The sequence below is a fragment of the Phyllostomus discolor genome, chromosome 9, assembly GCF_004126475.2.
Source record: "Phyllostomus discolor isolate MPI-MPIP mPhyDis1 chromosome 9, mPhyDis1.pri.v3, whole genome shotgun sequence".
Taxonomy (NCBI): Eukaryota; Metazoa; Chordata; class Mammalia; order Chiroptera; family Phyllostomidae; genus Phyllostomus; species Phyllostomus discolor.
In genome coordinates, this window is record NC_040911.2 from 29,035,418 (window position 1) to 29,612,133 (window position 576,716).

Below are 576,716 nucleotides of genomic sequence, written 5' to 3' on the forward strand. Positions count from 1 at the left end.
TATATAAAAAGCATATAAAGTATGTCCTCAGACCACATGGGATTAAATTCAATTAGAAATTGTTAACAGAAAGATAGCTGGAATGTAAAACTACATTTTGAGTTAATTTTTACATAATGTATAAGGTCTGCATCTAGGTTCATGTTTATGCATATAGACATCCAATTGTTCCAGCATCATGTCTTGAAAAATACCATTGAATGGTCTTTGTACTTTGCAAAAACCAGTTGATTATTTTTTTGTTTGGGTCTGTTTCTGGGCTGTATGTTTTGTTCCATGGATGTATGTGTCTATTTCACCAATGGCTTATTGTCTTCATTAATGTAGTATTATAACAAGTCTTGAAATTAGATAATGGCAAGACCTCCACTTTTGTTCTTTAATATTATGTTGGTTGTTACAGTTCCTTTAAAACTTCCATATAAATTTTAGGATCAGCTTGTTGATAGCTACAAAACAGTTTGTGGTGATTTTTGACTGGGTTTGCATAAAATGTATAGATCAAGTTGGAAAGGATTGACATTTTAAAAATATTAACTATTCCAACACATGAACATGGGATATCATTCCAGTTTTAAAAGATGTTTTTTGACTACTTTCATCTGAGTTTTCTAAGTTTTCACATATAGATCTCGTGTATATATTTTTAGAATTATTATACAAAATTATTTGTATTTTGGTGCTTTCTGTTATTGATTTCTAATGTAAGCTCCTGACATCTAGTTTAAGCTTTAGAAACAGCTCTAAATATTCCATGGAGTGTTGGCCACCAAACTGTTTAGAAGGCAGGAAATTCCATCAAATTCAAATTGATGTTTCTGTATATCAGGATAAGAGTATGCTCTACAGGGTGACAGCTCAGGACAAGAATAAAAGCAGTAGGGACTGACTGATGTAGTACATTTAGATATGTAATAACTGTATCCAAACATTTTGTGTATGTTCCCTGCATGTACCCTAATCTTAGACTTTGATTATGTGTCACTCTTATACCCATCTATTCAGAGGAGTTCAGATGGGGGCATTAAGCATGCTCATCAACATTTTGGGAGTGCATGCATAGTCTCATACATCTGAACAAGATAACTCTTGTCATTGTTTTAATAAATGTAGAAGCTTCTTTTTGAGAAGTTTTTCTTTCCCTTTGAGGACTCACTATACCTCCCAGTAATCTGGGATATAGGCTATGCCTTTCATTCTGCAAAGGCTTGAAACAAACCTCAAGTGAAAATACTAAATAGTAGCAAGGAGGTAGGAATTGTTCAGTAAGAGTCTTACAAAGACAAGTTTGATTCTGACTCATGCATTGACCTTGTATCACAGCACCTTGGAATGGCCTTCCTTTATCTTTAAGAGAGACTTTTTAGAATAGATTGTAGACACAGAATATTTATTTTTTAGTTTTGTGATAATGATGTGTTTTGAGTTATATCCATAGTCTTCTCAGGTCTGTGTGTTTCTAAGATTCTTAGGGAGTCCAAAGACAATTAAAAAAGCATTTTTTAAGCAACTGTATTGTAATGATGGTGAGCACAGGGAAGATGGGGGTGATTTAGAAAATGTTCTTAGTAAATTTGTACATTCACAAAACACAAAACACTTTACTGTACAAAGCACTAAAGCACCTTACTGGTTGCTCAAGTTTTCTAGCTTTGGCCATTGGGAGCTCTCGCAAATAGTTCATCTTTGTTTAGTTCATTTTTTTTAGTAAAATGTTCATGCTAACATTATATAAAATGCTAAATGTTAACATGTTAAGATCACTAGATCTCGCCCCGAGTGACTTTTTTTGGTTTTCCCTGATGAAAAAAGTCCTCAAACAGAAACATTGTGCCTTTGTGGAAAAGGCGAAACAGAAAATGGCAGAGCATTAAAAGGCACCAATATTGACAAGTTCAAAAACTGTTTTGAGCAGTGGAAAAAAAAACATCTCGATGGGTATATTGCATCAAATAGAGAGTAATTTTAAGGTGACTGAAGTTTAAACATGTAAGAATAAATACACAATCTTTTATAAATAAATTCCATTTTGGGAGATTCCCCCTTGTATCTTGCAATCATGCTATAATTGATTATTGGTTCTAGGACTGGATTATTTATAGTTTTCTACATGAACAATCATGTCCTTTATGAAAAAATACATTTAGTTCTTCCTTCCCAACCTGTATACCTTTTGTTATCTTTACTCCCTCCTTCTATCTCCCTTCTTTCTTTCTTCATCTTATTGCACACACTAGGACTTGTAATATTTGTATTACATTGAACAGGAGTGGTGAGGTGGGACATTCTTGTCTTGACATCAAGTATGAGGAAAAAATATCTAATTTCTCACCATTAAATATGATGTTAGTTTTAGGGGTTTTGTAGCTGTTCTTTATCAACCTGAGAAAGTTCCTTTGTTCCTAGTTAGCTGAGAATTTTATCACCAATGGTGTTGAATTCAAAAGCTTTATCATTGTCAATTGATATGGTCACATGACTTTTTAGCCTCTTGGCATGGTAGATAACAATGACTTGTTTTTAAATGTTTAACCAGTCTTCTATATCTGGAATAAATCCCACTTGGTCAGGATGTATAATGTTTTTATATGTTGTTATATGCAATTCGGTAACATTTTGTTGAGGATATTTACATCTATGTTTATAAGAGATATTGGTCTATAGTTTTTCTTTCCGAAGATGTCTTTGTCTTGTTTTGGTAATATGGTGATGACTGCCTCATAGAATGAATTAAAAGCTGTTCCCTCTGCTTCCTGTTTTTAGAAGAGATTGTGGAAAATTGTTTCTTCCCTAAATGGTAGAATTTGGCAGAATTTACCAGTGATATAGTCTGGGCTTGATGTTTTCTTTTTTGGAAGGTTATTAACATTCATTAAATTTCTTTAATAGATACAGATCCATTCAGTTTATCTGTATTTCCTAGTGTGAGTTTTGATAGCTTTTGTCACTCACAAAATTGGTTCATTTAAACTAACTCATCAAATGTGTTGCTCATAATATTCTCTGAATACCCTTTTAATGTACCTATGATAAGTTGTAATGACATTTTATTTCTGAATTCAGTAATTTATGTCTTCTCTCTTTTCCCTCAGCCAGTCTGTGAGAGGTTTATTGCTTTTTTGTGCATTTTTCAAGGAATCAGCTTCTTGTTTTGTTAATTTTCTCTACTGTTTTTCTATTTTCAATTCTACTGATTTTTCCTCTTATTTTGTATTATTTCCTTTCTTCTTCCTGTTTTGGTTTATTTTGCTCTTTTTCTTGGTTTCCTAGGGTAAAAGGTAGGTTACTGCTTTTAGATTTTTTCTTCTTTTCTAACATATGTATTTAAAGATATAAATTTCCTTCTAAGTACTACTTCTGCCACACCCCCCAAATTTGTAAGATGATGTATTTTTATTTCCATTTAGTGCTGAATGTACTTAAATTTTCTCTTGATACCTTTTTAACCCATGTATTATTTATAAGTGTTTTGTTTAATCTCCAAAATTTGGGGATTTTTTCAGTTATATTTCTGTTATTGCATTCTAACTTAATTCCATATAATCTGAGGATTCTCTGTATAACTTATATTCATATAAATTTATAAACTTTGTTGTTTGGTCCAGAATGTGGGATACCTTGATAATTGTTCTGTGTGAGCTTGAGAAGAATGTGCATTCTGCTGTTGTTAGATGGAGTGTTCTATAAATGTCTCTTAGATCAAGTTGATTGAGAGCGCTGTTCAGGCCATCTATAGCCTCATTGATTTTCTGCCCGCTTTACCTATCAATACTGGCAGAAAGCTGTTGAAGTCTCAACTGCAGTGGTGGATTTATTTCTCCTTGTAATTTTATCAGATTTTGCCTGACATATTTTGATGTCAGGTATATACACAGGAATAAAATTTTTAGGTATAATTGAAAAATCAATCACTTCATCATTATATACCCCTTTTTATTCCTGATAATTTTTATTGTTCCAAAGTATGCTGGTTTGAAATTAAAATAGGAAACCAGTTTTTTGATTACATTAATGTGGTATATCTTTCTCTACTCCTTTACTTTTAATCTAATGAATTCTTATATTTAAACTCCGTTTTCTGTAGACACTATATGGTTGGGCCTTGTTTTATCACCCACTTTGAGGATCTCTGCCTTTTAATTGGTGCATTTAGACCATTCACATTTAAAGTTATCATATTGATATCACTGGATTAATATATATCATTTTGCATCTATTTTTTCTCTTCTCTTCTTTCTTTTTTTCTTGTCTTACTCTGTCTTCTCTGATTTTAATTAAGTATTCTCTATGATCCCATTTCACTTCCTCTCTTTGTACATCAATTGTACTTTAAAAAAATATTGGTAGTGATTGTACTATAGAGTTCGTATATTTATTGCATTTTAGAAGTAAACTTAATTGAAGATTAACCTATATGGGGAAAAGTACACTAATAATAAGTATAGAACTCAATGAATTTTTACAAAGTGAACCACCTATTTAATTAGCACATAAATTAGGAAACTGAATGTTACCAGCATTTTAGAAATCCTCTTAGTGTCCTCTGCCAGTCACTGCAACCAAAAGAAACACTATGCTGACTTCTGCTGTAGGCAAGTTTTGTCTGTTTTTCAATAAAATCTTTAGTGGTTTCATTTTTTGTTGCTTGTGCTAGCTTTTATAGATGATAGTTGACTTTCTTATTGTTGGACATTTCTAATTGTATGTTCACATTTGTTTATCTTAATCCAAGACAAACCTGACTACTGAAATTTTGGATGTTTTTGCTTATAGAGAATTTATGTTTACTTTACTATGAGCTAGGAGGCAACACCAGCCTTATAACTATTTAATACCCTTCAAGGTCCTTGGCTTCATACAGGAGATTCAGGCAAAGATCCAGCGGTGTGCTGCTGATCCAATGCTCAGTCTCCCTACTGTAATGTCGATACTGACTTTTCTCATAAGATACTCTAGATTTTTTGGTGTGGTGACTGCTTACTGATCATCATCCGTTGGATTTTTTTTTGCAGTGGCATGGGTAGTGAGATATTTTCCCATGTCCTGTGAGCCAAGTGATACAATCAAAGGTACTCATTATGCATCCTTGAGTTGTTTTCGTGAAGAGGGCCTACTAGAGTGTCTAGTCAGCCATAGCGCTAAAAGCAGAAATCAATATTAAAATTATTCTTAAAATATATAAATCAATACTATGCCTTTACCTCGATGTGTATTCATAGGAAATAGAGCCAACATCATCATTGTATATATTTTATAATTAAACTGGTACTTACATATGGCATAGTTTTCTGATATTTTAGAAAATAATGGTCATATGAGTATTTTGAAACAATTTTTACAAGTATAAGGCAAGAAACCACAATTTTATTTGGGCTTAGTAAATGTAATACTCCAACAAAATGGTATACTCAGATGATTTTATTTGAGTCAAAGAAATCTTGATATTTCAAGGATGATGGTTCTTTCAAAATTCCTGTGTATTTGTGTTTTTAGACATATGATATACACATAAATACACTCAGAAACATAGCTGTCTTTCTAAACCATTCTTTATCACTGATCTTTAAGGAGATGCCTCATCTTCCCCTTGTATGTGGGGATTTGTTCCAATCATCACACTGGGTTATAAATTAATGACTAAAATGATTCATAAAGGTTTGATTGACTCATAGCTTAATTGAACCTACTAGTGAAGCTGTTCTTAATAAAGTATGCTGTCTGGTATTTTAGGCAATATGTGTCTCCTTCGCAGATGTATAAAGTTCTGCCTTGAACATTAGCTCAATCTAGGATTCACAATACCTTAAGATAAATGGATGTGTGTCACCGCCTTGTCAGTGCTCTGTTTGCCAGGCTGGCAGGGTCACCAAACTGGACAGTTTAAATGGAATTTCCAAAGAGGTATTTGCACTTAAGATGAACACTTCATTTTAAGTTAACTCTCATTTCCAAAACTTAATATAATCTATAAAAAGAACTCAAATATTTGAAACCTCTAAGTGGTTACTCTGCTTGTTGATCAGCAGGCCTAATTAAGAGAAAAAAAGAAAAGTCTAAAACTTTTTCTGCCTTGCTTTTCAAAGCCTATTACTACAGTCCCAGGGAAACTAGGGGTAGTTATCCCTTCAGTTTTCCTCTTTTTTTTTTTTTCAAAAAAGAAAAAGAAAATCAGTATTTCAGCATTATTACAGCTATTTTCCAGAGTTTGAACTCAGATGGCCCCCTGTGTAAACTATCCCTGGAGTCCGTGGTTTTAGCCAAGAAATCCGTTCTTATCATTTTTATCTTTCAAGTTAAACAAATGTTCTACACTAAATGACAATATATTATAAATAAGATATAAGGGCTAGACAATGATATTAATAGGCTCACTCAACAGAAATCAGAGTAAAAACTGGGCATACGAAAAAGTATAATGGATATTGGGTAATGGTAGGTTGCTTCCTCTTCTCAAAATAGTTATTTTTCATGACATAACTACTATTCTAAAAGTAGTATAGCAATTCTACAATAGTACTGTCCACAGTTAAAGATGAATATGTGGATAACTGTTTTAAGACATATATTTTGGATGAAAATATAAACCATATGGCTAGTGGGAAATAAAGCAATACTTGGGTCTAGAAAAAAATGTATTTTATTCTGTCTTACAAGGGACATGGGCACCAGACTGTTAACTTTAGACTTTATCTTAGTTATAACAGCTAGATAAAGATGCCAGGTGGATGAATGTTGAGTGCTATGTGACTGTCAAAGTGCAGGAACCGGCTGTGCTGTGGACTTGCTCGTACAGAGATGTTAAAGATAGAAATTAAAGAGAAGTTCAGCAGATCCATTAAGTTATCCAATCTAATTTGTTCTTAGTTTGTATTTATGGAAATTAACTTCTGACCAATGCACTATATTTAATGATGATCATACCAAACTAAAGTATCAGTTAATTTGGGGCCAAACAATAAACATTAAATTTCTAAAGTTTCTTTTGGTTGGCAAATGTAATAAAGATACTGATACTATAGTTTAAAAACAAAAGAAATGTTTTTCTGTGTTTTAGTAATGATAGCCATAAAGATCATGACAACATATAAACACTTTCAAATGTATTTCTTTCCCGAATCAAAGGATAGCTACTGCTTCCCTTGCCTGGGGAGAGATATCTGATAAATATTGCCATAAGCAATGCCCGGGATTTTGCTGCCTATGTTTTCTTCTATGATTTTTATGGTTATAGGTCTAACATTCAAGTCTTTGGTCCATTTTGAATTTATTCTTGTGTGTGGTGTAAGAAGGTGGTCTAGTTTAATTTTTCTGCACATATCTGTTCAATTTCCCAACATCATTTATTGAATGAACTTTCTTTAACCCATTGCATATGCTTGCTTCCTCTGTCAAATATTAATTGATTATAAAGGTATAGGTTTATTTTTGAGCTCTCTATTCTGTTCCATTGATCTCCGTGTCTGTTTTTATGCCAGTATTATGCTGTTTTGATTACTATGGCCTTATAGTATAGTTTGATATTAGATAGTGTGTTACTTCCAACTTTGTTCTTCTTTCTCAACATCACTGTTGTTATGCGGGGCCTTTGTGGTTCCATATAAACTTTTGAAATATTTGCTCTAGTTCTGTGAAATATGTCATTGGAATCTTGATAGAAATTGCATTGAATATATACAAAATAAATAAATGGTCTACATTAAACTAAAACATTTTTTGCACAGCAAAGGAAATCATGAACAAAATAAAAAGACAACCTGCAGAATGGGATAACATATTCACTGATACATCTGATGAAAGGCTAATATTGAAAAATTTATGAAGAACTTATAAAACTCAACACCCAAAAAAACAATCCAATTAAAAAATGGGCAAATGACCTAAATAGAGACTTCTCCAAAGAGGGCATACAGAAGGCTAATAGATATATGAAAAGATGCTCAGTGTCACTAATCATCAGAGAAATACAAAATAAAACCACAATAAGATATCGTCTCACACCTCTCAGAATGGCTATCATCAACAAATCAACAAACAACAAGTGTTGGTGAGGATGTGGAGAAAGGGGAACCCTTTGGCACCGTTGGTGGAAATGCAGATGTGTGCAACCACTGTGGAAAGCAGTATGGAGATATATCAAAAAATTAAAAATGGATCTGCCTTTTGACCCAGCAAATCCCACTTCTGGGAATATATCTGAAGGAACCCAAAACACTAATTCAAAAGAACATAAGCATCCCTATATTCATTGCAGCATTATTTATAATTGCCAAGATATGGAACCAACTCAAGTGTCAGTGGATGAGTGGGAGCAGGGCATGGGGTGGGCAGAGGAGGGCAAAGGGGGAAAAACTAGGACAACTGCAATAGAGTAACAATAAAAATGATGTAATTAGAAAAAAAAACAACTTTGGGACATTTACACAATGGAATACTACTCAACTGTAAAAAAAGAAGAAAATTTTACCCTTTGCAACAGAATGGATGGTCCTGGAGGATTTTATGCTAAGTGAAATAAACCAGTCAGAGAAAGACAAATACCATATGAGTTCACTCATATGTGGAATCTAATGAACAAACTGAACTAGCAAGGAAAAATGGGGACAGACTCATAGATGGAGAGTAAGATGACAGGTTGGGAGAAAGGTTAGGGGGTGGAGGCATTGGGCAAAAAGGAAAAAGAACTCATGGACATGGACAATAGTGTGGTGGTTGCTGGGAGGAGGCAGATATGATGGAACTAAATGGTAATGGAAAAAAGTACAATAAAGGTTAAAATTTTTTTAAAAAGGATAGCTACTGTATATTAAAGATGGGCTCTTTGCAAAATCACTTGGGAGAAGAGTCAATAGAATGAAAATCAACTGATAAAATCAGATTTGTGACATTTTTTATGTAATCCCATATTTCCCTGTCTGCATGAGCTATGCATTTCTGCTTTTCTTTATTGTTTCATTTTGAAAACTCACTATGGTATACAGTAATCAAGTTGCTGATGGTGTTGGCCATTTGCTTCTTTTACTAATTTCCTTTGCTTGAAAGAGTTATTATTAGACTGTTAAGCATCCGAATACACCAATATATTCAGAATTTACCAGTTTCAAAGTAGGAACTACAATCGAACACAATCTCTACTCTAACTAAAAGGGCTCAAAGTCTCTTACTGACTCAGCTTCATAGACAAAGTCATTATTTGATCCTTTCAATGACAGTTTTGCTCAGAGGCCATCCTCAAATTTAGATTCTTATTTTAACATGCCTCCAGGTTCTGATCTAATCTAGCACAGACATAACCAAAGCTTTCTATCTTTCCTTTTTAATTTTTGTTTTGTTTTAATTTTTTTTAAAGATTTTATTTATTTATTTATTTTTTTAGAGAGGGAAGGGAAGGAAAAAGAGAGAGAGAGAGACATCAATGTGCAGTTGCTGGGGGTCATGGCCTGCAACCTAGGCATGTGCCCTGACTGGGAATCGAACCTGTGATGCCTGGTTCGCAGCCTATGCTCAATCCACTGAGCTACGCCAGCCAGGGCTCCTTTTTAAATTTTACATTATCTTTAAGCCATGTAAATTTTGGAACTCGCCAGAAGTGTAGGTCTAGTCAAGAATTGACCCAAATGACTGTCTTCTTTTTCTTAGTCTCTCCCAATATCAGCATTATACCAGTAGAAGGCAACTTATACCACTCAGTACATGATAGTTTATTTTAGTAATAGGATATAAGTGTACATAAAATCAATCTCAAAAGATGGAGGCTTTCCCTTTTGAGGGATGGAGGAATGTGGGTAGAGGTGATGTCATTCATTCCCATGGTTTTAAATTCTGTATATTTATATCTCCAGCCTAGACTTTTTCTGTAGTTTTTGCTTCTATATTCAAATGCATACATGAACAATTCTCCCAGTATTTCAAATTTAACTTCTCTGAAATTATTTCTTCCGGCCTTTCCATCCAACCTGTTTCTGCTCCTACCTCAGCCTCCAACTCCCAATCTGTTTCTTCCTCAAACTCCCCTCTCGAAGTCAGTGGCCTTCCTAGCCACAGTACTACTAAAGCTATGAGACGTATGGTTATCCTTGACCCAATCTTTTCTATACTCGCTATATGCAATCCATGGCAAACTTTTCTCTGTATTCAAAACGTATCTTCAATCCATCAATTCTCTCCCTTTACTCCAACCATTACTTTTCTAATCAATCACCACACTACTTCACCTAAGTTACTAGAACTACTATAAGCTTCCTAACTGGTCTTTTTGCTTCCATGCTTGCCCTCTTATGATCCTTCACCTCAAAATGCTCAGTGAAACTTATAAAAGTGCACCTCATCTCATATAATTCTTCTGCTTTAAACCCTTTATTGATTTTTCCACTGGGCCAATCATAAAATGCAAAGTGCTTATCATGGAGAGCACTGCCCCACAAAATCCGGCTACAAGAGACTATTCTGGTCTCATACTCTACCTATCTCTTTCAAGAGCCATAAGGTCCAGTTGCACTGGCCTTCCTTTTATTCCTCAAACATGCCAAGAACTCTTGCTTTAGGGTCTCTGTGCTGTGACTACAGTTCCTGCCCTGGGTTTTCATATGATTGATTCCTTCGTCATCTTTTAGGTCCCAAGGTAAATGTTACCTATTCATAGAAAATAGTACTTATCTCAAGTACCAATTATTTCCTTGTTCATTATGTTTTCCTTAGAGAAATTTAAGTTCCATTAGATGAGGACCATATATATGCAATACATCTCTTTTATTGACTACTTTAATTCTAGAGCCTATCAGAATAATTGGTGCTCAGTAAATATTTGTTGAATGAAAGCATAATTAAATGAATGGATGAAGCCTTGTTTATTCCTGGAACATTTATTTTATAATTACAGATTATATGTTGTTTTTACTGTAACATCTTGCTGATGAATATGTAGTATTATGCGAATATTTGTGATTGATATTAAGATGCAAGATTTTCAGATTTTTTTAAGGTGTCATAAACAAACTGGCCATGAGGTTGCAAGAAATTTTACTTTCATAAGAAAGTCATGTTGATTATACCTCAACATTTGAATTGTCTTTAATGAAAATAGAATTTTCTGATATAACAATTTCTGACTTCCTATCCCTATAAACAGGACCCTGGGCTGGGGTTAGGGATTTGTATTCAGATATGGGGGTGAGGAATCACTTTCTGGAGATAGATGCTCTGTAGAGAGGCAGTTCTGAAGGAAGCATCTTGGGAAATGCCAGACTAAATCCTGGAAGCCTGTTTAAATGGAGCAGAGCTAGCTGAAGGAAAGGCTCAGTATGACCCTCTAGGTGGAGCTGGGAAGACTTAACTCTAGAGAAGTTTAAGATAAAGGAGGGAAATAAATCCAAAGTAAGTTGCTGAAACAGATTTTAGATTTTGTCAGGTGCTTATGTTCTTATTGGGGTAATACAGGGTAAAAGATGTTGACTCAGCCCGCACAATCAATAATGAGCACGAGTATAGAACCGAGTGCTCTTTGGGTTCCACACGGCTCTGAGACCTTGGCCCCTACAATCCCAGGACTTTCTAGTCCTTTAGACCAATGTTAACATTATTTTAATAATTAATCATTTATTTGTTCATTCTAAAAACAATGTATCTTGTATGACTTTTAATTTTGTGGGGATTTTTTTTTGCTTGTGCAGTAAAATTTTGTTAATCCAGCTGAGAGTTAATTGTGTATTTGCTTGTGTTCTGTGAGTTATGTCTAAAGTGCCTGTGCATTTGAGTATCAAGTCCAGTCATAAATATAATGAACACGTGTATGTGGTAAGGCCATGCATTTCCTTTAAGGTAGAGACCAACTTTAACCAGACACTACTCAGCAAAAGTCAAAAGGGATGGCCAAGGACTGTGACTGCCTGCTGCTTTCTTTCTTCATTTCCTCTCTTTCTCCTTACTTTATTTTTTTTAATATTTTTAAAGATTTTATTTATTTATTTTTAGAGAGGGAAGGGAGGGAGATAGAGAGAGAGAGGGAAACATCAATGTGCGGTTGCTGGGGGTTATGGCCTGCAACCCAGGCATGTACCCTGGCTGGGAATCGAACCTGCGACACTTTGGTTCGCAGCCCGCGCTCAATCCACTGAGCTATGCCAGCCTTGTCTCCTTACTTTATTAACTAAATCAACATATATTTACCAAGCATATATTATACGTACTTTTCATTGTGCTACAGTTCCTTGAAAAACAATACAAACTCTCAGGATCTTCCATTTGAGATTGTATTTGAATAATGAAACATACTAATATGAAAATATAAATATAGTACAAAGAGGGGTGTGGTTCTTATAATGTAAAACAATGTTTTCTAAACTATAGGTTGCCAGTCATCCTTTTTTGGATCATCAAATGAGTGTATTGGGTTAGGACCACACTTTACATAATAGTAGTAATAATGATAAATGGGAACAAATGACAAATATGTTTGCATTGCTCATAATGTTTTTCAAAAAATTTTTGGAGGACAAATGTATTCAACTATAAAATGTATATCTTACTGTGAGACAAGGTTAAAAAATGCTTAAAAGACACTATCCAGAGGAGTTTAATGAGACATTATTTTAACTGGAATAGTCAAGGAAGGAAGGCTTGGTGGGTCTGAAAGTACTTGGATAAGACTTAGTGGAGACAGAATGACTTTTCAGATAAAAGAGCTACCAGGAAGAATTCTGAAATTGTGAATTAAGTTATAACCATAGGAGAAAGTAAACTTCATAGAATGGGCTTCCTCTTGAATGAATGACCACCCTAGGACCTACTCTACTTCCAGAATCTTACAGGAAACATATGGCCAATATCCCATAAAATCTAGATCTCTGTTTGTAATCATTCTCTATCTCTGATGCTCCAAGGGAAACTTTAAGAGTTGTTTCTGTGATGTATACCACACTTAGGTGATTCAAAGTTTCTGTTATTCAAGTGCTTGCTCCAGAAGATATTTATGTATTTAAGATATGAAATTTTTTAAATGTGAGAGGCGTAAAGATAAATGCTCAATTCAGTAAGTCGAAAGTGATTCCCCCCAGCATTTAAATTAGATACCCTTGTGACCTATCAGACAGTGGATTTTCTGAGCTCTACCGGTCTAATATTTATTGGGCAAAAATTCAAGGACTCAGGACAACCGATTTAACATCTTTCTGTTATACAAAAGAAGTAAATAAAAAAAAGAATAAAAACAGTCAGGGTGGCCTCTAGGGAAGGGGAGCTGTTGTTGCGGGGATCTTGCAAGTTAATGAGAATTCACCCGGGACTCAAGAGAGGGGAGAGAGGAGGAGAAGGGGGGTAGGGGGTGGATAAAAACTCTTCCTTTGCAGCTGGCCCTCTCCCTCATTTGTTGCTCCAATAAGCAGTAATTAGGTCCTGAGCTAATGGTGTCAGCTGATCTGCTGTTTTTAGGCTAGACCCAGAGGAATCTCCATGGAAACCCTGCTGGAGTCGTCCCCCCACCTGGATGCTGAGTGCTCCTTTCTGCCACCTGGCTGCCGCCAGGCCCGCTGCTACCTCCTCCGGCCTCTAACCTGCAGCCTGCAGCATGCGCACTACCCCCGGGATCCCTAAATGGGACAATTCTGCCCGTGACGTCAGCGCCCAGCCGTCTCCACAGAAACTTTTGTCCCATTGACCAATCAGAGAGCTTGGAAGGGGCCGGGGAGGTGGGGTGGGAGGAGAGGGGAGTGGGAGGGGTGGGGGTGAGGGGAGAGGCGAGAGGTTTAGTGTGTGGAGCAGCTCGCGCTCTGCCCGGGCTGTCAGTCCCGGCTCCAGCCGCCGCGAGACCTTCCCGGAGACGCGCGCACACACAGCGCACCCCCCGCGCACCGCACACCCTCGCTCCCTTGCTCACACACGCGCACACACTCAGCCTGGCCGAGCAGGAGCCACTGACCATTTTGCAAGTGCCGGACCGGCTGCGGCGCAGTGGGTACAAACACTCCACGTTCCCATTCCGGGCTTTCGTCTTGGAGACGACGACAAGGGGCGAAGGTGGGCTAGGACGTGGACCAGGCGCCGGGCACTGGTCCTGCCGCCTGCCTGGCACAGCCATCTCCCGGGACGGGCGCGGGCCTCCGCAGAGAGTAGAATAAAGAGGAGCGACCGCAATCGCAGCGCGCGGAGGATGGGAACTCCCCTATTTAAAGCTCTTTGACAGACGGATGGAAATCCTGAATGGAGGAACCGCTGATTTCATTCGCTTGAGAAAATCGTCCAGAGGAACTCATATTTGGCTACTCTTGAGCAGTGGAGGGGGTGTCCATGACGTGGCAGGGGGAAAATAGACACCCGAAACCTCCTGTGTGAACTGCAAACTGTAACCAAGCAAGGGGGAAATGATCTCTCTCTATATTTTATTTTCATGCAAAGGGTTTTAAGCATCTGTGTCATAAACTTACTTCTCTCTCTGTACCCAGTTCAGCAGAAACCAGAGGAGTCCTGTCTGAGGACCCCATCATTATCCGGGAGACCTGCCTCCAGCGGCCTGCTTTCATTTACCCACATCTCCCTGGAACTGAGATCTGTTTGGGGTACCACTGTCTATCCTGTGGAACTATGGACAAATCTCCATGAATGCTGTGGCTAATTCTGGGACTTAACTCCTGGAACCTACCTGCGGGGCTGGAATTTAGCCTAAATGCCTCTGAAGAAATGACATTTTAAGCCGTTTTAAAAATACATTTAAATTTTTTTTTCTCCTGTGTAGCAGGATTTGATAGGCTTAACAACATGACAGGTAAGAACTTTCTCTCTCTCTAAGTCCCTTAACGCCCCCACGCAGGGAAGGCCGAAGCGGAACAGGATCCTGGAGGAAGGAGAGCCCGGGGACCCGGGTCTCCCGGGCTCCAAGGCGCTGGGCCAGCGGCTGTTTTCGAGAGAGGCACAGCCCTCGCTCCTGGACCACGGGGCTAACGGCTGGGGAAGCTTCAGAGGCGCGCGCGGAGAGGCGGCGCTGCGCTCCACCTGCCCTGCCCAGGACACAACCCAGGGACAAGGCGTCGAGGGACCACCCGAAGTCAATATTGGAATTTTTAATAAACCTAGGAATGAGATTTTAATTATTCAAAACCCAGCCCCTCTGGGCTAGATGCTGTTGGGATGGTCCTAGTCACACAATTTTAGAGACCCGTCACTAAGAGGACGAGAAAAGGGTCTAGGGCATCCGTTGCAATTACGAATGAACCAGAGACTTGCCAGCATAGGGCATTGATTGCGGGTGCCCAACCGGACCCTCCTCCCCTCTCCATTCCTTCTCCCACCCGAGACAGGCTCCGGCGGCGGCCGGGACCTCGCGTCCCTGCATCGTGGCGGGGGCTGCATTTTTCATGAGCCCGGGGTGAACAGGTGCGAAGTGCGCTGGGAGCCTCTGGCCGACCGCCGGGCGCAGGGAACATGGAGAGCGAGCGCGATATGTACCGCCAGTTCCAGGACTGGTGCCTCAGGACTTACGGGGACTCAGGCAAGACCAAGACGGTGACCCGTAAAAAATACGAGCGGATCGTCCAGCTCCTCAACGGTTCCGAGTCAAGCTCCACGGATAACGCCAAATTTAAATTCTGGGTTAAATCGAAGGGCTTCCAGCTGGGCCAGCCGGACGAGATCCGCGGAGGCGGTGGCGGCGCCAAGCAAGTGCTCTACGTGCCGGTCAAGACCACGGTGAGTGACTTGCCTTCTCCGTTATTTGTCTGCGGGAGCAGCCCAGCGGGGAGGGGAGAGAGAGGGGGGAGAAAGCGGGAGCCGTGAGCCATCGTTGGCTCGTGTGCCCCCACCCTCCTCAACCCCCTCCCCAAGTCGTCCCCACTCTCATTAGCCAGGCGCGTTTCCCCCACGGTGGAGTCTTTGTGGTCCTTTATTTTAAAGCGGCAGCGCACCTCCAGAGACCGCCACGCTCCTCGCGTCCTGGCTCCTGCACAAGCTGCCTGAGCTTCCAACCCCCGGTCGGGCGGCGCCTCTCGTCCTCGTGCTGGGCCATTGTCCCGTGTCCTTTGCTGGGCGCCCGGCGCGTGTCCCGCCTTCGCCACCGCTCAGAAAGGCCACGCTGGAACCCCAGCCGCACGCTCTCATAATAGACGAATCTGATCGATAGTCTACAGTGTCTCCTTATTGGTACAAAGACCGAATGTGGCGCTAGTCATGAATGTGGGGTCCCCCCCACCAGACGCACACACTCTCAGGTTTTATTGTTAGACAGCGGCCTGGGAGACACTGGCAGTCTGATCGCCTAGATCACTCCCGGAGATCTTGCCTTGACTATTAAGATTGTAAGATAAGATCCTGGAGATTACTCCTCCCCGCCCCCATTCCCACCCTCACTTCTCCTTTCTCAAATAAAGCCGTAGCTGTAAGATAAACAACAAAGAGAGATGGGTTCGGGCGCAATCGAATGGTGCATGTATTTGTTTCTCGTTCTGGCATGGCACTAGTCTCATGGCCGCAAAGCTCTCAACCCGGGCGCTGCAAGGTGCAGGCACTGAGAGCCCAGTGGTATCTCAGCCTCACAAAGCAGAGGGGAGCGGTGGCAGCGTCAGGTTCCTTTTTAAGAAGATGGGAACTGTGGGCTACAAGTAGGATTTCAGATCAGATCCATGAGACTTCTTTCTTCATCATGCTACGGTGGGTACGCGCCTGGAGTAGGAGTGGGGGAGGGTATCTGGCATCCTTTGCGTTTTTGCCTGGCTTTGGGGTTTCTAGAACATTTGTTCCTTTTCCTCCCTCCCTACTGGCAACTGTTTCCCTTGCAATATTCCTGGAGGATGCTAAGAAAGGATGTGTGTCTCGAAAGCTATTCTTTTCTCTCAAACGGAGGTATATTACATTGGACATATCCGCATGAAAGTTTTCTCAAAGGATTAATGGGAGGATTCTTTTAGGTTTGGAAAACGATTTATGGTTTCCAGAGATTAATTAGGTGTAGTTGTTTGAAGAAAGTATATTTGTTTTGGATTTATATGGAGCATGGAAATAAAGGTGAAATGAAACATAAAAGTTGTGCTGTCATTTAAAAATGTACCATTGTTGGAAGGTTTCTAGGAGGTAAATTTACAAATGCAGCTGTCCGCTTTAACGTGTGGCATTGCTAAAGACAATGGTGAGATTACTGTCTTGCTTTACTAAATAATGAGGACTAGATGGGCATAGATTAGAACCGAGGTTTATTTACATTTGGATGAGCCAGAAGTCTGTTGTAGCCCAGGAAGGGCTTTGATTCATCTGTATCGCGAATAACATTAAGAACCTGATTTTAGAAAATAACTTATTGTTAGACAAAATTAGAATTCAGAACATAAGGATGTATTTTTCCTTGGGCAGTATTTGGCTAATTAAATGAATAAAATAATTTTAAGGTATATTTACCTAATATTATTTAATATTATTGTATATGTTTTTGAAAATATTGCTGGCTGGGAAGTTTGTTTTTCATGATTTCACATTAAACTTGGGTCCCTCTGTTTACATGTCCAATAGCTTCACCTGTGTATTGGGCTAATAAGTTTATACTTGCATGGATTTGGTTACATCTGCTATGCATAAACACATGTGCCCTTTTAAAACATAAATTAAAAATTCTAAATAATATAAGTTCTGTAATGTTCTAGAGGAAGTAAGCTAAACATGGATGTCAGTAATTCAAACAAGCATTCTATACTCAGATACCCATATTTTCATTCAAGAGTTAATGCAGAGTTGTTAAAGAATTATTGTGAATACATCTAATAGAGTAACAACTCCAGGTCTAGTAATAAACACATTTTTTTTTCTTTCAGTAAAGGCTGCACATATTTGTGGGAGAAAATGTAAATACATCAAGTGATATTCTTCAATAATGATTTCTGTGTACTATTTAAGGGTTCTGCTCTTCATTCAAGCCTGTTTTGAAACATGGAAGAGGTTTTTAATTCATGAACTCTTCTATTGCTCTTTATGAAATTTTTATGCTGTTCCTGACAGAGAATTATAGGCTCCTCCTTCTCTGAGAGACAGCCAATCGTCATTTCAACAAGTTAAAAAATAAATAAAAGATCCCTTTTTATCCTGTTTCCCTACATTTCAAATTATTCTTTCCTTAAAAATATGTTGACTATTCTTTACAATATCAGGGACACAATCACCAGAGAAGCAGAAAATATATTTTCTTTTTCTATAAAGGCATATATTGGTTGAATAAAATGTTGTATTTGAATGGTATTTTCAAATAGACTAAGGACCAGTCTAGCTATTTGAAGCTGGCTTTGCTGTCAGTGAGAGAGATTTGCACCTGGTGTTGCAGTAGCCCACTCCTGTTGATAATTAGACATCATTACTACTGAGAAAAGGGAAAGAGAGAAGGCAAGAGGACAGGCTGCGGCTAATTAACTACTTGTGTTTAATGAAAGAAAGGGAGACTGATAGCAACTGGGAGGTCGCACTAGAAGAGTGCCACACACACTTTATTGAAACACAGTATCTTTTAGTGTGAGAGAAGCTAGCTTCTATCTCTTACTTCCCAAAAGAATCAGTGTAACTTTGCAAATATGCTTTCCCCTTAACGCCTGAATTTAATCGATGATAAAATCAAGCAAGGAGCAACTGGCTTTTCATAAAAACGTAGAATACTGGAAGAGATTAAAAAAATACCCTTTAATATTTGTCCTGACCGTGCCTAAAGCTGAGGGGACATAGCTGTCACTGTTTAGATCACTCTGTGGCAGAGGAGATGCTGTTTGGTCACCTAGCAACAACATCCTGCAACTCAGCCATTTTAGGTCTGGCATGGGACCTGTGTGCGTGTGCATGCAGGGGCGCACGTGCACCCACACATGCATGTGCATGTTGAGCATGGCATCTGAGTCTTTTTCATACTGCCACTTTGGTTTTTGTGTCTTCTTTCACTAAAGGTATACAAAAGTTAGAGGAATGAAATAACGAATAACATATGAATTCTCTAAGAGATAGAGCAAATATCTGACATTGATTATAACAAATGTTTACTCATGGATCATTTTAAATTAGCATTGCTATGGTTTTACATCTTGGATAGTTCTAGTTTAGTTTGTTTTTAGAAGCTTTTCATCTTGCTTGACTTTTTTATTTTCTGGCAACAATTAGCTGAAACATCACACAATTTAAACTTGATATTATGAAAGGTAAACTTGGAAAATAACCAGAAAATTCATTAAAGCTGTCCATTAGTCATATGATTAATGCATGATTGTGTGTTTTTAGAAAACCCACTACACTGTATAAAACATTAGAAAATTTGGTAAACTCATTTTCATTCACTTTTCAGTCTTACACAAAAAGGGTAATGGATATCCAAACTGTAAAATCAAATAATATGAGTGATACTTTCTGTGACCTGTACTTGTAGTCGCAGACACTTAGATCTCATTTTTGCCTTTCATGTACTTTTTCCTCATGTTTATTCCACTGGGGAACATGAAATGAATTTTTCATCCAGAAGGGAAAAGGTATTATCTTTAGTATGTCATTTAAAAATGATGATTTATTCAGTTCTACAATCTATAGCCTCAGTGTTTCATATTTTTTCTTGCAGTATATGCTACTAATTGATTACAGTGATTAGAGTAAATATTCATGGACTGGTTCATACACAGTTACTGGGTTTTTTTGTTTTTCTTTTTTGGTTTCCTATGGTTTTGGTTATAAATTCTTTATGTTTATCAAGCTGGGGAAATAATGCCTCATAAGGAGCCTGTATACGCTTATACCTGGTCTAACTTCAGGCCTGATGCACGTATCACATGTATTAGGCCTTGATCTGGATGCTACAGAACTTTCAGAAAACAGAGCTGAGGAACAGCACCAGCTACATATTAGGATACTTTGTATCTATGACAGATTCACATAATTGTAGTCACTGAGGCATAAAAAATTTTTTGCTTATGTCCTAATACTTACTCAGTGGGATTGCTGCTGAGAGCTGATGCATTTTTCTCTTTATTTAAAGTATTTTGAGACACTCTCTATACAGACTAGGTATTTGGAGTCAAAAGATCCCAAGCATGAATCTCAGCAATGTAGGTTATCAGCTGACTTCAGTGGCTCCTTATGAGTTGCTCCGAGGAATATGTCATGTATGACAAGTCCCTAGCACCGTGTCTATGTAGGGCTCTCAGAGAATAGTGGGCCTTAAACTAGAAGCTAGTCTGGCATGGGAATGAAGGATCAAGAGCCTCGTAGGTATAAATCCTCTGAATATGAGGAGGAAATCAGACCCTGTTAATATATGAAGACTATCCCACACTTATTTCCTATGTTACTGATTCTTGACCTTTCCTTTGGTTCCTTGTCTTATTAGTAACCGCAATGGGGATGAAGGGCAAGATCCAGCACTCCTATATTCCGTCTATAAACCTCCTAAGCTAGCTAAGATTCTACTTCTCAAAATTTTATACTCTAGGCTTCCTGCATAGGTCAGAGGAAAGATGAAGAAGCAATGGCAGGAATGGGGCAGCAGAGTTCCAAGAGTTTCAATCCCATGTGAAGAGCAGAAAGACCTTTCCCTGATAGTGGTTGTATTTGCTGAGACTCTTTCTACCTAACTGGGAAAGATTAAAGTGAATCTAATATGTTTTAGGTTACATTCATTTTCATAATCCTGGGATAACAAGATAAAATAAACTCCGGACAACATAGATGGCAGGGCATAGATCTTAGAGCAAGATTTAAATCATAGATTTGAAATTTACCAGAGCTGTGAGTTAAGGGAAGTTTCTTAACTGAAGATGCAATTTCTCTGTAAATGCCAGTAATAATGTTTGTCTAACTTGCTTTGAATAAGAATTAAAAATCACAATTCATAAGCAGTTAGCATATGCCTAGCACATAGTAAATGCTAAAAAACAGAAGCTGTTCTAAGTATTATTAACAAAGCAAGAACACCAAGATATGATTATAAATGAGTATATGGCTAGGTCTAAAAAATCACACTGCCACAAAGAGTTAAAATACAATATATTTATCTTCATGTATTATTTAGGTATTTTTTCTGCCTACTCCATTTTTAGAAAATATAGATGACCTTGTTTTTATAAGAGTGGTACATTCCTATTATTTAAAATATCTAAATGAAAAGAAAAGAAGAAGTTTAAAAATCACACTAAGTCATCTAGATATAACCACCATTAGCTAATTAGGAACATTATTATAGATATCTCTAAATATTTACACCAAAAGATTAGATATAATGATTGATTGATACAATGATTAATATGGATAGGCAGAAATAACTTTCCAAAACTGAAATGATAACTATATGCTAATTTAAGAATAAAATATATTACCAAAATGTAGCAAAAAAATGGAATACATGAAATTAAAAAAATTGCTAATAGATAAATGCTTCTTCTCAGAAGTATTCATTTCTAAAGCTAATAGAAAAGATAAAGAAAAATAACAAGAAATTGAATTATTTAACTACAGATTTCAATTGAATACCTATCATTGACTTTTCCCCATAGTGGATGAGCCTATTTCACTTCCTACCTCCTCATTACTTCCTGTTAATATTATATTACATTTATTATATTATAATTATTTTACATTTTATTGTATTTATTATATTCACTGTATCATGTTATATATTATTGTTTTTACTTTCAAGGTTCTTTATGTTACAGTATGTAATCTGGTTCTCACAATTATTTTTTCTTTGCCATATTTTAGTGCTTGTCATCCATTCCTTTGCCTGTTTCCGTACTTCTGAATTCTTTAATTTGATTCATCACCTGGTAGGCTGTTGTTCCTGATATTTCTCTTAATCCTTACATGAGGATATGTTCATTGATTTTTTTAGAGAGAGAGACAGGGAGAGAAGGAGGAAGGGAGGGACAGGGGAGAGAGCGAGGGTGAACAGAGAGAGGGAGGGAGAGAGACATTGATCAGTTGCCTCTCATGCACACCCAGACTGGTGATGGAACCCATAGCCTAGGTATGGGCCCTGACCAGGGATCCAACCCGCAACCTCTTGGCGAATGGGGACAGTGCTCCAACCAACTGAGCTACCACGCCAGGGCTGATAATATTTTTTTTAACCTAAGGAATGCTTTATGTGTACTATTCTTTGAAGTTTATGCTGCTATGAGTATGCAATTGAAAATAGTGGACATTTGCCTTTTTAATGTAAAGGACAACTTAACTAGGTATAATTCTTTTCTTTCACTCTTTCCGCTGGAACATTGTAGATATTTTACTCATTCTGAAAAGTCAGAGGCAAACCTGTTTTATCAAGTTCCATAAAGTTTAGTTCTTTATCCTTGAAATTAAATAATTTCACTAAGGTGTATTCTAAATCCCTTTTCTTACTGAGTGATTGTACTCATGTCTATGATTTCATTTGTATGTCCTGGTGACTTAATGCACATCTTTTGAGGTTCAGATTTGTATTTTAGAGATTTCTACTGGATGTTTATACCAAGATATTTGAAAGCACCTCAAACTGAATATTTCCAAAAATGGAGTTTTCTTATTTACATTTCTTCATCCTAGGTCCTCCGGATGACATCTCTTAATTAAATTTCCTTTCTACATGGATGGAACACAATTGGCTCACCTACCAAGACAAAAATATGTGTGACATTTTTTATTTCACCCTTCCCCTCCCTCTTTATACTCAGCAGAGTACTGTTGATTCAGTGAACTTAATAGATTTTGAATCTACCGTATTCTTCCTGAACCATGCCATACAATATGCCCATTGCTTGGTAATTTGGCAGTTTTCCTAAAACCCGTTTGGAAGGAAGGAATTGGATCTTTAGTGTTGGGCATAATATGTGGTGTATTCTTGGTGCTCAGTGTCAATGGAATAATCGAAAAAGACTCCCCAGCCCAGCATTGCCTGCACGGGACCTTCCTACCACAGCACAACAGCTAGTTTCATAGCAGTGCTGGATGCTCTGTTTAAAAAATTTGTTTATTTTTGTGAATTGTGGTTAAAAACACAATGTAAAATATCCTATCTTAACCATGGTCAAGTTTATAGTTCAGTAGTATGAAGTGTACTGCGTGCATGGCTGTACAGCAGCTCTCCAGATGTTTTGTTTCACAGAACAGAAACCCTGTACCCACTACACAACAGTTCTCTCTCTTCACCCTCCATCTGGGCCCCAGTAACCACCGGTCTACTCTCTGTTTCTATGAATATGAGTACTTTAGACACTTCCTGTAAGTGGGTCTGTCTTTTTGTGACTGATTTAGCATAATGTCCTCAAGATTCATTCATGTTATAGTGTGTGACAGAATTTTCTTCCTTTTTAAGACTGAATAATATGTTCATATATATGCATATGCCACATTTTGTCTATCCATTCATCTGGCAATGGACATTTGGGTTGCTTGTACCTCTTGGCTAATGTGAATAGTGCTGCTATGAATATTGGTGTGCAGACCTCCTTCCAAGGCCCTGCTTTCAACTCTTTAGGATATATACCCACAGAGGGATTGCTGAATCAGATGGAAATTTTATTTTTAATTTTTTTGAGGAGCTGCCAGACTGCTCTCCATAGCAGCTGCATTATTTTGTGATCCCACCCATAATACGCAAGGGTGACCCCTTTTTAAGGCTAAGAAACTGGTGACCTTACTCCTCATCTAGACTTGTTCAATAAGTATACTTCTTTAGTAATTGCCAATATTAACACAATTAATAATAATATTAATTATAATGCCTTACATTTATCAAGTCTTACTATGGATTAAGGTATCAAGTTCTTACTATAGGTTATGGATTTGGCTAGTCACTTTAAACAAAAGGTCCCTCTTTAATGTGCACAATATTTCTATAGTGTTAGTGCTTTATATTATACACTTTAGAAAATTGTTGCTTAGGTAAGGTGACTTTCTACGGTCACACAGCCTTAAAGTCTTAAGAGCTGGGATGCTAAACCATTTCATTTGGTTTTCAAAATCCTCGCTTTGGTTTCCAGACTTCTTAACTAATGCAGCCCAGTTATTTAAAAAATTAAACATCTCCCCAGTATGTGAGTTTTTGTTATATAATATACTACTATATGAATACTTAACACATTTTAAAACATATTCAAAACATAAATATTTAGGGCTAGTATTAAAATACATAAAAATATAAATTTTAGTATTTACTTCTTCACCTCGATAGGTCCTCTCAGGTATTCCCTTGTGTGTGCACATGCCAGTTTGCAGACAGTTTCTCTAATTCATAATACAATATTGCTTTACAGTAGAACATAGTGGTTAAACCTTACACTTCACCTAAAATATTACCTCCTCTATTACCAGGAGTGCCTCTGTACATAACCAACACACTATTAAAGTTATGTCTAAGCCATACAACTTTGTGACATCCATAACACAATTATACACATTTGGTGTTGGTAGGAAGAGAGAGATTTTATCAAAGGACTATTCAGGGGATGGTGCACAGTTAAGAAGAACAGAAGTGTAGGGTGCAATGGAAAGTTAGGTTGTAAAATTAGGCTGGAAAAAAATTATGGGAAGTGTGTACTGCCATGTTAAAAAATTTGGACTTCATTCTGTAGGGGGTGGCAGCTACCAAAAGTGTTTAAGTAGAAATCTCATGATTTAGGTTTTATAGTAGAGATTTGACGTCTGTCAGTGGCTTATGGTACAGAATGTAAATCAGATGAGTTAAATAGTTCCTTTGACTCCATATGTGTGGACCAAGTTATCTTGTAGTAAATGGATTTTTTTGGACTGGAGGAAAATAATTTTTGACCTCTCAGTTGTTACTATATCTATAATTATAAAGACTTTCCAAAGAAATTCCTCTAAAAACCCAAGTGGAGAGTTCTATATAGAGTATTTAACCAAGCACAGACCTTCAAAGTAAAGTGATTATCAATTAGAAAATTTCTGAACACATGAAGTTTATTCTAAAGGCAATGGCATAAATCTTACCCCAAGTTGTTTCTTGTTCTTACTTTGATTCGAACCCACACATCCATCTCTGCCACTAAGGCTCTTCCCTACGGTTGTACACTTGGTGGTAGGCAGGAAGTCTACAGTAACCACCGTCTCCCAGATGCCCCTCATGCTTTGTAACCCCCTTCCCTTTGAGTGTGGTGGAGCCTGTGACTATGATGAACTGTAACTCCCACAGTTCTGTTCTGCTGTGTGGCACAGTCGACTTTAAGAAAAGGGGGTTTTTTAGGTGGGTACGACTTAATTATAGCAGCCTTTTAAGAGAAAGCTTTTTCCCTGGATCCTAGCAGAAGTCATGGGATTTCAAAGCCTGAGATGGATTCAATATAAGGAAGGTTCTCTGTTGTTCTGATGGAGGGGGTCATGGGTTTATGAGCTGACAGCAATCTCTAGGAACTAAGAGCTTGCTTTGCCTACAGCCAGCAAAATAGTGGGGACCCAAGTCCTACCACCACAAGGGAATGAATTCCGCAGCAACCCAAGGAAGCTTGGAAGTGGATCTTTTCCTAGTTGAGCTTCCAAATAAAAATGCATTTGACCAACACCTTGATTTCAACCATGTGAGAACCTGAGCAGAGGACCTAGCTGAAATGTGCTGGGCTTTTTACCCACAGAAATTGTGAGATAGTAAGTTTGTGATGTTTTAAGCCACCTAATTTGTCATGATTAGTCATATAGCAAAATAAAACTAATATTTAGTCTTTTACCATTAGTTTTCTCAAAAGCGTTTATGCAGTTAATACAAGTAGACTCTTTATAAAGCACATTTGGTTATTTTTGGTTTAAGGTACAGCTAGGAACAATTTAAATGTTCTCTCATCCTAATGTATTGCCATTTTTATCATTACAATGAAATGTTCATAATTTAGTAAAATATATAATTTTTAACAAATCATTTGAAATATTTAATGATGGCATATATATATGTATATATATATATATCACTTTGACCTTTCTCTTAATATTTTCATTTTAAACATTTATTTTATTATATTCCATCTGTCTAGTAAGTAAAGTACAAGACAGACCACTGTTTTGGGCTTTTATGAGAGGATAGAGACATCCTCTCATGAAAAGTGCACATGTCAAAAGAGACTAGTATTCACATAGTTATATTAATGTACATTTAAGTATTTTTTAAAATGATACATAGAATAAATTATAGCAAAATATAACATTTGTTCTCATTTATTAGTAGTAACCATTCTGTAATTTTTAAAAAAATAATTATCTTAATACATTATGCATTTTAAAGAACCTCTATATAATATTTGGGGAGTAGAATACAGAAAAAAGTAATAGGCAGATCTTTTTCAGTTAAGCTATTAGAGGGAACTGGAAATGATTTTCCCTCTATGTAGAAATGGGAAAATCTTTATTTTGATTTTCTTCTCTTTTCTCTATGTGGAATTTATTCAATAGGCTCTTATGTTCCACTCTTCCTAATTTTAATCAAGTATTCATTTGTAGTAGTTGTTCTCACAGCTACAGATTTTTCAAGTGTTTGGAACTGTTAGAAAACCAGAAGGCTGAGAAGGAGATTCAGAAATAAGTTTAGGAAGTTGGAGGCTTAATTTTGGTAATAAGAAATAACCTGTCTTATAGGCAGAGAGCTGGCATTTTTTTTGATATTAGTTCTTTCTTTTATTCTTTCTTTTTCTTTTTTAGTTATGTTGTATTTTCAGAAAATATTACTTAACTGTATGTGTCTCATCATTAGGTATACAGATAATCATTAAAAAACAATTGGTCAATCCTTTTTGAAGTCTTTCCTTTTTGTGGTTGGATGTGGGGGCAGGTGGGTGGGGGAGGATACTTAGCAGGCCTGAGGAGGGCCAGAGGCAGCCTTTCTTTTGGTTTGCAGTGGACCTAAGTGCAGTTACCAGATGGCTAGGAGGTTTTAGGGGTTTAATCTATGGACATGGGGCAAAGCTGAGTGGCCCATATGAGGATCTAATGTCTAGCTTGGTCATATCAGTACAATGCTGTAACCAATTGACCTAATTACATGAGAATTTCAAATCTAATATCAAAGGTTTATTTGTATTAGAGATATAGGTCATTGTTCTCCTACTAGTCTCTGCTTACATTCTCATTGGTGTTTATCTGGTCAAGAAAGGAATTTTCCTGTATTTGCTTTAGCCCATTTTTCTCTATCGAGGCTACCATTACAAAACAATTCATTTGCTGATTTGTTTGTTCTCACTAATTTGGAATATGTTAATTTAAAGTTATATTAATCTAACCTGGGGTAGAATACCATTACCTTGAACTATCTATTAAAGGAGGATTTATCTATAAATTCATAATTAATAAGATAGCAAAAGGATATGCTTATCTTGGATAATGAGAAAAAATTTACTTAACCCAGCCCTATCCTCATATAAATAATTCATATGTCCATTTCATTATAAATGGCTTTCTACTTAATAAAGTAGGTGTTAGGAATTAAGTGCTTTTTAGCTAATTTGCATTATTGTGTTGTCAATACATTGAGTATAAGAGTAATATGTTTAGTAGAGCTCTTCAATAAGGGAAATAATATATTCCTCTAGATTTAAAATTTTTAGATTAACAAAGTTAATTAGTATAGTGATATTCAAAGTCACTTTAAAGTGAGAGAACAGCTACCAAGCTGTAAGATTAGATGTATTTGGCTTGAAAATATAACAAAAATTCTTTTAATAAAGCATCACTAACCAGGGAATTAATCAAAAACCTCCCTTTTCTCTGTAATACCCTGATTCCCAGGTTCTGGGAACACTCATTCATAGTAGTCTATCCTGAAGTTACTTGCAATTTGTGCACATAAAATTGAGTTGTATGCATAGCATTGTGTATGTTCTTCTCATGCCTTTTTTGCTAGTTTCATTTATTACTATATGTGATTTGAACTGATGAAATAAGTACAAGAACTTAATTTAAATTTAGTGTCTTATAAAGACTCAAAACTAATATGAATCACTAAAAAAATTGGGAAAATAGAGGAAAAGTACGAAAACTTAGGGTTCTACATTGCCTACATTGCTTCACAAATAATGACTAACTTCTCACTCTACTTTAAAGTCATTGAAACTGGAAATCAGAGAAATGCATGTTACAGAGGGCTTAACCACTTGGAATGTCCACCAGTAGACCCATACTTAAAGAAAAGATCTTGGTCCTATACAGTATAGCCCCCAAAGAAGTTTAGAAAATAATTATATATCATAAATTTTTAACAAAAGTTTGATTTTAAAGTGTGTATTATCTTTTATGGTTCCAGCTATTTTTATATATACTGAACAACTTCATAGTGTAAAGCCATAGTGTTCACAAGGGCTTTATGGATTTTTATTTTTGTTTCAAATGTATTAATATATAATTTGCATACAACATTATATTAGTTTCAGGTACACAACATGATGATCCAATATTTGTATATATAATATGAAATAATCATCACAACATGTCTAGCTCAATCTGCAACTGAACATAGTTACAGAATTTCCTCTTGTGATTAGAACTTTTAAGTTCTATTCTTTTACCAACTTTCAAATATGGAATAAAGTATTATTAACTATAATCTCCATCCCATTACTTATTTATTTTATAACTAGGAGTTTGTATCTTTTGATTTCCTTTACTTATTTCAGCCCACCACCTACCCTCTGCCTCTGACAACCACCAGTCTGTCCTCTACGTCTGTGACCTTGTTTTCTTTTCTTTTTCCCCCTTTTAGGGTCCACATATAAGTGGGATCACATGGTATTTATCTTCCTCTGTCTGACTTATTTCACTTTGCATGATGCTCTCAAGGCCCATTCATATATTCACAAATGGCAAGATTTCATTCTTTGATATGGCTGAATATATTTCACACTTTCTTATCCATTCATCTATTAATCAGCATTTAGTTTTTTTTTCATATCTTGGTTATTGCAAATAACATTGAAATAAACACAGGAAATACATATATCTTTGTGAGTTAGTATTTTTGGTTTTTTTTGAGTAAATACCCAAAAATGAAATTGCTAAAATTCCTGAAATTCCTGAATTGCATTTGTGTAGTTGTATTTTTAATGTTTTGAGGAATATTGTTTTTTGTAGTGGTTGCAACAATTCACTTTTCCACCAAGAGTGCATTCTTGCCTGCCTATATAACCGCTTGTCTTTTTGATGATAACCATTCTAATAGGTGTGAGGTGATATCTCACTGTAGTTTTGATTTTCATTTTCCTCACCATCTATTCATGTACCCATTGGCCATCTGTATGTCTCATTTGGAAAAAATGTCTAATTCAGAACCATTGGTGAGTTTTTGTTTGTTTATTTGTTTTGTTATTGAGTTGTATAAATTCTTTATACATTTTGGATGTTAATCACTTTCTCCCACTCAGTAGTTGTCTCTCATTCAGTTGCTGATGGTTTCTTTTGCTGTGCGCAAGCTTTTTAGTTTGATGTAGTCTCAATTGTTTATTTTTCCTTTTTCACTTAGGTTTTGGTGTCAAATTCAAAAACACATTGAAAAGACTGATGTCAAGGAGTTTACCATTCATGTTTTCTTTTAGGAATTTTATGGTTTTAGGTCTTACATTCAGGTCTTTAATCTGCTGTGAGTTAATTTTTGTGTATGATGTAAGCTAGCAGTCCAATTTCATTCTGTTGCATGTTGCTGAGTGTTTTTCCCAACATCTTTATAGAAGAGAATGTCCGTTATATGCACAAAAATGCAAATGAACATAATCAGTAAACACTTCAGAAAGTCCCAAGCAATATGAAATGGGGAAGGTGAATGATGTCTATTTCACATGGCGATTGTGATGATTAAATGAATCAATACATGTGATGTATGTATCAGTTTCTGACAACTAAGGACTTAAATACTGTTTTTCTTTTTTAAAAGTCATTGTCACCTTTCTTTCCCTCAATAAATACAACTGGCATAAACATACTAATTCTGAGGTATCATTGATGTCTACAGAGTGTAGAGATGTCTTAGAGTTTATTCAATGATTTATAAAACGATTCAGAAAAATAATATTCTTTAGAGAGAGCCTCAGGCCCATGGCACTAGAGCAGAGCACGACCGCCAAGGGAGAGGTAAGGAGTAATTTCCTTCACCCATTCTTTTTCCTACACATTAACCAGCATAACTTTTGACCATAAAACATTTTAATACTGTCTTCATGTAAACCCAATGATTAATTTGAAATACAGTATATTTTAAATTAACAAAATACAGCTCTAGCCAGGTGGCTGAGTTGGTTGGAGTACCATCCCATGTACCCCAAAGGCTGCAGGTCTGGTCCACCTTGAGGGCACATGCCTAGGTTGTGGGTTTGGTCACTGGTCGGGGTGCATACAGGAGGCAGCCAATTAATGTTTTTCTCTCACATTGATGTTTCTTCCTCTTTCTCCTTTCCTCTCGTTCTAAAATCAATAAACTTATCCTCAGTTGAGAAGGAAAGGACTATTATACACACAAAAATGCAAATGAAATTAATCAATTAACACCTCAGAAAGTCTCCCAGCAGATGTGAAATGGGGAGACTAAGTGATGTCTATTTCACATGGCAATTATTATGATTAAATGAGTCATTACGTGTGATGTATGTGTCAGTTGCTGAGAACAAAGAATTTAAATACTAATTTTTTAAAAGTAACTTTCACCACTTTCTTTTTCTTAATAGATAGAATTAGCATAAACATATGAAGTCTAAGGCATCATCTACATCTACAGAGTGTAGAGATGTCTAGAGCCTATTCAATTATTTATAAAACAATTCAGAAAAATAATATTCTCTAAAGAGAGTCTCAGGCCCATGGCGCTAGAGCAGAAGGCAGCTGACTAAAGGAAAGGCGGGGACTTATTTCCTTCACCCATTCGTTTTCCTACCTATTAACTAGGATGAATTTCAGTCATAACGCACTTTAATAGTCTCTTCATGTAAACCAAACAATTCATTTGAAGCATGGTATATTTTAAATTATAGAAACCCAAGGATTTGGCAACCTCAGGATATTGAAATAAAAAGGAATAATATAAGACAAACATTATAAAGATCACCTTATGCACCAGTGGATGAAAACACTCACTGCAGACTACAGGAACTAGTCATTGGCCGAGGTTCTTTGTGGTCAAGAACCCAGAACTCCCTGTCAGAGGGTGCAGGCTCTCCTGTTGCAGAGACTGTATCCATGAGGCCATGAGAGCTATGGATGCTACTGTGGAGGAATAAGGTGTTTTATATGTGTATTGTTATTCACATATTTAGACTTTTGAGAACTATTTTAGGGGCAAATAGTATTTTAATGAGTCATAACACTAGAAGGTGACTTCAAGTGAAGTCGGGTGTAATGAGAATTGTGTACTGTCTGTGCTGCCTTATTAGCACTTGTCACATTCCGATTATTTTTTAAACAAGCAGCAATTAATTTTCTCTCTTTCAAAGAAGGCCAAATGTAAGATTCTAGAGGTGATGTTCGGGGAGTCCCAGGGTAAAACAGCACCAAGGTTCCTTCTCTGTTCTTGTTTGTCATCTGTAATGCGAAGCTGCCATCCTCATTTGCTGGGACAGCTCTAGTTCTGATAGGCATTCTGCTTTCTAAGCAGAAAGGGTGTGTGTGTGTGTGTGTGTGTGTGTGTGTGTGTATGAGAGAGAGAGAGAGTAAAAAGACTGCTCCAGTTCTAATACCCTTTTTGAAATTGAAATTTTTATTGTGATAATTATAGATTCACATTAAGTTTAAGAAATATTACAGAGATATATTGGTGGGAAATAGGCCTTGTACCAACTTCCCACCAATGATTAACATTTTGTAAAACCATACAATAACATTAAACCCAGATAATTATGAGGTGGTACCCAAAATGGAATTTACTTACAAAAAATTTTGTATTTATTCTTCCATGTTTAAACTTCAGTCACCTTCAAAGTACTCTCCATGTGATGCACTACACCTATTAAGATTTTTTTCCACTGTTCAAAACAGTTTTTGAACTTGTTGATTTTGATGCCTTTTAGTGCTTCTGCTGTTTTTTTGTTTCATTTTTTCCACATGGGCAAAACATTTCCCTTTGAGGATATTTTTCATCAGGGGAAACAAAAAAAGTCACTTGGGGTGAAATTAGGTGAATAGATAGGGTAGGGCATGGAGAGCATTCCATTTTTGGTCAAAAACTGCTGAACACTCAGCACAGCGTGGGTAGGTATGCTTGTAAATCACCCATCATGCAATGGGCAAATGCATGGAAAGAATCTTCAAAAAAATTCACTGAAGCCAAATGCAGCCTCTCACAACAATGCCAGCTGGTACACTGATACAAATGGATTCCTAGAATAGTCACCTAGCGGAGGAAGCCTTTACTACAAGTGCCCAGCCCTCTGTAAGATAATTCCAGTTATTTTTGTGTGCCCCCTGTCGAATAGTGATGTAATCCACTGGTCTTAGAGTTCCCGAGTTTTACTTGTACTGTGTGTGCATGTACATTGTAGGTTCTACACAATTTCATTATGTGCTGGAGTTGGTGAATCCACTCCCTTACCCCAGATACTGAACAGTTCCCACAACACAATAACCCATCAATCTACCCTTTTATAATCATGCCCACCTCTCTTCTGCCCCCTTCCCCCCCATTACACCCACCCTGACCCCAGCAGTCATCAAAACTTGTAGTTTCAAAATGAAATCATCTATCTAGTCTATAACATTTTGGAACCAGGATTTTTTTACTCAGTTTTCCTGGAGACTTATCCAAGTTGTTTGGAGTTGTTTGGTTTTTCTCCTTTCATTGCCTGTACTCCATGTTGTGGATGTACCACTATTGTTTTTAATCATTAATCTTTTGAAAGGTATCTGATTTCAGTTTAGGGTTATTACACATAAAGGTGCTGTAAATATTTTTGTACAGATTTTTTTTGTGAGCATAAGTTTTCATTTCTCTGGGATAAATTCCCAACTGTGTAACTGAGGTATTGCAGAGTGCGTGTTCGGTTTGCTAAACTGCCTGTTTTCTGGAATGTCTGTGCCATTTCATTTTCCTCCAAGCAGTGTACACTTGATACAGTTTCCTAGCCTATCCATTTTTGATATTTGTTCTTTCATCATTGCATAATTTAATTTCTCTTCTTTTTTAATTAAAATTTTTTATTACAGTTGACATTTGACATTATATTAGTTTCAGGTGTACAGCATGGTGGTTAGACATCTATATAACATATGTAGTGTTCACCCCAATAAATCTAGCACCCACCTGGCACCATACATAGTTATTATGATATTATTGACTATATTCCCTATGCTGTCCTTCACACACCCAAGACTATTCTTTAACAAATAATTTGTACTTTTTTGTTGGATTGTTCCAATATCTTTTTTAAAAGTTTTATTGCTTATTCTATTGTAGTCATCCCAATTTTTCCCCCTTTGACTCCTCCACTCAGCCCATCCCCAATCCCACAGTCAATCCCTACACCATTGTCAATGTCCATGGGTCCTTCATAGATGTTCTTTGACTAATCCCTTCACCTTCTTTCAAACAGTTCCCACTTCCCTCCTCCCTTCTTACGCCTATCAGTCTATTCCATGATTCTATGCCCCTGGTTCTATTTTGCTCATCAGTTTATTTTGTTCATTAGATTTCTCTTATGAGCGAGATCATATGGTGTTTTTCTTTCATCAACTGGCTTATTTTACTTAGCATAATAGTCTCCAGGTCCATCCATGCTGTCTCAAAAGGTAGGAATTCCTTCTTTTTTTCTGCTGCATAGTATTCCATTGTGTAAATGTACCGCAGTTTTTAAATCTGTGCATAGGTTCTTCTGACCTGGTGTTTCAGGATTCTTAGAGTATAATCCCAGCAGTGGATTCACTGGGTCAAAAGGTAGTTTCATTTTTAATTTTTTGAGGAAATTCCATACTGCAGCTGAACCAGTCTGCATTCCCACCAATAGTGCACTAGGGTTCCCTTTCTCCACATCCTCACCAGCACTTGTTTGTTGATTTTTTAATGATGGCCATTCTGACCAGTGTGAAGTGGTATCTTACTGTGGTTTTAATTTGCATCTCTCTAATGGCTAGTGATGTTGAGAACTTTTTTCATATATTTATGGGCCATCTGTGTGTCCTTAGAGAAGTGTCCATTCAGGTCACTTGCTCCCTTTTTAACTGGATTGTCTTCTTGGTATTGAGTTGTATGAGCTTGTTATATATTTTGGAGATTAAACCTTTGTCCAAAGTATCATTGGTAAATAGTTTCCCTTTTCATTTTGATAATGGTTTCTTTAGCTGTACAGAAGCTTTTTAATTTGTTATAATCCAATTTGCTTATTTTCCCTTTATTTCCATTGCCCTAGGTCATATATTGGCAAAAATACTGCTACATGAGACATCTACAATTTTACTGCCTACATTTTCCACTACGATTTTTATAGTATTACAACTTATGCTTAAGTCTTTTATCCATTTTGAGTTTATTCTGGTGTATGGTGTATGTTGGTGATCATTTCAATCCAGTCCTCCCAACACCATTTATTGAAGAGACTATCTTTACTCCATTATATGCTCATGCCCCCTTTGTCAAACATTAATTGACTATAGAGACATGGGTTTATTTCTGGGCCCTCTATTCCATTCCATTGATCTATGTGTCTATTCTTATGCCAGTATAGACTGTTTTGATTACAGTGGGCTTGTAGTATAGTTTGATATCAGAGATGTGAATCCCTCCAAGTTTGTTCTTCTTTGTTAAGATTGCTGAGGCTCTTTGGGGTCTTTTCTGGTTCCACATAAATTTTTGGAATATTTGTTCTAGATCTGTGAAATATGCCATTAGTATTTTAATAGGAATTACATCAAATCTATAGACTGCTTTGGATAGTACACACATTTAAGCGATGTTAATTCTTACAGTCCTTGAACACAGTATATGCTCCCATTTATTTATAGCTTCCTCAGTTTCTTTCTTCAGTGTTCTATAGTTTTCTGAGTACAGTTCATCAAACTTTTTGGTTAAATTTATTCTTAGGTATGAATTTTGTTGTTGTTGTTGCTATAGTAAATGTGATTGTTTTCTTAGTTTCTCTTTCTGATGGCTCATTGGTTGTGTACAAAAATGCCATTGATTTCTGAACATTGACTTTGTATCCCTCTACTTTGCCAAAATCACTTATTAGGTGGGGTAGTTTTTCTGGTGGAGACCATATGGTTTTCTATGTACACTATCATGTTGTCTGCAATAATGACAATTTTGCTTACTCCTTTCCAATATGGATGTCTTTTATTTCTTTTTATTGTCTGATCACTGTGGCTAGAACTTCCCGTACTGTGTTGAATAAGAATGGTGAGAGCAGACAGCCTTATCTTGTTCCTGATCTTAAGGTAAACACTTTCAGTTTTTGCCCATTGAGTATGATGTTGGCAGTAGGTTTTTCATATATGGCTTTTATTATTTTGAGATATTCCCACTTTGCTAAGTGTTTCTATCATAAATGGATGATGGATTTTATCAAATGCTTTTTCCACATCTATTCATATGATTTTTGTCTCTCATCTTGTGTATGTGATGTATTATGTTTATTGATTTGTGAATATTTACCATCTTTGCATCCCTGGAAAAGTCCCATTTGATTGTGATATATGATTTCTTTAATGTATTGATGGATTCAGTTTGCTAATATTTATTGAGGATTTTAGCATCTATGTTCATCAATGATATTGGTCTGTAATTTTCTTTCTTTGTTGTGTTACCTGGTTTTGGAATTGGGATAATACTGGCCTCATAACAAGAGTTTGGGAATCTTCCCTCTTCTTGAATTTCATGGAATAGTTTGAGAAGGATAGGGGTTAGTTCTTTAACTCATTGGTAAAATTCGCCTGTGAAGCCATCTGGTCCAGGGCTTCTGTGTGCCAGGAGTATTTTGATTACTGCTACAATTTCGCTAGTTGTTGTCAGTCTATTCAGGTTTTCTGCTTCTTCCTGATTCAGTTTTAGAAGATTGTATGTTTCTAGAAATTTATCCATTTCGTTCAGGTTGTTCAATTTCTTGTCATATAGTTGCTCATGGTAATTTCTATAATCCTTTGTATTTCTGTGGTATCAGTTGTTACTTCTTTCTCATTTCTGATTTTATGTGGGTATTCTCTCTTTTTTCTTGATGAGTATGGATAAAGGTTTGCCAGTTTTGTTTATCTTTTCAAAGAAGCACCTCCTGGATTCATTGATCCTTTGAATTATTTCTCTAGTCTGTATGTCATTTAATTCTGCTCTGATCTTGATTATTTCCTTCCGTCTACTCACTCTGGGCTTTGTTGTTGCTCCTCTAGTTCTTTTAGATGTAGGGTAGTTTATTTGAGATTTTTCTCTCTTCTTTGGGTAGGCCTCAAATGCTATGAACCTCCCTCTCAGGACTGTTTTCTCTGTGCCCTTAGGTTTTGGTTGTTGTGTGTCCATTTTCACTTGTTTTCCAGGTACTTTTCAATTTTTTCTTGATCACATTGTTAATTCATTCATTATTTAATAATATGTTATTTGGAGATGTTAACATGTTATACATGTTAATACATGTTAATACATGGAGATATATTTTGAGTTTTTTAGTTTTTTTTCTTAAGATTGGTTTCTAGTTTCAAGCCATTGTGATCCAAGAAGATGCTTGATAAGATTTCAGTTTTCTTGAATTTGTTAAGGCTCATTTTGTGTCCTATCATGTGGTCTATCTTTGAAAATGATCCATGTGCATTTGAGAAGAATGTATATTTTGCCTCTTTGGAGTGAAATGTTCTGTAAATATTAATTAAGTCAATTTGTTCTAGACTCACACAGGTGTGTCCAAACTTTTGGCATCTCTGGGCCACACTGAAAGAAGAAGAGTTGTCTTGGGCCACACATTAAATGCACAAACACTAAAAAAAACCAATGAGCAAAAAAAAAAGGTTTTTAGTAAATTTATAATTTTGTGTTGGGCTCTATTCACAGCCATTCTGGGCTGCATGTGGGCCACAGGTTGGACAACCCTTACAGAGGGTTGTTTAATGCTGCTATTTTTTATTGAATATTTTTGTCTGGAAGAGCTATCTATTGTTGACAGCGGGATGTTAAAACCCCCTATTATGACTAAATATGACTGGTATTGTCTGAAGCTGGCAGAAGCCAATGTCAGAAGCTCTTTCTGTCTAGCTCTAGGCAGCCGTTTCAAAGCTCTAAACCATCCACAGTCTGCGGCTGTTTTCTTTAGGCTTGGCTGCATCTGGGATGGCCTTTGATGCTCTGCACTGCTGGCTTTTTATTAGCACAAGGCCCAGGGGTGGGTCAACTAACAACTGAAAGCACTGCAGTTACCACCACCTACCTGCCTCTATCTGTGGTCCTGCTCTTAGTCTTAGCATAAGCGATAATCTGTGTGTTTCTGAGAGGGTTTTTGGTACAATTGGGAGGATGGGACCCCTGGATCTCCCTTGGGAAGAGTTATTCAGACTTCAGAGAAGATGATGGGTCTATTCCCCTGTCCCTGTACCACTTGTCTTGGTCTGTCCCAGGTTATTTCCAATAGTGAATAGTTACTGAATAGTTAGCTGTCCATTTCATGGGAGGGGCCAATCTGTGTATAAGGGTCAGCTGTTTCCTGCTTGGAACAGGTGGCAGCTCTGTATAAGAGCCTAGGCTCCCCAGAGTTGGATTCCCTTTTTCAGCCTCTCTGCCCTGTGGTTGCTTGGTTTCTGTCCAGAGCCTTTACATGAGGGTCTGTGAGCTGAGAACAAGTCTGTTGAAATAGAACTGGCAGGTTTCTACTTTGTTGAAATTGCATTCTGTAGGACACTCAGTGAGGGGAGAGTAACCCCTTCACTCTTTGCCAGAAATTTGGGCTCTTGCTTCCTCAGCAGGGTTCACTGTTGGTTCAGGATGTATACATTCAACTTTCCCCTTTGCTGAAGTAGGCTCAGCCTCCTGCTGGGGTGGGGCAAAACCAGACCACAGGAGGTGACTAAACTTTCGTTTTCAATCTAAGACCTCTGTAGGAGACTAAGGTCTTTGTCCTGTTCCCAAGTGATATCCTTTAAAATTCTCAGATTTTCAGTCCTCATTTTAAGTTTTTCTTCCCCCCACCCCCGCAAAAATGCACCCAGTGGGGGAGTCTTGCTCCTGGCAGGACTTCTGCAGTTTTCCCATTGGAGCTGGTGTCTGCAACCCTGCAGGAGGGAGTTGGGCACACCTTTCCCTTCCCAGAGGATTGTACTCAGTGAGGGGAGTATGCCTGACTGCAAAGACTCCCAGGTGCTCAGTTCTTGCCCACCTAATTCCCAGCCCACAGCCATTGTAGGGGACACAGTCTAGAACTCCCTTCTGCACAGCTGCCCGTTTCCTTGCAAGCCGAGCCTGGTGGGGCCCAGAAAACCCCTTGTTGTGCAAATTTCTGATTTCCCTGTCCAGCTGGATTCAGTGGGAAAGGACTCAGTGATCTAGCATGGCTTGGAGTGGCTGAGAAAAGTTCAGACTGGGCTAAAAAACCAATTTTCCCATTCTGCTTGGTTCTTTTCTTAGTCTGAACTTGTATAGTGAACCCTTTAGCCTTATGCCCAAACCACAGAAGCTCTTCACGTTGAACAGTGAGCTCTGATTTTCACGGGTGTTGTGGAACCTCACTGCACTGCACCACCAGAAGCCCAACAGCCTCCCCTTCCCTCTTTATTACTGCAAGTATCCTTATGTCCCCAGTTCACAGGATAGGGAGCTCCACTGCTGTGAGTGCAATCTGGTCTCCCCTGGCAGGACAGCTGTGCACAGAGTCCTTGCCTGGCCATGTTTCAGTTCCTTTTGAAAAGTCTGTATGCTGTACCTGAGCCACAATATTGAGTTAGCGTCTGAATCTTTGCACATACAACACACCACCCCCCCGCCCCCAGGGAGTAAGGTGTCTCTCAAAGTTGCAGCTAGATGAAGCTTACAGGTGCCTCCAACATACTCAGGTGTGGCAGCCTGGTTTGCTTTAGTAGTTTGAGCCTCTATCTGGAGCTCTCAAGGTTGCCACCTCAGCTGTGGGAGTGCTGCTCTGTGTGTGTGTGTAGTCTGAGTCTCACAGACTCAGTGGACCCCCCCAGGTTATCCCCAGTTAGGGTTGGGGATCCCTGCATGGAACCAAGGTCCCTTGCTCTTAGAGGGGAGGGAGTTCCAAAGCTGTGATTTCTGTCTGGTCTCAGCTGCGACAGGAGCCATACACAGGGTACGTCCCCTTCCGCTTATAAAACCCCCTTCCCGGGTGGTATGAAACATCTTCTGTACTCCTTGGCTTCAAAACTTCCTGTCTGTGAAGATTCCATTGACTGTTCAGGTTGGTTGTCTGAAGATCAGCTGAAACACTGGGTCGGAGCCAGGAGCAGGTGGACTCAGCTTCCACCTACTCAGCCACCATCTTTGATCATCCTATCCTATCCATTTTTAAATGGTTAGTGATAGTGACTCATATCAATAATGACATGAAAAAGTAGTGTTTTCTTCTTGAGCCATTATCCAGTGTTCGAGGCCAGCTGTCACTGACACAAACATAGCCATGGTGGTATCATTGTAATATTTTCTCAGTTGTAATTTTGAAAAACTCATTCATATTTACTGAGTTTATCATCTCCACGATCAGTATTTATTATCTAAAAGACTGTCCCTCACTTTCTTTGAAAAGGTTCCTAATAGTGATCTCCTATATAGTGAAGGGTAGAAAAATTGACATGTATAATCACCCAACCAGCAACTATCCTTATTAAATGGAAACTGGAAACAAATACTTTGAATGTTAATGTTTGTAAGCAATGAAAGGAAGGAATCAATTTTTAACTCTGGGACAGTGATAATAAAATGGAGAATCTAGGTTACAGTAAATTATGTAGACGTGTAATTTAATCCTTAAATTACTGCAGTCCAGTGGACTAATGCAATGCGCCAAAATTTACTTCTCAAACATAGGCATTTTAACAGCAGCAACACTTACAGTAGTTTTAGTGCCTCTAGAACTTTGTGTGATATCTAACTCACACTAAGTGCTTAATAAATATATAATTTATTATATGTAATAAAATAGTATATACCATACATATATGATATAAATATTAAATATACATATATAGTAAATTATAATAAATATATAATAAAATTATAGCAAAAGTGGGATTTTGACTTTACTTTTTAGGTCAATAGAAATTGAAATCAACTATGTTGCTCCTAAATCTTTAACAGATTACTAGACTCAGAAAAAGAATAGACTTTAATGGTTGTTTTACTTTAACTTTTTTCATGCTCAAAAAGGGGAAAACACAAATATTTATTGATGATAAAATTGATAATAAAAATGGTATTTACATAAGTCCAGGTAATAAGAAAATTTTCCATATGGAATAAACATAGATCTAAATGAGAGGAGACATCATTTATTTCTTGACTAGAACAATGCTTCAGTATAGAATGTTGAAATTCTTATAGCACTTGATATAACATTTTTATTTATGACATATATATTTAAAAGATAAATTCATATTGAAAATTTGCAAGCATTTTAATGTAATCAGGCCTTGGAAAATTTTTGGAAAATTACAAGAGGCTGTTAATGAACTAATAACTCCAGATGCAAGTTTTGAACTAAGAAATTTACAGATGTGGCCCAGTATTCACTTAGGGTGGTCTAAGAGGTAGAACTGTGAAAGAAACAACTTTTAATGTCTAATGTAGAAATGATGCTGAGGAAAAGTGTCAAATAATTAGCATTTTTTGTATGCTTTATATAACTACCTCTGTCCAATTCTTTCGTGGTTCTTGAGATATACAGTTCCTACCATTAATTCATGGTGGCAGCAAGGGTAGCAGGTAAGAACGTGAACTCTAAAGGCAGGTGACTGCCTGGGTTTGATTTCTAGGTCCATTGCATATTCACTTTTGGCAAGTTACTTAATGTCTCTGTATCTCACTTTGTTCATCTATAAACGGAATATGGATTTTGATGAAGATTAAATTATTAATTGTACAACACTTAGAAAAATGTCTGGTACATAGTACATGTTATAGAAGTAATTGTTAGGTAAAAAAGTGTGCTTTTTGGAAGTGATAATGTAAAAAGCCAATAGAATATTATTTTACTGTCTTTTATCTCTCTCCATCTTTCTGTGTGTGTGTGTGTGTGTGTGTGTGTGTATGCCTATCTGTGTTTTCTCTATCTCTCACTTCTCTTACTGTACAAAACATAAACCCAATGTATAGGTTGAAACTTGCAAGACAGGTATGCTATTAAAGTTAATTTGTTCAAGTTAAGACAAAGTTGATCCTTTGCTTTTGATTAAAAACTGAGCTCCAGTTCTGAAATTTTCTCTACGCTGTAAGAAACTCTTCTATTGTTTAAGACCATTCTGAGGGAGGAAAAATCTTCTTGGGAAATGCCCCTTGCCACACAGAAGTCTTACATTGAATATTTTTACTGAATTTCAAATTCATTGAATTTTCACTGTCCACTCATTCCAACAAAAGTTTTTCACTCCTCTCAGCCAATCATCTCTCTCCTATTGATAGCTGGCTTTTGGTAACCTAGTGTCCTGGTTTAAGTGTCTGTGCTGAAGAATTAGAAACCATTGTGTGTTTCTTTCTCAGATAGGTTCCTGGAGACTTTCATTTCATGGACTAGTAAATTTAAAAAATTTACATGTGAGACCAAAACAAATTTCCCTATTTTTTCCTGCCACATAGGGTATAAGAGCATTAAAAAAAAATCCCTGTCACCTATTCTACCAGTGTTTTATAAAATAACAAAAAGTTTAACTGAACAACAACAACAAAAAGGAGGAAGGATCTAATCTGAGACTTTAAGTTGAGTGAGTTTAGCTTAATGAAAAACTCATTTGTAACTTTATTTTTATTATTTTCCCTCAAATAGTAAAACTGGATCATGGACTGGCACCCAACTGAAACAACGTCATTTCCTCATATTTTGTATCTTGTTGTTTGTTTTCAAGGATCCATTGATTATAGAAGAATAGCCAATGAAATGCTATCAAATCAACATGGCTGTTTGTCCTGATTGGTTGAAATGGTGAAAGCCATGACTCAAAATAAAGTTTCTAAAGGGCTGTTTCTCACAGCGGTGACTTTCCCTCGTCCGATGAGGAGCAGCATGTTAATTTCCCTGTCAACTCTCGCTGTGCTCCCCACAGCTGTGATGACACTCTGTGGAGGGTGTCAGGGACTGACCAACATAATAACACTTATTAAAATGAAAGCTGAAGAAAAACGTAGACATTATAACAGAAATGGTAACTATATGTAATTTTTCCTGGTTTAAGTTGTTGCTGCCCTTACTGGTATTCAGTAATGACAATAGGCTGGAAAGAGCTCATTGACACCAGCTACCATTTACAAATTGTGCATTTACAGCAATCCTTCCCCTCCCTCTTCAAAACATAGCAGTTTGATGTGAAACAATATTTTTAAATGCACAACTAAACAAAGTGTGTGATTTGGGATTGTAGGAAGATTTCTTTCCATCTTCTAGAGTTAACGGATGTCACTGATTTTTTTTTTACCTTATGCTGTAATAAAGAACTTTTTAGAATATTCAATTTTTCTATTCTCCAGCCAAGTCATTAACCTGTGCCTCTGATTTGTACACTTGTGTCATGATAGCTAGAAATAAAAGTTTACAGAATTTAGAGGATTCATCTTCAGGTGCTACCTATAAAAGTTTTATAAGATTTATATGGCTTGGACTGGTAGAGAATATAGTAAAAACTACATTTAATGCTGTGGATACAGAAATAAGTCCAGATTTTTTCCCTTAAGCAGCTCATTTTTTTCTAATAGGTAAACTTGATTATATTACCTTTCAAATTGTTTTTGGATCATTCTTGCCCCTCTTTTCACTTGAAGCTACCATCCTACTTTAACCAGATTTCATCTACTGAAAGTACTGATTAAGGGAGACATTTGCATCTTAACACCTGTGTTTGGACCAGAAGCTAGAGCCCTGGGACGCATGAAGAAGGAGGTTGGAATTGAGATCCGTCATAAAGCTGAAACCATTAAAGAAATTCATTCGCAGTGAAGGATGGGCTAGGATAGAACAAGGAAATGTCTTTGTCTCAAGCTTAACTCTAGGAAGCAAAGAAAACTCATGAGAATGGACAACCATAGACTCCAATGTATGTTGATTTGGGGTTCAAATATACAACATCAGTATAGTCTTAGAAATCCCAATCTAAGAATCAGGGTTGATAGTACCTGAGGGGGAAGCTGGTAGAAGCTGATGCAAATTCTCTTTGGAATAATGTACTCAGTACATTGAACACAGGCTTCTGGAGATTCTAGTAGAGAAAGCCCAACTGAACTTGAGTTTTCAATGCAAAATTACATGCATAATTGAGAGTCACCAGAAATTGCAAAAAAGAACTAGATCTTTAAGAACTTAAGATATTAGGAATATTGTTTACAGCATATATGGTAAATAAATGCCTTTCAAAATCTGGAAAAAACGGTAAGAAATTAGTTTTCTAAAAGATAAGAATATTAAAACAACCAGATACTTCTAAATGTAAAAAAAAATATCATGAAAATCTGTATTCATTTCCTAGGGCTGCATAGCCAAGTACCAAAAACTGAGGGCCATAAAATAACAGAAATATATTATCTCCAAGTTCTGGAGGCTAGAAGTCCAAAGTAAAGGTATTAGCAGGGTTAATTTCTTCTGAAGGCTGGGAGGAGCCTCTATTCCATCCCTCTCCTAGCTTCTACCGCTTTGCCGACAGTCTTCAGTGTCCCTTGGCTGCGGTGGCGTCACTCCAGTCTTCACATGACATCACCCCATCTTCAGTGCAGAAGTTAAAAAGGTTAGACACAATTTAATAAAGACTTTGTGAACTGAAATATAAATGGGGGTGATTTTTTTTTAGATTTAATAGATTGACAAAATTATAGAAAATAGGAAAGAGAGGTTAGAGCACATAGAAAATAGAATGAGAAGCTCAAAAAATACATTTAATTAGAGTCCCATAAGTAGAGCATAGAGTACTAAGGGAAATGATCTTTTCAAATATAAATGAATTACCAAGTCTGTTTACAATTACCAAGAATCTTTGAAAGAGATGAATCCACCCACTCCAGAAATACAGCAAAATGAACAAGATAGATAAAGAAATCCTTAACTAGACAAGTAGTAGTGAAATATCAGAAAACCATAGACAAAGAGAAAAGCTTTAAAGGCAGACAGAAAGGAACAATACTATTTTAGGACAGTGAGGTAAACATGGCTGACTTCTCTGGTAACCAAATGACTTCAAATGCCGAGAAGAAATAAAAGGGCATAATGAGATGTCTTCGTGTGAAAGTAAAAGACTTTATCATTAACACACCCTTACAAACAAACTTTAAAGGATGTGTTTTAGGAGAAAGGAAAACATATCTCAGAACGAATGATTTGGTTGTCAGAGATATGAAGAGCATAAATATTAGAAAACATGAGGGCATACTAAATATCATAAAATGATAATATAAATAGGTTATACTGAGAAATAAAGAAGTGGTAGCAAAGTTCTATACAAAAATAACATTTTAAATGGAAGGTAACTGATGAGATTTAAAGCAACTTAAGTTTTGATCAAAAGGAGGGCTGTTGTATTGTTTCAGTGTGGACTTTATTAAACATTCATTTTAAAATTATAAATTTTATCAATATATGACTAGAAATAAAATAACGTTCAATCTGTTGGAGAAGTAAAGTGAAATATGAAAAATCACTTCAGTGTATTACAAAAATGTTAATAAAGGGAGGAAAAAAGAAATGAAAGAATATCACAAAATGATCTAATAGAATTAAATTCAAATATATCATTAAATACAATAAAATAAAGGGACTAAACTTTTTGATTTAAGAGGAAAAATTATAATGTTAGATAAAAAAATCTCAGTTCAGCTAATATGGCCTTTACAAGTGATACATCAAATTAAGATGTTACTGGTTAAAATGAAAAGACTGCAATGAGCCCTCGCCTGGTGGCTCAGTTGGTTGGAGCTTCATTCCATACACCAAAAAGGCTGCGGTTTCAATTTCCGGTCAGGGGACATAACTAGGTTGAGGGTTTGACCCCTGGTCTGGGTGCATACAGGTGGGCAATCAATTGGTGTTTTCCTCTCTCACATCAATGTCTTCCTGTCTCTCTGTCTCTCTCTCTCTCTTTCTCTCTTCCTCCCTCTCTCAAAACCAATGAAAACAAAACAAAATAAAACAAAAAGACTGCAATGAATATTAACACAGAAGGTGAATATATATTTATGTCAGATTTACATCAGACTAAATAGAATTTCATTGATGGTAACAGTGTTTTTATGGATGAATAGAATCAGTATGTAAACATAAAAAGAAAAACATGATTTTAAACTTGTATGCCACTACTAGTATTATACAGCAGAAATTGATAAAACTGCATGGGCAATCAACAAAATCACTGTAATAATGTGAAGTTTATCACACACCTTCCATTTAATTTTTGTCTGATTTGACTACTGTTTCCTAAAAAAAAAAAAAAGTTTAATCCAACAGTAAACAGGTTTGGTATATAGGTATCTTGTACCTGGCAGTTACAACATTTACCTTGTCCTCCATTTTAAAATTTGACATGTATTTGTTAAAAAAAATTGACTTCCATGGCTAAAAGTCTTTTTTAAAATAGGTTTTATCGAGTCAAAAATGCTACCAAAAAGATGACTGATCTTGGGGCATGAAGTCCAAACTACCAGCATGGCTAAATGGAAAAAATGTGTCTGTTCTTTGAGAGTTTGCAATGTTTTTATACATCAAGTAGGGAGATGGGGAAAGACAATGTAAGCATCTTGAAAGAATTGACACTAGCTTTAGGCAAAGGGGTGGGAGAAGGGGAGTGGGCTGTAGGATGGCTGCACAGTGTGAAAAAGTCAGTACCCTGTCCTGTGCACCAACCGAGGGCAGCAGCAGTCTGGAGCTCCTTGGTGCCTGGTTAAACTAATATGGAAATAGCCACCTGGAAGTTAATCTGAAATTCCAACAGACATAGAACTAACGTGAGAAGTCTTTTGTTAGTCAGCCAGCAGCCATTAACAGGCTAACAGCTCGCTCTCTCTCTCACTCTCTGGTTGCTGCTATAATTTAATTTAGAATTTAATTTAGAACATCTCAGAATTTTCTCCTTGTAACGTTATACTACAAGAACAGGTTTCACTAAATTTCTGAAACTGTTTATTTCCCACTTTGACCAAGACTAGTTAAATTTAAACTAAAAGTGAATTATTAAAAACTATAATCAGATTTTAAAAGCACACTTTTAAAGAACTCATGAACAAAAGAAACTGAAAACGGAAATCAGAAAATATTTTAAACTGAATGATGAACAAGGCCTTTGCATATGTTGTTCCGTCTGCCAGGAATTCAGACCATCCTCCCCTAGCCCCTTTCACCGAGTTAGCTGCTGTACATTCTTCAGGTCTCGTCTTCAGCAGTGCCCTTTCCAGGCCTAAGATGGGTTTCTGTCTTATTAGTTTTACTCCTTTGCACTTACCTCACTTTATGATAATATGTCTGAGTGTGAGTGAGTATTTAATTAACGTGTTTCATTCTCAAGAGATACGTTTCACAGAACAGTACAAATTTAAGTTCTCCCCCCACTGTTGCACAGCCCCAGCACAAAGCCCACGTACAATAAATGTTGGGTGAAAAGGCAGGGCTTTGTACTTTCACAGTATTTTCAGCCTATATATGTGTTTTTTGTAGTCAAGTCAAATATTACTTTACCTCTCTTTTGACCTCACGTTGCTGAAGTATAAGAAGGGATTGGACTAGATTTACCTATCTATTCAATTGTGAAATGACATTTTTCCTCTGTTCTTGGTTTAAATGGATGAACTTGTCAGAAAAAGGATGTCATGGTTTTCAGGTTTCTTTCCATTTTCTTAACTGTAAAGTCACAGTGAAATGGAATTGTACAGGGTGGAGCAAAAGTAGGCTTACAGTTGTATGTGAAACTGAATTTATTCTCATATCATTATTTACTAGAACAGCTATAAACCTATTTTGCACCCTTTTATTGACTGTCACTGGAACTTGCTTAATTCCTGTGCTATATATTGTAAGTTTTTATGAACTAGAAATTTTTAGTATTGTTTTGCTCCATCAACAAATAATCCTGTTAGAGTAATGGATCTGCACAAATCCATCATTATATTCTCCACTCTTGAAAAAACCTACAGAACTTAAAACCTTGGTTACATCTATGCTTGAAGGACATTGAGAGATTGCAAAGATCGTAGAAATCTATCTCCAAAAGCTCTGAAATATCTGCCTATCAATTGTAACAAGACCTTCTTAAAGAGTGTTATCAGAAACATCTGAGTTATAAAACTGTGTTTTTGTACCATATATGATTAAACAATCATTCAATTGAGAGAAAAAACTCATTTGTTCAATATTATTTCTTGAGCCATTAAGTTTGCCTTCTCTAAGCAAAAGTTAACAGGCAATACATTAAACTGTTGCAAGGGAAAAGTCTCTTCCTGTTGATTCTGTAAATGCCAAATCATTTTTCCATTGTATGGAAATTCGCTGCAAATTCATGTTTTATAGTTAAAGCGTGACTAAATCTCTTCAGAAGTATTTGCTTGAGGAGCCACAAATGCTCGCTGTAAGCATCTAATCAAAATTCATGATACTGGTAATGGTTCAGTGATGGCAACTTCACCACAGGTCTAGCCACTTGGTTTATTATTTATGAATTATATTGTGGTCTAAAACCAGTTTGTGATTCTGACTCTGATTCTGACTCTAATGGTTTAAGATGTGAATGTGTGTGGTTTTTAGTCCCAAATGAGACTGAAAATCAGCAATTTCCGTAAGATACGATGTTTTCATACTTTGATTAAAACAAGATCATGGAGACTTTGTAATCCAGTTGATCTTAGTATTTCTAGGAGGAAGAGTATGTGTACACATTTAAGCAGCCATCTGCTCCTAGCTTTAAGATTTCATGAACCAGATGCCATAGTACAAATAAGTTTCTCTGTGTCCTAATGGAATATAAAGGAAAGAATGTTTTCAGTGTGGACATTTCTGAATGGAACATGTTATTTAATAATTATTGCATTCTTTCTCCAAACATAAGAAGAAAAAGAAGGTGCATGCATGTGGTGCATAATGATCCATTTCTTTCTTGGTCAGAAAATGAGATTTTATTACCTTCTATGAATACATCTATTTCCTGTGTGGTCTTCCATAGCCATCTAATTTTTTAAGTGGGAAAGTTGAGTAGAGATTAGGTTGGAGTTTAGAAAAACAAATTGATAATACATTGGCAGAGATTTAAAAAAATAAAATATTGATCCATTTCATACCTGACATCAATGTAATGGTATTTTACCTTAATGAAGCAATGCTAGTAAAGAATGCCAGACAAGGTGACACTTATTCAGGTCTCGGGTACCCTGACCAATGCTAATGCAGAATAAAAATGCATACACCCACTTGTAACACTGGCATAATTGGCCTCAATGAAATGACAACATGAAAGCTTATTTTGGCGCACACAGGTACCCAGCTTTATTAAGTTAGATAGCATACTTCTTGAGAAAACTAACATTTGTTTTATAGACACTGAGACGTAAAGGAAAACATGGTGGTATGATTTTAAAAGGTTACCATCTATCAATAGACATAAAATTTACACAAACTGAGTTTGGCCTTTTCATTATTTTGCATTAATAGAATCATCAAGATTTGCAACTTTGGTTTTTTACTTGTCTGCTTGGGTTTTATGTTGATAAATATTAATTTTGCTACTTGTGACTCATCTTTTTATTAATTTCAATTTTGAGAAAGAGTAATTAGAAAGAGCATATATAGGTCAGTGATTAAATCTATAAAATTTGCATTTGAGAAAATGATGCAGTCATGCTTTAGTGTTTCATGAAACCTCAGTAATTTCTGATAAAGTATCATTTTCAATATTATTTGTAAATGATTTGACATAAGCCTTTAATCACAAGATTCTGGTAAGTCATTTGAAAATTCTTTTTCACTGTAAACTTCCATTAATTTGAATTAATTAGGTTGGAGTCAGTGAAATATCTGTATGTTAAGTCTTAGCTCTTTAAAAAATATTTGCATTTAGGTGAATCGTTTCTATATTAATTACACACAAAAATAATCTACAGCTGTATTATCCAAAGCTGCTGAAGATGAGGGAGCTAACATAGCAGCTCTTGGAAAATGGATAAGGTGGAAAAAAATGTGTAATATCTTTTTATATTTGAATTCTGAACACAGGCATTTTTCCCAACTAACTAAAAAGATACATAAGTTCAACAAAAATGTTGACTGCATTTCTTCTCTCTTTTTTTTTTCTCCCCATTACTACTAAAACCAGTAAATTTCCAAGAGCTACACACCATGACAGCTCTTTGTGTTAGCAGATGCCAAGGAAGTCGTGAGTACGTTTAGGTAAACATCTAGCTAAGGTTTGAGAGCTTTAGTAGACTATTTGGATTAGTGGAGAGATCTACATACAATGTCATAGCACATCATAGTTAATAAACAGCTTCTCATTTATATAAGCTAATAATTGCAGAAAAGTGTGCATGTGGATTCATGCGTGCGTGTGTGTGCGTGTGCGTGTGTGTGTGTGGGAGAGAGAAAGAGAGAGATGGAGGAAGAGAAGGAAGAGGGGAGGAAGAGGGGAAGGAGAAGGGGAGGAGGGAAAGAGGACTGGTAGCTAAGTAGATGAATGTTGAACAATGCAGGGTAAATTAACAAAAGCTAGAGATGGAGCAGACTTATAGGTAGTCCCCCAGGCCCCTCCTTCTCTCTGGGCCTTCTCTGCTGGCAGAGCCTCCTTCCCCCCATAGAGCCTGAATGTGCTTATACTCCTATAGTTGCTTTCCCAGCTTCCCCGGTAGCAAGGGCATTGCAGTATAAACTTATTTTGGCCAATGGAACCTACGGAAAGTCTTTTGTGAGGCTTCAGGAAAGTTAATTTTCCATAAATAAAAAGAGATAAAAAGCCTAAAACTCTCTTCAGCACTGACTGTGGTGGTGTGTACACCGTGCAGTCACCAGAGAGACAGAACTGACACGGGATGGTGACAGAGGAGGCCAATGGGTAGCACGCACTTCAGTACTTACTTGGGACAAAATACTGTTTCCTTGACTCAGAACTAAATCTGGAACAACACTGACTCTTGGAATTTTTGTGTGCAAAATATTGTATAAGCAATTTTAAGGTGACTATTTTGCTTATTACAGCAAAATCATCTTAACTGGCACAAGTATCATTACCTCATGAAGTATGATGTGTGTTTATATGTACATATATGAACATATGTGTGTGTGTTTTTCTCCGTTATTATATAATTGACTTTTCCAAACATTTAGGCAAATAGGAATTAAGAGAGGGCTACTTAACTACTATTTTTCAACTGATAATATGTTATAAAATGATGAAATTATTAGGATAGGGTAGAGGTATGGCTTAAGTGTTTATGGAATTTTCTTGCTTTGTCACATATGTCCAGGACCTCCTGAAACTGTGTTCTGTAGTTATATAGCCATATTTTTAGGAAAACATAGCTAAATTTGGGTTCTCATTTCTGTGCCATGATTGCAAACTACAGTTTATTGGGTTATTCAGTGATTTTTGAGCAATATGTCCATACATACTTTGGAAGAGCATAGGGACTTTTGACTCATGGGCTCCACTGGGCTCCTTTGGCTCTGTCAGCAGAGTTTTGTAACTGCATATGGAACAGTTTTACACCATGTACCATACCTGTGAATAAAATGCCACTTATAATTGTTTTAAGTACAAAGTTGTTTCCATGGTATACTTACATGAATGAAATCATACTACTTCTCTAGAGTGGGGAATAAATATAAAACTGTAATGAAATACAACATAACTTTAAGCTTCTTGTCAAACACAGTTACATGTATACTTCAATAAAATGTTATTTAAATTTTTAAACTATCAAAGCCTAAAATTTCATTCACTATTTTGGTATATTAACACTGTTTTTTAATGCTTTTTCTTGACCTATCCCGCTCAGTTTATGAGCATATACTACAAAGAGAAGAAAGACACTGTGACTCTCTCTGAACTGATAAATCTTACCAACAATTAAAAGCGCACATTTTACTTGTGGTGATTGAGTAATTCATCTTCATGTATAATGGATGGCACATTCATTCATATAAATATCAAATATGTAAACATAATAGAATTGTACTGAACTTAAACTTATTTGACATTTATTTATTGAAGAACATTTGGCAGATATAGAAATCACTTATATCATTTATCCAATTGCATTGCATTTTCAGAGACTATTGTAATTTATATTCCAAGGTTTTATTTGCCTGTGATCTGTTACAGATGGCCTCCAGCCATCCTTATCAAGAGATAAGCATTCTCAGCTCTTGTAAATTTTGTTGAAAGAATATCAATCAATCTGTTTTGCCTCTTTATATAGACTATAATTCCAGATGGAAGCCTGCTGTTTATAAATCTGAATTCCTGCCAAAATGGAGATGTTGAAATTCATTTGGATACTATCTGTATGCAGTGAATCTTATATATGTGTGTATGTGTGTGTATTTATTTATATGTGTATGTATATATATATTTTTTCTCTACTATTTAAATTGTAACTTAAGTAAAACCATTGTTCAACATGTAGTTTAGATTGGAAATCTGATGAGGTTAAAGCAATAAGCAAAAAGGTGTAAAAATATGTCTACAATGCCAAATGTCAGTGTGAATTTTCTGGATTCAAATATTTAATCATATGTGAAGAATAAAAATATTTTGAACTTGAGTTAAAGGATTTTAGCCTTCATCTTTTCAGATTAATTTATTCCCAAGGTAGAGTGACATTAATTTAAAATATACTGAATAGTATATGATCTCAAAATGTTTATTAGACATAGGTGAAAAATTTAAATGTATATCTTGGTAATAATTAACTTTATTGATAATAGAAACTGTTTGATTTTGCTCATAATTATAGAGGGGTAGGCAAAAGTGGGTTTATAGTTTTAATCCAAATAACATAATAATAAATAATAATACAAGAATAAACTGTGTACCCATAACTGTAAATCAATTTTGTAATCCCTTGTATTTCTTATTCTAGAATAGTGCCTAGTATATGGTAAATACTCAATAAATGTTTGGTGAATGAATTAACTTTGAAAGTCAAATTGTCATTACTCAAGGTTTGGGGAGGTCTTGAATAGGAGTTAGCATATTGGGAACATAACTCATTTCCCCTTTAATCTCTCAGTCTGTGCAAACAAACAAAGCACCAGTAGTAGAACATTAAAGATCATTTACTTTAGGGTCACAAATCTATACTGTTATGAGAAAGGATATCATTTGTGAACAAATGGTACACAAATATATATTTGCAAATATACAAAATTACTACAATTCTAATAATGACTAACTCAGGCATTGTTTCTTAAACAACTCTAGGGCAGAATTCATCCTTCTAATCAATTGACACAATTCTTATTTTTAAGGTTTTATTTACTTATTTTTAGAGAGAGGGGAAGGGAGGGAGAAAGAGAGGGAGAGAAACATCAGTGTGTGGTTGCCTCTCATGTGGCCTCCACTGGGGACCTGGCTCACAACCCAGGCATGTGCCCTGACTGGGAATTGAACTGGTGACCCTTTGGTTCACAGCCTGTGCTCAATCCACTGAGCTACACCAGCCAGGGTTCTTTTTAATTTTTTTTTTTACTCGAAGCCCAGCATTTCAAAACATTATGTTATGCTTAGTGGATGACAGAAAGGTAAATAACTGGCTATTCTTAAGAAGCTGATAATTAAAATGGAGATATGTACAAAAGTAGGTGCAATACTCAGTGTCACATGCTATTAATGAATTGCAAATTCAAATAACGAGACTCTGTGTGCATATTAGAATGGCATCAATCCAAAACACTGGTAGCAGCAATTACTGGTGAGGATATAAAGCAGAAACTCTCATTCATTGTTTGTGGGAAGGCAAAATGGTACAGCCATTTTGGAAGACAGTTTAGAAGTTTCTCCTTTTTCTTTTATTTTTTTACTGTATTTTTTCTCTTCCCATTTATCCCCTTTATATCCCCCTCCCCCCTGCAATCACCACACTGTTGTTCGTGTCCATGAGTCCTTTTACCTTTTTGTTCGATCCCTTCCTCCCCTAACTTCCCCCCAGAGCTGTCAGACTGCTCTCTATGAGACTGTTTCTATTTTGCTTGTTAGTTCAGTTTGTTTGTTAGATTGTACGTATAAGTGAAATCATATGCTGTTTGTCTTTCTCTGATTAGCTTATTTCACTTAGCATAATGTTCTCCAGGCCCATCCATGCTGTTGCAAAGGGTAAAACTGAAGCCCAAGTGTCCATCAGTAGGTGAGTCAAAAGAAATTTCTTACAAAATGAAATGTACTATGACCATAGGACCCAGCAATTGTGCACCTTAGCGTTTACCCAAGTGAGTTAACAATTTATGCCTAGACAAAAACCTGCACACTGGTGTTTATAGAAGTTTATTTATAATTGCCAAAACTTGGAAGCAACCAAGATGTCCTTCAGTAGGTGAATGGTAAATAAACTGTTGTCCATTTCTGCATAAATGTCCCATTCTTCTCTCTGTTCACTTCATTGTACTGAACAGCATGTTCTACTTTGTCCCTTTCCAACATTAAGAAAAATCACCAGTGGCCAACTGAGTAAAATCTAAATTCCTTATTTGAACACTATCATTTTGATAGGGCAGACCTGAGCCAGGGCAGTTGCAGTGAAATAAATAAATATATGTGTGTATGTGTGTGTGTGTATGTGTGTGTGTGTGTTTTAATATATATAAATTGTTATATATTCTTGAAGGATTGCCATTTTTATAATTATAACATGTCATTCTTTGCCTCTAGCAATAATCTTTATTTTTAAATCTATCTGGTCTAATATTGTTATAGCCTCTTTACCTCCCTTTTGCTTTTTGTGTACATGGGTATGTCCTTCAACCTTCAACATTTGTCTAGAGATAAACTATGTGTCTTGTAGATATTTTTGGATATTTTAAAATCCATTCTGCAACGTGTCTTTTAATTGTTGTATGTAATCTATTTAATTTAATGTCATTACTGATAAGGGAGTACTTATTTCTACTAATTTTCTATCTGTTTCCTATGTCACCTCTTTTGTTTCTCAGTTCCTTCTTCACTGTATTTGTGTTCAGTGGTTATTCTCTTGTGTGCCATTTTAGGTTTTTTTTTTGTTGTTTCTTTTACAATATATTTTGAGTTTGCTTGCTGTGAAGATTTCTATCAATTTCTTAACATATTATAGTCTAGTTAGGATTTTTACCAACATAATTTCAATAATATTCAAAACCTTTGCTCCTGAAGAGTCTTACTCTTTACCCCTTATAATGTTATTGCCACAAATTACATCTGTATACATTATGTGTCTATCAACATGTATTTCTAATTACTGCTTTATACGATTATATTTTAAGTTAGGACAAAATTTTACATGAAATACATTGTTCTATGTTTATATCTGTTTTTATCTTTATTTGTGTAGTTACCCTTATTGGAGTTTTTTATTTCTTTATTTGGATTAATGTTATTGTCTAGCGTCCTCTCATTTCAGATTGAAGACCATTCTTTAGTATTTCCTTTAGGTCAGATATACCAGGAATAAAATCTTTGAATTTTGTTTTTTTCTGGGATTATTTTAATTTATCCTTTGCAGGATAGCTTTGTGGCATATAGAATTCTGATTGACAGAGTTTTTTCCCCTTTAGCACTTAGAATATGTGGTGTCTGGCCTCCCTACTTTCGGGCCTCCCTGGTTTCTGACTAGAAACCAACTATTTATCACACTGAGGAACTCTGTATAAGAGCAGTTGCTTCTTGCTTTCAGTATTTCCTTTGCCTTTAATTGTCCAAAGTTTGATGAAGGTCTGGGTGTCTGCTTGCCTGGGCTGCCATAACAAAATGTTACCATCTGGTGGCTTGAACACCAAAAATTACTTTTTCCCAGTTCTGAAGGCTAGGAATCCAATATCAAGGTACCAGCATAGTCAGTTTCTGCTGAGGACCATGGTCCTGGCTTGCAGATGAGAACCTAGTCACTCTGTCCTCACATGGTGGGGAACAAAGAGCACCAGCTCTGATATCTCTTCTTCTACATGAATTAGGGAGCTAATTCATCATGAAGTTCCTACCCTCATGACCTCCTCTCATGCTGATTACCTTTCAAAGGCCTCATTTCTAAACACCATCACATTGGAGTACTTAGAAATACCCAGCGGGGTATTGAGGCTATTCTTTTCTCTCTGGTGGCTACCAGGCTGCACTAATAGTGTGGACTGTTATTTTTCAAGGCGACTACAGTGCAGCACAGTACGAGATGGAACTAGCGCAAGTTGAAATGCCATAAATTTTCCTGGTCTTCCCAAGAGTCAGCTCTTTTTCTTTAATAAAAGCTTGCTGAGTTATTGTGAGCCTTTGATGAGTTCCCAGTATTTTGGAAGAGTTGATTTTGACATTTTTTTTTTGCCAATCTTTTTCATTGCTGTTAGGAAGAGCATATTTTCAGAGGTCCTTCCTCCGCCATTTCAGTTGACATCACTTCCATAGGCTGAGTTTGAATAGTACAGTTTAAGCTTCCTGCCAAAATTTGTGGTGTTAGGCTGGCACATTAATTCAGAATCACTCTAAAGGAGCAAGCCAACTGGTAGGACACTACTCACTGAATAATGCAAGGCAGTTGTCCAGCCATCATCCACTTTGCAGATTGTTGAATGGTGTTGAACTATTTAGCTGCTCTGATTCCTTCTATGAGGTTATGCGTTTCCTAAGGAATTTTTAAACTTTAATTGAAATAATTAATAAAAAGCATTGACTGACATCATTTGGGAGGTTCTCAAATGAGGGAATAGTTAACAGTTATTATAATTGAAGTCAAAATAAATATTATCATTTGCATTGATGAAAACGTATCACCCATGTTGAAACGATGTTCTTCCCTAGTAAAAGCACATTTAGACAATTCATGGCATTCCCAGAATTGGATTTTGATATGTTTGTAACATCTGTGAGTGTGGCAGAGATTTGCCACTCAAGAATTTATATAAAACTCTGAAGACAGATCAAGATATATGGAGCCCCAGAGCAGCGTAGTAATTTGGGGCCACTTAAAAAGATAGTCTTTAAATGTTTCTCAGGATTTATTAGGTGGATATAGGAAAGATTGATTTTCTATTTATAAACTGTTTACTCTTTATTTTCATATCAAAAGATTTAAAAATAAATATTTTCATTGATTTAGAAGATGACAACTTCTTATATTAATCAGCACTTAAGCCTGAATGATTCAAAATTGTATTAGTTAATAGATTAATATTAATATATTTATGTATATCATTTGGTATTATAATGCTAGTGTTATAACATAGTAGAGATATATTTTGATAATTTAAGTGTTTAACTGAACCTCATTTAGGATATCAAGATATAGTTTGTAATAATTTGCAAAATATACATTACACCTGTATACTTTGTATATATATGTGTATATATAAGTATATGTGTATATACATGTACACATATATGTAAAATCCTAGGTTAGAAATAATTGGAGTTTTAAAAGCAATATTTGTTTTTTCTTAGGGAGTACCCTATCCAGACTGGCAGAAAAAATATATGTACTTGAAATAATATAGGAACAATAATAATGTACTGTATTAATCATAGAAATGACAGATAATATTAAGATTGCATAGTCTTCCATTCATCAATAGGCTGAGGCCTTTGATTCTGGAAGGAGGGTCAGGGTTGAGGATAGAATGATAAAATGAGGCATGGATAAGTAATAACTCAAGTATCTTTTATGTTATAGAATGCTAGAAAGCTCTATTCTTTTTAAATTCTTACCTAAGTCATAATAATTGCCCAGTGACTGACAGAGAAAACATATATGGTTTTGTTTTGACATATAATATGTTTATGATACTTAATTCTCTATCTGGCTTTGACATTTCTCCTTAAGGCTTACCTGCATCTGGGATAACAACTCAGGTTTGTTCTGAGGTTTCAAACTAGATAAATAGGATGTGACACGAGCTGAGAACGTGGCAAGAACAGTATCCATTTTAGCTGCTGTACAGAGGGCAGGTTTTATCACTGATGCTCATCAACAGATTGTGGGCTGCCTCCTCAGGCTATAGATGAACAGTCTTGGAAATTGTCTCTTAATTATTATCTAATTTATAGACTAAAAATTTCTCATCAAGTTTATAATCAACAAAAGTTTAGTCTACTTTGATATTTTCCTAATGAGATTATTTTATTGTTCCTGGATAGAGTACTCAAAAGTAGCTTGAAATGTTAGTGAGCTCAGAACCCAACTTCCTTTATTCAACCATATGTGAACAAAGTTGCAGACAGAATGATGGCCCCCAAAAGATGCCCTCATCTGAATGTCCAGAACCCGTGAATTTGTTACCTCACAGGGCAAAATGGCCTGTGAAAGTGTGATTAGCTTAGTATCTTGAGCTAGATTGTCCTGGAATTTCTTGCTGGGCCCCTCATAATCTTAACTGTTCTTACTTTAAAGCTTTAACAGATCACTGTAATATATCAATTATTCCATATCTGATGGAGTAATGGCTTGATTATTATAAATTTATAAGCTTTAGTTGGCATTATTGCATTTATAGACATTTACTATCAAGTTCAAGTAACATACCTCTGATAAATGGACTTTGGGAAAATGGAGCTAGACAAATTTTTGTGCATTCTACTCTCCGTAAAAGACAAATATCTTTCAATTCCCCCTTGCTTACCATGACAGAGTGTATTTATTTGCAATCCAGGTACAAGATTTATCTTCTGAACTGTAGTACCCTGTTGAAGTGGAAATTACAAGGTGGCTATTTTTGTGTTGTGTCCTCTTTATTGTTTTATCAATGCCTTTCTATCAAACACTTTAACTCCAATTTATACATTAGTCAGAACCTACTAGTTCAAGATAAACTGTGATATGGTTATAGTCTGGATAGAGCAGTGCACAAAAAGTGTCAGCTTTCCATCCCATGATGTTTTGGAAGTTTGACACTCTTTTTTTTTTTTATTAAAAAATAAACTACCTTTTTTTTAGATTTTATTTATTAATTTTTAGGGAGGGAAGAGAGGGGGGGAGAGAGAGAGAGAGAGAGAGAGAAAGAGAGAGAGAGAAACATCAATGTGCAGTTGCTGGGGGTTATGGCCTGTAACCCAGGAATGTACCCTGGCTGGGAATCAAACCTGGGACACTTTGGTTCCCAGCCCGTGCTCAATCCACTGAGCTACGCCAGCCAGGGCTAGAAGTTTGACACTCTTCTATTATGGTTAATGAATTCTTAAATATAACAATTTTTTATAAATAGTAACCGTTTAGTGAGTAAGCTAGAGGTTTACATACAAGTTTCTCTGATTCTCTATTTGTTTTTTAAAGAATCTGTGAAATGTTTCCAACTCTTAGGAAAACATATTTTGGCCCTAGCTGGTGTGGCTCAGTGGATTGAGCACCGGCCTGTGAACCAAAAGGTCACTGGGTCCATTCCCAGTTGGGGCACATGCCTTGGTTGCAGGCCAGATCCCTAGTTGGGGTTGTGCAAGAGGCAACCAATTGATGTATCTCTAGCATATCAATGTTTTTCTCCTTCTCTTTCTTCCTCCCTTCCCCTCTCTCTAAAAATAAATAAATAAAATATTTTCTTTTTTCAAAAAGAAAGACATTGTATAAATTTTCACTCAGTTTGCCTTTTTTCTAGCATAGTAGTACAACCTAAAGATTTAAAACATTGAAAAAATTACATTGTTGTGGTATTTGTCTTTCACCGCCTGTCTTATTTTGCTTAGCCTAATGCTTTACCATATGATCTCACCTTTAACAGGAACATAAACAACAAAACAAACAAACAAGCAAAATATAACTAAAGACACTGAAATAGAGAACGGGCTGACAGTGACCAGAGGGGAGAGTGGTGGGAATTTCAGGAAAAAAGGGGAAGGGTTTACAGGAACAAGTATAAAGGACACATGGACAAAAACTAGGGGGGAGTGGAAATGGGAGGGAGGTGGGGAGAGCTGGGGTGGTGGGCTGGGATGGGAGTAAAAGACAGAAAACTGTACATGAACAAAAATTAAAATAAAAAATAAAAAAATTTTAAATATACATATCTTGCTGAGAAAAAAATTATGTAATTAACAAGAAATGGACAAAACTGATATCCAGAGTTTCTATAACTTCACATACACAACATCCAACTGTGTGGACTAAACTGTATCCCTCTAAATTTATATGTGAATTTCTAACCCCAGGATCTCAGAATGTGACCTTACTCAGATAATGAAGTTACACAAATAATGCAGTTAAAATCAGGTATCATTAGTGTGGGCCCTAATCCAATATGACTGGGATACTTGTCAAGAGTAAATGTGGACACAGACATACTCAAAGGCAGAATGTCATGTGAAGGTTCATAAGAAGTACACATTCGTCTATAAACCAGGGATAGGGGCCTTCAGCAGATCCTTCCCTCACAGTCCCCAGAAAGGACCGCCCCACTAGCACCTTGATCTTGGACTTCTAGATTCCAGTCCTGTGAGACAATACATTTCTGTTGTTTAAGCCAAAAAGGAAAGAAAAAACTTATATTGTTAGTCACAACAAATTAAAATAAATGTATTACATGCTTTTCTAAGTGTAGATACTTAACAATTAAAATATATATAAATGTTTATTATTGAGTCAACACCTGCTTCTTGAAAAGTAAAGCCAAAGAAAGAAAAGCTATTATCTAGAGACATCTATTGCCAAAAATTACCTGTTGAGTATTTGATGTTTCCTTAAAATCATTTCTTAATATGGAGTTCACTTTGCCTAGTTCCCTTAACTCTAGTGTACACTAATGTTAAATGACCAGACAATTTTTCATTTTAAAAGCTTTAGTTAGCAGCTCTGTGTTATAGTCTATATTTTAATGTCCCAGTCTATGTTGTGCCTTGAGAAAGTGGAACAGTACTTGAAAATGCAAACACTGCGACCTATCAGAAAGCATGCGAGACCTGCTGGGCTTCCTCTAATGCCATGTGAAGTGTACAGAATGAGAAGCTAACCTAACCTTTTCCAATGGCGGTGGCAGCAGCCCAGAAGACTAAAGGCTTTCTTAGTTACTTCCCATGCACTCAAACTTCCACACACTGGAATGTGTGGTGCTTCGATCGTGATGCTTATTTCCAAGTTCTTGATGTCCTGAACCGTGGTGTTAAACATCTTCCATGTGCAGTCTGTGATTTACATACAGATCTCTTTCCCAGTTGAAATATAGAGTCATGCACCACATAATGAAGTTTTTCATCACACATATTGATGGTCCCATAAGATTATAATGGAGCTGAAAAATTTCTATCGCTGAGTGACATCATAGCCTTTGTAATTCTGTAAGGCAGTGCATTACTTATGTTTGCTGTGGCACTATGCTGCCAATTGTATAAAAGTACAGCATATACAATTATATACATTACATAATAGTTGATAATGGTAATAAACAACTACATTGCTAGTTATGTATTTATTATATGTACTTTTGTGGTTATTTTAAAGTATGTACTTTATACTTACAAAAAAAGTTTGTTGTAAAACTGTATGCTGCTACGTAGGCAATAGCCTCATACATCTTGTGTTTACTGCATCTCGATTGCATCATTTTCTCCTGTGCTTGTTTTAATCGTGTGTTGTTTAGTACATTGACATGCTGTACTATACCATAGTACATATACCATATAGCTTAGGTGTGTAGTAGGCTGTACTTTATACACTAGGTGTTAGTAGCATATGCCATCTAGGTTTGTGTAAGTGCACTCTATGACGTTCGCACAGTGACAGAATTGCCTATTGACGCATTTCTCAGAACATACCGCAGTTGTTAAGTGGTGCATGCTGTACACTTGCCTTTAGTCAATGTGGGCAAAAACAGGAGCACACCTACCGCTTGTGAGCATGGATAATGCCCTTCGGGAGATAATAGGAAGATGTCTCCAGATAGAAAAAGTTCAGCAGTTTTGAAGATGATTAAAGATATATTGTCTTTATTAATCGCCTACTTACAGGACATTTAAAATGAAATTCCTTAGAAAAATCATCTATGGAAGTAAATGCCCTTTCAATTAAGTACATCAGTGGAAAGACACCAGGTAATTCAGGACATACCTGAATTACCAATTAGATAACACTTCAGTTTGCATTTAGGTAACATTTCAGTTTGCATATAGAATCTAAAAACTCTCATTCAAAGATCCTTTGTCTTGGTATCCAAATTTGCTTAGTTTCCATATATATATATATATATATATATATATATATATACACACACACACATACATATAACAAATTACCTCAAAATTTCTTAAGCAAACTATTAAACATATTTCTAGCTGAACAAATACTTTTTGTTTCTCTATGTATTTTCTCCAGTAAAGTATCTTAGCTATAAGTGCCAGGAAACCAACATTTGACAGTACACTGACTTATCAATCATCTCCAAATATGTTCAAAAAAATCAATGATTCAATGCATATTCAGCAATACATATATTGCTTATGAAATTTTTTTTCAAATTTTGTGGCTCTTAAGATAAAAGCTTTTAATATGAAAAGTCTTGGTTATAACAATAAAATATTAATTATTATTCAAGAAGGTGATAGATCCATATTGTAAACAGAAAACCTGTCCTCAAAATTTCAAGTTGAGAATGGAAAGTAGTTTCTTTGACTTTTCCTTTGTCTTCATCTAAACAATAATATTCATTTCTTTCAAAATTGGGGCACCTTTTGATACGTTTGAAAGCAAGGCAACTGTGTCCATTGACTTAGCTTTGGAAAGAAACACCCTTCTCTGCCTGTGCTTGTTTTGCTCCAGTCAATAAATATCTGATTCAGTGCTCTCAGGCTCTGAGCAAACTCAGTGCTCCCAGAGCCTGAGGAAAATCAGGCTTTGAGCAAAATTCAAAATGCAATTCTGAATTGCCTGTCAGGGGTGGGGTGCCTCTGCTGGTCGTGGTTTACCTGGCTTGGGGTGGCAGGACACCTCCTGGTACTTTCAGCCCCTAAGCTGGTGTCCCTTTCCCTTGGGAAGCCTTGGCAAGCTGAGCAACTGACCCTGTGGGAGGCCTGGGGTCCTCCAGAGCCCCTGGCTGCACTGACTGCCTTCTGCTGCGTGGTTCAGGGCCCCTGTACACTTCGCTCCATGAACACCGGGCAGAGAAAAGGGAGAGGACACAGTGCCCTAATCCTTGGAGATACCTCTAGGTGGGCGTGAAGTATTGCTGAGTGAGCAGGGATGTGAAGGGAATGGAGGAATTGAGTGTGCAGCCTGCAGGGTTTCCTTGCGGAAGGAGACCTCGGCGGCTTTGCTTCAATGTGGGAATGGATTGGGGTGGGGCTCTAGCACCTTTGGAAGGTAACAGCATAACTTCAACGTGATCGCCCCTCCCAGGCCTTATCCAGTGGGGTGAGGACACAGGAGATGCCTCCCCAGGTGCCTGGAGAAGGTGAGGCAGCTGAACCGCCACTGGCAGCTACAAGGTCCCGGCCACGTTCTCCAGTCGCTGTACCCACTCCAAAGAGTGCCCCACATGGCCCAGCCTCACTTGAGGAGGATTCACATCTCCTCCAGGCCCTTGTATTCTGGGTACCGGGTCAGAACGCCAGCAGGAAAAGGGCCTTGGCCTTCCTCCTGCTGCTGTTGCCAAGGCAACTGTGCTGTTGTTGGCCAGGGACACTGGAGAGGCTGGGTCCAGAGCAGAGCGGCATGCGTGGATGCGTGGGCGGTTGGAGGACCAGTCCAGAGCTAGTGCAAGGTCCGGGAGGCCTGGCGGGGGCTTTTGGGGTGGAGGGCCCCTTTCTCACCTCTGACCCTCCAGCGTTGCCATGGAGACCACTAGGGCAGCCTCACCTGCACCAGCTGATACAGCAATCACGTAAGAAGAAGAAACAGCGACCAGAGCCCTCTTTTGCCCCAGAGGTCTCCTCCAGGAGCGCTAACCAAGCAGCTGCCACTGCTTGACTCCCACAAACAGGAAATGTGAGGGTAGATGTTTAAAATTCACCCCCCTTCCTCCATCATGCCTTTATTTGGCTTTACACCCAGATTTTTATATCTCTGCATCCTTCACAGTAAATGGTCTAGAGCAGCTATCCCCAACCTTTTTAGCACAAGGGACCAGTTTCATGGAAGACAATTTTTCAGGGGTTGTGAGATGGTTTGGGATGATTCAAGCACATTATATTCACGCTCACCTCCTGCTGTGCGGACAGGTTCCTAAAAGGCCTTATGGTACTGGTCCTCCACCCCCTGCCTGGAGGTTGGGGACCTCTGGGGTAGAGGATGAAAAAGTAGCTCTTTGTACTGTCTGCCGAGTACCTCTTCTGTTAACAAACAGCTCAATTAGTTCCACAGAACACTGTCCTGAGCCAAATCTAATAATCAACAGAGATTTTTAAAGTGTTTTATAAAGATTTCATTTTAGGGAGGGGGAAGGGAGGAAGAAAGAGAGGGAGAGAAACATCGGATGTGCGAGAGATACATTCATTGGTTGCCTCTGGAGCACCCCCCGCCGGGTACCTGGCACACAATCCAGGCACGTGCCCTGACAGGAGCAATCTTTTTCAGTTCACAGGCTGGGTTCAATCCACTGAACCACACCAGCCAGGGCTAACGATTTTTTAATTACAGAAGATGTGTGAAATTTCTAGTTTTCATTTATACGATCTGGATGATATTTGTAGGACCATCCTCTTAGTAAAAATAGCCGCTTTTTGGCAAGAGTGGAATAATTATGTGTTGGAATATCTGGGGACATAATAAAGAGACAATGCAGGGTTCAGAAGTCCTTTCCCAATCCCTCTCCCCCAGTTCTGTATGTAAGTACAGTGCTAAGTCTCTCTTTTCTGGACTCTGTTTCCCCCATATTTGAGATCAGTGTTTGGCTTGCAAAGCGGGTTATGTTAGTGTGGGTCTGCCTTTGGGCTGGGGTGGAGGAGTGTGTACCCTGGAATATTTACATTTAGCTCAGGTTCAAGGTTTAGTGCATGGACGCATCTCTACTGAATACAGACATGAATGCACTTAGCAAAGACTTTTCCTGATGAGAGCAAGTTGAGGTATCTGTGATCTTGAATTGCCAGCTATGCCCTGGCAAGTTCTGGGGATGGCTGTTGGTCTTAACCCCTCACTTCCCAAATTTCTTGCCCGTTTAATGTGTATGTAGCACAGCTCTCATTCTCTGAAAGCACCCTGTTAGCTTTTGCTACTGATAATCTTGATTTTCCTTACATAGTTCTGCAATTTTGAATAGACCAGCCTTTTCAACTGACTTTAAATACTACCTCTTTAGAAAATCCCAACAATGCAGGATAACTATTTCTTCCTAAAGCTGAGGGGTGAGATACTTAATAATTTGGGGTTTTTTATACTTTCTGTGTCATGGGGTTTTCAAAGCTGCTAGGTAATTTTTATGTAGTCCAAGCCATAGTTAAAGCCGTAAATTTGAAACACGTTTTCAGTGTCCTGTCGCTTGGTTGCAACCTCTCCCAGATGTCACCAGGATTTCTTGAACATGGAGTCTGATTCTTCTTTTCATTTGTCATCCCACTTCTAAGAATGACCCTCTTGATTTAACTTGTCATTTTCCTTGAACATTTCCCCATCTTCACTTGGCACTTCTCTGGTTCTTCAAAAGCTCTTTCTCAGTCTTTCACTTTTTTCTTTTCCTTTTTTTATATTGTGTATTAGTTTTCTGCTTCATCCATTCTGCATATTTTCCTGGGCCTTCTCATTCACATCCAGGGCTTCCTCTGCCTTGTTATTCTCTTGAAGGAGAAAGAGAGGGAAAGAAATATCAATATGTGGTTGCCTTTTGTATGCCCCATACTGGGGACTTGATCTGCAACCCATGGCTGGGAATTGAACTGGCAATGCTTTGGTTTGCAGCCTGTGCACAGTCCACTGAGCTACACCAGCCAAGGCTATTCTCTTGTCTCCTTAATCTATGTTATCTTGCGTAGACTTTTCTCCGAATGCCAGACCCCTATTTCCAGCTACTTTGTGAACATTTCTACTTGTCTTTCCTGTAGGCATATCAACCTGTCCCTGATTGAACTATGTTTCTCTCCAAATTTGCTTTTCTTACTGTGTTTCACATCACAGTTCTTACTTTACCTTACTATTTCCCCAGTTAGCCAAGGTTAGAAACCTGGAGTCATTTATTGATTCTTATATTCAACTAGATTTCTCATTGGTATCTAGCATATGCCAGGCAAACACTGTCATAAAGCTTAATTCTAGTGGAAAAGACAGATTAAGACAGTCACAACTAAATAATAAAATTATAGCTTTTAGGAAGTCTACTCCACAAGTAACTAGGATGCTATATGATAAAGAAAAGTTTTCTGTGTTGAGTTTGAGATGAAGGATGGGAAGAAAACAAAGATTTAAATTGCTAGCGAAAGAACAGTTCGGGCAGGGAGGATAGCAGTCACAAAACTCTGGTGATGGAGAAGGGTTTTGTGTTCAATGAATTGACACAAAAGTCATAGTGTGTAGTGGGAAGAGACAAGTAGGGTGCAGTGAGCATAGAAGAAGAGACAGTGGACAGATTTTGCAGGACTTGTGGGCCTCGATAAGGAGCATGCATTTCATTGTAAGTGCAGTAGGAAGCCACTTCATGCTTTTAGGGAGACTGGCATACACTGTTTTATAATTTAAAAACACAAGTCTGGTTGTGGGGTGGAGAATGAATGGGGGCGGTTACAGTTTGGAGGTAGAGAGGAGATTAAAGACTATAGAAGTGTTACATTAGAAGAGTAGTTGATAACTGGGTGGGGAAGTAATCAAACATGAGATATTTTCAGTGGTCTCTATCACTCAGATTGGATCTCAACCTCAGTTCTGTCCTGAAAGTGAACCATACCATATGAAGCTTCCCACATCCAGGTCCTCGCTACTAAATCCAATTGTTATGACTCTTATTCTTTTATGACCTTAACTCCCAATGATAGCTACATGATGGCTGCAAGGAGAATGTAGAGAACAATAGATAAGCTGGCACTAGAGTCAAGCTGCCTTGGTTCATATCTAAGCTCCATAACTTACTAGCTGTGTCATTGGGACAGTTGCTTAACCTTTCTGCTCTAGAATAACAATAATAGCAATAATACTTATTTTCAGAACTTTACAAGTATTAAGTAATGCATATAATAGACAGTGTTTGTAAGTGCTTAATAAATGTCAGATGATGATGTTGATGCTGATGACTATGATAGTGGTTTGAGGTCTCACTCTGATATGTAGCCACTTGGGGGAAGTTCTGCAGCCTTTACTTCTAAGTAAGTCTAAGAATCAGAAGGGGAAGGGCATTATGATTAACCTTGAGTATAGGAGGAGATTGGAAATGTTTCGACAAACAGGCATCTTTGGGTTGCTAGTCCTCAAATATCCCTTCTTGGGAAAATTCTCTTTGAGGAAAGAATGTCCTGTTCCTTGTTGATTTTTTTTTAAAGATTTTTTTATTTATTCACTTTTAGAGAGGGAAGGGAGGGAGACAGAGAGAGAAACATCAATGTGCAGTTGCTGGGGGTTATGGCCTGCAACCCAGGCGTGTGCCCTCACTGGGAATCGAACCTGCGATGCTTTGGTTCGCAGCCCGTGCTCAATCCACTGAGCTATGCCAGCCAGGGCCCTCCTTGCTGATTTTTTAAAACTTTCTTTAAGCCTACATTTTGTCACTTTAGCATTCTTTTCTTTTTTTGAGTGCTCTGAAAGACAATGACTATGGAGTTACGAATCATGGCAAAAATGATAAAATACATTTAAGTTGGGAAAAAATTGGGCCTTGCTTCTACCTGGTGATTTTTTTTCTGTCTTGCTGATTCTGTAGTAAACACTCCTCAGTAATTAAAAAATTACATTTTCGTATGTTTTCATCTTCCAATATTGATAGCCTGTTTTAGCAAATAATTACTGTCCTTTATAAATGCTAGACCTATTTTTCCAGTACCTTTTTCTTGTATCTTTGCACACATCCTGTGTTTCTGTCAGATCTGACTAGTAAAGGAAGCACAGGCCTCCACTTGTCCTTCATATTCATTGTTTTCTTCCTTGTAGAAATAGAACCTGCTGAATTTCGCCTGGACACCTGACTGCATGTGAGCACTTCACCGACTGCATTTCCCAGCTTTCCTCGCCTCTAGGTGTGGTCCTGTGGTTAACTTTGCACCAAAGCTGCATAAGCAAATATGATGAGTGCAACTTGTTTCCTTTACAGTCTCTTTCACTTTTGCTTCTGGCTAGAAAAATAGTGAAGTCTGGACCATCCTTGGCAGCCATCTACTCCTGATGGCAGAACTACCATGCTGGCTCCGGCCCACTGGACTGTTAGATGAACGAGAAATACGTTTCTGTCTTTTTTAAGCTACAATATCTTGAGGTCTCCTTCTTCCAATACAGTCTCTGACTTAACACAGTATGTTATAAACATCGTAATGCATATGTGCCTCTCTGCATTTAGTGAGGCTAATCTTTCTAGATTTCTAGGTTCCAGATTTTTAGGTTCCTACTGAAATGATCTCCAGCTGTGCCATAGTCATTACTTCATCTCTTACAGTGCTTTCTGCTTCCTACATTCGTGCCCATGGAGAGTGTATTAATTCATTCATCTGAGCCTCAGCTTTCTTACCAGTGAAAGAGGAATAATCGATAATTAATATGAAAAGATATAATACATGTAATATTTAGCATGCTCTGGGGTACACACTAAGCATGCAACAGATATAAGCTTATTTTCACATAATAGTGTTAATGTGTGAAATGAATTCATGAATTGAGCAAAGGCATAAATTACAAGATCAAAGTATTGATATGTTGGAGGGAGATAGCCAATGAAAAGGCCTTTAAAGGACTAACTCATTTTGTTTTATGACTTCTGGTCTTCTAGAAATTTGTGATTATTTCATAAATATTGGAAATAGTGCAGTATGAACGTAAATGTGCCATATGACTAAGCAATTCTTCTGTTAGTTATATACCCAAAGGAAATGAATGCATGGTTATACCAAAAATATGAACTAACAGTTCACAGTAGCATTATTTTTAATAGACAAATGGAAACAGCGTGGTGGTTTCCTAGGTGTAGGAGCAAAGCTAACTCTTAATTTTTGACGTATTTCTTTTAACAGTCTTATGCTCCTCTTTCTTCTAAAATATTGGGGTAACAATTCTTGACTGTTGGCTCCTTAAGACATTGTCTTTTAGTTAAAAAGTGCTTTGAGAAAAATTGCTAAGAAGTCTCTTACATGTTACATATAAAATTATACTTCTGATTTTTGTATTTTCTTTTTAGAACCATGTAGCGGTTTTCCTCTATCTAAAGTACTGCCTTTAAGCTCCTTTGACAAGGTGGTAAATGCTTTGGGGTTTTGTCTGTCTGAAAATTCTCCCATTCCGGAGTGCTAATTTACCTGACTATTCTACTCTCCCATAGTATGTATTTGCCTTTAAAGCCATGAAGCTGTTCTACTATTATCTGACTTTGTGACTATTGGGAAGTTTGCAGTCAGATAAATAGTTGGTCCTTAATAGTCATCTGTCTTATCTTTCTGGCCGCTTGTTAATATGGTTGGTTTGTGGTTATCTGCATTTGTACTATGATGTATTCAAGAATGGATTTTAAAAAACAGGACTATGTATGTAATCATCTTATATTTGAAATCTGAGGACTAATAGCTCTACCAGTTTTCTTCCATTGTTCCCCCAAAAGGTGAGACTGTTTTTTTCCCAACCAAGAGACAAATGAAAGTAAGACAAGTCACCTCTGTGTGACACTTGTCTTTTCTACTGTCTTGTGTCACAAGACAGTAGAAAAGACAAGTCATTTCTATTTACAAATAGGCAGGACTTTTTTGTACCCATCCTTTCACTATATGTGTTGACCATATTTTTTTAGGGTTCTGGGTTTTTTTTTAAGATTTTATGTATTTATTTTTAGAGAGGGAAGGGAGGGAGATAGAGAGAGAGAGAGAAGCATCGATGTGCGGTTGCTGGGGGTCGTGGCCTGCAACCCAGGCATGTACCCTGACTGGGAATTGAACCTGCAACACTCTATTTTTTTAATTAAGTAGCATTTGTATGTCTAATCCCATCACCTGTTCACCTGCATGTGAAGCATGCCACTGTACAACAATGTAAACTCATTACATTCATTAATTCTGCAGAAGTAATAAGTAATTCTGCATTATACTCATTAATGCAGAATTTTCAATTTTCTCTAAATGGAACCCAGTTTGGGGTTGAGATTGCTGAACACACAGGTACACCAACAAGAACAGTACAATTTAGTTTCACAGTGATGTTCTTAACATGAAGTTTATTTTAAGTCTCTTTGCAAAGTGTTTCATGTGAAATGTAAGTTTCTAAGTGACTTCCTTTACAATCTTCTTGTTCAGATATTTTCCACCCTCTTGTCATTGTATGTTTGGCCTGTGTGTGTTTTTTTATTAGAATACAAAATGGGAGACTGGCTTGTTTTATTTGTTTTTTTGAATCCTCTGATGCAGAAAGAGAATTTCCTTCATGAGATGTGGAAGCCTTCACTGCACACACTGAATTTATGGCAAGTCCAGGCCTGGGAGCCAGAGCAGCTCACCTCCAAACAGAGACGAAGACATTGCCAGAGAGTCACCTTTGCACAAGAAAGAAAAAAATACAGAGGGACGGGGAAGAGGGATATCCTATGGAGTGAAAACACAAATGCATCATCCAGAATTTGTATTTATAAGCTAATAGAAAATACAAACATTACCACATTTGGAGCCAAATCAGAACACCCAGAGGAGCTAGAGTGAAGGTCCTGTTTTTAGGTGGAGGTTTCTGTTTTAAGTCTTGTAGTTCATTGATCACATGACCCTAGAAAACTTGCCTTATTTTGAGAGCTTTCATTTTAAACTGTGCTTGCTATTAATCCTAATTACTTTGTCATGGAAATTTTCTTTCTTCTTAAAAAGAACATTAATAGAATTGAATGTTTCACATCCTTGGCAGAATTTTATTTTTCAATATGAATTATTCTAAGACATATGAAGAAACATTTTTAGAAATACATGCAATTGAAAAGAAATATAATACATTGTTATATTTTAATTTTCTATGTGTTTTCAATTGGTTCTTTTTTAATTGACTAAGGTTACTGTCAGAAATGTGGTGAGATGGCTTCGGTCCTCTTGAATAACTTCCCACTGTGGTCACACAGGAAAACAAGGCTTTCCCTCTCAGAAGGAGTACATGGCCTTTTACTCCTCCTCCTCACCTCCCCCCTTTAAACAGACTTTATTTTTTAGATCAACTTTACATTCATGAAAGTTTTGAGCAAAAACTACAGGGACTTCTTATATACCCGCTGCCTCCACTCATGCAGTCTCCTCTGTTACCAACATCCTTACCAGAGTGGTACATTTGCTGTAGTTTTTGAATCTACATCAACACATCATCATCATTTAAAGTCCATGGTTTACATTAGGATTCACTCTTGGTGTTGTACATTTTATGAGCTTTGATAATGTGTGGTGACATGGATTCACCATCGCAATATCTTGAAGAATAGTTTCTCTGCCCCCAAATCCTCTGTGCTTCATTTATTTATCCCTTCCTCCCTCCTAACTCCTGGCAACCATGGATCCTTTTCCTGTCTCCATAGTTTTTCAGAATGCCATATCATTGGGATCATACAGTATGTGGCCCTTTCATAGTGGCTTCTTTACTAAGTAATAGGCATTTAAGGTTTTTTCCATGTCTTTTCATGGTTTCATAGATCATTCATTTTAGCACTATCTGTACCACAGTTTATTATCTATTCACCTACCTAAGGATATTTTGGTTGCTACCAAGTTTTGGCAATTATGAATAAAGCTGCTGTAAATATCTGTGTATAGGTTTTTGTGTGGACATAAGTTTTCAGCTTCTTCGAGTAAATACCAAGGAGCACAATAACTGTATCATATGGTAAGAATATGTTGAGTTTTGTAAGAAACTGCCAAATTGTCTGCCAAAGTCCCCAAGCCATTTTGCATCCCCACCAGCAATGACTGACAACTCTTGTTGATCCACATTCTTGTCAGTATTTGATATTGTCAGTGCTCTGGATTTGGGCCATTCTAATAAGTATGTGGTGGTATTTCAGTGTTTTAATTTGCATTTTCCTGATGACATATTATGTAGAACATCTTTTCTCATGCTTGATTTTCATTTGTATATTTTCTTCAATGAGGTACCTGTTCAGATCTTTCGTCCATTTTTAAATCAGGTTTTTATTTTCTTGTTGTTGAATTTTAAGACTTCCGTGTATATTTTGGATAACAATCTTTTATCAGATGTCTTTTGAAAATATTTTCTCCTCATCTGTTACTTTTGAATCTCTTGATGCTTCCTTTCATAGAGCAGAAATTTTTAATTATAATTAAGTCCAGCCCACCAATAATTTTTTTCACATGTAGCACCCCTGGTGTTGTACAAAAAATCCTTGTCATGCCCAAGGTTATTTGGATATTTTCCCTATATACCAGGAGTTTCTATAGTTTGGAGTTGTACATTTAGGACTGTAATCCATTTTGAATTAGTCATTATGAAAAGTGCAAGGTCTATGTCTAGATCCTTTTTTGTGTGTGCTTGCATGCAGATATCCAGTTATTCTAGCACCATTTGTTGAAAAGATTATCTTTTTCCATTGTTTTGCCTTTGTTCCTTTGTTAAAGATCAGTTGACTATATCTATGTGGCTCTATTTATGTACTTTACATTCTGCTGCACTGATCTACTTATCTGTTCTTTTACCAATATGATACTGTTTTGATTACAGTCCCTTGATAGTAAGTCTTGAAGTGGGATAGTGTCAGTCCTTTGACTCTGCTCTTCTCCTTTAATATTATGTTGGCTTTTCTGGGTGCCTTTTACTTTTTTCCCCACACTTTTTAGGGAACTATGCCCAGAACTCTGTCTCTTTATGTAAAAGGCTTAGTCAGATATGTGAAGGACACACAATTATCTATAATAAAGTAATAACTAACCTTTGTTGAGTGCTTATTAAATTCCATGCAAAGTTCAAGTAATCCTCAAATCAAGCCAAAGAGATGTGTTATAATTATCTTTCTATATGCCATGAGAAAACCAAGACTTAAAGAAATGTCAGGGAATTGCCCAAGGAAACTTAAGAAGTAAATGATGGAATATGGTAGCTTACTTCAAAGAGGCATAATGTGCGGTCACTTCTCCATACCTATAAGCATGAACCAACTGCTTGGCAAAGAGTTTCTACAAATTATCCAGGTTATAAAGACACAAATCACATTCTAATAGGATATTTACTGATCAAGTACTATATACCAAGGACTATGGTAGATGTTAAAATTTCACAATAATTATCACTTCACTAAGCATCTTCTCTTGGTGAGCTCATTGTGCAGAGTAAGTATCTTATAGTGAAGAGATAATTTAAAATACAATCTAATAGTTTTTTTCACAATAGTGCCAAACTAGAGTCAGCCTAGGTGCCCATTAACAGGAAAATAGGGAAGTTGTGGCTTAGCCATGCAGTGGGGTATTATTATTCAGAAATGAAAAAATGAAACATTGATGCACACAAAAACATGAATAAATCTCTAAGTTATTATGCTAAATGAAAGAAGTGAGACACAAGAAGTACACAAGTACATACTCTATAATTCCGCTAAATAAACATTTGGAATATGCAAATGCTAACCTGGTGATCAAAATCATCAGTCCTTGCTTTGAAGGAACTGACTAAGAAGGGCCATGAAAGAATCATCTAGGGTGATGGAAATGTTGTTTGATATAGTTACTTAAACTTGCTGAACAGTATACTTAAGATCTGAGCATTCCATTGTATATAGAGTATAAAAAATAAAGTAAACAGAACAAAACAGCATATTAAATGTTGAAAACAGGAATGAGCAAAGGGTGGTGTGGCACAGGGAAGTGAGTGAGTAACTCAGCTTTTCGGAGTTGGGGAAAGCTCCCCGGAACACCGGACCTGTGAGATGGGTTTTGAAGAGGGAGTAGGAATTTGCCAGTTGAAAGATATTTTAGGGAAATAGCAGAGAACATTTATTTGTTAATTTATTAATCTATCTACTCAAAAATTATAGCCCATTCATTTTCTGCCTGGTGCAATAAATGCAGGTCCTTGTGATGTAGCAGTGAAAAAGACAAATGCAGTTTTTGCCTGCAAAAAGCTTAGATTCTAATGGGGAAGTCATAAATCATGACTTCTATTGAATTTTCAGGGGAAGTTGAGTTCATTGTGATTAAAATGTGTTGGAATGGCTAGAGATAAGGTGGGTAGTAGTGATAAGTAAATTAGAACCAAATAAGGTTTAAATGTATAATAAATAAAGGAGTTTGAATTTTATCTTATAGGCATGGGATTCTAGTAGAAACTTATAAATCCTAGATATAGTTAAATTTTTTATTTTTATTTTTCAATTATAGTTAACATTTAATATTATATCAATCACAGAATAGTTATGATTTTTAAGGAAGATTATTTTGACTATTTGAGGACAGATTGGAATGGGGAGAAATTAATGGAAAAGATAAAGGGATGCTCTTTCTGTAGTCTAAGCCAGGGTTGTCAGAAACTCAGCACACTTGCCACCTCATATTTTTGAGTCCATAGTACACAATGCTAATCCATCAAATTTATCTTCCACACCAAGTCAAAGTGAGGTTTTATGTACCACATACACATTACCAAAAATAGATTGGGCTCGTGTAATAAAACCTATTTGTATTTTCTTCGAGGCTCCAAACGTCATTTCCTGGGTGAGTAAATCAGGAGCCCAGTAGTAAAGGGGGAGAGATTGGATTGGTGGGCTCGTCCACACATGGAATTATTTGATTACTGGGTAAGAGAGTGATTTAGACTTTTAGATTGTGGATCTAGGTGACAATAATATTAACAATAATCATAATGATAATAGTAATAGCAATCGATCATAGTGGAAGATGCATTTGGATTCTTGGGGAATGGCGATAACAAGGTTTTGACAAAGATCTCACTTCCAATCTCATCAGTGAAACTCTGGTGTAGCTCTTCTGACCCATTTAGATGTAAAGAACCTGTATTTCTAGGCTTTAATTCCTTACCTTGTAATTAGGTCAGAATTTTTTACTTTGTGGTCAAATGTACATAGCTCAGTTTCTAACCTCAGAGTTTTCCTAAAATTGTCTTTTTTTCCCCGGGATTATGACCCACAAGATTGGCTTCTTAGCTGTAAAGGCTTTAAATTATTATTATTTTTGTTTTATTAGCATCTCCTTCCAAATATGCTCATGTATTGTAGGCCATTGGCCATGAACATCATATGTTTTAAGACCTATTAATTTCGTTATGATTAAGTTTTCAATGAATATCAGCATCTGTAAAACTCATTCTTACTTGTCTCACTCTGGTTCTTAGCACCAGAGGTATAAAAGGGACTTGACCACTCACTCTTTCAGGTAATAATTGTGTCTGTTAGTTAAGGGAAAATGCAAGAAGATACGGTTGTATGGCTCTCTCACAGCACATACCAAAAGAGATCACTCACATGACTACGTCTTAAACCCTAAATTCATATAAAATCAGTTTTCGAGGAGCGAAGTTTAGTTTTTACCTTTTTGGGTGCCACATAAACTGTTGATAGGTATTAGTGAAGGGAAACGCTGAAAAAGCAGGAAAACAAGCAGCCTAAACAATACATGGTTAATCAGCACCTTGAAATCGACAGCTATTTGTGTTTCAAGGGCAGTTGACAGCACGTGTCATTGGAGTGGTGAAAAGTCGCTCCTGTCAGACAGTATCTGAGAAGCAAGGCTCATGCTGCCGGGATCTGCACAGACGGCACAACCGTGTTTTCCCAGACTTCTTTGTGCTGGAGGGAACCAGCCTCCTAGTAACTTGGAGTTTTGTTTGTGCTGAAGAGGGAATGAATCTTCTCCATAAATACTTGTCATTGAAAAATACATAAATAGAAGAAGCATACACTTGTAATTCAGTACTGTTTTGGGGGATTAAATAATCAGTTTTGGAAAGAAGTGGGATTAAATTTTCTCTATTTTTGCAAATGGATTGATGGTACAAAATCAGTATATTTGTATAGGTTTGCCTCAAAAAACTTTTTTTAGGTTGAAGTATGATTTTGGGATGAAATATTTCATTTTCTTCTTTATGCTACTTCTTTCCTGATTTATTATTTTCCCAGAAATATTGTTTGTTTAAAATTCTGAAGTTATTTTGTTGTTTTTATTTTATGTTAACTTAATTTAACTTAATTTTATAATTTTTAAGAAATCCTCACCTGAGGATAATTTTTATAGATTTTTGGAGACAGAGAGGAAGGGAGGAGAGAGAGAGAGAGAGAGAGAGAGAGAGAGAGAGAGGGAGAGAGAAACACGGACCCGTTGCCTCCTGTATATGCTGCAACCAGGAATCGAACCTGCAACCTTTTGGTGCATGGGACAATGCTCCAACCAACTGAGCCACCTGGGCAGCATAGTTGTGTTCCTTCTTAAAAAATGTAGTCAGTAACTGAAACACTTTAGAAGACAATAAAGAATGCTGCAGATAAAAGTTCATAATTTGGTTTATCAGCATATTATTTTATATATAATTAGGGTGAATTTCTTCAATAATCAATATATTAAATCAAACTTTTTTTAGCTCAAGATTGTTTCTAAATTATTTGCTTTATCACACCCTTTGTTGTTTGTTTGTCTGTAAATATATGAGTGAACTGAAGCCCTGAGGGCCAAATGGCAGGATCTGCCCCTGAGGCTAATCAGACAGTTCAGGGCTGTGGCCACTTCGACAGTTAGCACATTCTGCAGAACAAGAGTGAAAATGTATATTTTGTCATGTGTCTTTCATCTTCACAGGGGTAACTGCTTGAGCTTTGGAGCCCTGGATTTGTATCCTAGCACAATCTAGTGATCTGAGAAAGTTGCTTTTACGAGGGAGGGCCCTCCCCCCCCTCAAACCCACAATTATCCTCTGGAAGGCAAGTGCCTTGTAGTACAGACTTCCCCTGCTAGGAGAATATTCTAGGAACCCATCTGTATCAGTGCACCAGCTGGCAATGTTGTGAGAGGCTGCATTCAGCTTCGGTGAATTTTTTTGAAGACTCAAGACATTTGCCCATTTCATGAATGGGTGATTTACAAGCACACCTGCCCACACCACGCTGAGTGTTCATCAGTTTTTGACCAAAACCCTCATGGCCCCCATGCCCCACCCTCCCTAATCATTGGATCTCACCCTAAGCAACCTTTTTTTGGTTCCTGTAATGTTCCCCTAATGTCCTGAAAGGTAAATGTTTTGTGGATGTGGAAAAGGTAAAACAAAAAACAGTGGAAGTACTAAAAGCCATCAAAATTAATGAGTTCAAAACCTTTTTGAGCAGTGGAAAAAAGTCTTGATGTCGCATCAAATGGAGAGTACTGTGAAGGTGACTGGAGTTGTACTTTGAAGGTGACAGGTCCACATGACAGAAGGGTAATGAGTTTCCTTTCACAACATATGTGATTTCAATGTTCTCTCTGTAAGCACTAAGTTTACAATTTCTTGAGAGAATTTTGACTGTTGAGCAAAGATCTTGCAGCATCTCCTGTATATGCTCTCTTATCACAACTTGCACATTCTGTACTCGAATACGTACCATCTGTAGTCAGTTCAATAGTGACCAAGGATTTCCAGTCCTAATTTATGGAATTTATAGATGTTTCCTTGTTTGAAATAAAAAGAGTCCTTAGAAATAGCATTAAGAATTTTGAGATAAGATTACCCTGGATAATCTGATTGGTACTTATATGCCACCACATAAGGTGGGCTCTATAAGAGAGAGACACACAGAGGAGAGGCACGTTGGAAGAGGGTAAGGCAGTGTGGTGTGACCTCAAGCCGTGGAACGCTAGCAACCGCCAGAAGCTGGATGAGTCAGAGAATGAATTTCCCCAGGGCTTCCAGAAGGGAAGCCACTCTACCAACAGCTTGATTTTGGATTTATGGTCTCCAGGACTATGAGTGAGGACATTTATTTGTTTTGTGGTAATTTGTTACAGAAACCCCAGGGAGTTCATGTACAACCCTAGCCATGATTTGTGCTAGATTTTCTGTACCAGACTGTGAACCCCACAACAATGTGGGTTACCTGTCTCATACAGCTTGATAACTTCAATACTTAGTTAGCAGAGGGCTTGGCAGTATTTGGCTGTTGTGGAATACTTGTTGAAGGAATAAACAAACAGGCTGTGATCCTTCCATCACTCACAGTGTACAAACTAAACAGAATTTCTAAATTTCTGGTTAATGTGCAAAGGAAATGAGAGGAAACTGTAAAATTTTTATGGGTGGGAAAAAACAGTTTTATGGGTATTTTGCTGGTGGATGGAGATAAAATTTGGATTTCCAGCCTAGGGGAAGTAGATGTTCTCTGAGGAGGAGTCTCTAGGCAGGGGTGGCCGGGGTGGGAGTCTGAAATGGCGCTTCCCAAGCAGCGTCCTGAAGATACAACAATGTTCCAGGCCGTTCGCTGCCATATCCCATGCTGCTTCTCTGCACTCCAACTACATGCTGCTCTGGCATCACAGGCGATGAGAGATCTATCTATGCAGCCTCGTATAGAAGAATGACAAAAGAGATGATAAAGGATAGAAGTGAGAAAGATCTGGAGCCTAGTAAGGATCCACATGTGTTCTAATTTGTGAGGGAGAACTTCATGTCTAACAAAGATGAAATGCCTGGCAATTTGGCCTTGTGTACATCTTCACATATATGAGGTCTGTCTGGCAAAGTCTAGCCGTTGTTAATGTAATGAGAATGGTTTACGTGATATCAATGTAATCTGGCAGCCAAAGAGCATGGACTGGAATGTGCATGCATGAACAATGATGACCTCATTGTACTAGTCAGTGGGGGCAGTAGATGCCATTGAGTGAGCATGTGTACTGTGTGGCCATCACATTCAAAATGACTGAGTGAGTAGAGGAAGGAATCTGCATCAGATTTTGCATTAAGCTTGAACATTCCTCTGTGGAAACTATTCAGATGATTCAGAAAGCTGCAGCTATGGGCAACTGGTGATTGGCAGCTTCATCACAACAGTGTGCCTGCTCATGCATCACTTCTCACACAGAGTTTTTTGTGAAACATGAAATCACCCAGGTGACTCAGCCCTGCTACAGGCCAGATTTGGTGCCCTGTGACTTTTGGCTTTTTCCAAAACTAAAATTACCATTGAAAGAATAGAGATTTCAGACTGTTGGTGAGATTCAGGAAAATATGACGGGGTGGCTGATGGCAATTGGGAAAACTATGTGAGGTCCCAAAGTGTTTACTTTGAAGGGGACTGGGGTGTCATTGTCCTATGTACCATATTTCTTGTATCTTGTATCTTCTTCAATAAATGTCTCTATTTTTCATAGTACATGGTTGGATAACTTCTGGCCAGACCTCATATAGTTATTTGAATATGCTGTTTTAGGCACTGCTATTTCTGAGACCTATTGTATATCAGAAAAAAAAACAAATAAAAATTATACTAACAAAAAAGCACTATGTAACTTGCTTTCAGTTCTGCAGTGAGCTGAGTCTGCTGGGACTATTGTTCAAAGAGGTTCTTGCCATTTGACTCACTGACTGCACAGTAATTTTGCTGAGATTAATCACCCCCTTGTGCAGGAAACTCATGTTGCTGCAATGTGAGATTAAATTTCATTTTCATCTCATTCCAAATATTTCTTATTCTTTTCTATCATCTATGGGAACTTTAGGCTCCTTGCTACACTTTCCACTGCCATGGCTTTTGTCCTGCTTGAATGAACTACTACTCATGTCACCTTCTGTTTCTTTCAAGAACTATTCTGGGCCCTGGCCAGTGTGGCTCAGTTGGTTGGAGCATCATGCCATAACTGAAAGGTTATAGGTTCGATTCCTGCTCTGGACACATACCTGGTTGCAGGTTCCATCTCCGGCCCAGGTGCCTATGATTCCCCAGTTAGGGTGAGATGCATACTGGAGGCAACCAATCGATTCTTCTCTCTTGCATTGATGTTTCTGTCTCCCTTCCTCTTTCTCTAAAAAGTAATGAAAAAAGCCCTGGCTGGCGTAGCTCAGTGGATTGAGCACGGGCTGTGAACCAAAGTATCGCAGGTTTGATTCTCAGTCAGGATACATGCCTGGGTTGCAGGCCATGACCCCCAGCAACTGCACATTGATGTTTCTCTATATATATCTCCCTCCCTTCCCTCTCTAAAAATAAATAAATAAAAATGTTAAAAAAAGTAATGAAAAGATGTCAGGTAAGGATAAAAATTAATTAATTAAGTTACAAAGAAGCTACTTCAATGAGAGGTGATAACTTTGTTCTTGTTTGTTTTTATCATCATTAAAATGACATTTTCACTATATATGCCAAATATTGGGTTACATCTTTTACATATATTATTTAATTCTTACAATTCTGTTGAGTGGACTCTATTATCTCTGCTTTCCAGTTCAGAAAACTGAAATTTAGAGAGATTTAAGTGATTTGCATATAGTACACAACCTCTGATCGGAGGATTTAAAGGTCACACCTAGATAGCTAGAGCTCACACTTCTAACCTTTGGCACATGCTATTCTTCAGTTTAACACTGATAGCATAATAAATGCATTTTCTTTCCTAGAATAGGAAATGCATTTTCTATAATATTTAAGGATAGAGATTCCATATTTTTTATTTCTCTAATAACTTTCTATATCCAGCAACTCAATAAATGTTAATTGGATGAGTGAATCAATACCTAGAATGAAATTATTATAATAAAATGCTACTGGGCCTTATGTATATATATTAGAATACTTTAAGTTATACTGATGGCTATATAGAAGTCATTATACAAACTTAAAAAGTTGGCATTTGTGGGTAAGCATGATTAACAGTGTCAAACAACTTTTTTCATGTTTCTTAAAGTTCTCCATGTAAATAACATATAATGTGATGAAATGTTTATGAATGATTTTAAAAAAATTTCCTATCTTCATGATTTGGTTCAGTTTATGGAAATGTTTTCGTTTAATCAACTGCATGTATTCCCATTGCATTAAGGGCACATTTCTTTTCACTAATTTTGTGGGCTCCTTTTTTCTTTTTGGCTCTGTCCCCAGGATGGCGTAGGGGTAGACGAGAAGCTGTCCCTGCGGCAGGTGGCCGTGGTGGAAGACTTCTTCGACATCATCTACTCGATGCACGTGGAAACGGGGCCGAATGGAGAACAAATTCGGAAACATGCCGGGCAAAAGAGAACTTACAAAGCAGTAAGTTAAAAAGGCACAAAAAAGGCATGCATTTTGAAATTTGGTACTGTCAATGCTTATTAAAAATGGGCTAAATAATTATAAATATTCTATCTTCAACATAGATTAGACCATATCATGGTCAAACCCAACATTTAAACTATGGTTTAATTATTACTGATTCTGTTTTGTCCATATGTTCACCAACTATATAATTTAAACCTGTCTCTAGGATTCTCATAGTGTTTTCTTTAAATGTGCATAGTATGTGGTAGTCCCAGTCAGATGCCCACAGACGGGAAGATACATTTGTGTTGTTTTATTCCCTGTATCATGCTATATGAATTACGGACTGGAACATATGAACCTTTGTACTACCACTGAGGTTTTAACATCCCTTCCTCTTCAAATCAAATTAATATGTTTAAGTATTTCCTATTTAATACTTATGATCACATGAGTAAGAAAACATTATGTAGTTTTTAAATGTCTCCTTATATAAATACATTTGTACCAAAGGGATACATTTCTTAATAGTCCAGAATAGAGTATTAAAAGATATGTATTTTCATAGATTAATGCCCTTGAACATTTTAAGTGTATATATGATGTTTATATCATAAATTATATGGAAAGCAGATTTAATTAACTGTTAGATATTGAAATACATTGTCAAAATAGAGTTATATATTATTTCTAAAGTATCTAATTATACTTACAGTCTGATCTAGACACCTTAATCTAGCTTTTTATTTAAATAAATAGTGTATGAAATCATCTTAATGTACATATTAAGGAAAATTCTTTCTAGGAAAGAATCCTTTCTAGGAAAATTGAACAGTAAATTATTCTTTTCAAATATAAGCAAAATATACATCAGAAGTATTTTATCAACAACCAGAATAATATCCTTTTTTAGAATTCTTATTGAACTTTGCTTTTGGCTGCCTTTATATTAACTGTTTTCAGCTGTATTGATACACAATATCAGTCTGGATCCATTTTTTTTTCAGATACAGAAAAATGTGTGAAATGCTCAAAGTTTCAAATACAGGTACATATGTTTGAAATTAGCTACTGAGCATAAGAAATAGCTTCTTTTCCATAACTATTTTTTGCTATATTTCCAGGGTCATATTGAATCTTTGTAGTTGCATAATAACCCCTAATACATGTTGTATTTATCTCTCCTTCTCTATGGTTTTGTTTCTTGGCTGTTTCCAAATTGCATGGTTTGTGGGCAGGCACTATTGTAAGTTTCCTTACATAATTCTGCCACATAAACTTTCTTTTGACTTACGTATCTCAGGAGACATTTTTATCATGACTAATGGCAATGACCTATCTTCTTTAGGATATTTTTATGTAGACTAATATTACTGAATATACTCATGTCACCTGTCTCCTAAGCCAGGGCTTTATCTCTGGATGGTAATAGGAAAATAATTGTATATTGATCTACTAATATCACTAATGGTATACTTGTATAATAGTTTATTTCCATGAAATAGCTACCTGAACTTGACAGGACTCTGTGAGGTAGACATGCATAAGTTTAATGGTATTAAATGAAAACTGAGTGGCATCATTGTCTGTACTAGCATGGCAGCCAAATCTGATTAGGTGCCAAAAGCAATTTTAAAGAATTTAACCTTTCCACTGCACTAGTTAGAGATCTTTACAGCAGAAACATGGGTCAATGAGACAGACCTAAATATGTCACTCTTTGTTTTCTTAAGTGTAAAGTAGAGAATATGATCCATTCCCATTTTGTATGTTAAGCACTTACAGAAAATTGGTAAACAGTATGTTTTTTAAATATATCATTTTGCATTCATTATAAAGATATTTTCTGCTTTTTGGTGTAGGAACATCAACTTTTAAAGTATAAGCAGCATCTGAAACATTATCCATTTCCTCTTGAGAATGTTCTCTTTGGAGATCTTTCTCTTTCCCAAGTTTATTGTTTATTTTCACATCTAGAGTATTTTCATCTTTTCCTAATATCATGAAGGTTCTTTTGGGCTTAACCTTTTACCTTCTGGTATATCTAAATTGAATTCTAATTAGAAAACATGCCCATTTTGTGGAGTAATAACTCATCATAGGAAAAAAAACTGCTGTAATGCACTTGACTCTACAGTGAACTTAAGTCTAATGTTAAAAATGAATATAAATGTTCAATTAATGGAGCATAAAACAAAGCGCAGTTGGAGATGGAAGGGTTTAGTGCTATTCGGTCGCTAGACTGTTGGGTCAGAGTTTAGTTCTCAATACTAATACTGGAACTGGCTAGTCATTAGTAGAATTAGCTAGGTCCTATTGCAATTATGATGGTTTTATTAGGTTTAAAATTTTCTCTACTTCTAACACATTAGCTCATAGCGCATGCATGATTATGTTTATTGACCTTCTTTTTCTTCCTTTTCCTACATGGCCAAGAAACCATACTTATATAACTAATCATTAAAGCGTATCACATTGTCTTAATAATATTATCAATAGATTTAGTGGTCATTTTATTTACTTTGCCTATTTTGCAAATCTTTCTATGTTTTCACTCTGCAGGAAATGATGGTCCTTTAATATTGGATTAACTTTTGAATGCTATTTGTTTTTACCTATCTGCAGTATATCATTCCTTGAAATATCTAGGCATTATATAACTTAAATTTTATTGCAAGCTGATCTGACTATAGATACAATTGGAGGGTATATGTTCTATTTATGACTCATGAGTACTTTGAAAAAAATCCACATAAAATGACACATTTCAGGAATATGTGAAGGCTATCATAATTATTATTTTCAGTCATTGTTGAATTCTAGTGTCTGAGGTCTTTTCTCTGTATTTGCCACTGTCTCCATATTAACTGTGATTGGTGCATTGAATGTGCTTTCATCAGTGTACTTGTCAATAGTAAACTCTTGATTATCCATATTAACAGAGTGGATCATTCACTTACCATACATATTTGAATTTAAAGTCTATCCTTGTACTGAAAATTAAATGCGGGTACTTAGAATTTGGAGAGTCACTGAAAAATTAATGATGCAACATTGTAAGACCCTGGCGTGGGATGTTGTGTTGTCTTCCAGTGTTTAACTCTTCTCAGGTTCTGCCCGAATCCACCTTCGGGCACACACCACTCTTCTCTGGCTGTCTTTTGTCACTGGTATTCTATCGGGTTAAGCATCGCTGCTTTTCAGAATTTCCTTAAGTCAGGAAACCATTAAAGGATTGAGCTTTAAGGCCCTTTCTTGAAAAAACATGGAAACCTAGAGTAGCTGGTGGAAATCCAGGAACTAAGGGGGAGAAAGTGTTTTCCATAGAACAGTTTGCATATATATTTGTATATGTACACACCCACATAACTTGTAGTATGATACAGTAAACTTACATGTATTACTCACATATATAGCTGCCAATATTACATTACTTTAATTCAGAGTGGAGATTATATGCGGTAGCTAAAAGGAAATAGGCTAGCAGCCAGACCCACTCAGTGTCAAACTTCAAATCTAGCACTTCCTCTCTGTGTCACTTTAGGCAAATGATTTACCTTTTTTCTTTCTCTCTGTCTAGAGGGAGAAAATGGCATGCCTGGTGTAGTAAAATAAGTGAGTTAAGATGTGTGAAGTGCTGGAGATATGGTAAACTTTTGAATATTGTTATTTTTCCTTCTTTTTTTTTAATTAAAGATTTTATTTATTTATTTTTGGAGAGGAAAGGGAGGGAGAGAGAGACAGAGAGAGACAGAGAAACTTCAATGTGTGGTTGCTGGGGGTTATGGCCTGCAACCCAGGCATGTACCCTGGCTGGGAATTGAACCTGGGACACTTTGGTTCCCAGCCCAAGCTCAATCCACTGAGCTACGCCAGCCAGGGCGTATTTTTCCTTCTTTATCCAATCAGTATGCATGTTGCAGATAGAAGGACAAACAGGACAATTGACACAGGTCTGTCGCTGCCCTGCCTATGTTATTTCCTCTGCCTGGCCAGGCCTGGGTTGGGCGATGGGAATGGTGATGACCCATGCATTGTGTGGTGCACGTCCTGTAGACGTCCTTGTCCCTGGAAGTCAGCAGTGTAACTCTCATCCAAGGCTAGACTGGGCTGACAGAAAACGTGAAAGAAGGCCTGAGTTCCCATGTTTAAGAACTCTTTTGCTAGATTAAGTTTATGGAGATTTTAGTTATTTCATTTGCTTTTCACAGAGATTGATTCTGTTAAATTAATTTTCAAAAAAAATTTAAAAACTGGTTTCACTTAAATAATTTGTTTTTAATATTTATTGAATATATCTTTCCAGGGACATACTGTAGGAATATAATCTATCATGCAGAATTTCTACTTTCCTACTCTGAAAATTAAAAAGGAAAATCTTTATTCTATCAGATGTAGGACAATTAATCTTAAAATTTTAGTTAGCATCATTTTTTGTCCTTTCTAAAAAATAAATATCTACTGGTTCAGCATTTTTTAATTTGCACTAGTTTCTGCTACCTTGTCCTGTAAAAATTAATTCCCAGAATTCTTGTCAACATATAGAGAGGCTAATGAGCAAAATGTGTAGCCATTTTGTTGTGAAAAAATAGCATTAAACTATAATCCAGGAGTTCCAAACCATTAATTTAACATCTTTTTCGCTTAGGCCACAGTTTGCTTACATATAAAATGAGAAGGTTATACTTCAGTTTTCTTGACACTCTGCCATGTGCCTGCACTGGGAATTGAACCAGCAACCTTTTGCTTGTGGGGATGACTCCCAACCACCTGTGCCACACCAGTCAGCAACAGGATGTTGCCTTTTTAATGCAGATGGCATTGTTTACTTCACATTATTATTATAAATTAGAGTGGCTTAAATAAATAACTGTTCTAGATATCAAGTAGAGATAAAAACTTAAAATTATTCCAAATTTAAATGTTTCTATAGACATTCTTTAATTCTGAACTTCATGATACTATTATACAATAAGTCAGTGATTTAGAAATATATTTTATAACTAGTTAGTCTTAGAGAGTTTATGAGTATAAAACATTAATCAATTATAGGTATTTTATGGTATTTTTGTGAGACTCCTTTCATTTGGTTGTTTTTCCTTTTTTTATGCTAGAGTAGTTGTTAAAAATATATAATCCCTGATGATGTTCTCAGGTCACTGTGTAAGCACAGTTCAGCAAAAGACCTGTCTCATAATAGGTACTCGGTAAGTACTTGCTGAAGGAATAAATCCCCCTTGTTTCTGTGAAGTCCTTGCCTTTTTGATGCCAACTAAATAATATAATGTTACTGTAAGTAGAAATGATGAAATTAAATCAAAGCCATAGGCAGGCTGGGAAGACTGCTCTGTACCAGTCATGTTTACCTTGGGCAGCGGATTTGTGCGACTTTGGAGGCTCTGAATAAGGTGAAAATATTTAACCCAGGTGCTTCCTGTTTGCTTTTCAATGCAACACTTTTTCACACATTGGTTTATTTTTTGTCAGATATATGCCCACACCCATGTACACACCTTTATGTTACAGCAGGCCCTCTTTTTGATAGCCAAAAATAAGGTGCCAGGCTAATAAGTCAGTTGTGTGAAACATCTCAGAAAGGAAAAAATCAGTGGCATGGCAATTAAAGTACTAAACAGCAATCTGAGAATAGTGTACTGCCATTCATCGAAATTGTTGTGTTTCTCATGTAGCTGTAGTTAGAATGATCACTAATTATAGGTGGACAAGAGTAATAGTACAAAATGCTTTCATACTCAGAACATAGCAGGTGAGACCATCAAAAGACATGAGCTCACGCAAACCAAGTTGATCATCAACTAATGTCACAAATCTTATCATCAATTTTCATGTTAGACAGTAATGTCCTAGTAAATAGGTATATTCCTTGAAAGAGAAATTAACCTTGAAGAAACCTCATTAACTCTTTACGCCCAGCCTAGTAAATTGCTACTTTAGTGCACCCTTGTGGTGAAAATGAGCCAATGCAGCTTTTAAAACTCCTCAGGACGTTTAATACCTATACCTCTCAGATCTAGAGATTTAGGTGTTCCTGGGTACTGTGATGGCATAATAAATAAAATATTTTGAATATCCAAAGTACATGCATGTACACCTGTATAAACCCCTATATATTTATTTAATTTGGGTAAAATGTAATGGGAAGAACTGGTGTGAGCAGCAGAAAATGGTGCCCACACTGATGTCGGCTGCACGTGGGTTTAAGTCCTGACAAAGTTCTGTGTGCCTGATTTTGGCATGGATGACTAGTGTGTTTGTTTTGAAGCTCAGAAGTAGTACCTATAAAGTTCTTAGCATAATAATTCCTTCAAACATGTTATTATAGTGAGGTGAATAGAGACATTTAAAAGGTATGTATGAAGTTGTTTGCAGGATGATGGATGCTGTAAATAGCTTTCTTTCCTATTAATTAGACATTGAAAAGCCTGTTTCCTTCTGGTGTCATCTGCGCTCCTCTGTGACCTGTGGACACCACGCATCTGTGTCTTTATTCATGACTTGCCCAGATCTGAGATTCACTAGCTTTATCAGCAACAGTCTCAGTCATTTCATGACGTGTAAAAGGAAACCAGCCCTTACCTATTTTTTATCTTTTTACTTGCTCTACTTCCTATCTGCCCCTTCAATTTCTTTCTTCTGGGAATGTCGTCTCCAATCAACATATAGCCTGACCATATCAAGCACGGCTCTGCTCCTTAACGATAGTGCTCAGAAAGGAGGTGGCTTAGCTGCTGCTTCTGACAATTTGGGATTTGGACCAAGGAATTTCTATCTTGGGGTGCTAGTCCTCTTCAGTGTAGAGCATGCAGAGATGACATCTTTTGTTATACGTATCCATTAGTTGCATAATTATTTGTATGGTCTAAAGCACTACTTCTCAATAGGGCACTATAGGCTTTTTGGGCAGACAGTTGGTATTGCCTCAAGTACTCCAAGCCATTTAACATCCTTAACCCCTGAGTGTTAAGTTCCAGTAACACAAGCCCCAGTTATTGTGATGAAATGCATCCCTATCTCCCATTTCCAAAGTCTCACTTGGAGTGCAGTAAACACCCGGAGTTGAGAGACATTTTAAAAATGAAAGCGGTTCTCTACTTAGTATCTCAGAAAAATATTTTTGTTACCTGCCAGTTGTCGAGCAATTCGAGAATTCAGACAATGAGTTCTGCATTTGTGGTACATCACTGTCATCTTACAGGCTCTGCACTTCGCCTGCATATGAGAATTGTGTGACTTACTGGCCTCCCTTGTGGAATGAAGTCTGACCTCCTCCATTTTCTTCCATTTCCCCCACGATGGCTAATTCTTGCTGCTTTGAATGACCACAGCAACAGTATCAGTATTCTCAGCTACCTCTTTCCAAAGAAGTGCAGCTTCCCCACCGACTAGCAGGGGGTAGTAAGGGAAACTTCAACAGAGGGAACTGAGACAGGAAGCTGGGAGAGCTTAAAAGCACCGATGAATTTCAGATCAGGAAGGTTGAATTCTGCTTGTTCTCATCAAAGCCCCAGTAAAGTGTTAATTTATCACATAACACACTCTTCAGGGAAAATCAAGAGAAGTCAATGACCTATACTTCCCAAGAGTGACTGCATATTTTAATGTAGCTCTTCACACTGTAAGTAATCAGATAAATATTTGATTTGCCGAGTCATTTTATTTACGTGCAATATTTATGATTCTCTTTATTTTACTATTAGGAAACATGTATGAAGAAAAACTCTTTTCAGTGCCCATCTGCCGATTTTTTTCATCTAAAATAAGAATTCTCTGTTATGACAGTCTGTTCCTTAACAGCAAAATGACTTACCATAAGAAGTGACACAAAAATAAATAGCACCCACAGCTTTAGAGATATAACTTGAGTCTATCTCTTTTTGATACTGACTCAATTGCTCAGTTGATGACTCTTTTAATTATTGCAAAATACAACTCCAAATTAAAGATGTTCACTATTATTTTCTTTATTACATAAAACAAAAGAAAATAAGTTCTTTTTTTGCAAAGTAATATAGCTACATTTGAAGTGGTGTCAATGAGATAAAAATGGTTTCCAATAAAAACTGATTAATTAACTTAAATCACATTCTACTTCTTATTTGCCTATATCTTGATCTGCTAATGTACAGTGATGTCATGCCAGAGTCATCTGATGTGGCCTTGGGATGCTGTCACCTCTCTGTTTTCCTCCTCTGTTTCTTTTGGTCACGCTGCGGGTTTCTGTGCCTTCACCCACACTGAGTGTCTGGGCCTCCTGCCTCACGCTGGTACCACTTCTCTGTCCCCGCAGCATACCAACCTCTGTCCCTGCACCATGTCCACTTTCTGTTCTTCTCACCCGCATTTGATGCATTTGCCTCAAATTTCCAAATTGGTTTTGGCTGTCCAAAATATGATCTGAGCTATCTAAAATAGGCCTACCTGCTTTAGACCGCCTATGGACTTTCTAGTCTTCATTTGAACTTGACCACAGAACTACCATCTTCTCTCAGCACCACAACAAATGTATTTGGATCAACAAACATCATTCCTCTGCTTTTGAACAGTGATTTTTACACTGTGTATCACAGCCCATTAGCGAATTGTCAAGTCAGCTTAATGGGTCCTAATCACTTTTAAAAGTGAAATCGAAGAGCATAGAAATGAATATTATATAAATGTGTCTATGTTCTAGCTTATGATATAAAATATATTTATACCTGAGTTGTGGGTCTAAAAAGTTGGAAAACATTGCTTTAAATGGGCCCTGTAATTTCCAGTCGCCTCTGTACTACCCCCAAATCACTTACAGTTACCCTGCTTCGCACCTCTGCTCTTGGTCGAGTCTCAGATTTTCCTAACATATCAATTTGTTCCAATCTTTCCTAACATACCAATTTGAAACGATCTTCAGCCTCTAACCCATAAGAAGTGACATAAGCATGTAACATGCATTCATCTTAGATAAATGTATACTGTAAAATGGACAGATTTAACAGGATACAAGATGCTCAGTTATATTTAAATTTCAGATAAACAATAATTTTTAATGTTAGTTCCAACAGTGAACACTTAACTGGAATTCAAATATAATTGTACATGCTGTATTTTAGCTAGCAACCTTAATCCTATTTAAAAGTCAATCCAAGATATTCTTGACTAGGCCTGGGGAGCTGGTGAGTGGGTGTGAAAACTGAATGTAGAAGATGATCAGAGAAGAAAGAAGGTAAAGGGATAGTGGACAGTGGTGGGAACTAAACAGCATACTGGAGGACATGATAACAGTGTCAGAGTCGTGGAAAACAAGCCATACTGTAGGGTTGATAGGAACCCAAACAAAATGTGAGAACCCTCTGCCAGGGAGCGGTGATGAGTTGGCAGTTAAAAGTACAAATCTAGCAGCATCCTGGTTTGGTATTAGAGATATTATTAAGGCACAGGAAATCAGCTGGTTATTTAGCAGATGTTGGAAAGTCCTACAGCTGCAACATAGTAAAAGTCTTTCTAAAATAGTAGTTAGGATTCTGAAGCAAAAAATGTTAAGGCCCAGAATGAATGTTACCAAACAAAAGTGGGGTTCGACAGCCCACGTCCATAGGCAAACTCCGGAGGCAGAGATTTGGTGAAAAAAGGAAAGAGGTCATTTAGGCACAAGCTGCACAATTTTGGAAGAATGACAGGCTTGTGCCTCAGAGCCCTACCCCTCCAGAACACCCAGAGAACAATAACCATGCCACCTTCTGCCAGACTAGTCCAGACTGCATCAGGAGTTTCTTCTCCCATTTAAAAATACCACCCTTTGCAAAACTGTAGGCACCGCTGAGTCATCCTCCAAGCTGCTCAGCTTTTTTCCTCATCGCTGTTGGACCTCAGACCTCTTTCTGGAGTCTGCGCACATGCCATCCGCGCCACCAGCTGCCGGGTCTTCCTGCAGGGAGGGAGGTGGGGCTGCTGCCTGGCCTTGCAGCTCTCACTGCTCGCTGGTCCACAAACCCTCTGACCACCGACCTCCCCACCCCACAGAGCGAGTGTGGGAGAGAAGCTGCGTGTTTCTCTCTACCCTCTATTTTTTAATTTCCCAGTCCAAAATTCCATGCGCTTTGGAAGAGTCAATGTCCCCAGCCAACTCCGTTCTTTTCCCAGGGGCAGGTCTGCACCTACCCCTGATGCCATGTCCTGGGAGGGAGTAGGATGGCTGTTCCCTCAGTCATGCAACCTCGCCAGCCTGCACAGCCTCCGTGCAGGGCCCCCTCTTGCCATGTGTCATCCCGGGTGTAGGGGAATCTGTCACGTGCCACACTAGCAGCATGGCTTCACCCCGTCACCTCTGGCGTTTCCTGTGACCTCACCTACAGGCAGCCCCTCCTCTGCCCGCTAGTCTGGCAGGGTCTGATATGGATTTATGTATAATATAAATTCAAGTTTATTGCACAAGTGAAATGTCTGGCTTTTTGTGTAGTTTATTATTACTATGAATGTACTTTTTGCCAAAGAGCATTTATATTTGTATTTATATTGCCCAGATAAAAGTATTTTTCTGAATCACTTCAAAATTAACCAAACAATTACCAATAGGTGATTCCAATAATTTGCTATATTCAGGCACATTAGTGACAAAGAATCCTACCTATCGGAATTCAGAGATAATTACAGTGCCTTTGCATTAATAGATATTTGTTGAATAAATAAATGGGTAGTAGAAAAATGTCTTCATGTGTATAAGACTGTTTCACATTCACCTCCACAAATTAATAATTTTCTCTGTAGAAGATGTTGTCTTACTCATCTTTTCTTGTGCATGAAATGGGTAAAAGAGAACCAATATAAACACAGAGCAAACCATTGGCTGGACATTTCAATTTTATAACACATCTAAAAATGCTTGGGCCAAATGTAGTAGCATGTGCAAGGTGTGTGTGTGTGGGGGGGGTATAACCTAATGCCCTCCTTTCAAATGTATTTAAATATATACAGCGTGCAAACCAGATAAAGACAGAGTGGTCCTCATTGAATCAGAGATGTTGCCCAGAACTGAGACTTTACTTCCTCAGATAGGGGTGTCCCTGGACTATGCTGTGCTGTGCCTTTATGAATTAGGACATTTGGAGTTTTTAATAGCATTTGGATTTAAAGGCTCTGTTGAAGAATATTTTAATTTTATTCATTTTTAAAAATAACTTTTCTATAGTGTCATTATCCAGGTATGTACATTGTAAGTGGTTTGTGATAGAATATCACAATATTAAATGTTAAAAATCATAATATTTGTGGTAAGATAAACAGATTTCACTAGGACATTATTTATAATTTATTCTTTATTTGTAATCCCAAGAGTGATTATTCAGGATAATGTCAAATGTTTGGCCCCAAGGAAAAAGTTTTCCGTGAGAGTATTGGATGGTATCTGGCAAAAAACAGAGATTTAATGTTATTATTCTAGTCAAATAAATGTAGCATTGCTATTCTCTAAGTTCACTTTATAAAGCAAAGGTGGAGAAGTTAATTTTAAAAAATATTGTGATTAGGCCAGTTTTACGTTACAGTAAAATAAAATGGAGCGCACCGTGCCAGGGCATTGGTCTGTGGGATAATGGAACTTACAATGAGTGTCAACACTTGCCTACGACTTTTCCAAATACTAGTATTTAGCAACATTGATACATCTTTTGAATTTAGCTTTTTGTTTTGCTTTGCTTTATTTTAAAAAGTGATTGCTTATGCTCATGATTCATGAGCACGATTTGGTGTCTCTCTTCAGCTCATGAATTAGGTATACATCTTAAACCAAGAATGACTTCTTACTGGTGAATTTCTTCTAACAATTAGAAGTCCTATTCCTTTAGAAATAGGCTGCTTCAGAGTTTTCATCCTTTTTTATCTCAGGGCATTCATAAACTAATTACTAAAATTCTGTGGCACACCAGAACATATATTTTTGCTGATTAGACAAAAATAAGTAGGTGTAATTTTGATTCCCACTGGATGGCTCTTGTTGTGTTGGCTGTCGTCATTTTTCTGTCTGACAATGTGAGGGAAAAGAAGTCAGGTCTTGTGGATCACCGATTGAAAATCACTGACTTGAGCTGGAAGTTCTGCTGAAACAGAACAGATGGCCTGTTAATTTCCTCCAGGTGGAACTCTGTATTGTTACTGTGTAGTCTGATGTGTTTCTAGTGGAACTTTGTAACCTGAGACAAGGTACAGAGCGCTCAGCTGCCCCTTCCATTCAGAGAGGGTCACCTCAAACTGCTTAGAGGATTTTCTAAAGAACCTCACACCAGGGAACATTTAAAAAATTTTAGCTTAATTAACCTGTGCTGTGAGGTTAATATTGCAAGTCTTTATGGATGAGACAGTCTCTCTCTTTCTTTAGTACTGATGACCAGGAAAAGCCATCAAATATAGTGATTGAAGGGGCAGGCTGTGAAAGCAGATTATCACGTGAGCCCTAAACCCTGGCTCTTTGCTCTTTTACTAGTTTGACAGGTTACATAACCTCTTTCAAGCTTAGTTCCTCATTCGTTAAACAGAGATGAAAATAGAGATGATAACAATCTATTCTTGGGATTGTTTTAAGGTTAAATGATAAAATCCATGTAAAATTCTTATTTAGCATAATCTACTTATTAAGCACGCAATTAATTGAAAACTTTAAACACATGTATAACATTTAGGAAACATTTCCTTTTGTGTAAAAGGGCCAAAGCTAGTAATATTTATCACATAATAAGTGAGAATCTTAATTTTGAGAACTGCCAATTCTTTGCCATTTCAGGAACTGTAATTCTAGGTTTATGTAGATTTAGAGGGTCTTTCTATTAGAAATGTTCAGAAATTAAACACAGTTAAAATTAGAGAGGAAAGATTCTTGGGACTGAGGAAGAGAGACCCGGTACAAATACTCCTGTTTTAAAATTTTCTGCTATCAATTTTGCTCTCAATTTACAAAACTTTATGGCTTGAGGTAACGAGATGAACTTTCATCATTTAATGGTGAGATGGTCTGAAAAAATACAGCAAAGCAATAATTTATTACATTGTTTTGGTGAATTAACTCTAATTTTTATAACTTTATACAGGAGTGAGCAGAAGTAGGTTTACAATTGTGAGTATGTGAAAAAAAATATTTTAATATTATTATTAATTATTGCATTATTTACTTGTATTATAACTGTAAACCTACCTTTTGCACACCCCTGTATTATTTTATGTGTTCAGATCGCAGTAGGAAAGGAATTTGCTTCTGAAAAGTCTGCTATCCATTTTTATTTCAGTTTTTGGGGGATAACTGCCATATTTACCTTAACTGAGCTGTGTTGAGAGGAAGGTGAGTGACATGTGAGAACTGCCAGAATCGGTCTTTATAACTGCAGGGTTTTTCAAAAGTGCTGTTGTTTTTTGTTTCTTCAGAAAGCCAGGACTTTGGCAAGGTAAAATGCCCATCACCCTTTCTATTGTATTTGTCAGTAAACTTCTCAGAAATGTGTTCCATATATATAATACTATATATTTATACTTGAAACATATATTTTAAATTACATAATAACATATTTAAAATGTGTTCCACGTATAATATAAAATTTGAATGTATAACGTAGTTCGCTTTATGGGACTTGAGCGGTAGGCCTTCTTCAGGTGGAGCAGTTTATCACTAGATTACTATCCTACCTCGTGCTCGCTCCAGAGGCTAATTTTATTGTTTAGTCCATCAAAAGATGCTCTAGTGCAGTGTTTTTATGTAGAACAATTACCATATTTTTGATAGGAGGGGTCAGTTCTGTGTAAAATTTGTTATATGATCTATTATTTTCTGCCTTACTGATGAACCCCAGTCCTAACGGACTTAGAATTCAGTATTTTTATTGAAACCGTAATTAAGGTCCTGAGAAGCGGCAGGCGGAGCATGGGTCACGTGGTGCCGTGGCATCCAGCCCCTCCCCCACAGCACATTTAAAGTTACACAACAATGGAACTTCGGCCAGATCTCAAGTTTAAGGAAGTTTTGCAAGTGCTGACTTTGTCCTATGATGATACTTTGATACTCTAGCATTTTTTTAAAAATACAAAGTTTTAAAATACCGATGTTGATAGTCCTGCTTTCTGTGGATGCTAAGCATCTGTCTAATCTGCCTGCTAGATAAACCCACCGTGGTCCATTCAAGTTGTAGAGAGAAACCAGGATTTGGGAGATTCAGGTTTGGGTTTCAGCTCTTTGCTTTGCTCTCTGCTAACAGTGGCAGTTCATTTCATCTCTGTTAGTCAATCTATTTGTCAAAACACTACCTTAAAATCTGTTTTAGACACTGTTTGTATTAATGGACACAAAAACCCAAAGAAAAGTATAAAGCACTATATACATGTAATAAAACAAGTCTAGATTTATAGAAAATAACATTTCTAATCAAGAGATACCTCAGAGTACTTACCTGATAAATAATGTCGAGGTCATTAGTTTATCTGATTCATTGCGGCTATATTCTAGTCCTTCCTTTGTATGCTTAACTTTGTTGTCCAGAGGGAGCAAGACTAATGTGAGTTCATGTTATTTTTTTTGCTTCCTATTATTAAGAATATGATTGTTTCTGCATTCATAACAAATTCTAGGAAAGTATTCTCTGTCATTCACAGATATAAAGGTATTTCTAAGAACACATTTTCAAGCAAAGTGTTTGAGTATTTGTCTTACCAATGTTCTAGCAAATGTTTGTACTGTATATAATGTCCAATTTCTATCCTAGAAACAGAGAGAAATGATTAGATTTGAAAAGTGGGTCAAGGAAATAGACATTTATAAATGACTATGACATTTTATATAATTAATTATGGCATTAGTAGATTGGCATCTCAAGTATCTGAATCAAAATATTTTTCCATTTCTGTCCCTTGCTGCTATGTTTTATTTGCAAGTGCTTTTACATATTGCATGAGGGATGTTAGAACTTTGATGAATGGTCAGCCTAGGAGAACATGTCCCTGAGTTTTATCACCATTTATGAACATCTATTTAAAGTCGATTTAGCATTTCAAACATTCATGGAAACAGGGCCTTTCTTTAGAGCACAGGCCGCAGGGGCGTTGAGCCCAGGATCCAAGTTCAAAAGAGACTTGACATGCAAGCTTTCCCTGGTTATCACTGAGTGGGGTTACCAAAGGATATCGACAGGAATAAAAGACAGGATTTCATCACAGGGCTTTAAATCTGAGATGTAATTATTCTAATGACTATAATTTAAGAATCTGCAAGGACATTCTTCATTTTTAAAAATATTCTAAGATTCTAGCAATGAAGGTTGCTTAGGACTCTTCATTATAAAGGGACCTGGGAGAAAAAATTATAGAAGAGAAATAAAGAATGATTTTTTTTCTCTCTTCACCTCCATGGCAGGAGAAATATTGTCTCAGAAATCAGTATGAGACTTGAAGAATCTGTCTGAAGGATTTCTGCTCCCTGTGCCTGAGAAGACTTGGTAGTGTGTGGGTCCCAGGCAGCGCGCGGTGGGGAGGGAAGGATGCAGACAGTGAGGAGCTCGGCAGGTGCCACCATAAAATGGGTTCTGAACTCCAAGAAAACTACACCCACACGAGAGCCTTTAACCACACACACATATATACCAGATAGTAGCATGCCAAAGACTGTGCCAAAATACCGCCGCAGAGAATAATGTGACAAAATGCTTGCTAAAAATCTTTTCTAAGATACAAATGAGACTTTATATTCCAATATCTCATGCACATAGGTGCCCATGAGCACAAGCATATTTGTGACTATTACAGGTACTTGTTTCTCAGAGTAAAGCTACAAAAGGAATGTAAGGTGTTGAACAAGGGTTTCAAGACAGATTCGTTTGGAGCTAAGAAGAGGTAGGTAGGACAAGTAGCACAGTGGAGACCAGTCAATCATAAATCCACCTGGGAGGGGTACCCCCACAAGTGCTTTATTGGCAGGGCGGAAAAGGCAGACCCTGGTGCGTGCATCGGGACCGCGGGAGCCCATGGAGCTTCTCTTTGCCCCATCACTTGCCTGTGTTTCTTTCAATGGAAGATTTCTTTTTATGTAAGGAGAGAAAAGATTTAATAGAAATCTTCTACATGCAAAGATCAATGCAACATTCTTCTCAAATCCTATTTGTTAATGAATTTACTGCTCAGCCCCATTAATTCCAATGGACTATATAATTCCATATGAGTTAAAAAATGTATAGTATAGTGACTGGGCATGCATCATAAACATTTTTTATTTATGCATTTATTATGAAATAGATTTCCAGAGAGTCAGAAAAAATGATCTCTAATCAGGTAAGTAAATATGGCAATGTTGTGAGTTCCCCTCCTCAAAATAGAGGAATAGGAATTAAATTCATGTCTGTGAACATGTAAGTGTAGAGAAAGAAAGAGCATGAAAGAGAATGAATGAACATTTAAATTGTGTGTATTTTTTCCTATTTAATGGCTAATACAAAAGTTTGATGAAATACTTTCAGACTTTTCTGTTTATTTTTCTTTCACATTTCCTTGTATAGTATGAAGAAGTATTTTTTAAGAAGCTGGACAATTTAATTTATAAATAACAATTATATTAAAATCAAGAGTTTTAAACTTCAGATACTAGTGAAGTTGAACTTTACTTATCTGTATATGGATCATCCACAGAAGATTTTAACGACAGACTTGCTCCTTCCCTTGGGTGTACTTGTGGCTTCTTTTCCTGAGACTCAGTGGAATAGGCCAAGTGACACACACTGATTTTAATATTAAATTCAGGAAAATACACTTTACAGTTTTCGATCTTAACATGTAGGGTCTCCTCAGGGCTGTGTTCCTTCCTCAGTGAGAATAAGCAGAGGTGACCCCATCACCATTAATGGAGTTGGTGTGGATTTTTGTTCTCTTGTACATGAGGTGCACATTTCTTCCTTTCTACAAACGTAACGTGTATCAGTGCTCACAACAGTAAATCTGCACCTGAGAAACCATCGGTGGCATTTCTGTCTAATTCACAACTTATCCATCCCCCTGCTTATCTCGTGTTTCATGTGCTGTGTTCGTGCTGTGGTGGAAATCCAGTGTCCCGCTTCTGAGTAGCACTGTCTGAGTCACTGTTAATTTGTGTCTGGGGACTTTGAACAGTCTGTCAGTTTCATGTCAGGAATTATTTGCCTTGGTGAGAGAAATGGCTTGGTTTTTGAAAGTAAGTTGACTCTCGATCATAGTTCTGAAAGTAGAAGCTCTGGATAGGGCATGGGGAAAGCTTGCTTTGACAGTCAGTGGGCGCCAGCTATGATAGGCAGACGTTACGCAGATGTGATATAAAGTAACAGAACAGGTGGCCAACGTGCATTTCCAGGTGTGTCATTTTCTGTGGAAGGGATGATTCACTGCAGTAAATACATATATGAATGCGGGTAGAATTCTCTTTTATTTTCCCTTAAAACATTTTGAAAAGCAATAATGAAGAAATGCTCATTAACACAAAATCCAAAGTTTATTATTTCTACTTGGGACAAAATTAAAAAAATATATTTGTAAAATTGGATAAAATATTGATGATGCTAGCAGTAACTTTTAAAAACAACGTTGGTGATTTTTAATAAGGAAAATTCACAATAATATCTGTACACTGTGATTATTCTTACTAAAATCAATGCAGAAATATAATCCGATATCCATTTAGATGTGGCTGATGTTTTTTTCTCCACATCGTGCTATTAACTATTATTAAGAAACATGCAATCAAGTTGGATAGATATTTCTTGAAATGATGCATGGTATGCAGTGCATGCTTTCATTGTGCTTCCTGCCATTATGGAATAATGCGTCTGATTTGGAAATACAGTGATCATTTCTGTTGAATCACACTCAGTCAGCTTATGTAATAACACTTCTATTTTGTGAATCATTGCAGATTTCAGAGAGCTATGCCTTCCTACCAAGAGAAGCGGTGACACGATTTCTAATGAGCTGCTCAGAGTGCCAGAAAAGAATGCATTTAAACCCAGATGGAACAGATCATAAAGGTAGCCTCAGTGTCAAATAGTGAGATTTAGAGTAATTTTATTCATAATGGCAATTTATATCTCACATTTTAATAAAAACGTGGTAGACTGAAGCAGTTCAACAAGTCAGAGCATCTCATTTGTTCAGGCAGGAGGCAGTGAATTTTGAATATACACTCACAGAGTAGTTCAGTGCCCATTTTCAGAAGAAAGACAGTTTGACTGGGAAAAATAATTTTTTCGATAATAACATTTTAATTTTCATTTATTGTGTATATTTTGTTGTATTTTAGATACATTCAGCAAGGAAATTGATATCCTGTTGGTGTCCTTTTATATCTGCCAATTCCTTATTTCCTAAAGTGGTGATTAGTATGGAGCTCCTTCACTCAGAGAACTTACATACAAATTATAATTTGGTTTTTGTGTTCATTAAAAATTATCTAGATTATGTTCCTAACTATGAAATTCTCTCAGAGATTAAATTAATCTCAAAGACACATTGAGGCCAGCCCATTCCCATGTGTTGGAGAATGAGAAAGTAGACCGGCAAAAAACATGTGAGTACATACAGAGGGTGGGACAAAAGTAAGTTTACAGTTGTTCAAGCGGAAAATAATACAATAATAAATAATAGTACAAGAATAAACTCTTGTGATTCACATACAACTATAAATCTGCTTTTGCTCCACCCTGTTAAATTAAGTTTGCCACAAAAAAGAACAATTCAAAAGTACTAATAATTGTGTTTAATTACTGTGTTGCCTTCACTTGTTACCCAGGGAATCCAAAGCTCCCCTGTAGTTAGTAATAACTAATTTATCCATAGTGCTAACTTGATGCAATATATTGTACCTTTATAGAAGCTTGCCAGTTATTTTTTCTACAATCCATATCTAATACTTGCAGTCTCCTAAACACTTGGTATCTAGAATCTTATTTCAACTCAAACAAATTGAATCATTCTGAAATTACAAGTTAAACGCAGTAGCACTTTCGTTACCCATGAACAATGTTGTATTGCAGATAATGGAAAACCTCCCACCTTGGTGACCAGCATGATCGACTACAACATGCCAATCACCATGGCCTATATGAAGCACATGAAACTGCAGCTGCTGAACTCCCAGCAGGATGAGGTAAAATGGAAATGTCCACGTGTGCTATCAGAGGACAGAATGACGTTTGATAACCATGACTATTGCGTGAAGTGTGATGGCATTTTGAAGATGGTAATTTATTTTTTAATGAAAGGAATGTCACCAGGATTGCATAGATGGAGGCTGTAGAGATCCCCTGTCTTAACACATTCACCTTGGTATACGGTGAAAATTTGTTCATTCCCAAGAAGGTTCCTTTTCCATAATTGACCTCCATAGAGCTAGCCTTAGTAAAGTGCTAGAAACTTTAGGGGGAAGTACCCCAAATGAGTGAGTATCCCAGGAAAGTATCCAAGCCTTTAGTACTAAGGTTATTCTGCCAAGAAAGAAGTCAATTTAATAGGTATTTCTAGTATAATCATTCTCAACCATCCAAATCTTGCATCTATTTTAAAGTTATATTTCACCTGACCATTCTATGTATTTGTTTATCTGCTTCTCTGCATTTTCTAGAAACAATTTGAGGTGATTCGTCAAAGGGTTTTGATGTTTCAAATTACTCTGTTTAATTTGTGTAGTAACAGTCTTGCAATATGCATGTTGGCGAGTATTAGACACAAAATGCACATTTGTTGAAGGCTCTCTAGAACTAATAAACTCCCTGGTTTAGTTGAGATATCTCAAAAGCAGGGACCAAGTTGTACATGTACTCTGTGTTTTCCAAAAGACTTACAAAGATATGGGCTCATGAAGTCCTTATTAACTAACTAGCAGCCATTAATTAATAAACCTATTCAGATTATCTATATTAAGAATAACTTTTAAGGCTAATAAATTCCTCCATGAAATTTTTCTAGAACAGGAAATATGATTAAATATTTATTCTTCAAATATTGCATTATTTAATGAAGTATCATTACTTTCAAAAAATACTTTGTTGAGCTAACTTTATAAAATTCAAATTGAATTTCAGGCTTTTGGTTTTCTTTGTTATTTGAGCAGATTGAATTTCAAAACTATGTAAAATTGCTTTTATCTCAAAAGACTTTAAGGGTACATTCTATAAGAAGCTCTGTATTAGTGCAGGAACAGTATCAGATTCCATATTAGCAGATGGCTACATATAAATGATTAAATAACTAGTAATAAGATTGTTGGGTAAACAACATGAGCAACAATGAACAAAATATTCATGTCAATTCATCCCTGGAAATGGGAAACATTACTTCCATGATTCATCACATAATTGAAAAAAATTTAAATCTCATAAACTAATGAAAGCTGTCAAATTATTTGTAGCATGCTCATTAGATGTTGATGTGTTTATTTCTAGGCCAAAAAGTAAGAAGATCAACCTTGTGCCAACAATAAAGCTCACATCTGCTGAGTCCTTCTGGCCTCTAAAAAATTATAAGCATTTCACACAAAGGAAAGAGATTCTTTTAAATTTGTAACTGAATTAGGAAAATAAGTCATATCCTTACATTTTGAAAATACTAAATTGGATGTACAGTATCTTCATAAGTACTCAGATCAATGAGTAGATGATCTAATTTTAGAAACTGTAATTACTAAAAGATAGAAATGTAATTAAGTAAGTCATGTTAAAATTAAATTTAAGTGAGATAGTCCATTGTGATCAGTTGTATTTAAATGATGTGTTAATTAAACCAATATTTAATGAGTACCCTCTATGTAACTGATACTCGTGTAGATAATGGAGATAAACAGTAAATAAATTGACAAAATTTTTGACTTTATTAAGCTTCTATTTTTGTGGGGGGAGACAGACAACAAAGGAAATAAATAATGAAAATATGTATATGATAAGATGAAGCTATTATGAGAAATAAAGAAGACCAGAAATGGGCTTTAGGATTACAAAATATTGTATCCAGTGTAAGATCTATTGATCTCGTCAATAAACTGTTGGTGACATTTAAACTGGACCAAACTTTCTGGGGAAGAGTTTGACAACAATTATTTAAAAAATTAAGTTATTTATATTCTTTGACTAGAAATTTAAACCAAGATCTGTGACATATGAAATAATTTATGTGTTAGAATGCTTAGGGCATTGCTAATAGTGAATGATTGGATATACATACTTTCAAGATCCAACAATGAGGAATTGTCAAATTTGCACTGTCCAATATGGTAGCCACTAGCCACATGTGGAATTTAAATTTAATTAAGATTAACTGAATTCAATATTTAGTTTTTCAGTAGTACTAGCCACATTTCAAGTGCTCAATAGCCAAATATGGCTGGTAGTCACTGAATAGGTGTTGTATGGAGCCATCCCATCACTGCAGGATGTTTTCTTGAACAGCCCTATCTAGATAATCAGCATTCACAGCACCCGTGGAGCTTACTGAACTGTGTGTTACAGGATTCTCACCCCAAGATTATAATTCTAGATCTGATGTGTGGGAGCCGATGACCTGAATTTTTAACAAGGTCTACACTCATGTACACTAAGGTTTGAAGTGGTTCATTTCCTAGAAATGCTAATAATATAGGCTTCAAGTTGATTTGAGCACGAGGTAAGCGAACAACAGGACAAAGATGAGACAGGCAGTCTTATGGAAAACCCTAAACATTTGATCGAGTAGCTTCCACATTACTTGGTAGACATGGATTGACTTGGATATCACTGCAGATTTATGAGCAGAGAAGTTGCATATTATTATTAGGTGGAAAGATTAATTTGGTAGTAGTCGATGAACAGGACTGGTGGGGAAGAAGTTGAAAGTGGGTAGATGAAAGAAGAATATTATTAGATCACTCAGAAAATAGAAAAGGAGATCTTGAACTACTGAGATAGTAACAGCAGCAATCAGGAGGTATTTGATAAAGACTCTCTAAAGGTAAAATCTGGAACTCGAAAACTAAAATGAAATATGGAGCAAATTAGAGGTCTGAATTTTAAGCAACTCCTCAAAATAGAAATAAAAGCTCAAGAATGAAGTTTTTTTTCAAAATAAAAATTAAGTGCCATTCTTAAAAGGGGAAAGACTGGGAAGAAAATTATTTATTACAGTAGAATATATATTCTAATTTTTTTAAATTAAATTTCAAGGAAGGAGAATTATGATGGTTAGCCATGGCTTTTATTATTATGAGATTTTAGTCACATAAGGAAAAAGCTCACACTGTAAGATGTGGAGAGACTTTTCCTCCACAGGTCATCACACAAAACAAAACAGAAAGAAGGATTTAGACGAATGGCCTAATGATGATCGTGAATAAAATAAAATAATATTGTATCAATCAAATTTTATGATTCTTTACCTTTAAAAATACTTAGTAATTTCTTCCCAAAGTGATTAGCATTATCTCTATGTTGATAATAAAAAACATATTCTATTTCATACATGTTGCCACCTTTCATTGAGTGATAATAATTTATTCTGTTAATAATTAGAATAGAGCTTACAGAATGAATGCATGTACTTAATGTAATAAAGTCCTTTGTAAAAATAAGCAAGTGGATAATTCATGTTCTAATAAGTAGTACAATTGTGAAAAGCAAGTCCTATTTCAGAGGAAATCATGAAGGAAAATATTTAAATAATCATAATCATTAAGCCACTTATGATATGTACCCTAAAATTGTGAGTTTTAAAAAACTAAAAATAAAGAACAGATACATTTGGTTGCATAATTATTTTAATCTATTGTCCAGGTATCTTAAAAAGTATGCTGATGAGAGTGTCATTTAGTGGTAATAGAAAGTATATTGATTATTCATAATATAATTATTCACGATATAACATTTTATATAATCCTTCTATGCAACAAAGACTGTGACCTGGCTCTTTAAACACACACACACACACACACACACACACACACACATTCTCACATACACATACATTTTACACTCATACACTTGGGTGTATCTCAGATGGTGGTGTCTATATGCACACACACACCATGGAAACAATATTTTACTAGGTTACATATAGTTAGCCATTTCTAGTGTATAAAATAAATGCTTATTATAAAGACAATGTCTATGTAGAATAGAAACCTAGTTTGTAAATGCATATTGCTCATCTTTACCATTATATTTATTTTTGTATGTGTTCATATAATATAATAAATATGAATCTTATTATATACTGTAGAATTTTTATATATTCTACATAACAATATCAAACAGTTTTGTGCTTATTTTAATGTGTATCTGACATTGTTCTAACTACTTCAAATTACATGTTTCCTCAATCCTTTTGTAGCCCTATGAGATTGATACTACTATCATTTCTCTTTTATAGATGAGGACACGAGGCACAAATGGTTAGGATGCTTGCTTAAAGTAAAACATCTAATAAGTGGCAGAGCTTGGATCCGAACCAGACAGTCTGGCTTTGGAGAATGAAATCTAAGACACTGACATCACGGGCACTGTAACATGTATGTGCTCATAAAATGGGTATCTGTGCCATCCAGCTGTGTGTGCATACACATTGATAACCTTGATGTGCACACTGAGTTCTGTTATTTTTCTCCTTTTAACATATATATATATATATATATTTATTTATTTCAGATGCTCTAGATTTTCTTAGAATTTAGATAAGAGAAAACATAATGTACAGAGAGAGAGGATATGCCACCAGGAGACATCTATGTGGCTGATTGCCCAGAGGCCTCGCAAGGTGGCATGTCCTTGCTGAATTAATAAAGAGCTAATACTACTCAGTATACCCAGACATGATCAGAACTCTGGTAAAGGAAGGACACCAGCACCACCTTGACCTGACCTATGGGCCAGAATACCAATTTGGCTCCTAACCATAGCAACTTCTTTGCTGATACCAAGATATAATTTATAAAGCCAAGGTAACTCTTTCTATTCCAAGAAGGTATTTTCAAAAGCCTATGTGAGTTTGTATGAATTCCAGTTCTGGTATACAATAGTGGTATACATTATTTTAACTGTTCTATCTCTAAATTTGTCAATCTGTACAATTGGATGGATTCTGGAACCTAACTTAGAGGTTGTGATGAAGTGAGTGAAAAAACATAAAGAACAGTGTCTGAAACATAAATAGCAGGATTGTTACTACTACTTATTATGTTAATGTTAAACTTTCACATGCAACATTTACAAATGAAAATCAAATCTAGTGATTTCAATTGACTATTTATAATATTTTACTCAGGTTTCTCAGGCCTTGCTGGTTACATAAGCAAACAATTTGTCCAAAAGTCAGTTTTCCAAAAGGAGTTTGCTTCAGTGAAATGACTATTGCAATATATTTTAGATTTGGTTTGATATTTGACAGGTTTTGATGGATGGGCCATTTGGCAAACAGGTCTTTGGCTAATTTAGTGATTAGATGGACTGGCTTTTGGTAAATGCTTCTTTCACACTTTACCTAGAATGCCTTTTTGTGCTTACAGTAAATTTATATTCATTTATAAGGAAAGAAAGAGGTCTGGGGTTATCTTGCTCTCCAGCAATGGGGACTTTGAATCTGGCCATGGAAGTTTGTTACTAGAATCCATCCTGTTGGCCAATGAATAGTTCTTGGTTAAGGTTATTATTATTATTATTATTACTATTGCAGTCTAAGGTGTGTGCTTACAGAAAGTGTTTGTGCTAATTAAAGAATGCTGATGGAAGGAGACTTGACATGGGGTGGTGAACACACAATACTGAATATCATATCAATCAAATGTTGTGATTCTCCACCTAGAAAAATATTCAGTAATTTCTTCCTAGAGTGATTAACATTATCTCTATGTTAATAATAAAAAACCCACAATATTATATTTATATAGTTTGCTACCTTTAATTGAAAGATAATTTATTCAGTTAATACTTAGAATAGAACTTACAGAATGAATGCATGCACTTAGTTTCATTAAAATTACTCATTAAAATGATGTGTTATATTCTAGAAGTGTACACCTGAATCCTCTATAATTTTATTAACCAATGTCACCCCGATAAATTCAATAAAAAGGAAAAGATCCATTTTTTTTGTAACTCAGGATAAATCCCCAACTGTATCCTCCCTAAACATGTTATTTTACCCTTTAAATCAGCCTCTACAAAGATACATGGCTTGAGTCTTCACAAGTCTTGAAATTCCTTAATGGGAGAACCAATCTGTTACTTGTTATTTTGAATATCAATGTGTAACATATTTTACTGAGTTCTGTAAAAACTTACGTACTAGCTAAACTCTAATTGACCCTAATGATAAAATGGTCACTATTTAAATGTATTATATTGTATGATGCTTGATGATGTTTTAAACCATTTTCAGGATGAAAGTTCAATAGAAAGTGATGAATTCGATATGAGCGATTCCACCCGGATGTCAGCCGTGAACTCTGATCTTAGCTCCAATCTTGAGGAAAGAATGCAGAGTCCTCAGGCTCTTCATGGCCAGCAAGATGGTAAGCCATTCAGACTGAACAAACACACACAAAACAAAACAAACAACCCGGAGTCAGAATTTATTAGAACAGCCACCTCTTATTCTCGTCTCAATTCTTTATCTGTTTCTTGGGGACTTTTTCTGTGTACTAAGGTTACATTATCCACTTCATTATTTTTGGTTTCAAGTAGTTTGTTCAAAACTGCAGCGGGGTGGGGTGGAGATAGACTGATTTATAAACGGATGTTAGTTGTAAAAATGGAAGCTTGCCCGTGTTTTGTTCCCTAAACTTACAATACGTTCTATCCATGCACTTTGGATTTCTAGCTTTGGTTTCTCAGGCCATCATTCTTCTGACTGAATTAAGAGTTTGTGACCAAAAGTGTAATCTGGACATTTTAATTTTACTAAAAGACAAGGCAGAAAACTAAAAACAATTGATATAAAAAGACAATTTTATCAGAGTTATTTTGCTCAGTAAGAAGATTTTTGCTGGGAATTCGAGATACTTTATTCAGCTGTAAAAGGGAGAAAGATTATGATCTCTTATTTTCCTTGGTTCATTAAAGATTCCTGAATCACCCCATTGTTCTTGATAGAAAGATAACTGGGTCTATAGAGAAAGTAGACTTGGTAGTTAAAACACTTTAGGTCTAATGTTTTCAGAGATGTTTAAAAACTGCCTCTGCAGATTTTTGTCTTTGTAAGTATAAAGCGATGCATGCAAGTAAATGTGTTACTTGGGTAATTGTGGATGAAAATTAAGGGTTATAAATAGAAGGAAACTGGCCAATTTTATTCAACATTAGTTTATTATTCCTGTAATAAGGTTACATAAATTTTCTGTGACTGTATCACTTTGTGCCTATGTCTGTAGATAGGGAAATAAAAATCTTCCCTTGCTTTCTTTGACATTTGCTATTAAAAACTCAATCGCAAAATATTGCTGCATTTCTAGCTGCTATGAGTCTTCTGCTTATGCTCTCAAGGTTAAGAAATCCATAGTTTTAAGCATACAAAACATCCCACTAAAGGCTGGAAGGGTTTCTTCTTTGTACTGCAGAGGAGTTTAAAAGATGTGTGTGTTGGCATGTGTTAGGAGTGCATTGATTGGTGATTTTAAAATCACATCTTACTCACCATCTAGTGGAATAGCTATTGTAGTAGGAAGAACACATTTATTTGAGAAATTTCTAAGAGTAAAGTTCTTCTGGTTAGGATCTGAATTATCATTTTTCATCTATATGTAGACTTGTTCAGAGCTGGATTTTTAATGGATATTGTATTGCCCTGGGATCACAGAATAACTGGAAATATATATATATATATATATTTCTCATTCTATTAATATTTGTTCATAAATTCTTGTTAAATGTATTGGGATGACATTGGTTAATAAAATTATATAGGTTTCAGGTGTATGTTCTATAATACATCATCTGAATATTATATTATGTGTTTACTATCCCAAGTGAAGTCTCCTTCCATCACCATTTATCCCCCTTTTATCTTCTGCTACCTCCCTCAACCCCTGCTTTCCTCTGGCAGTCACCATACTGTTTTCTCTGTCTGTGAATCTTTCTCTTTTCTTTTTCTTTTGCTTAATCCCTTCACTCTTCTCACCCAGTCCTCAACCCCTTTCCCTCTGATATCTGTCAGTTTTTTCTCTGTATTCATGAATCTGTTTCCACTTCGTTAGTTTATTTTGTTCAATCATATGTTTCTTGTCTTTCTCTGACTGGCTTATTTCATTTAGCAGAATACTCTCTCCAGGTCCATCCATGCTGTCACAAATATGTGTTTATATCATCATCTTGTTTAGTCTATAATTTTTTAGAATTTAAATAACAAGAAAATGCCTCTCATGATGTAAATTCATGGTTTTCTTGGTTGAAATTGCCAGTTGTGGGTTATTGGCCAAGGGATAGCTGGTGAGATTTAAATCTACATTGATCTTAATAAAATGTAGTAGAATACCTTCAAGTATTACCTATTCTTAGGAGAAAGCCCTTTCTCATCATATATTGATGTGTGCCTCAAGGATAAGCACCTATAATTGTTCCTTCTCCAACCTAAGCCTAAGTCTTTACTTATAGGTCAAAGGCCTTTTCCTCACATTTCTCATTGAGTTTTCTGTTGAAATTACCTCCTTCCTCCATCGTGGGTTTTCCCTTGATCAGCATACAAACATGGTATAATAAATATCCTCTTTCCAAAGCCTCTGTTGATCCCACTGCACCCCTCCATTCACTGCATTTCTGCCCCACCCCATACACACTGCACAGTGCAGCACATTGAAAGAGTTGCCTCATCATCACCACTTCCTCGCCTCTACTTTTTTTGGCTCATCTCAGTTAGAAGTCCATCCTCGCCTCTGTACTTTACTTGTTTTTATGAATATCAGCAGCAACCTTCAAGTTGCCTGATTCATTGGTCAGGTTTTATCCTCGTCCCCTTCAATCCTAATTTAAAGGGAAGCACACCCGTTGTTTCCTGGTGGGCCTCTTCCTCAGTAATCTCTGTGCATTCCTTTTCCACATCTGCCCTGTTCTGTAGATGTTGGAGTGCTCTGGAGTAAAGCTCTTAATTCTCTACACTCCTCTACACCCGCTCTCTAGGCAATCCCGTGGCTTTCCATACCATCCATGTCCTGATGAATCTTAGAGAAGCTGCTTTAAGCCTTGACATCTTCCTGAGCTCACGACCATCTCCCCCATCATCGAAATCATAACATTTTTCAGAGGACTTACCACTGTATGAAACTACTATTTCTATCTATTAGCTGCTTTTCTTCTAGAATGAAAATATCATATTAATTAATGTATTTTGTTATGCTTTTGATTTCCTTATAGTTGCTCCATTTGAGAGAGTTCTTAAATGATCCATTATTTAAATGATTAAAATATATCTTTTTATGATAATTATGATTTGTGATAGCAGTTTTACATATATTTTATGCTTTCTTTTTTTCTCCTAGGCCCTGACAGCAGCACTCTCCTAGGTGTCACTCATAGTAACAAACTACTGTGCCATTTCTTAGTTTTTTGTACTTAAGCACACATGCACACAGACATTCATCCATACTCAGAAGATTTTGTCATCATTATTTTATAAAAATAGGTTCATGTAACTTAGACTATTTCCGTATCTTTCTTTTCTCACACAATATCTTAGTGTTAGAGCTTCCTGTATGCTGAAATATGTATACATAATGGTGAGCCAGGAGGCATGGTTCCTCCCTTTGTGTGACACACTGTCTGAGGGAGTAAAAGTTTGCGTGACACCATTCACACTTGGTTAGGTTCATCAAACAAATGTGGGAACATTCCTGCTTATTTAAAAATAAGAAGTCATAGTAGTAAAATTTTAATTTGTGCCTTTTTTTCAAATCAGTGGGGATTCTGGGTGCTAGGTCTAAATTGGGACTGAACAATATAAAATTTTAAAAGTTAAATTAGAATATTCTATTTTTTAACACTAAGTAATTAATGTGTTAAAACTTGATGTGTTGATTAATGTGTTAGTTTATAAAACTTGAACTAGCATATTGTGATTTTAGGAATCCTTCCCAATAATTATAACTCAAGTAGATGGAATAATGTCTTTATTGGACACTATATAAAATGGAGAATAAAAAACATTGATTTTTAATTTTCATCTCACTATGGTTATGAAGATTTATAATCTATTCAATATCAAAAGAAAAAATTTAAAATATATATCATTTTAGGGATATAAGCTTCATAACACAAACTTCATTATGTCATGGAGTGAGCAATAGTAGGTTTACAATTGTGAGTACATGAATCGCAGAGTTTATTTTTGTGTTACTTATTTATTAATTATTGTATTACTTTCCATATAAACAACTGTAAACCTATATTGCCCAACCCTGTAGGTATTGCCTGTATATTGGATTAAAGAAGGAAAGGAAGGGAAATGCATCACCATCAGGCTGGATAATCAAGAAAAGAACAAAAAGACACAAACTAGAACAAATTTAGAGAAGCATGCTTCAAGACTGATGCATAGTTTTTAGCTTAAGTTTTTAATGCTCCTCTAACTCAATAAAAACATGAACCTAAAAATACACAGAAAGTGCATAAGAAGTATTTTACCCTCATTTTTAAAAAATTGAGTAAAAGATAGTAAGCTATTTAAAAAGTTTCTTTTTGCAGACTTAAAGTAATGCATTGAGGTTAAAATCATTTGAAAGTTGTACAGTCGCTTGACTTACTCATAAATGCAGAGGTCCTTCAAACTGCTGTGGAGTAGAAGGCACGATCGGGAAAGGGCTCGGCTGTGCAGCAGCTGTGGTTCATTTTACGGAATTCCAAAAACCCTTCCTGGACCAAAAAGCTCAAACAAGTTCTGTATGCAAATGTTCATCACTTTGTAAGTGCTCTTGTTCTGCCACCCGTTTAAATGCAGTATGAGTAGAAATGTTGTCACTTAGGCTTTTGGCTTTAAATCCCACATCCTAGAAATTTGTGGAAATATGAGTTAGCTTGAAAAAGTATTCTTATGCTTAATCAATTATTTACTTTATTCTGAATTTGAACATTCTTAAAAACAACTGTTCTGTATTTGGGGTTTTTTTTTTGTTTGTTTTGTTTTTTTGCTGTCTGAGGTTTTTTATTAAGCAATATCTAGCAAAAGAAAAGTGTCAGATTTAGAAAAGGACTCAAACATTCAACTTCATTTGATAGAGAAATGCTATTTTAAGAATTATTTAAACTGGTGTTCTGAGTTAATGCCTTATTGTAAATTATTAATACTTTTGTAAGGGAATATTTGTGCTTTACTAAACTAAAAAAATGGTTATTAAATAACAGCAAAGGATTTTTATATTTGAAGTCACAAAAGTGTTTGATTTTTCTTTTTGTCTTTTTTTTAGACTATAGGAATACCAAGCGAAGTTGAGGCATACTTTCAACTCTTTGCACATGAGCTTTTAGTAAGCTTTGAAACTAAAGGGCTGCAATAGGAAAAAATATACATTTTCCTTTAGCCATCATTTTCTATGATTTTTGTCATGACATCTCAAAATTGCTTTTAGAAGAGTGTCTTCAATACCCCTTTATTGTCTTTTGACTCAGTGGAATGATGTACAATTTTTAAATGTAGTTTTAATTTGTGGTATTGAGTACTTCATTAATTTATCAAATAATGGCTTATTTATACATTTAAACCTTAGCAGTGTCCTATGTGCCAGGCAAAGGGATGTGGTAATATCTAGAAACAAAGAAACAGGGTGAAGGACTTGCGAGTTAAAAAGTTCCTTAAAGAGTTCATCAACATTTATATCACCTTTTACCCATGATGGACTATAAAAATATATTCAAGGCTACTTTTTCATTAAAAAATGTATTTGATAATTCCATTAGCATTTAGAAATACATAGTTTATTTGTCAGAATTTGAAAATCTCCCCCTTTCTGCATAATACTTGTGTGTTAGGAATATTTTGATACACTTCGATTGGTCAGGCCATTTTTGATGAAGGGGAACAAAACTGAGTTGGAATTTAGTGGCTAACCTGCATACAAACATTAAATTACAGTGGATGGATAGATCTTACAAAATCATGCTTAATTATATTAAACTTTAAAGAACTTTAGACTTCACTGCTGAGAATAGGTTAATATTTTACCCTATATATCAGTTTAGGGAAAATTAAGTGAAAATTTATGCTATAAATATAGGCTAATTAAATAATAGGTAAATATTCTGCCTTTGAATGATTTAATTGCTTCCCTCTGAGTGAACTCATAATTATATTTTTCAATGTTGTGGCTGTCAGGATCAAAAGGTCAGAACACAGTAACTGAAACTTAGAAAAAATATCTTGTTTTGAATCTCCTTGGGGAAAACAATTGAATCCCTCTGCTGTCCTCTCAGTCCTTCAAAGCCTTGTTAGACTCTGTATCAAATGACTAGAATAAATGTGGCCCTCTTGAATGTGGGGTTAGATTCCTTCTTTCGGGGATGTTTAGATATTTTGTATAAGCACATATTACTCTAGAACACTTTTCCTATATTACAATCCACAGTGTACTGGTTTCCAAAGCAATTCATTGGAAAAAATTTCTGTGTTAAATATTTTCCCGAGGCTCTTTGAGCACCTTTGCTTATGTAGTGGGCATCTTTGCCTCCCACTAAGACTTATATGGTACAGCATTCACCCAAAAAGGAAGCTTGTTGAGGGTTTAGGTAGCCAAAATAGAGGCAGATGTCCGATTCAGAGAAATAATGCCAGAAAGTGTCGTATGTAGAGACTGGAGTATGCTTAGGCAAGGATAAGTGGTGAGAGACCCAATATTTCATTATCCATTCAACAGTTATCTCATGAACCCTACAAAGAATCACACAATTAGGTTACAGGCATGAATATAATGTATTAGATTGAACAATATGAAATTGATGAGTGCTACAATAACTTAAGATGCAACAGGAAGAGTGTGAAAGCAAAATGCTTTTGGAATTGGGATATATTTCTGTTTCAGAACAATGCTACATACACGCGTATGTCCTGTATATCTTGACTTGTACATACTTGTAAAATGACTATAGTCTCGATTTGAGTGGAAACATGGAAGTAAATTTAAAAAATAAGTGGTAAGTTGTGAGATCATTGAGTGAGGAAAGAGGTATCTATGGTAGTGGGAGTTTCATTTTTTTCTTCTTTCCTTATTTAGATTTTTTCTGAGTATAGATTCCTACCCTGGGAACTTAAAAAAAATACATACCATATTTTGCTATGTATAATGCATACTTTTTTTGCACAAATTTTTGAGGGAAAAATAAGGATGTGCATTACACACGAGTAGTGCTAATTCTGCACCTGTATAAATGTTTAAATATTTCATGCTTATGCATTAAAAGTTTAACTCTAGAAAGCAGTAACAGTATCCATATGCAAAATAATACCTTGGAATATAATCATCAGTTTTGTTTCTAAATATAATTAAATAAAAAATTGAATCAAAAAATTAAAATGAAGGGTTTTTTTTCCTGAAAGTTTGGGCCAAAAACATGGGTGTGCATTACACACAGGAGCACATTATATACAGCAAAATCCAATATTTATGGGGCCCATCTCTGGTGGGATGATTAAGACAATCACGTGGAAAAGCAGGGAGCTTGTGTTCCAGACCATACTTTTGAAGACATTCTCCTTGGCAGTTTTGGAGTATCAAGAGGGCAGCTGTGTAAAGGGGATTGAGTTATATAGGTATAGTTCATGCTCAAATAATATTTTTGGCCAATGTTACCTTCTGCATTACCTGAATGAAGATTAATACTCATGTTTGTATGTGTTTTAGTTAAGACTGTTTTCTTAGTTACGACGATTGCTATGTACCACAGCTCTTCGATGCTTTGGAAGGCTTCCTTTGATTAGTCTCTTTTGCAGTTTGCAGTATTATCTGTCTGATGATTGCACACACAGGATTTAAGTTCAGAGCACACCACACACAAACAGATAATGCTCTTTTACTGCTCTGTGTATATGTGAATACAATTTTAGTAAAAGTATGTTTGTGACTAAAATTACACCTAATTTAGCTGAATAGGGTACTTTCAAGTAATTATTAAAGCATATAAACCAGCAATAAAAGCAACTACTATTCACCATTTAATTTAGTTTGGAAATCTAATAAAACATGTTTTTAATAAAAATGATGTAAAACAGTATACTTAATAGGAAATTAAAGTTAGTGGTTAATATTTTATGATGGTGAGTTTTAATTAGAAACACTATTAAAGTTTTTTCAGGCTGAATATGCAATTCCCTACCAAGGTTGTATTTTCTTATCTAAGATATTTTCTTTGTTCTACGACTTTGTTTTCCTTTAATGGTTTCTAATTGCTTAGAAAATTTTGCATAAAGCAAAATGATTAAAATAATGGGGGTATATTTTGTTTTGGCATAAATGTAATAAAATATTTTAGTTCCAGAATTGAATCTGTTCTTAACAGTGTCATTGTTCTTAATTTTTAAGTTACAGGCACTTCTGGATTTAAAATACCTGGAAACGATGCCATGCTATTACTTTTTCTTAATTCAAGTTGTTCTAATGCCAGATTGAGAAATAATTTACATAATAAATTTATTCAGTTAATTATTCTGGGTTGAGATAGTTAGGCTGATGAAGCTTTAGAAAGCTTTCTTTTCATGGAATTTGCTCTATAAATAATTATATATCACAATTTTCAGAAATATAAGCTATCTTTATAAGCAATGTAAATAAAATAATTAGAAGGAAAGTTATGAATTAGAGGAAATTTTGATCACTGGATTCTTTTATAATATAATGTACATTGTATGTGTGTACTTAATCATTCAAAAGGGTTTTAAAGCAGTAATTCTCTGTTTCCAAAAGCAGAAGAATAAATAGCAATTTAGCTTACATATAAATCATAAATATTGAACACAAATGCTTAAATTTTACATTTATTTAAAGTACTTTTGGAGGTGGATATTTTTTGTAGCATTAAGGGTTATAATATTTGAAAGTTTTCTTTTCTCTTAAATGAAAAGTGTGCTTTTTGTTACTTTACTCATATTATGTAAGTGATTTTTCACATGAGTCTTGTTGAGAAATTGAACTGACTGGCTTCAATCTGAAGCTTGTATTCCCCAGTGACCCGTCCAGCCCAAGCCAGGTCCTGGGCCTCTGGATCATTAGGAAAGATTATCTGGGTTCCAGACTTGTCTTGTAGAGTCTGTTCTGATCAACAAAGGATGTCAGGTTGATTTGAAATTTTACTTCTGGGCTAGCTCTTTGTTTTGAAATATTGCCCTGTGGTTTGTCTTTATCTTTATGAAAGTGTTCACTGGTCCATGAGTGATTACAGGGATTTAATGTTCAATGTTTCAGCACCTCCAGGAGAGACCAAAATTCTATTTGAACCAAGTAGTGGACATTAGTTCCTTTAGTCCTTCAATATTGAATTTTGTCTGTTTGATCATAAGTAAGATTAAAAATCCATATGACTCTGGAGAGATGTTAGAAAGTATATGTCTTTTGAGCATCTATTTAAATAAATTTTGAACCTATGAATTCATGTATGCAGCTGTACTACAGAACCAGAACCACTTGAACTTTCAATTTGAAAGTCTTCAGCAACTAATTTTTTGGCTTGTTTTTGCCATCACCTGGAGAGCCTTTGTAAACTCCCACTGTAAAGTCAACGCCCTGCTTGCTGGCTTCTTTACAGCCTTGAGGTTGGAGTGTGGGTCAGCGAGCTATCGCGTTTTTAAAAAAACAGCTTAGCCTTTAGGCCAAAAAAAAATTAGTATTAAATAGCACTTTGAAGCTGATACTGCGTGACAGTTGTACACAGAGATAAAGCAACTACAAAATGGGTCTAAATGGACCATAAAAATCTTAATTTACCAAGTTTTCTTTTATCAGCCATTATATGGTAGGTTGATAAAAGAGAACAGTCAGAGGGTATTGAAGAAAGCAGATGAAAGGATATTTTATTGGAAACTCAGAATTAAATTATTTTGTTACCAGTCTCGCTTCTTCATTTGACTGGGAGCACCTTGGGGGCAGGACACAGTGCACCTTAGACATTCTCGTGCACTGCCTTTGAAGCCAAACGCAGTCTTTGCCATGTAGTAGAATACTGCTGTTGAATGGAAATGGTGCTTTGAACTTGCTTCCCCACCTGCTTGCTTCTGTAGTGAAAATGCACTCAGTCTTCCTTACTAAATATTAGATAGGCAGTTGACTCCCTTGCCCATGAATGAATACTCTGTCCTTTTCACATTTTGCTTTGGAGTTCCTGATGCCTAGGCTGTCTCCCTTGTCTACCTCCCAAAGCCACTCAGGAGCAATGGAACAATAAAGTAGCTTAGAGATTCTAACTAAAGTGAATTCATTAAGAAGGCAGCATAAAGAAACTTAATTTTAAATCCAAAGACCTGGTTTCATTTCCCAGTTCTGCCAGTGACTTAACTTGTTTTGCAGCCTTATTCAGGAAATGTTAACAACTTTGAGCAACAGCTTCTACACCTGTCAATCAAAAGCTGAGCTAAGAGTCTAAGTTTTGTCCTAGCTCCAGAACACTCTGTTCACTGCTTTGGGATGCTCTTTCTCATCTATAACATTTTCTGTTGTCTTTGTTCTAACAAAACACCTTCCTTTAAAAAGTAAATGGGACTCCATAATTTCCTATGTATCTCTAAATTGGTTTAACTGTTTTTTCAGACTAGAAGAAGGGGTTAAAGAATAATGGAGACAACTCTACCCTTCTCCCAGTCAGCTAGCTCTTCCCTCTTTAAAGAGCCATTTTGCTTTAAGATGCACAATAGGAGAAGTACTTAGAAAACTGGGATGATTATGGACAAACCAGACTTCCCACTCTTCCTCCAGTCTTGACTGCAAGAATCACCCATAGTCTTTCTCTGCCTTGTCTTTGTTGCCAATCTTCCATGCCTTTGGTAAGAAACTGTGGTCAACACAAAGGCTTATGGGTATTACTAAAATGTAAAATTAATACTTCCTCTCCCCCCCTCTACTTTGTGAACATAATTTATAAGAATCTTTATTCCTTGTTTTTCCTGAATGTGCGTGTGTGCATGTGGAGGGAGTATTTTCTAAAATAAATATTGTTTTTCCTTCAAATGCTTTTCATAAAATTTATCCTAAGATCCCGAGATCCTTAGATCCTGGAGGGTTTTTTAGGATTTCCTTACATAGCAGCATCAGTAAAAGCTTTGGAGACTTTTAATCTATATACATTTCAGAAATTTTGAGTTTTTTCTGGGCAGTCAGATATGATTAATCAACTCAGCTCAGTATGGAGATTTATTCACTAACATATTATTGTTATAACAGTATCTTGGAGAATAGATCCTACCATCATACAGAATTTAAAAATACTACTTATCACTGCTTACCTCTCTCCTTATTCAAATCTATGATAAAGTAATCAAGAAAGATCACATTAGCATTGCAGGTACAGTGAATACCGATGTCAGTGTTCTAAATTGGTCTCTGTGAGGACACGCTTACTCTCCTAAAGCGTGGCAGCACCATCAGCAGCTTGTTTACAGTGTCATGTGCATAATTCTGTTGTATTAGAATTGGCAAAAAACATCTAGGTTCTCACCTAGGTTCAACCATCTACAATCAAATTGTAGATTGCAGGGATCGAGCAAAGAGCAAAAAGAACTCATGGGAAGGGTCAACAGTGTGGTGATTGCTGGAGGAGGGAGGTATAAGGGGGATAAATGGTAGTGGAAAAATATAATAAATTTTTAAAAATAAAACACTCCCCCCAATAAACTAAAACTGTTTGAAGATATTTCCAACAGAAAGTGAGGATGGGTGATGATGAGGACAAGAATGTCATGGTTGCTCTCTGTATGCCAGGCACAGTCCCCAAAATTAACTGTTCAGGTTTTTGAAACAATCCTATGAGGCAGGGACTATTGCTATTTTGTGGGGTAGATGAGGACACTGAGGCTAAGCAATTAGCTTCTCATCACCCAACTGCTAAGTGGTAGAAACAGGACCGGAACACAGACATTCTGGATCTGGAGCCTACGTCTTTAAAGAGGAGTTCCTAAGTTTCCCCAAGTCCAGTTCTGTAACCATTGCACTCATTATATCCTGAAACTTATGCGTGCCTACATACCTCATTTTATGCCATGCAAGTTCAGCCTCCCATTATGTTCTTGCTTTCTAAACAGGGAATTAACACTCTAATATTTCCCTGTGCTTTTTAATTTGCCTCTAATAGCTACTTATAGATGTGTCCCCATTCTTGCCTCTTTCGTGCACATATGTCTTTGTTTCTGCACGGTCATGTAAGCTCTCTACAACAGGAGTGGCAAATTTAAATTCTGTTTATTTCAATAAAGTCTCTTGACAATATTCACCCTATGTTTAAAATTCCCATTTCCTTTTATCAGTTAAATTTATAATTGACATTTGACAATTTCTTTCATTTCCCCTACTCTTCCTTTGTAAGGAAAGGACAATAGGCATTGTGATTGACCTCCCCTACTGCATTCATTATTGTGAATCTTCTCATTTGATTTTACTGTGCTCTATTCTAAATAATAAGACCAAGCTTTGGGAGAAGGAAAAGAAACATTTTTCATTCATACCATGCACTCATGGCAATAATGATTTCACTTATTTCATAAGCTCTTTTGGATAACATTTCATCTTTGTTCTGTGTGAAATAATAAAAGTTATACTTATTTACAAAGTATTATTTTTCTATGTAAAGCATCCAGATGAATAAACCATATTGAAATATCAATCATTCAAGTCATATGTCTAACAAGGATACACTTTATATGATAACAGTCATATTAATCTAATAAAAACATCTTTAATATTAAAGGGTGCTTAATGTGGGAATTATCCAAATTCAGTAAATTTATATAGTAATGGGATATTCAGCCTTACCCAAATGTGAGCAAACTTTCAAAATGAAAGAACACATCAAACTTCAAAGAAAATTTGAATGTGATAAACTGAAATTACTTACACTTGTGAAAAGAATAAAACTAGACCAACAAAGTTTATTAAGAACTTGTGAGATATTGTGGTTTTGAGGACCTATATTTGGTGAACTGAGTGGTTGGTAACAGAACTAGTTACCAGCTGGCCATATTCTTTCTCTAACAGTTATGAATGCCTCTATGTGGTTTATAGGGCTTGTCAGTCAGCCAATCTGCAAATAGGCTGGCTTCTGCATTTGCTTCTATAGGTAAGGGCTTACTCCTACTTAAAAACATGACTATAGAATGTTATTCTGCATATGAAAATTCTGTAAATGACTTCCAGATAGACTAGGTATTTTGAATTTATTTTGAAAAAAAAAATGTGTCCCATATTGGTGATGTGATAACAGTATGGTTCAACAATCAAAACAGTTTCTTGGGTCACATATTATTCTCATGTCAAAATTAAATCTTTTTCTTTTGTTTCCTTTCTGTTAAATCATGCTGCTTTTTGCTACTAAAATAATGTTTTAATTTGTTAAACAAGTGCTTACTAAGAATTCTTTATAAAGCAGGTTTCAAACTACTGTTAAAGCTGACAGTGAGGAAACATATGGTACAGTGGGCCAGCTTATGGTACCATGGACAGCTGTGGACCAGACATCACAGAACCAAAGTCTAGAGATCCCAGGTCTGTGCCATAATCTGTGTAGCATGATGCAGCCCATTTCACAATTAGCCTAAGAGTTCTCTATTTTCATTTAGGGGTAATATTTGCCTTATTAACATCACAAAGCCTATTGTAGGAATCAGTAAGCTCATTTACAAAAATATTTATTGACTGCACTATGTGCCAGAATGATAGGAAGTGCTGAGAATTTAGCAGTGTGCAACACATAAAAGGGGTCTACACTATTAGCATCAATATATAGTTGAGTAGGGTTGGGACACAGGATGAAATTTATAATTAGAAGTTGTGACAACCACTGTGAATGGAAAGAGCCTCAGTGGAGAGCATAGCAGTGGCACTGATTAACTTGGTCTTGGAGGAGCTTGAAATGCCTCTGGGAAGAAGTGACATAGACCCAGAAGAGGAACAACAGTTCACAGGTGACAAGAACCAGGAGAGCACCTCAGGCACAGCATGTGCCAAGGCCATGCGCTGTGTAAACTGCTAAGGTATAATGGAGCAGCATTTTGATGTTAAGCAATTTGTGCTTTGTTTTTCAAATCCTTTTACTTCTGTGGGCCACATCTCCTTTCTAGCAGAATTCTTGGCTTTCCAGATGACCTTCCCTCGAGCTAAGCATAGTATAGAGAGAAAAAAAGAATCAATTGCTTGGACTCTGAGTGCTTAAAAAGATATTTTAAAGTTAATAGCATAGCTATACATCTTTAAAACCTTGGCTTTTACTGGATCTAAGAAACTGGCTTGAAATTGGAGCAAAAGCCTAGAGGTTTGAATGAATAAATTATATAAGGACAAGCAAGAATGCATAATTACATTAGAACATTTTTCCCTTTCCAAAGAAGTTAATGATCCAAGTGTATATGGGAAAGAGCAATTTAGAGAGATGAGATGAGATTCTCTGGGCCTAGTGGTCATGGCCAGCACAGCAGGGAAATTGAAATAGGCTCCAAAGATAAAAGGACAGAATGAGTGTGGGTCTTGTTATCCAGGGTGTGGTCAGGAAGGCTGCAGACCTCACAGAGAGATGCCCATGTCCCACATGGCACCTGAGGACTGGAGTAGACTAGCATGAGGTACTTAGGTAGTAGGCCAAAGGAATGCCTCAGAGACACACACTTAGCATGGGGCTGCTGAGGTCTGGTGAAATGGAAGACTCTCGGTGGTTGGAATGAAAAGTCCTGAATCTACCACCTGGAAGCGCTGGCAGGATCATCAGCAAAATCAATGAGGATAGACGTGTGATGGGAAAGCTATTCTTCCCTGAAGGACAGTGAGGAGAAAATAAACTGGCCTCCTTTTCCTTCTCACCTACCATTCCCAAGCTTCATAGGATATCATGTCTCTGAGGTTCCTAGGAAGATGGGGAAGCGGCTGGTGGTGGTTAGAGTCCCGACTAGTTTACAAGCAACACTGAGTTCTTATACAGAAAAAGACTGAGTTTTTGCTGGAAATGACTGAACAAACTTAATTTGGCATAAATTTCTTTCCCCAACTAGAAGTGGGACAAATAAACTGAATTTGATTTAAAAGGGAAAATGCCCTCTATTTTGTATTCTTGGGTTAGTGACCATGTCAATTTATACCAGTCCCATATGGATGCAGATGTTAGCAGAGATCATCATTAAATTTGAGGCAAAACCAAGAAGTTAACATTTCTAAGGTCACTTTATAGCTACCTTAAATTTATCATCCTGATCAATTTTCCTCCTTTTTAAATACCTTGTAGGAAATTGGAAAGGAGGTTCATTTACTACCTGCATTCTTTTATAAGGGGTCATTAGGCATTTTAGAAATACTGCTCCAGATAAAGACAAATATTTTAAAATTATGCTATGTATTTGACTTCATGTAAGCAATTATTGGATTACTGAACTTCATATTGGCTTGTTATTGTATATACATAGTTGTATTGAACACAGCTTATTAAACGTTTTATCCTTTACACTTACTTTTTTCAAATTATTCAACCATATGTAGCAAAGGAGCACATTCTTACTTGTGGGAATTGGTTTGTTCAAGTGATGGCTTTGGGGGGTCTGTCACCATCTGATTGGAGTCGTTCTGCATCCGCAACATCTGGTGTCACTTGAGGAATGATTCTGCTTGAAGACATCCTTTGCATTTTGCCAGTTGTCTTTATTAATAAAGGGCAAAAGCCATTATTAATAAGAATGACTTAAATTTAGAAGAAGGAAATTAACTTCACCTGAGACTTTTCACTTTCAATTAGAATCCAATTAATGTCCACCTAATGTGAGTTTCTGTGACAACGACTGCTGAGAGGCTGTGACCATCATCCTCAAAAGCTGGTATTTATTTCACTCTAATGTAAAGGGAAAATGGATATGTATTATCTCCATTACAAGTGTAATCTTGTATCCATTGCCCACATATTTAAATTTAGACAGAAACATTGACTTCAAGCAAATGCTAAAATGTTTCAGTTATATGAGATGAAAAGAAGTAACACACAAATATACACTGGATCCTCTTTTCATGGAAATTATTTTAAAATGAGAAAGTCAAACTCCGGATTTAAAAATCTATAAAGGAATTTTTTTCAAGTGTAAAAATAATAGAATATGTTTAGTAGTTTGTGCTCAACCTGCTTTGGAAGTTAGTTTTATTATTTCGTTTTTCCAAAGACATCAATAGATATTTGCTTTTATTTTCAGTATTGTCATGGAAATAATATCTTGGAACATTTGAATACTTTGTTTTCTGTTGAAAGAGGCAGTAATGAAAAACTAGCAAAATCATCAATTGCTCTAATAACCACTAGAGGTCTACTGATATCAAGTTTCTGCCAACATCCTTCACTTCTACACATATTTAAAATTAATAATTTCATATGAATTTAAATGAATTTCTTCCTCTTTGTTGTATGTATCTTCATTCCAATGACTTTAATTCTACTTAAAATTAAGGATATTTGTTAGTGTCTTGGATTTTTTTAAGGTTTCTGTTTTTTTTTTCTCAAGTTGTGTTTAAACACTGTATCATGACTATTAACTTTTAGGGAAATGATTTTTAAGTGGTTGTTGGGTGTTGGGTACTCAATTTAAACACACACATAGATATGATAACATTAGTTTAAAATATGTCTGTCTTTCTTCTTATTCAGTAGACTAAATGAGTTCCATTTGATTCTAAAACAAGAATTTGCTACCTGCTGTTACACATTTTTACGCTGACTTGTGAATATGTATATCTTCAGGGAGTTTGCAGTGTGCATGCCAATCAAGCATAAGCAGAGTTCACCATTCCAGGGCTGATGTTGTCAGTCACATTGCTAAAAACAGATGCTCTTTATTTTGTTAGAAATAATAAATATTGCTGGCCAACATTTTGTAGAAATTTGGTGTCTAAGGACCCTGGAAGTATGAAATGTTACTGTGCTATTTAGTATGATTTACCATTTTACATTATTTTATATAAAAGGAGGTAGCAATTGAAATCTGTGTGAAGGAATTAAGGTGCCCATCTTTGAGCTCAGAGCACAGGAGGAGCTCAGTAAATGCTGTCCAGCGGACCTTCTGTCTTCCTGTAGTGAAACACAGGTGACATTTGAAGACTTAAGACACACCCTGGAGTCCCTGATTCTTCTGCATCTACAGTACTTTGAAGAGTCCCAGGTTGCAAAGCTTAGTAGAAACGTCACTTTCATCATCCTCTCATTCTAATCCAGCTTCTCTTGCAAAGGTGAAAAGTGAGATTAGAAATGTGGTGTCACCTTGTAGAGACAAGGAGGAGTGCAAATGTGTAAGTTCTGGGATTCATTTTCTCATTAGCCAAAATAATTGTGAATACATCTGCAACAAAGAAAAAAAATCATCTGAATTTAAAGAAACCTTGTTTAGTTAACTGCTCCTGAATTTATTTTCAGACATCACTCTATCTAGGAAGCAGGGGTAAGATTATGAATGCAGTAAAGGGGTGACTTTCATTCAGTCCAGCTAGCCAGCATTAATTATATTTTGTCGTGTGTTGTTAGATAATATTCTACACTCTGCAGGATGGCCTTCTGAGTAAGTGGAGTAGACTGCTGATGATGTAAAAGGATGTAGAGGCTGCCGGAAGTGGCTCCTCTCGGCTGCTGTGCGTGTACATGAAATGAAGTTTGTGTGCTCTACAAAGAATGCTAGCCTTGGGGCGAGTGAAGGCTGATTTCAGGTCATGTTCTGCTCTGCCAAGCCAAATGTGCTGGTGCAAGGCTGCATCCTCCCAGAGAAATGGGCATTGTTCTAAAATTTGTCTAACAAGAGGCAGCACCTTTTGCAAGTAGCCAGACTTTCTGTAGTTTGCTGCAGACTTTCCATGTGCCAATGTCTCCCCCTACTAACATATCCCCCTCATTCACCTGTGATGGAATATAAGATTGTATCATTATACCTTTGGTATCTGAAGGTTCTTATATTTTCTCCCTTATCAAAATTAAAAAAAAAAACAGATACCCCTCAAAATAAAACCTTTGCAACTATGGATGAATAACTATATTTAAATTATCAACTACTACCTGGGAAGGTGTGGGGGAGCTCTGTTCTGCAGAGCTCTCCCAGCCTCTGTGGATGAGAATAAATCTACCAAGACATGATCTGCTTGGGGAGAAAAGGCTGGCGAATCTCTCAGAGGAGAAGGGCCTTGAGCACCTCTTTCCCTGGGTTTTTATTGGGTTTAGTCTGCATAGGAATACAGGGTATATAGGTAAAGCTCATCAATCATTGTCAGGCAATAATGATCAAGGAATAGATAACCTTCAAAGAACTATAAGGGCTTATTCTGAGTCAGGGTCAGATAGATAGAAGTGATGCCATAGGGCCATAAAACTTTGGGAAACAAACTCATTTTATGCTTGGACCCTTAACATTTAAATTGAGGGCATTCTTAGCAAAGCAGGTTTCACAGGATTTTATGCATTCTTTCTTAGGCCTCATCACCCCTGCCTCCTCCCCACTGCAGGAACCCCCTGTTCCAGCACAGGGATGCACCCATCTTTGGCATTGTTTCAGGTGGGGGATGTGGGCAGCCAAGAGATTAGGAGACTTTTTAAAGATAAGATGAGGACTCAGGCAATGACAAAGCTGAGGGATGAGGGTCTTTTGTCCCTCCTCCATAATCCCCTAAATCCTTCCCTGATGGCCCCCTTGACACTGTGCCTGTCTTAGGTTGTTCCTCCCTTGAGGAATCTTACCCATCATTAACTATGCAACCAACCTCCAGGGGCCAAGCAGGATGAAGTAAAGGGGGCAGTGGCTGTGCCTCTACCAGGAGGATAAGTTTTGTCTCCTTAGTGGCTTATGGTCCCAAGGTCTTTTTACTCATCCTTAGCCATGGGGGGTTACAGCCTCTGAAACCAGGCAGGGTGGTTCCCAACAGGAAGGCTCTGTAGGAATTTAAAGCCTTTTTTTTTCTTCTTGCATTTATGGAATGTGTGTGTGTGTATACCAAATATATACAGAAGATTTCAAACATATAACAAATAGAGAAAACTGTAGAGTATGTATTCATAGTAGAATGCACTGATTCCCAGCTTCACAGATTATACACTGGTGAACTGTTTAAACTGGAGGAAGAAGAGCACTGAAAGAGAACATGCCTTTGACTTTTTAGAATCTTGTCTCACTTCAGCCATGCCTCTTGGGCCAAGATCATAGAGAAATCTACATGAGATTAGTCCCTTCTCTCATTTTCTTCAGCTGCAATCACAGGGCTACAAGGAATGAAAACAATTTTTTCTCACTACTTCTGGGCATTTCATAAATATGGTTTAAAAGACTTAAGATTGCTAATACAATGGGTTAAAAAATAATTCAATCATCTGTGAATTATTTAGTCCCAACTATGAACCAAACATTTATTTACTACCATTTGTTTAGACCACAGCAATAAGAAAGGAAGACAAGAGACCTATTATCTTGGACTTTATATTCTAACAAACGAAAGTCCAACTATATAAACTAAAGCCCTAAATCCTATACATGAGAGGGAGTAAGGATCATCAAAACTGCTTTTTTAGAACAAAAATCAGAAATACAAGTTTCTCTTGTAAAGAAATTTTTAAATTAAAAATATATTAAAATTAACAATTGCTCATTTGTATATTCATTCATTATTATGTATGTTGCCTCTGTCTTTCAAGATTTTCTATCCTATTTGGTCCTTGGCAGTTTGCCTATGAGATGCCCAGGGTGTGTATGTGTGTAAATTCTGATTAAGATTTGTTGAGCTTGTTACCTCTGTGGTTTGAGATTTTCTCAAATCAATTTCTTCAATTTTCAGACTCTACCCCGCCTCCACCAAATTTCAGTCCCATGTTTTCTCTTCTCTCTTTTTGAGATTCTAATAGCATAATTACATGTATTTTAGTTGATATTATATCACAGGTTATTGAAAGTCATTTTTTAAATCTTTTTCTCTCTATGCTTTAGTTTAATTTTTTTCATTTGGCTTCAAATTTACTCATTCTTCCTTTATTCATATCTCCTGTTAAACTCACCCAGTGAACTTCGATTTCAAACACTGTATTTTTCAATCCCATAATTTCCATTTGGTGCTTTTCTTAAAGCTTCAAATTTGCCACTGAAATATTCTATTACTTTACCCAATATATCAGTCTTTTACTATAAATGGTTTAACATAGTAATGATTCTTTTGAAGCCCAAGCCTGCAAATTTCAATAACTGAATTAGATATAGATCTTCATCTATTTATTTTGATTTCCCTTGTTGTAAGTAATATACACATGAAGATAAACTACAGTTTATAAAATGATAAATTTATATCATGATTAATAATGCTATTGAATTATGTGACAATTCACAAGTGAAGTATTACATCTACTACTATTAATAGTATAAATCTTTGTTTTATATTTAAAAATTTTCAAAGAGCTATATTTCTGTACTTCTTTAAAGTATTTAACTATTATCTTTAATTCTCTCTCTATGAGACTTCTACAGCTCTGTTCTATTGTTCCTTCAAATGAGTCTTCATGTTATTAATATTTCAGGCTTTGATATTTGCCATTTCTTATTTTAAGGCCTCATTTTCTTCTTTCGCCTATTTTTCTTACCTCAGCCAGTCTTGTCCTCATCTCACTTTTTCCCCCACATCTTTGCTTTATCTTTTTTCCTGTAGTGAAAAACTTAGTGTCTTTTTTGGTACATATTATTCTAAATAATACACATTTTGTTCCTTTGGTAATTAGAGTAAGAATTTGCTCCTAATCCCATATCTAGAGGAGTTACAGCACCTATGGTAAACAGTGATTACTATCTACTGAGTTCACTCTTTCTAAATGCTTCTAAGATATAACAGATATTTAAGAATTGGTTCCTTCTCCTCAATGAATTTATAATATCCTTGGTTAAAAATATTACATGATAAATGAATAAAATAAGCTTTGGATGTTATAATAAACTGGCTGGACTTACTTTTCCTTCATTAATGCTTGGTTTCACTAATATAGAGCTGATAAACACAACAAATTTATCCTCCCTAAGCCAGCTTTATAATTAACCTGATAGTATAACTCCAGCAGTGCAGGGTATGTGCCTTGAAAGAGAGTTTAGACAGAACATTGACCTTCTTGTGGGAACATGTTAATGCCCTGGCCACCATCCCATAAGGTCATCTAGTATATACACATGGTGTTCTTCCAAAGAATTCTTGAGCTGTCTCCATTTAGAACCACTATAATTAAGTATGTAAGAGATTAATGATGCTCTTCTCTCACCATATGGCCAGGTCTGCAGGATTAGAATGTTGGTAATAACCGCTCTTTGCATTTTTCTTATTCACCATATCTTGAAGAGCACTATTAAGACAATGCTTATTATCTTCATCATAAACATTATTATTAAAATTATTACATGTAAGATTAGTGTTTATTCATTCAACACTAATTCAGCAAACATCTCCCAAATATGTATTATGAACTAATGACTAAACTAAATACATGTACATACTCCTAATTCTTAATTATACTCTCTGATATTTTTATGCTTCATGATACATTTAAGTCACTGCTACATGGTAATATGAAGCCTTTTCTTTGTTTGTTTTATTGGATGTCTGGGTATGAAATTTGGGCCATTTAAAGCATATAAGCTTTGTACATTCCTCTCAGTTTTTTTGAAGTGTTGTTTTCTAAAAGAAAAAATATTGAATGTCTGAGAAATACCGTTGCAATTTGGAATAAATCACATGACAAGGCAGAATGTGATGTCTTTTTGCGTCTACATCGTCCCTTTACTCCAAGCAGGTCAGGGGGTTTCATGCACCCCGTCTCATCCCCATCCAGATTTCCCTTCTGCAGTCATTGCCCGAACACAGAGAAGTGAGGTTTCTTGTCAGGTCATGCAAACCTCCTACTCGGACACCAACTATATACCTTCTGTAAGTTCCGGTTTTCTCTACAATGTGGCTCATGAATATCCTCATTTCCTCCTAACGTAATGAATTAATTCAACCAACAATTACTGTGCATCTGCTGTTACTAGGCATTGTTGTAGGCTCTTGGAGAAATCAGTAACCCAAATAGGAAACAAATCCTTCCCTTTTCCTCCTGGCAACCATGTTTTAGAGGGAGGGGATGGTATTGGGGAAACCATAAGTTAATAACATACAGCATTTTGATGAGAGAGTGAAGCAAAGGAAAAGTGAAATACTGAGGGGGAAGTTAGGCAGAGGGTTAGGGACATGCAAACATAAACATTTTTTAAGTTCCCAACTATGTAAAGCAGTATCACTAAAAATTAGTTCAGAATTGAAAGTTTAAAAACAGGGTGGTGTGGGGTTTTCTGCATATTCAAATTGAGAATTGAATTTATTAATTCAACTGAGTAAACATTTATTGAGAACAATTTTGTACAAAGTGCTGTTCTGGTGGTTGTGAGGACAAGGGTGGGTATGGCATGAGTCCAGCCCTCAAGCTGCTGGGAGACTGGGCCCATCGGATTCTGGTTCTCTCTCCCTCAAAGTGTAATCATTGAAGACAATGACCATTTATTATCTCATGATTTTGTGGGTTGACAGAGCTTAGCTGGTAGTGTTTCTGCTTCTCCTGATGCTGGCTGGACAGACCACAGTCATATGAGGTCTTGGTGGCCTGGACCATCAGAGGTGGTGCACTCACATGCTTGACAACTTGGTGGGGGAAGGCTGGGGGCTCATCTCTGCGGGGACACGGGGATGCTGGGACACTGGGACAGCTGGGCCTGTTTCTTTCACTTCATGTATTGTGGCCTCTTCTCCTCGTAGCCTCACCACATAGTTCTGCACGTGATTCTTCAGCATGGTTCTTCCAGCAGATAGAGACTGTTTCCTGGTGGCACAGATGTCAGCAAAGTGCAAAAGGAGAAACCGACAGACCTGTGTAAGGATTGGGTCCAGAACTCACACAGGGTCACTTCTTCCCCATGCTACTGGTAGAAGTGCGTCTCAGACCAGCTTAGATTCAAGGAGAGTATTTCGCAAAAAAAAAAAACTATGGGAAGAACAGATGATCCAGGGCCACTATTGGAGAGTAATAATTCCAGGAGACAGTGCTTATGAAGAGCACAGGGTACTGTGGAAACACTGACCAAAGGCATCTGTCAGTCTAGAGACACTCGGGTGAGGCTTCCAAGAGCAAGGCAAAGTCAGAGTTAGCCAGTAAGCGAGGAACAGAAGGATATGCCAGGCAGGGGTTGGGGCATATTGGGAGAGAGAGAGAGATTGTGCAAGACACGGAGTCAGAGGAAAGTGTGTTGTGTTTTGAGAACTTGCAGCTATTTACTATGAGAACAGAGTGCAGACTCTTTTAGTAAATACTGAGAAAGAAGGCTGACGGGGAAGACAGAGATTGGAGCCAGGGGTATTTCATAAAATGAGGACAGCACTCTATCAGAGAGCTGCAGTGAGGATTAAATTATGTCAAACACCTGGCATGTACAGGGTGGGGCAAAAGTAGGCTTACTGTTTTGAATACCTGAAACAGAGTTTATTCTTTTTCAAAAAAGATTTTATTTATTTCTTTTTAGATGGGAAGGGAGGGAGGAAGAGAGGGAAAGAAACATCAATGTGTGGGTGCCTCACGAGCATACCCTACTTGGGACCTGGCCCACAACCCAGGCATGCGCCCTGATTGGGAATCGAACCAATGACCCTTTGATTTGCAGGCCAGTGCTCAATCCACTGACCACACCAGCCAGGGCTATTCTTGTGTTATTATTTATTGTATTATTTTCCATATGAACAACTATATTTACTTTTGACACATCCTATATACTAGGTTATTTATATGTATGTTGTAAATCAACTAGATGATTTCTAACACTTGTTTTGCTGTGGTTAAGGGACTTGAACTTCACCCCAAAATTGATAGGAAACCAATTTTTCTAAGAGAATCAATTTTCTATATGCAATTTACAATAGAGAATATTGTGTATTGTATTATTATTTATAAGTTGTTACACATCTTTTATATCAATGAAATTTATAATAAATGCACACTATGTTTTTGGAAAATTGGTTGTTAAACACTTATTAGTACATCACAGGTATTGTAACCTTTCTGTTCCCTGTATATTTCTCACACATTTTTCTTTACTTTTCATGCATTGAATTCAATGTTTCACCAGGATATTTTCTACTGATCTGAATTCCAACTCACTAATATGCTATACTTTCATCTCTAACTATTTTACATTGTATCTATAAAATGCCATATTTTAATTCTCTCACATTTAACATTATTGGATTCCTTTTGACTCCCTTTTATAGGTTCCAGTTCTGGTGAAATTCACTCCTTTTCTTCTAACCTCTTCAACATAATAATCACAGTTACTTTAAAATCTATTTATGATAACACCAATAACTGTTAAATTTCCAATAACTGGATTATCCGTGTATTTCTATTGTCTATTTTCTATAATCAGTATTTTTCTCTTCATCCTGTTTCTTGGTATGCCTTGTAATTTTTAAATTAAATTATGAATATTGTGTATTAAAAATAGAAGGAGGTCCCAGGAATGGTATTTGGCTGTGGTCTCACTTTCGTGCTACTACCCTTTCTCTGGGATTTGGACTGTTCACACCCTGGCTGCCTCTTTGGATCTAATATCCCTTTTTTTTTTTAAATAGCATCATGAAATTTCCAAAAGTTCTACTCCCTTCTCTGCCTGTTAGTAATATATGCTGATGTTCTTAGTCTCTCTTCTTAGTCTCTGTAATAGGCATTTGCCCTGAGAGAGAAAAAGCTGCTTAGAGAATATTGGTTCACACTTCTCAAATTTCCTTCTCTCTGGGATCTTGGGCTTTCACACTCTGGTTGCCTGTTTGCTGTCTGATGCCTTCAAACAGATCTGAAGCATGCATTTTTAAAAATTAGCTTTTCTGGTTGTTCTCAGTGGTAGCATTGTCCATTCCCATCTATTCCGTAATGGTTGTATTTCCTGGTCCTTTGGTGATTTCATACGCCTGCCTCCACGAACCAGGACAGAGTCTCTCCTCTATCCTCTCATTGCATTCTACTCAGAATTTTATTGCAGTAATTATCACTGCAAAGGGTAAAGACTTGTGTACTTGTCTATCTCTACTGCTAGACCATAAACTTCTAGAAGGCACACTGTCTTATTTTTCTTTACATTCCTATTTCCTGATACATGATCGCTGCTGAGGAAATGATTGTTTCATAAATAATTAAAAAGTGGGAGTGGGGATATATGTGTAGATTTCTGGACCACACACTATGTCATTTATCTGACAGTTATTTCACAGTTTGTTCTCCTCTAAATTTATGCTTTTAAAAATCTTAATTTCTGAATGAACATACATTTATAACTTTATTTTTAAGAAACTTTAAACAATCAGAATTTATTTTCTTATACAAAGAATACTGAGTTATAATTATGTTCTTATATTAGGGAAATAAGATAATAGTGTCAAAGTAAGTTGAAAAAATAATGTTTTTAATTGACCATAATATTTGTGAATATTATAAACCCATCATAATTAGTTAGTATTTATATATCTCTTTTGGCATATTTTAGTATTTTAGATGTTATTTATTCACTTTGTTGCATTAGGTATTAAAATCTGATAGATAATGTGAAAAAATGATATTTAGTATATAGTTAGGAACTTTTACATATTTATTTTTAAATTTTCTAGTTAGAATTTGACTACTCCCTCTAAGAAGCTTTTGTAGATTCCTTAGGGAAGAGTTAGCCATTCCCTTTGATAACTTTTCATAGTCCTTTGTTTTTGGCTCCTTTATGGCCATTATCAACTTGTTTTATATATGAGGTCTGTCTAGAAGGTATCCAGCCATGTACTATGAAAAATAGACATTTATGGAAGAAGATACAAGAAACATTGTACATAGGACAAGGACACCTCAATCCCTTAAAAGGTGAGAACCTTGGGACCTCACACAGTTCTCCCAGTCACCATCAGCTGCCCCATGGTATTTTCCTGAATCTCTTTGATGGTCTGAAATCTCTTCCCTTTCAAAGGTGATTTTAATTTTGAGAAAAGCCAGAAGTTGCAGGGTGCCAAATCTGGGCTATAGGGGGGTTGAGTCACCTGGGTGATTTGATATTTTGCCAAAAACTTCGCAGAAGTCGTGATGCAGGAGTGGGCACATTGTTGTGATTAAGCTGCCAATCACCAGTTGCCCATAGTTGCGGCCTGCTGAATCATCCAAATCATTTCTGTAGAGGACTGTTGAAGCTTAATGCAAAATTTGATGCAGAATTGTCACTCACCTTGCTCAGTCATTTTGAATGAGATGGCCACACAGTACACATGCTCACTCAGCGGTGTCTACTGCCCCCACTGACTAGTACAGTGAGTCATCATTGTTCACGCATGCACACTCCAGTCCACTCTCCTAGGCTGCCAATTTACATGGATATCGCACAAACCATTCTCGTTATATTTACAATGGCTGGACTTTTTCTGGACAGTCTTCATATACATGTATCTATTTAAAATTAAAATATTCTACCTGTTTCCACCAATCTGGCTTTATTTCCATCTCAAGCAGTTACACTCTACTTATATACTCACATTTTCCGCCCCCACACAAACACACGCACACACATACACGCACAAGGGGAACTTCTTGAGAAATGGCATTTCTCTCTGTTTGCCTCACTGTTCATGCCCAGCACCTCAAACTCTTTCTGGCTTGCAGGTGTGTGGAATGAATGTCTGCTTCCTACATTCGACTGTGAAGTTACTGAAGGTAGGGACAGTGATTTGAAGTGATCTAATACTTAGTATCCCAGCACCTTAAAGCAGGTGCTATTTTATAACTCCTTCTCCTATTAGATAAAAAGGGATTATGTCATTCATATTCGAAGAGCCCACTAATTGTAGTTAGTAGCTATTGTTCAGCATGTCATTCTTAAAATAGAATTACTACACAAGAAATAGAATTACTACACAATGTTTAAAATTTACTTCATTCTTTGAATACATATTTATTTATTGAATGTTTTAAACCCATAATGATTAATTTTATAGAGATTTATACTTCTGATACATATTAAAATCCTTAGATATTATATAGCCACTTCATTTGATATTAAAATCATAGAGATGGCATGAAAAATACTTTTGTATAGTTATGGAGTACAAATCCTGTAACAGACATTGTGTCGGGAACAGTGGAAACCAAGATGTGTAACATCGAGTCTGTCTTCAAAGTTCTAAATAATGCCTAACATTTACATAGCATTTTCCATATGCTAGGCACTAGGCATTGTTATAAGATCTTTATACATGTTTACTCTTAGAATTGTTATAAGATTTCCATGAGAGAAGCACTACTAGTTTCCCCGTTTTGAAAGAGAGACATCTGAGGTATGGTGAGGTTAGTAACGCAGTTTGTCTGTGCCCAGTGTCCAGCTAAAGTCTATAGGCTGTACCGAAAGCTTTCTGCAAAAGGTGGCTTCTAGAAAAATGGCTCTTGACCCTCCCTTTGTCCCCTTGCCGTGGGCCCCAGGGCCTCGCTCAGCCTCTTTCCTGGGGGTTCAGCTTCAAAACTGGTTTTGAGAAAAATGCTCTCCCCCTAGTTTCTCTGCCTCTGTTCCTCCAAAGACAAACATACTATTGTAGTTTAACAATTATACTGATTACCATGTTGAAAAATTAGTTCTCACGAGATTAACATACAAAATATAATGATAAAACCCATACATTTCTACTAGCATTGATTTCTCACATTTATATTGTCTTAGTTGGTTATAAATCACTTTCAAAAATTAAATCTAAGTTGTGACCCTCTCAGCATGACCTACTTAAAAACTTTTAAAAAATAAATACTATTATCTTTTGGGGAGGAGGGAAGCTGGAAAATATATAATGTGACTAGTCTCCAGGTAGTTAGTCTTGAAGGATTAGCAGATGGTAAACATTAGCTATTACAGCAGGAAATTATTTTTTAACAATTTTTTTTTTAGCTGAGAGGTTCATCAGAAATAAGTAATTCTGGTTGGTTGATTTTGAAAGTAAACCATATGTTGTTTACGTGTTTTGGCATTTATCCAGTTTTCTTGAAGATGAGAGTGAAAAATGAAAAAAAAAAGCCTTTTACTAATTAGATAATAATGAACATAATGAAAACAGTTGCTGTAACTTTTTGAATTATGAGACTGTGTCTTAAGAAAAAGCTCCTCATATGCTCATGAGGAGAAAATGTTCTGCTTATACCTATGAGATGAGTACCTTTGTGTCCTGGAGCTATATGCCAAGGCACACATTAAACAAATGTAGTATCATCTTTTTTACTGTGATAGAAATTAACCATATAAATATAGATGAATTTTAAAATGCCTTGTCCATTTTATATTCATTACAAAGTGTAAATATACATACGGTTTGCAATATTGACATTCTAGTTAATTTCTTAAGTCTTCTTACACACATTTGGGTAATAAGCAAGTAGTAACTAAAGATGGTTTAGAAGACCTGTGGTAGATGTAGATGTCAATTATGTTGCTTCAGCCACAAAGGAGAGCAATTACAACCTTGTGTGGGGGAAGGGCAGTATGTAATAAGAGTGCCCCAGACATAATGGATTGAGGGATGGATGGAAGGGCGGCAGGGAAATCCAGGAGTAAAAAGGACAGTTTGGATAACTCCCTGAGTGGAAACCTTATTCAAGGTGGTGTGATAAACTGAACCTTTGCTGATGAGAGAAGAAAACTTTTTGGCCTCATGTCCTTTTCTTCCCATGAAAGAGATGGATATGTTGAATTCACAGGAATATTTCTGAAGAAAAATGAATGTTGAAAATAGTACCTAGTTGGGACTATTAAAATGTATAAAACCTGTATAATCCTATTAACCATTGTCACCTCAATAAATTTAATTAAAAAATTAAAGAAGAAAAATGCATTATTAACTATTTAAAATATGTAATAATATATGTTAATAATTTTCAAAAAACTGTAACTACTGTTATTTGCAAATAATATTGGTAAGCTGCCCCCTTACAATATGCCCCAACAGATCTCTTCTGCTGTTACATGGGCACTTAAATTCCACTGATGATTATTTCTCTAAATGATTAACGCCTATTGTGATTATTCTTGAGCTAATATATGTATGCAAAATGTGGCTGCAAGGATTTGCTTTTGTTAGCATATCCCCTCCCCCACCCCAAGCCTCAAGGCTCCAGACTTTGATGCTGGAGAGGGAAAATGGATGTGTGTGTGTGTGCGCGCGCATGTGTCTAACCTTCAGGTTGATACAGTCGTGATGATATACATACAAACAAACAAAAAGATGGAGATTTCCCTTTGATAATGTTGTCTTCACACATTAATATCATTTTAGAAAAACTTAGAGTAAGCAGAATGCTTTAAATTTAAATGAGGGTAGTGTTTTTCAACAGCTATGCAGAGCATTTACAACTGGAAATTTCATATGACCGAGAATGGCACTGTTATGAAATAATTCTGTGATCTCCCAGCCATGCTCTTCCCCAGTGATCTCCCTGTAGCAGAATGCATAGATAATCAACAATCCAGTCTTGTCAGTAAACTTGTGGGGGGATTAAATCCTAAAGGAAGGAGCCCATCACCCTGGAGGAAAACTGAGTGCATGTTTCCCTGAGTCTTTGAAGGCTCATCTCTGTAGTCCCACTGCTAGAATGTGCTCTGTTGTCATAGCAACACCATCTCCTGCTTCATACAGGAAAGATTAGCTCTTACTGTGCAAAGGAGAGAATTTAGGGGAAGTCAGACTAATCCCTGGGTGCACTTGGAGAGAAAGGTTGGACCTCGCCTGAGGGATGCTGTCTCTGCAATGATAGAATTGGCCTGCCACAGACACTGGTATTTAAGTTGAAGAGCAGAATTCACAGTAAGTGTCAGTTACTCCAGAGCAGAATATTGATGAATGAGGTTTGTCTAAGTCTTGTTGAAGACTGTCCCGTGCATCAGTAGAATGACTGCAGGGGACTCTGATAAGATTACCAATGTTTTCCTAGTTTAGGTGGTTTTTAAAGGGTTGACCACAGAGAAACTTGAGGAAAAATTGTAGATACTTTTGAAACACCCATCTAAAATCCTGGGAGCATGTCAAAATTAGATAAGCAACAAAAAAAAGTATTACTATGCTTCTGGCACTTAATTTCTTTACCTTAGATTTTTGTGCTTTAAAATTTAAAATTCCAGAGAGAGCGAAAAAGACTAATGGAAAAAATCTATCTATATGTCTAAGAAGGTGTGGGTTTTTTTTTTTTCCAACACCAAAAGTGAGGAGATTTCATTCTAAGGATTGCAACTGTTCTTTTTCATTTATGTAGACATTTTTTCAAAATCCTTTTAGAAGCATACAAGTGGTATAGTTCTTTTAAGGTAGTTATAACGTGATGAAAAGGTATTCTTTGGGGAAGATTAATTTATTTGGCTCTTCTCTTTGGTGCTGCTCCTCAACTTGTCAGCATAAAGCAGTGCAATGTGTAAATCTTTCAAGATTTTCTACTGCTTGTCTCAAATGGGTTTTGTTCTGGGGTGGGGGGACTCTGGGTTTATTTAGTTTTTTCCCTTGGCTTGTATTTGAGCAATTCTTTCAATAATTACTAAGTATTCATTATATTTTAGCTAAGAGCTGGGAAACCTTGTCATGGATTTGAAATGTTTGATATTGATAGCTACAATGGAGATGTGTGGTCTTTCAAAAACTTAATTACTTCCAAGTATACTTTAGTCCATATTCAAAAATTTAAAAAATTCAGGAATATGTAGATTTTTATATACTATATTACTAATATGTACACTGTATGTTTTTGACTATAACTGTGTATTATTATGAAAGTATATTTTTTCAATATAAAATATTCATAGTGAAAATTTGTTTATCATGCTTTTCAATTGTTTTGATCATGGCCATATCTTTATAATGTATATTTAGGAACTAGGTTCTGTTTCTCATGTACCAAATCCTAGGCTCCTAATGTACTACCACACTGCAATTAATATCACAGTTTTGCTAAATATAGCCATTGTCATAAAAAGATGTAATTGTCACTTGAAGTGTGCTGCTTTATGAGAATGGGAGAGATTTGGGTGTTGCTATAAAAACAGAGTACAGATCATACATACATTCCTGATCCCTGAAACTTAATGCTAGAATAGACCGCAGGTCTTAGACTTGAATCATGTGAAAAGACTACATAAAATTATTCTCTTTGTATGTAGGGAAATACACCAAAACCATAAGGGTCATACTTGGCTCAGTAGCAATCAGGCTGTAACTGTGCAGAAGGCGATGCTCTTAAGAAAATGGAGACAAAGCAGGAAGTCAGGAGCCCCTTTCAGTAAATGATTGCTAATTATTTCCACAACCTCTTTTCAGTGATTTCTATGAACAGTTCAGGAGATGGCCCTTAAAAATCACAAAGAGGGAGAGCAAATCTGCTGTTTCTCCCTAATCCCCTTCCCTTCCCTGCAGAAAATAAACTAGACTAACTTATCTTTCTACATTGACTTTGGACAAAAATGAGGAAATTGATGACCTCATGCTAAAAAGAGAGAAAGGTAGGGTTCACTCTATGGTGCTAAGTTCAGAATTAATAAACTAGAACTGGGAAAGAAGGATGGCTAACAAAAAAATTGGTACCACTTATTGAGAAAACAGAATAAGGTAGTATATAAAAATAACTGAATAATAATTGAAAAGTAAGTCAGAGATTTTGCCCATTCACTGTTGTAACCAAAGTTTTTCTAGAGGTATTCTTAATCAGTTTTTAAAAAATGGTTATATCACTTAGAATTTGCTGGTTTATGTCTTATGTGCTTATTTCTTAGTTAGAAATAAAGTAGTGAGTTATTGCCAAATGCTTTAAGTTGAAGCCTGGTGGAGATGTGTTACCTCTCAGGGGCAAAATTGATTTGGACCTTGACTGCCCTGTCCAGGTCTTGCTTGGAGAGACGCAGGTCATCCTCCAAGCCTAATTATTCCTCGAGAGGCATCCCTTCAGGAATCTTTGAAAGAACAACTCTCTCCTTTCTTGACCCGGTCTCAGAGGTTTGAAATATCAATGGGAAGGTGCAAAAATCAGCTTAAGATGAAAAATCTTCAGGATATCAGAGTCTTCTGAAAGCTCTGGGGTAGTTGGTGATCTAGAAATGGTTGGAGATTTTGAACATGAACCCAGGGAACAGAAAAAGAAAGAGGAAACAATGGCACCAGAAAATCACAATATAAACTTTAGGGAACACTCCACAAGCAAACCAATGCAAGACCCATTAACAAACACTCGATTTCATAGTAGTCGAGTTTCCTGTAAACTGAGAATAGCTTTTAAAACTACCCAGTATTGTTGATGGTTGACATGTGTGTTTATAATAGAAATCTTCAGCATTCAAGGTAATGCTGCAATATGGACACTTTGTATTTACTTTCAAAAATCAAATTAAGGTCCAATTTGACTATTATGTAAGATTCAATTCTGTGGCATGCTCTTAGGTTAGTAAGGCCAGAACACTGTAATATTGCAATGATTCCTCTTTTCTTTTTTAAATTTGGGAGTTTATGCTGATGTAAAAATCTTCTCTTCATGTTTTCAAAGTTTAACTTTATATGTCTCTGGACAAATGTGTAAGATGCCAAATTGATTTGTTTTCTTAGGGTTGCATATGAGCAAACAGGTAGCATGGTGTGTAGGGTAGATGGCCGAGGACAGCTGTTTAAATTAGGTTTTAGAAAGACCAGAATGTCAGTCTGGACTGTATACTTCTGATGACATACAATTTTGAAGGCAGATGGGGGCCAGTGAGCATCTGTGAACAGGACTAAGAAATAGGAGCAGTGCTTTGTGGAGATACGTCCTGCAAATACGGGGTGCAGTGAATAGATGGGATGGGCAATAGGGGAAGTAATTAGGACTGAGAACCTAAATGAGCATAGAAGCACTGAGCATTAAAACTACAGACCAAATGAGAAAAAAGTCACAGATACATAATCTATGGAATTTCATATATTAGTTAAGCCAGCCAAGGCTTATTTGGCCTCTGCCAAGTGACAGGTGACAAGACAGATGCAAAATGCTACAGTTCAGGCATTCCTAAAAACACATAGTCTGGTGGAAATGATTGATAGAAAAACCAATGCTGTACACCTGAAACTAATACAAAATAATATTGAATGTAAACTGTAGCTAAAAGAAATTTAAAAGAAAAAAGAAAAATGCTTTTCTTGCGGTAAGCAGTATGACAAATCAAATACAGAGCATAAACTTGGCCGATGATTGGGTAGCACCAAAAAACCTTCCAACCTGGAAACTTATGAGTGCATTACTAGACACGGGGAAAATCTGTAGGAAGGGGATAGTTTGTGGGGAAAGCAGTGATGATAATGGAGGCAGTAATAAATTTTATTTCAGACATCTTGTTTGATCTCTAAACCTTAAAAACCAAATACTGTATTTAATTATAATGGTTAATTATACTTACTCATAATGTAGTTTATTTTAGGTCACATGATTACATGAAATTTCATAGCATCTTTAGCGTTCGTTCTCCTGCTCTCTCTATTTTGTTTCCTCATTAATATTTGTGTATAGTAGTTACAGTATGTGAAAACTTGACATGAATTTTGTTCTATTGAAGTACAACTTTTTAGTATGAACAAATATGTTTGTCATTTATTATTGGAGTCTGACAGTTCTAAAATTCAATAATGTTTTTAAATTTAATACTTTTTAATCAGAGAACTCTTGTGCTCTGCTCTTGGCATCAATATATAACAAATTGAATATACAGGAAAAAATACATGTTCACCTGAATTTCTGAGAAAACCATTTTTGCAGGACCTACCCTATTAGCTAGGGTCAGAAGAGTTGTCTTTTTTTATGTGGAGAACTGGCATAATTTTATATCTCTGTAATCCTGAAATGATAATGATTATCATAATTGCAATAACAACATCAACAATTAACACATTTTGGCCTTTTATAGTTTATAACAGTTGGGGAAATAAAACCATCCAAAATAAGACCCATCCTCTGTGCCTATACAGAAGAAAGAAAGAAAACACAATTTACTGTAGTGTAAGGATATAAGGTGTCATGAAAGGGACTACAAAGTCTGGATGGAATTTCACACGTAATTACACAGTAAAGTAGAATAAAGAGCAATTACAACTTCTCTGTCTCCTTGAGAGATAAATAGGTGCACCTGTGATTACCTCCCATTTATCTTGTGAGAGGAAGCCCTGAGCTAAATCTGGAGGCATGTGCTTAGAGTTTGAAGGGTCAGAAGTTCTAATCCGGCATTACAAATCAAAGGGTAGTCCTCTTTTCACACATATATGCTTTCAAAAAGACACCCTAAAAAGGGGATTGTGGGGAGGCAGCTGCCTCTCTTCTCAGAGAAAATTGATCATTTTGTTCTTCCACAATGCACCTTTTTATACACAGTATCTCATTTAATTATCACAATACTTCCAGGCCCATTTAATTAATATTTTGTCCCCATTTTGGGAATGAGAATACTGGTGCTTAGCAAGATCAAGGAATATTTTAAAAGCCATAAATCTAATAGCAGAGGATTGTTTCAGCTCACTCTGCATCTCATATTCTGATTTCTTAAATGAGGCCTTTTGGAAACTCATTTTTGGATGCTCCATGGAGAGGTAATGATAAGGAAACAATCACTTTTTGTTCTTGCCTTGGGTATCTAGGTGTGTGTGTGTGTGTGTGTGTGTGTGTGTGTATGCCCTTTGTTATATAAATAAGCAGGGCATTAGACACAGTCTGGACTAATTTTTCTGTATAATAACTGTATCATGGAATTGTTTTAGGAATGAAAAGAGATAACTAACATTAAAGAAAAACTTGTACAGCATTGGGTGCTTAATAAATGACAGCAACCACTTACAATCACAGAAACAAATTCTACTCCAGGAAGAGGGAAACCATGAAGACAATTGGATCTTCAACAGAAATAATGCTGCCCTAATATTCAAAAGATTATTCATCCATCCATCCATTCATGCATCTACTCATCATTCGTTCAACAAGCATTTAAAACCCCTTACTCTGGGCCTGCTTCTACATAGGCACACAGCAGGAAATGAAGAAACCAGAGGCTGCCTCTCCCCTCAAAGATGATACAAAACCCTTCCTTGATATGAACCAGGTGTGGGGTTAGATGCTTTGCAGACATTAACTCATTCAATCTTATCAATTTCCCTATGATGTAAACACCTGAACTTCCTGTCCCAATGAGGAAACTAAGTTTAGGTCTAAACCACTCAGCTTGTAACAGAACCAAGTTTGAATCTATGGTTTTCTGACAGCGAAACTCATTCATTCTCTTCACCACAATGTTATTTTGCTTACTGCACAAATAGGAAAAGTGCTGTAACACAGAGGTTGGCATAAGATTCAGTACTGACAGGAGAATAGGGCGACATCGTGGGGCGACATTGTTGGGCGACATCGTGGGGATGGCCATTTAGGAAGGCCTTCGCAGGTACAATTTTTCCTTAGAGAGTTAGCACACAATTCTTCTGTGTAAAAACTATTTTATAGAATTCTGTTGGGAATTAAAGGAGCTAAGTAATACAAAGAAGCTTGCACTGTACTAGGTGCTTTGTAAAAGATAGCAGCCCCTAACGATCACTCATAGAACAATTTAAGTCTTAATTACTGCTCAGGTTTCCTTCTTTTCTCTCTTTCTCTCTTTCTCTCTCTCTCTCTCTCTCTCTCTCTCTCTCTTTCTTAACAATCCTTTGATTGTTTCCAAAGGATTGTTTCCTAAACAGTCTGTGAATATACAGGCTATACCTCTCCTTCATTTTGTCTAAAAGATTGGCCAGAAATGATCATTTCAGGATTACACAGATATAAAATTATGCCAGCTCTCCACATAAAAAAAAAGGCAATCAAAAGATTGTTTCCTAAACAGTCTGTGAGTACACAGGCTATACCTCTCCTTCCTTTTGTCTAAAAGATTGGCCAGTAATTAATTAAAGACCCACAGACTGCTCTCCTGGTATCTGACCTTCCATGAGAATCCATGGGGTGTGTAACAATTAGAGCAGGAAAATGGCAGACACGTTGCCCTGGACTTTAGAAATCACCATCACCTTTTAGGCCAAATTTCTTCTTTTTCCTTTTTTACTGACAGAGAGAAAGGGGCTTGTTGGGAGGAATGTTTTGAAAGTTAACTCATTTTCAAAGTGAGGTTACCCTGACTGGCTGGAGGTGGGCTTCTTTCTGTATCAGGCCTTCGTTCAGAGGTTTCACTGAGTGTAAAGGCAGGAAAATTGGAGCCACGGAAAGGAAAGGGCAACCTTTATAATCAGGTCCTCAATGGAGCCAGTGGGCCAATATATCTGAGCCAAAACCTCAAAACATACAGAAGGATATTTATTCGGACTTTGTATCCTATAGAAAAAGGTTTTTTTTTTTTTCACTTTTTGGTCCTGAGAGCACCTCTATGTATAATTTTATTTTGCTGCCCGAGACTATACTAATAATCTTGTGCAAAACTCCATGCAACAGAAAACTCTTTGAAGGCTATTACTTTACCTATGACAGAGTCACTTACATCTCATACTTTCCATTAAAGGTTAGCCCTGTATAATAAATATTAAGACTAGCAACCCACATTACAATGTGGCTAATACAATAATTTGCAAATCAAACCTAAGGTAGCTTTTAAAATGAGAATAAGAAATTAATTTTTATTGATGCTGCCTATGGCTTCTAACCTTGTCCAATAACGGTTGCTCCAATTAGTTAAAAATTAAAAAGAAAGAGAAATCACACATAATGCTTTTGTAATGCTTAGAAAGAAGTTTAGACACTTAGAAAATTCCAGAAGCCATTACTTTAGTAGTGGCTACTGCACATGTGCCTCCTCTCTCCAGAAATTGCTTTAAGCAAGTAGGAAATTTAAGGTTGAAACTGAAGTTTTTTTTTTCTTTTCACTAATAAGTTCCCAAGGGATGACTATTACCCATATTTGGAAGGAGACATGCATTTCTCTCAATACCTGCCAAGTAGAGGCTATCAGCGATCCTCTTTGCCTTTAGTTCTTTCCTCCAGTTGCCACTCTTCACAGTGGGGAGGGGGAAAGAAGCCCAAGAATGTGTTTTTTTATTTCCTACTCTCTTTTGTTGTTGTTATAAGTCCTCACCACACTGTTCTCAAGTTCTCTTAAAGTTTCCTCAGAGCTCAGAAGTTTAATCTATTAACTTAGCATCATTACCTCTTCACCCTAAAACTTCGTTTCCTTAGTGGCCCATCATCTTCTAAAATGTATACAAAGTTTTAATGTGGTCCAGAGGCATAGCAGTGCTGGGACTAGCATACATTGTTAGTCACTCTTCTATTTGAATATTTTAAACCTTTGGGTTTTAATGAATTTCAGTTAGAAGCAAATCGTGCTATTGGACCTGTGAAAGAAAAGTAGATTTACAGTCTGGCAGCTATTTTCATCATGCCTGCTCCATCTTAGAGTGCTCTTTGTTATCACATGACATCATCTGCGGTGGGATGCGATCCCTGCCAACCTAACGTGTTCCCTGCACCTGTCTCCAACATTTTAGAGACCAAGGGCTCTCTTACCAATTTTACAACGACAAGGAGAAATTTCAGTAGGATAGTTAAAATATAAAATATACTTCCGACCAAACTTCCATGAACAATTTTGGCATAGGATTACCCTGAATTCCAGGTCGTACGTATCACTGCCACCAGTGTGTGTTTCACATGGTTCTTTTTGCTGTTTTCCCACCCTGTGAAACCTGAGTTAGAGATACAGGGAGATGAACCACAGGGACATGGACGCACGCGGACTTTGGCATTGTACATATCTCCCCTAGAACCTTAGCCCGTCTCCACTGCAGTTTCCTCATCGCTTTGCATGTTGTTTTATTTTAAAGTTTAATGGATCAAGTAATAAAATATTACACATTTATTTTAAAATATACATGAAAGTCTTTAGACTTACTGGAATTGCTTCTCTCATCAATACAATATTAATAAAATATCACATATTTATTTAAGTATATATTCATGAAAAAAATGTCCAAAAGTACAGAAAAGCTTAAAGACAAAAGAAAGGTTCCATATTCTCTACTCCCAGTCCACTGAACTTCTAATAGGTAATTTCCGTTAACAGTTTAGCATATGTATTTTTTTACACAAGGTAGATAGTTCAATAGATACCCTTAAAATAAGGCACCAAGATTTCAAATACAGGTTTCATTTGTATGATTATCTTGAATCAGTTGTTGGAGAGAAATTGTGCTAGAGTTGGCATTGCTTTTATATTGTTTTTATAGTAGCTGTTTTATAGTAGTTTTTACTACAAAAGACAATTTACAGACTATAGAAAAGTGGAATGGGACTAACCACATACTTATCTCTTGGGAAACAGCTGATAAATGGAGGCAGGATCTCTGCAGGAGTGCCACTTACACATATATCTCAACGTTCGAGTTCCAAAAATAGAGGCTAAGCCAAACTGAAAAGTAGCAGAGCTGAAATGTGTAAATGAGAGATTCTGCTAGCCAAAAGTGAAAACAAAAGTGCTTACAGCTCACTAATTAATGCTGCATGTCCAAATTAATTGCAGAAAAAAAGAGCCACCGAAGTCTATGAGTAGATACCAGTGGACAGGGAGTCAAGGGAACGAGTCCTTTACTCCTCTGCCTCTCTGTAAGGGACCGTCAGTGAATGAGACTGTCTGTGCTTTGTCCTCGATACAAACATTTAAAAGTAGGGGTTATATTCACACACCCCAGTATCTTCTTTGAGTTGTGGTGGCAAGAAAATGGGAGGAAAATAGATCAAGTTCTAGGAAAAGAATGGTATAACGTATCGCTGAAATTCTGTTGTCTATGCTGTTTAGACATTTTACAAATATTTAATGAGTTTCTGGGACCTGGTCAGGCCCTTCAAGGAACAGTTAGTGGACCAGTGTTGGTCCTGGAGACTTACTGGTCAATGATGGCATAAATACAGAATTTGGAACAGAACAATTTCATCTCTGTAGAATTTAATAATAAGTAAATGGGCTTATATGTCATATTCCATTTTTTTTTATTTTATAAACTATTTATCCATGCCAGATTGAAAATAAAAAGACCCAGTTTGCCATTACGTAGTTTGAAAAGTATGACCCTGGGGACTGGCCTGTGCTGGGCACAGCAGAGAGCAAAACTGACATAGTTCCTGCTCTTCCTGAGCTTGGGGTCCTTGGGGAGCCCCCACTGTTACTCAGATAAGCATAGCTAAGTGATTGTTATTCAGACTGAAATCAGTGCTCCTCCTCAACCACCTTCTCCTCCTCTCTACCCTCAGACCCACTCCACCTTCTCTCCCTGCCCCTCCTGTCTGCCCCTCCCTGCCCCGTACCCACTCCCTGTCTCCCCCTCCCTCGCTCAGCCATGCCTTGTTCTCCCTATGTCCTTCTTGCTCTTCCATTTGTTCTTCACCTGCTCTGTTGTATACATCTGAGAAAACTTATCAGTCGATACAGTAGAATAAATAATTATCTTATTAGCAATCATAGTCAACAAAAAACTAGTCCAATATTCCAGTTTTTACTTACTATATTCTCTTTCTGATAACCAAAGAGTTTGTGCCTACATCCTTATGCCTTCCTTCTTCCCTCCCTCCCTTCCATCGACTGAGCTGTTTTTGAATGTATTGAGTTGCTACTAAGTGGCAAGCAGTCTGCCTTTCCCTCCACTATGTTCCTGCTGATGTAGCCCCCAGTGAAAATGAGTTTGACACCCCTGGTCTGGAGTAAAGCCTGAGTTTGGCGTTCCTAACAAGTCCACAGGTGATGTTGATGCTGCTTATTGTTAGCCCACACATTGAGGAGAAAGTATTAGCTCAGATTCTAAGAGGTGGAGTCTTTTTGATCTAATTCACCTTTCTGGTTTGACCACATTGGTGTGGCTTTGACCTCTTATGGTTTGATGGTTCTTTTTTTTTTTTAAAGATTTTATTTATTTATTTTTAGAGCGGGAAGGGAGGGAGATAGAGAGAGAGAGAGAAACATCAATGTGCGGTTGCTGGGGGTTATGGCCTGCAACCCAGGCATGTGCCCTGACTGGGAATCGAACCTGGGACACTTTGGTTCCCAGCCCACGCTCAATCCACTGAGCTACACCAGCCAGGGTGGTTTGATGGTTCTTTGCTCAGGTGCCTACCTTGCCAGGAATGTCATGTTGCTACCAAGGCATTAGGGTGTTGGCAGATTAATTTATTCTAGAAGGAAGTATAAGAGAGGAGTTTCATGCACTAAAATGATATGCTCAATGTAATTAGTTGTCCTGTTTAGTTTCTTTGCTTGGAGACACTGAGGAAGGAGCTTAGAGAGCTGCCTTCACCAGGGAACACCCCTCTAAATCAGGCCATTCAAAGCCCAGTCAATGTTTCCATTCTGTCTTAAGTCAAGAAACAAGGGCTTTCAAACCAGAATCCCCTGCACTTTATTCAGAGAATGATTTTATAGATGGCCATGGTTGTATGCCATTGGCAGAGCCGCATGAAGTGTAGGGAGGGTGTGAAGAGTATATTTGGAACCGTTCTTGGCTAATAAAAAATAGTGACATTATAAGAGCTCTTATCTTGGTATTATTCAGAGTTTAAATTGATACAGTCAGTACAGAAAGTTAGAGAAAATACTTTTTGATGGTCAACCAAGACAGAATTGTAAATTCGGATTTGAGGAGAATTCAGTGATTAATCATGATAGAAATGTTATAAAAGAAAATGAGCTTATGTACCACTACTATAAAAAGAATTTGTTACCTGGGAATTCTTTCAATTCTTAGTTGTTTTTTATTTTTCTCAAACTCAATCTGATATTACTTTTTTGCCAGTACTTTTACTATGATAAAATAAACATCAGAAAAAACAAAATGTTTCAACTGACTTTTTAAAAAAACATTGTATTTCTTCTTAGTGACTCTGTATACCAGGTCTGTCCAGAAGGTTTCCAACCATGTACAATGAAAAATAGAGACATTTATGGAAGAAGATACAAGAAATATTGTACATAGGATAAGGACGCCTCAGTCCCCTTCAGAGTAGGCACCTTGGGACCTCACACAGTTCTCCCAGTCACCATCAGCTGCCCCATGGTATTTTCCTGAATCTCTTTGATGGTCTTAATTAAATATCTTCCCTTTCAAAGGTGATTTTAATTTTGAGAAAAGCCAGAAGTTGCAGGGTGCCAAATCTGAGTTGTAGGGAGGCCAAGTCACCTGGGTGATTTGATGTTTTGCCAAAAAACTTTGCACCAGACATGGCGCATGAGCAGGCACACTGTCGTGATGAAGCTGCCAATCACCAGTTGCCCATAGCTGCAGCCTTCTGAATCATTCGAATAGTTTCTACAGAGGAATGATCAAACTTAATGCAAAATATGATGCAGATTCATTGTTCTACTCACTCAGTAATTTTGAACAAGATGGCCACACAGTACACATGCTCACTCAACAGAGTCTACCACTCCCACTGACTAGTATAGTGAAGTTGTCATTGTTCACACATGCACATTCCAGTCCACACTCCTTAGCTGCCAGGTTACACTGATGTCACACAAACCATTCTCATTGTATTAACAATGAACGTTTTCTGGACAGATCCATATACTTTATGTATAGGAATAGTAAAGCAAGGTCTACATCTTTTTGTGAACATTTTGGAAAATAAGACTTAGACATGTGTGGAAAATTAGTATGTAAGATAATATTAATATAAAAAGTCTTGAAACATGAAAAGCATGAGTTTAGATAAGATTAATGTGAGTTAGAATCATTAACTTAATTCTTTAGGCATTTGCTAAATATCCACTGCACACAAATCATAGTGCTAGACTAGCTTCGCGGTCACAGCAAAGAAGAAAAGTTTAGGCTCTGCTCTTTCACTGTTTACGGTTCACTAAGTTGGTTCGTCAGAGAAAGAGGAAGATGATACGTTCCTGGGGGATTTTCCTTCAACTTTGGAACCCCCGGCACTACTAACACCCAGTAATGATCACTTTATCACTTCATTTCTGACACCCCCCAGAGTATTTCTTCAAAATCCCATGATTCTTGACCCCAGTGCCCTTCCCCAAATACCTGTTCTCCTGCCTGTTTGAGAACTCCCTCTTTTACGGTTTGTTCCAGTGACCTTTCATAATCAGCTTCCTCCCCTCTCTGTTCTTCTCCTCTTCCTCCTTAGTTTATTTACTTTTTATTCTATTTTCATACACAAACACTTCTAAAGCCTGCCTTCCTTGAGAGATAATGTAGCCTGGTGTCTTCGGAGTACTGAATGTGACATTGACCATTGAATGCCAGCTTTACCATTCATTAACTATGCTACCTTTAGTGAGTCACAGGATCTTTTTTTAGGATTCAGACATTTTCACCTGAGTAAAATGGGGTAATTAATGCTGATCTATTTGACCTCACTGGGTCCTTATGAAATATATATTAGATGAGTTGTAAAAATCACCTTTTAAATAAAAATGTAACTAATATGTTACTGTTCTCCTTCAACAAGTAGGATTTTCATATTTTGTATCCTCCAAATACTGATGTTAATGTTGATCTTAAGTTATCTCACATATATTTAATTGGTACTTTATTATTTTTTGCCTCCTATGTATTCAAACCTTTAGCAAATTTGATTTGATATCATTGAGCCCTGAATGTCAAATACAGTCATCCTTGATTATAAATCCCATAGAATCGGTCATCTTGCACTGTCATAGTCATGGTGATATGGAAAGCTTGTCTGCATTTATGAAAACCTCATGGTGGTTCAGTTCATTCTAGCTGCAAGGAGGGCGGGCAGAAGGCCTTTGTTTCAGAGAGTGGAAAGTGGCAGCAGGCTGTTCATTGTGATACCTGATTTTATGAGGTCCTGCACGATGTGTGGCCTCAGATGACACTTTTCAATGGAATTGTGTCTCTAAGAGCCTTCTAAATCCAAAGTTAACTCATCCCTCCTCCCCACAAATAGCACACCATCTGTGTTTTTCAAACTCTTCTTACAATACTTAAACGTGTTTCCTGCGGAGGAGTAGCAATAGGGTTTGGACAGAAATTTGGCCTGGGATCGGGACACCAGTCTCTCGTCCTGCGTTTGTCACTGTCACTGTGCCTTGAGCAAGTTCTTCATTTTATCTTTATCAATAGCTTTAAAATCTTTGTCAATATCTTTAAAATAGGAAACCTGATAATGTTATCTTATTCCCAGGTCTGTTTTGAATATTGTAAAGGTAATGACTACAGAAATGATTGGCACAATTAAAATGTTTAATGATTCAAAGCAACTGTTATTACTCAGATGAATCTATTATAAGTCCTTTTGTTTAAGTAAACCATAATAATCTAGTCTTTGTTAAAATGATACTAGTCATTGACAAGTATTTAAATAATGCTTTATAGTTATCTAAAAACTCTTACTGATGTCAAGTCCTTTAAGATGACTGATAAGTTTATTAATACTACTGTTACTGATGAGGATGGCTTTCAACTCCTGAGATAAAAATAGTACAGTAGGCATGCTGAAAATGTCTTGGATATCAAATAATGATTTCACATGAAGAAAAGAATTAACAAAATATTGACTATAATATTGACTATATATTGACAAAATATTGACTGTGATATTGACCATCACAGGTACTAGAAAGCAAGCCTTGAGACCCAAGTGAGGCAAATTGTGTCCATTTTGATCCTACCTGTGAAATGGAGCCCATTCCATGCTGCTCATCAGAAAAACTTAATAAAGGCTTTTTTTAAAATGGTGTTGAAAGAGCTCAAAAGCTAAGCATGATAGTAAAGTGACATAGGAATTAATAATAGAAGGCAGATACTACTGTAGCCAGAGATGGAAAAGCAGGAAAAGAGTGGGTGTTACTAGAGCCCAAAAGCCACAGCTACCTGGTGGGATGAGGTTCATCAAAGATGCTTCCTGGCAAGAGATGGACACAGAGAAGATGCACTCCATGCTGGAGATGGAGTTGCCATGTGAACCAGAGAGGGTGTTAGCATGCGATGGGGAACAGAAATACCTAGGCATTTTCTCTTTCTCCCATCCTCATTCTCTTGCCAGTATCTCTCATATTTTGAACCAAGTCATACGACAATAGTCAAGGGAATCTGGGAAATGGTTTGCAAAGAAAGGGAGAAGAGAGGATCTGAGAGCAAACCAGCAAATTACCAGTATGAGATGAAGGAGTGTGAGTAGGGTGGGGTTGGCTTTCAGAATACTTCTTATAAGGATTTACTCATTCTTTAAGTCCAGGAAGTGCTTGATGACTTAAGTTCCTCACCATCTCCGAATGTTGGGACGAGAGTTGCAGCTTCCTCATGGAGTAGTCCTGGCTCACACACTACAACAGGGAGTAGACTTTTTTTTTTTTTTTTTTTGCAGGGGATTGGTAGGAGGGCTTAGGAGAAAATATTATGGAGCATGCACTCTAATCCTTAGCCTCTGAGTTAACTCTAAAGCCTGGGAATTAAATAGGGCTAGTATGATTGCAGGGTTTCTCGCTCTATACACACTCCTAGGGCACAATAACACGTCTCCACCTGCTTGCTAATGGCTGAAAATACCAAGAGAGAAAAGCCTTTCATTCCACAATTAGAGATAAAAGGTTTAAATTACAAGTGTCTAACTGTGGTAACATTTTTCTGTGAGAAATTTCAGTCAAAGGATAATCAATCAATCAATCAATCAGCCTGTCAATCTATTTCTCAGTAAAATGGTACACCGAGAGCCAGTGTGCCTACAAATACCCGGAGGATTTGCCATAAAGATGGAAAAGAGAACATGAAGGATTCAGAGAACAAATTTTGAAGATTTTTGACGATTTTCCCCAGAACGATACTCTACCTAGTATGTGAACAAAACCGACAATGATTTAGCGTGTGAACATGTAGATGGTGCACAGTGCTGCTTTATGGGGCAAAGATTCTTGATCTTTGCAAATATACACTTGACCTTAGTAAAGACTTCTTTCCTAGGAGTTAGTTAATCAAGGTAATCAAGGTGATCCTTTTCCCTGAATTAATGTCTTTAACCCCTTTGTACACAGATGGGCTCTTTGGGCAATATCATAACCTTTTATGAGTCTTTTAAAAAGTGAGACCACACTGGCTCTTGCTTGTTAGTTTTGATCAAGAGAGAAAGTATTTGGTTTGTTGGCTCCTTTTGAAAAAAAAATTCCTTGGAAATTTGCTAAATGCAATTGAAATAGCCTCAGCTTCAGTCTTTCTAAACTCAGATTGAAGGCTGTCAGTCAGATTTAGTTCTCTGGTATCTACAGTTGCCTCCCACATGTGCATGTCAACCAGTTAGTTGTTGGATATTATCTATGTTAATGTCTCCCGCGTGGCCCCAGAACTCTTGTATGAGAAATGCTTCTAGATTTCTTCCCCGACCAAGATAATTTAAATCAAGGTGTGGGCAGAATTTAATTCCTTGTGGTTGTAGCGTTGAGGTCCTTGTTTCCTTGCCGGCTGTCAGTCAGGATCTCTCCCAACTCCTAAAACTGCCTGCATTCATTCCTGGAGCCTGTACTTGTGCATTTAGAGGGGGTTGCATGCACCAGGTTTCTGTTCCTACATGTGCTTGCTTCATACCATCATGTGGCTGCTACAACTCACACCTAACGCACCATCACACATCACAATCCTTGTTCACACATCCAAAGGTAACTGAACTGAATGCTTGCCACCTATTTCACATTAAACACAACCAGCCTTGCTCTTCCCCATTGGAACTAATCTGAGTCATGCCCGGCTGGTGCACTCAGGTGAGGTTGAAGAGCCCCACTTCCCTGAGGCCAGGTCACCAAGTGACACACGTGCCTCTTTTAGTTCTATAACAGTTGAAATTATACAATTAATGGAGAAATTAGTGTATTTATCTACCACCACCATGCTCTATGTTCAACAGTGAAGCTAAAATTTAAGGGAATGAGGAATGTGTTTTTAATCTTCACACAATTGACAACAGCAAACAAAAAAATCCAGATAAGTATTTGAAGATAACCAAGGTCCTATCCCGCCCATGACACTTGTTTCAAACAATAAGCGTATTATTGGTGAGTCTTCTTTTGTTCATTGCTTTCTAGTCTTTCAGGATAAAGTATTTCCTGATTTATTATTGGCATGGCAACAAAACCCTGAAGGTGCTGTTTGATTAAATGCGGAGGTGGGAGAAACCCCTTTCGGATCACATTAATTTTAGTTTCAATTGGAACATTTCTTTTCAGTATGACTTGCCCCAAATCTGTGGCCTTCTTTTTTTCATTCAATTTAGTTATCAGTTTAGCATAATTCATGATAAATCCCTGAGCCCTTTCTTCTCTAAATTGTCAAATTATTTGCTAAGAGAATGGCTTCATAATAATACTGTATGACATTTTTCCTTGTTTCTATTTTCCATTTAATGTTTCCTAAGACATTTCTCTCCAGTGATTAGCTGTCAACTCTCTTTGAAAACGCTACACTGCTATCTAATGATTGGCGTAGATTCACTTCAAATTTAACATGAGAATTTATCATTGTATGTACTGTTTGTTGTTTGAGCCAGGACATCAAAAAACACAAAGTATTCATTGTTTTGGTTTTAATTTGTAGCACTAAATAGCTTCATGAGTGAGTTGCCAATATTCGAATGCCTAACACAGCTGCATAAGTGTTATACTATTATGACATCTTATTTACTAATCAATTGATATATCTATCTACCTATCTATCTATAGGGACATACATACATATGTCTGTCATATCAGTTTTGTGTAAATCACTACACCTGTTTCTTTAGAGGAGCATAGAGACACATAAGATGTAAAGTACATACCTTGTGGACACTTACAGTCTAACTGATAAATAAAACATACAGATTTTATAGTCACAGATAACAAAGAGTTGTAAGGTGAGAAAAAGGACTAAACAAACCCCTAATGTAAAAGAGAGTTATCAAGAATGAAGTAGGTATCAAAATCTGTGACAGATATGATTAGTATGGTACTATTAGAGATAAGTAAAAAGAAAAATAGCATGTCATCTAGTTCAAACCCACTTATCTTGGTGTCCATGAATAAATCAGGAAGTTCATGACTTGGGGGGACGATATATGCACGTATAAATTTTCAGTTATCTCTAACTGAAATTTAACATTTCATGTATTGTGAGTGTGGGCAGTAAAATACAGATGGTATTCACAGTAATGTGATTTTATCAGCAAAAGAAACCATAGATATTTTCAATTCACATTGCAAAAATGTAAAAAATATTTATGCATATCACTTTCTATAAAATATCCATTTCTTTGAAACCCTAAACAAGCTAATGAGTAAGCATAAAAATAATAATCTATAATTTTGTGGCAACTGAGAAACTATTGATATGTTATTGCGTTACTGTCCAGTTTTTTAAAAAAATCATCTGAGAATTTAAGAGTGTTTTGTTATAGGTCAGTTGACAGTGCCTCTGAGGTAGGAACAGAGATAAATTTTTCTCCACTGGACTCACAGAATCCGAGGGCTTCTCCAAGTGCCCACCCTGAGAAAACAACTTTGTAAGTGATACAGAGGGAAGAATATAACAGTAAAATACCCACAACTCTCTAAAATATATTATTCCCTGCCTTAGTATGTAGAACACACTCAATTCCCTGACCTCTTCCCACTCTTCCCCACCCTTGGTGCTTTCTGTTACTCCTTCCCCTGAACTAGAGCAGCCTGCGCCATCGCCGCCGTGTATTGCACCCACATGGGTCTCTCTCTCTCTTCCAGTTGCCCCTCTTGTGAAAGGCCTGCCCTGACTCCGTCCTCATCCCCAGCAATTATAGGGGACTTTTTTTTCTGTGCAGAGCCTTGTTTATTTACTGTCTTATATGAAGCTCTCATGGGTTAGATACTTTTTCCTATCTTGCACTGAAATTAATTTGTTATAGTCTGAGTTATGAACAAATTCCATATGGAGTCTCAACTGACTCACAGTGCCAATAAGGATTCTAGCACACAATAGATATTTGGTAAATTTTTAAAACAAAGGAACAGAGGATACGCATTGTCTCCTCATGGATAGCTCAGAGTTATTTCTATTTAATTATTGCACTGAACTTTAGTTATAGGCTTTAAAATATTCAGATTATCTCTGCACCTTCTCTGTATTGTTTTATAAATTAGAGCCCATTCTTCTAATGGCAAAGGCTGAATTAGGAGCTACCAAAAAAAAGGTAACATCCCCTGTAGAATTAATTTAGTAGAAAACTGAACCCCCTTGTTACTTAATTGCCCCTAATATCAGTTTTATCATTTTATTTATTTATATTTTATTGTGTTTTTCCAACTACCATTGGCTTTGTCATTTTAAAATCAATGTCCTTTAATCTTTCAGCAGTAGTTATTACACAAATATATATACACATATATATTTTTTACACTAGTAAACATAGCATTCAATGTTTTGACTTCAAATTGTAGCATCATGTTTTTGTACATGTTTCAGGTAGCATTAATAATATTATATAATCTGGGTAATATTATATAATATTTAGAATAGACATTGAAAATACAAAAATAGTAGAATGTATTTTTTGATTATCTATTTTTCAAAGGTTTATGTGGTATTGAGGACTTGGAAATCCAGAAATTTTGTAGTCAATAATGAAATTTCTGCACATAAGAAAACAGAAGATGAAACAGAACAAGTGTTTACTTAAGTTGTAAAAACTATATTATACAGGACAGGTGAAATAAATATTCAAAGAATGGAAAGGTCATCAGAAGGATTTGAAGAAGGGAAATGAGAAAAACGTGGAAGGCATTTCCAGCGGAGCAAAAAGAATGAATCAGGGTGCTGGGTTTGGGCTGCACTGGGGTGTGGAGTTGCTGTAAAGGTCAGTTCAGACTGGATTGCTTGCTTTGTGTTACAGGGGAGAGGGGGCTATGGTGTAAGGCCTAAAATGTAACGTATAGTCTAGTAATGAATAAGTTCACTTTTTTTTTTTAACTGGGGACATTGAGCTGGGAGAAGATTTAGAATAGATATCAGGAGTGATAAAGAGAATTGTACCGAAACTCAACTTTGCAAATAGATTTTAAAGAATTTAGGTTTTTTTCACCTTTTTGTATATGAAGGTACTAATCTTCTGGAGCAACGTTATATTTTGGTATTAAAAATTAGTTTTATGCTAAGAGCTGAAAGGGAAGTTTCTTAAGTAGGCATCAAAAGACTAGAGCTAGAGGACTGTGGTGCATTTTGGGGCAAACAATAAAAAGTTTTTTAGGCTTCATAAGCATATGACCTGGATTTTAGGACTAATTTCCAAGTTCCAGTCTTAAAATGAGGGTAGTATATATATTTTTCCTATTCACTTTGCCCAAGGCACTTGGCCTAAAGGCCACAATAAGTTACTGAAAGTAGCTGAATAAGAAAGTAGGTCAGGTGCTTTGGGATATTTCACATGCTTTCATCACATAGTATTAGGTAGGTAGGTCCATCCATCCATCCGTCCGTACACAGAGATAGATACTTAAATACACATCATAGATACTGTTATAGGTTAATTCTCTTTATATGGCAAGAGCTAACCATTGAGTCTGGTATTGACCAAACTACTTCACACAAAAAGTATTGAACAAATAGTATTTCCAGGGTGTGTACTAATTGGTGGAGGGAAGGGGGAGGAGGCAAAGAGAAAGAAGACAATGAATAGCCTGCCACTTAAAGTTCTTATTACTACACCTTATAGACAAGAGCCGTAGCTGAGCTAACTTGGACTACCCTACCCACAATACTAACTCCATCCCATTAAAACTAACCTCTGCACAAATGCCACTCAAACATCCAGCTCCCTTTCTGATGTCATTAGATTCCACACTTCCCTGTCATCACATTCCACATTTTCCTCTGTTGCTAAGTACCCTGGGCACTCTTAATTTCCAAAGCTCCAGGTGCTATTTTTCCTTAGGACTCAAATACAGAGTCTTTGGTTCAAATGCTATGGTACCCAGGCTAAACTTGAGAGAAGCATCATCACCCCAGGCCTGGGAAGCTAAAGGCTGCATGTACCTACAGCTGTAAGCGCTACACCCTCCGTGCAGTAGCCAGCATCCACACTCCGGTGACCACTCAGGATGGGTAAGGAAGCAGATTTCCCCCTTAAAGCCACAAACTGACGTGAATTGGTTAAAATAAAGAGGAGTCTGAGATTTGTGGTTTTTAATTCTGAAAAGGACTCTTTAAGAGAGAGTAAAAACCATTACCGTGGTTACCCAAAACTAAACAATGAAAAACAGTTAATTTACCCTTAGTTTAATGTCTGCTCACTTTATATTGAATTGTTCTAATATGGACATGCAAAACTTTGTTTTAAGTTGTGATTTATAAAATAGTCGGCATGTGGCATATTATTTTACTATTTATGTTATAAAATATGTAAATATATATTTGATACAAATGAGTAAATCATTTGTTCTTCATAAAACACTGATTTACTCACGAATGAAATATGTAAGGCTGTTGAATTTAGTTACCTTGGTAACATCTGGAGTGAGCTACTTTGTCTAAAAATATTTTCTCCTTTATTCAGTTATTGTTGGTACCAAAATTATAAATATGTGATTTTATTAAAGACTCTCCTGATAAATGGTAATGTTTACTTATCTGAAAATGGAATAACTGGTATACTAGTAAATATGTACAATGATTTCAGATTAAAGGAACAAATATAGCATGTTTAAATTTTAACTATAATCGATATTGGATTTGTTTTATGCTTACGTAGATATAGTTTTAAAATATAATATTTCTCTAGGATTATTTATTCTTTTACTATATTGATAAAATTTCTTACATGGAATGTTTAAAGGATTTTAGCACAAAATGTTAAAATACATTCTTCTTCATGAATAAAGTCATTGGACATGACTATGTCCATTATGTTTTTCTTTGGACCTTCTTGGAAAGAAATAACTTAAATAACCAGAAATGACCTTTCATACTTTAGCCTAGGTTTGAAATAGGATAAAAAATATGCACAATTTTTCAAATTACAAGTATATTTACCTAATTATGTCAAAAACCCTAGGTATTTCATTGTTAAAAGGATGTTTTTGATTTCTCAAACTAACAACATGGAAAATACTGCTTCATATCAGTCATGGCCAGTTTCCTAAATTCTCTTGTGTATGTTTTCTTTCCCCGTAGTCTTTTCTGGAATGGAAACATAAAAGAGTAGTTTGATAGTAGAATCTTTGAATGCATTTTAACTTTTTCTCAAACTAGTTTTAGAAATCTTGTTTTAAAATACCACTTTACTGAAAATTAAACTTAATGTTCTTTGTTTTCATTTTTTTTTTTTTTAACTGGAGCTAGAGACCTGGCTTCCCCCTGGGCCACAGTCTGCCTCACTATGGGTCTTCCCCAGCCTGTTCTTATGATTTTCCTAGTGCCCTCTCTTCTGCGCGGCTGCTGCTTTAGTTTGAGCTTTCAGCAAGGCTGACTCAGGTGACTTACAGGTCCCTTAAGTGGTCTCCCCAACTTCTCTGTCCTTGCCTTCCTCCCATTCTCCTAACCAGAGTCAGAGTAATCTCTTTAAAACATAATCAGTAATCTCTTTAAAGAGTAATCTCTTTGGAAAACATTATTTTCCAAAATACATTAAAATTGCTTCCATTTACCCTCAAGCTACAATCCAAGCTCTCTGGTGTACAAAACTTCCCATCACATTCTCACCCTCCCTTTCCAGGTTTCTCTTTCTCTCTTGTGCTCAACTCTGCATATTCTTTCCTCTGTGACTTTGCACCTGCTGATGTCTAGGTGGGGACTCTCTCCTCCAACTGCTTCAGCTGGTGCTAAGTCCTCATCATCTTTCAGAATTCAGTCAGATGCCACTGTCTTCTGGAAAACATCTGTGATGTTTTCATACCTTGTTTTGGATGATAGTAATTTTTTTTTGTCTGAATTTTAGTTGCATATTTATTTTTCTGCCTCTTAATTATCTGTGAACTTATTAAAGGCAGAATTTCCAGGGCAAATATTTAACCCCCTTTGTGTATGCACTCAATAAATATTGAATAAATGAATGAACAGGAGAGTTATACTGCTCCTTCAGACTTTAAATATTATTTCAGTGAGTTTAATTGATTAAAAGGCATTAAATATTTCTTGTACCCTACAAAAATAAAGCATACTTGAAAATATTCAAAAATCAACCAAAATCACAAATATCAAATGATTACTCTTATAGTCATATAGTTTCATCAATAACCTTTAACTAATGAAAATATTTTATCTTTGCCTTTCATAATCCTTTAAAATTAATAGCAAATTCTTATTATGTATGAAAAGATGAAATTAGGAGAAATAGAATGTGATTGTCTTATGAAACTTGTTTCTTGCTCTCAGTAAAGTATCATTAATATACTTTTTTTCTAAACAAGCTTAATTGTTTATTTAAAGCCAGAAAAGTTTTATTAACTCTGCTTATTCCACTTTTTTCCTATTTTGCTTTGTTTTCTATAGTTGTCATATTTTTGTTATTGGAAAATTATATATGTTGTAGACAATAAAGACTATTAGAAAATACAACACCACATGGTTAAGAAAAAAGTCAATATTAACATTTGAGATTATATCTTTTCGATCTTTTTCCTCTGTATTTATGTGTTTGCTTTTTCCATTTACCAGTAATACTTTGACCCACATTTTCCTATGTCTTTAAAATGGAATGTTAAATGACTCCATAATATTCTAATCATCCCAACATGTATTAAGTAACTCTTTTCTCTCCCTCTCTTTTTGGTAATTTATATTAATTCTAAGTTTTTGCTATTATAAACAACACTGGTACAAATGTCATTTTACCTGCTGAGAAATACACACAATGATTAAACTTCTTGGGCTTAAATGGCCCAGAAATGTAATGGCCAGAATGAAGTTTATGAGCTTTCTAATGTTTTAGATGCACATTAAACACCCACAAAGTTTGAACCCATGTCTGCCCCATTAGCAGGATAGACAATGCTTTCCTCAGAGAATTTTTGCCAAATATGGGTGTTCTCACTGGGAAAACAAAAACTATTTGCAAAATGATTGAGAACTATCTTATTCTCTTTGTTTAAATTTACTTTTAGAGTTTTCATTTGAGATTAAACTGTTTTCTCTATATTTTCTTCTTTTTCTTATTTTACATCACTTCTTCTTGTGCCTGAATGTTCCTAATTAAAAGTAACAATGGCTGCTTTATAAGTTTATTCCTAAAATTAAAATATACTAATTTCTAAGGATAAATTATACATTATATGTAAAATTATATGCCAAGCACATAATAGGAGCTCAATGAATGCTAGTTGAAGTAGAAACTGAATGGCAAATTAATGAAAATCAAAATCTAAATTTTTTCTCCCCAACAGATGATTCTGCTGCAGAGAGCTTTAATGGCAATGAGACTCTGGGGCACAGTTCAATTGCTTCAGGGGGAACACACAGCAGGGACATTGGTGACTCCAATGGTGATGGCAAAACCGAGATGGAGCAGGACCAGCAGCCACTGAACCTGAGTGACGACAGTCCCCTCTCTGCACAGCTGACTTCAGAGTATAGAATAGATGATCACAGCAATAATGGAAAAAACAAGTATAAGAATCTTCTAATTTCTGACCTCAAGATGGAGCAAGAGGGGAGAGAAAATGGAAGCAAGGTAAGATCACATTACCATTTTTAGAGAATTTTTATTTTGGTCATGAAGGTCACAAAGGTTCACATATTAATACAAGAGATGGAGATTATAAAAAGTCTAAAAGTACTTTAAACAAATGCCAATAATATATTACCATAGATATCATGTATCCATATAATAAAAGTAATATAAAGTAATAAAATTCAGGAATAAAAAGTAATAAAATTCAGGAATAATAGTGAGCAAAATGAATCATATCTCAGGAAAAGCTGTTGGTTTGTTTGTTTTTATACATGAAGTCATTGATTTAAAGTTTCTCATTTATATAATCTACAGATCTGTGTCGGGGAGTTTGTTGAGCCGAGATGTGAAAGTTTAGCTCTTAAAACACAATTTTAAACTATAAAAATAATTATCAAGTTTTTCCCAGTTTAAATAGGTGTATATAGCAAAAAAGTTTCAATTAAATTTTTTGGTTTGCTTTAAAGACCTGAAGACTCTGGTCCATATTTACTCCCATACATGGGAGAAATGTGTCAGTGTTCTAGATTAAACATGAAGATTCAATGAGTACTTGAACAAATAATTTCTCATAAACTACGCTATGCAAAAGACAGAAACATGTTTCAGACATATCATCTAAATATCTAGATTCTTTAATTTTTTTGTTTCTTTTAAAAAGTTTTATGAATTTATTGGGGTGATGTTGATTAATAAGATTATATAGGTTTCAGGTGTACAATTCTATAACATGTCATCTGTATATTGTACTGTGTGTTCACCATCCCAAGTCAAGTCTCCTGCAATTATCATTTACCCCCCCTTTATCCTCTCCTACTTCCCCCACACTCCCATTTCCCTCTGGTAATCACCATGCTGTTGCCTGTGCTATGAGGTTTTTTTTTTTCTTTACTTAATCCCTTCACCTTTTTCCACCTACCTCCCCAACTCCCCTCCTCTCTGACAGCTGTCAGCCTGTTCTCTGTATCTATGAATCTGTATTTTGTTTGTTTTGTTCATTAGATTCTACTTATAAGTGAAATCATATGGTCATTTGTCTTCCTCTGACTGGCTTATTTCACTTAGCATAATACACTCCAGATCTATCCGTGCTGTTGGAAAAGGTAAGATTTCCTTCTTTTTAATGGCTGAGTAGAATTCCATTGTGTAAATGTAACACAGGTTTTTTTACCCACTTATCTACTGATGGGCACTTAGGCTGCTTCCCGTATCTTAGTTATTGTAAGTAATGCTGCAATGAACATAAGGGTACACATATTCTTTCAAATTAGTGTTTCAGATTTCTTTGAGACACTATTCCTAGAAGTGGAATCACTGGGCCATAAGTCAGTTCCATTTTTAATTTTTTGAGATAACTTCATACTCTTTCCACAGTGGCTGCACCAATCTGTATTCCCACCAACAATTCACAATAGTTTCCTTTTCTCCAAATGACCATCTGTCACTTGTAGTTGGTTGACTTATTGATGATAGCCATTCTGACACATGATTACCATCATTAAAATATCCATACTACCCAAAGTAATCTATAGATTCAAGACAAAAATTGCAATTCCTGTCAAAATACCAATGGCATATTTCACAGACCTGTAACAAACATTCCAAAAATTTATGTGAAACCACAAAAAGACCCTGAATAGCCACAGCAATCTTGAGAAAGAAAAACAAATATCAAAGTATAGTACAAGGCCATAGTAATCAAAACAATGTAGTAATGGCATAAAAACAGACTTATAGATAAATGGGACAGAATAGAGAGCCCAGAAATAAAACCATGATTTTATGGCCAATTAGTATTTGACAAAGGAGGCAAAAACACACAATAGGGTAAAGAATATACTCATATATTCAACAAATGGTGTTGGGATAACTGGACAGATCCATGCCAAAAAATGGAACTAGACTACCTTCTTACACCAAACAAAAGAATAAACTCAAAATGGATTAAAGAATTAAATGTTAAACTCAAAAGCATAAAAATTCTAGAAGAAAACATAGGCAGTAAAATCTCAGACATTTCTATAGCAATATTTTTTATATATTGCCTTGGGCCAGGAAAACAAGAAAACAAACAAACAACAAAACAACAACAAAAACAAATGGAACTACATCAAACTAAAAAAATTTTTTTTAAGTTTAAGCGTTTTTTTTAGATTTTATTATTTATTTTTAGAGAGGGAAGGGAGGGAGAAAGAGAGAGAGAAACATCAATGTGCAGTTGCTGGGGCCTGTGGCCTGCAACCCAGGCATGTGCCCTGACTGGGAATCGAACCTGTGATGCTTTGGTTCGCAGCCCATGCTCAATCCACTGAGCTACGCCAGCCAGGGCCAAACTAAAAATTTTTTGCACAGCAAAGGAAATGATCAGTAAAATAGAAAGACAGTTCACTGAATGGGAGAACATATTTGCCAATGATACATCTGATAAGGGGTTAATATGCATAATTTATAAAGAACTTATAAAACTCAACACCAAAAACTCAATCTATTAAAAAATGGGCAAAGAAACTGAATAGCCACTTCTCCAAAGAGGACATACAGATGGCCGACACATATGAAAAGATGCTCAACATCACTGTCACTAATCACCAGAGAAATGAAAATTAAAATCACAGGGTATCACCTCATATTTAGATTCTTTTTATTAGAATAAGTTACCATCCTTCCCATTCCTAATTAATTAATTTTAAAAAATAAGTTTATATTACTATCAGTTTTAAATAACACATGGTGGTGCCTTTGCTCTATAATTTTTGAAAGTATACTTTTGAACACGTGAGGACTTTTATAGACTACACATTTTGACCCCCTTCCCACCCCAAACTCTAAGTTGGAGTTGTAGAACTGGTCTTTTGACATAGATCCCCTAAAAGCAAAATGTCCTAATTTGGATTAATTTCTGAACTTGCTGAGGCACTCTGCTTTCTAAATTGGCTCCATTTAAATCCTCTTACTTGCCTGAGGATGTGTCGTTTTATCCTCTTTTAAGCAAATCACTAGAAGTTATCAGACACTCAAGTACTTCTGCCTGAGGGAAGCTGCTACACTTTTTACTGTGATAAATGCATAAATACGGTCTTCAGTGGTTTGTAGCCAAGTCACAGAAGCACAAACGATTTTATGTTCACTAACAGGCTCTGAATCACTGTGTTACATTTTACAGAACAAAATAACCCTTAAGTTTTCCTGCCAGCCACATAATCCTGTCTTTATAAAACTTATGTAATCATGAAATGTCCTTTTTATGCCACATATCTCTTGAACATTTTTCTAAAATTACCCAGTGGTTTGCTCTTTTCTTTATCCTGTTGTTTATGATTACTATATGAACTATGCTCATTAAAACACATTCTGGCATTCATTAAACAGAATAAAGTTACTTTTCTGCTTCTAATAAAATAGAGCTATAAAAAAAAGCACAGATTGTCTGGGCTGCTTGCGAGGAATAAGAAATGAACCTGGGGAGGAGACACCCCAGAGGAACCGGAAGGTGAATGAATGGTTTGGTAGAGGATAGACCGCTCCCACTGCTGACTGGGGAGTAGCTAGTGAGGCAGGAGAAACATCAGAAGGGTAGAGTATATGGAAGCTAAGTAAATTTAGTCCAGTTCTTAAGAAAGAGAGAGTGGACAGCTCTGTGGATACTGTGGAGATATCAAATAAGATGAAGATAGAAAATACTTGACCTTGTGAGAACTTGCTTGCTAACACATTGGGGTTGGAATCCAGAGGAACTCTTTATTCATTCTTTCAAAAGGGACCTGGCACCCCTGCACCAAGGAAGTATTTAGCAGGGACAACACAAAGAGAAGAGAATCTTTATTCGTGAGGCCCTTTGATAAGTAGTTTTGGTAAAAAAAGGTACATATGTGTTGAAAACTTCCTTAGTGAAAGTATAGGCAAATAGAGATTCCTGTGTTAAAATACTGAGAGTTCAAAGTAAGAAAATACTATTTTTTATTGAATTAATAAAGAGGACTTTCTATAAAAGTCTTCATGTGTTCAAAAGTGTACTTTCAAAGAGGAAGTGAGCCTTTAAGTTTGAAGGCAATATAAGATTACCACTGTTTTTTCAAAAGTGGTCTCCTGTTAGCCAGTGTGAGAAGCCTGGAATGTGGACAGGAAAGATGAGTCAATCTTATTGGTTAGGGAAGCATTTTCCATTCAGAACTAGGTATGACTTAATAAGACACTATTTGAGAAAGAACCTTATATTTGCCAGATAGACTATTTGCCACCCATTGCTTTATTCAGCAAATATTTACAGAGGGTCTCCTACATGCAGGGCATTGCTGTGGAAAGCAAAAATATGGAAATGAACACAGCAGGGGCCCTGCCCCTCAAAAGCTTATAGTCTAGCAGGAAAGATAGGCAAATTTGTGATTATAATCTGATTCCATAAGTAATATGATGGAGCTGTGGCAGGGGGAAATGAGAGAATAGATGTGGGTACCCATGGGACTACAGTGATTCTCAGGGAAGACTTTCTAGAGAGATTGATGCTAGGGATGAGCATGAAGGGCAAGGACACACTATTCAGTTGGAGAGGGTTATTTATGCTAGAGCATGAGTTGAGGCATGGAGCCAGGACAGAGCATACTATGCATGGAGATTTGTAAGGAGTTTAGCGTGGCCACAGCAGAGAGTATGTATGGAGGAATAGAGTATAAAGAGGCTCCCAACAAAAGCTTTGTAGGCCAGTTGAAGGACTCTGTATTATTATATCCTGTAGGTAGAGTTTAGCATGATAAGGTTATGGACAGCTGGGTATTTTAGAAAGATTTTTCAGGCAACATTATAGTGGATGAATAGGATGGGGACTAGGAAACAAAGGTTAGAACTAGTTAGAGAGCTATTGTGGCAATTCAGAAAGAAAACAACGCAGAGATAGTGTTACTTTCATTCTTTTGACATTGTATTGGTAGGACCATCATGTAGAATTCCATAAGCTATATAGTGCCGAACTCCTGGAAATGTCTTTCACGTAGAGTAAAATATGAATAGCCTCTTTACCTGTGTACATCCCGTTAAGATGTAATTTCTATAAGAATGATGTCTATCTTGTTGACTGTGGTATGTCTAGCACCTGCCTTAACATCTGGTATACGGTAGCTTCTCAAATATTTTGAAGAAATAAAGTTATATCAAATGTGGGAAGTGATGCAGAGAACATTCTAGAATGACTCCAGGATTTTTGACTAGTTGCTTGAGTAGATGGTAATTTCATTTACTAAGAGCCAGAGTGAGACACATTTGAAGAAGCAGTTTTTGACATGTGAAGTTTATGGTGCCTGTGCAATATATATCAGATATGTTTGACAGACATTAAGGAGTGAACATATGTATCAGCTCCCCTCTCCAAGAAAACAAAAAACAAACAAACAAACAAAAAACAAAACAACACATCAAATTGGAGAGAGAAACACTTGCAAGATTTTAGAGCAGAAGTGCTACTTGAATCTGTTGTGGTTGTGGTTGTGGTTGTGGTTGGTAAGACCACCTCGGAAGAGCAAAGGCTGCATAGAGAAGAGAGTCAAAATACATCACCCTGCGGAACAGCATCAGTCCGTTAGGAAAAAGTGTCATAAAGGGAGTTTGTGGAGGAAAAGTAACTGAAGGAGAAAATGAAGGCAACCAGATAAGGAAAAGGGGATATTTTAGAAGCAAAAGTACTGGGTGATTCAAAACTGTTATAAGTAGTTAAATGGGGTAATCCTTAGGTGAAGTGACCTAGGTCTATACTTGGACAATGGTTAGGAGAATTAATGCTAAGAATTGTATTCAAAACACATGGCAGATGAAGATTTAATAGGATTAGTGGGAAATTGGATTGGCTGAGTAGGAAAGTTGAATCATTTTAATTGTGAAAGAGACAGTGTCTGGAATTTTTTTTTAAGGGATTCTTCTTGAAATCTGAATCTGTATGCAAAGTTCTTTAGGGTTCCTAGCTTTCTTGTCTTACCCAAAGACTATGGGGTGAATTTTATACTAAAAGTTTCATATTCATCTGGTCAGTCATCATTACCTTTTTTAGTTCTTAGAGTTGTTCCATCACTTCTGTGCCAATTTATAAAGCGACACTACTACCAACTTCTTCCAGTAGTTTGCGGCTAGCCTCATTCTACCTTGGAGGAATATAAAAGCTTAATTATATAGTATCTCTGAGAAAGTTAGACTTCTGTAAGTTTGATTTTATTTATTTCACAACTTTATTATGAATAACACTAAACAAAACTGATCATAAAGCATTTTAACAACTAAGCAGTAAATAGGAATGCTTAAAAAGAATAGCTATGCTGTAGGATAACATTTATTGATTGGTTATTACTATGCAAATTAACTCAGTAGATTAGCCCGGGATCCTGTTAACCAATCCAAAGAATAAATATATTGCATTGACAGAGTTTAGGTGATATTTATTTTCTACCTGCAGACAGCCACGTTTTTAGAGAACAACTAGTAATATCAGAGCTCAGGAAAAAAGGTAGAAATGTTGAATAAAACTTGGAAAATAAGACTCATGAGGAAGTGTTAAGGGACTAATTATATAGAAAAAAAGACTAAGAAGACACAAACCTGGGTATAAATATGTTTAATATTATTAATAAGTGAGAATAAAAACAAAACTAGAGCTCTAATGGAGGAAAATATATAACTTCAAAACATCACATTATTGTTTTTTTATTTTGGTTTTTTAGTTTTCTCTCTGTCTTTCAGTATTTGCCACCCAGCTTCTTTTTACTTAATATGGTAAAATATTCTGAATCAGTCTCCCAAAAGAATAATGCTTCAAGCAGTAACCGTGGTTAGAGAGTGATTACTGTTTGAGGGTTACCGTGTCACTGTGGTTACTGCACATTTGGTTTTTGGCTCAGTTCCCAAGACCCTTCAATCTTCACTTTATTTAAATAATATTCTTCCCCAATGTGGTCCATGTGACATATATTCAATTAACCTTTCCTTTACGTTTTTGCCAGAATGGATATTACCATTCGAATTAAAGTATGTAAAATATCATAATGACCATTAATAATTGCTGTGTGATTTTATTTAGATACGATGAACAGAAGCACAATTTCCGGATTACCTCTTTGAAATATTTAGGTGTAATGAGATTGCCTGTTAAAACAAGATAAATGGATTCACTTTTGGGATAGCATTATGTTGCTCTTTGTTATGTGGCTATTCCAGCTCATTATTGTTCTAATTTGATGATTTTCAATGCCTAGCTTTTTGGTATTATATAGAGATTTTGACTTAGGTCTTTTTCAGCATAGAAACAAAAGTATATACCAAATGTGCCTATTATGTGCTAGGCACTGTCCTGGGTGCTAGAACAAAGGCGGGAAAAGTTCTGTGTTATCAATAACTTTTATTTTAGTCAGAAAAATAGAACACAAGTAAATAATATGGAAATTAATTTGTATGTGCGTGCACCTTAAAAAGTTCTTGCATTAATTCTTAATGGTTAAGTAGGAGATAGACACTTGGCAAAGGGGAGTAGGGAATTCTTCATAAATAGAGCACTAAGTTAAAGCCTGTAAGTGTTGAGGATGGAAGTGGTGAGAGATAAGTCCGGAGAGGCAGTTCAGGGTGTCAGCTAGGGTAGGCTATGAATGAATGCCCTTTTAAAAGTTGAACTTCACTCTATAGTTGACAGGGATATACTTTAGGATATAGCAGAGGAAAATAGCCTGGTCAGATTGTGATTTGGGGTCAATCATTGTGGCATCTTTGATACAAGATGGCTTCAAGGGAGGAGGCTGCTGACAGAGGATAAGGTACTGCCTGCGTGAGGTGGTAGGAGGGATGGAAAGCAGAGTAGAGTTTTAAGAAATTTTAGAATGTTGATGGGCAGAATTGAAAGTTGAATAGGTAAGTGATGGAGGGTGCAAAGGAAACTAACAGCCACAGGACACAGAATATATCCGCTCTGATTCTGGGGTGTCATGTCAGCTGTCATAATAATGAACGCTTCAATAATGCTTTCGTGTTTAGAACTCAAACCAGCACAGTGTGGTAAGGAGAGCAAGTGTAATTACCAGCCTCATTTAAACATAAGGACATAAAATCTAGTGCATTATAAGTTATTTAACTGATATTAATTATACAATTTGTTGAGTAACAGAGCCTGGTGTGGATCCTAGGTCTGACTCTGCAGCTCACCTGCTTTTCACTATACTCACACTGGCTGACACTGTGTAAGACTAGTCATCTCTGTGGGCCATATGGTGACTAAGACAGGCAAGACATCTAGAGAGGCAGAGATCTAGTACAATTGGAGGATAGTTCCTTGATTAATGGCAAATGTTGGCATTGACTGAGCAACAAAATATTTGTTTTGCTCAGATAATTAATATTACCAGGACTCATTGAAACACACCAATTTTGACCCAAATTTTGGAAAAAAATGAAGGAAGAAAAATTAATGCTGGAGACAGAGCTATATATTCTAATTTATCTTAATAGAATAGTGTATATTAGTTTTATTAATATTAAATATTTGATGAGTCCTTAAAGTATATTCCTAAAAGCAGTTATCTATAGCCTTGCTATTAGCATTTTTAAAATGTATTTTTGAAATGGAGATCTTGGGGTTAGCTGGAGTTGGTGTAAAGAGAGAACTTGGACAATAGAGTGAAAAAAAATGAGGTTATAAACTTGGCCCCAAGAAATAATAATGAAAGGTAATAGAAGGTAATATTAGTTGCCAGCCACTATTCTAAGAACTAACCTATGTAAACTTTACAAAAACCCAATGGATCAGGCTCAGTTATTCATTCCCATTTTTACAGGCAGGAAAACAAAGACCCAAAGACTTTACAAATATGGCTACACTAAGAATTTCTAAAATTTGGATTTAAACCCCGAATCATTTAGCCCTCATTTTAACCACCACAATATAAGTCGAGATCACAAGGTAGGTCTGAAAATGAGCAGCAGCCAATTTGACTTGATGCCGAGAACCCCCAGCTGCTATTTTATGGCTCATAGGTTATTCTCTGGCCAGGAAGCCACACTTAGGAGCTCCGTGACTTTGATCAGGTCATCAACTTTTAAGCCTGAATAGTTCATCAGTCAAATAGGGATAGTAATACTTAACCTATAGGAAATTGTGAAGATTAAATAAGGCTGAGTGCATTTTTTGTACAAGTGCATAATAAAGGGAATTGTGGTGGTGGTGGTGGTTATTGGCTTCAGAATTTAGGGCTTAGCTGAATCTTGCAAAATTGTTCTCAATTCATCAATTTTGCTGGAGTGGTTATTATTGGCTCCAAAATTTGGGACTTCGCTGAATCTTGCAAAATTATTCTCAATTCATAAATATTTATTTTTAATAGCCTACAAATTACTGACTGAGATTTGCAATTTGAAGAAGCATATGAATTTATTTTAACTATTAAATACTATCTTTTTATTTCTCCCTTTGTTTCTTCTTCCTATTTCCTTTTATTTCCATTTAATTTCCATGAATCTGGAGTATGTAATACATTCCCTGAGGCATTTTATAAGCATTTATTCTAGGACCTATTTCTGTGAATGTATAACATGTACTTACAGAAATAAATCATAGAATACCTTGCAATTTTTGCTTGTTAAAAATCTTTGCTGACCCTTTGGAAACTGTCCAATTCAAATATCACATCCTTTATAACACTGATCTTGATCACCTCAGCCAGAGGGGAGAAATTTCTTCTTTTCTGAACTTCTAGAGGAAAAGATTCATAAAGAATGAGGACAATGTGGTGGGGTGGTGGGCTGTATGGTCACACACTAAAGTGGTTTAGATGCATGAAGCTTGCTCAATATAAAATGTTTGCTAAAGGAAAAATTCAAAGCAATGCGGGAATACATTGTTCTGATCTTATCCAACCCACTTTCTCATACCAGCTGTGTCTTGACATTGTTTGGCTACCCCAAACTTCCCACTATCCTCTTGACTGTGACCTTAATCTGGAGTAGGATCATGCCCTATTGTTATTAGACTTAATTATTTTAGAGCAGTTTTAAACTCACAACAAAATTAAAGGGTAGGTATAGAGATTTCCCATATTCTTCCTGCCCCCATACAGGCACATCATCTCCCATTATTAACATCGCCCACCAGGAGTGTGTTTGTCATAATTGATGAAACTGTATTAATATGTCGTAATTCCCTAAGTCTATAGTTCACCTCAGGATTCACTTTTGGTATTGTGTATTCTATGGATTTGGACAAACATATGATGACATGTATTCATCATTATGGTAACAGAGAGTACTTTTACTGTCCTGCTTCAGACACATTTTTAAAAACCATAAGTAGCCTGTGATGCTTATTTCTATATTTTCATTAACTAAGATATTATTCTCTATACTATAATATAGAGATATTATTATTCTATATTGCTAAACTAGTTCAACAGAACTAGTATTATCTGGGGAAATTATCTAGGGGTCACAATTGTCCCAGTCATCAAATATTCCTCAGTTCTTATGCAGGGAGGGTGCCCTACCAGGGACTGTGGGGCCTGTAGAATCACTTCTGAGGAGCTACCATGTAAAAATGAAAGATAAAATTATATAAATGTCAATCCTTATTGTAAAATATTGTGTGAAGACACAAAGTAGGGAATTGAAGATTTCATGGAGGACTCAAAGAATAAAGAATGATAGTTATGATGAGAGAAATTTGAGAAGGTGAAAGGACAGAGAATAAAGGCACAAAAGTAAGAAGGCGGTGGAATGATCTGGGATCAAATAACCATGGGTTTGGATGAAGTAAGGGCTGCCTGAAAGCAAGCTGAGGGGGATTTTGTCCATGCCCAGTTCTGATGAGCTACTTGGCTTCTGTCCCTGCATGTGGGGAGCCGTGCAAGGATATGAGCAGGAGAGTGATGCATGAGCCTTGGGCAGGCGGATGGATGCCCCAGCCCTACAAGGAATGCTTTGAGGATGCCAGAGACAGGAGGCAGAGAGAACTTTTCCATGCGAGAGATACAAGGGCCTTTGTTAGGGCAGTGTCAACCTGTTTTGAAATTTTGGAGTTTCAGGTGGGTTAGGCTAGTGGGTCAGTTAGGTATGGCGGGCACAAGGTGGAAATGTGAGGCCAACAGTGAGCAAAAAGATTGGGGAGTAAAGAAGTAGGGGTCATCTGAAGGGTGTCAACAGAAGGCCAAACAGGAAGCCATCAGCCAACAGACCCAAGCCAGAAAGCACAGAGCACCTGGACTGGAGTACAAGGAAGAGAGGTGATGTGTCAATTTGAATAATGGGTCATTTTAAGAGGTAAGGGAGAAGGAAAAGTGAAAGGAGCCAATGACTTGGATTGACTTTCGTGGTACATGTCAATGTCTGATATTATCCTGGTTAATTGTCATCGATGGTATTCCTTCCCTAGTTGGAGATAGTCTCCCGCCAAAGTAGGATCTTCTGTTTTAGTTGTTGGTGACTCTATCTCCAGTCCTCAGAACAGTAAATGGTACATAAGTGCTCAATAAATATATGTTAAACAAAATAATTAGCTCATTTACAGTCTGCTATGTTATTGTGAGTTGGAAAAAAGAGAGGCTAAAATGGTTGTGCTTAACTGATTGGACATTGTACGTGACATACTATACATCAAAATCATTCCACAGCTGTAGTGAGATATTGATACAAAGGGCCCCCAACATAACTACGGCACTTATTTTTATTTTATCAAACACTCATATGGTGCTTCTATATGTCAGGAATTGTTCTAATAACTTTACTATATTAATCCATTAATTTATTTACTGATGGATTATTATACTGCTTTAGTAGTTCCTGAAGAAACTTCCTTTGCATTTTATAGAAATCTGGCTTCAACCATTGAAATACACTGAATTTAAGAATGTCGCTTAACATCTGTGTCTCCACAGAAAATGAATGTTGTAATTAGGTTAAGTGAATATCCTTAGTAACTCTTTGCTGGGCCAGTCACTATTTATGAAAACACATCCTTTTTGTCTGATGTTATATATAAACTATTTAAAGCCCTATTAATAGGTGCTGTAAAGTTATTTCTATATTGAATTGGCTTAATAGCAAACTATCTTCATTGTCTTGTTTAAAGATGCTGTGTGTTATGAATTTCTAGTGTTTTTGCCACCCAGCTGGTTCATAATTATTTAACGGATGCTATCATTCACCTCACCAAGATGCAATGGTGAATGAATACAGCAAATCCCTTTAATATCAGTAATCAGTCTACTTTAGGCCTTGATTCAGGATGACTTTTGCCATTGATTTTAAATGTCTATTTTAAATAATTCTGACGGAATTTTTTAAATTGTACTTGGTGCCACTGTCCACAGAAGGGGAAGATGGTTTACATAGTGTAGCTGTTTTCAAAATAGTATTTTCCTTTAGCCTTGACAGAATTCTGATATATAAAATGTATGCATAAGGTAGCGTAGGTGCCTTCTATTTCTTTCTCATAGTATGTATGTGTGGCTGGCTACCTTGGCTGGAAGTAGGTATATGAATCGGAATAACTAATCTTATCTACTCTTCAGCTGGGTCATAATTTACAACATCCATACTGGTGGTTCCTTATGGCCCCAATCCATAGGTTTGGTGATGCTTCTTGTATTTCAGTAATGTACAATGAGTCTGAGACACATGATTTCAAAGACTATGAAAGAGGGCTGTCTACTACCAATTCCTAATTCCACCTATCTTGCCATTTTGTAAGCAAGCAGAGCTACACTGTCTGAGCCTTGCCTGGGATGAGTTGTCTTTCCCTAAATGGTGATGGAAGGAGACTTGACTTGGGGGTGGTAAACACACAACAATATACACAGGTAATGTATTATAGAATTATACACCTGAAACCTATACAATTTTATTAACCAATGTCACCCCAATAAGTTCAATAAAAAAGAAAAGACTCAAATATCTTTTCATGTTTAAATACTTTATACTTCTATCGTCCTCTAAACTCTGAGTCTCTCCACCTCTATCTGCTTTCTTGGGCACTACAAAGGAGGAGAGAGGTGAGGTCTAGTGGTATCCCGTTTGGGACAGGGAAGGGAGAGAAATAATATGGACACTATCCACATTTACTTCTCTTGCTAAGATTTTATTTTCCTCAAAAATATGAAATCAACCAGACCTTGTGCCATGGCATTGTTTTTTTTCCCAAAACCACCATATGGTTTGTGTGAGATTTTATATTTTATTTCAACCTTATTTTTTGACCTGGAGACCTAAGTATGTGTTTATATACTAAGTGAACATTTGTATCACCTTGTGTTGCCTGATCTCCAGAAATGGGCAAGAAATTAACAGTTTCTTCTTGTTTGGCGGGTTAAGTGGGGAGAACATTTTAACTGCTCTCTGCTTCACTGATAACAGTCAAAACCTGCTATTAGTATGCCTTGGGGCATTGGGGTGACTCCAAGCCTCCTTGGCTCCACCACCCATTGGTGCCCGCCCACTATAACACCCTTCCCTCTAGTTGGCTCCTGGTGCACAGATGCTGGATGGAGATCATTAGTGCACTGGGGAAAGTGCAGTATTTGGATATAGGAGGCATGGGAATGAGTCTTGGCTGTGCTAGATGTGTTGCTTTGGGTTAATTATTAAAATGTTCATGCAACTCATTTGTGAAATTAGAATAGTGATTCTTTCCTTCAGTTTTTTATTTGTGTGTTTTTTCTTGGTTTTGTTTGATTATTTGTTCATAGTAAGGATCATCACTGTTCCTAAGCCCAAACATACATTACACTTGTGATCCTAGCTGTAAAGGGTTATACAATAACTTGTAGTAAATATGTTCTTTTCCAGCTTAAGAGGTATAACTAAATCTGGCTATGCCTCTTTATTGCTCAAACTGTAACAGCTCTGAGCCACTATTTGGCTTGATTTACAGGGAATGCAATTCTTTTCTCCTGCTCTTCTTCCCAGGGATTCCTAGAAATTCTAAGGAATACTCTCCAATTATCCTGGTTATCATTTGTCATTATTCCATGGCCTGCACTTCTGAAACTTTCACTTCCAGCCACTAAATAACTTCCTTCTCCAAGTTCCAACCATGGTCATTGCCATTTCAATTCCCCCAAAGCTAACATGAGGCCTTGTCTCTTATTTTTCATTCTTGTTTTTATAGAACATATTATATACAGTAAAATTTACTCTTCTTAGTGTAGAGTTCTGTGAGTTTTGACAAACATATATACCTGTATAAACACCCTGCCAGTATATAGTAAAGTTTCGTTGACCACAATAATTTTTCCCTGTAGTAAATGTCTACCCCACAGCAACAACCACTAAGCTAACTTTCATCTCGCTGTTTTTGCCTTTTTCCTGAATGTCTTATCAGTTCAGTCACTTAGTAGGTGTAGCCTTGAGTCTGGCTCACCTCACTTAGCAAAGTGCATTTGAGATTTATACTTACAGCTCCACGTCTTATATAATTTAGACATGGAACTATGATAATTAATTTATCTTTTTCTCCTTGCAATTCGATCAGCTATACTGTATACTTTGACTCCCCCGTATCCCCATATACTTTGACTGTCTGTTGTTAGGTACATACGTATTACGAACTGTTATGTCTTCTTGGAGAATATTATGCTGTGTCCTTTTTATCCCTGATTCTTTTCTTTTTTTCCCAATTTGGTTCTGGCTGACTTCCTTTTTTTAAAAAATTTGTATTGTATTTTTTCCATTACCATTTAGTCCCCTCATATCCTCCTCCCTCCAGCAACCACCACACTGTGGTCCACGTTCATGAGTCCATTTTCCCTTCTGGCCAATCCCTCCACCCTCTGACTTCTCCCCCGTCCTGTCATCTGCTCTCCATCTATGAGTCTGTCCCCATTTTCCTTGTTAGTTGTTTGTTCATTAGATTCTACATATGAGTGAAATCAGATGGTATTTGTCTTTCTCTGACTGGCTTATTTCCCTTAGCATAATGTTCTCCAGGTCCATCCATATTGTCACAGAGGGTAACATTTTCTTTTCTTTTTTATGGCCAAGTAGTATTCCATTGTATAAATGTCCCATAGTTGTTTTATCCACTTATCTATATGGATGGATACTTGGGCTGCTTTCATATCTTGGTGATTGTGAATAACATTGCAGTGAACATAGGGTGCTTATGTTTTTTTGAATTAGTGTTTTGGGTTCCTTCAGATATATTCTCAGGAGTTGGATTGCTGGGTCAAAAGGCAGATCCATTTTTAATTTTTTGATATATCTTCATGCTACTTTCCACAGTGGCTGCACCAATCTGCATTCCCACCAACAGTGCCAAATGGTTCCCCTTTCTCTACATCCTCACCAGCAATTATTTGTTGATTTATTGCTGATAACCATTCTGAAAGGTGTGAGATGGTATCTCACTGTGGTTTTAATTTGCATTTCTCTGATGATTGGTGACATTGATCATCTTTTCATGTCTATTGGCCATCTGTATGTCCTCCTTGGAGAAGTGTCTACTCAAGTCCTTTGCCCATTTTTTTTTTAAATTGGGTTGTTTGCTTTTTTGGTGATGAGTTTTGTAAGTACTTTATAAAGTTTGGATATTAACCCCTTATCAGATGTATTGGCAAGTATGTTCTCCCACTCTATGGCTTGTCTTTTTATTTTGTTGATGATTTCCTTGCCTGTGCAAAATGTTTTAGTTTGATATAGTTTCATTTGTTTATTTTTTTCTTTTGTTTCCCTTGCTTGGGGAGAGATATCCAATAAAAAATTTTTACAAACAATATCACAGATTGTTTTCCTATAGGATTTTTATGGATTCACATCTAACATTTAAGTGTTGATCCATTTTGAATTTATTCTTGTGTGTGGTGTAAGAAAGTGGCCTAGTTCCATTTCTCTGCACGTATCTGTCCAATTTTCCAACACCGTTTATTGAATAAACTTTGTTTAGCCCATTGTGTATGTGTGCTTCCTCTGTTGAATATTAATTGACTATAAAAGTGTGGGTTTATTTCTGGGCTCTCTATTTTATTCCATTGATCTATGTGTCAGTTTTTATGCCAGTACCAGGCTGATTGCTATGGACTTATAGTATAGTTTGATATTAGCATGATTCCTCCAACTTTGTTCTTCTTTCTCAGGATTGCTGTTGCTGTGCAGGGTTGTGGTTCCATATAAATATTTGAAATATTCGTTTTAGTTCTGTGAAATTTGTCATTGGAATCTTGGTAGGAATTGGTTAATCTATAGATTCCTTTGGGTAGTATGGACATTTTAATGATGTTAATTCTTCCTATCCTCAAACATGATATGTGTTTCCACTTATTTGTATCTTCAATTTTTTTTCAGTGTCTTATAATTTTCCATGTACAGGACTTTTATATCCTTGGTTAGGTTTATTCCTAGGTATTTAATTCTTTTTGAAGCAATTGTAAATGGGGCTGTTTTCTTAATTTTCCTTTCTGTTAGTTCATTATTGGCATATAAAATTCAGTTGTTTTCTGGATATTAATTTTGTATCCTGCTACTTGACTGAATTTACTTATTAGCTTTAATAGTTTTTTTGTGGAATCTTTGGGGTCCTCTTTGTACAGTATCTTGTCATCTGCAAAAAACAGTTTTCCTACTTCCTTTCCAGTTGGGATGCCTTTTATTTCTTCTCATCTGATTGCTGTGGCTAGGACTTCTAGTACTATGTTGAATAAGAGAGGTGAAAGTGGACCTCCCTATCTTGTTCCCGATCTTAAGGGGAAATCTGCTTTGTCTAAAATTAATAAATCTACTCCTGCTTTCTTTTGATTATTGCTAGCATGTATAATTTTTCTTCTTCCATTTACTTTTAGTTTCTATGTATCTTTATTTTAAAGTAGTTTTCTTGTAAACAAGATATAGTTGGGTCATGTTTTTTGATCTACTCTGACAATCTCAGTTTTTTAATTGATATATTTAGATAATTAACATTCAACATGCTTATTGATAAAGTTGGTTTCATGTCTACCATATTTGTTGCTGTTTTCTATTTGTTGTCCTTGTTCTGGCTCTTACTTTTTTCTTCCCTTTTCTTCTGCCTCTTGTGGTTTTAATTAAGCATTTTGTATAATTTTTGTTTTTTCTCTTTTCTTAGTATATCAATGATAATTTTTAAAAATGTTTTACTGGTTTCCCTAGAGTTTGCACTATATGTTTTCAAGTAATGTAGTCCACTTTCAGATAATACTATCCCACTTCACAAGGTAGTGTGAGTACCTTGTAATAACAAGTTATTCTGATTCTTCCACTTCTTGTATTATTATTGTCATTCATTTCACTTATATATAATCATACATTAGCATATATACATATAGTACATACAAGATTACATAATTGAAGGTATTGTTGCTAATATTATTATTTTGAATAAACTGTTATAGGTTAGATTAATTAAGAATAAGAAAAATCAAAGTCTATTTTTTATACATCACCATACAATTGACCCCTTTGGTGGTGAGCCCAATGTATGATAGCATATACAGATATCAAATTAAATGCTGCACACCTGAAACTTCTAATATTATAAACTAATGGTACCTCAATTTAAAAATATTAAATAAAGCTGAATTTCATTTAAATAAATTGTTTTTAAAATAGTTCTAGAAAATACTCCAAACTCTTTACATTCGTATCATTTGGCTATGTTTATTTTTATCTGTACTCTTGAGTGTCTCTATTTATTCGTATGATAGAAATCCTTTATAGGGGTATGCTACTATGCATCTCTTCTTAACTCTCTGTTCAGTGATGTCATTCATGTTAGTAGCTTGAAATTGGCCATGGAAGAAGTATTTATACTACAGAGGCCTGTAAGTGCTATCTATCGTGTGTAAGTTTTTTCCTCAGAGTTGGCTGGTAAACTTTTGCCTACACTCCAGTGAGTGTATGTATTTTATTTAGTATTTAATACACTGTTTTTGATGATGGTGGTGGGAGAAAGTAGAAGAAAAATCAAAGCTTTTACTGTGCCTTCATTTATTCCTTTGTTAGAGTTTTGTCTATGTAGATCCCAATTTCTGACCTCCATTCTTTTGCTTCTTTGTAAAGAATTTCTTTTAACATTTCTTGCAAAGCATGTCAGCTGACAACAAATTTCCTTAATTTTTGTTTGAGAAAATCTTTATTTTGCCTTCATTTTGAGGGCTAATTTTTAAGGTGCATAATTAGGGTTGGTGATTTTTTTCTCTCAAAACTTTAAATTAGATTGCACTTCTTCTTGCCTACATGGTTTCAGAGAAGCTGGATGTCATTCTTGTCTTTGTTCCTGTAGGTGAGGTGTTTTGTTCCTCTGGTTTCTTTCGGGATTTTTTCCTTTATTTTCAACTTTCTGTAATTTGAAAATGAAATGCCCATATGTAGTTTTTTGGAGGCATTTATCCTGCTTAGTGTTCTCAGAGCTTTATAGATCTGTGGTTTAGTGTGTAATGTTAATTTGGGGAAATTAATTCTCAGTCACTACCGTTTCAAATATGTCCTGTATTCCTTTATTTTTTTATTTGAAAAAATGTGTATGTTTCACCTTTTGTAGATTTCCCATAGTCCTTGGATATTCTGTGGTTTGTTGTTGTTGTTATGTTTGGGCTTTTTTTTTTTTTTTGCCATTGTTCTCTTTGCTTTTCTGCTTTTGAGGATTCTACTGATATATGCTTTAGCCGATGGATTTTTTCCTCAGCTGTATCCAGTCTACTAGTAAGCCTGTCAAAAACAGTCTTTATTTGCTACAGCTTTTTTTAGTACATTTTTTTCCACTCAAATTTTTCTCCTTCTGATGAGTGCCTATCTCTTCTTATGTGCTGTTCTCAAAAGTTCAGAAACAACAGAATTAAAGCCAATGAATCACCAAAAAACTTGGCTGGCCAACAAGTCTGTTTAGTTTTTCTCTTAAGGACACATTTTTCATTTTCACCAGTAACTTAATTGATTGGATATTTTGAGTGTGTTGGCTATCTCCCGCTATTGGTTTCTAGTGGGTAGAGGCCAGGGATGCTGCTAAACATCTTCCAATGCATACGACAGCCCCACAGCAAAAAACTGTTTGACCAAAATGTCAAACAATAGTAGTACCAAGTAGTACCAAGAAACTTTGCCAACCACTTTTGACATGGTTTATAGTCACAGCACCTTCTCCATACACTGCACAAATCTTTTTTTGTGTTTCAGTTGTGTTGTTACCTTTCTTGAAATAATAAAGCATAAGCCAAAAATATTTCTTTCATATTTTCTTCCATCTTTAATATTTAATTGGTGCATGATGTGGACCCCAGCTGGTGGGGTCCGAGACATTGTGGATGGGGGAGAGACATTTACATGGACTACCAAGTCCTATGGAGGAAAAGGGCCAGCAGCTTCCCTCTCAAGGGGAGCAAAAAGCCGCTACCTTCTCCATGACAGGCCTTTATTTCTCTTTCTCTGCACATTACCTGATGGTCCTCATTTACTGTGCACCAATTGGCTTTAGGTGGTTACCTGTTGCAGAAAACAAAGGAGCCAATGCTGCTAATCACATCACAGAAGAGGGATATTTGCAAATAAAAAGGGAAAAGTAGTTGAACCGGTTACACTTGTCCTTGGAAGGTTTAGCATGGATTTTAGGAAGTTACAATAAGCACTTGCTGTCTCAATGCTGGGTGAGGGAGTTTTTAGCAAAAAGCAGGCCTCAAAGCGGCCTAGGCACATTGCATGCCTGATTCCCCACGGAAGAACCTATCCATGGGCATGGTTCCTGTGTATCTCCAAGGGGGAGCTGGGCCCACACCATGCAGAATGGTCTCCTACAGCTGCACAAAAATTCACCTATTTAATAAGTTGTTTTTTAATGCACACTGATATGACAGTTGTCACAATATAATCTAACAAAATTGTTCCGAGTGAAGTTAAAGACAACTAAGTACTACTAAAGCCATCTTACAGAAAAAAAAAAAAAAGAAAACTTTTTTTTGGCCAACCCAATAGTAGTTGTTAAGAGTTCGTTGTGCATACACCAAAAAGAGACTTCATGAACTGGCAGTTCTCAAACCAAACATGGAGTGAGGCTCAGGTGTAAAGTGTTATGAGGTAGGTTATATAGGGAGAAGGCAGTGACTGTTTATTTTTCACAGGGTTTGATTATAATATTTAGAATTTTCTTAAATGTCAGGGAATTTGGGTAGTGGTTACCTCTTATCAGTTTTGGAAAAGAGAAGTCTTGCTTATGATTTCCAGAGACATAGGAAAAAATGACCCAGGCCCAGTCAGTCTTGCAATCAGCTAAATTAAGCTTTGTTTACATGACTAATTGGTTTTGTCTGCTCAAGGAATTTTCAAGGCTGGTCTCTGTTTCTTACTTTAACATTGTCTACTTTATCCATTAGAGCCATTAGCACAGTAATCATAATTTTTAAAAAAATCCCAGTCTATAATTCCAACATCCCTGCCATGTCTGATTTTGATGCTGCTATCTCTCTAAATTGTGTTTTTGGCTTTATAATTTCTTCTTGATGGCCAGATTCAAAGTACCTGGAGAAAAAGAAACTGCTTGTAAGCAGGCCTTCCCTGATGTGGTGGTGAGGTGTGTGGGTTCCATAATCCCATGTTTGGGTCTCAGACTCTCAGTGAGGCTGTGCCCCTGACTGTGAACTTCACCAGTGTTTGCCAGATTTTTCCTCCTCCCTGGGTGCGACAAGGGACAGGTTGGCTTGAGTGGCCTGGAGTTAGGCATTTCCCTCCCCAGGTCAGTTAGGCTCTGGTAAAACCCCAGCAGGTGAAAAAAGGCCAGCAGGTGAGGCTCTGGTTAATTGGTTCCTCCTGGGGGCAGGCCTATTTAAGAAAAACAGAGTGCTCTGGCTTACTTCAAAATGGCTTCTTTTCTCCTCCTCTGCTTGAAGCGCGAGGGGGTTTTTCTGTGATGTTTACTGTGGGAATCTTGATCAAGCTCTTGGAGGGGCTTCTCCCAACATTTTGGGCAGCCCCCTGTATTTGAGTCTCCCTAGAATTATAACTCAGAATTTTCAGCGTCGAGAGGCTGGCAGTTAGCTCCTGAGTTCCTGCAGTTGGGGGTTTGCTCCCCGGGCTCTGGCTGGTTGCTGCTGCGGCGTCTACACCTGAGACTGCTCGGGTAAGCTGTGAGTCTTTGCAGTGGGGCAGTGGTGGCTCTGTGTCCTACCCTCTTCTGGGGTGTCAAACTCATTGTCACCGGGGGCCACATCAGCCTCGCGGTTGCCTTCAAACGGCTGAATGTAATTTTAGGACTGTATAAGTGTAACTACCCCTTAACTAGGGGCAAGGAGCTAGGTGCTGTCACCAGGTAGAAACAAGGTGCCCGGCCGGATAAAACAAGGTGGAGGGCTGGATTCGGCCTGCAGACCTTGTGTTTGCCACCTTTGCTCTGTATCAACAATGCAGACTTAAAATTAATGAAGTCATCATTACGGTTTTCTAAAACATGAAATACATTTCCCCCAGGAAACATCATGTGATCCCTCAGTACATTTGCTGTTTGTTTTCCCTAATCAAAAAAAATGTGTGACTATTCCTCACTTCCTTAAGACAAATAGTGGATCCGGTGTTACTACTATGCTAAAATCCTTCAGGTGGGTCGGAATATGAGTATTCCATTATCTGTAACACAGCCACTGCTGGGAGTAATTTGAAGCATTATACTAGGTTTTTAATAAATTGGGTGACATTGGTTAATAAAATTATATAGGTTTCAGGTGTACAGTTCTATAATCATTTGTACACTGCATTGTGTGTTCACCAACCCAAGTCAAGTCTCTTTCCATCGCCATTTATCCCCCTATACCCTCTTTTACCTCCCTCTATCCCTTTTTCTCTGGTAATCACCATATTGTTTTGTTTGGTTTGTTTTGGCTTAATCCCTTCACCTTTAAGGATTAAGGATTGATTTTCTGTTGCATGTTAAATAACAGCTGATAATTTATTGATATTTTAATCCTTACTAAACTAGTGGTAAAAATCAATATCCTTTTGTTGTAACAAAGTATTGCACATTAGCTTATGAAACAGCCTTGCTTTTATTTTCTAAGTAAAAACACTCAATGTCCTTATACAATTCTTGAGTCATAAAGTACTCTCAGTCTGTAAATTAGGAACTTGGGGAGTGGGAAACATTAAGTATTTCAGAACAGTAAGATACATTCCAGTCACTAACCGACAGAGGATAATTATACAAAGAGTTTTGTTTTTTATAAACTTCTCTTATAACAAGAATCAAACAGGATAAATTGGGTTTGATATTAATTTTGTTGCAAGAGGATTATGTCTTTAAACATATTAAAAATCTATACAGTGGAAATAATAAACTTGGTTAATTCTGAATTTTAAATTAAATATCCCTTTTAAAAATACTTGTTTTCATAAAATATTAAGTATATGATTTAGCTCTTAGAAGCATGCTGTTTGGACTTCCCTGTTTTATGTAAATTGACTTCATTATATTATACATTGGTTTACAGCACCTCCCATTTGTAAAATAGAACAATATTATTAGTTATTAAGTGTGTTAATAGACATTATTTTAATAGATAAAATAGCTAATACTGTTTCAATCAAAATCCCTTTCAAACTGATAAATAGATGGGAATATTAGCATGTAGCCCAACATTAGAAATATATATCAGGCACACTTGTTTCTCTGTACTGGTTTATTTTATTTTGGCTTAAGAATAAAGTAGTGAAATGTGGTTGATTTGATCAAGGCTTAAAACTGATTCTAATGATTATTTATCTGTACATCTTTATCCCAATGTCTTTATCTGTAAAAATCAAAGTAGGTAATAACTATTGGCTCTTTGACTGTCTGCTTAAGTCTGTGTGATGATGAGGCTGTCCATTTAAAGAAATTGAGGAAGTCAGAAATTTGTCTTCATTTAAAATCTTTCTTCCCCACACCAAAGATAGATTATGGTTAGAATTTTACCTAAAATCTGTTGAACATATAGCCTTTGCTGCAAAACTGAAATGTTTGATTGCACTTTATTTCACCCGGTATTGTGTCATTTGGTGTGTTTCTCTATAATAAAAAATATTAAGGCTAAGATATGAGGATTTTTCAATTTGGTCTAGAAGAAAAAATTTGTTTAAAAGGAGATTTTTTTTTTTAATCAGGCATAACTGCAAGTAATAAACCATTGATAAACTGAAATTATAGCATTTTAAAAGGCATACAAACTACTGAAACTCAAGTAGTCAGGATGTTGGAGGGTGCAATATGTAGGCACTCAGAATTCCGTGCCTGTTTTGTTTTCCCCACTGGTCAGTGGGTACATGGTGTGTCCATGGAGAAATACTTCCAGATGCCTAAATTTTCTAGCTGTCAAAGCATTCCTTTCAAAAATGACCTCCTGAGGTTTTACAGTTGGTATAACCATGTGAGAATGATTTGATTTTTAAAAGGAATTTTTAAATATTTAAAATTTTTAATTATACTATAGCCTTCACTTTAGTGCATCATAGCATTTCTCTTTGGGAAATGATTTTCAATCAGGTTTTGCTCTTAAACAGCATCTCATTTATTCATTGCAATCCTGTGAGACAGGTACAATTATTATCCTCAGGTTGTAACGAAGAACCTGTAACTTGGGTGAAATGAATCATGTAAGGTCACACAGACTGCAATCAGGGGAGGGGGAATTGAATTACTCAGTTAGCCCTTGGACCAATGTTGATAATTTGTAAAACCTTGAAGCCACAATATATTTCTCCAGAACTGATAAAGGAACAAAACACACTTGGTTTTGTGTTGTTGTTTTGGTTCTGCTTTGTTTTGTGTTTTAATGATAAAATTGACCAGTGTTGGGAAGCTTGCAAATTCACTTGTGCCAACCTAGGAAAATATTTCCATGTCGTTCTACCTTGGTGTCTGACTGGATATGTTTATTTGGGCCTAGCAGAGTTGTAAGAGTGAAAATCAGCTTAGGGTTAAGCTTGCATTACATTTCTTCATAATTTATTGTGTATCGTGAACTTACTGTAATTCAACTTGTTGGTAGGAAGAAAAATATCCTTGTTACCTTGTTAAAGATGTGGCCCTATGGCCAGAAAAAAATTTGGTCCACATTGTTATGTATAAGGTGTGAGGAGCAGTTTTCTACGATCCTGGAACGTATTTTTGCACAGACTGTATCTTGGTTAATGGGCAGACGATCTCTTTAGTCTGTTCAAGCCAGAAAGAAATCATCTTTAATAAAATTTGTTTGTTTTTTTTTACAAGTTAGACACTGGGTTTTTACTGTAGTTTCTTTCTTTATATTGTTAAATACTTGAGCAACTTGAAATTGCTGATATTTGACTATGTTGACTTAGAAGAAATAGCAAGTTTATATAATTAAATCTAATATAAAGGCGAATGGTCACCTAAACTACTGGCTTAGCTGAGTTTAAAGACATTGAAAGAAAGGAAGTGACAAAAAGAAAGCCAGGGATCCAATGAGGGTTTTGAAAGCAACAATGGTTTTATATTAAAAACAGTGTTTTTTTGTTGTAGTTTTTAAAATATACGTAGTTTATTCTTTAGAGCAGTCCAAGGTCCAAGGTTCACAGCGCAAATAAGCAGAATGTAGAGATAATTCTCATAACCCCTGTCTCCACACATGTTCAACATCCCCCACTATCAACATTCCTTACCAGAGGGGGGACATTTGTCACACTCAGTGAACCCATACTGAGACATCGTTATCACCCAAAGCCCATATTTACACTGAGGGGGATTTAGTCTTAGTGTTGTATATTTTATGGGTTTGGACAAATGTATAATGCCATCTGTCCACCATTATTGTATCATACAAAATTATTTTAATACCTTAAAAATTCTCTGTCCTCTGCCCATTTCTCCCTCCTGCCCTGTCCCCTACCTCCACAACGCTGTCTTTTTACTCTCTTCATAGTTTTGTCTTTCCCAAAATGTCATGTAGTTGAAATCATACAGTATAGCATTTTCAGACTACTTTCACTTAGTAATGTGCATTTACAGTTCTTCCATGTATTTTCTTGGCTTGATAGCTCATTTCTATCTCATACTGAATTATAGTTCACTGTCTGGGTGTACCAGTTTATTTATTCATTCACCTACTGTAGGGTATCTTGGTTGCTTCCAAGTTTAACAATTATGAGTAATGTTGCTATAATAATTGGTGTGCAGGTTCTTGTGTGGACAAAAGTGTTCAGCTCATTTGGGTAAATATCAAGGAGCATGATTGTTGGATCGTATGGTAAGAATATGTTTAGTTTTGTAAGAAAGTGCCAAATTGCCTTTCAAAGTGACTATCATTTTGCATTTCCACCAGCAATGGCCGAGAGTGCCCATTGCTCCACATCCTTGTCAGCATTTGGTGTGTTCTCAGTGTTTGGATTTTCACCATTCTAATAACTGTAGCGGTGTCTCATTTTTGTTTTAATTTGCAATATCCTGATGACATACTTATTTGAACAGTTTTCATATGCTTATTTGTTACCTGGATGTCTTCTTTGGTGAAGTGCCTATTCATTTCTTTTGCCCATTTTTAAATTGGGTTGTTAGTTGTTTTTCTTTTGTTTTATTTTAGGAGCTTTTTGCATTTTTTGGATAACAGCTTTTATTACATGTTATTGGCAAATATTTTCTCTGAGCATGTGGTTTGTATTCTAAGTTTCCTGACAATGTCTTTCAGAGTAAACATTTTCAATTTTAATCAAGTCCAGTTTATCCATTATTTTTTAATAGGCATTTGTCTCTGATGTTGTATTTAAAAAGTCATGGCCATGACCAATATTATCTTGATTTTATTCTATATTACCTGCTAGGAATTGTATACTTTTGTGTTTTATATCTAGGTCAGTCATCCACTTTGAGTTAAGATTTGTGAGGGCTATAAACAAAGCAACAAACAACAAGTATTGGAGAGGTTGTGGTGAAAAGGGGACCCTAGTGCACTGTTGGTGGGATTGCAGACTGGTACAACCACTATGGAAAACAGTATGGAATTTTCTCAGAAAACTAAAAATGGATCTGCCTTTTGACCCAGGAATTCCACTGCTAGGATTATATCCTAAGTACCTTGAAACACCAATCCAAAAGAACCTATGCACCCCAATATTCATAGCAGTACAATTTACAATAGCCAAGTGTTGAAAGCAACCTAGATGCCCATCAGTAAATGAATGGGTCAAAAAACTGTGGCACATTTACACAATGGAATTCTATGCAGCAGAAAGAAAGAAGGAGCTCTTACCCTTTGCAACAGCATGGATGCAACTGGAAAGTATTATGCTAAGTGAAATAAGTCAGGCAGTGAAAGACAAATACCATATGATCTCACCTTGAACAGGAACCTAAACAACAAAACAAAGAAACAAGCAAAATATAACCAAAGACACTGAAATAAAGAACAGACTGACAGTTCAGAGGGGAGGAGAGAAGAGAAGGAATTTCAGGGGGAAAAGGGAAGGGTTTACAGGAACAAGTATAAAAACTAGGGGTGGTGGAAATGGGAGGGAGGAGGGGAGGGCTGGGTGGGTGGGTTGGGATGGGAGTAAAAAATAGAAAATTGTACTGCAACAACAATTTAAATAAAGATTTGTGAGGGCTAAAAGGCCTATGTCTACATTCTTTTTTTTTTTTTTTGCAAGTGGATGTCTTATTTTTCCAGCGCCATTGTTGAAGAGGCTGTTCTTTCTCCATTGTTTTACCTCTGTTCCTTTGTCAAAGATGAGTTAACTGTTCACGAGGGCCTGTTTTTTGGACTCTGTGTTCCATCAATTTGTCTATTCTTTCACTAGTGCTGTGCTGCCTTAAGTACTGCAGCTTTACAGTAAATATTGACATCAGGAAGTGTCAGTCCTTCCACTTTGTTCTTTTCCTTCAGTATTTTGTTGCTTGCTTTGGGTCTTTTGCCTGTCAATATAAACTTTAGAATCATTTAGTTGGGATCACAAAATAACTTGTTGGCATTTTTGACTGGGACTACATCGAATCTCTCAATCAAATTTGTAATAACTGATTTCGTGACAATATTGAGTCTTGTTAGTGAAAATGCAATAGCATTCAGTTTAGTTATTATTTGATTTCTTTCACCAGTAGTTTTTAATTTTTCTCACATCATAGGTCTGATATTTTGTTATATTTGTACCTAAGTATTTCACTGATTTGTGTGCTAACAGATATGGTCTTGTGGTTTTGATTTCACAATCACTTGTTCATTGCTTGTATATAGGAAACCAATGGACTTTTGTATATTAATCTTTATTCGGTAACCTTGCTATAATAACTCAGTGCCAGAATTTTTTTGGTTGATGTTTTAAAGATATTTTTACATAGAAAATCATGTCATCTGTGAACAAAGACAGTTTTATTTCTTTCTTCCCAATGTGTATCTTTTATTTCCTTTTCTTCTAATGTTTCTTTAGTGATCTCCAGTATGATATTGAAAAGGAGTGGTGAGAGAGGGTATTCTTGCCTTTGTTCATGATCTTACCAGTTTCTCGCCATTAAATATGATGATGTTAACTGTAGGTTAACATCTTTGAGGATATTCGTAATGAAGTTGAGGAAGTTGCTCTCCGTTTTCAGTTTGCCAAAACTTTATATTATGAACAGGTTTGGATATTGCCAAATGTTTTTCTGCATCTATTGATCTAATCATGTAATTCTTTATTCCGTTCATGTAACTGATCTGTTTATGTGATGGATCATAATTGATTTGTGAGTGTTCAACCAGCCTTGCATATCTGGGGTAAATCCAACTTGGGCATGGTATATAACTGCTTATACATTGTTGGATTCAATTTGCTAATATTTTTTTGAGGAGTTATGCATTTTTGTTTTTGAGAGTTACTGTTTTGTAGTTTTCTTGTCATGTATTTTTCTAGTTTTGGTATTAGGGTAATTTTGACCTCATAGAATGAATTAGGAGGAACTCCCTTTGCTTTCCTCCTCTGGAGGTGATTGTAGAGAATTAGTATAATTATTACTTAAACATCTTATAGATTACACCAGTGAACCCATGTGGTTGTGATGCCTTCTGTTCTCAGATTATTATCTATTGACTCAGTTTATCTTTAATAGAGAAAGGCCTATTCACATTGTCTTTCTTCTTGTATGAATTTTTGCGGATTTTTTCAAAGCATTAGTTTTTTCATGTGAGCTATGGAAATTGTGGGCATAGAGTTTTTATAGTAATCCTTTGTTGTCCTCTTGACGTCCATGGATCTCTAGTGATGCCACTTGTTTTATTTGTGATAGTAGTAATTTTTCTTTTTACTAGAGGCTTATATAGAAACCAACTTTTGGTTTCATTGATTTTATTTCCTGTTTTCAACTTTATTGAGTTCTACTTTTTATTTCTTTTCATAGGGTTTCTTTGGACATAATTTGTTGCCCTTCAGGCTCCTCAGGTGGAAACCTAGTAGTAGATCTTTCAACTTTTCTAATATATACATGTAATGCTATAAAAATTCCCTCTATACACTACTTATACTGCATCCCACAGATTTTGATAAGTTTTTATTTAGTTCATAGTATTTTTAATTTCTTTTGAGAGTTATTCTTTGACCCTTGCATTATTTAGAAGTGTTGTCTAATCTCCAAATATTTGGGGATTTTCCAGCTATCTTTGTTTTCAATTTCTAGTTTAATTTCCTCTGTGGCTGAGAGTCTACACTGTATGATTTCTACTTGTTTAAATTTGTTGAGGTGCTTTCAGTGGCCTAAAATGTGCTCTGTCTTGGTGAATGTTTCATGTGAGCTTGAAAAGAATGTGTTGTGCTGTTGTTGGATGCAGTAGTCTTTACATGTTAATTCTATTAATCAAGTTGGTTAATGGTGTTGCAGAGTAATTATATCCTCACTGATTTTCTGCCTGCTGAATATGTTCATTTCTGTAGAGAGAGATTGCAGTCTCGATTTACAATAGTGGATTCGTTTATTTTTTTTCTTGTTCTGTTTTTGTTTCAACTAATGCTCTGTTGTTAGACACATACTCATTAAGCCTTATGTCTTCTTGGAGAATTTACCTCTTTTTCATTATGTAATGTTCCTTGTTACTTAACGATCATTTTATTTGACCCAAGTCTTCTGTCTGAAATTAATGAAACTACTACTGTTTTCTTTTGGTTAGTGTTAGTATGGTAGATCTTTCCTCATTTCTTTACTTGTAATCTGTTGTGTGTCTTTATATTTACAGTAAGTTTCTTGTAGACAGCATATACTTGGACCTTGTTTTTGATCCATTCTGACAACTGGCATTTTTAAATTGGTATATTTAGACCACTGACATTTAAAATGACTTGTGATATAGTTAGAATAATATCTACCATTCTCTTCACTCATTTCCATGTATTGGCCTTGTTCTTTGTTCCTATTTTTGCCCACTATTCTTTTTCTGCCTTTTGTGGCTTTAATTGAATGTTTTATGTAATTCCATTTTCTCTCTTTTCTTAGAAATCAAAAATACTTCTTTTTTTAGTGGTTGACCTAGAGTTTGCAATATACTGGGTTAGCTAAAAGGTCTATTTAGTTTTTTTCTGTAAAATAAAAGACACATTTATTTCCACCAATAACTCTATTGCTTTGGATATTTTGAGTATGCCGGCTATCTCCTGCTATTGGCTTCTAGTGGGTAGAGACTAGCGGTGCTGCTAAACATCTTTCAGTGCATAAGATAGTCCCACAGCAAAGAATTATTTGGCCATAATGTCATTAGTACCAAGAAACGTCACAAACCACTTTTGACATGTTCTATCAGTCACAGCACCTTCTCCATAAAGTGGCTACACAAAACTTTACCAATTTTGGTAAGTTTTTTTTAAATGTACACTGATATGACAGCTGTCACAAAACAATTTAACAAAATTGTTTCAAATGAAGTTAAAGACAACTAAGTGCTATTAGAGCCATCTTACAGAAAAAACCCAATGAACTTTTTTGGCCAGCCCAATAGTAATTCCATGCCCCTCAGCTGTGAACTTCACAAGTGCTTCTCAGTTCTTTTTGTCCTTTTTTTTTTCACCCTCTTAGGGGGTACAGAATTTCTAGAAGGACTTGCTTAGTATTTGGTATTTCCTTTCCTACACTTGGAAGGCTAATGGTAGGCTAGAGTAAGGTATTTTTCTTCCAAGTCAGGTAAGCCCTGATAAAACTCCAATAGTTTAGGTTTTGGTAAAATAGTTTCTCTTGTGAGCAGGACTTTTTGAAAAGAATGGGATGCTCTGGCTTCTTTTCAAAATAATTACTTACCCTTCCCCTGTAGAAGGACCAAGAGGATTTTTCTCTAGTCTTCACTATCATAACCTGGGAGACTCCTGGAGGAAAACACAAATTGTGAGATGAGGTCCTCCCCAGGGCTCGGCCCCGCTGGAGTCTATTTGATCTCTTAGACTTGGTCACATTGAACCTCCCGAAATTCATCAGTCACCATTGAGGTTTTCCTCCCCTGGTGCTGGTTTCTGTGGGTGTAGGTCTCTGCTCCACTAAGTCGTGATTCTCTGAATCTACCAGCTTGTGTCCTGGAGGTGCAGCAGTATGTTCGGTGATCTCGCTTCTCTGGGGGGTCTAGGAAGGGTTGTAGAGTGTTGTTTTTTTGTTTTTTGGGGTTTTTTTTTTTGCATTTTGACTTGTTAGAACTAAGTAGTATCTTTTAAGATCCTTACATGCTGGACTGGAAACCACCAAAAACATTGTAAATTTGATCATATAATGGTTATATGAAGTTTTTGAGGTATTTAAATAATTGTAGTTCATTAAAATTGCTTCATAATGAGGCAGTTTAGAAACAATGTCTAATTTAAACATTGAAAATTTAATTGGATTGTGAAGCTGCAGTTCCTTATCCACAATTCTAAAATCCAAAAACCTCTCAAAAATAATTTTTTTTAATGTAAATTTGTGGCAAAATCATATTTTGGCAAAACCTGATCTAAATTGACATGAAAATATTGATGGTCTTTATCTATTTTAGTGTAAATATTCATATGATTTTTCTGAAGAAATATTAACATTTTGTATGTGCTTCTGGAATATTTCAAACTCCTTAGTTTATGCCTCTCATATATTTAAATCCAAAGAATTCTAAGTCCCAAACATATCAAAAGCCAAGGGTTTCAAATAAAATATTTTGAACCTGTAATAATATTTTTAATCTCAGACTTCAAACTATTTCTTCAATAGATAATATGCTATTTTCTAATTAACTAGACATGGAGTCAGACAATATGGTCAGAACATTTAATTTTATTTACAATTTTAAAGGATAGGATTGTGTCTGGCATATTGTTTGAGATTGAATAAACCTGAAATGTCTAAGATAACTGATTTATTATCTTATTATAACTCATTTATTATCAAAGTCACCTTTTTTAAAGATTTTTATTTATTTTTAGACATAGGGGAAGGGAGAAATAGAGGGTGAGAAACATCAATGTGTGATTGCTTCTTGCATGCCCCCTACTGGGGGGCTGGCTCATAACCCAGGCATGTGCCCTAACTGGGAATCGAACTGGAGACCCTTTGGTTCTCAGGCCAGTGCTTAATCCACTGAGCTACACCAGCCAGGGCTGCTATCTTATTCTACTGATTTTTACATCCAAAGGGGAATGTAGAGCTGATTTTTGTTTTTAATTTTGTATTGAAGACCTAAGAACAAGCATGCCATAATGTCTATTTGAGCCTTGTTTTCGGGTTTTAAATTTAGTTTTAAAAGTTTACATGGCATACATGAAAAAAAGCATGGCTCAACCATTTCCACTATCCCTACCTAAAAAGGTAAATATCAAACAAAAATCCATAAGCTTCTATTAAGCACTTGCTGTGAATTTAGCACAAAGTATTTACAGAACACATTTAAATGAACAGTTAACAAATCCAGAATATCTTGGATGTTTACTATATATCAACACCACAAAGTCAGAATTTCTCAAATTCCGTAAGTTTTAAAAAGAGCTTGATTTCTGGTAGCAGGAACAGATAAGAAAATGAGGCGTTAGCAGATAAATGTTCCTCCTGGAAGAGAAGAAGAATCGTTAGCAGAGACCTGACTGATTGAGCATGTCCTATGTCGCTCTTTCTCTTGATACACAAAGTCTCCCTTTATGGCCCTAATTTGGCCGTTTTTCAGTTCTCACTCTGACTTCACAACATCCTTTGTAGGTACTAGTATTATTCACTTTGATATATACCAGTGGAGTTTCTAGAAAAGTTAGAGAAATATAGTAGAATAAATATTCGTTTGGGAGTCAGAAAATAGGAGTAAAACATCATATGTGGGAGAGATATCAGCCAGTTGCTCACCAATCTAGTTTTCCCCCTGAGCACACAGTTACACAGACAGTCCCAGCCTTCCTCGCCCCTGTGGTTGAGTTCTGGGCAGTGGAAAGTGAGTTGGGATGAAGTTCCAGGATGGGCCCAAGCAAGCTGCCATGTGTGATCTTCCCTTCTTTCTCTACTGGCTGGCTGGAGAGGACTTTAAGGCACTAGATTTCTATAGACAGAAGAAGCCTAGGCCCCTGAATTAGCCCATGTGAAGTCCCCTGTCAGGGAAATGATTTTGGACTCCCCTCTTAATGAGAAATGAATTATGGTTAGTCACTGAGATTTGGAGGATTTTGTCAATTGTAGCAGCTAGCATTATATTGATCAATACAGTTATGGATATAGAATTTAATTTAAGAGTAGATTTAAGTCGGTCCCATAGTGTCAAAATAATAAATCTTAAACCAGAGATTGTATGTGTTAAATCTTGTATTCTAGAACATAGTGGATGTTCTTCTAAGTAAAATAACTGTAGTTTGGGGAAATATACATTTATGGTATCCATAATATTTTCCATCTTTTAAAAAGCACTCTAGGAAATCTAATTGATATTCACAATAGACATTCTGAGACCTGATGCCTACATTTACCTTTTACTATTTTAGTTGTAGAATTAAACTGTGATATTAGAAGATGAATTTTTTTTCACTTGGGAATTTCTCCTTCACTGTGGTCAGTTAATATCTTTAATAGTTGTTTCTGAAACTTTGGAAGAACAGTTAAATCAGGAATGCACATTTGAATTTACTGGGTTGTAGGACTTCTCTAATACAATATGATAACCTCGTAGTAAAAGATAAAATCAGTATTCCTGACAACATCTATCTTAGAAGCTTCAAGGACATATACTTTGTTGGATTTTTCTCTTAAAAGTGGTATTATTATAAAAGCTTGGGATTGAAAGAAACTTTAAATGTCAGTCCTAACACATATTTCTGTCATCATTTGTATAATAAAAATAAAAGCCTTGACAAATTGGTTAAAATATATAACTCTCTCAGGAGTAATTCTTTCACATAGAAATCTATAGTAATATTAACTTCAAATAAAATGCCTTGCTTTTGACTTATGGCTTCTATTTCTAAATGGAATCTGTGGAATGATGGGGCATTTTTTCTCAGGCAGAAAAACTCCAGTAACCCTTTAGCACACTAGGCATGGGTGCCAGGAGACTGTTGTGAGACTCAGTTGTTCCAAACCCATGTTAGAATGATGGCCTATAGTCTCTTCCCACCCCTTGCTCCATCAGAGTGTATATAGCCTGCCCAGTATGTCTCTCTTATTTGCTTTGGATTGTGTGTCCAAGATTATTTGTTATCTGTTTATAGTGTTGAATCTCTCTGTACAACTTCATTGCATGTCTCTGAGGAACTCCATTCTCAAAAAAACTGCTTCTCATAAATAAATTCCTATCATTAGTATATCAAATTATATTCATCAGAATAAAAAGTTTTATATTCAGCAGGAGGGACAGCTGTCTCCTCTACTTCTATGTCACCACCTGAAAAGTAGCATCCAAACAGTACCAACTGAGAGGAACCCATTTTAATTGAGAGAAAAGGAAGACATACTTGGCATGAGGGTATTTTTTTCTTTGTCCATATCTTTTAATTTCTTCATATATTGCCTTTTAATGACCCACAGTATTGTGAGTAAGAAAGTGTAAGTTGTGAAAACTCTTAAAGATATTCCTTACCTTCTCTTTGGATTTCTTTCTTTGTACATGTTTTTATTTTCTTTTGAGAGAGGGATAAACATAATCTTGTTGTTCCACTAATGTTGTTCCACTTATTCGTGCACTAATTGGTTGCCTCTTGGATGTGCCCTGACCAGGGACTGAATCCGCAACCTTGGCAGATTGAGATGATGTTCCAACCAATTGAACTAACCGGCCAGGGACTGTTTTTTTTTTTTAATTAAACTATTTGAATTGTGTGCTTTTTTATATTGATTTTATTTTTAAAGATTTTATTTATTTTTAGAGAGGAGAGAAGGGAAGGGAGGAAGAGAAACATCAATGTGTGGTTGCCTCTCACAGGCCCCCAGCCAGCGACCTGGCTTCCAACCCAGACAAGTGCCTTGACTGGGAATGAACCGGTGACCCTGTGGTTCCCAGGCTGGCACTCAGTCCACTGAACCACACTAGCCAGGGTTCATTTGTGTTTTTTATTGTAGTAAAAAACATAGCATAAAACTTCCATTTAACCATTTAAAAACGCACAGTGGTATTAAATACATTCACAATGTTGTGCAAACATCCCCACCATCCTTCTATATAACTCTTCATTTTGTAAAACTGAAACTCTGTACCTGTTACATAATAATTCCCTCATTTCCTTGCCCTTTATTCCCAGGCAATCACTCTTCTACTTTCTGTCTCTGTGCTGTTGATTGTTCTAAGTACTGAATGTCTCTGTTGGGGGAAAGCTCTATAAGTCTAAATTCAGGATCGATTCCAAAGAACTGACATATAGCCTTATTCCAAGTCATAAGAGCTTTAATAGGAGAAACTTACATCCTTGGGCAAAGCAGCCCAAGGATGCTCTCAGCTGGTGGGCTGAGAATTATTCACAGCCATCCTAGGGCAGGGTCTCTTTTTATAGGGGGTTAATAGTAAACTCACATGGTGGGTGGTCACATAGACCACCAGAAAGAACAGTGCATTCCTAAGTTAACAGTTAACATCAGGCAGTTATCCACACTCTATATATTCATTAACTTCCTTCCTGGGGACACAATATTTATCTCTGGGCAGCAGTCAGGGTTTCTGGGTAACCAGCCAAGCCTGAGTCTACAGAGCATTAAATAGTCAGGGCTAAAGAGAGTCCAGCATTTCCCAGATGCCATTGCATCTCTGAGTGAGTTCCCCTAAAACATAATGTAAGGGGAATTATACAGTATTTGTCCTTTAGTGACTGGTTCATTTCACTTAGCATAATGTCCTCAAGGTTCATCCATACTGTAGCATGTGACAGGATTTCTTCCCTTTTTAAGGCTAAGTGGCATTCCACTGTATGTGGTATACCACATGTTTTTATCCCTTCATTTATTGATAGACATGTGGATTGCTTTCACCTTTGGTGACTGAATAGTTTTGCTAGAAGTATGGATGTGCAAATATCACTTTGAGACCATACTTTCAATTCTTTTGAATATAAGCCCAGAAATGGGATTTCTGCTAATTCTAATTTTTAAGCAACTGACATGCTGTTTTTCCATCATAGTTGCACCATTTTACAATTCCACCAACTGTGCACAAGTGTTTCTACTTCTCCATATACCACCAATACTTGTTATGTGATAGTGGCTCTCTTAATGGGTGTGAGGTGATACCTTATTTTTTTTAAGGTTACTTATTTTTAGAGTGTAGAAAAGGGAGGGAGACAGAGAGGGAGAGAAACATCTATGTGATGAGAGAGGTGTGTACCAGAGGCAACACCCTGACCAGGGACTGAGCCTGAAACCCAGGCACGTGCCCTGGCCAGGCATTGCACTGGCAACTTTTTACTTTGCAGAACGAAGCCCAGTCAACTGACTACATCTGTCAGGGCTGGTTTTGATGTGCATTTCGCTGATGATTAGTGATGTTGAGTACTTTTTCACATGCTTGTTAGCCATTTGTATGTCACTTTAGGACAAATGTCTACCCAAGCCCTTCAGCTGTTTTTTAATCAGGTTATTTTATTTATTTTTGTTGTTGAGTTGTATGCATTCTTAAAATATTCACATTGTATTTCATGAAACTTGCAGTGCAATGAATGATTTAATCTGTGGACTAAAAAATTATTCAGTTTAAATGTAAATTTTCTCATCAAAGTTTTGATGTTTATTTTATAGCATCCAGTGATTTTACTTGCAGATACTGGCTAATTACAGCAGCAAAATAATACAGCATGACTTTGAGGGGTAGAGAATCAGGCTTAGAATCTTCACAGCCAGAATCAGTTTCCTAATTCACATTGAAGTCATCTGATGGAAGTACCTCAAGATTGAGCACAGCCGATTATCCCTGGTTACTGCTGCCCCAGCACTGAATATATGAGGGCTGTCCGGAGAAAACCCAGCCATTGTAAATATACCATATATTGCTGTGTATAATGTGCACTTTTCTGCCCAAACTTTTGAAGGAAAAATAACAATGTGCATTTTACATGGGTAGTACTAATTCTGTATCTACATAAATGTTTTTAACTATTTAATGCTTATGCATTAAAAGTATAACTAGAAAGCAATAACAATATCTGTATGCAAAATAATACTCTGGAATACAATAATCAGTTTTGTTTCTAAATATAAATAAAAAATTGAATTAAAAAATTAAAATGAAAGATTTTTTTCCCGAAATTTGGGCCAAAAACAACGGGTGCACATTATACACAGGAGTGCATTATATATGGCAAAAAACAGTAATGATGATGGTTTGGGCAACATCAGTGTAACCTGGCAGCCAATGAGAGGACTGGAAATGCTTGTGTGAACAATGACAACTCACTGTACTAGTCAGTGGGGGCAGTAGATGCTGTTGAGTGAGCATGTGTACTGTGTGGCCTGAGCGAGTAGAGCAACAAATCTACATCAGATTTTGCATTAAGCTCTAACATTCCTCATGGAAACTATTCAGATGATTTGGAAGGCTGCAGCTTTGGGTAACTGGTGATTGGCAGCTTCATCACAACACTGCACCCGCTCGTGCATCACATCTCCAGAGTTTTTTGGTAAAACATCAAATCACCCAGGTGACTCACCTCCCCCTACAGTTCAGAGTTGGCACCCTGTGACTTCTGACTTTTCCCAAAACTAAAATCACCCTTGGAAGGGAAGAGATTTCAGACCGTCAGTGAGATTCAAGAAAATGTGACGGGGCAGCTGATGGTAATTAGGAGAACTGTGTGAGGTCCCAAGGTACCTACTTTGAAGGGAACTGAGGTGTCATTGTCCTATGTACAATGTTTCTTTTATCTTGTATCTTCTTCAATAAATGTCTCTATTTTTCATATTACATGGTTGGAGACCTTCTGGACAGGCCTCGTATATCTGCCCTCTGGCCACCATCCCAGCCAGAATGGATTCCAGATGGTCTTTATTTCTTTACAATCTGCCCTGTGGTAGCCCATCTAGTAGGTGAAGACTGGAACAAGTGTCCTCCCAACTGGAGTGCAGGCATTTTTACTTTCTGTGGGGGGAGGGGGCTCTGCTCATAAGATGGCAGTATCCTCAAAAATAGCAAAACATGACAAATGTGCACTGTTTTTTTCCCTTAGTTCACCCAATATCACTTCTAAGAAATAAAAGTGCTTGGTAACTCCATATTATGCAACACTCCTTAGTAGACTGAAAATACACCCTTCCGCAACAAAAAGAAAACTCAAAATTTCATTGATGTAACAAGCTGTCAAGTCAAGAATCTCTGAATAATGTCCATTTTCCTCATTTTGTCCTGACACTAGCTTGGATTGGCTGGATTAAACTACAAAGTTACCATACCTAAAACACTTTTATATAAAACAATGGTAGAAAAGTAGATATTCACCATCACTTCTGGTGCACTGGAGTCACTGCTAGCCATGCCAACATAGGCAGGAACAGCTCCCAGGAACGATCCTGACCCTGACTGCCCCGGCATCATGCCGTAAAGGGTGTATAGCTGCAGACCTGGCACCAGGACTCTGTGGGAAATGGAGACCGGAGAAACGAAGACTGAATTGTTTATAGTCACAGTTGAGAATGTTGAACATTCTTCTACTCCTTGTATATGTAAAATTAAAAAAGGAAGATTTGCTGCTTACACCTAGTCAGAATTAAAGGTCAGTTGTTTGAATAGTATATTCAGTAAACATTTTTTCTTTATGTAAATTATTTTGTTTGTATGACATAAATATCTAGCAGATCTAAAAATATCTAATACATCTACATGTGAAGGAACTTGTTTTATGCATCTTACCTATCATATTGCATCTCAGTTCACTGCATCAAGCATACAGTCTTTCCAGATGAGGCCTAGAAGTTCCAGAAGAGGTGGCATGCAGAATTGTCATTAATAGTATAAAATGGCTTAAGAAATAATTTGTCCAGTAACTAAACTTTTATGTAGATTCATCCATAACTCAATATATATGGTATATGGACAATGTGATCATACTGTTATTTTGGTAAAAATAACAGAAGTGGTTTAGAAATATATAGACCTCAATCTTAGATTTTATATATTTCTTTAGAATTCTTGGTCATTCCACAACTTACACATAAAGAGAAAGAAGTAATGTATGAAGCCAAAAACAGAAAGTGAAAGATTAGCAGGAGCTTCAAAATGTCAACATGTCAAAAACTTTTGTTAAAAATAAATTCTCCTGATCAAAATATTAAGACAAGGGAAAAATGATGGCAACTGAAAGAATGTAAATGATGAAAATAATGGGAGAGTAAGATGATGATGAGATTCAAGACCCTTTCTAACAGGAAACAGCAGAACAAAGGGAAGATTAATGCTTATTGTAAAGAAAAACAATTTCTTAGGTCAACAGAATACACAGAATTGTTGGCAGCAGTTTCATTTTGACCTTGATAATTATTGTAACATCCCACTTTGACCTTTTAGGATAAATTGATATCATTCAGTACTATTCAATAAAAAGAAAGTGTTTTCCCCAAAATCTTCATCAATTTTTTATAGAGGTTCAGCAGAATATTAATGAAAAAAATTCTTTGTAAACATTTTCCAGAAAATATGGAAGGAGACTGTAAAACAGATATGAGATGCTAGTCCAGTTTATTTGAAAACCGAAGGTCACATATATTGTTTGGCTGGTAAGCTATTTTGAACAAGACAGATTACACATTTGAGTTTATTGAATGTATAAGTATGTTTAACAACCTTAAAGGTCACGAAGATTCCATGGAGCTCATTATGGTTCTGGTTATTTTGAATTACACATAAATAAAATGTGCTAGCTTTTCAAAGTGCATGCCCCAGACCTGCACTGTTATGAAATAAATGCTTTGTCCTCCTGAAATCCGTATGTTGTAATCCAAATGTTACCATACTAGGAGGTGGGGCTTTTGGGAGAGGAGTAGGCCATGAAGGTGGAGCCTTCAAGAATGCAATTAAAGCCCTTATAAAAAAGACCCCAGAGAGTTCTTTTACTCCTTCCACCCTGTGAGGGCACAAGGAAAAGATGGCTATCCATGAACCAGGAGACGGGATCTCATCAGACATCAAATCTGTTGGCTCCTTGGTCTTGGACTTCCCAGCCTCCGGAACCATGAGAAGTAAATGTTTGTTTAAGCTACTAAGTCTAGAGTATTTTTGTTATAGCAGCACAAATGGACTAAGACCAGTGGTATCTTCCTTCTCTGGGCATTTGTTAGGAATCAAAATTCTTAGGCCCTGCTCCGGACTACTGCATGGGGTCTGGCCAGTATTGATGTTTTAACAAATCCTTGGGGTTATTTTGATGCATGCCCAAATGAGACAACAACTGTGCTAGCCAACCAACATCTGGAAGAACAAGCTTGAAAAAATGGTTACTATCCTTTTGAAGTGCCAAAAAAGGTAATCGTGGTTTTAAAACTATTATGTGAGAGCCCTGGCTGGTGTGGCTCAGTGGATTGAGCACCAGCCTGCAAACCGAAAAGTTGCGGGTTCAATTCCCATTCAGAGAGTATGCCTGGGTTGCAGGCCAGTATTTCTCTCCCTCTCTTTCTCCCTCCCTTCTCCTCCTCTCTCCCTTGTCCTCTCTAGAAAGAAATAAAATCTTAAACTATTGAGAGAGATTTCCTCTGAGGTTATGATTAAATGGAGTAATTTTCTTTTTCTTTTTCTTTTTCTTTTTAAAGATTTTATTTATTTATTTTTACAGAGGGATGGGGGGGAGACAGAGAGAGAGAGAGAAACATCAATGTGTGGTTGCTTGCTGGGGGTTCTGGCCTGCAACCCAGGAATGTACCCTGGCTGGGAATCGAACCTGGGACACTTTGGTTCCCAGCCCGCGCTCAATCCACTGAGCTACGCCAGCCAGGGCTAAATGGAGTAATTTTCAATAACAAGTTTCATGAGAATCTTCGAAGTAATTGTTAAATTTAATTTGTTTTTGGACAAACACCTGAAAAATGTCAAAACGAAATGTCAAATGTGACTTACTTATCCAAAACTGCTTAAGAAGGATTAATCTAAATCATGAGAAGGTGATACACCATGGTGAATCGGTAAACCAGGAAGCAAAATGGCAAATAACACTCCATGCTTATAGAAATAGATAATTGTTCATTTACATGCAGTTGTAAGTAATAATACAGAGATATCTGTGTACCCTTCATGCAGTGGAATATGACATTTTGTCATGTGGAAAGATCTTTTGGATCTCTTGGATAAAACAAATGAGAAGTTAGACTCCTAGTTTGGAAACATGTGAAGGCTATATCATTTTGTCTTTATCTGATAAAGGATTGAAAGAAAACTCAGATAAAATATTAATAAAATATAAAAAAATCAGTAAAAGTAAAAAGTGAAATCAATAGGCCGTGTTATTCTGCAACTAAGAAGTGACCTATAATAAAAACTTTTCAGGTCTTAGTAAAGACAGTATTTCTTTTTTTTTTTTTTAAATATTTTATTTATATATTTTTTAGAGAGGGAAGGGATGGAGATAGAGAGAGAGAGAGAAACATTAATGTGCGGTTGCTGGGGGTTATGGCCTGCAACCCAGGAATGTATCCTGGCTGGGAATCGAACCTGGGACACTTTGGTTCCCAGCCCGTGCTCAATCCACTGAGCTACACCAGCCAGGGCTAAGACAGTATTTCTTTAGGAAAAAGAAATACACAATTAATGAAGAGGATGAAGTATATTAATAGGTTGGAAGAAAATTTAAGTTTCAGATTAGATCTGACAGAAAATACTTATATCAATGAAGACAGCATAACACTCACAAATGTCACTTTAATGAAGACATCTGTCACTTTTCAGGAAAACCTGAACTAAAAATTAATGGTTCAGACATGAAAGGAACTTGAAGAAGTGTTCCCCCAAACTGAGAACAATCTAACAATTTGCATGACATCAGAAACAATTAATTTGAAGAGCAAAGAAAACTTTCTAAACTATCAGTAATAAAAGACACATTCCTATCAAACAGGCTAAAGGCTGAATAATTTTTTCTGTTCTCTCTGTAGACCATGGCAATACAAAAGCACTGGCATAGGGAGAAGCAATCCAGGAGCACGAAGCCAAGAAATGTGGAAAGGACACAGTGTTATAGAGACAGGGCAAAGAGTTACTTAACTTTTAAAATAATGTTTTTCTGGATTTTTGTAGCATTTATAAGTGTTTTTGAATCCTGTCCTTCGTGATTTTTCTCATTTTAAATATTTACTTTTTATGTAATTTTTCAAATGAACCCTCTCTCCAAATTTTATAACTTTCAGGCCTCACAAAAGCAGGCTTCACTCAATTCTGTGAGCTATAATAGTGTTCTCAGCATGAAATAAGCTTCTTGAAATATTAAAGAAATGGTTGTCATGAAAAAATATTCGCTTTGGAGGAAATGCCAAACATCACAAAATTTATAAATTTTAACATTTACTTTGAAAGTTTATATTTAAAAACAGACTATATTATACATTGAATTAGTACCTATTACCCAAATTTAAGTGATTAGATTTGTCACATTTATTTGCTTCACTTTTTTTCTTTTTTTCTATGGTGTTTAAAAGCAAATCCCAGGTATATGTATCACATCCCTTCACACCTCATTTGTGTCTCTAGCAAATGTGGACAGTTCCTTAATGTACTCACTCAACCAAACGTTTAGTCATTACATCTAACAAAATTATAAAATGATTCATTGTTATCCTCTAATAACCCTCATCTACCACCAAATATTTTCAGTTTTCTCAAAAATGAATTTTTGCTTTGTGTTTATTTGAATTATGATACAAGCAAGGTCAATACATTTAATGTTAGTAATTTCTTAGATCTCTACTAATGTCACATTTTTTCCCCTGTGTCACTTATTGCAGAACCAAAGTCAGTTGTCCTGTGCAATGTGTAATATTTTGGATGTCTGTTTTCTCTGGTGTCATTAACTTGTAACTCTACCTGCCTTCTTTCCCATAAGTGGAAGTTAGCTCTAGGCTAGTGGTTCTTAGACTTCGGTGTGCATCAGAATCCCCTGCAGGGCATATTACAACACAGATTATTGGGTCCTTCCCCAAAGTGTGTGATTCAGTTGGTCTAGGATGGGTACTAATAATTTGCACTTCTAATAAGTTCTTGGGAGATGTGGATACTACTGGACTAGCAGGCATGCTTGGAGAACTATTACTTCTGGATTGAGTTTGGATTAGATTCAAATTCTTTTTTTTCCCCTTTTGATGAGCTTGCTTCTTAAGTGATGCTGTATGATTCCTTTTACATCATGTCAGCAGGCACTCAGTGTCCAGTCATCACACTTTCAATGATGCTGATTTCCCAGTAGATTCAGTAATGAATACTGATATTTTAAAAAAGTAGTTGTAATTTAAAAAAATAACTCGTCTCTTCTGTATAACTCCAATGTGTATGCAGTCATTCAGAAAACATTTACTTTATTTCCACCATGTGCTTGACATTGTATAAGGTTATAAAGAGGAAAAAGTCACGGTCATGAAGTGACTCCAACTTCCAGTAACTCTCAGCCCCTGGGGAAGATGGACGTGTAAGCTAACTTGTACAGTATTTCATGATCACTGCTATGACAGATATATGCAGAAAGTGTGAAAGTATGGGTGTCTGACACTGAATTCATGTGGTTCTTCCCTTATTTAGGGCACAATGAAGAAGTGAAAGTGTTGTCTTCATTTCTCTTGGCTGAAATCAGACATTCACCCCCCACCTCCCAGCTGCATCTCAGATCAAACGCTGCGGCATTGCTGTCTGAGCCATCTGTGTTCTGACCACAGAGAATGCAGACAGATTTGGCTTCCTCCTTGTGGAGACTTCTCTAGGTCTAGTGATGCAGTTATGTTAAGGGTGGGAAAATGTGATAAAGGGAAGTGCAAATGGATTTTCGGAAGGGTTTTTGCTAAGGAAAGTCACATTATCTCAAGAGAAACAAATGGAATATATACCCCTATTTTGCCATGTATGATGCACTTCTTTGCCCCAAATTTTGAGGGAAAGATAAGGATGCACATTATACATGGGCATAATGATTACATACCATGGGTATAATAATGGGTGTAATAATCCCATCTATAATATATACAAAAATGTGAGTTTGCATTATACCCAGCAAAATACGGTAACTAAGGCAAAAATTTACCCTTATCCCCATAAACTAACACCTGTGTTTTAAGGCTAATCAAATATGCACCTTTCATAGGGCCTAAGTTGTGTATCTATAATATCTTTTGTATATTTTTAAAATCTGCTTTGGACTTTCTGGATTCATACCTGGGATATGAAAATAATTGCTCCTGAAATGAAGGCTTCCTAGGATGTGGTCACCTGAAGTTTTTAGTAAGACAAGGCAGGCGTACGGAGCAATGACTGCCTTATGTTATGTGGGTTATTAGGGGCCTATAGTAATTTTTATTGTTTGATTCTATAGTATCATCTCAATACCCACATTTTCTGTTTTTTGAAAGGGACTTATGTTAAGAGCAGTTTGAAAGTTCACATCAAAATAGGAAGATAAAGAGATTTCCCATATACCCCCTGCAGCTTCATAGTTTCCCCCATTAACATCCCTCACCAGAGTGGTACATTTGAGTCTACATCCACAAATGATAATTACCCCAAACCCATAGGTTACATTGGGTTCACTCATCATGATATACATTATGGGTTTGGACAAATGGATAATGATATGTATCCATCATTGTAATATTACAGTTTTTCCTTGTACTTTGCCTGTTTATTTCTCTTTAACACCCACATTCAGCAACCACTTTTTTTTTTCTGTCCATCATTTTGCCTTTTCTGTAATGTCATATTGTTGGAATCATACATTATGTCACCTTTTCTCATTGGGTCTTATGGTTCCTTTATGTGTTTTCATAGCTTGATAGCTCATGATGTTTTCAGTGTCAAGTAATATTCCATTATCTGAGTGTACCACAGTTTACTTATCCAATTCTCTACTGAAATATATCTTGGTTGCTTCTAAGCTTTGGCTATTACATATCAGTTGTTATATGCATCTATATGTGTGGGTTTTTGCATAGGCATAAGTTTTTAACTCCTTGGGTAAATACTATAAAGTACAATTGCTGGATTGTATGGTAAGAATATGTTCAGTTTTATAAGAAAAAGCCAAACTCTTTTCCAAAGTGGTTGTGCCATTTTGCATTCCCATCAACAATGAATGAGAGTCTCTGTTACCCCACATCCTGGTCTGTTTTCTGTGTTGTCAGCATTCCAGATTTTGGCCATCCTAACAGGTCTGTAGTGGTGTCTTATCTCATTGTTTTAATTTGCTTTTCCCTGATGACTTAGGATGTGGAACATCTTTTCATATGCTTGTTTGTCATCTGTACATCTTCTTTGGTAAGATATATTTTAAGATCTTTGGTCCATTTTTAATATGGTTGGGTTTTTTGTTGAATTTTTAGTGTTCTTTGTATATTTTGGATAATGGTCCTTTATCAGATGTATCTTTTACAAATCTTTTTCCCCAGTCTGGGGCTTATCTTCATTCTCTCATATTTTTGAAGACCGAACAGTTTTGTGGAAAAAGGGAAACTAGTCTTGAATGCCAACTCTGCAGAGAGCACATCCTGGATGGTGTGAGGGGGAATGTAGGAGGATGTGTATCAATGCCTCTCTTAGTCTAGCTCAAAGGAAAATGCAAATTAACATGAGGAAAAAAGTATTGAGCAACAGAGGTATTCAGTTCTGTGTCAAATGCCATAGTATTGGGTTAGCCAAAAAGTACATTTAGTTTTTTCCATATGATGGCTCCAGTAGTGCTTGATTGTCTTTAACTTTATGTGAAACAATTTTATTAGATTGCATTGTGACAGCTGTCATAGTGTGCATTTTAAAAAAGCTTATCAGAATTGGTGAATTTTTGTGCAGCCATTTCAATATTAAAAATGGAGGGAAAATACACATTTTCAGCATATGCTTTAACATTTCAAGAAAGGTACAAACACTATGGAAATGCAAAAAAAAAAAAAAAAAAAAAAAAAAACAAAAACAAAACCCAAAGATTTGTGCAGCATATGGAGAAGGTGCTATGACTGATAGAACATGTCAAAAGTGATTTGCAAAGTTTCTTGGTACTATTGACATTTTGGCCAAATAATTCTTCACTGTAGGGCTATATTTTGCATTGGAAGATGTTTAGCAGCACCCCTGGCCTCTACCCACTAGAAGCCAATAGCGGGAGATAGCCAACATACTCAAAATATCTAAAACAATCAAGTTATTGGTGACAATGAAAAATGTCTTTTTTATGGAAAAAACTAAACAGACGTTTTGGCCAACCCAATATATTTATTATGAGTGCACAATTTAGCAAAAAGATATAAGGTGCACTGAGGTAGAAGTGGGGATCCTTGTGGAAGTTAAAATTAATCTGATTGACCTTGAAAGCTATAGTTAGACCTTCCATGGTGAGGGGGCAAGAAATGAAACTCCACATGAGAAACAGAATTTAGAGTTTCAAAAATTTTGGTTGATATTATAGAGGATAAAAGCATTGATTATGTTTTAGATTTAGATCCTGAATATTCTCAAAGCCATTAAGAATGGGCTTTCTTTACCCTAAGTGACTAGGACTATAAATCCTTTATGGTTCCAAGTGATTTTATTTATAGCATATGGCTGATTTGTCTCTCATAGAGTGTGTAGAAAGAATAAATTAGCTTGGCATATTTTAAATCACATTAAGTCTATTATAACATTTTCCAAATATTGCACCTTGCCATTTAAGAACATATCCTAAAGACATATTCTATAAGGTATATTTTTCAAACATATGGAATATTTGCCTTGTATTTTATTAGGTAATAGCACCTTCTTAATGATTTAAACTGTAAAAATGTGCTGGTTTTTAAATTTTAACTTTACTTTTAAGGTCAGTTGTCTATTCTGGTTTTATTATCTCTCCTCTGATATACAGTTGTGTTAATGCAATCCATAAAGCATCTTGGACATATGTTATCATTACAAAAGGCATTTTTGAACATTGCTGATTTAAATTACCCACTGGTGAGATCTTTCAGAAGGATTTTATTATGGATAGATTTGAGGATAGCTGCTGCTTTTTACAGATGTTGTTATCTATTTATCTGGAGCCACCTTTGTATCTAAATTATTATGTGTGAAATCTGCATTTTTACTCTGGCTTTATAATGATTGATTTCTATACCACTCCAGACTCAATTACAAGTGACTAAAACTCAGATATAATCAAAATAAAAGGGGTGGGGAGTGGATGATCTACGTTATTGTAGATGTTTGGGTTCATTTCCAGCACAGTTGTATCTAGATGTTCTAATAATGTTGTCAGGACTGCTTCTGTTCTGCTTAGCACTGCTGGATTCAACCTGACTTCAGTTACAGGCAAATTGTTTCACCTAGAGGTGAAGTTGAGGCACACGTGTATAAGGTAGAGAAGGCTGATACCCATAGGATTGCCACTTTCACTTGGTGAAACGCAGGGGCTCTTTCTGAAAGGAAAAGATGCTGGGCTGACAGAGAAGTAGGAGACACCACAGCAGGACCCATGGTTGGTCGTGGATACAATGATCAGATTGTGAAAATTGTCTAGGTTGGCATTCTTCATCTCTCAAACATTAGGAGACCCTGGGCTTGAGCAATGATTTGGAGAAATCCTGGTTACTTTTTTTCTAGACAAAGTCAGTTGCCATCTTAAACTCATACACAACATATAAACTAATTTTAAAGCATGTTATACAAATAACAGCCCTATTCTCAATGATATTTTATATAGCCTTTATTGGGCAAGCCAAATAAATATGTCCACCCCTCAGTTTCCTTATCTGTTTAAAGAATACTAATGTAATTAGACTGACTAAGCTTTGAGGTCATTTCCATTTCAAAGAACTTGTGATTCGATGATTCTCTTGAAAAATTGATTACAGGTTGGTTTTACTTTTCTTTGGAACAGGGATATCGAGTGGAAAGAGTAATTGCTCTCAAGAAGCTAAATTCAATAAAACTTTGCGCAGTGATGGAAATGTTCCATGTGGCTATTGAGTACTTGAAATGTGATTGATGTGACTGAGAAAATGAATTTTTCCTTTAAATTAATTTTGATTTAAATTAGAATACCACAGCTCCAGAATTATCAACTCATTTAAACAAGCCTTTGTATGAGAAAGGGTTGAAATTGAAAATAAAACCAAATGCATGTTTGTGCAATGAATTTAAAAACAACAATTTCCTCCTTTCTTTTCAGTCTCCTGCACATAGCTACTCAAGCTATGACTCGGGCAAAAATGAGAGTGGAGACAGAGGCGCTGAGGACCTGTCTCTAAACAGAGGGGACGAAGATGAAGATGATCATGATGACCACGATGATTCTGAGAAAGTGAACGAGACAGATGGCGTTGAGGCAGAGCGGCTGAAAGCTTTTAATGTGAGTCCTGCCACACTCCCAGGTGTGGCTTAATTGTTACCACTTCACTTTCATGTTGTTGCTTGTTGGTAAAAGTGGATATTTTAGAGACATGTTTGTTTAATTTACAGAAGGATTTAAAAAGTACATGAAACACTCTTTGCCAACCAGACACCAGAATTGCTGTGTTTTGTTTAGAATTTTAAAGCCAAATGTGAGCTGAAAACTGGAGTTGTGTTGTGTGAGTATGCATGTTTACCTAGTGGATGAAGGGGGCCTCAGCTTATTGCTCCGAAGAGTTCGCCCGTCATCAGTTATTTCTGTTGCTTTCCCAGCTTATCTAATTATGCATGACAAAAGAGTCAGCTGTTTGTTTTCAGAGATTAGTACACTGTGCAGTGTAGCAATGGAGCAGTCTTATTTATCTTTAATAGAGAATTTTATGGGGTGCTTAATTGTCGCAGTCTACTGTTACTTCCTGATTTTTTTCTGCACAGTAGTCTATACTTTTCTGTCTGTCTGTGTCTGTCTGCCTTTCTCTCTTTCTCTCTTTTTATCCAACCATTTAGAAAGTCTTTAAAGGGTGTTTGCTTAAAATTTCTGGCTTTCCATTGCAAAGTTCTCCAGTGAATAAACCAAAAAAGAGTATTTTCCTATCAGTAATCAAGACAGAAAGCTAGGAATAGCAGAGAGCAGCCCTCCAAACCCTTCTCCTCTGTCTCCCTCTTGCCAACAGATGTTTGTCAGGCTGTTTGTAGATGAAAACTTGGACCGAATGGTCCCAATCTCTAAGCAGCCCAAAGAAAAGATCCAGGCTATCATTGACTCATGCAGGCGACAATTCCCTGAGTATCAAGAGCGTGCCAGAAAACGCATACGTACTTACCTCAAGTCCTGCAGGCGGATGAAAAGAAGTGGTTTTGAGATGGTGAGTTTTGAATTAAAACACAGCCCTAGATTCCATCCAAATCCCACATGTACACCATGACACTATTTTTTTTTTCATCTTAGTGTCTTTTTATTTTTTCCATAATGTCAGGTCAAAGGGGTTCTTGTTTGCTTGTTTGTTTTTCTCCCCCTTCTCCTTTCCATCTTCCTGAAGTATTTATCCCCTTTGTTTATCCAATAAGGAATACCTTGTGAATCCAGTGCTCACAGGCCCAGATGATTCATGTCATAAGCAATGAGGGTGATATGAGTAAAATCCCATGAGAACCAGCATCTCATTCATGTTCGTTTTCTTTCTGTCACTACTCAAGTGGACATAAGGTTAATCAAGTCTTGAACTGAAGTGCTAGTTGTTGCTAGAGATGGCACGTGAGAATGGCTTTTTGTGGAATGAAAGGATATGGATGGGTCCATCTAAATGACACCCAAATGATTAACAGACAGCAAGCCTTGAAAATAAAGATCAGGGACTGAAAATCCTCATGTGAAAAATAAGGCTTTGTTGTACTCAATAAATATAACTGTGTGCTTGTGGATGGTAACATGAGCTTTTATGTTCAGCTGGGCTTTGTAGACAGGTGAGACTATACCAGTGTTAGATTACTTATGGGTGCAAATCAGATATCAGTTTTTTTAACTTAATTCTATTTCACCTTGCTCTCTGTTATACCTATAAATAGTGCATATATTTATAATGTGTTTTTTTTTTAATTTCTTTGTTTTTTATGTATGTGAGCAGAAATGTGCTGGCAATTTTCTGAAATATATATTTTTTTCCCTCTTGGCTCCATTAAAGCCAAGACTGTCAGCATTTGTCATCTGTGCCTCTCGGTTATTTGGTGTGATGGGGTAGGAATTGGTGTGAATAGGAGAGGTTTCAGAGGATGTCATATATATATATATATATATAAGGAATCATTTTTTAACTGTAAATGAAATGACAAAAGTAACAAATCCATTGTGTGCTATTGATTTTCCTACATTGGCTTGTAAAAATAACTTTGATATTTTTTAAAAAGAAAATGACTGTTCTTATAGAGAAGCAGTCACCTGCAGAAATGGTAAGGAGCACCAGGTGTGGCCCCCACAGAGCCAGTCACTTAACCCACCTGTCCTCAGACACCTCTGGGCTGATAATCGTTCCTAATTTATAAAGCTGTGCGAATTGTATAAATTGTCACATGCAATACTCTGTGAGCCATTTCTGACACACAGTAATCACTAAGTAAATCTTAACTCTGAAAATGTTATCTATCAGATATTATTTAATTCTTTATCTGAAAAAAGCTTACCAAAATGTTTGCAGTATAAAAGCACAAAACCCTCCATTTAGAAAATTTCTTCTCAGAATCACTACACTGAAATCAGTTTGTGGTACAGAAGTCATTTTAAAATAAGAATGGCATAGCTGTGTCTGATCAAACGGAATTATAACAATAGGGGCAACATGATATAAGAGAGAAGAAAAGATGCTTGAAAAAAAGCTATGTTCCCCATTACTGAATTATTAAAAAATTACCACCACCTACCCAATAGGAGAAAGATGATAGATAAAAAGTATATCTAAACAGATGTAAAAGCCTAGAATCCTGGCATTGGTTCAGGATTACTAAGCAGTTGATATGAAATTTCAGTTAAAACTATGTCTCATTCAGAGGACAAAATACAATATATACCTTCCTTCTTTAGTAACAATAAAGATAATATTATATGTCAATTTTTAAAATTTTAACAGCATCTAACATTACTATTTCTTCTTAATCTTTTAATGTTTAGAGATTCTTCTCTTCGGTAAAATCAGTTATTTTTTTGTGGTACAAATTTTTTATTAATCATTATTTTAAAGAAAAAATCATTTTCATATAGAATTCTTAATTTCTCCAAGGCATATTTGGAACATTAATGGGTTTTTTTCATTGATTGTATTTATTTACCTCAATGAACATATATTTGTTGTAAACCTTGTGGTATGCATGGGGAACAGAAAGTTGACTACTTCAAAGTCAAATTGCTTTATAAACTAATCTTATGCTCTAAAAAGTGCTACTAAATTTAAATTTAAAAATTTTCATTGTTTATTCAATATATGTATAATGCACATAACATTATATAAAGTAATAAGGAGAAATATATGTATGCCTATTAATTATGGAACTATAACATATTCCCTGATTATTATGGTGCATTGAGGAAAGTGAAATGCTTAAGATATAATACAACACCTAGTATAATTGTTAAGTGAACAACATGGATGAAGACTGACATTGTAATTTAGCCCATTTTTAATGTATTACTCAATAATGGACTATTGGAAATAACAAATCTCCCATCGAGTGGACACTTGGGGTTTTGGTTTGTTTTATGAATCACTTCATGGTCATGGAACCTGGGGAGAGTTATGTGTCGTTTCGAATAGTCATCTTTATCTAGAACAGATGGGAAATGGAATCAGTAGGACAGATAGTAATCACCACTAAATATCATACATGAATAGTTTTGCCATCATAATTTTTAAATTTAGTATAATATTAACAGGGATTTTAAAAATTGAAACAACATTAAACAAAACATCTTTTCTATTGTGTTTAGTGCAGGTAGACATGAAGAAAATGGACCCTTTTCAGTATGTGATTGTTTTTATATGCAAATTACTCTACAATACTTAACAAGTCAATAAGGCAACCTAAAGAAGTTTCTAATATAGTTTCAAAACGGGATTGTTAAGTGTAGGATTATTTGGTAGGGGATTCTGTATTATAAAATGAAAGTGGCATTCAATAAACTTAGTTCTTCCAGTGAATCGGGATGTCTAAGCCAGGGGACTACTTAAGTAGAGTGAAATACTAAATTATATGTTTCCTGCTGACTTTGATTAAGAAATTCAAAGAAGTATTCCCATAGAAGTGCTTTATCGCAGCATATTTTAGTACTGTACTTGAGAATCTTGGCATTCACTTTGACTAATTTTCTGCCGTCATTAATACAAAACCTATTTATGTTTAATTATTCTGCACTGTCCCTCCAGAGTTTACATTTCAACAGAAATACTTTTAATTGACTGCCTACAATAATTAGAGTACATATTTATGCATTCTTATTTAATTGGAATTATCAAGACCACACAAATTTTCATGGCCAAAGCAGCAAAAATTTCTGTCATGACTATAAATATTTTCTATGATACATGAAATATAATAACTGTATTATACTTTCTACACATTTTCACATTATTACCAGTTCATTGTTACCAAACATCTCAAATCATAAAATCCTTAGTGTTAAATACAAAAGGGCATCTATTATGAAAAACCTAATAAGTTTGATCCAGACTACTCTCCTAGTTTTAATTAGATTTTAAAAACCCAGTGAGTTAAACAGCTAATAAATTCATCCTTAGACAAAAATATTGAATTGTTACTGTTTCTGTTGTATGGCTTTGGCAAAATACTCCAGCTACATACTTTTTGAAGAGTATTTGTTGATCATTCTAGAAGAGAAGTGAATCTCTTCAAGTTGTCTGGATCCTGAATTCAAGAGCACCTCTAATGGGTGGGGTTGGCCCACACCTGAGTTATATGATTTCCCTTCTAGTTTTCTGAGTTTGCATTGTTAGAGACCCTTTCACCATGCTGCATACATTTAATACACGTTTATAAAACTCAAATGAAAATTTTAGGGGAGGTAGTCACTTAGGCTCTCAGTCCTTCATTCACTTTATATCTCATATTTTGCCACTATACTAAGTTAGATCAACTATCCTAGATATTTGAATTCAGAAAAATCAGCCTCTTGAAAAAGTACCCATTTACTTTTTAATATGATATAATTGACTATGTGTGTTTGAAACAATAAATCTCATGCAATGTTTTCGTAAAACTTAGCCAAGGACATTATCCAATAAGCTACTTAATATCCACTACAAATGACTTTATTTCAGAAATTTCTTCTAGAAAATAATACAAGAAAAAAATGGTTTCTTCTGCAGAGAGTGCTTTTATGTTTTCTCGTCACTAGGACTTGGTGTAACTCTCATGTTCACTTTTATGCCTTCCTGCCAGGAAGTTCAGTCTTTCTAATGTCCCAATTATCTTTTTGCTTAATTTATTTTAGTGTGCATATTTTGTTGGTGGATCAGATATCTATTGTAGGGGAAACATACAAATTTTAAAAACAAATATGTATGTAATCTAATTATAGAAACACCATATTTTCATACCATCTTCTAAATTCTTATTCTTAATATTTCTTTTTAATTACATTCTATCATAACTTTTTCAGTAATTTTGATATCTGACCTTCTGATCTTACAGTTCTTTCATCAGAAAATAAATATTTAATGTTTAGGAAATGGTACATTTTTAAGGGAATTTGACCAATCACACCATTTGCTTCTACTCGTCTAATGCAGCCCAAAGTAGAGGGATCAGAGTTTGTTTTTAATTCACAGCTTCCCTGATATTGGAAGCATTGCAAATGCTACAGTGACACTTGCTATTCCTTTTTAGCAAGTAGAGATGTTATAAAAAATGAACAAGTGCTTCTTTAAAGTAAAAATTTAATCAGAAATATACCCGGCCCCTCATACAAGGTCCTGATTAAAACCTTTATAAGCCTGTATAGCCAGTATTATTTAGAACATTGCTCCATCAACCATCCCAACTCTTCCACATTTTGTATTCCTTCTTCGCTGAGAAGAAAATTTCTTCTGCATAAAAATGTTTCTAGATTCCAAGGAAATATTTAATCTTATAACTCCTCTTTGACAATCTGAGTCCATCTTTCTTTGCTAGATCTTTTGAAAGATTATTTTACACTCATAGATCATACCCATTACCACCAAGTCTCTTGGTCATTCTTCACATTAAAATTCTGGTTCTCACCATATTGAATTAGTTCCTATGAAGATCATATGACTACCTTTGTGCCGAATCCAAAGATTGCATCCTCAACTAAATAGCCCCCATTTCCTCGAGACTCTTGTTTCTATCCCTCCTCTTTTACTTTTATTTTCTTCTGGGCACTTTCTAAAATTCTGGGCTTGGCCATGTACTGCATATGATCCTATCCATGGCTGCAGAGGTCTTCCCCCATATACTGTACTTCACTCTCAAGTAGAGTCCCAGTTATCTACCAAATTTTGGTACTTCATTCCAAATGGCAGCCAGACTCTTGACCAGTTTACTGTTATATCTTCCCTGATCTCTTTTTAAATTTTTTCAATAGTACCCAACATACCTTATTAGTTCCAGGTGTACACCCCAGTGATGAGACATTGCAGAACTTACTAAGTGATCATCCCGATAAATCTCACACCCATCTGACACCACACAGTTATTAGAATGGTGGTGTCTGTGATCCCTATGCTGTACTTCAAAGCCCCATAACAGTTCTGTAACAACTGATTTGTATTAATTCCTTTACCTTTTTCACCCATCATTCTCCATCACTCATTCTCTTCACTGATATTCCACCTTATCTACCAAATCACAGGTAAATTCCTCTGGACTTGTCTATTGTCTTTTACACCAGTGTTCATAAACTTGACATGAGATTTTGACTGTTTATTACAAGGATGGCTTGCATCCTGCCACTCACCGAATTCTCTTTATTCTCCCTTTGCTGAATTTCCCAAATCAGCCCTGTAATTTTGAATTTTATCTGCTATCATTTTAATTCTATCCCTTTCTATTTCTTACCTATATTCTTGTATAATCCTGTAAACTGAGTTCCATCTCATACTCTCTCCCTACTGTCTATTCCTAGGCAGGCACAGAACCAGGATTTGTGCCTGAAAATGATAAAATTTGGGGCCTTTTTCAAAAGAAAAGTAAATCAAAATTATAAGCAAAAAATTAGGTAGAATGATACATATTTACATATAGTTAGAAAAGATACCACACACACAGAAAGGAATTTAAAAACAGAGGTTTTGAAGATTCCAACCCTTTTCTTTCAACATCTCCTGGGAAAAATTTCAGTCAAACTTGCATATAAATGTTTCTTGATTTTCCCTTGGCTTCTAAGAGAGTGCTTAAAACATCTAGAGATTTGGGGGAAACCCATCAAATTGAGGAATCTTGGTTCCTAAACTTCATTGGTTTTATGAAAAATCTCCTTTTGCCACGGGAGCAGCCTCCCTCAATTCTGGCTTTGTTGGTGTCAAACATTCCCATTTTAGAACAAATTCTAAATTTTTTATGTGTTAAGTATAGTCTTTTGAAACTGAGAGGCTAAGTTTCAATTCCTGGCTTAGTTAAATTCCTATACAATTTTATGTGATGTTTCTGAGTCTCCATTTTTCCAAAGGAGAGGGCTGTTGGAGTATTACATGTAATAATGTATATAAAATGTTTAGCATATAATCTTGCCTCTTTCCTTTAATATGCTCAACTGTTTTCTTGAACACAATGAACCACCTGGTATGGGATTGTGCTTTTTCTCTCAATGTGTGCTCTCCTGGTTCATTGATTTTTCCTGACTCAGGACTTATGGATACTATTGTCTCATCTTCTAAATGTATTAAAATTGAAGGATAACTAAAATGATAGCCAAATAGTTGTCACAGTTACTAATTCTTGCATGTTTTAGTTTTAGTAAAATGTTGATCTGAATCTTATAGAATACCACACACACACTGCAACCCCCTTCCCTCTGCAAATACATACAAATCCTAAGTAAAATGTAATTTTTAAATACCTTGTTAAGCTCAAAAGAGAGAAAAGAAAACCCCCAGGCCATAAAATTGATAGAAACCTCATAGCCAGAATTTATAAACTCTTAATTAGATAGGGCAGTAGACTATGAAGGTAGAAAAAATGGGGTCTGAATACCCACTCAAGTTCAGATGTGGATTTTTGTTTGTGACTAGGCAGGAACATGAACTGAATACTGTGTGTGAAGCTTGGACCCTGGAAGGGCTACTTCTTTATCAAAGGGGAATTCAATCATCTAATTACAACTTTGAGAAATAATATAGGTATCATAAACATTGAAATGGAAACCTTACAGATAGATTAACTAGAAGATAAGATTCAGCCAAAGAGAAAATCCGTTAATGTAAAACTATAGAAATTACTCACAGGAAAAAAAAAGAGAAAGGAAACATGAAAAACAAAATTTAAGCTGGAGAAGAGAATGATAAAGATATATCTAGTAGCCATTCCAGAGAACTTAGAAAAGGACAACATTCAAACAGATGAGGAGGAAGAAATTTTTAGAATTGAGTAAACCATTGAATCCCAAGAATAGAGAAATAGACCAGTCCTGAACAGCATTAAAAAAAAAAACAAAACAACAAATCCATCCATACAAATATCACAGTAAACACCACAGACCCAAGAAATTATTCTTAAATGCCACCAGGAAGAAACAAGAGTTTCTCTAAACCAGAACAACACAATGAACACATTTCTTGTCCTCAAAAATAGATGTCAGAGACAATCTTCAAAACACTAAGGAAAAAAGTCTTCAAAATGTTTAGAGAAACTACTTTTAATCTGTAAATCAATGTGCAGCTAAACACCACTTCCAGAGTGGTGAAAAAAGGTATTTCAGACCACTACTGGTGTTACCACTCACAGGCTGTCTCTGGACCAACTATAAAGTCCTCTGAGAATGAGGAAACTGAACCCAGAAGGAAGCAGTGGATAATTAGCAGTCTTGGTGAGGAAATCTGAAGAAAAGCACTCTGATTTTATTGCCAGTGGATTTGGTTTTGATCTGTGCTGTGTCATTTGTCACTTGTGGACCTCATAAACCTGAGCTTTAGTTTCCTTATGCAAAAAATGCAAACACATGGCACTTACCTTACACATGTAAACCAACAGCACTTGAAATAACAACATAAAAAACTCCTACCTCACCCAGTAGGTGGTATCTGAGGAATATGATAAAATGCAATTTAATCTGAAATTTTATTTTGAGGTTCCCTGTACTGGGAAAGCTTCACTGTCTCTGACGACGACTTGGAGAACTGAATCAAACATGTTGTCTTTATCTACTTAGTCCACACTTCTAGCTAAGGGCAGCCCTATATCTCTCTCTCTTCTGTGTGCAAATTTTACTTGTGATACCTGTAGTTTTATTTTATCCTGTCTCATATTACTTTTACTTATGTATGGACCTTAGCTCCCTAATACTAAGTTCCGTTTCTTGAGTCCTGTGCTGCTTAATTTGTGCATATCTTTATCGCCCACAATGTTGTATACGGTGCAATTAGTCGCTCATGAAAACTGCTCAATACATGTTCAGTTCAATTAAAATTATCGAATGAATGATGAGTTGAGTGAATGGATATTTATTCATGTTTTAGTTTGTGGTAGAAATCAGTTGAGAGATAAGCTGATTTTTATTATGTGCTGTGTCTCACAGTGTTCTGCAATTGGTATTTGGATTTAAAAGCTACTGCTGACTGAAATTCTAGCCTAATATATTTTAAATCTTTAGGGAGTATTTTCCCTCAAAGTGTAGACAGTTATATAATATTTAATATCAACTCTGTTTTAACTCTTGGAATACTATTTTAAAAATATGTTCATCTATTTGGTCATTAGTGTGAATAGGTAGTGACATAAATGTCTAAATACAGTGTTGTATAGTTTTAGGTTTCACATGTCAACTATTAGGGAAAAGACACCATGGTCCACAATAATCATAAGTATGTATAGTCACTTATTTTCAGAAGTAAAAGATTTTTTAGTGGAGATTTAAACAAATGGACACTTAGTTAAAAATGAAAATATGTCATTTTGGTTGATAATTTCCTTTATCCTGTCTTGATCACAGGTTTTGTCCTATGACATTAGCTAAACTGGACTTTAGGTATTAATTATGAGATGATGTAAATAGAAGGTCTGTCCAGAAAAAGTCCAGACATTGTTAATACAATAAGAATGGTTTGTGCAACATTGGCATAACCTGACAGCCAAGGAAGAGTGGACTGCAATTCACATGCATGAACAATGACAACTTCACTGTACTAGTCATTGGGGGTGGTAGACACCGTTGAGTGAGCGCCTGTACTGTGTGGCCATCGCATTTAAAATAAGCAAGTAGAACAACAAATCTGCATCAAATTTTGCATTAGTTTGAACATTCCTCTGCAGAAACTATTCAGGTGATTCAGAAGGCTTTCAGGGATGATGCAATGAGTGCAGTGCAAATAAAAGTGTGGCACAACATTTCAAAGATGATTGAGAGTCCGTTGAAAGTGATCCACGTTCTGGAAGGCTTGGATCAAGAAGAACACCTAAGAATGTTGAACATGTCAGGGCTGCAATCAACAAAGATCAGTGACTGACAGAACTAAAAGCTGATCTGGGAATTCCAAAAACTACTGTGTCCAAGATTTTGACACAGGTTCTTGGCATGAAACATGTTGTGGCAAAATTTGTTCTGTGGCTTCTGCTACCAGAGAGAAGGAACATCATGCTGCAGTCACTAATGACTTGATTCAAACCATTACCAATGAACCAGATTTCCTCAAGGAGGTCATAACCAGAGACGAATCATGGATCTATGGCTATGATCTGGAAACGAAGGCCCACTCATTCTAGTGGAAGTAGCCTGGTTCTCTGAGCCTGATTAAGGTGCAGCAAAGTCACAGTAAGATCAAGACCATGTTAACTGTGTTTTTTGATTGGAAAGGTGTTGTCTATCATAAGTATGTCCCTCCAGGCCAAACAATTAACATGGAATACTACCTCAATGGTCTTTGTCAGTTGAGAGATGCAATTTGATGAAAACAGCTGCAGCTATGGGCAACCGGTGATTGGCATCTTCATTACCACAATGTGCCTGTTTGTGCATCACGTCTCGTACAGAGTTTTTGGTGAAACTCTGAATAATTTGGTGAAACATCAAATTATCCAGGTGACTCAGCCCCTCCTACAGCCCAGATTTGGTTCCCTGCAACTTCTGGCTTTTCCCAAAACTAAAATCACCTTTGAAAAGGGAGCGATTTCAGACCATTGATGAGATTCAGGAAAATACGATGGGGCAGCTCATGGCAATTCCAAGAAAGGATTTTCCAATGTTTTCAACATTGCTGGTAGAACTGTGTGAGGTCCCAAGGTGCGTACTTTGAAGGGGACTGAGGCACCATTGTCCTATGTACAATGTTTCTTGTATCTTGTATCTTTTTCAATTAATGCCTCTTTTTCATTTTATATGGCTGGATACCTTCTGGACAGACCTTGTATATAAGCATATATATATATATATATATATATAAAATCAACTATAATTCCCTATGTCTTTGTGAAAGATCATTATTAAAAGCCAATAGTGTTTCAAGATCAAGGTCAAAGCATAGAGCATTACTTCATAGTAAAATATTTACAACCTAACCATCAATGAAGATTAGTTAGAATTTTTAAAAAACACATTAAAAACTCCTTTTGAATTAGTCAAGAGAATTTTCTCTAGAAACTGGAAAGCCTAGTGGTTCTCATACAGCTCTTAGGGCTCAAATGTCAGCGTTTGATGCTCTCCCATTAACTATGTTTCTCTTGTATACTGGTGAACCTTCAAATGGGTTTTTACTACCTGTTGGGAAATACCACCATCAGCAACTCTTAGCCTCTGTCCTTAAAACTCATGATCCAAGAGCGGTCTTCTAACTTCAGGCTGGCTACCATAAAAGGACCTGGATTGGCCCTTTTGGGGCATATGTCCATCCCTCAGATCAGTCCCGGGGAATACATGACAAGCTCCCATGATTGTTCAGTCTTAAATAATGTGGCAGGGTCAGTTCAATGAGACGCTTTGCCAATAATTTCCACCAAAACCACACAGGATGAGCTAAAGACAATTTGACCTGCTATTTTAGTCCACATTCACCACCCTTACTTGAAGTCTTGGCTCAGTTGTTCAGGATTCGTAACTTCTCAGGTTTTGGAAGCATGATAGCATATATATTCTGTTTATTGTAGAACACTGACAATGGAGCCTGAAAAAACTTTCCAAATACAAATATAAGATTTCTACGACATATGTGAATGTGCATGGAAAGGAGGAAAAAGATTGTAAATATTCTCATGTCATTTTTTATGCCAACTGAGTTCGCCCCAAGTTGCTAAAAAATCTTTCAGTTTATATACCATATTAGGATTTCAAAATTGCCAATTAAAGGTTGAGAGTCTGTAATAAAGATGCTTTGTTGGATGTGTGTTATACCCTACATGCTAGGTGTTATACTAGCTTATAAAGTAAATTCTGTGATGGGAGAGACAGTATGGTTTACCCCCATGTCTTTGGACTTGGCACAGCTCCTGACATATAGAAAGTACTCATTAAATATGTTTGTTGAATCAATAAGTGAAGATATCAATGATTTTATGGACATTATTATTTTATGGAAGTAATTGTAACAACTGACCTGTGATATAGAGATTTTTTTGTTCCAAACTTACTGATCGAACCTCAGTTTTGCCATTTATGAAAATAAAGATAATGAGACTTGGCGGGATGAGTGAGACTCAGAGAAATTAAATAGCAAAAGTGGTCAGACAGATTGCGAGTGGTTGATTACACAGTAATATCCAGGTCAATCTGACTTAGTTGCTAAACTGTTCTTTATTCCATGGATGTTTAGAAATGAAGCTACATAAGCTCCTAAACTCCTAAGGCTTAGGAGCTGAGACTTTCTACTCAGCCTGTAGCAATTATATCTTTGGGTGTAGACATACCGTTTTGGGGTGATAGAACATGCGAATCATCCAATCTACAGAATTCTGAAATCATTTATTTTTATAAAATAACAAGATTAGTAGAAACAACCTTAATATAAGGCCATATAAACTTTGACTACTGAATAATTTGCTGTCTTTATTTTGAAAGAGCTCATTCTACTCACAGTCTTGGGTGGGTGTCACTATTGCTGTCAGTCTGGTCTCATCTAATACTTAATTGAGCTTTACCTAATAAACACTAGAGTCTAGAAACCATTGCACGCTAACCCCTGAACAGAGTCTTACAGTTTTTACTTCTTTGTACATTTTTATAATTTTGAAAATCCTAAAGCATCTGACATATACAGCAGAAGTTCATAGGACTCTAACATTGCTTAGTTTGTACTTTTAAGATAAAAAATTGGAGTAGTTTGTTGGTGTGGCGGTACACTTTACATGCACATGTAAGGAAACACATTTTCATTGTGCCAACAGCACTCACATCTGAAGTCCCCAATTAAAATGTGATTTTTTTGAACTCCAAAAGCTCCATGTGACAGTTTAGCCATCTGTTTAATGTAACAGCCACCACTGATTTGGGCATAGATAATTATTATGATAAGGATGGTGCTGGGGAAAGATCAGCTCACCCCAGTTGAGAATGACAGTTAATTAAGAAGAGATAATTAGTGAGGGGTGGTTAGCACTGTATTATGTCCTGGGAAAGAAATAGGTATAAAATCTTCTCAATCTAGATATAAATCATGTAGAATGTAAGATTATAGACATTTGGAATCATTATTTTGTCCAATATATATATATTAAAATATTACATATTAATACATAGCATATTTTCTGAGCTACATTCAACCAGGAGAAGTATTGTTTTCATAAATTATCTTTTGAATTCTTTGCATTGAATATTTTTTGTCAAAATGTTTTTCTCTCAAGTTATTGCATGGAGCTTTTGTGTTACACAGCCCCCCTTACTGCTATGAGAGGAAATCTCCAGCCCTCGTCGCTGGTGGAACCTGCGACTACAGCCCTTAACACACTTGGCTAATTACCTGCCAGGAAGACCTAAAAGCAGAGATATTTAGAATAAGTGCTCTATTATTAAAAGTGGTGAAGGAAAGGAGAGTGCCCATGAAGGTGAGTCTAAAAACTCAGACTAAATAATAGTTTTACATTTCTCTATTATAAAATTGTTTTTCTAAGGAGCAAACGAATAATTTCCTCGCATCTTAGTAGAAGTGCTTTTGAGCTATAAAAATATGTAAAGACCAAATTATGGAGGAAAACTCAGCAAGAGTTTCTGATTTAGTATCGTATAACCAGTGCAGTGTAACTGCCCTCAATGTGTTGTGAGGAGCGTTAGCATTTATTATGAGCTAATTGGGGATTTTTAGTAGGATTGTCTCACAGGAGAGAAAGAACTCTGCCTGCCTCCTCATTTCACTTTGGGTATGAAACTCAGCTTTATTATGTTTTGTGTACAGTAGTTTCCGGATGTTGTGTACAGTGCCATTTCCAGCTGTTCCAACCTGAAAATCTTGATAATTTAGATTGTGTCCATTTAGAACATGTGACAGAACTTAGATAAGTGACATTTTATCTTTGGGTTCTTAGTGAAGAGGGTTTTAAAGAATTAATAATGAGATGTATTAGGATTTCGGTCACCTCAAGGATTTTAGAGATCCTAATATATTCTTTGTTTAAATGTGAAGTGGATTTTGCTCTAAATGGATTCCTCTGCAGGAACATGTAGTATGTAAGAGCTTTAGCTTTGTTTAAGCTCACTGAGGCCCTACTTGTAAAGTGAGAATATGCAATTATTTACTATAGATTATTCCCAATTTATCATCAGATTTAGATATCAGCCCAGGTGTTTCCACATACATGGGTGTATGATCTTCAAGTTACAGCCTCTCAAACTTCAATTTATTTTTTCCTAAAATATGAATAATATATAAGTACTTTTCTCAAGGGTTGTTTGGAAGACTGAATTAGATAATGAATCTAAGCTTTTCATATTAATGCCTGAACATCCTAAGCACACAATGAGTTATTAATATTAATTTTAAAATTAAATTACTGGTGTCCTACTTGGAAGAACATATTTTATTATATTTGAGATAGAATAGATTCTTTGAAAAATACATGTATATTCTTTAAATTGTAATATAGGTTTTATTAATTCTTCTGTTCTTTAATGAACTTGAACGAGTTATTATGGTTGTAATACTTACATGTAAAGGGCTATCTTTGTTGGCTTACATATTAGTTGAGCACAGCAGTTTGTCAGGATCTTTCTCTAGAATAGTTTATATTATTAATGACAAATTATGTAAAGAGAATGAGACTGTTGAGAATTGGGAGACATGAAACCTGGCTTCAAGATTTAGTTCAATTTGTCCTTTCGCAAATTACTTAATCTATTAGGGTATAAATTTCTTCAGACTTAATAAAAGAAACTCGTTTGAAATAATTCCTACAGCCCTTTGCAGTTACTAAATTATAATTCTATAACAAACCCAGAACAACTCTATTTTCAAAATGATACTATTTAACTACTGGCAATTACTAATCATATATCTTTGCTTCTACTTATTTTTCCTATTTAATAGGAAACCATACATGACTGCTTTATCTTGAAGTTGATTTTTTCTAAAATCTTGAAATATTAGGTTATTCACTGACCTTTAAAAATATCTGGCTCCACTTATTCTAGCATTCAAAAAGACCAATTTAATATATCTGGGAAAGACCCAACTCTATGATTTTCTCTGAAAGGAAAATTATATAAATTATCATGTATAACAAATTGTACTAGTCTAATAAAAGTTGTTTTCCATTTTACTTTTTAAAAAAGCAGAATTTGAAAAGAAATGCTACTGATTTTAATTGAAGGGATATTTTGTCTTCTCTCTGTTCAGTTTTTATGCTGTTAAGGAACTTTTATATTTATTACTGTCTAAAAAATGTTCATATTATATACTTACAAATATACTTCCAAAATTATTCCAAATTTTGAATAGCTACCTAATAGAGAAAAATAAAGTCTTAAGGACAGAATTACATCTCTCTGAATTTCATGTAGCTATCAAGAATTATTTTATTCAGATTTTCTTAATTCAGTCCCTAGAACTAGATAAAGAATCTAATATAATAGTTTATAAAGGTGTGAACACATTGACTTCTATCTGAACAATGCTAGCTATAGTAAAAAATACAGATTTTCCTTCTATAATGGAATCTTCTTATTCCAGTGTTCCCACAATACCTCTGCCTCAAAACATAATTCAATTGAAAAGGACATTTAGTACCTAAATCTCATGCAGTTTAGATTATAATTTTGAGACTTGCTGTGGCCATCTTTGAATGACACACGGGTTTTCTAGATTAATATAGTTCTTATTCTAGGCTAAAGTATCTTATCCACACTCATCAAAGTACAGGATGAAATCAAGAAACAATATGAGTTTTTAAATTATATTTACATATTTATGGCAATGTTTTTAGGTTTACCTCATTTGACCTTCCTCTCTTTCCAGTATACAGCCCTAGCTTTCTAATTTCCTTTTCAAAGTTGCTGCTGCTGAATTTTCCCTTCCATCTCAGGGTCTTTCGTCTCTTTCTTTTGTAAAAATGACATTCAGAATATCCTAATGCTTTATTGTCAAAGTTGTCCAGCTATCATTTCAGACATCTCACAGAGTTAGCTGCTGGAAACTGTTACCTATTTCTTTCCTACCTATCGTCTACAGAGGTTGCTTTGGGGTGGTAGCAGGAAGAAGTTCACTGAGGCAGCTATGGAAACTACTACCTAGTTCTATAGCTAGGTAGTTCCTGGTCTCTTTCTACACTAGACAGTTTCCAATGAGGAGTATCTATTAAAACACTGTGGCCTGGATCCAGCCATTCTAGAATATTGTTTGAGACATAAAAACCATGGTTCAGTTTACTACATGACATTTTACATGCCAGAGCTGGCAAAATGAATAAAGTACCATAAAGCTATGCTCATATTCATTCATGTACAAAAGAAGGAGACAGGTCTCTGTTCGGAGGCTTCTAATAAATGGCATCTCTACATATTTTAGATTGAGACTTTGAAGACCATAAAGTGGCACACCAATGTGTATGCTGGATTCCCAAAGGAACTTTTATTTTGTAATTTTATATTTTGCTATCTCATCTGGTATAATTTTCATGTTATTTCTTATCTTTCATTTGGTTATCTTCATTAGAAAAACTATTCAAGGATCAATAAATCCAGGAGCTATTTCTTTGAAAAGATAAACAAAACTGACAAGACTTTAACCAAATTCATCAAAGAAAAAAGAAAGAGGACCCAGATAAATAAAATCAGAAATGAAAGAGAAGTTGCAACCGATATCACAGAAATACAAAGAATTGTAAAAAATTATTATGAACAACTATATGCCAAGAAATTGGACAACCCTGGTGAAATGGACAAATTTCTAGAAACATACAACCTGCCAAAAACTAAATCAAGAAGAAGCAGAATGCCTGAATACTGATGACAACTAGTGAAATTGGAGCAGTAATCCAAAAACTCCCAGCACACAAAAGCCCTGGGCCAGATGCTTTCACAGGTGAATTTTACCAAACACTTAAGGAAGAACTTACTCCTTTTCTTCTCAAACTATTCCAAAAAGCTCAAGAAGAAGGGAGACCCCCAGACTCGTTTTTTATGAGGCCAGTATCATCCTAATTCCAAAACCAAGTAAAGACACAGCAAAGAAAGAAAACTACAGGCCAGTATCTCTGATGAACATAGATGCTAAAACCCTCAACAAAATACTGACAAATCTGGATTCAGAAATACATTAAAAAGATCATACGCCATGATCAAGTGGGATTCATCCTAGGGATGCAAGGATAGTACAATGTTTGTAAATCAATAAATTTAATACAACACATAAACAAAATGAATAGCAAAAGCCACATAATCATATCAATAGATGCTGAAAAAGTATTTGATAAAATCCAGCACCCATTTATGATAAAAACACTCCTCAAAGCCATAGATGAGAAACCTACAGCCAACATTATATTCAATGGTCAAAAACTAAAAGTTTCCCCTAAATATCAGGAGCAAGATAAGAGTGTCCTCTCTCACCACTCTTATTCAACACAGTCCTGGAAGTTCTGGACACAGTAATCAGACAAGAAAAAAAAAAAAAAGCCATCCAAATTGGGAAGGAGGAAGTAAAACTGTCATTATTCCCAGATGACATGGTAGTGTACATAAAAAACCCTATAGTCTTCACCAAAAAACTGCCTGACTTAATAAGTGAATTTGGAAAAATGGTAGATACAGTTAATATTCAGAAATTGATGGCATTTTTGTACAGCAACAATGAAATACTGGAAAAGCTGGAAAATCCCACTTACTACACAACTAAGAAAAATAAAGTACCTAGGAATAAATTTAACCAATAAGGTGAAAAACCTATATTTGGAAAACTATAGAACACTGAAGAAAAATTAAGATACAAATAAATGGAAGCATATACCACGTTCATGGGTTGGAAGAATTAACATCGTTAAAGTATCCATACTACCCAAAGCAATCTATAGATTCAGTGCAATTCCTATTAAAATACCAATGGCATATTTCAGAGCTAGAAAAAATATTTCAAAAATTTATATGGAACCAAAAAAAGGCCCTGAATAGCCTCAGCAATCTTAATAAAGAAAAAGAAAAGTAGGAGGGATCACAATACCCAATATCAAACTATACTACAAGGCAAAACAGTCTGGTACTGGCATAAGAACAGATACATAGATCAATGGAACAGAATAGAGAACCCAGAAATAAACCTAGTCTCTATGGTCAATCAATATTTGACAAAGGGGGCATGAGCATACAATGGAGTAAGAACAGCCTCTTCAATAAATGGTGTTGGAAGAACGGACTGGTACATGCAAAAAAATTAAACTAGATCACCAACTTATATCATACACCAGAATAAACTCAAAATGGATAAAAGACTTAAATATAAGTTGTGACACCATAAAAGTCCTAGAGGAAAACATAGGTAGTAAAATTGTAGATATATTGGCAAAAATGTTGCTATGTGGGTTATCTCCTAGGGCAAGAGAAATAAAGGAAAAAAACAAATGGGACTACATCAAACTAAAAAGCTTTTGCACAGCTAAAGAAATCATCATTGAAATGAAAAGGGAACTGACTGTATGGGAGAATGTATTTTCCAATGATACCATCAGGCAAGGGTTTGATCTCCAAAATATCTAAAGAACTCATATGACTCAACACTAGGAAAATAATTAAAAGATGGACAAAAGATCTGAATAGACACTTCTCCAAGGAGGACATACAGAGGGCCCATAGATACATGGAAAGATGCTCAACTTCACTAGCCATCAGGGTGATGCAAATTAAAACCTCAATGAGACATCACTTCACACATGTCAGAATGGCCATTATTAATAAATTAAACGAGTGCTGGCAAGGATGCAGAGCAAAGGGAACCCTAGTGCACTGTTGGTGGGAATGCAGACTGGTGCAGCCACTGTGGAAAACAGTATGGAATTTCCTTAAACTAAAAATGCAACTGCCTGTAGACCCAGCAATTCTACTGCTGGGAATATACCCAAGAATTCTGAAAGACCAATTCAGAAGAACTTAAACACCCCACTGTTCATAGAGGTGCTATTTACCATAGCCAAGTGCTGGAAACAGCCTAAGCACCCATCAGTAAATTAGTGGATACAAATACTGTGGTACATTGGCACAATGGAAAACTATGCAGCAAAAAGAAAGAAGGAACTCCTACCTTTTGCAACAGTGTGGAGAGAACTAGAGAATATTATGCTAAGTGAAATAAGCCAGGCAGTGAAAGACAAATACCATATGATTTCACCTGTAAGTGGAATCTAATGAACGAAGTAAACTAATGAACAAAATAGAACTGGAGTCATGGAAACATGGAGCAGACTGGAAGTTATGAGAGAGAAGGTGGGAGGGAGACAATCATGGAAAGAAGAGGAAGGGACTAGACAAAGAACATGTATGAATGACCCATGAACATGGACAACAGTGTGGGAACGGACTGTGGGAGTGGAGGGGGATGGGTGGAGGAGGGCAAAGAGGCAGAAAGGAAGTCCACTGCAATAGGATAACAATAAAATGATAAACTGTTCAATATCATTAAGTACTTCATCTTTCAGTTAGATGATTTTTTTATGTAATGAGAAAGGAGAGTAGAAATCTTTCAGATTATCACAAATGATATGGAGAGTTAAAAACAGTTTATAGTTAGGAGCTTAGTTGGGGAGGTTAGTTAATTTCCATGTGGACTACATAGAAGATGGATTTTTAACATGTACTATTAATATTAACATAAATAAAACAGGCACACACACATCTCATATCTAAAACATCAATTTTTTGTTATATCAGTATTCTATTTCTGACTTTTTAGTTTGCATTTAAACTGAAGTATCTTAGAGGATTTTGTCATGTCAGTTATCACAACTTACACTGTAAATCTTCATAATATTTCATATTAATATTGTTTGACATGGTCTGAGTGTCTGTCAAGTTTTTCCAACTCTGTTTCAGCCCTGTCACTTGTTTTTGTTTTGTTTTGTCATATGTTATAAAAGAACTAAATAACTTCTTTTATTTGCAAAATCCAGTCAGCAGTTTTTCCGCTGCCTGTTCAAACTCCAGCTTAATGGCCCAGATTGAATACTGGTGACAATGGAGTTAGGGGAATGAATGATGGATCTGTGTAGCAACTAGAGCTTTAACCTCTAACTAGCTTTCATTTTTCATCTTTGCAATTTCCATTTCCTCCTTTTATTGAAATAAGTTGAGTTGAAATAAATGGATATTCCTGCACATCCTGTGAGCTCTTCTGAGAAGAGCATTGGCCTGTGAATGATACTGTTAATCATTTTTTCATGTTTTCTCTCTCTCTCTTTTTTTCTAGTCTCGACCTATTCCTTCCCACCTTACTTCAGCAGTTGCAGAGAGTATCTTGGCTTCAGCCTGTGAGAGTGAGAGTAGAAATGCCGCCAAGAGGATGCGTCTGGATAGACAACAGGTACCAAGGAGTCTTGTGGTCTGGTGCACACCAGCTATAGTAAATACGGTTAATTTAGTCTGATTTATGTAGAAGAGCAAAAATGGTTTACTGGATTTTGAAGTACACAAAGATAGAGTTTTTGTGTCTTTATAATAAGAATTTAAACTTGAAAATGCATGTTCATGAGGTCAGTGGAGATCTAACAAGAACAAAAATGTCCTGTGGTGAAAAGAGGACAGTTGTGAAGTTTGTGAGTTATAATTTTGTTTAGCATCCTATTTGAAGGCCGATTATCCAAAGAAGAGGCTCTAAATAATCACTTATAGTTTTGTAAATTTACCCAATTAGTTATGATACTGACCTGATTGTGTTCATTTTTAATGGACATGAACTGCTCTTCAATTCCCTGTGGTCTGACTGCTAAATGGCAGTATGTTGTGCTGGGAATGGGAAAGGCACAACTTAATTTGAAAGATAAGAAATCCATAAAATAGGAATAGAAAATAATGAAATCTATATCCTGGGCTTAGTTCTTCATTAGTGAATCATTTACTATATACCCATTAAGTATCAACTTTTTGTGCTTCTTGTCTAAGATCCATGTGGTGTGGATGTATTTTTTGTTCATTGTTCATTGATGTTTCACTGGGCTTTGCCCTTGGTTTATCTACATTTGTCCCTCTGCCCTTCTCATGCCTGGTTTTCTTTTTCTCTGTAGCCCTCTTAAGGATTAATAAAGACCTGTTTTATGACATAATTTAAATATTACATATAAAATAAGCTGAATCTGCCTGTTAAATTATTTTTACAACAGATCATCCGAGTTATCATCTCTAATTGAGACTGGGGTGAGAAGAGTAAAGGTTAATCCAGTTTTGTGTTTCCTGTGAGCCAGTGAGCTTCAAAGAAAATAGAAAAATAGTAAAAATGTTTTTCTGTTCCAGGTTTAGAATATTGAAAAGTTTTTTTCAGAATGGCATTATTTTAAAATTTTATGTGGTTATTATTAATATGGCATATGGTAATAATTTTAATGCAAAAGATGAAGCTTTTAGTTAAATAAGAAATAGTGTTAGTCTCAGATAAAATGTGTATGAAAAAGCTGATTTTGAATTCGTTGATAATTCTTTGCCAACAGTATTTATTCATATATGTGTCCCCAGTTGAGATTTTTATCATTATTAAACTCTAAAATTTATTTTACTAAAAATGAATTATAGCACTATACAGGGTAAGGTGAAAGTGGCTTTACAGTTGTGAGTTTTCAAAACCCAGAGTTTATTTTTGTATTATTATTTATTAATTATTGTATTATTTTATACAAACAACTGTAAACCTCCATTTGCCCATCCTACCATTTAGCATAGTGATTGAGATTGCACATTGTAGAGTTAAATACATCTGGTTTTGATTCTTAGCTCTACTCTTATTAATCACATGAACTTCAGGAAGCTATTTCAGTTCTCTCTGGCTCTGTTTCTTCATATGCAAGATAACAAGAACAAGAGAACTAATTCCATAGGGTGGTTGTGAGAGCTCTAAATGACAGATTGGTGTTATGTATTTAGCATTTTGCCTGGCACATAGTGAGCATCAGTAAATTCAGCCTAGAAAAGATTCTAACTGATATAGCATTTCTGTTGCATCGACACAAGTAAAACTAAAAAAAGAAAGCATTAATAGTACTATCTCTTACATAGGAGTTTTAAACTCAGACTAAATCTGAGAGATCATAATTCTAGAAATTGGAATGGCAGGATTCTGAGATTGAGTGGGCCCTCCTGGTTGTCGTCTTGCCGTGTATCTACCCAATCTACACTCTAGAATATTCCTGCCTAGTTTCAGTCATATAGAGTTGTTATGATTGATTCATGTTATGTACTAACTTATGATACCACTGTACAATATCCCTTAAAGCTGGTCTTCCATCAATGTGTAGTCAGTTACTTAACCACTGTTGGCCTAATCTGTAAAATGAGGACACAAATATCAAATTCATAGGTTTACCTAGAAGATTTAATAAGGCAGTGCATATGAAAGCATAGTGCACTTAGTAATTTTCTATATTGTTAAAGATATATTCATCATTTTCTTGAATACCTCAAGCAGCAGGGAAATCCCACCTCCAGTACTGAAGATCTGGTATTTACTAAAAGATGTGTCCACTTGTCAGACAGCTATAATCAGTATGATGGCCTTTAAATTGAGCTCAAACTTGCTCCCTAGAGTTTCAATCCATTGAAGAAAAACTGCTAGCAATAATGAGGAGGAGTGTGACTTCTTACTACTGTCCTAGGATGAGAATGGGTGGGGACCAATGGTCCTTGATCCTACCTCCCATGTTAACTATTTCTTTTTCTGTGTCTTCATACACAGTGGTCATTTATTGCAGGGCTTTGTCACCCGGGAATGTGGAATGTCGAGTATTGTCCCCCCTCCTCATAGTAATGTTCTGTTCAGGCCCTAAAAGGGTTTAGGCCCTAAAAGGGTTTAGTGGGCTTTGGGACTCATGAGAGATAGGGAAAAAAATGACACAAATACACCCTATGGTTTATTGGAAGCCTAAAAGGAACTTTGCAACATTTCTTTCATTTAGTATTTTCTGCAGTCCCATGAGAGCAGGTCTTCTTATTCTTGTTCACAGCTGAGGATACTGAGGCTGAGAGAAGTGGGATGATTTCTACAAGATTGCTCAGCTGCATGAGTGAGTCGGGGTGTCAGTTCTCTTATGTGAGGCTGGACTTGCCATCTCTCCGCAGTCCTGTACCTCTTCATTTATGTTCACCGGGGGAAGCCCACGTTCAGGGAGAACCTCTTCAGGCTCATAGCCTTTGTGCTTCTGCTCACGGAGTTTCTGACAGTACAGTTTTCTATTGGAAAACTAACTGCTTTATTCACAAAGATTTTTGCACTCTTTCATAACTAGCCAACCAGATTTCTCCAGAAGCAAAGGTATTCCAAAAATGATGTTTTTGTCTCAGTGTGAGCTGGAAAGAGGTCACAAACTTCCCAGAGTACTTCACGTCATCCAGGGGCTGGGCTGTGTACTGTGAACACTGGTTTAGTAGGGGGTTTTATTTTAAACCACATTAAAGATATTTTAAAATATCTCAACTCCTTGTTCCTACTATGGATTTTATAAATTTCATTTGGCATACCACACAAAGGCTTCTACCAAGGGATTTTGCACTCCCCAGCACAGCATGGAGATGGGGGGGCACCCTGTCCTCATTGGATCTCAGCCCTCCTTTTGCCCAAGTAGAGATAGGCAGACTTCTTTCGGGTGTTGGCAACGAGATCATCTTTTGCTGTGAACATTCTTAATGTGACTCATAATTCTTAGAATTTGCCAGTGACTCAGAGACCCTTCCCTGGGCCCCCACCTTTCTGTAGGTACATGGAAGTTCAAAAACTGGACAGTTAAAACCTGGATTCTATCAAGCCACACATCTTACTGCTTGCTGCCCATGGTTAGCCATGTCTAGGGCTATTAATGTGTATGCCCTTCTGAGTTAAAGAAGCTTGGTGAATTAATTGCATTTTATAATGCTCTCCTAGCTATGAAAATGAAAGGTGTTTTGGATGCGTTAAACGCCTTATGACCTAAGTCCACCTTGCACCAGAGTCTGGAGGAGGCTTGTTACGCAGCTGCAGCCCTGAAGCAAGCCAGTGGCAAGGACAGGTGCCTTTGCTTCATCAGGAATTAGATGTCACAGGTCTGGGGTCGGTCAGTCTGCAGTGCGTTATAGATAGAATATATTTAGCATTGCTTTCCTGTTAACATGAAAATCTAGGATTTTTACATTATCTAGGATATTCTTCCACACTCTGACAATTCAAAAAGATGGGCAATATCAGACTTCACTTTTATAATTCTCCGACATAGCTCAATTAAAAAGACTGTCTTTTTATTATTTGGACATTCTTTCATTACTATTTCCTTAAAAACAAAGGCATCTTAATGTTCTTGTTTACAATCTATCTAAATAGAGGCAGAAAGTGAGAGAGATTACAACCAGCTACTTGCTGGTGATTACTCCCATCTGTTTGCTGTTTTTGAGAGATGACATATATTGTATCCCTAGGCTGGCTGAAGTTTATAGATAATGTGAAGGTCCCTTTAGTATCTTTTCTCCATTCGGTGCTTCAGTCAAATTAGGGCGTAGTTCTATGGACCAGGTCATGTTAAACCAATGGACAAGTGGCTCCCCAGCAGCAGTGCAGCACATGCAGCCTTCATAAAGGACAACATAGCCTGAGTGCAGGGTGACACTGTGGTGACAGGACAGATGGGAAATCAATGGTAGGGTGTGATGTGACACTTTGACTCTATTAAAAAGAACACCAGGGTGGGGGAGAGGAAATGGCACATTAGTTGCTTGTGACCTAATAAAAGGTGAGGAAGCAGGAAAAAACACTGAAAACGGATGGATCACTAAGTTGCAAAACAAAATCACGGCTAGTAAACCAAGCGTGAAACTGTGGGCCCAGGTTCTGAAAACCTTCAGTAAGCCCGTAGTTCTCACTCCTCTGTTTTCCATGGTGGGGGTGAATTCAAGGCAACCTGTATCTCTTCGTGACTTCTCCTTTGTTGTGTTAAGACACTGAGGGGTGGGCATGTTATTAAAAGCAACGCAATTGTAGGTACCAATTTTAAAATATAGCCATCTGAGTGGAATGTCAGTTTTCATACAGACTTCTCACCCTGAAGTTCAAACAATGTCATAGTAACTGAGATTGAACTTGAACCTATTCCTGTGGTCTTGCAGCCACACACCAAGCCCCTGCTCTCAGTTATCCTCAGCTTTTCTTCCACTCCTACTATTTGCCTTTCATACATAAAGTATTTTGGAGAAAAGTCTCTTTGAGTCTTTCATCATGTGTTTCAGGGTAGCCCTTTTATCCAAAAAGAAAATATACTGTATAAGAAAAACGAAGTACTGTCTATGGTGGTTCTTGGAACATATTGTATTTTCTTTGTAACATGTTTAATTTTAAACTATTTGAGATAGAATGTTCTTCCCAAGTGACCTAATTGGAATGGGCTTTATTTTGCTCATTAATAATAATACTAATAGCACCAGCAATAGCAGAGACATTTGTTGTGTAACACCACGCAAGGTGTTTTGCAAGCCTGTTTGCTGTGATTGGCATGACTTGTAACCAAGTGGGGAGGCCGAGGCCGTGAGCTCGGGGTCACAGAGCTGCTCAGGGTGGGCACCCACTTTGACCCGATCCTTATGCTTTTAAAAATTGTTTATTGTGTTTGAAAAAATCTTTTCAGACAGGTAGGTTTATTTTTGATAATTTGGGAAATGTATAAATAAGGAATACAATTTATTAGTTCCATCCCTGATTTTATAGCATAGTTTTTTTCTACTTTTTCTATGCCAAACTTCCTGCTTAAAAAAAATAGTAACAGTTTCCTTCCATTTAGCTTAATGTTACAAGTATTTGCTGTATCGCTATATAATCTTATTGATTATTTTTAAAGCCACTTAATCCTTCCTTCATCATATAGTATTGATTTTTTTGCATAATTTGCATGTGAAAAGAATGCTTTGCCAATTATTTCTTAAGGGTAAATTGTGAGAATTGGGTCAAAAACCAGTAAACTTTTAAAGCTTTTAATATATATAAGGCCTGTGCCCTTAATTTTTGCCTTATTCTTACAAAAATAAGGATTTTAGCTGTTTTTATAAGCATATGCTCATTAAAAGCTTGTTTTAACTTCTAGAATCTTTTATTCTTAATAGTTCCTAACCCTCTAGAACAGCATGTCTTCTTACAATAAACACCTTGAAATACCCACTTTCAGATCCTAAAATATAATTTATAGTTCATTAAAATTATCTATGCTCACAACTTTAATATGTATATAATGTCCTGATTTTAATATAAACAGTACATTCAAGGAAAGTAATATATAATGAAATAACCTGCACCTTGACACAGAAACGTGGGGATACATCACTAGAAGACACGGTGTCCATTTAAATCAGTGAGGAAGCAACAGCTCCATCTGTTGTCTGGTGTGTGTGTGTGTGTGTGTGTGTGGTGGCAGCTCACAGCATTCTATGACACAAATTTTCCAAATGGTGAAAAACTGTTGGTAAAGTTCCATACAGAACATAGTACAATATTCCCTTGGTTTGCGTGGTAGTGTATTCCCGATATAATTCAATATAAATTTTAAAGCATGCATAAAAACTTTATGACTGTACCTAAAATGGAGTTACCTTTTAGACTCAGATAATTTTATATCAGTTTTCAGCTATACAAATATTCAGGTCTTTTTAAAGTTCACGTGGAAACAGACGATGCTTTGTCAGCTGGGACTCGGAAGTATGTCAGAGCTTGTCGTAAAGGAGCTCCCCACCCACTTTGTGCCTGTATCACCTGCTGTATATTTTCCAAGTGTCCCCTAGGGATGGTAACAGTCCTTGAACTGCACTCCTATGGACAGACGAGTCTAGGATTTGAATGCAGAAATGAGAATTACAAATTCTCAGATCAATTCCTTGAAAGTGAACTCTTAAGTCAGCCTCTTACTCCTGGTTGAAGAGACTGATTTTGAGGCTCAAAACACACAAATATTCTGTAGGTTTAGCAACACATCATATCAAATGAATTTTCTTTCCATGAATTCCTGCTTCCTTTTACTTTTTATTAGGTTTTCTGGAGCTTAGATGTAAAAATTGCACGGCATAAGATAAAAATAGCTTCAGCAGGCCCTTTGGTTTAAATTTATTTCTTCGCAGTGATGAGGCAATTAAGTGTCAAAGGCCATATCAATTATGCCTCCAGCTAAAAAACTAAGCCACATCTGATTTCTAATTGCAGTACTATTTTTGAAGTACAATTTCATACTTTGTTCTTTTTCAGCTGTTTTTAGTATCTTGAGATTATGTTCATATTCTTTATAATTTGAAAATCATCATCAATTAAATTTCCTTGTTAGATATTTACAACAAGGATGCCACAACATGTAGTACTTTGCTACCAATAGAATGCCACATAAAATAAGTCTCTATAATCTTTAAAAATTCATGGTTTTATCATTTTAAATCACTCAGAAATATGCCCTGACAAGCATCAGAGGGGGTGACTCAGCACTCTTCTGTTGTGGCGATGAGTGAGCACGGACACTCTGCTCACTCTCGTGGGCCCTAAAATGCCGAGGCGTGTTCAGCAAGTCATCACATTCTAAGGGAGCAGGGGCTGTATTTTTCTGTATGGGAAATAGCACAAGTGGATATTGAACCATGAATTCATGAGCACCAAGAGGTGGACAAATTAGTAAAACAATTCCAGAGAAATTTGATTACAAATCTTCTCACCACTGCAAATCTACCATCATACCTGTGAGACCTGAAGAGACAATGGGAGTGGTTATACTCATATTTTTAAATAATAAAAATATGGAAATATTACATGTTACATTACATTTTAGAAACACAGAAATTTTATAAACATAAAAAGTAAGGAAAAGTAAAAATATACCAAAATTAAATATTTTACAGATATATGAAATATCACTTATGGATAATTGTAAGGCATATTTACCTTTCTAATTTTAAAATTTGAGTTCATTGTATATGTTACATATGCTTGAGAAACATGGTTAAAATACTTTCAGTGGAGTATTTGCTTTATAGCAAAGACTACTTTACTTGAATTGTGTTGGTATCTTGTGAGTAAATTTATGCCCTTGTAAATTTGTATTCATTCAGCATTTAGCTTAATAATGTGTCTGGACTTCGACTTTTAAGTGGGACAAGCTTTAATTTTTTCCAAGATTTTTGAACTGCTCTATCCATTTGAAATTAGTAACACCCTAAACTAAAGCTGTACCTAAAGTTTAAAAAATTATTTCTATACAAATATAGGAGAATTCTCAATGAAGCCAGAACATCAAATAGTAAAGTAGAATGAATAACAGAAAGGGGGAAAAAAAAGATACATGGCACCCCAAAGAAACAAGGTAGTTCCTTGTATCTACATCACAAAGAAGAGGAAAAATGATTAACAGGAGGAAATTACTTCTAAATAAGCCCCCCCAAATAAATAAATAAATAAGCCCTAAAGTGGTTTATTTGGCAAATATTCATTACGTGGCAGGTATTTTGAGCAGTACAGGGGCTGGAAAACATGGGTAGAAGAACCTTTACTGGGGATGTAGCAGGTACTGATTTACTTGGATTCACTTAGTGCTTCGTAGATACTGTGTTTTCTTAGTAAGAGTGAGATCAGATTATTGTGAGAGCCAATGGAGAATGCTCCTAATTCCTCCTTGGGATCCCAGGAGGCCTTCCCAGAGGAGGCACTATTTGAGCCAAACTGAAAAATGGAGATTTTGAGAGAGAGAAAAAAATGGTGGAAGATGATATTCCAGACATTTGGAGCATTTCAAAACCTGAAAGATGAAAGGTTCTTATTTATTTAATTAATTTTATTTATTTATTTATTTATTTATTATCGTCACCCAAGGACAGTTTTTCATTGCTTTCAGAGAAAGAGAGGAAGGGAGAGATGGGGGTATGTGCCCTGACTATGAATTGAACCCATGATCCTTGGGTCTACGAGACCACACTCTTACCAACTGAGCCACATTGTCCAGGGCGGCATGGAAAGTTCTTAAGTGTTAATACCAGCAACCTCCTGTGAGAGAAGCTTGAGATTCTTGGGAAGAAATGAAAGGAGAGGGAACTGGATGTGAAGGTTTAAACTAGATGGTACAGGGAGTTTGATAAGCCCTGTTAAGTGATTTGAAGTGCATGCCAGTAAGGATTGCAAAGGAAAGTGACATGTCCAATTCTTAGGAAGCTTCAGAACCATGAAACCGAGGGCAAAGGTGAGGTCGTGATTCAGCAAGGAATTACTTTCTCTACTAGCTGTTGTTTCAGATTTGCTATTTAAATGTGATAGTATTTAATTTGAGCATATGCCATAAGTAATTATGAAGATTAATCTTCTATACAATAACCATATGGCTACAGTAGATTTCTAAGTTAAAAAATGAGTGATTTGGGACCTACTCTTCCCATGACACAGCACTAGCTCAGTTGAATGAGGAATCAAAGTTTAATATTTTCCTGTAGCTTTGGCTTGTGTGACTGTATACAAAGACAGTTATTCTTCCTACCTTAAATACCTTTTTCTATCTTTTTGTGGTGTCTCAAAACACTGACATTATGGTTTTTATCAAACAATTTTTACATTTTTTCTTAAATTGAAAGTAAGTTTGCTTCTTAATGTAAATATTTTCCTAATATAATATATCATCCTGTATCTAAGCAGGGATGCACACTGCATCATTTTATTGGTCCCTCGTAGTACCGTGACACCAGTAGATCATCCAGTGGTTTCCCGCGTTTGTGGACGGGGACTCTGAAGCTGAGAAACTTTATTTCTTTGGGGTGCCATGTATCTTTTTTCCCCCTCTTTCTGTTACTCATTCCACTTTCTATTTGATGTTCTGGCTTCATTGAGAATTCTCCTATATTTGTATAGAAATTTTTTTAACTTTAGGTACATTTTTAGTTTAGGGTGTTACTAATTTCAAGTGGATAAATGTCAGGATATAAGTGGGTGGTTTGAATTCAGACAGAGAAATTCAACATGTATGTGTTGATACACATCTCCGTGCCCAAGTCAGGGGAACATATGGTTTACTAGGCTGTCTGTGCAGACAGCATTTTTGTTAATATCATTTATTTTACAACCAGTTATTTTTAGTCTTCGCCAATAAACGAAGAAGCTGCCATATTTGGTTTATGCCAATATATTCATTTTTATAATTTATTTTCTCATAATTTGTTCATTCCTTGTTCTGTCTTTTCTCCTTAATCTAGCCACTTTAAAACCCATTAGTTACTCTGGAAAAAACAGTTTTGTGTATATTGGGGAAATTTGGCCATAGTCACAAATTTATGATAAAATTAGATAATATAATAGCTTGACAAATTGAACTGTGCTTCCTAATGATTTATGATGCTTGACATGATCCGTGTCTTAGGGACCAGGAGACCCGAGGCCTCCAGAAGCACGCTGCTGCTCTCCGTTACTGAGGGCTTCGGGAACGCAGGGTCTCTGTACAGCTGGGTTTTCTAGGGAGCTGAGGATTCACCTTCTTTTAACATGATTTTACTTTCATTTTCAGTGGAAATCTTTTCCAAAATATCAGTGCATCCTCCTTTCATGACAGAAGGTTTCTGATCATAAATTTTAATGATGGATTTATCTATTAATCCTCACTCAGCCCTGTGCAGTGCTGACATTTGAGCTTTAGCTGTAGGCATACCTTTCAGAACAGGGGATCTCATAGAGTGTGCCCTAGAGAAAATCCCAGAGACAGGTCAGTTTGTTTTCTTGGTAATTTATCTCTTTCACGTAATGCTGAAGAGAGTCTGGCTTTCTGATGCTCTTGCCAGTAATGTTGATCTTTTCTAATTAATTTTGCTGAAATGGTTCAACCTCCTAAGTTTCTTACCTTCACAAAGAAGTTCGGTGTTCTTTGCCTTGTCCACAGTATATTTTCTTTTGCTTCAACCCAGTGGTTTCTGGATGTTTAAAGGACATGCTATATATGTTTTTATTTACACCTTGCTATTTGGATATAAGGAGGAATGCCTCTCACTGTTTTAGGAGTTTATGCAAAGCTATTTAATAAGAGTCTTTACCCACACTCTTCATCGGGAGAAAACTGCTTAGATCAAACACGAAGCCACACTTATATATAAGCCCCTTTTCATGTTTTACTTTGAATGCAAGCAAGACAAAAAAAAGCAATTTAAATTACACAATTACATTGAAAGTCCAGTGAGATTCCTACATTGAGATCAAACTTCTCATTAAATCGCTTCTGTAGTAAGATTCCATGGTTTTTGTTTTTTGGGTCTTTTTATTTATTTATTTATTTTTGTTTTTGTTTGTTTTTGGTCTGGGTGCTAGTTTTGGCCCTGATGCTCAAGGATACTTGGGGCACTTCCAGCACATGGCAGGAATGCTATTTTCATCCTGAGGCTTGTGATTAGCCTCCTATTCCCAAATCCTCCAGAAAATGGAGACATTTAAGCTGTGGTTCCAGAAAAAAGGCAGAGAACAAAAGTACAAAGAGGTCAGAGCTGTGGCTGTAAACTCAGGTAATAAAATAGGTAGATGTAAGTGAAAAGCACATCTCAATCCCGCAGGTGTTGTGATTGCCACGAAAAACAGCAGTTAGAGGCTTTTCACTTCACCAGTGTCTTTCCCACTGGTTATTTCTTTATCTTTGCCACATAACTGCTTTCAGGCGGGAGGACCCGAGGAGTTAGGGGAAGGTAGGAGCCTTTGATTCAAGCCTTTGGAAAACAGTCTGGAGACTCAGCAGCAGTGAGATGTCTTATATTAAGTGCGTACGTGTGGGCATCCACACAAAGTCGCTGTAGTTGGGGATTGTTAGTTCACAACTTTTCAATAGAAAAGCCTCTCTTTCAAATGATTAACATGTTTACTGTGGAACATGTTAGACTCATTTTAAAAAATGAAGCTACAGAGAACTTTATACACCACTTAATTCAATAAATGTACTTTATATAAGAAACAGGCCTATAAAAGGTTATTTTCCTTCCTTCTTTCCTTCTTTGTTTATTTTGTGATTTTTCCATATTTCACTAGAAACAGACATCCTCTTTAAAAAGGATAAAAAAAGACCAATATAGTACAAAGAATTTAGTTCCCTTTTGATTTCAGGTTAATGTCCTGAGTAATGAAAATCAGAATGCTTCATAAATTTCAGATCTTAATGCTATCATACCTTCATAATGTGCAAGAAGAATTTGAGTACTACTTTGGATGCAGAACTCAGAAGGTCACATTAATTCAATTGCATTTTTCTATCATTTATTATTATTGCCTATGAAGCAAGTTGGAGAAAACCAATGGAGCTGTGAAACTTTGTATGTCGTCATGTGTGAGGAAAAAGTTTCTTTCTGGGGAACTTTCCAGATATCCATGCATTCTTTTTAAAAAATTATTTTTATTATTATTATTTTATTTTTAGAGAGGGAAGGGAGATAGAGAGAGAGAAACATCAATGTGAGGTTGCTGGGGGTTATGGCCTGCAACCCAGGCATATACCCTGACTGGGAATACAACCTGCGATGCTTTGGTTTGCAGCCCATGCTCAATCCACTGAGCTACGCCAGCCAGGGCTAAAAAATTCTTTAAGTAGGATCCTGTACTTAAGGTAGTCTTTTAAAAGTACAGAATATTTTCTGTAGTTATTAAAATTACAGCATATTTTCTGTACTTTTTTACCTTAAATTGATTTGTTGAGCTACCATTTATTTGATCATTTATATTCTAAGAACGAAATTTGTTGAAACCATTTCAAATGTCCTGATTCAGTTTTAAATTTCAACTCCACCATTCAAAGTATCAATTCAACTATATTTGGGAAATAAATCAGGACACATATGGGAAACATGAATATATAATTATACCAAAATGTGTATATTATCTTATACTTTAATGGTGACTTCACATAAATTTTTTCATGTAATCTTTTCCCCTAAACTCAATGAGGATATGTCATTACTATTAATATTTATGATGAAAAATTATAGAAAGAAGAAATGTGTTCTTCATTGTTGCTTCTGTTTTCTTTCTATATAGTGACAATTTGGGGGTTTAGAGGGTGTGAATATAGGAGACTTAATCCTCTAAACACACCCTGACTCTTTCCACCAGTGTGTCCTTGCCCAGGCTTTTTGTGGGCACCAGTTCTGCTTCCGTGTTTATTTGTACACCCACCTTAAGACATACTTAAGAAGTAAGACATGCTTTAAGAAGCACTTCTTGCATCAAATCTCAGCCCTCAAAACCAAGTCCCTTTCCTCGTTCTCTATATAGCAACACCTACCAGCACAACATATTTTAGGACTTCATTGTAAATCCCACCTACCACTGTATTGGCCTCCAGGTGTCTTTTAGAATATTGAGTCTACAATTTTGTAGCACTCTGTAGGATTCAAGCAGCTTTGCCTTTTCATCACTTTGAACCCCAAAAGAAACCTAGTTATATACTAGGAGTTGGGTAACCACTCAATAAATAGCCATATGTGGTTTCATGTGGCATGGCAAAAAGTTGAGTTTTAGGGAAGGAAAGAGCCTTTTAATGAGATGCCTGCTAACACAATAGAAATGCTTCCAGAGAATGGTTAAGATGTATCTAAATAGAGCAATTTGAAATGTTGTCTGACAGCCTAGTAAACACAAATTTAGCATCAAATAGAGAAAATCACAAATACAATGTGATAAGAACCAAGGGTGTAGGTTGGGGAGGGGACAAAGAATTTCTCAACATTTTGTTCTTTGAACACTGTTGCTTTTCACTGTTCAGTGTGGAAAAGGTGGCAGCTATTAGGTTTCTGACAAAGCAATTATAGCCACACACAGATGCTGGGAGCTGACCTGACTTTTGCCCCTGGAGAGTTGTCATAGCAGCAGGCTGAAGAGAGCAGCTTGTTATAAGTGTTACTGCAAGCTATGGAGGAAGAACTGCCCTCTATGCAACACATTTGAACATGAATATACAAGTATGTATATTGTTACTTACTGGTGGCCATCTTTCTCCTTTATTCAGTGCTTGTCTAATTTTTAAGTACTCATTCCATAAGAAGTCCATGTTTAAAGGCAATAACAACTATGTGCCTTCACATGATTTGCAGGGCCATTGACCATAAGTAGATACTGTGTTTCTAGGGTATTGTTCCTTGGGGAGAAGATATTTTAGTGTTACTGACAAGAGAGAGGTTGAGATGCTGTAAACTGGGTGTAGGGTTTTTTTGGTGGTGGTGGTGGTGGTGTTATGTATGCTGTCTTTGTACTCAGCAAATAAATTACTTGTCCATATTTACTTTTATTTACAAATATATGTATGTTCTTACAATGTCTGTGTCTTATACACAAAGGATAGCTATTTAAAGTTATGTATAAAAACGTGCAGACATGTAAATATATTATGTCCACATAAACTAGAGAGTATCTGTCAATATGTTTAAAACAGAGAGAAAGCTTTGGGATTATTGCTGGAATACTCATTGTTATTCTGAAATATTACTTTTGGTTTAGTAGGCTAAATTTGATGTTAATGTGGACACATCCTCCCAAAACTGAAGTCTTATTAGCAACATTAAGTTATATACCATTATTCAATCACTTTATAAAGTTATAATTATTAATGCATGCATAATCCAAGCATTCAGATAAACTGATAACCTATAATTGTTAGCAGAAAAACAATTCCTATTCTAATAAGATGGATGATAATCTTGAATGATTTTACCTGAAACAAAGAATAGAAATCTTAATACTATGTATGATCAACAGAGAACCTGTATATTCTAAATCATGACCTTAAATAATTTCTAAATATTTAAACCTTTCTAAACCTTATAGAATTATGAAATAGGCATCAGATAAGAATTATAAAATATTAGTACACCCACATCCATGAGGGTGTATTTTGTATTCCTTTGTTTCTCAATCAATATGAATTTTCACCTGTAGAAGAAAATGAAAAATTGCACTTTTTTCATTTTTTTGAGCTGATGAAATATATATAATGCTACTGAGAAAGAAAAAATAGAAATATAATCAGAATAGTAATTTGTATTTGCTAAACGTTTGAGGAAAACTTATGCAATATATTGACTCTGTAGTAATTTCAAACTAGCATTTCATAAATTACAAAAATGCATTTAAAATAAACAACACATGATAAACTAAATTTAGATGTAGCATTTAAATTGCTTTAGGGGGGTTTCCAAAAAGTTAGGAAGCACAACTTTTGTGGATGCAAGAATATGGAAAATTTAATTTATTATTATAATTAACATCTTTAAGAATGTATTTAAAAACATAAAATTCATTCACCTAAATGGCACAGAAATTGAAGGCATAGCCAATGTAATCTAAATCCGTGTATTGTATATGAAGAGAGACACTCTTCTCTGTAATGCCTCCCAGAAAAAGTGAAGGACAATCGAGATACAACTGACTAATGGCCTCTGTGTTGCAATCTGCAGCCTATAAGACTGAGCCCTAGATGTGGAAGTATCTAGTGAGTACATGTTTAGAGATGAGAAAACATGGTTAACTGTTTTTTTTTCTCAGAGATAACTTGAATTAGGAATTTTCAAAGCATTTCACTTAATTAGGTAATCAGCGAAACACCAGATCAAAAGCTTGACTTCATTTTTATTCTAAGTTTGGAAGGGACTCAGGAGAGAGCAATCCGGCATTCAGTGACTACTGAAAGCAAGTGACCATGGATGGTGCCAAGAACTGGGAAATTTAACACAAAAATCTCTTAAAAGTGTTAGAAAATGTCAAAATAGTTTAAGCAGAGGGAATTTACAAGCTCAGGTAACTAAAACCTCCAGCAGTAGGGCCAGCATTGTGTGTGGTGATTGTCTCAGAGTAAACAGGGTCTCACTCACAGCTCCCTTGACTCTGCTCCGTGTTTGTTGTACCCATTCTCACATAGGTTGCCCCTCAGGTTAGCAATGTGGCTGCAGCAGCTCCCATTTTCTGTCTTCCCCATGGACCGTGATTGGGTTTCACATTCATCCCTGAAGCAACTGCTGAGGCCAAGAGAACAGAATATGCATGGGTTGCATGCTCAGTTTTGGATGCATAACTGTGCAGGGAATAAGAGTGGTAAGGGAAAATCAGATAACAGTTACTAAGAGGAGGAGGGAAAGCAGATGAATGTGGAAAGGCCAAAGAAAACTGGTGTTCACTGTAGTGGGCTATATTAGTTTCCTAGGGTTGCCATCACAAAACGCTACTAACTTGGTGGCTTAAAACAACAGAAATTTATTCTCTCACAACTCTGCAGGCTAGAAGACTAAACTCAAGGCATTGGAAGGGCTGTGCTCCCTCCAAAGCCTGTAGGGGAGGATCCTTCCTGGCCTCTCCCAGCTTCCAGTAGCCCCAGGCATCCCTTGGCATGGGGCAGCCCTCCTGCCTCCATCTTCTCATGGCCATTTTCTCTCTGCGTCTGTGTCTTTAACCAAATGCAGGTCCAGCTGCCTGCAGCTAAGAAAGCCAATACTCGAGAGGCAGGTGCTGATGTAAAGGAAAGTGGTTTTATTGAGATGCCAGCAACCTGGAAGCTGGGCTTATGTTGGAAGGCCATCTCCTGGGAAGATGGTGGACACATGTCATGAAGCCCCTCTCCTCCTCTCAGTGGAGTCAGATGCTTTTACAAGGAGGGAGAGGGGGGCAGAACAAAGAGATCAAGGAAGGGTGTTGAAAAGTTCTCTGCGTGCACATCGTACAGATGAGCACTGTCCTTTCCAATAAGGCAAGTGATGGTCCTGTGTGCATCAGCCTGGCTTAGGCATCTTGGCTCCACATCATCCTGGCTGCATGGACGAAGGTCAGCAAATCCCCCAGAAGTAGGATGCCTGAAGGTCGGAGTCTGTATCTTTTGAAGGTTAGTTCCTAGGATTCTTATATAAACATGTTAGTTATCTGCAAGCTACGTATTAGAGTCAGCACTTCCAGAAACAATGTCAGAAGAATGGCAGGGTGGGTTAAAATCCCCCACTACAATTTTTAGCTGTTACATCTCTTCTTATAGGACACCAGTCATATTGGACTAGCACCCACTCTGATTCTGTATGGTCTTATCTTAACTAGATTCCATCTGCAAAGACCCTATTTCCAAATAAGGTATCAGAGGCTAGGACTTCAACATATGATTTTGGGGGACAGTTTAATCAGTGACAGTCACCCTTTTTCCCTCCCTGACAAAAGCATATCTTGTAAAATACATCCACCAATCCCAGCTTCATCAGAAGTCCTATCCCATTACAGCATCAACGCTGCATCCTAAAACCTCATCTACATATATTCACCTCAAAAGGTCTCAAATATTATCTTTTAAATAAGCCAATATTGAAAAGGGTGAGACTCAGTATGGTCCACCCGAGGGCAAAATTCCTTTCCATCTGTGGATCTGTGAAACCTAGAAAACAAATGATATGCCTCCAAAATACAACAATGGAACAGGCATAGTGTGCCCATTCTAAAACAGAAAAATGGGGTTTTAGAAAAAGGGTTTACTGGTCCCAAGAAAGTCCAAAACCCAGAAGGATAAAATCCATTAGATGCCAGGTCCTGAGAATAATATAGTGTGGCCCCAACTCTGTCCTTCCAGCGCACCTGGGCAGCAGCCCCTCGCTGTTGGCCCACCTGTGCCCTCTCAGCCCAGGGTCATCTGGTCAGCTGGCCTCGGTCAGCTCTGCCCGCTCTGGTCTCTGCACCTTCAGCTTTGCCCCAGCAGTCATTCTTCTTTCTACCCTCTTTCTGCCTCTTTCAGTTCAGGCTTGCATTTTTTTCCAGCTGGTATAAAGTTCTCAAAACCTTCATCAGTCTCCTGGAGAGGGTGAGGTGACCCATACTGGTTGACAGGAGGGTTTTTCACACATCCTTCCTGGATGGCCTTTTCTCTGTCACTAGCATGTGTTGAGATGGTTGGTTGGGTTCACTAAGTCACACACCTAATCTCTTTAGCTAGAATAGGGTTGTCCAGCCACACTCCATTTCCAAAGCAAGCTTTCTAGAAAATCTTCCAAATCATCAAGTGCTGGTTCCTTTGCATTAACAAGTTCAACCCACAACTTGAGTTAATTCCAGTTCTCATTTTCCATTTTTTGAAGAAGGTGCATATGGCCTTATGCCCGTGTGTTTTACCTAATAGTTTACCAACCAAACTATTGAAGGCTTAGCACTTAAAGTGTATCTATAAGTGCAAAATACATAACTACTTTCAATAATTTTTTAATGAAAACAAATTATCTTTGAGTTTTATTTAAAGATTTGAAATAGGGTCAATAATTCTATTCATTCATTTAGTTTTTAATTACATGATTTTTATTTCCAGGAGACTGGTATAGATTCTCTTCTGTATAGTGCATGTAGTATAGATAATGCTTACACAAAATGAAATTTTATATCAAAATATAAAGAAATGGTGAGCCATCTGAAATCAGTGATAAGTATGGAGAGTACAAATACCAGAATTCGAAAAGAAAGGCAAATATTAGCCTCGTCTGTTGGTGTGTGCTGTGCTCTTTCCTACATAATAGACTATTATGGCGTTACTGTCCAACAGGAAAGTATTCAGTACTTTGTGTGATGTACCTCCACCCCCCCACCATAACATCTGTCCTTTAAAAAAACCTTAATCTTTTAATATTTGCTTAGTTGTAATAAATATTGTGAGATGGGAATATTATATACCGTATTTTTTGGACTGTAAGACACACTCCCCCCACCCAAATTTGGGAGGAATAATGGTGGTTAATGCTGCTGTTGAGTTCTGTTTACATTTACATTGGTGGAATATTATGTTATTTATGTTATTAAATATTTTACCACATTTTTTGCTTCCAAATTTTTTTCCCTATTTTCTTCCTCTAAAACCTAGGTGTGTCTTATGGTCTGAAAAATGTGGTAGATTTAAATTTTTTTCTGCTTTAGAGACAAAGCTCTTACAGAATCCAGTGATTTATGCAGGCATACCCTGTGCATATCTCCTGATCGAGGCCATCTGTAATTAGACTACTAATAAGTGCTTTTTAATGATGAGCAGGAAACCAGTTATTAATGAGCGGCTTCTTGAAAAGTACTGTCTATTCATTAGCTGTAAAGTGCCGACCAAGCTTACATGTGTGTACTTTGTTCTAAAATCAAACTAACATTCACACGTGTGTGTGCATCTCTTTTGTTTCTTTGTTTACCTTGTTACTTTTCTCTGAATATGAAAGCACTGTAGAGAATTTGACAGTGATCTCTTAATTATGGAGGCATCCAGTAAGGCAGGTTCCAAAAAGTGGTACATATCTTACTTAGCATGAAGACGGACACATTAACAGCCCAAATTCACCCCCATGCAAGACTGAGGGGATAAACACCAGGGCTGCCCGCTACAAATCCCTTCCCTTTCTCCCCTCCTGAGCAACCCTCTCAGGAAGGAGGAGGGCCTGAGTCTTTGTCTTTATGACAGGGCCAGGCCTCGTGTTCTTGGAACCTCAGATATGACATACATGTGGTGGGTACTTTTGTATTAAATAAGTCAACAGCCCCTGTTTGTGAAGCCCAGAAGAGGGACCTGGGGCTGCACTATTGCTGTGGTGACAGGGTCCAATGCAAAGATGAATCACGCTCATTAGGTCTTATAAGTATTGCCAAGAATAATTCGGTGTACCCCTGCACTATAACATATGACTTGATTCCGCAAGTCAGAAAAGCAGTGCTCCAGTATTCTGAAAAGAAACAAAAATAAGAATCAAATCATTCATTTCTTAGTCCAGTAAACCCAGGTATATCAAAAGTATATAGTAGGGATGACAAATGAGTAGCAGACTGCAGAAGAGCTTTGGTTGCAGAGTGCTGTGAAATCTTTGCATTGGAATGCTTTTCAGTGGGGCATGCCCTCTTAAATGCGCACGTCCTGAAGCTGCATCTCCTCACACATTCATGTACCTTGCCTGGCCTCTAGAGGCAGTTGAGTTTTCCACCTGAAGTGTATGAAGACTTGATTTACCAATATTAGCAGAGTCTGTTATCACCTAAACATACTTGCCAACATTTTTGCTTTAAAAATTAAAGCTTTGCTAATCCTTTGAAAAAATAATTAGGATGAGAAATAAGATAGTCTTTACAGGTTTTATTCATTCCAATTTATATGAATGCACAGATCCTATCTCCTACACATTTCTAGAGTAGAAAAGAAAATTATGTGAAGGGAACAGGAATGAGAAAGCTATTTAAATTTGACTCTTCCCTCTATTTTAACATGGACGAATATGTGGTTTTGCCCTTGAGAGGATATTTGCTACATTAGAAATAATACACATATTATTAAGAATATGTGAAGAATATATGAATATGTATCAGTAAGAATATATTAATATAAATCAAACTCAAGCTGAATTATGAACTTTGTCTTTAACCAACCACTGCATTAAAGTTTAATTCCTATGTAAAATCCTAACTTTTTGGATCATTTCTGTGAGCTACTTTAAACCAGCAGCCTTGCTTGGTACAACACATAAAAGGGAAAAAACTGAGCAAAATCATTTTTTCACCTTCTTGGCACGTGTCTATCAGTATTCACATTGAACTGGGTTGCTGTTATTCCTGACAAATTCAGGGGGAAGATAAGCCTCTGGGTCCCCAAACAGGTAAACATATCATCTATATTTGGTCATAGCAAAGATGCATTTACTTTGTAAATGGGGCCCGAGTCTCTAAGCTAGAATTATAATACAGTTGTAAGGCAAAAAAGTAGTCATTTAAAATGAAGGATGCCTGGGAGTAAGCATTCTGAAAGCCCACAGCTCATGAAACACTTTAAAGCAGTGGATGGAACAAGGGAGCCCAGTAAGGAAAAGTCAGCCTTTCAGGGAGCAACCCCCCAAAAGGCACACACACGCATCTTAGAACAAAGTCCTTACTTTTTAAAAAATCTTCACCTGAAGAAACGTTTTTATTGAGAGAGAGAGAGAGAGAGAGAGAGAGAGAGAGAGATGAGAAACAGCAATCAGTGGTCCTCTGAACATGCCCTGACAGAGATTCGAACCTGCAACCTTTTGGTGTATGGGAAGACGCTGCAACAAAATGTGCCACCCAGCCAGGGATGAATGAGGCCCTCACTTTTAAATTAGTATTCTATAGAATTTAAAATGATCATATTGGGGTTTGATTTGGTTTGGTTTTGGTGTGGCGTTAAATACTCTACCTATATATCACTATTCCACAGCACTCAAAAAGCTTTACAAAGACTAACAACCCTACTTAGATGGATTCTGGAGGGCAGACAGAACCATGCCCCTTTGTCAACCCAAATGCACCGGGACAAGAAGTGTAATAAAAGAATGGAGGGCTAGGCCTGGCATTTTACTACAACTGCACATGAGCCTCTCACTGGAAGCAGGCTCCTTACACACTGTTCACGGGTCTCCACACGGGACTGTGCCCCATCACTCCGTTTGCGAAGACCCACCAAAGGCAGAGGAGGAGGAAAGTTGTAGTTCATTTGCACAATTTAGACTCCTGGAAATTAAAAGTATTAATCACCTTGTTAATTTTGTACCGAAATGAAAAAACTGCTTATCAGCAAATCCAGCTTCCTGCAGTGTGCCTGGGTTAAAACAAACAGCAAATCCCATCAAAGGGAAGTTTTGAAGTGAAGATAATGCTGAATTCATAAAAAATATCCTGTGCAGTTTTATTATTGTTCACTTTCTTTAATTTTATTATAAAGGTTGTTTTAAATAGAATAAAAACAGCTCTTCATAATAATTGAATGATGCTTGTATTTGAAGCTATACTTTAGGGCAGCTAGCAAATTTTAAAAGATTAAAAAACAAGTTTGAATTTTTGCTTATGAACATCTGAAGATATACCTAAGATAGAGATTTAGTATTATTTATGCTCCCCCAAACTTAATATGTAGCATCCACTATAGTATTTTTATTAAGGAAACATATATGAAAGCAAGGTACTTTTCTTTGAAAATTTCTCAATTCTATTGTCCCTTTGTCTTACATTAAAACAAGTAAACATTGGATATTAAGACAATACAGCTAGCCTATTTGTGTGTGTGCCCTAATTACCTCTCATCTCTTCCAGCCGCCTCTAAAGGAGTTCTGAACAGTGTTTGACAGAGGGAGCCGATAAAGATAATTTCCAGATGAACAAAGAAATGAATATTACTTTTTTGTCTTCTCTAGTTAAAAACCTCAAATTCCTTTAATTTCATTATAGAATTGTGAGACCTTCCAGCAACCCCGTTTTTCTGACCTGGACAGTGTCAGTGATGAGGGCACACCGAGTGGCACCTGGGAAGGACTGTTTGACTTCCTCAGCAGAGCGCACAGGTGAAGCCTGCAGACTGAGTCAGAGGCCTAGGTCTTTATAGGTGTGTGATCTCTGATAAATCACTCTGCAGGCTCTATGCCTCCATTTTTTTCAATCTATAAATTGAGAGCTTAATAATAAACACCTAGTTTATTGGGATGTCATGTGGATTCTGATAGTATGATAGTTCATTAGTGCAATTCTTGACATATAGTAAATAGATAATATTTTAGACTTATGTATGAGGCTATATTTTTAGCCCTGTTAAATCCATCTTATAAAATAATAGCCTGTAATGGAATTGATCAAATCCTGTTGCTCTTGACTTTGTATATTGTTTAGTCTTCTCCCTCTTTTTTTGACATCCTATTTCTTATCACCCAAATTGTTCAGTATTCTATCAATGTAGTTATGTGCCTCAGTTTAAATATTGAAAGGCATAGGACTTCAGGCAAAGGACTTCAGGACTGGGGCATGCCCTCTGAAGACCTTTATTCTAGTTGCACCATTCCATTCATCAGTCTTTGTTTTCTCCATTGAATTTACTGGGGTGACATAAATTATGGTTAATAATTTTATTGGATAGTAAAATTATATAGGTTTCAGATGTTCAATCCTATGTCATCTGTATATTATATTGTATGTTCACCACCCCAAGTCAAATCTCTTTTCATCACCATTTATCCCCCCCTTTACCCTCTTCTACCTCCCCTACCCCTTTCCCTCTGGTAATACTATTGCCTATGTATGCGTTGAAAGCAATATGGAGTTAACTCAAAAAAATTAAAAATGGTACTGCCTTATGATGCAGCAGTTCCACTCCTGGGAACACATCTGAAGAAACCCAAAACACTAATTTGAAAGAACATGCTCGTATGCACCCCTATTCTCATTTCACCGTTATTTACAATAGTCCAGATTTAGAAGCAGCCCAAGCGCCCATCAGTAGATGAGTGAATAAAACACCTATAGTACATTTATACAACGGAATACTACTCAGCTGTAAAAAGAAGGAAATCTTAACTTTGTGACAGCATGGGCAAATCTGGAGAGTATTATGCTAAAATGAAATACCGCAGTCAGAAAGCAAGTGCCATACGACTTCACTTATATGTGGAATCTAATGAACAAAATCAACTAACAAAATAGCAACAGAGTCAAAGATAGAACAGATTGACAACTATCAGAGGTAAGGGGGTTTAGCGGGGGCTGTGTGGAAAAAAGTGAAGGTATTAAGAAAAAATACCTCATCTGTCTTTGGATGTGGCTTTTCTGTTAGATGTGAACCATCCTTGCGGTGCTGTCTTTCAGCATACTTGGCTTTATTTTGTCATATGCCTTGTTCTGCGTCTAGAAAATCACCACGATCCACCTTTTTAATAGTCCTTTCACAAGGAAAATAAGGTACGTTTACATGAGTTTTTTTCTAGCCACTTAAAAGTGTTATTTACAGTTTTGAAATATTTAAATTATAAACTTTAATGTCTTACAATGCCAAGATGACAGAAGCAGCATGATCTTTTTGTTTATATGTTTTAAATTTTCTTTTTCTATCAGAACTTTCAGATAGAGTTTGCCATCTCACGTAGTAAAACCACTTGAAATGACAAGAATCTCAGATAGATATACTTAATGTAGCTACCCAAATCATAAACTTACTGCATCGCTTCACAAAGTTTTCCTGCCTGTAATCTGATACAGGTAATCTGATACATTTTAACGTATACATGCATTTGGACATGGAAAAGCAAATCCTTGGCTTTACCGCTACTTCCTTCCAAAACCCCAGTAAAATGACTGCAAATATAAAGAATGTAGATCTACAAGGAGAAAGGGAATGAGGAGGACTCAGGAAAGAATGAGAGATTCCATCAAATTTTTGGAAAAAAGTGGCCAGAGAGAGATACCCAAAGAGAACCAGAAACTCGGAACTAAAGAACAAACTGAGAGTGACCAGAGCAGAGTGGGGAGGGGGCTAACGGAGGAAAGAAGGGGAAGGGGCAAGAAAAGGAACACAAATGGAGGATTCATGGGAATGGACAACGGTGGGGGATTGACTGTGGGAGTGGGGGCAGATGGGGTCGGGGTGAACAATGGGGAAAAGAAGAGACAACTGTAACTGAACAGCAATAAAAAAAGAAAAGAAACCATTCAATCTTCATAGACCCTGGAAAGTCTCATAACTGAAGGTACCAGGTCTTACGGACAGGGGACTTGCATGAATATGAAAACAGGAGAAGTGGTTCTGTATCCAAGAAGTCATTAGACCTCAGGCCCTCTCCCAAGTTCTGTATTACCAAGGGATCTTTCTCTCTTCCCACCCAAGTAGTCTGCGAGTGGTTTCTGAGAGAGAGATGGAGGCAAAAGGGATACTGGGTATAACAGCAGGAACAATGTACTGAAAATGGACAGAATAAATTTTTCAAACTGAAGGCAATATATCTCTGCTGTAAGCCTTTTTTACTTCTTAGCTCCAAAATGACGGCAGCATAGGTATTTCTTCCACTCAGGGAACTAGAATTCTTCCCTCAAAAATTTAGAAGCCAGAGAGCTAAAGGAACTATGGATCCTGTCACTCAGATATCAGAAGCAAATCAAAGGGCAGAAGAAAATTTTGAAACAAAACTTGGTCTCTATCCTCAGAGGTATTTTTTGAAAAGGTATTTCCTTGAAATAAGAAATGAATGCTTAACAAGGAACAACAGATAAAATGAAAATCTTAGAATGTAAAAAATATAGTCAAACTTTTTTAAGATTGGAAAATCATTGGGAAATTACTCAGAAGCTTCAAAAATTAGACAAAGAATGGAAACTTAAATAGAAAAGTAAAAAGAAGATCAATCTAGGAGGACCAACAACTGGCTGAAGTTAGACAATATGGCTGGAAAAGTGAGAATGATAATCCATCCAAATTGTCAAGCATGAGGGGTAGAAATAATTTGAGATAATTATCTGGCATATATCTTCCATAGAGTCTTTCTCAGAAAGTCACTGGAGAATATTGTCCAATGGAACAATAACGCACCCAAGGAGGAAGTCACCAAATCCAAAAAGAGGAGACTCACAGTGGAAGTGGAAGGCTGTCTAGGCTGACACTGTGGCAGGCCTAGAAAACAACCTTGCCAACCTGGGCTAAGCAAGTGATTGGACTAGGAGGATAAGGAGTATATAAAGAGTTCCAGGGGAGAGATGTCCAGGGGAAATACGTTACTGATGGAACGCCTGATAGATTTGATGATATGGAAAATATTCCAAAGGGTTTTATTTTGTGTTAGGCAATTTGATTTAAAAAAAATGAGATTAGTAGCTCAGAATACAAACAACACACAGAAAAGTTTTAATACTGTAGGGATAAAAATTTAGATTAAAAAGTATACTCATTGTTCACTGGTTGGCTCTATAATGAATAGCACTATGTCATTCTGGGTACCTGCAGGAAACAGATAACATTCCAAAGGGTCCTTGAAGAGAAGAATGTTTAATAAAGGGACATTTACATAAGGGTGAGATGGGCCAAGGAATCAAGAAGACAGTGGTGAAGCACAGTAGGACTTGCAAGTGAGAGAAGCCAGGAGGAGCAATGGAAGGACACTGCTTGCACAACCAGGTGGGAACTGAGGCCCGGAGAGGGGCTGTCTGATAGGATGTAGGTTGTGCAGTAGAGGAACCCAGCTGCTTCTGGACTGGGAGGGGACAAGCACTCTCAGTTCTCAACCTTTGAACTACCATGAGGGCAGCCAGAGAGCAAGTGAGGCTAGCTGCATTGGGTCCATAGTGGTTATACTCCTAGGACATAGTGTTAAGAGATTTCACCAGGAGAGGGAATCGAGAATATTCAATACATCAGCAAAAATGTGTGCTGTTGCAATTTCCTGTTGTAAGGCAAGTTTTAGTCTAAACTATGTGACTGTTTCCATGAAATAATTGACCAAACCGTGTGGATCATAGAGATCTTTGGATATGAAGAACATTTTGGATCAATTATGGAATGAATTTCTGTGCTGTGTTCACACACACACACATACATGCACACAGATGCATTTCTCCCAAATCTTCACATGACTGATGCTTTTTTTTTCTTCATTTCATTTTTGGTTAATTGGCCTATGTATATTTTTCAGAAAGGCTTTCCCTCCTGGACATTCATTTCTTTCTTCTTCCTCTTAAAGCAAGTCCTTTACCATTCGTTGTAATACTAGTGTGGTGTTAACAAACTCCTTCAGCTTCTTGTCTGGGAAGCTCCATAGTTCTTCCATTTTAAATTATAGCCTTGCTGGGTAGAGCAGCCTTGGTTGTAAATCCTTGCTTTTCATCACCTTGAATATTTCCCACCACTCCCTTCTGGCCTGACACGTTTCTGATGACTAATCAGATGCCAATCTAATTGGTGTTCCCTTGTAGGTAACTACCTGCTTTTCTCTTGTGGCTTTTAGGATTCTCTCCTTGTCTTTAAGCCTTGTTATTTTAATTATGATGTGTCTTGGTGTAGGTGTCTTTGGGTCTGACTTGTTTGGGATATTCTGAGTTTCCTGGACTTGTGTGACATTTTCTTTGCTCAGATCAGGGACGTTTTTGGTCATCATTTCTTCAGATGGGTTCTTGATCCCTTTCTTGCTCTCTTTTGCTTCTGGCATTCCCATGATCTGGATGATGTTGTATTTCATGTTGTTCAAAATGTTTCTTAAGCTCTCTTTTTTTATTTTTTCATTTTGCTGATCTGCCTGGGTTTTTTTTTCCCTACCTTGTCTTCTACAACACTGATTCAATCCTCAGCTCCATCTAACCTTTTGTTTATTCCTTCCAGTGTATTTTTTATTTTAGATATTGAGTTCTTTATTTTTGACTGATCCTTTATGGTTTTGATGTCTTTTTTATGCTGTTGAGTATCTTTCTAATCACTACCCTAAACTCCCTATGTGATAAATTGCTGGCCTCCATTTCATCTAGTTCTTCTGGAGAATTCTCTTCTTTCATTTGGGGTCTGTGTTTTTGTCTTCCCATTTTGGCTGCTGCTTTGTATTTTCTGCCTTAACTGTTAAACTAATCAGCAGCAGGCTTAAACAACACAGAGCAGGGCAGAGTAATTCCTGCGGGCAGGGGCATTACTATCCCTCAGGCTGATGCTATTCAGAGTGCTTGGCCTGAGAGAGATGGCTCCTGCAGTGTGGGGAATGACTCAGCACAGAGATCCTGTTAGCTGTTCCTTCAGTTCTCTCCCCAAAGCCACCAACCCCAGACTCTCCTCAAGCATCTCTAGTCCACTCTATCCTCCCTTTGCCCAGAGCCCAGGGTGTCTGCAAATAAGATTTTGTGTGTTGGCCCTTTAAGGGGCTCTCTGCATCTCCAGCTCTCTCTCCCTGGCAGATAGAAACCCTGCTGCTTTTTACAGTTGGATGTTATCTGGGTTCCTTTCTGGCTCTGGTGCTGTAGGCTGGGGAGGCCAGCTTGGGGTTAAGTCCCTACAGTTCTCAGGGGGAACCCACTGGCCATTGAAATATCCCTCTGGAATTTCAACTGCTGCCCATGGGATCCCAGCCAGCCCTCTCATGCCTCCTCTGCACTCTAAGTCACATTGTGGTGAAGTGCTTTCTTCGGTCTATCTGTATTATAAAGCTTCTCTCCAGCTAGTGTTCAGTTGGTTATTCTGGGTGATTTCTCTCCAATTTAGTTGTAATTCCATGTTGGTCCTAGGAGGAAGGTAATGTAGCTTTTACTTACTTCTCTGCCATTTTGGACCCTACTTGGATATCCATTTCTAGTAATTTTTACATCATCCTATTTTATGCTATTATTAATGTGTATCACTGTCTGAACTTCTGTTTTTCATTTCTTACTCTCATTTAGTCTGTCTCCCATTGCATGACTCTAGGTCCCTTAAGGGGAGGGATCCTATTTTATTTGGTGATATATCCATAGCACCTGGCCAAATTATGGCCTAGTAAGTAGAAGGCATTCAATAGAGCATTGTTGAAACAACTCAGTAGTGTATAGAATTGTTTGTGTAAGACTTTGTCCTGGGTTATGCATATATGATCGTGATAGAGACCTGGTGAGTATGACATAGGTCTGTAGCTCAGGAGACAATATAGATGAAGGCATCATTAATTGAAATCAAGAATTCAGGAGGCAGAGCAAATTATGCCTGGAGAAGTGAGAATGTAAGAAAATGAAGTGTACAATTTGACATAATGAATGGGGTGAGGTATGCAGGTATTTATATCTAGTAGGTAGGTGAAAATGTAGACCTGGGATAGGTCTCAAATACAGATTTAGATTTAGAGTTCTTTAGTGCAGAAGGGGTAGATGAAGACATAAATGGATGAAATTTTCCAGGGAAACCATGCAGAGAAGGAAGCAGAGTCATAGAGAATCTAAATGGAAGGAGAAGAGAAACTTAGTTATACTGGTTCTACTAAAAATTATCATGGATTAGGGTAATATAATCCAGTAGATTTTAAGGAAGATAATACCACTACTCTCCAAATACAAGTAGTATGCAAGAACATTAACGGATTTACTTGTATATATTTTTGAGCAGTTAGAGAACTTCTAAAAATTAATGACTTCCTGAATAACAAATGAATTTCTCATTGTAGATGGAAAAAATACAAACTTTATATCTGATATATGAAGAAACATGCCAACAGTGATATTCCTCACACCCTATATCCACAGTCTACATGGTAAATCAGAGCACCTCACATAACCAAGTTCTAAGTAACAGAAGCAGCACTATTAAGGAGAGGAATTTTTTTTTAAAGCATAACATTTATTTATCTACACACCTACATCCATGTGTAGTCAGGCAATGTGTTTTAAATTTACTAGATTATTTCTAGATTCTTTCACGTTGTCTGGTGAACGTTCCCTTTAAAATTCATTTTCCCATTAATGTAAAAGTATTATCACTCAATAATTCAAGCATCACCATTTTGATGGCTTTTCTAATTGCCTTAGTTTGACTATTTCATAATTAATATACTTGAAATATCAAAATGGATGGGTGATTTTTGTGCCCAGTTTAAATTAAATTAGAATAATCTGTAAGCTTTTATTCCATTGTGTAGGAATTAAGATCTCAATTATATGGCTCCTTCAAGGTATACAGTTCAGATGGAATTATGCTTAGTGTATGATTGAACATAATGTTCATCAAAAGTAGGTGTGAAGGAATTCATTATACAGAGTGACAGGAGGAAGGAATTGTTCGTCATTCTGCTCATGCAACCATGCCAGCACACCTGTTTCTAATTTGGAGGCCACTTATGATTACCTCCCAACATCAGTGTTGAAATAACATCATTAGTGAAGTATCTCTACTTGCTCAAAAAGAAATGTGAAAAAGATGAAAATCATCAGCCATTGCCAGTTTTTGAAAACTTTGTATTTTTCAGGTGTCCGTTTACCAGTTCAGCCTAATTTTCTTAAGTCAGTGGTGAATAATCTCAAGAGCATACTTAGAAAATTTTGGGCAACTGACATCTGGGATAAATAAATAGTCACTTTAAAAGTACATGGCCTGAGCCCTGACTGGTGTGGCTCGGTGAGTTGGACATAGTTCCACAAACCAACAGGTCAGCAGTTGATTCCCTGTCAGGGCACAGACCTGGGTTGTGAGCCAGGACAGGACAGGCCCCTGGTAGGGGGCATGCAAGAGGCAACCCATCAGTGTTTCTCTCTGACATCCATGTTTCTCTTCCTCTCTTTCTCCCGCCCTCTCCCTCCTTCTAAAAATAAATAAACTCTTAAAAAAAATAATGTACTTGGCTCGAGTTTTGTTGATTTAGGCTTATATAGCCATTGGTGACAATGTATCCTACCATAATTTGACCAAAAATTGTAGCTTAACCTTGTGCTTTGGGAAAACTGGTATGTATGGAAATGAAAACAAAATCATTTTGTTTCTCTTAATTGTGTTTCTCTTAATTGATCTTTTAAAGTGGTATGCATTATTTTATCTTTTTTGAATGAAAATCTGTCAAACAGCATTAATACCTGAGTTTTTTGAGCATTAATCAATAATATGTGCATATTATATGGACAACATAAAATAAATATGTAGCCTTATCAGAGAATACAGTCATTAATTACCAGAAACTAATAAGTCCCTTATAAAGCCTCTTTATCACAGATTTGATTAGAGTGGAGAGAAATAATGTACCTTTTGCTACACAATCATACTCCGGATAACCATTATGTAGGTATTAGCCTTAATCTTCTGAAATTACTGTGTTAATAGGATCTTTATGTAACAGCTAATGATTAACTGCTCTAAAAAATTCTTATCAACCCCTACTGTGCTTTTCAAAGTTTAAAAGTATTTGTTCTGAATTTTTATTATAACTGTAATGTTTGTTTTGAATTTTGATTATAGCTGTAATGTTTTACAGCTAAAGATTCTAACGTAATCATCATGTGTAAAGTCTTGCTTTGAGGGGATTTACCGATGGTTAGAGTGTCAATGTGCTGGCACTCCTCAGACTGCCCATCTTCAGTAGGATATTTGGTTCCAGGTCTTTTGATCTATAGCAACTGAGAACGAAAGGATTAATATGCCATATTTTTTGGACTATAAGATGCACTCCCCCCCGCCAAACTTGGGAGGAAAAGAGGGGTGCGTCTTATAGTCCAAATGTAGCTTATCTGTCTCAATGCAGTGGAGCGGGGTCACAGGAGGCAGGAGCAGGTTCACTGCTGCATTTTCCTACCAAATTTGGGGGGGGGGTGTGTTTTATAGTCTGAAAAATACAATGTGTATATATATATATATAATCTGTCCAGGAAAAGTCCAGCCATTGTTAATATACTGAGAACAGTTTGTGTGACATTAATGTAACCTGGCAGCCAAGGAGAGTGGACAGGAATGCACATGTGTGAACAATAACAACTTCACTGTACTAGTCAGTGCGGGGCCTGTTGAGTGAGCATGTGTACTGTGTGGGCATCACATTCAAAATGACTGAGTGAGTAGAACAACAAATTTCCATCAAAATTTGTGTTAAGCTTGAACATTTTTCTGTGGAAACTGTTCAGATGATTCAGAAGGCTGCCCCGAGGGGCCACTGAAGTTGCCAGTGATTGGCAACTTCATCATGACAAGGTGCCCACTCAGGCATCACGTCTGGTGCAGTGTTTTTGTGAAACATCAAATCACCCAGGTGACTCAGCCCCCCTACAACCCAGTTTTGGTGCCCTGCGACTTCTGGCTTTTCCCCAAACTAAAATCACCTTTGAAAGGGAAGAGATTTCAGATCATCAATGAGATTCAGGAAAATATGACATGGCAGCGGGTGGCAATTGGGAGAACTGTGTGAGGTCCCAAGGTGCCTACTTTGAAGGGGCCTGAGGTATCATTGTCCTGTGTACAATGTTTCCTGTATATTGTATCTTCTTCAATAAATGTCTCTATTTTTTCATTGTACATGACTGGATACCTTGTGGACAGACCTCATACAATTCTTTTTTTTTTCATGGGTTATCTTTTATTCTCTATTTGCTTTTCTTACATTTTTTTTCATAAAGATAATTGTATACTGGAGAAGATATACAAGAATTTCAAATATGCCCTGCTTCTTTTGTTGGAGGGTATCTGGGGGAGAGATCAGAGATTTATAGAGAAAAATATTTTGTCAATCTGAAATTTCAGTTAGTAAGGCTGTGAAAAAAGGAAAATACCATCTCCCCTCCTTACTTTTGATGAAAGCCATGTCTAAGCCTGCTTTATCTAGATAATACTTTATTTCACACAAAAAGTGAAAAAACAACTTTTAAGAAAAAAATGTACTTTGTTATTTAATATTGCATGTGTTAAAATTCTGGAAATGAGATTAAAAATTAAATGACAAATGCATTGTTGGATATAATATGTGCAACAGTTATGAGAAACTTGCTTCCTATATATTGGCACACACTCAGGGCAATTTAGCTGGCTCAGAATATTACAGCGGTAAGATTTTATTTTTCAGTTTACGTTATAATCAGAGTATAGAGTGGAGAAGAGGAAGTGATCAAAAATGTGGCTGGAAAGATTGTTCTCAACTCTGAAGAGCTTTAGATGTCAGGAATTTTGGGTTCCAACCTCCAGGGGTGGGGGAGAGAAATCTCAAAAGATTTTCAAGATACATAAACATGATAAGTGATTTAAAAAGACGCATTTGAGAAGATATGGATAAGACATTAGGGAGTAAACCCTGGTCAGGAGGTTATCACAATGGCAACTGAGAGATTCTGGAGCTCTAAATTGCCTTAGCAATGAGCGTGGCCAAAATGCACGCCGCTGCAGGCGGTTTCCTAGACGGAGCTGAGAGGACTTGGATATTGTGTGATTGAGGGGAGCCAGGGTAAGAGGGAAAAAAAATTGGCACGATGTGTTAACTAGAACAAGAAACTGGTGATAGAACAGATGTTGTTGTTGTTGTTTTTTTTAATTAAAAATTTTTGCAATGGGTATCTGGAGGAAAAAGAAAATGAATTTAATTTCAAAATATTAAATTTGACATAACTGAATAATGGGAAATTCAGGCCTGAGCCTCAGAGGGAAAGCTGCGAATGGAAGCCAGAATTTGAGAGTAACAGTTACACAGCCAGTACCTGAAAGCGCGCCCGCAGTAGAATCACCGTATGCAGAGCACTGCAGCTTTCTTAACGAAACAGAACATTGTTAAAGGAGATTTAAAAAATAATTTCAGAAAGGTTTTTAATCAATAAAACCGAAAGGCAAATAAAGTATTTTAAAAATGTTTTATGTTTTCCTAAATGTAGATTTATTTAGAATATGAAAAGTAAAAACTTGAAAAACAAAAATATGATTACAAGAACATATACCAAAAGTCAGGATGGGTCAAAAGTAGGTTTACAGTTGTGAGTGTATGAAACACAGTTTCTCTTGTATTATTATTATTGTATGATATTTCCCATACATACTGTAAACTTATTTTTGCACCACTATATACATTAAAATTTAATGTTAGTGATACTGATTTGGTATTTTTATTCAAACTGAAAGATTTTTGTGAGGAAAAAAATACTATGATGGGCATGTAAAATTAATTTAAAAAAGTTTTATATCTGTAATCAGATTTTAGAACCTCAAGCATTACTTTTAAATTTTCATTTTAGTCATATCAATAAAGCAGCTAAAAACTATTAGAAACCTATATAGAAAAAAATATATTTTTTAAATTTGATTTTTTTTGTCCAGTAACTAAATGTCAGGGTATTGCATTTGAAATTGTAATTTAAAAATGCTAAGTCCCTATTTTTATATTTTAAGATTAAAACTTTATGGCCCTCAGGAGGAACTTTGGAGGAGATAATCTTTGCGGTGTACTTGGTTACTCCTTGCCAGCCATGTATATATTTGGGTTGGGGGCCCTTTTTATTTTGTATTTTTCTTTTAGGCAACAGTTAACAAAGCTCTATGCTTATAAAATCATGTATATTTGTGTGTAAATATCGCTATGGGGAGAATTTGTCAACATAATAATCTGTTCTTCAAAAACTAATAAAACTCTGGGTAACAGATAAACTGCTGTGATTTTGGTTTCTCAAGTCAGAAGCAAACTCAATCTAGCCTCTGTATCATTTCAAATTTTATCATGGTTCCTTGGATTTAGTCAAAACAATACCCCTCTTTATTACCCGTTTTAGTGGGTTTGGGAGCATCTTTGCAAAGATCCACCTTCTGTGTGGGCATTTTAATCATTTGTGTGATCAAGAAGTGGAAGAGACTGTATGGAAACCTCCTGACGACATGAAAGGGATGACTTCCTGCAAGTTATTATGTATCTGAGTGTGTGCACGTGTGTCGATGCCATCATAAGTTACTTCTCATTATTGCAGGTAATAAGCACATTTACTTTTGAGTGCAGGCAATTTTTTCTTAGCAGGAAAGCAGTCTAAATGGGATCTCTGGTTCTCTGAGATCTTTTATGAATTTCCCTGGAAACGCTTAGCAATGTACTTAGTTCTGGAACAATTACTATCAATGGAAAAAGAGAAGCTTTTAGAAGGTAGAGGTGTTTTCCAGCAGTTTATATGCGAAATGTATTGCACTCCCTCACCCGATCAATACTAATAGAGAACAAAGGAGAAATTCAGAGCAGTAACTTAAGTGAAAATGCTTCTGTCATATAGGCTACAAAGAAATCTAGTAACAATCTTACAGCAAATTCAGGCAAATTGATGCCTGAATTATCTGTGTGTTTACTATTTTGCATGGATAAGCTTGAGGCCTCTGCCTGTTTCTTCACCTTAAAAAATGTGGATCACTGATGCCTTCACAATAATGAACTAAAAGTGTAATTTGATATCGATGCAACAATACCTTGCAAACACCAATTGCTGTAACAGTGTAAGGTAAAAGGCAAATAGAAAAAAGGTATCTAAATTATTGAATCTAGCAGTAAGTTTTATTGTTTTGATTATAGTCAAACAATGAAAACACAGCATATTTAATAGATGGTAGAGGATATAAAGTCTGAGAAAGAGTAGAGGCCTTGGGAGATACAGTAAGGCAATGGAACATTTTCTGTGCCAATTTATTCGGAAACCTACTCTTAGAAAGTTAAGTGGAATCAAGCAAATCTCATTTTTTAAAAATGTCTGTCTAAGGTACTTGAGTAAAGGACTCCTCACGTACCTGCAGTGAGTTAGAAATACAACCTGAATGACCCACGTAGCAGATCAGGTCTAGCAAACTGAAGTTTGTCTCTGTCCAGTGCCTGTGGATTGAGTGCAGAGGACTACAGACCTGCCTCTCAAACAGCGTGTAATGGGCCAGTCATGAATAGACAACGTTTACACTTTCAAACCACTCTTGCCCTCATCTATACCTAATCACATCCTGTTATAAGGCCATTTAAAAATATGACATACATAATTAGTACATCAAGGATATAATTTTAATTTTTAAAACTTAAGGTAGATTGGTTTATAGAATAAAATAAGCTTTGTGTGTACAACACTACAAATGAACCCCTCTATGTGCCACGCTATTCTCACCACCTAAAGTTTGGCTTCCATTTGTAATCATACAATTGAGCACCTTTACCAGTTTTGCCCTCCCTCCACCCCTTTCCCTCTGATAACCACAAATCTGTTGTGTGCCTCTATAAGTCTTTTTGTTTTCCTTTTGTTTTTATATTCCACATATGAGTGAAATCATAGGTATTTGTATTTTTCTATCTGACTTAGTTCACTTAGCATAATACCCTCATGATCCAAGAAATGAAAACAACTTAAGTGTCCATCAGTGGATGAATGGGTAAGAAGATGTGGTACCTGTGTGTGTGTACACATACGTACTCTGTGGAATACTACTCAGCCATAAAAAGGTGAGATCTTGCCACTCATTTGCAACAACATGGATGGGCCTTGAAGGATGTATTTATTGATAAGGCTAGAGCCTAATAATACAAATCACCATAAGTATTTCTTTAACCTGTTGCATGTTTTTAATCAAATCTGAATCAAAGCAACTCCGTAGTATCTATAATTCTGTATTATCTAGTACACTGCTGGTGGTCATTCAATCATTTTTATGGAATTTTTAAAGGAAAATTTTAAATGTCTTACTAACGCTGGGATAGGATTTTTTTTGTTTGAGTAAAATTTCATTGCCTGGACATGCAATATTGTAACATATTAATGTTACTCTCTTTTGAAAATAATCTTCATAGCAACCCAGGGGGCAAGCTGTTTCTTTGAGACTTTGGGAGCTAATGATTATTAAAAGTTGCTTACAGAGATAAAGTATGACTCCATGGGATATTTATTTTTATGTCATTAAAATCTATGCTTCTTTGAAACCAATATTAGTGTTCATTCAAGAGAAAAACATGAACTATCTTTATATTAAACTTCTGCTCAAAATACAATACAGACTAAATTTTATTGGAATTTTCATATTTCTAAACATATAGTGGATGGCCAAGAACTTAATAATGCAAATCTTTGTTTACATACAAATGACTCCCTCCAAAGCCTATTTTGATTATTAATGGAATTCATTATCTGCTGCTTAGTGCAGCTACTGTGGTTTGGAATAACAGTTAGTAATGAAAGATGGAGATAGATTTTAAATATAGTGTGTTCATGTTTGATAATACAAATTCTATTATACAAAAATATCAATGAAAAAACATTGGGACCACGCCGTCTTGCTTTTTTCTCATCATTAAGAAACTCTTCTCCTGGAAGTGTATTTTATTGTCGTTTTCTTATCACAGAAAAATAGATTGGTGTGTTTCAGAAGAGCCACCAATTTCCCCAAATTATTAGGTTGGCCAAAAAGTTCATTTGGCTTTTTCCATACGATGGCTCCAGTAGTGCTCGTCTTTAGCTTCAGTCAAAACAGTTGTGTTGGATTGTATTGTGACAGCTGTTACATCAGTGTGCATTAACAAAAAAAAAAAAAACCCTTACCAAGTTTTGTGTAGCCATTTTAATATTGAAGATGGACTAAAGTAACATTTTCAGCATACTAGGCTTCATCGTCTGAAGAAAGGTAAAAACAATCTAAATGCAAAAAAAAAGATTTGTGCAGTGTGTGGGGAAAGTGCTGTGACTGCTTGAACATGTCAAAGGTGGTTTGCCAGGTTTCATGCTGGAGATTTCTCACTGGACGATGCTCCACAGTTGCGTAGACCAGCTGAAGTTGACAGCGATCAGATCAAGACATTGAGAACAATCAATGTTATATCATGCAGGAGACAGCCGACATACTCAAAATACCCAAATCAATAAACTTATTGTTGAAAATGAAAAAATGTCCTTTATTTTTATGAAAAATAACTAAATGGACCTTCTGACCAGCTCAACAGAAACTGAAATCTTATGTTGCTCAAGTTATTTTCAATCAAGAAACGGGGACATTACAGAGGGTGGATTGTTTGAAGCCAGCCCCTTCCCAAGGCCCTTGAAATAGCTGTGAAGTATAGAATATTCTTCTTTCAGAATTTGAACGACTGTGTGCCTTGACAGAATACCTCAGAGCCCAGTGGTTTTCGTAACGCTTTGCAGTGGTTTTATGAGCACAGAGCAGAGGTGCTGGTCTGGGTGAAGGGGAAGGAGCCAGTGCGAAATCATCTGTATGCCCTCGTCCCATAACCTCTGGGAGACTCGGGGACGTTTCCCCCAGAAGCCTTACAGTCTAAGTCTACTTTATAGGAAATAGAAGTTCTATGTGTGAAACTAACCCGCGTAAACATCACATATTCATCTATCAGTCTTTTGATAAGCTCTACCTGTTTAATAAGCATCAACTGAATGAATATATATATGACACATCTGTATTTTAGTGTGAGTGAATATACTTTAAATATGAATGTTATATATATGATATATATTGTAATATAGTATGGGTGGATATATTATATGTATGGTAGTCTTTGTCCCCAGACAGGGAGGAGATTCGTACTCCTAGATGTGAGACCATTTTATTGTACCTTTATGAAAGACTTTCAGATGCTGCATGAGGTGTAGCTGCCATCGGCTTGATCATTCTCCACTCACCCTGTCACTGTAATGGTCATTTAAAAGAATGTTGGTAATAGATCCTAAGATTCTAATAGTTGATGTAGCACTGATCGTGCCTTATTATTAATTCTTGTTCATAGTAGCACTGTAATTGGTATGACTACTCACCCCACACCTACTTATTATGGCACATACATATAGTAACAGAAGATTCCTGGAAGTATCGTGTTTAATATCTTAGATGATTTAAACTTCTTTACTATTTGTAATAGAAAATTTAATCATAGCACCAAAAAACCACACATATATATTTTATGTCTTTAGAAAATGTCACTGGACGTGGCCCAGTACTTTTCTTTTCTAGAGAACCGTGGTATAAAACCCACTGTCTTTGGGTACACTCTCCTAGAAAAGGGTAACTTTCAGAATTTAAAAAAAATTAGAATTTGCTGACTGCCCAGTTCAAATAGTAGAGCCAGTGATACCAACATAATTTGCTCTCACCTGGGTCCCTTCCTTAGCACAGTATTGCCCAAGAAAAGTGTTATTCTAACATTTGCCCTCCCAGCGGCTTCTAAGGCGTAAATGACAAAAGAGAATTACAGTCAGACATTGCAGTTCATACACCAGTTCAGGTCAGTGCATGTTTTATTTTACAAAGCAGTGCTGGAAAATTTCATTATTTTCTGTTCAACTTATAATGAGGAATTTTGCTGTTTATTTCATAATCTCACCTACCTAAAAATGTAAAGATGAAAAGCTCAGAGATCATGTGCTTAAGTTCTACAGCTGAGTGTAATTATCAGAGTTGAATGGGTCAGTTAGAGTAGAAAAAATCAGAAGAACAAAAGCAAAATCCTAACTGCACAAATCTGACAGTCACGCAATGCTTTCACTGCATGAAAGATTACAATATGTCTTAATATGACAATACTACTGGGTTCACTGTTTCATCATTCTCTAGTACTTGATACAACAAAAAAGTATCTGAAAAGTTACTAGTTTTTTTAAACATGCACTCTAAAGACAAAAATACTCCTAAGAATTTGCTAGACATTTATTTATAATGTTATATTTTTTAAAAAGAAAAGATGAAGAATGCAACAGGCAAGTGAAATTACATACGAGGTCTGTCCAGAAGGTATCCAGCCATGCAAGAGGCAAAATGGAGACATTTATTGAAGAAGATACAAGATATGAGAAACACTACACAGGACAATGACATCTGAGTCCCCTTCAGAGCAGGCACCTTGGGAGCTCACAGAGTTCTCCAAGTTGCCATCAGCTGCCCATCATATTTTCCTTAATCTCATCAACAGTCTGAAATTTCTTCTCTTTCAAAGGTGACTTTAGTTTGGGGAAAAGCCAGAAGTTGCAGGGTGTCAAATGTGGGTTGTAGGGGGGCTGAGTCACTGGGGTGACTTGATATTTCAGTAAAAACCTCTGCACAAGATGTGATGCATGAGTGAGCCTGTTGTGATGAAGTTGCCAATCACCAGTTGCCCATAGTTGCAGCCTTCTAAATAGTTTCCGAGTACTTTCTGCGCAGGAATGTTCAAGCTTAATGCAAAATCTGACACAGATTCATTGCTCTACTCACTTGGTCATTTTGAATGTGACGGTCACACAGTACACATGCTCACTCAACGGCATCTGCCACCCCCACTGACTAGTACAGTGAAGTCATCATTGTTCACACATATGCATCCCCGTCCACTCTCCTTGGCTGCTAGGTTACACTGATGTCATGCAAACTACTCTTGTTAACAATGGTTGAACTTTTTCCCAACAGACCTCATATGTGGTATATATTTTAGACTTTATAAACTCACAGCTAAAGAGAAATCATTTGTTTTACTATTGAAAATATATACAATTTTATCCAAATTTCAATCTTAATTGAGATTTGACTTAACACGGTTACAATTTAACCATGGTTAGAAGTTCTGAAGCACAGATTACAGACACTAGTGAGTGGAACCTGGGAGAGACAAACTGCAGGGCCTGGGTCATTCAAGTCTTTGTCAGGCTGTGTAATGTATGTAATGGTCCTATTGTGGAGTTGGTATGCAATAAATTTTGCCACAATCCTAAAATAAAAGGAGTGAGAGGGAGAGAGGCAGGCAAGAATGCAGAGAAGAAGGAGAGAGAGAGAGATTGAGAGAGCAATTATAAGAGCAAGAGACTACAAAAAAATTTCAAGAAAGTCAACTTTTGCAAATGTTTTCTTGCAAATTATAATTTCTCCTCACATTTTAAGCCTAGCTAGTTCTTTTAAAAAATTTTTTTAACATAACATTCGCCCTCCCAACAACTTGTAAGTGCACAGTACAGTACTGCTGACTATGTGCACACAGTTGTCCCGCAGACTCCCCAGAACTGGCCCCCTCGTGCATGACTGACAAGACAGTGAGCAGCTCCCCACCGCCCCCAGCCTCAGCCCCTTACAACCACCTTTCTAGTTTCTGGTTTTGAGTTTGACTACTTTAGATACTTCATATAAGTACTTCTTGCAATTTCTGTTTTTCTGTTGTTGGCTTATTTTGCCTAGCATTATGTCCTCAAGATTCATCCATGTTGTAGGATATGACAAGATTTCTCTCTTTCCTTAAATGTGGATAATACCCCATTTTATTTATAATGTGTTTTTATTCATCTGTCACTGAACATGTAGTTTGCTTCCACCTCTTGGCTATGTGAACTCTCTGCATATAATTTTAAATTCAGCTGGACATTGTAAATTGCCATCTTTCCATTGCAATGCATCTCACACCATTGCTTTGCTTTCCTTTTTTTCAGTCTTCAGCAAAGTTGTTGAGAACATGTGTAGGTGCTGACTTAATACTGACTAGTGTACTTTGTTTCTTATTCAATGCAGCTGTGTAGACAATAAGATAGTCCTGTTCAAGGTAAAATAGCACAGGGATTTGACACATAATGGAATGTTGTCATTGCAGGACAAGTCTGCTCCAGCTGACAAACAATGTAAACCAGAGGCGGCCCAGGCCACTTACTCAACCTCAGCGGTTTCCGGCTCACAGGAGGTGTTGTACATCAACGGCAATGGGACCTACAGTTACCATAGTTACAGAGGGCTAGGAGGAGGATTGCTGAATCTGAATGATGCTTCCAGTAGTGGTGAGTCTGTATTATATATTGTGTTTCTTGTGTGTGTGTCCAATTGGGGATAGTCAATTCTCTAAACCTGAGAGAAGAAAATGAGTATACTGTTATAAGCAATAGTCAATGCCAGTCTGCTAAAAACAAGACTGTTTAATACATAACATCCATCTCCCTACAAGGATAGCTCTCTATTCTGTGACTGTTTCTGGAAGTAACAGCACTATTATCAGCAACTGAATGACTGCTGTTTTATACTAAAAAAAAAATTCTCAACTAGAGAAATAGCAAACATCTTCCCCTGTAAGGGGAGCTGTAATGTCCTATTCTTCAAGAATAATGACACATTTTCTTAATGTTTGAGTTTTTAATTTGGAAAATTGGAGGCCCGGGCACTTCACTGACTTGATGAAATACACACACACAGTCCCCGTACGTAAGAACATCCATCTTCAGGCTAAGAACAGCCTGAAGCCACACGTAGAAACAACCCAGGGCCCTCCAGCCAGTGGCGTACCGACGACAGTGGCAGGCTTGCCAGCAGTGGGAACGGTGCACCGGACGGAGCCAGCTTATACCGGCTCGTGCTTGGAACACTTTTAGGAATTTCTTAAGCTTTTATGTAGAATTAATTCCAAACATGTAATACAAAACTACACATACATTAGGAATAAATACATGGGTGAATTTCGTATAACTGGGTCGCATGAAAAGCTTTCCTAAACTATACTTAAAATCCAGGGAAAATGAGTTTCATTACACACACACACACACCATTTTTTATGACAAAGCACATGATAAAGTAAAAAAAAAAAAAAAAGGATAAACTAAAAATTATTATATATTACAAAGGATGAATAGGTCAAGACTTAAGGATCTTCTAAAAAGAGGAAATACCCAACACTATACATTAAAAAAAATAAGGCTAGAAATACGAATTCACAATTCCCAGAAAAAGTCATATAAATGTCCCTTTAATGCAGGTAGTTACTGAAGCCCACTCATGCCTAAGAAAAACACAGCTTCTATCTGTCATATTAGCAAATCCAAATGTTTACACAGTATGCTTTGATAAGGCTGTGGGAGATATGCAGACTCATGTATTGCCTGTAGAAACACAAAAAGTTGGAAGGGATTTTGATAATACCTAGCAAAATTATGCATGCATTTACCATTTGACCCAGCAATCTCTTTAGGAACCTCTTATTAGGAATCTATTTCAAAGACACATGGCAAAAAGGCATGCACAGGACTATTCATTTAGTGTTTTTTATAAATTTAAAAAGGGGGATTGCTGATAAAAATGTCCATCAATAGGTGGTGAGTTGATTCAATTATAGTGTATCCAAACAGGAGAGCAGTGGGTCTTTAATAAAAAGGACCTTTAATAAAAAAAAAAGTCTTTACATACTCCAGGTTGTGAAAAGTACTTATATAAATCTTTTTTTAGTGAATATTAGCATATTTTTTAAAAAGTTCACATAGAGGCAGGGATGAAGGAGAATGGTATGGGGGAAGGAATATAAGCCAGAATTATCTGCTTATACTTTGTTTTGTAAATTTAACTTCGGAACAATTTACATATTTATATAATTAGGAAAGAAACTGATTTTAAGAATCCCTAATATTGAAATAAAAATGATGCAAATGAACTTTTATCTGTTTAATGAGTGGCTGGCAGGGCCCCACGGAGAGGAAGGGACTTTTCCAGGTAATCTCAAAAATCATGCTCCACTGTATGCAAGCGTATGACTAAACCTTACATTATTTTCAGTAATCATATTATTATTTTGGGGCTGTTGTTTGTGTATTGTGGTTTAAAGCAAATTTAGAAGGATGTTGGTATCAGTGAAAGCTGTGATTTTTAGCAGGGGGACAAAGTCCATACAGAGGTAAAATCAGTGAGTTTAAGCCAAAACTGCACAGTCGTGTATTTGTACTATCAGTGAGAACTGGTATTTCCTATCTGTTTCCACTGAATGTGCCTGAAAACAAAGACCAATCTGAATTCTAAAAGTTGAATTAGGCTTGGTGGGATTTCGATATATTTGGGAGGGAACTGCATTATTGGTGTTCAGGAGTGATTCCGCTGGAAGGCTGGAGCTCTTAGGTCTGCCCTAGAATTAAGGGTCCCCTGAGGACGGGATCCCTTAGCTTTAATCTATGTCAGTTGCCTTCCAGCTCAAAAAAAGCGGTGCCTTAAGTGGAAGGGAAAAAAGGAAGGAGCTTATTTTGGAAAGAAATTTAGTTTCAAGTGCATATTCAGTTTTTCAAAAGCTAGTGAGCCTTCTCAGATGTTTACAAGTCTTATTTTTATTTGAACAGCAAATCAGCAGGCAAGAGCAAATCCAAGTTCAGAAAAAGAAAACATAAACAAAGGCTAAAAATTCTTTTAGTGTATAAAGCTGGAAAATCTAAAATATTTTACATGTGAAGTAAGAGCTGATAGGTAGTTCAGAACTTAACCATCAAATCAAAAAAATGGGGGAGGGGGAGAGTATAGTTGAAAGATTTTATTGACACAAATTTTTTTGTCATCTTAAAAAAATCATTTATCTATTAAATTAATTCATTTAACATAAACATAACAATAGATACTACTTATTGAGTACCTCAGCATAATCTCTATTTAACCCTTACACAGTCTTATAAGTCCTGGAATTTGGAGGAAATTTTTATAAAAGTAAACTTCAATCCACTTTAAAATATAATGCTCAGGCATCACTTCCTTTTTTCTAACCTGATTAAAATTTATTTTGTGAGGCTCAGAGTACATACAGAGGTTGGGTGACTTACCCAAAGCCCCTCCTCAATAAACGGAGGATGCAGGATTTAAACAGGCATTCTGACATCAAAGTCCACACTGTAAACTACTGAGCTAATAATCTGTATAATGGATGCAAGTACTGAGGTATCTATAGTTAAGTGATCGTACCCGGTAAGCACTAATATACTGTCTTGCCTACTTTGAACATTTCATATAAATAAATGGATCACACAATAAGTTATCTTCTATGTCTGGCCTCTTTTACTCAGCATCATATTTTCAAGGGTCGTCTGTTATAGCATGTATCAATACTTCATTCTTTTTTATTGCCAAATAATGTTCTATGAACAGATATGCTATATTTTGTTAAGTCATTCATTAATTTATGGGCACTGGGACATTTTTCACTTTTAGGTTACTAGGAATAATGCTGGTATAAATATTTTTTTAATGTGTGTGTATTATATATATTATATATAATCAATGTTTGTGTACATACTTAGAAGTGGAATTGTTGGTTCATAAATGCAGTAACTCTGAGTTTAAAATTTTGGGGAAATAAGAGACTGAACATGAAATCTTTATATTTATTTCATTTTTTAAAATTTATCTTAAGTATGTCTCATACTATTTACAGCAGAAGCTTTATAGTTTTTTATTAATTTTATTGCTAAATATTTCCCTTTGTGATACTATTGTAGATGTAATGATTTTCTTAATGTTATTCTACATCTTTACATTGTTTTGGAAGAGTTTGAGGTATTGGTATTCATACTTTAAATGTTTGGTAGAATTCAGGAATGATGCTGTCTGTGCCTGGGCTTTTCTAGGAGGTATTTTTAAAAATCTTTTTATTGTTGTTTTAATACGGTTGTCCCAGTTTTTCTCCCTTTGCCCTCCTCCAGACCTCTCCCTGCCTCTCCTCTGGCTGCTGTCAGTCTGTTCCATGTTTTCAGTTCTATTTTGCTCATTAGTTTATTTTGTTCATTAGATATATTTTGTAAGTAGAGATCAGATGGTATTTGTCTTTCACTGACTGGCATATTTCACTTAACATAATATTCTCCAGTTCCATCCATGCTGTTGCAAATGGTAGGAGCTCCTTCTTTCTTTCTGCTGCATAGTATTCCATTGTGTAACTGTACCAGAGTCTCTTCAGTAAATAGTGTTGGGACATCTGGGAGGTTTTGCTTACTAACTCAAACACATTGCTTGTTCTAGGGTCTGCTTATATTGTCTATTTCCTCTTGAGTGAGTTTAGGTAGCTTGTGTATTTCCAGGAATAGGCCCATTCCTATAAACTATCTAATTTATTGGCACAATTGTTCATAATATTCCTTCATAATCCTTTATTTTTGGAAGGTCAATAGTGATGCACCCTGTGTCATTTGTAAGTTTAGTCATTTGAGTTGTTCTCCCTTTTCTTCCTGGTGATATACTAGCTAAAAGTTTGTATCTCAATCTTCTCAAGAACAAGCTTTGATTTCATTGGTTTTCTCTATTGTTTTCTATTCCCGTATATATTGTTTCCTTCATTTTGCTTACATTAAGTTTAGTTTGCTCTTATTTTCCAGTGTCTCAAGATGAAAAGTTGAGCTATTTGTTTGAAAGTCTTTTTTCTTTATATGTAGGCATTTACAACTATAAGCTTCCGTTTAAGCACTACTTCTGCATGACATAAGTTTTTGTATGTTGTATTTTTATTTTCATTCACCTCAAAGTAATTTCTAATTTTTTAAATCATTTCTTCTTTGACTCATTGGTTATTTAGAACAGTGTTGTTTAATTGCCACATATTCACGAATTTCCCAAATGTCTTTCTGTTAATGATTTTAGTTTTATTCCACTGTGGCCAGACGGCATGCTTCAAATAATTTCAGACCTTCCCAGTTTATTGGAGCTTGTTTTGTGACCCAGACCATGTCTGTCCTGGAGAGGATTTCACGTGTACCTCAGAGTAATGTGTATTCTGCTGTTGATGGTGGGGCAGTTTGTAAATGCGTACTAAGCCTAGTTGGTTTATATTGTCAAGACTTGTATAATCTTGATCATTCACCTAGTTTTTGTAGCCATTACTGAAAGAAGGATATTGAAGTGTTCAAGTACTATTGTTGAATTGTTGACTTTTGCTTTCGATTCGGACAGTTTTGTTTCATCTATTTGGAGATTGCTGTTAGGTACATATATTGTTTATTTGGTATGTCTTCTTAATGGATTCACTCTTTTATCATTGTAAAATGCCCCTCTTCATCATTAGTAACTTTTGAAAGTCTATTTTGCCTAATATTACTAATATTAGTTATTTCTGCAATCTCAGGAAAAGACAGTGGTAACTTGGATGATCGTGGTGGTGCTGAGAATGAAGACAAGTGGGCAAGCTTTGGAGGGTGGTGACACGTGGAAGAGTATAGAACAAACTGAGTGTTGCTCACCTCTACTCACGTACAACCAAAATAATGCACTGTTACTCCATAAGTGGCTGAGTAATTTTGGGAGCCCAATGCCAAATGCAAATGTAGGCCACCTTCTGTGAAAACAAGTATTTCGAGATGGTGACAACAGAGCGTGATACAAAGCCAAGGGCTCTTCTCAGCACAGCACCCCATGGGCCCTCATATTTTTAATGCCCCACTTTGCTCTATTTATTTAGGAAGTTGGAGGAAGCATTGTGATTTCATGAAAAAGGAAGAGAGCTACTTATGGCCTAAAAAAGATAATTTATACAGAGAAAGAAAATATTAAAGACACAGTGAGAATATTTTGAAAGGGTTTTTTGAAAAGATGGGAGATAACTTTGGGGCAACTGCCAACCCTGAGTAAAAATTGAAAGAGAATATAAAGGAAAAATTTTGCTATGAATTATTAATGCTCCAAAAATTTTTCTTGTGCTTCAACCCATTCTTTACAGAGAAACCAAAGTAATCTGTAAGAACATGAAAATGTGATCACGTCACCTCATTATCTAAAACCCTTCTAGGGGCTCTCATTGTTCTCAGGAGAATGACATCATCTAGCCCTTCATGCCTCAGGGTTCACCCCCACCTGAAGGTTTACTTGACCTGATTTTGTCTGACCCCACAGCTCTGATTGCTCATCTCTTAAATCCCGAACTCCAAATCTAGATCAAGTATCATACTGACTCTCATAGCATCCTGAGGTTGTCATCTGAAGCATGCACCACAGTACCCACACATGCATACACACACAATCATAATACATTGACATTCATTCCTCAGTCAAACCATTCAGTAGTGCTCAAAAGTCATGTAAGATATCTGGTATGGATTCCAGACGTGCAGCCATACACGTGGTTAGAAATAAGGTTCTATCTATACATTTTCAGCTTGAATGTAAATACTATGGTTTTATGGTGGGGTCTATTTTGTAAGTCTTCCTCCCAGAAAAACCCTCAGTATCATGGACAGAGTCTAAATGGACTTGAAAAATAATGTAATGGCAACCTCTTTATTTTTTAAAGGCTTTAAATACAAAAATTTAAAAAATTGGCCTGGGAAAGTAGGGTGATTCACTCAAGGTCACACAGGTTGACTTTTGGAGTGTTTAGCTTATACATCTTTTGGCTTTAGTATGATGAGAGAAAGACCTCTTAAGGGCACAGCAAAGAACAGCTTTGAACAACTCAGACTGTGTGTTGCTGAGAAGAAACAGGAGGAGCAGAGTAACAAGTATGGCATGCAGCAAATCAACAATGATGTGGCTTTCTTTGAGCAATGGTTTTGGGCTGTGTCACTGAGTTAAAAAAACAACAATAAAACACTAGTCATGGCAAATAACAGCTTTTGATTTAAACCAAAGAGAATTTCTTTAGTTCATATGTGAGAAAGGACTCTTACTATAGTAATGGTAGCAGGGGAAATGCTTCCATCCATACTGTGGAGGAGCTCTAAACGCCTTTTCTTCTCAAAAGCTCATACTACCTATAGCACTGGGATTGGCTGTTACTGTTTGGATTTTGTTTATTCTTCACTTGTTTTAACAGAAAGACAGCTAAATTGACCAGGCCTGTGATTGCCTTTACTTGGGGACTTTCTTCATAAATTCTGGGAACCCCAAACACTTTGATTCTTAAAAATGTTATCTTCAATTTATTTTTCCATTTTTAAGACATCAGAATAGTCATGCCCTGTAACAGATTTGGAGCTGTGGGGAAAGCAGCTACATACATATGCATAAATCTTGAGAGCTAAATAGGACATAGGAGAAGATTAGCATTATAAGAGATGCCAACCTCATAGCTGATGGCTGACAGCTCCAGTTAACCTAAGTTTAAGAATTCTTGATTTTGAAATTTGTAGAGATCTCCTGAAAAGCCTGGAAGGGAGCAACAACTTTCAAGAGACCAGGTTGAATTAGCCACTCATCTGACCATTTATAAAGCAGATGAAGACCATTAGAATTTAAATCATGAACAGAGAAACTGAGAAGCATAAATAGTAGAACAAAAATTTAAAAAGATACAGTATTTGCAGAACCCTTTAAACCAATGTAATAGGAAAATAAACCCTGCAGATTGTATTATGTTCAAGAAAAAAATGTGAAGGCAGAAGAATTAAAAAGGAAATTTAACAGCATTTGGATTTAATTAAACAAGTATTTGGGTTCTCATGTTTGTTTCACTATAATGTGAACTTTGTTTGGGTTGCTACAACAAAAATATCATAGAGTGGGTGGCTTAGACAACAAAACATTACTCACAGTTCTAGAAGCTGGGAAGTCCAAGATCAAGGTCCCCATACATTTGGTCTCTGGATAGAGCCTGCTCCCTGGTTTGTAGATGGCCATCACTTACCTTAGGGCCTCTTATAAAGGCACTAATCCCATTCATAAGGGCTCCACCCTCAGGACCTAGTCACTGCCCCATCTCCAAATGCCATCATCTTGGAGATTAGCTTTCCAAACGTGAATGTTGAGGGGAATGCAAACACCCTGTCCATAACAGTTACTTGACAGGAAACAAAGTTAAGGAAAGCAGAATCACTGACCTCAAGAAATTTATAGAGTAGAGATAAAAACTTCATCCTCTTCTTGTCTAAATATCCAAATCTTTTAGGACTCTGAATAAATAGTAGTTCCTCTGTGAAACTTTACCTGGCTCCCCTCCCACCCTTTGGAAGATTAATCACGTGCCTGCACGTGCCCTTATTCTAGCACTTAACTCATTGGATTGTGAGGCACGTTTTCAACTATTTTTCCTTATGTACTCCTTGAAAGCAGAAACCCTGTCTTGTCCACTATTACATCCCCTGAATAAAGCCAGACACACAGTAAGTACTCAATCTTAGTGGCTTAATGAAGGAATAAAATTTTAAAGATAGAACACTTGGTGCCAGGAGTCAAAAAGGTACAAAGAGAATTATTTATGTATATTGGATGGCAGGGTGAAGGGTTTTTCTTTGATAAAGCAAAAGAATCAGAGGAAAGAGGAAAGATTAAACTGAATTTAAGAATTCTGAGGATGAAAGAGGAAGACTCTAACATGTTTGATAAACTCCTGTTTAATTCTGAATACAGTAGAAACCAGGGAAAGCTTGTCCATGTCAGAGACTTCACAGAATGGAAAGGGTGCTCTCTGAATCCTTCGCTAGCCAACCTCCATTCGTTTAGAGCTGGCGAGGGTGTGCACCCAACAATCCAAATTTTCAAGTTGGAGTGTTATCAAAATGACAGCAGTTACAATTTGCATAAAGAGTTTATTCAAATTACTCCACTGAAATGAGAAGCAAGCAGCCAATACTCCCATTATTATCACATCCAACTACATAGGACTTTGGAATTTTTTTTTCCTGTGAGGAAGTTCACACTGAGCTCTCTATAGAGGGCAATTGTGGTTCGCTGCAGTTATCCATTGGATCTCTGGAGTCTAAATTATATGCATAATGCATAAGTTAACTACTGATGTTTCCTCTCCATGAACTCCATTGGGCAGACTTTTCAATTTGTTTTTCAACTCTGATATAAACTGGGCTGATATACAGACCAAAACCCAACATGACCAAATTGTAGTAATAATGACCGTAATAACTAATATTTGTATAGCAATTTCTTATTTGTTAGAATCTTTACATCCATTGTTGTCTTTATTCCTCACTAGTACTCAGGATTGTTGGCTCTAAAGATTCTTTGGACCCTAGCCTATAATTAAGAATTTAAGGAAGCTTGGCCATAAGCCTCCTTATGGAAGCCAGTTCATGATGGTGTAGCTGCCTTTGTGTGTGGACAGTGCTGCCCCTAGGCATCAACGTTCTGAAGTGGCACTTCTCATTTGAAATTTTGGAAGAAGCACTTCTGTCCATTTGCTGTCTTCACTTCTCAGTTCATTATAAATGCTTCACCCCAGCACTCTGTTGAAACTGGTCAGGTTAAGTCTATCAGTGATTCCACTTACTGCCAACCTAAAGATGATTTTTGCCCTTTTTCTTACCAGATCTCTCGGGTATATTTGAATCTGTTGATAATTAGAGCTCTGAAACATCCACTCTCTTGGCTTCCATGATACCACTCTCGTGTCACCTTGTGCTCTTCAGATAATTGTCCTGCCAGCATCCTGGACTTTCTCTCTGTACTCATGCCCTTCCGTGCGCAGAGTCTCCTAGCATCCTGCCCTTATCCCTGTAATCCTCGTGTTCTGTACACTGCTCAAAGAAGAGCCTACTCACTCTTACAATTTCAATTGCAGAATATGCCAAAAGCTGAGTATCATCTCATGTTTTACTCTGCGCTTCAAATTATGTAACCAGTGGCCTCCCAGAGAGCTTGGCCTAGACTTGCCAAGATATCTAATATTTAATTGTTTAAAAATGAATTTTTCATCCTCATGCATACCATTGCCTGTTTCTGGTGTTATCTCATGCAGGAATGCCCTCCTCATGCACCAAGTGCATCAGCTGTTATGTTCTGTGATACATTTCTGGTTGCCTCACCCATTAAGTGTCCTTCCAGTATGTTCCCACAATGCCCTAGTCACATCTTTTGTTGAACTTCTGTTATATGCTCTCTTCTCTGTTAGATTGTGTACACTTTGAGGGCAGGCAAAGTCACTGTTCTGACTATCACACCACCAGTATCTGTAGTTAACTGGCTTATATTAGTGTTCAGTGAATATTGATATTAGTGTTCAGTGAATATTGAATGGATAAATGAAAACTTTGGTGAAAGAAACTGTTCTGTTAAAATACTGTAGCACTTTGGAAAACTTAACTAAGTTCAGTGGAGCATAATAGTTGAAGTTGAGGATGTCTTTTTCAAGTGTGTTCTTTTAGTCTTAATACCCCTGAAGAACACAATATTGGAAAAAGAAAAGTGTTTCATATCAAACATTTCAGACAGATATTTTGAAATACAGAAATTGGTTTAAAGTGTATTCATCTCCAGTCCCCTGGTTCAGGAAAGATATATTGACTACAGTTACCCAGGGACCTGGGAAGGTGCGCTTTTTCCTCTCAAGGACTTGTTCTGGCTCACGAGCCACATGCAGAGAATTAGTACAGATGTGTGGGGGGAAGGAACCATCGTCATTCCGCTCCAAGAGACCAGCTTGCTGTTTCTGTTGTGTAAAAAATGCACAAAGTCTATTACATTTAACTGTGTAGATGATTTTACAGAGTAGAGCCCAAAATGGATTCATCAAAGTTAAGCAATCCCAGCTAGTTACTTTTATGTCTTTCAAACAGCGGGAAGACAAGATAACATTATCTGAAGAAAGGTAACTGTGTAATCTAATTGAAGTCAATGTAATTGGGATTATGTAGTTAGTCTATCTCAGTAAAGTTTCAATTAACCTGAGTGAGTTGTCAAAGCACATTCCACATACAGCACATAGTAACATGTCATTGACATCTAGAGATTTTTCCATTGTTTCCAAGTTGTTACCATCTATACTTAGTAAGCCCATTCCTCCCATGTGTGTTCCCTCGATGACTTAATCAGGATATTGTCCTACTTTAAATCCTACTTTAAATTTGTGTCCTTATTTTGTTTTCCTTTCCTATCAAATATAAGTTTATTGACATCTGTGCTATCCAGTACAATAACCACTAGCCACATGTGGCTATTGAAATTAAAATTAAAATAAAATTTAAAATTTAGTTCCTCAGTCACACTGGGACACATTTCAGGTGTTCAGTTGTCAAGGTGGTGAGTGGCCTTGTACGGCAGAACACTGGTTCTAGACTCATCTCGCCTTACATATTGGCCTTCAGGTGGTTTTCTGTCGCAGAAAATCTTTTTACATTTATTTCCATCAGGCTCATTGCATCTAATTAGGTATGTGTCATTCACTCCTCGATGAAATAAATGAGGTCAATGAATAATCTTATGGAGAGTTAAATGGTGATTCATAAATAGTGATGCTTTTATTTCAAACTGTTCAGCTTTTAAATAACTTATTTTAGGGTTCTAGGAATTGCTAATAAGTTGTAACACAGGTATGTAATGCCTTTTTGACATAGGCTGGGATTACTTGAAAACTAAAAATTGTCTACCTAAATAAAGAGGTAAACTGAGGCAAACTAAAAAAAATGAGTTTATTCTGGAATAGCAGAGGAATTGCCATTCAGGATGTGCAAACTGCAGCAGCTACAGGCAAGCCCGCAGCGGGCTCGGGGTCTGCAGTGTTTATGAGCAGGGACTGTAAAGGAGGAAAGTTCAGTTGGAGTCTGTTAAAAGAAAAACAAATGGAGACAAACCTTGAAAGTCTCCAGAGGAGAAAAAACAGCCCAGTCACACAAAGTTCAATTCAGTTCATTTTGCAAGACCAACCTGACATGGGTCATTTCTTGTTCATCCATCTGGAAACCAGGGGCAAAACTTTCTAAGACTGATATGAGGCAACCCCTGTCATTTAAGGACATTTCAATATTATCGGTTTCCTGTAAGTCAGAAAACTGATTCCCATTTATGGGAATCAGTCTCTCAGTCCTTATGTTTTGTTTCCCCGAGGGCACATGTGTGAGACTTTCCATTTTCTACCCTCCAGTTCCATTTTAGATTGAAATTCTTTTACAAAACAAAACATATTTTAAAAGACTATCGTTGTGACAGAATTTAAAATTGTGTAATGTTTAGAGGAAGCAAAACCAAAGTTTTCATGATTAGAATTTATGTTAATCATTTGCTGGAAAATTGAAAGGAAAATGTTGGGAATCATCTGAGAGAGAAAAGGAAGCATCTTTCAGTGTATCTGGCTGAGCCCTCAAATCTGTCACCAGCTTCTGTGGGCCAAGGAGTCTCAGAGGATGGGTTCTGAAAGGAGAGGTGAGTGGCCCTGTGTTTTCCCTGAACTGCCCAACACATGTAATTGGTTTTGCAGCTCAGTATCGATCAGCGTTTTCTGGCAGCAGCTCCCTAAAAGCCTGTTCTCTACAATAAAATGGATCTGTATGTACTCTTAAGATCCTCTAGAGAATTTTGTGTTCTGCCTACTCACTGAAGGTGAAGAATGAAAAGAAGACTCAGTATTCTGGGTCCCTTCCTCTTGAGCCTGATGGTATACCATATAGTGGCTTTCCAGGTGGCACGAGTTCATTATGGTCTTCTTTATATAACATCCTTTGAACTTTGACATGTCCTCTGGGAATTTGTCTGATTCCCAGTCAGTTAAATGTTATTGACCTCACCAGCTCTCTGCTACTCAGGAAGGTATTCTCTTGGGGAAATCAGAATGTTCTACTTTTCTAGAAAGCCAGAATTATCACTCTCTATATGGAAATGGAATTGGCCATTTTCTGTGTTCCTCTTTCCTGGGTTTGGGTACTGATGCACCTTAATGAAACGTGTACCAGCCTGCTCCCCTAGCGCCACTTGGAGATCTGGGGGTCTGTCTGCCTGAATCTCTCCAAAGGGTAGAAAAGCCAGAGCTGCTTTCTTTCTCTTTGCTGTTAAAATTTTCTAGTGCCAAGTATGACTACAAAACAATGCTAATATATCCTTTTGTGATTTCAAGGCACAGAATCATTTTAAATGATATTCATTGGGTTGGCCCAAATGTTTGTTGTTTTCCATAAGATGACTGTAGTAGTGCTTAGTTGTCTTTAACTTCATTTGGAACAATATTGGTAGGTTGTATTGTGACAGCTCTCATCAGTGTGCATTAAAAATACATTAAAATTGGTGAATTTTTCTGTAGCCATTTTAATATTGAAGGTAGAAGAAAATACATTTTTGGCATATTACGCTTTGTTAATTCAAAAAAGGTAAAAACAATTGAAATGCAAAAAAAAGATTTGTGCAATATATGGAGAAGGTGCTGTGATTGATTGAATGAATGTGTCAAAATTGGTTTGTGAAGTTTCATGCTGGAGATTTCTCACTGGCTGATGCTCCAGGGTCAGATATACCAGTTGAAGTTTATAGCAATCAAATCGAGACATTGAGAACAATCAACATTATACCACATGGGAGATGGCCAACATACTCAAAATATCCAAATCAATAGTTACTGGTGAAAATAAAAATGTGTCTTTTAAGAAAAAAAAACAGATTTTTGGGCAACCCAATAACTAGCAACTGAAATGCAAATGCTTTTTCTGATATCCATCCTTCCATCTGTGTTCAGGTGCTGGTACTAGCTGAAATACATTCCCTTGTGTGCGAGTTTGTACTGGTGCACACACTCTTCCTGCACTATTTGGTCCACACACCTCAAATTCACAATTACAGATAATTATAAAATTAAATGTGCAGTGAGTAACATTATGGACAATATTTCAATAGCCTTAGGGAGAAACAGGTTATTTCTGGTGATTTAAGCCCATTAGGGAATCTAGTCCTCTTGAGTACTCTGAGTGATTCTAAATATAGCTTGTACATTATTCTAAGTTTAGGAATTTTTTTCTCGTTCCCATTTTGGCAGTATAAATTACTCTTATTGTTCCTCAGGGCAATATTGTAGGGATAATCATATTTTCTTAACTCTTTGTTCCTGAATAGATATTCATGAATGCAGTTGATCCCTACTGTGAAGGTCATTACTGTGTTTATTTTTGGTTGATCATTGAAGGCAGACATATGTTTTTGTGTGTTTATAATATACCCCCCTCTTTCACATTCTCATCTTCCACAGGCCATTCTTTTCCCAGTACTCTGTCCAACTATGGTTTGCTCCGATGATTTCTTGTCTTGTGTAAAGTATTAGTTTCCATTCTGTGCAACTTAAAAACACAGGTAAGAATTGGGAGGAGGATGTTATCCTCTATGGAAATCCATCCACCCCATCTGCCTTTATATCCAGGAAAATATTGTGTCTAGGTTTATAAAGATGATTCTGCTTAACTCTTAAATCTGTTGATTTTTGACAAAGCAAATATTTGGGAAGAAATTATCAAGGGAGGGCAGGCACCTGCATTCTATCTCCAAATACTGCTTTCTAAAATTGTGTTACTTTAATTGAGGTATAATTGCCATATTATATTAATTTCAGTTATACAATAAAATGATTCACTATTTGAATACACTGCAAAATGATCACAAGTCTAGTTAACATATGTCACCATTCATGGTTATAATTTTTTTTTCCTTTGATGAGAACTTTTAAGATCTACTTTCTCTGACTTCTGGCCAAGATGGAGGCATAGGTGGACACACCATTACCTCCATGCACAACCAAGACTGGAACAACAACAATTTGGAGGCAGAATAAGACCCAGAACTGACAGAAAATTTATCTGAATGGAAGTCGGACAGCCAAGTTGAAATAGACCCATTCATCCAGACCAGTAGGAGGGGCAGAGACCAGCAGCCAGGCTTGGTTCACGGCGAGGAGACCAGGGAGAGTTGGGCACATAAGGTAACCAGGAGCATGTAAGGCATCTGGGGCATGCAAGATTGCAGCAGGTGGACCCTGACTATGCAAGTGGCAGCTGGAGGACCCAGTGAGGCGGCGATTGTGGACCAGGGCAGAGCACGCAGCCCAGGATCCCAGGGAAGGGACTGAGGTCCCATGGAAAATGGAGCTATTGCCATTGTTCCCTCTTGCTCCTGCCCCCACATACAATGTCTCAATCTAGTGACTGGGGTTGGGGTGCCCAGCCCCAGTGAACACCTAATGCTCTGCCCTTCATCATAATAGGAGCGACCAGACCAAAAAAAAAGAGACAGAGATGGCTCAAACAGAAGAATAAATCAGTGCCCCAGAACTCATCCTTTTGAGCGACCAAGAGATAGCTAACCTATCAGATGCACAGTTCAAAACACTGGTGATCAGGAAGCTCACAGAATTGGTTGATTTTGGTCACAAATTAGATGAAAAAATGCAGGTTACCATTAAAGAAATGAAGGAAAATGCACAGGGAACCAATAGTGATGGGAAGGAAACTGGGACTCAAAACAAATCGAGTGGACCAGAAGGAAGAAACAACCAAACAAGAAGGAATGGAGAAATAAGAATTCAAAAAAGAAGTTTAGGAACCACCAGGGCATCTTTAAATGCTGCAACATCCAAATTATAGGGGTACCAGAAGGGGAATAGGTAGAGCAACAGATTGAAAGCATATTTAAATAAATAATGAAGGACAACCTCTCCATTCTGGCAAAGGGAATAGACTTCCAGGAAGTCCAGGAAGCTCAGAGTCCCAAAGAAGTTGGACCCAAGAAGAAACACACCAAGGCACTTCATAATTACATTAGCCAAGGTAAAAATGAAGGAAAGAATCCTAGAAGCAGCAAGAGATAAGGGGACAGTCACCTACAAAGGAGTTCCCATCAGACTGTCAGCTGATTTTTCAAAAGACACCTTACAGGCAAGAAGGGGCTGGAAAGAAGTATTCCAAGTCATGAAAGACAAGGACCTACATCCAAGATTACTCTATCCAGCAAAGCTTCATTTAGAATGGAAGGGCAGATAAAGGTGCTTCTCAGATAAGGTCAAGTTAAAGGAGTTCATCATCACCAAGCCCTTATTTTATGAAATGTTAAAGGGACTTATCTAAGAAAAGATTTTTAAAAAGTATAGTAAAAGGAGAGCAAACTCACAATTATTAATAATCACACCTAAAGCAAAACCAAAAGAAACTAAGCAAACAACTAGAACAGGAACAGAGCCACAGAAATGGAGATCACATGGAGGGTTAGCAACAGGGGAGTGGGAGGAGGAGAGAGGGGGGAAAAGGTACAGAGAATAAGTAGCATAGATAGTGGGGAGGGTAAGAATAGTGAGAAATGTAGAAGCTAAAGAACTTATAAGTATGACACATGGACATGAACTAAAGGGAGGAAGTGGGTGGCAGAGGATCTACAGGGTGGAGGGAAGTGAAGGGGGAATGGGACAACTGTAATAGCATAATCAATAAAATATATTAAAAAAAGATCTACCTTTCTCAGCAAACTGTCAAATAAGCAACACAGCATTATTAATCATAGTCACTGTACTATACATTGCCTCACCACAACATTATTTTATAATTGAAAGTTTGTATCTTTTAACCCCATTTGCACATTTTTCCCACCTCTATGACCTGCCTCTGACAACCATCAACTTGTTTTATTGCTTTATTTTGTTTTAGGTGTAACATGTATGTGAAATCATATGTATTTGTCTTTCCTGTCCGACTTTTTTCACTTAGCATAATGCCCTGAAGATCAATTCATGTTGTAGCAAAGCGCAAGATTTCTTTTTACAGCTGATACTTCATTCAGTATGTGTGTGTGTGAGCACTACATTTTCTTTATCCCTTTATCCATCAATGGACACTAATATTGTTTACATATTGTGGCTATTATAAACAGACCTGTAATGAACATGGGCTGCATGTTTTTTTAAGTCAGTGCTTTCATTTTCTTTGAATAAATACCCAACAGTGGAATGCTAGATTAGATGGTACTTTTAACTTTTTGAGGAGCCTTCATACTGTTTTACATAGTGGCTGCACCAATTTATATTTCCACCAACCTTGCACAAAGGTTCCTTTACTTTATTCACATGCTGGTCAATATTGTTATTTCTTGGCTTCTTTTAAATACTAGCCTAACAAGAGTGAGGAAATAATCTCATTGTGGTTTTGACTTGCATTTTCCTGAGAATTAGTGATGGTTGAGCACCTTTCATGTACTTGTTGGACATAATGTATGCTTTTTTCAAAAGATGTCTGTTCTGATCCTTTGCTCATTATTGCATCTTTTTCTGCTACTGAGTTGTATGAGTTCATTACATATTTGGATATTAACCCCTTAGCATATATGTGGCTTACAAACATTTTCTCCCATTCAGAAGGTTGCCTTTCATTTTGTTGATGGCTGTCTTTGCTATGAAGTAGTTTTTAGCTGTGTGTAGTCCCACTTCTTTTATTTTTCTTTGTTAACTTTGTTTTTGCTGTCACATCCAAAAGTCATCAACAAGACCAATGTCAAATAGCTTTCCTGCCTGTATTTTCTTCTAGGGGTTTTATGGTTTCAGGTTTTATTCAAGTCTTCATCTTCAGTTAATTTTTGTGTGTGGTGTAAAATAGTAATCAGTTTCATTCTTTTGCATGCGGCTGGCCACTTTTCCCAACACCATTTATTAAAGAGACTTTTTCTTGTTGTATATGCTTGGCCCCTTTGTCATAAATTAATTGACCATATTATGCATGGGTTTATTGATAGGCTTTCTTTTCTGCTCCATTAATCTATGCACATTCTTTTATGCCAATACCATACTGCTTTGATTACTGTAGTTCTGTAATACAGTTTGAAATCAGAGGCATGTTGCCCCTGGCTTTGTTCTTTCTCTAGATTGCTTCGGTTATTTGGGTGTGTGTGGTACCAACAGAAATTTTAGGCTTGTTTTATTTGGATGAAAAATGTCATTGGAATTTTGACAGGGATTACATTGCATCTGCACGTTGCTTTAGATATTATGGATATTTTAACAATATTATTCTAATCCATGAGCACAGAATATCTTTCCTTTTATTTGTCTTACTGAATTTCTTTCATCAGCATCTTATAGTTTTCTGTTTGTAAGTCTTTTTCATCTCTGGTTAAATTTATTTCTAGGTATTGTTTTCATACTATTTTATTTTTATTTTTAAAAGATTTTATTTATTTTTAGGGAGAAAAAGAGGGAGAGAAAAATCCCTTGTGTTGCCTCTCAGTAGCCCCCAATCAAGGACCTGGCCTGCAGCCCAGGCATGTAGCCTGACTGGGAATAGAACCAGTGACCTTTTCTTTGCAGGCCAGCACTCAGTCCACTGAGCCACACCAACCAAGGCTGATACAATTTTAAATGGGATTTTCTTAATTTCTCTTTTTGAGAAATTGTTATTAATATACAAATATGGAGCACATTTTCTTACATTAGTTTTGTATTCTCCAACTTTATAGAATTTATTATTTCTAACAATTTTTTAAAGGAGTCTTTAGAGTTTTCTATATATAATATTGTTTTTCACAAATAATGAAAGTTTTACTTTCCAATTTGGATGGCTTTTATTTCTTTTCTTTTCCAATTACTCAGGCTAGCACTTTGAATACACTGTTGAATAAAGTGGTGAGAGAATGGGCATCCTTGTCTTGTGCCTGAACTTAGAGGAAAGTTTTCAGCTTTCTTCACCATTGGGTATGGTGGCCTTTTATTTATGGAAGCTGTGGCTCTCATAATATGTATGGCTTTTGTTATGTTGTGGTATGTTTCATATATACTTACTTTGTTGAGAGGTTTTTTAAAAATAAATGGATGGTAAATTTTTTTGTCAACTTTCTGCATTAATAGACATGATTATATGATTTTATTGTTCATTTTGCTAATGTGATATATCACATATATTGATTTATGGGTATTGAGCCCTCCTTGCATCCCTGAGCTAGATTCCACTTGATCATGGTTTATGACCCTTTTCCTGTATAGCTGAATTTGGTTTGCTAATATTTTGTTGAGGATGTTTAGCAGGGACATTGGACTATAATGTTTTCATGTGGTGTCCTTGTCTAGTTTTTTATAATGGAAATGCTAGGCTTGAAAAATGAGTTTAGAAGTGTTCTGAACTCTTCTATTTTTTGGAAGAGTTTTATAAGGACTGGTATTAATTATTTTTTAAATATTTGGTAGAATTCACCATTGAAATTGTTGAGTCCTAAGCTTTTTCTTTTGGGGAGGTTTTGAATTATTGAATCTTTTTAATTGTAATTGGTTTTGTCCAGTTTTTCTATTTCTTCATAATTTAGTCTGTTGTGTTTCCAGTATTTACCCATTCCTTCTTGGCTGTCCAGTGTGTCAGTGCATAGTTGTTTGTAGTAGTTTCTTACGCTCCTTGGTATTTATGTGGTATCAGTTGCAATGACTCCCTTTTCGTTTCTGATTTGAGTCCTCCCATTTTTTTCCTGGTGATTCTAGCCAAAGATTTGTCAGTATTGTTTATCTTTTTAAAAAACTCAGTTTCATTGATCTTTTCAATCAACTTTTTGGTGTCTATTACATTAATTTCCACTCTGATCTTTGTTACAACCTTTCTTCTTCTAACTTGGGGATTCATTTGTTCCTCTTTTTCTAGTTTCTTGAGGTAGGCATTTATTGCTATATTACCTCTTAAAACTGATTCTGCTGCATTCTGTAAGTTTTTGTATGTTGTACTGCCATTTTCATTTGGCTCAAGCTATTTTTTGATTTCTCTTTATTTCATTTTTCATCCAGTGGTTGCTTGGTATCATGTTATTTAACCTTTACATGTTTGTGAACTTTTGGGTTTTCTTCTTGAAATTTATTTTTAGTCATACCACTGTGGTCAGAAATAATGCTTAATATGGTTTCAGTCTTAAATTTATTACATTTGTTTTGTGGACTAACATGTGATCTATCCTAGAGAAGAATGCATAGTCTGTTGATTTTGGAACAGATGTTTTGCATATATCTGTTAAATCCATCTGGCCTAACTTGTCATTTAAGGCTGTTTCCTTATTAATTTCTATGATATGAATCTATATTTTTACCCCCAAGATTTTTGACAAAATTATAAAAGAATCTTTCAGCATAAATACTTTGTATTTTACATGATCATTCTTTCATTTATAGTGTTTGATAATTTGAAATTGAATATGGACATTCTTTTTATAAATCTGTTTTTTTAAGGTATACAATGTATTGATTTGATATGTTTGTATATTGCAATATTGCCACTGTAGCGTTAGCTTATACTTCTATCATGTCACATACCATTTCTTTTTTTGTGGTGGAAACAATTGAGATCCACGGTGTCAGCTCTCTATGACTTACTTATCTGCTATTAACAAGTTTGTACATTCACACAAACTATCCTCAACTCTACCACCCCCAGCTCCAGGTATCCATCATTCTCTAATATGTTTCTATAAGTTTGAGATTCTTAGATTCCACATATAAGTGAAATCATACAGTATTTGTCCTTTTTTGTCAGATGTCTCACTTTGCATAATGCCCTCAGGGTCCATGCATTTTGTTGCAAATAGCAGGACTTCTTTATTGCTCATGGCTAGGTAGTGTTTCATTTTACGTATATACCGAAACTACTTTCTCCATTCATCCATCAGTGGACACGCAAGTTGTTTCCATATTTTGGATATTGGAAAAAATTCTGCAGCATGGGAATACTTCTCTCTCTCCAACATTGTTTTCATTTCCTTTGTATATATACCCAGAAATAGAATTGCTGGATAATATGGTAGTTCTATTTTTAATTTTTAAATGAAACCTCCATACTGTTCACCATAATGGTTGCACTAATTTAAATTTCTACCAGCATTGTACAAGGGTTCCCTTATCTCCACATCTTTGCCAACACTTACCTCTTTTCTTCTTGATCTTATTCTATGTGTTGATATCTCACTGGTTTGACCTAATGATAAGTGATATTGAATATCTTTTTATATACCTGTTCACCATTTAGGTGTCCTCCTTGGAAAAAAAAATGTCTATTTAGTTTCTGTCCATTTTGTAATCAGATTGTTTAGTTTTTGTTATTGAGTTCTTTACATATTTTGGACCTCAACCTCCTACTGGATGTAGTTTACATCTTTTTTTCATTTCAAAGTTTGCCATTTCATCTGTTACTTTCTCTTGCTTTGCAGAAACTTTTAGTTGGATGTAGTCCTAAGTGTTGATTTTTGCTTGTGCCTTATCGTGTCATTCAAAAAATTATTGCCTGAGTCAGTGTTAAGGTGCTTCCCTGTTTTCTTCTAGGAGTTTTATGGTATCTATTTCAAGGTAATTTGTGAGTGGTGTAAAATAGGTTTACAATTTCATTTTTCTGCATGTGGTTAACTAGTTTTCCCAACATTTGTTGAGACTATCATTTGTTGAGTGTTCAGGGAAAATATTAGTGTACTGTAATTATAAGTGATCATTAACATCATATTACAGATTTAGAGTTCTCTAAGTCTGACTATATATTTACCTTTACCAGTGTGTTATATAATTTTGTATGTTTTCATGTCACTGAGCAACCTCTTTTCAGCTTGAAGACCTGATTTCAGCACTTTTTATGTCATATCAGGGGTGATGGTGATTAACTCCCTTAGTTTTTGTTCATCTGGGGAAGTTTTTGTTTTTCCTTCATATCCAAAGGATAACTTAGCCATACAGAGTTTTCTTGCCTGGCATTTTTTTCTTTCAATATGGGTTTCCACTGAGAAATCTGCTGCTAGCCTTCTGGGCATTTTTCTTTATATGTTACAATCTTCCCTGTCTGCTTTTAGAACTGATTTTTGCCGGTTTCACTGTAATGTGTCTTAGAGTATTTCCTTTTTGCATTGAGATAATAGAATAAAATATATCTTTGTGAACTTGGATGCCTAACTTTTCCCAGATTTGGGTATTATTTCTCAGTCCTCAGGTATTATTTCCTTAAATAAATTTTGCTCTTCCCCTTCTGGACTATTCTTTTGATGAAATATAAGATCATGTAGACTTTATTCACTCTCTCCATTCTTGTTTCTGCTTTTAGTGGGTTATAGCAAAATTTCTGTCCTGACTTACCCATTTGTTCTACTCAACTACAGATGTTCTCTGTTGCAATATTCATTTCATTCACTGAATTCTTCAGCTCTTCAATTTATAAAGTTCTCTTTTTGGATTTTCTTGAAGTTTATTGAATTTCTTCAAAACAGCTATTTTGAATTCTTTATCAGGTAGGTCACAAAATGTCATGCTTTGGGATTGATTATTAAAGAATTATTACCTTTTGGTGATGACATGTTATCTTGATTTTACATACTTTTTTTTTTAGTTTTGTGTTCCTGTTCACACTTTTCAAGTTGCAGACACCTCATTAAATCTTTACTAGTTTCCTTCAAGTGGGATATACTTTTATTGTTACTGTTGTATTTGGGGTTTTCTCTGCACTGTAGTCCAAGTTTGTAGTTTCTTCTTTGCCCACAGATCTTTGTTTTCATGATAGCTCTCCATTTACTGGACTTGCTCTTGACGTTACACTCAAGAGCATGAAGGGGGGAGCTGGCTGCTGAGTGAGGAGAGGTGTGCAATCAGCAGTTGGTGCATTGGGGGTGCCTATGGACCAAAGTGGAGAGATCCTCAGCTGAAGTACTCCCAGCCACTCACAGGAAGACTTCTTGCTGAGGTTCCAAGCACAGTCAGCAGCAACTGTGTCCCTTTGATGCCCCTTGATGGTCTTACCTGCCTCTCCCCACCCCTCAGTACATGGGATCTTGTAGGAGAATAACGGGTATCTCCAGCTGCTTCCTGCACCACTGACACAGCCTGGCAGCCACTCGCTATTCTCCTTTCCCCCTTCTCCCCTTCTAGACAGGTTGCTGTGACAGTTACTATGGCTGCTGGGCCCCAGGTAGGGAGGATGAAGCCTGATTCTCAGGCCCCAGAGCTGCTCTGCCCTTCTCATCCTCCACAGCAACCATGTTACCTGGGTCCACGGGTGCAGCTCTAGTGTCTGGGGAATCACTGTTTCTGTCCTGCCTTTCCCATCATCCCAATATGTCCATTTTTAGGTATCAGTGTGTTGAACAGAGGAAGCTTTTTAGGATTATAGATGACAGTGAAATACATTTAAAAGGAGATACAAAAGGGTCTTATCCCCTTTTCATGATGCTGACATCATATCCAATTCTGTAAATATATTTTATAAGCTCATTGATAGGATCCCATATATGCTATATCCTATAACTTTCCATAATTATCTACTTATAGTGAACCCTATGAAATTTAAAATAGATGAATAGAAATTTGACAGACACCTACAAATTTTTTAGATTACTATTGGAAAGTAGCTAAAACCAAAAAAGTCTCCAATTTTGTTCTTTGTAACAGAATAATGTTTCACTATCATAAGGAGTTTTTCTAAATATCATCTAACACCTTAATAATGACCAAGCTGAGTCAGTGTGGCATTTTTATAATATTGCTGTATGAACTATCAACTTGATTAATAGTAATCCCAATTTCTTTTAAATTTTGTTAGGAATTTTTATTACAAAATACAAATTTGAACAAATTTTTACAAAATTGTCCCATAGAAACATACCTTAAAATGTTACATGAGTCATTTATCCCTGGCTGGCGTAGCTCAGTGGATTGAGCACAGGCTGGGAACCAAAGTGTCCCAGGTTCGATTCCCAGCTAGGGTACATTTCTGGGTTGCAGGCCATAACCCCCAGCAACCGCACATTGATGTTTCTCTTCTCTCTCTCTCTCTCTCCCCCACTTCCCTCCCTAAAAAATAAATAAATAAAATCTTTAAAAAAAAAATGTTACATGAGTCATTTAGAAAAGGTTTAATAATCCCAATTTTAGAGCAGTTATTACTTCACTAATTCACACGTCTTGCCTCGTGAGCCATCAGCATTTCTGCTGTGGGTGTCATCCTACATTTTTAATCACTCAGGTGTAAATACTCTGTGTGGCTGTGTGTTCAGTGTCTGGGAATTTAAAATCATTCCTATTTACCTTTAAGCATATCAAACAGAAAGCAACTTTTATTAAACCCTTTTTGTATTGGGTTGGCCAAAAAGTCTGTATGGATTTTTCCATAAAATAAGAGACTTTGATTTGGATATTTTGAGTATGTCGGCTATCTCCCACTATTGGCTTCTATTGGGTAGAGGCCAGGGTGCTGCTAAACATCTAATGCATAAGACAGCCCCACAGCTAAGCATTATTTGTCCAAAATGTCAATAGTACCAAGAAACTTTGCAAACCACTTTTGACACATTTGATCATTCACAGCACCTTCTCCATACACTTCAAAATTTGTGTTTCAGTTGTTTTTACCTTCCTTGAAATAATGAAGCATAATGCCAAAAATGTGTACCTTCTTCTCTCTTTAAATAGATATACAAAAATTCGATTTTGATAAGTTTTAAAAAATGCACACTGATATGACAGCTGTCACAATACAATCTAATAGAATTGTTTCAAAAGAAGTTAAAGATAAGTAAGCACTACTACAGCCATTGTACAGAACAAACTGAACAATCCTTTTGGCCAACCCAACACTATGGCATTTATCTGATAATAGATAAACATGTTTTAGATATCTGAAAACACTAAAAGTGATTTACTGGAGTAAGATGCAGAGTTGTGATGGTTAATTTTTTGTGTCTACTTGACTGGCCATGAGGTATCCAGACATCTAGACAAACATTACTCTGGGAGGGTGTTCTGAATGACATTAACATTTGAACTGGTATACTAAATAAAGGAAATTGCTCTTTCCAGTGTTGGTGGGCTTCGTCCAATCAAATGAAAACCCTGAACAGAACAAGGGAGCTAGTACTGTCAGCTAGAACGTAGGTATTTAGGTATTTCCCTGCTTTTGGACTTTAACTAAAATAGCAGTTCTTCGGCCTTGAACCTGCCAGGTTTCAGACTGTAACTTGTATCATCACTTCTCCTCAGGCCTTAGGATTTCAACTACAACTACACCATCAGCTTTCCTAGGTATGTAGCTCGTCAACTACTGATATTGGGACTTCCCCAGCTCTGTAACCGACGGAGCAATTCCTTATTACCTTTATTTTACACACACCCTGTTTGTTCTATTTCTCTGGATAATCTTGACTGTAACAGTGAGTTATATCAACTTACATAAAATAAATCTTTAAACTTTAACGTGAATAATACTTCCCTGAACCCTCTCGTATTACTGAGAAGTTAAGGTTAGGATCCCATTTAAGAATAATAAGATCTCACATTTACTGGACCATTTAACATTTACAATTTAATTTGGTTTCTCCTGTTGCAACAACCTAACAAGTAGACAAGGGCAGCAGTTGTCAGTCACATTTTACTTCACTCTCAGAGTAAAGTAAATGATGAATTGCCCAAATTCGCAGTGCACATATCTAGAAAGTTTATACATTAAGACTTGAATTCAGCTTTTCCATTTGCTTGTTTTATGATCTTATCACTGTATGCTGTATCTGTTTGTATATTAAATGAGACTTCATAATTTGGAGATGAAATATGTCCAAGTCCAAGTGTATTAGTAGGTTTAACACAGGATAGTTTTAATTTACATCTGTAAAGTTTCTTCAAATATTTATAGACTGAATAGATATATTCTGCAACTGACATTTAAGCACACTTAATAATTATGGCTTAATTTTTATTCCTTAAAAATGAAACAAATATCTAGTCCTTACTGAGGGCATTCTGGAGGTTTTTAATCTTATGTTGATCCTGCTACTACACTTCCTACTAATCTGTGAAAAATGTTGGAAAGGTAAGACTTTAAAAGTGGCCAAAAAAAAAAAAAAGCCCACAGTCCAAGCAATGATATTTTTACCTCAGCTCTCTGAAAAACAATAAATGGATACTTTTGTTTTTAGGAATTGATTCCTGTTACTTAAAAAACTATATGAATATGTAAATCCATAAGCAATGCAATAATTCATTATGCTCTCATGTAGTATATTTGATTCAACTAAAGTTAAATAATAACTCCCCTCTCTCTATACTGCAATGTCTATGTCCTTTCTCACAAGCCAAAAGTAGGCTGTAGTCCCCTCACGAATTTCTAAGGCTGCTGAGACAGTGACTCACAATTTTAGGTCATCTTGCAGTTTATCAGAACGATTAACCAAGTCTCTACAAAATACTGAAATTTGAATGGAAAGGCCACATACTGACTAAACTCAGGCACTTTACAGAGCCGAGTACCAGAAATTAACAAACGTAAGCAGACAAAAATTGGAAGGCCAATGTGGGAAATGAATCTTTTCTAAATTGACTGTGTAGAAAAATTGATGAGAACAAAAATGCTGAGATGTTTATATTTTTTTCTCTTTGAATAAGGTACATTTAGATGAGAAAAATAAATGGATTAACACGATAGCAGTAAAAAGATGAAATAAAGACCTCATAAATGGAAAATTTAATAGATGAATTTCTAAAGGCAAGGTCCAAGAGATTTACATTTGAAATATATAAAGACTCAGCTACAATTATCTGAAGACAATCATAATTTTTTAAGTGTGTGAGATATCGACTTGTTTTCCTTAAACTATAATACATTACTATAAAGATTGCTAAAAGTCAACATGGAACTATATTATGATAGGTAATTCAACCTGTGATCAATGTCAGTGTTTGATCCTTCGTTTTTTCTATACAGAAGATACAACTTGGGGGAGATAGGGGGTGACCCATTTATTCCTCCTTTTTCCTTGCATCATGCCTTAACAGTGATCTGTCTTGTTTTCTGTGTTTTCTTAAATGTCTATAGAATACCTGGATCAGCAACTCCTTACATACTTTATAGATAAACACCCTGTTCCTCAGTAGCCTAGTGTCAATTAATCAGCATTCATTAAGGGGAGAGGGATAAATATGATGAGGTCAAGAGGAGAGAAGTATTTGATAGCACAGTCATTAGAATTGCAGTAGACCTAAATGGGTTTTAAAATGGCTTCTGTTTGACAAAGACCTTGAGGAGACAGACTTTCCCACTAAATTGTAGCTTCTGATCATCTCTTACTCAAATCCCTGAAGACAGTGTTGATAGAAGGCCTGGGATCACTCTGTGTCTTGTTCTGTTGTGATCATTATTTGGTAAAGGACAGATTCTTAAGTAGATGCAGAAGTAAAATGTAGCTCTAATAAATAAACAGACCCATGCAAAACAATCTTTCAAAAGTAAATTTTTATATATGTCATAAACTGTTCCAAGAATAGCTTTGGAGCATGAAAGACTTATTACTTCATAATGAAGGGAATCATTTTTAGAAAATCACAATTGTCTAGAAACTATAATGCCCCAATAATATAAGTTCAAATTAACAAAATCATAAGAAATCGGCATATCCACAGTTATAGTCATTGACTTAACATATTTCTCTCAGAAATTAATGTATATGAATTAAAATTAAATCTGGTTATATCTAGAACCTACCCCCAACCACCTAATATGCTCTTGCAGACATATTGACTACCTAAGCAATTGATGACAACCAAAGAATTATTAATATAGTAATAGTGCTGTGTTCAGAAATACCTGTAATTAATGAGGACAAAATACTACACATTTAATTTGTGAAAAAGTGGTTTTTGGTACACATTAGAAAAAAATTGAAAGTTAATATGCTACTAATTTAACTCAAGAAGTTAGAAAGAGAAGAGAAATGGAGAAATGAAATAGTCTTCTGTATTGCTTCTTTGTTTTCTAAAGTCAAAAACATTTTAAAAGAATTTTAAAATATCTGACAAGAGAAAGGAAGCATAAAATAAGAATTCAAAAAAGAATTAAAATATTAATACCTTTATGCTAGTTTACCTGGAACTTTAGAGATATATAAGTATATAATTGACCAGTAGATTAAAAAAAGGAATAGCTACTCCAAATGTATGTTTAATAAGTAAATGAGTTACATCATTATCAAAACCTATCCATTTAAAAATCAGACCCAGATGGTTTACAGATGAGTTTTACCCTACTTGAAGGACTAGGTAATCTTCATTTTACACAAACATATCAGAGAGGGGAAAAGAAAGGAAATGAAAAGCACCCTGGCTCATTTGTGATGCTGCTGCAATCCTCTCATCCAGAACAGTAGTAAAAAGGCAAATTGTATTACAATCACTTGTGAACACAAAGGTAACTCATTGACTCTGGTAATGTGTCTTTGCTGTGACCCAGGCCCTATGTCAGATGCTATGTGTACACTAGCTAATGTAGCCTAGGTGCTGAAAAGTAACAGTTTTTATCCTTTGGCAGAAAAGTATGAAAATATTAATATCTGATATTTAACATTTGATCATATTTAACATCTGATCAATATATAAAAGGTGCAAATGACCCTGCAATTGAAGTAAGCTTCCAGGTGGTTCTTGTGTTAGTCAAGCAGGCCGAGTCATTCACTTAGTGATGGTGAGTCCATTAAATTAATTGCAGTCACTGAGAGAATGTGTCCAGAGATAAACTTGTTTGACTATTAGCATTATGAAAAACAGTGTTTAAAGGGTTGAAGAGATTGAGATATTGACAATATCAATAGTCAAAGCAAGTCAGCTGATTTCAAGTGTTTTCCCTTGTCTTTTCATAAATTGAGCTGTTACTGATACTAATACTACTGTTGTTTATTTGAAGAAATCAGTAAGTTTGAAGTGACAGAAAAATTAGCATCTATTAAAAGTATGAATGAAATAACTGGCTGAAAATATTTTTAAAGTTAACAAATTCAGTACAGCATGAAGTAGAATTGGCTAAGAAGTGTGAAACAGAAATAGGCTTATTTGGACAAATTTACCAAGTTTATTAAAATATAAGGCATTTGGTTATTCCTTGAACTATTTATCAGCAGATAGACTTTGGAGGAGGACATTTTTTAATCTATTATGTGTTGTTGAAACAGTGCCTACTTCTACTTCATTTGTCCTCATTAGTTTCATCATCACTTCTGTGAAATTTTCTCAGAAACAGAATCTGAATATCCTAATTTGTACTACCACAAAACAGTATGATGCCTTAATGATAAAGTTTTTCTCAGGTCAGGACTAAGTGACTGTTTTCTGAACAAGAACTGTTCTCAAGTTTTATTATCAAACAGCGAAAGGCTTTGGAAATTTTGCTACAGAAATGACAGTTTCTTGATGAATTTAATCAACTTACAAGTCAAAACAGTACTTTTATGTGAATCTTTTGCTGTCCTAAAGTCATTTTGCTAATGATCAACATTGTTTGATCACAAGTAATGGCTGGCTGCTTAATAAACTTCCCATGCTGTCAAAGTTAAAACAACAAGTTAAATCTCCATTCCCGTATAAATTTCTAGTTGATACATTTACTGAGCACACACTACAGGCTCAGCAGTGGTTTTTTGGGCTTTGATGCAAGAGCACAAATAGTCATATTTCAAATTCTTCTCACCGTTCATTTGAAAGTCTCCCAGATTAACCTTCAATTGTGAGTAATTAATCTGTAATACACTTCTAAGAGGAAAGTTTATAGTAATAAATACCTCCCTTAAAAAAACAGGAAAAAATCTCAAACAAGTTAACTTTTACCTCAAAGAATAGAAAAAGATCAAGACCCAGAGTTAGTAGAAGGAAGGAACGAAAGATCAGAGTGGAAATAAATGAAACCAAGATGAAACAATCAAAAAGATGAGTGAAACTGTGAAAGCAGCCTTGTGGGGAAGAGGACATGTCACAAGCGATGCCACCAAGACACGCAGGGCTGTGAGAGACTACTATGAACAGTCGCACAGCAACTAATTGGACAACCTACAAGAAACTGAACAAATTCCTAAAAACATAAAACCTACCAAGACTGAATTATGAAGAAATAGAAAATCTTAACAGGATGATTACTAGTAAGGAGATTGAATCATTAATCAAAAATCTCCCGACAAAAGCACAGGACAAGATGGTTTCACTGGTAAATTCTATCAAACTCCTGCAAAACAAAAACAAAACAAAACAAAACAAACAGAAGAGGAAGGAACACTCCCAAACTGACTATCAGTCCAGAGTTACCCAATACCAAATGATGCGCATAATCTCAGGTACCCAAACTGATCACTGGAAGGCTTGGTTTCAAAGAATAATGCAAGAAGGATGTTGAAGTACACTAACGGACATTCAGTCATCCTTCCTGGTATTGCATTTTCTTCATTCATGATGGATAGGCACTTATAGACAATGCTGGGAGTCCGAGGAAATCACTGCTGCACAACTAGAAGAATGACTGGGGGTTCGTAATTGACCAGGATCAAACAAACAGAGGCTTCAGCCATGAAGGAACCAACAGCCACACCTCAGTATGATATATTAAACCCAAACATCTTTGGGCCTGTGGGCCTCTTATAGTCTCTTGAACGTTTTTCAATAGAAATATTGTGATTTAAAATAAAGAGCCTGGTTCCCACCTGGCCCTAGCCAGCACCCATTAGTTCCCACACACCACACATTTGCTTGCTCTTCCTGGGTGGGGTGGGCACTCATGCACCTCCACCTAACCACTCAGATCTCATCTGAGCTGGGCCACCGTGGTGCGGAGGAGGGGCCAGGATCTCCTCGTGGCTGTGGGCAAGCCCGTGAACCTGTCTGGAACTCATTGTCTCATACTTTAAAATGGGACCAGTCATCCCACTCTACTTTTCCCACCCAACTGTTCAGAGGCTCCAAGGGAAACAGTGTGAGTCCCCCGTAGGAGAAGTGCTGGCAGGCACCTTAAATAATTTGTCCATTGGTGAATATTGGTGTTTATGTTTTTTGCTTCCCTACCTAACCTCGTAACTTTGCAGATTTGAATAAACACTCATCAAAAATAATTCCTTGCAGTTTTATCTATTTAATCTTGAACCTGCAGAGCCAAAAGCAAGATAATGAAGTCACCTTTCTTAAAAAGTGGAAGCCCTGTCTTAGTTTGGAAGCTTATACCGTTGAGGTGGAGATTAATCCACAAACTGCAGTACAGATCCCATTTCTGCAGATTTCACCAGCCCAGATGGTAAATATCTGAAGACAAAAAAGTTATGTTGTTGCTGACATGCACTGTGTAAGTTAAGCCTACAATGGTTGCATCTGTAAAAACATGTGCAGACTATTTTCCTTGTCATTATTTCCTAAACAATACAATAGAACAATTATTTACATAGCATTTACATTTCATCAGGTGTTAATTAACCTAGAGATGGTTTGAAATGTATGGAAGGACACTTGTAGGTTATATGCAAATATGATGCTGTTTTATATAAGGGACTTGAACATCGTATACATTGGTATCCTCAGGGGTCTTGGGAACTAGTCCGCCATGGATACCAAGGAATGACTATTACTAGGATAAAATCACAATCTCTCTCATCCCAAAAAGAGTTGGAGCCCCAGTTCCACCCTTTCTCAAGTCCAGTTAAGGGCACCTATCAGCAACTTGGCTTGGCAGCCAGACCATCAGGAAATGTTACACCTTCTAATGAAATAGGCACCTAGATACTAGATACACAGCTGAGAGGAAAATCCTTTCAATTTTCTTTTGTGAAGATTTGTACTGGTACTGGGATTCCTGAATGTCAAGAAAAAAATTTTGTTAAGTAGTTCATGTTATGTCATAACACTTTTAAAATCACTCAGAACTTTCCAGATAAACTAATTGCTGTTAATGATTTGCTTGAACGGTCGTGCGGTAATTTCTCTTTGTGGGTGTAATAACTTCCCTCTCTCTCTCCCTTCCAACTCCTTATGTCAGTATCATGCTTTTATAAAATGAACAAGTGGAAGTAACTCCTGCTCCATAATCAGAGCTCTGCAAGGCCGTGGCAGAAGTAGACACCCGTTTCTCTCAGGTGTCAGGATCCTTGTGTGCTGGTCTTGTCTCTGCTCTAATTAGATTCCAAGTGAAGCTACTTCCCCCTCATGGGACATCTGCCTCCTGGCTGACAGAACTCTTCCCCCTTCAGGAGGGAGGGTGGAGGGGGTTGGGTCTTGACCTATCTCCACGTCTCAAGGAGAACTAGAAGGATAAAATAACATCCATTGTTTAGTTCATGAAATGAATACCATTATCTGAAAAGTTATGTGCTTAGAAAAAAGTCTGTTAAAATACTTTCAAGTTAGAGAATCATTACAGTTCTGAGCATGGCCTTAGTTATGTACTTAGTTGTGTTGTATTCAAGGATTTTACATTTATTACTAACTGCAAATTTAATAATTGTAGCAATTAATGAAAGGTAAGAACTATAACAATGAACACTTAGGTATATAATGAAGTCTTAATTCAACACTAATTGATGTAAAATGTCTTAATACAAATGTCTGAATTAAAGATTCTAAAATCTAAGTTTATCTAAATTGGGGGGAACATTAGTTAATAACATTATATAACGTACATAATATTCTATAATAATATATATTATATATAATGTTATATGTAATGTTATTTCAAGTATAAATACAACATCTGTATATTGCATTGTACGCTCACCACCCAGGGTCTAGTATCTTACCATGACCATATATTTTACCTCCTCTACCCTCTTCATTCTCCACCCACCCGCTTCCCCTCTGGTAACCACTGTACTGTTGCCTATGAACTTGTTTGTTCACTTATTGCTTTCTGGTTTATATCCACATATAAGTGAAATCACATGGTTCTTTGTCCTTTTTTATTCCCTTTGCATAATACTCTCAAGATCTATTCATGTTGTTGCTAGTGGCAATATCTCTTCATTCACAGACCAATGGACTAGAACTGAGAGCCCAGGAATAAACCCCCATGCATATGGGAAACTACTTTTGGCGAAGGAGCCAAAAACACAATGGAGAAAGGAAACCCTCTTCAGTGAATGGTGCTGGGAAAATGGGAATGCAGCTAGACTGCCAGTGGGACCATACACAAAACTTAGCTCAAAATGGATTAAAGGCTTTAATATAAGACCTGAAACAATTAAATACTCAATACATAAAACAGAAAACATAGGCACTAAACTTATGGGCCTTGGTCTCAGAGGAGCTTTTGTGAACTCAATGCCAAATGCAAGGGAAGTAAAAGCAGAAATAAATGAGTGGGACTAAACCAAATTGAAAAGCTTCTCTGCAAAAAAAGAAATCAGCAAAATGAAAGGGCAAACAATACCTCTCATTAGAGGCTAATGTCCAAAATATACAAAGAACTCAGACAGCTCAACAACAACAAAAATCAATCCAACAATAAAACGGGCAGAGGACTTGATGCTTTTTGTATGAGGACATGCAGATGGCCCACACAGGTATGAAAACATGCTCAGGCTCACTAGCTGCAAGGGAAATGAGCATGAAAAACACAATGTTACCACCTCCAGCCTGTTAGAATGCCTACTGCAAGCAAGACAAGAAATAACACTGTGCTGGAGGGGATGTGGAGGGAAGGGAACCTTCATACACTTCTGATGGGAATGTAAACTGACCACCACTATGGAAGGCAGTATGGTGGTTCCTCAGAAAAATTAAGAATAGAGCTACCATATGAGGCAGTGATCCCTTTTCTGGGTATCTACCCCAAAACTTTGAAAACCTTGATTCATTAACATCGATGCAACTCTGTGCTCACTGCAGCATTATTCATGGTGGCCAAGACATGGAGACAACGTACATGTCCTTTGACCAGTGTCTGGATAAAGATGTGGTATTTACACAAGAAATGAGGAAGTGTAAATTATTTTTAAGGAAAAATTTACAAAATGTTGTCAAAATCAAACCTAAGACTCGGTTCAAATATATATAAGAAAAAAAGCTTTGATACGTGAATGTTTCTACAAATACTCATGAAAGGGATGCCAACAGTACCCAAAGCTGTCTCCGGCCATAAGTCCAGTTTCTTCATGGCAGTGTTTGTACTACTCATTTACTGACTGTGCATTTCTAAAGAAAGCTTCAATCTGATATGTCCACAATTTTAATAGTAAACCTAACAGAAAAAGTATTGGTATTATATGGAAAAGCACCCGATTCATGTCCACATCGTGCCAGTTAAAATTTGAACTCTAAACATAGGTAGACTTAAAATTGGATTTTATTTTAAAAAGCACATGTTAAAGGGAAGGTCTTTCCTGTCACTCCACAATGAGAGATGATTGCCAGAAATTAAAGGAGTCTTAAGAGAATACCCAGCCGCTCGTTTTGCATCAGTGTTGCTTCTTAGTCTTTCTGAGAGATGTATTTGGTTAAAGGTATCAGCAGCTTCTCATGAAAGAATACATAAATTAAGTCAACAGTAATTTATGCTCATGTTCAGAGTACTAGAACGAAAACTGTCTCTAATTTTGTGATCATTTTTTCCAGGGCCCACCGATCTCAGCATGAAGAGGCAGTTGGCGACTAGCTCAGGAACCTCCAGCAGTTCAAGCTCCAGACCCCAGCTGAGTCCGACTGAAATCAATGCCGTGAGACAGCTTGTGGCAGGATATCGAGAATCAGCTGCATTTTTATTGCGTTCTGCAGATGAACTGGAAAATCTTATTTTACAACAGAACTGACTCAAACGACGATCCTATTCACTGAGGTCTAAATTTGCAGTTTCCACTAATGACATTTTGATTTCCCAGCAGAAATACTTCTGGTCTTACTGCACAGTCTTAAGAGAAATATTCCCTTATGCCACATTGTCCTTGATCCGTAAAGTGATGTGTTAAGGTGTTTCAAAGGAACTCTGACCTCTGAAGTACTTGAGATACTTTGTGTCCAGCCTGCTTTTTGTTTTAGTGTCACCGTAACTATCTGGGGCATAGAAGGCTGTATATTCCTAATTCAAGGATGAAACTGAAGAAGCTTGTGGTACACAGAATAGTTCAAGATCCAACTGAAATATTAGTGGAATTTGCTACTGACTTATTGGACTGAAAGCTGCAGTATCTGGCAAAAAAAACAAAAAGCCAAAATTTCTTCTTGCTACAGTATATTACAATGAAAAGGATCTTGTATTTTAAAAAATATATATATGTAATTTTTATAAAAAGAAAACTTGTTTTTCATTCAAAATTGTCATTTTTACTTTGGTAACTTTTTCATAGGTCCTAAAAGAAAACTGTTTTGAGAAACTACTGTAAGTACCTTTTCCACATCCCTCTTCCTTCTCCTCTTTCCAAATTCTTTCTACAAAATAACACTTGATGCTGGAAAAAAAAAAATCCTCACCTACGTTCTTTAAATCGTCATATCAGGAACTACTTCCAAGAGGAGCCTGCATTTCTGCACTCATTCTGATCTCAAGCCTCCCGCGCAACACTGCAGCTTTACCATAGGTTTTCAGCACAGAGTGTTGTAATATTAAACATACCACTGGGGGGCAAATATCACACCTTGGTTTCTCACAGCTCACCCCAGATTGCCGCTGCTGTCTTACAGGCATCCCTCTCGCAGCACCTGGATGTAGATGACTGAATGTTAAGAGGTTGCAAGTGACAATCTGAAAATTTGCACTCGCGTGTAGTTTAATTTTCATTTCTCTATTTCAGAAATAGTTTCCAAAAAGACCATCGCCTCTCCTGATATGATTTGTATGATTTACAGTTCTAGGTAAAAACGATGTAACGAACTCTCAGTGGCTGCAGCTGCAAAGTGCAATGAACTGGCCCCTCCTATTCCCCACACTTTGCCCTTCCTTCTGGTTTTATAGCATTGGATACACATGAATGGTGTTTTCTTTGGCATTGAGGCAAGCCTATTTTTAAGATATTTAGGGAGAAATACATCAGTTCATGCTTCTTGTACAATTTTTTTCTGTTGTTTATCTTTGATTGGATTACAAATTCTTTGTGCATTCCTGAATTTGCCTTATTTCATGTAAAATTTATGTCATCCAGTTTTTGATAAGTTTAGGCATCAGTGATATTTCTTAACTACTTGTTACATATAGTTTTTCAAGTAATGACTGTGATTGTGACCAAGTAATGTGCACTTTTTCTTGTAACTGTGGACATTGCTATGCTTTTTTCTTCTAGTGTTTCTAGAATTACCGTTCCTTACAGTTACGTAAACAAAAAAAAACAAAAAAAAAATTTGTGATACTGTTGGTGAATATAATGTGAAAACCTTATTGAAATATGAGTATTTTGGAAATACATAGATGCACAAACATCTTTTAAGATGTGGATTTAGAGTTTGCCTATTTAAATGAAAATTTAAAACTTGAGGGCTGGTATAATTTTCTGTTTTGTTGGGTTTAATAAACATATTTCTGTGTTAAAATAATGATTGTGAAACCTTATAAATTTTCTGAATTACGTAATACTTATGTAATACTTAACTTTGAGCATTTTGCTTTTAAAGCAGGAAATATTTTGTACCTACATTTAGCACAAAATTGGTAGTCAAAACTTGTATTCAAGAATATTCTAAGGTGCCCCAGAATCTCCACATTCAGTCTAATAATTTATTTCAAGAAGGGATAATGTAAATTTGCAAAACCAAGGGTGTTTCATTTGATTTAAATCTGATTTAAGGATTTATTCCTCATTTTTTACATGAGTAATCTGGCTCTTTTAGTCACTCCAGATTAAATTCAAGAGAAACACATACCTGCTTTAAATGCTTATTTTATGCATTGGGTTTTGTGGTAATGGGATCTGAGGCTTTGACATGATTGCTATTTGACGAAGTAGTGCTCAGGCTTGAGTTCAGCACACACATAAAAATTCCTAAACAGTGATAACGACACAAATGGAGTAGAGAAGGTAAGTTCCACCGAGGGGCTCCTGTTTTTGTTAAATTTGCATCTTCAACGAGGACTTTCACACCCACACACCAAGGAGTGAAATTCCCCAACATCCTCGGCTCTTTGTACATTTATCTGAATGAATGAAGGTGCTGTGACTGCCGTCATTTCCCTGATCTCAGAGCCCAAAATGAAGTACCAGATTGTTTGCCTTTTCCTTTATGACTTGTTCCTGCAAACACCCTGGTCCTTTTATACACACTGTCACAGAGAATAAAGAGATCACATCCCCTTCATAGAGCATTTTGGAGAAACTAGCTGCAGGTTCATATTGTCATTCAAATGAGTGATAGAAAATTATCATAAACACAGAGATCAAATACAAGTTTCTGTCACTTCTGCCAGTTAGCTTTCTATACAACAGCAGTTTCTTGTCACATATGTATTACTTTATCACACTTAAGAAAATGTGCCTTGAAAAAACCACAGAGAATACAAACACAAGCAGTTGCGGAAATTTTCTTAAACCCTGTCATTGGAGTAACAAGACTAGGTGAAAAGGGCATTTGGATATACCAATAACCACTGTTGACTGATTATGTACCCAAGGAAAGGGGTTTTTGCTTCCTTTACTTCTCACGGTAACCGCAGGAGGTGGGGATAGTCCCAGTCCATTTTACAGAAGAGACCCCAGGGGTGAAGTAACTCGAGGGAGCATAGAGGCAGTGAGTCTGAACCGTCTGCTGAACGTGAGCACACCTGATGCTGGACCCGCCTTGGCCCCTGCAGTCTGCTGCCTCCCGGGGGCCAAATACTGTGCCTGGGAACCAGGCCTTCATGCCAAAGCTTAGCACTTTTGTTTGTGTGGGTAAGTGATAGTTTTTAAAAACGCACTTGACATCAAACAAAACACTTGACTAAACGCTGAGTTTCATCCTGCTTAGAGAGGTTTAATTTCCTTTTAAATTGTGTTCTCTACAAACATAAAGAACATCAATAAAAGCCACCACTAATGAAAATCAAATACGTAGAAGCTGAAGAGAAGGCAGGGACTTTTTACAGAGATAGGCGCCAGTGGTGAATCCGGTCTAAAAAGATAGAAGGGGGCATCCAGCTGAAGCCGGAAAGGTAAGTTTGACCACTTGAGATTTTCGTCTGAGACACTGCAGACCCTGTCCTGCCATTGTAATGAATCCTGATGCCATTAATGCAAATATCATGTAAGATTAATCTTGGTATGACAAAAATATTTTCTAATTTCAAGAGGCCCCGTTACAAACCTTAGTTCATAGGGAAAAAAAGTGGGTAGACATTACCATATTACTTATCTTTTAAAGTGAGTTGGGGATGCAGAAATTTGGTAAAGTAAGGATTGAGTGCCAGCTAACCTACTGGAGTTTATTAGATTAAAACTCATCCCCTTTCTTGAAAGAATAAATTTTAAAGGAGATAAAATGCTATTGATAAAGTAACCTATTTTTAATTGGATGGTCAACCACATTTATCTTTTAATTTTATTTTCTGATTATAAAAGCAGCTTGAGAAATACAGAAAAAAGGAAAAATAACCCCAGAATCCATAGAGAACCATAAATAACATTGTAGTATTCATTTTTTTAAATCTAAACAGATATATGAACTCTTTTAGTTTATTTTATATGGTATTTCTTCATCTGCTTTTCTAACCTAAAAATAGACCATGAATATTTTCCAGGTATTTAGGTATTCTTTTTAAATATTTTATTTATTCTTAGAGAGTGGGGAAGGGAAGGAGAAAGAGGGAGAGAAACATCAATGTGTGGTTGCCTCTTGCACACCCCCTACTGGAGACCTGGTCGGCAACCCAGGCATGCATCCTGACTGGGAATCGAACCAGCAACCCTTTGGTTCACAGCCTGGCACTCAATCCACTGAACCACACCAGCCAGGGCTAGGTATTCTAATTATTGTCTTTAATGGCTGTGTAGTATTACATTGTACAAATGCACCTATATTAGCTTTTTACTGTGGCTGTAACAAATTACTACAGACAACATGAATTTACTACCACAGTCCAATAGGCTGAAAGCCTCACTGGGCTTAAATCTAGGTGTTGGCAGAATTGTGTTCCTCTCTGGGGGAGAATTGTGGAGAATCTGTTCCCTTGCCTACTCTAGCTTCCTGAGGCAGTCCTCCTCCTCCACATCCAAGTACCCTCATTGAATGCATTGGGCCCATGTCAATTGAAAAAAAAAACAAAACACCTAAGGTCGGCTAATTAGCAACCTCAATTCCATCTACAAACAATACTATAATTTGATATGTAACAAAAACATTAACAGGTTCTCGTGAATAACATGTATATATCTGGGGGTGAACATTATTCTGCCTATTACAGTACCTTAATTCCATTCTTTAAAAACAACACATCTCTATACCCAGTTCTATTTGCCCCTTCGCTTGTAGTAAAGATTCTAAGTAAGCAGCACACCCATTTTACAAAGTATTGTCAGCTGCTGTTCCCACAATTTTTCTTCTGTATAAAGGATATGGTTCTCCTTGCTGGTGTGGCTCAGGGACTGAGTGCTGGCGTGCCTATCAAAGCGTTGCCAGTTCGATTCCCAGTCCAGGGCCCATGCCTGGGTTGTGGACCTGGTCTCCGGTCAGGGGCATGCAAGAAGCAACCACACATTGATGTTGCTCTTCTTCCTCCCTTCCTTCTCCTCTCAAAAAAATAAAAATCTTTAAAAAAAAGGATATGGTTCTTTTGGAAATTATTTTAATGGCATTTTTCTCAAATGTCTTGCATTTGAATTAAATGGAAAAAGCATAAATATGATAATAGCACACTGAAACCTTTCAAGGGTAATCAGACAAATGCCTCTTGATCCTTTCTTCCACTTAGGTTCTTAGAAGGTGGCTCTGCCCAGGAAATTTCCGAGGTGTGTCTGAGAAGGCTCCAACCCATTTGGCCAGAGCAGGCGACAGGGGGATCCAAAGCTTAATGAAATTCTACAAGCAATCCAACCCTGTTCATAAACCTTCCAGTGGTAATTACCAGTATTTTATTTACTCTGAACAATTAAAAGCTATATTTAACATTAGATGTCATTAGATGTGTTTTTTTAAAAGCAAGGATCTGGCAAAAACATCTTCTGAATTTAGGAAAATCAATTCAGTTTAAAAATTAAACCTCTTTGCTTCAGTTTTTTGGCTAGATATTTTATTTACGTATTTAAAATGTCATTGTCCCTCATGTACTTTGCTTCTTTTTCCTTTCAGAAGCTATCCACTGACAGAAGAGAAGATCAAAGGTAATTGAAGACCATTTTAATGCTACGAGAGGAAAAAAAAACAATAAAAGCCCAGGCCACAGAGAGCAAATGCTGTTACTACAAGTGTTGAGATAGATCCCATTTTCTCCCCTTAACCGTTTCAGTACCTCTATTCTTTGTTTCCTGGGGAACGGAGGACACTGGACTGCCCCTGAGAAGTGTCTTCTGACGCACTCAAAGCACTCCCCTGCAAGGGCAGAACAAGTAGCTGGGGACTCCACAGCTGATTGAGATCCTTTGCTGCTGGAAGGGTTCCAACATCTGCTATAAAGTAGTAAACCCTACAGAGCAGTAAGCCTCTTAGCTCATTTCTAATGTTCATTCATTTTAACCGATGCATGTTTTTCAACCTACTATGTGCTAGGCATTGTCTCTAGTACAGAAAAACTCTTCCTGCTTCAAGAGTCACATCTAGTGGAGGAGAGGGGGAGAAGTACAGCTGGTAACTACACCAGAGGGTAGAGTGACAGTGTGACACGTAATGACAGAAACATGCCAGGCAGGCCAGAGGAGGGCACGGACCCGGACTCAGTGTGAGAGGGGTGGGCTGGGGGCTGGCCGGTCACAAAGAGTGCAGCTGGGGGAATACCTGACAAAACTGTCGGGTGTGCTTGGGAGGCTAGAAGCCGCCAGGTGTGTCCGTGAAGGGCTTTTCAGCAACAGGAGACGACAATAGGAGAGGGTGGAAGAGACATGGAACAGCATGAGGTGCTGGTGTGCACAGTCGCTCCAGCAGCTTAGTGTTGCTGGAAGGGAGTCTGAGATTGCAGGGAGATTTCTGGAGAGGAAGGAAGGAGCCCGCTTGGCTGGGCTGGAGCTGCCACACTAAGCTGTGTCCTGTGGAGGATGAAGAGGCGCTGGTGCATTAGTGAAATGCCAACTGCGTCTTCACCATTTACATGACCCTCTGGGAAAGGAGAAAAAAAATAATGCTGGATTGCAAAACCTCCCTTCCCAAAAGTAAATGAAATAATACTCCTAAAATTCAAAATCAAAAGTTATTACATGAGCAGCATACTAACAAGGACGGAAGGAGTGGCTTTGTCCTATAAATACTGAAAAGTGGGAACCGGGAAAATCTAATCAATGTCACACGTTAATGTGATTTCTTTCTCAGGAAACATATCCAAGCAAAGACAGATGAGTGGGAAGGAATGTTGTGGGGGGGAGAAAAAACAGTATGAAATCCCTAGTTTGGAGGAAGGGAGAATGAGGAGTGAGTGAACCACCTGGGAAAAGTACGTACACCAGCCTTCAAGAATGCAAGTCCCTCCCTACCCTTAGTCTGCAGAGGTAGAAACACTGTCAGAACTCGCCATTTGGGGTGTCCTGTGGTAGACAGGAAAGGTTGAGGCATACAGGCAGGAAGATGGTGATACCCAGGATGAGATTTCTACAAAAACAGAGACTTCAGTTGGCACTCCCCCCTTTCCCTGTCCTATCCCCTGTCGCCTCTCCTCTACCTCCTCCCCGAGCCCTGAATACAACACAGTGGCCAAAACTTATGGGCTCCCTTCTTATTTGATTTCCTCTTCTGATGAAAAGGGAAACAGGCAAAGCTGCTGAGGAAAAAGGTAAGGAATTAGAAGAAATGAATGATCGGGCTGCACTGCCTTTGTTGAAAGTAAAGCTTCAATAGGTCCACCCTGAAACTGGAGAATTTAGGAACCTTTAGAGAAATGTCCCATCCCCAAATGCCAGTAGCATCCAGTCCTGCCTAAGTGGAGTGTGATACGCAACTGACTACCAATGACATTGCAGAAGAGAACCACAGACTGGCACCCCAATATCCCCACTTCCCAGGCCCCTGCTCCCCACATCCTCTGCAAAACAAAAGCAGAGGGAACAGAAATACTGAATCCTCCAGCTGCTGGTCCAAAAGAAGAGGTCTGAGTGTCTGGGAGGAAGAAATAGATGTCAGGGAGTACTGAATCATACCAAGGACACATAGTAAGTCAACAATAACCACATCCCATACATGTGAACAAAATGTAAAGGAGCTGTGTGGCACTCATACATCCAACCAATAGCAAATTATGCAGGCAAGCAGACAAGGAAGAGTTCATAAAAGTTAAAAAAAGGTACACTTGAAATAAAATATCTTCCAAAACATCTTTTCTATAGTAACTGCTTTGTTTGCAAACTATGATGCCAGAGAAAAATTTTTCACCTCATTTGACAACCCAAAATTATAACAAGATTGCCTATATGACAACCCTTTTGTTATAAGGAATCTTTCATCAAAGCCGTTAAAACAAGTCTATTATTGCACATTTCCTATCCGCTACAGCAGCGGGTAGGAGGGGTAGGAGGGGTGCCTGGTACCACACACCGGACCACCCACAATGTGCGGCACCGTGGATGACCACGTGACAACAGTCTCACTCGGGGGTCTGGCCCTGGGGAGGGACCCGCTTCACAATGAAACTGCAACCTTATAACGTGGTATATGTGCTAGGTTTTGTTTTTGTATTTTGTTTATTTTTTATTTTACTTTTTTTTTTGCTGATGAAGTAAGAATGCTTTATGAGTTGTGTGTTTCCTTCAGAGGAACTGAGTGTGACATTGGACACATTGCTAGTGCTCCGTGTGTTTCTGTGCAGGGTGGAGTTCCCTGGGCCTCAGAGCTGCAGGAATGCGATGATGGGCCCGTTCCACTCCCAAATCAATTCTCCTTCTCTTCATTTGTGTGCAGCTCCCTACAGAAGCTGCCAAAGCCAAAGGTCAAATTCAGATTTCTACCTGAGATCTTTGAATTGGACAGGAAGTCATACTCCTGATCGGTGCCTTCGATGTCTTGTTTAGTTCAGACTTCTTTTTCACAGGACTTCTCTCCCCACAGAACTTCATTGGTGTGTCTTTCTTCCCAAAGCCACATATATATACATACATGGGAATCTTTGCTCCAGAAGCTCACTCCTCGCCTGGTCCTGGACCCCAAAGGTGTTAACCACAGTGACCCCTAGTCCAGATTAGGTGAGGCTGAAGCCCCGAGGCTAAGGAGAAATAGCTGAAAATAGAAACGACCTTGTGAACTGGAGATCTGCCCATGTATGAGCAAATGTGTGTACTGGGCACCTGCCTTAGTGGCCAGCCCTTCAGGCCAGCAAATTTTCTCCTCATTAATCTAAACATTGCTGCTGGTGTTGTGACAGAAAAGGCCGCTCTGCTGACATTTGAAATGACTCCTAAATATACTAGCAGATATGGAAGCTTAGAACGAAAAGTCCAGTTCAGCTGGGCAAATAACGTCACCCAATCTTTTATCTCCCTCTTCACCATCTAATCAAGCCCCATTCAATCCCTCACTGAATGTTAAGCAGAAATGAGAAACTGCACAGATATTCTTAATGTTTTATGTAAGTACAAGCACATATTTATGTTTAAAATATGCTTTACTAGACAATTTTGAAAGCTTTTTAGAAATCACTGTCATATATTGATTTATTTGAGCCATATTATAGGAAAGACAGGGTTTTTTTTAATCCTCACCTGAGAATATATTTATTGATTTTAGAGATAAAGGGAGAGAGAGGAACATTGATGTGAGGGAAAACATTGATGTGAGGGAAAATCATTGATCAATTGCCTGCTGTACATGCACCGACCAGGGATCAAACCTGTGCTCTCACTGGGAATTGAACCCACAACACAAGACGATGCTCCAACCAACTTAATCGCTTGGCCAGGGCAACAGAAAATTTTATAATCACTTTCTGAAATTGAAGCTCAGAGTTTTGACACTGTCCTAAATGTTTCCGGCGAAGACAAGAAGCCTGGTCTAATTCTTAGTCCTGTGTTGTCCTTGCTTCCACCTCCCGCCCTGTCCCATCCTGTCCCACCAGCTCACACTGAATTTCCAAGAGTTGTTTCTTCTACATGTTACAAACATACCTCACCTATGTTTTCCTATGCATTTATGATAGCCATCCTTTCACATATTTACAACCTTGGAGACATTCAAACAAGAATATGTTTTGATTTTTCCCCCTCTTTTACCTGTAGGTTTGTCTTTTCCTTAATATAAATTCATTAGGAAAACTGTTCAACCAGAATATATGAAATGCCTGTCGCCTGCGGAGCCCCTGCTCCTCTGGAGTCAGAGGTGGGGGTTTACACAGAAATGCAGATGCCTGCGGTGCACAGGCACTGCGCTGCAGCCTCTGGGCTGGATTCCTTTGTCCAAGTGTGAAATGAAAATCAGCTCCTTCTCCAATAGAAACATGGCAGGAAACAGGAAAATAGAACACAGATTTTGGGGGTATACACTAATAAAATTTGGAATCTCAGTTTGCTACTCCTTTCTGCCCTCAACAGTGTTTAACTTTAGGAAGTATGAACAGTTCACGCCCGGCCAATGTAACCAAACAAAAACTAAAAAAGGTCAGAGCATACCCCCACATTTACAGGAAACATACTTCAAGGCCCCACTCTGCACTCCCAGTACAATCAAAACATGTACTTTCCCAGGCGGAAAGTAACACCCCCAAACGGTCCACAGGTTGTTCACCCAAGGACACTGTTGGGTCCGCACATACACCAAAAGTGACATAAAGTCAGAAAATGAGGTGGAGCCAGACCCAGTTTTCAATCTGTTTGCTCCCACTATTTTGGCCAGTTGTTTAGCGGTTAGATAAAAGGACATTTGGGGGAAAAAACACAATAATTGTACATAAAAAGTTTAATTTACATGCCATGGATTATTTTTCTAATTCTTTAAGACTATGATTAGACCCCAAACCCTCGTCCTTTATCTATTAAAGGCACCAAATTGGTCATGAGGCCCCCCAACCCCTGCTGAGCCACGGGAGTCCCTCTGCACCCCATGCCCTTCTGTCAGGCACCTCCCCTTGGGTTGAAATAATGCCAATGACTAACACTTTGAGCTCTTATGCTGAGGCAGGAGCTAAGGGTTTTCCATGTGTTAGTTCTCAGTCCTACTATGACTTTAATAATACATATATTATTAAGATCCCAAATTTTTGCAGAGGAAACCAAGGTACCAGCTGCTTAACAACTTGTCCTTTACAATCTGCTAGCACGTGGTGAAGATGTGATTTCAGCGACTGTATCCAGCTCCACAGGCCATGGTTTTGGCCACTCTGTTGAAATACCTGTGCCACATGTGTTATATTTGCACAAGAAGCTCTCACCAACCACAGTAAAAATTTGGGCTCTTTTTACTTATTTGAAATGAAAAAGTAGACTCACTCTGTGTAAGACAGACCACATTTTCCACTGTACTAGATCAAGAGTGGGATGCTCTGGTCCACAGGCTAGAGGGCCCTGAACAGCACTGTGTGCCAGCGCCGTTCTAACAGGGATAACTCCCCACCCCTTCATCATGTACATGGAGGAGGCAGTATTATCCTCATTTCACAGATGAGAAACTTAAAGCACAGAAGGTAAAATTAGGTTTCCAATGTCACTCAGCTAAAAAGCGCAAGAATCTAACTTCAATGGCTATACCCCACTTCTCTGACATTTCACATCAGTGAAAAATCCTGAGGTTTACATAAAGCCTTGATTTATGACCAGCAAACAAAACGAGTTCCTTATGAACACACACACACACACACCAAATTCCTGGTTCCTCTAATTCTCTAATTCCAACAGTTCTTATGTCATTCTTTATACCATAGATACCATCTTTGTATATATCTTACCCCAAACAATTCTTTACCCTAGAGAAATATTTTGCAAAAAATGATGACCAAATTAGTTTAATCCTTTAATTACCTTTTTGTGGGGAGAGGAGGACAGAGGGAAGTGTACAAGACGTGTATGTTTTAACTGTAAAACTGTTTACACATTCTGAGTCATATATGACACCTAGTGCTTCTCCAGCCACAAAGAACAGGTGGCACCTGACACGGGGCCAGTCTCTGTGGGCTGCACCAAGCCTCGGGGGCAAATTAAGGTCAGCCCACCCGCTTGCATACTTTTCATGCACGTTTCCACTTCGTTTTCCTCCCGACTCCTTATCATCCTCAGTTTCCCACTGAGCTTCCCTGGGTACCAGACTGACTCCTAAAGGCAACGAGAGGTGTGTCAATGTGGCAGAAATTGCCTGGTGAAAAGAGAAAAAGGAGAAGAGATTCCTTCTTTTCTGCTTTTCTCCTTCATTGGAGCAGCCTGACCTTTCTGCCAGCCATGTGTTTCAGACACCTAACAGTTCTTTACCCTAGAGCAGTGTGTCTCAGAAAGTGTTTGCTGAGTGAGCTGGGGTATGTTAATACGGTGAGGAGACCCTCAGTCCAATGAGGCTGTACTGCTGTGGTGGCTGGTTAAGGAAATCAAAACCTGTACCTGTAAGTGCCTCAAGGTGACAAAATCAAACACTAAGATCAGCTAATCCCAAACAGTCAACTAGGCTCTAAGCTATAGCCAACCAAATAATTCCCTTTCTTTGTTTCTGAACTTTCTATAAATCCTTCCCCTCTCTCTGGTTGACCGAGCACTCCTAACTATTGCTGGCTTAGCGCTGCCCTGTTGAATCGATGTTTTGCTCAAATTGGTTTTTCTTTAAAAAAAAAAATGAAGCACATTAAAAATGTCGACAGCTTGTAAGTGTTAAATGTCTAGCATCCTGAGCATTCCCATTGTTATGTCTGAATCAGAATTGAGGGGTGCGGGGCCACTGCACAGTTAGGGTGCAGCCACCTGCCATTTTGTAAGCTCTCCCAGGGGATTCAGATGCAACTGGATGGTTCCAAAACTTCTAACCCAGATCAGAGAAAGTGAGGAGGTGGGCCAGGAAGTGGGCACATTGGAAAGAAAATTAAGTGATACCCAGAGTTAAGAAACGTCCCTAACATGCTGTGCTCTTGAGAAGCTCTGAACTCCGTGGCTAATTTCTCAACAAACCAGCCACCTCTCTGTCATCCCAGAAGACTCCATTCTATCCCTACGCCACCCTGGTCTGACAGACGGATGCCAGGCCATGGGCTACTTGTGAATGTAGCCAAGAAAAGACTGGGCAGTTAGGGGAGTCCAGTCCCTCCCACTCCAAAAGGGTGGAGACAAATTTCTGGTGCTGAGAAAGATCACTGGATGCTTTTTATCACAGAATTAGTGACACACATGGTGAATGGATTCACTTAATTACGAATACTTTTATAACTATATATATATTCCAGAACAGAGATCATACAATTATGGCCAGTGGGAAAAATCCAGACTGCTCACTACTTTTAGAAAAAATATTAGAACACAGCTACATTCACTCACTTATGCGGTTGTTTTCACACTCTAATAGGCAGTTAAGTAGTTATAGATATCTACTATTATTGTATGCCAGGTGCTCTACTCGGCCCCTTCCGTACGGAATCCTTAATGCTCCCAGTAACTTCACTATTTATATTATAATCATGATCCAGCAGGTGAGGAAAACGTTGGAGAAAGGTCATACATGTGTCTAAAGCCAACTGCTAGTTAAGCATCACTACCAGAATTCAAACACTCTTTTGCTTTTCCCTCCCCACTCCTTCTGACTAAGGTCTTTTATGAGCTGTTTCAGGGGTATAATCACGTTATATTTTTAGTGGGAAAAGTAATTCCCAGTGGCAAATGACAGACCTAAAAATGAGCTACCAGAAAACAGCACATGTGGAATTAAGGACTACCTCTTAAGGCCCCCCAGAGAGGCCTTCCTGACCCCCTGACTACACTTTCACTCTCACACCTATTTCACTTTCTCTTTAACAATGACGAGGGCCCACAGCCATTTTACTGAGCTGGTAATTTCTGCACATATCTTCTGTCTCCTTTCAGTAGAATGCAGGCTCCTTGCAAGCATGCTTCTGTTCATTCACTTTTGCAACTCACAGCCTGCAAGGGGGTCAGGCACCTGTGTTGTTGCTAAATATTTGATACCTAGCTCTCTTTGTAATAGTAAATGTTCATATTGTCTTCTTTCCTAAAATATAACATCTGGATAAAGGCTAAAATATATAGTAAATTTCTATGTACTTATTTAGCAGCATTGAAAAATACGTTCTTGAAATCCATGGGAACGTATAGGCACTCTGGAGAGCTGGGCCAGGTGTTGATTTGTTGCAACACAGAACTTTGCAAATTATCAGTCTCTCTTTTGGGGACTTACTAGAATTAATCAGGAGCATGCATATTAGAAAAAAAAGTAAGTTCTTTTTTTTTTCGTTTTTACACTTAAACAGTAACTCGGAATTAACATGATACACTCCTCATTTAACCCCTTAGAAGTTTGGGTTTACAGATTGCTACATCATGCCCCCTACTGGAAGAGAGAGTAACAACAAGTAATAACTAGTCAAAAAGCATTTTAAGTTTTTTTTTATCTAGAAACAAATTGTATCTTTGCTAGAGTAAATTGCATGCTCAATTGCCCCCCGACCCTGCCCCATCCCTTTCTACTTCCAAAACAAACAAACAGTGAAGCAAGGATGTATAATATGGCTACCAGAGAAAATTTATAGGACGTGTTTTGAAAACAAAAAAAAATCTTTTATTTTTCTAGAACTATTTGGGGACAACTGTAATCGAAAATCAACAAAAATAAATACATAAAAAGTTTGAGCTCTTTAGTACTTATCTCTGTATATCTCTGTATATGGTATTTTTTTTGAGGATTGTAAGGGCTATCTAACCTCTATAAATTAAACTTTTTCTGAGAGAGCACACACTTATACTTACTTTAATGAGCTCATATTTACTTCAGTTTCACTTTAATTCTTAATGAAGTTTCATGCATAATATAAATATAGCCCTTGGTTTAAATATACATATACATCTTACACTATGTTTCTTTTCTAGATAAGACTGTTTTCTGCCTAAATTTGTCCTGTCCATTCCATTGCCCACCCTACCAAACCCCATGTCTATGCAGAGAGACAGAGCCAGCCATTCCTCACACATAACCCTGTGCTCAGTCAAAACGCCCTCATTCTGACGCCTACAGGTACAGGACTTCAATCAATAATCGGAACTACACACTTAAAGCACTGGTTAGATAAACCAACTGCACACTGACTTCAAGCAGACACTTCAGAAATCTCACTCAAAATGCCTGACATAAGAACAAGATAGTCTAAGAGACACGTTCACTAGGATATCTCCCAGTACTTTTAAACCCTAACCTCATGCTCACTTATAACATTATAAAGCAAAGTGTCAGTGCTTCTATTTCTGGGTTAATGCTGTTCCCTTAACTTTGAGACTGTGACACAAGAAATAGCCATGTGGAAAATGTATCATTTCTTCTGTGAAACTGGAACCAAGTTTTTTATTTTAATATTTCTACTACATCACCCAGTCTAAGGCTACACTAATTACATTTGTCTTAAAATCAGGGTAAGAAAAAGCTTTTACCTCTTAGTGGACTCTTATTGGATAGTCAGAAGAACCATTTAAATTAAGAGCATAAACTCCCAAGTGAGACTGCATGATTTCATATTCCAACTCACTCGTCTACTAGCCGTGTTACCTGGGACTCCCTATTTGGCTTCTCTTGCTTCAGTTTACTCATCTGTACAATGTGGGTATCAACAATACCTATCTTTTACTACCACAGGGAGCTGAGGAAGTAAAAGAAATTCACATACAAAATGGCCCGCAGAACTGGGCCTGACACATAGTGAGCATTTGAGAGATGTCAGCAGTAACCCTAATTTGTTTCTGCATCTGACCTGTCGGCAGGATGCTTATAGCTTAGTGTTCTACTCCTTTGCTGTAGCTAACTCACCCCAGACACCTGCATCTTCTGTTTCCCTCTTCTTCCACTCACTTATAATTGCTCAGTTTTGTGTCACTTCTATTAATAAGATGAATGTACTTTATTGATTGACTGATTGATTTTAGAGAGAAAAATGGAGAAACATTGAGTTGTTGTTCCATTTATTTATGCATTCATTGGCTGTTTCTTGTATGTGCCCTGATAGGAGACTGAACCCACAACCCTGGTATATTGGGATGATGCTCTAACCAACTGAGCTACTTGGCCAGGGCAACATAAGCTGACTTTTAATATTTTAAAGAAATGAATAGGATTTAAATGATAAATAAGGTTGACAAAATTGAACTTGGTCCCTTTGTCCAATTATTTCAGACCAGGTTATTTAAATTTCTGCTTTGTAAAATTAAGTAAGGTTACATCATTTTCAGAAAGCACATCTTAGAATATGGTTCCATGTCCAGGAAAATCCAGAACTTAAAAAAATTTTGTCTTCATATGAGGTTCCTTTGACAGCACATGTTGCTGTTAATGGTTTAAGAAACCAGAAAAAGGGAGCCCTCTTCAAATGTCCAATATGCTGATGGGTTTCCATGTTCATGGACACTCATGGCATAAAGGGGAACAGAGAACCAATACTATACACTGGCCCTGAGCTGGGATGAAAAAAAATTAAGCTTCCAGCAGAGTCCAATTCTACTAAAAGGTTGCGAGAGGGAAGCCAGTATGGCATGTAAGTTCATCAGGACACACTGATCAGCATGGGACTCTTAGAGCCCTCCTGGGAGAAATGTGGACGAAACTTGCCAAAACAGATAGCAGTCCTCAGGACTAAGCTCTCAAACACAAATGAAGAGCACAGTGTCTTTCCCTCCTGTGCACTGTCCCTACAGACAAGTGAGGGTCACTCCTCCAGCGTTTTACTCTGGGTACCACCTACTCACTGGGGATGGAATGTTTGGGATGCAAAACAAGAAGCATTAGTTTCATTGTTCTCTGAACAGCCTTAAGGCAGTATTCCAAGTTCCAAAAGGAAAGTGCCTGAAAATGAAAAAGGTGAAAAAATAGTTGAAACACAAGAACCATTATCAGAAATCAGGTGGAACAAGGCTTCCCATTGGGACAACTTAGAGTGGTAATGGCTTCAGGGTTACTAATAAAAGAAGAAAACAGCAAAAAGCACAAATTGCCATTGTTGACAATCAGCCAACTGAGCAAGGCTGAGGGAACCATTGGGGAATGCCCACAGGTGATGCTTAAGGAATATTTTTAGGAGTGGAAAGAAGGAAAGTGTTGGTATCCTAGTGGTTTCACTTATGGGACAATACTAATATCCTTATTGCCCTTTTTATTTTTCTCTCATAGGCAGTGAAAGCTGGAGAGTGATATTTACAGCATAAATAAGACATGGGTACTTCCAGGACTCATTGTTGGAAAACACACTTGCAACTGGAAGTAATTTGTCCACACAGGAGAATGTGTCTGCACCTCACACTGTACCAAAGCAGAACTCTGTACCTCTCACAACCCCAAAGGAATCCCACAGCACCAGAAGTGCTATTCTTAACATGCATTTAGGGATCTCATGTGGAAGACAGGGACAGGAGATGGTAATATCACAGAGTTGCTAGAAAAATATTTTCAACCTTAACCAAATAGGTCTGTTTTCTAAAATTCTTTCTCCCAGGCTCATTAACTTGTTTTCTTTCTCTTGGATTCCCCCCACTCTTCCACCAAACTCAGGTGTCCACCACTTACCAGACAAAGCAATGCAGTCCCTCTAATTCTGCATGTCACCATCACCACCACCACTGCCTCACGCTCATGAACACAGCAAACACTGTGTACTTACATGTCTAACATTCTTAAGAATTGACTCATTTAAGCCTCGTAAATACCCAGAGGGTTAGGTTTTATTATTATCATTTGCATTTTTTGTCGTTAAGGAAACCAAGGCATAGAGGTGAGACAATTTGGCAAAAATTGAATTGGTGATATAGTTTGAGATAGAGCAGGGCTTTCAGATATAGGCAGCTGCAACCCTAGTCTTCGCTCTTAGTTATGGATGCTGCTTCTCACTTATCTCCCCTCTTACTCAGCAGACAAAGGCCCACTGGTTAATAGGATACAGTTGCCCATAGGAAGCAATGACAATTTATAAACTTGGTTTTTTTCCTACTAAAAAAAGGTTAAATAATTAAATAGTACAAAAGCACCTGAACCTGCCAAAGGAAAGGACTCATTAAAATCTTTACATAGGAAATGAGCTGAGTTTTAAGAGATGCATAAAAATTCAACAAGCAAAATATGACATTGTAGTTACAGGTGATGTGGAAATGCATAGTTTATGTGGGAATTGGTGAGACTTTTGATTGGAGAATGTGTTAGTTGAGGAAGTGACTAGAGATGCAGGTAGAAAATTTTAGTCGAGATAATAAATTGTCCTTGAATAGCAAAATAAATGGATTAACTTTAGGTAGTATGAATTCAGAGGTTTTTAGCAAGAAATTTGTATAATCATATTTACATTTCAGGAAATCCTGAGTGTACAGAAGAGGACGAATTAGAGGAGATCAAAAAGTAGGGGCTGGGGGATTGGACTAGATATGAAGATACAAATTAGGATGGCCAGCTTGTTAAACAGCCTTAATTTAATTCCCAATTCTATGTCCAAAATACCTGCATTTTTTTTTCTGTAAAAAATTATTGCAACAACCATTTTTCTTAGTTTTTCTTTTAATATTTACCTCCTCTATTCTTGAAGAGTTAGATCAGGAAGCCAACAAAGCCAATTTATTGTCTTTCCTTAAATCTATTTTCCTCTGCTTCAAATTCCTAGACTAGTTTTATTTATTCATTGATCAAAAAAATGTGTCCACTACCCAGTACACATAAATTTTTTTTATTCCTAATTTTCCTCTGCCTTAAGATAAAGTATTACCTTTTGGGGAGTGATGACCTGTAACAAAATTGTAACAAAAAGTAAGAAAGTAAAGGGCCCACTGAAGGGAGTCCTCATGTGAAAAGTCCAAGTGTCCAGCTAGAACATGCTTTGGAGGATTTCTCTCCTTTCTCTCAATGTCTTTCATCTTTGATGCATAGGGAAATATTTGAAAAATCTAAGAGGTTAGAGATAATATGACCTTTGCCATAGAGAAGCAGACTAGAGGCTTGGCAAAGAGGTCACTTGAGGGTAATCTAAAACGTAAATGAAGTAATCTCTATCCTATAAACCAGGGCATCTTTCTGTGATGATAATTTCCCTGTGTTATTCTTAAGTCTTCTGAAAAATCTTTATTCAAGGTTCCAACAGTCTCTGTTTTGGAAGGATACAAGTAGTCTTATTTCTACACCTAGGCCCTTGTGTTTCCATCAGGGGACAGGGAACAGGAACCAGTATGAAAATACACCAGAGCATTCTGTTCTTCTTACTAAGATCTGCCCTCAGGAAGAACTGTTTTACCAGAACCAATGTGCTTGGATTCTAGCAGACTTAAACTCCCTGGGGAAACAGACATACTCAACTCTAGCCCACTCCGGCCACCCTGTCCCACCTGAGAGGGGGGAGGTCTGAGAAGCATGTGTGAAGCTCACAATCCTGGGACACAGACTCACTGAAGACTGAGACCCAGTCACAGGTCTGCAGAATGCTTCCCCTCCATCCACATCTCGCCACCTGACCAAAGGCCTTTTGCAGTAGTTCCTTTTCCCAGTAAATCACACCTAGCTGCTAAAAAGTAACAGGGCATACTAAAAGACAAAACACATCCCACAGTTTTAAGAGACAGTTCAAGCATTAGTACCAGACATGGCAGGGACATTGGAATTAGACTGGGAACTTAGAACAACTGTGGTTAATAAGCTAAGGGTTTTCATTGCTAAAGTAGACAGCATGCAAGAACAGATGTGCAATGCAAACAGAGATAGAAATCCCAGGAAAACACCAAAAAGAAATACTAGAAATTAAAAGAAACCCCACTGTAACAGAAATGAAAAATGCCTGGGACATGTCTGAGGAGAGAATCTGAGCTTAGGATGTCTCAATAGAAACCTTAAAAACCGAAAAGCAAAGAGAACAAAGACTAAAAAACAGAATAATATCCAAGCATTGGGGCGTAACTACAAAGTTTGACATACTTAATAGGAATAAAAGAGGAAAAAAACAAAAAGAAATAGGACAATATTCAAAATAATTAAAAATTTTCCCCAAATCAATATGATACACTAAACCACAGATTTAGGAAGCTAAGAGATCAAGCAGGAAGAATGCCACCCCAACACTATACATTTGGGCAACTATACTTGGGCATATTATCCTTAAATTACCAATTTTTTTTAATTATGAAGGATATTAGAGGGAAAAACACCTCACCTATGGAAGAACAAAAATAAGTATGACACCCAAATGGTTCTCACTTGTTCTCAAAAACCATGCAAAAAAGAAAAGAATGGACTAAAATATTGGGTTGGCCAAAAAGTCTATACAGCTTTTTCTGTGAAGACACATTTTTCATTTCCATGAATACCTTTATTGATTCTGAGATTCTGAGTATGTCAGATACCTCCTGCATGGTATAATGGTGACTGTTTTCAATGTCTTGATTTTATCACTACCAACTTCTACTGGTCTACCTGACCATGGCACATCCTCCAGTGAGAAATTTCCAGCATGAAATTTTGCAAACCACTTTTGACATGTTCAAACAGTCCCAGTACTTTCTCCATGCACTGCACAAATCTTTTTTGTGTGTTTCAGCTGTATTTTTACCTTTCTCAAAATAACAAAGTATAGCATGCCCAAAATGTTGTCTATTTTCTTCCATATTCAACATTAAAATGGCTGCACAATTCACCAATTTTTAATGTTTTTTAATGTACGCTGATATGACAGCTGTCACAGTAAAATCTAACAAAATTGTTTCAACAAATTGTTTCAACAAAAGTTAAAGACAACTAATCACTACCAGAGTCATGGTATGGAATAAATATAATGGATTTTTGGCTAACCCAATATTAAAATATTGAAAGAATTGAGAGGAAAAAAAAGCCACCATCCTACAATTCTCTACCCTACAAAATTATTCTTTAAAGAAGAAATAAAGATGTTTCTGACAAACAAAAATTGAGGGAATTTGTTGCCAATAGGCATGCCTTCCAAGAATTGTTAAAAAATTCTTCAGAGTGTAGGAAAAGGATATAGGAGAAGATGCAGATCTACATAAAGAAAAAGCATTGGAGAAGGATTTAGTGGAAAAATGTAAAGCCTTTATTTTTCTTATTCCTAATTGATCTGACGATAAAACTGACCACAAAATTAGAACTTAAACATAATATGTCATCATTATTCTACATGGAATCAAGCCAGGACCAATGTCATGAAAAACCATCATTGTATTTCAACTCTAAGAACAATAATGGCTAACATTCAAAAATCCCCACCACTAACTGAAATTATCAACAACTCATTCATTGACTTTTAGCCCCATGAAATATTTCTTCATGATGAAACTTTGGATCCCTTCTATAAATCTGCCTAGACCTGCAAATCCCAACCAGACTTTTCCTAGCTACATACTACAAACCAGATACAATAGCTGCTTTCTTCTCCATAACCTGTATCTGCCAGGATATAACTTAGAGCTAAATTATCTGATATCAACATGTCAACAGAGAATTCATATTTTTTTTCAAATGGATTGATACTTTTTTTTAAGATTTTATTTATTTATTTTTAGAGAGGGAAGGAAGGAAGAAAGAGAGACATCAATGTGCGGTTGCTGGGGGCCGTGGCCTGCAACCCAGGCATGTGCCCTGACTGGGAATCAAACCTGCGATACTTTGGTTCGCAGCCCACGCTCAATCCACTGAGCTATGCCAGCCAGAGTGAGAATTCATATTTTTAAATTATTTTTATTTATTTTGAGATCAAGTAAAAGGGAGAGAGAAAGAAAGAGAAAGAGGGAGAGAAAGAGGGAGAGAAAGAGGGAGAGAAAGAGGGAGAGAAAGAGGGAGAGAAAGAGGGAGAGAAAGAGGGAGAGAAAGAGGGAGAGAAAGAGGGAGATCGGTTGCCCCTTGTGTATGCCCCAACTGGGCATCAAACTCACAAGCCAAGCATGTGTGCTGACCAGGAATCAAACAGGCAACATTTTACTTTCTAGGACAACACCCAACCAAATGAGCCACACCTGGTCAAAGTGAGAATCCATAGTATTTATCTACTTATTCTTCCATGTAAAATAGACCTATATTATAACTCTTACACATTCACAGAGACCTGAAATATTAAAACCATTTTATTGTTCACTAATAGCTACAGCATTTATAGGCTGTGTACAACCATGAGGTCAAATATCTTTCTGAGGAGAAACAGTCATTACACATCTCCTTTCAGCAGTTCATTACACTGGAAGCAACCTTGTTGAGTGAATCTGTGGAGCTTTCACAGTCTCTAAAGGCACCCTCACCTGATTCTTTACCTTCCACTTCATCCTTCCATTTATTATCTCAGCCCTAGTTAATAATCAGTTCACTATTTCTCCACAAAACAGGACCTCACAACCCAACAGGAATCCCATCCAACACAGACAAAACACCATTTCACCCATACAGTACAATCCAAGATATCCTAGGACCCTTATTTCTAATTTTATTTTTATTTTATTGATTATGCTATTACAATTGTCCCAATTTTTCCCCTTTGTCCACCTCCTCCCAGCACCCCCTACTCCCTCAGGCAACCCCCACACCCTTGTTCACATCCATAGGTCATGCACATATAAGTTCTTTGACTTCTCTATTTCCTATACTGCACTTTGCATCCCCCCATGGCTATTCTGTACTCATTTGTACTTCTTAATCCCATCATTATTTCTAATTTTGGCACTATTGATAATAGTCTTATTTTTCACCCAAACTCCTGAGAGACCCAGATAACTACACCCCAGCCAATCCTCTCAATATCTTCCCAGGCTTCAAGCCATAGTAATACTTTCTACTTGTTTACATAATCCTATAATCCATTACCAACAAACTAGGAGTTGTACTGGCCCCAGTCCTCTCAGTCTTAATCCTGTTTATCATAACAATACTCTAAACACTAAAACAATGGAGTATGACATTCTGATCCCTCAACCAATGACTATTCTCATGACTAGTAGTGGACTTAACACTAATTGAAGGACAATCAGTTGAACACTATTATCATCAGCCAACTAGCATCCATTTTATATTTTCCCTTATTCCTGCATTAATGTCTCTCACAAGTACTGTGTAAAATAACCTCTTAAAATCGAATCTTTGTAGTATATTTAGTACCCTGGTCTTGTAAACTATAGGAGAACAATTCCCCCAAAGACTAAAGGAAGAATTCCAAGCTCTACTGCAACCAGTGGAAGCTGAAATGCTCCCTTAAACTACTCCTTGGTAGGCCCAGTGGAATGAAATTAATTTTGTATATTGTGCCATAATTGAAATGTTCATCAACTACTATCTACTTTCATGCATTTTTATGTGGCACATAGCACATACATGATTTATCATATATAATACATACTATGCATAATTACACATTACTTACCCTGTGCATATAAGCATGTACATTAAACTATAGGTTACATAACACATTAATGACTCTTAGACATACTATTTTACCACATGAATACCCATGTCACAATGAGATACTTGATATTACATAGTACATGCTGATGGTACATATCACATCATCAAATCGTTTCCAGTCAACATGCACATCATAGTCAATTAATTAATTACTAAGCTTTGAGAAAATAACATCCCTTCCACAAATGTGCCCTACTTCTTGCTCAGGGCCCATCAATCTGGGCTTTTCTATATATGAGCTCTAGCCATTATCTGGTTCTTTCTTCAGGACCAACTCATGTAAAATCACCTACTTTCCCTTAAATAAGACCCATTGATGGAATAATAAATAACTAATCAGTCCATGCAGACATATAACCATGGTGTCATGCCTTTAATATTTTTTAAACTTGGTGTATATTAGGATCCACCTATGGTAATCAAAGGCCTTAACATAGTCAAGCAACTTGTAGCTGAGCTTATTGAGTATCATTCTCACCAGCATCAAAAACTACCAGGGGTAATTCAGTTAATGGCACAGGACATAATCATGGCTTCCCCACATGGCAGGTTTGAATGAGCAATGATTCAAATATTATTCACCAGCATTAACCAACCATATGGTGCAGTTCAGTCAATGGCTGCAGGACATAATAAAGATGAACACATATGTTTATGCATGTACACACACATTTATGTGTATGCACAGCATACATTTATACATACACAGATGCACATGTGCTAGCCTATACTAACCATCTTAACCCATATACTTCCCATTAAACCCATTTTTCTGCATTTATTAATATGATCATGTGACTTTGTTTTAAGCCTGTTGATAAGATGGATAACATTAATTGACTTTTGAATGTTGAACCAGCCTTGTATACCTGGACAAAATCAAACTTAATTGTGGTATATAATTATTTTTATACATTGTTGGATTGAATTGCTATATTTTGTTGAAAGTTTTTATCTTATTCACGAGAGACATTGGTTTGTACTTTTAAAAAATTTTTTTAAATTTTATTTATTTATTTATTTTTTAGAGAGGGAAGGGAGGGAGATAGAGAGAAGCATCAATGTGCGGTTGCTGGGGGTCATGGCCTGCAACCCAGGTATGTCCCCTGACTGGGAATTGAACCTGAGACACTTTGGTTCGCAGCCCACACTCAATCCAATGAGCTACGCCAGCCAGGGCTTGGTTTGTACTTTTCTTGTAATTGTCTTTCTCTGGTATTAGAATAAGGCTGGCCTCATAGGATGAGTTAGGAAGTAGACCCCATGCTTCTGCCTTCTCAAAGAGATTTTAGAGAATTCATATAATTTCTCCCTTAACTGCATGGTAGAATTCACCAATAAACCCATATTGGCCTTGTGCTTTCTGTTATAAAAGTTTTAAATTCTCAGATTTAATTTTCACTATAGTTCTATTCAGGTCATCTATTCATGCATGAGTTTTGACAGAATTTATCTTCCAAGGAATTGGTCCATTTGATTGGTTATAAAAATTAGTGGATATAGAGTGGTTACTAGTATGTGTTAAATTTTTTTGATGTCCTTGGGATCAGTAGGGATATTTCTTCTTTCCTTTGATATTAGTAATTTGTATTTTTTTCTTAATTACCATGGCTAGAGGCATATCAATTTCACTGGTCTTTTTAAAAAAAAAAACAAAACTCCTTTTGGTTTCATTAGTCTTTCTCTTTTTTTTTTCAGATTTTATTTTTGCTCTAAGTTTTATTCTTCTGCATACCTTATATGTAACTTGGTCTTTTTTTAGTTTAAGATACAATTCTAGATTTTTGACTTGGGATCTTTTTAAAAAGTGTTTAATGCTATAACCTTAATCTAAATACTGCTTTCATTGCATCCCCAAAATTTTGAAAAGTTGTTTTCATTTACATTTAGTTTAAAGTACTTTTTAGTAGTATCTAGAGATTTCTCATTTTACTTGAAATTTTATTATTTGGAATTATTTGGCACTGTGTTGTTTAATCTCTAAGCATTTGAGGGTTTTCTAGCTATCTTTCTGTTATTGGTTTCTAAGTTTAACTACATTGTGGTATAGGTATAAATAATTTCTATTTTTTTAATATTTATTAAGATGTATTTTGTGGCCCAGAATGAACTCTTTTCTTGTTGACTGCTTCATGTGAGGTTGAGAAGAATGCATATTTTACTGTTGTTGTAGTCTATAGATGTCAAATGTATCAATTCAGTTGACAGTGCTATAGAATTCAACTATATTATTACTGATTTTGCTGCTTGCTGAATCTCTTCATTTCTGGAAGGGAGATGTTTGAAGTCTCCAACTATAGCTAGTGGATTCATATATTTCTCATTTCTCCTTGTATTGATAATTTTATCAGTTTTTGCCTCCTGTAGTCTGATGCTCTGCATTTAGACACATGCACAGTAAGGATTGTTTTGTCTACTTGAAAAATTAACCCCTTTATCATTATGTAACACTCTCCATACCCCTGATAACTTTCCTTGCTCTGATTCTGCTTGTCCTGAAATTAATATAACTACTCCTTCTTTCCTTTGATTATTTTTCCTTCAAATAGCTTTCCTTTTTCCTTTGAGTATATCTTTCTTAACCCCTTTAGTTTTAATAATATGTGCCTTTATTTTTTTAAATAGGTTCTTTTTAAAATGTTCTGTTGTTCAATTACAGTTGTCCCCATTTGCCTCCCCCCTTACTCTCCCTTGTCCTACCCACCCCCGACTCCTCATATCCAATCCTTCCCCACTCGCATTGTTTGTCCATGGGCCTTTTATACATGTCCCTTTTGACTTGACTCTTCCCCTTCTTTCCCTGTTATCCTCCTCCCCTCACCCCTCTGGTCACTGTCCATTTGTTCTTTATTTCCATGTCTCTGGTTCTATTTTACTTGCTTGTTTTGTTGATTAGGTTCCACTTGTAGGTGAGATCATATGGTATGTCTTTCACTATTGGGTCATGTTTTCCAATCACCTCTGGCAATCTGTTTTTTAATTGGTGCATTAAGGCGATTGGCATTCAAAGTGATCAGTGATATAATTGGATTAATACCTACTGTATCTGTTCCTCTTTACTATTTGTTGCACTTACTGATTTTTCCTATTTTTGTCTTCCATTCTTTTTCTGCCTTTTGTGGTTTTAACTGAGAATTTCATGGTTCATTTTTCTCTTTTCTTAGCACACCAGTTATATTTCTTTGTTTTAAAAATATTTTGGGGCTTTAACCTAGACTTTACAATATACGTTCATAAGTAACCCAAGTCCACTTTCATATAATGCTATACCACTTCACAGGTAATCTAAGTACTTTGTAATAATAATTTTTCCTTCTCATTCTTTGTTTCATTGCTGTTTTTCATTTTACTTATACATAGGCATATATAATTACTGTATTGTTTTTATGTTTTGAACTGATGGGCTATTTGTCCATGCTTTGTGGCCTGATTCAATTAAACTCTCTGTTCTTAATTTACTATACCAAATCCTCCTTTAGTTTCACAAAAATTTTTGTATAAGAAATAATTTTCTTAAAACAGAAAATGTAGCCCATTTTTTCACTCCACAAGTTACCTTAATGTAATGTTTTACGCTTAGTATTTGTTCATACTCTACTTCATTTTTAGGATTTGCTGAAGGGAGTAGTATATAGGCTGTATTAGCAACAGTTGGAGAAGTTTATAGGGGTTTATGAACTGCAGAAAAAGATTCTCTAGAGGTATATAAAGCCTGGCCAAATTCTTTGAGTACTTGCAGTACTCCAACAAATAATTTTGTTATAGAAAATTTTTTGGTTTAGGGCTAAACATAGTGAGATATTTAATCCCAGCTTGGGTCTTGGGTCTTAGCTAGCATGTAGTCAGGATTCTTAAAGTCACTTTTGTAGCTTATTTTTATTTTAGCTATAGCTTTTTATGGACCAGTTAAAATTTAACTTTATTATTAAAAAATCTTTAACACACTTTGGGCCAGGTTCTGTTAAATTGGGTTAATCCAATGACCACGGTAGCTGGCATAAAATTTATCAACCCTTATTGGTTAATGTAACTTAGACTTTCATTTATGGCTTAATTTTTTTCACTGCTATCTCCCATGGGAGTGTAGTTAAGCAAGGCATTATGAGCTACTTATAAACGATTGGTGCCTGCTCCTTTAAGTCATTTATAATTTAAAGATCATTGTCAATGGTATGCAGATACTTTCTTGTGTGACTTTATTAAGAATCATAGAGTGGGATCAAACCTATGTGTTTATGGAGTAGGTGAACTGATCTAGGAATTATCAGTGCCTTGCTCTTATATTAAGCTACATTAACAGATTGAGTTTAGGTTGCATATTGGTAATGGGTTGGTATAAGGCCTGGAGTGTTAATTAGACCTTAATTTGGGAGTATTAGTGATTTGGGGAGATAGCTGAACATTAATAAATACAGTTGTTTTGGATGATTAAAAGGAAATGACAGATCTAGATGAGTAGCTCCCTAAGAAAAATTAATTCACCCAAGTAGCATGTTTGTGTCAAGGGGAGGATTTTTCCATTGCATAGTTCTATAATTATTAGGCTGAGTATATTTTGTTCTTGAATTTGCTTGGTTATATATAATATGTTTATTTGCATTACAATGCTCAGGAACTAGGCCTTGTATATTATATACTTAATCTTGTTTGGGGGTTTTGGAAACCTATCAATAATTGTATAACACCCACTTGTGACAGAAAGTCTCAGTAAACTGGGAATGGAGGGGAACTTTCTCAACTTTCTAAAAGCTATTTACAAAAAACATGGCTAATATCAAAATGGTGAAAAACTTGAAGTTTTTCTATAAGATAAGGCATGTCTCCTCTCACCACTCATTTTCAACTTATGGATGTCTTTGCTAATGTGGTAACAAAAGAAAAGGAAATAAAAGGTATGCATATTGGGAAGAAAAACAAAACTGCAGGTGGCAATCATTTATGTAGAAAATCAGAACTAGCAAAGCTACTACTGGAACTAGTAAGTGATTACAGCAAGTTTTCAGATTAAGTTAATGTACAAAAGTCAATGAACAACTAGAATTAAAAAACAACAACAACAACAACAACACAGCTCTGACTGGTGTGGCTCAGTTGTTGGGTGTTGTACTTCAAAACAAAAGGTCACTGGTTTGATTCCTGGTCAGGGCACATGCCTGATTATGGGTTAAGTCCCCATTGGTGGCATATTTGAGAGGCAACAACTGATATTTCTCTCCCTTTTTACCTCTCCCCCTTCCCCTTTCTCTAAAATAAAAATCTTAAAAAAATAAAAACAATACCATTATGTTAGCATCCCCAAAATATTTATGTATAAATATAACAAAATATGTTCAATTTCTATATAAGGAAACCTACATAATTCTGATTAAATAAATCAAAGAATTAAATAAATGGAGAAAAATTCCAGATTAGAAACTCAATACTGTTGATATGCTAATTCTTCCAAGTTTGAGCTATAGACTGACTAGTAGCTTATTCAAAACCACAAGTTTTGTGGATATCAACTAGCTGATTCTAAACTTATTGTGCAAAGTTAAAAGATACAAAATAGGTGAACATACTAAAGAACATCCATATTGGAAGATTGACAATACTTGATTTTATGACTGATTATAAAACTAAAATATTCAAGAGAGTGTAGTATTGGCAAAAGAATAGACAAATGGAACAAAATTGACAGCCCCAAATCCCCGTGAATACAGTTAACTGACTTTTCACAAAGAAGTAAAAACATAATAATAATACAATGGTGGAAACCATCTTTTCAACAAGCAGTGGTCAACTGGACATTCACATGTAAAAACAATCTGGATATAGATAATACAACCTTAACAAGTGTTGACTTTAGATGGATCACAGGCCTAAATATAAAATGTGAAACTATACAAAACAGAAGATAACATAAGAAAAAAATCTAAGTGACGTTGGGGATGGACACGGCTTTTTAGATACCAAAGACAATACATGAAAGGAACAATTGATAAGCTAGACTACATTAAAAATAAAAAGCTGTTTTTTGAAAGACATTGTCAAGACACTGAAAAGATAAGCCACAAAGTAGAATAAAAGTTTTGCAAATGACATATCTGATAAAGGACTGTTATCGAAAATACAGAGTGGGGCAAAAGTAGGTTTAGAGTTGTGAGTACATGAAACAGTTAATTATTGTATTATTATTATTTATTATATTATTTATTTGTATTGCAACTGTAAACCTACTGTTGCCCCACCCTGTATGTAAACAACACTTAACACTAAACAGTAAGAAAACAAAGAACCTAATTAAAAAATGGACCAAAGACCTTAAGGGACACCTTCCCAAAGAAGATCTGCAAATATGAAAAGAAGCTCCACATCATAACATCAGAAAAATGCAAATTAAAACAATTAGATACCACTCAACACCTATTGGAATGGCCAAAATCTGAAACACTGATAACACCAAATACTGACAAGGATGAGGAGCAACAGGAATTCGAATTCATTGCCAGTGGGAATGCAAAATGGTACGGCCCCCTTGGAAGACAGTTAGGCAGTTTCTCACAAAACTAAACACTGTTAACATGTGATCCAGCAATCACACCTCTTGGTATTCACCCAAAGAATTTAAAAACTGCTATACACACCAAGGCTGCCTATGGATATTTATAGCAGTTTTTTTTTTCATGTTAGACAAAACCTGAAAACAACCAAGATGTCCATCAATAGATGGATGGATAAGTAAATAGTGGTACATCTATACAATAGAATATTATCCACACAATATTCAGCACTAAAAGGGAAAAAGCTTTCAAGCCATGAAAAGAAGGAAATGTAAATGCATATTTTTAAGTAAAAGAAGTCAATCCGAAAGCCTTCATACTCTATGAGTACAACTACATGACATTTTAGAAAAGGAAAAACTATAGAGACATTAAAAAGATCAGTGGTTGCAAGGTATTAGGGGAAAGGGAGGGATAAATAGGTAGAACACAGAGAAATATTTAGTAGGGGAATTACTCTGTATGCTATTATGATGATGAATAACTATCATTATAAATTTGTCCAAACCCACAGAATTAAGTGCAACATTAAGTGTGAACTCTAGTGTACATTATGGACTCTGAATGATAATGATGAATTCATGTAAGTTCATCAGTCGTTACCACCATTCATCGAATGCCCCACCACACGGGGGGGTGTTGATATGGGAGAGCTATGCACGTTTGTGAGCAGGGGTTACATGGGAAATCTCTATCTTCCACTCAAAATTGCTGTGACCCTAAAGTGCTATAAAAAGTAAACTCTGATTTAAAACAACAAAACAAAACTATAGGTAGTCATACATATTCAAAAGGACAAAACCCCAAAAGGAAAGAAATTATTGCATCAAGTCTTTACCTGTAGAGGAATAGGACTAAGAGGTAAAGCAGACTTCTTTCTAGTCAGAGGCCATGAAAACAAGTAGAGGGCAAAATATTTAGTTTTGAAAGGAAGAAAACCCAATGAATAATTTCATATCCATCTAGATTTTTCTTCTATGGTGAAAAAGAAAAAACAGAAACTGGCACAAGTCATTGCCAGCTAACCAGTCTTTTAAAAAACGTTAAAAGAAGTTCTTTAAAGAGGAGAATGTTATAGGTCACAAAATTTGGATCTAGATAAAGAAAGTAAGACTACTGGAGAAAGAACACATGAAAGTAAATTTTTTTCTTTTTAATTAATCTAAAAGAAAAGAATGATAATGTGACAATACGTGGATAAGTAAAATGAATGGCAGCTATGTCAGAAGGTCTGGAATTAAGAATACTCTTGTTATATTACCTGCTCTATACGAAAATTGATAGAGAGCTATTTGAATGTGGACTTTAATTTAAAATGTCACACTAGGTAATAGTCCTATAAAAATTCTTTACTGTGTTTACTCTAATGACATCATCTAGCACTTTTTCTTAAATAATAAAAAGTGCCCTCTCTGTGAACACCTACGGGTATCAACTTTCAGTATCAGTTACAATTGTTTCCCATAGGAACTGATTTTAATCTAAGTTATAGACCTTCTAAATCATGTACTTTTTTGGTGTTTCTCTGCATAGTTCCCCAGAAATGGCTTTAGGGCATGTCTTTTGGGGACTGAACCACATTATCCTGAATTTGCCTTACATAAAACTCCTTTTGCCTGTTTTGTTCTTTGTTTTATTTTTCCACCATTTTTTCCATTCTATGCTCTGTGGGTCTTTGTAAGCTACCTTAAAAACATTTTAAAATAAGAAAATAAAACAAACGAACCAACCAGTGTTATTTTAAATGTACTTCTGATGAATATTAGGATGAACTATAGTTATCACTTACAGTGAAACAAATGACATTTTATCCTTTTTATCATTGATAAAGTTGTTTTTTATAGCTGCCTGTTTTTGAGCCACATTAAGGGAGCAGTAATGTCATTATGGCTTTGTCATCTTTTGATACAGTTTTCTTATGTCACATGGTTATTATAGTACTTGTCACTTTTTGAAAAGCATTAATTAATTGCCAGCAAAATTACAAAAATTATTGAGATGTGGTTTACACTCATCATTTAACAGAAACACTTAATGCTAGAGTTGGAATCTATTTTGAAGGATCATTTGTTCTAGTCCATGCTATCAGCTTATGATTATTTGCAAAGTTCTTAATTATAACAACCCTCAGGTTCTCCTAGAGCCTTTTAAAGATCTTTACACTTTCTTCTACCAGTCAACTCAGACTGAGTATCAAATATTTAGTATGTAAAAAAAACTCTTTCCCTATCTACAGTAAACATTTTAGTGTTCCCCAAAAGCAATTAATACTATAATCACAAGACATTTTCTATTTCTGGGAAATGGCAATAGAACTCTTAATTGAGAACAAAGAGGAAAAAAGCACCCTACATTTTAAACAGAGCTGTAAAAAATAAGGTCAGATTACCATCAGCCCCCCCCCCCCTGAGTTTATTAGGAGGCAGCCTTGAAAGGTTCTGGTATCACTGTACAAGTCCCAGGTCCCTCCCAAATTCCTCCAGGCTATGTATGGAGAAGAATAGAACTTTCAAAAAATATATAGATGATGTATTATAGAATTTACAATTGAAACATATAAGTGTATTAACCAATGTCACCTCAATACATTTAATTAAAAATATTCAGAAATCAAAGGTATTTTTGTGCAATGAAATATCAGAAACAGAAATCAGAAAAAAAATCCCATTTGATATAGCAACAAGAAAAAAAGTGCCTAGGAATAAACCTAACCAAGGAGGTAAAAGACCTGTACTCAGAAAACTACACAACACTGAAGAAAGAAATTAAGGAAGACACAAACAAATGGAAGCATTTACCATGCTCATGGATTGGAAGAATTGTTATCATCAAAATGTTCATACTACCCAAAGCAATTTACAGATTCAATGCAATCCCTATTAAAGTACCAATGACATTTCACAGCTATAGAACAAACATTTCAGAAACTTATATGGAACCAAAAACAACCCTGAAAAGCTGCAGCAATTTGAGAAGGAACAAAGTAGGGGGGATCACAATACCTGATATCAAATAGTATTACAAGGCCACTGTAATCAAAACAGCCTGGTACAGGCATAAGAACAGACACATAGACCAATGGAGTAGAACAGAGAGCCCAGAAATAAACCCAAGTCTCTATGGTCAATTAATATTCAACAAAGTTGGAAGGAGCATAAAATGGAGTAAAAGTAGCCTCTTCAACAAATGGTGTTGGGAGATCTGGACAGCTACATGCAAAAAAATGAAACTCGACAACCAACTTACACCATACACAAAAATAAATTCAAGGTGGATAAAAGACTTAAATATAAGTCATGAAACCATAAAAGTCCTACAGGAAAACATCAGCAGGAAAATATCAGACACTCCATGCAGCAATATCTTTACCAATATATCCCCTAGAGCAAAGGACATAAAGGAAAGAATAAACAAATAGGATCTCATCCAATTAAAAAGTTTCTGCATGGCTAAAGAAAACAGCACTAAAATGAAAAGAGAAACAACTATATGGGAAAACATATTTGCCAATGATACTTCGGACAAGAATTTGATCTCCAAGATATATAAAGAACTCACATGACTCCACTCCAGGAAGACAAACAACCCAATCAAAAAATGGGCAAAAGACTTGAACAGACACTTCTCCATGGAGGACTTACAGAGACATATGAAAAGATGCTCAGCATCACTAGCTAGCAGAGAGATGCAAATTAAAACCACAATGAGATACCACTTCACACCAGCCAGATGAACATCATAAACAAAGCAACAAATGAGTGTTGGAGAGGATGCAGAGAAAAGGGAACCCTAGTGCACTGTTGGTGGGACTGCAGACTGGTGCAGCCACTGTGGAAAATGGTATGGAATTTCCTCAGCAAACAAAAATGGAACTGCTTTTTGACCTGGCAATTCCACTGCTGGAATTATATCCTAAGAACCCTGAAACACCAATCCAAAAGAACCTATGCACCCTGATGTTCATAGTACCACAATTTAAAATAGCCAAGTGCTGGAAGCAACCTAAGTGCCCATCAGTAAATTAATGGATCAAGAATTATGATACGTTTATACAATGGAATACTACACAGCAGAGAGAAAGGAGGAGCTCCTACACTTTGCAACAGCAAAGGATGGAACTCAAAGGATGGAACTGGATGGCATTATGCTAAGTGAAATTAGCTAGGCGGTGAGAGACAAATACCACATGATCTCACCTTTAAATGGAACCTAATCAACAAAAGAAAAAAGCAAGCAAAATGTAACCAGAGACATTGAAATTAAGAACAATCTGACAGTAATGAGATGGGAGGTGGGAGGGGATAACGGGAAGAAGAGGGGATAACGGGGAGAAGAGGGGAAGGGTTTTCAGGAACAACTATGAAGGACACATGAACAAAACCAAGGGTGGGGGTGGAAGCAAGGGAGGGAGGTGGGTTTGGCTGGGGTGGAAGGGAAGTGCTGGGGAGTAAATGCAGACAACTGTAATTGAACAACAATCAAATAATTTTAAAAAAAGAATAAAGAAAAAAGAAAGTGTTGTGTTGCCTGCACTCTTTGCTCTTGGCCTGTGCTACAAATCGTGTGTGAGGCGCTGTCTGAAACAGTCACTGGTGAAGTGGCTGAGGCTGTCTGCATGCAGAAGGGGAAAACACAATCTCATTCCCCATGCGTGCTTGAGAAGGCGTCAGTTGCATCCTGTTAGAGTAACGGACTCCCGGTCGGCCCCTGTGAGCCCGTCCCAGCTTTCCTTCAGAACAGTGTCAGTGCATTCGTGTATCTCTCCTCTTTCCCCACATTATTGTGAAAACCCCATGAAGTTAAAAGTGCAAAGGTCATTTACGAGTAAAATGTATTTTATAGAAAATTTAGGAAGACAGAAGAGGACAAACTGCTAATTTCCAGGAGGGGCAATAGAGTGAAGAGTGTTTCCTCCAACTACAAAATCCCTGGGTTTTGCTTTCTCAAACCACACTGTGGGCTAGTGTTCCACGGAGCACATGCTGGGAAGTAGCTCACTCAACTCATTAAAATCAGCAAGAGAAGAATGGCCATTACTGTTTAACATTGTTTTAAATTTTAATCAATAAAATAAGGCCAAGAAACAAAAAAATTTAAAGCATAATTATTGGACAGGAGATACATTTTCATAACATGCAGATGATGTGATCATATATCTAAAGAATTCATAATGATAAATTTCAAAACTAAAAATTAAGAAAGCATAATTAAATATAAGAAAATGCTCCTTTTTTACGTATAAGCAATAAAGAATTACAGGCTATCATAGAGAAAAATTTGGCATCAATAGAAAAATATATCAAGTAATTAAGATTATTTCAGAAATGTAAAAAAACCTTTATTAAGTCAATTGTGCAATCTTGCTAAGAAATTTTAATTGTTTGAACTGAACAAAATGGAAACTATTCAACATTACTACATAGGAAATTATGTATCTTTACAAATTGATTTATGGTTCTTTATAAAAAGATTTTATTTATTTATTTTTTAGAGAGGGGGTGGTAGAGAGAAAGAGAGGGAGAGAAACACCAATGTGTGGTTGCCTCTCGCATGTCCCCAACTGAGAATCTGGCCCACAACCCAGGCATGTGTCCTGACTGGGATTCCAACTGGTAGCCCCTTGGTTCACAGGCTGGCACTCAGTCCACTGAGCCACACCAGCCAGGGCTAATTTATGGTTTAAAGCAACTAAGACAAAAATTTACTGAGGATTTTTTGTAACTTTATATTATTTTAATATTTCTATAATTGAATAAAAAAGAGGAACTAAGACATTTTTGAAAAATATTTTTCACTATCACATATGAACTCAGATCACAATCTTTTATTAATTAGAATGTGATATTGGCAAAAGAGTCAACAGGTAGATCAATGAGAAAATATTTAAGGCCCTGAGAGAGTAATAATTGTAATATGGATAACTTTATAAATGAAGGAATCATCACAAGTACATGGGGAAATAATTATGCAACAGATGATGTTGAGAGATTGACTGAGCATAGAATAATCAAGTAGAGATCTTTCCTCAAATGATGCAACAAAACAAATTTTACAGAGTTTAAGAAAAGCACACACACAAATTTTATACCATATCCAACACCTTTCAGATGGGGTGGGTACTTTTCTATATGAGACTTGTGTACAGATGAAGAATTTGATCAGCCTGTATTAAAAAGCATTATTATTGTCTGGTATACTGTGGAAATGAAACATAGCCAGCCCTCACAAGGAAAGTGATTGGGAACTAAAAATTCAGGTTGTGTCTTACCTCTCCCTAAGGGTTACACAAATTCGTAACCTGGTGCTCACTGTGTATCTGTTACTAGCCTAGCTCTCATCACAAATAACTTTAGTAGGCTTCCTCTACGTGTAGCATAACTACTAGTTCAAGTTCCTGCAAAAACTCTGTAAGCTTCTGGTTCATATTTCTAGAAAGGGGTAATATGACTAAAGTCATTTTTTTGAGCCCAGCCACACTAATCCAGATGGTGACTCACAATTTCTTACCTAAAGCAGGACATTTTTGAAAGTACAACACACTCAGTGATTAGTAGGGGTTAACTGGGGCTGTTCCAGGCCAAACGGGCTCATGCTTCCCCTAGCCTAGAGTATGAGCCAGCTAAAGCCTTCTGCTCTTCCAGTGTGCCTGCTCATCTCTCCACCTCACAGGACAGAGTAACTTGGGCTGCTGCCCCCCACCCCCGGCTCCTGGCTGGGGCAGGGTCTATATGAAGTGTGAATGGAACAGTAGTTTAGACCAGCGGTCCCCAAGCTTTTTGACACCAGGAACCGGTTTCATGGGAGACAATCTTTCCATGGACCAGGGTTCAGGGAATGGGGTTTCGGGATGATTCAAGTGCATTATATTCAAGCTCACCTCTAGCTGTGTGGCGGTTCCCAACAGATTTGGACTAGTACCAGTCCACTACCTGGAGGTAGGGACCCCTGCTTTAGACCATGTCCACTCAAACAAGGGCTTTTTAAAGTATGAAGATGAAGGAAGAAGGAATATATAAAGAGATGAACTTAGTAAAAAATCTTCTCACCAAAAAATAAAAATATTAAAAGGCAAATGATAAATGGAGAATTTATGCAAGATATATTAATCCCTGTTTTATCACATTTCCAAATCTTCCTCTCCAGCCAGCCTATTGCTTTTCCTGCCCCAAAGTCTTATTTATACCACAAATCCTCCACCGTTTTAATTAGCAAACTAAAAAAAAGTTTAAGCAAACTAGAAATTTAAAAAGCTTCACTTGTTAATTCATTACTAACTCCTGACTCTGAAAAAAATTATAATCAGTATTTCTAATTACAATCATAAGTACAATTTATAAGAAATACTTCAAGGAATACCACTTTAATTAGTTATTTACATAAGGGTTATTTTCATATAAGCTTATTAAGAAGTAAAAGAATCTTAGACATTTTTTGAATTGTTTATTCTAGAACATTTGGAATGTAGGATCAGAATTTTTTAAAAAACCCACATTTCCACTTTGGTTTTTTATCCTTCTCTCACCCCGGTTGTAATTACCTACCAACCTTCTGTTCTGTCTCCCTCATTCATTGTAAGCTAAGGAAACTGTAGGCTAAGGAAACTGGTTTTATGTCTTTCTCTACCCCCTCACCATCTGCCATCGTTAGTGACATTCCCATCAACATGGACTGCCCACTCAGGGACTTGGATGCTCAGGTCATTCTGATTCTTGACTTTCTAATGCCCCAAAACTGCCTCTTCTCTACCTAAGCCTTCAACAGCCACGGTCACAGCCTGGCTCTTGTCATCTGTTGGTGCTCTACCTTTTAATCACAACTTGAAGTATACCACTCCCTTCCCCTGCCTCCTGTCTTTCCAACCAGTCGCTGTCCACTCCATCTACCTCACATTCCTCTCCTGTCCACTACTCAAACTGTGGCCACTACTTGAACTCATTAAGACTTCAGTCCTTTGGCCTCTGTTTTTGTTCTAAACCTCCATACTTCTTATTTTCATGGAGCTGATAGCCCATCAGTGATCACCTGAATAAACTCTTGCCTATACTCTAATAACCTAATTTACTGGTCCATCTTTTTTTTTTTATAGCCATTGGCCAAAACCCCAACCTTAAGTGAATATATATAATTTATCTGTGGCTGCATCAATGAAGCCAAGAGCAGGTGGAGAAAGTCACATTCAATGGTGGTCTAGCTCTAAAACAAATTCTCAAATGCTGGCCTCACGTGGGGCTCAGAAGAACAAGAAAGAGCATTTCTGTCATGACCTCCCTCTTCTCTTCTCCACAATGACTACTTTCAAACCTTTTCATAATTAAAATAAAATCATCCAGTTGTTCCTCATTCACATATCCATTCTCATATTCTCTATCCCCCATCTCTCTTCAAAGTCTTCCAATTCTATCTCTGTGGTGTAATGAAATGCATATATACTTCTTTCATTGAACTTGTTACATTTACAAGTTATGGGAATATTTAAATTATATTAATTTAATGAATATTCATTATAAATTATATGCTATGAATGATGTGAATACTTTATATTCATTCTGTGAGAATTTTTAATCAGTAAAAATCTTACTTATTAAACTGCACCTCTGGGCAAGACCACAGCTGATGGTTCACCATTCTATCTCTACCAGCTCTGCAGCACCTCACAGCAGCAGCAAGCACTGCAAAACTTTACAGTGACTGTATAAATAACAACACCTCAGTAACGATGTTAAGTCACTCTCAAAATAGCTTAAAACATTCCTTCTGCAGTGACAAGAACAACTGAGCCCTCTTCAGTATACATGACTGGTGTAGAACTTGTGGATATGATGTGTAACATACAATCCGATTCCACTTCTTTAGCACATTCTTTATGTGAATTCTGCTCTGAATAGTCACTGCTTTCATGTACTTTGTCAATTTTTTCATTTCTTAACTTGTAATGAGAAAATATCAGAAAGAACTTTTTTACCTTGATTAGATTCTGTGTCTGTATTATTTAAAAATATTTTTTTGGTAAGATTGATACATGCTATGCCCTGCACTATTTGCTGGGAAGTGGCTTGAGATGGATGCAAAAGAAGACCTAAAACCTACTACCCAGGTCTCACAATCTAGTGGGAGAGATACACATTTACAAAGGTCTATTTTTTAGGATTAGATTTAATTTCAAATGACAGAAAATCTTAAATAAAAGAGACTCAGATGAGATAGAAATTTATTACCTTCTCTTTAAACATAAGTTGTGCAATATAACTATGGGAGAATCTCACAAAAATTAAGACCACAGGCCCCTTTCTCCTCATAGCCTAGCAGGTCTACTCCTGTTTCGGCTAGTGCATCTATATTCCGAACAGCAACAAGAAAGAGGGGAAAGGGGCAGATGTCTTTCCTTCTGTGACATTTTTTGGATCTTTCACAAACCAATTCTACTTGTTTCCTTTTAACAAAACTCGGCCATGGCCCTGGCTGGTGTGGCTCAGTGGATTAAATGTGGAACCAAAGGGTTGCTGTTTCAATTCCCAGTCAGGGCACATGCCTGGGTTGCAGGCCAGGTCCCCAGTAGGGGCCACACTTGAGGCAACTGCACATTGATGTTTCTCTCCCTCTCTTTCTCCCTCCCTTCCCCCGTCTGAAATAAATACAAAATCTTAAAAAAACAAAACAGAAGCCCTGGCTGGTATAGTTCAGTGGATTGAGCGCAGCTATAAACCAAAGTGTCGCAGGTTCAATTCCCAGTCAGGGTACATGCCTGGGTTGCAGGCCATGACCCCCAGCAACCACACATTGATGTTTCTCTCTCTCTGTCTCTTTCAAATAAATAAGTAAAATCTTAAAAAAAAAGGATTTAAAAAAAACAGAAAAGAATTTAGCTACAAAGATGCTCTTAGCAGATAAAAAGCTCTTTCTAAAAAATGAAGTTCTAACACTGAGAAAGAAGGCGAGACTAGACCCTGAGAGGCATTCTCTACCATAATAGGAAACGCTAATGTAAAAAAAAAAGACAAATAATAAATTAGAAGTGCAAACAAAATGTAATGAGTGAACACAGGAGAAAGTAATTTTTACTCATTTGGTAATTGTTTCCCCATCATGAAAATGGTTCTTGAGAGATAAAGAATATTTTAACATATTTTTTAAAAAGAGGGTGAGGGGATGGCATAATAAAGGTATGAAATCCAGAATATATTGAGCAGTGGGGGGAGAGGTAAGTAGTCCAGAGTGGCCAGAAGCCCAGAGGGAGTGGGCATCTCAGGGGGATGGCATGTGGTGGAAACATGAGCATGAAAAGGAAGGCTGACTGTAAGCTGCTGAGACCTGGGAACAACAGACTGGATACATTGGCACTGATTAACATTAAAGAAACTTTAACAACTGCTATTATTGATACTTTGCTATTAAGATTTTTCTATTTTTATCATTCCTGCATTGCCTCTGGAAATTTGTAATGAATACTTTCAACGGTATATGGAGCAGATAGTGGAGACTTGAGCTTTGCTAGTGATCCAGGTGTGGCACCTTGAATGACTATTACTTTATAAGAAAAGAAGTCACAGGTTGGAAATAGTTATCACTTCCAGGTTCATCCTGTCTCATTGGAATGGTCTACCTCATTGGCACTGGAACCCAGGAGAACCTGTGTAATATGCAATGTGCTCTTATGATGAAACAGCTTTGTAAAGTAGAAAAACTGATCTCTGCACCCCTTCCCAGCCCACTCAGACCCAGGAGTCTTCAGCTTCTCCAGCCAGAGGAGCCACATACCCTTTATTTCTCTGGGTGTTGGGAGGGGGAGGCGCAGGGGTAGGAAAAGAGCAGCAGCTGCCTCTTATCAACCTAGAGCATCAACTTGTGAAGCAGCCATCTGAGAAAGCGCTGAACTGCAATCACAGGCAGCTGACATGCGTTATTAGGAAAGCAGCAGGGAATGGGCTTTTCTCCCTGAACCATGAATATCTGGATGTGGGGCTTTGTTAGAGCTCTTTCCCTGGGATGAGCTCAGATTAGAAAAGTTTAAACAAAAAACTTTCATTCCTCGGATATTTATGTTGCCAGTCCTCTTTCTGCTCCCTGTTATTTCACAAGGCAGGACTAATGCCAGCTCTACTTTCTGGCTCATTCTGCAGCAAAGACATTGGACCATGTCTTGTCCTGACCTATGGTGGTTGTATGAGTTCACATGACCTATATAACTTTACTACACTACCCTAGAGAGAAAGATGCTGTTACAGAAAGAGCAAAAACTTTGCTTACAAGGATCAGAAGTACAGAAGCACATTCACCATGGAAGGTGGAAGGCTGTGGACATACTTATTATGTAAAAGAAGTCCATAAATGAGGAAATTGGATTTTCTTCATTTTTCATTTTATTCTTTGTATAGGGTGGAAACTAAAGTGTCCTTCAATCAATCCTGAACCTTGCTTTTTCAATTCAGTTAAACACACACACCTACTTCTAAGCAAGCTCGCTGATGAGAAGGGGTGATGTCTGTAGCAGAACTGAGTATTTGAGGTAAAACCCAGCATTCACCAGACCTCTTCACCCTGTGGGTTTGAGAGGTCATATTGGGACAACATGGAGCCCATAGCTGCCTCACACCAGGGCCTCACTGACAACCGCCAGGCTCCTCACTCATTTCTCAGAGCCCCAAGATGCCTACTGTGCATGTGCACAGGGAGTGCACAGTTCCCCATCTTGCATCTCAACTCACCTGCTGGCTGGCAGCAAGCTCCGTGAGAGAGAGATGCTTCGTCTGAAGCAAGAACAGTTCCATGCTCTGGCGCAGGTTCTGCTGGCCCAAAGCTGCAGAGTACCCGGATGTGCATTGCTTTGCTTTCCCTGTTCACTGTCCCACAGACACACGACATTCCACGTAGAGGTAGAGTTTGGGTCTCTCTCCCAAACTCCTGCTGTCTGTTAGGATCCAAAGCAGCACAACTTATGTCAAATGTCCTTGGTAAAAACAGCCTCAAGATTGTTTTAAGTTGTTTGATTGGCTTGTTGATTTTTATAGCCTCTACTTCTGTAGGGCTCAGGCCTAGCCCTTGTGGGCTCAGTTAGGAGACAGGAATCCGCGAGTTCTCTGGTTTTCCAGCTTTCCCGTGCCTGATGCCAGGCCCCTGAGCACAGAAGTCATCAGACCCAGTATACATCTGCTTACAGGGAGAAGCTGAGAAGCTGTAACTTCTGACCAGTTTAGGGTCGCCTCTCCCATACCAATTAATGCAGTATTTCCAAAAGCACTGGCTGTCCTACAGCAGCAATATTTTAAAAACATAACGCCTCTTTCAGAACTTCAGAACAAATGTACTTTTTAGCCTTTTCACTATCAGAAGAGTATCCAAGAGTGACAGTCGCCCTGGGTTACTCCCCCAGACTCCAGCACCCACTGGAGGACCTGATAATGGACCCCTCACGAGACTGTTATTTTCTATGTTGAGGGTACGTACAGCCTCCCAATGATTTCCGTGTTTCCATCTATTACACGACACCAGAGCGGTGTCAGGTTCTATGTGGGAGTTGGGAAAATAACCTCCACTTTGTCATCTGGGCTGCAAACTGATACTGCTCCCAGCTAGTATTTCAGGCCCTTCTCCATGCACACACAGAGAAGATCCCTCAGTTTCTCCCCTCCGTGCCCCAGCTCTTGCAGGAACTTCTCAAACTCCCACTCCACCTACCAAAGAGCTCAAAAGATAATTTAAGAAAAATTCACACAAGAACTCATCATCAGTCATTAGGGTAATGCAAATTAAAATGGCAATAGGATGCCACTACCTACATGCAGACTGTAATTTCAAAATGGATACAGTTATAAAGGAAAAAGCTAAGACACCAGGAGCCAGGGAGGGTGAGGAGGAACCAGAACTCTCCTACACTGCTGGTGGGGAAGCGGAAGGGCACAGCTACTCTGAAAGCCATTTGGTGGTTTCAGATCAAGTTGAACAGACATTTACCATGTGACTCAGCAACCCAATTCTTGGGAAGGTTACCAAACAGAATAAAAATTTATGTTAACCCAGTATCTCTGTGTGTGAGTCTTATTGCAGCTTTATCAGCCATTGCCCACACCTGGAAATAATTCAGATGCCCTTAAATCTGAAAATAAACAAACTGAAGTCTAAGATTTCAATGGAAATGCGTTACTACACAGCAACAAAAAAGAGCAAATTATTGGTCCACATGACAACGTGGGTGACTCCCACGTGCCTTCAGCTAAGTTAAAGAAGCCAAACTCAAAATGCTGCAAGTGTGCGATTCCGGGTATGACAAGGCATGACTTTAAGGTCGAAAACAAGAAATTGGGGTTGGACTTGACTACAAAGGGGCGGCATGAGGAATCAAACCCATAGAACTGGGCTCCACAAAGAGTGACTTTAATTGTGTATAAACTCTTTTTCCTAGAAATCAGACTCAGTTCCCAGTTCTCCATGTAAGGAGCATGGAAGTTACCACTCTGTTCCAACAATAAGTAAAAAGCTGAACTGACTGAACAACAAGCAACTCTTCTTGGATCCCTAATAGAGGGGAGCACACAGGACAAAAAACTAACCCCAAGAATGAGAGACCAAAAGGGGAAAGAAGAGGATAAAACTTACCAGCGCTGAGACCAATGAGCGGAGTGTGCTGCGGGAACCAGTGCCTGGTAGGAAAACCTTCTGGAGGCTCAACATGGACCAGCCTACGAGTCACAAATTCCAGGGGCCCCAGTTATAGGAACCCCCCAACACACACTCCTGTTCCCAGCAATGTATGAGATTTACCTCCAGGAGTTCCATCAGATTCTCAAGGTAAATATTGGAGAAATATCCTCTGGGACAGCAGACAGAGGAAAGAGAAAAGGAGCCATGTTGAAGTAAGCCAGAGCACGCTGATCTTCTTAAATAGGCCTGCCCCCAGGAGAAACCAATTAGCCAGAGCCTCACCTGCTGGCCTTTTTTCACCTGCTCGGATTTTATCAGAGCCTAACTGACCTGGGGAAGGGAAATGCCTAACTCCAGGCCACTCAAGCCATCCTGTCCCCTGTCCCAACCAGGGAGGAGGAAAAGGCTGACAAACACTGGTGAAGTTCACAGTCAGGGGCACGGCCTCACTGAGAGTCTGAGACCTAAACATGGGATTATAGGACACTCCTCCACCCTGCACACCTCACCACCACATCACGGAAGGCTTGTTTACAGCAGTTCCTTTTACCTGGTATATCATGTCTGGCAAAACAAAAACAAAAACAAACAAAACCAAAAAACTACAAGGCATAACAAAAGGCCAAAAATACAATTTGGAGGACAGCAGCATCAGAATCAGACATGGCAGGGATTTGGGAATTACTGCCTGGGAATTTTTATAAACTATGATTAATATGGACAAAGTAGACAACATGCAGAATGGGCAGGCAATGTAAGCAGAGAGATGAAAATTCTAAATTTAAATTATAAGAAAAGTGCTAGAGATAAAAAAATCTCTAGAAATCTCTAGAAATAAAGAATGGGTTTTATAGACTTATAGTAGTCTAGACACAGCCAAGAAAAGAATCGCTGAGCTAGAGCATAGACAATAGAATTTTCCAAAACTGTAAAACAAAGAAACAATGACTAAAAACAGCAAAAGAGAATATCCAAGAACTCTGAGAAAACTACAAAAGTTTGTAATGTACATATAATAGAAATAAAAAAATAAGAAGCAAAAGAAATCTTTGAAACAATAATGACTGGGAATTTGTCCAAATTAATGTCATACATCAAACCAAAGATCCAAGACACTCAGACACCACCAAGTAGAATAAATGCAAAGAAACAAAACAAAGCAAACCCCCACACCCAGGTACCTCATTACCAAAGTAGAGAGAATCAAAGATAGAGAAAAAATCCAGAAAGAAGACACGGGGGGGCGGGGGGAGGGAGGGAACACATTATGTATCAGGAGCAAAGGTAAGAATTAAATACAATTTCTCAGAAATCATACAATAAGAATAGAGTGAAATATTTAAAGTGTTGGGAGAAAGTTTTCACCAATCTTAATTCTGTACCCTACAAAATTATACTTCAAAAGTGAAGGAGAAATAAAGATTTTTCTCAAACAAAAATTGAAGGAATTTGTTGCCAGCAGACTTGCTTTGTATAAAATAGTTAAATATGTTCTTCAGAGAAGAGGAAAATAATATATGTCAGACACTCTGATCTACATAAAGAAAGAAGGAGCACTGAGGAAGGGATAAATTAAGGCAAAATAGAAATTTTTATTTCTCTTATTTTCAACTGGTCTCATGTATAACAGGCTGAGGAAAACTAAGTAGCCATAACAAGTAAATACAATATGGGATCCTGGAATGAATACAGGAAAGGAAAAGGATGCTAATGAAGAACCTGGTAAATCCAAATTAAGTCTTTTGTTTAGTTCACAATATTACACCAATAAACATGTCTTAGTTTTGATAACTGTGCTATGGCTGTGCAAGATATTAACAGGGAAAACCAGTTTGAACTGGTCTATACTATTTTGCAACTTTTCTCTATGTCTTGGATTATTTCAAAACACAGAGTTTTTAAAAGTCTCTTTAGAAACACAAGAGAGTTCAGAAAAACATATGGGCTTGTTTAATACACTCCAAAAACATTTATCCCCCTCCTTGAACTCTGAGATATATAAATATTATATGACCAAAATAATATTTCAACTGTACTAAGGTTGTGCAGGAAATGACATTCTGCCTTGTAACAGTAGGTGTTGTTTCATATTTGTGTAACTGAAGGGTGAACTCCTGGAGTTCCCTTCACACGAAAGAAGCCTGCCCCAAACGTGCGGTGAAGCTGTGTTCTAGAGAAGAGCCTGTGGCAGCTCGTCAATGACGGTTTGCTCCCACTTCCTCTCATCAAGTTTCCAAATCTCTGTGTCTGGATTCCTGCAGGGCAACCTCTCCACTATAATATATTGTAATTTGGGACTTCACTACATTTTATGGGTATTGCACCGAAAAAGAAAAAAAAAAAAGAAGACTGCTTTCTGCATGGCTAATTATAGAGCCTTACAATATCTCTGTAGTGAAAATGAGATTTTATGATAAATGCCAAAACCTCCATTTCAAAAACTGACTAGAATGCCACTTAACAAAATTTGTCTAGTTAGATTTAGGGAAATAAAAGAAGAGTCCAATCAAGACTATTCTCTGGCTCCGGGCCCACCTCATCGCATTTCATTGCCAATAGAGTACATCTCCAAGCACAGCACTCACTTGCCTTCTAGCTCTCGGTTGTTCTGAAAGCGGCACCAAGTGTCAATAACCAGATCTGGTCTGTGATAGCTGCTTTCTCACATGAAAGATCTATTTCTGTTCATTGCTGCTAGCTCAAGTTGGCGACATGTTTGTTGACCGTTTACAAGAAGAATTAATCAGAACGTGTTTCCTCTTCCTTGGCTTGCTGACATGCAGTTTATACTCAGGCAGCCCTAGCCCGTCTCCTTTTTGAAGTAATGCTTTTTCTGATCTCAATGCAATACTAGAGACCGAATCAGAGGTTCAGAATGCAGCATCTATTATTACTGAAAGTAGAAGAAGGTAAGTACGTGAATGCGTTCAGTTATTCTCAGTGTTCCACTCTTTCTGAACCACCTTCCCTTTTCCCGGCTTACTGTGTGCAGACTGGACCCCTACTTTCTGGCTTGCATGTGAGTTTGGCTAATGTGGGGCACAGGGAGAGATGGAGACATGGAAAGGGAGAGGTCACAATACTTTCCCTTGTCTTTGTATCTGCCTTGTAGCACACCTGGCAGCAGCTGCACTCTTCATGAGAACGGGATTGTGTTCTAAGTGTGGATTCGCCTTCCCTTTCTGACATCCTGCTGCTAAACCATTGCGCTTGGAGTGGCTGAGTGCATATTTATTACCATGGTCACAACATCACCTTTGACCTTGGGATACTTTTATGGCAAAACAAGTGTGACAGTACAGTGACCCCAAATATTACTTGTCTTAACATAGGTCCCCATCACCCAGAAGCAGCTAGTGTTTGGGGATTTTTGGAGATGTTATTTACCAAGTTGGATTTTGATCAAGATTTTTTTTCTGCATCTATTGATAAAATCATACTATTTTTCTTCTTTAGCCTATTGATGCAGTGGATTATATTAATTGATTTTCAAATGTTGAACCAGCCTTCTGTACTTGAATTATATACCACCTGATAGTGGGGTATTAACCTTTTGAAACATTGTTGGACTAGATTTGCTAATACTTTGCTGAGGAATTTACATTTATGTCCATGAGAAATATTGGCCTCTGCTTTTCTTTCTTGCAATGTCTTTGTCTGCTTTTGATATGAGGGTAATACTAGCCTCACAGAATGAGTAAGGAAGTATTCCCTTTGCTTCTATCTCCTGGAAGAGACTGTAGAGAATTGGTATAATTTCTTCCTTAAATGTGGTGAAATACAGCAGGGTACCCAAATGGGCCCAGGGCTTTCTGATTTAGAAGGTTATTAGTCATAGATTAAATTTCTTTAACAGGTACAGACCTATTCAGATGATCCATTTCTCCTTGTGTGAGTTGTGGTAGATTGTGTTTTTCAAGGAGTTGGTTCATTTCATCCAGGTTACCAAATCTGTGAGTACTGTTTTTACGTCCATGAAATCAGTAGTAGTGGCCCACTTTCATTTCTGATATTAAGAATTTGTCTTTTCCCTCTTTTATTCTTAGTTAACCTAGAAAGAGTTTCATCAATTTTATTGATCTTTTCAAAGACCCAACTGCTGGTTTCATGAATTTTTCTGTTTTCAATTTCATTTATTTCTGCTTTTACTTTTTATTTTCTTATGCTTATTTTGGGTCTAATTTGCTCTTCTTGTTCTACTTTTTGCTGCTGTCATTGGATTTTCCTAAACTTCTTGTTAATAAAGTCTGAGACATGCAGTTTTTCTGTTGTATTTTCCTATTCTTGCAGAAGATCCCTATTGATGTAGCATAAGCTATAGGGATAGAGAAAGTACTCTGTAGTCTTACAGTGAGGTATCAGTCCTTTAGTGAAACTGCCCCTGCTCTGTGACCTTTATCAGGGTTTCTCGGTGCTTTTCTCCCTTAGGTGATACAGGGAAGCTAGAGAGGGCTGGAGTAGGGACATTTCCCTTGCCTGGGGTTGGTTGGGCTCTGGTAACACAGTTTCACTTGATGCCAGGCTTATTAAGGAGAGGAGAATGCTTTGGACATACTTCCATACAGCTACTTTTCCACTCTCCATGCTGTGAGCACAATTCTGTTTGTTTTTTTCCTGGTATTGACTGGGAGAACTTGGGCAGTTTTCTGGAAGTAAGACTCACAAAAGGAAAAGAACAAGGTTCCCTGGAGCCTGGGCCCCCCCGGAGATTTTAACAATCAAATTTGTCTGTCCTGAGCCTCCAGCGATTTCCAGTTGCAGTTTAGGTTTTTCTGCCCAGGTACTTCTTTCTGAGCGTGTCTCTGCTCCTGGGCTTCTGCCCAGTAACTACAATGCTCTGTGTCCATCTGCCTGTCTCTTCAGTTTTAGAGTTGGTGGTTTGTTGGGTGAATTCAATTCTCTGATAACTCTAAGAATAGCTATTGATTTTCAATGTGTCGATCATTTGTAAGGCTGAGAGTGGTGACTTCCAAACTTCTGATGTGCTAGACCAGAAACTCGAAGTTCTCAGCCTGTGATTTTAGTTATGAAAAGTTGAAAATAGCACATATACAATGGAATATTACTTGGCTATAAAAACAAATGAAGTGTTACCATGGTGACACATGGAGGGACCTAGATGGTGTCATGTTAAATAAGTCAGACAGAGAAGGACAAATCACCATGTGATTTCACTTAGATGTAGAATCTAAAAAACAAAGTGAACAAACAGAACAGAAAGAAACTCACAGAGAGGAAAAATCAATGGTTGCCAGATGGGAGGATGTTGGCTGAAAAAGGTGAAGGGATTAAGAAGCACTAATTGGCAGTTACAAAATATTCATGGGGATATAAAGTAACTCACATAGAATATAATATTATAATAACTATGGATGGTGAGGAAGTCAGATAGGTACTAGACTTATGGGGGGTATCACTTCATACGTTATATAAATATCTAACCACTATGCTATATGCCTGAAACTAATATAATACTGAATGTCGATTGTAATTGAAAAATTTTTAAAAATATTTTAAAAAGTTGAAAACATAGAAATATCCATTACCGGGAAAGGGGCATAAATATATTGTTATTGTTATATAATAAAATATTTTATATCAATAACAATTTAAAATAAACTAGAACTTTCTATCTCAGTACTAATGAGCATCAATATTTTGCTAAGAGAAAAAGTCAAATTTATTTCAATACTATTTATATGAAGTCTGGGGACATGCAGAAAAACATATGTAATAGTATTTCTGCATATGTAGATACACAATAAGTAGAAAGTAAAAAGAAATGCAAAGGAATAGTAACATTCAAATTCAGTGTTGGAGTTACTGGAGGAAGGGAGAAGGCAAGAGGGGCTCAGGGTGGAAGCAGGAAGGGCTCCATGGCGAGCTTCCACCATATTGGCTCTATGTCACTTCTCAAACTGAACAGCGACTTTGTAGGCAATAATTTTTATATCTTTTATCTCAAATATTGTCAAATAAATAAACACCCATACTTTGTAATAATATCACTATTAAAATTAATGAAGTATAATTATGTATACAAATTTGGAAAGATCCCCAAAACATTGTTTTAAAAGATCAAGCATACAACCACATGAATAAAATGAGCATGTCTGAGAATGAGTAAATAATGCACAGAAAGGTTTACATGTTAGAGCTGCTTCTGAGGAGGACAGCTAGAGTTCACAGTATAAAAAACAAAGAAAAAATAGTTATGATGGATTTTGCTTGTTTGTGTATTGTTTGGCTCTTACAAATGAATGTATTTACTAAGGTGATAGAAGAAAATGACATCGTCCCTCTCTCCTAAATGGTTTAAACCTTATACATGATAATGATGAGAAAAAGAAAATAATGAGGAGGAAGGGTAGAGCATAGAGTGAGAAGATTAAGCAGGGAACCAGACACTCAAAATTCCAAACTGAAACACTGAAGTTAAGGTGAGGAATCTGCTCTCATAAAATTGATCACAGTGTGCTTGTCAAGGTGGAGCAGACTCAATAACATGTGGGTAGTAAACAGGGGTAGGAAATGATGGTTCATAACACAGGGATCTAAATTCTTTAGAATGAAATTCCTGGAACAGCATTATAGCACTTGGCCTAGTGGTTTTCTTTCTCTGTATTTTTACACGGTGTAATAGTGAATATCACCCAATGAATGGCTCATTCAAAGAGACACCCAAAGGGGGGAACATGCCATCTGAAAAAGGTTTGCCTCCTTTGTAGTCAGTTAAGAAATCTGAAAGAGGAACTTCCTGGTTGTTCACTTGTGATTCACAGTTGTCAGCTCTCGGCATTGATTCTATACTTCGGATTTGTCTAGGAAAAGGACAGATATTTCCTTAGATGGCTGACTGTGCTCTTGAATGATTGTGTAACACTTAAAACTTGATAAGGGCTTAATATACACATTTTGAAATTAGAAATTATAATCTTAAAATTTTGATAGTGTTAAAATAAATCAGAGGTCACAACAATATCTTAGAAACTTGGGGGAAAGAGTATTATTTGCTAATACTTGACATTTAAAAGTCTCATGATGATACAGTTAGAATATTTATAATTAATGATCAGAGACGCAAATGAAGGGCACAGTAAGAGAAAATCACAAGGGGGTAAAGGTTTGATTTATATTTATGAAGTCTCTGACCCTTGCTAGGTCTTAGTTATACTAAATAAGGAACAATATCATTCAGTAGCTTTTCAGTAAGAATTGCAAGTTCGTTTGGTGTTTGTTTTCCCTGGCACATTAAATAGCTCTTGTTTGATCTCCCAGGAACAGAACACTCAGCCGTCCTGAGGTAGGCAACATTGCTATTTTTAATTTAGCCCATAGAACACATTAGTTACAGAAAGTGCAGTTTTTTCATTTAAGTTGAAAATGAACACACTGGCCTTGTGCATCACTAGATAAATCACATGGGCTATTCTGTTAGTCAGAAGAGCACTCAAACCTGTTTATTTGTCTTAGAGCTTACAACAGTGCCTCTACCAGACCATGTCATATTTCAATACAAAGTTCTTTCACAGTCATGTACAAAATCACCCTAGGTGTGTGTTGCAATAATTTTAATTATTTTTTATTCTGTAACCAAAATTATTTAAGCTAAGTTAGGTGGCAGTTTCTTTATGATGAGGTAATCTTTCAGATCTAATTGGCGGTGCTCTTTTGCCCATGCCCACAAATCCTTCATCGCTCTCACTCTTTTAACTGTGATCATCACTTTTCCCAACACTCGTTTTCCTTTTTATCGATTCTCTGCCATGGATAGTCCATAACTATTAAGACATTCACACCTTAATATATACTCAGACTTCATCTTCATTGATTAATACATCAGCAGGAAACAATTATGAGATTATACATTTGCAATGTGACGTTTTCATGCTTTTGACCTAAGAAGTAAATAAAACTTACTTTCTGGAGGTCAGAAAGTAAACAAGAAAGAAAAGGGCTGTATGTTGTGCATTTTGTAGGAGTTACCTTTTCAGAGAAAATTACCTGCTGTAAGAAAATAAATAAGTCAAAACCTAATATTAATTCCTAACCACAATAGTTAGCAGTTAGTGTTTATTTACTGAGAACAAGGCTCTATTATAAATGCTTTACTTGCATATTTATTTAATATCTGCAGTAACCTTATATGGTATAAAACTTCATCTCACCTTACTAAAGACAAACTGATAAACAGGGAACTTCTAACCTGCCCAAAGCACACAGCAGGATTTGCAAGAAATTGAAACCAGACAGTTTGGCTCAAGTTTGTCCTTTAATGTTATCATCACTGTTTCCACATCCTACTCACATCGAGCGTGCGCTAGCATCCTGTCCGCTCTCAGCATCCCTATTCATCTACGATCACTGCTGGTGAATAACAGAACCACCTAAAATTGTACTCCGGACATCAAAACTGACACATGCCAAACCTACAGCATTGGGTCCTACTGAAACCTAAAGTAAACAAACAACAATTTCCTTTTTATTTCTAGTCCTTGTAAATGTACCTTTGGGAGTTGTATATTTTTCATATTTTTTCTCTGTATGTATTTTCTATATTTTCTCTACAATCTTCTTGTTTACCATGTAGGTTGTTATTTTTTTTCTCCTGACTCCCTACCTAGAAAATAGACTTTTATTCTTTTATGATGTTTCCTATAAAAACACCATCCTGCTGTTTAAGATCAACTGGCCCCTCTCTCTATTTGATAACATTAACTCCATATAGTATCCAGGTTGAGACAGATCTTCACACTGTCACAGGAGAAAATTTTTTTTTTCCTGCGTGAATTCCATCTGCTTCTACTTTACCTCCTTTCATTTTTCTCTTCCTGTGCACCACAATGGTAAAAAGGTCAGGTCTATTTTACATAAAATATATATTTGCCACCTGGTGCTTTTCCTGATATAAAAATATCAGCTTCTCAACCTGGTTTCACAAATCTCTGATGGAGGCAATTTCAGATTCTTAGGAGAGACTTGGAAATAGTGGCATATTTTTTCCACAGGTATAATAACCCCTAGATTATTCTGTGACAGTTTTTAAATGCTACCTTAATCACAATGGTGAACACTAATGAAGGTGTGTGCCACATGAAATGGGAAATTGAAGGTCACAGGAAGCTTGATATACTTAATAAAACTAACTTTGAGTTTCACGAACATTAAATCAGTGGTTATGAACTATTTCCTTGAAAGATGGGGAGGAGAGCATCAAAGACTCACATTTCATGCACGAGCCTTTTCCACAGAGAGTAATAAATCATCCGCTGAGTGGTCCCCTACCACCATAAATGCCAAGATGTGGCCAGGTTTCCACCTCAGTGAATGTGAACCAGCATGGGTACTCTGAGAATGAATTTTATCTACCGAAGAAACTTCAACTGTATTTGAATTTAAGCAAAGGAAGAACATTACAGTTTCTATAGTGCTTCACTTGTGCCCAGTACTATCCTAGGTATTTTCATATATTGCTATTTAATTGAAATCTCCTCAGTAGCCTTCTGTTGATCCTATTAACCACCATTTTCACAGAAGAGGGGACAGAGAATGACAGTGCTTGACTTAGCTGGCCAGGATTCAAATTACTGCTCTACCCAATGTTCAGTCTCTTCTAAGGAAGTTCTTTGGAGCTTCACTAAGGATTGCCATGCAAGGACCAGTCATTAAACATGTTCTTGCAAACCAGAAATGTCTTTGTTCCTCAAATACCCATATCATATTTATTATTTTATTCTAAAATGCAAATTTCTAAGGACAGGTAACATAATATTCTATATCAGTCATTGATGCTTTAGTATGAATAAGTTTTTAAACTTCTTTCTGGAAGGCAACCTTTTTTTTAAAATTTTTTAAAAATATTTTATTTATTTATTTTTAGAGAGGGAAGGGAGGGAGAGGGAGAGGGAGAGAGAGAGAGAGAGAGAGAGAGAGAGACATCAATGTGCGGTTGCTGGGGGTTATGGCCTGCAACCCAGGAATGTACCCTGGCTGGGAATCGAACCTGGGACACTTTGGTTCCCAGCCCGTGCTCAATCCACTGAGTTACACCAGCCAGGGCTATGAAGGCAACCTTTTTAATATAGGAAAGTACATGGGAAAAGGGTGCATCAGGAGTAGTTTCAAGGTACACTTCAAATACTGCAAATTGTTAGCTCTTTATGGTTACCTTGCTTATGGGTGGAATATTAGGCACTTTTTCAATGGAAAATTAGAAATACAAAGTTTAGAGCTCTAAGATTGCATAATTAGACTGCTTTATTGAATTCCTTGAGAGTTTCCGCAGCTCTAACTTAATGGAAGAACTTTTTTTTCCTGGTAGATAGTTAACACTTGTCAAACATGTTTTAAAAAGACGTCTATATATGTCTCCTGCATTTATCTGGGATTATTTCACCAAAGAGAAAATAGCTGTGATCTAACCTTTGGAAAAATCTCTAGATTTCTATTCCTTCCACAAGAAGTCTCCCATTATTTGTGAAAAGGAAACTAAAGGCACAAGTCACATAGGTGTTCCACAAAACAAATCAGTCCCAAAGCTGTAGCAATTCTTTTCACTTCTTTATTCCTAGCATGAATATTAAGTTCTTTTCCTGTGTCAGCCCTTCTAAGAAGAGCACTATAACTGAAGGGGAAGACAATGGGAGATGTTTAGCACTGAGAGGAAAATGATAGTTTTGTTTCATAAATCACTTTGGTAATGATAATTAATAATTAACGTGTTATATCTCTAGATAGCAGCTTTTTTTCCTATCAGGGGTATTTTCTACACTCTCTAAACACAGCTGATAGACATAGTCATAAAACCTTCATAACATTGAAAATATGCTTGTCTACAGTGGCAAGCAAGAAAGTGCTTACCTATCATATCTCTTCGGCCCTTGGTGGAGGGTGTTGCAGCTATGCTTCCTGCTCTGTCAGCTAAACCCACCGAAGATTAAGTGCTATGTACATAATAGCCAGTTAGCACAGGTCTGTCTTGGAGGCTGGCAGGTGTTTCCATGAAATTTTGCTTCACCTGTCACAGCACATAGGGAAGCCGGCACCTGGCAACCTAACAAACAGCTCACTCCTTAATTGCTTTGAAACAGCACAAGCAGCAGCTGCCGCTGCTAACATTGTTAAGTAAACAACAGGTTTTGCACCTGCTCCGGCAAAATCCTGCCCTGACTATTGGCCGATCAGGTGACACCAGGTAACACAGGCAGCCTGTCCCAATGCAAGTGACCTAGGAGATTAGTGAAAGTTCATCAGTATTGATTCTGTCCCTCAAATATGTGATTATGTGTCCCCTGGTTGCCTCTCGAGGGCATTTAATTCCAACCCTCTATATAAGAATCAGAGTAATAACATTTGCCTTATGAACAGTTCCTTTTCTTTCTTCTCCTTCCTTCCTCTGTCTTCTTTTGAAGATGATGAGAAAAGATGACTTTCCTCTACTTTTTCATTTTCTGTATTATCAACGATACCTATTTGGAGACCTAGAATGAAGGACAAAAGTGGGGCAAGTGAACATTCTCCAACTGATCACCCAAAGATCCACGCTCTCAACCCCCATGACAAAAAATTGGGGCTGTAACAAAATATATTTGTTTATAAATAGGCCATCCTGATGGGGGAGCAATCTGCTCAGCTTTTATGCGATGAAGCAAGAGCAAAGTCCCGTTTAACACTGCCTCGCACTTAGTATGCCCCTCAGCCTCCACGCACCTACACGTTCTTCTGAGATTTTTAGCGGGATCTACTTCAAGGCTCAGTAAGAATAACAGTTCAGGCTTTCGGGAACACAGGCCAGAAAAATGGGACAGTAAGGGGCCATGGAGAAACACAACCCCAAGGTGCTCATGAGAGTTTTCCTTGATCACAACTTCTGCAAGCCATCACGTCTCTCTCAATGGAGAAAGCATTGGATTTGATTGGAAAACACACGCACTTCTAGGTGGGGATACACAAACCATATATGGTTAATTCATAAAGCACATCATTCAATATTCTTAAAGTCAACAGATGGCAATGAGTTGGGCTTGAGTCAAGATTAATTTGCATGCAGTTTAATCCTCAGAACAAGTCTCCTTGTGACTCTACTGTTTTCTGAAAATGGTAAAAGGCTTTGGTTTATCAGAGAGGTAGTAGGTTTTCAATAGAGCAAAACACACACAATGTGTAAGCTGAGCCTTGAGAAGAAGAGAGAACAAAGAAGAACTGTGAACCACGGGTGGAAATATACTAGAAGATGCCATGTTTTAGGTTCTTTAATTTTCATCACAAATGCACAGAAAATTCAACACAGTAGAACAAAGACTGGATAGGCCCGAAGGCAAATGATCAAAAGTCTGTGTCAGATTCTGAAGCTAACAGAATGTTTTGCTTATGGCTTGTTTATGCCACTTTTATCAAAAGGAATAATGCAATTGTGTGCTAGTCTGAGGCTGAAGAATATTTCCAATGAGATAATTTAATTATTCATTGCTATTGATTTGGGAGAACATTTCTGCAAAATTATATTTCTTTTTCTACTTTATTTCTAAAACTTATATAACAATTCCCCCAAATCATTAGTAAACAAAAAAACTAGTTTTTATAACATGCTTGAAACAGCTGCTCAATTTGCTATATGAAACACATTTATTTATATATTTTTAATAAAATAACATATAAGGTTTGTACCTTGTATATAATAAATGAAGCATAATGATAAGAATATAAATTTTTTATTTTGGACTCTCTCTTGGGTCATACTAACAACTAAAAGGCCAGTAGTATATAATTAGATATAAATATACTCAGAAATTTATGGGTAAATGTCTAGGGGCTTGTTGAATCCAATTTGTTAAAGTTCCAAAAAAAACAACTAGATAATTTTAGCCAAGACCTATAGGTTATATAAATGGATTGTGAACAAAACAGTGAAAAAGTCACTCTAACATTTTTCTTTTTCTATCCTTTCTTTTAACACCTGCCACAACATCAAAAAGAACCAGTTATTTAAAACACAAAGAAGGGGCAAGGTTCACAGTCTGAATTACTATAGGACAGAAGTAGTACTATTTATTCTTGAAATATACAGATAAATTTTTAAGGAATATAAATAGTATGATACAATGAAAACTAATTTTCCAGTTATGAAGGGGGCATTATGAATGACACCAGAATTCCAGAGTCTTTGTGCCTTGATATGTGAATCTGAGAACAGTATTTGGCCTGAGCTTCAAAGTCTTACTCTGTACAAAGGCAATAACACCCTGACATTCATGGAGCTACTGTGGGAAGTAACTGGTCGTGATGGCAGTGAAAGCTAGATACTTAACTGTTCAGCTCTGTGTGCCAATTTGTAAAAAATGGGTGTGGCTATATCTTTTCAAAAGTAACAAAACAAGTAAAAACATCTTAAAATTGTTGTTTTTCCTTAAGGTAGTCTCAATTTAAAAAAATACCACATAACTGACACTGTGTGCAGGTAAGAAAGGTGAAGGGCAGGAAGGAGAGGCCAATAAACATAGTTTTGGAGAGGCTAGCATCTATATAAAAAGAAAGATCATCTTTTGTAAGTAACATGAAAAGGTATGTTAAGGCTCTATACTCAGAGTTTTGTCTTATACATAATAGAATCTAAATAATTATTCATTTAAAATTTTTACCACATTAATGAGGTATAAGTTACCTACAATAAAATGCACATTTTAAATAGGCAGCTTAATGAGTTTTAACAAATGTATATACCTATATAACTACCACCTTAATCAAGATGTGAAATATTTCTATCATCCAAGAAAGATCTCTCATGCCAAAAATCACTGCCTCCCTTCCCACCCCCATCGAGCAACCACTGACCTAAATTCTGCAACTATATTTAATTCACCTGTTATAGAAGTTCATATAAATGAACTGTACAGTATATATTCTCTTATCAGCATGCTTTGCCCAAGGTATTTATGAGATTCATCATGTGATTGTATCAGTAGTTCATTCATTGCTACTGCTGACCAGTGTTCCATTGTAATAAAATACCATAGATTATTTATTTATTCACCTGTCAACAGATACTCGATTGCTCCTAATTTTTGACTACTATTAATAGGATGTTATAAACATTTAAATACAAATGTGGACTGCATTTTCACTAAAGGTGTCAAGTTTATTGGTGTAAAGTTATTTATAACAATCACGATATTTCCTATTTTCTGCTTTGCTGCTTCCTTTTTTTAGCTGAGCAATAGTATGATTTTACTCTATCTATCTATCTATCTATCTATCATTCTATCTATCTATCTATCATCTATCTATCTCTATCTCTCTATGAGTTCTAGCTATACTTCTTTGGTTTGTTTGTATTTTGTGGATTAACCACAGTCACCTCAAAGGCATCTATTGCAGTTAAGGTTACCAAAGGGATTTCAAGTAAAAGAAGGCTGATTTTCTGAGGTACCAGAGAAGGGAACTGTGACAATCCACTGTGTGAAATATACTGCTTCATATGCAACGTGAGAACCTGACAAGAGCACACACCCATTTCCCTTGTGCCAGTTATCAAGTTACTGACTCAGCTCCAAACTCACTCTTCTCCAACCTTTGACGCTGGCTCCACGACAATGCAGCTTCCCTGTAAATACCATTCTTTTGCTGAATGACACAATGTTAAGTATTGTCAATAGAAGGTTCTGGAGGGAGACTAGATTTCTTCCAGGTTCTGGTGTGCTCCTCTCTAGGCTCCTACCCAGTGCATCTTCCTCAGTGACAGGCCAGCAGTGTCCCCTTGCACTCAGCAGGAGCTGCCATGAGTTTCATGGTCAGTCCTTCTCTCAAAACAGCTTACCCATGACCACAGAGGACAGGTTTCCAGCAAGTCTGACAGGCACAGTACCTCAGTGACTTCTCTGCCGTGCAATGGGCCACAGTCATGCCATGAGCAAACAGTGTTAGAGCTGGACTTTGGAAGTGGGTGTCTCTATCTAGGACACTGTCTTAGCCCTAGATGTAGTACAGTAAGGGAAAGGGGTTCTTTTCACTTACCACTAGGCCATCCCTCATTACTCCAATCTCCTGTTAAAGGCAATGATTTTGTATGTTAAACTTTCTTGTTTCAAATTTCTGTGTGGTTTCTTTCTTCTGCTTGAATTCTACCTGATACAAATTTGGCATCAGAATACAACTGTAGGTCAGGTAGCTAGAAATTTGACTTGATTTACTCTAATGTTGACTCTAGCTTCTAGACCTGAGATAATTCATAGCCCCAAGGCCCCTTCACTGAAGAATAATTCTGGTCCCCATGAGGAAGGACACTGTACCACTGCCACAGACACATTTTAATATATATATATAATATATAGTCAATATAGATATAAATTATATATATAACATATACACACGCATACACACACACACACACACACACACACACACATATATATATATATATATATATATATATATATATATTCACCCAAGGACCATTTTTTTTTCATTGCTTTCAGAGAGAAAGGAAAGGAGAGAGACAAACACCAATCAGTTGCCTCCCACATGTGCCCAGACTCAGGATCAAACCTGCAACCTAGGTATGTGCCCTGAGTGGGAATCAAACCCACAGCCTTTTGGTCACAGGATGGTGCTCCAGCTGACTAAGCTACACCAGCTGGGACCATACTATAAGTCTTTATTTAAGGCTCCCCATAAAGAACCTGTGGCCATTTACTAGGGTTACTTTGCATTAGTGAAGTGGAATACTCAAACCTTTGGACAATCACTAGACATTGGCTTTGAATTGAGGTCAATTCCTGGGGATCCAAAATGCCAATGTGGGTTCGGTGATAGATGGAGTAATAGCTGAAAACCAACTTACAGTGAGCCAGGTTAGTCCCTAGCCCCAGCTTGTGGTTATGTGCCAGCTTCTGAATATGTAATTAGAATAGAAAGACTTGACAACTCATTTCCCATGTTGACTTTTTGATTCCTAGGACTTAGACTATTCTTACAGAAAGGGCTCAGTGAGAGTCTGTGGAACTTCTCTGCCCCTATGAAGACATACCAGAAGCATAGTGCATAACTGAGGGGATTTCAGATATTCATGCTATCATTAAACATTTGAACACAGCAACAGTGGTGAAACCTATAATATCTATATATTTCTCAACAATGGAAACTGTGTAGAAGCCAGGTAGACATTGGAGAATGAATATGTACTATTATAAGCTTAATGATGTGATGACTCCAACCACGGCTGCTGTTCCAGATGTACTAAATTCACTGGGACAACGCAGATGCTGTCACTGCATATGCAGCCGTACACGGTGAAGTCAGGAGAGCATGTCCAGAGGCCGACCTCGGGTCCCCTGCTCTCGGCAGAGGGGTAGTCTGCAAAACCTTTGATCTTTTCAACATTTAGTAAAATATTGCACTGGCCTGCTATACTGAGGATATTGTAGTTATTCAATGTGATCAGCGAAATTGACAAGCATTCTAGATGCCTTAGTAAGACATGTGAGCTAGAGGGTGCCAGGTAAACAAAAACTAGGGGCCCACTTCAGTGAAATTTCTGCAATCAATAGTTTGGAGCACATGAAACAGCTCCTTCAATGTGAAAGATGAATTGTTACACTTCACATCATCCACTGTGGGAAAAAAGATGTTTGTTAGGCCTTTTTAGATTTTGTAGGCCACTTATACCACACTTGAGTATAGACTGGAATCTATCTAAACATTCACCCATGAGGCTGCCAGTTTTTAGTGGAGAACAGAGGAAGAGAAGACTCTGGAGTAAGTCTGGGCTGCGGTACAAGCTGTTCTATCCCTTGGGGCTTATGATTCAGCCTATGTGATGCTAATCAGTATCTGTGGCTAATAAGGATGCTGCACAGAGAACTTGGTGGCACCAACAGGGACAATTACCATGTGTGACTCTCAGATCCTGGAAGAGCTACATCTATTTCTATTTCTCTCTATATAGCTATAACTATATTTGTATCTATTTACAGAAAACTATTCATCTTTTTTCAAATGATTTGTTCTCTCTCTCATTTATGCATTCATTGGTTGCCTCTTCTATGTGCCCTGACCAGGGATTGAATCTGCAGCCTTGTTATATCAGGACAACACTCTAACCAACTGAGCTACCTGGACAGGCCTGGAAACTATTCACCTTTTAAGAAAAAGCTTTGTGTTTTGGTTTTCTACTGGGCCCTAGAAGAGAATGAGCAGCTAACAATGTGTCCCATGGATTTGAGAATTCCGTGTGCACTTGGCTGTCTGACCTACATAACCATAGATGGGCGGTGGCAGGAGCAGCAGCAGCAATCTATCACCAGATGAAGATGGCAGAGAAGGTGGATGGCGGACCAAGCTTGAGGTCTGCAAGGCCCGAGTGAGCTGCATGCACAGGAGGCACTGACACTTGCAACATCAAGTAATGTTACATGGCCTCTCAATAACACACCTGTGGGCTTCTGGGGGACTTCTTATAACCAGTTATCTGAAGAAGGAAAGAAAATCAAGTCTGGCTTCAAGATGGGCCTTTAAATATGGCAGTACTAATTGCAAGTGGGTACACATAGCACCACAGTCCCTAGGTTACAACAGCAGTGAAAGCAGGCCTTCTCAACGGGCAGGATCTTGAGCAGCACATCTGGTTATTCACTCTCTCTGCAGTGGCAGGGCAAGAAATGCCGACCTATGTGATTCTGAGGCAGTTACTAATGCCTTGGCTGAAGGGTCAGGGACTTGGATTAGGAAGCGGGTGACAAGGAAGCCTGGGGACAAGAGCTGCTGCAAGGAAGGCATGACATCCCACCCAGATCCTTCTCCCTGTCCCCTGCTGAACCAGAGCTCTACACGGGGCAGCTGGGGTCGGGGGTGGGCACGGGAAACAATCAGTGCTGACACCCTTAGGACAGCAGAGAAAACCTTTGTAGCTGAGGGAGGAAACCACTACTTCTCCTCCTGGCAGACGGACAGCACCGAGCCCAGGATCATGGCTCAGGGAGAGACAGGAACCCTGGGCAGGCCACACCTGTGATACCCAGGGAGAGTGTCTACCTAAAACTGAAGCATGACGACAACCATCCCAGCAGGCTTCTAAAAATATATAGATATCTAAAATTTATAGAAAAAGCCAAGTGAACTAGAGTAGCTGGAGTTATTCCGGAGGAAAAGGTAGAGGCTAGTGTATTTTCTTTGGTTTTTCCTCTGCTTACTTTTAAGATTTTTCTTTATCATAACTGGCTTTTTGGCCTAGATGTGGTTTTCTTTATATTTATCTTGAATTTCCTAAGTTGCTATTTTCTTTTTATTTAAATCTGATCATTTTTTTACAATGTGTTTTCAAATATTCTTTTCTCTTTCATTCTCTCTCTCTCTCATTTTTACTATAAGGCTGTATTCTCGTGTTTTCAATCTTTTTCTCTCTTTGCTTCCATTTGGATGATTCCTATTGACTTGTTTTCTGTTTCAATAATTCTTTCTTCTGTCTGGTCTGGTGTTAACCTCCCTGCCCACGTCCCCAGTAAATAATGTTACTTTAAATAACCACCATTTCTTGGTTTTCCATTTGGTCCTCTTTAGGACTTCAAATTATTTCCTGAAATTCAGCATCCCTTCATTCACAAAACCTACAGATTTCCAAGGATTCTTTAAAATGTTCATTATTATTCTTTTAAAATTCTTGTTTGATAATTCCTACATCTTTATCATCTCTGTATTTATATTTTATGACTAAGTTTCTCCTTACCAGTCATCCTGCTTTTTTGCTTGTCTTTTAAATTATTTTTTTATTGTATGCTGAACAATGTGTCTAAAATTAGTGTGTGCATTATTGGTTTTGTTTTATTTTTTTAAAGAGAAAGGAAAACAGTTTCCCTTCTTAATGATCAGTAGCTATCTTCATTAGCTTTAAATAAATATATGGTCATTTTTGTCATTATCTGGTGATTTCTTATAGTTTCAGTTAAGTTAGGAAGCTCTATGAAAATTATATAAAGCCCATAGATACAGAGTGTCCATGCCCAAACACGGAGAAACTCCTTTCTTAAGGTAAAATTCAGATGTTAAAATTAATAAAAATTTAGTTTTTTAAAACCCAAAGCTATAAAAATCACCCTAATCCCATCACTCCTATTTTACATATTTATACTGAGTAAATTTATCACTCATTTCAGACTCCAAAGGTAATCATTATTAATATTTTGATGAACATAATTCAAAATATTTCCACACTGGATTTTTTTGCTATTCTTTTACAAACGTAGCCATAGGTAGATATAATCACATCTGTATTTTCATTCAAAAACTAGAATAATATAGCACATATTGCTTTCTAACTTGCTTTGCTCACTGTCATTCTTCCAAGTCAAAATATATAGGTTTTATTCTTTTTAATTGTTACAGAGAATAGCATCACACTGCCAAATACAATTTATATTAATGGTCTTCTATTGAGAGCAATTTATGTCGCTTCCATTTTTCACTGCATTTAATATTCTTATAATTATATCTTTAAACATGACTAAAAGAAGGATTTCTAAAACATAAAATATAGATTTTAATAGATAAAAAGGCAGTTTTGTAAGTTCAAGAAAAAAGATGAAGCTATTGCACTTGATTTAATGGTTTAATTTTCATGTTTTCTATGGAGCAGTTATTCATATATATTCATTAATCATTGCTTATATGCCTGCAATTAAGCTTTCTTTTTGGCCTAAATATTTGGTTTCTGAAATATTTAATATATAATTGTAAATGCTGAAAATGTTTCCATAAAGTGCAGTGGAGAGAACAGGGGCTTTATCGGCCATATGTGGCCATGAACCCCAGGTCAGCCGTCCAGCGACCGTGTGTGAACCTGGAGGGTGCAGAGAGGGCACAGCAGCAATTCTGTGTTCACGGTTATTGGGAGGATCAACTGAGAATGTTTGCAAGGCACTCAGATACTTTGTAGGTCTACACTCAGCAATTCCTAGTGAGGGTCACCATTGTTTTGGAAATGTTGATCCCAATGGAAAGAGGGTGAGGACCAGAAAAAACTAAGTTAAAAATTAATGATTAACAACTAAAAAATGACTAGAGGTAAAAATCAGTGCAATAATATGTAGGTAGGATAAATTTTAGGATAATGAAATGCCAGTTACACATTTCTGTAAGTTTACATTTCTGAAGTGGTTAAAATCAATACCAAAGAAACTGATTTGAAACAATGTGTAATCAATGTCCTTTTTCATAAGTAAGACAATTGAAAAAAAAAGAACTCTCAGGTATTAAAAGGTTGAAAATAAATGTCCAAAAGAGGGGGATGGGGAAGCTTTTGTCTCATAAGTAGAAAAAGCTGATGACTGGCAAAATAGTAGGCAATTTTAAAATAAATGAAGTCCTCCTTGTACACAGGGATAATGTTGTTCTCTAAATATAAAAAATAGTATTTAGGTTTCACACTTTACTAGACAATTAAACTACAGAAAATGAAACCAAACAAATTGCATTCTTTCCCCCTTCTCTTACATAGTAGTAAGCCATCTTTAAATCCATTCAAAGAAATTTTCTGCCAAAATCACTACTGCTCAGTGATTATGCAGCAACTATTTCCCTGCACAGAGCAGAGTTATAAATGACTAGGGAAATAAAACATCCTGAAATAAGGAAATTCCCACTCCCCTGGGCTACCATCTGACAGGGAGGGAGGGCAGGAATGACCTCCCAGCAGGCGCCTCTCCTGGCAGGTGACACAGCTCCCTGACTTCAGCTCTCCTCTCCTGTCCAGTGGAACCTGGGCTCCCCCAGTGCTCCTGCCCGGCCTCCAGGGAGAGAAAGCCATTGTCCTGAGCGAGGACTGACAGCCCCCTCTACTGTCTTCTATGTTTCATGCAGCATGTCAGCTACGATTTGTATTTCATCAATACAAGCTAATTAATTGCAAGCTTAGGCAACAAACTGAGTTGCGGTGGGGGAAATAGATGGGTGACCGTTCCACACAGCTCCTTTAGGTGGAAGCAGAAAACGGGTGTCAGAATCTTTCTGTCTTCAGATTTCCCCTTTCATGTCCAGATGCAGGGAAGCAGAGCATGGCAGGTGCTGCTGTAAGGATCCACTAGCAAGCCAGCAGTGCGGACAGGAGCACTGCAAGCAAATGTCACGATCCCTCCCACACTCAGCCGCATGCTGGGCATGGCAGACACCATAACCGACCTTCAGCAACAGACCATGCTGTTACTGACTTTGTCTGTACATGAAGAGTAAGTAAGTAAATGAGCTCTAACCACAGGAATACAGGCCAGCGCTTTTTTAAGAATTTGTTTTCTGCAAGAGTTAGCACGCATGTTCCTTCTTTATATTGCATCCCTCTACCCCACTCAGTTTTTGATAACCCAACATAGGACCTCTTAACCAAACTAGATTTTAATCAGATTTCTTTGAGATCCCTGCTTACAGTGTTTGGGAAACATTTTAAACTAATCAGGGAACTGCACATTATCTTTATATACAGGGTCCAGCAGAAGTAATGCCTGCTTGAGTGTAGTTGGTAGGGTAGTAATGATACAGGGTACAGCCAAGAGGGGGGGGGGGCCCAAATAGGGATTTGGAATGGGGCCCAGAACTCCAGGTGTCTAGGAAATATTAGAAAGACATATGAGATGTCCTCACCCCTTTCTCCTCAGGTGTGAGTTGGGGGAAGGGATACATGGAGCAGGAACATGCAGGGCTGTTTTGTACAGCAACAGCTTTGCAGCTAACCTCTGGCATGGTCATTTAACATATCTATAACCTTTAACTGGTTGCATAGATATGTTAAATAGCTGTGGCCATTCTCTGAGCCAGGGGGATAAAAGGAAGTGCCCCCCAATATGTAACTGGGGGGCAGGTCCCCTGAGTTACAGCATCTGAGTGAGAGCTTGGAGAAGATTGGCTCCATGACATGAGGCCACCCCTTCCCAGACTCAAAATGGCAGCCTAGGGAACTTGGAATAATACAGGAATGCTGGCAGGTGTAACTAATTGTAGGAGGAGTCATAAATAGGGGTACAGAGGAAGATTGGCACGGGGATTTAAACCCAGACATGGCAGCCATTGAGGGGAGAAACCACACGGCTTTGCCAGAGTGGGGACCCCCGAAGCTTGGGTAGAGAGATCCACATGGTTTTGCCAGAGTGCAGACCCCTGCAACTTTGGTAGAAAAGGACCACATGGCTTTGGGGTGCTCCCTCTGGCCGAGTGGCCTGGGAAGCAGGAGAGACTTTGCCTGGAAGAAGGGTGAAAGAACTCTTGCTACTAGGCCATGAGAAGGTGCCACTTGGCTTTGGATTAATTGGAGATCTTGACTGGACGGCGACACAGCTGACGGTGCCAGCGGCCTGAAACACGGACGTTTGCTTCTTTTCCAGAGTTACGGTTCCCTGAATTAGGGCAGGGTGAGAAGGAAACACTGAGGGCATCTGTGGGTATCCTAAAGGACTTTAATATTTTAATGAAGGCATTAGGTCACTACTTTAAGTCTGTACAGTATTAAATAAACATTTCCTTTCCCTTTCACAAATATCGGGCATTGAGAGACATCTTTCCTTAAGGCGGCGGACATAACGAACCTGGGGTGGGGCGTCCTTTCGGTAATAGTATACCATCCTCACCCACCTTGATCCCTTGTTCTGTAACAATAATATGAGTGCAATAATTTATAGTTTTAATTTGAACATTTCACCTAAAATGTCATATGGTATGCTTGAGTATGATATTGTTATGTTATAGAATTATGTGATAATGATTTTGTAATAAAAGAATTTGTAATAAAAAGGGGGCATCATTTGTGCTGGACCCTGTATGTTGTTTTAAGGTCTCACCAGTAGGGTAGGGCAGGGAGGAAACCCTATAATGAGAAAAATTGCTCAGAAAAAGAGACAGACACAGGCACACCCAACTCGTGTTGTTCAGGGACACACTTGTGCGCTGTACTCTTTTACTTTTTTCCTTCACACTGTACTATCCATCGACACCGAATTACAATGGGAATAAAAAAGACAGGGTTGCATTAGTTGTCAAAGGCCCTCTTAACACAAAATTACCATGTTTTTTAAAGGTACCACTCTCCATTGTGCTAAGCGTCAAGGGGAAGTCAGGATCTGGAAAGGCCTCTGCTTGAAGACATTCAAGACAAGTCAGTGTACATTGTTCTCATTAAGATTTTCTTTTCAGTTATAAAATAGTAAAAGTGGTAGAAATTCTTAATTTCTCTAAGTGAATGCAAAATCTTAGTTGTTCAGTCAACCAATCCAGGACTGTGCTAAGACTTAGGAATCAAGGATGAAGACGCGCCCTGCCCTCCAGAGATCAACAGCCTAGGAAAGGACCTCAGGCTGACAACCCTATTGAGTCCCAAACACTGGGCTGTTTATTCAAAGTTCGTTTCTTACACCAAAGCCATGCAGATCTGTGAACTAGATTCCATAGATGAAGACGCTGGGGCTCAGAGTTATGAAGTAATTTGCCCAAGGACACTCAGCCACTAAATGGAAGGGGTGAGACGCAGCCCAGGCTCCATGGCTCCAAAGCACAGGTTCCCCCCACGGCACCACACTGCCTCTTGTGGGAAGGACCGGAAGGCGAACAGATGGCACAGTAGAATACAGAAAGCTGCGGACAGAAACTCTCTTGGCACAATGTGATCTTTCTCACTTCCTCTAAGATGGTATGGCCAGGTTAGTCAGAGGGAGTCAATTTTGTGACTGCTTGTTTTTGTATTTCTGCCTGACAATCCAGATAAAAGGCTTTAATTCTGAGTATCTCTGAGAACACAAAGCCTCGGAGCTCTGGAGCATCGATTCAATAAGCACTCCTAATTAAATGATTTAACAGGCAACCCTTACCTAATAAGATTCATGAAAAATTTACATGTACACTCAGTGCCAACTCCTTCTCTCTCAGCAGATTATGGTTCCCCCCCCCGCAAAATCCCAGCATCCTGTCTATATTGCAGCTATCCTAACTTCTTTCCCTTGAATCCAGTCCCTGTAAAGTCCAATATTTTCAACCCATTACACCACTTTCTCAAGTTATTCACTTTTCCAGTATTTCCTCACTTTTCTGTATCTTCAACATCTCCCTCCCCTGGTCAGAGGGGATTTAATCCATACTTCTGCTAAAATTCCCTTCCATTTAAAAATAAAAAGAAAGTAAACAAGAAATAAAACAAAACCTTCTTAACTTGGCATCACTTCTTTCCTATTGATTCTGTCTTCCTATTTTTCTCAATTTTATGGGGAGTTTTGTCTGTATTTCCTGTGTTCAATTTCTCACTTATTTTTATTTCTCACCCAAAGACATTTTTTTTCAGTGCTTTTTAGAGGGGGAGGGAGAGAGAGAAACATTGATTGGTTGCCCCCCTCCATGTGCTGGGATCAGGGATCTGTGCCCAGACCCGGGAACGGATATGTCTGGACCAGGGGGTGGGAGTCACACCCTAGTGCCCAATCCAGGATCAACCCACCACTTAGGTATGAGCCCTGACTGGGAACTGAACCGACACACTTCTGTCTACAGGATGACACTCCAACCAACTGAGCCACATAGGCCAGGGCCAATTTCTCACTTTTAATTCACTCTTCAATCCCTGTGTTGTGGGCTCTGACCCTTCAGAAAAAAACCCGGAATTATTTTATTATTTTAGATCTTCATTGTTTTACTCATTCAGTGTGTGTGTGCGCATGTGTGTGTGTGTGTGTGTATGAATTCCCACAAAAATGCTTTGGAAAATCTTAAGTCCATGATTCCAAATAGACAGGACATCTACTTCACTCCCTTTTGCTGATGGTGTTACTGCTGACAGTTGCTCCCCGCGGGACTTCTCGCTCCCTTTCTCACTCCGACCATGACTTCTCAGTCGCATTCGGGAGTGCTGGTGCATCCTGCCGCACTGCCTAGGGGCTTTCTAGAGGCCCATCCCCAGGCCATTGGTTTCTTTTCTCTGCGTTCTGTCCTTGAACATTCTCATTGATTCTAATGGTATGGACAATCATTTATGATCTGATTACTTAGAAGCTAATATTTATCTTTGTTGCATCTTTTCCCAATGCTTCAAAATCATCTGTTCAATTGCTGACTACAATTACAATTGTGATGTCTCACAGGCATGCCCACGCCCATGTGCATCAAACTGAATTTTACCTCATTTTTTGGAATGGTTCTCTCTTTGTTGGAAAACCTAGATGTCAGTGTTATGTACTCTACCCTGAAAACTAAGGGTTACCCTAGTCTCGCTGTCTCTGTAATTTACCAATTCCCTCTCCTACTACACACACTTTCAGTGGGTCCCCAGATCCTGTTTATTTTAGCTCCTCAACATGGCCCAGGTCTACCCCCTGTTATCTCTGCTCTTGCCTCTTTCCTGAACCACTGCAACAGTCTCCCAGGGGTGTGTCTGTCTGCGGTCTTGCTCCCCTCCTTCTCTTCGTTCTCTGCAGTGACATCAGAGAGGTTCATCCCAAATATAAAACCAACCATGTCTCAGCTCTGCTAAAACTCCACAGGCTTCCCATCACCTGTGGGATAAAAGCTCACACTCCCTGGTGCAGGGCACCCTCCACAACCTGGCTCCTGGAACACTCTCTCCAGCCCCCATCCCACCTCTATTCCCTATTTACGCTTTACACTCCAGCGACAATAAATTGCTTAAAATGTCCTTTCTCTGCCAGGCTCACATATGTCTTCCTATTTTCCCTTTGCTTGGAATATTTGCATCCACTTCCTTTGCCTGGATAAACCCTACTCAATATGCAACATTCAGATTCAGCTTCTTCCAGAAGACATTGTTCAACCCCAAACCTGACCCAGGTGATGATTCTCTGTGCTTCCACAGCTACGTCTATCACAGTATCTGTCACACTATTTCAAAGTTCCTATTTAGATGCCATCCTCCCATCTAAACTGAAAGACCTTCAGTACATTGATCATCCTTCATTAAGTATTTATGTCCACAGCCTACCCCACGGCCTTGTGTACAGTAGTAAATTTTTGCTGAAATGTCCATTACCACATGGACATGGTCCTGAGGAATTTTTTCTCCTGTGTGTTTGTTGTTGAAAACTAGTCCAGTTCTCTAGTCTATAGCTGAACTAAATGGAAGATTTCATGACATTCCCAAAACTGCATATGTCCCTTTGGTTACTTTTGGAGTAGTCAAACAAATTTTGGAGTGGTTGCTCTAAGTCTCCTGTTTGGAATCTCTATTATCTTTCCTAGTTAAGATTATTTTGAGATGCCTCCAAAGATAGCTAAGGCCTAGTTCCTCAAGGAAAAATAAACACAGAACTATATTCATTATTAATGCTTTGAGGGAAAACAAATAACTTTATAGTGAGTAATAGGGTAAAATATCATTGAAACAACTCTCTAATATTTGCTACTATCCTTTTTCTTTTTAATTAAAGTAGCCAGTTTAAGAATCTCTAGAACCAGATGCTAGCCACTTCTTTGATGAATGTTTTCCATTTAATGCCTCAAACACATACACACACATACATATGTATATATATGCCCCTGAATTAAAGTATTAGTATTTTTTATATGAAAGGATTAGCAATTATATTCAGAGTATCAGATAATAACAATTCACATCATATAACTATTACATTTTACTAAATGTTTTTTTAAAGATTTTATCTATCTATTTCTAGGGAGGGAAGGGAGGGAGACAGAGAGAGAGAGAGAGAAACATCAATGTGCAGTTGCTGGGGGTCATGGCCTGCAACCCAGGCATGTACCCTGACTGGGAATAGAACCTGCGACACTTTGGTTAGCAGCCTGCTCTCAATCCACTGAGCTACACAAGCCAGGGCTTCTAAATGGTTTTTAACTACATTATTTGGATCTTTAAGAGAGCTCTTAGATATCAGTAAACCTAAGTTTCTTGTTGAGATATAATTCCAGGAAAAAAACATAGTTAGATATGTGGAGAGGAAAAACAAAGGCAAAGAGGATCTTATGCCATTGACTATTTGGAACTCTGAGAAAGACTCCTCTCTCACATAGGTCTCTGCCCTGGTGAGGAGCTACATGAAGGATGATCAGATGCAGATTAAATGGGCTGCACTGCCCTAACTGTTGAGGTCTGCAGCTTCAGCAAGGCCAGCATAGGGCTGGGTCAACAGAGACAGCTTTCAGAGCCAGAAAAGAAAAGATTATTGACTCATTAGCCACAGACCTTGGCTGCTGACACCTGCTGAGTAAGGAATAATCAGGTATGCAAGAGACAGGTGTATAGGAAGACCTGATAAGACACGGAGCAGAACAAGGACCTGGGGACATATGGAAGGGCTCCCTTCTACCCCTCCACTCTAAGGTCACACACGTCTCTTCTGCCAGATGCCCAGATACCCAAAGCCTATCATAAAGAAGATCAGAGGAAGGAGAAAGGATACATGAGGGGTAAAAGGTTATTGAAAAGAGGGTGTTACTGGGCTTCAGGATTCATCTATGGTGTGTAAAGAACTTGGAAGATGTTACTCTCTCCCTTACAACAACAACAAATGCAGAACAAGCTAAAAGGCAATGACTTTCGTGGATCCATGAGAGAACTGACAGGGCAAATCACCACCCTGAAATCTGAAGGGACAGGTGAGTACTAAGAAGCATAATCAAAATCTGCTTATCTGAGGCAGAAGCTGCTGGAGCCATAACGATAGGAATACTTAAGTAGTAATTTTAGCAAATTGCTGAAAGTTGAGTATGTGCTAGCTTGAAATTGAGAAGCTTCAGGGGATCACAGGCTTGGTAGGGTACCCACACTTTCATGGGTTTTACATTGACAAACCACATACTTATTGTGAACAGCCATGAAAAATCACCTCCTGTATCTGGTAGGGGGAAGTAAAGGCAGTCTTATGAAATGCTCCCTATGAAACTCCATAATAAACTTACACTCTGTAGGTAAGGAGACTTTACCAAAGCCTCATCTCACCTAGGCAACAGAAGGACAATTACGCAATTCCAGTCACCCCCAAACTTTTGTCTCCCTGGAGGTGTGTGGACAGGGTAGGGGAGAGGAACAGTTGTAAAAATTATATTACAGGGACTTAGTTCCATGAGGAGAATGAGAATTTAATAGTAAGACTATGGAAGGCTTTCCTACCTGACTCCTTACCACTGTATCAACAGGTCCTGAGGGTAAAAACTATGAATTCATGTTGATGCACTATAAGGCACAGGCTTTATTTAAGAAGGAGATCTTAGGGAGACCCAAAGACAATAGGAGAGAAGAAAATGAGAGGAATTTTAAGCCTGTAGGACCTACAGGTACAGACAACATTAAGCACAGCCCAACTCCTAGCTAGATTAACATATAAAACTTCACACTGAACATTTTTGGGTTTTTTTTACCTTAGTTCTCATCACCTGAAACTGCATCAATAATTTATAACCCTTGAAAAAAGAGAGCACCAGGCCTGGATGGTTTCACTGCTGAATTCTACCTGTCATTAAAAGAGAAAAAACTCCAATTGTCTACAATGTTTTACAGAAAATAGAAGCAAAGAGAATGCTCCCTAACTTATTTCAAGAGTCTAGCACTATTCTAACACCAAAATCAGATAAATCAGGAAATCTGCAGACCAATATCTCTCATGAGCATACATGCAAAATTCCTTAACAAAAGGTTAGCAAATTTAATCCAACAGTGTAAATAAAAGAACTATTCATGATGGTCAAGTGATATTTTTCCAAGTACACAACACTAGTTTAACAGTTAAAATCAATTAATCGAATCTACCACATCAACAGGCTAAAGAAAAAAGCATCCAATCATATCAATTGATGTAGATGAAGCATTTTTCAAAATTCAGTATTCATTCATGATAAAAAAACACCCTCTCAGCAACTAGGAAGAGTGCTTCCTCAAATTGACATAAAGTAAACAAAAGAAAAGCCTGCAGTTAACATCATGCCTAGGATACAAAGTTACTACACATAGCCAATTGTTTTCTTATATATCATCAATAAACTATTGGAATGTAGAATTAAAAATACCAATACTATTCACAACAGAATAAGAAAATGCAATACTGAGGCATAAATCCAACAAAATATGTGCTGGATCTGTATGGATCAAATGACAAAATTCTAGTTTCAAAATATTAAAAACAATATAAACACATGAAGTTATACTCTATGTTCATAAATTTAAGAGGTTCAATATTGTTGCCAATTCTTCTCAACTTGATTGATTGATTGATTTTTTAATGCTCACCCAAGGACATCCTTCTATTGGTTTTAGAGAGAGAGGAAAGGGAAGAGAGAGGGAGGACAGGGAGGGCAGGGAGGGAGGGCAGGAGAGAGAGACAGAAGAAAGAGGACAGAGAGAAACATCAATGTGAGAGAGAAACACTAATTGGTTGCTTCCCATATACACCCTGACCAGGGATTGAACTAACAACCTTGGTATGTGCCCTGACTAGGAATCAAACCCACAATCTTTTGGTGTAGGGGATGATGCTTTAACCAACCGAGCCACTGGGCCAGGGCTCAACCTGATTTGTAAATTAAATGCAAACCCAATGCCAGGAGAACCAACACAATACAGAAGAGGAAAAAGAAAATCAGAGAACTGACAACACTACCTGACTCAAGACTTCCTGTAAAATTACAGCAATCAAGACACCACTTGATTCATGAAAGGACAGACACAGTGATCAATGGAACATAATGAAGAGCCCATAAATAGATCCAGACTAATATAGTCAATTGATCTTTGACAAAGGAGCACAGGAAAGTCAATAGAGAAAATGAGAGTCTTTTTAACAAAGGATGCTAGAAATGGATGTTCATATGCAAAAAATAAAATAGACACAGGCCTTATACCCTTCACAAAAATTAACTCAAATTCAATGAAATACCTACATGTAAAAGTAAAACCATAAAACTCCTAAAAGAAACACAAAAGAATATCTATATAACATTTGTTTTGCAGATATATGTTCATGAACAATACAAAAGCTTAATTTGTGAAAGAAAAAAGTTGGATTTATTAAAATTAATATTTTCTACTCTGCTATAAACACTTAGAGAATTAAAATACAAGCCATGGTTTTGGAGAAATGTTTGCAAAAACAAATTTGGTACACCTATCCAAAATATACAAACATCTTTTAAACCTCAACAGTAGGAAAAACAACTCAAAATATAAACAAAAGATCAGAACAGAGGACTCACCAAAGAACATACACAGATGCCAAATAACCACATTAAAATATGCTGAATAGCAAATGCCATTAAAGAAATGTGAATTAAAACAAGATACCACGACACATGTCTTAGAATGGCTAAACTTCAAAAACCTGACCACAGCAAATGCTGTGAGGATGCAGAACAACAGGAACTCTCATTCATTACTGCAAGGAATACAAAATGGTATGGTTATTTTGGGAGAGTGTGTGCCAGTTCCTTATAAAGTTAAACATAGTCTACTATGTATTTCAACAAGTATGCACTTAAGTATTTACCGAACTGATTTTAAAGTTTATGCCTAAATGGAAACTTTCATACAAATGTTTATAGCAGCTTTACTCATAATTACCCAAACCAGAAGCAACAGGATGTTCTTTGATAAATGGATAAACTGTGATAAATCCATACAATAGTATATTACTTGGTGATAAAAAGAAATAAGCTATCAAATGAAACTTAAATGCACTTGGCAATGTGAAAGGAAACATTTTGAAAAGACTACATGATGTATGCTTTCAATCATATGATATTTTAGAAAAGGGATAACTATAGACACAATAAAAACATCAGTGGTTGCTGGGGGTTTGAGGGAAGATGAAGGGTTGAACAGGTAAAATACAGGGTATATTTAGGGCAGTGCAATTATTCTGTATGATACAATAATGATATATGCATGGCACTATGCATCTGTCAAAACCCATAAGGAGTAACATTCAGTAAGCAATTTCAAAAACAATCATTTATGAGATCAGGGGCTTGCCGAATGGAATGTAGACTATGTCAAAAGAATCCAGTGGTATCACAGATGTATGAAATAACCTCACTGACAGGGGTTATAGGAAAAGCTTCTGACTTACGGAAATAGTGGAGTTTGTTAGACAATAGGAACTCCATCTAAGCACTAATACTATAATTGACACAATTATTTCTCATTGTGGTATAGGTTGACACTTCTGATGCTACTATGCATGTACATTGGAATTGAACAAATAAATAAATGGATGGTAGATGTGGGAGCCAGCTTCCATTGTCAAGTGGGAATTTAGAAATAAGCAAGGGGAGAAGACTAGGAAGTAGATGTAGTAATGGATAAGAGTGGGAGACATCAATATGAACTTATGTTTAGCTTGATATAGATAGATGCTTACATATGGAATTATTTATAAATGATTGCATCTATTGTACATGAATTAGAACCCTCACATATACCTCCCTGCTCTATCAGCTGAAAAGGCCTAGAAACAGTAACAACCCAGCAGCAATGAACACACCTAGTGCCCAGATCTTGGTGTCCAATACCATTCTCCAATCAAAGGAATGAGGCTCACTGGTGAAGTGGCTGATTGCAGGACTGGGGCAGGAAACATAGAAGATGAGCCTTAAGCAGCATGCAGTGTTAGAAAATAAGGAATACTCATAAAAATCAAAATTCTACATTAATGTGGATAGTCCAAAGGAATATAGGTGTCAACTGAATGAGCTCCTAATGGCCAAAGCTAAAATAATTTGAGCAAAGTAAGTTTGAATTATAACATCAAATGTAAAAGAAATATCCATGAGTCTATACTGATTTTAATAAAGACATGATTCAATAAATACAAAAATGGGGGGGGGATACAGACTTCCTTGAAATAATTTATACAAATATTGTACTCTCAAGAAGGGCATAGTGGGAATTGAATGGAGGCTAGCCAAAGGTACGTCTGCCTGGTGTGATCTTATTTTGAAAGATGTAATTATGTTAAGGATCTTAAAATGAGAACATCCCTGGTTATCCAGGTGAGCCCTACATTCCTGACAAATGCCCTTATAAGAAAAGAAGATTGAGGGAAGGCCCTCTGAGGGCTGCAGCAGAGATTGGTATTGTGCTACTACAAGCTAAGAAAGGCCTAGAGATCGGAGATGCAAATAGGATTCTCCTCTAGAACTTTCTGAGGGAGCATGACCCTGCCAACACCTTGATTTCAGATTTCTGTCTTCTAGAATTACAAAAGAATAAATTTCTATTGTTTTCAAAGTCACCAAGTCTTTGGTAATTTGTTATAGCTGCCAGGAAACTGACATGGAGACCCGCTTAGTGTGGAATGTGACCCCCTTTAAAGAGTATAGTATAGAAAAGGGGAAATTTGAATAATTTTGCAGTAGAGAAACCCGACAAACACTACCTCACTCATGTGATCAAGGTCAACATTAACAATGCTAAATCATGTTGATAGTATTAACTTTTGATACGATGTAATGAAAATGGCCCTTTACCTCTGATATTCCTTCCCAAAACCCACGTCCCCAATCTAATCATTAGAAAGACATCAAATTCCAACAGAAGGGCCTTCCATAAAATACCTCACCAGTATTCCTCAAAACGTCCAGTCATCAAAAGTAGGAAGTCCAGGAAACTGTCACAGCCAACAGGGGCTTAAGAAGACTTGATGACCAAATGTAGTATGGCTTTCTCAATGGCGTCCTGAAGCAGGGACAAAATAGGTAAAGCTAAAGAAGTATCAGTAAACTAGGGACTTAGGTAATCATAATGTATCAATATTGTTTTGTTAGTTATACTAAATATACCACACTAATGTATGATGTTAGTAATAGGGAGAACTAAGTACCGGTACATGGGGACCCTCTACTGTAACTTCACTTTTTCTGTAAATCTAAAACTTCTTTAAAAATAAGGTCAAATATAAAAAAAATGAGGGCTTCAGTTTAAAAAGTAACTTTAAATAATTAGACCAGAGGTTACCAGATTTGACTAGATTTAATTTCTGAATCCCTTCATGCTGTTCGCAGTTAGAACATAATGATGATACATTTTCTTTGTGCCCCTGAGCATAATGTGTGTAAATTAGCAAAAATTTAATAATCAGAGAATTAAAAATCACATAGCACTAATGACAGAACTGTGACTCAACCCCCAGATCTGGGGCCTATAGAATCCGAGTTCTTTCTATTTTACTGGTAAAAAACGCTGTGGAAAGTTAACCAAAAATAAAGCACACTCTTCTCTTTCAGCAAACTACTTTATGCCCATGACAAATCCACCTGAATAGGTGAAAGAGTAAATTCTCCATAGTGTGAGAAAGCCTGGTAGTATATTTCAGGAGGATGATATGGCGAGAGCCATAGTGCAGACACAGAACAAGAAACATATATTGTGAAGCCAATGGGTCAAATTTGTGTCTGTAATGGTTCAAAAAACCATACTTAGGAATAAGACAAGAACAAAGTTAACGCAGTTATTCATGTCAAAAGAATCTTTATTGCTGTGTGCTTTATGAGCTTTGTTCAGGGTCCTCTGGTCACTGTGCATGAAAAACTTAAAGGAGTCACCTGTAATCTAATATTTTATGGTTTGTTACTATTTTATAACCTAGAGGATAAGAAAAATGTAATTAGTTCACTTTACAACAGTCTGTTTTTAACACTGCAGCAGTTAATTATCCAAAATCTGAAATATTCTTTTCTTTTTAAATTCTGACCATCAGTACTGATTTCCAAAGTATAAGTAGAAAAAGTAGATAAGACAAAACTTAAAATTGTTAAGTTGTATATTAGCATTTGCAAAAGCAAGTGCTATCCAATTAGCTAAAATTTTGTTTAGTAATTAGCTGTGCAAATTCAAATAATAGCTGGAGGATATTTTGTATACAATAATATTAACCCTATGAAGGAAGTTCAGTAAAGGTAATACCATATCAAATTTGTATGTATTATTCCACATACATATATATAGACAAAAATGATACAAGATATTTAGAATAACACATACTTGTTCAATGATGGAAATTTCAAGAAATACACACTTCTGTTTTCCACAAGAAGAGAAATAGAATTATTTAACTCTAGTTGATTAAGCATAAGGACTAATTAAAAGTTAGAAAATAAACTAAAGCAAAGACACTTCATTTTAAACCAGAAGATACATTTGCTTTTCAAATGAAATGCTCTTAAGTAAAAAAAAATCTAAAAGCAAATTATTATTAAGTACATGAAAACTCACGAAGTGGATTTTAATTTGTCAAAAACTTACTTTTATCCTCCTACTCAAATTGACTAGTGGTGAACAGTCAAATAAATTAAAAAGGTAAAATGAAAGAGAGAGAAATGTTGGAGCTGATGCTAAATTTGAAAATCCAGAAAAGGAAAAATTATCATTTGCTTATGTGCAAAACTGTGAAATGAACTCATTACATATGTTTGCAAAGTCCCAGCCCGTGTATTTTTCCCACAAAGGCACAAGTTAGCCTCCTCTATGTAAGCTCACCTTTCAGAGATATCCATATTATGGCTTTTATTGCCACTTTTCTTCAGGATTTAAGTCCAAAAGAGATTGTTAGCCTTACACTACATATCAGGTTATAGTAAAAGCAGATGACAAGCACATCCTCTAAATCAGCGGTGTCCAACCCACAGCCCCTGGGCTGCATGTGGCTCAGGATGGCTGTGAATATGGCCCAACATAAAATCGTAAATTTACTAAAACATTAGGAGATTTTTTTGTCATTACGTGTTGCAATATCATATAAAATAAACATGTATGCTCTTGCTATTTGTACTCATGCATGGCTGCAGTTTTACAATAGTGCGTGGCTTCCAGTGTGTTATCTTCCAAGCACAGACAATAGGATTGACATTACATCAGACATCAGACATTACATGTGCTCATGGAGTCAGCGATTATCAATAATATTTTAACCTACCATTGCAATGTTAGTAGTTTAATGTTATTTAGAAGTCAGGTAAGCATTCTTATTTGATTATTAAACTTACTTCCACACCTCAGAGGTGCCTCACACATCTGCCATGCTTTACAGTCGGGCCCCCGCCTCGCCCTGCATCAGCAGCCGAGGGGGCTGTGGAAGGGCCCAAACCTTGCTTTCTATTTTCCTGTCAAGTAATTTTCATAATAAAAATAAATTAAGTCCTTCATCCATTGTTATTTTTTTAATCCCAGTATGGCTTCTACAACATGTCAAAAGAAAAAAAGAACCCTCAACAGGAAAAATTACAGATAAAAGAAGATTGTTCAGTGAAAAGTGGACAGATGACTACTTTTTTGTCGAGGCAAATAGTAAGGCACTCTGCTTAATTTGTGGGGAATTTGTGCAAGTTTTCAAAAACTATAATTTGAAATGGCATTATATGCAGGAACATGATGCCAAATTCAATGTGAATAAAGGATTGTGTTGTAGGGACAAATTGCAGAACTGAAAAAAAGTCTGTCTTCTCAACATAAATTTTTTCAAAAAGTTACAACTCAGGCAGATTCAATTGTAAATGCTAGTTATGTGGTAGCCTATTTAATAACAAAAACAAATCAAAACCATTTACTGATGGTGCATTTATTAAGCAATGTATAGAAAGTGTGGCAGATATAATTTGCACCGAAAAAGAGGGGAACATTTCTAAAATCAGTTTGTCTCACCAGACTATAGCCAGGAGAATTGAAGAAACTGGGAAACTCTATTGAAAGAAGTTGGAGAGTAAAGCTGTTAATTTTAAATTTCATGCTTTGGTGATGGATGATAGCACTCACGCTACGGATATGGCTCAACTTGTCATTTTTATTAGAGGTATTGATGATGACTATAATGTCACTGAATAAATGGCTTCTTTAGTGCCATTAAAAGACACAACTAAATCAAGAGATTTATACAAAGCAGTAAAAAATAAGTTAAATTGATTTTCTTTGCGAATTGTCAGCATACCGGGTAGAGTTACTGATGGTGCCCCAGCAATGGCAGGTAAAGGGAAGGGACTTGTAAAGTAGTAGGACATGATGCAATTGCTGCTCAAAACTCACCTTTGATGAAGTACCATTGCCCAGTGCATCAAGAACATTTATGCACAAAAGCTTTAAAAATGCATAACGTCATGCAAATCATCATCAAGACTGAATTTCATAAGAGCCAAGGGATTGAATCATTACCAGTTCCAGGAATTCCTTAAAAGTATTGATGCTGAATGTGGTGACGCCATTTACTCTTTGAAAGTAAGATGACTAGGCTGAGGCCAAATGTTGAAGAGATTTTATGATCTGTGGCATGTTATTAAGTCATTTACAGTATCAAAAAAATATTTGTGCTGGAACTTGATGATAAAAACTGGCTTACAGATTTAGCATTTTTACTGGATTTAACTGCTCATTTAAATGAGTAGCATGTAGCATGCATCTTCAAGGTGAAAACCAATTTATCAATACCATATTTCAAACCCTAACAGCATTGCAAATGAAACTGAAATCATGGCAAGCTCAAATGAAGGCAAACAATTTTATGCATTTTGACACGTTGGCTAAACATAGTCCTATGAACAGTGAAAAACATGCAGCCTTGCTTTCTGATTTGATACAAGAATTTGAAAACAGATTTTGAGATTTCTGGGGAAATAATCAATATTTTGCTATATTTGTGACTCTATTTTCAGTCGACATAAATATGTTACTTGCCAAGTTTCAAATGCAATGCATAGAGCTGCAATCTGACATTCAACTTAAAGAAAAATGTGATCATGTGTCTTCACTGGACTTTTATAGGTCCTGTCTTTCCAGAGACAAATATCCCTTGCTTCACAATCACGCCTTATTCATGTCAGCACTATTTGGCAGCACCCACATTTGAGAGCAACTATTTTCAAGAATGAAACACGAGTTAAATTAGAACCAAAATATCTGATGATCACCTTGAGAACTCACTGAGAATTGCAACTACTTCTATCAAACCATATATTGATATATTAGTTTTCAAAATGCATTGTCAAACATCCCACTAGCTTTAGGTTGCCCTCTTTTCTTTGACTTTTAAAATAAAAAATATTTTTAAAACACGACTGACATTTCATTACTCAGATATGTACAATTTCTATATTAGTGAACACAAACTCGGGACCTGCTCAACGATTTTAAGTGATTATTGAAAGGGCTGCTGCATAATTAGGGTTATTATTCGAGGACTTGTTTACTTATCTGTGGTGGTAGATATCATGAACATTATGCATGGACCTTTTTTTTGCTCATCAGTTTTCATTAATATTTGTGTATTTAATGTGTGGCCCAAGACAACTCTTCCTCTGGTGTGGTCCAGAGACACCAAAAGGTTGGACATCCCTGCTCTAAATCTTTAGACTATATATATAGGAATCAACTGAGTTGTCTGCTGCATCTATAGATTTTTGGCTCCCACTCCTGATACACCAGTTTCTATAGCAGAGACTCACAGTATACCTTTTCAACAAGCACCCATGTTGATTCTTGGCATAAAAATACTTAAGAACCTTTGCTTCAAGCTAATATAATTAATTAGCATATGGAAACATAACCAGTGAAAGGGAAGTAAAAATGTAAACAAATATTAAAGATTTAATGACCTAATGCCTGAATTTGTTTACAAGTAAAATAAGAATATCTCTAAAAATATTGCAATATGCATTATGTGATATTAATGTAGTTCAAATCTCAAATAGATTTCAGCACTATCTGAACATATTTTGTGCTCGAAAATTGTCATTTTTTCCTTCTTCTCTCCTTCTTTTCTTTCTTTAAGAAAGAGCTAAATGTTTGAGCTGACTTGAGATCAGAAAAATATAAAAGCATCATATATGTTATATACCTGACTTCTGCAATTTAATTTTATCCAAAGCTATTCTTCAGACTTTGTCATTCATAATGATAATTATACAGAAGAAAATAAAGTTGGGTAAGAGGAAGAGAGAAAAGTGAGTGGGAACACTATTGTAAACTGGTGGTCAGCAAGTATGTAACCTTATAAAGGCATGGCAATAAGTACTTTAATTTATCTTAATGTATTTCCTATGTTGTTTCCTACACATTGGTAGTTTCATCAGTAATATGTCAACCGTTACTGTTCTCAAACTAATGAGATAAATTGACTGATTTTCAAACAGTTCAGAAACACAATTTATTCTGATCCAAGATGGTGGAAGAGTAAGTAGAGCTACACTAACTTCCTTCTAGGACCAATCTAGAACAACAAAATTAGGGAGAAATCATCCAGAATAACTAACTGAACACTACCTGGAGGAAAGCCTTATAACTAAGGACAGACAGAAGAAACCATTTCACCATGAGAGTGATAGGAAGTACAGAGGAGATGCAAGAGGGCTGGCTGGGAATGCGTGGGCAGAAGCTGAAGTTCTGGAGAGTATGTCAGTGGCTGAGGGGTTCCCCCTGAGAGGTGTGTGGTCTAAACTCCAAGCTGAACTTCCCAGCCTACAGTAACAGAACCTGAAAGGAACCCAAATAACATCCAGCTGTGAAAAGCAGCAAAGTTTCTGTCTGAGAGGGCTGGAGTCACAGAGAGCCTCTTAAAGGGCAACTGCAGAAAAATTTATTTTAAGCCACTTATCCTGGGCTCCTAGGGCTCTTGAAGAGGAAGGGAAGAATGGACTAGAGACCCTTGAGGAGAGCCTGGGGTTGGTGGCCCAGGAAAGAGAAATGAAGGAACGGCTACCAGTATCCCAGTGCTGAGTCATTCTCTACACTGCAGCCATCTTGCTCAGGTAGAGCAATCCTATCCAAGTGGCATCAGCCTGAAGGGAAGGAATAGCCCTGCCCACAGGGATTACTCTGCCCTGCCCTGTGCTGCTTAAGTCCTTCTGCTGATTACAGCTTGATTAGATTAACAACTAAGCAGTCTGATGGCCGATTATTTTAGTGCTAAGGCAGAAAATACAAAAGCAACCAAAATGGGAAGACAAAGAAACAGACCCCAAATAAAAGGAGAATTCTCCAGAAGAACTAGGTGAAACTGAGGCAAGCAATTTATCAGACAGAGAGTTCAGAGTACTGATTAGAAAGATACTCAACAGCATGAAAAAAGACATTGAAACCATAAAAAAGGATCAGTCAGAAATAAAGAATGCAATATCTGAAATAACTAATACACTGAAAAGTATAAACTGGAGGTTAAATGAAGCAGAGGATCAAATCAGTGTTTTGGAAGACAAGATAAAAAATAACTCCCAGGCAGAGCAGCCAAAAGAGGAAAGAATTTTTAAAAATAAGGAGAGTTTAAGAAACATTTTGGACAACATGAAGTGTAATAACATCTGTATCATGGGAATACCAGAAGAGAGCAAGCCAGGAAAGGAGAACCTATTTGAAGAAATTATGACCAAAAACTTCACTAATCTGGGGGAGGAAAAAGTCACACAAGTCCAGAAAACTCAGAGAGTCCCAAACAAGTTGGACCCAAAGAGGCCTACACCAAGACACATTAGTTAAAATGACAAGGCTTAAAGACAAGAGAATCCTAAAAGCCACAAGAGAAAACTAGGTAATTACCTACAAGGGAGCACCAATTAGACTGGCATCTGATTACTCAACAGAAACATTTCAGGCCAGAGGGAGTGGCATGAAATATTCAAGGTGATTAAAAGCAAGGACCTATAGCCAAGACTCCTTTACCCAGCAAGGCTATCATTTAAAATTGAAGGAGAAATAAGGAGCTTCCCAGACAAGAAAATACTAAAGGAGTTTGTTAACACAAAACTAGTACTACAACAAATGTTCAAGTGCTTGCTTTGAGAAGAAAAAGGGGAAAAAACAGAGGAAAACAGTCTAACAATAACATGGAACTACATATGTATCTATCAATAATCACTTTAAATATAAATGGCTCAACTGCTCCAACCAAAAGACATAAGGTAGCTGAATGGGTAAGAAAACAAGACCCATATATATGCTGCCTTGAAGAGACACATCTCAGATCAAAATATACACACAGACTAAAAGGAAAGGGTTAGAAAAAGATATTTTATGCAAATGGAAAAGAAAAAGAAGCTAGGGTAGCAGTACTTATATCTGACAAAATAGACTTTAAAAACCAAGGCTATAGTGAGAGACAACGGACACTACATAATGATAAAAGGAACAATCCAACAACAGGATATAACCCTAGTAAACATTTATGGACTCAACATAAGAGCACCTAAATATGTGAAACAAATCTTGATGGACATAAAGGGAGAGATAGACAGAAATACAGTCATAATCAGGGATTTTAACAACCCACTGACTTCAATGGGTAGATCTTCCAGACAAAAACTCAACAAGGAGACAGTGGCTTTAAATGAGACACTAGATCAAATGGATTTAATTGATATCTTCAGAGCATTTCACCCCCCAAAAAGCAGAATATATATACTTTTTAAAGTGTGCATTGGAACGTTTTCTGGGATAGATCACATGCTAGGACAAAAACAAATCTCAATGAATTTAAGAAGACTGAAATCATATCAAGCATCTTCTCTGACTACAATGCTATGAAACTAGAAATCAATCACAAGATGAACACTGAAAACCACACAGATATGGAAGCTAAGTAGCATGTTATTAAACAATGAATGGGTCAACAACGAGATCAAGGAAGAAATCAAAAGATACCTTGAAACAAATGAAAATGAAGATATGACCATCCAAAATCTGTGGGATACTGAGAAAGCAATCCTAAGAAGGAAATTCATAGCATTACAGGCTTATATAAAAAAAAAAAAAAGAAAAAGCTAAAAAAAATCCTAATTTACACTTAAAGGAACTTGGAAAAGAACAACAAATGAAGCCCAAAGTGAGTAGAAGGAAGGAAATAATAAAGATCAGAGCAAAAATAAACAAAATAGAGTCTAAAAGAATGATACAAAAGATCAATGAATACAAGCTGGTTCTTTGAAAAGATTGACAAACCTTTAATCAGACTCATCAAGAAAAAAAGTGAAAGGATCCAAATAAATAAAATCAGAAATGCAAAAAGAAAAATAACAATTGGCATCAAAGAAATACAAATGATTGTAAGAAAATATTATGAACAATCATGTGCTAACAAGTCGGACAACCTGGACTAAATGGATAAATTCCTAGAAACATACCATTCTCCAAAAATAAATCAGGAAGAATCAGATAATCTGGGTAGACAGAATATACATAATGAAACTGAAGCATTAATTTAAAAACTCCTACAAATAAAAGCCCTGGACCAGATGGCTTCACAGGTGAATTTTACCAAACATTCTGAGAAGAACTAACACCTCTTTTACTCAAACTATTTCATAAAATTCAAGAGGAGGGAAGGCACCCAAACTTGTTTTATGAGGCCAGCATTATTCTAATTTCAAAATCAGATAAAGATGCTGCAAAGCAAAAAAATTATAGACCAATATCCCTGATGAACATAGGTACTAAAATCCACAATAAAATATTAACAAGCCAAATACAGCAATACATCTAAAAGATCATATGCCACGATCAAATGGGATTTATTCCAGGAATGCAAGGTTGGCATAACATTTACAAATCAATAAATGTGATTCACAACATAAGCAAAATGGAGGACAAAAACCACATGATCATATCAATAGATGAAGAAAAGCTTTGATAAAATCCAGCACCCATTTATAATCAAAACTCTCAGTAAAGTGGGAATATAGGGAACATACCTAAACATAATAAAGGCCATCTATGACAAACCCACTGTCAGCATCATACTCAATAGGAAAAACTACTCTTGTTCCATTTAAGATGGAGAATAAGAGAGGGATGTTTGCTTTCACCTCTCTTATTCAACATAGTACTGGAAGTCCTAGCCATGGCAACCAGACAAGAAAAAGAAATAAAAGGGATTCAATTAGAAAGGAAGTAGTAAAATTGTCTTTGCAAATGACATGACACTATACATACAGAACCCCAAAGATTCCATCAAAAAGCTACCAGAACTGATAAGTGAATTCAGCAAAGTAGCAGGATACAAAATTAATATCCAGAAATCAGTTGCATTTTTATATGCCAATAACAAACTAACAGAAAGGGGACATTAAGAACACAATCTCGCCCTGGCTGGTATAGCTCAGTGGATTGAGTGTGCGCTGCAAACCAAAGCATCACATGTTCGATTCCCAGTCAGGGCACATGCCTGGGTTGCAGGCCAGGTCCCCAGTGGGGGCCACATGAGAGGCAACCACACATTGATGTTTCTCTCTCTCTCTTTCTCCCCCCCCTTCCCTTCTCTAAAAATAAATAAATAAAATCTTTAAAAAACGAATCTGTTTTTTAAAAAAGAACACAATCTCATTTACAATTGCTTCAAAAAGAATTAAATACCTAGGAATAAACTTAACCAAAGATGTAAAAGACCTGTACATGGAAAATGATAAGAAACTGAAGAAAGAAATTGAAGAAGATACGAATAAGTGGAAGCACATACCATGTTCAAGGACAGGAAGAATTAACATCATTAAAATGCGCATACTACCCAAAGCAATCTATAGCAACCAATTCTTATCAAGATTCCAATGACATATTTCACAGAACTAGAACAAATATTTTAAATATTTACATGGAACCACAACCCTGGATAGCAACAGCAATCCCAACAGAGAAGAACAAAGTTGGAGGAATCATGCTATTTAATATCAAACTATATTATAAGGCCATAGTAATCAGCATGGTACTGGCATAAAAACAGACACATAGATCAATGGAACAAAACAGAGAGCCTAGAAAAAAAAACCCACACTTTTATAGTCAATTAATATTTGACAAAGGATGCAAGCACATACAACAGGCTAATAATAGTTTATTCAGTAAATGGTGTTGGGAAAATTGGACAGATACATGCAGAAAAATAAAACTAGACCACCTTCTTATACCACACACAAGAATAAATTCAAAATGGGTCAAAGACTTAAATGTTAAACCCAAACCATAAAAATCCTAGAAGAAAACAAAGGCAGCAAAATATTGGACATTGCTCGTAGAAATATTTTATCGGATATATCCTCTCAGGCAAGGGAAATAAAAGAAAAAAAATAAATCAGACTACATCAAACTAAAAAGTTTTTGTACAGCAAAGAAAATCATTAACAAAATAAAAAGACAACCCACAGAATGGAAGAACTTTTTCACTGATACATCTGATAAGGGGTTAATATACAAAATTTATAAAGTACTTAAAAAAATCAACACCAAACCACCCCCCCCCCAAAAAAAACAAAATAACCAACCCAATTGAAAAGTGGGCAAAAGACCAGAACAGACACTTCTCCAAAGAGGACATTCAGATGGCTAACAGACATATGAAAAGATGCTTAATGTTATTAATCAACAGAGAAACGCAAATTAAAACCACAATGAGATACCATCTCACACCTGTCAGAATGGCTATCATAAATAAATCAACAAAAATCAAATGATGGTGAGGATGTGGATGTGGAGAAAGGGAAACCCTTTTGCACTGTTGGTGGGAATGCAGATTGGTGCAGCCACTGTGGAAAACAATATGGAGATACCTCAAAAAATTAAAAATGAATCTGCCTTTTGACCCAGCTATCACACTTCTGGGAATATATCTGAGGGAAAGCAAAACACTAATTCAAAAGAACATAAGCACCTCTATGTTCACTGCAGTGTTATTTAGAAAAAAGAAAAGAAAAAGAAAAAAATTTTACCTTTTGTCACAGAATGGATGGACCTGGAGACCATCATGCTAAGTGATTTAAGCCAGTCGGAGAAAGACAAATACCATATGATTTCACTTATATGTAGAATCTAATGAACAAACTGAACTAACAAGCAAAACAGGCTCATAGAGAGCAGATGACAGCTAGTGGGGAGTGTGGAGGTTGAGGGGGAAGACATTGAGCAAAAAGGAAATAGGACTCATGGACATGGACAATGATGTGGTGATTGCTGGGTGTGGGGAGTGGGGTCTAAGAGGACTAAGTGGTAATGGAAAAATTAAAAAAAGAAGAAAAAATAAAGTGATGAGTTACATACAAAAAAATAAGAGACATAATTTAAACAAACATGTACTATACCATTTTATATGTTCTCAATTTAACCACATAAATCACTTACAGTTCCAAATTGGTCAATAGAAGACAATGAAAATATTTTTATTTATTAGAGAGAGAGACAGAGACATCAATTTGTTCCACTTATTTATGCACTCATTGGTTGCCTCTTGTATGTGCCCTGACCAGGGATCAAACCCACAACATTTGCTATATTAGGATGACTCTAATCAACTAAGCTACCCGACCAGGGATACTTTTCTTAGGTTTACTAATTCTCCAAGAAGATATAAATAATAAACCAATCTCCATATGCCTTTGAGGTCACAGACTTTCAATGTGAAAATCTGACAGGAGCAAGACAAACCAAAATGGTATTACAAAGTCAAGAGCCCTGGGACCAAAAAATCAAGTGAAAATCATGCCTATCCCTTTAAGATTAAAATAAGACTGTGGGTCCTGGTCTAAAAAATATTTATGCAGTAATAAAAGGCTAAAACCCAAGTCTCTACAACTGACCAATTCTTGCCCTATCCTCCAAATGGTCCAAAGTCACTGCCCTGCTTTAGGCACCCCATAGGCACCAATCGTGAGCGTGGTTTTCACGATCACTGGAGGATGTTCCAGTCTGCCCTGTACAGAGCAAACATTGTCCATCACTGTGGCTCCATCAGAATTCGCAATGTGCCATTATCCCATACAAGTGCTTTTTAAAAACTCATTTTCCTTTAGTTCCTAAATGACTTTTTGACATTGCCCCTTTAAAAGCTTGATTTAGTGTTATCTTCGACTTTGTGAATTGCCTTTCAAGTACAAGATGTCTCCTCCACTTTACATTCGTCTGACCTGGTTGCTATTTAGTCCCTGAATTGCCTCTCTTTGTGTTGAGGCAGCTCAGCCTACACCCTTTCTTACGTTCATGTCTCCTTTGGGGAAAATGACTTTTGACAGCCCTGAAGACAATTCCAGGTTGATTTTCTCTCCTTGTACCCAAGGAAATGCAAGAAGGAGCCACTGGACCACTACTTACTATACTTTCCTGGATTTCATAATAAATATTTCATAGGCTTTAAAAAATATATATGTATTGTGATATATACTTACTGTAACAATTGAAAGAGCAGAGATGGGAGGAAGGTAGTTTTCCCCTTTTATTTCACCCACATCATATAACCAATGATAATATTTTGGTGTGTATCCTTCCACTCTCTTCTCAAGACTTTTGCAAACCTATGCAAACACTGATTTACACATTTGACATTCACACTTCTCATTTGCTTTTCTAGATGTGGCTAGTTTTCCTAATTCTTTGCACTGGAACTGGAACTTGTTCAGGTGTTGGTTTTTTCCTAATTTTCCTTCATGATTTTACTTGTTTTCATTCAAATTATACTCTGGGGACCTTGCTGCAGCTGGTAGCAAAGCTGCCAGCCTCTTTTTGTGTATCTGGTCCCTGTCAAATGCAGTTGGCTACCCTCTGGGGACATTCAAGTATAATTTGGCCTCTTCTCGGAGAGTTTAAAGTGACTGGATCTAGTTCTGTGTGTGGGTGTAAAAGACCACTGCTGTGCGGCAACTGTCCCTTGCACAGGACCCACGGAACATTAGCTTAGGGCCAGTGCTATAGCAAGAAAGTGATTCTAGAATTGTGAAACAAACAGGGTATATCGACAATTTACTTACATGGACCCAAAACATCTTAGTGCTGTTCTATTGAAAGGTTTCTCTATTATCTGATGTGGTTTAAGCCGTCATTCTAAGAACTAGAAATCATGGTCTTTGGGGCAGGCTGATTTAACCTACGGGTGATGTGTTCTCCCAGAACAACTTTGGTCAGTTAGCTAGGTGAACAATACATGTAAAACAGATTGGGCAGCCACTGGGTGGCAGCAGGAATTTGATAAACATACTGCATGAATATACTTCCTTACTGTTTTAGCCTATCTCTTACTGTTAGCATACTAAAAGACATTTTCAAGAAAATGTTTTTGGTAGATAATATTCACTTAATTCTACTCTCTAATATAAACTAGTATATTCTATTGAACTATAAGAAAATAAATATGTGAACATTAAATCTTATCAGCCAATATTCTATGGTATATAACATAGATTTTTAGTATTACTCGGGATGACTTTGTAGATGGACATAGCTGTTTTCCTAATTTAAAGTTTCCATTACTTTTAATAGCTTTAAAAATCTGCTAACAGAAGTCTTACATATTCAAAGAAGAAGTCTTGAAGAATAGAAAGTACAAAGAATAAAATTTAAATTACTCAAAATACCCAAACCTAGATTAATCATTGACAGTTACTTGCTATTGTATATATTATATATATATTGCTTTTTTTCTATGAGGCTCTTTTATCATCTTGCTTAGTGAATAAATACTTCAGCTTTTTGTTAGGAGCCCAATAACATGGGCACTGAATAAAACTGTGTCGTCAGAGGACCTCAACAATATTAACAGGAAACACACTGATTTGGAGAAACATTTATACTTCATTTGTCTCCATTTCTTCCTTTATCAAATGATGATATACCCGAGGTTAGGGCGATGTCTAGGGAATGTGATGTTTACTAAGGATACCTTTTCAACTATAAAATGCAGGCTTTGGAAACAAACCTGGGCCTTTGGAAAGAGGCAGGAGTACGCCTCTTTGAATACCAGAGATCATTCGTGGTGAGTGTAATACACTAAGCAGTTTACATGTATTGTTATCCCTTACAACAATCTTGCCAGGTCACCATAACTGCTTAATTTAGGTGGGTGAACTAAATCAGCCCAGGTTACATTACCTGTCAATGTCAAAGTCTTAATTCGGACAATCTTTCTGGAGACCCGACCTGTGTTCATTCGACCCCAGGCCTCTGACAGGCCAGGGGCAGAAAGGCACACGTATACACAGGCAGATGAAGTTTCTTCCTGGTGCAATGGTTATCATGTTGCTACTGCTGTGTCTCTTCCCCATGCTACTTACAAATGGCAAAGGAATACTTCAGAGCTGATGCTGTTCTAGACCATAGAGTTAACTGAGAGGAGAACATTAGATTTATTTGCTGTTTTGGTTTTTTAAAGCTTTCTCACTTTAGAAGGTGCAATTATCAACCATAGGTCAGAAAGTTCTGTATACATTTTTCAGAGAGTTTTAAAAACTGTAATAAAATTCTCCACAAGACAAAAACATGTCCCTGTTGACAATTTCTTTAAAACTTACAGAAGTTTTAAAGCTACTCACAACTAGAAGCAGGCTATATCAGAGAAGATAACTCTGGAGCAGTTCATCCATGTGGGCATGTACCTAAAACCATGTGGTTTATAAAGGGCATCACCTTCAGGGGCAGAAGGTCCTTTCCAGGTGAGTTCATGCATTTGACTCTTACTTTTCTTACTGGAAAATAAAGACCATACCACTGTCTTAGCTCTCAGAGGTGGCTTTTGACCTAGCAAGGCACTAGATGATCTGATACATGAGGCTCTTTTAATATCTGGCTTAGTGAATAAGTGATTCAACTTTTGTTAGAAGCCTAATGGCATGGGCAAAGTGAAAAGAATGAATTTTATTCATTTACTGGGATAGTTACACTTTCTTTTCAAGTGGGCCTTTGGAAATAGCTGGCCCCCTCAGTCGTGCAAGAGTCTTGGTGAATGGAAGGCCTAGAAAGTTCATTATTTTGCCTTGTGTAAAAGTCTCCTCTTCTTGGACATTCTAAGAATCAGAGATAATTTTATGTGAATTATCTACTACAGCATCCTGAGACTCAGGGCCTTACACTGGGTTTCGCCTGGACCTAGAAGGCCTCTCCATCAGATGTCCACTTGGCATGCTCCTGCACCCTCACACCTGCAACTTGCTATTCAAGTATGACCTTCTATGTGAGTCAGCTTGGGTAAGCACAACAAAAGACCATGGACTAGACGGCTAAACAACAGAAAACTGTTTTCTCACAGTCCTGGGGGCTGAAAGTCTAAGACTAAGGTGCTGGCTGATTTGGATTCTGGTGAGAACTCTTTTCCTGGCTTGCAGATGTCGCCTCCCTGCTGTGTTCTCACATGGGGAGCGAGGAGAGAGAGAGCAAGTGCACACGTGTGTGAGAGTGAGCACATGAACTCTGGTATCACATTCAAACTTAGGGCTTCACCTGACTGGTGTGGCTCAGTTGGTTGGAGCATCATCCCATACACCGAAAAATTGGGAGTTCGATTCCTAGTCAGGGCATGTACCTGGGTTGTGAGTTCGTATGGGAGGCAACCAATTGATATTCATCTCTCACATCAATGTTTCTATCTCTTTCTCTCTCCCTTCCACTCTCTCTAAAATCAATGAACATACTTTTTTTTTTTAAAAAAAGGTTAGGGCTTCAACATATTACTTTTGGGGGTCAAAATTCATTCCATTGCACTCTCAGTGAGACTGTCTCTGGGAATCCTGTATGCATATCTACCTTGCATACCACAATACTTTTTATGTCCTTACTAGCCTTTTTTTCCTTCATAGAACTTTCCATTTTAAACATACTATATGTATTATATATTTGTTTGCTACCTGTCTCCTGAAAGAGGAATAACAATCCGGGCATTTCTGACTCTTCATTTGGGTACATTAACACCCAGGACAGAGCCTAGTGTGGAGGAAGTCAACAATATAAACACTGTTGGGCACATGAATGACAATCCTATGTTATACATGATCGAAGCTGCTAAAAATACCAAAAATTGATACTCACTTTTTAAAAACTCATTTACTAGATTTTGACCAAAGAGCTTTCTAAACCTACTTGCTCACCAGTAGGTTTCAGTCCAGTTACATACACGAGGCTCACTGTGAATGAATGGGAGCTCATTATAACTATAAACTATAATCAGGAATTGATTGAGTAGGAATGTAGACATCTGTATTGTGCACAGTCCAGGAAGAAAGTTGCTTTCCATGCAGGAGTTAACCTCCTCAGATTTGCATAAATCTATTTGCTGAACTATGGGTCAAGAAATCAGATTTCCCATTATTAAAATTATCGTTCATTCTTAGTAGTATTTACATGAGCCAACTGCAAGCCAATAAGAACGGATCAAATCTGTGTCTGAAGTGCATTTTAAATATCCATCCTTACAGGCATTTTATGTGTAGAAATCTCCCTTGTGACAATATTTTAATAAATGACCATGTATACAAATAGCCAACTGCATAGCCTAGGTTTTGCTTTCTGATAAATGAGTTTGATACTCACTTTTTAAAAACTGATTTACTAGTTTTGAGCAAAGAGCTTTCTAAGTAAAGTCATCTCAACTTTTAAGCTTGTAGAGGTATTTTTTAAGCATTCCTTTATTAATCTGAATATAAAACAATAGGGAAAATAATCTCTAATTTAGCTAGAGGATAACATTCATTTTCCTGCTAAGGTCTAGTGACAAAAGAATGTTAATGAACATTGTACCTACGACTATAACAGTGGAACCAAGGCAAATGAACAGATGCTGACTCACCTTCTCTGGTGAGTCATGCAGGGCACGGAACCACCATCCTGAAGCAAACCAGACCATCTGTGCTGTTTTCTCCAGATGAGCCAAATTTGGGGACAAACCATTTCCCCTACAAAGGAGATTTTTATTTCTTTTGTATGTTTCTAGTTTGAGAAAGTATAATTTCTCCAGTACGATTTGCAGAAATGTATTTTCTTCTTGTCCTCTATTGCCTAAATATTTTGATTCAGAACCAAAAGTAGTCACGAAATTAAATTATGACTTCCAAGGACATTTATCTTCCCCAAACTCCCATTTCCTCAATTATTTCCCTATCCACACCCAAGTTGTTCTGGGAAATAGGATGTTTTCTAGAAAGGCACTTTTGCATTGCATTTTTGAGAGCATTCCTTCCATCTTATGACAATGTTTCATGGTACGATGCTGATGTGCACTAAAGAACTATTTAGTAGCATTTTTCTTGAATAATGAAGTCATCAGTAAAACCTTGTATCTGCTATAATGCAGTGTCTAGCATAGAAGCAGTGACCAAAGTAATGTTTGCTCATTGAATGTTGGGTGGACCCTGGCACCCAAAGGGCCCCTGTGGCTGGAATCTCCTTTTAGGTGCTGAGGCTCACAGAGCAAGCTCTGCAGTCAGTGAGATGACACACTCTCCTTAGGCAGCAAGGGGCATTTCCAAGGGATCTCTCCTTGGAAAGGGCAGATGTGATTCCTCACACAATCTAACCTTACAAACAAATTTATGACTACTTTGACATATCTTCCAAAAGTTACTTATTAAAATACTTAACATATTACCTTGCTAGGTGACTTTAAGCAAAATGTGTGTAAGTAAGAGGTGATGAAAGATGGCTTTGTGCTGTGGGGAAGATGGTGAGTCAGACACTTGAACAGCAATGAACTCAAATAACCCAAAGTCATGTCCTGACAGTGGTGGCATGACGACAGCCAGGAGGGCCGAGGCCTGGGTGCTGCAGAAGAGGCTGCTGTGTAGGGCACAGCCAGCATTCACATTCCCAGTTCCCAGGCTGGAAAGAAAGAAGCAGTCAGAGCCACTTAACTGGTCAAGGTATGCTTAGGAAAATATTGATCCAGGTGAAGCTTATCTCTGACACTGTATATCCTGGTGTTTTCTGTTGGCTCACTCTTGTATGCTTTCTCATTACCCCCAGTGACCACAGTGTTCCTCTCTTGTGACCATCAACAGGGAGGGAGATTTTTATTTCTCAGGAGTATCGGACAAAGCCCTGTGAGCTCTCTGACATCAATCCCAGCTTGCAACCTGCATGTGCAGAACTTAACTCTTGGTTTTCTTATCTGCACCCTATTGAATAACATGAATAATCAGAAACAACATAGTCCCTGTAATATGATTTGACTTTTAAATATAGGAATATGTATTACATTGATGTTTAAAAAAGTATTAAAAAGTCATTGAACACCAAGGGCACGAGGCACCATAAACATTGCTACAATATGTTAAGAAATGAATTATTACCGACATCTAATCAAATGCCTAGATTCATGTAAAAAGAGCTTGGGGCAGATCGCTAAGATGTGTAAAGGACCATACACCTTGCAGAGATCCTTATGGGGAAGGCCATATCTTTATGGATGGTCCCTAAAGATAGGGACCTTGGAATGGATGATTCCATTTCAAGGGAAGTGACCCAGGTGCTGAGAGGGAAGAGCTCGCTCTCCCCCCAATTCAATCACCTGGAACTGCCAGGTGTGGGTGCCAGATGCTCCTCTGGAGGTTTTGTCTCATCCAGTGACAACCGCAGCAGTTTCACCCGCTGGGCTGTCTGCCCCACTGCACCTTGTATGCGTCTTGGCTACACTCGTGCCATGTTCAAGTTATTTTATCATCTGCCCCACGAGTCTGTAACTTCTTCCAAGCTTTGGGCCCTCTGATTTGTCTCAGAATCCCCAGCACCTAGTAGTCTCTGTAGAAGTTGTGTCTTATGGCAAATAAGAGGATGGGCTTCGGTCTCTGGAAAATCCTTCATACTCCAGAGCTCAGCTGTGTGTTCTTTTATTTAAACTCTGAGCTTCAGTTTTCTCATTCGTAACACAGATATAAGAACAGTGTCTGCATAATGGGGTTCTTCTAGGGATAAGTATCTATGAAAGGCTTTGTCGCACTCAATCCATAGAATTTCAAAAGTATTATGTGTTATTTTCTATTAAAGACAATCTGCCTTTTGGGAACCATGCTGGAAATTTGCCGTATTTGGTGTAGGATGCAGTTAAATCTCTAAAAGTTTCCATGTTCCCTCAGCATTGAAGAACAAGAATTTGGAACACAGTGTTTTTCCTGAACTAAAACCATAATTTGAAACTAGATGTAGTTTCCATTTACAAGCGTATGATAAAATCATAAAGACTTTCAGATGAGCCCACAGAAAATAGGATGGATCTTCTGTGACCCCCAGTGCCCAGGACCTTGTCTGGGAGCACCTGGTGCTCCTGCCCTTTGCTCTTCCTGGGAAGTGTCCACAGGACAGAGAACTTGGAAAAGTCAAAAGTGGGTAAGTCCTGGATGCTACATTGTGTTTGACTCACCTTTGAACCACTTTTCAATGACTTCCTTAAAAAAACATTGTAAATGAGACTGTAGATGGAAATTTTAGCTTGAGAAAAGTACCCCAGAAACAAACTTGCCCATAAGTGCCATGGATACACTAAGTATAAGTCATAACGTCGTAAAAGCAGATCCAGGAGTGCCTTGTTCACAGAGCTGATGCCCAGCCTCTCTGTACCGGCTTGTCCTGCCAGGGCCATCTCTCCTGGTTTGTCTGGCATCTTTCTGGCTTGGCGGGTGCTTTGCGGGATCATTAAATATTTTCAATACAGCTTTACTTCTAGTCACGTACCACATGAGATATTATTTAATATAGCTGAAGAGAAACTAAAACCGTTTGTGTTGAATGAAATAGCAAAAGAAATTAGCTCTTACTCTGCAAATCATGTGACTTCCCTTTATTCAATGAGAGTAAAATGGTAATTAACTATACTGGCAACTTGGATAAAAGTTTCTTTAAGAAACCAATTCATTGCTCAATTTAGACCCAGATTAGCTGTGACATTGGGTTACTCCAGCTCCTCATTTCTGCGTATGACTGTGGATAATTGTGTGTGATCTGAACTTGAAATATTAAATCCAGGCAATCTATAACTAAAGCCTTAGAATAATTTTGTGGAGTGAGAAACACTTCCTAGGATTTCTGTTCAATTGTGTTTTGCAGAAGGAAGTCTCGTGTCATACCAACCCCTCTCCTAGCCAGGTTTTTACAAAACAGCATACTCACCGTTGATGAAAAAGAAGTATCCAAGTGAAAACTGACGAATCACTGGGGAAACCACTTGTCCTCAGATAAGTGCTACGATGGATACAAATTAACACTTTAGATCCTAAGAGCAATTGTTACACAATCGGGCTACATTAATATATTAAGAAAATAGAATATTTATGTAAAATCATAGAATTGTACTTATTTCATGAGAGTAAATGAATTAAAACATATAAGGCATCCAGATCCATTTCAATAAAATGTCAGTTTAAAGAACGCTGCACTGTTCAAACTTCTCTAATGGACTTTGGAAGAGATGATACTGGTGAGGTAATGCAAACAAAAAATCCCATAACCCTAAGTAAAGCATTTTGTAAATATTTTAATAGAAAATATAGGACAAAAAAGAATGTCATCATTATAGTGAAAATAATTTAGTGAAACTTAGAAGTAACTATCTGCCATTGACTTACTTGCATGTGTTACACTTTCATTATTGTAATTCTTTTAGGAAGAATTACAATTAAAATTTAGTTTTAGGAAGAGTAAGAAAGCATGTTTCATTCTTTTTCTTCCAAAAGTAAACATCCTCTTTCGCCATCTGGTGGCTAAAGACAACATTTTGCATGTGGATAAAAACATTTGAACTCAAGATTTAACGGCCAATTATGTTTAAAGCTTCTGATTCATCTCACTGTAAAGATATGCATACATTTAACCAGTGTAAACATAACTGAGGCAGTTTTGTTGTAAGAGTTCCCAGCACTTTATTCAAATAGCCCTAGCTACAATATTTAAGCTGAGATTAAAAATATTAATGAGGGCAATTTTAAAAGAATTTGTGAAAGTTAATTCATTTTGAAAGTGAAAATTAAACATGGTAGCAACAATTTCTTCAACTGAATGTCTTTCACTATAAGAATGAACAAGATCTTTATGAAAACAAGATCTAAATATATTTTTAAATGATAAGCACAGTAGATACGGTTAATTTCAAAGAGACTTCAGTTTGGTTTTTACTGTTCTAACAATAGTTGTAATCATATATTGACAATTCAATATACCAAAGAGAATGGGTAGATAACATCAATGGTTTGTCTTCTCTATAACATTTTTCTTAAGTAAAATTTTCAGTGTATTTATTAGTACATTTTATGTATACAAACTACCTTGCTTCACAAAAGAATCAACGATGACAATTCTTTAGTGTTTAATTTCTTTATTTTCTCCAGAATAGTTTAATATTGAAACCCAAATTGTTATTTTGAGAAAGGGAAAAACAGAGAAACATGAAAAGACAAACATTTTGTTTAACTTATGGTTTGTGAGCAGTCACTTTTGTAGGCAACACTTTTTTTCTTTGTAGAAAAGAAGAAATAAAAAACAAACAGCACCATTAAAGAATGCATGATCCCTGAATTCTAAACAAAATACTGTCTAAAAATTGTTTCAATGCTTGTTGCACTCAGTCAAATTTAGTCAGGTATCAAAGCAAGCGTAACAGTTTTAAATTGTAGCAGTCTTACTGAATTCACCAACTGCTCCCCCTTCTGAGAATTTCACACACCTTTTCTGAGTTTTTCCTGTGGGAGTAATATATTCTTTGGTAAAGGACTGAAGGAGGGTTTTACTTTTCTTCTGCTGATAAAATGTCCATGTATGTTGAGGGCCTTCCCCCTCAATCTGTGTTTGTCATGCATGTTTTGTTTGGGTCGATTTCACATTTTCCTGTTACACTGTAAGAGTAATACCGCCTTTAAAAAAAAGGCATTAAATGGCTAATGTCAAACAGATGTAAACATTCAGAATACTGACCAAAAAAAAATACACACAAACATACATTTAAAAAAAAGAAACTGTACTGAAAATATGAATCAGATTAGGTTTCCATGAAGCAGGGGAAAATACAGCAGTACAAGAAAATTATGGCAACCAAGTAAAGCACTTTCTTTGTAACATTCATGAACAGTACAAATACAACAAAGTTTTCCTACCATCTAAATTATTCTGCAACTATCAAATATAGTACAAAGCGAAATAGTATGTGCTATAAAAAAAAGCAGCTCCTTTAAATTATCGTAAAAATGGTTTTTGTTCGCTTTACAGTGACAAAGCATGAGGACTGAAGACGACAAGATTTTTATATTCAGTGACATTTTGGCTACATAGGCCCCTGACAGTCTGATGAGTTCCTTGGCTAGGACTCTTCACATTGTTCTCTGGAAACAAAATGGACAGTGACTCTGGGCTCTGCATGTTCAGCGGGCTCATTCCCACCAGGCGGCTAGCACGGTGCTTGGCCTTGACACCAGAGAGACGAAGCAGCCCTAACCTTGGCTTCAGCTTCTGTAACCTGGGTCTTTACCAGACCAAGGAGGAACCAAGGCCAACACAACTTCCTGTTTAGAAATTATGTGAGTGTTTGTAAAGGAAAGCGGGCTGCAGCATCGAATATTCTTACTCTTGACTGCCTTATGGAGCACCGTACCCATCAGCTTGTTTATTTTTGCATGTTTATTTTGAAATGAGTAAGACTATCCAAGGTCTAGAAGTCAACTAAACCTTCTATAGCTCATCCTAGAAACACATATCACCACAAAGTCTTTATAGCAACCAGGCTCAACCTCATAGGTTTTTCAAGTTTTCTTTTTTAAAACTAGGCCTTAGCAGGGAAATATTATAACTATGATGCTCAGTTCACCAACATTTCTGCTATTCTCACTTGGGGGAAGGACATTATTTTCATTTTGAAAATGAATTTGCATCAGAATGTTCTTATTAACATGCCCATTAACTACCTAAATGTCTTCACACACCTCAGGCATATGCATATCATATAGGAGGGGATTAGGGAATAGCGGTTTTCTTCCTTCCCTTGCTCCAAAAGTGCTACTTACGGAAATACATCCTTTGTGATAAAAAAAAAATACGTGTCACATGTGCAAGTTCTATTCCTGATAAGGATAGCATAGTGTCCAGTAATCAGGATAATGCACACACTAAAATTTACACATTACACCACAATAACCATGTAGTAAATAACATATTCCATTTGCACATAGGCAGACAGCTGTGGGAATCAGGAATCTAAGGTCCTACTCACCTAATCCAAATATACTGGCCTTTGTATACATAGTAAATGGACACTTGTAAAACATCTGGCCCACTTTTAACTTCTGAGTTTTTTTCTTTCTTTCCATTATTTTTTAGCCCAAAGATACTAATTTTTTCAGTAATCAAAACCATACATGAACATTCAAAATTTAAACTGGGGCAAAAAAAAAAATGAGCAAGGGCATAGAAAAATTATGCTCTTTGGACCTGGCGGACAGAATTCACACACGATCGACAACTGATCTCCCAACCTATTACCTGAAAAATCAAAACATACGGAAGGACACTTTTCTTTACTCTCAGTAAGCAACTTGCAGTCAGTGTTCCACAATGATGGAACTGATAACGGGCTCAGAGTCACATCAGCCTCAACTGTACCTCACATAGAGTGCAGAGGTTTTGTAGAGTTTCTTTCAACACCGTGTCAGTTACTGATAGGGTAGTTTTGAATCTGCTGGTGTGGACAGTATCTGACACTGGTAGAGCAGCAACTGAATTTGGAAGGAGTTGGCATGCAAGTGTCTGTATTTAGGGATGCCCCTCTGTGAGATGAGGGCACGATCTTCTGAACCAAGACGACATCAGAGCCAAGCAGACCATGGAGACACGACAGATGAGAGTGCCACCCAAACCACCTGGAGCAGAGTGAAGCAAGGATCCACGGGAACTTACGCTGCATTCCTTGGGAAGGGCTGGTTAAGTGCATTGCTTTTTTTTTTTCAGTTGTGAATTAATTTTATTAATTTTAATGTGAAAAACAGAAGTGACAACACTGAAGCACCAAATTGCAGCCACAAAGGTAGGCCTCTCTTTGCTTTTCTTGCTTTTTAAGATAAAGTATCTTTCACTATCAGCAATTTGTTAATAAAAATGACATTTCTGTCACCTAACAAAATTTGGCAACATCACAATAATAAATATGCAAGGGAAAAATAATATACCATGGCTGACTACTATAAAAAAAAGAAATCACAAGTGTTTTTTTTTTCTCCAGAAATGTAATTTCTGTTCATTCCAGTTAATTTTTAAGACGTAGTTTAAGGGAATGTCAAAAGTTTACATTGATTAGAATCATCCCATGTGAAATCTCTGTCATCCTCTCAATGACAGGTGATATTTTACCCCCGGTTTTTTAAAAATTCTACAGTCGCACTCAATCAATGGGTTAGTGACACTCCACATTTTGTGCTCTGTAATTGGAAGTTAAATGGGTGTAGTTTTTGCTGTCTTTCATCTTCCCACAATGTGCATGTGCTTTTGAACTTGCATTAGGGAACAGAGCCTCCTGAACTAAAGCTGTTCTCTTGCGTGAGGGTGGCCAAAGTATGTGGAATGGAGCTCAAATACTCAACACTCAGACTTCACCGGATAAACGCTGAGGACAGTTGTAAGATGCAGTATCCCTTTGTCAAAAGCAGTTCCACTTCCCCAGATATGAAGTATGTACTGAATGCACCTGAGGGGGAAAAAAAACAAAACATGCAATGCCTAGAACAACTTTTAAAATAAGCGTAATTTCAGAGTAAAATAGAATTATATAGATTGTGAATCAGGAGGCAAAAAATGGTTCAGAAAAATATCCACACTTCAGCCTTCTGCAGTCCCTCTGACCATCAACGACAGTTTAAAAAAGAGGTGGTCAGCCTTCAAAGCTGGAAGCCAGAGTGCACTGGTGTCATCATTAGAGGTCCACAATTGTGTAACCCCAATTTTAATACCTAGTGTCCTATCAGAGTGAAGAGAATGGACCAATATCTACATCATCAGCCCACTTACATGTGTTTGTATACACAGAATTTTACTTATTTTAATTTTAGGACTTTTAAAAAATTCTTGCTCTTAAAGGCCACACATGAGCTCTGAAATCCCCTGGGCCCAAGGCTCTCTGTTGGCCAACGGATCCTGCAGTGTCAGGTCCAAGGGCTCGAACCAGGCCACTGGGCATGAGGCCTGCACGGCAATTTCCGGTCGAAGACACATCTCACTAGGATGTGTGTACAGTGTCCAAGGCCAGTGCAGACATCCTGCCAGTCTCTGAAAAGAATAAAAAGGGAGGAAAGAGAATAAGGACAGTGGAGTTTATTAATGGCATGCCTCCTTTAATATATCTTTTGTGATGTGAGTAAATACAAGGAATCAAACATTTAAATCAGATTCCTCATTCCAAATATGATTTAATCACTGGGGTCAAGGTAGGTCCAGAAGAGTCAGCGGTGAAAACCCTTGCGCTAATGGTTCATCTACAGAAGCACACACAGCCCACCTGAAACCACTTTCACCGTTCTCTTTCTACATCTGCATTTCTGGTTAGTATTAAGTATTTTAAAATGTCCTTTTTCTATCTACACCTGAATTTTTAAAAAAAGAAACAAAATCTGATGGGGTAGTGACCTGTATACACATGGCCAAAATTTCCCAAACCTGGGATAGGCAACTAAATATGTTGAGACATGCCGCTGAGCCACTCGGATGGAAGGGGATCTCTCCTTCCTGAAAAATGCAAAAAGAAAAATCCCATAGAGAAAAGCTAATTTGTTCCAAAATAAAATAAATTAGCACAATATAAAGCACTGAGTTATTTAACTTGTTGCTGCTGACGCCGCGTGGCTTCTCCATTGTTGGAAAGGGATACTGCATCTCTCATCCAGCTCTTATCGCACAACCAGGCAAGCTACACAGAGTTTCGAAGGACCTATGCAGTCGTCATGGCAGAAGGCCCCACAGCCTTTGCACACAATCATGGCTTTCAGCCGGCAAGAGCATTTCAGTTCCAATTCATCCGCGTTGCTGCTGTCGGCAAAGTTCTGAACGGGCATCGGAGCGTTCTGACCAGGCAGGCCTGTGGCAGGACTGGAGCCACTTCCCAAAATCCCAATGGACTTTTCAATTGCAGAGGCTGCCCTTTTGAAGCTCGTGCTACCAAAGTGTATTGTTGGATAATTTCCACAGAGCTGCTGTTGTTGCTGCACCTGCATTTTCTGAGCAGCTAATTGGGTAAAAGGCTTTTGTGGCTCAGAAAGCAAATAGGAAGAGAAATCTGCATTCTTTAGCGCAAATGCTTTTAACTGTTCTTTCATTTCATTCTGGTCATAAGAAACTTGTTTCATGCCCAGTTCACAGCTGCTGCCTAAACCTTCCTCAAAAGAAAGAGGTTCCGATTTTATATTGCTACATATGCCCGTGGACTGTGGCCAACTAAGTCTCTTAGTGGTTTCCATGGTAACTGGAGGTTGTTTTTGATCGGCTGGGACTTCTGCATTAGGAAGAGGTGGAGGTAGTGGAGGTGGTGGGGGGGGAGGCGGGGGCAAAGCCAAGGGTGGAGGCGGTGGCGGTGGGGGCGGCGGCGGCTGCACTAGTGCTTTGTTTGGCATTGCGTGTGCAGCCCCTCCCACGTCATCGCCTTCCTTGATGGGCATATTGGGGGATAACATATTGGCTAACCTTAGCTGGTGAGGTCCTGAAGAAAGGCCCACCTCTCCCAGTCCCTTTTGTTCAAGATGCCTACTGAAGGTAAATGCATTGCAGCCCACTGGGCCCTTGGCAGAGGCCTGTAACAGAGCCGCAGTCGGAAGGGGGCCCCGGGCAGCCATGGGCATTTGGTAAAACTGCTGTCTGTGTGAGGTACCAGCGTCGGGATGGAAGCCACCATTCTTGTCCACGTGGAAGAGGTTCTGCTGGAAGCTGCAGGAGGGGAGCAGCCGCTTCTGCTGTTTGACCTCAGGGCTGTGAGCGATCCTGCTCTGGATGGCGTGCTTGCTCAGCCACTCTTGCTTAAAGGGCTGGCTGTGTCCTAGCTGATTCAGGCTGGAGTTGACCACACAAGGCACGCCTTTAACATCTGGCTCCACCAACATTCTCCCTGGTTCACATTTAACTTGCATGTGTTCCCCCACAGTCCTGGCTACTCTCTTTTTGGGGTGGTTTTCTCGCTTTCGCATTTGGAGTGGGGCAAGAGTCCCCGCCAAGTAGCCCTTCCCGTCTGGGTTTGGAGAGCTGGATGGCATTTCAACAACGTTCCTCTCTGGTGCTGTTTTACCCACTGAGGTAGTTTGAAGAGGCAGAGGAAGCCTGTTGATTTCGAGCTTGGCTCCCAATCTGGGCTGTGGTAACACTTTTTCCAAAGGCAGGTTGCCCTGTAGCAACTGTGTCACCAGTGGATTATTTGCCTCCACAGAGGACAGACGGCAGCTTGAGCTCCCCGCATTGGGAACTCTTTTCAGGGTGTCCGTAGCCAAGGAAATCACCTCTTCCATGGGGCCAGAGGTGGGAACCTTCACGTTCTGTGACTGTTGCACATTAGGAGCTGCCTCTGTGGCTGGAGGTGGTAGCTCGGGCCCAGGGAAGTCCTCAGTGTCCATTCTAAAGCCCTTTTCCACTTCATGAGGTTCGGATTTCACAGGTAGGGCGACACTTGTTATGAGATTCCTGGGGTGAAGTTCTGACATGTGAGAGTAGCTGGCATGCTCCGTTTTAATAGCCTTTGGACAGCTCTGCTCTAGATAGTCTTTCTGTTTACTTGAACCCGAGTGGTTAACCAGAGGCTGCCCTGTGCTCCTCAGGCCCTCGTCGCTCCAGCCAAGCCGGTTGCCTGGGTTATATTGATTGCTACAGGTTGTGTCTGCTTCACTTTTGAAAGTGGTCGGGCCCCGTGCCTGCTCAGCAAAGCTATTACTAGGAGCAGTCACCTCATTTAATTTATCTGGAACAACCAGGGGTACTTCTCGGAGACTCGTGCAGGGGGCCTGCAGCATTTTACTGTCTTGTTTCGCTGCACAGGCAGCAATGAAACTAGAACCATGATCTGTGCTTTCGTTGGCAACCGGCTCGGGCCTGCTAATAACGGACACCTGAGGACATGCCATTGGCTGTATGGCCGCCTCTGTCCTCACCGACCTGCTCTGGATGTCCAAGCTGGCTTCTGCGCTTTCAATGGAAACGGTCAGAGACAAAGTGGAGGTCAGCGTGGTACTGTGGTCAACGATGACTTTACATGGAATCGATCTGTTTATGGCTGCTGGTGCAAAGCCCCCCGAAGGTTGCTGAGGTTTCCCAGAATTGTCTGCCCTGTTTCGAGACCCTGAATTTTTGTCCAAGCTTTCAGCACTTAACTTGGGAGGACTGTCGTAAGAGTTTATTGTCAGCATGCTTCCGGTAAACATTGCAACAGGTGGGCATGCAACCAGAGTGTCTGTACTGGCCACTGAATCCCTGCAGCTGAGGGCTGCTCTCACAGTGGCCCCCATGGACGTGGTGGCCTGTTCCTCACTACCAGGCATGGCTATCTTCTCAGGAGGAAATCGGTTGTTAATTCCTGTCGGGGGGATCAAGACAGAACTAGTGGAGAGATGGTTTGGCAAGTTATTTCCAATGGAGGGAGTTGGCACAGAGGTGTACTGACTGGAGACTAAGTTACTGGCGCTGCTGCTTGGTATGAGCAACTGCTTGTCATCCACGGAGCCCGATATGCTGGCGCCCCCGTTAGTAGCAGGAATGGGAGTGCTCTCTACACATTTTGGTATAATGGCTATGCATGGAGTGTCAGTTCCCTGGATGGTTTTTAACATGCTTATATTACAAGCAGAAATTGTAGTGTTTGTATTATCAACAGACATTAGAACAGAGGATTTATCAACAGAACTCACAAAGGGATGTTCTTTAATTGCTCCCGACATAGCAGTGCTGCAAACAGACACAGGGACAGAATTTTTATTAAAAAGCACGGGCACACTGCTAGTTGCAGAAGAGGTAGATGAAACAATTTTCTCAGATAAATGGGACACAGGTATATTCTCATCAGAACTTTGCACGGATAAATCAGTGGCAGTTTCTGGAAGTTTAGCTGGGTTAAGAGACTGCTGTAATACAGTGGTGGCCTCCCGAAGGTGCACAGACTTGTTGCTAGGAGATCTGCAGTTTGGATTGACAATAATGACACCCGTTGAAGCCTCAATTTTTGTTTCAGGGGTAGATGAAACTTCTAAGCTTGGAGGGCCTTCCTTTGAGCCAAGTGGAGGCAACCGGGACTCCTTAGTGTTCTGGAAGAGATGGGTTCGGGCTTGATGCTTTGCGAAGAGTTTTGCCTTTGTCTGCTCTTTGATATGTGCCAGGGTTCTTGCCTTTCCACCCTCTCCTGGGCTCCCCATGGCTCCAGAGACGATGCTCGCTGCCGCAGCTACAGCAGCAGCAGCCGCTGCCTCTCGTTGGGCCCTTGCTTGCTGGGCTCGAGCCTTGATATCTGCAAGGGTCCTGGCTCCTGTGTTCCTCCCACCACTGACAGATGTGCTAGGGGATGTTCGAGACTCTGGTTTGGAGACTGGTTGGCTCTTGATAATGAAAGGTGGCCCAATTTTGGAAAGCTGGATCTACAAGAAGGGAGAATGGAAAGATAAAGTGCTTGGTCCATGATCACAGAGAAGACACATGGCATGAAACAATGCAAAGAAGAAGAGTAGCCGCATTTTCTCATAACATGGTGTTAACTATACCTAAATTCCCAAATGGGTCACTAGGGTATCAAGGAACATGAAATGCAGCATGAATGTGAAAATTAGAAACTTCAATCTCTGTTTACTCTATGAAAACATCTACTGCTGACTTCATTTGCCATGGAAATGAAACATTTTCTTAATGCCTCATATAAATGGAAACAAAGTCCATGTCTCTCGAAATGAGGTTATCCAGAAAGACTTAGGAATAATTAGCTTTTAAATTATCTTCCCCACTGGCATGAAAATCTGGTACCTTAACTCTACTTGAGTTTATCTGTCTTCATTTGACACACACACAAAAAAGCCCTAGCCAAGAGTTCAGGAGATTAGAATTCTCATCCTGACTTTGCTCAAAGAAACTATATGATGCCAGGCAAATCACGGTGTTCTTCAGAGTCTCCAATAACCTCTGTGAGCCAGAGATCCTACAGTGCTTGCATGTTCTTATATCGCCTAGCATGCTGCTTTATCCATAGGTAATAAGCACACAGAAAGAGTTTGTAAACTCAGATGTAAAATGAGACTAGTTGTTGCTGGTCTATTTCCTTCATAGCTCTGTTATAAAGATGGAACTCTATTCCCCCTTTCCCCCCAACAGGAAGTATGGATTAGGCTCTTTATTTGGATTGTGGTAATCCACAATTTGCTGAATTTCATAAAGGTCCCTATGCACATTGTTTACCTACTCATGCTAATTAAGAAACTAACAGTCATCACCAAATTCATGAAGCACAAGACCTAACAACCAACACAGCAATGACTGTGATTTCCTAGTCACTAAGAATGTTCTTAGAGTCATAGATTTGTAGAGCTGGAAGGTATCTAGCTAAAGTCTCCTTTTACAGTTGAAAAAACCTGGGAATTGCCCTGGCTGGTGTGGCTCAGTAGATTGAGAGCCAGACTGAACCAAAGGATCGCTGGTTCGATTCCTAGTCAGGGCCCAAGCCTGGGTTACAGGCCAGACCCTCCATAGGGGGCACTCGAGAAGCAACCACACATTGATGTTTTTCTCCCTTTTTTCCTCTCTCCTTTCCCTCTCTCTAAAAATAAATAAATAAAATCTCTAAAAAAATCCAAAAACTGGGGGTCAAGTAGACTGCCCTTGGGCCATATTGATAGTGAGAAGAGGGAAGATCTGAAGGCTCACCATTCAGGGCTTTTGACATGTTTTATGCTTCCTCTTTTTCCCCTTCTAGAACTTTTCCAGTGTAATTTGGAATTACACTATGGAACTTTGTTAGATGGAGTTATCTTCCTAAGAATCTCACTTCTCATTGTCAAGGTTGTGACACCTCTCTTCTAATTCAGACACTCCAAAGAAAAGATGGATTCAGAGAGGGAATTCCATTTTTCCTTTTAAGTATTTCCCTTAGTTTTAAAAATTGAAAAAACATTTTTAAAATTAAGTCTAGATATACTTAAGCAATAACTCAAGGCCAAACATCAAATATACTTATAGTATTTACCTGTTTATCTTTACATAAAGTGTTTAAAAATACTTCCCATGAAAAGCATGCTCATATTTTTCTTTCCACTGCTTCAGAAATTAAAATGCATAGCAGAGTTTTATGTTCATCTTTTACATCTCTAGAATCTCATTGTACTAGGGACCGCTTTATTAAACAGAATAACTACAACCACACTCTTAAAAGTCAACCTTCTGGAGATCATGAGTAACACATAAAAGGTGGCAGAGCACAGTGAACTAAAGAGATTAAGGAAAACAAAGTTTGAGTATGTTTAGAATTCTAGACCAACTCTATGATGGAACAGTCCATAAATGGACACAGATAAAAGCACTGAATAAGTTTAAATTATAGTGGGTAAAGTTTTTTTATTAAACAGAGTTTCTTTTGAATTAAATTAATTTTCTGTTTATTAGGCAGAGCCAATTTATATAAAAGGCTTGTTTTCTGAGAGTTAAAATCTACTGGGATCAAAACAAAGTAAATAGAAATGTTTTTCTACAGGTTTTATTTTGTGTGTGAAGTTAAATACCACTTTTACTATCTTGGAAGTAAAAAAAAAAGGATTTGTATGCCTATATATCCCCAGCATTTCCCTTCAGGGTTCACAAAGCAATTTCATTGACTTATTTAAGAAATATTTAATGGGGCTCTTCCAAGCCAGGTCCCTCTCTGCTAGGCAATGGCGGCATTCAGTATTTGTTGGAAAGTGAATCAAGGGACAATATGGACCTTAAACCCCTAAGTGCTTGCCTCTAACTTCTATTTCTTCCCCCAGTTTTTCTGAACTTTTATAGGTCACTGAACTGTCTCTCAAACTTTCCCAAGTTTATTTATGAACAGGTCTCTGTCCTACACCTGGAAATCCCCCGAAGACCCTGCTCTCAGTGTCCTGGGGGCAACTCAAGGCCCTGTTCTCCCTCCCCACTTCTTTTTCCTTCAATGCTAAGGTCTAAATACATACATGTATCTAAATTATCACATGAATGCAATACACAGTCTAAAAAAGGATCATTTAATATTAGACTGGTGCTGGGAATATTAGATTACCAACTGCTACATAAAACCTGGAAGGAAGAAAACCTCATTTATTTTTTAAAAACTAAGTATGTAAATGGAAAATCCTATCTATAGAATTGCTTTTTGTTTCTTTTCTTTTTCTCCTTCTTTTTTTGTTTGTTTTTTGAAATACCATACCTTGAGAGGTGGCACCCTGGGTTCCTCTCTCAGAGGCGGCTCTTTCTCAGATGGGCTGCTAGACGGTAGGTTCCGGGCTGATGGGTCGTCTTCTATCCTCGCCCTCTTTTCCTTACAGATTCCAAAGCTGTGCTGCTCTGCAGTTTTCCTCTTCGATATCTCGGATTCTCTACTTTCATTTCTCATTCCGTCAGGTGATTTGGACGGCTCTGGCAACTTTGAAATATACGGGGTCTCCAACCGATTCTGTGAGCTCCCTTGCTTATGTGTTTTATTTCTAGAGCCTTCTGGAAATGAAGCCTTGTCCACTGGTGAGACATACTGCTTGTCCTGTAATTTAGCTGATGGAAGCTCATTTCCTTTACTCTCTGTTTCTTCAGAAAAGAGAGACAATTCCAATGGTGAAGACACCCCTTTCTTTTCTGTTCTTTGTAGGACATTATGATTTTTAACTTTTATGATTTCTGTAGAAGGATGTTCTGGAATCGAAGCAGGATAGGGCTTCTCTGTTTCAACATGTGACTTACAAGGCTGCTGATTCAGTGTCTTACTGTGTAGTTCTTCAGATGAAAATGCTTCAGGAGCGATGGGAGAAGAACCCATTTTGATGGGTTCAGGCGTATTTGATAAAGTCTGCTGAGACACAAGGCTCTCTCCCAGGGGCTTGGCAGGTGCAGAACTTTCATCTTTCTGTGGGGAGAGTGGTTCTTCAGATATGCAAGGTGACTTTCTTTGTTGATGCACCATTCTTTCATTCATGGAAGAATTGGAAATTGGAGATGTTTCTGAAGGAAGTGGCAAACTGGATATAAAAGTGGTCTCAGATGTGAGAAGCACGGAAGACATTGAAGAAGTTTCTGATGTCAAAGGTAAATCAGACATGGGTGATGCTTCTGATGTTAAAGGCAAATTTGATACTGGGGATGCTTCAGAGGTTAAAGGTAAACTGGACATGAGTGATGCTTCTGATATTTCAGGTGAAGTGGATACTGGAGATATTTCTGACATAAAAGATACATGAAGGTTTTCTTCAGTGGGATTTCTCTGATTATATTTGTCTGCATTTTCAGTGCTGGACACCTCAGAACAAAACATTGTCTCAAGGGAGGCTGGAGTACATGATTCTTCTGAAGCAGACTGGGTTTCCCCTCCGGGGGACGTCATGCTGGTACAGGCTCCCTCTGGGCTCTCAGAAGAGAAGGAAGTTTCAGAGATACAAGCATTTTCAGAAAGCTGTTCATCAGGATCACTCTGTAGCTCCATATCTACAGCGACTCCTTCATTTGGAAACTGGCCTTCTAGAGAAGATGACCCTGTTTTCATTTTTAAAGTATTGGTCTCTAGTGCAGTTTCTGGCTCCTTAGGTTCTGTGTCGTTGACATGAGTCATGGATGAAGTGGAAGGAACGAGAGAGTCACAGACTTCTAGTTGGTCAATAACGACTGACATTTCTTCCTGGGGAGATTCTGATTTCTCTTCCCCCTTAACTTCAAGAGGAGGCAACGTTTCTAAAACATCGTTCATTATAACACAAGATTCTAAGTTATCTTCCGGAAGTGCTATTTGGGGCTCTTCATGAGCACTGGCAGGGATTTCAGACTCCTCAGAAAATTCAGGTACTGTCTTGTGATTTTCATCCTGGCACTCACAGATACTAGTCTCTACCTCTTCTGCAATTTCCTCCTGAATCACAGATTCTTCGGGGATCAAGATATCCTCTGATTCCAATTCGGTCATTACATCTTTGCCTGCATCGACCATCGGGCAGAGCACAGCACAGAAATCAGGTGCTGGAGAAGTTGGATTTTTCACGCCTTTTGGCTGCTGTTCCTCCAAGGGAGTCTGTGAAGGAAGACCTGGAAGACTAGAGGCTCCACAAGAAGAACTACTTTCAGCTCCATTATTGTTTGGTCCAGAAGTGAGCTCTGTAGATTCCTCTCTTGACATGCCCAACCTGAACAGAAATTAGAAACACTAAATTGCTGTCCAACCACAAAACTTAAAAGGTACAACTTGGATTTCTCACAAATATAGTATTCGATAAAAGGAAGTGCATCAGACTAACTTTATAATCACTAAGTAACATGCTTAATTTATATAAAGTAGTTTATGACTTAAATTGTCTACTTACTATATAATCATAGCTAGAATAAACTATTTCTGGGTAAGAAAGGTATAGATTTTTACTCTGTAAGCCAAGAGGTATGAATCTAACAGTTAGTAGAAATTACATACTTATTGGATTCCACACAGAAATAAAACCATATGGTCTTTTTCTTTGACTGGCTTGTTTCGCTGAGAATAAAACTCTCCAGATGCATATAAAATAAATTAACAAACAAAACAGAAACTGACTCATAGCTGTCAGAGGGGACAGGTTAGGGGCTGGCTGAAAAAGGTAAAGGAATTAAGTAAAAAATATAATATAATATAATATAATATAAGCTCATAGATAGACAAAAGGCTGGTCATTACCAGAGGGAAATGGGGGTGAAGGGAGGCTGGACAGGGTAAAGGGGAGATAAATGGTGATGGAAAAAAAAAACATGACTTGAGGTGGTGAATACACAGTACCATATACAGATGATGTATTATAGAAATGTGTACCTAAACCTATATATTTATGTTAGCCAATGTAACCCTAATAAATTCAGTTATAAAAAAGAAAAAAAATTATACTATAAAAGATTTAAAAATACAGCAAGGTGAAAAATATATAGGATCTAAAAATTTTTAGTCATAAAATAGAAACCTGTCATTATAATAGAAAATTACAGCCTTCAAAGGATGCAATATAATCAAACAATTAGGATCAATGGAAGATGAGTATGTTGTAAAATCTTAAAATTGAAATGACTTCCAAAGATTATCTTTAACCAATTAAGATGATGTTGTTCAATCACCTTATTTTAGTATCTCTAACCTAAGGCAATATGGAAATGTTGCTAAAGAATAACAAACATATCTGGGGTCATCAGAGTTGTCTCTGCTAGATTATATTTGTGTGACGCTAGACAAATTCTTTCATGTACATCTCTTACTGTAAAAATATTCCACAAAAATGTTAAGAAGATTAAGAAATAATCCAGCCTAATGTTCAGGTCATAAGGAGGCAAACTTAATTAGAATTACAATCAAAGATATTGTAAATCACTATTTCCTGTCATACTAAGTTACAACGCCAGCATCAGATGGTAGAGGGACATGATGTTCCAAATGCAGTTAAATTAGAGTACTACCGGCACTTACAAAGATAAGCAGAAGAGAGAACATTTCCAGAAAAAGAAGCACAGTTGAAATATAGCTATAATAATATCAATACAGGAATATACCTCAGTGAAATCTTCAACCTTTTACTTACATCCTCAAACAGAAAGGGAAATAAAACTGAATACAATTTTTGGGTGTTTGATCACTAAAATTCAGAAGGTTCTGAAAAGAACATAAAGATACTGCTTTCATAATTAGTCTCTTCTTTCAACTTTCCTAAAGATGGGTTCAAATTAAACTATAATTTATAACTATATTATACTTAGAGGAACAGGATAGCTACATTACAGATAAATTTAAAGCAGACTTATCAGCTAGAAATAAGGGCTTTTGAACCTAGCTCAAGCAGAGATACCACCCTGATAGATAATAGATTTAGTGTAGAACATGCAGAAGCTATCTACTGGCAGCCAAATTTCTGCTAGTCGGTTACTAAGAATATTTTTAAATATATTAAATATTATTAATATATATGATATGTATGCCATACAGAAAGTAGCACTGTATAAAATATGCCTATGTCAACATTCCACTATTTTCATGGGAAAATAGATTTAAGACGGCATAAGGCATAGAAGGAAGATGCTTACAGCATACCACATAACCACACAAAGGAAAACCCTGACCTCCAGAAATCTAAACTGCAAATCAACAGACCAACTCTTATAATTCTGAGTCAGCATGTATATGGGTGATTTCTAAGTAACCAAATGAATATACAACAGTACTAAATTACAAGCAGAGTAAGCCAATAAAAACTATAACAATGCTCTCAAACAAAGAGCAAAAATGAAATCAGACAGATCTTAAGTAGAGGTGAATTTGGATAGCAACATTTTGGGGAAACTTAGAGCAAAAGTTTTGCAAAAGCATGAAAAGGCCCATGTTGTCAGTGAACTGAAAATAATCTGATGTTAGGGAAAAAATCTCTCACATAATGGGAACATGTGGGTAATCTGAAAGTAACAAAAATCAAAGGATAGTCAATGAAATGTCCAAAAGACATCCGTCATCCAATATGAAATCAAAGACCAAAAAAAAAAGTGAAAAGTCCAGTGACTTAAGGGGACAGAAACTCTATGAAAAACGACAGCAAGAAAGGGGCTGTAAAAGAACTGTTTGCATGGGGGCTCAGGGGCAGTAAGGAGGAGGCATGGTTCCTCACAGTGTTGTAGCTGTCTCCCTCGGGGGCAGAGACCTTTGACCTGATATTGATGGGAGCCTGTGAAGCCCCCAAATTTCATGTAAAAAATGTATATGTGTGACATGTTTCTGAAAAGAATTTGCAGGATTAAGACACTGAGCAGTTTACTTAGTCACACTGTGCAAACCTGGGGAAATTACGTTTCACTGTCCCTCAGTATGGGACACCATTTTGTAAATATAAGAATACTAATGATACCTACTGTATAGGATGGTTGGGAGAATTAAGCAAAATAATATTTGCAAAGCTCTTAGGAACATATCAGAGCGAGAGTATGCTCAATGATTATTTGCTAAGTGAAGGAAAGAAAGCTACCTAATGTGCGTGGTATCTAGAACACAGGCTTTCTGAGAGCAGAGCCGAGGAAGCTCTACAGATGACTGTACCGCTGGCATCTAGGATTGCATCTGGCATGGAGGAGATGCTGGATAAGTATTATTGGGCTAATAAAAAAATGGACCCAACACAGAATGATAATCCAGGACTGATGTGTTGGAGAGAACTCCCTCAGCTATGCTCCTGCAATTACTGAAAAGATAGCTCCCAGCTTTCCCTGTGTTAGACGAGAGGTGAGGCAGGCCTCCTTGAATGGCCTTCGAAGCCATCTTCCAGGGTTTTTAATCCTGTTGGGCATCAGCATGACCTGGGGAGTATCTAAAAATACAGATTCCTGGCCTCAACTCCTGGAGATTTCCAATCAATGTGTCTAGGATGGGTTCTGAAAATCTGTATCTATTTTAAAAAGCTCCAGAGAGGATCTGATACAGCCAGGCTTGAGTAATACTGCTGGAGTCTATATACAAGGCATATGACTAACTTGCCACATATTTAATTTTTAGAAAAAAGATAATAATTATATTCTTTTAGTTTTGTTAAATATGTATATGTATCCAAAGTCCTAGGACAGCAATTCAAAACAAGCCTCCCGGCCCTGGCTGGGAGGCCCAGTTGGCTGGAGTGTCACCTTGCATACCAAAAGGTTGTGGGTTCAATCCCTGGTTGGGCACATGTGGGAGGCAACCAATGTTTCTCTTTCTCTCCCCATCCCTCCCTCCCTCCTTCCTTCTCTCTCTCTCTCTCTCTCTCTCTCTCTCAAATCAATAAACATATACTTGGGTGAGGATTTGAAAAAAAAAAAAAACTTTCCTACTCCAGAGTACTGCATTAAGACAATCCACAAAAGGCTAGCCCACTCTGGGTAAGGAGGCTGTTCGTCACAGGATTTCTTTTTATAAAGAAATGTATGTGAGATTCCCTTTGACGTTTTGCCCCATTTATATGGGAACTTTTGTGAAATCAGAAGTTCCCATATAAAAATGGTACAGTTTTTGTTACCTGTACCACCTCAGTATCTTTTACACAAAACAACTTCCAAGCATCGATTGTATACAAGTGAGTTAAAGCTCAACTTCCTCTACAAAGGAGCATCTAGGGTCACTGTTGAGTACCAGCTTCTTAATCCCTCCTCCGTTCTTGGAGATCTGATTGTCTCTGAGACTCTAATGCTGCCCAAACAGATTATGTCCTTTTAATTTCGTTCAGTCACTACCACACTTAGTGTGGCCGGTATTATTTTAAAGAGAAACATACATGAATACAAGTAAGTTAAAAACTAGTTACACCTGAAGAGGAAGACAGATAGAGTAAAGGGTAACACCTCAAGCTCTCCCCAAAATAAAGACTAAATGAGTATATACATGCACGGTCAACGTTTTTAGAAAAATGTGAGTTAAATGTGAGTCTAAAACTACTAATGTTTAAAGTAGTCATTAATAAAAATACTTGGATAAAAATCAGGAGATTTTTACTAAAATCCAGTTAAGAAAGCCAAAATTGACTTCTACAGAATTTCGTGCTGTTTTCACTCCAAAATGAATTTTCACAGACAAGTTATAAACCCTTGAAAATGCATTTTAAAATATTTAAGTGCTGATATGCCACTATAATTTTACCGGCAATTTCTTACACTGAGGGACTATTGCTTTTTATCACAGGTTTATTAAGTTTTACAGCATATGAGTGTGCTATGTGAAGCAGAGAATTATATTTTCATTTCCTTCTAAGAGAAATGAGGAAAAAATGCTCTAGCACTTACTTTTCTCCATAAAACCTTTCAAAGAATTTTTCTTTCCAAGGTTCTGTTTTCTTTTCCTTCTCAATTTCTTGCCTTATCCGCAATTGCATTTCTGGAGTGAATTCTCCTAGAAAGAAAATGCTTATATGTTGAGTAAAAGTGGTCATATCTTTTGCCAATTAATAAAGAAAATGTAATTAATTTGAGTAAACGTTTATGGATGTTGAAAACTAAGAGCTGTGAACTGACATTTCTACAGCTTCTCTTTTTATGAACATCACTTCAACAACCATTTAGATGAGCTCTAAAACATTCAGCAAATGTACTGCATGCTCGGGGCTGTCAATGAGTGTGTATTCTCTGTCTTTAATGAAGTCAGTCTGGTGATAAAAAAGGCCCACAATTGACTCCAATGTAATATCAAAAGCCTTGTATAGCATATATGTAGTAAAAGTATATAAGGGAAAGAAATCACTTAATTCTGCCTAAATCAAGTAGAGAAGACTGCATATAAGAAGTGATTCTTGAGTTAGCTTCTGAAAGATGATCAAGCTTTTACAAAATAATTAACTCAGAAGGCACAGAGATATGAATATGTATATTTATGTTCTTTTGAGGGGCTGATGGATAGTAGTACACAGAATGAAATGAAATAGGAAAGGCAAGCTTTGGCCAATTATCCAGTGTGCGTTCTAAAGAGAGTTCTGAATTTTTCCTGTAAGACACAGAGGGAGGTTCTGGTGGTGTTCCAAGAGGGAGAAATAGGGACAAATAAACAGTAAGAAGCAGTGTGAAGTAACCGAAAGACTCCACCTAGGAGCCTATGAAATAGCATAAATGAGACATGGAAATTACGGTCAGATCAATAGCTGTGGGACTGTGAAGAGGATTCAGACTCACAGCACAATGAACACTGCATGACCAGATGGCCCCGAGGAGAACAAAGAGGATCAAAGATACCATCAAGATTTCAAGGTGAGGGGCTGTGAGGAGACAGTGGTGAGGTTAACCTCGAGGAGGCAGAAGGAAGGGCACATTTTAAAAGGAAGACAGTGAGTTTAACATTGGCATTTTGGTTTTAAGGTGCATAGTATCAGCTAGGGAAATCCAGTAGGCACTGAGGAACAGAAAAGGGGAGTCAGAGACATATTTGAATGTTTCCAGCCTGTGGGCCATAAATAGCAGTGTGAAAGAGGCTGCTTAGAGAATGCATAAGTTACAAAAGAAAGTATCAGGGGAGAGAATGGTGGAGACATTAACATTTATTTACTTCCTCATGAAAGAGAATAGAAGATCCTAAAGGAAGCTGAGAAATGGCCATCAGAAATGCAGCTTTAGGAGGAAAATTTAAATATATTAAAAATGACTATAGTAGATGGTTTCAAACTGGATGGGATGAAAAGCAAATGAGATATTGGAAAAGGAACATTTTAAATGTAAGGACTAAGAAGAGGAGATTGGACCTTGCCTTTGGACAGCCATGAGCATTTTCTTGGAGAGATTATTTCAACTGTGTATAGTGGGTTCACACCCAACCATAACAATTTGAGTGGGTGAGAGAGTAAAATGTGGTAGCATTAGGTATTTTTCAGTTTTTCAAGAAGCTTGGTGACTTAAGGAAGGATAAAGTAAAGTGGTGATTTCAAGGGAAGAAAGTATTAAAAAAAATTCTTTACTCCCCAGGACATTGACAGAATATATAATGTGTCAAACAAGAACTAAAATTAATGTTCCCTCCAAAACCTTGGTATATCACAATTTATTATGTTCCATATAGCATCATGCTTTCTTCAGAAATACTGGATTTCAAAAATGCCAAGTATAACAAAAAATTGGTGAAGTCATTTGGAATAGAATGTGATTTTTTACTAAATTAAAGTACACTTCAGGGGGTAAAAAGACTTGGAAACCAGAGAAAGGTGCAAAGCTCAGTACAGCACATGTGCTCAAATATGTCAAATAATAATTGGGGAATGGGAATTTACCTTCCGCCAGTCGCTGTTTCCATCCTTGTGCTGCATATGCAAAGAATTCATTATTTAGAGCTGAAGTACTGAGGCGTAAAATTCCATCACTTCCCATCTAGGAAATAAGCCGACAAAAAAAAAGATTCCATCAAGAATAATTCAAAGCAAAAGTATGCAGGGAAGAAGCAAAAACTGAGGATGCGTGTGTGAGAGAGAGAAGGCGCAGGTAGGAGGAAAAGAGGAGAGGAGCCCAACAGAAGATGACTCTGCTGGTCTGAAAAGTACACTGTTTACAGGGACGTTATAATGACAAAATACATAAATTTAAAGGAAATCCTTATTAGGCACTTCTATTATTGGTGGAGAGTATAACGAATGTGTATGGTTTAATCAAAATAAGTTTTATATGTTTGTTATTCCAATATGCTTTAAATGGTACCAAATTAAACATAAACATGTTTATACCTTTATGTTAGGTTTTTTAAATGGAATTTTGTAAAACGTGTGAAAACTAAAGAAATCTGGCCTGGTCACTTGAATTCCTTTGCTGTCAGAGGTTTAGACAACAAAATGTTGTGAAATACACTAAAACAAGGATGCCTACACCACCATGTGTATCCCTGTACCTCTCCTACTTCTCTTATGTCTTTGGATGCACACAAAATCCGGTGTACAACAAAGATGAACATGTGTGCAACTATATGGTACTAATCTGTTTCCTTATGTATACCAATTTTTTAAAAACTCTCATTCACAAGAGATTCAGATAAGCATCAGTGAACTGAGTGCTTCCAACTTTCCAATTATTTACTGCCTCTTACGTGTAGGTGCATGTGTTCTGCTTGCTGACATAGGGGATAGAATGAATTAGTCTGGTCCTCGACTGGCTTGTTAGGCAGTTGAAGAATGAAGGTAAAACACATCAACAGTTAGACAATGCCAGCATTTGGTAGGTGGGAATGAAGGAGCGCAAAAAATAAAAGGGAGAGGAAGATGCATATGGGTCAACGTGAATGGCTAAGTAGAACTTGATGCCAGAGGTGGCACTCGTGCAGGGTCTTGAGAGACTGGCAGATCTGGACAGGGTGGTGATGGGGTAAAGCAAACAGGACCCTGTCCCAGGGCCTGACCTGTGTTGCAGAGGCAGGATGTCATGGACAGTCAGTGCTAGACTGGGTATGAAGGTAGGAGGACGTTTTATTTTCACCTGCTACTCAGAGGCCTGGCTCACTGCAGCTCTAATCATATTTTCACAGATTTCCTCTTACTCCCATCTGCATAATTCACAGATCCTAGGTTCGTATTAGTCACTGTTAGCTGAAAACACACTCATAGATTTCTTAGCACCGTGTTTGTTTGTTTGCGGTCTTCCCTATACTCCATCTTTACCCATCGACACACTACTCCTATTTTAAATTTAACTCAAATAATGCCTCCATGAGTGGGTCAGCTAAACCACCATGCAGGAGCAGAGGAGAACCCTGAATCTAAAAGTAAATGTTAAAAGGGGTTTTCAGGAACATCCATAAAGGACGCCTGGACAAAACCAAGGTGGGTGGGGAGATGGTGATGGCTGGGATCAGGGGTGGGGGGAGTAGTGGGAGGGAAATGGAGACAACTGTACTTGAACAACAATAAAAACAAGTTAAAAACAAAACAAAATAAAATAAAATGTCCATACTACCCAAAGCAAAAAAGAAAGAAAGAAGAAAGAACTAGCAGAAAAACAGAAAAAATATATATGTGAAGACAACAATAAAGAGACATTTTAAAGGGCTTGTGAAGAATTGAAAAAAAGGATCGATCTTTCTCATAATAAAAGAAATTTAAATTTGAAAATAAATAAATAAAAGTAAATGCTATACTAACTACTCTAACCTGGATAATGGTCCATCAAACTCAGACAGGAGAGACATTGTGAACAAACGGGAGCTATGTCAAATGCTCCCATCACAGCAGCTATAAAAAGCTGCAGATTTGAGATCCTGCATTTTTCACCTAAAAAATATTCAGCTGAGTTCCATGCTAAGTCTCATCTAAGAAACACGAAAATGCTCAATACACTTGAAACATTTCAGCACGATTTCATTTGTTCACTGATTTACTGTTTACTCAATTATTTCATCTGCATTTAACAGATACTTATTAAGCCACCCATATGAACCTAGGCACTGGGCACCTGTATGGGTGTTGGCAACACAGTGGCAATAAAGAAAATGTTTCTGCCTTCGTATTTTGAATATATTCTGGATACAGCCAATGCTCCTGGTCTTTGTCCATCCTTTCCACCCACCAGACAGCAGCACAGATGTAACATACAATCATATCACTGTGAGAATGCCCCATCTCATGGTCTTACCACAGCCCCAAGATGTGACTGCATTAATGTCCCACATTCCCACATTCTGATTGGACAGTTCTGGGATGCTATTCTCTGGAATGCAGTATATGCCCTGAACCTATGGGTGCCATTTGGTGCTGTGTTCCCCAAAGCTAAAAGACATGGGTCTGGGAGTGAGGCATGGAATGAATGACCTTTGTACCATCACATCCAGGGTACCACTGGCAGACTGTGTACCCTGTCCCCACAGCTATAGCTTATGGGGGAACAGAAGTCCATGTTCCCAGGGTAAATCATTTCTACTAGGCCAGGGTTTCTCAACCTTGACATTAATGTCATTTAGGTCTGTAACAGTGGGAAATTGTAACCCACCTCCCACCATTATTTTGACATTGTTTCTGTAAGTGCTGACTTGGACTAACATGTAGCTTGTAGGTGAACAGCATGTTTGTATAGGAATCCTAGGAACTAACTTCAGAAGATACACACTCCAACCACAGGCATCCCAGCTCTGGGAGATTTGCTGACCTTCATCCACGGAGCCAGGATGATGTGAATCCAGGATGAGTAAACCAGGATGAGGCACACAGGACTGTCGCTTGCCTTATCAGAAAGGACTGTGCTTGTCTGCACATAGAGAACTTTTCACCCTCCTTCCTTGATCTCTTTCTTCTGTTCCCCTCTGCCTCCTTATAAGAATCTCTGCCTGCACTGAGAGGTGGAGATGGGCTTTGAGACATGAGTGCCCCATCTTCCCAGGAGATGTCTCTTGAGACATTAGTCCCCCATCTTCCCGGGAGACAGGCTTGGAAATGTGAATCCCTCATCTTCCCAGGAGATGGACTTTGTAACATGAGTTCCCATCTTCCAGCTGACCAGCACCTGCAAATAAATCACTTTCCTTTGCATCAGCGCTTGCCTTTTGAGTAGTGGTTTTTGTAGCAGTGGGCAGCTGGACCTGCGTTCCATTATAGGTCCAGATACTTCTTTACTGTGAGAGCATGCCCTATATATTGTACAATGTTTAGCAGCATCCCCACTCTCTACATACTTGATACCCATAGAAACCCCTCTCCAAGATGTGACAATTAAAAACTGTCTCCAAACATCACCAAACATCTGTTACAGCAAAATCATCTCCAGCTGAGAACCACTGCCCAAGTGGACACGGTAAGGGCTCCACCATAACTAAAGCTCTGCCTGGCTCCTTGGTGCCTCTCAAGCTGGTGGATCAGGAGGCAAAGACAGGAGTTGCTGAGCAGCTGGTATAACCAGATCTACCTATCATGAAGAAAAATGATAGTTACTGTAGAGTGGGAGTGGGGCATGGAGAGAAGGATGCTGGGAATGCTTGGGGTTCATGGGACCTCGCTTGGTGCTTCCCTGCCTGCTGGAAACAGTGAACATGGATTACAGTAATGGCAGCCAAGGGTTCAGACTCCTCAGGGACGCCCTCCTGGGCCATGTCCCCAGGCAAGCTAGCAGAAATGCTCACTGAGGATGAGGAAAATCAGAAATGGGTAACAGAGAAGGGAGATAATAAACCTCAATCCCAGCCTCTAGAGTGGCTTGAGAGTAGCAGAGCCTGCAGCTGGACCACTAACCCTGTGGTTGTAAGTCTTGTTTTCTCTTTCCTTTTGAACACATCATGACCAGTCACTCCTTGAAGAATTAAGGGCAGAGTGGACTTAACAGGAAGCATGAAAGGATCTGGCTGGTACTGAGGCAGACTATAGTGGACATCTGTGATTCTTCATTCCATGTCACCTGGCCTGCATAAGCCTGGAGCCCCCAGGGTAAACAGTGCAACACACGTGTCCTATCCAAGCTGATAAAGCCGGGGACCTGCTCTGAAACCTTCGAGATGGCATGCAGACACAGCCTAGACATGCAGACACTGGCCCTGAGGACAACTTGCAATTCAGGGGAGACGAGGGCTTGTGGTAGAAGGCCTGACTCCCCTGCTGTCCTGTGGGATAATTCTGTGGCTCATTCTACACATTTTCTCAGAGGGTTCTTAGTAGATTTTTGCCCCAGTTTTTCAGAGGGCTCCTCCTTTCCTCATCTCATACTATCCAATGCCCAGCTTCTGTTTCCAAGCTGCCTGTACTCGTTCCAGACTCCACCTGGGGAGGGAAGGAGCAGGGGAGAACCCTATGTCACCAATCTAGGTGTAGGCTTTATCTTCTCCATGGGGGTGGCCCAGGGAATACATTATAAGGTGACCCTGCTGTAGGGCTTGAATTGGCATGAGGGCCAAAGTTAGTGGCATCCAGGTCCAGGTTGCCCCCTCAATTTACCTGGTATGTTTATGGCCTTGCTCAACGTGCTCTACAATGGGTGAAGGTGGCAATCACTGCTCCAGGGAATGGAAAATTGCTAAAAAGGTTTAAGCCTGGAAAAAGCCTAAAAAGATTTGTGTTTTAAAAAATGACTGCAGCCCTGGCTGGGTGGCTCAGTCAGTTGATGATGTTGGTTGGATTAACATCATCCCTTAGAATAGTTGGAGCATCGTCCTGTACACCAAAAGGTTATGGGTTTGATTGCTGCTCAGGGCACATGGACTAGGTGGTGGGTTCGATCCCAGGTTGGGGTGCATATGGGAGGTTACCGATCGATGGTGCATGTGGGAGGTTACTGATCGATGTTTCTCTCACATCAATGTTCTTCTGTTTCTCTCTCTCTCTCTCTCTCTCAATCTCTCTACCCTCCCCTTCCTCTCTCTCTGAATTGAATGAGTATATCCTTATTTATTTACTAAATAAATAAAAAGATGATTCTATTCGCTACAAAAAACGGAATGTAGAAGAAAAGAGAGTACAAAGACATTGTTAGAAGGGTAATAAAATATGCCCATAAATGATGATAAAAGAAGGCAAATATGAGAGAGACTCTGGATGTACTGAGGAGGAAAAGGCTTTGGAAGGGTATTTCAGGAGACAATAAACATGTACAAGCTAATTCTGGCAGATGGGATGAATGAAAAAGGCAGCGAGCCTGAGTAGAAGTCTCCAAGGGCCGTTCTCAAGGATGTCTAGCACACACAGTCAGGCTGAGAAGGTAGACCAACTGAAGGATATGCCTCCAGGAAGTCTGAAATTTGCTGTGAATACTGACTCTGAATATTTTGCCCTTACAGTTTGGGAGCCTTGTGTAAAAGCAACTCCATTTAGGAAGATTAAAAGGGAGGAGGTATTCTTATTGCATAGATTTTAAATAGATCAGTAGATGGAAGGCAAGTTCCCTGAAAAGGTAAAGGAATTTGTTATGAAGTACATTTATAGAAGGCACGGTGGAAAGATTAGAATTTTCTACCTCTGAGGATCTGTATGGTGCCTTCTAATCCTCTGCATCCACGCAACGCCTTGCATATTCCAGGCACTCGATAAATGTTTGTTGTCCTTGCTCCGTGTAGTTAAAGATTTAAAATTTAACTCCAGTAGCTGATAAGCAGGATTTTAGTTTCATGTATTCTGCCAGGCCAGGGGCATGACTAGTTATTAATTGAAATTTCAGTGTAATTTTAAGACACAAAGAAATAAGTTCCAGATTAGCTCTGACAGATTCTCAAGATTTCAGCACATGAAAATGCAAGGCAGTGTGAAATAAACAGATTCAAGAATATGGGAGCTAGCCCTAGAGAAAAAGGTTTGTCTTTTAAAGCAGAAAGATAATATTAACAGCCAGGTTTCCAGCCTATACGAGACAGCACAATTAAACACTAGGGCTCAATTAGACTTGGGAAATACATGCCAATAAAACTTTTAAAATACCCTATTAATTTTATGGCCTTTAAGAAATACTGTCCAAAAGACATAACATTTTAATGAGCTGGAAAAATACACATTTATGAAAGGTTTATTTATTTATTTATCACTGAGCTATAAATTCTTGTTTTCCTGATTATCCACAACAGAAATGTTCACTCTAAAAACTCCCCCTCCTTTTAATGCAAGGTCTAACTAAGCCATTGGTTAAGTTATGCCTCCTTTTAAATTAAAAGGAGAAAACTCTGATCATACTAATTACTACAGAGAAAAATAAATATTAGTAAAGAGAAACTTTCATCCAGAGATCCTTTTACAGAAATTTAAACTATTGGTGAGTATATCTTTGCTTTTAGTACACATTACATATGATTACATTCATATACATTTTATGGGATGGATGTCAGTGGAATTCAAAAGGGTTAAATGGTTGTTGTTACTTGCATGCCACCCAATGACTGAAGTTCAATGAATGTTAATTCTGTACAAGAATATAACTGCACTTAATATAATCCTTTAGCCCTCCACCATATTCTTTATCGTCTTTTTCCTATCTTGAGTTTCTTGTGAGTGATTCAGAGTGTTTGGCACATGGGCTGCTTAAAAGACTAGTAGGAAATGTGCAGGAAGAGTTAGAAATAATAACAGGACACTTAGATTTACTAAGCAATTTGGACCTCATTCTGTAGACTATAAGGAGCTATTCAAAGTGAAGCCAAAACATGATGACAAGGTTCATGCTGAGTGCATGCAGGTAAGCAGACTGCTGCATTAGACAGGGTGCTTGGGGCGGGCTCTCTGACACTCACTGTGGATAAGGGACACTGGAGCAGACACCCAAAAGTAGTGAGGAAGTGAGCCCTGCAGCCATCTGGGGAGGAGTGGGCTAGGTGAAGGAAGTGAGAGGAATGCAGAAGCATTCCAGTGGGACTTGCAAGGAGGTCTTAAGACCTTGAAAGAGCTTACAGTGTGGGAGGAACGGGAATGAAGGGACAGGGTCATGCTAGGCCTTGTAGCCCAATAGAAAAGCTGGCTTTTCCTCAATTTAGCTGGGAAAGCTTCAGTGGATTTGGGCCTGACAACCAAAAAGAGCTGACATTTCATAAAGATTGCTCTGACTGCTGTGTTTAAAGAAGACTTTAAAGTAATGCCATCTGAAAGCAATGTAAGTGTGAGCCACATACGTGATTTTACTTTTTCTAGTCATCACGTTGAAAGAGTAAAAAAAAAGTGAAATTAACTTATTTATTTATAATCCAACCTATCCAAACTGTTATTTCAACATGTAATGAATATGAAATATTATTGAGATAGTTTTCATTCTCTTTGTATACTAATTCTTCAATATACCAGTATGTAGTTTTATAACACATCTCAATTTCGATCAGCCATATTTCTACTGCTCAACAGCCATAGGTGGCTAGTATTGAACAGCATAGTTTTAAAAGATAAAGACTTACCAGGGACCTGAGTATGCAGTTATTGCAAGACCAGGAAAGAGATGAGAGTAGTTTGGACTAGGGTGACAGCAGCACAGATGGAGAGAAATGTCTGGGTTCTGACTATACTTTGAAAGTTGAGCCAACAAGACTTGATGATGGATTGGATGTGTGGTACGAGAGAAAGAGAGCCAGCGAGGATGACACCAAAGACTTTTGGCCTTGGCAATTAAAATTATGAAATTGCTATTTATTAAAATGGAGAAGACTAGGGGAGGAGGAGGCTTGGTTTTGAACCAATTAAGGTTGAAATGTTGACTGGAACTCCATGTAGATGTCTGAGATGTATCGTCCTGCATGTGGGTAGAAAATACCTTGGACATGGGCAAGACTAGAGACAGCAACTCCTGTCAAGAAGCATTAAGCAAAGGCCAAAGAACAAACAATGAAAACTTTGTTCAGGCAGTGGGAGTAAAGATGCACACCATTCAAGAGAGGTACAGGAACCAGCATTGATGGGGCCGAGTGAGCCTGTGAGTGGTGAATATAGTAACGGCATGAAAGATGACTCCCAGAAGTAAGACTGGTGTGACTGGATAGATGCTGGCAGCAGATGTCAGGAAAGAAAAAGGGACAAGGAGGAGCAGTGCTTTGGACAAAGAGATGGTAGGTTTTTCTTTGGATAGGCTAATATGAGAATATTTTGGAGGCATGGTCTCCAAATATTTGGAGGCATGGGAATAAAGATGGTCTAATCAATAACTCAGACTAGGGCAAGAAGCTCCACAGAGAGGGTGGAATTGAGCACAGAAAATTAGGAACTATCAGTAAAGAAAGTGTACTTGAAAAGATGGACGTGGATGGTAACACACAGGAAGAATTAATAAAATAGAGAATGGTTAAAGCAGAGCCCTGAGGAACGCCAACAGAAGGGATGAGCAGAAAACTTAACAGTTAGGAAGACTAAGCAAAACAATCAGAGATAGAAAACCAGAGCAAACAGCATCACAGATGTAAGGAAAGAAAGTGTTTCAAGAAAATGATCTTTGTTGTACATGTGCTAATATCTATCCAGTGTGTAGGATTATTTAGGTGGACACTTTGTACAGTATACTGTCAGCTCTTGTCCAATAAAAACAACCATGAGGGTCTTCAGAGCAAAGCCAACCTCGGCAGTGAGAGTCTAACCAGGAGTTGAATGCAATAGTAAAAGAGTGATAAGTGGGTGAACGATATAAACTGTTGCCACTGTACCACTTACCCCCTGGTCTGAGGGTACGCCTCAAGTTTTACCCATAAGAGAAAATGTAATTCTGTAAGCAGAATGTTAAGCATAAAAAAGGGGGTGGCTGAGAGAGAGAGAGTGAGTATCAGTAAAGGAGGTAGGACGAACAATATACTAAAGACAATTTGCCCAACACTTTCTGAATGCTTTCTCCAAAATTGCAATAAGACAATATTTCTCAAACTGTGCTTTAAAATAGGAATTTCAATATGTAATTTTAACTTTAATGGGTAACCTACCCAAAGGAAAATGATTCTAGCATCCAATAAATATAGCCTATATTCACTAAATGTGGTTAAATTGTTTTCTTTACTGTAAGTATTCTCTGATATGCTAGAACTTAATTTTATTTATTTTAAGGATTTATTTACTTTTAGAGAGAGGGGAAGGGAGGAAGAAAGAGAGGGAGGGAAACATTGATGGGTTGCCTCTTGCACATGCCCCTTCCAGGGAATGAACCCACAACCTGGGCATGTGCCCTTACTGGGAATTGAACCAGTGACCCTTGCTTTGCTAAACAATGTCCAAAGAATTGAGCCACATCAGTCAGGAATGCTAAAATTTGTTTTAAACCCCTAAGAATATATTTATCATTCTGTATTTTCCAAACTTTTTAACCTTGTAATCCTCTCACAGAGAAATTGTCAATATTTCATGGAACAAGTGTTCTCCAGAATACACTGTGAGAAACGATGCACTAAGTGTTGTGAGCGTATCACTGTTAGACCAGTCAAATGGGAAAACTGGGCACAATGCTTGTGGGTGCTACATATTGAATCCCTGTTGAATAAATGAATGAAAATCTCTAAGATCTGAACATGGAATAATTTTCAGTACATTGCAAGAACCAAATATTCAAAAATAAATAAGATAGTAAAAGCATGTAAAAGATAATGTAATAAGCTTGTCTACAAACTTAAAACAACCTTGGTTTCAAAGCCCACTTCTTGAAACAATCACTTGACATTCCTTTTTAAAAAGTATATCAAAGTAAGCCCTGGCTGGCGTAGCTCAGTGGATTGTGTGTGGGCTGGGAACCAAAGTGTCCCAGGTTCGATTCCCAGCCAGGGTACATTCCTGGGTTGCAGGCCATAACCCCCAGCAACCGCACATTGATGTTTCTCTCTCTCTCTCTCTCTCCCCCCTCCCTTCCCTCCCTAAAAATAAATAAATAAAATCTTTAAAAAGGTGTTTAAAAAATTTTTAAAAAGTATATCAAAGTATAAGTGTGCATAACAACTTTTCTTAAAAATTAAACACTATCATTTTAAAGTTGTAATCAACGCTATTTGGAATTATATGGGTATTAAAGGAGGAAGCTACCCTATTTCTACCCTCCTTCCACCTAATTAAAAGTATGCATGAAATTAAGCTGATGTGAACAAAAGGGAAATCTCAGAGAGAAAATATTACCAACAAAAGTCAACATTTCAATATAAAAGTGGAAGGCTCTTTGTGCCATCACTGTCACTACAGGGCTTAAAGTTGCATTTATAATAAAAGTCCCTCTTCTGAGCTGAGCTGATTTCTTCTCCTGTTACCTGTTCCTTTGGGGAATCATACTAGTGCAAAACCACCAGGAGTTCAGCATGGAAGCATTTGGGAGACGGGAGCTCCACCACACTCAGGATGATCGCAGGTACAGTTCTGTACTAGAATAAAGTTCTCCGGGCAGAGGAGTGGGCAGGAGAACAACACAGCAACATGTAATTATTAAGTGAGATTTTTGAGAATGTAAATTGAAAGGGTTTTGAAAACCAAAGATTATAAAATAACATAGTTATAACTTGTGGGAGCTGACTATAGAGTTCTCATTAAACATAACATAAATATATGTTAATACATATAAACATAACTATGTATATGTGTATAGACATATCTTTATCTATATCTACCTACACACATGTATATCCACATAAATGTGTGTACATGCATACACATACACATATATACAATATATGTGAAATTTTCCTCTTCCTTTAGTGACAAATTTGTAAGCCAGCTAACCACTTGGCCGAGATAATGGTCTTCTTTGGAATGAAATCTCTCGTGCCTCCCAGGTGAAATGTCCTTCCTTCCACCAGATGACCTGCTCAACCCCAGAAGTCTGGGAAGAAGATGTTCAATCAGAGGCAGAGGTGTAAGGCCATCGCCGAGAGCAAGACCTGTTGGCAAGCAATTTCTCTGACCTGAACTAATGGGAAAAAGGAATTCTTTAGTAGTGTGTAAAAAAAAAAGATTTTCTCTTAATTGCTGAAAAGAATGTCAGCGTTAGCAATAGGGAAAACCATATTTGAAGAATGTACATATTAGAAATACATTTCAAAAAGATAATGTTGCTATTGATTCTTAAACAGCTTCAATTATCAAGTATCAATTGCTGTGCTTACGTGGGATTTCCCTTAACTTCTGCACAAAAGTAAAAGCAAATCACTCTCTTACATGATTCTACATGCTGCCACCTTTCCTAAGACTCATCCTGTTTCCAAACTTCAAAGGGAGGAACTTCTACTCAAAGTGTCATAATGCCTCCTCCAGCACTGTGGGAGCCCTGCTCAGAGGAAATGCCGCCTATAGCGGAACAGGTGAGAATAATGAAGTAAAGACATCTAAAGAAAAAGTAGAGTCATTCACAGATCAAGATTAGTCAACTGCTCAAAACGAAAGATATTTTGATATTTATGGTTCATCTTTTTCATGAAACTTTGTGGACAACTCCTGGCCATACATTGGGACAATCTGATCAACCTTGATGAAGAAATGATTTTTTTAATCCAAATGTATATCAATAAAATTTGAACAGCTGACAATGTGTACATGTCTTAAAAGAAGATCTCTTCATTTTCATCAATGTTTCCTTTGTGGGAGGAATATTAAAGAAGCAAACTTTCAATGTAACCAATCATGAAATAGAATAGGAAAGGGGACCTCCCCCCAAACTGAAATATCTTCTGGATAATAAGCCCCTTGTAATACAGGCTTCTCCCACTATGTGAGTGTTCTAGGAACCTATCTGCATAGTATACCAGCTGGTGCTGTTGCAAGAGGCTATGTTTGGCTTCGGTTAATTTTGTTGAAGACTCTTTCAACGCATTTGCCCATTTGCCCATTTCATGATGGCTGCCTTACGAGGGCACCTGCCCACACCGTGCTGAGTGTTCAGTAGTTTTTCAACAAACACGACATGACTCCCATGCCCCACCCTCCTTATCCACCCGATCTCACCCCAAGCAACTTGTTTTTTGTTTCTCCTGGTGAAAAAAGTCCTCAAAAGGAAACGTTTTTTGGATGTGGATGAAGTGAAACAAAAAACAGCAGAAGCACTAAAAGGCATCAAAATTGACAAGTTCAAAAACTGTTCTGAGCAGTGGAAAAACATCTTGATGGGTGTATTATATCAAACAGAGAGTGCTTTAAAGGTGACTGAAGCATAAACATGTAAGACTAAATACACAATTTTTTTATAAATAAATTCTAGGTTTTTTAGGCTCCCCCTCATATTAATGCTTTATTTAGTGAAAATTAAGCTCATATTCTTATGCAGATAAAATATGGTTATGTTATAATGGAGCTGGAATCAATAAATCATGTTTACCTTTGAAATATACTGAACAGCTGTGTTTAAGTGACTATTAGTCACTCATTTCTTTTCTTTTTTTTTTAAAGTTTTTATTTATTTATTTTTAGAGAGGGAAGGGAGGGAGAAAGAGAGAGAGAGAAACATCAATGTGTGGTTGCTGGGGCCATGGCCTGCAACCCAGGCATGTGCCCTGGCTGGGAATCGAACCTGCAATGCCTGGTTCGCAGCCCGCGCTCGATCCACTGAGCTACGCCAGCCAGGGCCTCACTCATTTCTTTAACAAACATTTCATAAGCATCTACTACATGCCAAGAACTATGAAATGGACAATTAACTTCTGCTGCCACAAGAGCTGAGTTCTGAGCATATGAAAGAAAAGGATAATGTCCATTATAACAGTATTGTTAAGTGCCCAGAGAAGAAAATGAAGCTGTATAGAACCTTCAGACCGTGGTATCTAGTATGCCTTTAATTCCTCCTTTCTAGTCTGTTAATATTTATGTCTTTGCTCCTCTCCTCAATTACACAATGGCCCCAATCCATTTAATTGTTCACTAATACAATAATGTATAGCTATAATAACTATAATTAATTTAGTACCTACAACCATGAAGGTAGGTAAGTGGTGAAGCAGGATTTGACCCCCAGAATGCACCTTTTCGTTTTTTTAAGAAAGATTTTATTTATTTATTTTTTAGAGAGAGGGGAAGAGACAGAAACAACAATGTGTGGTTGCCTCTTGTGTGCCCCCTACAGGGGACCTGGCCTGCAACCCAGGCATGTGCCCTGACTGGGAATTGAACTGGCAACTCTTTGCTTTGCAGTCCAGCACTCAATCCACTGAGCCACACCAGCCAGGATTGGAATGCACCTTTTCCATTACACAGGTCTTCCTTTGATTAATGTGTAGGCATTCATTGTCCCACTCAAAACCTTTATGTGGTAGGTGCTGGGAATACCACAACAGCAATAACAAAACAAAAACAAAAAGATATGGTCCCTGTCCTCTAAAGTTATGTTGACAATTTGTGTTAAGGACCCTAGTGGAAAGGTAACAAGTGCAATGTGAGAATGTTCTAGGTGTATGTGTGTGCGGGAAGAGTTCTCTGAGGTATTCACTTCCAGGCAGAGATGTAAATGAATGCTGGGGAGGAGTGAGCCCTGGGGTAAGGAAGGAAATCCACCAAGAATGGAAAGGGAAGTAAAGAAGCTGATCAGGAAGGGAAACGGGAGGAGAGTGTGGGAGCTGAAGGAATGTGTGGCACCATGATTTACTGTTGTTTGTGCCTTTTTACTATTAGTAAATTAGGGGAGTAATATTAGTAAATATTAGGGGAGGTGAAAAAACTCATTTGATTGCTTCTTTATTAGTTGAGAGGAAATTGGTTGACATGTGTGGATGTGTGCATGTGTGTGTCTGTTTCCAGGGACCAGGAGGACCGAATACAGGACTCCAAGCAGTTTTATCAAAGAAGATGCATTATGATGACAAGGCAGCCTGTGATCACCATGAGTCCTGGGACCTGCACCCCATGACAGAGTAGGTGCCTAGGAAATATTGTTGAATGAGCTAATTTTGTTGCAGTTTAGCTGCACCAATATTTGATATATTTATATAACCCTATCTAGTCTCATAATGATGATGCCCAAAATATACTTTTGTGAGGGTGTATAAACAACTAGTTTTATGAGGTTAGTTGTTTTTACGCTTTTAGTTGCTATTTTTGATATAAACTAACAAAGAGGAAGGAAAGCAGACAATCGATGGTAGTTTTTACCAAAAGGTCAACAACGCCACAGGTATGTTGCAAGGATGCAACATTCCTAAGTGTAAAAAATGTTTATTTTCAAATTAAATCAATGTACTTTGTGCAAACCAGAAAATGGAAGGAATACCCTTCCGATACTGGGGCGATTTAAATTTCATGTATATTCTGATTCCTGATTCATCTAATATTCTTTAAGAAATGAAAAAAAAAATCAAACTTCTGATATATGCACAACACACCCTGGTATTCTCCTTTGCTAAGTAACCTAGCATGTCACAATGGAAAGAGGGCTTAATTCAAAGTTAAAACACTATGCTACTGGTCATCTCTTAGCACTTACAGAGCTGCCCGAAGATGCTCGACATTCTTAACAATGTTGAGTTTCTGCTTGTCGCATTATTCAAATGGGAAAGACAAATACACTAAAAAAGCCATTACGCAAATTGGATATAATAAATATAAAGAATCTCACATATTACTCAGCAGGAGTGAAATTGAAATGATTAATACATAATAATAGTAAACATCATTTATTGCTTAGTTTGTGATCTTTCAAATCTCAGAATTCTCAAGGATGTCTGTCCTCTTAAGTTTACATCACCTGAGCACAGATGCCACAATATCTAAAAAGCAACATTTGGAAAGGGCTATCTGCTTTGGAGCTGGGTATCAGAGCCAGAAAATCTAGTGGACAGGGTTGGCTTTGCTGCCTTAGTGCTGGCCAGTCACCTGACCTTTCCCCTTCTGGGAGATCAGCCCCTTGGCTACTTGAGCAATTTCAGTCCTACCACCCAGGCCACAGCTGACCGGCCCAGAGACCAGGGCCAGAGACAAAGCTGTTACAGAACAACATTCTGTGACTTAAGACAATCAATTAAACACCTCACTGTTTCAGAGAAAGAGATAAGGTCTAAAATATCAGTAAGCGATATATTGAGAGGAACAAAGGTACCCAGGCACCATACAGCAAAAGAACAGAGAGGTCAGTGCACATTAAACTCCCTCTTCCTCCCTGTAATTACCTAAGAGTTTTTGTTCCCCCTCAGCAGGTCTCTATTTCTTGCAACCTGGGGGGAGGCCAAACGAATACAACTAAAAAGTATTGCAATGAGCGATCTTTAAACATTTTCCACTTGGAAGATCAAGGATTGTTTATTAGAGGAAAAGAAAAAGTCCACTTGCAAAAAAAGCCAACCACCATGAAAAAGGTAAATCTGCAATACAAATAAGAAGCCAGCAGTTCACATCACAGCAGCACACTGTAAGCGTAGAATTTCATGAAGATAAGACTCTAAATCACCCTTTAAATTTTCATAACTAACTGCCAAATATGCCACCTAAATCACACTGACACTGCGCATCTGGAAGAAAATCCCAAGATATCCAACTCCCTTTTCCTTAGTGATAGAGAATGCCTATCCATCACCCAATATTGGAAACATAATACTTCTGTCACAGATTAGTGACATGCCAAACCTTCATGGCTTTACTACCTCATTTTCCCAAATACAATCTATGATGGTAATCCCTGAGATGTTCCTAGGGAAATAAAAGATTTTATGATCGCTCACGTTTGAGAAACATTGTTGACACAGAGTCCAACAATTTTATTCACTCCAGAGCTTTGGAGCCTTTATTATGCAAACGAGCGCAATATTCCTCAAACTCCTGAGATCTCCGAGCACTGCTCTGCAAAGAATATTCTGTGGCAACGATGTCCTACAGTTCATGTTCACTGTAGGGAATGCTGCCTACAGTAGCTACACCGAGTCGAAGCACTCCCCAGTACAGAGCTAAACTCGACCTTATTAATCTGGCCCTGAACTCCAACTCAGTGAACTCTCAACCTGTTGTCAGAGGTCAGAATACAAAATGACCATTCTTACAAAATTCCCACCGAAACATTATTTAACTACTGTCTGGTACTTCCCACATATAAATTAATGATTCCTTTCTTTAAAAACAAATGAAGTCCATGTGACTTCTTGTATTTTTGACTTTTGCCTTTGATCTCAGGAATCCTTGAAATAAGTTGTGTGCTCAAGTGCAGGACCTTTACTCGGGGGGGGGTGGGGGTTGATGTAATAACCACATTCTATCTCTTTTCTTTTATTAGCTGCCTTGTGTCTCTTTACCTTCATCTCAAAATTTAAATTTTTTAATCATATATATCCCAATACTTTTTAAATGTAAAGAGATCATAAAAATAAAATCAGTTTTAAAAGTCTTGATTTTTTTGTAAATATTTGATAAATATGAAAAATATATCATTCTTGCTAAAGCTCAAAATAGAAATATCATTGCTAATGACAAAAATATTACTCACATGAAGATGGTGTCTGAGGCACTACTCAATGTATTTTGATAACTACAAGTCCACACTGGGCCAGCTCCCTATAACAAAATCACCCCTCTTTCAGTTACTGTAGCTTGAGTGATAGCAGAAGGCTAAACTGAATGTGACAAAATGTCTAAGTGACATTTTAAAAAGCTAATGTGACAAGCAAAGAGATAATTCTGGGACGGAAAGTATAGGCCTACCGTTTTTAATATGCTAATGTACACGGCAGGCCTGTGCATGCCCGATTGGTTTTAGAGTGGTAGGAACACTTTTGCACAATTTTAAAGAGAACTTGCTGGTTCAGAAGCAGAAAAAAGAACAAAAATTGAGAGAAAACAGGAGCATAACAAATCTTAGTAAGGTCATGTGATCCAGAATTTCAATTAAAAAACATATGTACATAAGGTAGTTAGTTCAGTGAAGTCACGCAGAGAGTCAAATCAGTGGTCTCCAACATGATACTCATCCCCAAAGCATGGGCACCATGAAGTACTTCATTGGGGAGCAAAAATAACATAAAGCAGTGATTTTCAACCTTTTTCATCCATGGCACACTGAAACTAATTACTGAAATTCTGCAGCACACCAAAAGATATATTTTTTCCAATTTGACAAAAAAAAAGATATAATTTTGATTCCTTCACACCAGATGACTATTGTTATGTTGCTTGTTGTCATTTTTTTTTAATTTGACAAAGTAAAGGAAAAGAGGTCAGTGCCCCTAACTAAACAGTCAGGCATTGCATGTTGTAAAAACTGTTGCAGCACACCAGTATGCTGGGACGCAGCAGTTGAACAGAAATGGAGTAAAGCTGACATAGGTCCGTCTAGTATGAACTCATCATGAGCCACATAGAAAGAAGGACTGGGATGAGGAGCGTAGGGGACCTGGGGCAGGGTGGGGTCTAGGAAATACCACCAACTCAGGAAATGAGTTGTGGTCTAAAGCTGAGTTGGAGGAAAACTGGAAGAATAAAAAGGATGCTTGCTCCCCAAGGGAAATATGGGAGTAATAAGAAATATCCTTGGCCCACTTTAGAGTTAGAATGAACCATATGTCCCTGGGCAAGTTACTGTAACCATATGAAACTCATTTAAAAGGTTCATAAAATGAAGTGATTAAAATAGAAGATCTATAATGTTTCTTCCAGCTCCAATAGTCTGTGACATAAGTAGGAGCAAAGAGGAACAAAATAACAGTGATCCCCAAGATCAAACCCCCAACAGCACCACTTAATGAAAATAGGGTGCAACAGAGTTCGGATGAAAGTAGGTGCTGACAAATTCAATGAATGGTGTGATTCTTTGAGCTTGTGGCCACCTGCACTGAAGGCCATCTGAATCCTTGATGGCGTCTGTACTAGAAAATGGGAACTGATGTTGCAGAGATGCAAAGGACTAGACCGTATGTGTGAGTGCGCAGCTACCATGAAGAACTGAAAGAGCAAAAGGCTAGGGGGACTTCTAGGAAACAACTTTCTAAAAATAAGAAATGCACTTGAAGCGCGCGTGTGTGTGTGGGGAGGGTATTTTTCACAATTACGGGGCATTCCTCATCTTATTGGGCAAAAAGAAAGGTACAACCCTGGCTGGTGTGCCTCAGTAGATTGAGCGCTGACTTGCAAATCAAAAGGTTGCTGGTTCAGTTCCTGGTCAGAGTACATGCCTGGGTAGTGAGCCAGGTCGCCAGTGGGAGTGGGGGCATGTGAGAGGTAGTGAACTGGTATATCTCATGCATCGATGTGTCTCTCCCTCTCTCTCTCCCTTTCCATCTCTCTGAAATAAATGAATAAACTTTTAAAATATAAAAAGAGAAAGATACAGAGGCCCTGCAAAGTGCATACAGTCACACACAACAGAGAATTGCCCTGTGCCCTAATGCCTTACGAATGACTGAGTGGACACGCAAGCAAGCAGAACACCTGCTATGATGATCCAAGACTAGAACACAGCACCATCTTTTTGCATGGGTTTTATATATACCGAATCTTCTTTATAGGAATGCATCTAATGTGTATTTTGAGAAAATACTACAGCTTGCTGTGTTCAGAAATTTTATAGAAGTTGTTTATGGAAAAATGCAGTATGATAGTTAACTTCAAATATCTATCGACAATCTACCATCTACCACATGTGTACCAGTCTCCAACTGCTGCTATAGACTTCGCAGTCATTCTACATACATGTGCACTGTTCCACTCTCCATCATTCCTTCACAGATGCTCACATCTGACCACTTGCATACTAGAACACATAAGGTTTTATTAATAATAATTTATGTTTCTCTTGCATGCCATAATTATATTACTTACATACTTAAAAAATATGTGTGTAGGAGAGTTACCTTTGCTGTGACTTTAAAGACAGTAAAAAGGCTTCACAAATTCTGTATTTAAAAATAGGGTCATTGCTTCTGAGAACTTTCATTCTATGGCAGTAATTTTAAATGTTTTGGAATCATGATGCCTTTTCTGCATTGTATGAAAACTGTGGATGAAAACTCTGCATGGCACACTGTCTCCAGCATCCATCCTGCCCTTCATTCTTGCATATTACCAAACACCTGCCCTAGTTTTGAACAGCATTAGAAATGATATTTCCACTCTCCTGCAGTCAGATGTGACCATGAGACTAAGACCTGAACAAAGGAATGTGAGCACATGTGACATGTGTCCTTTGTATGATATTTCTGTAAACATGCCCTCCATAGCCCTTGAGCTAGAATGTGGACCTCCCAGCTTCAACCTTTGGGGATGAGCAACTCTAAGTGGCAGAACTACCCAATCCCCAAGGACCAACTATCTACTTGTGCACTATTATGTGAGAGGAAAACTGCTATTACGTTTAAACCGCCCTTTTCTGAAACTGTCTGTTACAACAGCATAGCCTATGTCTTGACTAAAAATAAACAGACAACGGCATGACACATGGATACACACACACATAGGCACACATACGCACACACACAAAATTTCAGGAATTTCATAAACCCCTGGTGCTTGGAGCTAAACACTTTCTGGTGTAAAGGGTAGCTAAAGAGTCTCTAGACCACGAGCTTAAAGATGTCGGAGGAGCATTTGTTGGGGGCAGTCAATATCTAAATGGTGAGTATCTGAAGCAACTATCTTGTAATAAATAATATGGAAAACAGAGCTAAAATCATACTTTATGATTAACTACTATGGAAAAAATATACGTTAAAAAGAATATAAGAGTTTTAGCAAACTAATAACAATTTATAAGATTAACAACAGTGTTCAAAATTTTGCTAAAGCAACATTATCTATTTTCTCTTTAATTCTATTCTTACCTTAGCAAGCAAATAACAATGTCTAAAGAATACCCCATGGTCCACAAACTAGACATTGCAGGAGTATGTGAAACTAATTAATTTCATATAGTATGAAAATGTAAGAAAATAAGGACTTCATATTTCACAACTGCACTGCTGTTTTTTTCCAGCAACTGGAGGAATGGAGAGAATTTTAATCTTTTTGACAGAAGTTTTATATTGCTGAATGATATACAAGTGACTAGAGCAAAAATTTGTGAATATGGGGTCCCTGAGAGGAATCCTGAGGGAAGAGCTGCCACACGGATGCAGCGCGGCCTCTGCACGGACACCCGCAGGTGCGGCCTCTCGTCCCACTGTGTGCGCCCACCCGCGGGACACAGCTGACCTACATGCTGGCAATCAAGTCAACAACCGCATTTTATTCGAGTGATAAAGGGGATGAGTGGCTTTCAAAATTCCAAGCTGTTTAAAAATCAGTTACCAGTGACACAATTCATTATCATAATAACTGAAAAATGTTTCCATCTAATTAAATAACAACCATATCCTGACAAGTTAACAATTAGTGCATTTTGGAGTTCAGATAGTCCATAATATGGTTCTTACCTCATAAACAGGGATAAACTGCAGTTATATAAATATTGTATAAAAGTAGGGAAGGGGAGCCAAACTAAATTTTGGAAGAAAATCATGTATATGTTGAAAGCCAGTTTGAAGCATATGGCACAAAATCAAATCAAAAATTAAATGGGAAGAATATTCATAAAATTTGCATATAAAGGCAAAATAAAGAACAAATGTGAAAGCCATCCACATCAGAAATATAAAAATGATTTATTTCACCAAAAGGAATAGAGAAATTATGGCAATAAAATAAATTCAAACATCTGCTTACAAAATAAGATGTAATTTAGTTAATTTAGAAATCAATCCAAGAAAAACCATGCTATCTAACATTCATTCTAAAGTGACAGAACAGCTCTGTTGGGCCAAAATAAAGGAAACAAAATAGAAAATCTAAATGAAATAATGAAGCTGAAAATAATGAAAAAAAAGACATTTAAAAATAATACAATGATATACATAAACAGCAGTGCTTTATAGATATAAACTGATTTTATCATCAATTTAAAAGATATTTTATAAAATGAAAGCTTGGTAAAATTTATTTTCTATAAACAATAGAACAAAACTTCCCAAATATTCAATAAAGAAATAGGATCAAAAGTTTCATATTGTCAGGTAAACTGGAAATCCACATATCCCATTACATGGTTAAAGGCAGTAATTTAACACACAAACCTCTCATGTTTGAAAGAAACAAAAGAAAAAGTGAATTTTTTAAAAAATATTCACCAATAGATTCATATGTAAGTAATCGGGGAATTCAAAATTCAATAATCAAATCAAGGACAAAAATTCAAGGAAAATTTATATTGGTTGGAATCAATACCATTTAAAAAGACTAGAGAGATACACATCTTTAATAATTAGATTAAAAGGAACAATATACTTTTTGTGTCTTTGAACACATACTCAGAAGCTCACGGACATCCCTTTCTCTAACTATGATCAAGTGAAAGAGAAAACTAAAAAAATTAATTATGAACAACTCTGTTTAGACAATACATTTCAATTGTGGATGCAATTTTTTTAAACTGAAACTGATGTTAAATATAGTTTCCTAGCTGACCCTTACTGAGTTACCCATGAAGCAAGGTACAAATAGCAGGAAAAAAAATAACACTTAGTGCATGATGCGGCTTTTAAGTCAGATGTACCAACCTCACGGCATGTGGGCGAGAGGCGGTGGTGGGAGGAGAGGTGATCACGAAGTAGTGGTGAGGAGGAGGAGAAACATAACTCTCCTTGAGTGGGGTGACAGAAGAGATTGGCCATTGCAGAGCCACACTATGGGGAAAAGAGTGGTGGGATTTCTTTTTTTAACAATTTTTACAACTTTTCATTGAACTGTTTTACAACTTTTCATAGAAAGTGAATGATTACAAGTGTATAGCTTGGTTTATTTTCACAAACTGAACTCTCCCAGCATCCAGATTAAGACACAGAACAGTAACAGCAAAAGTGCCACCTCCCAGGGACTAATCCCCAAGGATAACGAAACACCACAGATTAGTTTTGCTTGTCTCTGACCTTTATAGAGGTAAAATTACACAGTGCATATACTTTAGTATTGGGCTCTCATGCCCGGTTTGTCTGTGTGAGTCAGCCATACTGCTGCATGCACAGGCCCTGGCTCACTCTCAGTGTGGTGGATTCAAACACTGGAACAGTACACAGAAATCTATTAATCCATCCTGCCATTCAAGGGCATTCTGGTAGTTTCCAAATTTTGAATCTTATGGTTAGATAAACAGTATGGCTATAAACATTTTTGCTCATGTCTTTCGGTAAACGTATATATAATTTCATTAAGTATAAATGTAGAAATGTAAATGCTGGGTCAACTTTCATAAATATTGTCAAACTATTTTTCAAAGTGGTTGTATGCTCCCACCACTGCGAGAGTTTCATATGCTTCACCTCCTCACCAACATTTGTTAGTGTTTGCATACACATTTCTAAATTTTTTATGTTTGCTTGTAATGTTAGCCATATTCCCGGGTATGTGGTTGTATTTCATTATGGTTTCATTTGTGTTTACTTGATGACCAACTTTTCATATATTTATTGGCCATTTTTATAACTTATTTGGAAATGTCATCTCAAGTTTTTTTTCTAAATTGATAAAGATTATTAGCATTAATAAATAAATCTAGCAAAACTTTTGGATTGCAATCCATAGAAATCAATGTCATCACTACATATCAGCACCAAATAGAAAATGAAATTTTAGGAAGATACTATCTATATACATTAGAGTGAATAATGCTTTGGAATAAATAAATGCAAATGAAAGATGTATGAGATCCTCTACTCCAGTGTTCTCAACCTTGCAGCCTTCAGAGATTTGTACCCCAGGGGACACTTAACAATACCTAGAGAATACTTTCAATTGTTAGGATGAGGGGAGTGGGATCTCACTGACATCTAGTTCTAGTACGTAGAGGCCAGGTGTGATGGCAAACATCCTACAATGCTCAGGACAGCCCTCCCCAAGCCCATGCCCCAACCCAACAGAAGACGATTCAGCACAAAGCATCATTACTGCGGAGGCTGAAAAACCCTGCGGTATACTGAGAACTACAAAACATTAAATAATGAAAGCAGGCCTAAGTAAAAGAAGGGGATGGAGCATACAATGCTTATGGACTGGAAGGCTTACTACGGGATAGATGCCAGAAGGGTATGAGGAAATTCTTTGGGGTGACAAACCTATTCATTATCTTAACTGTAGAACTTATTTCATGGATGCATACCTGTGCCGAAATGTATCAACTTGTACACTTTCAGTGTGTGCAGTATATTTTATGTCAATTAAATTTCAGTGAACCTGTTAATCTATTCAATTCTCAAAAAACAAAATGAATAAAAACTGAATTGAAAAGAAGTTCCACATCTACTAAGGACATTGAATCTGTAGCTGAAAGTTTTCCACATAGAGATCTCCAGGCCTAGATAACTTTACAAGTGAATTTTTCCACTTTGGTTTTTTTTTTTAAAGATTTTATTTATTTATTTTTAGAGAGGGAAAGAAGGGAGGGAGGGAGAGAGGGGGAGAGAGAGAGATCAATGTGCAGTTGCTGGGGGTTATAGCCTGCAACCCAGGCATGTACCCTGGCTGAGAATCGAACCTGGGACACTTTGGTTTCCGGCCCGCGCTCAATCCACGGAGCTACGCCAGCCAGGGCGAATTTTTTCCACTTTGAAAGGTAATAATCTTATAAACATTTTCCCACCAAAAATTTACTAAGTGATTTTAAGAGGCCAGCATTGCCTTTACTAGCAAAACCTGACAAAGACATTACCAGAAAGAAATATGATTGGCCAATTTCTCCCTCAATCATAAGTGTAAAAATCCTAAGCAAAATATTAGAAAATTGAATTTATATGAGTATATATGTTTTGTTTACTCTGGGAATATAAAGCTTGTTTAATATCTGAAAAGCAACTGGTCATTTACCACATTAATATAATGAAGGAGAAAACAATCATCTTAGTAGATGCAGAAAATACCATCCGTGATTAATACTCAGAAAACTAGAAATAGTATAAAACTTCCTTAATATGCTAAAAGCTTCTATGAAAAAAATCTATGTTAAGTTTCCTGCTTATGAGTGAAACAATATCATTTTGCCTATGATTGAAACAAGATATAGATGGAAGCCATTACCACTTCTATTCAACACTTCATGAAGATACTATCTGGTGTGACAATGTAATAAAGGCATGAGCTTTAAAGGAAAAAGGGTTCAGGATGTGGATGACAGCGTGGTAATTGCTGGGGCAGAGGGTACAAGGGGATTAAATGGTAGTAGTTAAAATACAACAAAGATTAAATTTTAAACAATAAAATAAATAAATAAAAAGAATAAACAAAGAATTGTTACAGACAATATAATTGCATATGAAGAGAACCCCCCTCCCAAAAAAGATGCACTTTAGAATTAATAGGTGAGTTAGTACACTCAGTTAGTACATTCACTGGGAAAAATCAATATACAAAAATGTATTTCTATATTATCAATAAAACATAAAAACAGTGTAGAATAACAGCAAAAATTATATATGTAGGAACAAATCTATTAAAAGATGTATGAGACCTTTCCTAAGGAAACTATAAGACATCATCGAGAGAAATTAGAGAAGATATAAATTGAAGAACAAGCTATATTCATGGATTAGAAGATTCAATATGTTAAAAGTTTCAATTCTTGCCCAAGTTGATCTGTATATTTTATGCAGTCACCAATCAAAATTCAGTTAACCATATAAAATGTTGCTCAACTGCATTAGTCATCAGAGAAATGCAAATTAAAGCCAAAATATAAAAAGGTGATAAACTCTGACAATATCCAGTCTTAGTAAGAAGATGAAATAACCCGGCTGCTCACATGTATCTGGTGAGACTGGGGTAACCACTTTGGGAAGCTGTGGAACACTATTTTAACAAGCTGAGTATGTGGAAACTCTATGATCCTGCAATTAGACCTGCGGGTATAAGCTCCCAAGACCCCAAAGACATTAGTTCTTAGGTGAACCAAAAAAATAAATAAATAAATAAAAGAGAAAGGGAGAGAGAGAGAGAGAGAGAGAGAGAGAGAGAGAAATGTTCAGAGCAGCATTACTCAAAATAGCTCCAAAATAAAACTAACCCAAATGTCCATCAAGAGAATCAATAAAGAAACTGAGTGATTACTCAATGGAACACTATACAGCAGTGAGAATAAATTAATTACTGCCACATACAACAAAATTTATAAATCCCATTAACAATACTGAGCTTAATAAAAAAATATAGGGCACACACAGAACATCATGATTTACAAAAGGTTCAAAAACATCACACTAGTTGATGGGAACAAAAGTGTGGCTGGTGGGTTCCTTTAACCAAGTGTATTAGACTGAATAAAGAAGAGTTTCAAGGTTTTGGTTTTTGTTTTTTGCTTAATCCCTTCACCTTTTTCCCCCAGCCCCTCAACATCCTCCCGCAACAGTTGTCCATCTGTTTTCTGTATCCATGAGTATGTTTCTATTTCATTTGTTTTGTTCATAACATTCCACAGACACAGACAACAGTGTGGTGATCATGGGAGGGAAAAGGAGGTGGTGGAGGCAGAAGAGTATGGGGGCATAAATCGTAACAGGAGGCTTGACTTGGGTGGTGGACACACAATATAATATACAGGTAATGTATTATAGAATTGTATACCTGAAACCTATATACTTTTATTTATTGATTTTTAGAGTGAGAAGGGGGAAGGAGGGGGAAGAGAGAGAGAGAGAAAGAGAGAGAGACATAAATTCATTCTTCCACTTACTGATGCATTCATTGGTTGGTACATCTTGCGTGTCCCCTGAACAGGGGTCAACCCTGGCGTACCAGGACAATGTTCTAACCAACTGAGAAACCTGGCCAGGGTGAAACCTATATAATTTTATTAACCACCGTAGCCCCAATAGACAACTTAATTAAAATGAGAAGAGTTCTGAATAGGATATGCTCCCTTTAAAAAAAAAATCTGTATATTAAGTATAAGGATACATCTACTTTTTAAAAGTTCATAAAACTATAGAACTATCGGTCATTTATCTGTATGCACTTTATATTTAAAATATTTACATAAGAATAAAGAAGTAATTATGTTTTCTTTTGATTACTCTCATGGTAAAAAACAGCTGACCTATAGAAGAGCAAGAAAAATAAATGCGACTACCAAGGAAGATCTAGGATGGATAAAATCTGAAACGGCCAAGGTAAATTTGAGAGCTTGCTTAAAATAATGTAGACTTTATATTTTCTGAAATTATCTGTTGTTTGTTATGTTTTTAAAAATCCAGAGTAAAAATGTGGTTTTGTGCTTAATATGGTCCCTTTATATAACATAAAAGCTTATAGTAATAATTAACCACATCTTAAAATTTAAATGAAGTTGTCAAACACATTTGGTGTAAGAAAAATATTTTCAGTCAAATTTAAAAGCATGCAGGGTATCTTCAAGATCTGGAAATAAATCTGTACAAAGTTGGTGGGATGGTATCCCAATGTTTTTCCTTTCCCAGTGCAATATATTTAGTTGATATTAAAAATACAATAAACATTGGCTCCATTATTGCTATAAAATTATTTTGTTGTGTGTAATATGAAATATATGCATGTAAATTGAAAATGCCCCCACAAGCTAAAAACATTCCTTATTTCTTAAGAATCAAGTGTATATTAATATGTTATAATATACCTAAGCTATTAACTACATCAAATAATATCTGAGTATCAATAAGAGCTTATTCAATCCTGTGTAACAGATATTCTTCTAACTTCCTTCCTTTCCTTTCAATGGGATTTCTGATTAGATAAAACATTAGATGAATAATTTAAATGAAAACAGAGTACAAAAAGTAACATTCTGGAAACAATCCCAAGAGGAGATTAAAGAAAACAGGAGAATTGAACCACCAGAAGCATTTTATCAACCATCCATTAATGAATTCTTTCTTTCTTTCACTTACTGATTATTTAATGATATCTCTATGTACAAAACACCAGATTTAAATAACCCAAATTTTGGCACTAAAACATCAATTAATAAAAACAAATCTCTAAAGGCTTGATGCAAAATTAGTCTAGGCAGGAAAAATAGATGGAACATGCACTCTAAGTCCCATTACAACCTCTAACTGCCACATTCCAATGGCACACTTCTGCTTCAGAGCTTACCACACTGCTTGTGAAGGCCGCATACCAAACTCTTCTAGATTGTAAAGCCCTTGCGTACAGGCTTCTACTCGTTAATTTTATCCCCAGTGGATACGAAAGAAACAGGATACTTACAACATGCTCAATAGTTACGAGCTGCAAAACGAAATTTTACTGTGACCACTGAAAATCTAATCTAAATTATCTCACTCTACAAAGCAAATATAAATCACTATAAGTCCAGTGCACAATCAAAAGAAATATTTGCCTTCTTTGAGGAAAATGTATTAAACAATAAAGGTATTCATAATGGAAACTGTCAAAGTGTACTGTTTTTCAAATGGTCAATTTTTAATACAATCTTCTTTTTACAAGCTTCTGTGATATAAAAATCTTTGCAAAGCTGAAACTCTTTTCTTTGAAGTCTGAATGTGAAATGTAAAAAAAGGTATGATAGGAAGTGTGTCAAGCAGTTTTTCTGAAGTATTTTACTCAGAAATAAGATTTTAGTCTGATTTCATTGTAAAAATTTATTTGATATGTACTTTACTGCACACATCAATAAATATATCCATGTATTATTAATATGTCACTTTTGAAAAAATGGTTTATTTAGTAACTGGTTTTGGCATACTTGATAACTTAGCAGAGAAAAATATTTTATTTTTTATAAACTATTTATTATAAATAATTTGTTACCATATATAAAATTTACATTAAAATCTAAAGGCAGTCGGATTCCACTTCCAGAATGGTGATGTGAGGAACTCTGTGAACCTGTCCCTCAGTGAAACAACCATAATAGTGAAAATTATTTTAAAAAATAACCATTTAAAGTTTCTGAAATTTGTCCTAAGGGAACACAGCCAGTGAAAAAACAGTTATTCAACAGCCTACTAAATCTCCATATCCACGACAAAAGTCTATGCCACTGGAGCCCGAACCCACTCCCTCCACCCACCCATTTCCTATGAGGGAAACTCTTCTCCAGGTGGTTGTGGCCATGAGGGGGCTCCCACTCTTCTCAGATCCGAGTAAAGGAATGCAGTATAACTCCATGGGAGAGCCATGCCAACCTCACCCTCTCTAGCCCAGAACTGCAGAGGCTAAATTCCAGGGAAATATAGCCAAGAGGTAAGGGCTCCCTTTTCTCTACCCAGTGGTCAATCTGGAGTGGTGGCTTACCCAGGTGTGGCAGGCCTAGAACACGGGAACCTGGAATGCTCCTGCTCTAGCTCACTCATGGGGTGAAGGTTCTGTCCAGCAGAGGTGTGATGAGAACACCAGAGACCGCCACCCGCACCCAGTGCTCTGCTCAAGCAGGAGTATCACCCTGTCCCCAGGTCAGGAACAGTGGCTCTAGGTTTTATCCAGGTAGAGAGGGAGTTCCTAAGAATAGAGAGCTTCTATGGTCTCCGAAAAGGATCTAATTTTTAAAAGAGTATAGAAAAGTTTAAGCCAAAGGGTGCTCTTAAAAGGAACAGAGATTTTGTTGGTGAGCGATTAAGAGGAGACTGGTAGCTCTCTGAGACCAACGAGCTAACGAGCTAACCTAGGTTGGCTAATTTACCAGAGATATTTATGCCCCTGGGCATTGTTGAAACAGATAAGGCAATTAGACAGCAACTGATACAGCCAAAGGGCTGGGTGTGATACTAAATGAGATTGTAAAGTCCTTGAAGCACAGCCACTGTACTAACCCATTAATTTTATTCCATTGATTACCAAGGAATCAGAGCACCTAGAAGTAGGTTCACAATGTTTATGAATGGCAAATGTAACTTGAAAACCTAATGCAAATTGATTATCCTATTCCCTAAAGCAAATATAAACAAACTCTTCAAAATTATGATAAATAATGATGAAGTTACAGTTAAAAGTACTCTGCTTTTTAAGGAAAAATACTGTAAACACTAACTGCATTTAACATAGGTATTTATAATGGTTTAACAGAGAGATCAGGGGAAGGAAAAAAAAGAACTCCAGCAAGACTGACTGTGGCCAAAACTTTGCCCTTTGAGAAGCAACATCAGAGGCTTCACACTGAAGGGGAAATCAATTTCACTCAAATAATCCAGTGAAGTCTCTAATCAAATTAATCAGAGAACAACAACAACAAAATATCCCCTGGAAGAGGGAGGCTATGCAATCAGTATACAGATGCTGCAAGATGCAGTAAAACCTAAAATGTCCAGAGAAAGAGAAGGAAAGAAAGGGGAGGAGGTGGGGGAAGGAGGGGAAAGTACAAGCTGAAGGGGAAAGAAAGGAGAAGGAATGGAAGGGGAAAGGGAAGGAGAAGAAGGACAAAAAGAAGCAGGAAAGACTCACTCATAGACTGGAAAATAACCAGTCAAGAAAACGGCCTAAAGAGGCCTGATGTTGGATTTAACACAAAAGGCTTCAAAGTAGCCACTACAGTATCTTTAAATAACTAAATCAAACCATGCTTAATTAAATTGAGAAATTTCAAATTTTCTATAGAGCTACTAATAACTAAAAAATCCCAAAATACTATAGATGTTTGGGAGGAAAATGGTGAAAATCCCAAATTGCTCAATCCCTATAACCCTCTACCATCTACGCTGCCGAGCCACCTCCCTCCTCCCAGCTGACTGGTTCACATACTCCTGCGGTGACGGCTCCTGATCTCACCGTGACCTCCTGGCCACTCATCCCTCTCTTTTCACCTGGTCCAGCTTTCCTCTCCTTGCATCATTTCCTTCCTTTTCAAATTTATGTTTTCTGGTCCATGATGTTCTTAAGATTCTTGCCCTTCTCACACATAGGACAAATACACACATATGACAAAAGCTCAATCTGTGGTGAACCTCACCATTCAGTGCTTTGGAAAATTCACTCTTTTAAGCAAACAGGTTTGATAATTAAGTCTCCAAACGTTAATTATCACTCTCTCACTAGCCTACAGTGCTGCTTTCAGCGAACTCACTTCCTCACTCGTCAGTGACTATTTCAATCTCCATTCTCCAGCTTTCTTCTTTCTTCCCTACGCTCACTCTACCCATCACTACCCATTCACAACTCTGACTTCTAATTCTCTGAGGGAGGGAGGATCAGACAGAAGACCCCTAGACTTTCTACTAGCAAACTTCACACCCATCTTCTTCTCCCGCTCTCCTCCTCCCTCCCCATTTTCCTTTCTAAGGAAAAATCCCTCAGCAGTACTTCAGTCACTACCTCCTCCACCTTGCCTTTTGGGGATCAGTATAACTTCCATTTTTATCTCGATTATTTAACTGCTCCCTCTGAAAGGGACCTCTTTCCCTTTGATACCTAAACACATTAAATCCTCTCCCAGGGAGAAAAAATATATCAAACAAATAAAACTCCACCTTTCTCCTTAAATTATGTTGTTCCAGTTACCCTATGACTCTTCCATTTCATAGCCAAATTTCTTAAAAGGCACGTTTATATTCTCTACTTTCCTTCCCTCTTCAACTCAATCCTCATTCTAATATAATCTGTCTTTCTTCCCTGCCAAACAAATGATTCTAAAAATTATACCAACTACAAAGGAGAGAATAAAATGATCGTTGTTGGTAAGTAATATGGTTATCTGGGAAACTCAAGAGCAGAAAATTTAAAAAAATTAAAAATGATCAAAACTTGAGTAAGACTGCTAAAAAGAAACAGCTTTGGTACACAAGTACACACAACTATGTTAATGGGAAAAAGAGCCCATTACAATAGAAATTTAAAAAGAACAATGGCCTCAGTGTACCCAACAAGAAATTCTAAGATGTACTGCTCCATTTCTGTCCCTTTTTACATGTAGGGGAAGATGAAGAGTTCTATCCAAATTCCCTCCTTCCATTCTCTTTCAAAGCCGCTCCTTAAATGTCCACTCCTTTGACTTTGGTGATACACACTTCTGCTTCTTCTGCCTCATTTCACTGACTAATTACTTTTCAGTGTCCCTTGCAAGCTTAACCTCTTTCATTCGGCCATGAAGATTCTGAAATCTCAAGCCTTTGTCTTAGGCCCTCTTCTTATTTTATTCTATAATGCTTATTATTTATATCCCTGGTTTTAATTAACATCTATTTGTTAATGGTTCCCAATTTTTTTAATTACCATATTTAGCCATGTATAATGTGCACCCAAGTTTTTGGCCCAAACTTACAGAAAAAAAATCTTAAGTTAAATCTTTAATTAATTTTTAATTAAATTTTTAGTTATATCTAGAAACAATACCAATTATCACATTCCAGGGTATTATTTTGCATATGGGTATTGTTACTGCTTTCCAGAGTTATGCTTTTAAATGCATAAGCATAAATAAAAGAATTAAAAACATTTATATAGACATGAAATTAATACTACCCATGTAATATAATACATATACATCCTTATTTTTCCCTCAAAAATTTGGGCAAAAAAGTGTGCATTATACATGGCAAGATATACTAACTCCAGTTGAGAAGTCTAGTTTAACCTTCAGGTCTATCTCGCCAACTTCTTATTCAAAATTTTTGTACAGATTTCTCCAATTCCTCGCAGATGCAACGCATGCAAAGATGAAAACATGTTCTTCCTCCAGCTTGCCCTTCGTCAGTAAATAGCACCACCATCCACCACTGAGCCAACAAGATACCGAAGCTGAGAGTCTGAGGACACGGGAGCAGAAAGAAAATCAGAGAACCAGAGCATCACAGACAGAAAATTCTGGAATTCTTCAGCGGAGAGCTGAGCAGTGCATAAACATAAGGAAACACCAAAGGCCAGTAAGAACTTCTGAAATGAATAGAGGCCATCGTACCCTGTGCTCAGTGTCTGTTCCCACCAGTCAGACTGCAGCAAGGCACAAGGATTTGCCATAGACTGAGCACTCCTCTGGTTCTGCCAAAGATACCTTACGATTCCCAAGTATCAGGCTGTTTCCAAGTAACTCAACTACATCAAGCTCCTCACATGCCCACCCACAAGCTTTCTCTCTCTCCTTCAATGTTATGTTTCCAGGGAGCTTTGTGTACATGCACTACTTCCAATATTGTTTCTCCTGCTGGACTACAAGCCAGATGAAGGCAGATGCATGACTGTCTCATGAAACATAGCATCCCCAACGTCTAGAACATTGCATAGGCCACCATAAAACTTCAATTAATACAATCAAAAATATATATTTTTAAAATAATGTTTTTTAAAAATAATACATTTTTGAAAAAAATAATAATTCTTTTGAATCACCTTCAGTTTATTAATAGATATTGTTGAAATCATTTTTATCCCATTGCAGTTGCACACAGAGAGTCTTATTCTTTGAACTGTCACAGAGGGTCTCCTTTTTCAACTGCCACATCTTTCCCATCTCTCATTGTTGCTCTACCTCTTTATCCTGAGAGAGGTCAGTAGGTGCTGGATTTGTTAAACACTGAGATGGTTTCTGTCAGAAACTCTTGGACCTTACATAAAACTTTCAGGCTCTGAAAAGGGATCAGGAAAAAGTGTATGTTTGTCCCATTGATGCTTCTTCCCAGGTACAGGTTTGGCACTTGTAAGGAGCAGGGATGCTTTCTTTAATAAAGGACATCTTAGCCATATATTTAAGGAAACGTCAGTGAGGCTAGGCCTCCCTTTAGCTATGTAAACAGCCAGCCTCTGGACACAGGACAGAAGGCAACCCCATGAGCAAGTAAAGGCTAGAACGTTTTCTGCAGCGGCCTCCTTCTGCTTGGACACTAAATCCTGAAGAACATTTCCAGAGAACAAGGGGGCAGAACAGAAATTTGCTCCTGTTGAGGGGTTCACCCTGGCCTCTGGCCCTGACCACTCAGAGCTGGTCTTGTTTAGGGCAAGTTTACAGTCCCTTTTGGTCAAAGCCCACAAAGAATTTTCCAACCTTTCCAGGCACTCACTTTCATTTTAGTAATCTCTTAACTCAATCTAGTTTCACCTTCATTATCTCCTGCAGAAATTCCTCACCGTATTAGGCATCTTCCCCGCGGTTCCAGGACTAATAAAGAAATACAATCATGGGGAAAACCAGTGTCATTTTAATGAAAATTAAGAAGTCAGAAAGGAAATTAAATATGCATACTTACACTGCCACAATAATCCAAGGTTCAAACATCACTACAGTGTTCACTTCATGCTTATAACTGATTCTTTATTTCTTTACAATGGTCTTTAATAAATGGTACAAATGGAATCAAAGTATTTTCTCAGGCAACTTTTGAATAATGTTTAATAACTTCTAGTTCTAAAGGTGATTTAATAAGGAAATCAGTTTTCTTCTTCCTTACCCTTGAGCCTAATTTAGGGGTGAGTCACTGCGTGATACCTGTTCATAAAGGTCCACAGTGACTTTGGCACTAGAATGTCCTTTATTAAAACGACAGGCACTGATGTGTAATCTGCCCATGCATGACTCCCTTTCTCAAATTCCAGTCATTTGTATGATATAGCAAGGTCAACATTCCTTGTTCTTCATTCCTACGTAAACTGATGGTTAAGTATTACATACACATATGTTATTAAATTATTTATACAGATTACAACAAAGGTAATGAGTAAATATTAAATGACATTAAGTATTTAATAATTTGATATGGGAGTGGTCATAGTTGCTCAAACATGGCCTCTCAAACAGACTCTCTCCGGTGTCCAATTTAAAAAAGGAAGAAGTGGTTTAATTCACAGAATGGGATGTTTTCCAGCTTAAATGAGTGTGAGCTCCTCAGTTAACTGCCTTATGCATAGGACTGAAATCAGCTCTGTTTGTTAGACTGCCTAGTACATGCAATTAATTACTTGTTTATCTGTAATTCAATCCAGTTGACACATTATTTGACATATATTAAAGTGGATACTGATAAACAGGATTTGGTGTTAAGCATCCAGTTAGCTAAGAAATACATACTATTCAAATGAAATCACTTCCCTTCTTAAGCATAAATCTCAACTGGCAAGAATAAAAATCTCCAGGCGTGGTCTAAGAGGATATCTTTGGCCCTGTATGATTTACTATCACCAGTAAGTGACTTAGGCTAGAAGCAATATTGGATTTCCTAAGTACTTTAAGATATGCTTTCAGAAGAAGGAAAAAAAAATCAAAGTGTCAGTTCCATTAAAATAATTACATCTCAAGTACACACTTACTTTTACTTAAAGGCTTAAGATACTAGTATCTTTTCATATCTTTAATACTTTTGAATTTTTATAATCTGTTAGGTAAATTGACATTTCATTATATACACTATTTGTAGAATAAAATAACTGTATAATTTTTAAATCAATATATACAGTACATAGAGCAATCTCTTAGAAGAATCTGAGTTATTGCAAATGTATGAGCTATTTCCATCGAGGAAAAAGATGGAAAGCCATTTCCCATTTGCATTTATAAAGGCTGTGTGACTTCTTTAAATATATACACTGATGCCAACAGAGCCATCAGATATCAATAAATCATACTCTCATGTGCTGTAAAATGTCTGACATGCACATTCATTTTCCTAGTCCAAAATTCTCTGCAAAAGGGACTGTGTAAATGTTCCATTTTAATTTAATGACATTCTTCACAGTTAAAATTATGTGCATTATTGCCAGTGAGTGCAAAAACCTGAAGAGCACAAAGCTAGATAGGATTTTAAAGAGCCTACACAGTACATATCCTTCAGTGGCTAATCATTTAACGGACCAGGGCCACACAGATATGAATGCATAACAAAATTGGGAGATCAGTAAGAACAGAACGGGAATACTGCAATTACCATTTGGACAAAAAAATAATAATAGGCATAATGTATTTAGAAGCAGTTGGGAAATGGTCCTGTATACATTTGGAGAGACAACCCTGATAGCCTGGCTCCCACCATATGGAGACAGAAATGAACATCACTTAGAAATGATACAGATGACAGAAATGACAACAACGTATTCATCAGTGATGTTCCCTTTGAGAGTGTAATAAAAACCTCAATACGACTCCACTTCAGTTGAAACTTACTCCAGCAGCTGCCATATATTTCTAAAAGGTCAGAAAATTGTTCTATGTAGACACAGTTAATAAAGTACGAATCCTTGGAGAAAGAAGGATCTGTTCTGTATAATCAAGGAGGTTCTAAAAATTCTCCAAGCATATCTTGCAGAGAGCTGTGAACAAAGACATGTGTGGCTACAAATGCAAGCACTGAATTTATTACAAAAGTATTCCTGCGTGGGCACTGAATGAAGAGCTAGCTACAGTTCTACCTGTACACTAGCACGGTGACCGACACTGCTCTGACCCCTTGGTTTCTTTGCTTTTGACCTCTGAACCTAAATGTGGTGGCCAAGGAGAGGACTTTTGACTCATGTATTTACCTAAACCTGATATTCTGAGACTCTAAAACACCATTCAACAACATATATTTCTTCCTTTAAACCCACATTTTCCTCTCTGCGAGACCTCCACTCAGCCCAGCCCCTCTGACCTTACTTTCCTCCTTATCCAGCCAGAACACTATAATCAACCACTTCTACAAGCATTTCACAAGTCCTCTGAATTCTCTCAGCTCTTTCAATTTCAGCCTCTGTAAATGTCTCTTGTAAAACCTAACCCTGGCACATCTATTACCAAGGTAAATGCAGAAATATTTAGCATTGCTGGGGTGAAAAACACAGAACCGTGTTTACTCTCACCTAACATCAAATGGGGTCTCAATGGTGTTCAGCAACAACTTTTCCCCTGGGATAAATCAATACGACAACTCATCAAGCTGTTTTCCAAAGCCTTTTTAGCCTCCTGAAAACCCTAGTCCTCCAGTCTCTGATCAAAGACACCACAACCCAGCTGAAGCCCCTCCCGTTCCACTGTTCTCTTCATATTTAGCTATTTCTTCACTTCTTCCTCTGTGATTCTCTTCTCTCTGATCTCAGAAATCAGCACTTTTTTCCCCTTACACCACCTTCTCCAATCCCCATCCCTTCTAATCTATTCTAAAACTCTGGTCCATAAATCAAATCCTCTCTCTATCATCTTTAATGTCTCCCTGAAACTGCCTCAATTTTTAAGACAAAAAATGTTTGTCCTCCCTAGCTTTAAAAAGTACCAATCTTTTGCTATTCTCAAATGTACAATAAGCACTTACTGCCTAAAAGTATGTGTTCAGGTTCTCCTTCTCCCCCAAACCCAATTACAAAGTCTTGAACTGGGTACCCCCAAAATCATATGTTGAAACTGTCACTCCCACCATGCTTGGAGACAGGGCCTTTGAAGAGGTAATTAAACACAGAGGAGGTCACATGGGTGAGGCCCTAATCCAATATGACTGGTGTCATTATGAGAAGAGAAAGGGACACCAGGAATGTGGTCGTGCAAAGAAAAGGCCAAGCGAGGGCCCAGTGAGAAAAAAAGAGCAAGGCCTCAGGAAAGCCCAAGCATTCCAGCACCCTGACTCGGAGCTGCAGCTTCCAGAATGTTGAGAAAATAAACTTCTGTTGTTGGGCCACCCAGTCTGTATTTTGTTACGGCACCCCTAATGAACCAATACAATGTCGCATAAATTAGGCCTTTTGTTTTCATTCTGTAATAGCTTTGGCTAAAGTTACATTTATCAGATATATTCCCAACCTACATTGATTCATTTGTTCAATCAGAAAACATTTACTGAGCATTTACTATCTACCAGGCACAGTGGACAGAAGAAACAAATCCACTGTCCTGGAGCATTTATTTTCCTGAGGAAATAATGACTTTATAATAAGTACAGGGAAAGAAATAAACAGAAAAATAAGGCAGAAAACAACTACAGAGGGCATATATGTTAGATGGGAGGGGAGGCAAGAAAGGTCTCTGGGAGAAGATGCCACTGAGGCTAATTTGGTGGATGAGAATGAGCTGGCCTTGTCAAAGAAAAGCATTCCCAGCAGAGCTGACAGCAAGCACAGAGGCTAAAAGAGAATTAGGTTTGAGGGACGGGGAGGAAGATAGTGTGGCTAAACCACAGCAAGGTGGAAAGTGGGGAATCTCTCTCCTGTGGTCCATGTTTCATTCCTCCAATAGAGCCCCATTTCTAAAGCATAAATACAAGAATGTCATGCTTCAAGTGTAAATTTCAGTATATTCTACCTTGCTTGCTGACCTGTGAGGCCTTTTTTAAAGGCTTGCTACAACCTTCCTTTCTAGCCTCAACATACTCTATACCCCAGCTATCTCGACTATGTTGATAGGAATCATATATTTCTCTGCCTGTATCCTGTGGGCAATGAGCATCATCTAGGGGAAAGTGCATGATTTGGAGTCAGACAAAATCTATGTTCAAATTCTGGCTCCCACAATTTTACCTGGAAGGGAATGGGTAAGTCCTAGTTTCTCCCTGATCCTCAGTTTCCACATGTATAAAGTTGGCTCAATAATATAGACCCTTTGGAGAGTTGGTATCAGGATTAGTGATAACCTATTTAGAAGTTCTAGCATTGTAAGTGGCACATGTTCTTTCCTTTGCTAGGATATCCTGCTACACTTCTTAACCTTGTAAACTTCAACTTCCCAGACCCAATTCATATGACACCTTCTCTGTGAAGCCTTCGCTAACTCCCACAGACAATATGATTATTTCCCTTATGTTCCCATAAAACAATGCATATACTGTACTATCAAATGACACTTTCCGTAACTATAGGGTTTCACATCTCTATCTCCTTTAGAATCATTTCCTCCCTCAGGGTAGGAACTGTGACTTCCTTAGAGGTCTGTCATTTAGCTGGAAGTCCTAGCAGGCACAGAGGGCTCATTCAAGTGAGGATAATTTGAGGAAAGTAAATTAATGCAACTATTTATAAAGGCATGGTCGGTGTGCAGCAAATCCACACAGGATAGTGCAGTAACTAGAGCTAATAATGAGGGGTAGTATTTGACCTGAAAGGTAAGGGAGCAACGGCTCATCAGAACTTAGTGAGGGCTGTATGGACAAGACCTTCTGATAGGAGCTAGTCAATGGATGCTGACCACACAAGGCAAGTGAGGGGCTCAATCCTTCTCTTCCTCTTCTATGCAGCCTTCTATTGGGACTCCCCCAAAGTTGAACCCAGTTAGAACCCAGAGGGCCTTCTCTTTCTCTTTCCCCTCCTGAACAATCCAGGCCTTAAGCCTAAAGCAATGTAGGCTACAGAGGAGGTAGACAGGGCCCATGATGGCCCAGAGTACAATCACAGGACCTAGTGGAGCAAGGCAGACATCCGTGTGGAAGGGAGGCCTGGAAATGGTTGTAGAGACAGAGCATGGTGAGACTGGCACCCACACAGGGAGTGGCCTGATGTGAATGTCAGAAGTCAAGCAGGAAAGGGAGGCTGCCCAATCCCCAATCTGGATGGGTGGGAAGGTGGCCTATCAGGGAGTCAGAGCCTGAGTGCGGAAAAGAGACCATCCACATGGGAGAGGATTGGTAATCAAGGTGGAAGACTGGCCACCTACAAGGGGATTAATCAAACATTTAAGTATACTAAGGATTTCTCACTGTCAGTATGAGACAGATGTGGAAAGGGAGAAAACCGGACTGAACCATGGTTATTAGATTACAATGAGAGATTTTAGGGTGAATTCATGGTTTATAAGATATAGAGAATACGTACACAAATAAATGTAGACATATATCACGATAGGCTCATGTTCTTTTTTCTATATGGTACTCCTTGTCTTCGAGACAGAGGTAAAAAAGGTGTTCACATATACATACATGTACACTCACAGATGTGTACTCTGTGTTTATATTCTATTCATATTTTCTAGCTCTGCTTAGAAATGTATTCATATATTTCATTGCTCTGTGTTGGATCTGAGAGCAGCAACACCTTATCAGGAAAGAGCACAAGTTTTGCAAGATCTTGATCTCTAAATACTATCCGCCACTAAAGGGAACCGTGGCTCACTGAACAAAGTGTACATTCCAGGGCTGCAGCAAAGAAAGTATAAGATGAGACTAGAACATTCTGATGTGCTTCAAAGTAATGAAGTGCTCAGAGAATAATGTCAGAGACATAGGAGTGACCTGAACAGCAACCTCTGGTTGGATAAGGAAGAAAGTAAGGTCAGAGGGGCTGGGCTCCCAGTGACCAAATGTGCGACAATCAAGCATACTCTTAGTGAGAAAGTAGGAAACAGTAAAACCACACAGATATGAACGAATGAATAAATTGAGAGTCTAAAGAAGGCCAGTATATTTACACAGTTTGAAAGACCCTCTTCATTAAATATGATTTAATTACAAACAGAAGTAGTAACTTTACACTGGAGAAGCTTGGCAAATACATTTTAATCAAATGGTCAAGTGAACATCATTAGTATTGAGACAAATCAAAATTGTGCGCCACCTAATAGTTGCAAGGAGAAGAACAGCATCATTTATCATGTTCCTCCGCAAAATACGTAATCTGAATCTAATCACACACACTCCATAAGTGTCAAAATCATAAGAGTCTAGGGACAGCTGAAGAGCTGCTCCAGGATAAATGAGATAAAGAGACACGACAACTACATGCAATAACAGATTCTGAACTGGATCTTGTGAAAAGTGATATTGCTGGGTAACTGGCTAATCTTAAATACAGTCTAAGAATCACATGGTAACAATGATCTCTGTTAATTTTCTGATCTTGCTTGCTTGGATTGTGTATATGTAAGCAAATGTTCTTGTTAGTACAAAATACAACCTTAAAGGCATAATATTGGGTTGGTCAAAGAGCCTGTTTAGTTTTTTCCATAAAATAAAAGACACATTTATCATTTTCACCAGTAACTGTATTGATTTGGCTATTTTGTATATGCCAGCTATCTCCTGCATAGTATAATGTTGATTGTTCTCAATTAATGTCTCAATGTGATCGCCGTCAACTTCAACTGGTCTACCTGACTGTGGAGCATCGTCCAGCAAGAAATCTCCGGCACAAAAATTCACAAACCACTTTTGACGTATTTGATCAGTCACAGCACCTTCTCCATACACTGCACAATTTTTTTGGCATTTCAGTTGTTTTTACATTTCTTGAAATAATAAAGAATAATATGCCAAAAATGTTATTTTCTTCCATCTTCAATATTAAACTGGCTATACAAAAATTCACTAATTTTGTTAATTTTTTTTAAATGCATGCTGATATGACAGGTCACAATATAATCTAACAAAATTGTTTTGAATGAAGTTAAAGACAACTAAGTGCTACTAGAGCCATTTAATGGAAAAAAATAGAATGAACTTTTTGGCCAACCAAATATACTGGGAGGGGGGACAGAATGGATCATCAGGCTGGAAACTTATTCTCTATATATCTTTAAATACCCTACAGGTTTATGATTATTTCAAAATTTTGAGAAAAGAAAACAGAAGGCTTAAGTCCTCCTGATGCAGTCATCTGTATGAGTTAGGCTCCTGGAGCTAAGCAGAGTGAAGAAAGTTGAAGGGTGGATCTAGAGGGACAGAGGAAAACACATCATCTTGCTGCTCCGTGGCCTCCATGTCCACGGGCATAGTTGCCAGTGTGTGATATCCACACTGACCATTTCTCATGGGTCTGTGTTTTCTATCTATTCTCTGGCCTCTTCCCATACCCTTCTTACCTATACCCCCTCACAAATACAGGTATTCCTCTGGGATGTCTATAATATCTCTCAGTCTCCTCAAATCCCATAGCTGACCTAGATTCGATGTAGATTTTACCACTAACTCCATTTTAAGAATTTATTCATTAATTTACTTTTAGAGATGGAAAGGGGGAAAAAAGGAAAAGAAACATTGACTGCCTCTTGTGCATGCCACAACCGGGGACCAGGCCCACAACCGGGGACCAGGCCCACACCCAGGCATATGCTCTGACTGGGAATCAACTGGTAGTAACCTTTCAGTTTGCAGGACGATACCCAATCAACCGAGCCACACTGGTCAGGGCAATCAGTACCTCCATTTTGTACAGTCCCCAAACCTGAATATACAATCATTTCTGGACATTTCATGTAGTGGAAGCATATCAACCAAAAAGATGGAAACTAAACTCCATACCTACCTGTGCCCCTCCAGTGGGCACTGTTAATTGACTGCCAAGCTTCTCTCCATCCCACCCCCATTACACATCCTTAGAACAGGACTTCCTAAACACCAGATTTCTGAAGTACCCCTGATCTCTGCCGCAGTACACCATTTCACTTCTAGGGTTCAAGAGTAGGCCTGGTTGCTTTAAACCAATTTGCATATTCCATTTCATTGTTTAAGAGGTGGTCATGTGATCTAACTAGTACGCTTAGTGTGAGTCTTAGGTCTTTTCTTTGAAATACTGAAATAGAAGTATTTTCTTCATCAATATGAGCCAAGAGACAAGTACCAATTTTTTAAATTCAGGTAGCCATCCTGGTTTCAAGTTTAGAATAGTGACAACAAGGGAGAAGATTTTAAAATTAATTCATTAGATAATAATTAAATGGGTCCTTAATAATAACTGAAACCAGGACCAACAACCAGAAGCCCACTCTAACCTCTCTCTTCTAATTACCTGAGCTAATAAATCCTCTTTACATTTAAGTCAGTTTGAGTTCGATTTTCTGTTTCTTACAGCATGATGTGTGGAGAGTAAAATTAAACAGAAAACTGGATGTGACAATGTTATAAAACAACTCATAGTCAATAAAAAATGTGATCCAAGATAAAAATACCTTCTAAGAAAGAAAGAAAAGTACAAATATAGGAAAATAAAATACCAGACAGGCTAGTTTAATGATAGTTGGCATTGGCAAGATAAATGGGAACCTAGCTTCTCATAATTTAAAGGTGTAGTAACTCAATGAACCCCGCTTCACAGGGTCCAGAGTAGGAGGCCCTGTAGCATTGCTTCAGGGCAGAAATCTGGAGTAGTCACAGGAAGGAAACAAGAAAGATGGAAATTTCAAATTTTGTAAAAATATGTGAAGGCAGCTTTCATACAAGTGAAATTCTTAGGTATATCACATAATTATAGTACCTTCCACTGGCTCAAATAAATCTATATAATCAGATTCACATTTCCATGCTTTTCCTACTTATTCTGTCCCAGAAAATAGTGGTGCTCATTCCCATTTGGATATTTATAAGCTAAACTGAAACACTTGCAGTTTTGGTAGAAGAGAGAGGGTTGAGCTTACCTTGTAAGGAGAGACAGAAAGATCTCTGGATTTCCTGGTGTCAAATGCTCACCACAAATGCAGTATCACGGAGCCTTTCTGCCCTCCCAAGTCACTCTAGATAAAATCTGCAGTTGCATTCTAGACCTTTTAAAACCCCATCTCACTGGCAATCTGTCATTTACTCCTACTCATCTGGGCTGAAAATATGCCTGGAAGTCAGTCCTATCTTTTCATTTCCAAGGCCAAAGCCCAAGGTCAAACCCTTCTATCAGATCTAAACCTTCTATCAGATCTCAACTACTACCAACGAACATTTATTAAGGAATCTCCCTGTATTTTCTGCCTGTTCATTCCATCTTTCACTGGGCTATTGGCTCTTAGGGGAGAGAGAGAGAGAGAGAAAAAAAAAAAAAGACTGTATTTTGTTTATCCTTTGGATCTTCTTGTCCTCCCTTCACACTACCCTTCAGCAAGTATCCCACCTCTTTTCCCCTGGCCCAGAAACACTGAACTAGACCTTCTGGTACATGCAAGCAGCAAGTCTTTGTAAATGAAATGCTATCCCTTGGGAAAATCCACTGTTCCTTGATTCTATTTATGAAATATCCATTTCAAGGTTCAGGTATCCTTTCTACCATGAAATCTTCTCCAATATTACTTTCAGACTAACGTTCTTTATTCAGAGGATGTTACTTATTCTTCCATTTTGACATTTCCACTACTTTGCCTAGTCTTATACTAAATTTAGTATAGATCCATCCAATTATTAGACTTATTTGCAGTAATAAGAAAAGTGTATATTGTACAGAATTCTAGCATGAGGTTGCTTTCTCCTCTGTTGGAATCATTCTTATATCTCTATATTCAGCAAAGTGTATTTAGCACATAATACATGCTCAATAAATATTTCTTGAATAAATAATTTCCTGGTGAACTGTTATCTGTGGAAAGGTACTGTGCCTTACTCATTTATATTTCCACAGCGACTAGAGAAAACTGAGTAACAAAAACTGCTACAGGTTGAATAAAATATTTGGCTTAGGCTGGCCTCCTGGGTTACTGAAATATTTGGCTCAACCTAGCAAAATTTGTCATTTCTTCATTCCAAAAAGATCTATTAAGTGTCTTGTATATGTCAAATTTAGTCCAGGAGCTGGAGACAGAATTGCAAACAAGATAAACCACATGGATATTGAAGTGGAGGAAATAGGGTATAACTAAAATATCAATGTCTACCACCACAAAAAAGTAAAAGTTTTTCTTAATTCCTGAGCTCAATTCTGAGTCACACAAGCTTGAAATCCAAGAGTCATCAGTAGCTTCTCCCTGTATCTTACTTCAGCTGTTATTTGACAAAATGTAAAATTGCTACCACTGGATGATGATGATGAAGATAATGATGACATTATCCTCCTCCTCTTTAATTTCAATGTTATTTTCCAAATTCAAGCCCTCATTTTGTCTTTGTGGAACAACTAAAATTGCTTTCTAACCACTCTTTCCACTTTCATGCTTCCCATCTCTAACATTCCTTTTTAGTACTGCCAGAATAATTTTCTTAAAAAGCAACGATATCATATATTACAGCTCTGCTCACAAGCCCTCAATGGCTTTGCACTCCAAACACAGGGAGAACCCTGTTCAGGACTCAGGCCTCATCTGCAAGAATGTTCCAAAATCAACTTCCATTTTGTCTCCTCATATTCATTTGCACCGTTCTAACCAAAATCCAGACTTCCACAAAATTAGCTCTTGATTTTGTACCTTTGAAAATTTCAGTTGGTATATTTCCATCATTATTTTTTCAAATTCTGCTTGTATTTCAAGGCCCAATCTTAAATTTGTCTCTGATTTCCCCTTCTGCATACCAAAGCTCAGTATACTTTGTCCTTTCCCCCTTAATCTTATGTGTTTCTACATCATATTTTGATTATTTATAAATACAGCTTATATATTGAACTAGAGTGTATATAATCATTGATTTCATAAACATTTAATAGTCAATTACTGTCTTTCCATTATTGCAAAGCACCTAAAATATCATATTCATAGTAAATATTAAACAATTTTTGTAAAACTAAGGCAAATTTCCAAATAAAAATATATCTGAAATGAAAATATTATTTTTACAAATATAAACAATAATCTCTACCAAAGAAATATATAAGAATGACAGAAAATTACAACTCAACAAATTTAAGTTTGTATGAAAGGAGGTTAGTAGAAAACAGAAACAAATAAAAAGCTCAAAAAATTATTCAAAGTAATGTGGAAATATTGAATCAATCTTGCTCATTTCAATTTATGGATGTACCTATCATTTTGAAATACAAATTCATTGTGAGATACAAATTCATAAATACACACATACATACACACACACTATGCCCATCAGCTGGAAACTATGCGCAGTGTCAAAATTTACTGAAATAAGAATCACAGGGAAATGTTTCCTATTTACCATTTAATAATTTTTTGAAATTTAATAAACGTTTATGTGATGCATTTTTTCCCTTTTCTAAGGAAACAGCTTTAGAAGATGAGTATGCCTGCTATTATGGCTTTATATTTCTATTTCCTTACTTTAGAGGCTTTTCAAAAATACAAAAATACTCTTATAGCATTTCCAGTTCTACTAAAAAGAAGATAAAAGATGATTATTTATAGGCAATCGTATTCATGATGATAGAGTCTCAGAAGGCAACTGCAAACATAAATTTTAAATGCTTTTGGGAAGAGTTGAGAATAAAAACATTTACATAATTTCTTAGAAACCCTGGCTTTTTATTGCTACACTTCAATATTCCCTCCAGGCAAGGGAGCAGCTACTTCAAAGATTTATTTGATAATGGAATGTTTGATTTCTTTGTTTTTCCTTCCCAATGTGGGTAGGTCTATTGTTTTTACTCTACAGTAATATGCTGTATTTTAAATTTTGAATTGGCTCGCCACTGATAATTTTAAAAAATGGTTTTATTCTGGCAAATTAAACAAATATATCAATGCTAGCAATAAGTATGTAAATTATATAAATATATTATATTATTACAAAATGGCCCACCCATATCAGTCATCTTCCATAACAGACTTGCCACTTCATAATTATATAACTAGTGACTAACATCAAATGTCTAAACTTCTACTTACCTGCCTATCCACTTCTGGAAGCAAAAGCAGGAGGTATTGTTGAAAATGCTGAGGTAAGGAAGCAAATGTATGTTTATTTATTAATGCCCTCAAATTAGTGTTGACAAGAATAGATCCTGGGGTTTCTATGTCAATGTCCTCAGCTTTGGTCCATTTCAAGTGTCCTGTGATAAAGAGCAAGAGGCATGAATTTACTATAGACTAGAAAACTCATGCACATGTACACACAAATATATGTATATGTGGAAAATATTATATATATATACAAACATATATATTCATGAATATATTTAATTCTGTCCCTTTTAAAAATGGTACTACAGAAGGAAATGTCCAAAGCTTTGTGTTTCTGTCTTGCCTTACTTATCTTTAATATTCATAATGTATACTTCATTCAGTATGGTCTATATTTTTAACTCCACATAGCACCAGTTCTAGATAGAGAAGTATTTTAATTATGTTCTTGCAATGAACCAGATTTTCAAAAACCTTGGGAGCCTACATGTGAACAATTACAACACTTGTAGATTCCATAATACATAGGATAAATAATAATGTGTCATTAATTTTAATGGAGGTAACGGTAGCACTGACAGGTTGTGCAGCAAGCACTGCATTGTTTTAGAAAATTCTTATTCACAGTATTTTGAGGGTGATCATTTAAAAAGCAATCCTTTATAAAAACATTAGCAACAAGGTCTGAAATGCCAGTACACTTCGAAGGATAATTCTGCAACTCAGGGCACACTGACCCCCAACAAAAGGCTGTGCGCGGAGTTCCCAACTCGAAGTGATGACACACAAGGAAATGCTCCACCATGAGGGATAGTCAGCTGATGCACCAAACAGAATTACCACTCTTAGTTACTTGAGCTAAGAGAATCATTGGATGTGATTTTAATAGAGTATGCTTAAATCAGGGGTCAGTGAATTGTGGCTCATGAGCTATTTCCTGTCCAATTGTTTGGACATTGCTGAGGTCTAAATCTGCACTACCTTTGCACCACAATTCAGAGTTGAACAGTTGTGACAGGAATCACATGACCTGCAAATATACAGTATGGCCTGTCTTCTGACAGAAAAAATGCCACCCTTGTTTTAAATAAGTAGAGAGAAAAGAAGGAATAAAAACCATGATGAAAAATAAGACATATAATTTCAAAAATAGACAAATTTGAAAGTGAACCATACAGAAATTCTAACAAAATTAGTTTTTTTAAAAAATAAAACAATATTCAGTGGACATAGCAGAAGAATATATCATTGAATAAAATAGAGAGTTAATGAAAATATCTAGAATACAGAATATAAAGTGATGAATGAAAAAAACAGGATTGAGAATGAAATAGAGGGAATGAAACAAGCAGTTCAAATGCATACCTGTAGGAGTTTCAGAATGAAAATGTCAGAGAGGCAATATTTGAAGAGCTAATGGCTTAACTCTTTAGAATTGAAAAGTCCTCAGAATTGAAAAGAAATGAAGAATCCTCAGACAGAGCAGTGCTCCAAATCTGAAGGACAAATACCCATTTAATGGGCTAAAATTGGAAAACATCAACAATAAAAAGAATATCTTAGAACAATTTTGAACGAAAATAGATCACCCCCAAAAAGATAACAATAAGACACAGAAACTTTATCCTCAATAGATAACAGATGAAAGTGAAATATTTTCAAAGGGCCACAAGAAAATAAATGTCAATCTAGAATCGCATTAAAAACAAAGTCCCTCAAAATGGCAATGATACAGGAACATTTTTAGTATCCGATATAGAAACTCTTTCTTTTAGAGAATCTTGCTGAAATAACTAGTAAATGTTCTTAACAAATAAATCAAAGAAGGAATGAATGGGTAGCAAAAGCAATGGTAACCTGAAGCCTAATAGACACGAGTAATTCCAAATAAACCTAATGGTGAAAAATACTAACAACTAGTGAGAGTTAAAACAAAATGGAAATAAAACAGTAGGCCATGAATGCATGCTAGGTGAGAAGGAGCAACTGAAATGAGAATATTATAAAACCCCGGCATCATTTGGGAACAAGAGAGACATGGGCCAGTCCTTTACTTTGTTAAAACTCAAGATTTTACCCTTTGCAACAGCATGGATGGACCTGGAGAGCATTATGCTAAGTGAAATAAACCAGTCAGAGGAAGACAAATATCATGATTTCACTCATATGTGAACTCTAATGAACAAAATGAGCTAATAAACAAAACAGAAACTGACTCATAGATAGAGAGCAAGATGACAGCTACAGGCAGGGGTTGGAGGTGGAGGGATCGAGCAAAGAGGGAGAAAGAATTCATGGACATGAACAATAGTGTGGTGGTTGCAGGTGTTGCATTGGGGTGTGAGAGTGATAAATGGTAATGGAAAAAATACGATAAAAATAAATTTTTAAACAACTCTATACGCAGCAATTGACGGGCACAGAAGTGTAGGAAAGAGATTCATAATTTCTAAATAAATGCATGAAAGGAAAACTCAACCAATCAAGGCATATAAAAGGCATAGAAGGCACAAAAGAAGTATTTTTTTTAAATTAAGTCCTACTCAAAATACACCTAAATGAATTTCTGTATTATATTTTAAAAATAATACAATCTAATTATATGATATTTATAAGAGATATACTTAAAAATCACATGGAATGGATAAAAAAGAAGAGATAAACTAAGAAATACCAGGCGAACATTCAAAAGCACAGAAAAGGCAATACTACAATATTAGTATCAACAAGATAATCAAAGGTAAAACCCCTTGCTGGGAATGAGAAAAATCATTCCTTAATTGTAAAAGAAATAATTCACTGGGAAAATATAATGACCATAAGCCTGAATTCATTTAAACAGTCTAGCAAAAAATCTAAAATTAAGAATTAAAAAGAGAAATTGGCATTACACAATGCCAGTGAGGAGCCTTGACATATCTTATCAGAAATTGTGATATCAAACAAAAAACCTGTCAGGAATACAGAGGACTTCAACAACTCAATAATCAATCTTGAACCAATGAATTTAACATATGTACCGCACTGAGCCCTACAGAGAAAGCAATGTTTTTTTCAGCACTCAAGGACAGAAAAAAACAAAATAAAACAAACAAAAAAAATAAGAAAATTAACCAGTGAATCTCGACAAATAACTGAAGAATAATATAAAACCTTGTCTTTCTTTCCACAAAGAAATATAATCAGGTATCAATAAACACAGCAACTGTCTAATCCTCCATTACATATTTTCATATTCAAAACTTCATTTCTAAGTATGTTATGAGTTAAAGGAACAAATGCAATAAAAATTACAAAATATTTGGATTCTGAATGATAATGCCATAATTTGTAAAATGCAGCTCAATTGGTTCTAATGGTAAATTGTATATATTAGAGAGTGGAAAAATATTGAAAATTCATGGGTTAAATATAAAATCAAGAAGTTAATAAGTGAAATGGAGAATAAAAATTTGAGAAAGAATAGAAGATTATAAAAAATAAGGGTCAGCATTCATGAAATAGAAAAATAGGACAAAATAGCTTTTCTTTTATAGACTTATAAAATAGGCACACCTCTAGTGAGAGATGGCATAAATGAACATGAAAAGAAAAGCTAGGTCTATAAGTTGAAATATAATATAGATTTACAAGGCATATATAATTATAATTAAAATAGATTTAAAAAGCATAATATAATACTGTGACTTTAGCTAATATCTTTGAAGACAGATAAACTATTATAAGTTTATAAATTTTCAAATTTAACTTAAAATAGAAAACCTGAATATATTTGTACAATACTTTTTAAAATGGTTAAATAGGCACCTCCCCATATGCACACAAAGCACTTATTATAAATAGCTCTAAAGATGAATTTTACTGCTATACCAAGAAACTTTCCCATTACTTTATTGTATATATATTCTAGTGAATAGGTAATGAAAGAAAGCTATTTAATTCACTTTATGAAGTTAATATAACCCCTATTTCCTAAAATAACAACAAAGATAGAATGAAAGAGAAACTTTCTTGGCCAGTCTCACTTATGAACACAAAAAGTACAAAAGTTGTACCTAGCTTTTAAAAATGTAAAGCAAATCTGGCAAACTCCTATCACCGTTGAGTCAAGGTGATAGATATGTATGTTTGCTTTAGTAGCATCTGTATTTTTCTATATGCTTGGAGTACTTCACAATGAGAAAAAAAAGACCACAGGCAGAAAATTTTTGGAAAAATGCTTCTTTTCTCATCAGAGGCAAAGGTAAAGCCTAGAGACAGGAATGTTGAAAATGTAGCCAAGTAACTTGCTTAATTTTTTTATGGCCTAAATATTCTCAATATAAAGGAACTGAGGTCATTTACCAACAGTAATTCTGATTGGGAGGGAGTGTTGGGGAAATGGGAAAATTCAACAATTTTTGAAATACATATGATGAGCACTGTAAGAAGTAGGCTTATGCTGCTGGCTACTATTTAGTATGGTTGAAAGCTGTTAAGATACCATAGAAAGAAAAAAAAATACAGAGAGATATATAAGTCCTTTATGGCTGTGCCAAAAGAAAAATCTATTTCAAAGATGTCCATCTAAGCAAAAATATGCTTCATAATTTGGGAACAAAAACAGAGCAGATGAAATTATTGCTAAATTTGCTGCCACACAGAATGTTTAATTGCTTTGTAATTATCCTCATGCACTCACTCTTAATTGGACTAAGAACAATCCAATTATATCTGATTGTCTTGTTAAAGCTGGTAGGTACCTGATCTCCCTACAGTATTCACAGGAAGAAAAAGATGTAGTCATTTTTGTGTCTAATTACTGGACACTATAAAGCGTAAAGTAGTTGAGATTGATAGAAGGAAGGAGGAGAAGGAACGTTTGCCCAATTGCCCAGAGAGTTTATGCTATATAAAATGATACTAGGCTGATTCCATGATAAAAATCATGGGGATGTGTCCAGTCAGGGTCAGGGAACTTCTCTATCCTTTTGACCAAAGGGAACTGGAAGATCACCAATCTGAGGAAAGACTACAAACTTTGGAGCTCTCGTTGATCAGCCTGCTGGCTGAAACACTCCTACTTCCCAGAAGGGAACCCACACAGGATTTACATGTAAAATGCACAAACACAGAGACATTCCAGTCACACGGAGGGAAGGAGTGCATGCCAGAACAGACCAGAGCCTTCTATGACAAGAGGAAAATAAAGAAAGAGTTCAAACCACAAAGAATTCTTCATCATTTCAAAAGAATTATAAAGGAATGTTCAGAAAGTGGTTGGAGAAGAAAAGCCTTCAAAGAGTGAAGTCTAAGGGGAAATAGATTTATCTGAGGTCAAAATCTAATCATCTATAACATGAACCCATGTAGCCCTCATAGATGAAAAAACTGTGTGGAAAGTCCAGCGGGGAGCACTGAATCTATCAAAATATATCACCAGGATTAATGAACTATGGGGGTTCTGATTACAAAATAGAATAGAAATGTTAACAACCTTAATGTTTAAAAAATCATAAAACTTAACAAAAACATGGAGTTAGGAGGGGCTATAAGTGTAATTATTTCCCTATCCTTTACAATACACTGTCCAAAGTTAAATGAGTACTTAAGAAGATAACCATTCCTATTTTGGTTTTTCATGTTTTTAATACCGTATCTTTGGAAAGAACTTTAAGCTATAAATATAACTTGTGGCAATGCTTAGTAATTTTTCTTTTTTGATTTTACTTCTGTTCTTTTTTACTATTCAGCCTAAACTTAATTAAATGTAAAACTTTAATTTACATGGTATAATAAGTTTTTCTATGATATCTCTGGCTATCGTTACACATTATGAGATGTCAGCTAATGCTTATAAAACACTAGGAGAAATTATTTTGGATGATAGATTTAGGCTTATTTTTCAAATTTTTATTTTTTTGCATCGATTTATTTTAAAAGCATATAACCTTTTATGAAACCAGTAACATTATAATTCTTCACTACAAAAAGATTAAACCAAACAAAATATATTGGAGCGAATCCCAGAAGTTGGGCTCAGCAAAGACATTCATTATAAACCCCTCAGAGACTTCCATTAGAATCTTAAATTTGTTTAGCAGGCACTTTGTAAACTCCTTCTGTGTGATTAGGTAGGGAGAATTATAATTAAAAACTCGTTTAGGTAAAAGACCCCTAATTTAAGGAATGTCCATTTTAGTTGGGGGAACATGTGAGAAATTAATACAAAACAAATGGTAAGAGAGAATGTCATTAAACAAATTTTATTAAACGTTTAAAACCCATCCTCTAAGTGCCCTGAAGACCATGGATGATAATGGACCAGGGTTAGCTCAGAAAACTCCACAGGGAGGCTTTAAATGAGTTTCTTCCTTTGCTAAGATAAGGAGACAGGGCATTAAAACAACTGATTAGGCAAGAAAAACGTGTACTTCAAACCTCAGTCTGGCTGTTACCTACTTTCACCTCACTGGATGTGGTTTTTAACTCCCTGATTATTTGGTAGCCTAATACTGTTATAATTATTTTCAAGACATATGATCTCAAAGAACTTTGTAGCTACTGTTAGCATTTGTTTGTATGTATAACAGAATGTTTTTTCACCATGAATGAATAAGAACTGGGAGAAGGCTAACAGAGTTGTGTTACTGTAACATCCTCAGAGAAATATTCTATAGATCCATTGTTTTTTTCAACCACACTCAATTGCCCCATGTACCATGTCTATTCAATCAGAGAAATATTCTCATAATTTTCATAAATAACCCTGGTTAAGAACCATCAAACAAAAACAACTATGTCAAAGGTAGTGGGTTTGTAGGCTGAGTGATTTCTTTCTCCCAAGGACTTCAAGATCACTGTCAGAACCAGAAAACTGCGGGATGCTGGGCTGCCAGCCCTCCCCAGGGAAGCTGGCCCACAAAGGGACCCAAGGAGGTCTGCGGTGCGTCCTCCACTGGCGGGTCCTCAGAGAAATGCACTGGAGTCCACTGCGTGCTGGGCTACACACCTGGGACTCCAAGACCCAGGTAAAACTGATACCTTGAACGGGGCGAATATCCTGCCATCTAAGTAACTGCCAGAGACCAAAAGGAAGCAAGTAGGGGATAATTTAAAAATATTTCATATCCTTTTAGAGCAACAATTTTCAACCATTTCATCTCATGGCACACATGAACTAATTACTAAAATTCTGTAGCACAACAAAAATATATTAATTTTTTGCCAATCTGACAAAATAATAGGCATAATTTTTATTCATTCTCACCAATCAGCTATTATTGTGTTGGCTGTTGTCATTTCTTTTTCCTATCTGACAACCTAAGGGAAAAGAGGTCAGTGCCTCTGATTAAACAGTCAGGTACTGTAACTTTTAAAAATTCTTGCAGCACACTGTTTAAAAATTGCTGTGTTAGGGAAATCTCACAATGAGGATGAAAATTTAGATTTACACCCTAATGTCTGATTTTGACTGGATTAGTTTCAGAATTACCGGTTTAAATTAGAAAAGACTTACAGCATTTGTTTCAATTCAGAACAGTTTCCACAGGTTAGGACTTACATACAATTACCTCTACCTAGAGATGGCAAAGAATAGTAAAAACCCGTGACTGAAACTGTATAAATTAGATGTCTAACTCTGGTGGGAAAAACAGATCAAAGAAAACCAGCTCCCCCTGTCTGGCTGGCTAAGGCGTTTTCTTGTTCACCTCTCTTTGCCCTGGTTTTGGAGTTATACATCAGTTCACAAAAAAATGACCTTTCCACAAGAGCAGAGCATGGTTTTTATTCAAGGGTATCCAAGTGACTGTCTACTGTGTTGAAACCTATAGGATGCCTTGCGTATCCAGACACACTACTAGTCCATTCAGTTACTTATAAATAATTCATTCAAAACTTATTCAGCACCAGCTAAATAAGAAGGATATGATGGGTGCAGTGAGAACCTCAAAGATGGATAGGAAGGTCACTATTCCCAAGGAATGAACAATTTAATGGCTATGAGAGGAGAGCAAAATGTTCACATATATGCCTAATGGAGTACTAAATGCCATCCTGACTCTTAAATGCTTCACAGCATACAGGATCTTTTACTCTGTGAGACCCTTAAGGTCATACAACATCAAAACCACTACTTTCTAAGAGAGACGTGGGCTACTTACTGTCTGGAGATGGTTACATTTAAGGTTATTCCTTCCATTTTACTTTTTTTTTTACTTTTAATTCTAGAGTATTGGGCATATTTTGGAGGCTTACTAAGTACAACAACTTCGTTTTCACAAAATAAGCCGTTCCGCTGAGCTGCTGGTTAGGCTAGTCAGTCAGGCACAGGTCCCTCCCAGGAATTGCCTTCAGTTTATTTTTGACAAACTTTTACCCTAGTTGATTTAATTTAAATCCCACCTTTTCCCTCCAAGTGTTTGATTTTATAGGCTCAGCCAGGGAATGTTCGAGTTGCTCACTCTCCTTCTACATGTAACTGAGTGTCCCTGCACGCTAGCGCCTACGGCAGACCCAGGCCATTGAATGCCAGGTTGCTCGTCAGTGGTGCCTAGAGGTCCACAATTCGGGCTGGCTGATGTGAGAGTCAGACCATCTCTAAGATGAGTGGTTTAGACTTTGGAGCTAGCTGTGCCTTGGCTTGTATCTTAGCTATGTCATTTATGGGCGAACCTCCTATTTAATCCTCTGGGCCTCAGTTTCTTCAGCTGAAAAAAATGGGAATAATTCTACTGTACATAATTGAAGTAAGGACTACGTGAGGTAACTTTTGTCAAAATACCTAGACCACTGCATTATATATGGACAGTGGGCACGACTTTGCTTCTCCACTCCTTCATTAAGGTAGCTTCATTATTTCTACTACTTTGTAGTCTAAAAGAAAGCAGGTTAAAAAAGGACACAGTGATCTCCTTTATGGTCTTTTAAATTTGTTAGCAAGTCAGCTAAAATACTCTGACAATATAACTTTTAACATGTAGCTGTTTTCTGGCATGCAGGCTTCCAGGTACCGATTAGATTGTAAGAGATCCTGAGCGAAGGCTCGAGCCCCTGAGAGGATCCTGATTGCGTGGCCCACACCGCTGTTGAGGTCCGGTCCTGAAGTCAGCTAAGTAAGCCCACAGGGAGTCCTCGTGCCTTGAGTTGTTTTCAACTCATGATGTGACCCTGGCTTTACTGAGGTTGTAGCAGACTCTTTTAACTGAAGGTCACTGACTTTCAAATTACTTAGGATACCATAACATGGCACTTTTTTAGGACATACTTTACATATCATTCTCCCATTACAATTTTCTATTTCAGAAGCTATTATACTTAAGGATGTATCTTGCAACACCCAAAAGGCTAGCAGAAAGAAACCACATCAGTATAAATGTAAGTGTGGTTATACACGAACACATACATACATTTTTGGCTACACAAAAACTATAAAATTATTTAGCCTTGGAAATAATGCAAAAGAGGTAATTATGCTATGTTTGAATAACTAAAATCATAATAAATGCTGCTTCCCAGAAGATCTCTTATCTAAAAATATATAAATCCTATTCAAAGACTTTTTATTAAAAGTATGTTCCTAGGGTTTAGCAAAATTCCTGGTATACAGTAGGCAATCAATAAACATTTACTTAAAAAAATAAATGAGTCTGAATCTTGCTTGAATTTTACAAGCAGACAAACTTTGCAAATAAGAACTACCCTACGTCACTAAGAAAATAAGTGGCACAACCAGTAATGAAGTTCAGGTCAGTAAATTTGTAGTTTCCATCATTTTACAAAACGCTACAATGATCCAGATCATTATCATTACCCTCACTCAGAGGTGAAATAACTGAGAGAAACGAAGCCATTAGGTCCAGGCTTCCAGCAAGGCAGATTCAGTAGAGAATTACAATGTTCCGCCCAGGATACATTTATTTCTGTCCTTTTAATTCTCATCTTCCCCTTTCCCTGAATGCTGCTGTTGAGTTCCTGATGAAATGGATCAGGAAGGAAATCTTCAGAAGAAACTCTGGTGCAGAAATGTAAGACCCATGGGCAGTGTCTCCTACACTTCTTAGTAATCTTATACTATTTTTCTGACAAGCACTACTGAATATTTCAAGCAGCGCAGATGAAGAGCAAGGCAGAGCAGTTTCACTACAGCGGACCCCAATGACGATGCACTCTCAGGGCGATGAACTCTTTAGGAAAGTTCCATTTTCTCCCAGTACGGTATATTCTAATCAAGTGAAATCCAGTTGTAGGAACAAAATACTGCACATTAGACAGGATCATGACGTGGCAGATAATTACTTGTTTACATATATCATTTTAAATATCTTTAGTCTTTGTTTTATCTAACGTCATTCATGAATTTAGCAATATTTAAACAGTATTTAATCATCTTTTGCTTAATGTCATATGGTTGTAACTACATGTCCTTATTTAGTACCCTTTTGGTTTAGATAAATTGGAAAGGTTTAAGCAATTTTTGTTTAATCATTTAAAAAATGTTGAGTTTTTCCATAATTTCATTCAAAAAGATATAAATCTCTAAAATGTGAAATGTCATAATCTATTGAACACTCACCTAAACCAGACTTTTTTAATCGTTTTAAGTGCTGACTTGTTTGTTTTCCAGTGGGAGATTTTTGCCCATGTTTCATTTCTTTATCTGAACTGTCTGCTTCACCATTTTTAGATTCGGATCCTAAAAAAGGAAATAGTTATTATGTCATTATCTTCCTCTTACTGTCCTTGAAAAGAAGAATCTGAAATTCTTTTTTAAAAACTGTAGATACAATCTCCTTTTCTAAGAGTTAAGTCACTACCTTTGGCCACAAGCTGATTCCTCCACTGGATACAAAGAGAAAGCCCAATAAATCAATCAAACAGAACAAAAAGCAAGAACAGATGGTGTAATAGTGGAGTCAAAAACACATTCACTGATCTGATAGCTTTTAAAAGAAACACTCAGATCTTTTTTTTAAAAACACACGAATAAGCTTCAACAATACTGTATCATTTAGAGACAATGCATGACAGAAAGATGAAGCAAGAGATGCTTGAGGGGAGGGAGAGATCATACCTTTATAAATAACTTTATGTTGAAGTAGGAACAGAAAATGCAAACACCAGTCTCTAATAAACAGAACGGTACATAGCTGATAAAGTGGCAGAAGGTAAATTACAAAAGGTCAGGGCAGCACTGAGGTGAGAAGAATGTTGTCAGAACACAAAAACTAATAAGGGATTCTAATTTTGCAGCAAAGGACTGAAAAACAAATTCACACCCTCAGAGGGAAGAACTGCTTTTGATGGCATTACACATCAGCATGTGGTCCACCATTAAAGTTCAACATTCAAACAAAAGCCAAAGCAACAACAAAAAAACCCCACCTAGAAGTATCACGCATTTTCTTAAACCAACTGATATTAGCAAATGAAGTCCTCTGAGGATGAGTGAGCTGGTACCTTTTAAAAAAGCAAACACCTTTTTTTTTTCATCGCTGAAAGAGTGAAAGGTATTTAGAAAAATTAAATATAACCTCAAGCAGAAGTATCATTCAGTTGCAGGGAAAATTCATGACATCTCTCTTCCAGCGAGGAAGTCTCCTCCGGGAAGAGACTGGCCGAGCATTGCACATTTCAGCTCTTTACCTGAAGGCGAATCCGACTGCTCATCAGACACCTTTAATGGTGTCAACACAACGCGAGGAACAGTCTTGTTTACCATCATTGAGACTCCATTTCTTCTTTTCTGCTGCTGTCTCAAAGCCTATAAAACATGATCATAAAAATATAACATAAAAATATAGCCAAACTAATTTCTCATGATTGAATTAAATGACCCATTTGCCCATTACAGAGAACCTCTTAAGATACTTAAATACTACAGAGTTACTCATTTATCAGAATTCTTAAGAGTCACTTTCATGTTATTTTCCCTCAAAAGCATAAAAATCAGGCTTTGGCAAAGGGCATAAATCCGAGACCATTTTTGGTGTAATTCTGAAAACAAAGCAGTACTTAAAAGGCTTGTTCTACCTTAGAAGTGGGGCTTGAAAGCCCATGGAATTTGAAACCATGACTCCCAGGTAAAATAAATGTAAAATAAATGTTTCGAGACCAGGATAAAAATATATGTGTCTGCACTTCTCTTGCAGGTGCGTCCTCTCCGGTGCACTGCTCAGTCAATCAAGTTAACACCGAGTGTCATCAGTATGTACAGCAGGTAAGGACTACAGTATTGATGCACTCACTCAGCCGTGGGGAGCGCTGCACAAAATCACTGAACATGGCAGGAATCATTTATTTCTGCGAAGGGAATCAGTCCTAATCTTGGAAACCTTGCAGCACTTGGCTTCTGTCTGCTTGACTTTGGACATTAACCTTCAGAACACGAACATGACAGCGTTCTGGCAAATCAGGAAAAAAATAAACTGATGCCAGAATAAATCTCTCTAAATGGGAGTGCTTTGTGTTTCATAAATGAAACAACCACGGTAATAATAATGTAATGAAAGATATTTAAAAGTTTTGAAATACAGCTTATCAAGCTGATGGTTTTACACTGAAAATTACCTGTAATAAAAAGGGTCTTAAGCACACAAAGCTGATGAGACAATAAATTCACACTTACAGGAATACTAAAACTCCTCAAAAGGTTCAAAGGCTGACCACAGACAGTCTCGAGCCTTTTCATTCCTGGTTTCTGTGTAATCTCTACCAGCTTTATGACATCTCAGTTACTTGATGGATGTCCCCTGACCAACAGCTGCCACTCTCTGCTGAAATACTGCACTCACTCTATGTCCTCTTGCTGTCAGACACAATGTCATTCTATTTGTGAAGGGTGTCAGCTGAATATCCAACTTGTTGATCACAAGATTTAGCAATCAAATAATTACAGAAGTGAAAAAAGTTAAATGCCATTTAAATGAGAGAAGACATATTCAGATTATATTTAAAACCAGATGGAAAAGTGAATTGCTTGGGGAATTTAATACAAATGATTCTATTGCTAATGATGATACAAGACATCTTCCTTTCAATTCTTAGATGTATTGAGCTTTTATAAAGGAGCAGGCACTGTGGCAGGGGGAGCGACAAGAGATACAAAAAATGAATAAGATGCCATCATCCTCGCCTTTTGCTCGCACTCAAAAACATATTTAATGAGAGCAGTGTGCTATAAAATATTTAAGACATTTGCTCTTTGACCATCAAGGTGTGTACATAACTGCATGAATTCCTCTAGCCTTGCGTAGGAACAAAAAGCAATTTATAGACATTAACCTACCAATCCAATAAAAAAAAATAGAATGAGGAAACACAGTGTCTTAAATTACAATTAAGTCCACCTTTGCCCACTATGCACGAACTCAAAAAACAAAAACAAACCTAAATTAAGTGTAACAAGTTTTTATGAAGCTCTACACATTAGATTTAAACTATTTCCTTTGGCAATTTGAAAAAGCATTTTAAAAATATTCATTTTATGTGAGGGTAAAGGGGTATATTTTGGAAAATGTTGGTTAAAAAAAAGAGATGAAATAACAAGGGGCCTAGAAGCTTGAATCATAAAGTCAAAGATGGCCGACCTTTCCAGAGCATTTCATGGTAATGACTAAAGTAATACAAATTTCACCCTCCAGTTTTAGAGCTGAGAAGATGCTATTATAAAAAAAATTAGTAGTTGGATAAAAAGAAACCATGACAGAAATAATAATAACAACAACAACAACAACAACAACCCATAGTTGTTTTGAATTTTAAAGTCACAGTGGAACCAAGGTCACAGTGAAACCAAGGTAGGGATAAAAGATGCTAACCAACATTGAGCCTATTTCAATTATTTTTTCCTGAATTTATATTTTCTACTCAAATTTAAATACTATTTCTTAAATAACAATTTTAAAAGTACTGAAATTCAACACTTTGTGCTTGTAGATGATCAAAACTAAATGCCCACCATATTAGAAAAATGGTTGTTTTAAGTGTTTGGAGAATATATACACTTGTTTGTTTTGTTTAAAAAACAAGCATTATATTTGACCCTAAATAACTTTTCTAGGGGGCAAATAAGCAAAAACTGAGCTGTGTGTCACAGCAGCAAAGCGGCAGGCTACTAGATAAAATTTGAGGAACATTTGAGTTCAGCTGCGGGAAGCGGCACCTCGATCACATTTCCTAGATCCACCATCATTGTAGGCTGAGCAGTTTTAGGTTCCGTGAATATTCCAATTCACTTTCTAGAAAACAGGATTTACTTGACTCTGGACACTGAGGACTCCCTCCACACAGATGAGGATGTGGAAGGATGGGAAAAAACCAGTGTTGACTCAACCAAGATGTTTAGGATAGTTTAGACTGGATCCACACAAGAGACTAGGCATCTGTTGAGTCCATAAGGCAGGTTGTATAGTGAATCCTGCCTTATATTATTACACATATTAATATATTTCATATATTCCTGGTCTCTCATTGGAGGTCCTGCAAGTAAAGAAGCTAGCTATTTATGGGGTTTTTTTTTGTGATTATGTAACTATATTTCTGCAACTACGTGTACACTGACCCCTCACACAAACGCTACTTGAATCCTTCTCATAATCCCTTGAAAAATTTGCAATACTTTTTGGGCCATACCACCTGGGGTAGGACAATGAAAGAGGGCGAGGCTGTGCTGAGGAGGAACAGACACACACCATCAAAGCAGTCAGTACCTGCTCGAGAGAACCAGCACGACTGGACTTTTAGCATTGCTAGGTGAGTTTTCCTGTTTTTAAACAATGTGCCAGACAAAACAAGGACAATTCTGAGTCAAACTCAGCCTATGGACACCAATCTTGACACCTACCACACACCGTTCCCAATGCTCCTCACACCACCGAATAAAAGAGTGTGACCACTGCCCAAGAGAGGTAGTAAAACCCCCTCTTCAAATGTGCTGGCCTGTGGGGGAGCAGGCCTGCTGCAGAGCTGTGGGAATGACTGTGGGGTGCAACCGTTACGGGTGAGGTTGTAAAGTCAGAGAAATACTTCACTAGCAGGGTAATGCAGAGTAAATTACTTGGGTAAATGTCCCTGTGAAACAAAGGCAGACAGTGTTGCTATGATGTTTTAAATAGGAAGTCCACAGAGCTGTTTTTTATATAGGCTGTTGGGGGACAGTCAGGGGCCCTCTGGCCGTCTCCTGTGAGTCCTTTGAAGCTGTGTCCAGCACCTCTCTTCACACCAGGGAGCACTGTATCCCATTGTCCTCAACTTTGAGCTCAAATTCCATGAGAGCAAAAGTTCCTACTTTATATTATATTACTGATGTAGTAGAAGTTAAATGCTATTTAATTTGTAATGATCTAAATTTAGGTGTGCCACAGCGTGGAAAATGTAAATGCAGGCAATAGGTTAAAGAAATAGGATTAGGAAGGCCACTTTAGCTGGTCCTGGAAGGTTTGCTCCTCACAAGATACCATGAAAGGGGAAATTTTTTGTTGTTGTTGCGGAAACAAATTGGGGCAAAGGAAGCTTTTTCTCTTGCACACCAAAGGTATGAATTAGTCCTGGTGGCCCACTGATTAATCTGCATGTGGTTTTTATTTTGACATTGATATTACTATTTTAGTTTAGATTCATTTCAGGTGAATAATATCAATGAGGCACCTCTAACCACTCAAGTCTTAGCTATACATTCACATGTTAATGGAATAGCTTATTTAGCAACTTTAAATCCTATAATTTCAAATCCAGAAGGAAACAATATCAAAACCTACATAAACAAGCAGATGGCAAGTGTAAATGCACTTACTATGCAGAAATCTACCTTCAAGCTGCCCACATGTATAATGTCCACATGTCCAAACTACAGAGGACATTGGACTTTCCAAGTTTAATACTTTCAGGTACCATTCAATATGAAAGGAATTTATAGGCAAAAACATGACCATAAACTTTTTAAAGGAAACAAACATAACAAAGCTAAACCAGTCAAAGAAAAGTAGAGAACACAGCATACATCAACTATAATTTTAGGTCTAAGCAACAAGAAACAAACCAAGAGATGCTGACTCAGCATGCTTTTCTCTAGAGATATGTTGCAATATTCTCCTATAAAAAGAAATGAAAACTTCTGGTCAAGATGGAAGCATAGGTAAATAAGCTTCACCTCCTTACACAACTACAGAAAAAATTACAATCAAACCTCAAAATATATAATACACAGAACCATCAGAAAATCAAGCTCTAAGGGAGTCTGACAACCAAGGATTTAAAGTCACATTCATCCAGACAGGTAAGAGGGGCAAAGGGGCAGAGAGGTGGCATAATGGGTTGTCCCACACTCACATGTGGTGGATAAAAATCAGGAGGGATACCTTGGGAGCAAGCAATCCCAGCCACAGGCCAGACCACCCAGCCCAGGGTTCCAGCACCAGAATATAAACCCCCATAATTTCTGGCTATAAAAGCCAGTGGGGGGTTGGGGCAGCAGAAGAAACTGTCAGATTTTCAGAAGACTCTGCTGAATGGGCCCACATAGTCTTAGAAGGCACACAAACTCACCCACTCTGGGATTCAGCACCAGGGCAACAGCTGGAAGGACACCAGTCCCATATGGGGAATAAATGAAGTGACTGGAAAGAGGGAAAGTGCTGAGCAAACCTGCAAAAGCCAAGCAGTGACATTTCCCCACTCTGAACCCTCCCCCCTCACAGAGCCACGAAGTAGCAAAGTAGGTTGCCCTGCCCTTGGGATTACCTAAGGCTCTGCCCCACACAATTAACAATAGGCCATGCTACTAACACAGGAAGTCAAAGGAGCTCTACCCAATACACAAGACAAACACAAGAGGTTGCCAAATTGAGGAGGCAAAGAAATATGGTCCAAATGAAAGAACAGAAAAAAAATCCCAGAAAAAGAACTAAATGAAACAGAGATAACCAATCTATCAGGTGCAGAGTTCAAAACACTGGTGATCAGGATGCTCAAAGAACTCATTGAGTACGGCAACAACATAAAGGAAGAAATGAAGGTTATACTACGTGAAATAAAGAAAAACCTACAGGGAACCAGCGGTGAAAGGGAGGAAGCTGGGATTCAAATCAACAATTTGGAACGTAAGGAAGAAATAAGCATTCAACCAGAACAGCGAGAAGAAACATGAATTCCAAAAAATGAGGATAGTATAAGAGCCTCTGGGACATCTCCAAATGTACAGCATCCAAATCATAGGGATGCCAGAAGGAGGAGAGGAAGATCCAGAAATTGAAAACTTATTTGAAAAAAATAATGAAAGAAAACTTCCCTAATTTGGTGAAAAAAAAATAGACATACAAGTCCAGGAAGCACAGAGAGTCCCAAACAAGATGGACCCAAATAGGACCACACCAAAAGACATCATAATTAAAATGCCAAAGGTTAAAGATAAACAGAAAATCTCAAAAGCATCAAGAGAATAGCAGAGAGCTACCTACAAAAGAGTTCCCATAAGACTATCAGCTGATTTCTCAAAAGAAAACTGTAGGCTAGCAGTGACTGGCAAGTATTCAAAGTGATGAAAAGCAAGGACCTACAACCTAATTACTCTATCCAGCAAAGCTATCATTTAGAATGGAAGGGCAGATACAGTGCTTCCCGGACAAGGTAAAGCTAACTGAGTTCATCATCACCAAGCCATTATTACACGAAATGTTAAAGGCACTCAGTTAAGAAAAAGATCAAAACTAAACATTAAAATGGCAACAAATTCACAACTATCAACAACTGAATCTTAAAAAATAAACTAAGCATACAACCAGAACAGGAACACAGTAATAGATATGTAGATCACATGGAGGGTTATCAGCAGGGATGGGGAAGGGGGAGAATGGCAGAAAATATGCAGGGAATAAGAAACATAATTGATAGGTACAAAATAGACTGGGGGATAGTAAGAAAAGTATAGGAAATGGAGAAGCCAAAGAACTTATATGCACAAGCCATGAACATGAACTAAGTGGAGGGATTTATGGAGAGAAGGGGGTACCCAGTGGAGGGGGGCAAAGGGGAAAAATTGGGAGAACTGTAATAGCATAATCAATAAAATATATTCTTAAAAAGAAACAAAAAAAGTTTAAACATTTAAATTAGAAATAGAAAGCTTGTCCAGTGACTCTACAATCACACTGTGCTCATTACCACCCTAATGAAAAATAAAACCTAAAATAAGAGGCTCTTGTATTAACTTTGAATTTGCATAAACAAGTAATGCCTGCTATATTTTAGTTGAAAAACAGCACCAACAAGGCAACTTAGGAATGCCCTGAGTGTATTAAGTCCTTCACTGAAAAAAAAAAAACTGAAAATATCACAGGCTGTGAAAGCTAAAATAATTACAAATAGATACATATGAAACAGCTGGCGGTGTCAGGCACCGACAACTTGCATGGTTGCTAGTACGCTAAATGTCAACGCCCACATTCAGAAACTGCTGTCGTGCAACATAACCTTTTGGAATTTTGCAATACTGGTCAAACATATAGAAGCCAAATACCAAGAATATATCTGCTTTGTGACATGAAGAGAAGAATGGACATGCATCTTTATGAGTAAATTCTACCACCCTAAATAAACAATGCGGGAAGTCAAACCTACAGGAACAACATAAAAAGGCTGCGTTCTCCACCCTTTACCTCCTGTAACGGACCTCATCCTCCTTTAATCTTTCATTTGCTTCTCTTTTAAAACTTCCAAAATTTAATCTTTCTTAATCATCCTTCTTTAAAATTCAAAATCTAATTCATTTCACACACTTCAGGATCATTACAACTAAAACAACAAGGCAGAAAGAAGACAGGGAACAAGGTAATAATCGGCAATCTGGTACTCTCCAGAAGCTTCTGAATATGCTTATTCAGAAAAAAAAGAACTACTGAAATAACATTATTCAGCCAAGTACACCCAACACATGATATTAACTAACATTTTGATGATTAGAAAGTACAAGGGTCCCAAGTATTTAGGAACAATGAAAATAATCTATGTCAATAGCCAATGGGTATTATAGCCTTTGTAATTACCTGCCTACGAATACACTGCAGTCAACAGTATTGCTAAGTAAAAGAACCACTCTTTACAGTGACATGCTTCAGGTGGAGGTGGGGGTGGGGGCTCAGGACTGGGACATATATCTGGCTTCCTTTGTATGGAGGTTTGTTTTAAATTATTGTTTATGAGTATAAAGTTACTGGATTTGGGTTTTTTCCCGCCTACTTCTAAGTAGGTAGCCAATGTAAAGTTGAACTACAAAAGCCCTACTGATTCAGCATACACTTCTAACAAGAAGATAACAGCTAATATATTTGAGTACCTACCATTAATATGTGCTGATACCAAACATAAAGCAGTTGTGTTTGGAAATGATATTCTTTTTTTGCACTTTAATTGAATTTATTGGAGTTACACTGGCTCACAAAATCATATAGGTTCCAAGTGTATAACTCAATAAAACATCATGTGTACACCACATGGTGCACCCATCACAATGGAACGCTACATGGCCACAAAAAAGAAATCCAGTCTCCTGCAACAGTGTGGATGAGCCTGAAGATTACCATGTCAAATGAAATAAGCCAGTCAGAGAAAGACGAACACCACACGATCCCACCCACCTGTGAAATCCAATGCATAAAAGAACCCAATGAACAAAATAGAAACAGAGGCATGGACACCCAAGACAGACTGACAGCTGTCAGAGAAGAGGGGGCAGGGGGAACTGGATGAAAAAGGTGAAGGGGTCAACCAAGAACTATATGCACAGCCCACAGACACTGACCACAGTGTGGTGACAGCCAGAGGGAGGGGGAGGGGGCTAGGTGAAGGAAATGGGGATGGAAAGAGTTTTTGCTACATTTTCTTCTTGATGACTATGCTGTTTTGCTTTCTTTAGACTACACAAATATTCAAGAACATAAACTTTCATCAATAATGTCAAAAATTCATCTATTTTATTATATGCAAAAAGCTGAGAGGTAGCATATGAAACCATGATTCCGGGCTGAAAGGTCATCTCCACGATTTGCTCACTGGATGATCTTGGGAAAGTTATCTAACTTCTCTGGACCTTAGTTTCCTCATTTGAAAAATGGGGATACTATGCATGCTTTAAAGGATTTATATTAGTATTAAGTGGCATAGTACATGTAAAATGCAGAACATAATGTCTAGGATTCAGAAAAGTAAGTATCAGTAATGTAATTATTATTAGGGTCATTCAGCTGGCCCTACATTCATGAAGTTATGATTTGTGCATGTAAATATATACACAAAACATATATTTGCAATTGCAGAACACATACACGTGGATATGTCTACATATATAATAGATACACTTACAAAGACTTCTACAGGGCCATTCGACTACCCAGAAGAAAAGGAAGCTGCAGATCTGCTGAGCTGCGACAATTTAAAATGCCTCATGTTCAGTCAATTTCTGAGCTGCTGTCTTAAGAAATTCAGCAATTATAGGGAATCTGAGCAAAATTCTGCAAGAACGGCTGTTCTTCAAAATGTATTTCCAATATGAACTTGATTATTAATCAAACATTAGCATAGCTGCTATACAATATTACCATATTCTTCTTGTAACTCATTTGTTACTTTGTTATACAATAGGACATTTTAAGAAATTAATAAATAGCTCTTTCTGGACATTAAGGAGTTTTTAGAACTGATTTCTTAAAACAAGGCTTCATGGGAAGCAAGCACCACTTCCCATGAACACGTGCTCTACAATAAAACAAAACAAAAACCACTAACTCGGAGTTATGTGATGTTTTAGTAATTGTAACAAATGTTTAAGTGATATGAAACCAAAATGAAGGAAGTAAAAAATAATGAGACATGACAACACAGAGATGTGAAGTTTTATCGTTACATTAACACACAGGAAGATTTCATGGTGTGCACATCTTCTAAAATCACTGCTCTTTGGAAGTATGAGTTTCGTTCACGATTGCATCTAGGTTTCTTAAATGCTATGACTACTGGCATCCAGCTTTGTGTCTTCTGCTCTATCCTGGTTAGTATTTTATTACCTGCATCCTGTCTGCTGCCTGAATTAAGTATTTCCTAGGCTTCTCTACCCTCACCCACCCTTTTCTTCCAGGGACTTCAACATCGAATTCAATTTTGTTCTCTGGCATCTAAAACATTTCACAAGAGCAGTGATATAAATGGTAAAGGTTACTTGATCTATGTATGATGAAACACTGTTCCTACCATAAATATAATCCTAATGAATGGAAATACTGCAATCCCATAATTAATACAGGATAAAAAGTAATATAACTCATTACAAAATCTTAAGTTTGTTTCCTAAGTTTGTTTGAAGTAGAGAAGTGGGGGCAGTCTAAATCTAGGAGACTGGATGTGAATAGTAAGAAATTTTACAGTGAAAAACGTCTGTTGGTGCAAGAGAAGTATCTTATGATCTTACTTATATGAGGAACCTAATGAACAAAATAAACTGACAAGCAAACTGACAAGCAAAACAGAACTGAGACATGGAAACATAGAAGACTGACAGCTGCCAGAGGGGCAGGACAGGTGGGGACTGATGGGAAGAAGGAGAAGGGACTAGACAAAGAGCATGTATGAATGATCCCTGGACATGGACAACAGTGTGGGGACTGATGGTGGGAGTGGAGGGTGGGCTGAGTGGAGGAGAGCAAAGGGGGTAAAATGGGACAACTGTAATAGCATAAATAAGAAAACATTAAAAAAATAAAAGGTGAGAAAATAAGAGAAAGAAATCTTGAACTTTATTTAAAACATGGTTTCTCTCTCCTTGTTATCATCACTGTGTCACTAGAGCAGCACTACACTGGGTGCGGGTCAGCAGGAGGTGAGGTGCAGGAGACTGTCACACAGACAAAACAGAAATGTAAGGGAAAAGCAGTTACACTTGGGAGAACCATGAATTCATGGTTAAATATGTGAACCTTCCATGTATTGACATCACCAGTATGACCATCACACCATGTCCCCATCCACCCACAGCATGTCTTCCTTTCCTGCCCAGCACAACGGAGCACGTGCCAGTGTGACAGCAGTAGCTCATGTTTACTGAGGGATTATTATGGGCTGGACACTCACTCTACCACATGCTGTCAGTACATCACCTCACTCAATTCTCAGATCATCCTCATGTTTTCTAGAAAAAAGAATTTCAGATTCAGAGACTAAAAGTAGCTTGCTCAGAGTCTCACAGTGAGTGGCAAAAACTGAAACCAGGGTATGTCAGAGCCCAGACTTCAACCTTATAACTATCACCTCTTACCACTATCTCTGGACAAGGGCACACAGGTCAAGACTGCTTATGTGAAATCAGGATGATACTGCAAAGGTAACCTCCATTCAGGACCAAACAATAGTCACTGAAGATGGATATTATTCTAGATGTAAGTAAGCCACAACTACTATTTTTCTTATTTGCAACTTAATGTATCTTGGTAATAAGAAGGAAATTATCTTTTTTTTTACATCAGCTATCAGACAAACATGAAACCATAAATAGAGACACTGTTTTCAAAACATGCAACTCATGTATGAACTCAATATGTTTACTATAAAACACATACAAAAATCTTAATACAAGTTTTTATATGTTTCCAAACACACTGCCCCTCCTCTGTTTACAACAATGTTATCAAACACGCCTCTCCTGGTTTTTACCATACATTAAAATTACTGTACTAAATATTATGGAAGTGGTTGAATTTGGGGCATTTCTTTTGCCTTCAGATCATTATGTTCTTATTTATTTTACTTTATCAGCACAATACTCATTACCTTAAGTAGGCAGAGCCAAAGGACAGAGAACAAATGGCAGCTGTCTTACCTGCTTAAGAGCCTTTTTGGTGTGCTGCTGAAAGGAAGACACTAACTTGCTTTGCACTGCTGTGTTAGTAAGGCTTGACTCTCGAGTGGAAGATGCTTCATCAGTTACCTGCTTCGCACAAACTAGAAACAGAGAGAGATAATGACATAACTAATTTGAATTCCTCTTTTTATATCCACTGTAATTAACTCGAAGCTTTTCTCCAGTTGGAAATGGATACCTAAAATAAAGCCAAATAGCACAGCAAAATAGGAGTATCTAAATTTGAAAGAAGGGATCATTTAATAACTGTGTGGCCACAGTCACATTTAACCGAAGTCTCCATTTCCTTACCCACTAATTGATGATAATTTCTATGTCGTAGGCCTATTGTATGGACATAAAAAAAGAGCACAATATCTGCCAAAAGAGGTGGGAGTCAGCAGAGACTTTGCAAACCTGAATACGGAGACTGGGCAATGCCTATATTGTGAAGAAATGATCTAAATTAATGAAATTGTTTTAAATCTATCAACCTTCAAGCTATGATGGTTCTTCTCTCCCCTCTTCTACAGAGTCCATGGCCTACGAGGGCACATTCATCCTCTCTTAGGGGCCTAGTCAGACAGTATGGAGAAGGAAAAATGAACTTCAAGATGCTGGGTGTCAATTTAAGACAATTACTTAAAAAAAAAATCGAGCCCTCTGCAGATTACAATACGATTGGCCATGTGTACCAGAGTCAAGCTTCCTGTTGCCTACTCTACAGAAGACATCTTCTTAGAAAAGACTGCTCTGTAGAAGAGCCAATGCCTGTGGACATGGATAACCGAGGGCCCACGTTCACCTCTTGCTCTGTGAACCAGCGGTGGAACCAGACACTTCTTTCAGTCCAACTCAAACATTCCACCCGAGACACTGGGTTTTACACTGGAGTGGCTTCAGGAGTAAAAGTGTCAGGAGGAGCCCAGACACAGACCCTTCTCTGTGCACACGAGGGGAGAAGGTGTTGTTTGGAAAGTCGAAGTGAGGGAGTGCTGTGGTTGGTGGCAGGATGGAGGCATATGTCAAAGGCAGGAGGCGAGAGGAAGTTAGATGGAAGAAATTAACTTGAGAGCATATTGCAAAAGCTCAAAATGTGACTTCTGAAGGGCAACAGTGTTAACACTAATCCAAGAAATTTTCCCAAGAAACAGTAACTTGGGAGGATTCTGAACTGAGTATTAACAAAGATGTGAAGTAAAAATTGTTCTAGTCAAATGTGGAAGCATCTGGAAGTGCACAGGGTTGAGTACACTGAAGCTCCCGTTGATAGACTCAAGCACACACTACCCAGAGATGACAGTGTGGCTCACAAAAGACAATGCTGGGGGAAAAGGATTAATCAAGTTTTGTTTTAACACAGAAAAAAATCAGGAAGCCAACCAAAATGAACAAGTTCTGGAAGAGAAAATACTTATTAGTTATTAATGCCAGGCACTGAGCCTACATGATCTCATTTCACCCTCACGGCGTCCTTGCAATGGGGAAAGGTACGATGACCATGGTGGAGGGAGAAAGCGAGATTCAGAAAGGCCCAATAACTTGCCCACGGTCACACAGCCAATGAAACAGCAGAGCCAGAATCCAAGGCCAGGCCCATAATTTTCCACTTAAAATATCGATCCTCAAAACCAAGAACTGACACAGAAAATTTAATGCCTAAAGAAGTCTAATTTATTTGCATCGTTTGGTGGTACTGAAACAGGAAGTTAACCAAGGCAGAGGGAGCAACTCATCTAGCCTCTGATATGAAAAAAACTGAGAACTGTTCGTTGTAGGGATTGGCCCAGCTATGCTCTGGTTGAAGTAGCAAAAGGGTCTGCCCATGGATGTAGTGACAGAAGTCCTTGAATTAAAGATCAGGTGACTTTTCCTCTTTGGTCCAATATGACATTTTTCCTTAACGTTCTGGTTAGGAAACAGTTTGTAACATTGCTTGCATAAACCATGGCTCCTAGGCTTCTCTCCTTGAAATGATCACTAGAGTAATTTGTAACACTTTGACAAAGCTTACGTGTCAAGAAATACTAGAAATAATGATCAGTTTATAATATAAAGAATCATTTATTTTTATGCTGATCACATAGACAGCCTTGTCCATGTTCTGAAGTCTCCATGAAGTGTGGCAGACCAGAGGGCCCGGGTGAGGGGAAGCCGGCAGGTGGAACACGTGATCCCGATGGCCAGACCTGAATGAATGTGAGGCAAGCCTGCACCAGAGGAAAGTGCATTAGCAAATATGTGTTGTCACTGTTACATTCTTACAGCAGTATTTCCATCTAGAAGAATGGAAACTCACTGGTTAATTAAAAAGGATACCCAGCCCTGGCTGGTGTGGCTCAGTGGATTGAGCGCCAGCCTGCAAATCAAAGGGTTGCTGGTTCGATTCCCAATCAGGGACCATGCCTGGGTTGCAGGCCAGGTCCCCAGTAGGGGATGAACGAGAAGCAAACATACACTGATGTTTTTCTCCCTCTCTTTCTCCCTCCCTTCCCCTCTCTAAAAATAAATAAATGAAATCATTTTTTTTTTTAAAGAGGATAACCAAATACAATACATAGATTTTAGGAACTTTATGGAAAATGGGAGAATGCTTCTGCCTACCATACAGATAAACAAACTCACCAGTTTTCTTAGGAAACATTATTCATACGTGTTTCAAAGGTAAACTTCAAAACAGCAGGACCAAAACCCAGCAAATGCTTAATCAGTGTGTGTAATTAAAGCCTCATGCCCTTTACATTTTTTGACTGTCACAATAAGCAGTCCTTCCTGAAGAATACAATCAGCGGTCCTTCGTAAGGATAATAGGTACCTAACTTACAACTTACTCCACTTCCCCCTGACTTAGGAGAACACTGGTATCATGATATCTATTTGAGCATCACTATACATGCTGTGGTTTGGTTTAAATTTACTATTAAATTCACCATATTAATGTGATTCCCAAAGAAATACTTTGTTCAATTTAGAGTCCAGAACTTCAGAGAAAAAGACAGTAAAACTGAAACACTGTCAAGAAATATACTGAAGCTGGTTTTTTCTCAAGATGATTCATTTTCCTTGAAAGCAACTCTATTTTGCTATCTCACCTTCCATCTAAGGCCCCTCTCTCCCTGTCTTCCATTACGAGAATTCCATTACTTCACAGTCATTTTTCTGCCCAATCCTTTCTGAAATGTAATCCTATTTTTCTGGGTCATACCATTTTCCCTAATTAGTTATTTATGATAAAATAATTACAGAATCATAAAGAACACAAATACAGTAGAAAATAAAACCTATGAGCGTTCCTTTGGGTTGGAAACACTGAGGGGCTCATGGACATGGACAGCAGAGGGGTGGCTGCGAGGGGGAATAAAGGGACTGAAAGGTAATGGGGAAAGTACAATAAAAATAAAAGCTTAAAATACTTGAAAAAAAAAAAGAAAGTAAAACATGGTGGGACCCAATGTAATGAATCCCTGGGCCTCCAACGGCATGCCTGCATGTGCGTGTGCGTGTCTGTCCTGACAACACACTGTTAACACAGTTGTGTGTCACATCATTGATTCTGCTGCCAAGCACACGAGGGCAGCCAAATCCAAAGTCTCAAAGTAGTTGGATTACGCAGGTTCATGCAGTTGTGCATTCTGAGAAAACACATGGTTTCCACTTTCACTTACTCTTGTAGCTTTCTTAATAACAGATATGATGAATAAATAATAGACGGTTTATTTTAAATGGTTGCCTGAATATTTTATCTAAGGGGCTGAGTTTGGCCTCTGCAATTTAAGCCAAAGAAAATTAATGTTAAAGAGAGGACTAGGGAAAATCTCCTGTATGCAATGTTCCAACAGGAGCCAGGAAACTGAAGAATCAGGACAGATGTTTTATCCAATAAATATCAAACACTGACATGCAGTTTAGAAAGTGATATTGTCTCGGCATTCGGAACAGAATGGGAGCCTTTCTTTTCCTAACTGTGCACTGGCACCATCACAAAATGAACACCTCGGAACCCCACAAGGCTGCCTGCTCTGTCACAGGTGGACAAACCGAAAATGAGAAAACAGATTTAAAGGCATAGAAATACTATTTCTCTCTACATATTGCTTGCCTGCCCAAACTAGGCAGGCCAAAAACACGGTTAAAAGTTAATTTGCTGCTTGTAAATTCACACCGTTAATGGGATTCTCAGTAGCTGCTGCTCATCTATGTCCATTCTCACTTGCACTCAGACTTCCAAAGTCCTCCTCCAAAATATTCTACTTAGAAGGCTTGGGAGCAAAGTGAGATGGAGAATTGCAGTAAGCACGAGATAGGCTTGAAGACTGGAGAAACAGGTGACTGTGTTCTATCTAGCAAAGCTGAATTTCGGACTCTTTTCTCAGTCTCCAAGTTGTCACTCTCCTCTTTTTCACTCAGCATTCAACTTGAAAATGTGACTGAAATGAAGAACTTAGGTCAGAGCACATATTTTTAAAGCTGAGTGCTAGAGAGAAGGTATCCCCCCCAATCTAATTACTAATCCACTGACAGGTGTGCAAGAGGTCTTTGACCTTTAAAGTCAGTGGGAAGTCACATGGCCTGCAACTAAGTGTAGATATACTTCCTTCTGCCGTCTTTACTGCCTCATTTAAGAGGACAGTCACAGTTTAAAGGTTTTGCATAGTGAAATAAAAACAAAATTTAAAGTCAAAATTAGACATCACACTGCTTACTGGAAATGGGAAGGGTGTGTGGGGACAGAACCACAAAAGATACCAGGACCTGGACGATACAGTTGCTGCAACAAAGGTATTCATTGTACTACGGCTCACTAAACTGCACGGTAAGTAACGGGCTATCTCAGCTCACTGGAGTTCAAAGGTCTAACCAAGGCAGGGAGAGGAGCATCCTCTCATCGGTTTAATTCCTATCAGTTCCCCCTCCAACTATTCCCTTGCAATTTCTGAAAGTTCACACTAGATGTTCTCAAATCAAAACGGTGATCTGTAGAAATGACCCTGACATACACAATAAGCTTAATACAGTTTATATAAATAAAGAATTTCAGTCAAAGACCACGCAGTATATTAGACACTGTGTGCCACAATGTTAGAATTCAATCACATTTTAAAAGTGAACTGGGTATTAGAAGGAGCTTATTTCTTTTTTATTAATTATTCATTCAGTTGTAAAACTTTTATTGAGCACCTTCATGCCAAGCCCTGTATAAAATGCAGGGAGGGACACAGTGAAAAAGACCCAAGACCTAATGTCGAGACCATAATTTTTTCAAATAGATGTTTCCGAGAACAACAGTACAGAACTATCAATTTTACCTGAGAAAAACTAAGTCTGTGAAAGCCTAGTCATGATAACTATAATTTCTTTTGAAAGACCTATAAGCAGATAATTCAAAAGTATCCCTAGATAGCAAATAATCAAAATAGCTTGTATGGCTTGTAATATATACATAACCTATATTTGAAATTGTGTACATCAAATATACTAAAAATATACAGCAGCAAAATAAATGCCCAAAAAAACGCTGATGACAAATACCAGGAAAAATCCATCTGACCCAAACTAAATCTTTCCTGGACTCCATTTCTCTCAGAGAAAAAAGATGATTCCTTAATCCTTTTTTGATTCAGACTAAGGAAGAATGCCCTCTCTCAAAGCATTCTTACTCCAAGGTCATGTCTGGTTTTAAACAATTTCCTTTGTTGCATTAAAAGAAAACAATCAAAGGGTATGAGATACCAAGACAGGCCAGCAATTAAACAGAGCAGTAATAGCAATAAAGTAATGAAAATAATAATTCCCCCCTCAGGCACTTTCAACGGAGAGAGCATCTGAACATTACAAGTATTGATACTTGATAACATTTAGTATGAAACAATCTATGAATAAAATATATCTATTATAACTGAAAAGTTTATTGTGTTTTAGAGCCTGCTTCATTAACCCAAGCTAATGAATGCAAACACTCAACTTGTCACCAGAGCAATTTAGTCATACTAATATTTATGGATATCCATCAAAATACCGCTATAAACTGAGACAAGAGAAATTCAAACCAGAAATTAAAACAGTTAATGGAAAAAGCATAACCTATAGGTACTAGCCTTTAGCCACCTAACCCCTTCTACCCCAGAAGCAGTGGAGACTCCTCCCTCAGAATGATGGCCAGTAATAACACAGTCGGCTGCTTATGTGAGGAAACACATTAGAGGCTGTTTCTTTGCACTGCACAACACGTGTGATGTTCTACAGTGCATCAGGGGCCTGAAACACCTACACAGAAATACAGCAATCCACCTAGAAAATGAAAAGCAGAAAGAAAGTGGGGAGGAAAGATACCACTAAAAGGTTGGCATGGGTCAAGGGGAAGAGCTTCACTCACGGACATTGCTATCAATTGCTTTATACTTCAATACAGGAAAGGTAACCCAGTGTACAATAAAGTTAGATAAGGTGTTCAGGAAGCTAACTATTGGAAAAATGGTTATGTACTATTATTTCAGATAGGAAAAAAAGAGAGAATGGATAATCTGGCATCAATTTTAAAAGTACTTTTTTTTTAAGAGCACGGGTGCTTTGTTCCTGTACCCCAATCACAAGCTGCATAAATCACACACAAATTTGACTAGTTAAGATGAGTACTTGTGGGAATACCTTTAATTTTAATTTTATTTGAGAGGGGGTTTTGTTTTTATTATGAAATCATAGTCTCTTTATAATCCTTATCTCTATATTATGAAATATTTCCCTCATAGCACAGAAAATGAAGGGGAAAGTACAGTTAAATGGGTTAATTTATCTGCACTTAAAAATAAAACTCTTTTTTCTCCCAGGACTCTTGTATAAATCCATTTATACAGGAACAAAGTTCACAGTTCCAGTGGAAATCTGTAAGAAAAAGAGGTCCCTGATGGGTAAAAGAAGTGAAAAATAGTATCTATAGTTCGTGTTGGAAAGAGCTGGGCTAAGTCAAACGAAGAAGTTGAAATAAAGGGGGTGGGATCTAGACGCCCAGCTGTTCTCCATCATCAGGGAAAAAAAGAGAGAAAATCCATTTAATTAAAAGCACGAATGATTTCAGCACAAGGATAAAATTCTTGGCTATAAAGCTCATCCCAACAAATTTCATAAAAATGTAAAATATATCTCTGAAGAAAATAATAAAAGTTATCAAAACCACAGAGAGACCAATATGAAGGGGCTGTGAGATTCCCATCCCTCTGGACACTCCCTGCTAGAGTCATGTCTAACGGACTGGCTGGTTTAAGTGAAATGCTGGCGCGAGGGAGGACACAGCCTGCAGGAACTTCTGAAGTCCCCCACACTTCTCATGACCTGTGAAGGCTGTGGGCTGGGATGAAAGGAAAGAAAATGAGAAAGAGTGGGAAGAGGAAGTTTTATATCTTGCCAATGGTCACTTCTGACTGTGAACAGTATTCTCTTTCCTCTGCATTTTCTTTCATGTGTAACTAAAATAACATAATTTTCACAGACTTAAGTTTCTCTAGGCCACCAATGTGGAACAGGTGTCTCCACGAGCTAACAAAGCTGTTAAAGAAAATGCAGATGTCGGGTAAAAGACAAATTAGCTTAACCTAAAAAGTCAGGGGACCTGGAAGAATTCCCCTCCCTCATCTACAACACTGCTTGGAGCAGCTGTCAGGTAGAAATTGATCGTGAGCATGAGATGAAGACACAGAGGCCATCCTGTGTGAAATCACACGTGGAGCGTCACAGACAAGCTGCTGAAACACCTCCAGCAAAACAAGACCCATAACACAACAAGGAACAAGACACCAAACACAGTGGCAACATCTCTGAAAGTTAGTCAAAACACTCCCTTCACAAACGCACAGTCCCCTCATTTTCCTTCCCCCTACCCTGTATAAAAACGCCACTGATAAATTTGGCAGTGCTGTTCCCTGGGGGCACCTAATCCTTCATTAGTACACATCTCACTTCCTCCAGGAAGCTCCTCATCTGTATGTAATTGATGTCTCAACAGAGATCCAATCCACACACTTCGGGCCATCTTAAAGCACTTTTCACTTTTGAAAAAAGACCCCTCAAAGTGTGGCCTCAGAGGCAATGAAAACAAAGAATGAGCTGCATAATGTTTCATTAAGTTAGCACAACCCTGCCAAGAATCATACAATCAGAAACCCCTTAAAAAACTGGTCATGAAGAATAATGAAAAAGGACCATATAAAATTCTTCAACTGTTGGAATCATTATGTACCCTGGGATCTAAGGACTAAAACATAGGATATATGTTCTCTATAATTTTTCCCCCTAAATAGAGACTTAAAATACTAATTCCCCTGCTAGATTGCTGCTTCCTCCCTGAAAGCCATTAGGGTTAATAACATGCAGAACCTTTTTTGATCTCTGTGGACGAAAATTGTGCATTCTCAAATTTCCTCATTTAAAAATAATTAAATAGAATGGTTGCTCTTGATTTTAAACATGAACTATATTAGGGCCACAAAAGGAGAAGCTCATTTTCTTGTTAATAACATTTTATAAATAGAAGGTGTAGAAGATGAAGACTCTCTACTGATGGTATCATTTTGTGTAAAATATGTATGAGTTCTGCAGCCAGCAATGTGCTGTAAGTCAACTTAATATGTGTGGGCAAACTTATGATATACCAATGTATTACATTCAGAAAACAAGTCAGACACAAACATACCCATAAATCTCCAACTAAAACAGCTCATAAAATTCAAAATATTTTCTTTGGGTGACACAGATCTATACTTATATTGGCATAAATGGTCATGGGTTGTCAACAAAGATATATCAAGTGATTCACCTAAATCACTCTTCGATTTCTAGAGCTAAGCTTATAAAATTTGAAGAGTTTACTTTCTTGAGTCCATAAGTCTAATTCCTATTAACTTGAGAAACTGTTTAGGAGTCAAACAAACATAACACATAACTATAGTTTTGTGTCTTGTAAATCCTATAATCAATAATATACCACTTTTCCCACATTGTAAAATTTTTAAACAAAACCATAAAACAAAATATCTTGGCAAAGCAATTCCCACTTAAAAAGAATTTGTTTCTCCAGCCAGTTGATTGCAAAAAGAGGACTAAGGCATTACTATTTTTATCTTAACTCTACTTAACAACTTAAGTCTTACTGATGGAATTAAGCTGCTAAGATTTTTTTGTTATCGGTTTTCGTAAAATGCTTTCTTTTCACATACTTTTCTGTTTACCCCCTTTAACGGTCCAGTAAATATCAATTCATCTTTGTTAATTTGAAATAACTCCATGGTAGCAGAGGTTTATGCTTGGGATTGCCACAAGGGTATCTTACAAATTGATAGTTATTAGTATTCACCTCAATACCTCCCAATATTTCATGCCAAAGAGAGAATGAAAGAGGAGGAGGGCATAAAGATAAAAAAACAGATGGTGGCAGCCCTCCTCTCCCCCTCCTCATCTTGCATCCTTTCTCCTGTGTCCACACATCCCCACACATGCCCACCATCTCTCTCTGATAATATTTTCAAAGTACATTTGTACAGCTGTAAGAAGTGTGGGTATGATATACATTCTCACTTCTGGCTCAAATATAAGAAACAGAGTAAGCAAGGAAATCACCTTAAACCAGTTCAGTTTCACGGAATTTATTATCTGTTTGTAAGAAACCATGTGGTATCCTTCTTCTTCATTTGGATAAGCCAAGGGTTCTTCTTTGTCAAATTCTCAAGTTTATAATCAGAACAGATTTAGACAAATGTTGTAAAGGTAAATTACATCAAGGATTCCTGGCTGACAGTGTTCCCTGTGTTCCAGCAGACTTGCCACACACATCCACCTGGGCTTGCCACCTGGATGAGACATTTAAGCTGAGTTTGTTTCCTCACCGGTAGAAATATAAACAATAGAGCCTAGGAGTGACTCTTGAACAAGGATGATGTGAGGACTAAACAATAGGCAAGTAAAGAGTTTACGAAGGTGGGGCATTATATGCACTCAATATACTTTCAATATCTAGGTCTGAAAATGAATCCTGAGACTAGGTTAATGAACTGTACATAAAAGTGTATCATATTTACAGAGAGAGAAAATAAACTTGTCCTACAAGAAGCAAGTGTGGTTTCCAATAAGATGTAAAAATAGGCAAATCAAGGAATACTCAAGGAAATAAGCCATTTACTACTCTTTCATTGATTTCCCAAAGCATTTCTCTAATGCAATTTCAAAGGAGAGGCCAAGAAAAAATCTAGCTTTGGTCATATTAGCTGGAGATATGTGGGGATGTGTCCTTTTGTGAAATACCTACCCACATTTCCAATTAGGGGAATTTGCTTATCTCTGTTTTGGTTTAATTATTGGCTGAATGCTCCCTGCTCTTCCCCAACCATTCCCAGCCACTAAAAACCCTCCCACTGTTTCCTCTGAAATTCAGGATTAGTCATTAGCAAAATTTCATATAACCTCCATCTTCTTTCTCAGCACTTCCTTTGCATCTTGATCTACAAAACCTAGCTTTCTCCTATGGACACTTCTTCCCCTCCTACCCTCTCAGGTAACAGCCCTTCTCTCTTCCACACATCTTGTACCACTGGGCTGGACATGGGAGAGGTCACACCTATTCTCCCTCCCTGCTCTTGAGATGCCCCCAGCACTGCAAGTCATGTCATCAGACTACGGTACTCAGTACTCCTCCCTACTGTACTTATCTACCAACTAACAGCTGAATTACTCCTGAAGTAATGATGACTTTAGCTCCTAAATGTAACCCTTCCAGTGCTAGTTCTATCCTAATTGCCTGTTTCAATATCCACACAGATGATTCTGTACTATTTTATGGCAGGACTACATTCTACAACATTGTCATGCAAATAAGAAAAGACAATGTTTCCTCCCAGCAGACCCTGTTCTACCCAGTGACACCAGGTGGGGAAATGGAGGGCTCTCACTTTCAGCCACTGATGGCCCCTCAGCCAGGCCGCTCTGAAAGTGAGAGCGCACACTGCCTAACCACTCACGACAGCCGTGCACCTAGCCTCCTTTCCTCTCATTTTAGACATGTGTTCCATAACATTGCCCTGAACTCAGCTGAATACATCCCACTCTCTCATCCCCTATCCCTCTAACACATTTTCTCGAGAACACAAAGTCAAACAGTCCTTCCACCCCAAGGGGACTCCTCCACACCATCTCTCACACACTGTATCTTCCAGCCACCTCCACAACCAGCTTCAACTCCATGGAGATTGAGCTTAACTCCTCTGTTTCGTGCACCCCCGAATCCCTCACCTGTCACTCTTTTCATAAGTGACACCCGGCAAAATCTCAACTCCAGTCAAATCCAGCTCTGTACGTACTCTGTGCTTGTACAGTGGTCATGAACCTGACTGGAGAAAAATGCACAACCATTCTGACTGGTCTCATATTAAATTCAGGATAAGCAACCTCATGAATGTTCTTAATGTTGTCAGACTAGACAAACACTTTGTATCCTCTCCTTAAATCTACAAAACTCTCTTCCCTGTCCCCTCAGCAGGTGAACACGTGCCCTAGTTCACAGAGAAAAATGAAGCAGTAAGAAACCAACTTCTATAAGCCCATCTCCCATGTGTACTCACTTCATTCATAGCCAAACACCCTGACTTTTCCTACTGCTTCCTTAGAGCACCTTTCCATATTACTAAATAAGACCAATCTTTTCATCTGCTTAAAACATCCCATTCCTCTCATCTAATCAAGCACAAATGAGGAGGGTAATAGGATACCCTCCTCATTAGCAAATTCTCCTCCTCCACTGGATTTTCCCATTTACTCCCCAGTACACAATTATTTTAATATTTACCTCTTGTATTTAAATACAACTTTCTCTTGGTTCCACTTTCCCTTCTAGTAATTTTTCCCATTTCACTCCTTTCCTTTACCTCAAAAACCCTGAAAGGACTGCCTGCACTCGGGGTCACTAATTGTTCCCCATTTTCTGGAAGCCACTCCATTCAGGCTTGCGATTTCACCTTTCAACAAAAATTGTCCTTATCGGTCTCATTTGCTGATTCCTATAATCCCTCCAAGTTCTTAAAACTCAAGTACCCCTGAGCTTAGTCTTCAGATCTCTTCTCTTCCCTATTTACCTTCAGTTTCTTGGTGATCCTGTCCTTTGAATACCATCTATAAACTAACCACTTTCAAATGTATATCTCCAGCAAGGTTTTCCCCATGAATTTAAGACGGAGAAATCCAATTATTTAACATATCAACCGTGCTGTTGAAAGTGAGTCTTTTATTTAATATGTACCAAAATAAGCTCCTGATTAACAACCTCTTGCCCCAAACTGATTCTCTTGCAGATTTGCCATCTACCCTGAAGACAATGTTATCTTCCATTTGCTCACACTCAAACTTTGGAAGAATCTCTAGCTCTTGTTCATTTCATAATTGCACTAATTCCAGAAGCTCCTGTTGGATCTACATTTGTATGTGTACAGAACCCAGTCGCTTACCATCAATCACATCCACTGCTATTTCTCTGATTCAAACCCCTGTCGCCTCTTCCCTAGATTATGGCAATCGCTTTCTAACCAGTCTCCCTGTTTTTTCCTTGTTCGTAAATATCATTATATATGTATATACGAACATTTGATATCTATATATACATACATATATAGGAAGATATTGAAAATGGAAGGTCAATATCTATACGTCTCTACTATACATATTATACTTAGTGATGCTAAGTGAGATTATTATCTCTTTACCTGAAAAACCTACAATTGTTTAACAGCTCTTTCAAAACAGAAGCCAACATCAAGGTACTATATAATCTGGCTCTATAACTCTCTTATTCCATATCTTACCATATTCTCCCCTTGCTCACTCTGGCCCCCAACTACACTGGCCTCTTGATGTTTCTGGAACATTCCAGGCACTCTCTGGTCTCAAGAACTTTGTAATTGCTGCTGCTTCTACCTAAAACTCTCTCCCATTAACTACCTTCTCCCTCACACCCCTTGGGTCCTTACTCAAACGGACCCCTCTCTCCCACTCTCATTTCCTTATTTAATTAATTTTCCCCATATCACTTGTCAGCATTGAATAAGCTATATATTTTACATATTTGTTTGATTATTGTCCGTCTTTTTACCAACATTATGTCCACGAACGGTCTCTTTTTGTTCTGGGTTTTCGCTGTTTGACTGCAAACTCAAGAACAGTACTTGGCACAAAGTCAAAGCTCAATACATGTGTTGAGAGAGAAAGCACACAGGTGCTCACACAAGCAGGCAGTATGTATGACTAGAGGAATGACCCAATAAGATTCCCCTTGATTCTGCTGAATGAATAGAGTTCACCCCATTTATCAGTCCTTCCAGAACACCCGAAATTGCTGTAGACCTCTGCTTTGTTCTCTCTCTAACCACAATGACCTGCCAAAACTCACAGTACAGTGACAACAACAGTGGAGGGTTAAGTTTTCAAAAGGCATAGGATTAAGGACATTACATTCAATGAAAGTTGATTTTTAAAAAGTCTACAAGGCTACTTCGGCCATTTTACTAGGACAATCTGTGCTGTAGATCAGACAGGCGCTGAAGCAGAAACAGCCTCAGGGCCTCTATCAGAAAGCACAGCAGTTAAAGCACGGGAGTGTCCGGTTGGGATGCAGAGGGATTCCTATGGCCATTAATAAAATGAATGGCTTTCGGCTATTAGGGAAATACAATATTCCTGCAAGGATCCTGTAAGGTTTGTTTGTTTAAAGATAATTTACTGATTCCTATGAGTCCAATGACAGAGACTTTAATGACACAGTCTTCCTCCCAAATCATGGCTGGGTCCACTTGTGGGAACAGTGAGTAGAGTGGGGTGGGGGGGGAAGTACGGCAGCTTTTGTGGAACAAAACTTTGCCAAAATTGCAATACAGAAATTACATACTCCAATAGAGTCATAATGCAAATATCTAGAGGAAGATAAAAATGAATTAACATGGACAGAATTCAGAGGCAGAAAATGTCCCCTTAGAATTCTGTAAGGGTTGCTTACTTTTCAAAAGCGTCTCAAAAAAATATAATTTATTTGACCCTTGTTTCACTGTGAGGAATGTTAACACTAAGCTTAATTTACTGTGGACAAGCCTAGGAACAAAGTTATTATAAAACTATTGTGATCACAAGAAATAATAGCACAATCAGACATAAAACACTAGCATTCTCAAGCTTCACCTGAGAATAAAACCACTAGATACCCCCTGGTAACCCTCCCACCTTCCAAGAGAAATATACTGGGATTATCCAGGAGAATTCATACAGTTAGAAACAAAATAAAACAAACAGCAAAAAACTGTATACTTTTCTTATGTACTAACCTTTTGAATCAAGATTTTTTTGATGATAAATGTTAAGTAGGCGGTAAAAACTTAGAAGAAAATTGTATCTACAATGGTAGGGAACTGAATTAGTGAATTATTGGAATTCTGCATAATGTTTAAGAGAATACGGTTTGTATCTTGAAATCCATCACACTTACCTCCATTCCCTTCTCCACGGGTGCTGGTCTCTGCCATTTCGGTGCCGTCCAGTTCAGACTCACAGCCTAGACCCAGCGTTCCGTCAGCTGGGCATGCCGACTCCTCTTTCTGTATTATTTATAAAAGATGATTTATGGAGATTAGCAACCGAAAACAGTCAAAATACTTTCAGAATTCTGAAGTATTATCACATTTACTTGTAATTTGAAATTGTAATACTGATATATTTTTTAACGTAAAATCACGCCTTAGGAAAAAAAACCTGAAAAAAAAAGCACACTGCCACAGCTGAGTTTTTAGATAACCTTTTAAAATCTATGCAAAAACTAAGTTTCTTTTTGACATGTTTTCATTTCTTTCAATTCTACATTCTTCTTTATGTTAGAAAATGGCTTAACAACTCAGAATTTTAATCACTAAATAGCACATCTAAGTAGCTATAAAAAGCAACTAAAATAATACAAGTCCTTCTGGTCAACCTGTGTTATTTTTTGACACACACAGCAACAAGAGTCTGACGTTTAACTGCTGAGAAAGAATCTTTGCTTCTTTGCCAGGTATAACTTTTAGTATTAAAAACAAAATCTTCTCAAAGGAAATTAATGACCTTTAAATGTAATCCATCATTTATTAAAGCAGTGACTTCTTTTTAATTTCTAAGCAATAATACACTGATTTTCCTTGTTCCAAGGTTCATAACCATTTGTAGACCATCAGCTTTTGTCCTCTGGAAATTTGCATCTTACATGGCAGTTCCTATTCTCAATGAAAATAGGAACTGCACTAAAATAATTAAGACTTGGTTACCTGAAGCGTTTAGTTGTATTTCACAATTCTTCTCATATAATAACTATGCCCTGTTAGTAAAATTTCCTTGACATCACTGTTTGTTTTAAAAATCAAATAACTTATTTAAATTCAGCAAGTTTTCAGGGAGAATAGATAAATATCTTATTTTTAAGAAATACAGAAAGGCATCAGGTGTGAAGCTATGTATCAATTGATGGTCATTAAATCAGATAGTTTGTGGCAACTGATCATCTTAAGCTCTTGGCTGATGATCCCTGGACCTCGTCCATGTAAATTTTTAAGGATCAAGAATTTTAAGGAAGCCACAACTATTTTCCAATACCGTATGTTAGAGTGAAACCACAGATATGCTTTCTTTGCTTAAAGAAACATGTCATTGTTTATTCTTAATATGAAATCCTTTTTAAAACATCTGAAAACATTTAAGAGACATAGGGGTCATTCATCTACCCTTTACCCCAATCTAATTTTGTTTACCTGCACATGTTGGAAAAAAAAACAAACTCATGATACATAGAAATAACAGACATAATATGCAGAACAATACAACTTACTTTGAGAGCATAGAGGCCTGACTTTCCAGGGATTTTGAAGAATGTTCCATCCCCTATTCGAGTGTTAGTGTGAAGCATTGCATTCAGACAGGCTAATGGAGAAGTTCCACTAGAAAATAAAAGTGTGCAAAAAATGAAGCAGTCTGAGATGCAGTTTCTGTGGCAAAAACTGATCTCTCTGTCTCTTAAAAAAAAACCCTCTAGCATGCCTTTTAAAAACATCCTCCCAACCCTGAAAACATCTACATTACAATAACAGGCCAGTCCAGTTTCGCCAAAGTTAATCAGATGCATCTGTCTTATAGGCTGCAGGCAAAAAGTCTCCTGAATTGAAATTATGCTTTTATTCATAAAGCAACCAACACTACATTTCAAAGAAACCATAGCCCAAACATTTATGTGGTGTTATTTTGCAAATAATACCAGGAAGCCTCAGTATTTAAATATTACAGACAACTTGATGGTTGCACTTGAATGATCAAATAAACCAAGTTCAAGGACAGCTCCATCCTATAGGTTGAAAAGCAACAAAAGAATAATAAGAAACCAGGGAAGAACTGATTTGAAATTACAAGCATTTAAGTTACTCATGGGATTGCATTTCTCACAAGGCCAAATAAAAATTTATATCTGTGTTTACATCTCTGATACAGCTTCAACAATAACATCCTTTTCTCAGATTTGTCAAATAAAGAAATGTGTGTTTGGGAATTATGCCCAGCTAATAATTATGTTCTGTATGAAAGATGCAAGTGACTGAATTATGAAATCAACAGTTTTTTTTAAAGAAATCTAACAGCACTAAACTACTGATTAAAAATATCAAAGCCCATATGTACAAACATTATTGAAATGTACTCATACACATGGAAAGATGTTTATGAAATGGGCAACACATATGTATTTTCCGGGTTAGACTTTAGAGATTTTTTTGTGTTTTGTTTGCAAACTAGAATTTAAAAACAGAATTATTACATTCATTTACTTGTGTTTTCACATATATCTTACTTCCTAATATGCTAAAAGATCAATATTTGGTTGAGCCAATATTGATTAGAAGCCCCACTCCACCCTATTCACCTCTTACGGGTTTTGGCTATTTAATCCAAAATATTCTGGGACAAAAAGACCTTTAAGATAATAAGGTTCTGAATCTTTAATTTCTATGACAGGAATATAATTTTGTGCTACTAAATTAAAAGTTTTCTAAAAACCAACATTATCAAATCTCTTACTTAGTGTGAAAGCTCACCAGTAAAATGACAAAGCCGAATTTGCTGAGTTGCCACAACACACTTAATAGCAAGTCAGCATATATACACATCACAGTCATAAAGGTTTATAAGTATTATAATAATAAGAACACTATTATTTTAGAAAGCAACTCTGTATGCCAACATGTCAATATGATCCCATTGGGTTTGACAGGAAGCAAGAGCCCCAGTATAAATTTGGTCAAAGAACAATGCAGTTATAACACTGAAGTACACATGGTTATAATGCTGCGTGTTTATGTAATATTTTTCCTCATGAAACTTCTACAAGCTTACAGCTTCATTTCATTACTTTTCCTTACAAAAGGTTTTTTGCTCACAGTTAAAGTAGGCCAGGCATATTTTATAAAGTAAAATATATTCATCTCCCAGAAATATCTGTCTATGATTAAATTCCAGATAAATGATGCTATACATGTTACACAGAATACTGCAAAATATATTTTTATCGTTATTCTCTTCAGGCAAAAAAGCACAGACAATTTGAAGCTGGAAATTATTATGCCAGATTTGTGGAATTTTAATTTAGTGAAACTGTCAGAAACACAGATTTCTTGTAGGGACTTGGCAAGAGAATGTTAACACTACAAGCAAAATAGAATCCAATACATAAAAATGATACAATATAGATTTTAAAAAGTATAACTTAATAAAACTGTCCACCTAACATCAACCCTCACAACATTCTTCCTGTTTTATTCTTAAGGTCTTATTTATGCAATTCCCAGAACTAAGAGTTACAATTTTAAAGAATAAGACAGCATTAAAGATAGCCAAAAAAATAAATAAACCACTGAACAAATATAATTTAACATCACTATCATTTAAATTTTTCTAAGGTACAGTAAACAAAAGATAATTGAAGATAAATTGACTATTAAATAGCAGTTTAATGCTATGCTTGCTACAAACATAAGTGATAAGCACCCAGCTTCATATAAATAATAAACTCTATTGAGCATGAATATATTATTTAATTATACTGTTTTTACACTCAATACACTCAAGATTCACTATAGAAATATTTTAAAATATCTAATTCACAATCACATGACAATATATCTCCAAAAGTCTCAATGACTACTGTAATTTTTCTTAAATCTTACCCAAAACAAACATAAAACTTGCTTTATTTCAAAACTATACTACATTTGCTTTTAGAAGAATTAGGAAATACGTTGCAATCAAATGCAAATTTTACAACTCGAATCACTGGTGAATTAGTCACTTAGTCTTAAGCATGTTACTTACAATTCTTTACAGAAAAAAACACTGATGATATAATGTTTTATTTAAAAACAATAAAACATTAGCATCAAAAGAGCTAAGTGCTTACTATAAGAAAACTGTTTTGTCCAATGCAGAATATACATAAAAGAATGATTTTAAAGATCTTTTAGAGCATTTACTTTACCATTTGCTGTTATTCTCAACAATTCCATAAAGACTAGAAAATTTGGACTGCTTTTCCAGAAGAAATGAATGTCTTAATTAACTCCAAACTGAACAGGAGTAAAAGTATTATTTATATATTTTTATTATTTTTATATTCAGAAAAAATAGAACTAGCAAGCATGTCTTGGACTACTTTAAGAAAGATATGTATATATTTAATAAACATATATGTACATGTATCACAATGATTTACCATGGGCATAAAAATGATAAGGCAAATACATGTTAAAAGTCTGTAATGTTAGCATGCAAACATATGCAACATTTCTTCTTATTAATTTATTTTTTATTCACACTCAATGTAAGGGTTAATCACCTCAGTCAAAATTTAAAAGTTAAAAACTTTGTAATAGAGGATGTATATATGTATATATGAAATAATAAAACATCAATAATTTTCTTCATTTCTAAAATTTCAAAGTTACTTACTTTCTAAAAAGATGAATCGGAAGAATCATGATATCCCGATTTATGAAAGGAAAACAAAGAAAAAAGAAGAAAAGAAGTTAGTTTTTCAACTTAAAATGCAATTCTGTATCTTATGATTTCAGTAATAGGTCAACGGGCAAGAAACACACCGAACCCAGGTCTGGCTCCCACAGGGAGAAGAGTCCTGAGGGGCTGGGGTAGAAGGCAGTTTCCACTTCTACCCCTAATACTTCTATAGTATTTTCATTTTGTCCACAGTGCACATGTGTTTCCACATGAGGAATGTAATGAGAAACAAATACGTAGGGCGATATTTGTCCCTAATTCTTCTCTTTCTGCCATTCACTATAATTGGGCACTTGCCTATACACCTGACAGGGCAGGTATACAGCTTATTCTGTTTGCTTGTTTTTCTCCACAGGCTGTGGCGTCATGGAACTCTTCTGGCTTGTTTTCATTGCCCACAACCCTCGAAGCAGAACAGGGGTGGAATCTGGAGGCAGGGAGCAGGCATAATTTAAACTGTCTAGACATCAAAGAACCCCCAGAGATGCTTTGCAGAGACTGGTGCTGTGCGAAATACAGAAAAATCATTGCTCTATCATATCGAATTGGTGACAGAGCACATAAAATTTTACTAATGGTGCACACTTAATAAATGGAATGAATGTCTTACCTATTTTAATAATTTTAAGAAGCAGTAAGAATACTTGGGGAATGCAATTGGAAGAATATTTATAGACATGACAAAGAAAATATAACTGTGGCCTTCCTTTTCTCAGTAGAAAAAATGATCATGCTTTCTAAGATGGTATTTAAGTAATACAAATCTTAAACTATTTTATTAAGTTTCTCAATAAAAATTTCAGATAAAAGCTATTTCTCGAAAACATTCTAAAACCTCACTTTTCAAATATGGGAACATTAAAAAAAATTAATCCTGAACACCACAAATCTAAAAATTCAAAAAATTCAAGAAACTTATAAGGAAGCATTATTAAACAGTCACTGTGCTAAGTGCTACTAATATAAATTAATAGATAAAAGTATATGTTCACTCTCCTTTCAACAAATTAATAATAGTTCCTTCCAAGCATTTTTAGTATTGATAGCTTAGAGAAAATATCTTAATTTTATTTTAACAGGAAATTGTATGGGCCTCTGGGGTGCTGGTAATGTTTTATCTAGTTCTTGATACAGATGTGCGCACTATGTAAAATTAAATTACTTATAATTTGTGCATTTAACTCTATGCTACACTTCACAAAAACATTTTAATGTTATAAAAGGAATAATGCACCCTTGGATTTATCTATTCATTTATGTATTTAATGGGCATGTCATTACTAGTGGGGAAAATTAAGCCATTTCTATCAATGAATGTGTGGATGATTCCTAGGTATAGGCACAGTGTACATCATTTGATAAATCAATAACCTAGTAGTCCTAGATGACTAAAAACTACCCTAGAAAGTCAAGGTCAAACTACCACTTACTCTCGATAGATATTACTGCTAGTTTGGAACACCCTAAAATAACTGAAAATAAAAACTTAAAGTCTATAATCTTTTATAGACTTTATTTGAATAATCCTAACACATAAAATGTTACCCCCAAAATGACCTACAGTAACCCTTAAATTTAATTTTGAATAAAAAAACAGCATTCTAAACTTCACATTCCCACTGAAAAGATCACTAACCAAAGATTTTAATGAGCACTGGCATAGAAAAAACCAATTAACTCAAGAGATGGGTTATATTTAAAAGGAAGATATTTTGCCCATTTCTATGTTAAGAATATTGACATGGTTTTCAATATTCCACGTGTCTCTAAGGTACATTTTTGTGAGTTGGAATATTGAAGCAGGAAATAATTACCAAGTGACATATGTTATACAATTTAATTCTTAAAATTAGAGCAAAAATTTCAGACTCCAAACCTAAACAATGTATCTCTAACTGGCTTGAACAATATAAAAAGATATCCTTCTTTAATTTAAAGATATTTGAACTTAGACCCTTTATCTACTTTATGGACACTACCAAGGTACCACTAGCTCCATTATAATGATTTACACAGCAAATGTTTGGTTAGTAAATATTAATTTAGAACAGTACTATAAGGACATTAAGAAATAGTCCTTAAAAAGTAGAAACTAAAGCATATAATCTAAATTATAATTTTAAAGACCTCCAACTAAAATATGAGGTCCTTAAAAATACAGCCTTTCACATGTGAATAAAATTGAAAATAACATTCAGTAAAGGAAGAGGAAAAAGAATAAAAATAATAAATATCTATTATTATAGTTACCATTTATTCAGTATCTCTTATGTGACTGAGCTTTTACAACTATTATCAATATTTCTTACAGCCACCATAAAACATAAGCATGATTCCCAGTTTAGCAGATATAACAGAGGCTGAGACATTGAAAATCTTACTGCAATCAAATAGCAAGTGGTACAGTTGAAATTCAGTTCTGCTGTGATTCTAAAGCCAATGCTCTGCATTATTACACGTTCCCTCCCTAAAGAGTTGCCTTCTCCACCTAATGAACCTTGGGTACTAAATGTGTGTGTGTGTGTGTGTGTGTGTGTGTGTGTGTGTATTTAGCACTTGAAGGAAACGCATAAAGAAAAGCCAGATGCTGGTGAAACATAATGTGGTTGATTCCATCTTCTCTCAATGATGCCTATTTACCATGACTCTCCCCATAATAAATTTCAACTATTATAAAGAAAGAACTAAGCTGCAGAAATGACGTTGTTGGTTATCTTCTTCAGGCACTGCTACCTACCTAAACTAAGGAAGAAAGAACCCTGAGAATAATGTAGAGAATTCAGATCTATAGTCAGGATGCCTCTTTGTAGAACTGAATCATTAAAAAAATAACACAATCCATTAACTGAGTAATCATTTACTAAGCACATTATATATGTCAAGCTAGTGCTGAAATAAATTTGCACTCTGACAGTGTTTTGCACATAACAGAAATGCAGGCTGAGCGGAACTGAATTCTATGAATACATACAAAATGACAAGGGATTCAGGAGAAAGGAGCCTTGAGGCATGTGGCACAACAAGAGGAAATCATTTGGAATTTAAATGTTACCCTTAGTTTATTCCAAGGAGATGACTTAAATGGGATCATGCACACATTTCTAATATCACTACTGACTCAGTGCAGAGGCAGCCGGCCCGTGGCTATCGCTGGCTCCTCGGGACTTCGTACTGTTTTCCCACCACTGCGATCTCAAAGAGAATATTTGCAACTAGAACAAAATATATATTTACCAAAATAAAAGATCAAATTTCACATATTAAAGAAGAGACCTTGTAATTATATTTGGTATGATAAATTACTTTCATATAAAAATGTAAATTTCTGTGTTCTACTTGTAGAGCTACTCATACTCTCCCATCTTGTTAGCAATGGCTAATTCTGCAACATTTCCAAATGTGTTCTATGGAACATTAGTCCCAAGTGATGCTCTAAAAAGATTATCAAATGAGTTTTGGAAAAGCAGCATGCTGAGTTCTTCCCTTGCAAGCTCACCGATATATTACTAATATATACTAAAGTCTCTGCAAAATCCTACTTAGGTCAAGAAACATGCTTAACTTAGTCTTTTCTAAGCATTTTTAATTTTAAAAAAGTCATCCCCACTATATTTGACAATATGTCCTATCATAGTACACCAATAAATATATTTGGGGAAATGCTATACTATATTTATGATTAGGATCATTAAGAAAAAAGTGCGTAGCAGTTATACTCCCAGGAATGTTTAATTTTATCAGCTAATGCTTAAAAAAATGTTTTTAAATTATAAAATATCTGTTTTTCTGTGGGAAAATAATGCAGTATGGTGATTATTTTTCTCTATGTAAATTTATACAACTGAAAAACATATCCAGGAACTTTAGCACTGAAAAATGTATAAACAGTATCCACAAAAAATTGAAATCAGCATACATACATTTGCAATATGATATTACCAACATAAAACCCACTTTAGTCATCTCTCACATCTCTCGAGATCTGCCCCCTGCGTCTCTGTCTCTCTCACTCATGGATGGGTGCCACCCTCCACCTCATCACCTTGGAAGGAAGCATTCCTCACACTATTCAAATTAGTCAGCCTCAGCAAAGTTCACCTTTCAATGTACATTCTCACTTCCTCAAGTCCCAGTTCAGAAACTGTCTGCATCACAAGAGGACAGGTCTGCAGCTCCTTGACCCTCACCCTACACCTTCAGTATCTCCCTGCTCCAGTTCAGCCTACCCACTGGTGCCAGAGCAGCGTTCCTACGGACAAACAAGTAACAACAGAAACAAGAGCAAAATCGAAACATAAAAAAAAATATTGCTAAGACTCTTCAGGCCATGCCATACACTGAATTTTTATTAATTTTTTTTTATTTAATCAGTGATTTTCACTGCCTACCAGACAAAGGAAGCATAAACTGCTTAGCTGACATCAGGGTCCTGTCCAGCCCACTGGCACCTAGCTCACCTTCATCTTCTCCAACTTTCAGATTACTCTCCCACTCTGAGACCATTCTCCTACAATCTGATCCAATTCAGCAAACCTGGTGCCTCCATGGCTTCTCATCCCTCTGTTTTGGTTCATATGCAACCTTCTCCAAGGAAATGAATCCCACTCTTTGTTCCATTCACCATCCAGAATAAAAATTTTAACCGCCATCTGTATGGTAACACCTTTTATAATATTCCTGCACTACAACCTCAACACTGCATCTCTCTCATAGCTTCTTTTCATCAAAACTGTTTATGCTTCTAACTTTCCTGCCCTTGCTACTTCCAAGTTTGGAAACTCCATAGGGGGTGGACACATAGTGATTTATCTTTGTATTATCTGACAAGCAGTCTCAGTGTACTCAAAAGGTGTTTGTTAAGATGAATTTAAACACTGCTATAAAAATTGTTACAATCAAGGATTTGTAGACATAAAGCACCTGCAATGAATATCATCTATATTCTATTCAAACTCATGACTACAAGCATATGTATCCATCACCCTGCATACCACACTGGCTGTTAGACCATCTTATATTTGCATGCCCAGCACCACTTTCTCTTAGGACCTTCCCTTCCTTAGTAATGTGATTCCAGTTTAGCCATCAATGAAATGGTCCTGGGTTTCACACCAGGATGGCTAGCAAGATTAAACTACTTGGTCAAACAGGGGGACTTTGAGTATCTTTTGGGGAACTGACATAGAAATAAAGAGAATAGGGCATGTAGCAACATAAGCTAGAAAGGCATAAAAACCAGAAATGAACTGATGCCTACCTCTGCCTCCATGAGGACACAGACTGCTGAGAATGAAGCTAACCAAAGGAAAGCAGAGCAACACGTGGAAAGAAAAGAGAGGGGAAATGATATTACTCGAACTCTGCATTATGTAGTTACATTGAAGATCGACCTATTGAATGTTCGAGTTCATTAAACCTGTTAAGTCCCCTGCTTATTTTAGTTTTGACACTTGACTAAATGATTTATGCAAGCTGACTGCATTTTTCTAGGCCTCGATTTTGTCATCTGTAAAACGAGTTTAAAACAGGTATGCTTGAAAGGTCTACCAACCCCTTTCTGGTTAAGCACGTAAAGGGCAATTAATGAGGCTTTCACTACGGGCTTGCTGCTCATTCCTGCCATGCTGCCTGCCCCCATGCTTCTCTCATGTTCGCACCCATGTTCTCCACCCCTGCCTTCAGGTAACCTCTGCAGCATCCCAACTCATCCTGTGCTGTCTAGCACTGCAGTGCTCGATGGCAGCCAGCACCTTCACGAGGATTTTGTGTGTTCTCCTCAGAGGGTCCTGCCAGACTCGGACACTCAGAAAACATTTGGGGGCTGTTGATAAGCTAACATTTCACAATTTACAGAGTAGAACAAAATTTGAAGCTTGGCAATACCAAATATTGGTTGAGGATGTCCGGAAATAGAGCTCTGAAATACTTGATTGAGAATAAAAATTGACACAACCAATTTGGAAAGACATCTGGCAATATCTAGTGAAAAAATGTGTGTGCTCTACAGATCAGCAATGCCACATTTTGGTGCAGACTCTAGAAAAACTAATATTCACGGAGACACTATTTGTCTTAGGGAAAAAAACTGTCAATAAACTAAATGTTCACCAATAGCTATAAAAATATTTTTACCCAAATATTCATAGTAAAACTACAAAGTTCTGAACTATAATAGTATACAGCAAATCTATGACACTGATTGCCTCTGAGAAAAGGAGGAAATCAAAGGAACTTCAGCTTTTTCTGTTACACTTTACACGAAAGAAATTCAAAGCAACTCCGCTGACATGTCCACAACTATGAATTCCAGCTGGCAGTTTTTGGTCTATGCTATTTTACTGTATTTTGAAAATTTTCAAAGATAAAATAAAACTGTTGATGACTTTCTTTTATCTACAATTTGGCTTCTCTCTAATGTATCAGATCCTTCCCTTGTTTCAAGTTATGTTAATGTTTAAACATTTTTATGCAAGCAAATAAATAACCACATGAAAATTATAGAGTGTAAATGTACATCATTATACAGAGTTAAAAAGTCCCTATTAACTTCCCCCAACTGCATGCACTGCTTCAGAAGTAATGACTATTAAATATTTATCATGTTTCCTTCCAGAGCTTTTTCTATTTACATTCATATACACGCATATATTCAAATCTATGATTTCATTTTCATTGGTATTTTCTTTTTTTTCATTTATTTTTCATTTATTTTCAACACAAATGATGGCATTTAGTACATACTGGTAGGTACATGCTTTTTTTTTAAAGGAATTTTTTAAAAGATTTTATTTATTTATTTTTAGAGAGGGGAGGGAGGGAGAAAGAGAGAGAGAGAGAAACATCAATGTGCGGTTGCCGGGGGCCATGGCCTACAACCCAGGCATGGGCCCTGACTGGAAATCGAACCTACGATGCTTTGGTTTGTAGCCCACACTCAATCCACTGAGCTACGCCAGCCAGGGTGGTACATGCTTTTTTAACTTAATAACATGAGTGGGAATTTTTCCCATAGAATATTTTTTGCCCTTAATTTTCTATATAATACTGAATGCTCTTAATATTCATTTAATGATCTTAATATCCTATAGGGTAAATATATTATACCATGATTTTAAAATATTCCCTTTTTATTTAACACTTAGTTTGTATGCAAGTTTACCCATGAAAATTGTGCTACAATGAAGAATCTGATATTCTCCTTATGTATGTGATATAGATTGAATATTTGTTACTCTCAAAATTCATATGTTGAAACCTAATCTCCAATATGATGACAGGTGAAAAGTGGGGAAGACTTTGGAAGGTGATTAGGTCACGGGGATGGTGCACTCCTATATGGGATTGGGGCCCTTATGGAAGGAAGCCCAGAGAGCTCTCTCCCCACTTCCTATGTAAGTACTCAACATAAACTTGAACATCCATGAACCAGAAAACAGGCCCTCACCAGACACTCCAAATCTGTAAGCACCATGATCTTGGGCTTCACAGCCTCTGAAGCTGTGAGAAATTTCTGCTGTTTATAAGCCACCCAGTCTATTCTATTATATTTCTACTATAGCAGCCAGAATGAACTAAGACAATATGTACTACTATTTCTCTAAGATAGATTCCAAAAAGTAGAATTTTTAGATTATAGGATGTTTTCAAAATTTTGACAGTTATTTCCAAATTAGTTTCCTTAAAGGTAACTATTTTCTTCACTCTAGTCAATGGCAGACACTGTCAATCTTTAAATACTTGCTAATTTAATCAAAATGGAGGTGACTAGGTCATTCCAGGGAGAGGGAGGAGCAGGAAGAAGGCACTGATGGACGGAATTAAAAGGTGATGTACAGAAACATGATTATCTGGTACTCCCAGAACAGTGAGTGGGAGAGAGAGTAAGGGTAGGATCACATTCCAGAAGGAAGGTGTGTACCATACTGTGTGCTTGACTTTTAGACTAGAGTTCAAATCCCCTGGAAAAAAGCTCAGTCTTCCTGCAGGGGACAGTGGAAAGCCCTAGAAGGCTTTAAGGAGGGAAATGCCCTTGTCCCTTTATAGGTTGAGAATAGACCTAGAATGAGACATGCCTAGAAGAAGACAGGTCAATTAGTATCTTGCAATATCGGACTGCAGGGAAGGCAGAAGAAATTCAGGATTATGCCAACAGTGGTATAATTAAGATATATAATTGGAGAAGAGGTAGGTTTGGGAGAAAATATGGTGAACTTAGTTCTGGACTTACTAATTTAAAATTAGCACTGGAAATTCAGATACACACCTGAATCACAGAGTTAAGGTTGGGGCCAGAGAGAAACACTGGGGAACCATCAGCATGTCCACGATATTTAGAAAAGAGAAAATCAATAGGCACAGATAGAGTTTAATATAATATAAAATGATAAAAATGAATGACTTGAACTCATTGTATTCTAAAAGTCAGAAAAATGCATGGGAAAATGTTTCTGAGATAAAAAGGAAAAAGGAATCCTATGAAGAATTTCATTATAATAATGAGGTGTGACTCTACTTCAGGATATGATTACTTTAGAAGTCAGAATAAATCTCTGTATTCATAGGTAGTATAAACCTACAAGGAGAAAATTACCTAGATCCAGCCAGCAGGAACCCTTCTTTTAAATACAGTTTTTCTTTTAAAAAGCAATATGTAAGAACATTATAAAATATCTGTCAATTGAAGAAAAAGTGAGAAAAATAACTCAAAATCCCAACTCCTTGAAGCCACCTTGAAATTCTATAAAAATTGAAATTTCATAAAATTTCTTTGGCCTATTTTTCTGGTGTATTTCTATTTTAAAGTTACCATTCATCTAACCGTTGAATCATAGTATTTTATTCTATATTATACCCTTTCCATACTACTATAAAGCCATCATAGATATGTCAAATGGTTAAACATATTCTATCAACTTGTTTCAAGTAAGCAATTTTCAATTTGGCTGCATATTAAAACTTTTAGGGGAATTTTTTAAAAGCAAGTTTTGAGGCAACTCCAAATTATTAAAAAAAATCTCCGGGTGGGATAATCAGCATCAGCATTTTCTCATATCTTTCCAAATGCTTCAAATATGCAGCCAAGCTTGAGAACCACTGATATCACCAGTGAACATTTAAATTATATTCTTTGTTTATAACTAAAATAGCATTGATATGAATATCACAGTGCACATAATACTTCTTCTTATACTTAAGAACAATTTAATATAGGCTTGCAGAAGTGCCATTATTAATTCAAAAGATGTAGGTTATGTAATAACTTTCTTGCAAATAATGCCCACCGGCTTTTCAAGTGAGTTGTTTAGGTTTACATTCTTGCCAGTAGTACACAAGCAAGAAGCATCATTTGGAGTCAAGGTGAAGTGCATGGACTGATTAATTTACTTGGCAAACTAAGAAACAATCTCCAATCATTACTTTCCCTGCATTTCTATGGTTATATAAGTAAGATCAAATGCGTATTCACATACTTGCTTACCTCTCAGTTCTATGGGCTGGGCTCTACTGTTCCTGTCCTCTGACCACAATGCTCTAAGCTCATTATTTTTCTTATTGTTTTAATCATCTCTTTATGGTATACCTTTATTATATCAACTAAAACATTTTCTCCAGTGTCACTTAAAGTTTTGTGCTTCATATGGAGACACACAAAATTTTATGTAGTCAATTAAGTCCATCTTTCCTTTGTAGTTTATTTTACAGCGTCTAACTCTCAAAAGTCATTTCCCTGTCAAAGGTACATTAAAATGTTAGATTTCAATTTTTCTGATTTCTTCCCACTGGTATGACTTTTCGTATTTAAATTTTCAATTATGTCTATATCTTCCTTTATATAAGCACAACTAACATATTATATGTTCAATAAACATGCATCATTTTTAATGGCTTTCTCTGGTTCACAAAGAAGAGCAGAGCTCCATTGTCCAATATTTAATTTCTGATTCATTCTCCTATATCCTCTCTGCAAAAGACTCTGGTACTACTCCTTGGAAATTCCTTGGTCAGCAGAATGTCAAAAGAATTCAGCTCAGAGTTTTGCTGGCTATGGGAAAATTTTTACCTTTAAATGTTTGATAAAGGAAAGGTCTAAAATTAACCTCACCAACTAAAACTGTTAAGATTGGCATTCATACCACAGGACAACTGTCAATTTATTTTAGCTTTCTTCTCTCCTCCTTCCTCCCTTCTCCTCTTTCTTTGTCCACTTACATTCTCAAGGCATTGTGTTCAGCAGTAGTCTCCTGCTTTGATTAGAAGTGTTACCACATAAATATATTTAATGAACATAATTTTTCACCATAAAACAGAAGTTCTGTGAAATTCAAATATCAGAGGTACTTGGGATGGCATGAAATACATTCACAAAATTTAAGCAGCATTATAAAACAGAAACAAACTTTTCAAAAGGCCTAATTTCTAGGCAAGATCTCTTATAGAAACAATATGCTTTGAGAAAGGAAAAATAAATACAAATACCAGCAAATTTAAGCATCCTTCCTTTCTCCAAACTTAGTGTCTGACACTTAAATATATACCTAAGCATCTGGCAGCAGGCCTAAAGGAAATTTAATACATATAGCTCTTGTTTCCATTTCATCCTTTGGGAAACAGGATTCATGAGAGACATAAGTTGGGAGCAGAAACTGCAGAAATGCTTATGTTTGCTACAAGCCACAGTAATCCTCTTCCATACAGAATAAAATGGTAAAGTAAAGGTAAGAATGGCTAGGATCAATGCGAATATAAAAAGAGAATAAATAATATGGTTTCAGGCTAATGGTTTTGGAAAACTATAAAATTATACACACATACATATTAATAGTTCCAAATGTAATGCCACTAATACATTATATATGTATATATAACCTCTGTTTTACAGAAATAAACATCTTCCTTAGGAAAAAATGCGCATTTTGATGACCCATGGGAGAAATGTATCTTTAAACAAAACAAGATTTCCTGTACATTATTTTATAGTAATACCAATGTTCCAACCAGGCACAGAGAGGCCCTCCTGGCAACAACTCCGATAAGAAAATAGGAGAACAACATGTAAATGTAATCAGGGTGGAAAGGAGAAGAATTTGAGAGCCAAGGCAATAATTCAAGAAATTTTTTTTTTAAAACTGGAGCCCTATTTAATCAACTAACTAAATGGTAACTGATTAAACAGTTGCTAAAATTACAGAGAACTATCTATGTTTATATAACAATAAGAGAAATGTTTTTCTACCTTCCTTCATTTTTTAATGTTTAAAAAGCAAAACTTGGAAGATCATGGCTGCTGGCCATTGGGCACGCACCTTATTTAAGGGAGCACAATTCCAATCCACTCATTTGACCTGAATTAATATTCTTGAGATTTTATAGTCACTTAAAGCTTTCAGGAAATGGTTCCTTGATGCACCTGCCACCTAATTCCATGAAATCAATATTTCACTTAAGCTAAGTCAGGAAATCTTAAGTGATGAACTCGATTTATGACTGTTGCTTCATGAGCTGCTAGTAGATAAAACCTAGCAGTGAAGATGAAAATCATCACAGTGAAATAGCTTTATTTCTTTTGGGAGGGATGTTGACTAAGATACTGTTAGCATAATTAATAAAAGCATGTCATATTAGGATAACAATAACAACTTTAATATGTGATATATACTTTTCTATTGCCCCATGTAAGTGTATAGCAATGAGACGACATTCTCTGCCTGTGCCTGAAATGAACCTATTGTGATTGTGGCCCATCAGTATAAAAATGAAAGCTGATAATATTGATCCAAGCTTTACCCCAAGGTAAAAAAAAACAAGCATTTACTGAAATCCAGGTATGTTACTATTTAAGCAGAAGACAAAAATTCACCACATTTGCAGTCACAAGCACCATGCTACATATGAAAGGCAGCCATAAGCTGAGGTTCCTCATAGAAAAGTTTTGTAGACATAGATACATTGTTTATAAAAGCTTTCATAAACAGTAAACCCCTGGTATTGGTCTCTAAATGTTGTCTCTCCTCCAATAATTACTAACTACCTGACTGACTTCCATATACTGATCCTTAAAGTTTCCTAGGATTTAAATATGGGGTACCATTACTTCCTTTTCAAAACAGAGAATGAACAGAGATAAAATCTGAAATTCTAAACATGTTCAACTCCTTTAATGGTAAATCTTTGTGCCTGGCTAGTGTGGCTCAGTGGATTGAGCACCAGCCTTCGAACCAAAGGGTCACTGGTTTGACTCTCAGTCAAGGCACACTTCTGGGTTGTGGGCCAGGTTCCCAGAGGGGGCACATGAGAGGCAACCACACACTGATGTTTCTCTCCCTCCCTATCTTCTTCCTTTCCCCTCTCTCTAAAAATACAAGTAAATAAAAATCTGTTTAAAAATTGTAAATCTTTGATGGTCTTAAAATTGTTCCTTTTGTCACTTGGCTTATTAAACTGAATTTTAAGAAAACTCTCAAAATTTTCAAAACAAACACATTATAGTATAGTACATTTCTATATCTCTCATTTTCTCCTTGGTTTGTTCATGCCTTCTAATGGGCATTCTTTCTCTTCTTTTCTTTTTCCTGTTGGGACACCCACTTCAAGTCTAACATTTTCCTGTAGCCTACCATTTGACTATGATGGAAAGACTGAGCTTTGGAATTAGCCAGACCCCAGCTCAAATATCAGATCTTCCACTTACAACTGCATGATATTAACAAGATACCTAACTTCTCTCAGCATCAATTTCCTCATCTGTAGAATGAAGGAATAGCACCCACTTCTCAATGTCACTGTGTGGATTAAATTAGCTAAAAAAATGAAACTGCTTGGCTTAGTGCCTGACACTGCTCAGTTACTGCATAAATGTTAGTTTCCTGCCCTTTTGCCAAAATGACGTTCAACAGACAGTTCTAATGATATTTACAGACACATATATCAATGTTTCTTCTTTTTAGTTATTTACCTGTATTCTACTCCTAGACCTAATTAATAAACTTCCTTCATGTTCAATAATCATCAAAGTTTTCATTGCCCTAAAGAAAATAACTAAAATAATATTATATAAGTAAAAACCAAAACAGGCATCAAATTTCTAAAGGATGTGTTCAAAATTGAAGAAACTCTAGAACATTCTCTGTAAAAACGTAGGATGCCTGAGCAGTCTGATAGAAGGCAAAGCAGAAAACTCCTTAATTGCACAACCCAATTTGATTCTTAGTAAAACAGGGTTAGAATGATGAAGGACTCTCTGTGAAGATAAAGCAAAACATTCTCAGGGAAAAGTCACTCATCACCCTCAAGAATATACATCATTGTAGTCAGGCCACTTTGCTTGAAAGAGCCCCAAACAAAAGGGTGAACAAGCAGACTATGACTTTGGCAAGAAAGATCATGGAGACACAGTCACTGTTCACAGGGAAGAAGGCTTGAATATATACCAGGAAAGAAAATATGACATTTCTATCTAACACTGTAATAGCTTTTCATGTATAGATAAATTTGTAGTCAAAATTTGGCCACAGTTTACGGAGACTGTAATGCAGACAGAGAAGTTAGCAAGCACACCAAGGCCTCCCAAAATTTCCCTTTCCAACAAATCACACTTTCTCAGTTTCGATTCCAATCTGCCCTGTCACACTGATGAAACAGAAATAACATATGTGAGTGACGTCAATCTGGGATTTGCCTTCTACACAGTCATTCGAATCGCTCTGCCTGGCTTTCAGGTGTCCAGCTGTCTTCTCAAACCCACTAAATATGAACAAGGGACAACTATGGGGTTCCACACAGGGAGACCCTCCATGTCCATTTTCACCCAATGTCACTAGCTGGTACCTACCCGGAAGGAATGAATGGAACCACTCCACTGCAATCCCAGCCACTCCTGCTAGTTCAAGCATTCGGTTCAGCATCACATCATGACCAACACGAAAGCAGCTGAGGCTCTAATATAATCATCATGGAAAGTTGTCCCAAATCCTTCATTCGAGGAAGATCCTTCATACACACCAACGCTGTCTCCAAGCCATGCCGGGGTCTGAAACCAGACTGGAAAATATTATATATGTGTATATATAGTAAAACTCCCACAAACCAGTCTTCTACTATATCATATTTGTTTACAGCTGCTTAACCCATCCTATGTGTATATGTATATATATATTTATATATATATATATATATTGCCTTCTCAAGGAGAAAATATGAACATTCAAGGAAAGATCCTTTCCATAGTAGAAGGTAAACTGAAAGCATATGAAGACCTGGTGCTGCCTGGTAAGGTAGTTGAGGTGGTCCCAAATGGAACATACTTTGTCCTGAAGGGAAAAGAGAAAACACAATATTGGTTTCCAAGGCTAATCTTCTACACTTGGTAAACAGGATCAAACTATTCCAATATTATTTTTAAAAGAAAAAGAAAAACTTTGGCTTTATGGAAGGCAATGTGAGATTAGCCCTTGAAGCTCTGCTTGTTTGGATTACCAAACGTGCCTTTTTCCTCCAGAATCCCACTGTGTGATACCACTATCAAAGTGCTAACCACCATCGCCCTGACTGCATTATGAGACTCTCTACTGATCGCTGCACTCCACACTGACAGCACTTGCTAATCATGCCGACAGGGCCAGGGACCTTTGAATGAGTAACAACTTCAAATGGTTGGAATAATAATAGTAATAGTAATAACAACAGTAATAATATCAATGGAGTCCCCAGAACTATTATACATAAAACAGCAAGGACAAATGAGCTTAAATACATATATATCAATTTTTCTTCTCACTTAATGAATAGGCTTTTTAGAAACAAAGTGATAGACATAAAGTTTTCAAAGTGTAACCAGAGAATTCACTATTTTGCTCTAATTGAGACCTTTATTATAAGATTAAAAACTACAAGTTCCATTTTGCTTTCTCCTTTCTCCTAAACTAATATAATACTGAAAACTAAAAGTTTCAATCCCAGTACAAAATGTTACTAAGTTTCTATATTTCCCAGAATGTGTCTAAAATAAAATTAAATGGGTTATATCATTGCAGCATTATTTTCCATGTGCATATCCCAAGTTTTTATTTGCAACCAGTAAATGGCTATTTATAAAACTCCTCATCATATATAATTCCACTTAAAATTAGCATAATTCCATCTCCTAGTCTCCATTTCACTTGCTCTACTGGCCAGACTCATCCAATTCTTGTCAGTTTAATTTAGTCTGTACTAAAATGAAAAAGCTTGTTAATGTCCATTTGGTGCACTGCCTCCTATACCCATTCAGAACATACTTTGGTTCCCAAGTCAATTATTCTATTGGTGTCAAATGTCCAAAAGCCTTCTAGACTGGTCTGGACCTTTGACTTAAATATAATACTTGCTATGCTTTTCTGGACATTTTCCACTGACTTCATTGCATGTCATAAAAAAGTGACACATCTCTCATAAGAAAAATGCAAAGAACGAATGAATCACTGAGGCAAAGACCTCAGAAAATATTATACTTAAAGGAATAGATCACTTGGTTGTTTACAGTCCACTTGGTGCTTAGCAATACAAAATGCATTTCCTTCTTAAGTTTAAAACTCCTCATTTGACATATTGACCCTCTATGGCATAACCCTGAGCATCTGCAAGTACAGTAATATAAGAGTCTCCTTAAACCATTCCTTTTACAGCTGTCAGCTAAAGATGTCAATAAATAATGTGTGTTCCAGTCAAATAAACATTTACTGAGATGTCTGCCATAATCTAGGAACTACACAGAATATACAAATATGAGTATGTGACTAACTATCTTGGAATTCAGAGCTTAGTTAGGAGAAAGACATATAAACAAAAAAAAAAAAACCCTCGGACAGAGACACATTTAAAAACCTTCCTTGAAATATGAAAAAGGAACCAGATTTACACCCAGGAATTGTGGGGAAAGGTTCCCAGGGGAAATGGCAATCTCATCTGAAATGATAAAGATGTGTTAAGGGGGCAGTGACGGTAACAACCATCACCAAGACATTGACATATGTGTAATTTATAAGACTCTTGGAAATCAGATCACTACTCAAAAGTAAAATATTTTCTATCCTATATTTAGTTTAATAGACAGCAAAGGTGTCTCAATATAATGGAAAACTCCTAGTACACTGTAAACACTTAATAAATATTATACAAGCCAAAAATATCACACAGATTATACATTATTTATGTGATAGAGGCACACAACTAGTGACATATATTTTCCAGGTAATTAATTGTTACCTACATATTTAAATGTAGCCCTCCTAAGAGAGAACAAAGTGGTTTTGTTTAGTACAGTCTACTCTCTAAAATTGCAATTTGTGTATGCAAAGCTTCATAGTCAAATTTCAAAAAAAAATGTGGATGATTGTACAAATTCATAGGACTCTGGGACACATCATTTTCCCCCAGAACATACCAGTTAGATAATTATCAGGAGGTATTGTCAGGAAACTACAAGTTAATACATATAAGTCTAGAGGATGAGAAAGGAGAGGAAATACTACATCAGTATTGGACATTCTAAAGGCTAAATTGGCCCACGTATGAGAGCTAGCTGGAGAAATAAACAAACAGCTGATACTAGAGTCTCAACATTAGTCACTGACAGATATCATGCTAAAAACAACTTGGGCTCTGACTCATCAAGTAACCATGGTTTTAAACCTCATCACTGAATCTAAGCCAAGAATACAGACTAGAATCCCTTTTCCAACTTCTCAGGAAATTTTAGATAAATTAAGCATTAAACAATATTATATACTTCTTACTGAAATGTGAATCTTTTGGAACCATTGTACCAAAATACTACTGTAAAATTTCTTAGAGTACAAATTTGATTTGATAACCCATTAAATCTTGATTAATTTCCCTAGATCCCTAATAATACAGTAAACAGTGAAATCTCATAAATCAAATATCTTAAAATTTACAGCATATTTTTAAATTATTTTATCTTCATAATACCCTTATGATGCAGATTAAGTTATAATTTTCCCCCATTTTACTGGAGGGGCAAAAAAAGAAAAAAAGACTGAGTGACTTATCCAGGATAATACATTATGTTACAGGGTAGAGCTAGAATTCAAATTTCCACTCACTCAATCAGAAAATACCATGAACCTATTATATGAAGGGCACCATGGGGAAGAGAAGGATCAATGAGACATAAACTCTACCATTAAGGAAATTGCAGTCCTATTATAATAGGAGAAAATTTGAGTTTATTAGATACTACAATAAAGGAACACATATATTGGGTTACAATGGAATAGCAAGGGTAAAATGATGAGTTAAAGATGGAGTTAAAAAGTCCTTCACTGAGGTGGTGTTATATGGCATTTGAATTGGGCTTTGAAGGTAGGGAGTGGAAGACAAGAAATGGTGAAGGTCATTACAGGCTGAGCAGAGTGAAAAAGACTTAATAGATGGAATATTTGCATAAAATCAAGTATACAGATACTTTTTTCCAAGCGTCAAAAATGATAATACATATTTAACCTAAATCAAGCTCAAACACGTGATTTAATTAAAAATAAATATAGCAGAGGCTGGAAGTTGTCCCCCAATAACTACCTTTCCCTACAGTTAAGATTCCCACGTTATCTGAGAACATGGCTCCTGCAATAGACTATCTTCTCCAGCTTTCCATTCAGTTAAGCGCAACTATGTGTCTGGCCAATGGGGCATGAGGAAGATGTGCACTCAGCTCTCAGAACACATCTATAAAGGGACTGCATATGCCTCTTCTTCTAGCTATATTTTGGGACATAAATTTCGTGGCAAGCCATATTAGACCTTGGGAATGAGAAAATCCAAAGTATAACAGAGCAATAAGACAGAGAGACCCTGGCTCCCTGGATATTGGGGTATAACAAAGTTATCTCATTATTCCTTGGGCTATCTACCTTGAGACCAGGCTATGATAAATGAACTTTTACTTGACTTAACCACTTATTTTGGGACTCCATGATACCCATGCAAACATGTACACTAATTTATATAAATAGGCTATGCTATAAATACAAATTTAAAATAATTTTTTGGTTCTCAATTCTCAAACTTGAGGAAATACCTAATCTGAAAATATTTAAATTAATTGCAAAACATTTAATATAATCAACAATATACAATTGTAATAGACTTTCAAATTTATTTTTAAATTTTAATCTGTATAAACACCCTAGAAAAATCAGAGATCTATATCATTATCCTGTAAGTGAAGAGCAAGACAATATATCATGAATTCATTACAGAAAGTATTTGATAGCTCCACATTGTACTGGATTTAATGTCACTTAAACCATAAAATTATCATTACATATGTTCCATATGCATTGATATGTTAAGGATCCATTTATCAAGAAAAGCCAAATGAGTTATTAATGCCAGAAAAAAAGAAGCAGTGAGCCCTGGTTGGTGTAGCTCAGTGGATTGAGCTCGGGCTGGGAACCAAAGTGTCCCAGGTTCGATTCCCAGCCAGGGTACATTCCTGGGTTGCAGGCCATAACCCCCAGCAACCGCACATTGATGTTTCTCTCTCTCTCTCTCTCTCTCTCTCTCTCTCTCTCTCTCTCTCTATCTATCTATCTCCCTCCCTTCCCCCTCTAAAAATAAGTAAATAAAATCTTTAAAAATAATAGATAAAAGCATGATTATCTGTCTCATCATCTTTAAAAAAAAAGCAGCAGTGAATGAAAACTAGATTTTTGCTGTATGTTCACATTAGTTGACAATGTTTTCATTTACTCATTGGACATGTCAGACCACTCAGTTTTGTTGTGATCACATATAAATATTTGACTGCTATCCATTTTATGTTTTATAGAGAACAGAGGAAAATTTAGTAACTATGTATCACAGTGTGAGTGAAGAAATGGGACGGGCTGCACAAGTCCAAGGGGGCCATTCTGAAGGGAGAGCAATGGGGGCTGGATGGCTTGTTCACATCAAATTGCAGGCAAATCTATGCGCCCCTGCTTCACACATTACCTCACATTACCAGCATTCCTACAAATAAGTGGAATAAGCAAATTTAATAAAATGATCTCAAGCACTGTGCCTTGCTGAGCTCACTGGCTCTCCTCATCAGTCCACAAAACAGGAATGTAATGCTTCCCCTATTCTCATTGTTCTCCTTTGGGCAAGGAAGGTCTTAGTGGTGACAAGAAGCCCGTGAGGTCAGAATCAAGAATATTAGATTACCATCTGGAGTATACATTACAGTACAATCTCTCTTGTACCCCTAGCTCCTGCTGAGAGTGTTACAAATATGTACTACTGAAGGCAAATAAAATCAGGTAATAGAGAGTGACTGAATCAATGAAAACCCTCCACTTCAGAAAAATCAATTGAAAGACATGTCCCTTATAATAGTACCTTAGTACAGAAGATTTATCTTTTCTTTATGTGGACTGGCTGTACTTACTACTGGCCTTTAACACATTCTTCTCAAATTCTGAAATAATCAGGCTCTTCTAAGTTTAAAGATAAGTCAAATGTTTACTAGTTTTATTATGGTGGACAACTCATCTTCTCTAAGCCTTAGTTTATTGACATGTAAAATAAAAGTTTAAGACTATAAGACCCACAAAGTTCTTACCAGAAACAAAATGTTAAGTTCTGACTTAGGCATCATTCACATCTTAGATTGTGTCCTGATATAGTAGAGGCTGCCCTGAATGTCTTATGATTTTAAAGAAGTTTGATTGCAAATAAGTTCTCAACGCACCACTTAACACTGAGATAGTAATGATATCAGCAGATGGCCCCTTGTATAAACTATTCCTGACTTTACCAAAGGGTGTGATTCCTCAGTTATGAGGAATTATTCAGCCCCCTATTCTCTTATCACAAGAAACACTTCTAATAAAGGCTGGGAATTTCTTCAGTGCCTAGGGAGTTGAAAATTGTGTAAGGGAATGACTGTATTTAAAATTTAGATAATGACCTGCTCCTACTCAAAATTCTATAGACACTATTTCACAATTCCTCATCACTCTTTTATGAGAATAGATAAGAATGTATCACTATATCTAATATGCATACTAATTTATAAAACTTTGAAAATTAAAAATTATAAGTGGCTGATGCAAAAGAATGATATCTAAAAAAGTAAATGAAGGAAATTCTAAAATTGAAAAATCAAGTTAATATTTCCAATATTAAGGATGGATTAAAGAAGTGAGCAGGAAAATCTAGTCTTAGTAATTCCAAAGAGTACTCTCTGTAGTCCTGATTAAGTACTTTCTTTGCTGGGTTTGGAAATATGGGGGAATTCCCAAGTGATCTTTGCTAATCTAAACACGTAAGGATGTAAAATTTGAGCCATTCTTGAAACTCTCCCACTAGCAACAACTTGTTCCAATAAATCTTCATGAATATCATATATATATATATATATATATATATATATATATATATATATATATTCCAGCAGAAGTAACACCCGCTTGAATGTGGTTGGTAAGGCATGTGAATGTTTTGCATGAGATGGACAGCAATTTGAACATTTCACCTAAAATGTCATATGGTGTGCTTGAGTGTGATGTAATGTTACAGAATTACATGCTTATGATTCTGTAATAAAAAGGGGCGTTATTTGTGCTGGATCCTGTGTGTGTGTGTGTTTGTGTGTGTGTGTGTGTGTGTATGTGAACCAGCAGGTCACCTTCAATAAACACAAATTAAGCAACAAATTGAACAATAACTATTGTACAAATTGTTCTATTTCATGCAAACATGCTACAGAAGAATAAATGATGAATTCAGGCTAGCCGCAGTGACCTTAAGAGGATGTGCTCTGCCTGGAAATTTTACACCTGTCTTCTGTAAAAATAAAGAAGAAAGAGTGGTGTTTTCATACCTCCCGGTGGAAATACAAGGAAGGGTTGAGATGAGGAAGGACGGGTAAGTGTCTATGATACAGATTACCTATAACAGTAAAGTATACATGATTATTTTCTGCTTAAGAAAATTTCCCTTAAAAGTCAGGAGTGATGCTTCTGAAATTGCATTCACTTATTCATTTGGGCCTCCTTTCCTTGCCCTAGATGCATTTCTTTCTTTTTTTAAAATTATTTTATTGTTGTTCAATTACAGTGTCTGCATTTCCTCCCCCCACCGCTACCCCCTACCCCAGCCAAACCCCCCTAAATGCATTTCTTAAAAGGAGAACAGTATTACTAACTTTACCTTCCCTACCCCAACCTAAGCATGATTTAGTCAGTCCCATCTATTTTCATGTAGTTGTTTCAGACGGGTAGCAACTGCTACCCTCTAATGCTGCCTTTTGGACTACCTACATTTTGTTAGCAACTCTGGTTTGACTGGTCACAGTTAGCTAGTTCCCCGGAAACAAGTTCCAATCTCTAAGTCCAATATCAACAAGAGAACAGTAAGAGTCCTAAAAAATCTTTGGCTCTTCCATTCCCCAAGGTGTATTTCCCACCGTCCCAGCTTTACCTTCTAAAATGAACAGTGAGAAGTTACATTTCAGATATGTCCAGCTGCTGTCCATAAGCCCCGGTCTTCCCTCATGGCCATACTCCTCACGGGGGACAGGCACAACAAGTTCATCTGAGTCTCTGTGTCCTCCAAATCTAAGTGTGTTATGGAACATATTTTTCACTCTTCAACCCTGTTTAGCATTAGGCTATAAACTGAAAGTGTCCCAACACACCTATATCTACAGGCTAGTCCTGAATATCAGTAATATATAAGACACTCAACAATTAGCCAGAAAAACTGCTGAGGGGGATGAGAAGAATTTACTCAATAGAATTTTATCACTAATGCTTTTCTTTTAAAAAAAAAGATTTTGTTTTATTTATTTTTAGAGAGGGAAGTGGGGGAGATAGAGACAGAGAGAGAAACACCAATGTGCGGTTGCTGGGGGTCACGGCCTGCAACCCATGCATGTACCCTGACTGGGAATCGAACCCGCGACACTTTGGTTCGCAGCCCTCGCTCAATCTACTGAGCTACGCCAGCCAGGGCACCAATGCTTTTCTTAATAAAAACTTCATTAGGCTTACGCTATAAGTATTTTAAAGGTCAAGTGCAATTGGTTCTGAATCACACATGAAATCCTAGACTTGTCACTTGCTAGCTGGATAAACTACCTCTGTTTCCCTATCTATAACATGGGAAATATAGCATCAACCCACTCCAAAGATCCTTAAAAGATAATCATGTAAAGTCCTTAACATTGGGCCTAATATAGTTCAATAATGAAAAAGTTAGGTATTCTTTTAATGCTCAGCCTACTGTTCTCAATCTGCTCAACATACTGCATAAAATATGGTATCTCAGCATTATGCAAACAAATGAATGGAGACAGATGCATATTCCCTATAATAATAAACTTATATTTGTGACAGAAAGGCATCACTTCTTGGCATGATGAAAATAATATATTTTATTAAGAATTCAAGAGAAAATTTAGAAATTCCTAAATTTAAAAATTTTTAAATAATAATAATAATAAAAAATTTTTTTTCATTGGGCTAAAAACATGCCTCCCAGAGGGTGGTTAAAAGACCTAATGAAATGGCATAGAGAACAATGGTCTGCAACTGTGCTGGTAGACATCAAAAACAGGGACTACATTTTGTTAATCCAGCAACTTTTATAGTCTTGAGAACAAAGCACATGCTTAATGAGTGAGACTGGAACAAATACATGCCTTAAAGCTTCCACAAAATCCCCAGGACCTTACACAGTGAGCATAGTAGATATGGTGTTTAACTGACTCCATGTTACAATACCTGTTATCTCCATGACTTTATTTTCATTTCTCTGATGTTCTTTAATTTGACTACTAAGCAACTGAAAAAGCTCTATGCCTACAGACCTTAGTACTGCGAACCTGGCCAGAAGATTACCAACTGAAGATAAAGCAGAGCCAGAACAGAAGCTCTGCACAGCATCCAGGACAGGCTTTAATTTTTAAAAAATATGTTAATAGCCCTGGCTGGTGTGGCTCAGTGGTTAAGTGCTGGCTTGCGAACCAAAGGGTCACTAGTTCGACTCTAAGCCAGCACACAGGCCTGGCCTGTGGACCAGGTCCCCAGTGGGGGGCATATGAAGGACAACCACACACGTTTCCCTCGCTCTCCTTCTCCCACCCTTCCCCTCTCTAAAAATAAATAAAATCTTTAGCCCTGGCTGGCATAGCTCAGTGGATTGAGCTCAGGCTGCGAACCAGTGTCACAGGTTCGATTCCCAGTCAGGCCACATACCTGGGTTGCAGGCCACGGCCCCCAGCAACCACACATTCATATTTCTCTCTCTCTCTTTCGCCCTCCCTTTCCTCTCTAAAAATAAATAAATAATCCTTAAAAATATGTTAATAGAAATCACCTTTTTTTCTTTTTTATTGCATTTATTGGGATAAGACTGTTTAACAAAATTATACAGGTTTCAGGTGCACATTTCTACAACACACCATCTGTACATGGTATTGTGTCCACCACCCCAAGATGAGTCTCCTTCCATCACCATTTATCCCCCCTATACACTCCTCAACCTTCCTCTACCCCTCCTCCCCACGGCAATCGCCCCACTGTTGTCTGTGTCCGTGAGTTTCTTTCTTTTCTTTTTTGCTCATCCCTTCATTCCCCCACCACCCCCTCAAAAGCTGTCATCCTGATCTCCACTTATGAGTCTATAAATTTCAGGCAGCCTCCCAGTCAGTAATTATTAATTTGATTTTGTATAGGCATGTCAGAGGGTATAGGGCAAATAGTCCTTAATTGCCCTGAAAGAACTAAAACTTATTCTTAGGAATTATGCACTGTAGCTTTTAGAAAACCTGGCTTAACAAACTGTCATAATTTTTATTCCTCTGAAAACAAATCAACTATAAAAAGAAGTCCCCATGTCAGCGTATCAACTGTTTTGCATTTGAATTATGCTGCAAGTTCAAAACAACGAAGCAAAACTAAAATCATTTAGGCATGTGGCAATTAAGAGCACAAGCAATGAAATGAAGAGATACAGAGAAAAACACCAAAAATTAAATGAAATCACCCCAGTTAAATGCCTGTTCCTCCCCAAAGATTTTCACCTGCATAGATCCTTAGAAAAAAGGCTCATATACAAATGTAATTTTATATCCATTTCTGCTTCTATTTCTGCACTGAGATGTTTATAGAGAGCTCAGTGTTTCGGGAGTAAATTATACCTAGATCTTGATAAAGCTGAAATCACCTAAATTACCTTTTAGTTCAATTATTTGGAATAGTGGAGTTTGGAAGAGTTTGACAAAATAAAAAGGTGTATTAAGAAATGGCCATTTCATAGCTGTAATTGCATACCTTAGTGAGTATTGATGCCTTGAGGTATATATGTAGTCACCACAGCTATTTTTACCAAAGGCTTCAAACAAAATCCAAATCAATTTACATTATGTGAATTTACATGTTTTATTTGAACACAAAACACCTCAAGTATTCTATTGGTTTATGTTAGGAATAACATGAAAACACACACTAGAAGTATGTTAAAATGGAAGCACAGTGCAGTTTCAAGCATATTGTTATGAGAATACCTTCCAAGATGGTTCAGATACTCAAAATTCTAGAAATATTCTTATGGTATGCCACAAATTCTGGAAACATAGATTTCCAAATTCTGAATCACTGTTATGAACTGAATTTTCATATACTGAAGCCCTAGCCCCTAGTGTGGCTGTATTTGGAGATGGGACCTCTAAGGAAGTGATTAAGGTTGTATGAGGGCATAATGACAGGCCCTTGATCTCACAGGAATAGCGTGCTTATAAGAAGAGACATCAGAGAGTTACTCTCTGCACACACACACACCTGAGAAAGGCCATGTGAGGAAATAGTGAGAAGGTGTCTATCCGTAAGTCAAGAGCCGTCATCACAAACCTACCACTGGACCTTGATATGGGACTTCTAACCTCCAGAACTGGGAGAAAATAAATTGCTATTGTTTAAGCTATCCCCTCTATGGTGTTTTGTTATGGCTGCCTGGGCAGACAAAGCCAATCACATATGACTTCGATCTGGGAACCAGGAAAAGTGCTGTTCCAACTTTGACACATTAAGTGAGGCATTCTATCTGAAAAGCACTTCTTCCCCATTTGGCAATCCAATCTTATTGCCTCTTATGGACCAATGGGATAGCTACCAGAAATGCAGCCCTCCAACACACACACACACACACGACACAGTTCATGAATGCCTCATGGGACTCTACTTCTACTTTCCAAATCATGAAAAGATAATGGGGGAAATTTCACCATGACAGCAAGTAATCAACTGTGGCTGCAACACCAAATGCTTGAACATAAAGGCTTTTCAGTGGCCCAAGTCCAGACTGATTAGGGGTGTGCTAAGGAGTTTAAAACCAACCCCACAGGGTAATGCTTTACATAATTATTTTTTAACTCAGGAAATGCTTCCATAGTAACATATAATCTTATCATTCCCCTGAAAAATTATCTTAATGACCTTGTTAATATAAAAAATAATTTTAAGTAAAACTATTTTCATTTATGACAAATTACATAATTATTTTTAAACAAGTAGTAATATCCATGTAGGAATTATGAATTCTTACATACAAGTTTTACACCAGTTATTTTAAAGCTAATTAATTATGTACAAAAGGGAAAATAATGGCAACCAACAACATATTATATTAAGTGATATATTTTGGGAGAAACCAAATGTGTATAAAAATACCAGACTGGAAGTTCAAAAATCTCACCTAATTATACTCTGAATTATCATAACATCATACATTTATTCAGATGTCACCGAACATACAACTGACAATATTTTTTGATGCAGAGTTTACTAGTTGTAGTATATTCTCTTGAATATTGTGAGTTATCAGTTAACAAATGCTACTGTAGGTGGCAGTTCTTGAGAAAAAAAATGGATTTAAGAAGGGGGAAACCATGTTTAAAGAAATCAGATAAGCAGACAGTGTGTTAATCTAGTTAAGAAATTATAAGTGACCCATTTTGTGTATGGTGACAAATAGAAATCTAGTATGTAGCCCCCAAATTTGAAAACACCTATTTGTAATGATACATGTACCCCTATGTTCACTGCAGCATTCATGGTGGCTAAAACATGGAAACAACCAAAGTGTCCTTTGATGGATGATTAGATAAAGATGATACAGTACATACATACAATGGAATACTACTCAGCCATAAGAAAAGGTGAAATACTGCCATTTGTAACATAACATGGATAGATCTTGAAAACATTATGCTAAGCCAAATAAGTCAGGTGGAAAAAATCAAGAATCATATAAGTGCACTCACATGTGGGATATAAAACCAAAAACAACAAATGAACAAACAAGACAAACAGAAACTCATAGACACAGACACTAGTATATGGGTACCAGAGGGAAGAGGAGTGGGGTGACACAGTGAAGGGTGAAGAGGGTTAAATAGATGGTGATGGAAGATGACTTGACTTGGGATTGTGAACACACAATGCAATATACAGGTGACATATTATAAAAGTGTACACTTGAAACCTATATAATCTTATTAACCAATGCCACCCCAACAAATTTAATTTAAAAAAGAAATTATGCGTGTACAATTTAATGAATGAATGGCAAAGAGTGGGGATACTGAGAAAGAAAGATGTAGTTAGGAAACAGAACCAATACTGGTCAAGTAGCACATGGACATGGGGGTAGGGGACCAGAGAGTTAGGAATGAATCTAATTTAAGTTTCTAATCTGAGTAATGACAACAAGAAAAATTTATGTCAACTAAGAGATTATATATTCCAAAGGCTAGTTTATACACACTCATGTACACACCTACATACATACATAAATATACTCAGATCGCCCTATGTTTCTGTTTAATAACACCTTGTCTCATCCATCCCTAAGTAGCTGACGGTGCACACCATTTACACAATGAGAGGATTAAATGTGAGCAAATGGCAGGCATGACAGTGTGAGTGAACTCTGTAATTGTAAAATGCCCCTACACAAACAAGCTCGCCCACCATTTCAGTTCGAAAGGATGGATGCCAACATGGAGTATGGAGATAAGAATTGATTTTGCAGTAGAAATTATTTGTGTTTCTTTCTTATCTCCAGACAAAACATTTCAGCAAGCCAGAAAGAATCATCTCCTATAGCACTAATTAGAAACATAAATCTCGCTGAGAAAAATGCCAAGAAATTTTATTGTTTGTCACTATACATGGTAATGGAATTTTGTGACACTTTATTCCCCTAGAAAAATGCAACATTTTTAATAAACCACTGCCCAGTGGAGATCCTAATTTCCATGTATCATAATAGAAATTACAAAACAGATAACATGCAAAGCCTTAAGACAAGTAGCTAAAAACAAATTTATTCTCAGAATTATCAGTGGGATTAAAATGTTTCATGATAACAGAATAATTACAAAGTCTTAGATTGTCAATTGCATGTTCCACATTGCAAAATAAAAAAAATGCCCATATTCTGAGTAACACAAAACACAACAGAGATTATTTATAAACCTTTTCAAATGTCCCCACTGTGACAGGTAATTATAGGCTGCTGATCTGTAAATGGCTGATAAAATCTAACATAGATTTTTTTTTTAAGTAAGGCAACTGTAATGTAAAAAGATACCTCATAAATATTGCTCTGCCCCAACCCAAGTATGATCCAAGTGTGGTTTTTTATTGCTTTGTGAGCTTTTTTTCTTTGCCTTTGTTTTATGACTGCCTCACCTCCATTAAAAAACTATTTACTTATTATCAAATAATAGGAAAACCATATCACAGTTCATGCTGCATTAATGACAGGTAACTTGTAATGATAATGCCCAACGCATAAAAACTTATGCCTCACTGATGAACAGCTGTTCTGCTCTTGCTAGTAAGTGTTACAAGCCTCGTTCCTTGACCTTCTGAACCAGATGGGTCACTATAACTGAGCTCATATTTCTTTGGAAGCATCGCTTTAACAATTACATGATGAGAGAAAAACATTCTCAGGCATCAAAAATCCGTCAGTCCTCTTTGTGAAGGAATTTAACTTTGGAAAAAGCAAACCAAAACCAGAGAAGCAGAATTAGACAACTCCCGAAGTCAGTAACCAAACCAACATAACTGGAGTTATCCCTCTTTTTCTAAAAATACTTGTATTTACTGCAGACAAGACCTCATTCTGCAGTAGCATGCTAACTCCCCAAGGAAGTGGCAATGTTTAGCCAAGAGCCCGATCAGGCAGGTTAGACACCCATCCATGAAAGCCTCAGATGGCAATATGCATGTTTTTATCCCCTCCCTACAAGCAGCATTGTGATTTGACTGATGACAAGATTCTGATCATCTGAAAAGCATTCATACTGCTATGTTTTATCAATTGTTGGGAAGTCATAAACACAGAGCAACAGAAGCCTGAAAATAATCACTCAGAATCGGAAGAGCAAGTACAGAGATGGACCAGAGTGAAACTGCATTGATAGAATCTTCTATGCTATTATACAGAAGGAAATTAAAACTTACCAAAATATATTTTCATCAAAAACACAATTCTAGGAAATCAGGCCATGGTATTATTAATTTTTTTCAATAAAAAATCTGTCCTCCTAACACTTTATATTATATTCACAGACCTTTTTAAAACCACATGAAAAGTATGTATTTCAGTTTGGCTTTTCCAAATAGAATTTAATCATACACCACACGTTTCAAAACATGAAGAAGATACACAGAACACGATATAGAAAAGATGTCCTCTTTTTATCTTGTCTACATGAAGAGTATGTAATTTAAAGTGTCACTTGAAAAAGATCGCATAAGGTGTCAAGAATTTCATCTCAGTCAAATAAATTAACAATATCGCATATACTGAACAGACTCAAACAGTTATATCAGCTTTGCCAAAATTATTGGTGTATTTTTTATTACATGTTACAAGTTTAAACTGACAGCACTTCCAGTGTTTGAAAACAAGCAACAGTATAATAACCTCACTTGTTCGTAGATGAGCTGCTGGAGACTCACGGCAAGCGCATATTCAATGGGATGCCCACAAAACTGTTTGCTTCCTTTGATTAAAACAAACTATTGATGAGGATGAAAAATACAAGAAGCTTCTCACGTTAAATGTAAGCCAAAGTCATTGCCAGGCACCAGCAAATTAACATCTTGATAAAGAAGGTTATTTACTCAACAAATAATTACTGAGTATCTCTTGCGTACCAGGAGTGTTAGATACCTGCCCTGAACAAGCTCACAGACCAGTGGGAAGACATACAAGGACAAAATTACAGCACAGTGAGGGAAATGCTACAGGAGCTCTGCCCGGAACACAGAATGAAAGACACCCCCACCCCCTGCCCCCGCCAGGGTACCTGAGACAAATGGCATAACTCCAAAGCCTGATTTGTAAAGGTGACAAATTACGAACTCAGTATCCTCTTTTCTAGGATGCTCAGTACGTTGGTGGAGTATTTGAGGAGGCACTGCTAACATGACCTCTCATCCATGGAGGAGACCATCAGAGGGTGATGGTCACATTAGTAACTTTCACAGTCACTCCCCCTGCCTTTACCAGGCGTATCACAACCCTGTGTTTCTTGCAAAACACATCATTAATAAATACCCAGAAATTAAACAGTTATGTTTGACCTCATTTTGATGGAATTCTAAATGTAACTCTACTTATATACAGTTACACTTCATTTACTCAGCTACCTTAAATATTTGGAAAACACTTAAGAACACAGAAGGTGGCAAAACAGCACATTAAGTAGGCAAAATAAATGTTAGAATCTGCTTCCTAAAGCATACATTCCGTGTAGGAAAGCCCCAAAACTCACTCAAAATCTATATACTTTCATTTTATAGATGCAAACTAGAAATAGGAACAAGGAAGAATGGTCGCTGATATACCCACCATAAGTAATGGGTCCCCACTGACAGGAGGAAGGAGACTTAAACACATTTAGAAATAAATGAGAACATAAAATGCATAATCTGAGGCCCTTCCATATAAAACTGACTTTATAGAATAGAACTTAAATATAACTATCATTTCTTTCTTTGCCTACGCAACTTGAGAATTCTTTGCAGCTACTTTCAATATTACTGCACTGGCTTATCGGTATTTGCAACAAAAAATATCTTTTTTCTTTACAGAAGAACACAGTATTGGGGATGGGGCGAAGGTATGGTTGTATTTAGAGGAATGGGAGGTGAGGTTTTCTATTTCATTATTCTTTACTCTAAAGAAGCTGTTTTGGTTTTTGTTTTAACTGTAACTACATATGCTTAAAACCCTTTAATGTACCATTCTGGGAAGAGAGGTATTATGAAAAATATGAAATAATGCTGTGATAATAATAAATGTAATTAAAATGCTGTTCAGAGCCAGGATACAAAAATTTTATATCTCAAGGTACATAACAACATAGTCACCCCCGTGGAGAAGAATAATGTAATGAACAAATTTCAAATGTGTGTGTATAGGGCGTGCTTTTTATGTCTGTGTTGGCAGATTCCCCTGGCACAGACCCCACATTCGATAGGAGCTGAAATCCTTAGATTTTTATCCCTTCTTTCTTTTGGCTGTAGCACAAACATTTTCAGTGCTTTCTAAATGGCACAAATATTTTCAAGGTTTCTGACAGGCAGCAAGGAAAAAATTAATTTCCAGGTCCCCATTTTGTTCTCTGAGTCCTCCTCACACTGACACCTGGCTCAGAGACCAGACTCTCCTCTAACAGGGGCTGTGGGGCCCTGTCAGCAACATCCCTCCCCACTGCTGCCTGCACTCAGTGGAAGAACAGTTACCACAAACGCAGTCATGTGATGTGTAGTTACATTATCTCAGGTTCTTCCTTCAGGACAGGCAGAGAAAGCCTCTCAGAAAGATGAAAATTTGAGCCTAGGTGTACTATTCCACACTAAATTGTGATGTTCATGATCTCATTTCCAAAAGATGCATCTTAAACAGGTAGAGGCTGATATTACCCACACTTTACAGTTTTAGAAGTTGTAGGTAATACTGATTTTTTAGGAAGAGTTGGCCTTGGGAGGATATTCATTTCTCTCAGCAGTTCTATGTCAGTATCAGGCAAACCATTAAAAAGATAGCTCAACAAATTTAGTTTTCACCAGGTTACACCACTGCATGCTCAGCAGCTTGCAGGTAAACAAACTCCATACGAAAAAATTCACTCTGCATAACACAGATTGTAACATACATATACAACAACATTATGGCTATTTTATCCTCTAACAAACTTTTTTTCCCCTTAAGTGATATCATCTGTATGGCCCTAACCTGCTGGCTAAAGCCAAAGCTGTGAAATGAATGAATAAATAAAAATAAAGAATCATCGTTGATAAACAAAATGTGCTATATCTATACAGTGGAATATAATTTGGCAACAAAAAAGGAATGAAATACTGATTCATGCCACAACACGGATGCACTTTGGAAAAACTATGCTAAGTGAAAAAAACCATCACAAAAGGCTACATATTGTATAATTCCATATGTATGAAATGTGCATAACAGGCAAATCCACAGACACAAAGAGTAGATTAGTGGTTACCAAGGGCCTGGGAGAAGAGAATGGTGGATGACTGACTGCTAATGGGTATCAGGGCTTCATTTTAGGGTGGTGAATATGTTCTAAAATTAGAAAGTTGTAATAATTGCCAGATTTGTGACTACACTAAAAACCACTGAATTGTACATTTAAAATGCTGTATTTTATGCTGCATTAATCATACCTCAATACCATTTTTTTAAAAGGCTCAATAACTAATTAATGATGTTCTAAGTATAGGAGTTCTAAATATAAGAGGACTATATTTCCAGCCACATTCATCGGCACTTGGAATTTTATCAGAGTGAGCTCATCTTTACATCCTAGGACCTGTCTATTCAGCCTGTAAAAGTGTTTCTCTTTCACTATTCACTTTCAGAAGCACAGTCTCCTCTTAGGGAAAGAGAAGGGGGAGTGATTCCAGTAAGTGGATAACTCACAGAGCACTGTACTTTATTAACAAAGTATGCTCAATATTAATCCATCCAGTGTAATTTATTAAGCCAACAAGGAGTTCCAAGGAAATATCTGGTCATCCAAATATTTGGCAGTCACACAAAATTTGCAATTAGTTAATTCACAATCAACTATAATATGAAAATGTAGGTACATCTATTGCTTGGCAACTAGTGGCCATTATTAATCAATTAAAATGGAAAATGTTGTAAATATAAATACTGACCTTGTTTCTTTTAACCCTTCTTTCTGAATGACTTCCAATATCTGCTTTGCTGTCATTGGTGAGTTGGGGTATTTTTCTAGTGCCTGAAAAATAAAAATAAACATAAGATTCATAGATTATTTCATGGAAGCATACAAATGAAAACATGAGTGAATCATGCAGTGTTTCCTTAAAATTTTAAAGGGGGAGGGGCTGTTATATCAAAATAAGGTCCCATCACACAACTCAAGTGTCCAAAGTAAGAATGTAATTTTTTTCTGGACATTTATGGCAATTTCTGCAACATATAGGGGCCATTCTTAAAAAAAAAAATTCGCAAAGGCGTACACACCAAAAATAAAGGTGAAACTTTAAAAATCCAAGTTAATAAATGTATATTATTTCCTTTATTAAAAATTGCTAGTATTATAGTGTTAAAGACATGCTTTCAGGCTATTAAAATGTTTCCTAAATTTCCAGGACCTTAGAAACATGGAGCCTGAATACTACCAAGAGCAGAGAACAAAGTGTTGGTTAGAAATAACCACACTGGATTCACATTTTGATCAACCTATTTTACATTAAAAAGAAAATCAGAAAAAAAGGTCCTTCATGACCAAAATGGAAAGAAGCATACAGACACCCAATAACTCATTACAGTGTGCTTTCCAGTTCAGCTCAGTTTCCTTTCTTTTGCCTTTTCCAATTAATGTCAAGTAAGCCCCTGCCTCTTCCCATTCAGCCTATCTCAGTGTTATAAACTGAGTCCCATTTTTCTCCCCCTCTCTGTCCTACTTATACTGAGTAGAAGGGATTTCCTTAAAGTGTGGGGAATACATGGGACATAGTTATGACAACAGGCATTAGACCGTCCACCCTGGAAATCGACTTCTTTTATTTAGCCAGGGACTTAACTGCATGTACTGACAGCAGTAAAGAGCAGGGACCACACTGCTCAGCAACAGAGACTGCCGGGGCTGCCTCCGGGTACCAGAAACAAGTCTGCACACATCTTCACCACGACTTCCTCCAAGGGTAAACAGCACCTACTTAAAGACGCTGTACAAAAGCTTCTGCACAAGTCATGGCCCCGTGCAACTTAAAGATTCTAGTTTTGATTTGTGATGATTTACTGGAAGGCTCATAATTATTAAGGATTAACAGGGGTACTCTAAAAGTTATAAATTGAAAAGGCTTCCAAATCTACTCATAATAGCTCTCTGATCCCTCCTGCTATCAGTGGCCAAATTTCAACTAAGTCGCTGGCGAAGGTTCTGTTCATCAGGTTCTCCAATGAGTTGCATACAGGCAGCTCCACCTCACCACTGGGGCCACTTTCCTGGTTTCTCCTTTTACTTCCCAGGTAATTTCCCCATTTTTCCCAGTCTGGATCAGTCCCTTGGTCATAGTTGGGAAGTTCTTTAAAAAATATAGAAATATGAGCCGTGCTAGAAAGGTCATGTCATTAGGAAAGAAGGAAAACTGTCCTCACAAAGGGGGACACTGAGAGCTGAACGGAAAACTGGGAAAGGGGGAAAAGAAACACAGGCATAGCTGCATGGGGAAGAGGACTAATGTGTAAAAATACTGCTTTAAAAAAGGCAATAAGGAAACTGCATAGTAGAGCTGAAAAGGGGAAAGATTAGACCACAACGAAGGGAGGGAAAGAATAGACATGAAAACAAAAAAAGCTGACAGAATTTTTAAAATAAGAAGAACTGTAAGTAGAGAAGTGCATACTTATGAATCACTGGAAGGAGATGCCGTGGTCACATGGACTATAATGGGGTGGGCATCACCCCAAATGATGGGCGATGCTGGGGACACTAATGGTCTCTCATAGAAGATATGGGCAGAAGGTCAGTAGACACAGACATACACAAGTAAGCAGGCAAGGAAGAAGGGGACTGGCGGGGAGAGGCACAGGATGGCAGAAAGAAGGGGCTGGGTTAGAGGAGAAAGGAGAGAAAGAGGGAAAATTGAGCTGAACTGGGAATGTCCAAAAGGCAAACTGATTACATCGAGAAAGGGCCGAAGAGAAAACTCCGGTGTACTGGGCAATGTTTTAACGAAAATTTGGGTGCACTTGAAAGTGGGGTTACTCACTGTGGAGGATTCCCTGTTTCTCTTCCTGAGTACAGGCCCCTCAGCACACCTGGGCAGCTCCTCCCAGCAATTGAGAGAATTTGGATAGCCCTGTCCCCTTCTCTATGACATCACATCCTACTCTACAAAGGAAGTAAAAGTGCCAAGAATTACATCATGAAGTGGATGAGAGGCAGGAAGGAAGTGATGAAGCCACACAAACACCAGAAGCCACCCTCCGTTCCTGCAAGACAGAGAAAGGAGACAGAGAAGGAAAGGTTCCTGGGTGTGAGCAAACTTCACTGAACTAGCTCTGTGAACATTAAAAGAACAAACGGCAGAGAGAAATTACCTTCACAGAACAAAACATTGATACCATCAAAATAATGTGACACACGGCAGAGACGTGAATCAGACTCGCAGGCAGCCATACGCAAACACCACGGCGGGGAGGAGCCACAGTCAGAGTGAGGCCGCATCCCAAGCCCCCCAGCCCCAACGATCAGACTGTCCCAATGATCAGACCGCCCCAGCAGTCTCCTGGCATGGAGCTATCAGAGCTTCGCACGTCCTGCCAAGTGATCCTTTCTGGATTGTCCTTCATGACATTTTCAAATACTAGCACTTGAATATGCTTTCACGGTTAATTAGTACTTATTTTGAATTTAACACGTTCCTCCAATTGCTTTCCACCTTGTACCTACTTCTTAACCCCATTTTCTAGAAAATGGGGTCAAGGATGCAATAGAGCAGAGAGGGAAGTAGGATTTTTAAGACTATTTATCACAGTAAGATTTTTCCAGAAATAGATCCAATACATATTTCAGACCATCAAAATAAGTTCAAATTGGCTTGGGCAATAATGATGTAATTGTGACAAAATAGAAAATCCAATTTTAAAGTTTGCCATGGATAATTATTAAAATGATCATGCTCTCTGACAGTAAAATTTAGAAAAATGCAAATCGCACCCATTTTATTAAAAACAAAATTCATCCACAGACCTACAACCAAGAATATTAACCACCACTATTTGTTTTCTTTCTAGTTTTTCTATTTTACATGCGATTTTGAGTATCATTCTATAACATACATGTATTTACTATTAGCTATCATACTGTTCTCCACATAAATTGAATTCTTCAAAATGGGCATCATAATATACACTTCACTGAGAGCCGGCATTATTTGTATTGTCTTAAAAAATCAGTTAATAAATATAGATACCCAAAGAATATACTGAATGTAACATTTTTAGAGTATTATTGAGTCGAAGAATGTGAGTTCTGTTATGTCTCTTGACATACTGCCAAGTGTTTGCAGAGAGATTTTAACAATTTATACTCTCACCGAGCAGAACCGAATCTACCTCCGTCACCACAAGTTCATCAGTATTAAGCATTATCTCAGTAGGTCAAACAAGTGGTAATTCATTGTTGTTTTTATTACCCTTCTGTAAACACTAATGAGGATAAAGATATTTTTAAATGAATATCCTGTGGGATATGATATAACACTTGGGATATTTCTGGTTTTCTTATTAACATGTAAAAAGCTCTTCATAAAGTAAGATTTAGTAAATCTTACTAAAGTAAGATTTTAGGATGATATGCAAAATTTTCTATTTTCATGTTAACAATTCTATCAAAATTTTCCTTGGTCACATTGCTCTTCTGTTTAGAAATTCCTTGTATGCAGGAAGCATGCAAATCTCTACAAATATTTCTTTCAAGTATTTTTGTTTTTGTTTTTAAATTAATCTAGAATTCATCTTTATGTACCAAGGTGAAGCACTAAATTAAGCCTCCCACCTCCTATTAATAAGTAAAGATCCCCAACATAATTTATTTCATAAGCATGTCATGATTAGTAAGGCATCCTCTACCACCTGTTACTATTACAGCAATGAAAACCCTCTTGGATGAGAAACCAACAAATAAATGTGGGAACCCATCATACAAAATGTACAAAAGCAGAGCTGTTATTGTTGAGGTGGAGATGCGAGATCTCAGAGGTCCCACACTTTCTCCCATGGCTTCTGGGCATTTTCAGGGTCTCTGAAACGAACTGCACACCACTGAACTTGGGGCTCATCCAGGAGTCCTGCTGTGTTCTCCCGGGCTTTCAATCAATTGCGGTGCCACCACCACACTGCTTTAAATTGCTGTCATAGTATAACACATTTCACTATCTGGACAGGACACTGCTCTTGTCGTTCCCTCTTACAGTTTTAATTGTTCGTGTCTTTATATTTCCAGATGAAATTTAGATTGGAATTAAATGAGACATCTAATTAAATTTTTAAGAAATTTACACATATTGTTCCATGTATTTAAGTTTTATTTTATAAACTGTAATAAGCTTTTTATTGTTTTACATTTTCAGTTGTGACTATGAATACCCTTTTTGATATAATATTCTCAAACCACATTGCTAATACATACAAAAGCCAGTGAATTGTGATAATTATTGTCTATATGAACAGCAAATTGAATTCTTAATAGTTCCAGTAGGGCAGAAGTACAGAATCATATTTTCTTTAAATAATGTGAATTGTGTCTCCTTTCCCACAGCTCTCTCTATTTTCTCTTTCCTACATTATGTGCTTTAGATAAAAACTGATCTTTTCTAGTCCCTGTCAAAAAATTTTGCTGAAAAATAAGCTGCTTTGTAATTCATTTCCTCAAAACCAGGCCCCTAAAACCCCTGAGTTTCCCTAAGAATATCCGTAGCTAGAATTAGTAGAACTAGCCAGTACTGTCACGAGAACACTGTAACTGGAGACCACTGGCCAGACATCACTGCATCTTCCGTACTAATCAAAGTCTGAAACAGCATTCAATCTTTCCATAACATGTCCTTCATTTCTACGTAAAACAAATTGTTCTCCTGCATTAGAGCTATATTTGGGGCCCGTCTTCACTCCATGCTCTAAGATTGTATCTTGCACCTCTCATGCTCTGCCTCACAGACTAAAGTCCTTTCAATTCTCAGCTGCCTTCTCCTTCTTCTGCACCGCTACCCCCAGCAGGTTTCAAATTCAGCATTTCTCTCTATAAAGGGGAATTTCCATGGCTGGGACACAAATATATACAATCAGCTACTTTCCTAGCAGAGGATCCTCTTGTATTTTTGAGGATGTGAATAGACATGAAGAAATGACAAATATACCAGTGGATTGATTTTACCCTCTTCACTTATGTGACTAACTATATGAGAGCCTATTTCAAAGATATCTCAGTGCATGCAAACTGAAGCAAGACAGGCTCACCCTAGAAACCTCCTCCCCCAGACTTTTGCATGTCACAATAGAATGAAAAAAATAAACCCTACAAAAAAGGATATTAATATAGTTAAGAGAAGGAGAGAGGCAGTTTGCCAAATCATCAAGGGCATAGGCCAAGCTAAGAATGTATTTTTCTGTTTTAGGTTCAAACACATTAAACTGTTAAATATAATATTTCAAATATTTTAAGACTTACTCAAGATTTCCTTGGTGTCTCTCAAACAGAAAATTCATTTCAAGTATCCCTAAGATATATACATTAGACCAGTGTTCATCTAATGATTAAAATAGTTACTTTGGGGCCCTAAATAAAATATGCTGAGCTTACTTATTTGATTGCAAAATAAAAAGATTTCCACAATTTAAAACCAAGTCTGTGGTGTGTGCTTAGCCTTGTGGAATCCCAAATGAGTATCAAACACCAGGCTCTATCCCCTTCCCTAAACAGTGTGTCTTCCCTTAATCCATGCTAGCATTTCATTAAAACATTCAGCTGTCTTACAGAAATAATTTGGGGATTATAAATTAAACCATTATACACACACACACACTATATATATATATATATATATATATATATATATACACTCTACCATTACAGAGTGCTTTCACACAACATATATTATTTCATTTGCTTTCATACAATGATTGTATTTTATTTGACATTTACAACAACTTGAAGAGATACACAGAAAAGGCAGTTAACTTATTCTGAGATGCACAACATTGAAGTAATTGGCCCAAGGTCATAAAACTATTAAGTGGAAGGACAAGACTTGTATACACGATGATGTTCATGATGATAACGTTTAAATAGAGCAGCTAATACTTACTAGACAGCTCCTCTGTGCTAGGTCTCTTGGGGATCTGCATATAGTGCAATAGATTCTGGGATTCATATATTTAACATTCTTATTTCCGTTATTCCTGAGAAGCCTCAAAGATCCATGTCATTTTAATGAAACATGAATTTGGATCACTGGTCGAATTCAGATGAGGAAATAAATCATGTAAAAAATGACAGCACCTTGCCGAAAGCTAAATTAGGTTATTCTCTATTCCTAAAATATGTGATTACTAGGTAAGGGCTTAAAGACGATGCTTATAATTTCTCTATTCTACTTACATAAATTGTATGGGGGAATTATATGCCATAGGCCATAACAGTATATGTGACTTAAAAAATACAGAAGTTGTGTTACAGTAGCCTTAATAGTCAGGCATACTTCACCCAGGAGAATGCAGCCTCCAAGGAGACAAAGTGCCTATGAAGTCGGGCCGCTCGTAAGTGATGGATCCAGGCCCACCTGACACTGAGGCTTGCTCTCTCTACTAGGTTGAATTCTTTCTCATCATGAGCACAGGGTGCTTATAGTAACTAAAGGTCCATAGTAAAGATATTACATGCAATGTCTACCTCATAATCCCCACGTCAGTAATCTCACACTTAAGAACAATCAGGCATGTTCTTGAACTCTTACATACTGGTTTAAACCATACTTTCCTTTGGTGGCAGCTGTCAAAACTGTCATTAATTATCATTACCCATTTAATGATATTCTTTCTGCTACATTGCAAGCCTCAGGTGATCATGGACCTTGGTCCTCATTCACATCTATAGCCCCAGACTGTGACACTACTAATTAGGCTTCTGTAAAGCCCAAGTTAATGTTGTGAGTTGTTCTATATTAGGAATCTTTATAGAATAATAAAGATAGTTATGAGCTTTGGAGTCAGGTTGACCAGGAAACCCTTACTCACTAGCTGTCTGATCTTAGATACTTCACCTCCCTGAACCTCAGCATCATCATTTCCTCATTTATAAAAATGTTGTGAGGACCAGATGACATAATGCATGTAAAGCACTTATTGTTCTGATATAACAAATGACTACACAGATATATGTGTTAATAGTCATCAGCTAATACTATTACTGGTGGAAAAAACAGCTTACTTTGAGCACAGCCTAGACAGATCAATCTTTTTAATACAGAGAAGAGGACCATAAGAAAATGATGGACATTAGATGTGGTCTCTCTTTGAGAGTTCCTGCATAAACCGCACTGGAGTTCTCCAAGTCAGGTTAGCCCCATGTTGCCATCTTTCACCATCTGACCACTGCCAAACTTGCTCCCTTGCACCACTCTGTGCCTGGTTCCACCCCTCGCCCCCAGTCTTTCTCTGTTTAACAAGAGGGATTAAACCCTATGGCACTCTGGGAGACGCTGCTGTTACCTAAGAGGAACAGCACACTACTGGGATAAACCCAGGAAAAATGTAGATAATAACAGTAACTGCTTACTTTCAACAATATATAATTAAAGACAATTTTTCAAGCAACCATCTATCAGAAGAAAATTCCCTCTTACTGGAAAATTGTTTTAGTTACCCAGCTTCATCAAACCTGAGCACAGCTGAGAAAGAGAAATGTCTTTCTGAGACCTGGAATAGTTCAGAGAGGAATGATTACCTGAATTTGCAAATAATGTCGAGAATTGAATTCTGATTTCCTGTGAGATTTTGGCAACTTTTCTCTACCTCAGTTAAGTTTCCAATCTTTTGAAACAGCTGACATTCCATTTTTAAACAGAAAAAGAAGTGAGAGACACCCAGAATTTCTACAATGTTTTAAAAAAGTTTTAAAAAATAATTATGCAAATGATAATACATGTGACTCCATCTTAAAAAGTAAAGCATCTCTTTAACAAAAAAGAGATCCTTCTACCACAGAAATTTGCAGAAATTTGGAGTCTACTCTATTCAGAAGCTACTAATTGTTAAAATGTTTTTTCTACACATCAAGTAAAAAATTATGCTTTCCTATTATTTCTACCATGTAGTACTTGTTTTTCCCATTGAATGTGATGATTATTTAATATTAAATTCCAAGCATTTCCGTAACATACAGCTAATGTAAGGTAATTATGTTACATTAATTTATAAAATGGGTCCAATAATTTATTTACACGATATATTATCACCCGTTTTGAAACACTGTTAGGGGCCTGGTCTCCCTTTACTGCTAGGTTAATGGCACTTCAGTGTCTTCCAACACTTCCCACATAAAATAGCTTGCAGGCATTACCTCCCGAGTCATCCTTGTTTGAATATTCTTGAGTTTGTCAATGTCACTTTTAAACACAGCATGTCTTAAAAAATTATACTAATTAAAATGAATTAGCTAAATACCATTGATAAATACTTTACATGTACTTTGACCAAAACATAATACACTATTACTTCCCTTTTGCTAACTCCTAGAACCGTATTAACGCATCCTGATACGACACTTTCTCTTTTTCAGTAGTCCACATGCTGTCCGTCAACTGAAACTTCGGATCCCTAACAGTTGCTTCTGAAATCACATGCATAACTCTGGGGTGTACTTTCCAAACTTGCCAGACATAAATACCGTATTTATTATGCATAATGTGCACCCACGTTTTTGCACGTATGATACATGAGACTATTATGCCCATTATTATACCCATGGTGTGTAGTCATTACACCCATGTATGATGTGCATTCTTAGTTTTCCCTCAAAAATTTGGGCCAAAAAAAGTGCACATTATACACAGCAAAATATGGTATATCTTTGTTTAATGCATTAGTGTTTGTTTCTATATATTTTTGCAGCCTCTGAAATTTTATTCCCAAATATTTGACTATCCAAAACAATAGCTATATACCATACAGTCGACAAATTTGAAAAATATTTATCTCAGTTAAACTTCATCTTGTTAGGTTCAGGTTATCTGTTCAAGATTATAAAATGCTTTTGGAATCATTATTCTCCTGTCCAACTGCTCAGTTTCCTTTTTTATTTTCTGATATTCACATATTTGACGACCATGACTTTGATGTATTTCTCCAAGTTACTCATGACACAGCTGAACAAGGCAATGGAAAACAAAGCAGCACATTATTGTGGCTGCCACTGGGATCTCCTTTCAGACTGACACTGATTAGTGAATCAATATACTTTGTCTATAGATGTTCAATCCACTACAAACTCATTTAATTATACTATCACTCAGTTAATAGTTGTCTATCACTTTTAAAAGATGTTCATAATAGACTATATCAAATGACTGGCTGAAATTCAGCTCCAACAAGAGCACCCCCCTGATGTGCAACTCTCATCATCCTATCAAAAGCAAATCAATTTAGTTTGACATGAATTAACTTAGAGGACCCATATGCCTTCCAGGGATCACTATTCCATTTTTAAATGCTCACAGTCATCTGTTTAATAATACACTCTAGAATTTTATTGAGAGTTGAGATAAAGATCAGTAGTCTGTGATTTCAAAAAATGTTCTTTTACCTCTTTTTTTAAAATTTATTGGCTTTAGACAGAGAGAGAAAGGAAGTACAGAAGGGAGGGAGAGAGAAACATCAATTTGTTTTTCCATTTATTTGTGCATTCATTGGTTGATTGTTGTATGTGCCCTGACTGGAGATCAAACCCACAACCATGGCATATGAGGATGATGCTCTAACCAACTGAGCTCCCTGGCCAGGGTCTGTCTACCTCTTTTCTAATAATAACAATAGCAAACACTTAAACAGCAGGTATTCTTCTGCATCAAGCATTATTCCAACATGCATAAAATCTTACTTAATCCTCAAAACAATCATTTTATTTTATAGGAACTATTCCTCATATTACAGATGACAGACAAGGTAACTAAGGTGAGAAGAAGTAGATTTAACTCCCCTAAAGTCACACAGCTGCCCAGGTGGTTCAGGTCTTGGGCAAATACCCCCCGGCTGTCTGTGATTTTCCCCACGATTGTCAGCAGTGCTCCTGATTGTACCTGGAGATTCTTTCCGTGTCTCATCATTGAGCTCATATTCATTTCTCACCCCATCCAAAACACAGTGGATATAACTTCTATGTTACTTTCCTTATCATACCTTGTTTAAAAACTTCTGCACTAGTTTTAAAGAAAAAAAAATACAATGAAGTATTTCAAAAATGAGAATTTTTCCTCGTTTTTGATAAGAAAGTTGCTTTGACTCTGACTACTAATTTCATGGCTGTTCAAATGTGGAGGCAAACATTAGTCAGTTAATACCCATTAGCTAAATAAAAGAACATTAGTTCATCGGAGAAAATAAAGGTTTTCCTATTTCTAAATTAAGACACAGATGTCTTATATAGATATTCATACAGATGTACTAGGTAATAATAGACAAGATCTTCAACGAGAGTTTCACAAAAGCAAGCATAGGACATATGTAAATTTTGTTGTAGAACCTCTTATAAAATCTAAACATAACATAAAAGTATAATTGAGAATAATTAGGTAAAATAATCCAAGTAGATTCTCTTCCCAAGGTCTAATGTGATAAAATTAAGATTATATACTCTAACAATAAGTTGGAGTTAATGTTTTACTACTACAGATAGACATAATAATCTTGAAAATCAGACTTGTGGATAGCAGAATACAGTATTGTGAAAACTAAGGAGCTTAATGTACATGTGTGTTCACATTCAGGAAACTAAACAAACACCTGTCCATATAAAAAAATTATCGATGGTCAAAGCCAGCATACTCCTCAAGGTAAGTAACACTCTGAAGCAGCAATCAGTTGAGACTCCAACTTTGCATATCATGGGATTTCTTACAAGGTGCTTCTATTAAAAACAGCATAGTACTTACATAATTCCAAAAACATTTTGTAATAGAAATAGGAGAGTCACGTTTATAACAATTTGAAGTATGTTAAAGTATTTAATTCTCAAAATCAACTATCAAAGTAGGCATTACTCTTTTGGTAGATGACAGAACTGAGAAACAAATACATTAATTCACTTACACCAGGCTATGGCCAAGTAATAAACAGAACTGGAATTAAAAACCACGCCTTTGGACTCCAAGCGTTTCACCACCATAATATGCTACCTTGTAGCAAATAGCACAACCCCATTTGGAGTATAATTTAGCAGGACCGTTAAAATATAAAAGGTAAGCTGTCCAGCTTGATGAACCTAACCCATCTTTAGGTATTTTTCTTACAGAAACCCACAGCTCATCCTGCATGTTCAATGAAGCATTATTTGAAATTTGTAAAAAAGACAATCTAAGAGGATTGTCTTTGGATTTTTAACCAATCTAAGATGGTTAAATAAATGAAGACACATACACACCATAAAATAATACACAGCAATAACAAAGAAAATAGATACTGACATAGAATGAGAAAGCAATCAGTAAAGATAAGGAAGCTGAAGAACGTAAGTACAGAGGAAGCATATGTTCAAGTGCATGTGGCATACACATACCCTCCCCCACACCCACGACCCCACCACCACTCCACACACATTCACACTGTATAAAAACATTCAAACAGTGAACAATTGTTACCCTGGAGAGTGGCAGGAAAATGCTTTCAAAATATTTTTGTATTTAGAAGCACAGAGTACTTTCATAATCTTTAAACTGTATATTACAAAATTTATGTAATATATGGTTATGTTATATAATATTTAATAACTAATATAAAAATCAATTTCAAAACAAAAATGAACACTCAGACAACAAAAGAAAGAGCCATATACCTTATAATTTAAAGCGCCAGGCAGAAAACAAAATATAGGTATATTGAATTTTTTCCAAAGCACACATTACTCATCATTCAATCTGAGTCAGGATAATTCTCCAGTGTTATTCTCACAGATAGTCTGAAATGACACAGCATCCAGATGTATCTGCCAAAAGGAATTAGTTGTAAAATATATCTTGAGATAATTGTAGAAAATGACTTTGTTATATGGAATTATTTGATTCTGACCACTTAAATGTTGAAGAATGACAAAGACAATGATGCTTGCTTTGTCAGAGTTAATAGCAGCCCTTTTCTCCTGACTATAGTTAAACAACAGCCTTACCTCCTCAATAATTCATTGATTTAACAAATATTTACCAAGCACACACATACACCAAAGTGAAATACAACAAAACATATTATCACCATCTCTGGAGACACTTATCCTCTCTGGTTTAGTGTAGTTGGGGAGGGGAGGGGAGTAAATATCTAATTTACTTAGAAATAGAATTTAAAATAAAAGGAAAGAGACTAAGCCATATACCTGCTTTCATATTTATTCAAAATGCCAATTTAGTTTACATAAAAATGACCTTTGCCTCCCCTATCCCCAGGGGTAGTATTATAATTCAGATTCTGTGCAGTAGTGATAATTATTGTGTTTTATTTTGTTTTTTTTTTTTTTTCTTTTTGGTCACTGCTTTATCTCCAGTACCAGGTACATGGTAGACACTTAATAAAAACTTGCCTAATGAATGAAACCAAAATGAACAAATGACAAGGAAAGAGTGATATACTGAATTTTTTGGTTTCTGTGAACTCATTCCTTCTTTCTGAAAAATACCCTTTCCCATTTTAATTTGAATGGAAGCTGTCATACTCCTGTAGATTCTAAAGAGTTACCTACTAATGATGGGGTGGTGTAACAAGGTGCAGCCAAAGGATCCCCCAAATGGGGATTTGTAATGGGGTCCAGAACTCAGGGTGTCCAGAAAATATTATAAATAAATAAATAAATAAATAAATAAATATATATATATATATAGGATGTCCTCACCCCTACAAGTCTGAGCTGGGGGATGGGACACATGGAGCAGGGCCATTGAGAGTTGTTTTGAATAGCAACACTTTTGCAGCTAACCTCTAGAATTGTCATTTAATATACCTATGCCTTTAACTAGTTATAGATATGTTAAATAGCTGTGGCCATGTTTTGAGCCAGGGGGATGGAAGTGACTTCAACCCATGATGTAACTGGGAGGCAACGCCCTCTGGGTATAGCACCTGCACAAAAGCTTGCAGATGATTAGCTCTATACCATGGGGCCATGCCTGCCTGGACTTACTACAGCAGCCCAGTAAAGCTGGAAGAACACGGGAATGCTGGCAGGTGCAGCGGATTGTGGGAGGAGTCAGAAATTGGGATGCAGAGGAAGACTGGCGCTGAGATTTAAACCCAGGTGGGTGTGGCAGTCATGCTGGGGCTTTTGGGGACCACATGGCCTTGGCAAAAGTTGGAACCATGCAGCTTTAGGGTGCTCCATTTTTGCCACATGGCTTAGGAAGGAGAGACTTTGCCTAGAAGAAAAGGAGAGAAAGGAGTCTTGCTGATGGGCCAAGAGAAGGTGCCACATGGTTTTGGATTAACTGGAGATCATGGCGGTGGCACAGCTGATGGTGCCAGAACCAAGGGGCTGCCTGAACCATGGACTTCTACTTCTTTTCCTGAGATACAGTACCCTGGACTGGGCAAAGGAGAGAAGGAAGGACTGTGCATTTGTGGGTACTAAAAGGACTTTAGTATTTTTAATGAAGGCATCAAGTCATTACTCTAAATCTGTATAGCTTCTTAAATAAATAATCCCTTTCCTTTTCACCAATTTCTGGCATTGAGAGATGTCTTTCCCTGGCGGCAGGCAAAGTGAACCTAGCACTGGGGGAAGGGACTCCCAGAGCACAAGGTGGGTCCATTCAGTAATAGTGTATTGTTCACTGCCCAGCCCCACAGGGTCTGTTCTGCAGCAGTGAGATGGCAAGGGGCGGGTACACAAGGCAGGCCAATTATTGTTCTTCCCCAGGATACAAATCTCAGTCGCTTTCTGGTAATCACCCCATGAGATGAGACCCTGAGATTTGCTGGATGCTATGTCCTAGCCATGTGGAAGGAGCTTGGCTCAGAAAATAAGGCTTCTGCACAGGGAGAAGCAGAGATGAGAGCATTCTAGGCACATTCATTCCTTCTTTTCAGGTATTCCTAAGGACTGTCATTCACCTGTATTGGCTGATGTTTATACAAGTCTTCCAATGAATTCTCTTTCTCACTAAATTAGTTAGAGTTGGATTTTAGTCTCTATTCATGGCTAACTGTTAGTGACCAATGTGTTTCTTATACTAATTATTAAGCCCTTTGTGGAAAAATAAAAAATATGATAAAAAAATAAAACTACATGTTTTGGGGAAAAAAGCCCTTTGTTGGTTCTTCTCACAAGATTTTTAAGAATTATAAAATGAATGATATTTCCAAGTCTGAGGTTAAATTCTGATTCCTTTAGAAGATGAATAGAAGAGTAGTAATTAGCAAAATTTACTTTTTCATCATTGGCAAACTAAATTCTTAATGAAATAAAATTTGGGAATGCAGAGTGTTAGCCCTTTGTGAAATATTCACTTTGCCCCATCCAGAGATGATAGTTAAAAATTAAACAATTGTATAAAATTAGGAACTCACCAGGCAAAGCTATCTTGTTACAATTCTATAAAGGTATTATATAAAGCTATAAAATAATCCTGGCAGTTTAGAGGCCTTTACCTAGAACTCAAGTTTGATAAGAAAAACACTTTTGAATCTCAGGCTTCAGAAAGACTACCAATGTTAAAATGTGTGAGTATGTATATATGAATAAGGTATCTTAATATTTTAGCAATATGACTGGGAAGCCTTCTATAGGCCCAAAGGCTTAGGAGTGCTTTTCTGTCTCTAATTAGAGTCACACATGGAAATCCACCATAACTGTTTATACTAAAGACAAAGTAAAAGATAGCATTATCTCAAATAATAAAGATAGCATTAAAGTATCTATATAAAGATTAATGCTAAATATATTCTTGGAGGCAATTACTTTTATATTCTACTTGGTATACTACCCACCTTAGTATTAGCCAATTTTCCAACCCTCTCCATCCTTCCCACCCTTTGGGTCCTGTTTCTTCAAGTATATGCTAGAGGAATGAAGGCCATATTTATCAGGGCACAAAGCAAACAGAACTGGTTTCAATCAGCCAATACTTATTGATATGAAATACGGGCTGAGTCTCTTTAAGGAGGCAATGTACCATCAAAACTTACTATTGCCAACAAAAGATTCATTATGAAATCAGATAGTCCCTATTGCTTTCTAGCCTTCCTCACTCCTGAATTTACCAGTAGAGTTCCACACACAACCAGGCTGGGAGCTCATTATACTATAATGCTATGTTTAGATGTCAGAGTGAAGAAAAATGATTAGCTTTCATGTGATCAAAATATCTATCCTTTTGAAAGAAAAACAAATAAGTGTTACCTATTAACCAACTCTAAATTAGCACTTACATAAAGTCTTACTTATATTATTTTTTCCCAGAGGTTGCCATTCAGCATTTATTAAATTATGCCTGAAGATAAACTAGGCCAGATGTTTTTCTCAGATTCACTCAACTACAGGCAGTAGGCCCTAGGCCCACAGGAATCAAATCCTCCCCATAAAAGCTGTATGTAGGAAACACTTTGAGGGTTCTGTTAACTACCTTGGCACTCAGGTTTTAAGAGATAACTACACCTGCCATCAGGTATAAGAACATATAGGACAACAAACACTGGAATGTTCTGTAGGGATCCTTGTGCAAAGGGGATATAAATGTAAAACATACCATCTCCATATTAGTGGGAATTAAAAAGGGAAGATCTGTTTTGTGGCCCTAGCAATTACAGCAGTGACTTCGGCTATAACAATTATTGATATAATTAAGTACCTATATAAAGGCCAAAAATCTTGAAGAAATTCACTGAGAATAAATGTCTCCAGCAGATAAATTATATCATAATAAAAATATAATCTAACATATAAAGGATTGTGCATTAACAACTCTACCCCCATTTGAGCAAAAGATTGATAGAAAATTCTAGAAAATCTAGTTTTGAGTTTTTGCTTTAAAGCATGGAACAGATATGGCTGCATACTGGTGAGTTGAAGGGCTGGACAAACGTTTTTCATCTGGCTTAAGATGCATATGGTCAACACATTCCTTGTGGTATGCAAGTCTGCGGGCTTTCAAGACAAGTTTTCTTCACTTTTTTCCCTTTTCCTACATGAAGGGGTAGGGCTCAACAGGGAGTCTCTCAGCTGTCAGGAGTTTCTTATGCTATAGGCAGAGAAGAGTGGAAACTGGTGGGAAATAGCCTGAGGGTCACTTTGCTCTCAATGGAAGGGAAATGTAGACAGAAATCTTGGAGAAAGACTGAGAAATATTATCCCTTATCGGGGGTGCTCCTCTCTACCAGCACTATTCTAGGAAAGTGAGAGAGAGAGGCAGAGAGACAGACAGATGGGGGAGGGAGGCAACGAGGGAGCGAGGGAGAGAGGCAGGGAAAGAGGTGTTATTACAGTGTCTGCTTTCCTCTTCTCAATGGTGTGTGGAAATCTGGCCATACCTTTTCAATAAAACACAATTTGTCTGGACTTGGAAACCTGAACTCATTTAAACTGTCCAGGTGCCCTTTTTCTATCTCTTCAACTATCTTGGAATTCAATTCCCTGTTAACAATAATTGTCCTACTCTTTCTGGTTAAAAAGCTTTCTTCCTCAACAGACAGATGGGAGGAAAAACAATTATTTTATAAGGCAAAACTACAAACAAAATTATCTTGAGATAGAATATAAAAAAAGTCCTTGTAATAAAAATTCTCTATTGTTTACTGGTTTAAAAATATCAAAGCATACATACTACAGTGGATGATTTTACAAGGCAATTTAATATACTGGAGAAGGAAAAAAAGGATTTAACCTTGTTTGCCTTACTTACCTCTTAAACACGTAATTATGCATTTGGTGTCTCATAAACAAAGGTAAAAGGTGGCCTGGAATAAAAACATCTGTTTTGCTATAAGGAATTTATCTGTCAGGATAGGCAGGGATACAAAACAGTAAACATCAACCTTGAAATCTCAGTGCAGAAACAATCTCATCCAGAAACAAACACTTATTTCTCACTCACACCTATATGTCCAAACAAGAACCAAGCTGACTGAAATTCCATCCTGTCACCAGCTTCTGTGATCAACACAGCCGGGAAAGAAATAAGGTGAATCACACACTGGCTACAGGGAACAAGACAACTCCCATTGTAAGGCCTAACTTCAAGAGGTCAAAGAAGTGGTACCTGACCACATAACCCTAAGGAGAGAAGATGAACAAATCGTGAGCCAAAAATCGTGCGCCAACCTACTGTCTATAATACAATACCCAGTCAACCATGCTTTAAAGACAGACAAAAAAATTAACACCTTAGTAGAAGCCAATCTTTTTTTCTCTGTCAACTCTATCCAACACAATTAAAGATATACAAAGACACAGGACAAATATATGTCAATGCTGTAAGTTTTATTGAAGTCCTACTCTGTTTCTTCATCATTCATTTTTCTAAATGACACCTTTAATGTGCTTAAAGTTGCCTCTTTTTGTAAAGCTGCGTACTCCCATCACCTACCACCAAAAGAATAAGAGATAAAATTTTATGAAAAGATGGAGTGGGAAGATTACACTAATTAAGAAAGGGCCTCATTCTCCATTGCAACTTTTAAGAAATGAAAACTGTTTAAGTTTCACGAATCTTGCATTTCCTGCCATGAAGCTGAACTCAGAGTGAATTCTAGAAGAAAGAAAAAGAAGCAGAGTCATTAGAAGATTAAAAGGAAATGCAATATCTGTATTTGCTGATTGATTTTTTTTTTCCTGATAGTCCATCTCCATTCCTACTTAGTTACTGGAACTTGGTTTGTGAAGATAGCATTAGCTAAAAAAAGTGAAAAGACAGATACGAAAAAATGGACAAAGGATGGAAACAGAGATAACATCTTTTTTTCACATTTAATCGTGTCTTTATTTGTTTTCCTCATTTCCTCATTAAAAACCCTGGTGGGCTAAATGTGTTTTTTTTTCTTCATACACAATAGCATTGCTGCCTAGAGCAAACCAGGAATGACATCAACTCTAACTACCACCCACCTTCACCCAGACTGAAAGCTATGGTTCAATTTCCAAAAGGCTTAAAGAGAAAAAAAGAGGGATAAGGAGAAGAGAAATTTTCTAAAGTACTATCTTTATTTCATTTAGGCTCAGGGAGAAAAGAAATTCCATTAGATGAATGAACACAAAGTGAAAGAAATGACTGTAATGTCCATAGAATTCCACATGAAATAAGGAGTCACCATCTTATGCTGACCTTATCACAATATTCAGAGAAATGAGGGCAGATTTACACTATGCATAAGAAAAGTTTGTTCTCTTTTGCTAAACTAACATCTTCTGTGGATCATAATCCTGTGAAGACAACTTAGCACTTAGATTAGGGAATAAAATATTTACTTGCATCCAGAAAGTACACGGAAGCTTCATTCATAATTATATAATTTGTGAATTCAGATCCTATATTGTGTTAAACTATGTTATATATTTTCATGTAAATTATTTATATATAACTCAAAAGAAACTGGCCTGGCCCTGGCTGGGTAGCTCAGTTGGTTAAAATGTCGCCCCAATACACCAAGGTTGTGGGTTCCATCACCAGTCAGGGCACATACAAGAAGCAACCAATGAATGCATCAGTAAGCAGAACAACAAACAGATGTTTGTTTCTCTCTCTCCCCCCCCGCCCACACACACCTTCTCCTTCTCCCCTCTTCTTCTCCCTCCCTCCCTCTCTCAAATTAATTTTTTTTAAAAGAATGAAACTGGTCTGTGAGGGAAAGTAGAACAGAAACCATCCATTGTAATGTGTAGCCTCTAAGTCAGGAAAGTAAGTTTCAGAGAAAACAGACCAAAGAAATCTTTAGAATTTTTGCAATAGCTGCCTTGCCTTTAACATTTTAAAAATGTAAAATGAACACCATAAAAATAATAGCAGAAAAATGTATGAGAAATTATCTTCATTAATACACTTCAGATCTAGAGTTCCAAAGTTGGGCGGACATGGATTTCAATTGCTCCACTACTTACTAGCTCAGCAAGTTAATTTACCTTCTCTGCAGTAAAATCGATGGCATTTATAATTTGTTTTCCCAGAATATTTTCCATCTGCCTTTTATTGATGTTTCTGTGTAATTTTCCTTTGCTCCCTGTAATTCTTGTGTAGCAATCAATCATGTTACCTGATCCTGGCCATTGCTGGTGGTGAGGAATGGGTATATCAGCCAAGTAGGACACAGTGAAAACTATCCTAGGATTGGCATTAAATGAAAATAATAATGAAAAGAGGAGGGGTGATAGGTAGGGCGGGAGGTAGGAAGGTAGGTAAATAGGTAGACACAGAGACAGACTGAGACTCTTATGTTGGCATGCTAAGCTTGGACGATGCATGTCTGGGATGTTAGTGACCATTGTATCTTGTGTGAGACTTGGATTGAACCTGCCTGCAGTATGAAGACAAGCAAAAAACAAAGAAAAAGATGGAGAGAAAAAAATACTACATGACAGTATCTAAATCTCTATATCCATTTACAACTGAAGTCTACTCCTTGATTTTTCAGTTATGTGAGTCTTCTTGCTTAACCTATCTCTAGTTAAATTTATTTCAGTGGCAACTGAGAGAAACTAAAGTAACAGAAACTCTAAATCTCCATTTCTTCATTGAAAAAAATGGGTAATATTATATGTCTCCTAGATTTGCTTTTAGGATTAAACAATACATAGAACAAGTTAGTGCAGTGTCAGGCATGTAAGTACTCAAAAAAGTATAAGCTCCTATCCATTATTATTAATTAATGTTGCTTTAGTAATAGTAATATTTTATGATAATCAATATACTAAGCCTATACTATCACTATATCAGAATATTATATTCTCATAAGGAGGCTATGATACCAAGCATGTAAGTGTTTTTTTCATATTTATAAAGGAGATTATTTAGCTTGCAAACATTTCCGTTCTATGTTGCAATCAATGCAACAGGTAATTCTTCTCTTGGTTTGGAAGTGATGGCAAGTCTTTAGAGATCATCATTATACATTATTAAAATCAAACATAGAAGATTACTTTTAGGTTATTAAATTTCTACAACACTGTACAACTTTGAATTTACAGAGAAATATCTGTATTTTTATACATTAACTTCCCAAAGGTCAAGGTCCATATCTTATTTCACTTACACGTCTGCTAACATAATAGCAGAAATTGAATACTTTTCAGTGCCATTAAGCATGATGACTACTAAATGATTATCCTAAAGAATTAAAAGATACCAGTGGGCTGAAAGTAGACACACTTGCAAAATCCATCAGTTGTCCAATTGATTCCTAGGAAATTGAATCTCTTCTCTAGATTGTGCAGTGACAGTTCGGCAACACGGAAATAAATTAAGACATGATTTTTATAGTTCTACTGATGTGTTGAAAACTTTTAAAGACTTGGTTCTAACAGCTCCCCTGAAAAATCTTCTTTGACTCATTCACTTTATTCAACTATAATCAGTACTAATTTAACATGAGGTAGTGCACTAGCCTCTCAGGAAATGATTATAAACAAGTAAACAACTAATTATATTGTCACAACTACAAGTGCTCTAGGAATGTATAAAAGCTTCTCGAAGAAAGATGAAACCTGAGGAAAGTATAGGAATTTACCAGATAAAAAGAAGGGAAAGGCTAGAAAGGGAGGACTTTATGAACAGAGGGAACAACATGTACAAAGTCCAAACAAAACGTGAGACAGTATGATAAATTCGAAGATCTAACAGAACTTTTATATGACTGGTGTTTAGCATGCCAATGGCAAAAGAGTCAAGCAATGAAACTGGGGAAGTATGCAAAAGACAAACCTAAAGGATTCTGAAACATGTGTGACTATACTCTCAGAATAATGACAAGCTATTAAAACATTTTTGAAAAAAAGATATTTTGTATATTCTCCAGTAGTAACTCCAAATTCACTCTACCCTTCTCCACTCAAATCTGTAGCTCAGTAGTCTGACAGCTATAAATGTTCTCAGCAAAGATCCCCTGTCCTCTCTGGCTTCTGCATGGACTCAGCCAATGGGAGGCGCCAACTGGAGATCAGAGCATGGGAGGAGAGAGGAATTAGAGTGCTGACATTCATGCCTCCCTCGAAGCACTGCCATGCTCTACTCCCTACAGTTACATTTTCTATCACACACCCTTTTCCTCCACTCAAAGCTTGCGACATTGCAGTAAGCCAGTCCTTGCTATTCTTTTTTTTTAATAATTTAAAAAAATTTCATTATAGTTGACCTACAGTATTATCTAAGTTTCGGGTATACACCCTAGTGATTAGATGTTATATAACTTATTAAGAAATTATCCCAATAAATCCCATACCCATCTGACACCACACATAGTTATTAAAATATTATTGACTATATTCCCTATGCTGTACTTTACATTCTCATGACTATTCTGTAACTACCAATTTGTACTTCTTAATCCCTGCACCTTCCCCCCTACCATCCACTCAACCCCCATCCCATCTGGCAACCATCAAAAATGTTCCCTGTATTTATGAGTCATTTCTGTTCTGCTTGTTCCCTTATTTTATTTTTTTTTTTAGATTCAACTATTGACAATATGTATTTGTTGCCATTTTTTGTTCATGTTTTTTGTCATATTTTTTATTATTTTTAAAGATTCTTGAACGTTTCATGTAATATTGGTTTTGGTGGCAATGAACTCCTTTAGCTTTTTCTTGTCTGGGAAGTTCTTTACATGTTCTTCAATTCTAAGTGGTAACTTAGCTAGGTAGAGTAATCTTGGATGTAGGCCCTTGCTTTTAATCACTTTGATTATTTCTTGCCACTCCCTTCTGCCTAATCAGAACAACAAAAAGAAAAAAGAATCCAAAAGAAATGAAGATAGTGTAAGGAACCTCTGGGACAACTTCAAGCATTCCAATATTCACATCACAGGGGTCCCTGCTCCTCTTGGCCCTTTATGTCAAGGGTAGCAACTGCTTCCTGGTGGTGATAGCCCAATTTTCCTCACTATGCTTTGTTCTTTTCTTTTACTGTGCCCTAACCTTCTTTAATCACCTCTTTAAGATAGTGTCATCTGCTTCCTAAAGGAACTAAGTCAGACTCAGTACCATGGACCAGCATGGACCAGTTTTACCTTCAGTCAGAACTCAAGGGGGTACAATAAATCAGTTTTACCTTTGAAGATGCAGTTAAGGGTGCAATAAGGAGAATTATTCCAAGTGGAAGCAAGTCAAGAGTCTGTGAAACCAGTTACAAAGTTGCTGTAATAATTTAACAAGATGGAAACTACCAGACACTATCATTAACCAGCATGTCTAATGTCAGACACTCTACTAACTACGTTAAACACATTATCTTACTTAAATATTCCAACCACTCTTCAATGTTATTATTCCATTTTAATAGACACTGAAACTAAAATTGAAAGATGTTAAATAATTTGCCCAAGGTCAAACACATAGTAAATGTCAGAATTGAGACTCAAATCTCCCCAGCTTTTAAGCCTATCATTAATCTATAGTCTGGTCATATACTGCCAGTGTCAATGTAAAGTTTGTGGAAATGGATAGTTGTATAGGATATAAATATAAGAATTTGAAGATCTGAAGAAAAGGAGATAAAGTCAGCAGTGTTTAGTGATTATGTAGTAAAAGGAAAAAATACAAAAAGGCATTTAATGAGGGTGGTGGTGGCTTTCACCAATAAATGAAAGAAAGAGGAAGCAGACTTGCTGGGAGTGGGAGGTGGGAAAGGGATGATATATTTGGTTTTAATCTTTTTGACTTTGTTGTTGCTACAAAATGCAAATGACAAATTTCCACTATAGTACTGAAGAGGCTACATACACCTTCTCATCAGTCTCCAGTTGCTGCAGTATAGATATGGGAAGTAGAGTCTGACAATTAGATGCATCTGCCTGTGAAGTTCAACCTTGAACACAAGATGCAAAGACAGAGCAGATCATGATACATGCACATGATACATTGGCAGCAATGGCAGTATCCCATGTCAGCGCTTCACAATGGTGACTATCAGCAGTGCTAGTGGTGCCCACAACAATATCCCAAGTGCACTCCTTTTGTAGCATGACTTTGTCTGTGTGTTTATGCTCCCCAGCCTCTGCTGATCCCTGCCTATTTTTCCTGCTTTGTTTTTCAGATACTTCCTGATGATTATGCATACTACTTTGTGGCCTCCAAAAAGCTCTTTTTCTACTTAAGTTAACAAGAACTGGTTTCTGTTGCTTGTAACCTGTAATTATGACTGATAAAACAGACACATTCATTGCTGTATCCCATGAAGTATTAGGTGAGTCTTTTCTGCATTGCTCTTAAACAATTTCCAATCCATAAGCTAGATATGCTAACTTTGCTAGACACTGAAGGAACTCTTGGAAGACCTCAAAGAATTCATGACCTGTTGGGAGTACAAAGCACTAGTGAGTTCTATACCACAGCATGATGAAAAATTTTAAAGCATAAAAAAGATAACAGGTATACTCTAAAAAGAAAAAAAGTATACTTTAGGTACCAAGTAGAGTACGAATAAATTCACCATAAATACATGGTCAGGTCCAGCAGAAGTAACATCTGCCTGAGTGTGGTTGGTAGGGTAATAATATGAGTGTGATAATTTATAGTTTTAATTTGAACATTTTTTAAAAATATATTTTATCAATTATGCTATTACAGTTGTCCCATTTCCGCCCCTTTATTCCTCTCCTCCCTGTGCACCCCCTCCCACCAGCATTCCCCCCTTTAGTTCATGTCCACGAGTTGTACATATGAATTCTTTGACTTCTACATTTCCTATACTATTCTTAACCTCCCCCTGCCTATCTTCTACCTACCATTTATGCTACTTTTTCTCTGTACCTTTTCCCCCTCTCCCCACCCATTCCCCAACTGATAATCCTCCATGTGATCCCCATTTCTATGATTCTGTTCCTGTTCTAGTTGCTTGCTTAGTTTGTTTTTGGTTTTGTTTTTGTTTCAGGATTTGTTGTTAATAATTGTGAGTTTGTTGTCATTTTCCTATTTATATTTTTATCTTCTTTTCCTTAGATAAGTCCCTTTAACATTTCATACAATAAGGGCTTGGTGATGATGAACTCCTTTAACTTGACCTTATCTGGGAACCACTTTATCTGCCCTTCCATTTTAAATGATAGCTTCACTGGATAGAGTAATCTTGGATGTAGGTCCTTGCCTTTCATGATTTGGAATACTTCTTTCCAACCCCTTCTTGCCTGAAAGGTTTCTTTTAAGAAATCATCTGACAGTCTGGTGGGAACTCCTTTGTAGGTGACTGTCTCCTTCTCTCTTGCTGCTTCTAAGATTCTCTCCTTATCTTTAATCTTGGCTAATGTAATTATAATGTGCCTTGGTGTGTTCCTCCTTGGGTCCAACTTCTTTGGGACTCTTTGAGCTTCCTAGACTTTCTGAAAGTCTATTTCCTTTGCCAGATTGGGGAAGTTCTCCTTCATTATTTGTTCAAATAAGTTTTTCATTGTTTTGCTCTTCCTTGTCTCCTTCTGGCACCCCTATGATTCAGATGTTGGAACGTTTAAAGATGTCCTGGAGGTTCCTAAGCCTCTCCTCATTTTTTTCAGTTCTTACTTCTTCATTCTGTTCTTGTTAAATGTTTCTTTCTTCCTTCTGGTCCACACTGTTGATTTGAGTCCCAGTTTTTTTCCTGTCATTGCTGGTTCCCTATACATTTTCCCTTATTTCACTTAGCATAGCCTTCATTTTTTTTTTTTTTTACCATATTCAACCAATTCTGTGAGCATCCTTATTACCAGTGTTTTGAACTGTGTCTCTGATAAATTGGCTATCTATTTGTTCCTTTGTTGTATTTTTTCTGGAGCTTTGATCTGTTCTTTCATTTGGGCCATTTTTTTTTCTCAGTGCACCTGTTACAGGTAAGGGGCAGAGCCTTAGGTGCTCACCAGGGTGGGGCAACCTACACGGCTACATTGTGACCATCTTTGCCAGTTTTCAGTCACCTCTCCCACTACCCACAATCAAATTGGGCCCTTCTGGTACTGATTCCCAGGTGGGTGGGTTTGTGTTCATTCTAGGACCCTGTGGGTCTCTCCAATGAACTCTCCTGTGAGGCTGGTAGTTTCTCCTGCTGCCTCAACCCCCACAGGTACTTTCAGTCAGAAGTTTGAGGCTTTATTTCCCCACACTGGAGCCCTGGGTTGCACGACTGTCTCACTCCTCAGTTGTTCCTCCCAGTTTATCTGCACAAGAATGTGGGACTTCCCAGTCTGGAATGTGCCATCTCGCCAGTCCACCAGCCACGACCTTGCTGTGAGTCCTCTCTGCCCAACTGTCCATCTCTGCCCCTCCTACCAGTCTGGGTGAATGTGTCTTCTTTAACTCCTTGGTTGTTGTTCTTCCATACAGTTATATTTTCTGTCAGTTCTGGTTGTTGTTCTTAAATTTGTTGTTGTGCTTCTTTTGGTCTTGCAAGGAGGCACAGTGTGTCTACCTATGCCTCCATCTTGGCCAAAAGTCCTAATTTGAACATTTGACCTAAAATGTCATTTGGTGTACTCGAGTGTTATATTGTTATGTTACAGAGTTACATGCTTATGATTTTGTAATAAAAGGGGGCATTATTTGTGCCAGACCCTATATTTAAGATAGAGTATTGAAACTGCAGAACTTCAAAAATAAAGATAATATGCAGCAACTTTCAGATACAAAGAAAGCATATTACTTCTTAGAAAAAAAACTCACTGCAGACAAGGTATCACAACTATTGATGCAAGGATGTAATAAAGATACATTTCCAAAGTACTAAGGATAAAAAAACTGTCCACTAAGAGACTTTTATAACTAGCTAAATTATCATTCACAGGTGAAAGCAATGTGTGAACTCTTAGTTTTTCCTACCAAGTTTCTCCACTCTTTTTTAAATGAAAGATGTGCAAAGTTTTGTGAAGAGGTTTTCTAAATCGTAATCCACATTTTAGAGGGATAATGCTTCCTAAAGGCTGCTTTTGACCACTTTTGTACATCTAATCTTGATTATTAAATTTATGATGATAGGAAGGATTTAGGGAAAGGGTATCGATGCCAGGGAGAAAAACTCACCATTTTCTCACTCTTTTTTAATTCTTATAACTTCATTCATGTGGGTCTATAATTAACTCAATACACAAAAGTTTAATAAACATTATTTTAAGGGGTAGGTAAAACAAAACATTTTAGATATACAAAGGCTTTATGAACCCAGAGACTCCCACTTAGAAGAAAATGCTGTTAAAGGAAGCAATTTAGAAAAAGGGGGGTATGATACAAAATTTAAAGTTTAGCACAGAAGCTCATAAAATATGTTAGTAAATTTAATTAACTACTGTTAAAATGACTACTCTGTTGTGTTTTAAAAGAATATAAAATAAATGTAAGACTCTAGAAATTGGTACAAGATGGGAAAGTTGTTGTAATGTATAAGGACAGGACACGCTAAATTCTGCATATAATTAGGGAGAATAATCATATACCACTTTAAAAAGGTGTTGCCAATATTGAAAAGAGCTTCCTGTGACCTGTTGTACTTTAAGTTACAGATAATTAATCACAAAAGGGTTTCAGGAGAGGAATGTTTCAGTATACTCAGATCTGTTCTGGGAAGATAAATACAAGTTTAGTAATAAGCAAGATTTGGAAAAGAGATTAGAGATCAAAATTGGTGGGAAGGTCAAGACTATGTAAATACAGTGAATGAAAAGAGAAGGAACTACATGTGAAGTATATTTAGAAGAAAGAATTCACCACTTTCCATAGACACCATGTGTTCAGGTAACACAGGTAAGTCCTCCCCAAACAGGAATGCTGTCCCATTCCTCCTCCTGTGCCCAATGCACAACACATTTGTGGGAGGCAGGCAATAGCTGTTTAACTGAACTGGGTGAGTTTCATTTGAAATACCCATAGTTTATAAAGATAAACAATAGCTATTGTTAATATATGTAGGGAAATGATTAACACTGTAGTCCTGATCATGGAAGAAATGCCATTGGGTGGGTGAAATGGCTGTGGAGAGTGGGGGCAATAAAATAAAAAGGAGAGGGGTGGGCAGGATTCTGAGCCAGATCCACACCACAGAGGAAGCTGAGAAAAGAAGGGGCCCTTAAGCAGGCAGGAATGGGTAAGAAGAGTAATGGGAAAAGAACAAGAGGAATATAAAAGAAGTTTGACTCAAAATGTTTTAACTGAATTTCTAGCATTGATTTTAAAAAGACAGGAAACTGAACTAAACAGACGGGATTTAGGAAAGACCATTTCTAATTGCAAGATCTAGAAGAACTACAGCACATATTTAAAAGGATGATTTTCTCATAAACACATTTTAAAATAAGAGATTATCTGTTGTGTGTACATGGTGGGGGTGGGGGCGGTAGGTGGGGTGGGCTGGAGAGCCATAGAGAATTCTGAGGTCCAGACAACAGCTTAGTTCTGTAACCATGTCAACAAGGTTTGAAATACATACGACTATATATGCTGTCATTAACTTTTGACATTAAAAATAAAAACTATGACTAAACAACACCCTCACTAGACTATGACTTCTTTATGACTGAGCTGGAAAACAAGCCTTCAAAGTCCAATTTCAATTTCTAATTCCTTGAAATTACTAAAATAGGTTGTAGCACATTATAGTTAACAAAATCCTGGAAATGCCATCTGTCTTCTGAATAAGTTGAAGACGGACAATTCTATTCCCTTCTTTATTTTAAGTCACAGATAATATTGATATACTTAAAAATCAACCCTGGCTGGTGTGGGTCAGTGGATTGAGCACTGGACTGTGAGGCAAAGGGTTGCCAGTTCAATTCCCAGTCAGGGCACATGCCTGGGTTGCTGGCCAGGTCCCCAGTAGGGGGTGCACAAGAGGCAACCATACATTGATGTTTCTCTCTCTTTCCTTCTCTAAAAATAAATAAATAAATCTTTTTAAAAAATCAACTGCTGCATAACTAAAGAAACTGGAATACTTGCCAAAAAATACCAATTGTGGAATTATTTAGAAATCATTATCTAGTTTTTCATAGACTAATTTATGCTAAAGATATGCAAAATAAACCAAGGGAAACTATCATTAGTCAATTATACATCTATATACTTAGAAATAATCTTATCATTTCTAAATTTGTCACCAAGTATAAGTTGCACAGCCTTGGAAAATTCCTCAGGTTCTAAAGTTTCCACGAAAGCTAAGGTCTTGGACATCATTTAGGTTATATATTTCAGCTATTAAAGTCAATGTTCTGACAAGCCCTTTGGCTCCAACCCCAGGGCATGAATTTGCCTTAAAACTACATGAGAATGTGTCAGAGGGCTATATGTCAATCAACCTGGAGAAGTGCCTATTCCCAATTTAGTGTTGTCAGTTGCTGACATTAAAACCAGCAACAGTTAATTGTTGCCACTTCCAGTAGGAAGTTGAGGGAAGAGGAGAGGTAGGTGTCTAAGTTCAGGCTGATAAAGCTGTTAATTGCTACCCTTTTATGTAGATTTGTATAATAATGAAAACAATGTGGCTAATCATATAATGTTTCTATTTGTTCCCCAAGGGCTCTTCAGGGAAAGTTTCAGTCAGGGCTAGATTTTCCCCAGCTACCAACTGTGCTGGGACAAAAGCAGAACAATCAGGGCACTCAATGCTGGCAAATAGCTGAAAGTGGTTCTCTACAGAGGCCCCTCCTCCCAGCCCCATCAGGAAGGGGCCAGAATCTGCCACTGACACCCTCTGGGGGAGGCATCTAAAATTATAAAGTAACAACATCAACAACAACAAAACCAACAAGTTCATGCAGACTCTTGATGATTTAAAAAAAGAGAGAAAGAGAAAAATGAAAAGTCTGATGCAGGCTTAGCTACACCATACAGCAAATCAGTTAAATTCACATCTGTTAAAATGCCTGTATTATTTTTAAAAATCAGAAAGACAGCACAGAATTTTAAAAAGATCCTGTGCCAGCTCTGCTCCTTACAGAGTGATGGTGTCGAGCATATCATTAAATCACACTTGGAGACCCAGTTACTGAGATAACCCTAGCTACCTACTGATCTCAAGAGAGCATTTTAGTAAACAAAGTGCTCAGTGTATGTTTTCTACAAATGCATATTGCTTACTGATGTTTACTTTGCCTCATTTGGCAAAGGATATGGGATAGAATAAAGTGGTGTGATTTAAAACAAACTATTCCTTACACCAGTTTTGTTTTCAGTCTATTACCTAGTAAGGGAAGCATTCAGACACACCCCAAGACCACTGGTGTTCCCTCTTTATAAGCAATAGTGATGCTGTTTTGTGTTGTTGTTGTTTTTTAATTCACTTTGTACTACCACCCACCTCACCAGTCCCATGCTACAATTTACAAAGACCAACTGCCTTAAAAATGACTTTGAAAGCCCTCTCCCCAAAATAAATTCCAACTTTTTTGCAGTGCCTATCCCCTCGAGTCTTCTGAGAATTCTAGACTTGTCTGCACATGGGCCCCTGAACCCACCCTCTTCCCTGACTCTACACCTTTATTCACGCAGTTTTCTCAGAACGTTCTCCTCTTGTTACCTGTTTAATCTTATTCATATTTCAAGGACGAACCAAGGGTTATCTAGCCAATCAAGCCTTCTGCAATCACTCCACCACATGGCTTCTCCCTTCTGTAAATCTGTAAACTACCACCTGCCTGATCATTCCTGTGACCGCTACCGGTGGTATCTGCTTGGTCATTCTCCCGTCTTTCTTGTCTTCTCTAGTGAACTCTGCACTCCTGGAGGGAATAACTTTGCATCCTCCCCAGCATTTGACCTGCACATGTCAGGGCTCTCAAAATGTTTAGGGATCACATCTCACATTTCCAATGCATTTCAGTAAAGCATTGAAAATATTACATTATTAAATATTAAAGTTAATTACTTTACAAGTTAGCTTTTCTGTAGTGAACTTCCTTTACAGGTATAACTCTACAAGTCTAAAAGCTAGAGTCTGCCAAGAAAAGAGTCAATTTCTGACATGGCAGGAATCATCTGCTACCAAAGAGTTTGTCAAAGAAGAGAAAAACTTACGACAATTCTTAAAATTCCCTTTCATGTCAGGAGGAAATAAAAAATTAACAACCTGAACACGAGGCCTAAGTTCACATTTCTCGTTATTCCAAACACATTTTTCAACCTGAAACTCATTTTTACAAAATGGAGATTGCTAACTCTTCCATCTTTTAAATTACAAAATGAAAATTTAGGTTCCACATCTGAAAGAAGACATGATGAGATTCAGACATAAAGAGACGATGCTATGTGGAGATCACAGAAAACAGCTGAATCAAACCAACTGAAATGTAAGTGGTGGAAAATAAAACTCCATTTGACAAACACATTAGCCAGGGTTGTAAGCCAATAAGCACTGTCGAGATTACGCTCTTGTGCACCTTTGGGGCTCACCCCAAATCACAAGCCAAAACATTCTCAACAGTTACAGCCTGGTCATTACCTAAAATCGAAGCACCACCAGCACAGTGAAAAAGGCCAAAAGCAGTACCAATGCTCCCCCCGTCACCCCCACGCTCATCATTCCTGAAAAATCATGCTTATTTCTCAAACACAAAGACAAGAGGCCAGGCAACCAGTAAATTAATGATTATGAACTGTGTTCTATTTTAACAGCTACCAGTACCATTCAGCTTTATTTCCTAACAGTTTATTTAGAATATAATGCTTTATGAATCTTCACTTTGCAAAAGATTCACACTGATTTCCTTTCATGAATAAACCCTCTACTTAATTTTTAATACAATATGATTTGCAAGATTCCAATTTCTTTAAAACCTTCAGCAACCCTGCTATGGCGTGAAGGGATATGTGCCTGTTTTCTCACAACAATGAGGCAAATTTGCCATTTAAAATATTTTTCCAAAGGTCACCTTGAACTAACAACAACAAAAAGCCCCCACTGATATTCAGTATCTGTGTGACTGTATCTAAACTATGAGCAAATAAATCAGCCACGTTACCAGGTACAAAGCTACTGAAGATTGTTAAGATTTATTTCCAGGTGCCAGTGAGACTAAACAAAGATTGTAAGGAATGAAACAAATGGAAGGAAACTCAGGGAACAAATTAATACATTGAACCATTATCTTAACAGCAGTATTCCCTACAGAACAAAGTAATGAAACTATCAAAAAGCACTTCTCAAAGCAACAACATTTTTGCATGTCAAAAAAAAAAGAATTAGCCTAGAATAAATATATAAATAACAGTATGTTCTGTGTTAAGCCAGTAACAAAGAAACCCCTTAGTGCAGTAAAACAAAGTCCTGTCAAATCCCCATTTTTTTACAAAGAAGCATGAAGATCCTTTCACAATGGTTTAAACTGTATTTATAGTAACAGAGTGAAGACTTGAGATAAAAGTCAAAAAGATTAAAGTCAAAGCCCCAGCTCCACATGAGTTATGGTTTTGATTTTTATTCTCATTGTGGTCTACAAATATTAAGACAGAAGATACTTCCATGTGATTATGGGATCCTCTGAGACTCGACAACCTTAGAAGAGCAGATAAAACAGATGAAAATGCATCTGGTTTGGGAGCAGACTCCATATTAAATGGCAATGCGTAAAGTAACAACCACAACTGCAGAAAGACGAGGGGGAGGGGAGGAGGCTGAGGCTGAAGGCTGAAATTTCTGCAACTGATGCAGGGCAGCGGGGAAAAAAAAAGAAAAGAAAAAAAAGATGTGGTATTACTGTTTTAAAATGGCAGCCTGTTAATAATCACTGCATTCCTGAAAATGCAGGGAAAGTATACCACCATCCCTTCTTTCCTAAACTAAGAAAGCCCACCACATACAAACATTACATACTTCTGGAGAAAACTGGTAGAGCTTGCTAGCTGCATCTCTATCTAAAACAAAATCCCTGAATTGCCCCTCAGAGTTGATGGATCTGGAGACCATATACTTTTCTCACAAAGGAAGAAAACAAAACATAACAAAATACAAAATTCTGTTTTTTGGCTGGAAGTTCTCAGTTACTCTGGAAAGATTTGTTCTTCCATATATGTTTTTCTTAAAAATGAATACAAAACTACATTTGAACATAGCTTTTGGTCACAATTTAAAAAATGTCTTTTGCGTTTCTCCCCCCTGGTTATCTTCTCCTTTAAGATAATCACTCCCTCTCTCACACATTCCAGGGCACGCAATGTGTCCTGTATGAATTGGAAGGCTATTCTTTATGTTGATTTGGATAGTCTCTCTTGAGTTCATATATTGCATCAACCACATACTGAGCTGTATATTTTCAGTCCATCCTTAGTATTTGCTTTTAAAACCAGACCTTTGGTTTAACATTTAATGAAGAAAGGGTAAAAGTCCTTTCTTCAGCAAGCACAGCAAGAGACAGTGTAAAATATGTAACGATAGTATTTGGACCACAAAAATGCTAAGAAAAAAAAGTATTCCTTTCTCATTGAGTATAAATTAATATTATCAACTATAAGAGTAAAAATATTTTTCGTGCAAGTTTGGAGGAGATTTTGAGTCTCTATGCATTCATGTAATCATAAAGAAAGCATGAAAAATGTCACTATTACCCAGATAGATCCATTTCTGTTTAATTCACAAAGTTAGGAATAATTGAAAGTCACTTTTACAAATCACAAATTTCTAAAAAAGATATTTCTAGTACAATTACATGCTATTTTATTCAGTATTTTATTTCAACTGTAACATTTTGAATACATACACATTTGTACAACTACCAGGGGAAAAATAACTTGAACCAAATTGAAAAATTACCATAACTACTAGTTCAATATGTCTGGTTAAAATAGAGACATCTGGTCTATCATTAATTCTTTTGTGTTGATGATTCCTAGTGTGTCTTTTCCAATCAATGGACTTTGCCAGAGAAAAATACAACTTTTAACAAAAAACCGTGGCTCAGAAATCTATTCCAAGATTTGTCAATACAGATATATGATGATTAGATCAAATAAAGCCCAGTACTTTGAAGAATAGTAGCGTATACTGATTGAACACAAATGGTTAGCTTTAAATTCCATCAGAATAATGTTATTAAATAATTCTCTACAGGCAGATATGGCTAATTCATGACTCATGATTTAAAAATATTTATAAATTGACACATTGCTCACTTGTTTAAAATACATACACAGAAGCTCTATAATAATACTTGATTGCTACTCCCAGGACCCTGAATAATACATTTTCAGAAGCCTTGAACTCCCCCACACAGTTCTGAATTAATGGCTGAGCAAACAATAAGTAATGTACTCTGCTCTGGCAAAAATTCAGTGATAACATCAATCCGGCATCTACTTAACACTTACTGCTTACTTTTCACATATTCTTCGCAAATAAGTTTTTCCTCCCAGACTCAGTTCGTTAGACAATGACTATCACCTGCCCATTCATGCACAGCGAGCGAGCGACTCCGTGATTAACGCGATTACAGATAAGGGGAGAAATCATAACACACACGAGTACAAATTAAGAGATGAAGTAAAGGGACCCGGCCACTTGCGCTACCAATAACTAGACTGCAATTAAAAAGGACCAATTAACTAAAACCCTTTGCTAGAATCCAGAGACATACCAGTAAGGCCCTTCAACCAAACTCAGATAATTACTTTTGACAAATGTTCTCCTTGAGCATGATGTAGTTATTCCAAACCATAAAAAAAAAAAAAAAAAATAGACCACAGTTAGAGTAAAACAACCTTTACAAAGCCAACCCAACAAAATGTTCTGGGGTCTTCCCTCCGCCCCCCACCCCTCTACCCCTGCTGCATGCAGTCTGCTCTCTTTCGGCCAATTTATAACAGAGAGTAAGTTGGTGAATAAATATTTAATTTATGCAGCCAAAACCCCGAAAGACTGGGCTTCAAATGTAATGCCTTGCATTCCCTTGAGACACACTGTACAGAAATACCCTTTTAAAAAATCCATTTACAGCTGTCCTTTAAAAGAAGAAGAAGAAAAAAAGAAAAGAAAAACCCACACATACACATGCATCAAACCAAAGACGCCGACGCCCCTCTGCCAACCAGCATTTCTATAGAGACATTCTTTCGATGATTAAAACGTAAGCTCCGAAAGGTTAAAGAAAAGGAAAAGCAGCCAAGTAACACCGCCCAGGAAGCCAGCAGTAAAACATACCTAGCTGTACACTCTTAATAACCTCCCGCTGCAAATGACACCGACCCAACTTCACCAAACACACTCACATCCCGACACACACTCACAAATTGCACACACGTGCACAGAATGTATACACAAACATCGAGCAGAGCACAATACCTACAAACACGAACTTGATCAACACAAAACATGCACGTATCAGTGTGCATACATAATACACACGACACGATACACAGAAACGCAACCACCTAGCCCACATGCACACTCCCCACAAGTCCGTGTCGGACACACACCGTGCATGCACGTGTAAAATGTATGAACTCACAAACGCCGAACATACACACAGACCGTGCACTGAGAGTTATTGATGAAATTCCGGGGGGTGGAGGGGACGGGAGGGAGTGGTAATTGCCACACAAAGGTCTCCGGAGCGGCAGAGAGGGAAGTCGAGCGGGGCCAAGCGCTCGAAAATTCACCCGTGGAGAAGGCACAGCCGAGCCCCGACAGCGAAGTACCGGGAGAAGTGTCCCGGCGGTCCCGGGCGCGGCGGGCGCGGGGCTCCCCGAGATAATCGCTGCGCCCGTCCGCGCGCGCACGCATACACACGGGGGCCCCCGGGCGAGCCCACTCCCGCAGAATAACAAAGAGCAGGAGCCGGGCGAACGGGCGGCGGCTCTGGCTGAAAGTGGCCGTCTCCGCTGCCGCGGGTCGGCGCGGGGCGAGCGGCGGGGCCGGCGGGACGCGCGGGCGGCGGGCGGGGGGCGGTACGTACCAGGCGGGCAGCCTCGGCCCAGGTGCGGTCCTTCTTCTTCCTCTTGTCTTTCATGTTTGCATCTCATTGATGGTTCTGATGATGACGTGGGGGATTCCACGGGGTGCTCGGGGTTCGGGCGCGGAGACAATGACCCAGTGACCCGGTGACCCGCACTCGCTCTGCGGGGGGAGGCGCGCGGGCGGCGGCGGCGGCGGCGGCGGGTGGGAGGGAAGGAGCGAGGGGGGTGGGGTGGGTGGGTGGGGGCGCGCGGGCGGAGGCGGCGGCGCGCGGCGGGCGGGCGGGCGGGCCGGGGGCGGGGGCGACGGCGGGGCCGTGGACGGGGGCGGGGGCGACGCCGGCCGGGTTCGCTCGTGCGGGGCTCGCACTGCGCCGCCGCCGCGGCCGCCGCGGTGACAGCTCCGGGGATGCTCCGTTTGGCCCGGCTCACAACAATACACTCTGACGTCACGGGGAATGGCGACGCGGCCGCACACTCGCCGCGCTCACACTCGCCCTCTCGCGCGCGCACACCCGCGCACACTAGCCGCGCGCCCCCCACTCCAGCCACGCCCTAAAACACTCGCGAGACCCCTCTCCCTGCAGCTCGACCTCCCCAATCCGCGGGGCGCTGCCTGCCTGGCGCCGGCCGGGTGTCCCCATCCCCGCTAGGGCCGAAAACCGCGGACGCGGTGGTCTTTGGAACTTGTGAACGGGTCAGCTCCGCAACTCGATGCCTCTGTCCTGAGCGCTCACACTCACTCACACACTCACAGGCTCTCTCTCGCACTCACATTCCGTACCCCCCCTCTGCTGGACTCCTTTAACCCTTTTCTGCTTGGTTGGACGGCTTCCCCGAGCCTTGTCGAAGGGGTGCAAAACCAGCCTCTTCTGTTACGGAGCTGGTATTGAAGGTATAACTTGACACAGCGTTGAGCCACCTACATAGTCTTAAACAATGAGAGACCGAGGGGCTGTGGCGGCGGATCAGTGTCCTGCCGTGCCTTAGCACTGGTTATTTTCAAATCGCGTGCAGTCATCAGCGTAAAACATGCTGCATATGTAAACAACTGCACAGCTAACTCTCGATTATTTTTTAAAATTGTTTATAATTGCCAGGTTTGGGATGCACGAAGAGTTGAATTGTTAGCCTTGTTAGCGAACTACCAAAAAAAAAAAAAACTGGGTGAAGACTTGAAAGTTTATTGTAGCCTTTCCAACTTCTTGGAACGCTGGTAAATTGTATAGGTCAATAAAGTTATTGTTAAACAAAGAAAGAAATGGCCCTATGACCCACACAGTAATTATATTTGTATTTGTCTTGAGTATCTGAAAAACAAAAAGGGCACTCCTGCTGGATTATTTATGTAAGGTTATTTCCTGAATATAAAAATAATGGTATGTAAATAGTACTTTGTGTTTTTTGTGTACATTATCTCATTTGATCCTCACAACATCGCAGTTCAACATATTTTTCACTCTTCTGCACAAATGAGGAAATGAAGCTTAAAACATTACATTGTATCCAAGGTCTCCTGCTAAATCGGTGTTAAGAATCAAACCCAAATCTTTTGACCCTAATCCTATGTTCTCTCTATTATTCTAAATGGCAATGCTTAAAAATAAATACTCCCAACTAGAAGTGAACTTCTACATCTAATGCCAAGACATATGTCTAAGAATGAGAACAATTATAGTGAGGCGATTCCTTTGCGAATACAGTCGAATGACTGAAGTAATAAAGATGTTTGGTTACCAAAATTTAAGCAGAAGCAGTTCATAATCATAGTGAGCTGGTTATGTTAATTCTTTAAAATATTTGCTTTATTAATTCTCCAGAATAAAAGAAAGCTATGCATCAGTTTAAGGAACAATCAAAAGATTATCTACACTTTTCCTTCGTTCTTTTTTTTTTTTAATGGATTTGAAGAACACACTAAAGTTATCCCTAGGGGGGAAATTTACACATGCAATTTGTATAACTCTATCCAGGTGTATTATATTTTTACTGTATGTTTCAAATATATTAAATTTTGATTCATGTTCACATCTGCTTTTATTTTCAAGAATTCTCTTTATGGCAAAAGTAATGGACATATTTTCAAAATATTCTCATCCTAATGTTTCTTCTCTATTGAGAAAGAGCTATTTTAAGCAATCAGACCAAAACATATAATTTGTTATTTTCTGTGAAATAGTTAGTGCTTAATAAGAAGTTTTGCAGGCAGCTAAAGTAAGAGGTACATATTCAGTTGCTCTGCAGTAATTTATTATTCTTTGGTTATAACTTTGGTTATTAGAGTATATCATCTCACTTAAATTCATGTAAATGAATTTACTTAAACATGTAAATTCATTGTTTTTTTTTTAACTGAAACAGAAAGATCCTTATGCACCCATTCTTTGACAGTGATCCAAGTATAACTAATCAATGTTAGGAACTAACTCCTAGAATCTACCTCTCTTTTGGAGTATTTGAATATAAATAGCCCCTAGCTGGTAAGTCTAATTAAAGACTTGTTAAACAGTCTATGCCAAAATAACCTATTTTACAGAGCACCAGAATAAAGATGGGCCACCATTCCAGAACAGCTGTTGCTGTTGTTTTATCTGTTTCTTCTACATGTATTTGTGTACATTCAGTCATACTTTCCCTTATGACTCACTCAGTCTCAATACGTATTTGTGGTGGAAGGAAGGACTACATGACTCAATTATAGATTTTTATAGCTTGGTAAATTACATGCATATCTTTTTCAAAAGAGGTAGAAAGTGATGGATGTCACAAGAAATATTCAAGTCAAATTATATGAAAATAAGAGAAATAACCTGCTGAAGAGATTAAAAGAAGGCTATAAGAAAGAGATGTCCTTTGAAATGGGATTTGAAAGATGGTAGAATTTGAACATTCAAATGTGTAAGAATGAAGAGAAGCTTTTCTGATATGAGTACAGTGAAAGTCAGGGCAATTTAGGACTAGGAAAATATTTCAATAGATAGGTGACACCTACCAGGTGCTGCTAGCAGTTGTTTAAATTTCATATAAGATCACATATATTTCAAGAACTCTTCCTTTAAATGAGGAGAGGAATAACTCAAAGCACACAGGTTTCAGTTTAAACTACCCTACCCTTC

General features: G+C 37.1%; 2 protein-coding genes across 9 annotated transcripts; one reads left to right on the forward strand and one right to left on the reverse strand.

Moving 5' to 3' along the window:
- The first annotated feature begins 13,724 nt into the window (after window positions 1-13,724).
- On the forward strand, window positions 13,725-304,093 carry NOL4 (nucleolar protein 4). 6 transcript variants are annotated; one of them, XM_028525064.2, is made up of 12 exons: window positions 15,789-16,629; window positions 80,235-80,384; window positions 81,377-81,417; window positions 98,269-98,380; window positions 99,386-99,498; window positions 105,747-105,879; window positions 158,925-159,211; window positions 206,858-207,037; window positions 207,753-207,944; window positions 227,622-227,735; window positions 268,073-268,253; window positions 302,189-304,093. In XM_028525064.2, the coding sequence occupies exons 1-12, from the start codon at window positions 16,602-16,604 to the stop codon at window positions 302,380-302,382; spliced, it is 1,725 nt and encodes a 574-aa protein (XP_028380865.2). In that variant the 5' UTR covers window positions 15,789-16,601; the 3' UTR covers window positions 302,383-304,093. The 6 variants fall into 6 exon arrangements, with proteins under 6 accessions (XP_028380864.1, XP_028380862.1, XP_035865068.1 ...); XM_028525061.2 differs by lacking the exons at window positions 15,789-16,629; window positions 81,377-81,417 and adding an exon at window positions 13,744-15,672; XM_036009175.1 differs by lacking the exons at window positions 15,789-16,629; window positions 207,753-207,944 and adding an exon at window positions 13,771-15,672 and having other exon boundaries at window positions 81,355-81,417.
- A 97,864-nt stretch (window positions 304,094-401,957) lies between these two features.
- Window positions 401,958-573,799, reverse strand: ASXL3 (ASXL transcriptional regulator 3). Of its 3 annotated transcripts, none has more exons than XM_036009176.1 (13): window positions 573,603-573,799; window positions 538,505-538,587; window positions 526,494-526,496; window positions 503,026-503,134; window positions 501,661-501,769; window positions 487,137-487,258; window positions 475,922-476,039; window positions 474,852-474,971; window positions 464,282-464,445; window positions 418,933-419,029; window positions 416,969-417,074; window positions 410,400-412,353; window positions 401,958-407,610 (listed from the first exon to the last, which is right to left on the reverse strand). In XM_036009176.1, exons 1-13 carry the CDS (start codon window positions 573,654-573,656, stop codon window positions 403,900-403,902), a joined length of 6,750 nt encoding a protein of 2,249 aa, XP_035865069.1. In that variant the 5' UTR covers window positions 573,657-573,799; the 3' UTR covers window positions 401,958-403,899. The 3 variants fall into 3 exon arrangements, with proteins under 3 accessions (XP_035865069.1, XP_035865071.1, XP_035865070.1); XM_036009178.1 differs by lacking the exons at window positions 526,494-526,496; window positions 573,603-573,799 and adding exons at window positions 519,842-519,844; window positions 520,078-520,286; XM_036009177.1 differs by lacking the exon at window positions 474,852-474,971.
- Between the last annotated feature and the right edge of the window lie 2,917 nt (window positions 573,800-576,716).

Excerpts from the sequence above, each read along its gene's own strand:
- NOL4 (XM_028525061.2), top strand. The coding sequence starts at position 15,409 with ATGGAGAGCGAGCGCGATATGTACCGCCAGTTCCAGGACTGGTGCCTC. Across the intron at positions 207,945-227,621 it reads AAAGAAGTGGTTTTGAGATG|TCTCGACCTATTCCTTCCCA; the intron begins GTGAGTTTTGAA and ends CTTTTTTTCTAG. Across the intron at positions 227,736-268,072 it reads TGCGTCTGGATAGACAACAG|GACAAGTCTGCTCCAGCTGA; the intron begins GTACCAAGGAGT and ends TTGTCATTGCAG.
- ASXL3 (XM_036009176.1), bottom strand. The coding sequence starts at position 573,656 with ATGAAAGACAAGAGGAAGAAGAAGGACCGCACCTGGGCCGAGGCTGCC. Across the intron at positions 476,040-487,136 it reads CCAAAAAGGCTCTTAAGCAG|GCTTTGAGACAGCAGCAGAA; the intron begins GTAAGACAGCTG and ends CATGTTTTATAG. Across the intron at positions 417,075-418,932 it reads GAAACAGCGACTGGCGGAAG|GAGAATTCACTCCAGAAATG; the intron begins GTAAATTCCCAT and ends TTTTCTTTCTAG.